Consider the following 576716-nt stretch of genomic DNA (forward strand, 5'->3'; position numbering starts at 1 on the left):
TTGTACTTGCTGCATGGGGCGAAGTGTTTGTTTTTGCAGAAGCTTACAACCTAGGGAGAAGCAGTTCCATAAGTGAATCTAAAGGTAAGAAATACTGTAGTGTCTTAGTTGTCTACTGCTGCTATAACAAATACCGCAAGTGGTTGGCTTTAATGAACAGAAATTTGTTTTCTCACATTTTAGGAGGCTAGAAGTCTGAATTCAGCGTGCTGTGTCTAGGGGAAGGCTTTCTCTCTGTCTGCTCTGGGGAAGGTCCTCGTTTCTTCTCAGCTTCTGTTCCTTGGCTCCTTGGTGGTCTTCATGTGACCTGGCATCTATCTTTACCCGTCTCTGCTTGCTTCTCTGTGCCTAATCTGCTCAATTTATAAAAGGTGACTGTCTTAAGACACACCTTACACTGATATAGCCTTATTAACATAACAAAGAAAACTCTTTCTAAATGGAATTATGTCCACAAATATAAGGGTTAGGATTTACAACATGTATTTTTGGGGGACACAATTCAATCCATAACGCATAGAAATACCTACAAAATTCAGTGGGTGTATGGCAAAAGGAGGGAATAGTTTAGTTGGGAGGAGGAGAATGGTTGTGTCTGTGAAGAATTTATAGAGATGGTGGAATGTGAGCTAGATTCTATATGACGGATGGATTTAAAGAAAAAGAGGTATCCCGGGCAGAGGAAACAGCTGGAGGAAACTTCTGGAAACTGTGAGCCAAGCAATGATTGGAGTACAAAGTGCATGATGGGTAGTTCTGGTAATGATGGACAGTGTCACACAAACTAGAAACCAAGTAGTTGTTGTTGTTGCCAATGAGTTGACTCTGACTCATGGTGACCTTATGTATAACAGAACGAAACGTTGCTCGGTCCTGTGCCATCTTCATGATTGCTGACATGTTTGAGTCTTGTTGAGACTATTGTGTTAATCCATCTCGTTGAGGGTTTCCCTCATTTTTGTTGGCCCTCTACTTTATCGACTTTTATGTCCTTTTCTAGTGATTGGTCTTTCCTGGTGATTTGTCTAAAGTAAGCAAGTCAAAGTTTTGCTATCTTTGCTTCTAAGGAACATTCTGGTTGTAGCTCTTCTAAGAATGATTTGTTCTTTGGGCAGTCCATGGTTATTCAATATTCTTCACCAACACCACAATTCAAACATTTGTCAGTTTGTCATACTGTGTCATTTTTTGGTAGCTTACATATTGCTGTGATGCTGGAAGCTATGCCATTGGTACTTCAAATATCAGCAGGCTCATCCACAGTGCACAGGCTTCAGCAGAGCTTACAGACAAAGACAGACTAGGAGGAAAGGCCTGGCAATCTACTTCTGAAAATTTACCAATGAAAACCTTAGGGATCACAATAGAAACTGGATAGGGGCTTTGGACACCATGGACAACGTTCTGTATGCAAAGGAGAGTTCTGTATGCTGAGTTTTACACAAATAATGCATGCCTTCTATGTTTGTATGCCAACCACTCCCTTCCGCTGTGAGATATTTTCATAAGCATGCTATGCTATTTTTTTAAACATAAAAAATAAATTGGCATAGTGATGCTTATGAAAATACTTCATGGGGGGAGGGTGTGGTTGGCAAGCAAACGTACAAGGCACGCGTCATTTGTGTAAAATATGATAATTTTGAAAGACGGGATTGAGGACTAAGCATCTTGGAGTGAGAAGGAAGAGTAAAAGCATAAAAGGCCCCAAAGCATGTCAGTGATGTGAGAAGAAGTGCACAGAACTGCGGGGTGGATTCCAACTACCAACCTTCCGGTTAGTAGCCGAGCACAAATGTTTTGTGCCACTCAGGGACTCCTATATATTTTAGGAGATCTTTCTTTTTTTTTTTTTAATTAATATCTTATTTTATTTTTGGTGAAAATACACACAGCAAAACCCGCTCCCATTTTATAGATTCTAGACATGATGATCAGGGACATTGGCTACATTCTTCACGTTGTGTCAACATTCTTGTTGTTTCTGTTCTAGTTGTTTCACTCCCTTTAGTTTAAACTTGCCTTTCAACCTTCTCATCTGTGCTTTCAAGTAGCGGTTGACCGTTTGGTCTTTTATAGATAATTTTTTTTTTTTAAAGTACACAGTTGTCAAGAATGACAATCTTTACTTTTTGAGCAAAACTGTTACTTAGTTTAAAGGTAACTTCAGGGGATAGTTTCAATTCCAGGTCTGAAGAGCAACTCAGAGCCATAGTCTTGGGGACTCCTCCAGTCTTGATAGGTCCAATAAGTCTGGATTTTTGAAGAATTTGAGATTCTGTTCCACATTTTTCCCCCTAATTTAAGGGGCTCTCTTAAAAAAAAAAAAATTAAAACTTGTTTTTTTAATACAGAATTAGGTGCAAAAGTGAATATTTATTTAGAACGATAAAAGACAAAATTAGGTGCAAAAGTGAATATTTATTTAGAACGATAAAAGAATTCACAAACAATTATAAGTATTGAGAGACTGAAAAAACACAACAAATATTACAAAATCTGGAAAAATTTTGATTCACTACCTGACTCATCTCTGCTGTGTTTTTCAGACATTTCCTCCATATGTTGTTTGATTGCTTTTTCATGTGATAACCATTTTGTAGTATTTTTATAGAAGGAGTAGAAATGTTGTTCAGTCTTTCCTCTATTATGGCTGATTAAAAATGCATTATTTAATATTGATAATATAGAAAACTAACATGCTTATATTGGGATACGACCTCTGACCCCACACGGGCGAGTCATGACACAGAGAGGGGACACACTGGGCTTTAGGAGTGCCCCTGGGACACGTTTCTTCACTGGTTCGGCCAGCAAGAACCCCAGTGCACACAGAGATCATTGTGAATCATACACACCCAAACTCAGTGCAACCCCAACTCAACTTGCCCTGAGCTAACTTCTAGATAGGCTCATGGGTCACTCTACTACCACTCAGAAAGATGGGAAGTAACAGAGAGGAAATAGAAGACAGATGTCTTATAAATTGCCGTTAAACAATCTTATTTTTTGCAGATTTACAAAAGGATATGGTCAAGTGAAACTGTGGCAAAGGTACTGCCCACGGCCTTGGAAGGGGCCCATCCTAGTGATGGCCTTTGAAGCTTTTAAGCTTCGTTGATATTTTCGTAAATCCACCTTTACTTCTGTGCATCTTTCTTAGGGAGTCCCTGGGTGGTGCAAACCGTTAATGCCTTGGCTGCTAACCAGAAGGCTGGAGGTTCAAGTCCACCCAGAGGCACCTTGGAAGACACACCTGGTGGTGATCTACTTCTGAAAACTCAGCCTTTGAAAGCCTACGGAGCATAGTTCTACTCTGACACACATGGGTTGCCATGAGTCGGCTTCGACTTCATGGCAACTGGTACTGGTATCTTGATTAGGAAACCACTGCAAAGGTATACACTAGCAAAAGCAGAGGGCAAGTGAAAAAGTCGAGGCATCCGGGAAGCAGTGATCTGACTCAAGACAGCTCTGGAGAGAAGTTTCTGGAAGACAGTAATTCATCAGTCCTAGAAAGCAGTTAACTTTGCGCTGATATAGGAAGGTGAAAGGATCCTGGAGTGTACATGGAACTTTCTCAAGATGCAGACCATGAATATTTGGGAAATACCCAAAAGGATCCTCTAAAGGCACTCAGCCATAAACGTCCAGTCTGTGTGTACGGCTCATCAAAAGCCCACACCAGGAGTCCACGTTTTCCATCAGACTTGAAAATATCCAGAAGCCTATTATCTCTGCCAGCTAGAAATCCTAAACTATACCTTAGGGCAGGGAGAGGAATTAGTCCAATAATTTGGTAAATAATATTTTTATTTCCCATTTTGACTTTGACTAATAAACACCAGTGAATATACTTTTGAAAGAGAGAAATAACTTCTGTCTATAATTGATGGAAACAAATAGAGATGCAAGGATATAATTTAAAGTTACAAAGGTAACCAATAAAGACCACAAAAACCCCGTTGTCGTTGAGTCTGTTCTGACTCATAGCAACCTTATAGGACAGAGTAGAACTGCCCCACAGGGTTTCCAAAGAGTGCCTGGTGGATTCAAACTGCCGACCTTTTGGTTAGCAGCTGTAGCTCTTAACCGCTAGACCACCAGGGTTTCCAAGGTAACCAATAGATACATTGAAAAAGGTTTTATAGACATATACTTCATATACATGTATATGTATACAGTATGCAAGCGTGTTGGAGAGAGATACTGGGGTGTAATATCTAATCTAAATAGTAAAACTAAACTAATAAATATATAAAAATAAATATAAGTAAAACAAAAACTAATAAAAACTAAACCTTCATGTAGCAGAGCAGGAAGTGAATGGGTATTATATAGCACTGACAAATCCAGAATTAGCTCCATGAGCTTGTTACTAAGAACTTCAGAGGAAGCCACCGGAAGGACTAAATCAGGAATGATTACAAATGATGGCCCCAGGGAGCAAATTAAGAATGGAGGGCAGGCAGGGGACTAGGATTTTTCTTTGTCAATGTCTACATTATTTGATTGTAAAAAATCATGCACATGTTATTCTGATTAAAAAGAAATTCAAAATATTTAAGAAAGCAGTCCAGCTCCTGTGCCTTCCTCAGAGTTGGGACCGTGGGTTTCACCTCCTTATTGTCAGGTTTCATCAGTTAACTTGCTTTTGTTACTTTGGGATGGGTGTGTGTGCAAAGGAATGAAACACTGATGCAGTGTTGTTATAGGATGTTAGATCTGGAAATCATTTAGTTCGACACCTCCTCCCTATATTATAGGTTAGAGAGGTGCCATGACTTAACCAACATCACATGGATTCCAGTTCTCTTAAAATTCTCTGTTCTCTCCCCTGTTTTATCCACATCTTTCTCTCTTTTCTTTAATGTATAAATCCACAGACAGATGGGTTTATTTCTGGGTTCTCCGATCTGTTCCACTGGTCTATGTGTCTCTCACTGAGCCAGTACAAGGTTTTGATTACTGTTGCTGTGTAGTATGCTCTGAGGTTGGGGAGAGTGAGGACTCGTGCTTTGCTCTTCTTTGGCTATCCGCAGCCTCTTTCCTTTCTGTATAAAGCTGATGATTAGTTTTTCCGTTTCAGTGAAGAACGCTGTTGGAAGTTTGATTGGGATTTTGTAGTATCCGTAGATCGCTTTGGGTAGTATCGACATTTTCACGATATTAAATCTGCCTGTCTTTGAGTGCGAAATGTCCTTGCATATATGTAGGTCTCTTTTAGTCTCTTGCAGTAGTGTTTTATAGTTTTCATTGAACGGGTCTTTTACATTCCTGATGTCTTAGTTATCTAGCGTTGCTGTAACAGAAATACCACAAATGGGTGGCTTTAATGAACAGAAATTTATTTTCTCACCGTTTAGGAGGCTAGAAGCCTGAATTCAGCATGCTGTCTGGTGGCATAGTGGTTAAGAGCTAAGGCTGCTAATCAAAAGGTCAGCAGTTCAAATCCACCAGGTGCTCCTTGGAAACCCTATGGGGCAGTTCTACTCTGTCCTGTAGGGTCGCTATGAGTCGGAATCGACTTGATGGTAACAGTTTTTTAGGGGAAGGCTTTCTATCTGTCCACCCTGGAGGAAGTTCCTTGTCTTTGCTACTTCTATTCCTCGGCACCTTAATGATCTTCATGTGGCATGGCGTCTATCTTCCCCCATCACTGCTCGTTCATTCAGCTGGCTTAATCTGCTCTTCCGTATTTCAAAAGAGATTCACATAAGACACACCCTCATTAACATAACAAAGAAAACCCATCCCTAAATGGGGTGATAACCACAAGTATATGGGTTAGGATTTACAACACATATTTTTGGGGAACATAAGTCAAGTCAATCCATAATACCTGGTTAGGTTTATTCCTAGGTATTTTATCTTTTTTTGGTGCTATTGTAAATGGTATCTTGATTTCCTTTCAGATTTTTCTTTGCTGCACCTACTCTTCACTTATCGACTATCCCATTATCTGACATTTTGCATTTATGACGATAGTAAGAAATCTACTTTCTGACTATTTTGCACATTAATGACGTACGTCTGGCAGTAATGAATGCCAAGGTATGAGGTGAGAGTAACGCTGGCTGTGATGGTTAAGGTTACGTGTCAGCTTGTCTGGGTCATGATTCTCAGTGGTTTGGCAGTTATGTAATGATGTGGTTAGGCACTTATGTAATGCTGCAGTCATCCTCCATTTTGTGATCTGATGAGGTCATCCTCCATTTTCACATAAAGCCAATTTTCATGTTATGATCTGGTCTCTGGAACCTAACCATGTTGACAAGTGAGGAGAGGAGCGGAAGTGTAGTGAGGATAATGAGCACACAGGGCAATCTCTCAGTTTATGCCCCCCCCCATGCTGGGCTTGTGGATGGGGTGGGTGGGGTGTGATTTGCTGGCCAGCCTCATTGACTCTGGGTGGGGGTATATGATTCACCCATCAGCTTCATCAAAGTGAGGGGGTTCACTGACCGGCCATGTCAATGGCGGGGGGGATGGGTGTGTGAGTGAATGATTTGCCAGCTGGCCTTGACTGGTGCCCCCTTGGACTTGTGCCTAGGGGCAACTCTCCCTCTAACCCCTTTTCATTATGCCTCTGGAGAAGAGTAGGTGTAGTATAGAAGTACCCAACTGATTTTTGTGTGTTGATCTTGCAGACTGCAATGTTGCTGAATTATTCTATTAGATCCAGCCGTTTTTTGGTGGCATTTTTGGGGTTTTCTAAGTATAGGATCATGTCATCTGCAAATAGAGATAATTTTGCTTCTTCCTTTCCAATGCGGAGATCCTTTATTTCTCTTTCTTGCCTATTGCTCTGGCTAGGACTTCCAGTACAATTTGAATAAGAGTGGTGACAGTGGGCATCCTTGTCTTGTTCCTGTTCTCAAGGGGAAGGCTCTCAATCTTTCTCATTGAATATAATGTTGGTTTTGCAGACATGCCTAATTGTATTGAGGAATTTCCCTTCTCCTCCTGTTTTACTGAGTTTTTATCAGAAGAAAAAAACCTGGATTTTATCAAATGCATTTTCTGCTTCAATTAAGATGACCACATGGTTCTTTTCCTTTGTTGTGTTTACATGATGAATTAAATTGATCGTTTTTCTAATGTTGAGCCATACTTGTAATCTGGTATAAATTCTACTTGGTCATTGTGTATAATTTGCTTAATATGTTGTTGAATTCTATTAGCTAGAATTTTGTTAAGGATTTTTGCATCAATAGTCATACGGATATTGGTCTGTAATTTTCTTTTTTTGTGTGTGATGCCTTTGCCTGGCTTTCGTTTCACAGTGATGCTGGCCTCATAGAACGGGTTAATGAATATTCCTTCTTCTTCTATATTTTGAAAGATTTTGAGCAGTATTAGTGTCAACTCTTCTCTGGATATTTAGTAAAATTCCCCAGTGAAGCCATCTGTGCTGGTGATTTTTTTTTTTTTTTTTTTTTGCGGGGAGGGGGGAAGTTTATTAATGACATCTTCAATCTCTTCTTTTGTTATGGGTCTGTCTAGATTTTCTACCTCTATTCATGTTAGTTAAATTTGTTGGAGTACAAGTTTTCGTAGTATTCTGTTATGATCCTCTTTATCTCAGTTGAGTGTTTTGTAATGTCTCCAATTTCACTTCTTATTTTGGTTATTTGTAGCATCTCATTTTTTTCCTTTGTCAGTCTAGCCAGGGGTTTGTCTCTTTCATTGATCCTTTCAAAGAATCAACTTCTGAACTGGTTGATTCTATTGTTTTTCTGTTTTCTATTGCATTTATTTCTGCTTTGATCTTTATTGTTCCCTTTCTTCTGGTAGTTTTGGGCTTTCTTACTCTTCCTTTTCTGTTTGTTCAAGTAGTTATTGATTTTGGATCTTTCTTCTTTTTTAATGTAGGCATTTATTGCTATGAACTTCCCTCTGGGCACTGCTTTCACTGTGTCCCAAAGGTTTTGGTACGTTTTGTTTTCATTTTTATTTGATTCTAAATATTTTTAAATTCGCTCTTGATTTCTTCTATGACCCAATAGTTTTTTTTGTAGTTTGTTATTTAGTTTCCATGTGTTTTCCCTTTAATCTTCCTGTTATTGGACTTCTAGCTTCGTATTGTTTTGGTCACAGAAGATGCTTTGTATGATTTCAATCTTTTTAAATTTATTGAGGTTTGCTTTGTGGCCTAAAATATGGTCTATTCTGGAGAATGTTCTATGTGCGTGGGAGAAGAATGTTTATCGTGCTGCCATTGAGTGATATGCATTACATATGTCTGTTAGGTCCAGTTGGTTAATAGTGTTATCCAGGTCTTCTATTTCTTCACTGATTTTCTCCCTAGTTGTTCTATCATTGTTGAAAGTGGTGGATTAAAATTTCCTATTATTATTATTATTTATAGATCTGTTTCTGTCTTTAATTCTGTTAGAATTTGCTTTATAAATTTAAGGGCTCTGATGTTGGATGCATAAAAGTTTAAAATTATTATGTCTTCTTCATGAATTGATGTTTTTATCATTATATAATATCCTTCTTCATCTCTTGTAATAGATTTTGACTTAAAGTCTCTTTTGTCAGATATTAATATTGCCATTCCTGTTCTCTTTTTGTTACTGTTTCCTTGTTTTTTTTTTTTTTTTATAATCCTTTTGACATTTAACCTTTGTGCCTAAACTGTGACTCTTATAGGCAACATATGGATGGGTCATGTTTTTTATCCATTCTGCTACTCTCTGTCTCTTGATTAGAGCATTTTATCAATATTTCAGTCATTTTGTTATTCTTTTTTTTGAGATGTCCATGGCTTCTTCTTCACTTTCTGTGCTGAGTTCTTTTTGTATATGCACTTTCTTTTCCTTTCATTTATTATTGTTGTTTTGTGTTTACTGAGTCTTTTTATTTTTCTTCTTTTTTATTTTGATGAGTAGTAGATTTATTAATTTTCTTTGTGTTTATTTTGAAGCTTACATATAACAACATCCTACATTTAAAACAATTTGTTACACATTTCACCAAACACATGCAAAGATGCTCAGCATCATTGGACATTGGAGAGATGCAAGTCAAAACCACAATAAGATATCATTACACTCCTACCAGGATGGCGAAGACAAAAACAAAAACAGAATATAACAAGTGTTCATGAGGATGTGAGGAAACTGGAATCGTTTTCCACTGCTGGTCGGAATGCAAAACGGTATAGCTGTTGTGGAAAATTGTGAAAATTCCTCAAAAAACTAAAAATGTAACTACCATATGACCCAGCAATTCCACTCCTAGGTATATGCCCAAGAGACTTGAAAGTAGAGAATCAAAAAGAGACTTGTACAGCAATGTTCATTGCAGCATTATTCATAATAGCCAAAAAGTGGAAACAACCTAAATGCCCATCAATAGATGAATGGATAAACAAAATGTGGTGCACATATACAATGGAATACTACTCAGCCAGTAGGAGAATGGGGTCTTGATACATGCTGCAGTATGGATGGAGCTTGAAAACATTATGCTGAGTGAAGTAAACCAATCACAATTGGGCAACTATTGTATGACCTCACTTATGTAAAAAGACAAGAAAAGGCAAATGTACAGAGGCCAAAGTTTATTAGTGGTTACCAGGGGCAGGAGGGAGGGGGAGAGGGGGTAAACAGTGATGGAAAAACCACATCAGTTAAGGGTAGGGTAGTATAACTGATTATTGTAATTGTTGTCAAAAAGTTGTATACCTGTAAAAAGTCGAATTGGCCAAAGTTGTGTGATAGGTATATTTACAACAACGAACCAAAAAAATAAAAAAGAGCAGCTGCTGAGGCTGTTTATGTACCAGCAAACACCTGGTGGAATTTGATTTCTTGGTTTGGAGGTTCAGGGTCATGGGACATCCCAGCTAATTGTCCTAATAATGTGTTTAGTGCTTCTGTTCTGCCTCCTATTTTGTTGCCTAGTGCCTGGGGCCTTAAAAGCTTGCAAGTGGCCATCCAAGGCACAACAATTGATCTCTATCCACCTGGAGCAACAGAGGAAGGAGAGTCAGGAATAGGAGGAGGATATGGAATGTGTGGCTAATTGCCCCATGAACAACTGATTCCTTTGTCATGAGACCAGAAGGACTGGATAGTGCCTGGCTACCATTATTGAACATTTTGACTGAAGATTCCATAGTAGAATCCTGATCAAAACAGGGGGAAATGCACACAGAATTTCAAATTCTCATGGACTCTAGACTTTCTGGAGCCGTGGAAGGTGATGAACCCCTGACACTATTGCCCTGAGATAATCTTTAAACCTTAAATCAAAAGTATCCCCTCAAGTTATCTTAAAACCAAACAATAGTTTATCTTAACTAGTGACAAAGGTCTGCCTTGAGCAGTATGCTCTTTTATGAACTATCAATATGGGATCAAAATAACAATAGCAACTCAAAAGATTATATGGGAACATTAGCGGGCAGTGAGTTTATGCTAGAGAGGGAGGAACAACTCAGAAAAGGAGGTAAGAACGGTTACAAAACTCAAAGAATGTAATTGATGTCACTAAATTGTACATGTAGAAATTGTTGAATTGGTGTATGTTCTGCTGTATAGACTCTCAACAACAGCAAAATAAATAAAATTTAGAAGACAAAAGCAATCTGCTATACCTTAAAACAGCATTAACTTCCTGAATATGTGAAAATTTTGTATTTACACCATTCATTCTCCTTTTGTTTAGATTTTGTCATTGATTACAACTTTGTATCAGATTACCTGTAACCAATTTTTAATTTTATATTGCTGTAACATGTACTCAGGTGGTTGTCATGTGCTTTACCTCAGGATGTTGACTATGTTGTTGGTTTTCTTTCCAAAGGGCTTCCTTTAATATTTCTTGTAAGGTCGGTCTGGTGGTTACAAAAAAAAAAAATTCCCTTAATTTCTGTGTATCTGAGAATGCTGTAAATTTGCCCTCATTTTTGAATGACAGTTTTGCTGGGTGTACAGTTCTTGGTTGACAGTTCTTTTCTTTCAGGACTTTGTATATGTCATCCCATTGCCTTCTTGCCTGCGTAGTTTCTGATGAGAAATCAGCATTTCATCTTATTGAGGCCCTTTTGTAGGTGATATCTTACTTTTCTTGAGCTGCTCTCAAAATTCTTTCTTTGTCTTTGGATCTGGAAACATTGATTATGATAAGTCTCAGTGAATTTCTCTTGAGGTCTATCCTAGATGGAGTTCATTGAGCTCCTTGGACAAAAATCTTCTCATCTTTCATGATATTTGGAAATTTTGGGGTCTGTGGTTATTTCTTCAAAAATTCTCTCTGTACTTTTTTTTCCCCTGTCTTCTTCTTCTGAAATTTCTAATATATGTGTATTATTCCTCTTGGTGATGTCTCACATAACCTGTAGGCTTTCTTCATTCATTTTTTTGTTTGTTCCTCATACCAAGAAGTGTCAAAGGTTTTGTCCTCTGTTTTGCTGATTCCTCCTTCCATTGTTTCAATTCTTCTGTGTCTTTCCATTCAGTTGTTTATTTCTGTTATTTTGTTTTTATGCTTCTGAATTTCTGGTTCTTATTTTTTAAGAACTCTCTTTCCTTATTCAATTTGTCTTTTTTTTCTTGTATTATTTTCCTGAATTCTTCTAGACTTTTTTTTTTGTACTTTTCTTTGATCTCTTTGAGGAGGTTTAATACTAGATTTTTGAAGTCTTTGTCCAGTAGTTCCATTATCTGTTCTTCCTCATAGGCCTTTTCTGTCTTTCTATTTTGTTCATTTGCTTCAGTCATCTTTTTCTGTCTCTTCCTATGATTTGTAATTGACTACTGTCTTTGATATGTTAAGGTTTTATTTCATATATATATGATATATATTTTTTTGTCTGTTATTTGTTTTGTTTTGATGTATCAGGTGTTTAGCTTCTTCCCTTTCTCTCTGGATTGTTTTAATTGTTGTTTTGTGTTATTGGTCTGTGTATGAATTTGGTGCTGCCAGTTGGCTGGGTGTGCTTTCTTCTTCCTGGTGGGTGTGGTGGGTCACACATACACAGGGGCCTTATGTCATTAAGCATGTATGTCTTCCCTTAGACGATTTTGTGGATGTGTGAAAGCAGGTCCTTTCCTTGATGCGAAGCTCCAGATGTTGGGTTATCAGATCTTTCTCCGACTCTTGAGGGATAGTGTGGTCTCTCTGTGTTGTCAAGAGCAGTTAACTTGGCCACTTATTTATTTCCAGCTTTGTTTACATATGTGCCTCTGGCTGTGTTTTCCATGAAGTTGCCTTCTGGGGCTCCTCTCCTGGGGATATTGCTTGCTGCCATCCCAAAGTGGTTATGCTGCACTGTGCCGGCAGGCAGGGTGTGATGATTCACGAATCTCCATATTCCTTCTGGTTTCTTTCTATCTCTACTTCCAGTCAGTGCTGGGTACTTTTCTTCAGCACTTTGTTTGATGTTCTGGTTTTTTTTTTTTTTTTTTTACTGAGTTTCTTGAGTCTTTGTTGTAGGTAATGTTACAATGCCTCTATCCAAACTGCCATCTTAACCTGAACTCTGGCAATGAGTTTTTTTTTTTTTTTTTACAAGGGAACTAAACATCGTAGAAGCTCTGGGCTTTGTTTTCTCTCTCTAAGCTGTTAATTTTTGCTTGGGAGACAGTTAACTTATAGATGGATCATTTTGATCCTCTCAAGGTCAGGTTTTAGGGTTTGGTAAAGCAGATAAAGTTTTGTCTTTACACCTAGAGCATGACATCTCTGGGTTCTTAAATGAAAGCCATGAGTGTTTTCCAAGGTTGCTCCATTTAATTTGAACTTGAATTCCAAATTCTATCTCCTTAGCATTATGCAGGAGTCTCTGGGTTGTGCAAATGCTTAACATGCTTGGCTGCTAATCAAATTATTGGCAATTTGAATCCACCCAGAGATGCCTTGGAAGAAAGAGCTGGCAATCTACTTTTGAAAAATCAGCCATTGAAAACCCTATGGATCACAGTTCTATTCCGACACACATGGGGTTGTCATGAGTTGGAATTGACTTTGCAGCAACTGGTTTTAACACTGGGCAGCCTCTAAAATCTCTGCTTAGATCTCCAGCATCTGAGTGATTCTTCTCTTCTGTCCTCTGGAATCTTGCCCTGCACACATGCAGCTTAGTAGGGTTGGTCAAGCACCAGAGGGGGATTTTCACATACATATTTTGAGCTCCTTTTCTGGAACTTCCTCATATGGGGGATTCTGCTACTTGGATTGGCAGCCCCAAACCCATATGTCTTTGTTATCTAGTGCTGCTGTAACAGAAATACCACAAGTGGATGGCTTCAACAAAAAGAAATTAATTTTCTCACAGCCTAGTAGGCCAGAAGTCCAAATTCAGGGAGTCAGCTACAGGAGAAGGCTTTCTATCTCTGTTGGCTCTGGTCTAGGAGATTTTCTGTGCAGGAACACTGGGTCCAAAGGACAAGCTCTGTTCCTGGGGCTGCTTTCTTGGCAATCTGAGGTCCCCCTGTCTCTCTGCTCACTTCTCTCTTTTACATCTCAAAAGAGATTGACTCAAGACACAATCCGATCTTGTAGATTGAGCCCTGCCTGCCTCATTAACATAACTGCTGCCTATCCCATATCATTAACATCATAGAGATAGGATTTACAACACAGAGGAAAATCACATCAGATAACAAAATGGTGGACAGTCACACAATACTGGGAATCATGGCCTAGCCAAATTAATACATATATTTTTGGGGGACACAGTTCAACCCATGACACCATATTTCAATCTCTCTGCTCAATGAACTGTCCACTCTCTTAGCCTTTATTTCCCAGCACCACAGTTTGCTTTCAAGGAGAAGCTAGACTGAATGTATGGCTCTCCTTATGTATCTTCCTCTTCTTAGTGATTACATCTTTGAAATATTTGCATTTTCAAGCTTGAAAACAATTGCTTATGTTTATTTTCAGCAGGATGGTAAGTACAACACCTGCCCCCTGTTATGGGCAGAACTGGAAGCCTGAGCTTGCCTTTTAAAGTCGTAATTTTCAAAAGAATAAGGGTACTGTGTATATACTAAGTGACTATTATTATATTTCCCAATCCTGAGCATTAGTGATGAATTGAGAAAGAAAGCTCTGTTTCCCTCTTTCTTTTGTCAGCTGAGCACTGAGGCCACACTCAAGGACCCCCTCATATTTGCCTGATGAAGAGCACCTGACTTCTGGGCCTATGATATGGTCTCTCTGAGTTTCAGTCTTGTGACGTAATAAAGCAATACTTCATCTCTCTCATAGTGTTTTATCAACATTCAGTTTTATTTAGCCTTTGCCTGGAATGGAAGTCGTTTGTAATGCAGTCTTTTAACTTTAGGAGCTTCATCAATATTTATATTATTTTTATTTTCAGCACATGTACTACTGAAAAGTCTGTTTCTCCAGATTATTGGCTTAACAAAAACATCAGGACACTTACCTAGAAGAGTTTCCTTTGCAGAGCTTTATGTGACATTTCTAAACTCTCCTTGTTACTGAATGTGGGCTAGTAATTTATATTAACCTCTATAATTGCCAAACCAAATGGAACAGTCCCTGGTCTACGTTGCATAAGTGACATACATTTTGGTTGGCAGTAGACTGCATTAATTGTTTGTATTACCAAGGGACTCCACTTTGGAGTTCAGCTGTCTGCTTTTATGATTTTTCCTATCGCAAACAGGAGCCAACCCAGTAATGACTAAAACATGTATAGACAACTTCTACTGGGACCCACACTGGCATGGGTGTGATGCCTTGTGGAATTGGTTGGCATGAGGCCAGTTCTATCCACAATGACAGGAAGCATGATTGGCTGAGTCATGAGGTGGAAAACCTCATGCTCTCATGGATGCATGATCAGAGGCAATAACTGCACCTACCTCTGAACCAAGCAATCATTTCAGCTGAGGTACCGTGTCTTGTCTACGTGCTCACAGACAGGTATGAGAGATGTCAATGGGTGATGATCAGTGGGGACAAAAATTGATGTGTTTGCTTCAGGAAGGGTACCGGCTGTCATAACGTCAAGGATAACACAGGTTACAAATCTCTCGTGGAATTCTGCTACAATTCTGTCATATGTCAGTCATCAGTGGTATTTTAAATAAGAGAAAACAAAGAGAGGCATGGTAAGATTAATTGTCCATGGTCACATGACTAGCATATAGTTGAATCAAAATTCCAACCCAGATGTGTCCAAGGCCCAAATTGCTTACACTGTGTCACACCAATGAAGGTGTTTCATTTATAGACTTTATTTTTTTAAAACAGTTCCAGGTTCACAGAAAAAGAGAGCAGGTAGAACAGAAAGTTTCTCCCATTATTGACATCTTACACTCGTGTGGTACATTTGTTACAATTGATAAACCTGTAGTGATATGTTATTATTAACTAAAGTCCACTGTTTACATCAGGGCTCACTCTTTGTGTTATACAGGCCTATGGGTTTTAACAAATGGAAAATGTGGTGTGTCCACCATTATAGTATCATACACAATAGTTTCATTGCCCTTAAAATGCCCTGTGCACCACCTGTTCATCCTTCTCCCCTCCCTCTGAACCCCTGAAGGTATTTTTTAAGAGAGAGAAAGCTGGAAAGAATAGTGGAATGTACAGATGAGGCAGGGATGACTAAGAGGAGGAAAGTGGGAAAAGATTAAAATCAGGAGACTCAGGTGGGTGGCAAAAAAATGCAAGAAGTTATATACCTCTTGGTGATTTCTTTCTCCTATAAACACAGGTGTGTTGCTGCAAAACCTTCCAGCCTTGGTCTCTTGCCTGACAGCTCATTATTCTCCAGGTTTCAGACCTACACTCGAGGGCAGAGCAGATTGATGTGTCTGACAGTGGCTTCCCGTTCTCATCAGTGCAGCAAACATATTGTTGGTGGGAGTCCAGGAAGACACAGGCTACTGCAGCCAAGGTCTTTCTAGCTCCCCTCATGTCTCTGGACAGAGCCACCTGGCTCTCCTGTCACCTTGCCGAGACATTTCTGACCTTGGAAATCTGCTAATGAAACAACCTTGTTTCAGAATCCCAGCTGGAAACCTGGAGAGCTGGTCTAGCACCACCTGGGAGGCCAGTGGCTTAGTGCTATCCTGGGAAGACATTTGGCCCAACCCTCTGTCAGTGCCTACTCTCCCTCCTCCAAACCACTCCTTTACTGAAATACTTGTGTCCTATGGGCGCTTTACTTTTTAAAGCAGTTTTAAGTTTACAGAAAGTTTGTGTAGAAACTTCAGAGTTTCCATATCCCCCCTTGTTATGGATTGAATTGTTTCTGCCCAAATATGTATTGAAATCCTAACTCCTGTACCTGTAAATATGACCCTGTTTGGAAACAAGGAGTTCTTCTTTTGTTATGCTAATGAGGTCATGCCAGAGTAGCGTGGCTCCTAAACCTAATCACTTCGGAGTTGAAAAAAGACCAGAATAGACACAGAGACACACACACACAGGGGAAGACAGATGACATGTGAGGACCTGTCTGCAAGGAAAGAAACACCAAGGATCATCGACAGACACCAGAAACTAGGAAAGAGGCTCACAGAAGAAATCAACGGGGCCAAGACCCTGACTTGAACATTTAGCATCCAGAACTGACAAAACAAATTTCTATTCTTTAAAACCACTTACTTGTGGTATTTCTGTTAAGGCAGCACTAGGTAACTAAGACACCCCTTCTTCCCCCTGAATGTAGTTTCTCCCATTAGTAACATTTTGCATTGGTAAAGTGCATTTGTTATAATTGATGAAACAATATTGATACATTATTATTAACCAAAGTCCATAGTTTACATTAGGATTCATTCTTTGTGTTGTACAGTTTTATGGGTTTTGCCAAATGCATAATGTCATGTGCCCACCATTACAGTATCATGCAGAATGCTTTCACCATCCTAAAAATATCAGGTGCTCTGCCTATTCATCCTCTCCACACCCCCCGGGAACCCTGACAACCACTGATCTTTTTATTGGTGCTATAGTTTTGCCTTTTCCAGAATGTCAGGTAGTTGGAATCACACAGCTTCTCCAGACTCAGCCATAGCTTTTCATTTTTTCAGTCATGATGCGTTATTCTGTCATAATTTGGTTATCACTTTGCACTAGAATTTGAAGTTTCCTGTGAGACTGATATATTCATTTCCCAAAAATGAAGTTCAAGTAGCTACACATCTTTTCACATTGTGCTTCTTCCCCACTTGTAGGAAGAGAATCTCATTTTACATAATACTGTGCGTAGCCTTGGGGTTCTGTGATGATTTATGGTTTTCCTAATGTCTGAGAACGGGTCTGAGCATAATAAGAAAAAAAAAAAAATTTTTTTTTAAGGCATTCTATAAAATGTTCACTTTGAATTGGTGAGGAAACAGCTGTGCCCATATACTAAAAAATGTATTTCCATAGAATCATTAGCATTTTCAGATAGGCTACCTGGTATTTATTTCATGTACACTTGGAAAAATCAACCAGTGGCTAACTTGTAAGCTGCCAAGGAAAGCGTCCTCAGGTATAACCCGATTCTCAACACAATAACAGTCATTTATGCTTTCTTCTGTATTCAGAGGAGATAAAAAGGAAACAAACAGCTCTTTCCCACCCTCTGTGTGAAGGCTCATCACAGAAGTGTAGTGTGTAACCTGCCACTCTTCAATCTCCTTTCTTCTCGCAATTACATTTTCTAAACCAGGGGAAATGGGAAAAAAGTTGGTACCTGGAAACTACACATACCCAAGGGGACACCTGGCTTAGAGTCTAGCCATACCTCACCCTGAAAAGCACAGCACTTTCTTTACCCTGTTTCTCACTGACCAAAAGTATCCAGGTTCCATTGTCCCTTGGCAGCACAGTTAAGTACTCAACTACTAACCAAAGGGTTGGCAGTTCAAACCCACCCAGAGGCACCTTGTAAAACAGGCCTGCCAATCTGCTCCCGAAAGGTCCCAGCCTTAAACACTCTATGGAACAATTCTACTCTGCACACATGGGAATCCCATAAGTGAGAATCGACTTGATGGCAATGAATAACAACAACATTGTCCTGAGAGCATGTACTTCAGAGAAGACTTCAGTTCGAATCCAAACACTGACACTTAGTATTTGTGTAACTATTAAGAGTGTTTTCAAGCATGGTTCTGCCTGTCGCCAAGATGCAGTTTCCTCAGCTGTTAAATACAGCAATAATATTGACATCCTAACCTGGGTGCAGTGGGTAAAAAAGATAGTGGTTGAGTTCCTGTTAAGGGACGTAGGGAAAAATGGAAATGGATAATGGTGATGGTTGAACAACATGACAAATATGATTAATGTCACTGAATTGTGCATGTGAAGATGGATGAAATGGCAAATGATTTGCTACGTGTATGTTTACTACATAAAGAGAAAAGAGAGAGAGAGAGAGGCATTATGACGGGTTGAATGTGTTTGACATGTGGCAAGGACATGAACTTTTGAGGGCAAAAGGGTGAAATGTTTCTCCCCAAAAGTATCTGTCAACTTAGCTAGGCCGTGATTCCCAGTATTGTGTGATTGTCCATCATTTTGTCTTCTGATGTGATTTTCCTATGTGTTATAAATCCTATCTCTATGATGTTAATGAGGTGGGATTAGCAGCAGTTATGTTAATGGAGCAGGACTCAATCTACAAGGTTAGGTTGTGTTTTTAAGCCAATCTCTTTTGAGATGTAAAAGAAAGAAGGGAGCAGAGAGACAGGGGGACCTCATACCACCAAGAAAGCAGTGCCGGGAGCAGAGTGCATCCTTTGGAACCAGGGTTCCTGCCCTGAGAAGCTCCTAGACCAGAGGAAGATTGATGACAAGGACCTCCCTCCAGAAGTGACAGAGGGAGGAAGACTTCCCCTAGAGTTGGCACCCTGAATCCAGACTTCTAGCCTCCTAGACTGAGAGATTAAATTTCCCTTTGTTAAAGCCATCCACTTGTGGTATTTCTGTTATAGCAGCACTAGATAACTAAGACAGGTGTCAATAGACATTAGCTCTTCTCTCCTTCCCAAGACATGGAGGAAGGGAACATCTGGATCTGAATTTCATTTTCTATAACGTTTAAATCTCTCTGAATAAGTATTTGCATGAGTTTTTTTTATTATAGACAGATTATCTGGTCATGGTACTTTAGATGTGGTGTGGCCTCAAGAACTGTTATGGATTGAGTTGTGACTCCCCAAAATTTGTGTCCTAACCCAGGTACCTGTTAGCACAACCATGCTGGAAAGAGTTTTTGAAAATGTTATCAGTGAGGTAAGCATGAGTTTATCTGGAGCAGGATGTGCACTAATCCAATCTGAACGTTGCCCTATAAAAGAAGAGAAGAAGCACAGAGAGACAGACAACAGGAAGGGCTGCCATGTGAAGATGCAGCTACAAGCCAAGGAATGCCTGGGGCTACCAGAAGCCAGGAGAGATAAGAAAGAATGCGTCCCTAGAGACTTTGGAGAGAGCATGGCCCTGCTGACACCCTGAATTCAGACTTCTAGCCACCAGAGCTCTGAGACAACAAATTTCTGTTCTTATAAGCCACCTAGTTTGTGGTACTTTGTTACAGCACCCCCAGGAAGCTAATATAGGGACTGTCTGGTTCAACCCCCTCATAGCCCAAGGTCACTGCCAGTTGTTAGTGACCTCACTTTTGACGAAGAGGAAAGATATGTTCCCTGTGCATCTGTGAGACAAAACCACACTTACTTATGGAATAGGTGAGACTAGCTCTTTTATCTTCTAATTTTAGAATTTGTGGACGTAGCTGAAGCTCATGCTTTTGAAGCAGCCACAAAGCCTCTTTGTTCTTGGAAAATGCATATGGATGGGCTAGACCCAGGCTGTGGGTTTTGTTGCTTTGTCTGGAAGAAAGGAGAACTGAAGCTTCCATCACCTGCCAATTAGTCTTGGTCCACCTCCAACACAAATTGGTGTTTGGTGAGGCAGATTAATAGAACAATGGGGCATTTCTGGCTGGTGATTACACCATGAATATGCAGAACAGACAGAATGCTTGAACCCTGGTCTCACTCCGGAGTTTGCCAGTAATGGTCTTTCTTCCTCACTTCTTTTCTAAGTTAAGGATGCTTGAGTTGTACAGCTGGAAGGGGTCTTAATGAAGATCATCTGGTCCCATCTCATTTTACAGACAAGCAACCCAAGGCCCACTCAAGACCACACAGAGAATGGCTCTCAGGCCAGGGACCCCGCCCAGCTCTGTAGCTCCTGTTCTGTAATACTCTTCACCCCTGTAGTGCTTTGGGCACTATTGTTTTTGTTTTTCAGACAAAAAAACCTGGGGGCTCTTAGGTATCAGCAGTACCTTATATCAAGTCTTAGTTTGCTGCCCTGCCTGAGTTTATACTTTTTTTCATAGTCCTGGAGCGAAACGGTCCATACTTCTGATCTACCAGCTGCTCCTTGGAAACCCTAAGGGCAGTTCTACTCTGTCCTGTAGGGTTGCTGTGAGTTGGAATCAACCCAACGGCAAAGGGTTTGGTTTTGGTTTTGACCATAGCCCTGTTTTTCCACAGCTTTCTCATTGTCTTGTGCACTGCCTATAATCTACACAACAGTTTTTCCTTTCTCTTTTTTTCTGCTTTCAACATCTTCAATTGTTTAGGTAGTTGGCAGAGAACCCTCAATCTAGGGAGGTGGAAGACTTTCTAGCCTAAGGAAATGAAACATGACTACCTTAGAAGCATCATGGTTTTCTCATTGTGCTTAACCAGTGTCCTGGCAGAAAACACACAATCAATCTTCTCGATTTCCTGACATAAAGGGACCAGACTCATTTGACCTTCATCTGTACATCTTTATTCTTCCTCCATCTTCTTGTCTGGAATTTTAACTTGCTACCTGGGGGTGTAGCAGCCATCTTAAAAACAAGTATAAAGATGAAAGCCAACCCAACAAGGATGGTAGTATGGAAAGAAAGAGTCTAATGCCTGAAGGTAATGTTGAGAAGCTGGGTTGCCAACCTGTGGGCTTCTTATAATAAGGGAATTAACTTATTTTTTGTTGTAGCCTTGGAAGTCAGATTGTTTTCTGTTAGTTGCAGCCAAATTCATTCCTAAATGACATGTTTCTTTCCTTATTGACCTGGGATGGGAGACATGGCATTCCTCAAAGTGGAGCCCAGGTGAATATGTCCGAATGAGGATGGAGACGGAAGCAAGGATGGAGGAAATCTTGCTGTCCTGTTGAAGAAGTGTGGTAGTATGAAGTCTGCCCCAGGCTCCAGAGAAGTGAGGAATCCTAATGGGATTCATAGGCACTTGGCTGTGAGGAAGCCTTCTTCTGGCCCTGGTAGAAAGAGGGGCATGAAGGTGTAGAGGTAGCTGAGTACCACCCTGGAAGCCAGTGGGGTACAAAGACTCTTCCTGGCAAGATTGTTCAGGCTGTGATGGAGCCTGGCAAGGCTTTGCAGACTCCTCCCTGCCACCCACTCTTGCAAATCCACATGGGGATACATTACTCTGCAGGCCACACTGGAGGAGCATTTTTAAGACTGTCCAGGAATCACATGAGCCTCCTACCAGTTAAGTCCTTGGCTGCTTCTCAGTTTTCAGGCACCGTAGGAGGAGTGGGAGGCGTTTCCTCTGTGGGGCTATGAAGTCAGGACCAGGAACCTGGAGGCACTCGGAATGTGTCCAGTGACTTTTCTCACCAACAGCTGAGACTTTGGGAGCGATAGGAGGTTGTGAGGCTGAATTTGAGCATATGGCAATGAGGGTAGCAGACCTGGTGTGATGGAAACCTAGAAGTGCCAACTGAAGAGCATGCCTGGGATAAAGGAAGCAGCTTCGTTGGGAGGATGAGTGGTCCAGCACTGCAGAGCGTATATATTCTGTTGGCACCCATTTAGCTGAGAGTGAAAATATCCTGGAGGTAGAAAAAAAAAAAGAAAACGGAGACTATTTTTATATCCTTGGGAAAAGGAAGGCCTTCTAAAGTAAGATGTAAGAAGCAATACTATAAAAAAAATTAATATAAAAAGATTTAATTATCTTTCACCAAAGACACTGAAGATAATGTTTACAATGTATGTAACAGAAAAGATTCAAATCCAGAATACATACTGAACTTAAGAATCAATAAATGTAAGTCAATACTTTTTTCCAGTACTAAAAAAGGTCACAGAAGAAACGTGTATGGGAAATAAAAATAAGAAAAGTTGCCCGTCTTCACTAGTGAAACGCAAAACGGAAAAACCAACCCGTCAAGCAAAAAATAAAAACCAAGCAAACCCAGCAAGTTAACCTCCACTGAATTGAAACAAAGTCTAAAATTTTGATGATACAAGGGTATGAAGAAATGGGTTCCTTCATATTCTCCCGGCAATTTGGCAGTATCTATTTAAACTAAAATATCACCGCATGATCTGGCAGAGCCATTCCTCATCACGGTACCCCAGAGAGACCTTTGCACAGGAGGCCTATAAAACGTTCATCCAGCAGTACGGGCAGAGGCTGAGGTGGCGTGAAGCAGCGTGCCGTGAGGGACGTGAAGAGCAGTTCGGCAGTGCTTGAACAGAACATGGAAGGTGGAGAGAGATGAACTAGAGCCTGGGCCAGGCCATGGGGGGCCCTGGATGGCATACAAAGGAACTCGGACTTCATCCCCAGGGGAAACTGAAGAGTTTTAAGGTGTTAGGAGCTGTGGTCAGGCTGGATCTTACATAAATCCCCTTACAGTGTCTGTGTCAAGGGTGTAGTTGAGGAATTCATCTTTTTGGAGATAAGAGGACTAGTTGCTGGGCTCATCCAAATGTCTAGGTGAGAGAGGATATGAGTCTGTGTTTCCGTAGAGTTTGTGATAAAAAGGGAGAGGAGGTCTTGGCTAACTAGACAATGCAAGATCTTGTAAGGTAGAATTCTTTTCAAGTGAAGAGACGTTTGAGCTTTTGAAAGGGAAGCTCACTCAAGAAGTTTTGGAAGTTCTCAGGATGTGCGTCTGGATATACCAAAGTGAATATATCACTGAGGAAAAGGGGACCACCTAAAGAAGTCAATATGGCTGTTCTGGAAACACCTTGGTGACCTTAGATTCAAATTTCTGAAATCGTGTGTCATCCCTGGAAAGAAGGGTCCATACGAAGTAAGCTGGAGGCTCCTAGGGGAGGGCAAAGTGCAAGTCCTTATCAGTTTTTTCTTCATCAAATTCCCCGTGCCTAGCACAATTACTGGCACATGGTATCAAAAACAAAAACAAAAACCCATGCCATTGAGTTGATTTTGACTCATAGAGACCCTATAGTACAGAGTAGAACTGCCTCATAGGGTTTCCAAGGAGAGGCTGGTAGATTTGAACCGCTGACCTTTTGGTTAGCAGCCAAACACTTAGCTACTGCACCTCTAGGGCTTCTGTTAGCACATGGTAAGTGCTTAATACTTCTCAAGACAATGAATGAATAAAAACTTGTGAGTGTCAAGAACTGAACAAATAGTTTTGGTCTGGCTAATATCATAAGTGAGCACTGTGGAGTTGGTTCTGACTCATAGAGACCCTATGTACAACGGAATGAAACACTGCTCGGTCCTGAATCATCATCAAAATCATTGCTATGTTTGAGCCCATTGTTCCAGCCACTGTGTCAATACATCTCATTGAGGGTCTTTCTCTTTTTCACTGACTCTCACCTTTACCAAGCATGATGTCCTTCTTTAGGGATTTAGGGACTGGTCCCTCCTGATAACATATCCAAACTATGTGAGATGAAGTCTCGCTATCTTTGCTTCTAAGGAGCATTCTAGCTGTATTTCTTCCAGGGTGAATTTTTTCGTTCTCCTGGCAGTCCACGGTATATTCAATATCTTTTGCCAACACCATGATTCAAAGGCATCAATTCTCCTTCAGTCTTCCTTATTCATCGTCCAGCTTTCACATGTATATGAGGCAATTGAAAATATCATGGCTTGGGTCAGGTGCACCTTAGTCCTCAAGTGACATCTTTGCTTTTTAACACTTTTAAGAGGTCTTTTCTAGCAGATTTATCCAATGGTGTATGTTGTTTGATTTCTTGACTGCTGCTTCCATGGGCATTGATTATGGATCCAACTAAAAAGAAACCCTTGAGAACCTCAATCATTTCTCTGTTTATCATGATGTTGTTTATTGGTCCAGGTATGAGGATTTTTGTTTTCTTTGTGTTGAGGTGTAACCCGTACTGAAGGCTGTAGTCTTTGATCTTTATCAGTAAGTGCTTCAAGTTCTCCTCACTTTCAGCAAGCAAGGTTGTGTTATCTGCATATCGCAGGTTGTTAATGAGTCTTCCACCAATTCTGATGCTCTGTTCTTCTTCATATAGTCCAGCTTCTTGGACTGAGTACTGTAAAAAATGCTAAAAAGAACATGATGCTCATTTGAAGCTATTTTTGGAAAAGAGAGTACTCCATTTGTGCGTGAGTGCTGAAAGCTAATTGCCCTTCAACTCTGGTTTCTTGAGCTGAAAATAATAGACTTGTAGAATTTTTTTTTTTTTTTTTTTTAGAATACAATGGAATGGGGGTGTGCAGGAGGAAGGGATTGTAAGCAAACACCAAGTTTAAAAGAGTAAGACCTGCAAAGCACAGACGAATTACATTCCTGGGTAATGGCAGAATTTTAAGTTAGCTCTCTGTGTCCACCACCACACTTTGGCCATCAATTACTGTAGCATGAGTAGAGAGTGCTGGAGGGCTTTGCATGGGCAATTTAACAATCTGCCTGGATGGTTCCTATGTCATTTCCTTCACAGCCCATTGGTCAGAGCAAGTCACGTGGCCTACCTGACTCCTGTTGTCCTGCGCAGTCTAGTTGATTCTGACTCATAGTGAACTCGTAGCAGAGTAGAACTGCCCACTAGGTTTCCAAGGCTATAATCTTTACATATTGCACTGGGGAAATCTGCTGCAAAAGACCTCTTTAATGTGTTAAAAAGCAAACATGTCACTTTAAGGACTAAGGTGCGCCTGACCCAAGCCATGGTGTTTTCAATTGCCTCATATGCATGCGAAAGCTGGACAATGAATAAGGAAGACAGAAGAAGAATTGATGCCTTTGAATTATGGTGTTGGTGAAGAATATTGAATATACCATGGATTGTCAGAAGAACAAATACATCTGCCTTGGAGGAAGTACAGCCAGAATGCTCCTTAGAAGCAAGGATGGCAAGACTGTGTCTTACATACTTCAGACATGTTGTCAGGAGGGATCAGTCCCTGGAGAAGCACATCATGCTTGGCAGAGTACAGGGCCAGCGGAAAAGAGGAAGACCCTCAACAAGGTGGATTGACACAGTGGCTGCAATGATGAGCTCAAGCATAACAACGTTTTGTTCTGTTGTGCATAGGGTTGCTATGAGTCGGAACCAACTTGACGACATCTAACAACAACAACAACTTTTTATACAGAAGAATCTTTTCCTAGAACCTGCATTGATTATTTATTTGTTCTTTAACATCAAAATGTTTAGTCTTTCTTTTGCTTGCCCATAAGCAGGTTGTAAGTTTTCAGCCTGGCGGTCCCCAGTTGTCAGAATGCCCTTCCAACGCAGACAGTTCCTAGCCAACTCCCTGGGTTGTGTGTGTGTGTGTGTGTGTGTGCACGCACGCGCACGCACGTGCAAAGCTTTATTTGTTCGGAACTGCTGGCCCTAGTACTCCCACAGTGCGTAACGCCTCGCTTGGCACAGCAGAGAAGGTTAACAAGTGTTCGTTTACAGTGTGCTGAAATTCTTTATTGCGTGTTGATTTAATATTTTGTGGGTCTGAATACTCTGAGGCGGGGCCCTGAACCTATCCTCTCCCAGAGTTTACCCATTGCAGCTTGTGTTTGGAGCCCAGGGCAAGGTGGTAGTTGGTCCCCAGGAATAACTCAGCTATGCAGGTTTTGGTACTGAGCAAGGTTTACATGATTTTACCCCCATGGAGGTGCTTAACAAACCAGTCACTGTGGAGTTGATTCCCACTCTTCATGACTCCATGTGTGTCAGAGTAGAATTGTGCTCCACAGAGTTTTCAATGGACAATTTTTCAGAAGTAGATTGCCAGGTATTTCTTCCAAGGTGCCTCTGAGTGGAGTCGAACCATTTTCAGTAGCAGCAGAGCTGCTTAACCGTTTGTGCCACCCAGGAACATGAGGTGCTCAAACGAAAAAAAACCAAACCCGTTGCTGTTGAGTTGATTCTGACCCACAGTGACCCTATAGGACAGAATAGAACTGCCTCACAGGGTTTCCAAGGAGTGATTTGTAGATTCTACCTGCTGACCTTTTAGTTAGTAGCTGTAGCTCTTAACCAGTGTGCCACCAGGCCTCTATGAGGTGCTTAAAACCAAAAAACCAAATCCACTGCCATCAAGTGGACTCTGACTCATAGTGACCAACAGGACAGAGTAGAACTGCCCCACAGAGTTTCCAAGGAGTGCCTGGCGGATTTGAACTGCCGATCTCTTGGTTAACAGCCATAGTACTTAACCACTACACCACCAGGGTTTCCATAAAGTTCTTAAACCAAAAAAACCAAACCCACTGCCGTCGAGTCGATTTTGACTCATAGCGATCCTATAGGACAGAGTAGAACTGCCCTGTAGAGTTTCCAAGGAGCGCCTGGCAGATTCAAACTGCTGACTTTTTGCTTAGCAGCTGTAGCACTTAACCACTATGCCACCAGGGTTTCCATAAAGTGTTTAGGAAGGTAAAATACTGATGTAGTAGACCTGCAGTACTAGGTCTGAAAGAGTAGTATAGCATTGCACTTTAAACATTTCTTTACCTGTAAAATGGGATAATAATCATTTCTCGCTCTGAGCATAGATGTGAGGATTAAGTAAATTAATACATATGAAGCACTTAGCACAGCATCTGGTCTAGATTAAAAAATCAATTCTTATTATTTCTTTAGTTAATGCTTTCATTGTTCCCAGTAGTCATCAGAAATTTACTGAAAGTCCTTTTGGTTAGTGTAATGGACCTACCACATATCTGTCTGATTGTCATACTACAGTGGCTTGCATGTTGCAATGATGCTGGAAGTATACCACTGCTATTTCCAACACCAGCAGGGTTACCTGTGATGACAGGTTTCAACAGAGCTTCCAGATTAAGACAGATTAGGAAGAAAGGCCTGGCAATTCACTTCTAAAAATCAGCCAGTGACAACCCTATGAATCACAACAGAATACTGTTGATATAGTGCTGGAAAATGAGCACCTAGGTTGGAAGGCACTACACAGTAGCCACAACAATGAATTCAGACATACCAACACCATGAAGTTGGTGTAGGACCGGGCAACATTTTGTTCTCAGCTGCAACTCACAACAACAATGTAGTGGATGAAGTTTGGAGACATCTTTTATTTTGGCCTTTCTGAATGGGGGTACCTGGAGAGAATTAAGTCCTACAGAAAAAGATTTAAGTGGCTCTTCCCTTTGTTCTCTGAAGCATGGTATGTACTAGCACCCTTCTAGAAGAACAGGAGAGAAGTTATTAACTACACACAATGGATCCTTGCAGGCATTTGGGCTAAATTTTCTTGGGGAACTCTGTTGAGAATGGCTGCAGGCATGCAGCTTAAAGGGAGGAGAGTTAAGGTAACTTTTCCTGACCCTTTCCTGCTCATATTTTAAAAAAGAATCCCAAATCGTTATGTTGCTGGTACCCACAGCCGATAAGCTTAAAAATATTGCCTGATTTCTTAAGTTTTAAAATAATATATTGAAACTTTGACCTGTACTTGCCAAGACAAGATCAAAACAGAAATTTCAGGTTATACTCGGAACCTGGAATGTACAAAGTATGAATCTAGGAAAATTAGAAATTGTCAAAAATGAAATGGAATGCATAAACATTGATATCCTAGGCATTAGTGAACTGAAATGGACTGGTATTGGCCATTTTGAATCAGGCAATCATATAGTCTACTATGCTGGGAACAACAACTTGAAGAGGAATGATGTTGCATCCATCGTCAAAAAGAACATTTCAAGATCTATCCTGAAGTACAATGCTGTCAGTGATAGGGTAATAGCCATATGCCTACAAGGAAGACCAGTTAATACGACTATTATTCAAATATATGCACCAACCACTAGGGCCAAAGATGAAGACATAGAAGATTTTTATCAGCTGCTACGGTCTGAAATTGATCGAACATGCAATCAAGATGCATTGATAATTACTCGTGATTTTAATGGAAAAGTTGGAAACAAAGAAGAAGGATCACTAGTTGCAAAATATGGTCTTGGTGATAGAAACAATGCCAGAGATCAAATGATAGAATTTTGTTAGACCAACGACTTCTTCATTGCAAATACCTTCTTTCACCAACATAAACAGTGACTATACACATGGACTTCACCAGATGGAACACACAGAAATCAAACTGACTACATCTGTGGAAAGAGACGATGGAAAACTCAATATCATCAGTCAGAACAAGGCCAGGGGCCACCTGTGGAACAGACCATCAATTACTCATATGCAAGTTCAAGCTGAAACTGAAGAAAATCAGAGCAAGTCCATGAGAGCCAAAATATGACCTTGAGTATATCCCACCTGAATTTAGAGACCATCTGAAGAATGGATTTGACACATTGAACCCTGGTGACCGAAGACCAGGCGAGTTGTGAAATGACATCAAAGACATCATACATGAAGAAAGCAAGAGGTCATTGAAAAGACAGGAAAGAAAGAAAAGACCAAGATGGATGTTGGAGGAGTCTCTGAAACTTGCTCTTGAAAGTTGAGTAGCTAAAGCAAAAGGAAAAATTGATGAAGTAAAAGAACTGAACAGAAGATTTGAAAGGGCAGCTCGAGAAGACAAAGTAAAGTATTATAATGATGTCTGCAAAGAGCTGGAGATGGAAAACCAAAAGGGAAGAACACGCTTGGTGTTTCTCAAGTTGAAAGAACTGAAGAAAAAATTCAAGCCTCGAGCTGCAATAGTGAAGGATTCTATGGGGAAAATATTAAATGACGCAGGAAGCCTCAAAAGAAGATAGAAGAAATACACAGAGTCATTATACCAAAAAGAATTAGTAGATGTTCAACCATTTCAAGAGGTAGCATATGATCAGAACTGATGGTGCTGAAGGAAGAAGTCCAAGCTGCTCTGAAGGCACTGGTGAAAAATAAGGCTCCAGGAAATGATGGAATATCAACAGATGTTTCAACTAACGTATGCAGTGCTGGAGGTGTTCACTCGTCTACGTCAAGAAATACAGAAGACAGCTTCCTGGCCAACTGACTGAAAGAGATCCATATTTATGCCTATTCCCAAGAAAGGTGATCCAAATGAATGTGGGAATTATAGAACAATGTCATTAATATTACACGCAAGCAAAATTTTGCTGAAGATCATTCAAAAATGGCTGCAGCAGTATATCAACAGGGAACTGCCAGAAATTCAGGCCAGTTTTAGAAGAGGACATGGAACCAGGGATATCATCACTGATGTCAGATGGATCCTGGCTGAGAGCAGAGAATACCAGAAGGATGTTTACCTGTGTTTTATTGACTATGCAAAGGCATTCGACTGTGTGGAGCATAACAAACTACGGATAACATTGCAAAGAATGGGAATTCCAGAGCACTTAATTTTGCTCATGAGGAACCTTTACATAGATCAAGAGGCAGTTGTTCTGACAGAACAAGGGGATACTGATTGGTTTCAAGTCAGGAAAGGTGTGCGCCAGGGTTGTATTCTTTCACCATACCTATTCAATCCGCATGCTGAACAAATAATCCGAGAAGCTGGACTATATGAAGGAGAACGTGGCATCAGGATTGGAGGAAGACTCATTAACAACCTGCATTATGCAGATGACACAACCTTGCTTGCTGAAAGTGAAGAGGACTTGAAGCACTTACTAATGAAGATCAAAGACCACAGCCTTCAGTATGGATTACACCTCAACATAAATAAAACAAAAATCCTCACAACTGGAACAATGAGCAACATCATGATAAATGGAGAAAATACTGACGTTGTCAAGGATTTCATTTTACTTGGATCCACAATCAACAGCCATGGAAGCAGCAGTCAAGAAATCCAAAGACGCATTGCATTGGGTAAATCTGCTGCAAAGGACCTCTTCAAAGTGTTGAAGAGCAAAGATGTTACCTTGAAGACTAAGATGTGCCTGACCCAAGCCATGGTATTTTCAATCACGTCATATGCATGTGAAAGCTGGACAATGAATAAGGAAGACCGAAGAAGAGTTGACACCTTTTAATTGTGGTGTTGGTGAAGAATATTGAATATACCATGGGCTGCCAGAAGAGTGAATAAATCTGTCTTGGAAGAAGTACAACCAGAACGCTCCTTAGAAGCAAGGATGGCAAGACTGTGCCTTACATACTTTGGACATGTTGCCAGGAGAGATCAGTCTCTGGAGAAGGACATCATGCTTGGCAAAGTACAGGGTCAGCAGAAAAGAAGACCCTCAATGAGGTGGATTGGCACAGTGGCTGCAACTATGGGCTCAAGCATAACAACAATTGTAAGGGTGGTGCAGGACCGGGCAGTGTTTCATTCTGTTGTGCATAGGGTCGCTATGAGCTGGAACTGACTTGACAGCACCTAACAGCAACAACAACTTGGATTTGGCTCAGGGTGTAAAGTCCATATACTTTTATTAAAGCCCTCTCTTCTTCCCCCCACCACCTGTCTGTCAGTTGGTTATACTGTGATGGCTTGCGTGTTGCTGTGATGGTGGAAGCTGTGCCACTGGTATTTCAAATACCAGCAGAGTCATTCATAGTGGGCAGGTTTCAGCAGACCTTCCAGATTAAGACAGACTGGGAAGAAAGACCTGCTTATCTACTTCTGAAAATTAGCCAGCGAAAACCCTATGGATCACAAGAAAATGTTGCCCAACACAGTGCCGGAAGATGAGACCTCTAGGTTGTAAGCCCCTCAAAATACATAGTGACAGCAACAATGGACAGAAGCTTACTACGTATAGTGAAGATGGTGCAGGACCAGGCAACATTTTGTTCTGTTGTATGTAAAGCTGCCATGAGTCAGATGGCCGCTAACAACACCCCGGAATAGAGAAGCTCTTACTCCAGAGGACCTCTGCTATCCTATGCTTACTCATGCTGTCCTTGATTATCCCGAGGATCTGCTCCCCCTGCCCAACGTGCTCCCAGTGTTTGCCACCCATGGCTCGCCGCGTTGGAGGGACTGCTTTCTTCTTCCACTGAGGCCGAGAGACTCTGCTGCAAATATTTTATTCTGGGGAGACAGATCAGGAAGCAGAGGAGACTAATCAAGAAATTGCTAAACATATGCCTCACGCCATACACAAAAACAAATTCAAAATAGATTAAGGATCTAAATGCACAAACTAAAACTATTAAGCCCTTAGAAGAACAAACAGGGGCAACATTGTCAGGCCTAGCTTTCAACGGTATATTATCTAATACAATAACAAAAGCACAAAGAGCAAAAGACAAAATAAATAAATGTGTAAGAATGGTGTGTGACTTCCTGTAACTTCACAAGGGGAAAAGAAGCAAGATCAACAGCTCAGGGCTGATTCCTATGAGGCGGAGGTCAGACATGCCTCCTCTCACCACCATCTTTACCAATTCTGACACCATCTGTCCCTCCCACAGCACTCTCTGCTTCTGTGTTGAGTTCGATAATTCATTGCAATGGCCATATGGAATTCACACACAATACTCATGACTTTGGGTTTATTAGGGAAGTAACAGATCACAATTCAGGTTCAGAAATGTTTAGGATATAGGTCTTCCATTGGGACAGCCTCTTTGCAGCTATACCTCTCTCTGGCCCCTTGGCCTCTGCCCTCCTTTGGCAAATGTTACAAAGCTCTTTTAGCTCTGCCATTAGGTGCCCAGAGGCACCCCATTCCACCAGTAAGCCTCAGCAGCAAGGCACTCAGCTCTAGCTCTATGGGTCAGCAAACCTAGCTCTACCAAGTGCCTGGAGGCACCCTACTCCGTCAGCAAGCTTCCTGCCCAAAGACACTCAGCTGTCTTGCTCTGTGAGCCCAGAAGCCCACTGAGTCGACTCATGCTGGTCTCTCTGCCACTGTTTCTTTGCCACCACTTCTTGCTGTCTTCAGTGTTACAGCTCTCTTTCTCACTCTGTCCTCTGTTTCCAGGAGCTTCACAATGCAGGGATCCTGCAGCCAAAAGACACGTCTGCTCCTGGCTCTTCTTCCTTTGTGGTGGGGAGGTACGCTTTTCTCATCTCTGGGATGGGTCATTTTAAGCCTACTGGGATGGCAAAACTTACCAGTCCCCTTGTTCGGGTTCCATATACCTTAATTAGCATGGTCCACCCAATCATTTGGTGGGAGTAACAAAGACTATGGCTAGATGGGCCATTTAAAAGCAATCCATTGCACTGCAAAATGGGACCTCATAAAAACTAAAAACTTTTGTTCATCAAAAGACTTTACCAAAGAAGTGAAAACGCAAGCTCCCGATTGGGAGAATATCTTTGGAAACTATATACTGATAAGAATCTAACGACCAACATATATATATAACACTTCAACAACTTAACAACTAAAAGACAAATGACCCAATCATAAAGTAGGCAAAGGACTTGAACAGACATTTCACCAAAGAGGACATTCAAATGGCCACCAAATGCATGAAAAGATGCTTAGCATCATTAGCCATCAGAGGGATGCAAATCAAAACCACAATGAGATATCATTACACTGCCCCTAGGATGGCTAAGATTAAAGAAAATAACAAATGTTGGCAAGGATGTGGGGAAATTGGAACCCTTATCCATTGCTGGTGGGAATGCAAAATGGTACAGCCGTATGGTGGTTTCCCCATAAACTAAAAATGGAGCTACCATATGACCTAGCAATTCTACTCCTAGATATATACCTAAAAAACTTAAAAGCAGAGACTGAAAAAGAGACTTATACAACAATGTTCATTGCAGCACTGTTCACAATAGCCAGAAGGTAGAAACAACCCAACTGCTCATCAACAGATGAATGGATAAACAAAATGTGGTACGTACACACAATGGAATACTACTCAGCCAGTAGGAGAAAGGAAGTCTGGCTACATGCTACAGTATGGATGGAGCTTGAAGACATTATGCTGACTGAAATAAGTCAGTCACAAAAGGACAAATATTGTATGACCTCACTTATATAAAAAGATGAGAAAAGGCAAATATATAAAAAAAAAAAAAAAATAGAGACCAACATTTATTAGTGGCCGCCAAAGGCAGGAGGAAAGTGAAAAAGGGGAGTTAATGGTGATGGAAAAATCACATTGATTGAGGGTACGGCTGCACAGCCGATTATTGTAATTGCTGCCAATAACTGTACAACTGTAAAAAGCTGAACTGGCAAAAGTTCTGTGATAGATATATTTACAACAATGACTGTCATGGATTGAATTGTGTCCCCTAAAAATATGTGTCAACTTGGTTAGGCCATGATTCCCAGTGTTGTGTGGTTGTCCTCCATTTTCTCATTGTAATTTTATGTTAAAGAGGATTAGGGTGGGGTTTTAATACCCTTACTAAAGCCACATCCCTGATCCAATGTAAAAGGAGTTTCCCTGGAGTGTGGCCTGCACCACCTTTTATCTACAAGAGATAAAAGGAAAGGGAAGCAAGCAGAAAGTTGGGGACTTCATACCACCTGGAAAGCAGTGCTTAGAGTAGAGAGCACATCCTTTGGACCCAGGGACCCTGTGTGGAGAAGCTCCTAGTCCAGGGGAAGATTGATGAGAAGGCCAACAGAGGTAGAAAGCCTTCCCCTGGAGCTGACGCCCTGAATTTGTACTTTTAGTCTACTTTACTGTGAATAAATAAATAAATGTCCACCCCACTGAATTTTCTTATTAGTTTTAATAATTTTTCAACAGGTTTTTTTTTTTTTTTTTTTTTTGAATGAACAAACTTCTGTAAAGGTCCAGATAATAAATATTTTAGGCTCGAGAGGCCATAGAATTTCTGTTGTAACGACTTAACTCTGCCCCTGAAGTGCAAAAGCAGTCATAGACAATACATAAATATATGGATGTGACTGTGTTCCAATAAAACTTTATTTACAAATAGAGGCTGCTGACTAAATATGGCCCTCAGGCATGGTTTGCTGACTACATTCTAAAGATGCAAATGTATCACCTATAAATAATATGTCTTTTCTTGTCTCCAAAACAGTGGCTGTCAGAAGAGTGTTGAATGATAGAAGTGACAAGATAGGCTCTTGGTGTTTCACCGTTTCGTATGATGTTGCTAAACAGTTTTTTTGGTAGATATCTGTCATGGATTGAGTGTCCCCAAAAATATCTGTCAGCTTGGCAAGGTCCTGATTCCCTTTCATGATTGTCTACCATTTTGTCATCTGATGTGATTTCCCTATGTATTGTAAATCGCATCCCTATGATGTAATAAGATGGATTAGTGGCAGCTATATTGATGAGGTCTACAAGATTAGATACTGTCTTAAGCCAATCTCTTTTGAGATATAAAAGAGATAAGGGAGCAGAGAGACATGGGACCTCAAACCACCTAGAAAGCAATGCCGGGAGCAGGGCGTGTCCTTTGGACCTGAGATTCCTGTGCTAAGATGCTCCCAGACCAAGGGAAGCCTGATGGCAAGGACCTTCCTCCAGAGCTGACAGAGAGAGAAAGCCTTCCCCTGGAGCTGATGCTCTGAATTTGGACTTGCAGCCTACTTGACTTTGAGAGAATAGATTCTCTTTGTTAAAGCCATCCATTTGTGGTATTTCTGTTATAGCAGCACTAGATGACTAAGACAATAACTTTATCAAATTAAAGGTGTTTTCATTTATTCCTAGGTTACTAAGGAGTTTTAACAGCAATGTGACCTGAATTTTGAAGTGCTTTGTGAGCATCTGTTAATATTAATATTCCCCCCATTATTTTCTTCATGCAGATAAAGAGATGCCTAATATTGAAGTGTCCTCGAATTCCTAGAATAAAAAATTCCATTTCCTATACAGGTATTCCCCAACTCAGTATGGGGTTCCATTTCGACCACTCTATCATAAGGTGGTTCTGACAGAAGTTGAATCTCTCTCTCTTTTTAGTTTTCATTATCATTGCCTTTTATTATGAGTATCTTTATAAATCCAATCTTTGTCTTTGGGTGTTGGAGACATTACATATAAACTTACAGATATATTTTAGTACATACATCCATAAAAAAGCACTCAAATCATAAAAATTTACTCTGACAATGAAGAGTTGGACAAGGTCAGTGTTTTGTCAGTTGTGGTAATAACGCCACTTGTGGAAGGTTCTGGATCATTTGGATTATCCCTGGGAATGGAGACAGCATTTCTAGTCAGAAAATTTGTGAGAGCTGTCTGTATGGCCTTTTTCTTCATATATTTCCTGTTAATATCTCACTGCTTCCCAAATCTGCCTATCAACTTCAGCAAAGCATCAGCATTTGGGTCCATGTTTCCAAGCAACTGAAGCCCCTGATTTTATTTAGAAAAAACTCCAGCTAATCCTTTTACTATTAATTTTTTTTGACAGCTTCTCTCCTTCCTTTCCCTCAGTATTTCTTTTCTTCTTCAGCATTTCTTTCCTCTTCAGAATCCCTTAAGACCTGATCTGCCAACTCTTCTTGGTGATCTAGGAGCTGTTCCACATTGGTGATATCAAGTTCTAAATTCAGTGTTCTCGCCATGTGGACCATTATTCCACTGATCTCTTTCATCATATTATCCTTATCAAAGGCTTGGAGTGAGTTCACATAACTCAGCAATTTTTTCCAAATCCCCTGTATGCATTTTCCCATAACTTCCTCCCTGGAAGATGCTATGTTCCGGATACACTGACGAATATTATAATTCCTCCGGAAATGACATGTTACCGCACCTCCATCTGTTGCAGCTATTGCCTGGGCAAAGGTAGTCCGTAGGTAGTATGCCTGGAAAGTGGCAATTGCACCTTGATCCAGAGGCTGAATCACAGCTGTTGTACAGGGAGATAGGTCCGCCACTTTCATATTTTGATTTAAATCATATATGTGAGGAGGATGACCTGGGGCATTATCAAGTAGCAGCAGAATCTTGAAAGGAATACTCTTTTAAGGTATAGGCAAGCACTTCTAGGATGAAACAATTTACATGCTGCAACACTGTATGTAGTATGTATTACTAAGGATACAATGTACAAAAAACAAAAAAAAACCCAGATGGTCATAAGTGCAGGTTGTTGAAACTCAAATATGTCGTAAGTCGGGGACTACCTGTATTTCATCCAGGATTTCTGCATCTATATGTATAAATGAAGCTATAGTTTTGTTTTTGTAGTATTTCTTTGATTTATAGCACTACTGTAACCTTGTAGAATAAATTGGGAAGCTTGCCATCTTTTTCTATGTTCTGAAGCAGTCTAAATAATATAGGAATGAACTCTTCTTAGATGGTTGGTTAGAATACCCAAAAACAATTTGGGTCTAGTGTATTTTTTTAAAGTGATGGATCTTTGACTGACTTTTGGTGTCTTCTATGTCACTGGTCTGTACGAAAAGCATTGCCCTGCTCCCAAGGTCTTTTTGTCACTGACAGTAAAGGTTCTGTGCTGTATTGGGTCAATTTTCCCTTAGACATGCCCTTCTGGAAATTGGGCAACCACGTGTAAGTGCAGAGGAAAACTCGTCAGAGCTTATCCTTGCTGTTTTATCACTCCATGTCTGCTTGCATTTAGGAAAGGTTAAAGATAGAGGGAGAAGTTTCTGGAGAGGTAGAAAGGTGAAAGAAGCAACTGCTTCAGAAATAAAAATAGTTGGCAATGAGCAGCTCCAGGTCGATTCTGGAGTAGCTAGGCAGATGGCTCTCTCTTCTCCAACCTCCACTCCCACGTCTATATGGCATTACTAGGTTTTTTAATGGCATCACTTCTTCAAGAAGAGGTTCTTTACTTTAGAAAACTGAATGGGCCTCTAGGTCCCTGAAGTCTTTGGGACTCCTACTTTCTATTGTGTTGTCAGGTCCCATTTGGGTTGGGCAGTGACACTCCTAGTCCCAGGCAATGGGCATCCTGGGTTTTAGAGCCCCTCCCCCTTCCTTGGATGGTTCTTTCCACGGGGTGGGGAGGAGGGGTAGTCGGTGTGGGGGTGAGGCAGCAAGTGCAAAGAACCATCTATTCCGAGCCTGCCCTTCCCTCTTTCCATGCTTACGTCCCGGGAACTAGGGATTCCTTGCTCAGATGGCTCTGGCTGGCTTCCAGAGTCTTTGGGGGCCTATTCAGTACCTTGAATGTGCTCTCTAGGCCCAAAGGGTGGCAAGATTGAGCCACAGGTGAAAACAGACGGGAGGTTTGCATACTCCACGCATGTTAGTGATGGATCTAGGACTGGGAATGCCCTTTGCTTGAGCTCCAAAGGGTTGACTTGCAAAAATGGAGTAAAGGTGGGGGGGGGGGTCTTTTTTTTTTTTTTTTAGATTAGAACCTAGTATCCAGATTTTCTAGCCCGGTGTCCAGGACAGAAGAAAGAGATCCAAGGCAGAGCTGTGCTAAGGACTCAAGAATGTGGAACTGGTTGTCTCCCTCTGCCCCCCCACCATTTATATCTCAGGACTCTTGGTATGGTTGATGAGGAGAGGAAGGGTGAGGGGCCTTCAGGATACGCAGATGTCAATTATAAGACTCTGCAGGCTCCTTATTATATTTTGTTTGTTTTTAAGACCAGAGGAAAATCAGATGTAATCTTACTGCTTCTCTACTCGAGTTTTGTCCTTTTATGGGGGTGGTGGAAGGACTTGGATGGTCTGGAGGAGGTGGTAGGTTACTGCAAGGCCTGGAGAACTTGCCTCCAGAGAGTCAGCCTAAGCCCTAGAATAAGGGAAAAATCCAAAACAAAAACAGGAAGGATAATTTAGTACTCCTTTTCAGGCCTTCCCATTCTTGGGAAATCTCTTCACTCCCAAGACAGTTATAACTACTTTTATAGGATTGTTGGCTCAAAGGAAAAAAATCTCTTCAAGCTGAAACCACATCTGCATTGAGCTTCAGCTGAAATTCTGGTGAGAATACTATGGTGCCAGTGAGTTAATGACATTTACTTAGCCAAAAAAAAAACCAAACCCAGTGCCGTTGAGTCGATTCCGACTCATAGCGACCCTTTACTTAGGGGGTGGCATTTTAGACCCAGAAAGCCAGTGCCCCAGAACACTCCCCACTTTTCCTTCATTTTCTGAAATTTGACTTTCTGTATATGGGACTATCACTACTACTACCAGCTGCCAACAAGTTTATTCTGACTCATTGCGACCCCATTTGTGACAGAGCAGAACTGTGTTCCACAGAGTTTTCCATCATTGTGATCTTCTGGAAGTTGATTGCCAGGTCTTTCTTCTGAGGTACCCTTGGGTGGACTCAAACCTCCAACCTTTCAGTTAGCAGCTGAGTGCATTAATCGTTGGCACCACCCAAGGACTCATAAAAGGAACTAAACTGCTTTATTTAAGGCTTCGATCTCTAAAAATCTCCAAGTGTGCTGGAGAGGTTTATCCTTTCCCAGGCATTTTGCAAGTGCCATTGTGTGGAGGCTCAGGAGGTTAGGGAGCACTCAGGTGAGTGCTGTGAAAGTATTCCCACCAAGGACACTAGGCTTCAAGGCGTACACTGGAAATTCCAAATTTGTTTATTCTTTGAGGACCTAGTCTTTCTGAAGCTCGGCTTCCACGTGAAGTTACAGTTTGCTCTCAGCCCTCTGTATGTAGGCGATTGATGGCATTCAGAATGAACAACACAAAAACAAAGCTGCAATTTTCCTGGAAATGATTACAGTCAACACTGGAAGCCTTAGGGATGGAGTGAGCCGGCAGAGCCTGACTTCCTGCTCTAGGTTCTCCTGTGTAAAGGAAACAACATGGGCCATTGTGTGGGGACCAGCTGGTCAGGGGAGATCAGGGATCAGGAAGGCTGGGGCTTTATTCTCAGGAGCCTGAGTCCACTGGGAAGTCAAAGAAAGCAAAAGCTCCAAGGACATTTCCACCAGGCCAAGGGAGTTGTTTCCAGGTGCTAGCTCTGGTGGTGCAATGGTTGAAGCACCTGGCTGCTAACCAAAAGGTGGGTGGTTCAAATCCACCCAGCAGCTCCACAGGAGAAAAGGCCTAGTGATCTGCTCCTGTGAAGTCTACAGCTTGGAAACCCTATGGGGGCAGTTCTACCTTGCCCTGTTGGGTTGCTGTGAGTTGGTATCCACTCGAGGGCCACACAACAACAGCTGCACTCTATAGCCAGCTTAATTAACTGTCTCCCCACCTCTTCCCACCCTGTGCGCTCCCACCCCCAGCCATCCTAGCTGCTCAGTTGTTGACGCTGGGTTTCTGAAAGTTGTTCTCTCTTCAGTCGTGTCATTTGCTTCATCAATATGTTTGCATTTTCTTAGTTGTTAAGATGAGTTCACATCCCATAACTCTCACTCTTAAGGCTAGAAAAACTTAAAGCTGAGAAAAACTTTTCCTATTCATTTACCTGTTTAAGCACGTGAACTTAGAATAAGGGTTTTTATAGAATAATTGAAGAGTGATATTATTATAATCTGATTATAGGCTAGGGGGCAGTAGTAATTAAGTGGTAGAATTCTCACCTTTCATGCAAGGGACCTGGGTTCAACTCTGGGTCAGCGAGCCTCGTGTGGAGCCACCACCCATTTTCCAGTGGAGGCTTGTGTGCTGCTCTGATGCTCAAAAGGTTTCAGCATAGCTTCCAGACTAAGAGCAGGAGGAAAGGCCTCATGATCTACCTCTGAAAATCAGCCAATAAAAACCCTATGGATCACAATGGTCTGAGCCCATTGTGTATGGGGTCGCCATGATTCGGGGGCTGACTTGATGGCAGCCAAGAACAATTACAGAATATCTCAACAGAAAAATTCCCTTCAGCACTAGTGGTTACTTCCCTTGATGTGTGAGTATTGGCTTGATTAGAGGAAATACAGTATGTGAAAGCTCTTACCATGTGGAAGTTCTCAGCGGGCTGGGATGCTCTTCACAAACCTAAGGGGGGTTGATGATGAGAGTGTGAGTGGCTGACTATGAGACTCTTTGCACAAAGGTTGCAGTTCATTAATTCCTCCCAGTTTTAGCAATATGTGATTTAGTAGAACCACAACAAAACTTCTGTTCATTTTAGTCCTCTCAGGAAACAAAACCTTGGCTTGCCAGAGAAAAACCTCTTCCATCAAGGAATTCCCTCTTGGCTATGTGGTGGAGGAAAAACTATGAAGGAAATCTGGGAAGCAGAGATCTTAGGAGGGAGTGTGAAATGGTGTGAAAGGAGTGTAGTATCTGAATGAAGAGCTTTATTCTGAATATAACTCTCAGCAGTGTGGCTAATGGGACGAAACCTAAGGAGCTAAAAAGAAAACGGATCCTAATTCCCATTACACAAAGAAAACTTCTGAACCATCTTGTAATTTCTTCCCATTAAAAAGTTATCCGAACAGAACATCCACAGTAGGTCAGATACAATCAGTAACTAATATTAACACTGCATTGTTACCAAAGAATATGATATTATTATTATTAGAAGGTATTTATGAGTAAAGAACAACAAATAATATACATCTAATTTTTAAAAACAATATACAAAGAATCATGTTCTGAACCAACAGTATAAACCATATAAAAGAGAATCTTGCTTTTCATTTGTACAAATATTGCTTTCATCATTGCAAAACTTTACACAATGTTAAAATGTACCATATGTATATCGAGGTTAAAAAGGTATTGCTTGAATGTTTTCTAAAATGAAGTTATTGCTGTCCATTATTCATCAGTTATGTTATCACCTCTAATATTGGTCACCAGATCCATGGGATCTCTTAATCTCCAAGAAACTGTATTATACAACAAGATTATTTTGGGGCCAAATCAGGTCATTAAAGTTTCTCCCTTCCTTCCTTCCTTTTCTTTCCTTTTTCTCTCTTTTGGATTAAATAAGTAAATGCCTCTAAAATATATGTGTTTAAGTTTTCCTTTGTAGTTTTATCTGCTGGGTGATGGGGTTACAGTTCTTAGTACTTTTGCTGGTAATTCAGAAAGGGCAGATTTAAAACCTAAGAGGGACTGTGGTTGTACAGACACGCATGAAAGAAAAAAAATTTAGCTGCTTCCGTTTTCACCCCAGACATAATACATAAAAAAATAGAAAAAAAGTTAAAGCAAGAATCCTTTTCTTGATTGTAGAAAAGCCACCCAACTACTTACTGCTCTCAAGCCCACCCTTTGTGTTGTAATGGACAGGCTACGTTTTCTTTCACTCTGGGAAATAAGGGTTGCTTGGTTGCTATGAGGAGGGCAACAATTTAGGTTGTGCCTGCCACAAGAATGCTTATTTTCTGTGTTTTACAATGAGTCCACCTTTAGTAGAGAGAGCAACTTAGGAAATGGAAAAAAGGCTGTCTGTTTTGTCATTGCATCGATTAGTTGTGCCCTCTCCCCTCCAGTGCTTGTGCAACTATGTTGGAAACTCTTTCCAGGTTCTGGACTCTCAGCGACTTGATGCTGAGGTCTTTGTGGCTTGGAATTTTTTGGATTCTTTGAGTCTGGGAGTCAGTCCTGTGAAAACTTCATCAACAGAATTTCCTGCAAATTCAGGCACCTGGAGCTAAACTCTAGGCTGTTGGCAACCTTAGCTGCACATTGGAATGACCTTAAACAAAAAAAAAGTTGCCGTCAAGTTGATACCAACTCATGGTGACCACATATGTGTCAGAGTAGAGCTGTGCTCCATAGGGGTTTCAGTGGTTGTCATCTTTGAGAAACAGATCACCAGGCCTGAGGCACCTCTTGGTAGGATTGAACCTCCAACTTTTCGGCTAGCAGCCTAGCACATTAACCATTTGGACCATCTAGGAACTCTGGAATGACCTTAAAAAAACCAAACCAAACCAAACCGCCTGTCGTCAAGTCGATTCCGACTCAGAGCAACCCTATAGGATAGTAGAACTGCCTCATAGGGTTTCCAAGGAGCGCCTGGTGGATTCAAACTGCCGATCTTTTGTTTAGCAGCTTTGGCTCTTAACCACTACGCTACCAGGTTTCCTGGAATTTTTTTAGGAGCTTTAAAAAAGTACAAATGCCTGGGTTTCACCCTTAGAGAGTCTTATTTAATTCATCTGAGGTGCAGCTGGGCCTCAAGGCTTTTCAATGCTGCCCCAGTGATTTCACTGTGCAGCCAGGGTTGAGCACTGCTGCTCTGGGGTGGTCGTGCTTAGACTTGGTAAGACTGTTAATGGATTTCATTAGGGCTCTCCACGTATTGCTTTAATAGTCTATATTGGTAAATGGATATCAATTATAAATATAAACATAAAATAATTTGCATCAAAGTCAGACTAGTGTCTATAAACCAAGTGCTATATTACTGCTTTTCTGACATTTACGGGGTCATACTGGCAGCAGATTTGAATATGGAAAGCAGCTCAAATGTCCTATTAGCGGTAATGGACAGTAATCCCTTTCAACTAACATTGCCCCAAACAGACTCAAGAGAACTCAGTTCAGACCAATATTGAAATGAAACGAGCTCTTTTCATCTTTTCCAATTGTATAAATATAAAATGATGCTTCTCCTTTCACCATGATGACTTAGCTCTGCACTGAGACTGTATCTTCATTAGAGAGAGAACACACATTTCAATTGAATCTCTTTAAGCAAATGTTTTAGTCTCCAATTTTGTTCTATGACAGCTTTTCTAAAGTAAACCATGTTGTCTTTAGTAGAAATGTGAAGTTTTCCTAAAAATATACGTTACAAGGTTCAGTGCTACACAAGAGGATGCTATCCCTCAAAAAGGCTACAAAAATAGATTTCCATTTAAAAATCCTATCTGAATGAACGTGTCTTTAACAATACAGAAATGTATGCTCCTGATATAGCAGATGTGGCTGGTCAAAGAAGCAGGAATTTCTATTCAGTAAGGTTTACAGTCCACAGGCAAGGAAACAAAAGCAGGTCATTATGTTATAATAAAAACGAGCACTTCTGCAAAGAAAGAAACGCAAAGTAGACATTCAGGGCAATTCTACAGCAGTCACTTAAGAGGAAAGAGCTCAATCATTGGGGGGAAGAGATTGATTTTTCTAATTTACTCCTGAATTTACTTATTTCTTAGGAAATGCAAAGTGTCCCAGGGCTTTATTAAAGGTCAGATTTGGGTATTTGCCACTTTCGGAATGAAGTGCTGGTGACAATGAATTAGAAGGTTCTGGAATGGCTTCTAATGGCCTAGTCTTGGGGCAGATTTGCAATTGCAAATTTTTCTGTCTTCCGTCTGGGAAGCTCTAGCACACACAGTTTCCTCTATTTTACCCTGAGTTGGGGACATGGTTTAGATCCCTAGGCTTGGAAACTGAAGGAGACTTTACAGATACGGGGTTCAACGCTGGTTGCTCATTGGAATCACCTGGGGGAGCCCCTGAGCTTCTTATTTACTTGGTCTGTGGAAACTCCAGACATCATTTGTCTTAAACTCACCAGGTGATTCTGGTGTGCACCAACGTGAGAACTGGTGAGGTACCATATTCAATAGTCTTATCCGACACATGGGCAACCTGAGGCCTAAGGCCGTGAGTCACGAGCTGAAGGTCAATCTGCCAAGCACGAGGTCTCCCTCTCTAAGGCCTTTTATTTATACCAGTGGTTCTCAAACCTTGATGCTCTTCAGACTAGCCTGGAGAGCTTTCAGAAATCCTGGGCCCATCTCAGGAAGGCTGCATCTCAGACAAACTAAATCAGAATTTTTTTGGTAGGACACAGGCGATCCCAAAGGCATCGAGCTTGAGAACTGATGCTTTTTGCATTCATAGTTTATTAATATCTGTGATTTGGGGGGCTTAAAGCACAACATTAGGAACTTACAACAAACACTTGAAGCCTTATCATCATCTGGAATGCAATATGATGGCTCCCCTTACTCCCAGTGTAAAATCAGTGACAACCTGGACGCATAGCAGAAGTAAGAGTTTAGAAGATTTATCTTAAGAAAAAAAAAATTTTTTTAAATGGCAGAAGTATTTTTCATAGGGTGTAATTACAGAAATCCCTTAGAGGTTATGTGAGAAAATGTATGTAAGGACGGTGGTCCACTGTAAATGTTAGCCCCCAGTTCTTCTCTTACATTCCCTGAACTCTGTTTCCCAAGGCCAGATCTGAGGCTGGGCCCTGGGGAACTGACTGAGGAAGAAACAGCAGAAGGACTCTCTGTAGGCCCTTAGGGACTTACTATCAACGAGGAAGGACCAGAGGGACAGATTTTAAGTGTTGAGATCTGTTAATTAGTGACGTGACACTGAAAACTATGGACCTTTCCTCTGCTGAGCTCTCCTGACCCGCCCACAAGGACCTGGTGGGTCCTTGGGGAAGGCTGTGGCTCTGGGGGTTCCACAAGCCCTTTCGCTCCTTTCTGGGCAGAGGGAGGGAGATGCTTTTTAAAATAGAATTTAGCCAAGAAAATTTTTGCAGCAAGACTGAAATACAAAGGAGAAGAAAAGAAAACTTGACTAGTTTTTGCTGTTTATTGTATTATAGTAAAATATTCCAAGTTACAAAAATACTAGGCTTTTAAGTGCTACAATTTGACTGGCTTACAATTGCCCTCCCTCAACAAGCATCTGCTTCTTGACAAGTAAGTGACCACAGAATGTGAATCATTCTGTTGCCCGGTTCTGAATAAACATCTAACTAAAATACGTTTTCTATTCCAAGGTGAATGGATAACGAAAGTGGCTTACTGACAAGGTAATCAAATTTCAGATTCTTAGAAATGTTACTTAATTTTCTCACTAATCATTTTCAAAGAAGACAGCCCCAAGTTCCCCATGAATGGCATTCAGCAAAGTTGAGAAGCGCTACACACCTAATCCCCAGGCTTAAAGGAGAGCAGTTTGTTAGGATGGCTTAACGCTGCCTTTAAACCTACTTTGTTGGTGGATTTCTTTGTCAGGTGCTTTTCTTAAGTCAGGGTTCCCTCTGCTGGGAATATATTTTCCATTTCCCTTGTAGCTAAAACCCTGGTCATCTTTTAAGCCCAGCTCCAATACTGCCTCTTTGATGAATCTTCCCAGATAGATTTAATGAATCTCTTCTGCTCCATACTTTCATAGTGCTTGGCTAACATACTGTGTCCAGCATTTGTCATACTGTTTTCAGCTGAGTATGTATAAGTTCATTTCGTTTTCTAAACTTTGAGTTCACTGGAATCAGGGATTATGTCTTATTTATTTTTGTGTCTCTAGTAAAAAAAAATTTTTAGTACCTGTGCGAGGCTGTTCTACATGCTTAGAAGTTATTTGCAAATATAATGAAGATGAATCTAGTTTTATTTCCATTCAGAAAAATCAAACATTTTGGTTAACTGTCGGGCCCTGATCCAGCTGAGTCAATAAATAATTTAAAACCACAGGGAAAATTTTGTATGTGTGTGTGGCTGAACACATCTGGAGGTGGAAAACTTTGTCTGAAGCATCTCTTCCTTGAGAAACTGGGTTGGGAGGAATGCTGAATGAACAGTGTGTAAAACACTCCCTATCAGGGACTACCATGGCCCAACCAGGTTGTAGGGACACACTGGTTAGAAAAAAAAGTTGATCATAACAGTTGGGAATCCTAACTAGTTGGATCCTCCAATTTGTACTGGAAATATTCTCAGCAGGGAGAAGACTTTTCTTTTTCTTCTAGGACATCCGTAGATGTTGTTGTGAAGGCATTACCCTACATGTCAAACTCTAATTCCCACTTAAACCCCACGCTATAAATAACTGGGTCTTTATTTACGCCTGTAAACTGCCTTACAGTGTCATGGACTGTAAGTTCTTCTGTAGTTGCCACAGGACCTAGAACCTTTTTTCACAAAGGGCAAGGAGAGACGTTGGGACAGCTTATCTGGGAGGAGCAAAGTACCCTTCAAGTAAAAAAAAAAAAAAAAAACAGTAAAAAGAAAATTCTTTTTCTTGAGTAGCCTAAACTAAATTTTTCAATTTATTTTCAGGGGGCAGGGGGAAGGTGGGGAGACTAGGTCAGTTTTAAGAGCAGCTTCCTTTTTGTAGTCATCTCCTGGTACATGCCCCCGAGGACTTGCTGCATTCCACCTGAGTCTCAAATTTGGCAGACAGATTCCTCTGTGAACTTTTGCATTTTCATTCTATCTTAATTAAAGGCTATTGGTCTGAAAGCTGATGAATCAAATGTGAGCTGGCATCGCAGGAACTTTTTGTAGTACCATCTTCTCTTGCGGACTTTATGACAGCAAGACAGGGAAAGCACATCAAGTTTCAAAACAATGGAATGGAAAATAAACAAGTAGGCCAAATAATTGTGTCATTAGAAAATGGTGGACAAACAATAGAAAGTAAGTAACAAGGGGACATTTACACAAAAGGAAGTCTGAGGACAAACTCTCCCTCCTCCGATGCCCAGGCAGGGGCAGAGTGGCTTATCCTTTTGTACCGTGTCATTGTCTTGAGAGGGAAGAGTCTTGAGGCAGAGCCCACGGAACCAAGGGTTAGCTGGAAGACTTGTGGCCCATGTTCCTTGGTCCCAGGAGCCTGGATCAGCTCTATGTAGCTGGTGCTACAAGCAGCCTTCTTCCTCATTGGAAGAGCCCATTAACAGCAAAACCAACAACGACAATTAAAAACCCCAAGGACCCCAAACAATTAAACTCCTATGCCTATTCCCCACCTCCCCCCCACCCCAAATATACCTCACTGAAAGGTAAAGTTCTGCCCAAATGGACAACCTTCTTGCTGGATGCCTTTTTTGGGAAGCTTCAGAGCCTGAAGATAAAGGAATGTACCTGCAACTTCCGAAAGTGCTTCTGAGTGGGGGACCCTTCCTGGTTGAAAAATGGGCTGCTCAAAGCAAATGTGGCAAAATCAGTCCACAGGCCTGAGAGTTAATAAGGGCGTGGCTACCAGTACCGTCGTAGCTGCCATGGCTTGGTCCTGGGTAGCTGATGAGTCCGGAATTTTTATGGCTGATGTTTTCCTCCATGGTCAGGCTCCAATAAACTCACTGCTTGGTGGTGCAACCCTTAGGTATTCAGCATTTTCAGCTGCGGGAACCTTGAAGATGCCGTTTGGCTTGGCTTCCTTCGGGAAGAAGTCCTGTTGGTAGTCGGGGTTGTCCAGACTGATTTGGTGGTTGCCCTTCTGGGCCCAGTAGGCGGGGCTGTTGACACAGGCAGGCTCGGTGGTGTTGAGATACTCGGGGTTCTCCACGGCATTGCTGTGGGGGTTTTGGTAGTGAGGGTCTCTGCCGGGGGCTGGATTCAGAGGCTGATTGTGGTAGACGGGATTCTGGACAGAGCCCGCGGGCCTTTTGGGAACAGACTGGTTTATGTATTCTGGAATGGAAAAGAAATTGGGGGTGAAATAATCAGAAAACCATCATCCCTAAGCAATGATTCCAGGATTTCTATTTTGAACCTTGTGAATGTCTCTGATGGGGAAACTGATGACAGAGGGGAGGGAGGGCTGGGGAGACTACTATCTTGCTGGTGCTGCAAAATAAATGGTGTTGTTTTATGTACTTCTCAAAGCAATGGTTACATTTATCTTCTACAAATGTGAAGTTCCCAGATGACAGCCTGCCTTGAAAGCAGTGAGTGTGTGCATGATACATGAGCATGGTATGTGTGTGTGATGTGTGTGTGGTGTGTGTGTGGTATGTGTGTCTGTGAGTGTGTGTGTAGGGAGTGGTGGCAGACAGGTTCTGAGTATCTGGGGATAAAGTTTAGATTAGGAAAACATGTTTCAGAGGTCAAGAATGGAAGCAGGAAGGAGAAGAGGGACCAACTCTGTCATATACCATGTATTGGTGTTTGCTTTAAATTCTAGAAGATCTGTAGACTCATTGTTTTTTTGAAGTTTTCTTTTTAATGAAAATTTTTCTTATTGTGGTAAATATTATGTAACAAATTGTTTGCTTTTCAACATTTTTCACGGCATGTACAGTTCAGTGACAATCATGTTTATCATATTGTACAGCTATTATTACTGCTACCTACTCCCAACTTTTCCCATCACCCTGAACAGAAGCTCAGTTGTGCCCCCTAAGCAATGTGGTTGTTGTTAGGTGCTGTCGAGTCTGTTCCAACTCATAGTGACCCCATGTAGAACAGAACAAAACAATGCCCGGTCCAGCACCATGCTCACAATCGCTGCTATGTTTGAGTCCACTGCTGCAGCCACTGGATCAATCCATCTCATTGAGGGTCTAACATAATGAGTCCCCCTTTTCTCCTCCCTCCCACCTGCCCCTGGTAACCTTTAATAAACTTCAGTGTCTATACATTTGCCTATCTTAGATATTTCATGTAGGTGAAATCATACAATATTTGTCCTTTTTAACTGACTGACTTCACTCAGTATAATGCTTTCAAGGTTTATCCATGTTGTAGCATCAATCGGTACGTCACTGTAAATTCATGGTTGGAACAAACCTACAGGTTGTTTAACCTGAACCCGACTTGATCTCAACAGAGACCTTGGGCGTGCTCAGTCATTTTGTATTTATATGCCTCTTACTCCCTTAATGGTGTCTGCAAATTTTCCAGAGTCACCACCTCTCAAGCAACATCAGGTGCCTCAGGTGGAAGGAAACACTCAGCATAGCTCCTAGGGGACCAAGGCCAGCTGCTGCTAGGTGGGGAGGCTGAGGAGCTGTTCCCAGAACAAGCCACTCACCTGGCACTGGCAGGAAGCTGTCATCGATGCTCTCTTCAGTCAAGGCTCCTGTGGGGTCAGAGCTGTACCGCTGCAGGAAGCTGTCCTCCTTGATGGGACTGCTCTGCTGGGGAGGAAATATGGCAGGTGAAAAAAAATCCAAGTGCTTCTCAAACGTTAGTGTACATGAAAACCCCCCGAGATTGTGTTAAAATGTACATCCTGATTCCATGCATCTGGGGCAGGACCTGGGATTCTGCATTTCTAATGAGACTCCAGGTGATACCCACGGCTGGTCCACAGACCACAGGGATCCATGGACCACAGGGTAAGGGGCAAGGCCTGGTCAGTGCTGTCCAATAGAGCCTTCTGTGAGGATGGAAATGTCTGACACGCCATTAGTGAACACTTGAGATGTGTGGGGAACTTAATTTTTAAATTTTATTTAATTTTAATTAAAATTTAAATGGCCACATTTGGCTGATGGCTTCTGTACTGGACAGTACAAATCTAGATCAAGCCTCCCAACTTACCACGCATCAGCATCACCGGGAAGGTTGGTTCAAAGACAGAGTGCAGGGCCCCACCCCCAGAGATCCTTGCTCAGAATGTCAGCGAGGTGGCCTGGGAATGTGCATTTCCATCAGCTGCCAGGGGACGCTGCTGATGGCCCAGGAACCACTGCACTGCATGATTTCTAATTGTCTGCTTTAAAGTAGTGCTCAAGGAAACCATGAAGGGAAGGAACCATACAGGAAGGAAAATTAAGACTGTTTCTGTCAAGACAGGCATTTTCTATGTATAATAAAACCCATTGTGGTGGAGTCAATTCTGACTCATAGCAACCCTATAGGACAGAGTAGAACTGCCTTATAGGGTTTCCAAGGAGCGCCTGGTGGATTCAAACTGCCGAAATTTGGTTAGCAGCCATAGCTCTTAACCACTACGTCACCAGGGTTTCCTGGTAACCACTGCTTACGTCTGGTTTATCTGGTGCTCATACATACCCCGTTTCTATCAACGCAAGCCACCGTGGAATTGTTGCTGGTTGCGCTCTAAAAAAGAAACAGACAAGTTGCTCGTGGCATGTTCGCACATTCTCACCCACGTCTGCTGAACGCAGGAGGCGGGTCTCATCGCATGGCTATATTTAAAGATGCTTAATTTTTGTCTTGAATCATTAGCTTTACAAAAATTAGATTTAGTTCTGTTCCTTAAAAAAAAAAAAAACCAAACCCATTGCGAATTTAGATTCATAGAGACCTTAAAGGACAGAGTAGAACTGCCATGTACGGTTTCCAAGGAGCGGCTGATAGATTTGAACTGCTGATCCTTCAGTGAGCAGCCAGAGCTCTTAACCACTGGGCCACTAGGGCGCCACTTGGCTGACCTAAAAAGAGAGGTTTTTTTTTTTTTTTAAAAAGATTACTATCAAGTTGTTGCAGTGCGATGAAATACTTAATAAGAAAAAAAAATACTTAATAAAAATACATTGACATAATTCATTTTGATTTTGGCTTTATCGTTTGGATAAAATTTACTTCCTCGTCTCCATCGGAGTTTCATTAGATGGGTATGTTTTTTCTCTAAAACCCAATCTGTTCCAACCAGTAAACCCAGACTGAGAGAGAAGGAGAAGTTTCGTACCAGAGAATTTAGGAGGGGAGTTCGAGATGTAGAAGGACTGTTGAAGAATCCTTGCTGTGGAATGAGGTACTCGTCTGCGTCCACGACATCTTCCATGTCCTCTTCGTCCATCAGGGCACGGTAAAAATTTGAGTCTGTAGGGCTGGGCAGATTCATTCGTTCATCTCCCTGGTGAAGATATTTTGAGACCGTTAGAAAGGTCGATAGAGACGCTACTCCAGTTCTTAGTTATAGGGATCTACTGTCAGTAGGTGCCAGTATGTTTGCCAACTTAGTTATAATAAGACCTCCCTGGTTCTCTGAAGTATAGCTGCTTTCCCCCACTGCCTGATATTAAAATATTAAACATTTCTTGATGTCTAAATGAGGAAAAAGAAAAGGAAGAGGTAGCACCATTCGTTGAGTGTGTATTGTGTTGTTGGGTGCTGTGCTCTGTATTTCACATGTATTATTTGAGTGGAACTTTAAAGCACCTCTGTGAGGTTGGTTTTACTACTCTCATGTTAGAGAAGGCGATAGATTAATAGGTGGCCCGAGGTGACACAGTGAGGAAGCGAACTCAGGTTTGCTTGATCCCAAAGTCTGGCTTTTCCATTATACCAAACTAAGGCTTTGGCTAACTGAAATGTGAAGATGACAGGTGGAACCTGTGGGGAGACTGTCTGGGTACACCCAGTTCAGAAGGAGATGGTGAAACTGGAGTTGGGTGGGTACCACAAATCAACTTCACTGAGTTCACAACTTGGCCTATGTCTTAAAACTGGGACTTGGTCTGAGATTCGGGAGTTAATAATGTGACCCAGGAAACGGTGGGGCCACACTGGCTCATGGTGGGGTGCAAGTACCTTGGGTGCTCACTAGAGGGACTTCTCCCAATAAAAGCTCAGTCTGGGCTCTGATACCTGAATGACAAGGTAGCGCTGAGGGTCACGGGCCATTTTGGAGAATTCAATGATCAACTCACGGAACTTTGGGCGACTATCTGCATCTATCATCCAGCCTGGGGAATGAATAGGAACAAACAACGCAATTAGAACTTTGGAAGAAAGGATAGAGATTGTATTCTTTAAGGTATTTAACATGAAACCCTTTTGGACAAATATAAATGATAAATAAACCTAATCTTTGTGATAGACCTTTCAGTCTTGGCAAACTAGCACTGATTAATGTTTATAGACCATGATGACATAACAGGTTTGAATCAGAGTGACATAAACATCCTCTCATTTTTCTATGATCCACTGTTCCTATGGTCAGCATGTCTGGGTCATCACCTTAGGTGACGCAGGTGCGTTACTATCCCCAATCTCTACCTGTGAGCGGCTCTGATTGTAGGAAGTCCTTGTGTCTAAGCTATCAGGCAAAGTCTTTACTCCATATTCACCCTCATTTACAGTCAGTCAACTGTCTTTCAAGCTACAAAGTAGATTCAATTCAGGGAACTATAAAGGCTTTAAGGAGCTTGGAGTTTGGGAGCCCCATATCCTGGTGCTTTCATTCTCTTACACACTCACTAATCGTGCATGCCTGGGTGGCGCAAATGGTGAATGTGCTCTGATTGTGAGTCTACCCAGAGGCTCCTCAGAAGAAAGGCCTGGCAACCTGTTTCTGAAAAAATCAGTCATTGAAAACCCTCTGGATCTCAGTTCTACTCTGACACAAATGGGGTTGCCATGAGTCAGAATCAACTGGACAGCAGCTGTTAAGGTAAGAACATGCATGCAAACCAGTGGTGGCTAGTTCGGTGCCTGCCTTAGGAAGACCCTTTTGCTGATGTATTTGATCACACAATGATGTAAGTCTAGATTAAACAAGCTGGAGGAAAGGCTATGAACTGGAAATCCTTGAGCCTCTTCAGGGTTCACATTTATATTCTATCAGCAGGATGTCAAGCTATTTTAGGCCAGACTGCTCTGTGACCTTAGACAAATCATGTATCATTTTCAGATCCCAGCTTCCTCAACCCAAAGCAAGGAAGTTAAAATAGATTAACTCTGTGGTCTAAAGTTCAGAAGGCATGAATGTTTATATTAACTGGGTCCTATCATATTCCTGATGCTACCTTCTTGTGTAAACACTTATCACACATGTAATTTTATCTTTAAAGTCTACTGACCATGTGATTCTGGCGGATTAATAGCATCATTCAAATTACACACTCTTATTTGGATTCAAATGTTTAAAAGCCAGACTGCAGAAGATCTCACATAAATCAACTGGTTGAAAGGTTTAAGTCAAAGCAGAAGTGTTGATTCTATGAGCCTCATGGGGTTACTCATTGTTAGACATTTTAAAAACATTCAGTCTCTCTGGCAACAGGCTTTAAAATGTGGGGCAGCTTGGTATTTCATTGAGCGACTCGGATAATGGAATATTTTGGAGTAGCACTTTGGTTTTATGTACTTGCAAACATGGGCAAATGTCAGGTCAGAGTGTCGAATGAGTCAGCAAGTGCTTTCTGAAGAGTGCTTGGAGGTGGGTATTTATGGATGTTTTCAGGCTGTGTGCCTGCCTTGAAAAATGTGATGCATTTCTACAGGGATTCGGAGCCTAGAGTTGTTTGACTAAAAGCAACGATGCCTTTGCAGGCACAGGAAGGCATTCTGAGTGCCCATGCCCAGCTCAGCCAGGGTGGATGGCCACATCGGTGTACTCACACTTGACCATGATCATGTACACATCGATGGTGCACACGGGTGGCTGCGGAAGGCGCTCTCCTTTCTCCAGGATGGACGAGATCTCACTTGCAGGGATTCCATCATAAGGCTTGGATCCAAAGGTCATCAACTCCCAAACTGTGACACCTGAGGAGATGATCAAATACAATCGCTTTATCAAAGAAAGTAGTCACTTAATGAGCTCATGATAATAAAAAAAACTTTAATTCATTATTTTTTATTACTGGTTCTCAAGATTTAGAAACCTATGTTTCTCTGTTCTGGGGCAATTTGTTTGACTTGCTTGAAGCCTCAGTTTACCTCTGTGTAAAATGGGATAATAACAATATCTGTCTCATTCAACAGTGTGAGGATCAAAATAAGATAGTGTAATTGAAATGCTTAGCACAACATCTGGCCAATAAAAAGTGACTAAATAACGTAAACTTTAATAATAACAATAAACACAACAATCACAACAACAATAAGTACTGCAATATTATGGCGCAAGAGTTTTTGAGCTCTGCCTAAAGTGACTTGCATCTCTTGAAGTGGAAGGATGGAGATTTTGAGCAAGGTTGTAAAATGCAAGGTTTTTAAATAATAATGAAGAAAACAAGCAAAAAAAAAAAAAAACAAACAAACCGAAAAACCTTGTTTGTTTTGATACACATAAAAGCCTTACGTTTTTACTTTATAACCAATCAATTATCATAACTAAAAATAAATCAGAGCAGTAGTAATTTTAGGAGGTGTCTTTTCCAACTGCTCCCAAGTTCTGATGGCCTTCCATCTTGGCGCCTCCCTTTTGGGGATTCTCTGCTTTAGATACATACATAGGCTTTACGGTCCCTAGGTTTCTGTTGTCCCCACCTTGATATCAGAGGTGGCCCATAATGTCACTAGGGGTGACCGTGGTGGGACTGAACCCTGGGCCCCCAACATTCAAGGGCGAGAGCAGACACAGGAGCCCAGCAGAGATTTCTAATCTACAATTAAAAAAATGGTCATGACCCACTGTCTTCAGACTTGGCCCCTAGACACATGTTAACACAAAACTGTTAGGATTTTCAAAGGCCATTCCAGAACTGAATTACCTGAATTAATATACAGAATGCAGGGCTGCAAATGGAGGGAAAGCCATGCTCCAGTGACAAGAAAATAAATTTTTATCTTTTCCCTGACATAATCTCAACATCACTTGGTGAAAGAAAGGGAATCTAATTTCTAGATCTATGAAGTCAGTTAATTTTAGTTTTAGTAAGGTGTTTATAAGTGCATGGGGCCCTGGTGGCGCAGTGCTTGGCTGCTAACCAAAAGGTTGGCAGTTGGAATCCACCAGCCACTCCTTGGAAACCCTATGGGGCAGTTCTACTTTGTCCTATAGGGTCGCTATGAGTCGGAATTGACTTGATGGCAACAGGTTTGGTTTTACGGGTTACAAGTATACAATGGAGTCCTGTGGGAAGGCAGGGTTTTTAGGTGTGTGAACAAATGAGGGGGGATGTGTGTGTACCTGATGGTAAGGTAAGGACTGGAGGTTGGTATCAATTCTGTTTTCAACTCCTAAGTGGACGACACTAGGTCCCTAACTTACTAAAATGAATGTTTTGCTGACTGGGAACTAGAGAGTGGAGTAGCAGGATATGCTTTTGAAACTGAAAGTTCTGTCTCATGGTCTAACAATTTCAGTGTACCACCAGGAACAGCAGGTTACATAATAACTGAAAACACAACAGCCAATGAAATGAAAGACACACGACCTCTGTAGCTACACTTAACTATCTGGTGTTGGTTGCAAACGTTCAGAGGCACTAAGTCACTGAATTCAAGAGAACTGTCATTTCTTTGAGAAACGTACATCACGTGGGGAAAGTGTGTTGGGCACACATTGGCTGGCGCACAGGGGAGCGGGGAGAATGGAGCCCCCATGCCTGGGGAAGGTGGGCGGAGCCAGGCCTTTCAGGAGCTTATCGGCCATATGAGGAGTTTAGATTTTATGTGGAACATACTGGAAAACCAAACAAGGATGTTAAACAGAGGAGTAAAAGTCTGATATAGTTATAAGATACGGTTGGCCTGCTGCCTGCAGAAGAGATGAGAGGAGACCCTGTTGTGGTGTCCCTGAGGGAGGGGGTGGCTGGGACTGTTGAGGGACAACAGAAATAATGGAGAGCAGATACAAAGGTAGGAAAAAGACGCATCTCCCCCATCCCTCCTGGGGAGTGAACCTACGTTGAAATTGAAAATAACCAGGCATCAGCGTAGCTTTATTTCCTCATTTAGTCCATTAATTGCAAGCAGTTCACAGGTACATATAAAAAAAAAAATCACTTATTCACTCACAGACATACCTCTGCCTTTGTAGAGCTTATGTTGTAGAACAAGAGACAGACAAAAACTCAATTATTTGGAATGTTAGAAAATTAATAATAATAATAATTAAAAAAAATTGCCATTGAGTCAATTCCAACTCAAAGTGACCCTATAGGGCTATAAAAAAAAAAAAAGGGTTCCTGAATGACTTTGTTTTTGTGATAATGACCAAACTTCTCCTGGAAATTTCTGGCAAATTCCTGCTCTCCCTAAATCCACACTGGAGTCCCTGGATGGCACAAACGATTAATGTGCTTGGCTGTAACCAAAAGGTTGGAGATTTGAGTCTACCCAGAGGAGCCTTGGAAGAAAGGCCTGGCTATCTACTTCTGAAAAAGGAGCCACTGAAAATCCAATGGAGCACAGTTTCTACTCTGACACACAAGGGGTCACCACGGGTTAGAGCTGACTCCATGGCAACTGTTATTGTTTTTAAATATGGTACACATTTATATGGAGGTGGGGTGAAGGGTGACCCTCCCCTTAGCTCTCATTGCTTGGAAAGTCTAAGGTTGGCTGATAATTCATAAACTGTAATCACCCACTGCCGTTGAGTCAATGCTGACTCATAGCAACGCTATAGGACAGAGTAGAACTGCCCCATAGGGTTTCCAAGGAGTGCCTGGTGGATTTGAACTGCTGACCTTTTGGTTAGCACCTGTAGCGCTTAACCACTATACCACCAGGGTTTCCTAAATTGTAATAGATAAGGTATTTTCCAATCTTTCAGCAGATTGCTGGTTGAACTTTGAGAACCAAGCTTGATATTAGCACAGCTGTCAATAAAAGTTTATTAATACTTTTTTTTTAAGGTGAGGGCATACAAGGCGGGTTTAAAGAAGAGCGAGTTCCCTTGTGAGGACAGAGTGTGGGTTTGTGGCTGCTACTGTGAGACAAAAACCGAAAAAGCCAAACCCAGTGCTGTCGAGTCAATTCCGACTCATAGTGACCCTATAGGACAGGGTAGAACTGCCCCATACAGTTTCCAAGGAGCGCCTCGCGGATATGAACTGCCGACCCTTTGGTTAGCAGCCGTAGAACTTAACCACTATGCCACCAGGGTTTCCCTGTGAGACATGACGGATGAAATGGAGAATCAGATCAGCATGAGATGGTCCTTATTAGAGCTGGAAGCAATAACGATTTCCTTTTTCCTTAGACACATCCTCAAAATGAGTTTTTGTCAAGCCGTTATCTCTAATATACAAAGACTACCATTCACTGAATGGAACAAGGGCCATTAGTTAGTCGTTCATAAAAACCTCATTTATCTGCTGAAAACACTTCTCCATGAAACCTCGTTTGTCACCTCCCTTTGATTCACTTCAACTTTGCGATGAGAGGTCAAATTTTGTTTGATTTCGAAGGTAGGGGCATGTCCTAGTTCACGTTCTCCATCCCTCGCCTCCCTCATTCAGACAAGACCATTGATTTTCTAAAGTCACATTTACCACGGTAATTAGACTCAATTTCCTTTGCCATTTTTTCTTAGCATAATAGGTAGACAAAATGATTACACTGTTATTAGTCATTGTCTTGAAGAAAATCCTGGGATGACAGAGGGTGTACTGTAATGAACAACAGACTCGGTTCAGCCTCAGTACAAATTCATCAGTGTCGGGATTTTGACTCACCGTAGCTCCAGACATCACTTTGGTGGGTATAAATTCGGTGTAAAATTGATTCCAGAGCCATCCATTTAATAGGAACCTTGGGGTGGCGAGAGAGAAAGCGTTAAGACAACTATTAGCTCCTCTCTGTAGAAGAACATTAAATCACACGGGGACTAATTCCAAGTGACAAACTGGGGGCACCGGGCCAGTTCCCCCGAACTGGGCTCCCCTTTCCACTGGAGGAGCAGGTTTTAAATTGAGCCGGACCACCGGGATTGCTCTGTTAGCCCCAGGGTGGGTTTCATGAACGCGACAGCTGAGGACAACTGAGGCCATGGGCTGTCCTGGCTGAGCCAAGTGCACCTGCTGGTGGCCTGGAGCCCTGGTCCTGTCTGTGGTCTCATGGCCCAGTATTTGTGTGTGTTTGCTTGGCCTACAGTCACAGAGTTGACAGCTGCCTCAGCCATGCAGGCCAGTGTGAAACCTAAGACACACACAGCTGATTCCACCAGAGGAGGTAGGAGAGCACCCTGGAGGGCCTGAAGGGAGACATGCACCCCTCTCCTCACCCCTGGAGAGCCCCCGAGCCAGACGGCGGGAAGGGAGCTGATCCAAATGCTGCCAGTTCCAGACATGAGTCACCGAGACCCATGGAGCCTGCAAACAACACAGGGAGTGTTCCTGTTTCTGAAATGTCCTCAACAGCAGTGAGCCACCAAATTAGCTATGACATTTCCCAGCAGCTCTTTTGAAGGGAGCTTATTTCCTGGATGGAAGGTTAAAAACTAACCTTTGCTAAATAGCACCTAGAGATGGAACTGAACTAATCTTTACTGTCTCTGGCCCCTGGCTGGGTGGAAAACATCTTCACTCCCTCTTCTAGAAAATCCTGCCTCCAAAGCAGCTCTGCTTCTGCTGCTGGAAGACCCTGACTCAACCCAGACAGCCATGGCAGCTGCTGTGGTCTCATCTGGAATGTTCTAAGCATGCCCCCTACATCCATTAGAAAGTGTGCCAAAAGTGTGGCCCACAGTTAGGGAGCTGGGCTCTGACCTGACTTGTCTGTCCCTGACCAACAAGTCAGCTCCTTACTTTGCCTCCTTCAGCGTGGTACTCCTTCTCTTCAGCACCAAGCAGTTTGGCCAGCCCGAAATCTGTGATCTTGACGTGCTGCGGAGTCTTCACCAGGACATTTCTCGCAGCCAGGTCGCGGTGCACCAGGCGGCGGTCTTCCAGGTAGTTCATGCCCTGAAACACGGGGCAGACAGTGAGGGCACAGAGAACCCAGCCTGCTGACCAGCTCTGCAGTGAGGAAAGCTGCCTGCTGACAAGGGTCAAGGGGCTACACTGTGGGACAGTGGTGCTCATGTGCTGGAATTTAATATCCCTGTTCATGTTGGATTCTGAGTTCCTCCACGGCAGGGACTACAGCTGAGTCCCCATACACCTGCCCTTCACTTAACAAACACAGTAACTTGCACATGGTAAATGTTAGTGACAGCCTGTTGCACGAATGGATAAGGTAAACAAAGGAAGCTGTAACGAGTAGAGGACTCATTAACTTTGCTCTGTTCAGTTACACAAGTTAAAAACACAGAAGTGCCAAGTAGGAGAGGGCAGCGACCGGGCAGGAGCGCAGCCTTCCGAGGCCGGGTCTGATGCTTGCCCTGGGACTTGCCACCTGTGCCCTTGCCTGCTTCTTCCCTCTCGTGGGCTTAGAGGAGAGAATGCTCCCAGCCTCACCAGGGCCGCAGCAAAGCAATGATCCTCAGGGTTTTTAAATCATGCTCTCATCATGCTTTCCTGGATTATCTTATGCAATTTGCTGGCAACGAAGATTTTTGTTCAGTTTTACCTTCTGCCATTTTTATTACAGAACCACGTGGATACGGAACATGCTTTTACCAGGTGCCATTCCCTACCACCTCCCTGGCTGCCTCCACAATTCTGCCGGAATCTGAATCTCTGCAGGAATAGCACAGCACCCGGCACAGTGAATTTCCAGAAACATCACCCCTGAAACACAGTCCCCACCCACAGCCCTCTCTCTGTGCCCTCGTCATGTACACCATCCTCCTGCTGGCAGACACGGCCACTTCTGGCTTCGTCTCTCATTTGCTCCAGACCTGCCTGGCTGAGCCAAGCTCCCTTGGACTTTACTACCAAGTGCCAGCCTGCTGACATGAGCTTGGCAGCCCCCAGTTTCTCTGTGCAGGGCCCGGCGGGCAGGAAGGGAGTGGGCAGGCGGGAGAGGCTGGGAAGGGATCATGTCCTGCAGAAACCTAACGTTGTTAGTATCGCATTCTCTTCTGCTTACTCACATGCTACCTGAACGTCGTTCCCTGGCTGCTTCACACAATACCTCTCCAGGTGTCTGGCCACGACCAAAAAAAAAAAAGAAAAAGGAAAAAACCCAACAATGCGTGTCTGGTTAGTAGCTGAGCGCATTAACCATTTGTGCCACCCAGGGACTCCAAACCCACTGCCAACGAGTTGATTCCAATTCATAGTGACCCTACAGGACAGAGCAGAAATGCCCCCTAGGGTTTTCAAAGCTGTAAATCTCTATGGAAACAGGGTGTCACATCTTTCTCCTACTGAGTGGCTGGTGGTTTCGAACTGCTGACCTTTCAGTTAGCAGGCAATCGCTTTAACCACGGCGCCACCAGGGCTCCTTCCAGGGAGTCCAGTGGGTCACATTTCCAACTGTCTTTGCGGCTGAGACTCGTAGGATCTGCACACAGGGGATGCAACACAGAAAGGCTGGCTCAAGGGCACCGAACAGAAATGAATGGGCTTCACCAACTCTGCTTACTCACCAGCGTTTCTGGGGTTGGGGAAGGATCACCACTATAGTGCAACTAAAGGGATTACCTGTAGTTAAGGACGCATTCCCAAATATTCTGATAAGCTTTTCTCTTTTTTTGTAAAGATACTAAGTGAAAATTATTTGTTGGCTTGGTATAAAAAAACAAACTTATTGCTGTCGAGTTGATTCAGACTCACAGCAACCCTTAAGGACAGAGTAGAACTGCCCCATAGGGTTTCCAAGGAGCGGCTGGTAGATTTGAACTGCTGACTTTGGTTAGCAGCTGAACACTTAACCACTGTACCACCAGAGCTCCTGGCTTGAATTTTACCAATTTTTCTTTCTAGAGCAAAACTAGTCATCCTATGACAGCAGGAACTCATAAAGATGCTATCAGGAGTTCTTTGAGTGCTATTTCTGAGACCTTTACCATTTTTCTCTTCTTGGGGAAAAAATGGTTGTTTCCCATGTCTCATGTACACATGGCCAAGCCCTTCTCCTCTGTGTTATCTAGAAAGTTCCTGACGCTGTCTGATTGAAATGTTCTCCTTCAGTTCCCATGTGCCAACGTTAACGGGGCTCATGTCTATGCAAGAGAAAACTAGCAGGTTGTTCTCTGGAACAGCACTGCCCAACTGGGAATTAACTATTTGGGGATGGTGGTGGGTGGAGAGGGGGAGGGAAGGAGCAAAAACTGAGAAAAAGCTGCAGAGGACACACTTATCCCATCACCTCGACTTGTGATCGCCCTTCAAAGATTGCTCCTTTCCTATGGGGACCATGGTCTCGGGGAACATCTAGCTCAATTGGCAAACATAGTTTATAAAGAAAATGTCCTACATTCTACTTTGGTGAGTAGCGTCTGGGGTCTTAAAAGCCTGTGAGTGGCCATCTAGGATACTCCACTGGTCTCACCCCTTCGGAGCAAGGAAGAATGAAGAAAACTAAAGACATAAGGGAAAGATTAGTCCAAAGGACTAATGGACCACATCTACCACGGCCTCTATCAGACTGAGTCCAGCACAACTAGATGGTGCCCGGCTACCATCTGACTGCTTTGAAAGCGATCACAACAGAGGGTCCCTGACAGAGCTGGAGAAAAATGTACAACAAAATTCTAAGTCAAAAGGAAAGACCAGACTTGCTGGCCTGACAGAGACTGGATAAACCCTGAGAGTATGGCCCCCAGATACCCTTTCAGCTCAGTAATGAAGTCATTCCAGAGGTTCACCCTTCAGCCAAAGACTGACAGGCCCATGGAACAAGACTAAAGGGGCGCACCAGCCCTGGGACAGGAACTAGAAAGCAGGAGGGAACATGAAAGCTGGCAATAGGGAACCCAAGGTTGAGAAGGGACAGTGCCGATGTGTAGTGGGGTTGTTAACCAATGTCATAAAACAATATGTGTACTGTTTAATGAGAAACTAGTTTGCTCTGTAAACCTTCATCTAAAGTACAATTAAAAAAAAAAAAGAAGATAGCTCCTTTCATCTCCCCTTTGATTCACGGAACACTGACTGTGTCCTGTGCTCTGGCACCCCTGTCTTACAAAAGAGGAAGGCCGCCTTTATTAAATATGGCGACCACTTACCCATTTAAAAAGGGTCAGTTATGCTTGGTTTCTTGCTAAACCTAACATCTGCATTCCAAGATGCAGCAGCTCATTCATTCATGCGTGCTCTCTCTTTGTTTCTCTCTTGTTCCCTAGCTTTCTCTCATTCTGTCCTTCATCACACATTTCCTGGGGTCCTCTGCACTTGGCACTGCGTAGCTGTTGCATGCACGTGAAGTGAGGACTCACACCCAGGTCCCTCCACGCAGGAGCCACCTCCCGCCATCCCTTATTTAAAATGTGTTTTTTTTTTTTAAATATCGTTACACCCACGATGGGGACTTCGAGGGCATTTCCAGCTTCATTTAACGACCATCACTAACTCTCATGTGCCTTTTAAAATGCCTGAGTGCCTAACACAGAACCTGGTACACAGGAGACATTTTTATAAGTTTGTCAAATGAATGAATGAACGAGTGAAAGAATGAGTAATAGCAGCTTACTCTTTGAGCATCAACTCTGTGCCAGGCATTTCAAACACATCAACATAGAGGCATATTTTGGTGTCTGTAACCCTGAAACCCGCCCCATTGCCCTTGTGAGATAACCTGGAGACTCAAATCCTCTGCACCCTCAGGACCACCACGTTGGTCACATCTATTAATTCCCCTGCCGGGGCCTCCAGGAGAAACTTGCCTGCTGGGTTGAAGGCTGCTAGGGATGCCAAAAAAAAAAAAAAAAAAAAAATTCCAGCATCTTGGCCCTGTGCCACTGAGTAAGTGCTTTTCATTGTGTGAATCTAAAACATCTAATTGAGCTCTGTCCCAAACCACTTCCCCCCAACCCCAGTCCAAGTTCTTAAAGGGCCAGAGCAACTTTAATAGATGGTGAAGTTTTCTCAGGACGTCAGTCTTCAAAGCAGCCTTGGGAAAGGGGTGGAAAGAGCGGCTTACGCATTCTCCCTGACACAGGGAGAATTTTGGGCCAAAAAGATTAGACACGTTTGAACTTAGACATAACTCAACTTCATTGGTCTCTATCCCACTCTATATCTTGAGGCAGTTTGAAATCCATCCCAGTGCCCCGTTAAGAGTTATATTTTAACCAGTCATTGAAGATAAGAGCCATAATATTACTTAGGAACTGGCAGAATCTAAACAGAGAAGCCACAGGAAGTAATACATATAAGGATAAGCCTCAGCAGGGCCTCCTGGGAAACTCATTTCCTGGTTCTTCTCGGAGATTTGATTTTAATTTAATTTAACATATTTATTTTTGGTTAGTAACTACAAGACAGCCAGGATGCATTTTGAAATACTGAGGTAAAAAGGGAATTTGAAGGGCCAGCCTAGATCTACATGTGCAAAAGAAGAGCAGGGGACACGGATGCTGGACAGCGGATTCAGAGGTGGTTGGACTGGACCTACAGGGGCTGGCTTCCTAGGGCTGTTAGATCCTACCACGCTTGCGGGGAGTGCAGAGTGAGAGGCTGGAACAGGATCCACTTGGGATCTATTTTAGAAATCACATGTGGGCAAGTCTGGAAGAGCACTGACTTGGTGAATACGGAAATGGCAGGAAGTAGAAAGTGGAGAAAGGAGCCCTGGTGGCGCAGTGATTAAGCGCATGGTTGGCTGCTCTGTAGGACAAAGATGTGGCAGTCCGCTCCGGTAAAGATTTACAGCCTTGGAAGCCCTATAGGGCAGTTCTATTCTGTCCTACAGGGTCTCTAGGAGTAGGAATTGAGTGGAAGGCACACAACAACAGCAACAGGAAGTGGAGAAATTGGTGCATGGATTTTGGTAGAGAAAAATTAACAGCATGGCTTAGCCACCACTGAGCCCCTGCTCTTAGAAGAGGCAGAGAAGTTTCAGAATCTCCTCTTCCCAAACAGAGGCTGTGTGGCTCTGGAATCCTACTGTGCAGAGAGACGTGGACAGTGGGGATCACTGTCCTAAGTTCCACCCTGAGCTGGTATACCAAGTGCTGGTTAAGAGCATGGTCTTAAAAGCTCTGTGCCTGTCTGCCCATACGTAAAATGGGGCCAGTAAGAGTTAGGATAAATGAATTTATCTGTTCAGAGCACTGAGCCCCGTGCCTGGCATGGAGTGTCCCATGTGTGTTAGCCATAGCTATAGTTTTCTCCTAAATGTCACATCCACCCTCTCTTCTTGGTCCCCTTTGCCATGACTTTAAATTAGGCCCCGTCACACCTGCCTAGACTATGGCTACACTTCCTAAGAAATCCGATCATGAATCAAGTGCTTGACTGGCTCCAGGCTTCGTGGTGAAGCTCCATTTTCTTGGCTTGCGGGCCCTATGAGGTCTCCATATTCTTCCCTAGTCTCTCTCTCGCTGGTGGCCCTCACTCTCTGCAGCAGACTCAGCAGCCCTCGGTCACCTGGCCTGCGCTGCTCACCGAGGCTTAGAGCGCTCCCCCCTGCTGGTGGATCAGCCAACGGCCAGCTCCTACTATGCTATCCTCCCTCAGACTGGAGGGCACTTCCTCCGCCTCCCACCAGGAGAAGGCCAGGGCCTGTCTTACACTCAGCACTGTTTGGCCTATGGGACTCTGTGCTCCTGAGAGAATATTCAGTGCTGTCTTCCCAGCACCTGCCCGGTATCTGGTGCAGGGATGGTGCCGGCTGCCGGACTGGCCCACTGGGCCCACGCTCACTGCCATCTGCACAGCAGCCTTCGGGCCGACTTGCTCTCCTTCCATTCAGCCCCCTAACCTTAGCCACTTCATTTCCTTCCTGCGCCCTTCATTCTGTGTGGACCTGTTTCTCTCACTAAATGTCAGTTTTTGGTGATAAGAAATTTTGTCTTACTTAGATTGATATTTCACACAAGACCTAATGCTGGCAGAAGAATGCTCAAGAAACGATTAAGCAAAATGTAGAAAAGCTGAAGACTATGCCGTAGTAACGCACGCACTTTAGGTTTTTTGATAGCACACTGTAAGGTGATCAATTCAGCTGATTATTTAAGTTCAACAGTAATCCTCTGTGTAGCAATGCAAGGAAAAAAAAAAAAAATTCAAATAACTGAAATCCCTGGTAATTGGATCTGCTGTCTGGCTCTTTTAGCCTGCAGACTGTCTTGATGTCTAGGTATTTATGGAGGTGTGGTGCTTTAGAGCTGAATGGATTCTTACCAGCCCCCTGACCCCTACTGGGTGGGAAAGAGAGGCTTGGCAGCTGAATTACCAATCTGAGGCCACAATTTGTCAATGGGAGGGAGCAGGCTGCTCCTTGAACCCTGTGCTTGCAAATCCTGACCTGGTGCATGGAAAAGCCATGAGAATATGGGAGCAGACCTGTGAGGCAAAGGTCAGAGACCTACTGGGACCTAATCAGGAAGTTTCATATTTGAAATTTCACAGAACAAGTCAGTTTCTCCTCTCCACAATAACCCTTAAAACACCCAAAGGACATGGGTGCACCTTGCAAACATTATGTTGAGTGAAGTAAGTCAGTCACAAAAGGACAAATACTGTATGATCCAGCTTACACGAAATGTCTAGAACAAGCACGTGTATAGAGAACAAAGTTCATCAGTGGCAACCAGGGGCAGGTGACAGGGAGAGGGAAAGGGGGATTCACTGCTTAGGGAACTTTGAGCCTTTGTTAGGGGTAACTGAAAGGTTTGCAATGGACAAGGGTGACGGCTGACTAACATGATAAACACAATGTCACTGAACGACACATGTAAGAAATGTTAAAATGGCTAATGTTTTATATACTTATATATATACTTACTACAACTAAAATAAAACAAAAACACATTTGGGTAAACTCCAAAAACAAAAGCAAAAAAAAAAGCTAAAAAGTAGAATACCTGTCCGTCCCCCATTTTTCTCTCTATTTAAATCAAAGTCAACTACAGTAAGTACCCAGGTTACAAACATCCAACTTATGGCCAACTTGTACTTGCTCTTTAATATTATATAAATCTGCCCTCACTCTGAAACAACAGAACCAACCCCTACTGGAAACAAATTCTTTATCACACTCAACTTCACTAAGGGCAGCTTTTAAATCACTGAGAAGGCTTCGAGCCTTTTCTTGCACTAAAACTAAAGTAAGGCTAAATAAGAACCTTATGCACCTGTTCCGACTTACCTACAAATTCTTAAAGACACGCTTAGGAATGGATCTTGTTTGTAATCTGGAGACTGCCTGTACAGTATAATTTGTATCCTCTCACACTCCTGCTTGTCTGTTATGAACCCATTCTAGTTTACCAACAGGCTTTCTGTGACATGGCACCTAGAGCTCAAGTGTTCTGGAATGTTCTGGCTACATAAGACTGGAGAGTGACCACTCCCCTCATCTGGACATGATCTCCTCTTAGCACTGCAGATGCACTGACAGTTTGTATAGATGTGCGGTCAGTTAAAACACCCAGGACTTTTTCAAACGGACTTGGATTAAACCAAGTATCCCTTGTGCTTGAAAAATGGATCCTTTGAAAGGATTTTTTTTTTTTTTTTTTGGATTATATCCTTATTAAGTCTTACCTCATAGATTGAACTCAGTGTAGTTTGGTGCTTATAAAATTGTGGTCAGAGAACGATACTCACAAACCAGTTTCCTCCTGTAAGCCTCTACCTCCCCCGGGCCAGCTGTCCTGCGTATCTCACCAGGGCCTGGGCTCAAGGATCTAATGCTGATAGCATCTGTTGTACCGCAGAACCAAATCAGTGATTGTCAGAAAACCCACTTTTTGAGATCTTAATCTGCATTAGGTGACAATAAATCTCTCTTGACCAAAAAGTTTGGGGAAATGTTAGCGTAATCAAAGCCTGACAGCTTTATCTATTGCTGGACTTTGCAATAATGTACACTGGGATGCTCTAAGGGGAAGAGTGTGGCACAAGGGGCAATGTTTACCAGACTAAATCGATGATAGGATCTTTTGGAGGATAACATCTTATGACACTATCCTGCCACGTAATATGTTTTGGGAATTACTAGCTGCTTTATGCATCCAGGAGACCCTGAGTGGTGCAAATTGCTAATGCGCTTGGCTCCTAACCAAAAGGTTGGAGGTTTGAGTCCACCCAGGTGTGCCTTGGAAGAAAGACCTGGCAGTCGACTTCTGAAAAATCAGCCACTAAAAACCCTGCGGAACACAGTTCCACTCTGACGCACATGGGGTTGCCACGAGTTGGAGTCAACTTGATGGCAACTGGCTTATGTAGCCAGAAAAAGTGGACACATTTTCTTATGCAACTAATTTACTCCCGATGAGTGAAAGCTCCTTGTAACTTCATGAATCATGAGTTTAGGAAACAATGCTCATGCTTTCTGATTGGTAAGGTGGTGATGGCTCCACAAGACTGGGGGACAAAGAACTTGGTTTGGCCTTTTGGCTCTGGTTTCTGAAAACAGTCCTTAAAATTCTTGAGCAATCAAGGGCTTTTTTTTTTCCTTAAATAGCACTCTTTTTATTGAGAGCTTTTCGTTTATTATCTTATTCAGCCCTCACAATAGCCCTTCAATGCAAAAATTAAACGAACAAACAAACCCACTGCTGTCCACTTGATTCCGACTCAGCGAACCTATAGGACAAAGTAGAACTGCCCCACAGGGTTTCCAAGGAGCAGGTTGTGGATTTGAACCGCCAGCCTTTTGGTTAGCAGCCTAAGCTCTTAACCACTGTACCACCAGGTAAAAATAACAGCCTCATTTTTTTAAATTGTGCTTTAGATGAAAATTTACAGCACGAATTCGTTTCTCATTAAACAATGAATACACATATCATTCCGTGACATTGGTTGCCAAGCCCGCAACATCTCAACACTTTCCCTTTCTCACCTGTGGGTTTCCTACTTCCATTTGTCAAACTTTCCTGTCCCCTCCTGCCTACTCATCCTTGTCCCTGGGCTGGTGTGCCCATTTAGTCTCATACACATGGTTGAGCTACATGTATTACTGTTTGTTTTATGGGCCTGACTAATCTTTGGTTGGAGGGTGAACCTCAGGAGTGACTTCAGTACTGAGTTAAAAGGGTATCCAGGGGCCATAATCTTGGGGTTTCTCCAGTTTCTGTCAGACCAGTAAGTCTGGTCTTTTTTTTTTCTCTTCTTTTTTCTTTTGCCTAGTTGATACAGTTTTACTTACCCTCTTAACAGTTTAGTAGGAACAATAAACTTGCATTTATAGTGGCCAGCTCTCCCGCTTACATTTAGAAAACTTCCCAAGATAGTCCATGGTGTCGTGAATTAACACAGGACATTTACAAGTCAATAAATCCCACTTTGAAGATGGCATCGTTTAGTTTCTGGTCAGCCACTAAGTGTTTCTGGGTAGTTTCACTTACACTTTTTCAAAGAGAATTATTTAATGCTCAAATAAATAGCCGGTAACACAAAAGCAAATTTCTCTCTTAACAACTAGGGAAGCCATCGTTTTCCTTTCCTTCAAGAAACGAACAGTCCATCACAACAGCGCTCTGTAAATCAGTGGAATACGGCTTCTCTTGTGAGTAAAGACGAAATCTATCACAGATAGAGTTAACTGTCTTCCATAATGTGGAAGGCCTTAAAATCAAAATAAAACTGAACAAGTGTCACAGTGGCTTTAAATACCAGGTTGAAATGTTGAGTAATATCATACAGAAAACTAACAAGAAAAACCTTTAAGCCCTGGAATCTCAACCTCAAGAACTTTGGGAACTGAAAGCAGAATTGTGCTCTGTAGTGGACACTGTTACATTAAGGGTTTTGTGTTTTTTTTCATCGTGCTTAGAAGGCTGATTCTAGGGGTCAAATAAATTTCCATTTATATAGACACTAGAGGACAGGTAGATTTGAATGTAAGATTGCAATAGACAAGGAAGGAAAAGCCATATCCTAGTGGTAACTCAGAAACTCTGGTGGCATAGTGGTTAAGTGCTACAGATACTAATCAAAAGGTTGGCAGTTCGAATCCACCAGGCACTCCTTGGAAACTCTATGGGGCAGTTCTACTCTGTACTATAGGGTTGCTATGAGTTGGAATTGACTGTACTGCAGCAGGTTTAGAGGCAACTCATGAACAATAGCAGATGCTGGACCAGAGATGCTGTTCTAAGAAAAGAAATGACAGTTGATGGGGGATTAGATTAAGACAGTGACTGTTTCATGTTAGATTTTAGTCACTGCTAAAACCTTGTTTAGCCAAAATATGGGAAAAGGAATGGAGGAAGAGGATGAATATTTAGGGAAAACCTGATGTGTGCTGGAACCTGTGATAGGTGCTTCCCAGAGGCTAATTTATCTCACCCTCTTTAGACACAAAGACAGGGGCAGAACCCCCATTTTACAGTAAAGAAACTAGGTGCAAAAAACAAAAAAAACAAGCAACTTGCCCAAAGTCACATAGTAAATGCCAGAATCAAAATTTGAATTGACAGTCCACTGGAACGCTAAGTCTAGTTCTGTACTGGGCAGAAATCTACTGAGACTCTACACTCCTTAAGGTGAAATGGTCACTTGAATGTTTCATACTGATGGTGGAGGCCATCTCTCCAGCACACAGCAGGGGAAGCTGGGAATTTACATGCAATAACTAGAGAAGAAATGCTAAGTATCTGGGCAACTTCTGGTGAACTGGACATTGTGAATCACCTGGGTGAGGCTGGTGGAAGGTATGCAGAATTCTGGTACAGACAAGACACTGTTCTCACAGAGCCCCCCACCCTACCAGTCAGGACCGGGAAGACAATTAAAGTAAACAAATAAACCAGAGCTTTCCAGGGGACAGTATATGCTAAAAAGAAAATAAAACAAGGTGACAGAATCTACTCTGGGCTCACCGCCTCCTCCCCCAAGCCAGTCACACACAGAAATAACAAACATTTTCAGGAAACCACAGTATTCCAGGCACACACAACCTTCCTCCAGGACTATCTTCTAATAACTGATGAGGATGTGATCTGCTTATAGTAGTTCTGTAGTGTTCACAGAAGAATGAGCACCCACACTTCCACGGCCCTGGCAGCCTTCAGCAGCTGTTGCCAACCCAGATGGCGCTAGAGGAAATAAGAAGTGCTGCTGTCTGGTTATCCTGGGAGGCAACCACTTACTTGGCCAACATGGCCCCAGAACCTCAGCTACAGGGTGGGAGCATTGTTCCTGGCAAGAGGCTGCCTTGTGGTGTCATGAGCCAAGACTACCCACCACCCAGTGCCGTTGAGGCTAGGTACCATCAAAGCAGTCCCCAAAATACGTTTTTGTTTGTCTTACAAGTTACCTTCTACGTTGGCTTGGAGGTGGGGGAGGCAGCTCACTAGTAATTCAGCAGGACCAACTGCGTCACTGACCATCGTGATGTAAGCAATGGAACTGGACAAGTGGGATTGGCCAAGTCCTGGTGGTTGATTTGCTTCCTGGTTCAGTGGTCGCTGGCATACCCCCTTTGATACCCAACCTTGTTTTCTGAGGGAGGTTAGGGACATTGAGAGGGCCTGTCCACAAATTCTTTATATTCAACTGAGTCAAACGTACACCCATTGTCAGGAAAACAAATAAACAAACAAACAAAGAACTTAGCAAGCTGGGTTGCAAATAACGGATGCGGTGCTGAGAGTGAGACAGGAGAGAGTTGAGATGAGAGCAGAAGCCCTTTTCAGGCAGTATAAGCAGCTAACTACCTGGCTCCTTGCTCTGTACCTGTCCTCAGCACACAGGTGGGACCACCTGGCCACCATCTGCATGCTCAGCCCCTCCCTTGCTCTGGACCAATCCTGTCAGCAGGACGACATTTAAAGAGACCCAGCTAAGCAGAAGAGGCATCTGTTCACTCAGTCAGTCCTCCTCTATCCTGCACACCCAGGCCTTGTACCAGCACCTGCCCTGCCCCATGGTCACAACATCCCTGAGTCCTCCTCTGGGCTCCAGCCTGGCTTGCTTGCCTCGTTATCAAGGCTTTTACTGCATGTAAACCACGATACCTCTTCCTCTACTACAAATTACCATAGTATTCAACAAAAAACGTCCAGAGAAACCATTCAAATGGAGCTGAGCAATTACATTTTCACCATGCAGGTGGGCCATCTACCGATTCAGTGCAAAAGACAATCAATTCACCATGATCCGAAACAAAGAAGCATACATCTTGTGTACACACGCACACACAAATGCACATATCTGCTTGACAAACTCTTTGTTATCCCTGATGGAGGACCTCCTTGTTGGTTTTCCACTAGTCTTTGATGTTCTCCCCTTTCCCTTGGTTGCTTTCTTTGGATGCTCTTGTTAACGACCAGCATCATTCCCAGAAATGGAGGGACAGGGAGCTGAACATCCTGTTTGCCTGAAATGTCTCCTCTACTTTTCCAAGCCAGGTGCTCCTCGGTGAGCACCCAGTGGGCAGGGCTCCCTCGCGATTTACCTTTGCAATCTGCACACACCAGTTGAGGAGGTACTGGGAGCCGATGTTGTCCTTGTGCTCGCGGACATAGTCCAGGAGGCAGCCAAAGGGCATGAGCTGTGTGATGAGCTGGACTGTGGAGGTCAGACAGATACCCAGCAAGCGGCACACGTGAGGATTGTCCACACTGGCCATGACATAGGCTTCCTGCGTGGAGAAGAGAAGAGATGACATTGGAAAGGCGCCTCTAGGGTACAAAGCGCAAGCATGATTTTGACTTTCAAAATACGTACGTGGGGAGGGCAAGGTGGCCTGCAAAAACGACCGAGTACGAAGGACATTTATGAAAGAGCTTTTCCATCTTAGTCTATGAAACTGCAAGACACTTTGTGGAAAAAAGCACATTCCCTGGGTGCATCTAGGGGTCCCACTTACAGAGACTTTCAGGAGGCACTGAGCATTGGCAAAGCATTGGATGAAAATAGGAATGGAGTCACCCTGATATTTCTAAGTCTGCACACTGCTGATGTCACCGTTATGAAGACCTTGGCCTCAGGCCAAAGGTGCATGCAGAAAATCCGTGTATGGCTCCTTGGACACCCTGGATAATGAGATGCCCAATCTATCAGGGACCCCCATCAGGGACCCCCACTATAGATACTCCAGAGGTGTAAGGGTAAGAGTGTCCACTCAAGGTCCCCCAAGTCAGGAGGCAGCCATCGAGGAAGACTTCATGTCTCAATAGAGCAGTCTTTGGCCTTTACTGCTGCATGAGTCCCAGTCCCTTACATCTGGGGTAAGGGCCCTGTCCAGTAATGTGATCCTGGGGACCCGTCAAGGGAACTGGGACTGCCCTGGGGAGTGATTGGCTCTGAGATGGACAGAGAGCCTAGACTTTTGATATCTTAAATCCACAGTCGGCGCTGGATCCCTGGACTAGCTGACTGCCTAGGATTCATTTCTCTAAGAGGATGTTGTATTGCCGCCCCCGACTCACTCTGATGATGGGAAAATCACCAGCTCTGTCTCAGGCAACCCCCACACTAACTCAGGCCTGCTGCCAAGGCGAGATCCTTTATGTGACACAGACCCATGAATATAGACTTCATTGTCACCCTTCTGCTATTCTTGGATAGAAGAAGCTGAATTTATTTACAATCAGACACACAATGGGAGGCTATCTTCTGTCTGACTGAGAATTAGAGAAGCCTCAACTTTACCCATAAATTCTTCTCTTTCCCATTAAAATACGAAGGGTGGTGACAGTTTATTCAGATGTGAGAAGGACCACATGGACTGCAGGACAGAGAGAAGTCAGGAGGCGCCTTTTTACTCCCAGCAACTCCTGTGCTTTGATTGTAGACATGGAGAAGTTAATGTCTCTCTGCAGAAGTGAAGGCACCCTGGGCCAGGTCAGGCACTGGGGAGGGGGTGGTTGCCTGGGCATATCCTGTGAGCTGACCAGGCAGGCAGGGGCCAGGAGGATGGAGAAGGAGACAGTGATGATGGTGGTAGTGGGGTGAAAGCAGACGGACAGATAGGTAGGTAGGTAGATAGGTATATAGACAGACGGGGGAGAGAGAGAGCAAGGAACAGTTTTTTTAAACACAAATATGATTATAGCACTTTCCTTGTGTAAAGCCCTTCAACTGGCCCTTACTGCTCTAGAGATGACCAGAGGCACTGCTGGTCCCTGCACCCTGCCTCTGCCTCTCTGCTCTTGATCCTCCCTGGGGAGGTAGGGCCTTTGTCTGAAATGCCCTTCCACCTTCCCTTTCTCTGGCTGAGCCTTTCTCAGCCTCAAGGTTGCTTTCCCAGAGGAGCTGTGCCTGGCTCCCTCGACTATGTTATGCTCTCAGGGTATCTAGCACCTCTTCCTTTAGAGGAGCAGCATCGTACTCCTGGGAACTTGTTAGAAGTGCACATCCTTGGGCCGTACCTGGCCTGCTGAGTGAGATGGGGGTGAGGGCAGTGCAGGCAACCAGTGTTGGAATAAGCCCTCCAGGGGATCCTGATGAGCTGAGGAACCACACAGCTTTAGAGGGCTCATCATAATCTGTACTTACACATTTGTGTGATTTTCAAGAATGTCTTTTCTCCACCAAGCTCTTTGAGGCGTTCTCAGCTCCAAGTACGTGACCAGCATGCAGTTGATGTCTCATAGTACTGAATCTTACTGACACACACTGCTTATATAGTGCCTCAAATCCACCCCCTGCCCCCGCCCACCACCCCACACGTGTTTTTTGCGTTACCTCAGCAAGTTTAGTAAGATTTTGAGGTGAGGGGCCTGGATCGTTTCTTCTTTGGTTATTCTAGCCATGTCTAACCCAGACCTAGAAACGCACTTGCCTCAATAATTTCAGGGTTGAGCCGCAGTAAAAAAAAACACAAACTCAGGGATTCAAAGCAAATCGAAGACCAAGTCACTTCCATTAACAACAAAATAACAAAATCTAAAAATGAAAAACAAAACTTACAGCTTTAAATGTCCGTTTAAAGACAAAAACAAACCAGTTGCCAGCAAGTAGACTCGGACTCAATGCGACCCTATGTGTTTTAGAGTAGAACTGAGCTCCATGGGGTTTTCAATGGCTGATATTTTGGAAGTAGATTACCTGGCCTTTCTTCTGAGGAGACTCTTGGTGGATTTGAACTGCCAATCTTTTGGTCAGTAGTCAAGTGCTAACCTCTGCATTAACCCCCACAAAAAAACCAAACCCGTTGCTGTCGAGTCGATCCCAACTCACAGTGACCCTATAGGACAGAGTAGAACTGCTCCATAGGGTTTCTAAGGAGCAGCTGGTGGATTCGAACTGCTGACCTCTAGCAGTCTTAGCATGCTGTAGCTCTTAACCACTGCGCCACCAGGGCTCTTTGCACTACCTAGGGACTCCTAAATATCTGTTGCCAAAGTTTTATTCAGAAAACCTCCCATTTAGGCTCTTGATTATCAAGTAGAGTCTGTATTTCTTTTCTTGTGTATTGTAAATGTGGTATCACATTATTAAGGAGCAGGGGAGATATTTAATACTTAGGTACTCAGTAGACATTTCAAACATCCCCTCATCTTAGAAAAGGGTTTATTTATAATGAGTGAAAGCCGGAAAGAGCCTGAATGTGCATTTGGTCTGATGCCATCATTTGCCAGAAGAGGAAACTGAGGCTCAGTGAAGCGAATGATGTATCCCAGAGGCCACATGACTTCTCTGTCAGAACTGGGGCCACAGCCTGGGTTGGTTTCCCGGTCTCTGTACCAGTGCCCCCTCCACATTCACCCCAACCTGGTGCACCTGGCCTTCAGCCCTGCTGCTCCCAGATGCAGACCGCGGTGAGAACGGACATGTGGTGTTCTGTTGAGGGCTCTGGTTACCGGGCGACCAGAGAGCTTCAGGCTTTATGACACACACGCACGGCACATACATAAATTTGTTTTGGCTACTCTTCCCATTGCCTTTCCTATATTTAAACTGGAAAGTCTATGGAAAAATTAATAGGCCTTGGGATTGGCAGAAAAGCACAAATCACATCTCTCCCACGAGTCTGGGAAGCTGTACAACCACAACACCAAAGAAATCCTTGGGCTGGTCCTATTTTCTCAAGATGTGGTCATATTGCATTCATTTCTGAGGGGAAAAAAATCTGCAAACCTGAGCAATCTGAGCAGCCCATCTGTGATGCAGCAGCCAGGAGCTGACCTGGAACAGGAGACTGGGGAACAGAGCATGGGGCGTGGGTGTCGGCCACACAGAGTAGGGTGCCTTGCCAGCTCCCCATTAAAATCTCACAGACCGAAAGAACTGGGTCATCGTTTCCTCCCTACCCCCCAGAGCACAAAGGGAAGGCTGTTCAGTCGCGTGTCCCTTCAGTGTATTCAGAAATTCAAGTGAGCTTTGTCGTTGGTTGTTTATCTTGGAAATCTTCAAGGTACACAGTGACCTAAACCAAGTATGCTTGGAATTCCACAACAATCTTCTGAATTACCCACTCAAGCCAGGCGGGGCCCACTGAAAGGCAGGGCTCACACTCAAAGACATGGGTGGCTATTGTCTGAGGAGAACTGGTAGGAGTGTTGCTGAAACTTTGGTCACCTGGAAGGTCTATTATTTTGTCCCAGTTGAACTGATGTTTGGTTCCTTCCTCTTGCTTGCCAGCCACATGTATCACACTTTATGAATTGGGGAGCAGGATTTAACTAGATGTTAAACTTTTTAAAGAAAAGCATGTTTCTAGCTTTCAGAACGAAGAATAGGTCTCTACTAAATTTTTTAAACTTTGCTGTTAGGTGCTGAGTGGATTCCAATGCATAACGACCCCATGTGACAGCAGAGTTGCCCCGTAGAGTTTCCTAGGCTGTAATCTTTACGGAAGCAGACTGCCTGGTGCGGAGCTGCCGGGTGGGTTGGAACCACCAACCTTTCAGTGAGCAACTGCGTGCTTAACCATTGTGATGCCAGGGACTAAGCCACTAATACGGGGCACTGCTGGTTCAGTGGTTCTCACGTTCCATGCAGGAGACCCAGGTTTGATTCCTGGACAGTGAACCTCAGACATGGCCACTATCCATCTATCAGTGAAGGCTTTCATGTAGCAATGATGCTGAACAGGTTTCAGTGGGGCTTCTGGACTAAGATGATGAAGAAAAAAGGCCTGGTGATCTACTTTTAAAAATTTTTTATCTATTCAAGACAGTCAAATAAATTCCACAAAATAATGTTGAAATGTGAATTTTTAAAAATATTTATAAACAAAACCCTGTGGATCACAACAGTCTGATCTGCAACCAATCATGGGGATGGCACAGGACCGGACGGCATCTCATTGTGTTGTGCGTGGGGTCACCATGAGCTAGGGGGTCTCAATGGTAACCATCAAAAGGCCACTGGCAGCATGTAAAGCAGGGGCTACAATCTATGGGTGCTGGAAACCAGTGCCCTCTCTATGGGATGAGAGGATTGGGTTACTGGGAAAATTTACAAGTAGGTGAGAGGATTTCAAGGACTGTGCCCAGCCCCATTGGCTGTCCTGTCACTGTTAGAATTGACCATTTTGCTTCCTTTAGCAGAAACCACTTCCTTCAGGTCTTCCCCTTTCCTTCAGGGGCTCTCCATCACCTGCGCATCACCTGTGCTGCTGGGACCCTGTTAGGGCCGGATAGACTCAGCTCTATGAAAAGCAAAGGAGAAAGCCTCACCTAGGGCTCAGCATCACAGCCATGACATTTGATACCAGAGGAGACAAAAGATGCCCGAATGAAGACACAAAGGGGGAAAGGAAATAAAAATGACGGAGGGAGAACAGGAGAGCAGGAGAGAGCAACTGGTAAAACCGGTGACCTTCAGGTGGTAGGTACACTTACTTCTTAAGTCTTGTTTATCGTTCTTTTAGCTCCATCCCCACCCCACAAACACATCCCTATCTCACCCAATTAAAAGATCCTGTGATGGGGGGTCCTTTTTCAGTAAAAATGACTCCCCTCTCAAAGCACAGATACTGTCTTAGAAATACTCCAAAACCCTCCTTATTGTTTATAAATATTTTTAAAAATTCACATTTCAACATTATTTTGTGGAATTTATTTGACTGTCTTGAATAGATAAAAAATGAATTGAGGAAATAAGTTCTGCAAAAAGTTTTTTTTTTTTTTTGGCAGCATAGGTAAGGAGGTAGAGGTTGTAAGTGAAAAGACTTCACAAATAACATGACATGAATTTGTAAACCAATAAATGAGAATTTTGCTTGATAAGTATATTATCAATGCGTGAGATTTTCTAATACATTGTATTAACATTATTTTTCAATTGGAAGTATACCAGAATATACTCATAGTGGGATGGAAACACTGGTGGCATAGTGGTTAAGAGCTATGGCTGCTAACCAAGAGGTCAGCAGTTCAAATCTGCCAGGCGCTCCTTGGGAACTCTATGGGACAGCTCTACTCTGTCCTTTAGAGGTTGCTATCAGTTGGAATAGACATGATGGCAGCGGGTTTTTTTTTTTTTTTTTTTTTAATAAAGAGAAGGAATGGCTGCCCAGGAAAAATTAATTCAGTTGTGAAGCGTGGAGGATATTGTCACTGGGAATTTCATCGTGTCTGAACACATTAAAATAAGGCCCACGCTTGGATTGCTTATTGTATTTTCCATTCGATGGGTTACGTATTAGAAGGGGTGGCATATTACCATCTGGCTTTTGTCTTCTTGGCTATAAGATCAACTAAATTCTCTAGACTTTTGAGACAATAAAACTAGCCTTTTTTCTTTCTTCCATCTATTTTTTTTTATTCTATTTCCCTAATTCACTGCCTGAGGCCCCTCCACCACCTCTTTCATTGGCCTTGCCTCAGGAAAAGAGCAGGAGTGTTCATCAGCCCACTGCAGACACAGGTCAATGTTATTAAAATGACTTGACCCCAAAGGGTTTGTCCATTAGATTTTGCTGGGCATCTAGTTGGATGGTCCCCCCACTCCACACCCCTCCGCCACCTTCAGCCTCTTCTCACCATCTTCAATTGGTGAGGGTTCAGAGAAAGCAGAAAAAGTTTGGTAGGACTGAATGTATAGACATAACAATAATTTTCTGGAACATTCCAAAGACTTAACCCATAAAGTAACAATCATCAAAAAGACACAGAATAATGAAATCATTTTGGGATTAAATAATACAGAAGGTGGAATGCAGTTGATAAAGTGGGCATTGTATCTCCTAAAAAACAAACAAACAAAAAACACCCCAAAACTGTTGCTGTTGAGTTGCTCCTGACTCATGAAAACCCTATGTGTTACAGAGTGAAACTGCTCCCTGGGGCTTTCATGGCTGTCATCTTTACAGAAGCAGATTGCCAGACCTTTCTTCTGCAGCACTGCTGGGTGGGTTTGAACTACCAAACTTTAGGTTAGTAGCTAACAGCAAACCATTTGCACTACCCATTCTAGACACCTTTAAAAAATGAACATAAGTTCTGGGTGTCTGAAATAATGGTGGGCTTGAATTCCACCCTTGCCACGTAAACCTAAGGAAGTTTCTCTATGCCTCAGTTTCCTCATCTAATAGATATTGAGCTTAACACCTATCCCACAGGTTCGTTATGAGCATCCCTGCAATCACGTGTGTTGAACATCTAGTACAGACACCGGTAACTAGTAGACGCCTGCAACTGCCAAGCTCTCACCCATCTGGGGAGATGACAGAATGCAGGCAGTGAGTCTTTTCTACAAGAGAAGGACTTGGAGAGAATTATACCAACTACACCAAAACCAAAACCAAACCAGTTGTTACCAATTATAGCTATAAGGAAAAGAGACACAAAAAGTGAACACTTAGAACATGCTGATGAAACAAGTCTAAAACAGAGTAACGTGCTGCCAGGTGTTTCTTAGAAAAAGTGGCTTCTGATGCCCAGGGATAAAGAGATTGAAGAAAGCAGAAACTCACGTCAAGAATCTCTTTGTTGGCTTTTGGAGACGTGGCTTCTCTTAATTCTTTGATAGCCACAGGAATTTTAACTTTCTCTCCTTCTGGGATCCAGAGTCCCTGTGAGAATGAGAAGGGGAAACATTAGGTGGTCAGTCTTCAGACCATGCAGCAGGCTGGCTGCCTTGTGAGCTGGATGGATTTGATGAATGACACGAGCCTAAAGGGTGAGGGATGTTGGAACCACAGGTCTGCACACCATGACCAGCGGTCCTAGGAATCTTGACAGCTCAGCAAACGTATTGCTTTCAAGCTCTGTGAATCAGAGCAGTCACCTAGACAAAAACCCTAAGCTTGCACAGTTGTAAAGTCAGTGTAGATCACTTGGTCCAGAATTCTAAGATGCTAGACTAGGCCTCACTGATCAAATCAGACGTTATGCAAAGAGAAACTAGGAAAAAAATTTTTTTTTAACCTGGGCTTTATTCTGATGATCTATAACCAGTGACAGGAAACCCTCCCTCCTTCAGTCTGTTACTTTCACCAGCCTGTGCTACATATTCCTCTAAAAGGTAAACATCACCTTCTACAAAAACGTTTATTGTTTGTATATGTGTTCCACACACAGGACCATGTATTTGTCACTGTGATTAGAAAAGATTTCCTCTCAACTTGGAAAAACTTTGGAATTTTCCAAGTCCTTAGTGACACAAAGTGTAGACAATGGTGATAAATAAACAGCATACCCGGGACTTGTCTGGGCTCGCCCACATGAAAGGTGAGAGGCGGGGTATACCTGTACCCCCTAAGCTTCCTGCTGGGGTGTCCCCTGGTGATCTTACCTTATACACAGTGCCAAAGGCCCCAGAGCCAAGCACTTTGATCTTCTTAAATTCTGTTTCCTTTAAGATCCTCAGGAGAGCTTGGTTGGGAGCTTCACCACTGGGCGTCACTGGCTCAACGAGCTGTGGACGGGAAGGAGAAGACCTGTGATGCTCTTTCGGAGCTGGCTGGGTAAGTGGGTGTTAGATAAGCTCAGAACATTAACAGCCAGAGACCAACAGTAGGTGGACAAGCTTTAGAACAAAGGATTTCCCATCCTTATTCAAGAGGGAAAACAGACACCTTCTCTAAAGAACTTTCTAGAAAGGCTTACAGGACACAGGAGACACAGAGCAGAAGCCTTTTCTCACAGAACACCCACATTTCAACAAATGCAATTTCTAGTTCCATTTCCATGACAATTAGCAGGACTGAAAAATTCTGGTGAAAGAAAATTTTTATATGGTGGTCGTTTTGGTGGCTGGTTGGGCCCTGTAACACAAAAGCACCACTATGCTTAGGAGCAGCTGTGGGTCTCTCCTCCCAGGGACTGGCTTCAAATGCAGCAGTGGACTCAGAGATGTTGGCTAAAGACAGTGCCAAGGATAACACCAACCACAAATAGCTAAAAAAGGAACAGCTATTTGTGTGGACAATGGCAATTTCCAAGAAAGGAATATCTATTACTTCAGCCCCAGTGCCTTTATAGGAACACAGCAAATATGGACTCTCAGCCTTTCTTCTATGGATACATGTATAGACAGGTACCATATTTTAAACAGGCTTGCCTCTACATAGCTTTGTAACCATTTTGTACAATCTACCCTAGAAACATTTGCATTTTATTGGAGAGGCATGCCAAAATGTAAACAATCTGCCATTATTGGACATTGAGAGATTCTGATTTTTCAACACAGTGAATAATGTATAATAATAGTGAATAATGCATAATAGAATTGCATATTGAAATACAAAAGTTTAAATTAATGACAACTCTTCGATCCTATGCTGAAGCAGTAAGTGTTCTCAAAGGCGGCGTCTGGCCCAGGCAGGTCACTCAGGGCCTTGGGGACCACTCACCTCTCTTTCCTGCAGCAGTCTGCGCAGCGTGCGCTTCCGGACAATGTGGCGCCTTCGCATGAAAAGGCCAATCCCAAGAGCCATCACCACCAACAAGAGGAGGCCACCCACAATTCCAGTGGCAATGGATGGGATCTTGGGCCTGGAATGAGGTGGGGAGACAAGAGAGGGTAAGCTGTGCTGATTGCTTTCATTAGATTTGGCTTTTTAAGTATTTCCTGCATGTTTGGACACAGTGACATCATTTACAATTATCTCACAAAGTGGGACACTCTGCGGCTTCTAAAAGAAGGAGAGAAAGGGGTCTAGGCCAGCGTGTCTAGCTTTCTCCAATAGGACAGGCACCCTTGGCCCCTGCTTTCTGCATTTTTATAACCGAGACCTCTATATGTGGTGGTAATCATTTTGAAAAAACTCTTGATTAAGAAAATACATAATTCAAAAAGGAACTCGCCTCCAATAATGCTCTTCTATAAGTTTGTATTTTCTCTGTCCCAAGATCATGTCCATACGGAACAGCACTCCACATATGGGAGACACGTGAGGTGTACAGGCCAAGTTGGGTGCAGTGACCCTTTCAATAATGTTGACACTCCCCTAGGGGTCCTTGGCTTTCATGTTGGGACCCACGGCCACATGAAATGCTTTATGAATGAGCTTGGAAGTGGTTACGAAGTGACAGGGCTCAGATATAACAAGCATCACTGTCACAGATGAGTGACATCATCGTATAGCCCTCAGGCCACTCTAATGCACTCTTCCTCCCACGGAGGTCATGTCCAATTTCAGGAAGAGCACAGATTCAAAACCCAGGATTTCAAACGCACCGGGGAAAAGGACCATCTGAATTAGGAATATTCACAAAGCTACTATTCTCAAGTATCTACCATATTTGAGCTGCTGGCAAACTGATTAGTATTTTCAGGTCAGAATGTTAATGAATATCAAAGATTCATTAGCAGCATCCTTTGCACATAAAGAATGTGTCACCGTCCTCACAAATTTCTCTTAAGTGGGCCAAATGTACTTCATTAAGATGACAGTTTACAACACTTTCTTCTTAGGGAGAGCAAAAGTCATCTCGTGATTTATACCAAGCCCCTAATTAACACAGTTTGAATTAATGAGCTTTACTATTTTGAAGGGAACATCGGGAGCTACTAAGGAATCAGAAAAGCATATGTGTTCCATTGAGAGCTGCGGTAAAGGTGAGGATAGGGAAATGAGTACCTGAGTAGGGAGGGAAAAGAAGCATCTGAAAAAGTAAGTATAGTGAAGAATGGTCACTGCCTGGTTTCGAGGTGGGGATGTGATGGGAAACCTCATTGCTAAGATACTGATTGTACTATGAAGACAAGAAAACTTTTGCTGGGTGTCTTTGAAGAGGCAGGGATGAAAGGAAGAATCCACCTCTGGGAAATTGCCGTATTTCTCTTCATTGATTTGATGGACGTTTTTTTAGGAGGGCTCAGTTATTATGGTCAATCATGGAGCAGAAGAGTGTGCTGAAACTGAGGAAGGGCTGTTAAGGGAAGGGATTTTGTAGGCATACCCGAAATGGCAAAGAAGCCTGGAAGTCTTTGAGGATGTCAGGAATGGCAAATGCGTGGGCATTCCCTGATTCCTCGCTGGACACTGTTAACTGATGACACCGCTCTTTCCTGATGAGTTTGAACAGGAATTGATAGTTCTGCTTTTCTTAATGCAGCCCGTTAAGCAGTGACTGCCAATTGATCAGAATGGAAATGCTGAAGGAATCCCAGGTGCCTTTGCTGGGCTGCGTCTCTAGAGAAGGAAGTAAGGAGAGGGACTTTCCCCAGCCTGGAGCTTTGTCACTGAACAGAGTCCATTCAAACATAGGGTTGTGACAGGACCAACTGGGCTACTGGGAATAGAAGAAGAGCAGCTAGAAGAAGAGAAGGACCCAACAAAACTGCTGTAACCCAAGAAATCAGACACGGCCTATGTATGAAGAGAAGTGACTGGGTGTTGAGAAGCAGCTTCTGTGGGGCAGGCCCCAGAGGCTCACATCCTGCATTCCCGCCACAAATGCACAACCAACGAAGTCGGCGTATGGGAGGAATCAGGAGGAATAAGATCTTGATGAGGCCAGAGGACAGGCATTTCTGGTCATTTCTGATAGTATACAGTAGACACAAAGATGTAACACTTACCCATTCGTTGCACAGCCTTCAAGACCTGGTCCAGCACAGCTGTAGGAATTGAAAGAAAAATCCATATTTTGTTCATTTGACTTTTTCCCAAATTTTCTTGGAAGCTTTTAAAGTTAAATCATAAGGCAATATATGTTAAATTACTCACAAGTCATTAAAGTCACAGTGTATCTCAACCATGGGGTGGCAATTAGTTATTTATTATGCATTTATTCATTTGTTCATCCGTTCAGCAAATGCTTTTGCATGTCTATTCTGTGCATTAAACAAAGTGGACAGCTCCTGACCTTCATTATTGAAATGTCTGAATAGATTACTTTTGACACAGGTATAGCTGCCTCACAGCTGTCTCTGCAATGTCAGTATGAATAGGAGAGAAGTGGGAGCCCAGAGTAGAAACAGTTACTGGGGTCATATTGATAAAGGAGTAGGGTGGCAGCGGGGAGTCACTTAAAAGTCACAAAGCCTGGACTTTAAAGAATCATCTACAGTGAGGGAATAGAGAAAAGGTTGGTCAGGAGGACTCTCATGAGAAGGATACTAGACAGGATGAGAGAGAAGGAACAAGCCCTCATAAATTAACGTGTTACCAATGCAAGTGGCAGAAAGGAAATGGATATGAGACACAATGTGAACTTGGTAGCCCACCTGGAGGAGTGTCAGAAAGGAAAGGCAGGCAGAACAGAGGAGCTGGTGTGTTGATGATTACAGACACAGGCAACTGGGAACAGGAGCTGGCCTCATCCACCTCCCCTAAACTAAAATGTCCTACATGGAGTTGCAACAACACTTGGTCAGCTTAAATGTTACTCCTGCAGAAGCTGTGACCCTGTTCTAGCGGAACAGATCATCAACCATTATTCTGCTTAGAGAATGATGGTTCAAAGAGTAGATTAAGCTGGCTGTGAAGCAGAGTAACATTTGTCAATACAAACATCAATAGGAAAACATCAAAATACTCCAGTTAAATGGACAGGCCCCACATTTCATGGTCTGATGATAGATGAATGACTACATTTCAAATATAAGAAGGGGGTTGTTTGACACTGTCATCGGGCCCTAAACATTTCCTATCTCCATTCCCTGTGTCTCATTAAAAGGGCTCTCATGTCTACACTCTACTCATTTTGGTTTTGACGGTCTGAGCTCTCCCTCTTTCCCATGCTGTCAGATAAAGCAGTTTCACAATGCGATGTGTTTGGGCTTCATTCATGTACCACACACACACACACACACACTTCTTCAGGCAGTGGAATACCCAGGGCATCCTATACATAGGGTCACCACGAATCAGAGTCAACATGACAACTAACAACAACAACAAAGCATTGCTTAGGAAAACTGAAGTTGTTAAAAAAAAAATTCACTAATGAAATGACCAGAGCTCTGGTAGTGCACTGGTTGACAGCTTGGCTGCTAACCAAAAGGTTGGCAGTTTGAATCTACCAGCTGCTCCTTGGAAACCCTAGGGGGCAGCTCTACTCTGTCCTGTAGGGTCACTGTACGTCGGAGTCAACTTGACGGCAAAAGGTAATGAACTGACCACTGATAAAATAAGACCTGACTCAAAATATTCTTCCGCATTAGCATTTTGGTATGGAAGCTTCCCCGTAACTATTGAATGTAATACAGTGCGAACACAGTGCAAAGCAACTGCAAATTGATATTGCAAATTTTGGACAAGATGCAGGGTTTTATGCAGTGTAAGCGCTGTTGGAAAATTGCAGAGATTGCTAGCAAGAAGCTATTGACAAATAAAAATCTCAGAGGGAAAGACAGCCCAGCTTACATTTGAGGAGATGATTGACAAGGATAGGGATGTGACAAGTGCTGCAAGAGAGAATGGTTTGAGTATCAAAGGACTAAGAGTCCTGGGGAACACTGATGGAGCCCTTGCATGAGCTTGCAGAAACACTGCGACAACAGGTTGAATAGGAAGCAAAAGAGACCATACTATACTGTCATTCTTACTGTCAGAAAGATTATTCTCTCTTCCTCACTTGATTCTTTTTATATAACTGCAATTATAACTACCCCCCCCCCCCCAAAAAAAACAAACCCGTTGCCATTGAGCTGATTTCAACTTATAGTGACCCTATAGGATGGGGCAGAATTGCCCCATGAGTTTCCATGGATCTACCGGTGGATTCGAACTGCCAACCTTTTGGTTAGCAGCAGGCTCTTGACCACGGCACCAATTATAGTAGTAATTAAATTTTGTTACTTATAATAAAAATAGGCAAATATTATTATTATTTGCCTAACTTATCAGAATAAAAATCTCAAAGAAGTTCTCTCACCATTTACTATGAAAATGTGGTCGCTTTTCCAAATGGGCTTGCTTCAGGTGGCTTTTGCATTACTCTTAGATAACAAGACCTCCCACAGATGCAAGGGCAGGCAGGCTCCTATGTTACAATCTGAGCTCTTAAACAGTACTGGTTCATGAGATCTGGTGATTACTGAGCCTCTCCAAATAGATAGTTAACTATAAAAATGGGGAAATGTATACAGTCCCTTTGAGAAATCATTGAGACAATGGATCTTTTAATGGTGCACACATCACAAATACCAAAACCCCAAACCAAATCCATTCTTATCAAGTCAATTCCCACTCATAGTGACCCTGTAGGACAGAGTAGAACTGCCCCATAGGGCTTCCAAGGAGTGACTAGTGGGTTTGAACTGCCTATCTTTTGAATAACAGCCAAGCTCATAACATTGCACCACCAGGGTTCTTCACACATTATAAATACACAATGAAAAATGTTTTCTTATTTTCTTACCATCCTCAACATTTCTCCACATTAAAAAAAAAAATTCTATCATGTAATTCTTATATAATTAACGACTTCAGGAGAAGATACAGATAGTAATAGCAAGCTTATATAAAATTTTATGTTCTTCCCCCAATAAAAAAAAATCTTAGAATCAGGAAGGTAATGAACTATAAATGAACTATACGGAAGATAAAATATTCATGAAACTTTATATGGCAAATGACATAGCATCAGGATTTTATTTGAAAAAAAGGAACAAAGAGACAGAAATCATATAACGTAATACAATTTTTGTGGGACACCATAGTGGGAAATATAATTGTATTATGACATTGAAGCCAGGCAATGAAGATTTATTACCTAGAAAGTAACAGAATGAAATTACAACAAATGGCCATTAACATCTTTTATTTAAATCTTGATTAAATTTCCTCTTCTTATATTTGGCAAACTGTTTCTCATATAGAAGTAAATTTATTGAAAAACCTCAACTTTCCAACAACATTCTAGACTCCCTCTATGCCCAAGGACATTCATTTGCAGACTCATAGACACACACACACAATATACCTCCAAAACATAGAAAAGTGGGAAAAGACACAACACATTTTAGAATCTGCTCCAAACTGTGAAAGTAAAAAAACAAAACTATGAGCAGCCATCTAAAATACCCTGTTAATCCAGAACAAAAGACAAAGGAAGAAACTCAAGAATCAGAGAAGGAATTGGACTATAGGACTATTGTCTACATAAACCACTGCCTCCTCTGCCTTGAGACCAGCAGAACTAGATGGTGCCTGGCTACCCCTACTGAACATTCTGATCAAGAACACAATTAAATTCTGATAAAAAGGGAGAAAAATGTGGAACAGAACTTCAAATTCTTAAAGAAACCAGACTTACTGGACCTATTCAGGCTGGAGGAGTCTCAGAGACTATGGCTCTGAGTTGTTATTCAAAATTCAATTGAAACTGTCCCCTGAAGTCACCTTTAAAATAAGTATCAGTTTATCCCTAAGATTAAAGTTTGTCACCCTTGATTACTGCATTAAAGAAAAAAAAAAAATCCATATAAGGCCAAAAGGTCAACAGTTATTTTAAAGCACAGATGAGAAGGTTGGGAGGCAGGGAGATGAAGTAAACAAAAGTGACACAACTAGAGCAGAAGTAACGAGAATGTTGCCAGAATGTAAAGAATGCAACCAACGGCACTGACCATTACATCTAAAAAGAGTGAAATGGGAATGGATTTTGCTGTGTATATTTTCACCAAAAAGAAAATTAAATAAAAAATAGGTTAAGTGAAAAGCTAGCAAAGTATAGCTTATACCAAGGAGAGTTTACAAACTGGCCAATATAACCAGCATGCTGATAAACCCAAATGGGAAAAAAATATGAAAAACCTTATATTTGTACCAAAGAGGTCTTTGGTGAAATTCAGAATCCATTTGTCATTTTAAAAAACAGTTAGAAACAAGTAATATATGATTATTTCCTTAAGAGGACAATAAGTATCTCAAACTACCAGCAAATGTTCTTAATGGTGAGTCACGACCACTATCCTCATCGCCATCAGATAAAAAGCTTCAATGTACACTGTGTCTGATGTTATTTGGGAAATTCTGACCCTTGAAGTAAGAACTGAAACTTTGGGAAAAGAGGAGATGAAAATATGATTATTGGAGATAATACGGTTGTCTCTCTGAAAAATTCAAGATCATGAACTAAAACACTATTTAATTTCAAAGGAAGTTCAGTTAAGCCTATCAAGACAAGATAAATATGCCTCCCCCACCAAATTAAAAAAAAAAAGGGCTCTTTTATATATCAACAATAAAATGTTAGAAGATATACTGGAAAATAAGATCCAATTCACAACAGCAAAAATAAATACAAAATACTTATGACATGAAAAAAGAAAATGACAAAACTTATTGAGATTTAAATAAAATGACTTTGATAGATAGAGAAGTATATTATCTCCTGAATGGGAATGTAGACTATTATCAAGATGTCAACCTTTCTTAAATTAATTTATTGGTTTTGTTTTTTTTTATTTCTTTTGGTGGGAAACTTAGAGAATATTGCGAGATCACTGGGAAGAAAACAAAAAACAAAAACAAAGGATTAGATTAAGATTAGAGGAAACGTCCAGGCTTCTCAAATATTGGCCGGGTATTTATTTTGCAGTCACCTAGGATTGAAACCTCTAGACTACAGAGTCATCGAATGATGGAGCCCTTCTATTTGCCCCCACGGTGGCTGAGACCCAGGAAGGGGAAAAGACAGAGGTAGGTCATTATACCAGTCAGCCCAAAGTCCAGGTCACCTGGCTCCAGGCTTAGACTCTTGCATACAATTAAAATATTTTTCCTTCCAGGAACATTAACACAACCACTCTGGCCCAAGAGCTACACTCCATTCTGGCCTTAAAACAAGCTAGATATTGTTGGTGAGTTGTTAACATTCTAGCAAAAAGTTTGATGATGAGACTGGTTCTTTAACACAGGCCCAGTGATGGTGTTTTCTTTAGGTTACTAGGCTCACTTCTATAAGATCTATCATTACTTCTATTTTGGTAAATTTAGGATATGCTTGAAAATTTTTAGGGCTCATGATTTTTTTTTTTAATTAGAAGATTCTGCAATGCTTAAGAACACTAATCAACATCATCATCACAGTCATTATCACCACCATCACTACCACTACCACCACCATCACCTCCACCAAGATCATCCCTACACCGTCATCATCGCTGCCTCCATCACTTCCACTATCACCACCACCATGACCATCACCACCACCACCATCACCTCCACCAAGGTCATCCCTATGCCGTCCTCATCGCTGCCTCCACCACTACCACTATCACCACCACCATGACCATCACCACCACCACCATCACCTCCACCAAGATCATCCCTACGCCGTCATCATCGCTGCCTCCATCACTACCACTATCACCACCACCATCACCTCCACCAAGGTCATCCCTATGCCGTCATCATCGCTGCCTCCACCACTACCACTATCACCACCACCATGACCATCACCACCACCACCATCACCTCCACCAAGATCATCCCTACGCCGTCATCATCGCTGCCTCCATCACTACCACTATCACCACCACCATGACCATCACCACCACCACCATCACCTCCACCAAGGTCATCCCTACGCCGTCATCATCGCTGCCTCCATCACTACCACTATCACCACAACCATGACCATCACCACCACCACCACTTCCACCAAGGTCATCCCTATGCCCTCTTCATCACTGCCTCCATCGCTACCACCACCACCACCACCACTGCTATCACTATAATTGAGTGTTCACTGTATTCCAGGCACTACTATAAGTACATTACACATATTAACTCATGATTATAAAAATCATGTGAGCTACGCACTATTATCCTAATTTACAGATAAGGAAAGTGAGGAAGAGAAAGGTTAAGACACTTGTCCAAGACCACACAGCTAGTAAGAGTTGGATCCACATAAAGAAAGCAAGTAACAATTACAAAGAGGGTTGAGAACTTTGAGAGATACAAGGACAAATGAAATATTACACATGGAAACTCAGCTTCCCTTTCTGATTGTGGGAATAGTCCAGTTTGATTGCCAAATTCATCATTCCAGGAAATAAGATGCATATAAGTTTTAATTTTAATTACTAAGTTTAATTTACTTAGTAACAGCTCAGTGATCAATTAAGCAAAAAACTAGGAAATATTAGTTTCATTAACTGCCAAACAACAACAATCAATTCCTGTACTAACCCCAGTATTCTGGAAAGATATGTAAGAAATCTTTGATAAGAGGCAGAGGCGGTAGCTAGCAGGATCTACACTCTCATTCCAGCTCTAGGTTATTCTTTCTTGTTTGGACATGTTGGCCTTGCAGAACAGAGCTCTGGCGTGATAGACATATGAGGGACAGACAGGTATTCCTACCAGCACTGTCATCTGCCTACAAACACGTCATTGCTGCTGCTGTTTACAAAATGCAAAAACACCTTAAGCAATTGACCCAGATACAAACTTCTGCAACTTATTGCCTGGAAATTTTGGAAACATTTCAATCTATGAATTTGCAAGGGAGGAAACGCTTTGCTATTCTGCATTTTCTTTTCTAGGGGCTAGACCTACACTCACCCGAAAGTGCAGTTTGGATGGCACAGGTGGCACACGTGACTGGCATCCGCATACTTCCAGACCAAGGTGTTGTTTTCTCCCAGGATCCCTGATGGGCAGGTCTTGACACAGTGGGGGCCGTCGATGTAGTGGGCACACTTTATACAGCTGTCAGGTCCCTGCATCAAGACGGACAAACATTTATGCCTATTTCTTTTTCAAAAAGGAAGTAATGTTTTACTTAAAATACATACTTATTACGAAAATATACAAATGATTGAGAAGTTCTCAAAGTAGAAAACAAGTCTTCTGTGATAGGTCGTCTGATGTGATCACAATTACTAAACCGGTTGCGGTCCAGTTGATTCCCACTCACAGCGATCCTATAGGACAAAGTAGAACTGCCTCATAAGGTTTCCAAGGAGTGGCTGGTGGATTTGAACTGCTGACCTTTAGGTTAGCAACCACAGCTCTCAAGCACTCACTGCCAGGGCTCCACCACTGTTAATAGCTTAGTAAAAAGTCTTCCTGGCTTCAAATGCACGTAAGACATTAAATCATAAAAGAAATTAAACTGTTTAATTATTGCATTTTGTTTCATACGTTGTGAGCATCTTTCCTTGTCAAAACAATACTGACTGACCCACAGGCATATTTATAGCTTTAATGGTCACTTTCTGGTAGATCGTATTTGAAAATAAAGGGAAACTCTGAGGGAAGGCAGGCTTCCCGAGGAAGATCGAAGAAAACCCTTATCTTTGTTGCCCCAGTGATGAGAAGTGACAAATGCATGTGCCTAGGTGGCTGCATAATTAACTGTTTAATGTGCTAAATTTGGTTTGGTTTGTAAAATGTGGAAGGTCCTCGTAACACTTACAGAAGTCAAAGCAGTGGGCCTGTTTGGGTTGTGTCCCCCGCACTTCATAAGGGGACTGAAATTAAAACGTTCAAGGTAGGATTTTCCAGGTGGCTACATTCTGTAACGTGTCTATTCAAAGGCTGAGCATACCCAGAGCCAGAACAACAGACAACTCAAGTCAATAGCACCGATTAGTTCATTTCATTGGTGAAAATTTAAATAAACACCATGTTATAATCAGCCATTTGGTACTCTATATCTCAAACAATACGCTCTTCATCTCTGTCTCATTTTGAGAGAACTTCTGAAAAACGTTTCAATTACTAGATGTAGATACAGCTGCTGAAGCTCAAATCCAAACAGAGCTCCTTATACAAATAATATTGAGTTAACAACACTAAGACCTTGGTATGAGGGGGGCCTGAATTCTCACTTACGTTTTTAAAAATATTACCATTGAACACATGAAACTCTGAATTAAGGGTTCTTTCAAAATTTTCAAGTGATTATAAATTAATGGTGGCACAGCGGTTAAGAGCTCGGCTGCTAACCAAAAGGTTGGCAGTTCAAATCCACCAGCTGCTCCTTGGAAACCCTATGGAGCAGCTCTTCTATGAGCTGGAATCGACTTGATGGCAACAAGTTTTTAATATTAAAGAAGTTGACAATGTTTGATTAAAATGATGAAGCGATGATGACAGATGTCAGAAATGGTGAAAACTGGCTGACGATATACCCAGTCCTAAGACTTCTAGCTTGCATGTTTGTTATGAGCTTCAGAAAAGCTTCCAGACTGAGATGGGCCAGGAAGAAAGGCCTAGTGATCCACTTCTGAAAATCAGCCAATGAAAACCCTAGGGATCACAATGGTCTGATCTTCCTGTGCATGGGGTTGCCAGGAGTCAGGGCTGACTTGACGGCAGCTAACAACATGACTTCTAGAGATGACATCTAGAAAAGGAGTTAATACCCACTGCAGGCTTTCATGTTTTATGGTGAAACCATAGCATCATTAAATCTGTTTGGGGATGTTTGACTGAAAAGGTCATAGGTGGGTTGTGTGATGATTTCAAATCAAACACAGCCACTTTGTCCCGGTTGTCAGAGTACACTGTTCCTAATCTGAGAAGTGGGCTTGGCATCCTTGGCAGCTACAGAATGACCTTGGTCATTGTCCTTTCTCTGCCGCTGTGCAAGCTTTTCCCCTATGAAATGTGAGTGAAGACAATCAAATGTGCTCCTTACGCGTCCCGTGCAGGTTATATTCATGGGCTGGGGCAGACATTCAGGATGGCACTGTATGCACTCGGATTTCTCCACAAACTCCCTCGGCTCTCTGAGAGAAGGAAGAAAGGAAACTGATGAACGCCATTCCTTGAGACCCTGCTTCAATATGCTGTGTGGTTACGACTGTCTCCATCCATCTGCTTGGTTGCCTTCCTCAGAAATTCAAAATAATTTTAGGTAAAGGTCAAACAGTTGGGACTCAGTTGGACTATAATATAATAAAGTGATTCCATTGATTGAATCCAAATCATGGATATTTAAATTAAATAGGACCAAAATGATAACTGTAGAATAAAGAGCGGGAAAAGGAGGGAGGGATATATTACCTGCTCAAATGGTTACCCGTGAAAACAGTAAACAGGAAACACAGGTGTGAAAAAATTTTGCTAGTACATTCTTCACTGATACACCGATCAATGTGAAGCAAGAAGCTGATGTTGGATTGAAAAGACAAAATAGTTGTGACAGCTGATAAAAAAAAATAAGAAGAGAGAAATCCGCCTGGTAATTAGCTGCAGACTTTCACTCCACACAGTGACCATGGGTGTTCACACACTGCAAGTGTGCCTCGAGTCCTCCCTTTCAGACAAAGGGAATCAATTCAACCAAGCATCATACATTGACTGTTTCCCTGTGCTTCTTCTGGGGTCACCACGCCAGCTAGTGGAGGCCAGTCTTGAAAAGCCAGCAGGTCTGCTGAACGTCAGTATTCTCTACATTAACTCAAGAGACTCCAGGGCACCACCAATGTGGTTGTTTTAATTGCCTTGTCTCTTTAAAAGCGATATGAACACTTAAAACATAAGTTATTTATAGCAGTAAGATTACACCAGTATGTCTTATTTGTGAGCTGAAACAGGTATATCAAGTATTCCTTTTTCTTCTGTTAGGTTAATGAACATATCAGCTAAAGGATTCCTACAGACTGAACTTGGTCTTCTCATCCTGCCCTTGAAAAATTCTGGGAAATGCTGTGGCCCATGCCTCAAGTATGAAAAGGATGTAAGATGTCCTTCAGCCATCTGTAATACCTTTCAGCTCTTCTCTATCACAGCATCTCTTTTTCTTTAAATTTTTAAACTTTGCTTCGGCCTCTATCCCTTACCTTTACTCTTTTATTAATTTATTTCTAGTCATTATTTGTGGTCATTTAAAGCCTTACATCAATATCAAGACTCTCATAGTATCGACAGACTGTACTTTCTACTGATTGCAACTAAATTCAACAAACACTTACATGATTATTTCTTTGTCCATGAGCAGAAAACAAATATTAACCAGGAAATATAATTTCTATTAATATATTTTGATGCATCAGCAACAGTGTACTGCAAAGACCAAATGGCCATGGTTGTGGCATAAGAACTATTTATGACTGTTCTACTTGTTTTGGGAACTCTGCGAAGCTTAGAAAAATATAACCTACTTCCAGAAAAGAAGGTTCTAGAAGTTAATTATTTCAGATTTGAAATAATTCTACAGAGGATGGTGTTCCTTTCTGCTAAGAGCAGAACAGGAAATGAGCTTATCTTGCACCTGGAAGGATTTTGATTAAAACTCGAAGGAGGGTAACAAGGTAACTTTACTTTGCAGGATCCTAATAAGCAATAATAATAATAAAAAAATTATTTTCTACAGTGGTTAACAGTTTGCCAAAAAAGGGAAAAGAATCAAGCTGAGTAACTGTAAACCTTTAAAACAATCCTGGGTTTTATTTTTTGATTAAAAAAAAAAAAGGGGTTAAAAACAACCGTCTTACCCCTCCAGAATATTGCACTTGTTCACACACTCTCGGCCTCGGCTGACATTGCGGCAGGAGACACAGTCTTTGGGTTCCGGGCCCCAGCAGCCCTCTGATGAGCACAAGGGATTACAAACGTAGCCTACGGCCTCTGCAAACACAGAATGAGTGCCATGGTGTCAGGCATGGGCTAGAGATCAGAGTGACCACTGGAGACGACACCTTTAGCAATGGATGTTCTGTTCTCTGTGACCCTGAGTAGTGCCCTGGGGGTCTCCAGAAAGAAGTAATGACACAAAATGGGCTCCCTGGGAGGCTGACAGCAAGTTCTCTATTTCTCTACTGAGGGTACCCTAAACTAGACCTGTTCAGTACTTTGCTGATAATACCAGGCTGAAGGCAATAACAGGGAAGGTTTGCCGATTGTTCACTATGTGTTTGGCACCTGCTAAGGGCGTTGCATCCAGAATGCCATTTAATTCTCTCCATAGCATTGGGGCATGGTAAGCATTACCATCTCCATTTCATGGATGAGAAATTTGAAGTCTGAAGAGATCAAGTAAATTGGCCGAGGTCTCACAGCTAGGAAGGGACAGAGTCAGGATTTGAACTCAGGTCTGCTTCTGACAGGGACCAGGGTCTCCTCACCAGGCTGCAATGCATTCCCTAGCTTCAAAAGCTGGTTTGGGGCTCTAAATCCAGAATAGGAAATGTTAGTGCTAAATGTTAATACCATTCTTGTGTGTGTGTGTGTGTGCGCTCGCACATGTGTGTTCTGTGTGTGTGTATAGTCATTAGGGGTTGAAAGAAGCAGGAAGAAACCTAAAGCTAAAATCTAATTTAATTAATAATAAATTCAGTCAGTATTACAAATAATTGGCAGTCTAAGACTCAAGGGAAATTCATTCTATGAAGTGGGAATGATCTAGAAACAATGTTGATGAACTTCATATGGTAACTTCTCAGTTAGGAATGTATTGATTTCTTTAAATCTTTTTTTTTTAATTATACTTTAGATGAAGTTTTACTGAACAAACTACTTTCTCATTAAACATTAGTACACGTATTGTTTTATGACATTGGTTAACAACCCCACTACATGTCAACACTCTCCCTTCTCAACCTTGGGTTCCCTTTTACCAGCTTTCCTGTTTCCTCCTGCCTTCTACTCCTTGCCCCTGGGCTGGTGTGCCCCTTTAGTCTCATTTTGTTTTATGTGCCTAATTTTTGGCTGAAGGGTGAACCACAGGAGTGACTTCACTGCTGAGCTAGAAGGGTGTCTGGGGGCTCTCAGGGTTTCTCCAGTCCCTATCAGACCAGTAAGCCTGGTCTTGTTTTGTGAGTTAGAATTTTGTTCTACATTTTCCTCCAGCTCTGTCTGGGACCCTCTACTGTGATCCTCGTCAGAGCAGTCGGTGGTGGTAGCTGGGCACCTTCCAGTTGTGCTGGACTCAGTCTGGTGGAGGCTGTGGTAGATGTGGTTAATTTACTTCTTAAGGAATGAAAGAAATAACTGAAATGCTTGAGAATGGTCCTTCAATATTATAAATAAAAATAAATGGTCTCTTTGAACAATCTCCATAATCAAAAGGGAAGATCGTTACTTACTGCAGTCCTTCTCGCCTCTGTTGTTTATAATTTTGGTGTTCTGTCTTGAAGTCCCAAATAGTTTTTTCCAGTTTATTGTATTTGCATAGCACAGTTTTCGGTTTCCTGAAATTATCACGTCTCCATCACTTATTTCCTTGAGAGAGCGTAATCCCAAAGACGTTATGTCCAGGCCAACAACCGCAAGAGAAAACTGACCACTATGTTGATGGGAAGAAAAATAACATGTGAAAGATAAGGACAACATTCTATCACTAAGAACTCCATTTTGTTTTACTGGACAGCCTTAGATTTACGACAAACATTTTCCACGGAGTGCAAGCCACACTGCTGAAAAGTATGCACTGCAACTTTTGAAAACGGCAGGAGTTTTTTCAGCTTCTCCAGGGATAATCCAGTTCCTTGTTCATTTTAGTATCTATAACCCAGTGCTTAGCGCTCGGGCTGAATAATTGTGTCTTGAAAGTCATTGTTTTATTTATGGCATGTTTGTTTTGCCTGGGAATTGAAAACATTTTCTAATCCCTCAAACATCCAAATATACCATCCATCCAATCCATCTGGCCATCCGTCCATCCGTCCATCCATCATCCATCCATCCATATACATGAATTTATTGAACAAACTTTTTTTGAGAAAGCATGTCTCAAGTTTTATGTTGGTTGAGAGCACGTTTCCTGTTCTCAAGGCATTCTTTGTCTCATGGAGACACAACTATATGGACACATAATTTTAACTCAGTGGTATGAGTACCAAACCAGTTGGTATGGAGTTGATTCTCATTCATGGTGACCCCATGTGTGTAAGAGTAGAACTGCGCTCCATAGGGTTTTCCACTGCTAACTTTTTTGGAAGTAGATTTCTAGGCCTTTCTTCTGAGGCTTCTCCAGGTAGACTTGAACCACCAGCCTTTGGGTTAGCAGCTGAGCATATTAATTATTCGCACCACCCAGAGACTCCTGTGATGAGTACAGCAATACTGAAATATGTGAGCATCATAAAGCCTGCTGAGGGATTTTGAAGGCTTCCTTGAAAGGTGGTGTCTAAGATTGGGGCAAGAAGCCCTGGGCACAATGGTAAAGTGTTCAGCTGCTAATTGGAAGGATGGCATGTCAAATGCACCCAGTGGCTCCATAGGAGAAAGGACCTGGTGATCTGTTCCCATGAAGATTACAGCCTAGGAAACCCTATGGGGCAGTTCTACTCTCTCCTATGAGGTCACTGTGAATCAGAATTGACTTGATGGCACATAACAACATCAAGATTGTGACGACCTTGAGCGCAGGAACTCCTATTTTCTCCACCACCCAGTGCTGTACTAGGACTCTACAATGTGTTCATCAAAGGACTGAGCGAAAAGCAGGTGTAGAAGTTATCCAGACTAAAGGGGCTTGCCGAGGAACCACACGACAGGAGCAGGAGGGAAGAAATCACATGATGTGTGCAGAGAAACACACGCAACGGGTGGACCATAAACATGAGGCAGGAAGGATGGGTGACAGGTCTGAGGAGGGTGGACGAGGTCAGGGCACAGAAGGCCTTGTGCACCTAGTAGAGGAGTTTGGATAGTTGTTTGAAAATGGTAGCAGATAACAGGAAAGAGATTTGCATTTTTAGGAAGCTCATTTGACACCAGTAATGGGGAACAGATGGGCTAGCTAAGACAAAGCTCAATGAAGAGACTGATAAATAAGGGGTTGGGTTACAAAGGTTTAACACATAATTTGGAGACTCCTCCCTGTTGTAGTGGTTAAGTACTATGCTGCTAACCAATAGGTTGGCAGTTCAAATCCACCAGGTGCTCCTTGGAAACTATGGGGCAGTTCTACTTTGTCCTATAGGGTCGCTATGAGTTGGAATCAACTTGACAGCAATGGGTTTGGTTTTTTTGGTTTTCTCTCCCTGTTTCTCTCTCTCTTCCAACCATTTCTCCCTCCACCTCTGTCCCCTTATCCTGGTTCTTGAGAGAGGTGAGGGGCCCAGTGTCGGCGGGCTGCACCTGCCACCTGACTCTGGTGGGCAGTGATTCTTTCCCACCAGCTGCACACGTCTCGCTTTGGGATGAGTCACACCTGAAATCAGGTCAGCCTGCCTCAGTAGCTGATGGAGACAGTCTCCCTTATGATGCCGAGAGAACAGGGTCTACTATCCATGGCCACTCAAGGACCTCCTTATGGGCCTCTGGTGGTTCCCTGGCATCAATTCACCTTTTCCTCTCTTTCAGGAGAACGCACCAAGAACGCGCCAAGAATAGACTTCTCCTGGGAGTAAAAAGACATCCATAATAACCCTGCTTTCTTCCAACTTCTTAATGGTGGTTACGTTCTGCACTTTGAATAATAAGCCGTAACATGAAACATGTAGCTTTTTACAATGCCCACCTATCAATCCCCCTTCTGTGCAAAGCTTTGTCCCCCCCAGCCCTGCTCACAGATGGGCTTCAGATACATGGGGCTTCCTGTCTCCTTGCACCTCCCTTTCCTGCCTGGGTTCTTACTGCCAATACACTGAGGCACTCTGCTCCTCAATCTTTCCTCTTGACCCTTTGCTGAAACTCTAAGCTAGCTTCTTCCTTCCTCTTCCTTTTCCTGTCCTGGCAGCATTACTGAGCAATTGCCTGATGCATGACCTTCCAACACATCTCTGGAAAGTCTCCAGGTCTCCAGGGAATAGCCTGATAATGGTGGAACATCAACAATGAGACTGGCGATTTTAAATGCAAGACACTGTCCAGAGTCCTCTCCATCTCTGCAGATGGTTGCTCAGTATAATGGCTTGGAAGGCTGATAACAAATGCTGACTCTCTTTGGAGGCAGAAACAATTTCTGCCAAAGTGAAGGGTCGGTGGCTCAGTGGCTCATGTTCCTGTCCTGGGTTGGGGTGATGATCCTCCATGAGGGGACAAGCCCTCCACAGGAAGAAGGGGAGTGTCCCTTCCCTTCGCACTTCCCCACCTGTCTCACTAGGGAGGTGGGGTGCTGGGAGGTGCAGAGTAGGGACTGAGACTTGCAATTCGACTAAGGGGAGGCAGAGACTTGATTGATGACAGGGCAGAGAAAAACGGTACAGGTGGACAAGGAGAGAAATATCTTGGGCAGGTGATTTTTTTTTAAACCAGTAAAATAAGAAATTAACTTGTAAAACTAGGCTGCTGTTGTTAGTTGCCTTCAAATCGACCCCGATTCACAGCAATCCCATATATGCACAGAACTGTGCTCCATTTGGTTTTAGACTGTGACTTTTTGAAAGTAGATAGCCAGGCCTTACTTCTGAGGTGCCTCTGGGTGTGCCTGAACTGTCAACGTTGCAGTTAGTAGTCTAGCACTTAACCATTTGCACCATCCAGGGACTCCTAAAATTAGGCTAGAGCAGTTTAATCACTTTGGAAGGAACTATGAAAGACACAGAGGACTGGAATGTGCTTACTATGGGAATACTGCCATTGTCCATGCGGCCCTGGGGTTCGAGAAGATTCCTGCTCTCCCAGGACATGTATTAAAGCAATGTATTAAAAAAAATGCTTGGAATTTACTGCCTGGTCAGTGTGTTGAGATTCTCCATGAGTTCCCACTAGAGAAACATCAAAACACTGTTTTTTTCCTCTCTCTTGTAAACAGTGACTATGTTTGACTCAAGGCCACCAAGGAGATCATTCTGGATGAAAATGTATTTCTGCTGCGCCTGGTCCTGCCTCCATGGCTCTGTTATGGCAACCTGGGGTGTTAGCCAGCAAACAGATATTAGAAGTAACCTATTAATTAGTGGCACACTGAAGCAGGTTACTCACACACACTCACCCAGTATACCACTGTAAACATATCCCTCGCCAACCACTTTGAGAGTGAATGTGGAGGGCTTATGGAGAATCTGGGTAACCCCAAGAGCAGACCTGTCTCGCCCTCACTCCAGGCCATGTCTGTTTCTTTCCTTGCCTCCCCTTCTCTCTCCTCCCCTCCCCTGCCTCCACCCCACCTTGCTTTCTTTATTTTTTTGCAGCAAAATACATGTCCCAGTTCTGGTGAAGAGGAGTGGCCATGCGATGTGGTTTAAGATAATAAGGTGTAGGCGGAGTTTCTCAGTGGTGAACAGGAGGTGTACTCAGCTCCATGTCCCCCATTGCTCTTTGTCTGTTCTCCCTCCAAGTTCCTGGAACGTGGACACAATGGCTGACACTATGACAGCCTTCTTAGGAATATAAGGCTGAGGGCCACGCCCTACATACGGTAGAGCAGTTGGCTTGGAGCCTGACAATATTGTGGAACCCTGGATTGTGTATCGCTGGACTTCTCATTTTGAAAAGAAAAATAATGCTTATCTTGTTTATATCCTGAAAACTAAGCATGGTGGTACATGTTACCAGTCATCCAAGAAAACTGGTATAAATCTCTCATTGCTGTGTGAAACTTGGGCAAAGGAAGTATTCCTGAGAATTCAGGGTGAAGGTGGATTTCTGGAAAGCATCATTAGCTTCATGTTTAGTATCAGAAATGCATAGCCAGGATACATTTTGGAAAGCAATGCATATATTAAGTAATCAGTATTCTAATATAAAAAAATAAAAAACCAGCCAGGCTTCGGCATGGTCAACTTACTGTTGCTTTGTTCTGCCGCGTATGATTTCTAGGTTCTCAAAAGCGTGGAGGTCAGTCTTGTTTACAGGCCAAGCCTGAATCAGCAAAAACCCTATAAGGCAGAAGGCAGGCTCAGACATACGCCACTTCCACATTCCTTTTTTGTATGTGACATTATTCTAAGATTCTCACAGACTATAATATGTTCAGTAAATATGAAAACTTGAGATTTGATTCTTTTTAACATCTTGATTGAAAATATACACACACATGCATGCCCAATCCAAGGCAAAACTTTTTAAGAGGTGTGCTGCTTCTTCCATGGAATTACACATTCCTTGTTACAGCTCTCCTAAAGCCTAACCCCACCCAACAGGCTGTCCCCATTGTGCTGTGACCCTGAGACCCTTTCTGGGCTCTACACTTAACTACACCAAACAGGTTCCTCCTCGCAGTTAAAGCTGCCATTTATTGAACTGTTATTACATATATGAAAATTTACATGTTTTCCTTATATAAATCCAATGCTCAAAATAACCTTGCTATTTAGGCCTAATTATTCCCTTTTTGGAGATGAACAAAATGGAGCTTGGATGCTAGTCACTAACCAATGTCCTGTCAATGGCCAAGCAAGGATTTGAAATCTGGTTGACAAGACTTTGAGGCCCACAGTGTTTCCTCACTTTCTTACCCATCCTCACCCTCTACCCACTGAAGTACGTATCCATCAAGATGGCTGGTCTAAGCTGCGAAGAATGAGGGGCTAGACATGTTCACATGAAGTCCTGAATGACTTGAGTCGTGGCTTAGTGTTGTCTGAGCAGGGGAAATTGCATTTTTAAGAAATATCAAAGAACTAGTTATTAATGGAAGGCTTTTAGAAGAAACGTTTGTATGCTGAAGGAAAAGCAAAGACATCCAAAAGTTCTCTGTATGAAACCCTGACTTCCCACTTATATTCATCTAGTATGACAGTACAAACCTGTTATTTCTTTTACGGTTTTTAGAATATCCAGTTCCTTTGGATCTAGAGGTGGAGTGCGTGTGAAGGAGTCACTGAAACAAATAACAAAATAACTAGGGATTAACTATCAAGTCCAATTTAAAAAGCAGATTTTTTTTTTTTTTCTGTCTATACAAGTAACTTTATCTGTTACTTACCCCTTAAATGCTACTGGGAGGATATGAAGGTCTCCACTGATAGAGGTGCAATTTCTGAAGTGTTTAATATTTGTAGCATTTATGGAAAGTGTGTCTTTAAACTCACCAATTCCAATGCCATTACAAACTGTTAAGACAAGAGAGATGTTTATTTCATTCACATTTGTTGAATTGAGAATAACTAGGTAGGTGGTTTGAGCCCACCCACAGGCACCTTGGAAGAAAGGCTTGGTGATTCACTTTAGAAAAGATCAGCCATGGAAAACCCTATGGAGCACAGCTCTACTCTGACACACATGGGGTCTCCATGAGTTGGAATTAAATCCACGGCACCTGCAGCGTTCAACAGCAGGAAGGGAATTCTAGCAGTGAGGACTCTCCACCATGTCGTCAGTCATTCATTCCTTCACTCATTCAGCAAACACTTCTGGAGGCCCACTGGGGACCAGGTACTTGGCAGGCTTTGGGGTTACTATGGTGATAGAAGGAGACACTGTCAGTGCCCGCATGGACCTGCATTCTCCTCCTATTTCTCACTTGGGCTATGGTATAGTTTACTTCCTCTAGTTTCTCTCCATGATGGCACACTCCGCCTACAGTTGTTAGTGCTGCTTCTGAGCAGAGCTGTAAATAGAGACCTCCTCAGACTCCTCCTTCAAAGTCTTTCCATTGCCCCAACTTGGTCCTGCAGCTCTTTTAAAAAAGTAATACACAGATTTTTTTTTTTATATTGTAAGTGTAAGGTGATGGTTGAATAACATGTTGAACATAATTAATGCCACTAAACTGTACATCTGAAGAATTCTGAAATGGGATATGTTTTGTTACATATATACTCGCCACAATAAAAAAAAAGGTAAGATATATTTATTTAAGAAACTGTCAAAAACACAGATGAATAAGAAGGGAAAAATAACCAGAAATTCCTGTACCTACATTTAATATCTTGGAAAATTTCCTTCCAGTTCTTCTCTATGGCTATATCACAGCAGATATTTAATATATTTTTTTCATGTATTATGCTGTGAATCTTTCTCATATCATTAAAACTATTTGCAAACATGGTTTTTAATGGCCAACTAATGTTACACCGTAGGGAAATACTGTAATAACCTTTACCAGGTTGTTAGCTGCCTGTTTTCTACTGTGTGTTCACCTGTGTTTCATTGCTACATCTGTCTGGAATGCCCCTTTCCATGCATGCATCCTGAGCCCATTTATTAATTCATATCCATTTCTGAATTCCCATCCAAATTCCATCTCCGTCATGAAACTTATCTCTCCACTACAATGCTCCCTCTCTGGAATACGAAGAACAATTTTTGCTACCACGTGGAAAGTTATAGTACTTGACCTCTAAGCATGATCACTGAAAATCTAATTGTATCCCCAAAGCGGACTGCAAGCTACTCCCTCACCCTCTTCCTTTAGGGATGGGGCCCTTGCCCACTCCCGGGCCTTCCCGAGGACGTCCTGCTTCTCCACCACCTCCTCTGTGCTCTGATCTCTTTCAGGAGTCCACTCGCTACTTGCAAAAAGAGCTCCTGATGCCGACTCTGCTGCAGAACCTTCCAGCCTGCCCATGCTGGATCTCCATGTGCCTCCTGCCTCGCCCCTGTGGGCTGGCCTCAGCTCTTGTTCTGAGCAGGGGATCCAATGAGGCCTGTCTTGAATGGCTCACCTGAGCCTTCTATATTGCTGAATCTAATCCACCATTGGTTGTGAAATTCGGTACCAGGCTTGTTTAGAATTCAAAGCATCTGACTGACAATCCAGAATCAGGTGGTTAAAAAAATAAGGAAGGTGGTTTCTCTGTATGATACTGTAGTGGCGGACACATGGCATTAAGCATTTGTCAAAACCCATGGGACTGAACAACACAAAGGGAGAACCCTAATGTAAACTATGGACTTCGGTAAAAAATCATGTATCAACACTGGTTTATTGATTGCAACAAATGTACCACATCAAGACAAAACCCCAAAAATCAAACCCATTGCTGTTGAGTCGATTCTGACTCATAGTGACCCTATGGGATGGAGTAGAACTGCCCCATAGGGTTTCCAAGGTGCAGCTGGTGGATTCGAACTGCCGACCTTTTGGTTAGCAGCTGAGATCTTAACCACTGTGCCACCAGAAGAAACTGTGTAGGGAGGAGAGGAGTATATAGGAATTCTGTACTTTCTGCTCAATTTTGCTATAATCTTCACACTGCTCTAAAATAAATAAAGTCTATTAAAATTAAAAAAAAAATCAATGTCATGCAAGATCTAAAAAAAAAGTGGAGGCACTGGGGAGCTCAGAAACTCTTCCTAATTAAAGAAGATTACAGAGATTACAGAGACAAGATACCTAAATAAAGCCCATGACCCTTTGCGGGGTTCAAGAATAAGAAAACGAGAAACAACTACAAATGACTTTTTGGGACATGAGGGGGAAATGAGAATTAAAGGGAACATGAGGAAACTGCATGGCATCCATATTAAGTATCCAAGTGTGAAACTGTCCTTGGTTATATGGAAGAATGTTCGTGTTTACAGGAAATGTATGCTGACATTATTTAGGGGAGAAGTCTTACAATATCTGCTACTAACGGTTACAAGATTCAGTAAAACACACACACACACACACAAACACACACACAGAGAAATCCAAATATGCACAGAGTGCAAGCAATGTGGCAAAAATTTTCCAAATAAAAGACAAGTAGGTGAAAACTGACATCGGGGATACTTGATGTATATAGCATACGATACATAAAGAAAAGAACAACTATCAGAACATGAAGAAAGATTTATTCAAAGCTCTTTCAAGTGTGATGCTGAGGGGCCTGGGTGAAGGGTGAAATAACACAGCCCCACTACCAGAGGGAGGGCCCAGGTTACTTCCTACCTTTGCGACAAGGCCCCTCACACTTTTTACACTTGCGGACTCCATCCTCCTCCATCTCGTAGCTGTCGGAACCGCAGGACCGGACACACGACCCGTGGTCTGTCACCACATAGTTATCTGAGGACGAGACATGAAAGCAGGTGGTGAAAGCGGCACCAGGTGTTCATGGGTCTCACGTCCCACTCCAAAGGGGCTGATGAAAAGGACCCATAATCCCTTGACTCGAAGACAAAGAATGATAGGTTGCAAACAGGAAAGGAATCAAGTCAAGAGCCTAACGGCGCTCTAGACTGTAATATGGAGAAATGGAGATATGTCATCACAGGCAGGAAATAAAAGCGTGAGGGAGAAAACACCATGTGTGCTCACAAGCTTAAAGCCCCTATTTGAAGCTCATTTTTTTCCTCTGTAGGTTCTATCTGCAGCACTTACAGTCAAGGCATGAGTATTTATTAAAAAGTAGGCGACCCAAAACAAAGACTGCTCTTCCACTGAAGCTGCTGTGCTTGAGGTTATACTTCCTTCTTGCGGAAGATGTTTAGTTTTCCCTTCAGGGGTGTTGTTCAGATCTGGAAACACTTTACAGGTGGGGTACTGGAGGGACCAAGGGGCTCTTCTTTTTCCTGTCTCCTTTACCCATAGAGAAATTTACTTTTATTAACTTTGAAAAAAATTTTTTTAGTAACTCTACGTGTCTCTGTTTTTAATTCTCCAGCTAGATCCTCAAAAATATACTGGACATTTGTCATTTTTCTTCTGTGAACTGTCTGCTTTCGTTCTCTTCAAAAAACAGTCTTCTTCTGTTGTTTGTTAGGCTCTTAGTGTTTTCTTGTGGATTTTTAAGCTCTCTCTATTAAGCTTCCTCTCAAAGATTATATCTTTTTATACATTGTGGCAAATTTTTATCCTAGTTCTCATCTACCTCACATTGGCTTTTTAGTGTATTTAATTATGATTTCTTTCTGTACAGATTTTCATTTTTTTTCATGTACACAAATTTGGTAGGGCAAACCTCTCCCTCATAATTGTTCTTTTAAAAATTTTTCTTAGCTCATCTCATCTTTCAGATATCAAGATTGGTTTCTAAAGCCCTTTAACTAACCAACTCTATACTTTTTGTATTAGGAAATAATTCATATCTCCATTTCCCTAAATAGTACAGCCACCACTAGAGTGCAAAAATAAACAATCAAAATCCAAACCCAAACAAAGACAAAAAATTCTGCAATATGCCTAAGAGGTCTACCTTTCATCAGAATTTTAAGCACTAAAGAAGGCATACTGTCTAATCTAGTGTCCTGTTCAATAAAGAGCTACACAATATAAGAGCTACACAGTAAAATGGGCCAGTGGGCTATGGCTTGCTGACAATCAGACAGCTGAACACTCTGGGCCACTACAGTGGGCCCTCAGCACCCAGGGGGCCCAGCAGCAGGCGTCTTTCCCCTGGTACGCAGCCTGGCCTCCGTAGCACAAGATCCCATTACCTCACCCTGTGAGGGGGGCAGTGTGGATCTCAGGGAGCAGTGTTTGCTATTCAGCATGTCACTATGCTCTGCAGCAGGGACCTGGCCCTTCATCTCTTCACTTCACAGTACACTTGTAACCACCTGACAATGAGGCAAACATACCAACCTACCACATAAAAGGCACAAAGACAGCCTGAGACAAGGGTACTCAAGGGTTGAACGTAGCAGACACAATAGGAAACTGATACTTGATACATCAAAAGGTTTTACACGTGCTGAACTCACGTGGGCACTTCTTCACACATGTGGCGCCAAAGCTGTATTTTCCCTCTGGGTTAACATCCATCTGGTATGTGGTGGGGTTGTAGAGCATCAGTGGCGGGCAAGTGTCCTTGCATGTGGCTTCATCTCGAAACTTTCGGCAGATCTGTCACAGGAAGGATGGCAAGCCAGCAGGGTCAGACCAGGCAAGGACACTCGGTGCCCGAAACGAATGAGGCATAGCACCATTGCTGATTTCTTCCCTGAAGCTCCTGACACAGATCTTAACGCTTAGGTGTTAATGAAAGCGGAAAAATCTAGGACTGTTCTTTCAGTAGAGTCAGAAGGATCTTTCTCTTAAAAGTATATACACGTTTTTTTCTTAAAATACTGTCCTATCTCTGATAATTTATGATTCTGATCAGAGGAAACACTAATCTCTTCTTTATTAGTTTACAAAATGATGAAAGAGTTGACACATTACGGCAGTAGTCATGGAGTGAAATTACATTTAAACACAATTTATATTGGGTTTCCCTTATAAAGAACACTTCAGGATAGATTTTAAACTTATTGCCAAACTGCAGATGTCTTAACTAGGAAGGGTGTCATACAAAATGGATGGCCAAATACAGGGCTGCTCTTCCTAAGCGTCTCATGCACACTCTTTTCCTTGAAGCTGTACGTTAGAATCAGTCCTGTCTTCTTTGGCTTCAGAATGTAGAGGCTTCCTGTGGGCTGAGCCAGGCCAATCTGGTGGGTTAAAGCTTAAAGTGGGTCTCCTTATTTGGAAAGGGGGCCCCACCACCCTCAGGGAGCACCCTGTGATCTTGGGGCTGCCTTCAGGCATCATATCTTCTAGCCCTGGTGTTGGGAGGACTTCCAAGCTGCTGTCCATCGGAGGGGCACCTGTGTGAGTTGTCCACAGCCTAGTAGGGGCAACTGAGGCTTTACATTACAGCTTTTTGCGCTAACAGGGACGAAAGTGCGTACTTTGAGACCCCATAGGAGGATGCAGCTCAGGAGTATCTTTTAAGGTGGTGGAAAGAGCAGAAGGATTAGGGTCAGAAAATCCAAATGTAGTCCCAGCCATGCCACTCAAATCTGTGTGGCTCTGAATTGGTCTCTTAACATCTCTGTATGTTTTAGGAGATGTTACAGTATCAATTCTCTAGATTTGTAATGAGAACTAAGCAAAACAATAAATATCATGACAATGATAATGATGTTGGTAATGGTGGCAACAATAAATACTACTGGCTACAAACATGTACTTAGTGCTCATTCTAAGTCCAGGTCCTGGTTTTGGACATGTGTTATGCCAGTTAGATCACCTAACAAATAGACAGTTTATAATCCCCAATTCTCAGATGAGAAAACTGAGGCACACAGAGGTTACATAATTTGCCCAAGGTTACAGAGTAATTGATGAAGGCAAGATGATCAAATAAACTTTGTTACCTGACAAAGGGTAATATCCATATCTGCTATTAAGTATGCTCACATTAAATTTCTCCCATAGAAAGCCCTTTAAATCTTGGGGCCAGAGAAGCCCTCCACAGTGCTTTTGTGTTGGGGGCGTGGGGGTGCAGTATGTAGTGGCTGCAGGACCTGATGCCACAAGGGGTAAAAAGAGCTCTGTCTCACCAGACAGTCACTCTCTCGGGGTCCTGTGCAGCCGGCGGCACACTGGTTGTGGCAGCAGTCGCTGGGGGACTTGCCGCGGCAGCGCCCAGAACACTGCTGGGCACAGATGGTTTTGGTCACTGAAAAAAAACAAAGATCACCCGTGAGCTGAAGAGCGCATGGAGGAAGCAGGGATCATTTCCCAGGGATGTCGCAGAGCACTTACAAACAGCAAACAAAAAGGTGGAAAAAAAAAAAAAAAAAAAAGGATGGATTGAGTGATTCTGGGGCTTATTCCCTAATATTCACATTTGGCCAGATGAAATCAAACCATCATCCTTCTTTATTATACCTTTTGTTCTTATTTATTTTTTAGTCACTTGGGAGAACGAACCAGATCAAGTCTAGACTTTCAGAATGGCTAGATAATTACAGGCTAGTTGGAACTGAGTGTTCTGGGTAACAAGGAAAGTACATACAAATAACGAAAGTCCCTGCCAGGAAGTCGTGCTTAAAAGGATTTAACAGCCATGTTACAAGGAAACTTAAGGACAGGCAGTCTTTAAGTTTACACATTCCTGGATTCCATGGCTACTGAGGGTCTGGAACCAGACAACCACACACATGTCAGCTAACCCTTCTATCCCAAAGTAAGATTCCCCCAGAAAAAGCCCTCTTGCTAAACACTGTTCATGCTTGTATGTAAGTGAGTACCAAAGAGAGAAAACGAGAGAGAGAGAGAGAAGAAGACAGAGAGAGAACAAGAAGCCTGGTGACTCATGGAGACTAGAGACATCTTTCATTCCCCAGAAAATCTCACAAACATATAGTTCAGAAGAGGATGACTAGCAGATGAGGTGGCTGGCTTTCACTTATTTATGACAGCCTGAAGTGCCAAAAACAGCCCGCCCTGGACGGATGGCATGCAGGGAGATTTGCAAGACTGTCATTCACATAACTGCTGACATCTGGCCTTATAAGAAGGGTGCTTTTTGGAGTCTTCAAAGAACAAATGTAATCACCTAAGTAAAAGGGGATGGGTGGCCACGCATTTATCTGAAATTCTGCACACGGACTTACATTTCTGGCAGTTTTCCTCTCCCGTACCCCAGCAGCTTCCATTGGGACAGCTTGGAGCACACTTCTGGCCTAAAATATAAAAGTAATAGTTAAGTTCATATCTCAGTAAAAGGGGACCAATGATGAGACACTGATGCTCCCATTCCCAACTGCCTCTGCAAACTAGCAATCTATAAACAAGGACTGGTTTTCAAAGTTCTTACTCTCTGTTCGGCTGCTGAGTTGGCTGGTTGGTTGGTAGGATGATTAAAAAGATGTCCGTGAGGGAAAAAAAATAATAATAACGAGATGTGTACTTTTATTTACATTTCAGCCGTAGAAACAGAGGCAGAAGGAAATTACGGACTTGTCACAGGCCACATAAACTAGGATTTAAATTTCACTTGGAGTTGGTGAATTTTCCAGGGTCTCCCAGTGTTTGGGCTGTCGGGTCTGGCTGGGTCTTTGGAATACAACCACTACATTCCTGCTATGTCCAGTCTTGGGTGACTGGGTGAACCAGTCATCCTGGGTGGTTGGAGTATGAAGGTAAATCTTAGCCCAAGGACAATCTTTGTAAATGAAAACTCCTGGACTCCAAACCAGAGACAGGCACAAAATGCCTTGCGAAGGGTCAAAGTATTGACTGTATATCATTCTGCTGATTCTGTAAAACCTCAGCTATTAATTTGCAAGCTGGAAATCTGTCTGAAAATAAACTGACCAATTAATTTTTGCAGTTTTTATAATTGATCAGTTACACAGTATAGTGTCGAAGGTTTGTTATGTCATTAGTCCAGTTTTATTTTTATCTGCACTGGGAACTCTGAAGGCCAATATGCTATATCTACATAGAATAGGCTGACCATCAAATCTGTTAAACAGAAGTCAATCTTCCAGATAGCTTTTACTGTGAAGACACAACCTAAAGGAGTTAATCGTCATCCTGAAGTCTCCCGCAGTAAGGGAGAATTCAGCTTTCAAACAGAAGAGTTGATAATTTGCCAAATGATTGCTGAGCCAGGACACCCTCTAATCTGTCTGATAAATTCTGCAGTCACCACTAGGGGTGAAGGAAGTTACCGCAATGACTGGTGCTCCTTGGAGTCATGGGAGCCGGGAAATGGCTCCAGCAAGTGGATGGTGTGACTTTATATTGTGAAGAGGAGCATGGAGAGGGAGAGAGAGCAAGAGCTGGAGAGAGAGAGACAGAGACAGAGACAAAGACAGAGAGAGAAAGAATGAGAGAGAGGAAAGAGCATAAGCAATACACACAAAAATGTTATAAGAGGTTGTCTCTGTAATGAAATTATGAGTTATTTTTACTTTTTACGCTACACATTTCCATTATTTTTCCTGTTTCTACTTTATGTATGTAATAGATTTATAAATGAAAAACATTTAAAATAATAATCCTTAACATCTTTCTGTAACAGGGGAAAACATCTGCCAACCAATCAATTCAAATTCTGCCTATAATTCTATTATTAACCCCCTAGGGCAAAAAAGAAATTCAGACATATCATATAAAATATGGATAAAAGAAAAAAATCAAGGAAGAAAATACGAGTCATCCTGAGGTAATCAATATAGATATATAAACATACACATATATTAGAATTGGTATCATACTATATGTTCTATTATAACCATACCAAAACAAAAACAAAAACCTAATAAAATGCTATGACAAATTTTCTGTGGCTTTAAATATCCTTCTCCTTACGTGATTTTTAATGGTATGGCTGTACCATAGTCTCTTTAACAAAACTCTTGTTTTTAGACATATAATTTCTTTCTAATATTTTAATAAAAAAGGCTGCAATAAATATTCTTGTAAAAAATATTTTTCTACTTCCCTTATAATTCCAATTCGCCTGTTACTTCTTTCCCTAAAAAAAAATATTCCTAGAAGTGAAATTCATAGGTCAAGGGCGTGCCTGCTTTAAGGTCTTTGACTCATATTGCCAAAATGTATACGCCTACAAGTAGACCATGAGAATAGCTGTTTCTCCACACCCTTGCTGACCTAAGGGTCTAAATATCAAAAGGAACCCCAATCTTTGGCAAAGGCAAAAATCACGTCCCCTTATTTTGTCCTTCTTTTTATCATAAAAATACCATTTTACTTTATTTCTTGGTCATCTTACTGTGCCCGTGTGTGTGGTCTACTGATCTCCTTGGCTCATTTTTTTATTGGGAGGTTCATCTTTTTCTTAGGACTTCAAAGATGACTTTATACAGCTTTCTAAGGAATGATATATTAACCCTTTCAATGGCAATTTCATACTATACAATATTTTCCTATTTGTCATTTACTTTTTTCACATAGATTTTTGACTTTGTTTTTCTCCAACTCGATATTATAAATATTTATCTTTGTTTATCCTTCTAGCACTTAAATATATTCAATATTTTATTAAATACATTCAATATGTTTTTGGAATTTAGACTGATATAGGGAATGAGTGATGAATTTAATTTTCTGTCAAGTAAACCCATGCATACTAACTTTATTTTTTATTGTGCTTTAAGTGAAAGTTTACAAATCAAGTCAGTCTCTCATACAAAAACTTAGACACACCTAGCTATGCACTCCTAGTTGCTGTCCCTCTGATGAAGCAGCACACTCCTCCTCTTCACCCTGTATTCCCTGTATCCATTCAGCCAACTCCTGTTCTCTGTCTTCTTATCTCGCCTCCAGACAGGAGCTGCCCCCATAGTCTCAGGTGTCTACTTAAGCCAAGAAACTCACTTTTCACCAGTATCATTTTCTGTCTTATAGTCCAGTCTAATCCCTGTCTGAAGAGTTGACTTTGGGAATGGTTTCAGTCTTGGGCTAACAGAAAGTCCGGGAACCATGACCTCCAGGGTCCTCCTAGTCTCAGTCAGACCATTAAGTCCTGTCTTTTTATGAGAATTTGAGGTCTGCATCCACATCCTACTGTTTTCCTGCTCCAGGCAGTCATCCGTTGTAGCCGGGCACCATCTAGTTCTTCTGGTCTCAGGCTGATGTAGTCTCTGGTTTATGTGGCCCTTTCTGTCTCCTTGGCTCATAATTACCTTGTGTCTTTGGTGTTCTCCAGGTGGGTTGAGATCAATTGATGCATCTTAGATGGCCGCTTGCTAGCATTTAAGACCCCAGATGCCACTTACTAAAGTGGGATGCAGAATGTTTTAATACATTTTGTTTTGCCCATTGACCTAGATGTCCCCTGAAACCATGGTCCCCAGACCCCTGCCCCTGCTACTCTGGCCTTGAAGTGTTTGGTTGTATTCAGGAAACTTCTTTGCTTTTGGTTTAGTCTAGTTGTGCTGACCTCTCCTGCATGCATACTAACTTTAAATCCCAAGTTATATCAATAATAAAGTAATGCTGGAGCACATTGTGTAACCTTTGTGAATCTTGGGTCCTGTGTCCTTAAAACATTTAAATGATCTCACAGGATTTTTTGACTAAATGAGACAAATTACTGTGGGGCCTATTGTGCTCTAGGCAAGGGAGTGGGATTTCTCTTTCCACAAGGTAGATGGTGGGGTTCTGAACTAGCCACTGCCAAGGAAGTCATGAGGAAAATACAGGTGTCAGGTGGACGGTGGTTTTCTACTTTCCAATATGACTAACCTAAAAAAAAATCCTTTATGTTTTATCACTTTGATTTTTTCACAAATCATTTAACCATTGGGAATGGCCTACTGAATAATGCATTCTTTCTGTATTTGTTCAAAATGTCACTTCTTTATGGACATTTGATTCAGTTAGGCTGATCTGCTTGTCTGTTCTTAAACCACTACAGCACTGCTTTCTATTTCATAGCTTGGTATATTTAAACCTTGTTTATTGCATGAACTTGTCCATCATTCTTCTCCAACCTTTTCTTGGAGGGTCTTTTTTCAGGTTATGGTGGTGCTGAGTGTAGGAGAGCCATTTTGGGCTACCTTATCTGATCATGTGTTTGGCTGGGAAACAAGCCTTGAGCCCAGCCACCAGTTACGTCAAGTAGATTCCGATTCAAGACAACCGCAGGTGTGTTCAAGCAGAATTGTGGTGCCCAGGGTTTTCAAAGGCTGAGTTTTCAGAAGTAGTTGCCAGGCCTTCCTTCCGAGGTGCCTCTGGGTGAATCAAACCTCCAACCTCTCAGTTAGCAGCTGAGCACGTCAACCATTTGTATCACTGGATGTGATTCATGCCAAATCTCTATTAGCCCCAGAACCTTTTCATGAGTGTCAATTTTTTAGTTATAAATGTGCACAACTTTACCTCTTCATTGTCCATCAGATAGTTGAGAAAATTGACTTTCATCTCATGGATAATATAAAATATAAGTTTAAAATACAGCTTTCAGCTTCTTGCAGGGAGTAAATGGGTACCCGGTAGTTTCTTGCAAACACACTGGGTACCTAGCAGAATGAAATATTTATAGAACGAAGGGACTCTAGTTGATGATTTTGAAAATCCATGTCACATCCATCCAAATTCTTTGAGACCAAAAAACAAATAGGCATCCACTGCAGAGTCGTAAAAACCAGAGCAGCAGGAAGGAGCGATTACTTTTTATTTTGAAGTATTGGAAGACCACTGAGACCCAGAGGCACTTGGTAAGTGCAAGCCACGCAGCACTTGCAATGGGACAAGTGTTTCAACCTTAACCTAGGGCCTGGTCCCCTCCAGAGCTCCCCCTCGCATAAGCTGCCTTATGGATGGATGAAAGAGGCAGGGAGGAGGTTATAAACACTGAGGGATGCAGGACAAGCTCCCTCCCAGTACTGTGTCCAGTTTTGCTGGAGGCTTTGAGTGACAGCGTCAACACCCATCCTCAGGAGCGCAGAGTTCAGCTCCAGGTTTCAGGAGGGCCTGGGGGCCACCTTGGGACTTGGCCTGAAATCATACCAAACCCTTTGCTGTTGCGTCGATTCCCACAGAGTAGAACTGCCCCACAAGGTTTCGAAATCTGTAATTTTTATGGAAGCAGACTGCCCCATCTTTCTCCTGTGGAATGGCTGGTGGGTTTGAACCACCAACCTTTTGGTTAGCAGCTGACCACTTTAACCACTGAGCCACCAGGGCTCCTTTTGGGACTTGGCAGCAAGTGAGAAACACAGAAACGTCGGCCCAAGATCCACAAGGCAGGATGGGAAAAGCCCCCAGGGCAGGACTGACAAGACTCCTGTGTCTTGCCCTACCCCAGCAGGCTCTTCTCAAGGGGGACATGAGGGCTTCATGGCCTAGAGGGGTGACAACTTGCCAGCAAAGGAGGCTAACTTTCACCACGAAAAACAGACTTTTACCTCTGTCTTAAACAAATACTCTTCTAGTTGGCAAATAATTTATTTACTGCTTATGAGACTAACACAGTCCTTGAGTGGTGCAGGTGGTTAATGTACTTGGCTGTTAACTGAAAGGCTGGAGGCTCACGTTTACCCACAGGCACCTTGGAAGAAAGGCCTGGATATCTACTTCAGAAAAAATGAGTGACTAAAAACCCTATGAAACACAGTTCTTCTCTGGCACACATGGGGTTCCCGTGAGTTGAAGTCAACTCAGCGACAACTTGGAAAGACTAAGGTGACTTAAAAAAGATGTTTCAGCACACCTTCTTTCACTCCTACCCCACACCCACCTTCTATAGTTCAAGCCTCCACAGGCACTGGAAGCAGAGGAAGGGTCTGTTGGAATACTCACAGCTGGCCTGACTGCTCTGCAAGTCCATTGACATATTGCTTATGAAATCACTGTCGACAATGTCTCGCCACTGGATGGTTTCTATGCTGCAGAGGACAGGGTTGTTGCTGAATCTCACGGCACCAGTCAGGATTTCTGCACGAGAAAGGAGCCACGGTCAGGACAGGAGGTGGCCATGGCCTCCCACCGCCTTTAAATGATTATGACACATGTATGCATGTCTTTATGTTTTACATTCTGCTAAAACAGATGCCAGCGTGTAAGTGAGGGTCCCGACGATTAGTCCCATGAGAGTTTCAGTGTGGGACAGAGGAGAAAACACTGATGACCGTGCCACCATGGAGGAATTAGGATCTCCCCCCGTGTCGGGCCTTGAACAGTGATTCGAATTTAGGAATCTGGAGAGGAAAGAGAAGAATAGTTTAGGGAGGGGCCCGGCATCAACGATGGAGTGGACAGTTGTGGGTAGTCCCGGGGAGCAGACATGGCAGGAGGAACGACAATGTGAAGGGGTCGGAGTGGGGAGAGCAGAAGTGCTTTGGCTCCCAATTCTTGGGTAAGGTGGTGAGCCCTAACCCAGCATGGTCAGAGGTGTCTGTGGAGGATTTTCACTGGGGAAAAAGGGGTGAGCGTGATACTGAAAAAGAGAATCGGGTAAGTAGAGGCAAATAGATGGGGGGAACTAGGGAAGAGAGCACTGCCAGAGTCACGTGGTACTAGTCTCATGTGGCAAAGGGGAAAGAGAGGAAGTAAAAAACTTGACAGTTATCTCAAAGGAAGAAGTGATAGGACATAGACAGTCTGAGACGATGAAGAGTTCAAGCCTGGGCAATGGGAGAGTTGCCTCAATCACATGGTCAATTGAACATAAACGCCTACTGGAGGACTGAGATGTGTAGAACACGGTCTCTCCGGCTGGCAAGTGTACACAGACAAATTAGACTTGTTGCCTTTTCTCTAAGAACTGCCGTACACGGGGGAAGACAGACATGCCACACAATGGAACAACCTTGTGCCCACAAAAGACCAGGACATGTGGTAAGGCTACAGGCTGGTCCTGCATGGGCTGGGTACTGTGCCAATTGATTTATGCACTTTATCTTAGTTACTCCTCACCAGAATCCAATGACTACCTGTCATTTTAATACAGAAATATCAACCTCAGATGCATTAGATAATGCCCAGCACTCCATGGGCATTTATATAGACATAAACTACAAAGTACACATGTGAACAGGGAAGGACTCTCCCTGGGAAGATCTGCTAGGCTGTTGGAAAGAAATGAGATTTCTCAGGCTGCTGACGGGCACATAGCTGAGAATAAAGAAGCGACGGCAATGCAGGAAGAGAGGCCCAGAGCAAAGGCACAGAGCATCGACAAAGGCAGAGAGAGAGACAGAGAGACAGATAGAGAGAATCAGAGACGGACAGAGACAGAGAGGGACAGAGATGGGCTGTAAAGGCAGCAGTGAGAACCAGGCAATTGAGTGAAAACATTAGGGAACCAGAGACAAGCAGATGCAAGGCTGAGGAGAGATCAGACTGGGCTCGCAGACTAGGGATGTCAAGACAGTTAGGAGAACAGACAGAGGGCCAAAAAGAATTAAAGATGGAGTCTTAGGCAATGTCTACAGTTAGCTATGTGAGAAGGTAGAGGCGGAACAAAGGTGAACGGGGTTCAGCTGCCACCTCCTACTTAGTTCAGGAGTCAAAGGGGTAGCCATTTTTATTTTCAACATTTCCTGACCTTACTATGTGGCAGGCACTGGGGTAATTAATTACTAATAGAACTATCCAAAATCATCAGGATTTATAAAACTTCAGCCTTGGGTAGTAGCAAAATAGAAATAGTTTCTAAATGCTTTACCTACATGAAGTCACTCCATTTTCTCAACAGCCCAGGAGGCAAGTTGCCCTTATTTTCCCCATTTTTGAAGATGTGGAAACTGAAACAAGAGGTTAAATAACACACCCCAGGGCCATCTGGTAAGCCACGGAGCTGGGGCTGGAACCCAGACAGTTTGGCTCCAAAATCCATGCTCTTAACCACACGCTGCCTCTCATTATGATAGAGCTGTGAGGCAAGGCAGGCAGAGAGGGGCAGATTGAATGTAAGTAATAGGCCTGCACACCAAATGCACGTATAACACAAATTAGTATTAGCATAAACCAGAAACGTGTGCGTGGGTGCCCCGAGCAGTTAAAGTGGTAAGTGAAGGTTCCAAAGGAAATTCTGCAGAATGGCAAAACCAAGGAGCCAAACCAGAGGGGAGTGCCTGGCTAGTTCCAGGCTCGTCTTTGGATACAGGGCCCAGATCTCGACTTCTGACTACAAATGCCCCTGCTATGTAACCTCCTTGAATCAGGCCTATGTGGCATAAGGGAAGGGTAAGGACTCTGGGGCAGAGATTTGGTGCCATCCTGGACTTCCTATTTCCTGGTTTGGGGTCTCGAAACTGTCACAAATATGGGTTGCTGTTTAATGTATGTCCCTTATACCTGAGGTCCAAGTAATAAAGTTGGCAGTTATTCACTCTCTATGCATGTAAACTTTCCATTCTACTTCAAGCCATCTGTCCATACTTTCTATTTCTGAGTCTTTTCCATTTCTTACTAACTCCCCGAATACTTTTCCATGTCCCTGGAAGAGTTGGGACCTGGCTTAAATTTTCCATTCCTATCCTATCATCTTTCATTATATCTCAGTAACTTTAATCTGCTTGTATCTTGCATGATGCCAGCTCTCAAAGCATATAGATTTGAAGAATAAAAGTCTTCTCTGAGAAGAAATGCAAGACGTTCACAGGAAGAAGGGCATGGAAGACCACCAGAGCCGCTCTGCATTTACAATCTCCCTATGCCCCAGCCACGCACCCTGTAAGTTCCTCATGGGCAGCTCCTTCACTCCGGTTTTATTTGCACCATAGTTGGATAAGACGGCCAAGGCATAGGTGTTTTCATAGAGTAGATTTCCTCTGATAATCTGCAGGTTTTCCAAGGGAATCCTCTCCACTGTGTTGAGGGCAATGAGTACATAGCCGGCGACCTCCTGGATGGTCTAAGAGACAAAATGTGAACATGTTATTTTGAGAGACACAAGGATTAAAGTGGGTCCAAAGATGCCCAGGACACCTGACTGAAATGTAATGCACACAAGTGGCTAAAAATATAAAGTATGCAGGTGACTGAAACTGGGGGAAGGCAGGTGACAGGGTTTACAATTATTCCGGCATTTTCGTCTTAAAGTCTGCCGGCATTCATAAACGGTAATGTGCATTATTTAGAAATGCAGAGACTGTCATTTTACTTGGTGTTCAATACACTCAGATCAAAGTGGAAATGTTTTAAGAATTATTTTGTTTCAGTCTTGCATGCTTTCTTATTTCAAAAAATCAAAACCCAGAAGAAGGCCAAGCAACTCCAATCAATGTTCAACTACCATTCACTTCGGAAGCCTTCAGAGCCAGCGCCATCTGGTTCACTTCAGTCTAATGTTAAATATTAAGAAATTTTGTAAACTGGTTGTTAAACTCCTGGTAGCTTGAAATCTGCCATGGTGGAAGTATTTACACCAAGGAAATTGGCAAATGCTACAAAGCAGGGTTCTTTTTTTTTTTTTTTTCAAGAGCCAGTTTACCAGCATATCACTACCTGAAGCAGTGGTTAAGGGATTAATATCAGTGTTTATGTTGATACTGGAATGACAGAGTAGTTTGCTTCTCTTTGATGCAGGTAGTCCCCGTTCTTAAGTCTGTCCTTAAGTCGAATTTTTATGTAAGTCAGAACAGTTAGGTAAAGTTCGTACCTAATGTCAGTTAGTCAAATATTTGTCTTAGTCTACAGTATATCTTTCTATGCATAAAAAGCATGAAAGAAACACTTCCAGATATGCTAAAACATCTTGAACACAATAATATGGTAATAATAATAGTAATAATACTATTTTCACGTGCATCACAAGGTAGCACCCGTTAGTATGTACCTCTAATTTTTAATGTAATAGGCTTTACGGGGGTTGTTTTGTAACTACGGGTTGTACATAAGTTGGACATTTGTAACCTGGGGACTGCCTATGTTCTTTTCCAGCCACACCCGCTCCTCACTTACAGACATGGTTAAGTTCCAAAGATCAGGCCATTATGCAAAAACCTGCGTTATGAGAAAATGGAGAATTTTTTGACCATCCATTTGTCTGATTTTTTTTTATTTAGAAAATATGATCATAGAAACAATAATACCTAAGATTCACTGATGTGCTCATCACTGTGATGAGTCCACTTATAGATTATTCCTCTGCAGAGAAGGAGGCCTGGGGGAGGAAAAGCTAGATAAAGCCTGGCTGTGTGACTGCAGGGCCCATGGCTTAACCACTTCACCTCCTCCTATGCTGGGTCAGGGCTTCCCTCACAGAGCCGCTCAAAGGGTCCACTCCCAGCCCTGCAAGTCCTGTGTTCACCATCCAGGAGCCTGCTCTGCCCTCTGGGCCTCTGCCTGGCTGCACCCGATTCCACCAAGGTGATGGCTTTGGGCGCAATTCAGCTCACTTTGGGATGTTACTAAAACCGTATGCATTTCTTTCAAACACCATCTCTGATGCCTCTTTCCTCCCTTCTGAGCCCACAGCAATTTTGAGTTGCAGGGCCTCAGGCCATATAGGAGCTGGAAACACAGGAACAGACACCTGCTGGCTTGGCCCTGCATGTGCATTTGCCCAGAGACCATGGCAGGACGTGGCACCGCTGCCGGCTGGAGGGAGTGGAGGGCACAGGCAGCGTGGCCCAGCTTCCTGGAGGCTGCCCAGAGACCCTCCTCAAGGGAGGGGATGCTCCACAACCGTTGCCCCCTTGCCCACTGCCTTCTTCATGTGCAAAACAGTTGGGATAATAGATTTTTTACTATTGTGTAAATGCAAAATATTGGATAACAAGATAGTTGGTAAGTGAGGAGCAGGTGTATACTTGGAACTACCTCATAAAGTGGCCTTCTCATAAAACTCCTCTCATAAAACCAAAACCAAACCTGCTGCCGTCGAGTCCACTCCAACTCACGGTGACCCTAGAGGACAGAGTACAACAGCCCCACAGCGTTTCCGAGGAGCAGCTGGTGGATTTGAACTACTGACCATCTGGTTAGCAGCCTAACTCCTAACCACTATGCCACTGGGGTTCCATGTAGTTCCCTAGAAACTGTAACTGCTATAGCTAAAGATATACACTTAAAATTGAATTCTACCAAGGACTCTATCTACTCGTATTTACTCCCATGATAGTCGGGTAGGAACATCACATTCAGTGAACTAACCTTTAAGAAGGACAGGTCATAATTCCTTTGCACGTAGGTAATTTCCAAATTCCCAAGGACCACTTCACAGTTATTGAACATCCTCTGGAGGCTCAGAAAGTGATCTTCAAAAGTGCCCAACTGAGTAAGCTTGTTGCTCGTGCCCTGGCAAACTGGAACGAAGGAAAAAAGATACCACGTGAAGTGCTGAGTAAAATAGCAGAAGGAAAATAAAGCAATATTCGTACACTTCAAGTAACTTGGTGAGCTTTAATGACATGATATTAATTTTGATCAAAGGACACTTCGAGGCAAAAAATGTTTATGGTGCCATTCATAATAAGGAATAGCTCATCCCTACAATGCATGGAATTACATTATATCAAAACACACATACACACAAAAGGTTAAAAATTCAAGGAGAAATCAATGAAAAGTCTGTGAAAGTCTTTCAGACAGGATGTCTATAGGAGTGCCAGGAGTCCAAAAAAAAAAAAAAAAAAAACACAGGGCATTTTAATCATATAATTACAAGGTTCAATTAAGAGCTAGGAAGTGAAATTTTTCCTTTACAAAAATATAGCATGTCACATCACGTGTCCAAAGAACATTCACCAACAACATATACTAGGTGATATTTTCTGACCACAATGGTGTAAAACCTAAAATCAATGACAAAGTGTAAATTGTTGTTGTTGTCAGGTGCTGCTGAGTCGATTCCAACTCAGAGAGACCCTACGTATAACAGAATGAAACACCGCCTGGTCCTGCGCCATCCTCACAATCACTGTTATGCTTAAGCCCACTGTTGCAGCCACCGTGTCAATCCTTCTCGTTGAGGGTCCTCTTTTTCACTGACCTTCCACTTTACCAAGCATGATGTCCTTCTCCAGGGACTGATCCCTCCTGATAATATATTCAAAGTATGTGAGACATAGCCTCACCATCTTTGCTTCTAAGGAGCACTCTGGTCATACTTCTTCCAAGGCAGATTTGTTCATTCTTTTGGTAGGCTATGGTATATTCAATATTCTTCAACACCACAATTCAAAGGTGTCAATTCTTCTTCCGTCTTCCTTATTCAACATCCAGCTTTCAGATGCATGTGAGGCGACTGAGAACACTATGGCTTGGGTCAGGCACACCTCAGTCTTCAAGGTGACATCTTTGAATTTCAACACTTTAAAGAGGTCTTTTGCAGCAGATTTGCACAATGCAATGCGTCTTTTGATTTCTTGACTGCTGTTTCCATGAATGTTATTGTGGATCCAAGTAAAATGAAATCCTTGACAACTTCAATCTTTTCTCCATTTGTCATCATGTGGCTCATTGGTCCAGTTGTGATGATTTTTGTTTTCTTTATGGTGAGGGGTAATCCATACTGAAGGCTGTGGTCTTTAATTTTCATCAGTAAGCGCTTCAAATCCTCTTCACTTTCAACAAGCAAGGTTGTGTCGTCTGCATAAGGCAGGTTGTTAAAGTGTAAATTAAAAACCCCAAAAGCCTGGATATTAAAAATATTCCTCTAAACAATAAATGCATCAAAGAAAAAAAACAAAGGTTAATTATAAAATATTCAGAAAACAACAAAAATGAAAACGTAAGACATAAAAACATGCACAGCCATTGAGAAACCAACATGTTCTTTGGTCTTGGCCACACACACTCCGTGTTAGTCCACCCAGCACAGGCGTAGGTGCCTTGCTTTGTATCACCTGCTAGGACCCAATCTTGGTGCTCTTAACTCCCTAATGTTTTAAGGTATCAAACCTAATCCAAGAAAACATTTTAAATCAGGGGACAAAGTTAGACTACAGACATGCCCTGGTGTAGTCTGTATTTAAATTAAAGGGGAGGGTTACATGAAGATCATATTTACAAGCCTGGCTCTTTGAAAGACATGTTTAGGCAAGCATAAGAAAACAAAGAGGTTTGGGGCTTTTGAAGCAGGGAGCTTGTTAAAGAACTCTACTTTGAACCAAATGATCCTAAGAGTGAAGAAACAGGGCCTCTGGCTTTGGACATGTGGTTCAGACCTGGCCAAGCTCTTCCCTTGTCTGTAAGGCACTCCTGCAATCCCAGAAACCAGGCGGTGGAGCATAAAAACAAAGCTGAAGTCAATAAGCAGGTACTTTCCTCAGGAACTCTTTCTAAGCATGCATTTCTATTTTATAGGCTCCTTTATTCTCTCCCCATGGGAATTATTCTAAAGAGTATCATCCGACAGTCTGTTCTGGCACGACTGTGCCGCAGAAATGAGGCACATGTTCACACACTGCGTAACGGACCTGAAACAGTCACACAAACAGTAAACATGAAGCAATCTCCACATCCTCTTTAGTGCTCTGGGGATTTCCCTCTTTTTCCCTTTTATGTGCTCATTCGAATAATTTGGTGGTAGAAAGACCTCTCACATTGGAAGATGAAAGTCAAAAAAGATGGGAGTCCCTAGTTACTTATGCCAGGAGCAGAAGGATTCCATAATTCTTCCAACCATAACTCTGGATTGACCCAGAAGTCTGTGGCCAGCTTTTACCGAGGAGAATGGGCTGCTTTGATGGTGACCTCACACTGGAACAGTTGAATGCAGTTGGCTGCCGCACATGGGATTTCCCAATTCTAAGGTCCTTAAAGATGCCACCACCAATATAGGTATTTGGTTTTGACAATGACGTGTGACTTTCCACTGGCACAACTCGGAACAAAATCTGCTTTCTGAGCTGCCAGCCCTGCGGTTTTGAGATCTGCTCTCGCCCTAACTTCCAGCTTAACTGACCGACTGTGGTCTGAGTAGCCAAAAGTATTGGTCACGCCAGTTGAGCAAGCCCGGTGACCAGCATGGACTCAAACTTAGGGTTGGAGCAGGTTTTGTAAGAGTTTCTCCCAATACACAAAGGGATGAAAACAAAGGGAGTTGCTCTGATTTAAAACGGTCAAGGTCATCAGCTTTTAAGTTTCTCAGCTGAAGCAAAGAACCTTTACTATTAAATAAACTAGGAAATAACTTTTGCCAGTAAAATAAAGGAACCCAAACCCATTGCCATCGAGTCGATTCTGACTCATAGTGATCCCATAGGGTTTTCAAGGTTGTAAATCTCTACTGAAGCTGACTGCCACACCCTTTTTCCTGCAGAGCCTCTGGTGGTTTTGAACTGCCGAACTTTTGGTTGGCAGTTGATTGCTTTAACCACTGTGCTGCCAGGGCTCCTTAAGATAGAGGAAAACATTTCATTTAAGCTTAGTTGGTTAAATTACAGGGGAAAAAAAAAAAGGCATCTTAAAAAAGCTTCACTTGTGCTTTCGGTCATTCCAAAATTACTAAATGAGCACCTGAAGTATTTATTTGATGATACTTGTCATGAGCCTTCATTGTCTATAATTAGCATGAATTGCTTTGCTATTCAGAAAAAAGATACTGTATTTGGAAGATAATACAAACATTATACATAACTGATGTCAAGGTTAATTAAAGCATTTTGGGAGGCAACTGGACAACTTGTATAAACAAATAAATATACTCAAATTCTATGTCACGATGATTCTACTTTGGAAAAGTATTCTGAGGAAATAATCTAAATACAAAAAAAAAGGCACCTGCACAATGTCGTTAATTACTTCTTTAATAATGGCAAAAATTGCAAAAAACCTAAATGTCCAGCTGCCTAACATGTTTATTCTTCAAAATAAAAAAGCAGTTGGTATATTATTTGATCCAGGATAAGGCAAGTTCATCTTGAATCCTGTCCTAGGGTTAATTACTAAAGCATTAAATCACTTCAAGGCAGTTTCTTCCGAGGCTTTCTCCTGCCACCTACCTAGCCTTCCTACGCCATTATGGGGGTGTACATCTCAGTTTGCCCACAAGCCTGGGCAAATCTGTCTGACTGATTAAGGAACAACATTAAAACAAGTTTCTCCAGATTTGCCCAAATCCACTTAGGTGCTTTGGGAATTGCCCAAGTAAATTCATAATTGTTTTAATTTGTTGTTTTTCTCAAGTACACATAAATGAATGCCAAAGTACTCAGGTTCTTGTAAATTCCTCCCTTGGGCCTCCTAAGTCATCTCTGCTTCCATCTTTGCCCCGTTTTCCACAAAGCGTTGTTTAAAAGCATCAATCACATCACGCTACTTCCGGGTTTGAAACCACCCAAAAGCTTCCCAGTATAATTAGACTACAGTCCCAACTCCTTTCTGCGGCCATTGTGGTCTAGGTGATCACACACCTTCTCTTAGCCTCTCTTCCCCTGGTTCAATGTCCCAGCTACACTTCCCTATTTCTCTTGAGCCGGGAATGTTCTTCTACACCATCTCAGATCTTGTAATGTCTGCCTCCATTTTATCACTGAGGTTCTAACTCGTTGGCCGTCTCTTTAGAAAAGCCTGTTCTGGAACCACGTTAACTGAAGTATCCACCACAGCATTCTGTCCCAGTACCCTGCCTTCTTTTCTCCCTAGCATTTACTGCTACCTCTCTCCACCAGAACACAGGCTCGATAGCAGGCACTCTGTGGATCTCGTTCGCCCCTTGTGCCCAATCCCTGGCTAGTATGTATATCTTGGACACACTGACTGCTGAGGCGTGTGCACACATGTGGTTGCATTTATATTTTACTTGTGATGGCACGTGCTTAGGTGACCAAAATCTTGGATTCCTTGGTGCTTCTACTTTTCAAGTGTCTTATGGAGGAGGAGTAGGCGATAGAGATATTGGAGAACAATAGTCCTCACACATTTCTGGCTGCTCATTGTAAAATCTTTCTAACCTATATGCAAATGTGCAGAGGGAAACGTTTATTAGTGGTTGCCTGGGCCTGAAAAAAAAGAAAATGGGAAGTTACTACTTAAGGGGTACTGAGTATCTGTTTACAGGGTAAAAATTTTTGAAAATGGAGGGCGCTGATGGTTGCTACAACACGGCAAATGTAATTAATGTCACTAAATTGTACACTTAAAAAATGGTCAAAATGGCAAATGTTTTGTTATGTGTATTTTCCTGCAATTAAAAAAAAACAAAAAATCTTTCTAACCTAGACGACACAGTTGATGAAGCTTTAAAAGCAAGGAAAGGATTTTTTTCCCTACTTTTCATGCTGAAAAAGATTTAAGGAAGTCTCAGGATAACATTTATAAAATGGATTGAAAAACTTATCAGGAAAAAGCACTCAAAGGACTTGCCAGAGCTTTCATTATATCAGAATTTACAAATATGTTTTCGCCTAACTGAAATTTGGTAACTTTGAAGTTACCAAAGGACATAGGTATGTACATTATGACATCAATTAAGCTAAAAGGGAGAGAAATAAGACAGGAAGAAATAACACAAAGTTGTTAACAATTGTCATTTCTTAGTAGTGGTATTATGGATGTTTTTCTTATTTTCTTCTTTATGGATTCTGCGCTTTTCAAATTTTCTACTGTTATTATTATATTATAATAATTACCTAGTAGAAAATTTACAAAAATCTGTATTGAACAATGCCAAAGGGAGGATACCAAAAAAGCCAAACTCATTGCCCTTGAGTTGATTGCAACTCATAGCAACCCTATAGGACAGAGTAAAACTGTCTCATAGGGTTTCCAAGGATCGGCTGGTGGATTCAAACTGCCAACCTTTCAGTTAGCAGCTGAGCTGTTAACCACTATGCCAACAGGGCTCCAAAGGGAGGACAAACAGGATGTCTTAATTTTAAAATGAAAAACTGATGCTATATAGATATTAAGATTCTCAAAGTTTTGTGTTGTACCCATTTAATGGCAAGGTGAAAGTGCTTAAAAATTAGAATAATAGATGAACAATAACAAGCCATCTACGGAATGTGTTAGAAGGGCAAGTAAGCTGTAGTTTATTGAAACCTCATTACAGCTCAGAATAGTAGCATATGGTAACTATTAAAAAATACCATGCACTACACAGAGATGTTTGAACTTGGGTTTTCAAATTACATTAAAAAAGTTTTTTTTTAATCTATAAAATATTTATATATTTATTTTGGAAAACATAGGATTAGTTTATCCCATAGAAGCAATGTTATAAATTGTGATTACAGCCTATGAAATTTACTTAACCCACACAGTAGCTTATAATACCAGGGAAGTAGAGAATCTATGGTTGTGAGTCATAATGAAAATAATTGGAAAAACAATAAAAGTAAATACAAAGTAGCATTTAAATCTTCATTGTGGATTTAATCAAAGTTTTGTGCAATGGCCAAAGTCTCATAATTGTGAAAAAGACTTTTCAGCATTTTCTAGAACTTTGTTTTTATCAGTGGTTCCTTATTTTACCATATTTGATTTCATAATCAATAAATAGTCCTTATCTGGCAGGCTATGTGCTAAATTGAATTTGAATTTACATTCAAACTTGGAAATGCACATGTAATACTCAAAAAGTCTTACGTATTTGATGGCTTTCCACAAGCTGTATAATATGCGCTGATTGGACTAAACATACCAAGCTTTGGCATGCCCAACACAGCTGCAAACTAAAGGAACGCTAATTAAATTAACAAGCAGAAGACTTTAAAATAACATATCTTTTAATTTTGAGTTGGGGAATAGAACACAACAACTGGTTCTTTCCATCCTCATCCTTCTCCGAGCCATTACAAATAATTCCAAGCCAACTTAATGGTTTACCATACACTGTTCACGGCACCCAAATCGTGGCAATCTATTCAGGCTGGGCCTCTTCAATTACGCCAGCAAAAGATTTTTCCTCCCACTTTTTTTTTTTTTAATGGATTGAGCATATTTGATGGGTTGTGCTGAAGTTATAGATAGTTTAAAATTCTAGACTAAGAGACATGAATTTTCATTATTGTATTATGTTATCTGTCCAAAGAACAGTCCTAAGAATGAAAATTAATAATCATAAATCATAGAGCAATCTATCCATTTTTCACAGGTAGTAGAATGACCAGTCAATCAGAAATTAATTTGTCCTATTAGAAATTGATTTGGACTAAAAAACCTTCAGAAAATAATACCCACTGATTTTTTTTTAATCCATTCAATCCAATATAGATTTACTGAGTATATACTATGCACCTAGCAACACACTTTGCCTGGCAGCCAGCTTTTCTGATCACCTGTATGTTCAAGACATGGTCATTATGTATTGACCAAAAATTCACATGGAGGAAAGCAGATTATTTATATAGCAATAGACCTGTACGTGGCTGGAGTACTCTTTTACAGAATACTGAATGCTGAACAGGGTATACTGAAGAAGGGCAGAATACTGGATTTGGTTTAAAATCCTGCTATGTGAAAATATAAACAGTAGTGAATGTGGTATGCCTGGAGTTTCCTTCCTAGAGATATCATAAGTAAGCTCCTCCTTCTGGCCAGCGCTCTGTTTTTCCAATCTCTTCGTTGGGGACTATTGCTTACTCATGTTCATGGGCTCCCTCTTCACATGTAGACATACTTCTGAAGTGAATAATCCCACTTCCCTTCCAAAAGTCTGTCAGCCAAACCACCGCTTACACCCTTTGCCTCCACAGCCATTTCAGATCTTCTGACCTATTTGTTCAGTGCTTTCTTGCCTTCCTCAGATTAGTACTTCAGACCTACCAGTGAACGGCAGTGCAGAGTCAAGAATAACACTGGTACCTGGTATTTGCACTATAACTCACAGTTCTTTAAGCTCTTTGGGTTTAGGCCTCGCCTCAAGAAGGAAATGTGCATGTGAACGAGGTGTTGGAGAGCTGATTCCACTCTGCTAATATACAAGAACCCACTGAAAAAGTTGCATGGGCTTGCTCATCTGATTCACTGACTCCTACCATTAAAGAACTGGGCAGTATTATGGTTGGTGGAGATAAAACAGAGAGGTTAGTAATTACAGGGGGTAAGACCAAAGACAGAGTGATGAGAAAAAGTGGGAAATATACAAGTCCAAGATGGAGTAGAGTCAAAGACTTCAGCTTGAAAACTGGCTTCAAAACCTGACCAAAGTTTGACTTCTGGAAAGCCAGGTCTTTGTTTAAACTCGAGAAGACTTCTCTTTGTTTGCTACAACCTTTCAACTCTCACTTTATTTCATTCTTCGTTAAACAGAAAACTGGTAAACAAAAAAGAGTATGAAAGGTTGCTGGTGGGTGGGAGTACAATCCCACAGATCCAACATCCCCATAGCCCTGGACATGCTCAGTTGGCAATGCTCTATTTCTTCAACAATTTCTCATAAGACAAATCACGGTGCAGTTTTCTCTTCCTAGACACACCCTCACAATCTGTGCCATTTCCAGCAAGGTGATGTGGAGGTAAGGAGAGGTAGGGCTGCCAAGACTTCATTACTCTGGGCACAGTCCCCACCCAACTCACATACCTCTCCTTTATATTCTGCTTCAGACCCACATGAATCACTCCCTAAGGATAAATGCTGAGTAATATTTCCCGTATTTCTTTGGGCTGCTTATTGCTGGTTGAGTTGTTCCTCTAGAATTCATTTGAATGCCACGCATGGCTGAGAAGCATCATGACAAGGTGGACTGATAAGCCTCAGAGGTTACCACAGCCACTCAGTAAGAGTCATTCCACCCTTGCTATGAGATCTGTACCAGGGGCATGAGAAGTTGCTTGTTCTTTTGTTCATTCATTCAGTGAAGACATATTTATCAAACTAGTACCAAGAGAGTTACCAAGGGTGAATTAGATGTATTCACTGTCCTGAAGAAGTATATTCGCCCTTTGGGGATATGACTTTACACATGAAATAATAACAAGACATCCCCAAACTAGGTAACGTAAAGATGTGCTAAATGAACACAAGTCAGAAAGAAGAGAAGTCTCCAAGCTCAAGTTGTCTGGGAAGGGAATACCAATATTCCTTATTACCAGGAGGTCCCTGGGTGGAGTAAATGCTTTGCTCTTGGCTACTAATCAAAAGGTTGGTGGTTAGAACAGCAGAAGAAAGGCCTGGGGATCTGTTTCTATAAAGATTACAGCCAAGAAGTTCCTTTGGAGCTCATGGGGTCGCCTCTGTAAGGTATGGGGTCACCATTCTTCATTACTGAACAAATGAAAACATCATAATTCACATTCAGACTGAAATAAAAAGTTGCCTACAAGTACCAAGTGTTGGGCTTGGTGATTTCATCATACAGAGTCCCACAATTTACCACACTAAGAAAATAAGGTATAGTCTCTCTTCCATTTCTAATCTTCCCCCTCCTCTGGACCATTGCCCATAATCTAATTTGGGTGTACAAGTGATCCTTTCTTGTTTGTTTATAGTCATTGATGAGAATCACTTCTTCATTCATTCTTCTTATGGAAACTTTTCTGGAAAAGGTTTGTAATTTGCAAGGAAGTAAGATTTCTATTCTGAAATGGGCACTAAGTGCCCTTTCTGCAAATGTTTCTCTGCAGACTCTGGGTTCTACACAGCAGCGTGTTTGTCAGGCACCACTCCCACTCTGACACAAGATGGTTGACATGTTCTTTTTCAAATTTTTCTTCAATCTTAACCCATGTTTTTTTAAAAAATTGGTCTCTAGAATATAATTACTGAAGAAGAATTGATGCCTTTGAATTATGGTGTCAATGAAGAATACCGAATATACCATGGAATGCCAGAAGAACAAACAAATCTGTTTTGGAAGTACAGCCAGGATATTCCTTAGAAGCAAGGATGACGAGATTTCGTCTCATATATCTTGGATGTGTTATTAGGAGGGAACAGTTCCTGGAGAAGGACATCATACTTGGTAAAGTAGAGGGTCAGTGAAAAAGAGGAGGACCCTCAACAAAGTAGATCGACACAGTGGCTGCAACAATGGGCTCAAGCATAATAATGATTGCGAGGATGGTGCAGGACCAGGCAGTGTTTCGTTCTGTTGTACAAAGGGTCGCTAGGAGTTGAAACCGACTCGAGGGCACCTAATAACAACAATGCATAACTGGCCATTTCTATAAATATGCACACGTTTACGCTGCTTTAACCATGAGCATTAGAAAACAAGCACACAAATAACTCCCCCACCAGAAAAAAGGAAAACAAAAGTAAAGAACAACAACGAACTAAACAAAAGAGCAATCATTAGGAGACCAAGAGAGGGCCATTACACAGTGTGTTTTCTTCTGAAAACAAACATGCTCCCTGCACTCCTCCCTCCCTCTGCGGCCTCTCTACCTCTGTAGCACTTGGCTGTCCTTAGCTATTGCATGATTTCCACCATCCCAGGAGGCTTTGCTGTGTGAATACTTCCTCCTCTTGTAGAACCACAGGAAAGCTCAGGGGATGATGGAAGAATCAGTAGAGGAGATTGCAAAGAACTTTTGATGTTTTCTATTGGGTAACCCATAGAATTAAGGACAGATTTAGAATCTTCCCTGAGGATCGAGCATGGAACTATAGGTACCTAAATGTGCAGGACAATAAATGAAGCAAGATGCTGGGGAGGCAGAAAGAAGCTCGATGACTATATTAAGTAGTTGCTGTTGAGTCCGTTCTGACTCATGGCATGGCAACCCCATGTGTGTCTGGGCAGAACTGTGCTCCATAGGGTTTTCAATGGCTGCTATTTCAGAAGTAGATCACCAGGCCTTTCTTGAGGCACCTCTGGGAGGACTTGAACTACCAACCTTTTGGTTAGCAGCTGAGTGTGTTAACCATCTGCACCACCCAGCGACTCCAGTGGGAAACCCTGGTGGCTTAGTGGTTAAGAGCTATGGCTGCTAACCAAAAGGCTGGCACTTTGAATCCACCAGGCACTCCTTGGAAACCCTATGGGGCAGTTCTACTCTGTCCTCTAGGGTCGCTATGAGTCAGAATTGACTCAACGGCAGCGGGTGTGGGACTCAAGTGACTATCTAGGGGGTACTTAGAAAATAAATGGATTTAAGATGTGTGGTTGGGAGTGTATGGGGGCACAAAGCTGACACAGCTGAGATTTCTAAGCTGCTTTTCACACCTGAGCTTGCCCTGGGCTCCCTCAGACTGGAGCTATTTTCTGTGTGGAGCCATCTTATCTTTTTTACTGTTGGGAGTGAATGAGAAGCAGTGAAAGGGAGGAAAATAATCTTCCTAAGGAAGTTACTGGCCTGGTTTCAACATCGAGCTGTGAGCCTACTTGCTTATTTTCAAGTTATACAGAAACACACCAGATCCTCAGTAGAACTATTTGAAGCAATGCTTTATTTTCTCATAAGGTTTTTGAAAATTTAAAAAACAATGCAGAAGGGGAAACCATCACCTGTTCTGGTGGCAATAAGACAATAAGCAATCAAACCGTTGTTGGTGCATTTTGATGACCACTGGACTTGGAGTCACAGGGCCTGGGTTGGAGACTGGTGTCCACCTCTACCGAGGGAACTGCCCAATCTCTTTGAGCTTCTTTTTTCTTCATCTATAAAACAGGGACTTATGTACCTTAAGAAGCCCTGGCGGCCCAATGGTTAAGCATTCAGCTGCTTACGAAAAGATTGGTGGTTTGAAACTACCAGCCAATCTATAGGAGAAAGATGTGGCAATCTGCTTCAGTAAAGATTTACAGTCTTGGAAGCGCTATGGAGACAGCTCTACTCTGTCTTCTTGGGTCGCTGTGAGTAGGAATCGACTCAACAGCAACGAGTTTTGGTCTGGTTTATGTACCAGCTAGGAGAATTGCTGGTCAAAGCATCCAACATGTGGGAAAGCCTTAACAAATATTACTAAGACTTGAATCTGAACTAAATCTGCATTGTGTCCCAGTAGAATGAATTGCTTCCTTCCTTCCACGCACTCTCAGTGATTGACCCCTTCTGCCCTTCTGCTCACATTGTTGATGTGTGGCCTGGCTTGGAACCACCAGATCTTGATGCTGAAGGAGGAACAGCTGATGCTGACCACAGCTGACTGGCCTGCCATGGCCAGAAAGACTGGCCTATGGTTTGAGAGGATAGCATCTGGACCCATCTCTGCCCAAGGAGCCTGTGCTGGGCACAGAAAGCTGAGGAAGCCACACCTATTGCGTGCCTTGGAGCAAAATTCCCTTAAAAGAACTCCCAGCTTGCAGCTCAGAACATTTTCTATTGTTATTATTTTTCACTTAGAAAAAGGCCTCGCCTGACCCTTTGTGGTGGTTTTGTAAGTGTAGTTGGGTCTGTGTGTTGTGTGTGTGCACATGGTTTGATTTAATGCTCATTTTAACACGAACAGTCTCTTCACTTACTCCTACTCAATTTACATATCCCTTTTAAGTGCCATTTGAAAATTGGTAAAAGGAAGTAGCCGTGCACGGAGCACTGTTATGAGGTTAGACCTTGTCCCAGTGGGAGAGACCTGAAGCCTTCTCTCTCCCTGGTCGGCTCTGCAGTCCAAAACCCATTTCCTGGGTTTCTTGACTAGGAAAGATTGACTCAAAAATCACTCCCAACTACCAAATTAACTCAGAAACACCCAAAGTCAAGATTCTCCTACAGAAGAATCACAATTTTGTCTCAGAAAATTGTTCTAGTAGGGCCATACTATTATTTCTAGAACACATTAAACCACCCAGGAAGAGAGCTATCAACCAAAATTGACAGTTCTCTACAGAAGCATTTGATATTTGACAATCCTCTTGTTTGAAAGAGGAAATAACTGGGACGTGCCAACCACAGTTGACTTTTTATTGCTGCAGGTCTAAGGCTAGAACCTGGAGCATCTAAAACATCCTTTGTAAAGGGCCAGAGAATCAATATTTTCAGCTTTGCAGATCATATGGTTTCTGTCCCAACTACTGAACTCTGCTGTGATACAATGCGGAAACAGCCAGGACAATACGTAAACGAATGGGCACGGCTGTGCTCCAATAAAACTTTATTTGCCAAAACAGGCGGCAGGCTGGATTTGACCCATGGGCTGTACTCTGCCAACTCCTGTTTTAGAAGAAAGCCTACCAGGCGGTCAGGAAGTAAATTATTAAAATCCCCTTTATCCTGGACTTTCTAGAAGATAAACCTGATTAAGATATTTCTCCTCCTCCAAGGCCAAATTCCAAAAAGGGCTTTCTTAGGGTTAGGGTCAAGCTAAACGGAGGCACTGAAGTAAGACACAAAGTATTTAAAACTCATAGGGACAGGCAGGGTTTGGGGGTTGTTATTTGCGTGTGTGTGTGTGCGTGTGTGTACAGGGCGTTGCAGCTCTGGGCTAGGCATCAATTACTTTTGGAGTTGGACACCCACCCCATTCCCCGGCCATGCCTCAGAATCCTGCCCTTCCATAATCTTGACAAATGGCTGTCAACCCCTGCATGACCATTTTGGGTGACTAAGAGTTTTTTTTAATCTTCTTATGGGCTTGTGAAGCAGTCCATTCTTGTCTTTATAACTCCATTACATAATCATTGCTTACATCGATCTGAAATTAATTCCCTGGTAATTTCCTCTGGCTTATCACACAAGCATTTCTCTTCTACCTTACAGCTTTGGAGATACTTGAAGACATCTGACTTCTCACCACCTTTTCATCCCAATGCTTTCCTCTAAATTCTCCAGTCCTCCTGGGAATTCCCTGCATGTGGCCTCCCTTCACAATGACATCTTCTGGAAAGACTACCCCATCCAGCTCCTCTTCCTGCCTTCATCAGCCCTTGTAGCTGCCTCTTATGTACTTGTACTTGCACCAGCTCATACTTGGATGTTGAAAGCACTCTGTTGTTTCATAGGACACGTCTCTTTAAAGAGATAATGTCACTGGTGAACAACAGCAAGGTTTTTTGTTTCCTTTGCTTTCTCTTTAGTTTATTAAGTTGAGAGATTCAACATGTAATAGACGATGAATAAATACTGCTGAATTATTGAAATATCTGCATTAACATCATATGCAAGTTTTTCAATGGACTTCATTTACCTTTTTTTAAGTTTAATAACTAATATGGCAGCTGAGCAAGGAAAATGGAATCTCCCCTACATCTATTTAAAATAGAGCTGATGGTAAATTCCTCTCAAGCTTGCATGAGTTCCTTGCTTGAGTCTCTCTTAGGTTTTCATTTTCTATCATATCCTATTAACTTAATAAAATCAGATTTGCTGCTGACTGCAGATACAGAATTCTGTTGTTGAAAGCCCATTTTCAGGCTGAAAGTATTTGAGATTTAACAAGAATGACGTGTTCCAAAAACATGAAGTCCACGAGAACAATAGACAAGAACACGTATCACTGTAAACCTTTCTTTCATTATTAATTATCATGGAAGAGAATGCATAAAAGTAACTCACAGAGGTGATTTACAAAGTGTGTGTGTGTGTATATATATATATATAAATTCCTGCTTTCAACTTTTTAAAAATGTTTTTCTCATGCTTATGGAAAACATTTTGAAATTCTCCTCTTTGTTAGGCTTTCTGAAATGGCTTTCACATTCAAGCACAACGAGGAAGGTAAAACTGCTGCACCATGACAATAATTCTAAGCCAAAGAATACTTTGAGTGGATTTCTTAACCTCTTAGTAAGAAACTATCCAATTTTTTTTTCCTTGGAACAATCAGAGACCAAGCACAAGGAGCCACAGGTCTTGCTTTTGATCACCAGACCTGCCTTGCAAAACGCAGGTACGTGAAGTTACAAGGCACTCACCAAAATACTTTACAATGAAAGAAACCTCATACATTTTTTGTGATCGAAAGTTGAGGGAAACTCCTGGTAATTAAGTGAGAGGAAGAGTGGAGTGATGGGGCTGGAGCCAAGTCACCTGGTTTGGAAAATGACTACAAATGAAAGCTGCTTACCCCGTGATATGTCTAAGTACCAAACTCAGGCTCAACGATTCACTCTGGGAGATGGGAGTCCTTCTCATTTGTTCTTGTGCCAAGCCAGCCCTGGGTTCTTTGGCCATCCCATTCAATCTGACCCAACATGTCGATGGAGATAAAGTCATTACTGGCAACCTGGGACTCTACATGTTCCTGCAAAGCCAGTGGTGTGTGGGGATGGTTTCTAGTGGCCTTTTCAGCGATGCAGAGGCCCAGTGCAATGGATATATTTCAATAAGTCTGTAATCTATAACCTAGAGCAATTTTTTTTCTTTTTGAACTGACTGCCGGGTTATGGAGGGCAGTAACCGAAGAAGTGACAGCTGTAAGTGTGTGCTTTATGTCTCAACTGAATTCGTCTTTAAGTTGTTTATTCTGGCACACTGTCAAATCACTTTAAAAGGAGGGAGGGGGGACTCCTAAGGGGCTGTATGAGGGCCTTCTAGTGAATTCTATGCTCTTGAATGGCCATTCAATTCAGGGTTTTTTTTCCTTGAGGTTGAGGAAGTTTTCTACACAAGCATTTCTTTGTCAGCGCTGTTCACTTTGACAATAATCTCTGCTTTTCGTTTAAGGACTACAGATGTTGTGTGGGTGACGGCAAGGGTGGGGGGTGGGGACAGGGGATGCAGGAGTCAGGAGGGGGCCACATTTCCCTCTGGAAAATGTTGTAACACTTCCTTTCCTGGAAAAAAACTCATCGGGTTTTAGGGTTACTAACACATTTACATTGTTTTTGAAACAACTGGAGCAAGCCACGGCTCTGTGCTTTGGGGGAGACAAGACTTGATCCTTCCCTTTTAATCATCTCCAGAACTTAGTGACAGCATTATTTGGAATTATAATTTCATGCTTGGAAATAGTTCAAAAGCTGGGGAGAAGCACCTGGTCACTCATCAAATGTTAGTTCAATAACCACTAGGATGTAAGTATTAATGTGCCAAGGGGTAGAGGGAGTCTTATTAATGAGAGGATAAATTAATTTTCATGGAGGAGTGGTTTACACCATTAGAAATACACTTGCACTTGTTTCCCCCCCCCAATTCTATTCACTTCCTATTTAGTGTTTTGAGGTTAAATCGGGCTATTTGGGTTTTGCTGAATGTTCGTGGCTATTTCATAATATGATTCCTAAGTAAATATTATACCCAAAATCCCATAGTGCCTTTCATGTAATGAATGTCTTACTCATTCCCTTACAAATAAAGTAACATTTATAAATTGCTTTTAGTTTATAAAACACTTGCAAATAATCTAATGTTTTCTAATACATGACTATCTAATACTTAAGCTATTTAAACAAACAACCAACCGGCCAATAAGGAAAATATTGAGAATCCATCCCTTCTATGAGAATACTTAATCACACAGCCAATTTAGGAAACATTTCTCTTCATTCATTTATTCAAGGAATGTTTATGAACACCTTTCATTAGTGCATGGCAGCGAAGTATGTGGAGGCTGCCTGTCCAGATAGAATGGTGTCGTGTGTAATTGTTTGTATTCCAGGTGTGGAAGCCGGCATGTGAACCCAGCTTTATGTTACTAGTGGTATCACCTTGGGCAAATTGCTTCGCCTCTCTGAGCCTCACAGTTCTTAATGGAAAGGGAGTTGTTGTAAGGATTAGACTGCTAATACCTGTGGAACACCTAGAAAAATGTCTGGCTCTTGTAAGCTATCATCATCTTCATTTCAGCATAAGCATGTGAAAGACAACATGCTGGTCCTGCAATACACCATTAAACATGACAGACACTGTTCCTGTCCTCGTGAAGTTTTCATTCTCGTAGGGAAGACAGCCATTACACACATCACAGGATTCGTTATTGAATGGCAGTTGTGATCTTTCCTGCGTAGAAACCTCGTCTAGTTCAAGAGGTCAGGGCAAGATTCCTTAAGAAGGTGACAGTTCACCTGAGCTCTAAAGGACAAAAGGAGCTTAGCCCAGTGTGGGTAGGGGGCTCAAGGGCTCTCCAGGCAAGAGAAGCTGTGGCTGTAAAGGCTCTGTGACAGCAAGGAAGACTAGTAGAGATGAAGCTGAGAGAGCAAGGGAAAGTGGGAGGTCAAGGTTCCAGTGGAAGGGTTTGTGTTAGAGATGGTGGATTTTATTTTAAAGGGAATGAGAAGGTTTCAAGCAAGGGAGGCATGGGCTCAGAACTATGTTTTAAAAAGAGTTTGCTGCTGTGTGGAGAAGGGCCTAGATGGTATCCAGAGCAGGCATATGTACAAAAGAACAACATGAGGGATCCTTGTGGTGACGGAAGTCTTCTGTACCTTATCTGTGTCCATGTCAATGTCTTGTATGTGATACTGCAAAGGGCAGTGGGGGTTCAGTGGTAGAATTCTCACCTTCCATGCGGGAGAGCCGGGTTCAATTCCCAGTCAGTGTATCTCAAGCCCAGCCACCACCTACCTGTCAGTGGAAGCTTGTGTGTTCTATGATGCCATGAACAGGTTTCAGTGGAGCTTCCAGACTAAGACAGGTTAGGAAGAAAAGCCTGAAGATGAACTTTCAAAAATCAGCCAGTGAAAACCCTATGGGGATCACAACAGTCTGATCCACAAACGATCACAGGGATGGCACAGAACCAGGCAGAATTTTATTCCATTGTGCATTGGGTTGCCACGAACCAGGGCCTGACTCTATGACAGCTAAAAATAGCAAGAACCACTGGGGGACTCAGGGTGAAAACGAATACACAGGCTCTCTCGGTATTATTTCCCTAAACCTGCATGTGAATCTACAATATGCTCAAAATAAAAAATTTTAATTAACAGACACATTTGGAGGCACAAGCTGTAAGGCAAATCTCTTGCAAAGGAATGCCATCCTTAGGTATGTGCTGACTTTGTGAGAAGAGCCCAAGCCCTAAGGCTGGAGCCCCCAGTGCTGCTGGTAATGAACTTGGCTTTTGGCAGTGCCTTTGAAAAAGATGCAGAGACTGGTGGGAAGCAGCATGTCTGGCGCACTGATGACAGGTGGCTCTCCCCACTAGTTGGGATGGATAGAGTTAGGCACAATAGTTTGTAACTTTCAAATACTGTGATTTTTTTCCTTATATTTTAAAGCATGTGGTTTCAATGGTGCATACTTGATTTATGACTAGGAATTCTTTTCCGTTATGCCATCTTATACCCTTTTATAAATAGTCATTTAAATAAACAGTCTCCCTCTTCAAACTTAAACAAAAACTTGCTACTGCGTGGAGAAGGGCCTAGAAGGCATCCAGAGGGAATGAGGAGAGACCAGTTAGGAAGGAGCCTATGACAGAAGTCTAGAGCCTTGTGACTGAGGGCATGATCTGTGGACCAGCAACATTGGAATTACTGGGGAGCCTGTCAGAAACAAGGAATCTCAGGACTCCTGACTCTATCACTTTAACAAGACCCCAAGGTGACTCATGTTCACATTAAACTGTAGACGCTCTGTGCTGCAGAAATGGCACAGTGGATGAAGAGAGACTGGGTGATGGCTTAGCTACAGGAGTGAAGTAGTGTCAAGGAACCATCGACATTTCCAGATGAGAAACTGGAATGTTGAAGCTTGCCATGGCAATAGAAACCCTCAGAGACTTAGATTTATAGGAAAGGGTGGCTGCCAGCCTGGGATTGTGCTTAATCCCTCTGATACCGTCATGAATGAGATGAGTGCACCCAAAGTTCAATCAGCTGATAATGGCTCCTGACTGTTCTCATCTTGGGCTAGAATCAAACAACCACGCTGTTTCCAAGAGTCCATTCTTTGATTTGGTTATGAGTGCATATGATGACTGTGCAGGTTTCACAGAAATCCGGAGATCCACGGCCATAAACATAAGGTATCCCATAGTTCTCCAACTGTAGGTTGCAACCAAAGAATTTCATTAACAATACCAAAATCTTTGAGCTGAACGACTGAGTCAAGCAAGCTTTATTCCATACTTTATGTTGCCGTCAGCCTCCACTCTGTGCAGCTTAGTCGATTTCACAGCTACGTACCTCTACAAAACCTGGTCAAGATCTGAAATACACCAATATCAATAAAACATGCTCAAACAAAGCTTTTACATTTGTGTGAAGTAGTATGGAATGTCACAGCAACATTTTGTGCCAACAGTACAGGGGAAAAATATCAACAAGTCTGAACATTTTACAAATGTGACTGATCTAAAGTATTTTCTTGTAATTTAAGCTTTAACTTTCTTTTCATATCCTTATTCCTTTATGTACTCTCCCTAACTGGACTTTAGAATTACACACACACACACACACACACACACACACGCGCGCGCGCGCGCACACACACACGGCTATGATTCTAGATTTGAGTTGGGAAGATCAGCTGCTCTAGTGTTGTACTGCTTCCCCCCGACCTTTTGATCTCTCTGCTTCTTCTTCCCCAGGTTTTCCTTTTCAAAAACTGCATCTTGGGTTTGCACTGACATTCATATTAGTAAGATACTGCAGCTCTAAACCTCCTCTCAGGAAGTCTCATGAAATGAAGCATGTGATATAAGATAGAGATCCTCAGGCTGTTGTACAACAGCTAATATACACAAGTAAACTCTGAAAATATTTTACAAGGAGGTGCACGTCAAGTATGACGAAGTATTTTTATAGTTTTAGATAAGAAGTATTTTTAGTTTTAAAAATTCTTTAGTTTTAAAGTTTTTCTTTATATTTGTTTATAAAAAGGAAGGATTATGCCAATTACAATAAGTAAATTTTGAAAATGAATTCATTCATTTATTGCCAAAGGATGCTTTTTTATTCCTTGGCCTTGACCACAATGACACCACTGCACATTTATGAATTAATCTCAAACAGGTAAGTTCTCACTAGGAAGGGTCTATAACTATGTATCCGATTTTTTGGTTGTTGTTGATGTGACATTTAAGACACAAATCTTTAAAACACAGGGAATTAGGTGGACCATTTTCAATATTTGCTATAGAAATCCACTAGAAGACAAAGGAATTCATGAACTACTCTTGTGATTCTTTGCTACCCTGGTGGCACAGCAGTTAAGTGCTATGGCTGCTAACCAAAACGTCAGCAGTTCAAATCCACTAACTGCTCCTTGGAAACCCTATGGGGGAGTTCTACTCAATGGCAATGGTTTTTTTTTTTTTTTTTTTAAATATATATTAGCCTGCTGCCCTCATTTTGAAATAGCCCAGCATAAAATGTGATCTTTGCACTGAAGGGTTGTACTACTGTAAACTAATAATTAATTAACTAATTAGTTCATCCACCTACCAGCCATTTGCTGAATGCAAGACACTGTGCACTGAATACAAATTGTGGCTGGAAAGAACTTAGTCAAACGTCTGAGGCAGTAAGGAAAATCAACAGTTACTCTATAATGTGAAGGTGCTATGATACCCATACTCAAGGGACATGATGAGAAAAAAATTAAGGCAACTGTTTAAGCTGCTAATTTTCAGTTAAGAGGACACCAAAAACCAAAGCTGTTGCCATCAAGTCTATTCCAACTCATGGCGCCCCATGTATTACAGAGTAGAGCTGTTCCATGGGATTTTCTTGGCTGTAATCTTTACCAAATTGAATCGCCAGACTCTTCTTTCATGGCACTCCTGGGTAGGTTTGAATGACCAACCTTTAGGTTGGTAGTTGAGCATGAACCATTTGCGCCACCCAGGGACCTTTGAGAGGACATAATCTGTTGCCATTGAGTTGATTCTGACTCATAGTGACCCTGTAGAATGCAGTAGAACTGCCTCCTTGGGTTTCCAAGGAGCAACTTGTGGATTCAAACTGCCAACCTTTTGGTTAGCAGCCGAACTCTTAACCACTGTGCCACCAGGGCTTCAAAGGGAGGACAGAATGCCCCACCCAACAACTGACAGGCACATCTGCAGCCCTACCCACTCAACAGGAGCAAAGAGCTTCTTCCATGCCAGTGGGCAGATGACAGACAGTGGCCAATGTGCACCCAGGTCACCCACAGCTGCCCAGTATGACCAATGAACAGAGATTTGCACTCACACTACCAGCCACTGTCTTTGCTCTCCCAGACACTGGTGGCAAGCACTCCAGTGCTGTCAGACCTGAGACCAACGAACCATGCAAGCCCTGTCAGCCCAGATATAACAAAACAAAAAATCAGAATGAAGCAAACAAATGCACAATCAATAAATAAACACAATAACATCTTAATGCCTAGAAGATAACAGGCAATATCAAATTATATAAAGAAAGAGGAAAAGGCAGTTAAAGCAAGTGACCAAAATAAAGAACCAGAAAACCTTCCAGAGGAAGAAATGGTAATTGAACTACCTGATAAGGAATTCAAAACTCTTACATAAACGACCCTCAAAGAGATAAAGGAGAACACAGACAAAACCAAGGAAAACACAGACAGGACTCTAGGAGAATTCAGGAAAACAATACAAGAATAAAATGACAAAATAAATAGAAAATCAGAAACCATACAAAAACAGCAACTAGAAATCCAGAAGTCTAAGACTAAAACTTCAGAAATACATAACACATTGGAAGGACAAAGGAGTAGAACTGAATCAATGGGAGACAAAATCAGTGAAATACAGGAGAAATCTCTTGATACCAATCAGTTTGTAGAACAATCAGAAAAAAGAATAAGAAAAAAAAAATGAAGAAAGCCTAAGAGTTATGTGGGACACTATCAAGAGGAATAATCTACACATGATTGGTGTTCTGGAACAGAAAAAAACAAAACAAAAAAATCACTGAGAAAATTTTTGAAGATTTGCTGGTAGAAAACTCCCCTAATATCATGAAAGATGAGAAGATATCCATCCAAGAAATCCATCGAACTCCATATAGGATAAATGACAAAAGAAAATCACCAAGGCATATCATAATCAAAATTTCCAAAAGCAAAGACAAAGAAAGAATCCTGAGAGCAGCTTGGGAAAAATGAAATATTACCTACAAAGGGGAAAATAGGACTAAGCTCTGATTTCTCAGGAGAAACCATGCAGGACAGAAGGCAATGGGGTGACACACATAAAAGCCTGAAAGAAAAAAAAAAAACTGTCAACCAAGAATTGCATATTCACCAAAATTTTCTCTCAAATACAATGGCAAAATGAGGACATTTCTAGGTAAACAGCAATTAAGGAGATTTGTGAAAACCAGACCAACCTTATAAGAAATATAAAAAGAAGTCCTTCAAACAGAGAATAACTAACATCAGACAACAATCTAAGATTAAGACACGTGACAACATCACCCAGACACCAACCCAGATTAAGAATTTTCAAAAATAAAATAAAGCTACAAGACTGAAAAGTGGGAACTGGAGAGGTCAATCTGTAAATGACAACAACTTCTAAATAAAAAGGGGGAATCACTGTTGTAGTTACAGAACTTTCATATGAGGGGAAGTCAAGGCAATATCAATATATAACAGACCGTTTTAAACTTACGAAGATAAAAGTAAATTTCAGGGTAAACACAAAGAAAACTAATAAACGTTTTCACCAAAATAAAAAAGAAGAAAATCAAAATGAGTCAGAGAGCTCAGAATCAACAGCAATGAAGTAAATGAGAAGAAATTCTATTAAAAAAAAAAAAGAACTCAGCATAGAAAAGCATACGGCACAAAGAAAGTCAACATCACAAAAAAAACCCACAACAAAATGACAGCAGTAAGTTCATACTTAACAATAATTATGGTAATGTAAATGGATTAAACACACATTCAAGGGCTAGAGAGTGGCAGAATGAATAAGAAAACATGACCCATCAATATGTTGTCTACAAGAGACACACCTTAGAAACAAAAAGGAAAAATAAGCTAAAAATAAAAAGATGGAAAAATGTATCAAGCAAATGGCAACCAAAAAAAAGCAGGAGTGGCAATATTAACCTCTGATAAAATGCACTTCAAGGGAAAAGTCAGCATAAGAGACAAGGAAGGGCAAGATATAATTATTAATGGGTCAATCCAAGAAGGGGACATAACCATAATAAATGTCTACGCACTCAATGAAAGAGCTCTAAAATATATAAACTTCAACAGAATTGAGAACTAAAATAGACAATCCCACAATAATAATAGGAGACTTTAACACAGCATTTTCAAGGAAGGACAGAACAACTAGAAAGAAAACAAAGGTTCAGAAGATCTAAATGATACAACCAACTTGATCTCATAGACAAATACAGAGCACTCCACCCAACATCAGCACAGTAACATTGTTTTCCAGCACACACGGATCATTCTCCAGAACAGACCACATGTTAGGCCACAAAGCAAGCCTCAGTAAATTAAAAAACACAGAAATAATACAAGGCATCTTCTTGGATCACAATACTATAAAATTAGAAATCAATAACAGGAAGAACAAGGAAAAAATCAAATACATGAAAACTGAAAAACATCTTGCTTAAAAACCACTGGTTAGAGAAAAAATTTAAAAATGAAATAAAACTCCTAGAATCAAACGAAAAGACAACATACGAAAACCTACAGGACACAGTAAAACCAGTGCTTAGATATGAATTTATAGCAATAAATGCACATATGAAAACAGAAGAAAGAACCGAAATCAATACCTTAACCCTACAACTTCAACAAAGAGAAAAAGGTGCAGCAAAAAAGTCTACAGTCACCAGAAGAAAGAAAATAATAGATCAGAGCAGAAATAAATGAACAGAGAACAGAAAAACAATAGAAAGAATCAAGAAGTCTAGAAGTTGGTTCTTTGAAAGGGTTAATAAAATTGACAAACCACTGGCAAAATTGACAAAGGAAAAGAAGAGGCAAGTAGCACAAACAAGGAATGAGATGGGCGACACTGTAACAGAACCAACTGAAATAAAAAGGATGATAAAAGAATACTACAAAGAACTACTCCAACAAATCTGAAAACCTAGAAGAAATTGACAAATTTCTAGAAACATACTACTTACCTAAACTAACACCAACTGATGTATAAAACTTGAACAGGCCTGTTTTGCTTATCTAGTGCTGCCATAACAGAAATACCACAAATGGATGGCTTTAACAAAGATAAATTTATTTTCTCACTCTCTAGTAGGTTATAAGTCCAAATTCAGGGTGTCAGCTCCAGGGGAAAGCTTGCTCTCTCTGTCTGCTCTAGAGGAAGGTCCTTGTCCTCAATCTTCCCCTGGTCGAAGAGCTTCTCAGGCACAGAGACCCCAGGTCCAAAAGACGTGCTCTGCTCCTGGTGCTGCTTTCTTGGTGCTATGAGGTCCCCTACTCTCTGCTTGCCTCCCTTTCCTTTTATCTCTTTAGAGACAAAAAGGTGGTGCAGGCCACACCTCAGGGAAACTCCCTTTACTTTGGACCAGGGATGTGACCTGGGTAAGGATGGTGTTACAATCCCACCCTAATCCTCTTTAACATAAAATTACAATCACAAAATGGAAGACAACCACAGAATATTGGGAATCATGGCCTAACCAAGTTAATACACACATTTTTGGGGGGACATAATGCAGTCCATGACAAGGCTCGTAACAAAAGAAGAAATTGGAGAGGTGATTGGAAGAAAAAAAAAAAAACTCCCAACAACAAAAATTAGCCCTGGCCCAGATGGTTTCACTAGAGAATTCTACCAAACATTCGGAGAAGATCTGACATAAATTCTACTGAAACTATTACAGAACATAGGAAAGGATGAAATGCTCCTGAATTTATTGTATTAAGCAAGCATAATCCTGATACCAAAGCCAGGCAAAGACCCCACTGAAAAAGAAAATTATACACCAATATCTCTCAAGAATATAGATGCAAAAATTCTCAACAAAATTCTAGCCAATAGAATTCAACAATACATCAAAAAAAGAAAAAATACATCATGACCAAGTTGGGTTCCTACCAGGTATGCAAGGATGGTTCAACATTAGAAAATCAATCAACATAATACATCGTATAAATAAAATAAAGGAACCCACATGATCATCTCAACTGATGCAGAAAAGGCATCTGATAAAATACAGCACCCATTCCTTATAAAAATTCAGCAAAATAGGAATAGAAGAGAAATTACTCAGTATAATTAAGGGCATGTATACAAAACCAATAGCCAACATCATTCTCAAAGGAGATAGACTGAAAGCATTCTTTTTGAGAACAGGAACCAGACAACAATGCCCCTTATTGCCACTCCTATTCAACATTGTACTGAAAAACAGTCACAGCAATAAGGCAAAAAAAGGGAAATAAAAAGCTAATTTGCTAAGGAAGAAGTAAAACTACCCCTACTTGCACATGATAGGATCTTCCTATACAGAGAAAATCCCAGAGATTCTACAAGAAAGCTACTGGAACTAATAGAAGGATTCAGCAAATTGGCAGAGTACAAGATCAACATACAAAAAATCACTCTGATTACACTAACAAAGTGAACTCCAAAAAGGAAATAAGGAAATTAATACCATTTACGACAGTCCCTAAAAAGGTAAAATATTTACGAATAAATTTACATTCCTGGTTAAGGAATGTAAAAGATATACAAAAAGAACTGCAAAACATTACAGCAAGAAACCTACATAAATGGAAAAACATACTATGCTCATGGATAGGAAGACTTAATATTATGAAAATGTCAATATTACCCAAAGTGATCTATAGGTATAATGGAATCCCAATTCAGATTCCATCAACATTCTTAAACACGATGGGAAAAACTAATCACCAACTTTATATGGAAAGGAAAGACACCCTGAATAAACAAAGCACTACTGAAGAAGAACAAAGCAGGAGGCCTCACACTTCATCATCTCAGAATCTACTACTCAGCCACAGTAGTCAAACAGCTTGGTGCTGGTACAACGACAAACACACAGACCAATGGAACAGAACTGAGAGCCCAAAAGTAAGTCTGTCCACCTATGGACAGCTGATCTTCATTCAATAAGGGGCCAAAATTCATTCAACAGGGAACAGACAGTCTCTTTAACAAACGGTGCTGACAAAACTGGATATCCATTTGCAGAAAAATGAAACAAGATCCGTACCTCATACCATACACAAAATCTAACTCAGATGGATCAAAGACCTAAATGTAAAACTATAAAGATCATGGGATAAAAAATAGCAGCAAACCTAGGGGCCCTAATTTTTGGCATAAACAGACTATCAAACATAACTAAAAATGCACAAACTACAGAAGATAAACTAGATGACTGGGACCCTCTAAATATTAAACACTATGTGCATCAAAAGACTTCTCTAAAACAGTAAAAAAAAAGAATCTACAGATGTGGAAAATTTTTTTAGCAATGACGTATCCAACAAGGGACTAATATCTAAAAATAGTAGAAAACTTCAACACCTCAACAACAAAAAGAAAAACAATCCAATTAAGAAATAGGAAAAAGGCATGAACAGACCAAAGAAAACATCCAGGAAGCCAAGAAATACATGAAGAGATGCTTGCGATCATTAATCATTAAAAAAAAAAAAAACAAACCAAACCCAGTGCCATCGAGTCTATTCATTATAGAGATGCAAATCAAAACAACAATCAGATATCACCTCACCTCAGCAATAATGGCAATGACCAAAAAAAAAACAGAAAAGAACAAATGCTGGTAAGGGTGTGGGGAGACCAGAACTCTCACAAACTACCATTGGGAATGGAAAATGGTACAACCACTGTGGAAAACAGTATGGCACTTCCTCAAAAAGTTAGAAATACCATATGATCCAGCACTCCCACTACAAGGTATATATCTTAACGAAATAAGAGCTGTTATACGAATAGATATATGCATACCCGTGTTCTTTGCAGCATTGTTACAATAGCAAAAAGATGGAAACAACCTGCATCCATCAATGGATGAATGGATAAACAAACTGTGGTACATACACACAATGGGGAAACAACCTAAGTGTCCATCAACAAATGAATGGATAAACAAACTGTGGTACATACACACAACGGAAGACTACAAAATGTTCAAAAGTAATGATGAATCCCCAAAATATCTTACAACATGGATAAATCTGGAGGACATTATGCTAAATCAATCACAAAAGGACAAATATTATATGAGACCACTATTATAAAAAGTCAAGAAAACTTTTACACTCAGAAATTCTTTGATGGTTACCAGAGACCGGAAGGGGAAGGAGGCAAAATCACTAACTAGATAGTAAATATGTATTAACTTGGATGAAGGGAAAGACAATACACAACATGGGGGAAGTCAGCACAACATGACCAAGGCAAAAGAAGACATTGAGAGATACGCAACAGTAAAAGGCAACAATCCTGCGTTCACAGTAACAACAAACAATAATTTACCAGTGGATACACAGTCAGATATATAAGCTGAACAAGTGTGGGATGTTGTATGGGAGCACACCCAGGAGCATCTAGAAGTTTGGCAGAGGATATTTCTACATATGTATTTGTTTGTGATGCAAATATATCCACGTATACAGTAGAGCACACAGTTATGAAAACTTCTTAGCCATAACCAAACACCTTGAGGGACTGAGTCATTGAGCTTGAGGGTTTAGGACCATAGTCTTGGGGGACATCTAAGTCAACTGGCATAACATAGTCCATAAAGACAATGTTCTACATCCTTAAAAGCTTGTAAACGGCCACCTAAGACACAACCATTCATCTCTTCTCGTCCGGAGCAAAGAAGTGTGAAGAAAACCAGAGTCCCACGCATCTGTCAGTTTGTCTACTTTGGGGGCTTGTGTCCTCCAATCCTGATACCCTGTTCTTCTTCATACTACCAGACTGTGAGAAAATAGATTTCTCTTTGTTAATAACTTTCTCTTTGTTAAAGCCATCCACTTGTGGTATTTCTGTTAAAGCAGCACTAGATGACTAAGACAGTTTACATTAGGGTTCACTCTTTGTGTTATACAGTTTTATGGGTTTTGACAAATGTCTAATGTCATATGTCTTCCATTACAGTATCAAACAGAATAATTTCACTGCCCTAAAAATGCCCGGTGCTCTACCTATCAGCTGATTTTTATGGAAGAAATTCCTTCAGTGAATTATATATACTCTTGTTTCACAAATTGTTTTCATTTCTTTCCAGAAAGTGGGCTCAGATCCACCCTCCAAGTCTTTTTTGTTGTTTTGACACATTCCCTAGTAAAGAAACCCTAATGTAGGTTAAGGAGAGATACCCAGCCTCCAATGGACTGTGTAGAAGGGACTGGACAGCCACCTGTAACAAGTGGAGCCTGACTAAGATGCTGCCCACCCTGAAGAGATGTCACCAGTCACACGAGGATGCCAGATAAATTTGTTAAATGAATGACTTAATGATTGCATCATTTAAATGCTATTTTTAATCTAATAAAGGGAGTTCTTCTAACATTAACTTGAATTTAATTAACATTGCCCAGGAAGGCTTGAGAATCCAAAGCAAAAAAACAACGACCACTCCTTATGCTGAAGAGTGCTGTATCTCTATTCTGTTTTTAGTGGTAATCCTCTGAACCAGGAGTCCCAGTGGAGAAAAAGAAAGCTAAGAGTGGTGACTGGGCAAGGGAATGTTGAGGAAAACAAACCGATAGAAGGCATGGAATAGACAGCTGGTTACTGAGGTAAAGGGAATCTCTTGCAGGGCAATCCCAACTCATGGCACCCCCACGTGTGTTAGAGAATAACTGTACTCCATAGGGTTTTCAGAGGCTGATTTTTTCCCATAGATTGCCTTTCTCCCGCAGCACCTCTGGGTGGACTCAAGCACAGATGACCATGTTAACCATTTGTACCTCCCAGGGACTCTTACTTCCACTGAGGAAAATGTAAAGATGTATGAGGCTTTCTTCTAGTGGGTGATCTGCCCAGCACTACCTATGATGAAAGGAGGCATGGAATACCACTGAACCACTCTACTGGCCTGTCACTCCTCAGTTCTCAGAGGAGCAGAGGGTGTCTGCTTTGACCTCCTCTGTTAAAAAGGCTTTTGAAAGCACAGAGATGAAGAAAAGAAGATGTTGCCTTTTCCTGCAAATGTCTTTTGAAAAGAGTTTACTTTTTCTGTGGAATCAGGGATTTACACCAAAACCTACTCAACGACTGTAAACATCTCAGTACTCAGAAGTTTGGATTGTATGGACTTTCCAGAAAAGGCAAAGTGGAGAACTTCTGTGAGTGTTCATGTTAAATGAGGGACCTAATTACCCTGCGTAGTCTGAGACACTTCCCTGTGTTGTAACACTTGGATTTAGTTCACGGAATCTTCCAGCCTTTCAAAACGGATGACCTCCCACTAGAAGATTCACTTATCTCTTTCCCCCTGGCCCTGTGAGCCAGTCCAGCAAAGTTCTAACTTGCAACAAACAGGCAATTCACTCTACTGGAAAACAGAGTTATCTAATCTCCCAAAAATGACACCTGGCAAGTTTGTAACCATGCTGTTTGACTCGTTTCCATCACATTTCTTCTCACAGGCAATATTAACGCCTTTAGAGTCTGCAGTCATCCTTACCAGTGCAAAATATAATAATAATATTAACAATACACAGCCCAGTGAGCAACCTCCCTGCCAAATGAGTGTTTTCAGATACATCCACAGCGTGCCAGGATGGCTAATCAGTTCATTCATCAGTCATCAAAATGTTTAACCCATTGCCAACGAGTCAATTCCAACTCATACCGACCCTATAGGATACAGCAGAACTGCCACCATAGGGTTTCCAAGGCTGTAACCTTTACGGAAGCAGACTGCCACATCTTTCTCCCGAGGAGTGACTGGTGGGTTCAAACTTCAGACCTTTCAATTAGCAGCCAAGTGCTTTAACCACTGTGCTACCTGGGCTCCATCAAATGTTTACTGAGCCTCAAAAATGTGTCAGGCTCTGTTCTGGTTGCTGGAGACAGCAACCAGTTCTCTGACCTCATGGAGCTAATAGTCCAGGAAGGAAGAGAGACGTTAAACAAATACTGCAGCTGAATAATTTTTCACACCACCCCAAATTAGCAAACATGCAAATGTATTTTCAGACAGGTTATTTCCACATAAAAGTCCTCATTGTTGCGATGCATCCTTTTCTCTTCTGAAGTGGAGAACTTTCTGATGAAAGAATGGACGTGATTATCTGTCAAATCAAGAAAGTACTTCCTTTTTCCATTAATAAAGTTGCTCAACATCCATGCAGGAACCTCAGTCATTCATAGAGAATTAGCCACTAGAGACTCGTCACAACTAAGCCTACTGTGGCATGAGCCCTAGTGGTGCAGTGGTTAAAACGATTAACTGCTAACTGAACAGTTGGTGGTTCAAGACTTCCATGGAGCAGTGGGGTTTTTTGGGTGCGACGAGCCAATCAGAAGGTTGAGGTTCTCTGAGACTCGAGAACAAGCTTCTGCTGAAGACCATCCTGTCAATGGTCCCCCCTTCCCCTCACCAGGCAGGAGTGTCCCTGACTTTACAGAGAAGCTGTCTACAGAGCAAAGCAAGGCCCAGGGGAATGACTGAGAAAGAACTGCCTGTTCCAGTCAGTCTTGGGTCATCTAGGCTCTTAAGAAAGAAATAATTCTGCACTTGTACCGAGTCACCCAATTAGAATAAAACCCACTGCCGTTGAGTCGATTCCGACTCATAGCGGCTCTATAGGACGGAGTAGAACTGCCCCATAGAGTTTCCAAGAAGCACCTGGCGGACTTGAACTGCCGACCTCTTGGTTAGCAGCCGTAGCACTTAACCACTACGCCACCAGGGTTTCCTGTTCCAATTAGAATACAGACCTTATTAACAATATCTGTCCTTCAGGAGCTCATTTGACTGTTGCTTCTCAAACTCTAGGGAAACCCTGGTGGCTTAGCGGTTAAGTGCTACGGCAATTAACCAAAGGGTCGGCAGTACGAATCCACCAGGTGCTCCTTGGAAACTCTATGGGGCAGTTCTACTCTGTCCTATAGGGTCTCTATGAGTCAGAATTGACTAGATGGCACTGGGTTTGGTTTTTTTTTTTGTCTCAAACTCTAGTGGGCATACGAATTACCTGAGATCTTGTTAAAATGCACAGCCTGAGGTTCTGGGTGGACCTGAGATTCTGTATTTCTAACCAGCTGTCAGGGGATGGTGCTGCACACTGCATTGGAGAGTGGATAAAGATTCAGCATGATCACTGATCAAAACAGAAGTCAGCCCTGGAGTGGAGACAGGCGTCATCAATGAGATAGGAGAACCAGGAGACGGTGGGGTCACAGAGCCAAGGAAGACAAAGGCAGATACTACGTTGTCAACTGCTACAAAAGGTCAAGCCAGATAAGGACTGAAAGGCATTTATTAGATTTAGCTACAGAGAGATGACAGTGTTACAATTTCAAACACTTCCTGGATAAATTTCAGTGGCTTGGTTGGAACAGAGATACATTCTGAACAAATTCAGACTTTGAGTGAGAACAGAAAACATACAGTGATACTCTCTTCCCACAACATTTGCTGAGATAAAACAATCTGATTACACTGAAATTCTCATTTCCAAGTCTTGGTAAATATTTGCTGGAGACTTACAACTTCATATAAATGTTATTTTTCTATTTTTTTTAAGCACTCCAGTGTCTGTGTTGGTTTCAGGCATTTATGTCATACTCTACTGTATCAAAGAGGGAACAGCAAACTTTCAATTCTGATTCTGTAATCTCCGTACATTATATCTCATGGAAAAAGGATTTACACTGTGTGTGGAGGGAAAAAAAAGAATACTCAATATATTATTTATTAGGAAATTCTTCAAAAGACCTATACTCAAATTTGTTAAAATGAATTTAATTTCATTCATAGTCTTATCCAACATATTATAAAATTAAGGCTTTAATAAAGGTACAATTTGTTTTCCTCGTGATGATAAATATAATAACACTTCATTTGTAAAACAAGGTGGAGAGGTGCAGTGGTTTTCAGGGTCACTTAATCCCAACCCATCGTCTCCTCTGGAGAAGTGGTAGGATTTGTTTAAAAAAAATTTTTTTTTTTAATTAAAAACAAATTTAAAGAATTTTACTTTAGAAATCTAAACTCTAGTTTCCAATTTGAGTTTTTGAAGTAAAATAACTTAGCCAAATGATTTGTGCTTGAATTCACCTAACAGTGCCACGGAAAAAAGGCCTGGTGATTTACTTCCATAAAGATTGTTGTTGTCGTTAGGTGCTGTTGATTTCAACTCGTATCAACCCCACGTGACGAGAACTGCCCCGTAGGGTTTTCTAGGAACAAATCACCAGGTCTTTCTCCCACAGAGCCGCTAGGTAAGTGTGAACCACCCAACCTTTCAGTTAGCAGCTGAGTGCTTAACCATTGCACCACCAGGCCTCCTTCCATAAAGATTATAGCCAGGAAGACCCCGAGGAGCAGTTTTATTCTCATATGTTGTTCTGTAACACATGAGGTCACCATGAGTTGAAAGTAACTCAATGACAACGGGTTTGGTTTTGGTTGATTGGGGCACGCGGACAAGTAAATCAGTCATTCAGAACCCTGAATAAGCATCTGAGAGTGATCACGCAGGATGCTCTGTGGAGAGGACCAGGGCAGCAAGCTGGCTGGCCCACAGGGAAGCTCTCACGCCTCCCTCCCCAACCCGTGACAAGAATAACACCTAGTGGCACTGTTAGGTGGGTTCTAGCGCAAACCATTTTGCACCAACTAGGGACCTCTGTGTGCCCCAAAGGATATTATTTCTGCGAGGCAGGAATGACATCTATGTTAGTTGTGGCACATGTGGTTTATCTGTTCTTCTCACTCTGGGCTTTAGGATGGCAACTTCAGTGACCTCCTGAGCCTACGTTGCTCTAGTATTTCTGCTTAAAAACCTGTAGGGGTAATTTCCTTCTAAGCAGTGGATGAAGGTTATATTAAGCTAGAGACTTAACTTCAGTCTCTATACCGGTATGAGTCAACTCCAATTCATGCTGACCCCATGTGTGTCACAGTAGAACTGTGTCTGCTCCATAGGGTTTCCAAAGACTGATTGCTCAGAAGTAGATTGCCAGGCCTTTCTTCTCAGGTACTTCTGGGTGAACTCAAACCTCCAACCTTTCAGTTGGCAGCTGAGGGCATTAACCCTTTGCACCACCCAGTCTGTATATGTATTTAAAAAACCACTAGTAATGTAAAAGTATAATTATAATGCAATTCTAACATTCTCTTACTACAGTGAGATTTAGAGATATTCTGAGACTGGGTAGTGGCAGTCCATATTCTAGTCTGGATTTTCTTCTTTCTCCTTTTGCTAGAGTCCCAGTTCTGCATAAGTCCATGTTTCTGACATCAGAGCTGACATACAATTGCAATAAGCTCTCAGATTTTCTGTCCACAAAATCCAGTCCTTGGAGACTTTTAAAGCCTAAACTACACAATTTATCATTGCCTTTTTACAGCCCGACTATTTTATTCATAATCGCTATTGCACAAAACGTACACAAATGCTAAAACCTCAAGGGTGTAGTTTTCCTTGATGCTCAGTTAAGGGAATTCTGCAAAATGCCATGGATGAGTATGAGAATAAACTCAAAACGAAACCCACTGCCATAGAGTCGAATCTGACTCCTAGCTGCCCTGTAGGACAGAATAGAAGTGCCCCAGAGGGTTCCCAGGGCCGTAAATCTTCGCCGAGACCGGCTGCCACATCTTTCTCCTGTGGAGCTGCTCGTAGGTTTGAACCGCTGACCTTTTCAGTTAGCAGCTGAGCACTCAACCACTGCTCCACCAGGGCTCCTGAGTATGAGAATACCAGCTACAAAACTGCTCTTAGCAAGATGCCTGCTGCAGCTGCCTTTGGATTCTTTTACAAAATTCTTTTAATTAAGAAAAGGCCACGTTCCCTGGAGCAGTTTCACCCATTACACAGAAATGTTTCATCCCGGGTTGTTGTACTTTCCTGGTATCAAATGTCCACAAAGGCCAGAAATTGTTCCGTTTTGACAAGTTGCTTTTTTTTTTTTTTTTTTTTTTTGTAGCTTAACTGTAACACGCTTACTAAATGTGGGAATTATAAACCGTGGGTTTTCCCAGAAGAAATGCCCCCTCCTTTTAGACTGTTACGCCTTTCATTGGGCACTATTATAGCTCATTCGTTCACTTGTTCATTCAATAAACATTGCTTGATCGAAACAAAGTCCAAGAAAACCATTAACTGTGTCCCTTCTTACTTTATAAACCACTTCAATAAAAAGAGTAAAATCTGTTTCCCTTTGACTTTGCCAAAGGGTTATGTCATTAATGCAGAAGGTGCAGACAGCAATCCTTTGAACGATTTGGAAATTTGGAGTATCCCTTTACTGGAGCTGCTTGTCAGAAGTTATTTTCATTTTCATTATTGCTTAAAAACTGACTTCTGCCTTAATTATTAGAAACACCAAATGCTGCAGAAAGGGCATTAGCACTAGAATCAGAGTGTTTGAATTCTAGTTGCAACTGAACCTCAAACTAACTGTGGGGTCTTAGAAGACTCAATTATGTGGAGTCTTCAAGGCTCAGCATGGTTTTAATTAAGTGAATTGTTGGGTTGGTTGATTTCCAAACTCTCTTATAAGTGTCATCCTCTATGATTTTATGAATGACCCTGGGAACAACTATGAAGACTCACAGTATCTCAGAACAGCACCATATAAAAGAGACTACAGGTCAGCTCCTTGGCCTTGGCCATGGTCAACTGCAGCCCTGCGATACACAAGCCTCACACATCCCTAAAGGGAGCACGAGTTTCTTTAGCAAATATGAATTTGTGTTTAATAAAAATGAAATAAAGAAAATAATATGTGGAGTGGAGTATAACCAACAACCTGTGATTTATTCCAGTTTTAGGAAACTGAAGTTCAGAGATACTAAGTTATTTAGCTGGCAAGGGGCAGAAGCAGTGCTACAGCGCATCTTTGCTGACTCCAGGCCTCGTATACTGTCCAGGGCACCCTGTTGTACCCCTTGGCATTAAAGGCTATCTTTGTAAACTTAGAACCATGCAATATTTTAGTCATTAGATTTACAAGGAAGACAATCACCAGGCTAAAATAAAGAAGTCAGGCAATATCAAGTGTTGGGGAAGATTTGAAACAACTAAAGCTCTCAAACACTGTTGGAGGGAGTGTAGCTTGGTACAATCACTTGGGAAAACTTTTCGGCAGTATCTGCTAAAGCTGAGCAAATGCTTATCCTGTGACCCACCAATTCCACTCCTAGATACTCTACATAAATATGTACAAAAGTTCACCAAGAGACAGGCACTATAATATTCATAGCAGCACTAGTCGTAATTACCAAAATGAGGAAACAACCCAAATGTCCATCAACGGTAGAGTGGATAAACGTGATATTCTCATACAATGGAGCGAGCCATGCAGCTATAAAGAGGAATGACCACATGGAAGGAAGAACATGAATTTCAAACACATAATCTTGAGTGAAAGAAACCAGACACAAAAGAGTCCAGATTGCATGATTCATTTGTATGAAATTCCATCACAGGCAAAACTAACCCTTGGTGTTAGAATCATGATAGTGGTTATCCCTTCCCAGAAGGAAACCCAGGAGGGTTCTGGGATTCTGGTGTTGCCTGTTATCCTGACCCAAGTGCTCATTACAAAGGGGTGTTTAGTTTGTGAAATTCATCAACTTGCACGTTTACGATGGGTGCGCTTTTCTGAATTTATGTTATCCTTGAATAGAAAGTTTACTTGAAAAAATTCCAGGAAAGCTGCTCCATCTGAGAAAAGCTGCCTAGGATGGAATGGATATCACCAACTAGCCACACACACAAACACAAACACACAAACACACACACACACACACACACACACACACACCAGGAATTCAGGGTTTCAGAAGGGAGCCATGTCTGGGGAGAACAGTGAGAAGGGGTGCAATGATGTAATCCGACTCAGGACATTTCAGACTCTCACAATGATCTACAACAGATGTGACGCTTTGATGCTTCCATGGATTTCTGGTGGATAGCTGCAAGGGGTGGAGTTTTGAGCACAGTGTGGGTGGAGAAATCTCAACAGCCTACCCGGGGACAGAAGTGGGGCGGGTAGGAGGCCTGCACTTTCGCAGAACTTGAGACCAGTGGTGCTACCTGCCTATTGAATTATTTACATGGAGAAAAGGCCCATCTTTCTTGAATCAGTGCTGCCGAGTCATTCTTTTTCTAGGATAATCTTTCCTTTCCTAGGATGATTAAAATACATTTTCAGGAGCCAAACAAGTACGATCGAAACAATATGAACCCACAAGTTCTGCCCCATTCCAAATGAGTAACCTAATAAAAAACATACTATGGACCCTGGCTAGGAATACTTTTGTTTCAAACTGCAGAAGCTTATCAAAGGTACTTAGGAAGTGTGTGTGTGCATCTTCCTACGCCTAATCGGCTGTCATTTAAAATTATCACAATACACGATGGCCTTGAAGATTATAAAGTTGATTGATATCATTCCCCATGCCACTTATGCAATCCAAGGGCCAACCAGTTGAACTACCCAGCCGAAGACATTGGCATGCTGTCCAGTGAATGGTATGAGATGGAGGAGGGATAGGCACACAGGAAGTTCTAGATGTAATTGACACACTGATGTAAATAAATTACAAAGCCCTGATAGCAGCAGCCTGAGCAGTTGGAAGGAACTGGTGGGTGGGAATGTGAAACCTGTGGCAAACCTGTGTTCCCTGTTGCTACAAGTAGCCCTTATGCCAGAGGACTGACAGATTCCCAACAGGATCCCTATGGAGAAGGCTTCCAGGAAACCCTGGAGATTTACAGACCTATGAGTCACTTTCCCATCCTGTGATTGATTATGGAACCTATTTTTAAAAGATAGAATAGCTAAAATCTCAGGCAATCATAAATACAACCTCTTACATTCAACACAGGACAATAAATAACTTGTTAAACAGAGTAAAACTGCCACCCTTGATTGGATATTTACTTTGCATGGGCACTGTCCTTGGTGTTTTGCAGGTAGAATAAAATTAAAATGCTCCTTCTTTACAGGACTGTCAAAAATAAAAACCCGTTGCTGTTGAGTCAATTCCAACTCATAGCAAGCCTATAGGACAGAGTAGAGCCCCACAGAGTTTCCAAGGAGTGCCTGGTGGATTCGAACTGCCAACCGTTTGGTTAGCAACCGTAATTCTTAACCATTACGCCACCAGGGTTTCCTCACAGGACTGTAGTAGAGTTAAAAGACATAGTGACCATAAAATATCTCACACACTTTCATTGGACTTTTGTCTAAGTAGAATCTTGGTGACATTTTTACATTGGACTATTCAGTCTTTTATTTACGTAATTATTTTTAAGTTCACATGAAAACATGATTTCAAAAAATACCATAGGTTTTCATGTGAATTTAAACTATAATAACATAAATAAAAGACTGCAATGTTTCATTATTTCTACATAAAGCCCTTTCCAAAGCTGATATTTATTTAGGTTGTAACAATATATTTAGTTTTGTTGTAATGTAAGGGGGAAAAAATAGCACAAATAAGCACACTGATTAATGGTTAAGTGTTTTGGACATGGACACTATAAAAGAGAAGTAATCCCTCAGTTATAGCAAAACCAATGCTCTCTTGTGATGAAAAATCAGAAATGCAGATTTTAAGAGCACTGAATTAAAAAAACTGCTAAACAGCCAGTATTAATATTAAGGAACTATTTTTTTTATTAAATAAAAGACTGCACAAAGAGAAGTGTAAGACGTACACAGTACTGGGGGATCCAGCACAACTTGACCAAGGCAAAGTCATGGAAGCTCCATAGACACATCCAAACTCCCTCAGGGACCGAATTACTGGACTGAGGGCTGTGGGGACCACGGTCTTGGGAAACATCTAGTTCAACTGGCGTAACATAGTTTATAAAGAAAATGTTCTACATTCTACTTTGGTGAGTAGCGTCTGGGGTCTTAAAAGCTTGTGAGTGGCTATCTAGATACTCCACTGGTCCCACTTCATCAGGAGCAAGGGAGAATGAAGAAAACCAAAGACACAAGGGAAAGATTAGTCCAAAGGACTAATGGACCACAACTACCACTGCCTCCACCAGACTGAGTCCAGCACTACTAGATGGTGCCCAGCTACCACCACTGACTGCTCTGATAGGGATCACAATAAAGGGTCCTGGACACAGCTGCAGAAAAATGTAGAACAAAATTCTAACTCACAAAAAAAGATCAGACTTACTGGTCTGACAGAGGCTGGCGAAACCCTGAGAGCATGGCCCCTGGACGCCCTTTTAACTCAGTACTGAAGTCACTCCTGAGGTTCACCCTTCAGCCAAAGATTAGACAGGCCCATAAAACAAAATGAGACTAAGTGGGCACACCAGCCCAGGGGCAAGGACAAGAAGGCAGAAGGGAACAGGAACGTTGGTAATGGGGAACCCAGGGTCGAGACAGAGTATTGACATATCCTGGGGTTTAGCAGCCAACATCAGAAAACAATATGTGTATTTATTATTTAATGAGACACTAATTTGCTCTGTAAACCTTCATCTAAAGCACACACACACACACACACAAAGATTGCAGATAGATATAAAATAGAATGCACTATAGCAAGTAACAGAGTCCCTGGGTAGATGCTGGAATCCACCTAGAGGTACCTTGGAAAAAAGACCTGGCTATCTACTTCCAAAAAATTAGCCACTGACAACCAAATAGAGCAACCAAAAATATCCCGATGTCTTCTCAAAACCAAACAATCGTTTAGATCAGCCAGTAAAGAATGTCAGCCTTGAGCATTATATGGGATCAAAGTGACAACAGCAACTCAAAACATTAGATAGGAACCTTGAGGGGTAGTGAGTTAATGTCAATGGGGAAGGAACATTTCAGAAAAAGGAGAGTGAGAATGCACAACTCGAAGAATGTAATCAATGCCACTGAAATGTGCATGTAGAAACTTGAATTGTTGTGTGTCTTTGTTGTGTATATTCTCAACAACAAAAAATAAATTATTAAAAAAAAAAAGAAAACCCTATGGAGCACAGTACTGTACTACTCTGACACACATGAGGTCGCCATGAATCAGAATCAATTTGATGGCAACATTTTTTTTTTTTAAAATAGCAATTAACATCTTCTAAAATGCAAAAATCAAAAAAAACCCAAACCCGTGGCCATCAAGTTGATTCCAAGTCAAAGTGACGCGGAAAAACAATCTCAGGTTATACTGTTAATGAATAAAAAACAGGCAATAATAATAAATACAATACTTGTAATTTTTACAAAAAATATCCATGGACTCAGAATAAAAAAAAAGACTAGAAAAAAAATGATGTATAGAAATATAATACTGATTTTTCTCTGGAGGACAAGATTAGGGGAGATTTCTATTTACTACACTGAACTGTTCTATATTTTTCTAATATTCTACAATGACTGTGGAGGGAAGGGAGGGTATTAAACGGAAAGAAAAAAAAAAGAAAGCATCATTGGTACCTCTCAGGAGCAGTGTTTCTCATTCAGGCTACATATTAGGATCACTTTGGGAGATTTTAAAAGCCCTGTCGATGGCACTAGTTTTTTTTTTTTTTTTTTTAGTGGCACAGTGGTTAAGAGCTCGGCTGCTGACCAAAAGGTCGGCAGTCTGAATCCACCAGGGGCCCCCTGGAAACCCTATGCGGCAGCTCTACTCTGTGCTATAAGGTTGCTGTTAAGTCTAAATTGACTTGACAGCAATGGGTTTGTTTTTTTTTTCTTTTACCAACATCCAAAGGGGAATTAACGAGAATGTGAAAAACGTAACCAATGTCTCTGAACAATCTGTATTGTTAAATGTTAACCTAATTTGCTGTGTAAACTTTCACTGAAAACACAATTATTTAAAAAAAAAAAAGAAAATCAAACAAACAAAAAACCCTGCTACCAAGGCGGCACCCAGACCAAGTAAATCAGAAGGTCTTGGAGCAAGGCTTGGTGGGTCAGTATTTGCCCAAAGCTCCCCTGGTGACTGCAGGGGGCAGCCAGGACCAAAAACCCTCTGAGATTAGGCCTGCATCCTGCTATCTGGAGGTTAGTGGGCATTTGGACAGGGCTGGAACCCATATCAAAACCTTTCAGAGCCCAAACACAGCTCTGCTTCTTATCAAATCAACTTGGGGCCTTTGTCCAAGTTAATAACCAGGGATGTCTATCTCAGAATTTACGTTCTGTGAACTCACAGGACAGAGTTTTGAACAAAAGCTGGGTTCCTGGCATACGCTTTTGGATCGATAGTGAAACAATTCTGAAGCTTTCGATCAATATTCCTTTATTGATTCCTTAGTGGAGGAGATATGTTTAAAAAATATTAGGGATATGAAAGAGGCCATTGAGTTGATCCCCAACGCAGGGTGACCCCATGCGCCATGAAACAAAATGCTGCTTGGTCCTTTGCCATCACCGTGATCACTTGCAAATGGAGCTGTTGTGATTCGTAGGGTTTTTACTGGCTGATTTTTGGAAGTAGGACACCAGGCCTTTCCTCCTAGTCTGTCTTAGTCTCAGAGCTGCACAGAAACCTGTTCAGCATTATAGCAACAGCAAGCCTCTGCCGACAGACTGGTGGTAGCTGTGCATGAGATGCACTGGCTGGGAATCAAACCTACCTCTCCCACCTGGAAGGTGAGAATTCTATTACTGAACAACCACTGTCTCAAATCAAAAGCACCCCATGGCAAAAGCTATCAGTCCTTTCAACTGTATATTGTCTGGATGCTACATGATTTGGCTAGGACAATTTTAATGCGATTGTTAAAACAGTATCATGTTGATGGAATGTTTATTATATATTAGGCACTTACATGATCACATTCAGCGATGATATCCATAAGACAAAGTTAGCATTAGTACTGGCCTGTGAATCACTATTAGTCAGATTGTTTGAGGAATGAGGTGTTCTAATTTACTTAACTTTCTCTTTAACTGAAGGTTAAGTAACGAAAATCTCTTTCCAACTTGACTTTGGGAAAAACTTTCTAAAATGCTCGACAATTGATGTTCCACTTTAGTAAACAGTCCGAGTGGTCTTACGTCAGGGCCAGCCCACAGTCCTGTGTGTGCTTCTCATTTCAGCATCTGATTCTGTTATCTCCCCACTCTGCACCCTCAGAAGTTGTTCTGGTTTGGGTGGAAAATTATATGGTTATCCTGATCTATGGAGAATAAGTTTGGTCTTTCTTTGGGGACTATCTTGGGGTCATCATGATAAAATCAATCCCTTTTGTGGAAGGCCAGGACTGGATGCAGGCATTTTGGGTTGTGCTCGAAGGGTGCCTGTCAGGCTGGATGGTGTAAGGAAATGCAGGACGGAAGTTCACAGTTTGGGGTTCTAGTACCAGCTCTGTCCTTAACTATTCGCGTGGCTGTCGGCCAGTCACAGAACCCCTCTAGACAGCAATTTTGTCTTCTATAAAAGAACTGTCAGTATAGTTTGAAATTGTCATTTCAAACAGGTTAGTATCCACTAAAAAAACCTCCAAAAAACCTGTTGCCGATTCATGGTGACTCCATGCGTTACAGAATAGAGCGGCTCCATCGGGTCTTCTGGGCTGCAATCTCCACAGAAGCAGTTCGCTAGGACTTTCTTATTCGGCGCCGCAGTGCGAGTTTTGAACTGCCAACCTTTAGGTTAGCAGTTGAGCACAAATGGCTTCCACCACACAGGGACCTTTGGTACCCATTACCTTTTTAATTTTGTTAATTGTAATGCCAATCCTGAGAGTCACAGATGCATAGATGGTGATAGCTCAGAGTCTGCTTTCGGAGTTGGATCGGCCGTGGCCCTCATATGATGCTTCCACCCCCCAGCAAGTCAGCCTGGAGCCCCACGGGTCTGATCTGAGGCCATGTCTAGACGAAGCTAAAACCCTGATTGAAAGTGACAACCTCCAGCTAATCACCTGTTTGTTTTGACCCCAAATTACTGCTTTGAGCCACGGACCCATCCCACCAGCTGCCTCAATCCCCGGGTTGTTGTGCTCTTCCAGTTGGCCCAAGATTTCAGTTACCCATCATGCAGGGCACCTGAGACTTAGATTACTGCATCGAAACCATCAGGACTATCCTGAAATTTGCAAGCCTGGACGAAAGCAGAGCATAAAGCTGCAGTGGCTGTAATATCATGAGAAAGACAGCCTTAAAATAATGTTGCTGTCAAAGTGAATAGCTAGGAGGCTTAGAAGGATGGAAAATTGCTACTTTGTAAAAAAAAATTTATACTGGGAAGTCAACTGTTCAGAAAGGTCCATTTGTGTGTGTGTAACTTGAGAAATGGTATACAAAAACCAGTTTCCACACATTAGACCTAATGGTCTGAGCGGCCCTGTTGCTTTATGGATCTTGTCTCTCAATCGGGGTGAGGCTGGAGAAGCCCTGTGTTGGTGTCAATTTCACTCCAAGTTCCAGTTCTAGCTCTGCCACATGGGAGTGTGAGATTGCAAGCAAAACTCAACCTCTCTCAGCTCCTGTAGCCTGACATCAGCCTCTGGCGGGACGGGGGAGACACTCACGTTAAACGAGATAATGCGGACAAACGTCCTTGCACCATGACTGGCACAGAGTAACATCTAATCAAGGGTATGCGTTTCATCTCCTTTCTATTCTAAAAACAGTTATTTTATTGTCATCATTCCAAGTCCTCCTAAATGTGGTATTTATATGTCTCCAACAGGTTGGTGGGGAGCTCTCTTATTTAAAACCAAAAAACCAAACCCATTGTTGATTCCAACTCAAATGACAAAGTGAACTGCCCCATAGGGTTTCCAAGGAGCAGCTGGTGGATTCAAACTGCCCACCTTTTGGTTGGCAGCTGTAGCTCTTAACCACTGCACCACCAGGGCTCCCTTGTATATAAGAGCTCTATAATATGAAAGAGCCCAGAACACCGTTCAGGTTAACACTTGTCTAAGTTTGATAATTACCTTTGATTGTATCTTAATTTAGCTCATTTAACTGTATTCATTTACACCCAAGGTAAAGCCAGCTCAGGTCGAAGAATTCATTTCTATAGTATTTAATTCAATCCGGAGAACGACAATACTTGCAGTGTTTCTTAGACCACCTTTTGAGCAGTTTTAAACCTAATAAAACATTCATGGCTTCATTTTGTCCAGGAAGCCTTGTGGGTCCTGCTCGGAGCTGGTCTGAAATTGTGGCAACAACAGGCTCAGGAAACTGGAACCCAAGTCTAATTTAAAAAAAAAAAAAAAAGGTGTGAGGGAAAAAACAAAAAACAAAAAACCGGACCTGCAAGATGAAACCTGCCCAGTTGGGCAGCTGCTGTGGGACCGGTTACTGTGGATTGCAAATCATACCCTGGTTGATTGAGCCCCAGACCACAAAATGTCTAAAGAATGAAGCAAAACACTTTAGTTCTAGTGCACTTTGCTGTAAGATGTGAGTAAATTGGAACTAGAGGAAGAAGTCTGCCCCGTCCGTGACAGCACGCACTGCTTAGTACCCCCGGACCCAGCTGGCAGGATTTCTTGGGAAGAGTGCAGTCAGCTGTCTGCTAGCATTCAACGACTCAAATCCGATTTCTATGGTTTCTGAATCAGTTCCTGGGATATAAATGGAAGGGGGAAAAAGCAACAATGATGCTTCCAAGAATAAAAGCGGTTGTAAGTCTGGAAACCCCCCAAACATCCACTCACTGGAAGGAAGCTTTTCTGAAGGCACTTGAATCCCCTTCATTTCTGCAGAGAGTCAATGGAAAATGAAATCACTCCCATCTTGGCCTCGAAATGCTTCTCCCGCTCCTTCACACCTGGGCCCAAGATCTGCCAGGGGCCAGCTGGTCATTGTGCAGAGCTTGGTGGCTGATGGCCAGCAAGAGGCAGGAGAAAGGGAAACAGGGATAAAACTGCTCCCAAATCAAGCATGAAAAGCAGTATTTAAAATTCTACTTCTGGATAGGAACAGGAACCAGTATGGAAACTCCGTAATCACAGCTCTGAGAGTGGCTCCGGTCACTGATTTTCTGTTCACAGAGAAGCTGTCTCTTATGAATTCCTTGATTTTGGATATACGTTAATTCAGCTATAAATAATTCAAGCATCTTAAGACATTGAAAATTTAAAACAAAGGCCTGTAAATCATTGCGGTTGGTGCCAACAAAAATGTCGGTTGTGTCCAACCTCTGCCTGTCTTTTCCAGTGCTGTAACATAGGGCTGGGCCACACCACATTTGGGGACTGTCCCCACAAGGCCAGGCAGGCCTGGCTGCAGTGACCCAGACGTGCACATTGGTTTTATTATTTACTTGGATTCCCCAAACCCCAGTGCCGTAGTGGTCAATTCACACTGACCACTATTACTATCACTGTTGACCATCTATGACGATTATTGTCATTAGCTGCTGTGGGGAAGACCCCCCGACTCATGGCTACCCCGTTTACAACAAAACGGAACACTGCTTTGTTCTGCACCACCCCCATGATCAGATGCAGACTGAACCGTTGTGATTCAAAGGGTTTTCCTGGCCCGATTTTTGGATGTAGATTGCCAGGCCTTTCTTCCTAGTCTGTCTTAGTCTAGAAGCTTCACTGAAGCCTGTTCAGCATCACAGCAACACACATCCCTTTACAGACAGATAGGTGTGCACTGGCCAGGAATCCAACCTGGGTCTCCCACATGGAAGGTTAGAATTTTACCACCAAACAACTTCTATTCTCTCTTTTTGGTTATAAAAATTTTAAACTTCTCTGTCTCTTTGGCAAGTCTCATGAGATTCACACGAGACTTCTTCCCTTTTCCAGCACCGTATCTTATAATAATGATGTTGTACTTCTTAATATTTGTCATTATATCTCATCTTTTTCTATCTTCTTATGCTCTCTAGGGCATGCCTGGGTGGCACAAATGGTTGAGCGCTTGACTAAGAGATGCCTCAGAAGACAGGCCTGGCAATCTACTTCTGAAAGTTCACAGCCTTGAAAACCCTGCGGAGCACAGTTCTACTCTGCACACATGGGGTCACCATGAGTTGTAATGGATTCCCCGGTAACTAACAAGTACTTTTCCATTTGGTTATCTGGATAACCTTGTTAGCTGTGCTTAGAGGTGCTTGGTCCAAGGTCACACATAACAAATGGTCTTGATTACGATGCTGGCTTTCTCCTTCTCAAGTTCACCTGAGAACTATTTTGGTACCCCTTTTTTTTTTTTTCAAAGATAGAATGGTTTTATTTGGTTGTTTTTACTGGTTGAAATACCAAACAGAACTCTTTGTTATGCAAATAAATATGTGCCAATAGTCCTAGGCCCAAAGGAATGATAGAATCTACTCTTGAAGACAAAAGTTTACCCCTCAGTCAGGAGGGAGTATCACTTTAAGGGCTGAAAGGGTATTAAGCCTTTTCTGCAAAGGTAATATTCTGACTAACAATGACTCATATGGGAAAGAGAAGAAAGATGTGAATTACAGCTTCAAGACCTGTCTTGTCTTGCTTTCTGCTTGGTGGCTAGCCAAGAGGCTCACTAGCAAGCAGTAAGCAGCAAGTATTATGATCGACTTTGTGCTTTGTAGCTAGCCCTTGATTGTTTTTGAGGAGGATCATGCCACACCTCAAGGACAAAATCAGCCTGAAGTCCCTGTTAGCTGGAACACATCCCAGTGCTAAGTCTTTCACTCTTCTAGATACTCCTTGCAGATTCTTCAATAAGAATGCAAGTGGCCCAGTGTGACCACAGTAAAGCTTGATTCCTGGGTAGAATGTGAGCATTATACGAATAACTTCTGTTTGGATTACCTCACTACATTTTATCTAGAAGGAGACTTAAAATGACTTTAATAGATCACACAGTCTAATCCTCTATGCACATTAATATAGCCGTTCCAAACTTCTAAGTTTGGGGTGTGTGTGCATATTTGTGTACACATACATACATATATATATGAGCCCTAGTGGCACAATGGTTAAGTGGTCAGCTGCTAACCAAAAGGTCAGAGATTTGAACCTGCCAGTGGCTCCACAGGAGAAAAGACCTGGTGATCTGCTCCCTTAAAGATTACAGCCTGGGAAACCCTATGGGGCAAGTTCTACTCTGTCATGTAGGGTTGCTACGAGTTGAAATCGACTCGACAGCACACATATATATATATACATACATACATAAAAGAGCCCTGGTGGCAAAGTGGTTAAATGCTTGGCTGCTAACCAAAAGGTCAGCAGTTTGAACCCACCGGGCACTCCTTGGGAGAAAGATGTGAGAGTCTGCTTCCATAAAGACTGCAGCCTTGGAAATGCTATGGAGCAGTTCTACTCTGTCCTATAGGGCTGCTATAAGTCAGAATCAACTCAGTTCGGAAGCGGGTTTTTTTTTTTTTAATATCCTATTATACACACATAAAAAACATAGTGTATAATAGGCAAACATTTTGGAAAAGCTATAAACTAGTTGTTTCTCAGTTTTGGGTGGTAGGTTTATGGAGATTTTTACTTTGTGTCATATGATTCTGTGAATTTTAAAGTTTTTTTTTTTTTTTTTTTTAAACAAGGATCATATTACTTTGAATGTCAGCAAAACAAATACAATGTTTTTCCAGAAGTGATCTGGCTTGGGAAAGTGGAGCAGCCCGGCTCCCTCCTTGTTTCAGGATACCAGCCATTCTTCTATTAACTCAGGAGTGTTTTTTGAATTCAGCGTAAGTTTGCATTAGTTTTCTGGGTGGGGATTGGAGCAGCCACACACAGCCTTCCATGCAGCTTGCTGCCAACCACAACTACTGGCCCGTCCCCCTGTCCCCTCATCCCACACTCCATAAAGACCAAGGTACAGTCGTCTCCTTTCGCTCATGGCTTTTCTAGGCTCCAACATAAAAAAACAGACTTGCTCAGGGTCAGGGGTTTTGGATTGGGAATGAATTATGGCACTGGGTTGGTCTGGGTTATGGTGGAGCTAAAAATCTCCTTCCAGAAGTTCTGCCAACTTTACAAAGAATAGAACTTTTGTTTCAATTTCATCTTTCAAGGATAATAGCTGAAGAAGAAACACAGCTTTTTCAAGAGAGTGAACGGGAGCCAGTAAAAGGCGCATCACTTCCACGCCAGTGAGTTGCTTCTGAGTCCTGTTTATTGAGATTTTTTTCTGCATACGGTAACATCACTTACATGGAATTTAAATATTTTTCTTAGTTTGCAATCCATTTATTTTGTATGTAGCCCTGTCATTTCGGCAGGTTGTTCATAACAGTGAAAGAAAATCAATGTAGAGAGAGCAGGCTAACTCTTGCTATTATAATGTACCATACAATATTCAATCGAAGTAATCTTCAATTTCAAATGGAAACATTGTTCTGCAACACAGGAATTTGGAAGTAAAATGTACTCCGAGCAAGCGGAATTCAGTCCTGTGCACTACAGCCCTCTGTCCAACACAGTGTTGCTTGGGCCATTAAAAAAAACCAAACCAAACCCGTTGCCGTCAAGTTGATTCTGACTCATAGTGACCCTACAGGACAGAGGAGAACTGCTCCATAGGGTTTCCAAGGAGCACCTGGTGGATTTGAACTGCCAACCTTTTGGTTAGCAGCCGTAGCTCTTCACCACTACGCTACCAGGGTTTCCAGGCTTGGGCCATTACAGTCCTTAAAAACACTGAGAGAACTAGATTCATGTACTGTACTAGTTTCTCACTCCCTGTGGCATCTACTCCTCACACGTTTCCTTTGTTTTGGGTGATACTAACAATATTTCACACGATACTCATTAACCATGTACCTGAAATAATAGATTTTTTTACATGACTAAGTCCGTAAGTGTTCTCAGCACTTCCATAAGCTATGGAAAACGAAACAAGGGGTGGGGGGGGAGGGGGAGATTTAGGTCTTTATTACTGAATAAGAAAACATGAGAATTTTTCTTTCTTAATGCAACAATATTCTTCCAGCGATCATTTGCTTGTCATGAGGTTTGCTGATGGAAATGGAAGAAACCAGACAAAATAATATACACCTACTATCAGAACGAAGGAAAGGGGGACAGGGAACAAAGGATGGGGGAAAAGGATTTGTTGTAACAACATGAACTACTTTGTGTCAACAACAAGAATATTTTGAACGTTAATAAACCAGATGCTACCAAATTATGTGTCTTAATTTTTTTTTTCTGAGCCTCTATTTTTAGACAATGCAGATTGAATTTTCCTGTGTCATAATTTTGCTTGGAAAGGCACAAAACTGGAAATATATATGCATTTACCTGTATATGTGTATTCAGCATGTACATTACAAAACCCAATACAGGAACATTTGAGCTATGAGAGCGGACGACAATCTGACGAGCAGTGGGATGATGGCTTGACTCATAGATTTTAACAAGATGTCTAGATACCACTTTTTTGACTGATGTTGAAATGCACAGTTTCCAATGCAGCTTTAGGGAAATAAATGATAAACTACTACATGGAGCATACATGTTGATTACAGCATGCAACAAAATTCCAGAGTTTTGGGGGAAAATGTCTTTAGAATAAAAGAATCTCTAAAGTCACTTCGTATGAACCAGGTCTAGTTTATTTTTGCACAAAACAATTCTATTCAAGTTAGAATGGTTTTATTTTAAGTCTCTACATCAAAGATACAATTACCTTCAGCCCGTTGGATTGTGGAGCGCCTAGATGGTGCATTCCTGGACTTACAGAGTGATGTGTAAAAGAAAGGATGGAGACTGACAAACAAACATTGGACAAGGAAATGAGATCAGTTTTATGTTCAAGGAGCGAGACAAACTCACTATGAAATAAAGAGATACTGCTACAAGAATGAAGGGAAAGATGGATATGGCCCACTAGACAGACTTACTGAGATTCTCAGAAAAGGGTGAATTCTGACTCTGAGTGAACGTGTGATTTAGGGTGAGGAGCACTACGACTCTCGTTCCTGTACTGACAGTGGGTGTGAACAGTAAGACTCTTGAGTGTGCATTTCAACACATACTGTTGGGAAGGAGATGATTAAGCATTTTTACTTATCCTTAATATTCTTCTATGCATTAGGTTTGCAAACACTTTACTATGAGAATTACCTGGTCTTTGGACTCAACATCTTGGGGCAAAGTTTCTACTTGTAATTTCAAATAGCCATGGGAGTGAGATTGTATCAAAGCAGTCCAGTTGTACAACCCCTGAGGCATGGGTCCTGGCTCTCTACATCTCCTGGAGACTCTGTGCACACCTGATATATTGCTGTCCAGGCAATTCCTACTGGTGGAGCCCCCATGTATATCAGGGTAAAACAGTGTTTCACAGGGTTTTCAGAACTAGCTTGCCAGGCTCTTCTTTCGAGGCAACTCTGGGTGGATACGAGCCTCCAACCTTTTGGTTAGCAACTGAGCACATTAACCCTTTGCATCACCAGGGGCTTCACTGACACACATCCTTACCGAATTCCTTTTATACTTAAATTACCTAGAATGAATTTTGTCATTTCCTAAGTAAGAAGCCAGAAATTCTCGTTTCATGCATAAAACTTTCAAACCTTACATTTCTACTACTTTACTTCTTTCAGACCAAAACAAACCCGCTGCCATCGAGTCGATTCTGACTCATAGCGACCCTATATGACAGAGTAGAATTGCTCCATAGGTTTTTTTCCAAGTAGTAGCTGGTAGATTCGAACTGCTAGCCTTTTGGACAGCAGCTGAGCTCTGAACCACCGTGCCACTTCTTTCAGGGAAACAGAAAAATAACTAGTTTCCAAAAACCCATTCATTACACACAACAGTTATGTTAAATTACATCTTATCTTTCAAATAGATCTCTATCAAAACAGCAAAATGAAAATAGTTCATACACTTTGAACAAGGTTTACTACAAATAAACTCTAGAATAAAAACGGGATTATTTTACTACTTCTATACACAGGCTCTAAAAAGAATGATAGGCTTGATGATTCACCCTGGATGCTTTAAAGCTTTTGGAGTCAGCTCTCAGTGGTATACATTTGTAATGAAGCTCCCTAACTGCTTCTCGTGAGCTGTGCTTGAGGCTAGTCCATGGTCTTGTCTGTAGCAGTTATGCAGGCACTGTTTTCATGAAGAAAAGGAAGGAGGGACAAAACTTGTGTGGACACATTATTAGAGGATACCAAAACTACTAGAGCCGGGTTCTCTTTCATCATAAAAGAAATCTCTAACTATTTAAAGAAAGCAATAAAGTAAATTTCTCTCTCCTAACTATTAAAAAAAACTTAAAAAAAACGTAGGACTTGTATCAAAATTCATTGCAGTATTATTCGCAATAGCGGAAAGGTGAAAACAACCTAAATGCCTATTAAAGAATGAACAGATAAATAAAATGTGATCTACACACAGAATGCATATTACCAGCTATAAAGAGAAATGAAGTCCTAAAACAGGCTACAACATGGATGAACCCTGAAAACATTACTCGGAGTGAAATAAGTCAGTCACAAAATGACAAATACCATATGATCCCATTTACACGAGAGGGGAAAGAGGAGATTCATTGCTTAGGGGACACTGAGCTTCTGTTAAGGGTAATGAAAAGGTTTGGAAAAGGATAGTGATGATGGCTGACCACCACGATAAACATAATTCATGTCACTGAATTGTGTACGTGAACAATGCTGAAATGGCCTATGTTTTTGTTACATATATACCACAATATAAAAAATATACACTTAAAAGAGGAAAAAACAAAACAAAACAAAACCTTGAGACCGACTTACAAAACCATTTGAAATGAGATAAAAATGTAACAGTAAATGAACTAGTTTCATCACAAATACTTGAAGCAATTAAGGCTTAGCCTTTCTTCCGTTTCCCACACGTACAGCTTCTCCTCTTCTCAGCCATAAACCACAGCAAAAAGTATGTGGTATTTTTCTGAAGAAACTACGTTATAGCTGAATGTATTATTCCTCCCCAAAATCTGACATCACGGGATGGCTAAAAATGTGCAAGAAAGGCCAAGATACAAAAGCCACAGCTTACTTAATAAGACTTTAAAATATGATATACTTCAAATCCTAAAATCAAAGGCAAACATCCACTGCACAATTCATTTTTAAAGGCACATCGCTGTCTTATAAATTGAATACATTAATATGCTAATACCATATTTTTCTCACAGAAAAGCTTACTAACCCAAAATTTCTTCCCTTCAACCACTTTTTCCCTTCAATGTGAGTGGATTTCTGAGCGCAGCTGATCTGCGGTAGAGCCAGTGAAGCCAAAGTGCAAACAAAAAATGATTATAAATCACTCTCTCTGTCAGGCTGCCCATTTCCAACGACACTGGGAAGCAATGAAAAAATACAAAGTCATCAATGTGGATTTTGAATGAAAGGAGTCAGTGCTTCCTCAGAGAGGTACTGGGGTGGGGGGAGCCCTGAACTCACTGTGGGGTGTGGGGAGCTGAAAGAAGAGAGGCAGGACAGAGGGGAGAGTGACACACCTAGGATCCTGTTAGGAAGAATCATTGCTAACCATTTGTCCAACAGTGACTATATTCTGGGTACACAAGTGTCATATCCACCACCCATCTGTCAGTCTGTCCTACTGTGGTGCTTTACATGTTGCTATGATGCTGAAAGCTATGCCACCAGTATTTCGAATTCCAGTCAGGTCACCCATGGTGGACCAATTTCATCAGAGCTTCCAGACTAAGACAGACTAGAAAGAAAGGCCTGCCGATCTCCTTCCAAAAAATTAGCTGATGAAAACCCTATGGATCACAACAGAATGTTGTCCGATATAGTGTTGGAAGATGTGCCCCTAGGTTGAAAAAGGTTGAAGGCACTCAAAATACACAGTGGTTGCCATAATGGACTCAAGCATACCAACAATCACAAAGATGGTACAGGACTGGACAATGTTCTCATTTTGTCGTGCATGGTGTCACCGTGAGTCGGACACAACTTGATAGCAACTAACAACAACACATGTCATATACATCCTTGGAATCCTTAAGATAACCCCACAAGATAGGTCCCAGTTCTTCTTAACTTTATAGGTGAATATGAGGCTCAAGAAAGTTACCTTGCCAAGGTCATACAGCCAGTAGACTGTAGACTACTGGGATTGGATTCAAACCCAGCCTCTCTAAGGATCCAATATGACTCCACATCTCTGTCCATCCAGATACCACTCAGCCATGAAGTGTGGTAGAGAAGGTGGGAACCTATGAGCTAGACTTTCAATCCTGGCCTGGCGACTTGTCAAGTGTGTGGCCTTGGGAAATTTACTTAAAGCTCTCTATGCCTCAGTTTCCTGGTTATGAAATACTTACAATGCTTTTTACTACATAGGATTGTTAACAAGGATCTAAAACCACAGGACAGTGCCTGCCATGTAATAAGCATTTGAGAAGCATCTCCTATTATCGTTAGCAACAGATATTCTGTGATAGTCAGCATGGCCATGGGTACCTCCAGACAGGCAAATATATATCCTATACATCTTCCTATAAGGACATAGGCACTTCTTCTCCCCTTCTGGTATGGAAAAATAAAAATAAAACAATGTATTAAACATAATAATAAGAATTCTTAGAAACCATGTCATTAAAAACAAAAACTCGATGAATTAAAAGACATGAATCAACAGCTCAGGAAAGGAGAGTGAGAATGGTTGCACAACTCAAAGAATATAACCAATGTCCTTGAATTGTGCACGTAGAAACTGTTGAACTGGTGTATGTTTTGCTACGTATAGTCTCAATAACAGCAACAAAATAAATACAATTTAGAAAAGAGATACGAACCTACTATATATCATCTTTTAATCTTGCAACCAGAGATGACAAAATTTACACGGATATTCACAAAATCCTATTTGGCAGATTTAGCTTCAATTATATATAAAGATGTGAAAAGGAAGAGACAGGTTCCAGAATATTTAGGGGACTTTTGCAGAACATTTTTCTACAGAACTGTGTTTGAAAGAAGGCAGCCTGACTGCAGTCCATCCGATGTCAAAATTCTCTTGACAATATTCCTTTCTGAGATTCAAATACCACCATCCACAGGACCTCATTTCTTCCCAAGGCATTCCATTCTGTATTCAGATAGTTTTTTGTGCAAACTTTCTTCCTAGTTTGAGTCCCAAATGAAAAATGCCAGCTTTTAATGTGACACTCCAGGTTTGTGAATGTTCGATTAAATTTTCTATGGGCATCTTTACAAAAGGAGCTCTGGCTCCGCTGCTAACTGAAAGGTCAGCAGTTCAAACCCACCAGCTACTCTGTGAGAAAAAAGACCTGGTAATCTGTTCCCATAAAATTACAAGCTAGAAAACCCCATGGGGCAGTTGTATTCTGCCTTATAGGGTCGCTGTGAGTTGGAATCGACTTGACTGCATAAGGCAATAACAACAATATCTTTACAAAACTGCATTACAGAGTGTTAGGGAAAGATATTTTAAGACATATTATGATTATGGACTTCTGCAATGAGACCATTAAGTTAACCAAACCATTAAAAAAAACACAAAACAACCCTTTTGCAGTTGAGTTGATTCTGACTCATAGCGACACTACTGGGCAGGGTAGAACTGTCCCCATAGGGTTTCCAAGGAGCGGCTGGTGGATCTGAACTGCTAGCCTTTTGGTTAGCAACTGATCTCTTAAACACTGCACCACCAGGGCTCCACAATATTAATTAGTAAATCAGTGAGGGAAAAACTGAAAAAAATCTCCTTTCTACTTATTAAGCATCTGATTAAAATAATGCTCAGAGAGGGTGCATGTCCAGACGTGGGAAAGACTATCAACTTCATAAAACTTTGTGGCTCTCCTACATATGGTTTCAAAGGGAATTAAAGTCTCGGGTGTTTCTTTGGTTATTCAGCACTTAAGTCTGAGAAGACACTAGTTGCTGAGTGTGTGAGAAGTGGTTCCCCCAGCCTAGTTTGCCCAGGGATGCACTCAAAGCTTATAACTGGGAGAGGAAGCCACAAAGAAGTTTCGGCCATTCTGAAGCAGCTCATCATTTCGATGAACAAAATACCGTGACTGAACCTAACAGCTCTACTGCAGAAGACGCTTCATGATCCGTTTGGGGGGTTTTATTCCTTATGTTTTTCTCCATCTTCCCAAACCCAGCAATTTCTTCAAAGTAAGAGGCCACCATATAAAGTTATTAAGAAAAAAAAAAAAAAAGAGAGAAAACAGCAACAACACAGATGCCAAGGCACCTGGCCTTCTTTTTACTATACTTCTTGAAATTTTGCTCTTTCAAAGATATTAAGGGCTGCAAAATCTGCAGGGATCGATTTTCATCTTCCTCCATGTTTTGAGTAAAATTTTACAGTTTATCCTAGCTACATATATCAACCAACAGGTGCTCCATGAAAAAATTTTTATGAGTCTTCTGAAAAATTTTTAGAATCATAATTCAAGATAAATAAATGAACATGTACTTAGAGATATAAACATACATGTGTGATATATAAATTTTAATATTTAGTTCTGACCGTAAAGAATTGGGGGAAAAAATGGAACCATTTCAATAGAAATACCAGGGGAAAATAATGTCCTTCATTTATAGTTATATACTTTTGCTAAAGAAAAGGTATTAATTCCTTTAAAAAAAGAAACAAAACCATTGCCGTTGGGTTGATTACGACTTACAGTGACCCTCCAGGACACAGTAGAGCTGTCCCACAGGGTTTCTGAGGAAAGGCTGGTGGATTTGAACGGCAACCTTTCAGTCAGCAGCTGAGCTCTTAACCACGGTGCCACCAAGGCTCCATTAATTTATTTAGCCATAATATTATTGGTTTAACCACGAGAGTTTTAGTTTAAGGAGCCAAGCCACCAAAGGAGCAGCAGAAACTGCAATCCGATGCGCATGTTCAATTTAGCTTGTTAAATAAATACTATGTAGTATAAGGCAGGGTTTTCACAGCGTTTCGAGAGACACAGTCTTTCATCTGAAGGAGTACAAGAATCAGAAAAATCAATGAAGAGATGGTGGAGTAGAACTCTTCTGGGGTTCTAAGGTGGATTCTGGCTCCTGGGAGGTGACAACCCCGTCTGAGTAAGAGACTAGGAACAGCTTCCTGAAATGCCCGTTGACAATCATCCTGAAGGACAGGAAAAGTGTCATAAGTGGGGTGGGGACCAGGTTCCAGACAAAGGGAAGGCAGTGATCCATTTCTTAGGGGAAGCGGTCAGGAAGGTTTCTCTGGAGCAGAGTGTACTTACAGGGGAAAGTTGGGGTGTAGAGTTGGAGAATATCTCAGGGCCACATGACGATGGCTTGAATGTCAGGGAAGGAGGCCTCACTCAGGGTTCTGACCCAGAGAATGTCAGAATCAGAGCTGCACTTTGAGAAAATGTGTCTCCGGATAGCATGGAAAACTTCCTTCACTATGTAATTTCAAGGCTTCCAGTCTGGATGGGAAAGTGTTGGAAAGAACACGAGTCAGAATAGCTGGGTCACTGGTGTTTAACTTTGGGGAGTTACAGAAGATACAGCATGTGGTGGAAAACTGTGGACAGGTCAACTTGTCCTCATTTTAAAAAAGGGAAAGAAGATGGAGATGAATATCTACCTCAGGAAAAATATAAACTGAGCATTAAAAACTTGATGTATGTGCATCTAAAGAAAGATATTTGTGACAAGTTCATCAAAGCGGTCCCCTAAAACCCTGACATGTGTGATTTGCCTGTTTCATATTTCTGCCAGAATTAACAAAGCTGATAGCTCAGCGCAGCAGCTGAGGCCAACAAAGTATATGGACACAATGTATCTGGCAGGTCTCTGTTGATACCACTGCATGTTAAATGCAGGTTTAGGTGATAGGAGCTCATGGGTAAGTGATGGGTTAAACAAAGCATGTTAATAAGTGGATCGATTTCTACGTAGATGAGGAGTACTGGTGTGATAACACAGAACTCAGCCTTACTGAAAATGTCCACCATGATTCAGTAAATAAAGCTCTAGAGAGCCTGATGGAACAATGTCAAGAAGAACTGTGTGCCACGTTGAAGGACAAATTAGGATCGGAGGTGACCTCAAGAAGAAAGAATGAAGAGGTGTTGATAATGGTATTCATTTTTAAAATGACAAATGACAAGCACTTTGCTTGGATCACAAACCTAATTAAGCAAGTGTAGACTCGACGGCAGCAGGGTTAGGCAAGTTTTTAGACTGCAGGAGACGGGAAAGGGCAAGGCTGCTAAGTGTTTTGTCTTAGCTGATGCCTTCCAGTCTGATCTGCTCAGGCCACATCTGGAAGTACCAAGTTCACTCCTGGGCAGCCCAGGTAGAGCGTGTCAAAATGACGAGATATCTCAGGTGGTTGAAGGGACTGGGGCTATTTAGCCTCAGAAGGAGCTGAATCAGCTAGCTGTCTTCAAACTTACGGGCTGACATAAAGAAAAAAAAAAAAAAAAAATCATGTGCCTAAAAAGAGTCAGAATAAAAACAAGGCAGGGACATAGGTGGAGTCTGGGTGGTGCAAACGGTGAACATGCCTGGCTGCTAACCAAAAGGGTGGGGATTCAAGTGAACCCAGAGGTGCCTCAGAAGAAAGGCCTGTTGATCTACATTAGAAAAAACCAGGCACTGAAAACCCTATGGAGCACAGTTTTACTCTGCTACACAAGGGATTGCCATGAGTTGGCGCCGACTTGAAGGCAACTGGTTTAGAGACGCGGATACTTGTATTAACAACAACAACAACAATTTCAAAAAAGTTGTTAGAGCTGTGGTGGCAGTATGGTCCATGTCATCAGAAATGTGCCAGTAGGTGTGGAGGCTCTACCAGCCCTCTGATGCCAAGACAGTTTCTGTGTGAGTAGCAGCTGCTACCTCCAACATGGAGCTGTACATCTGGAATAGGCTGAGATGGCCAATTTCCTGTCCTGTGTTTCCCTGGCAAGCACGCTGACCCCAGGAGGGCATGTGGAGATGATAATGAGGTCGCCGGGGCAGAGGTTTCCATGCAGAGCAGTAAGGAGAGCGGAAGCTGAGATCCCCCTTTCAAAGCCTCGCATAACCACAGCCGTGAGTGTGGGGTCATTGCAGCGAACAGCTGTGGTAGCTTGAAGACAGCTCAACAACACACAGCTCTAGAAGGAAGAGGGTTTCCTGCAGACATTTCTCTCTTGAGGGCCTCCCACCCACCCCAAAGACTGCACCCAAGCCCAGAAGATCTGGCCAGAACGATGTTTTCGAGAGGTAATTAATACAACTGTTTACATGGAACATCTGTCGGGTCATGATGGTTATTGTGTGCACGATACAGCTGTGATTGGAGAATCATATGACTGTGAGCTCATGTTCTACCCAAGGAAGCCCCTGCCTTTATAAAGTACTTGACATAATTAAAATTGGAAAACTAGGTCAAGCGGGTCCATGGTAGTTAAGGGGAAAGGCTTCCCTTTTGCTCTGAGCATTGTCAGGTGTCCCAAGGTGGGACACGTCCCCAGGAGGGATGTGTACTGATCCATGAATCCAGCCCACCGTCAGCCTTTGCTGAAGAGGCAGAAGGGCCCCGGGAGGTCTTGGAAATGCTGAGAGATGCTAGTTTTCTACTCGGATTGGCCACCAATCCCACAATGAATGTTGATCTTTTCTGGAAAAACTGGCAGCCTGCTAAAAGGCATGGAGTGTTCCTAGACCCTGAGTTTCTTAGGAAACATATTAAAAAAAAAGATTGAAACCATAAGATACAGCCCAGGCTATAATTTCTGTAAACACCACTGCATTCAACACATTGGCTCTATCTATGAGAACTTCCACTCAGCTCATTAGCCTATCCTCTTCCTATCAAAAAGTTCCCAGTTACAAAATTGAGAATGAAGGTCTTTTTTTTTTTTTAAATTCCACATCTGTTCACAGAAGTTGGCAAAATAAAAAGACTGGGGGTGATTGTGCAATTCAGACCGTGCTTTCTCATGAATCAGATCCCAGGGGGGGGGGCACAGGGCTGTGAGCAGAAGGATGGCCTGCCACCACACACCACACCACACTGCGCGTGCGCGCGCACACACACCACCATTGCTCTTCAGTGCAGCTCGCAGCCAGATAAGACTGAACTCAGAGGGGATATATAGCTAGTGACATACCAGGCTCTTCTAAGAAAAGGTGGCTTCAGCCACAGGGAGCCTTGCAGTGTTGGAGTTTGTAGGGTGGGTAAAGTTACAAAAGGCAAAAGGCTCCTCCCCTTCCTAGTGCCCTGAATTCCTCCTGTGTATCTGGGACCATGTGTCCTGCTGAGCTTTTTCAAGCCATTACTTCACCTTTACATAGAAAGGAACACTCTCATCACCATCACAGCTTGTGCCATCACGTTTACTTCCAACTCTGAGAACCTAATGGTGGCTTTTAATTCTTAAAAGAATACAGCAACAAAACAAAACGAGTTAGATGGGGCTGCCCTACCCCGGCAAGGGCATCTGTTGTATAATCCCAAATATGTGTGTAATTGAATTAGACAGTGGGTGAAGATCAACCATAATCTCCACAGCATTCTGGGTGTGGAAGACTGATCCAGTTAATTCCAGAGAATAAACTGATGGGAGAAAACCACACACCATGATGTGTAACAAGAACAGATAAGAGAATATACAGGAGTGCTTTAGAAACTGATTTTCATTTCCTCTTTGAGGACATGTGTCCAGAACCTGCTCTTGGTGACATCCTGTTCTACGCACTTTTCATGGATTCTCTCATCAGTTCCTCTTGGAGACAGTGAGGTGGGTATGAGGCTCACACTTTAGTGGTGCAAAGAGTTAACGCTCTTGGCTGCTAACTGAAAGGGTGGAGGTTTAAGTCTACCCAGAGGTGCCTTGGAAGAAACATCTGGAGATCTACTTGCAAAAAATCAGACACTGAAAACCTTAATGAAGACAGTTCTACTCTGACACACAGGGGGTTGCTGTAAGTTGGAGTCGAATCAACGACAACAACAACGGCCTCGAAATCAGAAGACTTTGGGAGGCAGGAATCAAATCACCTAGCAAAATGGCCCTCAGACAACACTTGAACACCTCTCATGGTTTACTTGCTCACATAGTGCTTCAACTACCTTGTTTAACCTTTTTGACAAGTGAGAACACTAAAGCTTCAGACTACAAAAGGACGGACAACAGGTTGAAGGGCCAGGTTTGCTGGTTCTCACTTTCTTTTTTATTAGAAGATAATTTGATTATTTGATTTTTATATTGCTGGAGGAACTTGTTCTTTGGAGCAAAATTAGGATTGCAAACAGAAAAAAATGTACAAAATAACCAACAACAGTCATTTGGTGTTTATATTTTCAGAATTATTTCTACTCACACATGGTGGGTAGGTATAATCAGGGATGGATTACCCAATAAACAAGGTAAGCACATGCTCAGGCCATCAACAAAATAGAGGTGCCAACTGTCCCAAGCAAAGACCGATAGATGCATATGCCACTATTGTGTTCAGCTGCTAATATTATAGTCTCATTTAAAAAGAAGTTACATCATGGATAGCTAAGACACACACACACATACACGTATATATACAATTCATATATTCTGTTCAAATGTGTGAGTAAGTGGGGGAGGGGGCACCACAGATTATCAATGCTTAGGGCCCTCACATGTCTTAATCTGGCCCCAGGCGTATTTATTTACCAATTGGGATTTTGCAATATATAACTTTTAAAAATTGCCTGGCTACCACTGTTAAATGTTTTTATCAAAGATTCTATAGAAGAATCCTTATCAAAAGGGAGAAAATACAGAAGTTCAAATTCTCATGGAATCTAGTCTTTCTGGAGCCATGGTGGCTGGAGGAACCCTCTGAAACTATTGCCCTGAGAGATTCTCTAAAACTTGAACCAAGAATATCCCCAGAAGTCTTCTTTAAACCAAACAAGGGTTTAGCTTAACTGGTAAAGAATGTCTGCCTTGAGTATTGTGGTCTTTCAAGAACTATCTATATGGGATCGAACCGACAACAACAACTCGAAAGTTTAGATAAGAAACTTAGGGGGCAGTGAGTTTATGTTAATGAGGGAGGAACAATTTGGAAAAGGAGGATGAGGATGATTGCACAATGTAAAGAATGTAATCAATGTCACCGACTTGTACAGGCAGAAATTGTTGAACTGGTGTATGTCCTGCTGTGTATTTTCTCAACAACAATAAAAAATAAAATCAATTATTAAAAAAAATTCTAGATTCCTCAAGAAATGGGATTTTGCTATGCATAACTTCCGAAAATTGTCTTTTTGCATTTAACAACATACTGTAAAGTTTTTCATTTCAGTAAATATTTATCTACAAAATACTTTTTATAGGCTGAGAGTATTTTATTGGATGGCGTTACCATTATATATTTAATTAGTCCCTGGTTGTGTGTTTTTGGGTCTTTAGAAACATGTTGCCAAATTAGCACACAGAAGACACATCCATTTCCACTTTCATTAGAACAGTGTGAGTGTTCCCCTTTCCCTGATCCTGGCTGCTCCTGGCTGTGAACGCCGTAAATCAGCTAGTTACAGAAATGTAAGCTATTTTGATGTTGAAAAATCGATGAACTTTCAGTTTCTAATAAGGCTACCAACATCCTCATTTTTTATCTGTCTTCATTCACGGTCTGCAACTAAATGGAATCTGATGGAATAAGGGGTTCTTTCTTTCTTTCTTTTTTAGCAATTATACCTTAAGACAAAGGACAACTCTGGTGTCTGCACTGAAAGAAATACTAATCACGTATACATGTAATAGCACTAGTTATCGCTGAAAGATATGAATTGAAAATTTTACATTTTTATTTATATATTTTTAAATTTATTTACTGTGCTTTAGGTGAATCTTTATATTTTTAATTATTTTAAAATTTCCTATGACAAAACATCTATGATTTCCTACACAGTAAAAATAATAGAACATATTTTTTTTAAAGTTTGAGAATCCAAGAGACATACAGACTCAAATAGATTCAGGTTCATCTATATTCATTGCAGCATTATTCACAGTAGCCAAAAGGTGGAAACCACTCAAGTGTCCATCACCAAATGAATAGATAAAGAATATGTGGTATATACACACAATGGGCTGTGATTCAGCCATATAGAGAAATGAAATTCTCATACATGCTACAACATGGGTGAACCTTGAAAACATTATGTGGAGTGAAATAAGTCAGACACACAGGGACGAATACTGTATGATCCCATTTATGTGGAAGCACAGAGCTGGGAAGGGTGAGAGTACAGGAATGTTGGGGACAGAGAGTAATGAAGATAAGTTATTCGTTACAGAATTGGCTAAGGACCCGAGCCAATAGCATCTATTGTCATTTGCATTTCACATATGAGGAAATAGAGTCCAAAAGGTAAAGTTCAAAGTCACCAACAAACAAGAGTGCTAAGAACAGGTCTTTCTGTGGTGTCAAGAGGTGAATCCAATAGACTAGGCACTACTGACTGGATCTACCCAGCAGGACTGTACCAATGACAAGACAGGGCTGTGCTTACTTCATGTCCGTGTGATCAGAGGCTAGCATGTGCCCAACAATCCATGCATACTTGATAGATACTCACTGAATAAATGAGTATATGAGCTTCCAGACTAAGAAGGACTAAGAAGGAAGGCCTAGTGATCTACTTTTGAAAAGAAGTCAGTGAAAACCGTGTGGATCACAACAGTGTATCATGCAGCAGGCAGAGTGTTTCATTTTGTTGTGTACAGAATTATGACTATACAATGAACTACACGGCCTTGGATAGAGAGGCCCTGGAGCATAAGCTCATTGGCTTGATGGGCAATCTATCTACCTCATCCGTGTCTTTCCTTTCTTTAAAAGATGAATCCTTTTTCTCTTTTATTCCAAGAAAGAAAAACAAAAGAAAAGACTTTGCTGGTGCTAGTAATATCTGTGGGTCCAGCACCTGGGGGACCGATTTCATAGTTGCTGCTGGCCTTCCTGTCCTCTGTGGAGTTGAAAGGACAGCCCTGAGGCTCCAATCCTCCCTCATTTAGTTTTGCACCACAAGCACTTGACACCTGAAGTGGTCTGGGCCTGCTTTCTAGTGCTGGGCAGAAACGCTGGGCGCAGAGTTTGCAGGGTGTATTTGAAGAACCCCAGTGAATTTTTTTATATGGGTTCCTTGGCTAAAGTGCTCCTCTGTCAGGAAATCTGTCCTGCGTTCGTTGAGACAACGAGAACGTTAGTAATTTCAGGCAGAGAAAGAAAAGGCGCATCCAAGAAGTCGGTAGGGAGCAGGGTTCAGGAAGGGCCAGCTGAGAGGACTAAGCAAGATTCCTTGCTCAAGCCTTTTTTTGGCTCTGTAGTTACCCAGGAATCCACAATTCATTCAACATCTACAGCTGACTTCTAAAAAAGCCATTCTATAGTTTTTATTGAATCATAAATAAAACACAAACTTTATTTTTAAAATACAGTTTCCATCCTTCCCTGGGACATCTATTCAACCAAATCTTCCTTAAATTCTTCCCTTATCAGTTATTAAGTGTGAATGAAGCCTCAGGGCTGAATGTTTTCAGGGAGGGGGAGGCATACAGCGGATGCATTTGTGTCTATTCACCAAAGCACAAAAGGTCAACTTGAGTTCACTCTGGATGTCCCTTTTTAGCTGAAGATGATTCTAACTTATCGAGTTCACTTATTCATTCCCCCAACATGTCCCAAGTATATGGTTGGTGAACTTGGTCATTTCTCAAAGATTTCACCCAGGAGCTTGGGCATGGAGGAGAGTTGCAAAGGAAGAAGGAATAAGAAGAGCAAGTTCCTGCTCCTCAAGGAACTTACTATCTGATGGAAAATAAAGAATTGCTAATATATATATTGCTAATATTATCCACCAGCCATCTGTTAGTTTGCCATACTGTAGTGGCTTATGTGTTGCTATGATGTTGAAATACCAGCAGATCTACCCATGGTGGATAAGCATCACTTCTTCCAGACTAAAACAGACTAGAAAAAGAGGACTGGCGATTTGCTTTGAAAATTAGCCAGTGAAAACCTTATGGATCACAACGGAATACTGTCTGACTTTCTTGCTTCGGACATGTCATCAGGAATGATCCATTGCTAGAGGAAGATATCGTGTTAGGTGAAGTAGAGGGCCAGTGAGGGTGAAGGAGACACTTGGTGATAAGCACTGGCAGAGTAGTTGAACGATGGACTCAAACATGCTGGCAATCACGAGGATGACACAGGACCAGACATCTTTTTGTACCATCGTACATAAGGTCTCCATGAGTTGGACTCTATTCGACGGCATCTAACAACTGTGTGTGTTGGTCCAAACTTGAAAGATATTTCAACTGGAAAAGAGGCAAAGCACAATTCAATATGAGTGGGAACCTGAGCCTTAATATGAGGAAAGGGAAACTAATTAAGAAGAAACTAACAGAGCTCCTTCTCAAAGCCTTCAAAGCAGCGCTCCATGTCTGGATGCCTCCTAAGTATCCTCTCCTACAAACGCTTTTTCTTTTGCTTGACTGAAGTTAATTGACAATGAATTTGCATGACTACGCGCATGGTCTGAATGGTCCAACATGCTCCTGAGAAATTAATTTGGGTCTCTCTGATTTTTCAAAGATACCTGCTTCATCTTCCAAAGGGCAGGATTCTGTCTAGGGTCCACAAAATAAACACAAATGACAATATAATCCCATAGCAATTAAGATGCACCAGCCTTTTGGTTAGCAGCCGTAGCTCTTAACCACTGCACTACCAGGGCTCTGATATGCTTGCAGCACTATATTTCTTTTACTTGGCTTCTCTCCAAAATGGATCTCAGATGCCCACGTCAATACAAAGTATCAGATACCTATCATACATGGAAGACAAAACCAGAAAGGAAATGGTTAAAGTGCTCTGCAGCAAATTCCTCTTTTTCTTTTCATTATGTGTCTTACATACTTTGGACATGTTGTCAGGAGGGATCCATCCCTGGAGAAGGACATCATGCTTGGTAAAGTACAGGGACGGCGGAAAAGAGGAAGACCCTCAACGAGATGGATTGACGCAGTGGCTGCAACAATGGCATCAAGCGTAACAACGACTGTAAGGATGGTGCAGGACCAGGCAGTGTTTCGTTCTATTGTGCATAGGGTTGCTATGAGTCAGAATCGACTCGACGGCACCTAACAACAACATGTACGTTAATAGAACACTGTAACCTAGATATTTTCACTCTTTCATGCTATATAACCTGTGATCTCCAAAGTTAAAGATTCTCCAAATACTAGCCTATGGACTTCCCAAATACTACATCCTTTAAAACTTTGTCCCCAAATGATGGTCTCAACAGTAGGAGGGTTCAAGCCTACGAGGGCCCACTGCTATGCAGCCACGACTCAGGAAGAACACAGTCCAGACCTCACTATCCTGGCACCTGTACAAGGCAGCTGCCTCTCAGGATTGATGACTGAGAGTTCTCTCCCGAGAACATGAAGCAGGCTGCTGGACTGAGCCAATTCATTTTTGTCTGCAGCAGTCAATGGAAACTTGTATCCACAGAATAATTTTCAAATTGAATAAATGTTATCACCAGATGTCATCCTGTCATGCTGCCCTCCCCTTTTGGAGAACAACTTTTCCTTTGTAATGCAGAAAACTTAAATTTCAACAAGAGTCAACAGGCAGTTTTGTACAATATGTTTCATTTTTTATATGTTACACACACTTACGTTGGCTGCGCTGTCCGTTCTTGGTTGAGGCACTTCCCTTCCCACGTCTGGTTTTGCCATCATCTGCAATATCACTTATGTTTTATGAAGCCAACTGCTTAGTGTCCGTCTGCACCTCCGCACTCCCATGCTTCCTCAAGCAACTCCCTGAGCTACCAGTAACCGTTACAACATGACTGAGAAAACTCCATTCTGCTGGCCAAGCACAGGCTGAATTCAAACATGAAGCATTAAACTATATTGCCTGAGAGAAATTTATAGAACTTAGTCCTTGTGTAACAGATACAAACTTCTCCATAACCCTAAATTAAAAAAATTCATATATTATATATATATATGTTTTAAAACCACACCAGCCTCCAGCAGAAATTTTCCATCAGAACTGAGACAGGTATAAAGGTAATTTTAGCCTCAAAATCACTTCACTGTTTATTGTTCACAGAGAAGAATACAAATTAATGTTTACTGTTTCCCAAATAGAAAATTATGGAATATTATGAAAGGAATAGGAAAAGTAGAACAGAGGAGACACATGGTATGGATTGAATTGGATCCCCCCGCCGCCAACCTAAAAAAAAAGTTATGCTGAAGTCCTGGCTAACTGCTTTACCTGTGACTGTGACCCTGTTTGGAAATAGGGTCTTTGAAGACACTATCTGTTAGTTTGGAAACCCTGGTGGCGTAGTGGTTAAGTGCTACAGCTGCTAAAGAAAGGGTCGGCAGTTTGAATCCACCAGGCGCTCCTTGGAAACTCTATGGGGCAGTTCTACTCTGTCCTATAGGGTCGCTATGAGTCGGAATCGACTCGAAGGCACTGGGTTATCTGTTAGTTTAACATGAGGTCAGACTGGAGTAGGATGGGCCTTAATCGTATATAACTGGTGTCCTCATCAAAGTGGAGAAGAGACAGGGAGACAAAGAATGCCATGTGATGCTGCAGCTGGGCTGCAAGCCCAAAACGGTTGGAGCTACCAAAAGCTGGCAGAGAGACGGGGGACAGATTCTCAGTGGAAGCCTCTGAAGGAATCAACATGGCTGACACCCTAATCTAAACTCCCAGCCTCCAGAACTGTGAGACAATAGATTTCTGTTTTTTTCAAACCACCAGTTTGAAACCTAAGATAAATGCACTCCAAATTCCTACTAACGACTCAATGGCACTAGGTTTAGGTTAATCTCTAAATTGATGGGTTTTTAGCAACATCATCAAAACCACATTTACTATCTACAAATTGCAGGAGATATGCTGGTCAGGCCCCACCAGGCAGCCCCACCCAGAGTGGCTGACGCCACAGGGCGCAGAGGTGTAATTAGCCAGGACAGAATGATGTTCATCTGCTTGTCACTGCACTCTGTAACATTTGATACTACGACCTTGTTTTGAACTGATGGAAAAGATACATAAACTTGTACCATAAAGATATTGTGGTGTGATATAAAATTGTTATTAGGTGCCGTTGCGCGGCTTCCAACTAATAGCGACTGTATGTACAACAGAATGAAATGCTGCCCGGTCCTGTGCCATCCTCACAACCCTTGTTATGCTTGAGCCTGCGCTTTTTTAAAAAACAACTCTTCTGTAATATATAAAAAACTACATCTAAATGTGTCTGTGGAGATATATATATGCACACATATACATATGTATATTATAAAATATATAGAATGTATTCTGTAAGTATAGGAAACTTAGTTCTAGGGAATATAAAACAGAATCATTTAATTCACTGCATTTGTGGGTGTGGGTGAGTGGTTAAAATTGAAGAGTGATGGGCTCGAGGCCTAGCCTTGGTTTGCAGGTGTCCTGTGTTATGAAATAAGAAGGAAACCGGCACCTGGATATAGCACACTTAACTGCAGGGCACCGCCCTAGTTTTTATATACTTCTCATGGACTCTTGGACTTCTCAGGGACCTGGACTTGTCATGGCCAGATTTGAGAACATACTAGGAGCTTGTATTATCAAAGAATGGAACAGCATTAACATCATTTAGCAAGGATGGCACTAACAGTTCTGATGCCAATCAAGGCACAGTAACTAAGGCCAATGCTCGACCTGACAGACAGCCATCCCATCTGACCCTCCAGAGCATTTCCTGAGCTCCTCAAATAAATATGTAGGACTCAGCCTCTAATTGACTGATCAGGCCAAGCTCAAAGGGAAGGGAAAGACAGTTTACAAAATTTCACTCACAATATTGTTTACAAGTCCCGTTCCTCTCCCCTAATCGGTTCTTAGCAGAATTGAAGGTTGAGGGAGAGAGCAGGGGAGCTTATATTGGGTAGTTCTCTGCCAATCTGGAAACCCTGGTGAAGTAGTGGTTAAGTGCTATGGCTGCTAACCAAAAGGCTGGCAGTTCAAATCCACCAGGGGTTCCTTGGAAACTCTATGGGGCACTTCTACTCTGTCCTATTGGGTTGCTATGTGTTGGAATTGACTCCTTGGCAATGGGTTTTATTGATTAAAAGGTTGTAAAATCAATTTAATGGACTACATCTGGAATTTTCTTTAAGGAAATGGCATGGGATGGAATGCAATGGACTAGGAAATGTTAGAGTGGATTAATCATCAGTAGGGCTTAGTTGGGGTATGTATTGTTTCACCAAACTTCAAGTATGTGCATACTGTGTTAGGGTTTGGATCAGATGCTGTACTAGGTCCCTTCTGCTTTGAAGTTCTCCATGCGTGAGATTCAACCCCTGCATGCAGCTCTTCAGAAAGATAATGTACCTTGCCTAAGAGGTGGACACTGCCCTACTTTTTACATACTTCTCATGGACTCCTGGACTTCTCATAGACCTGGACTTCTCATGACCAATGCATAGCCAGATTTGAGAACATACTAAGAGTTTGTATTACCAAATGATGGAATAGCATTAGCCTTTGAGGCTGGAATCCTTCTAATCTCCTTGGCCCAGTAGGGGAGGGGCTCTAGTAGACACATAGCCAGAGAGTATGTGTCAGAGGGAGGCCAGAAGATTGGCATAGGAGCACGGGCCTCTCCCCACCATTACGTTATCTCTCCTTCTCTGGCTGGTACCAGTTTGTTTATTATCACTACAACTTTTCACGACGGCAGCTTTTACCACTTTTTATCCCATAACAGATACGAGTGAAAGACTCATTTATCACGTTCCATCATGATAGTTCTCACCCAGATCATGCCAATCCTCTTCATTCAAAAGGCTCCAATTTGCAAAGATGAGGGTACTTTAATAACATGATATTATGAAGGTACTTAAAATGTAACCTATTATATTTCATACATATATGTTTAATGACATAAAAGTTACTGCTGCCTGCAAATAAAATTTTGCCTTTTATAACCTTCATTCCTTTCAGCCAGGCTGGTCATTTTTAAGTGAAAGACACAAAAAAGATATGTACAAATAATTTTAAAAAGTTACTGAATACTCTCTGAACACATATTGCATGTTATGCCTTGGCGCCTCAGGCTGTATGTCTGGGTTAAGCTGTGACAGCCCATCAATGCTTAACATGTGCAGTTTCCAAAAACTAGGTGAACCTTTTAGGTTGTAAGATTGGTAGTTTTAGTAAATCATATGCTTGACAATTGCAGTGAAATGGATCGCTTTTGTCTGTCCTTTCTTGCCATGGTCTTGTAACTCCCACTGGGTGGGACTGTGCAGATAAGGTAACTAAGGTTGGTCGGTTTGACCATCCTGCTAGGCTTAAAAATAAAGCCAATTCCAGAGCAAAGAGAGGATCTCACCACTACCAAGGAAGAAGGGCCAAGAGCGGAACATGTCCTTTGGACCCAAGATGCCTGTGCTGAGACCAAGAGAGAAAAAGAGGGAGAGAGAGAGAGAGGTGTAACAGTGAAGACAGTGAGAAGCGTTAGGAGAGAAACGTGGCAGGAGGGACTGGCAGGAAGTGGTCCAGTGGGCTTCCTAGCTCACAGAGGGAGAAAGCTAAGTGCCCTGGGGCAGAAAGCTTGCTGGCACTTACTGGTAAAGCTAAAAGAGCTTTGTAAAATGTGTCAAGCAGGGCAGAGGCTGAGGGGGCCAGAAGGCCTGCCTGCAGCCACAGGTGAGAAGAGGCTGTCCTGATGGAAGAACTGTACCCTGAGCATTCCTGAACATGAATTGTAACCTGTTACTTCCCTAATAAATCTCATAATTGTGGGTATTGTCTGTGAGTTCTGTATGGCCAATGCAATGAATTGTTGAGCCCAACAGAGAAGGAGAAAGTGCTGTGGAAGGGATGGTTGGTGTCAGAGTTCGTAAAGGTGGCAGAGAGAAGAGACATGGCTGACTTTTGCATCACAGAAATCAGCCTTGGGCTGTTGATCTAGATTCTCCTTTCCCCATGTGACGTTAGAGGAGGTCAGACGCCGCTCCCAGGCCATTTTTACAACACTCTTTTAAATGTTTTTATGTTATGTTTTACCTTTCCTCCAAATCTAAGGCGTACTTTTCTATTCTTTATTGCTTGGGTTGGTATTTTTATTTTATATCCTTATATTCTGCTTTTTAAAATTACATTTTGCTTATTTACATTTAATAAACACATACTGATTATTTTCTGAATCTTAATCCCTAACAAATTCTCTAATCTGAAGTCTTAAAAGGACAAAGAAACAAGACATTATCAAAATTAAAAACGCACATACAAGCCCCGATGTGATGCAATATGAAGCAAAGGGAACCTACCACCTAGGAAAAAGCTAGGCTAAGAAAGTCGAATTTGAATAGAATCAAGCCTTTGAGGAACTTCCAGCTGACCCCAAAAACCAAACCCATTGCCAATGTGTCGATTCTGACTTATAGCGATCCTACAGGACAGAGTAGAACTGCCCGTATGGTTTCCAAGGACGGCCTGGTGGATTTGAACTGCTGACCTTTTGGTCTGCGGCCATAGCTCTTAAACACTGTGCCACCAGGGTTTCCTTCTAGTTGACAGGAAACAGTAAAGATAGCTTAATAAGTTAAAGGACAACGTGATAATCAAATCCAAAATGTGGGATATTTCACAGCATATATGTCAATTACACTTACACACACAAACACACTCTCTGAAGTGGCTGCTTGAAAACAAATGAAAGGTAAGGTGTGGCCCTAATTATCTGGATCATGATTCAAACAAAGCAAAAACATTTTTGAGATAATTGGAGAAATTTCAGTAGAACTGGTTATTAGATGACAGAAGATTTGGGGTTAAATTTTTAGGGGTGCTAGTGGTATCGTGGTGAGGTGAAGAAAACCCGTATTTTTTAGAGATGCATAATGAGGTATGGATTGTTGAAACTGAAATGGAAGGAGAGATGGGGAAAGGAAAAACACCTTGATAATCTGGGGCTCTGGATAGTATTGGGGGATAATACAACTTTGGCATATTATTGAAAAATTTAAAAAAAATTAATGAAAATATTACTTAACTGATACCACCAGTTCCGGGTCTTCTCTGGACAAACCCTTCCAAGTGTGTACAAGGAAGTATATAGAAGGAAGTTCACTGCAGCACTCAATGTACTCGTTAAAAAAAAAAAAAAAAAATCCAAAACAATCTTAAGTACCCATCAATACTGCAGGCTACAGGAGCAAAAGGCAAGAGTTACAAAAATAAGGCTAATTCATCCATACCGCCATTTGGAAAGATCCCAAGTAAGGTGAACATAAATTCAAAGAAAAAAAAAAAACAAGTTGCGAAACAATATGTATTAAATGAACTCATTTGTATAAAAAATGTAAACGAAACCCAAACTATCTACTTTTACTGGTACATGTTTGTATGTAAAATATACGGAAAATGTTCTGCAAGGTTACCTCCCAAACTCTTGACAGTGGATAACTCTGTGGAACTGGGACTTGGGGGTGGCTGAAAGCCTCGCTTTTGCTTTCTGCAGCAGTTCAACTTTTATAAGGAGGAGGTATTTTTCTATCACGTTATTAAAATGCAGCCAAATAAATAAATGGAGAAAGAAGAGAAACGGAGGGAGGGAGTGGAAGAGGAAGGAAAGACAGAAGGAATGGGGGAATGCAAGCAGGCAAGTTGGCCAGTTTCCAGAGCTTGATGTTTTCATATTCAAAGACAGGGAGTGAGATGTATAACATTTTCGTTTAATCTGCAAGGGCCTTTCATTCCAAAAAGAAAACAGTGTCAGCATTAAAGAAATGGAGTTGATAACATGGCTAAACTCTCCATTAGCAGAATGAAGGAGGCTTTCATCATAGCTGGGAGGCCAGGATGACGTGTTCTTTTGGTAATCACAGGGAAAGTCTGGAAAGGTCGCATGTCCATAGGTGCTCCCCTATAATTTGTACTGTAATGAACTATTCCTTGAACAAAATCTTGTGCCAGGCGTTTAATTTGCAAGTGCAGATGCCCGGCATTTGACTTTAGAATTACTCCGAAATTACCCTATATAATTTGCAGAACCCGAAGTGTGACCAGGGCTTTATGAAGACACAGATACACAAAGTGAGAAACAGAATTGCAAACTTCAGTTTCCATCGAAGGCACTGGACCTACCCATGCTCTGCTTTAGAAAGAAATCCTATTAAAACTCTCTGCAAGTAGTTTAAACTGAGAAGAAAACATTCTTTTGTGGTTACGAGAGGGGGGAGGGAGGGAGAGTGGGAGAGGGGTATTCACTAATTAGATAGGAGATAAGAACTACTTTAGATGAAGGGAAAGATGGCACACAGTACAGGGGAGGTCTGGACAATTGGACTAAACCAAAAGCAAAGAAGTTTCCTGAATAAACTGAATGCTTCGAAGGCCAGCGTAGCAGGGGAAGGGGTCTGGGGACCATGGTTTCAGGGGACATCTAAGTCAATTGGCATAATAAAATCTATTAACAAAGCATGCTGCATCCCACTTTGAAAAGTGGCGTTTGGGGTCTTAAACGCTAGCAAGCAGCCATCTAAGATGCATCAATTGGTCTCAACCCACCTGGATCAAAGGAAAATGAAGAACACCAAGGACACAGGGTGAGTATGAGCCCAAGAGACAGAGCGAGCCACATGAACCAGAGACTACATCATCCTGAGACCAGAAGAACTAGATGGTGCCTGGCTACAACCAATGACTGCCCTGACAGGGAACACAACAGAGAACCCCTGAGGGAGCAGGAGAGCAGTGGGATGCAGACCCTAAATTCTCATAAGACCAGACTTAATGGTCTGACTGAGACTAGAAGGATCCTGGTGCTCATGGCCCCCAGACCTTCTGTTGGCCCAGGACAGGAACCATTCCCGAAGCCAACTCTTCAGACATGGATTGGATTGCACAATGGGCTGGAGAGGGATGCTGGTGAGCAGTGAGCTTTTTGGATCAGGTGGACACTTGAGACTATGTTGGCATCTCCTGCCTGGAGGGGAGATGAGAGGATGGAGGGGGTTAGAAGCTGGCGAAAAGGACAGGAAAAGAGAGAGTGGAGGGAGAGAGCGGGCTGTCTCATTGGGGAAAGAGTAACTGGGAGTGTGTAGCAAGGTATATATGGGTTTTTGTGTGAGAGACTGACTTGATTTGTAAACTTTCACTTAAAGCACAATAAAAACTATTAAACAACAACAACAACAACAACAAAACCTCTCTGCATCTGTTTTACAGAATGACTCAGAAAGGAGTCCTGTGTACAAAAGGAGACCTTCTCTGCAGGGGCCTCTCTATGGAAAGTAGCATCTATGGCAACTAGTTTTAAACTTCTGAATGATCTCTCACAGCTGGCGATGGAAACTGCCATGGCCAACAGGAACTGCTCATCGGCGCCCTCCCTCAAGCGGCGCTTGGGTGCCTGCCTACATGCCATACCTCCCCTGGTCCTACTTTAAAGGCAGGGACAGGTGGAAATGGAGTGAAACGTCTGAAAACGTGTTCTCTTCTCGAAGCCCTTGGAGCTAGGCCATCCCCTTCCTTCTGAGGCATTTCAGGTCTTGTAATATTTCTCTTTTCTGCAGGCAGCATCTGCATATCCAGACTGGAAGAGGAACGGGCATGTGGGCAGTTGTGGTAGATGCCAACGGTGTGGGCAAGAGCATATTTTTGAGGAAGGTGCTCACCATTTCCATCCATTACCTTTCCTGTCAGGCCACCTCACTCATATATTTCACCCACTCATTTCACCTCAGTGAGCTGCACACACACATACATACACACATACTTTTCTTTTCCTCATTCAATTAATAGATTAAGAGGATCCAAAGTTATCAATACCATTTCCTTTCTGTGGCCTCCAGCACAAGGAGGAAAGGCGGGAAGGCAGGAAGGCTGTGCCACGCTGAGTTCTAGAACCTCCGAGAATGGGCTCACCTGCTCAGGTTCCTGTCAGCCTTGACGTACGGTCAGTCCTTCCCACATTCTGGATGAGAGTGTCACTACAAGGGCTAGGTCCAATCTGGGTGAATTGCTATTCGTGCTCTAGTGAACCCAATTGAGAAGTTTCCGGCTGGTCTCAACATCACATAGACCATGTGAGCAATACCAGTTCTCCTTATTTCTTCTTCAGAGTTTGATCTTGTTATTGACACTCTTATTAAAAATCATAAAACTCTGGCATCCATAAACACATGTGGCATACTTTTACATGTTTTACATGTTTCAGGTGAAAGCCATTTTTAAAGCAATAGCTTTTTTGGGTACAGAGAATAAGATTGTTACAATGAACATTCCTGTGCCCCGCCCTCAAAGATTCTGGTACAGAATACAGATTTTTCATAGGTGCCACTGCTGAGTTTGAAGCACTTTGTAAGACACACTGGGTTAAATAAAGGGATTGTAAGCACTTGCTAGGAGCACAAGTTTAAAAAAAAATTAAGAAACTTGTTAAAATAAACATAAAAATAGTTTTAGTATTAATACCTGGGTTGGCCAGCAGGACACAGCTTGGCCAGTTTGAGCTCTCCCTGGGAACGTGTGTTAGACTCTCTCCTCTCTGTGATTCCCTGTTTGTGGTCAGAGAACACTCACGGGGGCGGGGAGAATATTTTTCCTTGTTTCAAGTGGGCAGTGGAAGTACTAAAACCCTGAGTAAACTCTGACCATTAGATAATGGGCCATTATAACACTGGATGACTTCCTGAATAGCCCTGAAAAAATGGGTTTCTCATTTCCTGCCTGCAGAAAAGAGAAATATTAGGATGTGAACAAAGAAAGCAAGCCCCCAGTGAGAAAGGGCAAGGAGAAGACCTGGTCAGGAATAAAGGCGGGGAGGGGGAACAGGAGGGAGAGGGAGAACGTGAGATTGATTCAGGCTTTGAAGGGAAAACAAAAAGAAAAAACACGAAAACAAACGTAAGGATCACACATTTCACACATCTTTCCGACTTGGCATGGCAGCTGTAGCCCTGTCCACAGCTGCACCGGGCTGGTTGGTCCCTGCATGGCCTCCAGCTGCTGGAGGAGCAGGAATGCCCCCCACTTCCTACCCCCAGGACCAGCAGCCCCACATCTGGGAGGGCGTGATGCCTGCTGGTCAGCGGTGGTCACTACAAACTGGGCTGACTGAGAGCGGCAGAGCAGCCTGTGCAGCCACCGCATAAAAGTAACAAGGCAAAAAGGGGGAGAAAAGAGATAAAAGCGCTAAAGTAAATAGTCAGCCGGCAGCTTATATAAAAACAAAAAAATTCCACTATGGTTGGTTTTATTCCAAGACACTGCCAGGAAAGGATTGGCTCACAGAAAAGCCACAGCTTCATTTTTTTCCCATTCTTTCCAATGCACTTTTTTCTTCAAAGGGAGCAAAATAATCTCAATTTCTGGATTGCCACAGACTTTTTTTTTTTTTTTTAAACAATCTTAAAATCGGTTAATTACAAGCTCTAAGATATAATTTAAAAGTGCAGGGGACTTAAGAACACTTTGGGCTGGAAGCCTAGCTCTATACTGACGAGCTGTGCGAGCTGGAACAAGTTACTCAGCCTCTCTGAACTTCATTTTCCTCAACCGCAAAACAAATCTATGTAGCAGGGAAATTGTGAGGCAATGTAGAAATTAGATAATTCATAAAAATTACTTAGAACTGGGCCTGGTATATAACACTCAACAAATGGTGGGTATTATAATACTATTAAGAGTGATTTTAGCTCTGGTGGAATCCTTGAGTAGTCCAATGGTTAACATGCTTCGTTGCTAATAGAATGCTTGGAAGTCCGAATTCATTCACCCAGAGGAGTCTCGGAAGAAGGGCCTGGCGATCTACTTCCAAAAAATCAGACATTGAAAACCCTATAGAGCACAGTTCTATTCTGACACATATGGGGTCACCATGAGTCGGGATCAACTGATGTCGAAAGCCCACAACAGGGGCTGGAGGGAGGGAGAAATGGGCAGTTATTACTTAATGGGTATTGAATTTCTGTTGAGAAAGATGGAAAGCATTTGAAAAATGGATAGTGGTGATGGTTGCACAACATGGTGAATGTAACTAACGTCACCGAATTGTATACTTAAAAAGGGTTAAGACTGCAAATGTTTTGTGATTTATATTTTGACACAATAAAAAAAGTGCCTTTGTCATGGTTAATTCTCTATTTACTGATTGTCCACACTACGTCTGATTGTTAAAGATTATGAGCTGGGTTGTACTCCTCTGGTTTTAGACACGTGACCGAACTGGTACAGCCGGGAAGAATGCAGCAGGCAAGTGCCCCAGGACACAATGAATTCCTGTGAAAATCTCATTGTGCCTCTCCTCTGCCTGTCAAAGAATCAATAAGTCAGATTCCTCTTCCCAGTTAACAGCCCTTCCAATATTTGAAGACAACTATCATATCGTCCCTTGGTGGCACAGTGGTTAAGAGCTTGGCTGCTAACCAGTCGTTCCTTGGCAACCCTATGGAGTAGTTTTACTCTATCCTGTAGGGTTGCTATGAGTAGGAATCGACTCGATGGCAATGTTCTTTTTGGATGATACTTTCCCTTAGCTTCTCCCAGATAAATATTCCCAGTTCAACGCATCCTCATCTGTGATTACGACTTTTTCAAGTGCCTTTCCCATCCTCTGATCCGTTCCAGTTTGCAAACATCCTTCTCAAGTGCAGACTCAGAATTGAACACTTCTACTCAACACACGCTTATCCAGTTTTATTACATATCTTAATACAAATTGACCCAAATGAACGATAGATATCAACCCCATCATCAGGTTATACGGCAAAAGTGAAGGGATTTTTCAGATGCAATTAAGGTGCCTGACTTACTTAGGTGAAATCCCTTGACAGAGGGACTGAACCCTCCCTAAGGAGACACTTCCCTGCTGGTCTTGAAGAAGCAAACAACTATATGATGGACCATCTACAGAGAGAAGTCTCTAGGGGCTGCGAGCCTTGGTCCTACCACCTCAAGGACCTGGATTCTGCCAACAACCTGAATGAGCTTGGAAGAGGGTCCAGATAAGAACACACACCTTGATTTTATCCTTGTGAGCCCCCAAGAACTCACAGAACCCACCTACACTGCACACAGACTCCCACGGAACCTGTGAGATAATAAATGTGTGCTGTTTTGAGCTGCTAAATTTGTGGTAATTTCTTACAACGTCATCATTTGGACTCATTTTCCATTGAGGTAAACTAAAGCTCCACTGTTTTTCCTAGGTGCCTTTGGTAAGCCAGCTTCCTCTACCAGGTGCCTTTGCCTTGACCTTATTATTAAGCAATTCCATCATCTGTTCCATTCATCCTGGTACCTGGTTTAGGATCCTGATCTTGCCAACCTGTGTATGTTAATCCCTCCTGGTCTCCTGTATTCTGAAAACCCTGGGGTGCTCACCAAAACTGGATGATCGATCATTCCCAGCACGTCACCTACTGACTCATCTAAGCAGTATCAGAAACTTGGTTTCCTTTCACCAAAGATTTCTCGGTATATTTACATATTAATGACTTGATTTTCTGCATGATGCTTATAAATTTTATTAATAAGTAGCCATTTTTTCCCCCCAGAAAAAAAGGATTCTCTTCCCTCCAAGTTATCATCCTGGTTGGCTTTTTTTCTGTAGAGAAAGATTTCAGAACCAATGTAAGGAAGTAATAAATGGTTCTCTCTGCCACTGATTTACTTGTAAGTAATGAAATGACCTTGGCTGAGTGTGGTGGTTCTGGAGAAAAGTGACGAACTTTCAACTGAAAGGTAGTACAAGTTTACTCGGTAGGCCCCCAAAAGGTCTCCACACATGCCTAGAAGTAATCAAAAACTCAGGATACATACAGTACATCACCATATTTCTATGTTGGTTACACCACAGGTAGGTTTACATGTTCCTGTAAGAGGGGCCTACTGTGTGTCTTTCTCTTAATGCACTTAGCAAAGATGTTGTTTGTTCAGCAGAGGCGTCCAGATCTTTGGCATAAGCCATCTGCTACAGTCCTCCGAGTGGTGGGGAGGCCAAGAGGAGTAAGTCGTGAAGAAAGACAAAAAGAAGCCCTTTGCTGGAGCCCAAGGCTGCCTTAGTGCCTGGAGACTGCTAAGAAGTGAACACAATATCTAGAATACATTTGAGAGTTCGTATGCCTCAGGCTGTCAGTGACACTGGTGATGCTGCAGTGGTTAATACTACAAGATTCTAAGTCTCCAAGGAGGGGTGCTTAAATTCCACGATTGCCCTGAGCCCCTCACTCCCACCAAAAAGAGGGTCTCACCAGAAGAACAAGATGGTGCCCAGCTACAACCAATGACTGTCCTGACAGGGAACACAACAGAGAACCCCTGAGGAAGCAGGAGGGCAGTGGGATGCAGACCCCAAATTCTCGTAAAAAGACCAGACTTGATGGTCTGACTGAGACTAGAGGGCCCCAGAGGTCATAGTCCCCAGACCTTCTGTTAGCCCAAGACAGGAACCATACCCAAAGCCAACTCTTCAGACAGGGATTGGGCTGGACTACAAGACAGAAAATGATACTGGTGAGTAGTGAGCTTCTTGGATCAAGTAGACACATGGGACTATGTTGGCATCTCCTGTCTGCAGGGGAGATGAGGGGGTAAAGGGAGTCAGAAGCTGGCCAAATAGACACTAAAAGAGAGAGTGGAGGGAAAGGAGTGTGCTGTCTCATTAGGGGGAGAGCAATTAGGAGTATATAGTAAGGGGTTTATAAATTTTTGTATGAGAGACTGACTTGATCTGTAAACTTTCACTTAAAGCACAATAAAAATTAAAAAAAAAAAAAAAAAAAAAGAGGGTCTCAGACAGAGGTGAGTCTGGAGCAAAGTGGGAGGCCCAACCCATCAGCTGCCAACGTGGACTGACAGACTGTGAGCCTAACAAGGGTGAAGACAATGAAAAGCCAGGGCAATGATCCTGCATGAAACAGGTAGAAACAAGTTCTTGTTTGAGGTTCTAGAAAATAACCATACTAGGATGCTGTGTGCTTTGCTCTCATAGGTGGTTTTGTATTTAAGCAATCTTTTTAGCCTTGAGTGCCATCAGCTGAGTTTAAATAAACCGTTTCTGTGCAAGTCTTCAAAAGGCTATGAAGTCATAGGTAGGAGACAAAAGAAACAAAAAGAAAGCAAAGAAGCCTACGAAGGAACTGGGGTGTGTGTGGGGTGGGGGACGAGGGCTGAAAGGGAGAAAAGAAAAATGGGGGAATAACAGAAGATAATGCAACTCCTACAGACACATAGGTTTCAAAGACTTCCTCATTCGGGTACCAAGAATGATCCAAGCTTCCGTCACATATATGGTACTGAACAGCATTCTGATCGTGACTCTGGTGCTGAATATCTTTATAACTTTGCATTAACGACTTCCCCACTCTGTACAATGGAGTCATGGGCTATACTGGTGTTTCAAACTGTGGGTCTCAACTCAGCAGTGTGTTGTGAAGTCATTTTAGTGGGTTGAGAACAGTATAACAAAGAAGAGAAAGAAAAATAAAGAGAGTAGAAAAAAGAAAACAAAACATGCACTATCAGAGTGATATTGTAAGGGTAGTATTATTTCATGAAACCGTATAAATATATGCATATGTATATGTCATGACTTAAAAATGCATTTCTTACTTTAATAAAAAAAAAAAAGTCCAGAAGCCACTGAACTAGATGTTATCTTGGAGTTGTTTCTGTGCCAACTTCTTGTGAGTCTTTGATTGGGTTCAAAATCCTTTACTGAATAAATTAGAACACACTAGTTGCAAATTTGGGGAAAAGGAGAAAAGCTTGCGAATTAAAAAAAAAAATCACCACTCCAAAATTATCTCTTCACCCACTCTCCTTTCAGCGGGCACTAGGGTCTTGTGCAGAAATAGCCACACCTCGTCTGGGTTGCGGGGTAATTTGGTCACCATCTGCTTGCACACACAGAGAGACAGGTAGTTTTGCTGCACCAGTGGGAACAGGAAATGCTGAGGAGCCCCAGGTTTCAAACAGGTGGCTGACACTCTGTATTTGGAGTTGGTGCTGAGCATAGTGTCACTCAAGTACTGGGTACTCGTGCTCACTCACACCACAAAGCTTCCTTAGGACTGGCTTTGTAGGGGTTCTGCAACGCACTGCAAAGAAATAAGCTGGGACCCAGTCTAAAAAAGACTCTTTCACACCAGTAGTGTGTGTAACTGAGAATACAGGTCACCCTGCAACGTATTCTCCACCTGCTCCTTTTGGTGAACAAGGAAGGAGGACTCCCCACAGAACTGAATATCTAGGGTACATGTCCTGGGCGCCTACTATGTAAAAAGATAACATCCTCTGTTAACAGAAGTCCACAATCGATAACTTCCCTGTTAATCATTTCTACTCCTATCTGCAAGGAGCCCTGCCAAAGGCACGTTTCAAAACCCTTTCTGTTCAAATAAAACTGCAGCTGCTTTACCTGAGGAAAAATTCCATCCGGGAAGCTTTTTAGCATACATACGGCAACCAGGTAGACTTTCCTAGGCATTTAAAACCCAGGAAAGAGCTCTCTTGGAGGGCAACATTTGCAGGGGACTTTTGTAAGTGTGTGGTGGCTTATAAAAGGGAAGCATAATGACTGTGAACAGCGCTAGAGCCTCCTGATAAAGGATCAATGTCACCAGGTCACTCTTGGGTCCTGGAACAACAGGGAGGAGACGTCCCACACTCTGTCCTGCACCAGGCCCATGCTACAGTAACTGACCTAGATTAGAAGGACAGCAAAAAAGAACCCAAACCCTTGATTCCTGTAGCTGTATAAGTTTAAAATCAGGTGGAGTCCTTTCAACAAATGGTGCTGCAGCAATTGAATGTTCATATGCAAAAAAGTGAAGAACTCCCAGACAGAGAGCTGAATTTATTTTCTGTTTTTCCCTTTGAAACCAAGACTGAATATATGCATCCAGCCTGGTGCCTAGAGGTGGGCAAAGGGGTGCGGAGGAAGGTTCTGATGCCCTGTACTTGTATCATATTCTATGCCAGAAATACGCTCCAGCCAGGAGATAAGGGTGTGGGAGCTAAACAAAGAAACAAATTTCCTGAAGATTTTTTGGTTTTAGTCCCCCCCCCACCAACCCCCACTATTTTCCTGCCAAGAAGGTGCACGTGGTAGGGGAGATACACTGTGGTCCAGGGATCTCCTATTGCCTACAGCTCGGCTGCTAACCCAAAGGTCAGTGGTTCAAACCCATTAGCTGCTTCAAGGGAGAAAGATGTGGTAGTGTGCTTCCATAAAGATTTCAGCCTTGAAAACCCTATGGGGCAGTTCTGCTCTGTTCTATAGGGCTGCTATGAGTCGGAATCGACTCAACAACAAGGGACTTGGTTTTTTGTTTGGCCCACGCCTGTCCCTGGGATGTCCCCCTCTGTTCTTCTGAGCAGAGCCCCACATCGTGACCTATCACAGTTCCCATTATGTGGGGCTTGGTTTGGCACTTACAGGATCCAATCACTGTTACGTGCTGATCCAGTTGATTTTTGACTCATAGCTACCCCATGTGACAGAGCAGAGCTGTCCCACAGGGTTTCCCAGGCTGTAAATATTTATGGGAGCATATCACCAGGTATTTCTCTGCTATGTGCCAACCTTTCAGTTAACAGCCAAGCTCCTTACAGAATTCAGCAGACTAACCAATTGTATCCTTAATGTGGTTCCCAAACTGACAAATGTATATTAAAATTTTCTGTTATTATGAGGTTGTTAGGTGCCGTCAAGTCAGATCTGACTCAGAGTGACCCTGTGTACAAAAGAATGAAACACTGCCTGGTCCTGTGCCATCCTCACAATTGTTGTTATGTTTGAGCCCATTATTGCAGCCACTGGTGCCCTGGTGGTACAGCGGTTAAGAGCTACACCTGCTAACCACAAGGTTGGCAGTTCGAGTTCACCAGCTGCTCCAGGTGTCTGTAAATACTGTTTCCCTCAAGGTGTTGGGATCAGAGGGAGGAAGGAGGAAGGAAAGTGGACAAACTTTTTGTGTACTTCTTGGCTCTGCACAGTGTATATTCTTTAGTTATAGGAAAAATAAAGTGAAAGGTAATTTAGCAATTGTATCTGGTACCTCTGGCGACAGTGCCACGCCTGGCTATAAACAGGGACATTGCTGGCACTGTTGTAGGAGGAGTGGGGTGAAGTGCAGACGTGGGGGACATGGAGGGATGGGACTATGTCACTCAGGAGAAGTGGTCCTCTTTTGCCCTCCTGCCCTCGGCCCCACAGCTGTCCCCTGTTCCCCTCCTCCCATTCCCACACACCTATACACAAGACATATTCAAGTACAGAAATAAATCGCAAAGGCGAAAAAGTAAACACTCTAAAGTTTCTAGAAAGCTGCGAGGAACAAATTCTCCCTCTGATACGTGCACATTACTCTAAACTGAGGGAAACCAGGCCCAGAGTGTACTTTACCCCAAGACAGCCAGCTAAGGCAGACCCGCTCCCTCTCTCCTCCTTCCTTCCACACCCACAATGCCATTGGTTCCCCACAGATAACATTTAACTGGTGAAACATTACAGCGATGCCAAGCTTTACCAGCTAAACAAAACAATGCCCCGTGGCCTTACACCACCAGGTCAAGGTACAATGTTCAGGGCTTTCTAGCTGCCTCAGTTTAAAAGACAAGTCTGTTTCCAGCAAACATTTATCCAGGGTTTCTTTTTTATGAGCATTTAACCAAGTTTAGTACCAGAGTTGTCTGAGTCTCCCAGAAGTTTTATGTCCTATCCTTACACAAGGGACATGGTGCTGTCTTGCCTATTTTCCAACTCGCTAGCAAGCCACTATCTTTTAGCATGAACGGCTGTCCTACCCTGCCTGGGTTACTCTGGGTTAGTTCCACTAGGAAGTAAACATTTCTGTCACTTAATTACACTATAATCACATTGGAAGGAATTAACCCAAGAAAGGGTACCCATGCTCACAAACCTGTACACATTTTGCACTGTTCAAGAGAAATAAAACTCGACATACAGCGACCCTTCAGGACAGAGCATAACTGCCCCGTAGGGTATCCAAGGAAAGGCTGGCGGATTCAACTACTGACCTTTTGGTTAGCAGTTCAGCTCTTAACTACTGGGCCACTGAGGCTCCAAATAGAAACAATACAAGATAAATTTTTACTTTTCATATATGTGACCAGGATCAAGGTTGGAAATCGGTGTGATTTAATTGTGCTACAATTTATGTTGTGCTAAATCCTTAGTTATTGACAATTTTAACCACCCAGGAAAAACCATTCACAGCCTCTATTTGAACTTTATCACAGAAGTTTTATTCAGCAATTATCAAGGAACTTCTATGTGGCCAAGGCACACTGATGCTCTGTTTAAAAAGCCTACATCTCTCACAGAATATTAGTCAAAGGGCCAGATGTTCACCTAGATATATAGAGAAGAGCTGAACCAAATACCTTCTTTGGAATCTTTTGAGTCTAAATAATATTCTGTAATTGGTCCTGTCAAGACAACAAATGCAACAGGCTACATTTAAGACAAAAGATACGCTTTACATTGAATGACTTATAACTCGTCCATTACCACAGGGTGTTCAACAGTTGTGCTCACATACTGACGTTAACTTGAAGCTTTGTACAACTTTTATTCTACACTTACATGCAAAAGTCATGCCACTGGTATTTCAAATAACAGCAGGGTCACCCATGGTAGACAGGTTTCAGTGCAGCTACCAGACTAAGACTAGGAAGAAAGAAAGGGCTGGCAATCTACTTCCAAAAATTATGCAACAGAAACCTTACAGATCACAACAGAACATCTCCCTACATAGTGCCTCGAAGATGTGTCTGCTAGATTGGAAGCCAACAGGGACTCAAGCATGCTGGTAATCATGAGGATGGTGAGGGACTGTGCAGCGTTTTGTTCTGTTGTACCTGAATTACAGTCAATTCCATGGCAAATAATAACAGTAATGTTCTACAACTGTAATTAACTCAGTTTTCAGACACCAAACCAGTGGAAGTTCAATTTTTTCCAACTTCCTTCATTCTCTCACTGGCCCATTTTCCAAAATTTATTGACAGCCTACATGACAATGGCCAACAATGGGAGGCAGGCATTACAAGGTTTCAAAACAAACATGGGGTGCTTAGTGCTCTATACAGTCACTACATTCTAGCTGGGGGGGGGAGGGACAATGTATACACAAATAGCTCTTCTTCAAGAGTAAATGGATTGTGTGTTCTACAAATAGAATTCAAAAGGAGAAGAATTTTTTATTCTTTTTGAGGAGGGGACAGTGGATGCTTGGGAGAAGCAGAGAGCAAGCATGATGGAGGTTTTACTGAGATGAACACTGAAGGATTCATATAGGTGAAATTGCTGGATAAGTGCACGTGTGTGCGTACGTGATGCATACATGTGTTTGTGTGTGCTGTTTGGCAGTTCTGGGCTGGTGTGTGTAGAGATGGTGGTGGTGGGGTGTGAAGATAGATGTACCAAACAACAGAAACCTAAAGGAAAATCTTTCCTGGACTGGTAGAGACTAGAGGAGGCCCTGAGACTACTGCCCTGAGATACTCTTCAAAACTCTGAAACAAAACTAATCCTTGAGGTCACCTTGTAGCTAAATAACAGATTGGCTCACATTAAAAAATCACCTATATGACATCAAATGGTCAACAATTACTTTAAAACAAAGGTGAGAACAACGGAATACTACGCATCGATAAAGAACAGCGAGGAATCTGTGAAACATTTCATAACATGGAGGAACCTGAAAGGCATTATGCTGAGTGAAATTAGTCAGTTGCAAAAGGACAAATATTGTATAAGACCACTATTATAAGAACTTGAGAAATAGTTTAAACTGAGACGAAAACATTCTTTTGTGGTTACCAGAGGGGGGAGAGAGGGGGATCAGAAGAGGGGCATTCACTAATTAGATAGTAGATAAGAACTACTTTAGGTGAAGGGAAAGACAGCACACAATACAGAGGAGGTCAGCACAATTGGACTAAACCAAAAACAAAGAAGTTTCCTGAATAAACTGAATGCTTCGAAGGCCAGCGTAGCAGGGGCAGGGGTCTGGGGACCACGGTTTCAGGGGACATCTAAGTCAAATGGCATAATAAAATCTATTAAGGAAACATTCTGCGTCCCACTTTGCCACTCTGGTCTCTTAAACGCCAGCAAGCAGCCATCTTAAAAAAAAAAAAAAAATTGGTCTCAACCCACCTGGATCAAAGGAAAATGAAGAACACCAAGGACACAAGGCAATTATGAGTCCAAGAGACAGAAAGGGCCACATGAACCTGAGACTACATCATCCTGAGACCAGAAGAACTAGATGTTGCCTGGCTACAACCAATGACTGCCCTGACAGGGAACACAACAGAGAACCCCTGAGGGAGCAGGAGAGCAGTGGGATGCAGACCCCAAATTCTCATAAGACCAGACTTAATGGTCTGACTGAGGCTAGAAGGATCCTGGTGCTCATGGCCCCCAGACCTTCTGTTGGCCCAGGACAGGAACCATTCCCAAAGCCAACTCTTCAGACATGGATTGGACTGGACAATGGGTTGGAGAGGGATGCTGGCGAGGAGTGAGCTTCTTGGATCAGGTGGACACTTGAGACTATGTTGCCAACTCCTGCCTGGAGGAGAGATGAGAGGGTGGAGGGGGTTAGAAGCTGGCGAAATGGACAGGAAAAGAGAAAGTGGAGGGAGAGAGCAAGCTGTCTCATTAGGGGGAGAGTAATTGGGAGTGTGTAGTAAGGTGTATATGGGTTTTTGTGTGAGCGATTGACTTGATTTGTAAACTTTCACTTAAAGCACAATAAAAATTATTAAAAAATGATTAAGCGTAAACGTTCACTTAAAGCTCAATAAAAATGATTAAAAAATGATTAAGCACAGTGGGTATTCATATTCTCTTTAAGCATATTCTCTTTTACTGGGATCTCTGAGTCTTGATAACAAAACTCTCTTGTATGTTCCCTTTGATAGAGGGAAGTTACAAGTCTTTCTTGGGTTTTAAAAATGTTTAACATTTGTTACCATATCTGTCGATTTATTCCATCATCCTGAGAGTCATATTTCAATTCAGAATTTCAGCAAGGTACGACATCTGAAAACTAACGAAGCTCATATACAGTTTGGATTTTAATGCATTCCAAGCTGATAAAACAATGCCAAGAGCGTATAAGAAACAGCAGCAGAAGCTTAAATGAGGTGCTCTGATACCAAATTTTCCATTCATAGCTAATTACTAATGGACTATGGCTATGAGTGGACAAGTGGACAAGGACAACTAATAAAGATAAACAGGCTTCGACATTTCCATCGGAATGCAAATCATCAATGTGCTCGCTTGCCATTTTTAAAGAACTGTTATGCAGAGCTATGCTATCACACCCCCACTGACTGAAAGCCAGCCCATGAAATTTAATGGTCTTTTTAGCTCAGCAAATCCTGATTTGGAGAATTGATTTGCATGGGTTTTCGTGCAATCCTATTTACAAACCAACTGGAAGGAAAAAAAAAAAAAAAAAAGAATTCCAATCCGAGTACACTGTGCAGCTTGAAGCTTGCCAGAGAAGACAGCTGTGATGCACTTGTGACAGCCTCTGAGGACACTGAGCAGACTGTCCTCACCACTGGGGTTGGTTTGGACTCCTGAAGGGTATGCACTGGGGGACCTTGAACTTCAGGTAGCCCCATTATCATCAAACAGGGTACAGTTCAAGAAGATGTGTTCCCAAGACTCAGAAGGAACCAAGCTATGTACCAGCTGTGATGGAAGTGTGGTCAAATCCGTGGAAAAAATTCAGACTGGCAAATTTATTCCAGAATACGTTGATTTTTTTTTCCCCCAGCTAAATTCACTTCCCAGTGAATATATTCTGTAATTCAATATAAACTGTTTATGTTATGAAAGCACTAAGACAAGAATTTCTGCCATCATGTTTACAACTCCATGATAAAATGATCTCCATAAAAGGAAAGGCTCAGAGCAAAATGAACAAGAAGACAGGTGCTGGGGAAGTCAGAGCCTCTGCATACCTTCAGACAAAAAACCCACTGCCGTCAAGCCAACTCCAATTCGCGGTGACCCCATGTGTGTCCGAGTGGAACTGTGCTCCACACGGTTTTCAAGAGCTGACTCTTTGGAAGTAGACTGCCAGGCTTTTCTTCCAAGGCACCTTTGGGTGGACTCGTAACCTCCAACCTCTTACAGGAACTTGTAAACCTACCTGTAGTATAACCAAAATGGGGGATATGGTGAAGTATTACTTATGTTATATATATGGAAACCCTGGTGGCATAGTGGTTAAGTACTACAGCTTAGCTGTTCAAATCTACCAGGAGCTCCTTGGAAACTCTATGGGCGGTTCTACTCTGTCCCATAGAGTTGCTAAGAGTCGGAATTGACTCAACGGCAATGGGTTTTTGGTTTATATATATATATGTGTGTGTGAATATATATATGTGTATATATATATAAATATATTTATAAATATATATACATACATACGGCACAGTGGTTAAGTGTTTGGCTGCTAACCAAAAGGGTCGGCAGTTTGAATCCACCAGCCGCTCCTTGGAAACCCTATGGGCCAGTTCTATTCTGTCCTATAGGGTCGCTATGACTTGGAATCGAGTCAAATGCAGTGGATTTGGTTTTGCTTTTTTTGGGGCGGGGGGGCAGGGGTGTATATATATATATATATATATATATATATATATATATATATATCCTGAGTTTTAAATTACTTCTTGGCATGTGTGGAAAACTTTTGGAGGAGATACACTTCCTCTTAGTTGAAAAGTTCATCACTTTCTCCTGAATCATCACACTCAGCAAAGGTCATTTCAATATTTACAAGCAACTGTGTAGCAGAGAGAACCATTTATTACTCCCTCACACAGGTTCTAAAATCTCTTTCCCTATAGAAATAAAGTCAAGTAGGATGAAAACTGAAGACAGCGAGAAGAGAACCCTTTTCTCTTGGCGGAAAAAAAATTGTTGATTTTTTTGGAAACAGACAGCCAGGCCTTTCTTCCAAAGTACTTCTGGGTGACCTTGAATCTCCAACCATTTTGATAGCAGCCAAGCATTTTAACCATTTACCACACAGGGACACCCACCCTAAGCAAGGGTGAGATAAGTACACAGACAAATGAAGCCCGAATTGCTATAGATGGTGTCCTCTGGTTGATGGCATTATTTAAAACATTTGTTTTAGTTCTAGCTTCTAGTGTGTCAGCATGCTCCTCCCTGTAGAGTAACGCTGCCCAGAACTGCCTGACCTTGCTCTAAGCAGCTAGCTCATGGTTTCAATTACCTATATATCTATCGTTTGACCTTTTATTCAGTTACTTACAAGCGTTCTTTACAAGTTTTAAGAGGGCGACAAACTGGTTCTACTAATATTGTGAGACATTTTCTTGAGTTGTTCTGATGCTGGTTTTCCATTAACGCCACTGATGTTGCAAGAACCTTCGTCAAAAACTTCTAAAACTGATTTCTAAAATACCATACAATCTCAAGGCTCTAGTTCTGGGTGGAAATGATGTGTTGTTGAAATGGCCTTTCAAACAGAACTCTTTGTTCAGTAATGAGGATGATTAGCTAATTCCATTATTGCTTACCTACCTTAAGAAAAAAATAATCTTGATTTTGCCTGCTAGTTGCTTACTCATTGATTATAAATTTCTTTGACTTTAGCGAATGGGTCAATTTGTGGTAGCAGTTTATCATATTAAATATAGCCCAAATATTAGAGATTCCTTAAAAATACTATACATCCAAGGTAAAAGCAGTAGGTATTTGAGAAACAGGTAAAAGGTATTTTTTTAAAAATCTATATTATCAAAAATAATGCTGGAAAGTCTTAGTGGCCTCTCCCACTGAGAGAGAGAATGTGGTGTCATTCCTTACACTTTCTGTTTCTATTTTACATACACAAACCTGACAAGGGGAACCAGCAGTAACCCAGTGCTCCCTTTCGATGACATCATCATAACTTTAAAGTCGAGACTGCAGAAGTTACATCTAGCAATGGTATTAAAGTCATGCAATAATTGATCCAGTTGGAGAAAAATGAAAACGGCATCTGACAGTGAACATGTGGGACTCCAGAATTTTCTCTGTGGATCTGAATTGGGACTCAAAACAGATATTCTGAAGCATTTTCTACATGACTCATAGAAGGCGGAAAGGGTGGGGAGTCAGTCCCTTTGTCTTCTCATGGGATTAATAATGTGTACCTTAGAATGAGTCAGAACACAGCAATATAATAGAATGTGACTACTTACCCCCAAGGAGTTAGAATAGTGAGCAGGACAGACGTGGAAGACAACTGAACCAATGCTGAACAAATGAGTTCAAGAACACACGGACCACGTCCATGGCTCTGCAGGGGCCTGCGGACATCTCTCTCCACACCAGGCAGAGGTGTTCTTGAACTTACTTTTGTGCCAAAAAAGCTATTTAACTCACTCTAAGAAATGAATATTCTTTGAATTCTAAAGGTAAAGAGATATAAACAGTATTTTCATTACAATTTGCATGAAGTATATTCCTTATAGAGGACACATATCTAAGTATGCCAAGTACTGAAAGAAAAAGATGTTCTATTATTTGACTAAGTGACAGAATAAATGGCACGTTTGCTTTTTTTTTTTTAAATACATGAAGCTGATACTATCTTAAGAGGTGGGGAAAACCAAATCTAATGTAGGTGTGGATGTCTCTGTGTCATTAACAGGGTGGCAGGGATGGAACAAAGGTGACTCTAGAAAGTAATTTCTGTTCCTTGGTTTCTACATGGGAAAAATGGGGCAAAGTGGATAGAAATGCCCACAACAATAGCTAAGACCTGATAATGTTATGTAAATTCAAAATTAAATTCACACTCGAACTTTATAAAATACACATTTCATGTCTCTACAGGCCACATGCAAAATGTGAGCTGTATACAAAGTCCTGGTTGGGGAATCTGGGGTAGTATGTGTACACAACTGTGGTATAGACACTGGGTCCTGCCTTCATCCCAGTGACCTGCTGGAGTATTATGGGCACATCCAGGCGTCCAGGTGCTGTGCTAACATCTTTCAGTGACTATTTGATTTTATTTTCTCACACACATGAAATCCTATTAGAAAGGCACTATAATCACAGCTGTTTCACAGATGAGGAAATAAGCTGGGATGTTAGACAACTTGTCCAAGGCCACACAGATGGTAAGTAGGCAGAATTCAATTCGTTCAATGCTGACGGTGACACCTTCACCACCGTCCCTCAATATCAAATCACCCCTTGGGTGTTGGACATATGTGAGTTTGAGGCAAGTCCTTCAGGATTTCAAAAAATCCTGTATTTTTTAGTGGTTAAAGAGCAGGAAAAAAGACTGAGAAGGCTGATATTTGCATTGTTCCAAAAGAGGAGACAAAACTGGTCAGGTAATTAGTCTCCACGAGTGACCACATACAGGCTTCTCCCTGTCCCCATTCCTATGAAACCTTTCATAAGCCGAAATGGCATAAAGTGAAGAAGCAATATGGGAAAAATTTCTGAGCGTTCCCAGACCCCAAAAATAACCTACCAAACCATACCAAATAACACATCAAACCTAAAATAACACTAACGTACACTAAAGCAGGAATGCTGAGTGTGGGTCCCTGGAAGGGGCTTGGTGACCCCACTCTTGCTGCTCTGGGTGGGCACTGCCTCTTTAAGGGCTTGCTGCAAAACAAAGGCTGTAAAAGTGAAAATTCTCTTCTGATTTCTTTCCATTAGTGAAAACAGGTACCAATGAAGGTCTTTCATGAAAACGAAGTGGCATAAGGCGAACTTTTGAACAGCGGGGGATACCTGTATAGCAAAGTCTGAGAATCTTTTACATAAAAGCAACAAGACATTAACCATGAGAAATGTGAGTCTGATTATCAGAAAACTTTCCAGACAGTGAAATGAACTCAACTGTGACCATGTACCTAAAAAGAAATAATGAAAGTCCTTCCTGTATGGCATTTTAGAAATTGGCAAATACACAAGGGAAGAAAACAGGTTCACTTGGAGGTGCCAGATGACTCCTGACCTTTTTTCATCTGTGCTGTCATCTCGAGGAAAGAAAACTCTTTTAAGGACCACAAAAGGAGACAAAACAGCAGACTATTTAAAGCATCTGTCAGTATTTATCTAAACATGACTAAGCAATTGATCGTAGTGCAACCAACTGGCAGTCATAAAATGACTGGAAAACCATCCCTGGACCTAGTAGTGGAAACAATGTAGCTTATGGAGATGGCGCCTTTGTAAGGACAAATCACTTCCCTATAGAAGGGAAGGCTCAGGACCATAGCTAATGACAGCAGCCAACACACCCTGTGTCAGGCACCCTGCTCAACACTTCACACCCACTAGCAAACACAATACACACCTATGAGGTAAGTGCCATTATTAGCTCCATGTTATGGACAAGAAAACGCTCACTCAGGTGGCTTAAGGAACTTAACCAAAGGTCCTTCCATGTTAAGTGGGAGAGCTGGGATTTGCAGCTGGTTTGTCTGACTTAGACGCCATCTACAATGATACCATGCTACAAATAAAGTACTAACTAAAGCCCACATTCAGAAAGTTGTATATGACAAACTATGTGCAAAGTTCCTTAAAAAAAAAAAAAATTTCTAAATTGCTTTGCTAGGAATAGCTATGACACTTAAACCGATGTGTAAATTGAAAATTAAATTTGCACTTGAACTTTATAAAACAATACACTTTCTTGCAGGTTACTTGCAAGATGTAAGGTGCATTCCAGGTCTGGGTCAGGAAGTTTCTGGTGACATGTATGTTACTGCAGCATACACCCTGGGTCCTGTCTTCATCACGGTGACTGCAGAAGTATTTCAGGTTTCTCGGCTCTGTTTTCTTTGTGCCTTCTGATCCAGTCCAAGAGAAAAATGTGCTGCAATACTGGCTCTGTTCTATTTATGTTGCTAAGCTACTGCATATTTTCCCTTGCCTTGCCCAGAAAACTGTTAATTGTCTTTAAAGAGATAAGCTGCATTCTGGGACATCTTTGTATATGTGCACTAAATATGCTGAGAGTTTTTCTGTAAAATAAATGTTGTTCTTTTCCAAATAACCTTTGGAGAGAATTATGTGATACTACACTGATGTGAAATGTAAATTCCAAACATATTAGTATTTAAGTAGACTTATTTTTTTTTATATCTATTTAGGAAGTAGAGCCCTGGTGGTGCAGTGGTTAAGAGCTACAGCTGCTAACCAAAAGGTCAGCAGTTGGAATCTACCAGCCACTCCTTGGAAACCTTATGGGGCAGTTCTCCTCTGTCCTATGGAGTCACTATGAGCTCGAATTGACTTGATGCCAATGGGTTTCGGGATATCTATTTAGGAGCCCTGTTGGTGCATGGTTAAGCGTTTGGCTGCTAACCAAAAGGTCAGCAGTTCAAATCTACCAGCTGCTCCTTGGAAAGCCTATAAGGCAGTTCTACTCTGTCCTATAGGGTCACTATGATTGAAGGTTGGCTCCACTGCAATAGGTTTGGTTTGGTTTTTGGTTTCCGTCTATTTAATGCCCTTGGGAGCTACCCACATGCACACACACAGGCACACACGCAAACATGCACACATGCACATACTGGTGAAAGGGTTTAGAAAGGAAGAACCTTCACACTCTTAATGAGACAGTGAGATTGAAAGAAGCAAACAGGAAGTGTCACTCTGCCAGTATAGACAGGTTAGGTTGGTCTGGGTCCTATACATTTAACACACTCAGGTGATTACGTCTGATTTCAATTTTCTTTTCAAAAAAAATATTCTGGGAGAACTTTCCACTTATTTCTTGAAAATTCTGAATTAAAAAAAAAAGAGTAGGTAAAATATAAGTAACAACAGAAAACCTGAAGCATATATTTGAAATGATTATTTCTTTCCTCTTGCCCCTAAAGCCCCAAACACAAAAACATACAAAGTCAACTTTGGAAACAGGCAGATGCATTCATAGTTTTCCACTACAGCACCCACTGATGGAATTAATTCAGTTATACATCCCCTTCTTCCACATAAAAGTCTTTCCTGCTTTTTAACAGAAACAAATCTTCACAATTCCTTTCTCCTTCTTGCTTGCTAACAGTGTTGGAACCCATCTTGCTCTGTCCGTGGTTACAATTAGGGAGAGCCTTCCTGAGCCCTAAACTAAGGCTGGGTCCTTCTACTACTGAAGTAACAGACAGGGTCCGTGTTCTAACCTGAAACTCTTGTCCACATTTCCTCCTGCTCTAATACTGTGGGAAAGACCTTACCTGGTCCGAGCTCCTGAAACGTCAGCGGGATGTAGAGACCCACGTTGCCACGGAACGAAGCAACTTTATAAAAAGCTGGGATTAAATGAGATCTCCTAGAAACCATCAGCTTTGTTTTTTTTTTTTTTTCTTTTCTCCACCTCCTTTCCTTTCTTCAAGACTGGTATGAGGGGAAGGAGAGAAATGTAACAGCTGACCACACTCATTCAGATGTTTCTATTTGTCACCAATGGCTAGAAATAGTAAGATAGGAGAAAATCAAACCCAAGTATGAGTGATTGCTTCTTGCAAATGTTGGCATATTTGCTTCTAAAAGTAGCACTGTGAATCATGTCCTAACCTGGAGGGCTGGAGGATTATTTGCAAACGGTCATCTGGGCATGCCTAAATTCCCTCGTTCCGAAATACAGTCACTGAACTGGAGAGTTCCAAAGTCCCCTTCTAACTTCAGCACCTTATCATTTTTTAAAAAGGTTCTTGCTACTTTTGATTAATTGATTTTAACTCCAGAACTCTGAATGCAAATTAGCTAAGAAGTTCACCACCTTGGTTCCTTTTCCATTCTAAATGTGGCAATCCCTCCAAAAAAGCCTAACAAGCTCGTTATGTCTTAGGGAGCGGAGGTTTTACTGAGGCAGGAAAGCTAGTGATTTTAATGAACAGGTAACAGAGGGATAAGTAATTTGATTATGTTAGGTAACTCCGAAGGGTACAGTTTTAGTTTTCAAAACCTATCCCTGGGTGGTGCAAAATGGTTCACACTTGGCTATTAACCAGAAGGTTGGCAGTTCCAACCTAACCAGCCGCCCCTTGGAACAGGCATGGTGATCAGCTTCTGTAAAGATTAAAAAAATAAATAAATAACAGCCCAGGAAACCCTTCGGAGCAGTTCTACTCTGTAACAGATGGGGTCTCTCCAAAGTCATAAACCAACAACACAACAAGAACAAAATCAACAGATCCCAAATCAACACAAACAAAACCTATAGCTGCCTAACCAGAAATGCAGACAGGTGGGGAAACCAGAGCTTCTATTATCCAAAAACAAACAAACGAACAAACAAAAAAAATGCAGAGCATGCTCCCTTTTTATTTTTCTTAGATGCAGGCTGAGATGGGGAGGAAAACATAGCATTCAGAGAAAGATGGGGTCACTCGCAAGACATTTTTCTCTTTTTTCAATCAATCAAAACCTGTTTCTCTAAGCATAATTTGTGCCCGTGTGATGTCAAGTGTGATGTCTGAAACATAAAGCAGCCTGCGCTGCTCTCTAGTAAATCTAAAAAAACTTCAGGTAATATCTCAGTTCAGTACAAGGTGCACTCCTGAGAACTCTTCTGAAAGTAGACTACCTGAAAGTTAAGAAGATTTTTGGGGGAGAGAGAGAACTAGGGAAGTCTCCTTGGGCATGTTCCTGGGTTCACTCTTCTACCAACTCTGCTTTAGATGGTTTACTATGTAAGTTCCCACCGATGATGTCACAGGGGTCTGGAGCAGGGAGGAAGGAAAGGACTGTGTCTCTGCCTGTCACTGCCACTGTGTTATGACTGTAAAAGCCCCCAGTCCTTAAGAGGAGAACAAAGTCGAGAAGGGAGCCTAGTCTTGGTGGGTGAAAATACTTGCTGGGCTCCAGGGTCCAGTGTATCTGGTCACTAGGGCCCTTGGGGTCCCCTGGTGGGGAGTCCAGGATTGGGTGGGGTAAGGGTTTCTTCTTGTAGGTATGGCCATGTCCCAGATACTACCACAAGCCTGGCAAACATCCAATGCCTCTTTCTGTGAGGTTGTTTATTATTCATTCAAATATTTATAGGACATATTTTTTTTTTTTTTTTATTCTAAGTACAGAAAAGCTGCCATGAGAGCTCACCCATTGCTGGGTGATCTAAATGACATCATCCTACTGTTGACCACAGGCAAAGAAGTCAAAGGCCACCTGTACACATTTTTCTCTTTATACATGCAGCAATTTCAGGAGGATGAATTGTCTTCATTATCTGAATTTTGGAAGAAAATTAACTGTAGAACCTTCACTAGATATCTACCTTTCCTGAAATGAGAATTTTACTAAAAAATAAATAAAAATAAAGATTCACTCATCTCTGTAATCAGTCTGGAAGTGAACGTCTCACACCGCTTTATAAGCAGACTTCATCCTCATGGCTTTTCTCTGAAGAAACAGTAGCAAAAACAAGCGAATATTTCTCCCAAAGAGGTCTTCTTTGGTGGTGGTGTTAGCTGCTGTCCAGTCAGCCCCCGACTCAGGGAGATCCTGAGCACAGTGGACCTGATGGGCTGCAGATCAGACTGTTGTGATCCATAGGGTTAGAGTGCCAGACCTTTTTTCCTAGTTCATCTTAGTCTGGAAGCTCCACCGAAACCAGTCTGGCATCCTAGCTATTCGCCAGCCTCCACTGACAGATGGGTGGTGGCTGCACATGAGATGTACAGGACAAGAATCAAACTCAGGTGTCCAGCATAAAAGACAAGCATTCCACCACCGAACCACCAATGCCTCAGACCCAGGGAGTCCTAGAAGCTCAGAAATAAAGCAAGGCCTCTGTACTCCAAGTATATGGACAAATGATTTTTCATTGCACTCCTCCAAACATTCTTCCCTCAAACCACCCATTCCTATCCCTACCTCTGCTGCTTTTTAAAAAAGACTTAAAATTTTTTTTTACAGTAATTTTAGGTTTACAGAAAAATTGCACAGAAAGTACAGTACAGAGTTCCTCTATATCTTCCCTCAAGCCCCTGCACACAGTTTCTCCTATTACCAACATCATGAATTGGTTTGGTACATTTGTTACAATCGATGAAGCAATATCAAAACCTTGTTAGTAACAATGTATCAGTGGTCCATAGTTTACATTAGGGTTCACCCATTGTGTTACAGAGTTCCCTGGGTTTTGACGAATGTCATGTATCCACCATTACAGTATCATTTGTAATGTAAGTGTGGATAAAGCCTTTTCATGGGATCCTCTCTTTCTACACCAAGCTTTATCCGAGTTTGTTTTTAAATGGTGATAGCACATGGCCTCCTGGTTGATGGGGTTACTTCAAATATTGCGGCCAACATCGGTGACATGGAGGTTATGACTGCTACTGTGCTACTTGGGTGATGGCTTCAGTAGAGACTGGAGTGAGGAAATGTGAACACTCACCATCAATGCAGAAACTCAGGGAAGATTCAGCTGGCTGAAGATCAGTGTGCCCTGGACATGCAGACACAAGCAATCTTTGGTTTGACCTTGTTCTGCATCTCACTCTATCTCTTAGGAAAGCTGTAGCCTAAGCTGCAACTGCTACCCCAGAAACAACCAAAGCCCTAGCAAACAATGAAATAAAAAAGAGAATGGGGCTGCTGCCACTGGAATGTCTGAATCCTGTATTTGGGGCTCTGGTGACACAGCGGTTAGGTGTTTGGCTGCTAACCAAAAGGCTGGCAACTCAAATCCACCAGCTGCTCCTTGGAAACCTTATGGAGTAGTTGTACTCTGTCCTGTAGGGTCACTATGAGTCAGAATTGACATGACGACAACGCGTTTAGTTTTTTTTTTTTCCCTAGTCCCAGAAGAATGTTTTGATATGAAGTATGATGTTTATGAAGAATACGCAAAATAGAATGATGATGTTTTGTTGAGGATTTTTGCCTGTGGAAACTTAATTTTCAGACCGAGATATTTCAAAACAAAAAAGGCAAAACCAAAACTATGACTGTTCTTTTGACTAAGCTGTAAAAGTAGAGAGCTCACTTTAAGTTTTCAACATCATGTACCAATAATTATTGGTAATAATAATTAATTAACCTTTCAGGGACTTTGCTTATTAGGACAGGCATCTATTTGCTTGACTGTACATTATCCATATTGATGACTTCCTCTAATAAGTGGAATACTTTGAGATATTTTCCATGGGTAGCATTCTTGCTGTGTCCCTAGTTAATCCTGAAAGCATCTTAGGATATAACAGCATTTTCCTGCAGATATAACCAATCTGAGATTTTTTTTTTCCTCTGACCTTCATCATTTAACTCTGAAATCATGGATTTGGGTTCACTATGAATACAGCCCTACCATGCACGAGCCATTACAGTAGGTGCTGTATATCCTTTTCTCACTTCAATGCAAGAGCAATGCTGACAGAGAGATATCATTATCTCCACCATAAACCCAAACAAATCGCCATTGAGTCGATTCCGATCTCATGGCAACCCCGTGGTGTGTCGGAGTAGAAATGTGCTCCATAGGGTTTTTAATGGCTGGTTTTGCAGAAGCAGATTTCCAGGCCTTTCTTCCAAGGCACTTCTAGGTGAACTCAAAGCTCCAAACTTTCAGTTATTAGCTGAGCACAGGAACCACGTGCATCACCTGGGGACGCCATCCCCACCATACAAGTGAGGAAAGTGAGGATGGAAAACTGACCCAAGACTCAGTGTTTACTGTTTATAGCTGAGCTATCAACATCAGCCTGTCTGATCGCAAAACATCTCTGCCTCAGCATCCTGCCTCCCAGAATTACTAACCTCAAAATTGAGTTCTGTAATTTCACCTCTAGCTGAATGTATTTTTTATTTTTAAGTTTGGGAATGTCTATGTGAAAGAAAAATTTTGTGTTCTTTTGTTTTGTTTTTACTGCATCATTTTCAGGCTTAAGAATCACATGCATATCAGTCTTTGTTCCAGTTTATTTGAAAGGAAGGGAAACTGTGCAACTAACTTTGGGGACAGCCAGAACAGCGTGGCATTTAAGGAGTTGTCCTAAGCAGGTGCTCTCGTCTCTAAACCCACAGCATCATGGGTTACAGGAGAGAAGCAGCATGAGCTCCACCACCAGCATACCAGGAAGGAAGAATCTGTACACTTAGTTTGCTAATATTAATCTAAGAATCAAAGCTTCTGAACTGCCCTCTTTGTAACGTAGTGAACAGAACCTGACAGTGAAAAGCAATGCCTTTGCAATATGCTGAAGATGATTTGTTACGATGAGTGATCAACTAATCTACTTATAGAAATCTTGGCTTTATACTTTGTTTCCTTAGAACCAAGGTTTGTCAGGTGCAGGCTGACTGTTCTCCTTAGCACGAATTCGATACTACCTCCTACTACCTCCTAGCCCTGTCTCTCCTCTGCTGACGCCAACTTGCCAGAGCATGCTTCACACAAAATCTTTCTTTGTATTAAAAAAAAAAAAAAAAGCACTGCAAAAGTCTGGAAAGTATAGGAGGCAAGACAATGTCACAGCAATATGACCAGAGAACTAATTCTCCAGTTACCAACTCTCTGAGTTTTAAGACAGGGCTTGTAATTTTCAGAAGCCAAACTAGATTGTGGTTATTTACAAATGTTCCTTATACTTATGAGATGAGAACAACTCCTGCTGAGAAGCAAAAGTCTCTCCAAATTGAGGGAAAAGCGCTCAATTGCAAAAAAGAAGCAAGAAAGGACTACAGCATAACCTATAGGGTAACTTCTCCAGACGCCCACGGCCCAAGGAGACATTTTTAGTGCCTTATACAGTTATCTCATCTGCACTGTATCCCCCCTCCCTAGGTTGTTTTATATATACCAAAAATCAAACCCGTTGCCGTTGAGCCAATTCCAACTCATAGCGACCCTGTTGGGCCAAGCAGAATTGCCCCATAGGGTTTCCAAGGTGCGCCTGGTGGATTCGAACTGCCGATCTTTGGTTAGCAGCTGTAGCACGTAATCACTACGCCACCCAAACCAAAAACCAAACCCAGTGCCATCGAGTTGATTCCGACTCATAGTGACCCTACAGGACCCAGTAAAACTGCCCCACAGAGTTTCCAAGGAGCGCCTGGTGGATTCGAACTGCCGGCCTTTTGGTTAGCAGTTAACCGCTATGCCACCAGGGTTTCCACTATGCCACCAGGGTTTCCTAAATATATATATAGATGTAGGTATATAGATATATCATAAAATTTGCTACTTAACCATTTTTAAGTGCAAAAGTCAATGGCATTCATTATATTCACAATGCTGTGCATCCATCACCATTATTTGCCTTGAATTTTTTTTTCATCATCCCAAACAGAAACTCAGTACCCTTTCAGCAATAACTCCTCATCCCCCTTCTGCCTCCCCTAAAGAGAGATCTATTTAGGTCTCTATGCATTTGCCTATTCTAGATATTTCATATAAGCAGGATCATATTTGTCCTTTTGTGTCTGACTTGTAGAATGTTCTCAAGGTTCATTCGTGTGTGGGACATATCAGGACTTCATTTCTGTTCATGGTGAAATCCCATTCCATGGTGTGGATTACCACATTTTGTTTATGCTTTCAGCTGTTGATGGATGCTTGAGTTGTTTCCACCTTCTGGCTATTGGGAATAGCGTTACAGTGTACAAGTATCTGGTTGCGTCCCTGTTTTCATTGCTTTTGGGTATACACCCAGGAGTGGAATTGCTGCACATTGTGTTTTAATCATGTAGTCATTAAGAGGAAAATTACGTTAGAAACAGTATGTAACTTTCTGGAATAGTTCATCTTTTTCATAACAGGGAGAGACGCCAAGAATCCCTGAGCTAGAAAGGAAGGCTGGAGCAAAAAGGTCTTAGCAGCAGAGGGTAGTCTGGGAATGACAGAGGCCATATGACTCAGATTTGTTTAGTAAAAGAAATTCCACTTACTGTACTGTTCCTCAGTGCCTTCAGCACTGCTGTCTGTATCAAAAGCCTGTGGGTACAAAGGTGACGTGAAAAACAAAAACACGCTCACTTTTCTCTTGGGGAACAATGCTGCATGTCCCCTAATTCCCCCAACACCGTCTGGTCTCTATCTTGCTCTGCTGACCTCCTCTCTGGCTTTATTCATAGACCTCTCCTTGGCCAGAGTTAACATGTTTGCGGTATGATTCACTGTGCCATGATTCCAGGCTCTTTTCTGTCCCTTTTGCAGCAGGAACCTTTTAATGAATATTCTCAAAAATGGGAAACAGGCTGTCAGTCTTTAATGACTTTCCTGTTCTTGCTTTATATGTGTCATCTTAAAATACAACTGATCTTTTTAAGGATACAAATGTGTTTGTTATCACCCAGACAGTTCTAGTGAGTAAATTACTCTTCCGGAATAATAAATGAGAGGCTTTTGAAAGTGCATTAACTGTTTAGATTCACCCAGCTCCGATCAACTGCTCAGGGAATTTCCACCCGGCTCGTGAGTCACCAGCAAAGGTTGCTGGTCCACTCCTCTCCTCCTTAGGGAGTGATTTAATAAGTCCATCTAAGTGTTTACACATTAAAATCCAGAGTGCAGCAAGAATCTCCAGTCACAGTAAGAAATTCCAGAGTTACATTTCTGAGAAAGTAGCAAGAAAATTCCGAATCTAACCCTCCCATTTATCAAGGAACCAAAAAATGTCCTCTTCCAGATACTTCACACTGACTTCTGTATGCCCCGAGAGTGCTTATTTGAAGAGATATGCCTTCTAATTTAATTACATTTTATCTGGAGCATGATGCATAGTTGAACCTTTCCATGGGGATGCAAGTGGTCACGCTGACCAGCAATACTGAGCCACATCAACCTCTTGGGCTACTGGTCAGCGAAACCAAACCAGGTGCCGCTGAGTTGATTCCGACTCATAACGGCCCCATGTATAGCTGAGTATAACTGCCCCATAGGGTTTTCTTGGCTGTAATTTTTTTATTCAAGCAGATCATCAGGCCTTATCTTCCACAGCACCGCTGGGTGGGTTTGAACTGCCAACTTTTCAATTAGCAGTCGAGCGCAAACCATTCACGCCACCCAGGGACCTCTTGGGCAATTGGTACACGGGGGTTATTCGCACTTCTGAGCTGGTGATGCTGTGTGTATCTGGTTAGTTTCAAGACGGCTGCATCTCAGAAAAGGGAGAATAACTTCTGCGTTTGCTGATGGTAAAATACTTTGAGAGGATCTCATGGGAAGGGAACTTTTTCCATAACTGTAGGTTTAGCATTTGCTTAAAAAATAATTTTTTTGTTCATTACAGCTCCTCCCCCACACCTGGTCTTTTAATCTTAAACACACACGCCACCCCTCCACAATTCTACTGCCGTCCAGGGAATACTGTATCGTTCCAATCGCATCAGCACATATGGTTCCATCTCAATTATGGACCAAAGTAAACTAAAGGCCTGGAACTTAATGACTTCACCAGGGAAGAGGTTTCAAACAAGATCAAGGAGGAAGCGTGGGGGAGAGAAAATCTGCCAAACAGCAGAAAGGGATGGAAATGAGAGGAGGAATCGTGGCCAGTTGAAGGAGGCCAGCTTGCTTGCTTCCGGGCATAGATTTCTTAATTTTTCTTATTGTTTGAAACTTGACCCCTTCTGCTCTTTCCATTGGACCTTAAGTGAAGAGAAGGGAGATGCAACGTGGTGTCTGAGGAGCAAAGAGACTTTGGCAGCTTACAGGGCTGGGTTTGTGGTTTGGCTCGGTGAGTTTGGAGAAATTACTCAACTTCTCTGATCCTTGTTTCCTTACCTTTAAAAAAGGAGCCAAGATGCCTCTCTTTTTTGTTAATTTTAAGCACTAAAATGAGGCAATGATGGGCATAACGGGCAGTTCTGGGCATGAGCCAAGCATTCACCACGGGGTTGGATTCATATTGTATAAGCAAGAAAGGGTTCCATAAAGTTTGGGCTAAAAGCACATTTTCAAGTTGAGCAAAGCATTCCATTTTAAGTAGCTCTTCAAAGATGCCCCAAGACAGTCTCTGACATTTCCAAAGAAATTCTCTTGGGAAAGCAAAACAGGCAACTGGAATGCAGAACCACCACCACCACCACCTCCGTGGTAAAAATGCTAACAATGAATATGCAGCAATATGTGGTTGGCTCTGCCTGCTTCTCAGATATGATCCTACAGGCATGAATGCAATGAGAGCAAATACAACGAAATCATACTTAGAAACCTATGCACACCTTTTCATGCAGATAAGCAGTGAAGAAAGAGAAAAAATATGTTCATTCAAGCAATAGGTAATAAATGATAATTTATTTAATTGAATTGAATTTTTCTGCAAAGTATTTCTAGGCTGTGGTTTTACTCTAAGGGTTAAGAAAGGGGGTACGTGGGCTGTGGAATCCTGAATTTCTCTACTGTTCAATTTTTTCATGCCTGTGTATTATTCCAATTTTAATTTCTATGCTGCTAAAGCAAAAACTCCTGGGCCACAAATGCAAGTGATAAAGCTGCTGCTGTGAGTTGAAAATCCACTCTCCGTCACCCAACGCCAACAATCTACCCAAATCACCTGCTACTTCTTTAAAGTCTAATTTTCATACAGAAATAAAGTTTTCTTTTTCTAGAAAGTCTGCTGGGGCTTGGGTTGAGACCATGTTCTAGACAAGTTCTCTCCTTCTCCATCTCTCTTACCTCTCTACCCAGGACTTCTTCCTAAGTACTATCTGCAGGGCTCTCTTGTTCTTAAAGGCTAGATTTCTTACTTTTCACTTATCTCCCCAGGACCAAGTTCCCCTTCTGTTTATTGTAATTTTATTTCCTTCTGCACTGCCCCAAACTTCCCTGGAACCGAGATTAGAGTTCCATCAACCTGGACAATTAGATTTCCCTTGAATTCCACCCTATCATAGGAAGTGAGCAATAAACACTTGATCTTCTGATGAAGAGTCAGTAGGAGCCATTGTCCCCAACGATCTCACCCATTGAGTGCCACTGGGTTTTGTGGTGCTTAAATAGGTTTTGTTTTTTGGATGCTGTATAAATTAAGTCCATCAAGTTACAAACTGCCTAGTTGGGTAAGTAGATTAGATCATAGTAGATCAGAGTTTGTCTACTTTTATTATTTTTTTTTCTTGCAGTCTGTGGCTAAGTTCCATTTGCCTTGGTTCCAAAAATCCACATATGGAAGATGAAGTTTCACACAGATATGTTTATATTTGTATAGTCATTTATATAGCTGACATCCTCTGAGACCCTCATCTATGGTAGGGAAAAGCTTCCCTCACACACAGCAAATCTGGCTTGTGAAGCACTGGCTTACTCAGAGCAAAGAAAATTATGCAGCGGAGAGCTGCAGTAAAGTGGAGAGTTATGTTATAAAAGCCTATTCATTGTTGCCTCCTTTCCCCCTGTGGTTTAAGATTTGCATCGACATGGGAGAATTGAACCGATAAACACACAAACCCGGGTTATGTGTATTGGGGCTAATTGGAAGCAGCTGAGAACAGTGGGAAGCCAATCCACAGTCGGACAGTTCTTTTCTTATTGTGGGTGGGCCAGTATGTTAAGGCTCCCCCGGAGCCTTCCCAGGGCTGGGACCTGAAAGCTCAACTGCAACCCATATCTTACAGGAAAGGCAGAATATAGTCATCCACACAAGAGATTTGCATGCCTATTACTAAGTTGCCTCTGAAATAAAATGAAGACAACTCACTGAAGTCTCCATAAGTAATTCAGAGTAGTGCTCTATGGTTTTTCAATACAAAAGTTGCTAGTGGCAGCCCATCACCAAGAGGAAGTGCACTGGTGCTCTGGCTGTGGTTTGCACCTTGTTTACTGAGTTGATGTCAGTGAGTTTGCTTTTTGATTGTGGTACACAGCACAAGGAGTGTCTTCCAACAAATTGTTCATCTTCCTTAGAGTCACTTTAAAAGACAAAGTATGGTAGACTTGGCTGTCTCTGTGTAACGTTAATTAGAAATAACAATAATTTGCTAAGCTGTCATTATGTTAACGTTCTCTCTTTCCCCTTTGGTGGGTAATAAGTAATGGATACAGCTGGGATTTAGCACAGGTCTCTGGGGCTCCAAGCCCACACACTTTCTCCATGCCACGCATCCACAGAATTTCAGAAGCCTACAGGCCGTTCAGAGGGAACTGCATAGCTCCACTGGGAGCAAGCCTAAATCATCACCTAAACTATGGTGTCCATTATACCATCTCCTACCGTAACTACCCACGGCTCCTGAAACACAAGATGAAAAGTTATAAACTGTTTCAGAGAACAGCTGTGCATAGGATTTTCAGTGGCTGTGATCTTTCAGAAGTAGATCGCCAGGCCTTTCTTCCAAGGTGCCTCTGGGTGGGTTTGAACCACCAATCTTTCGGTTAGTAGTTGAATGTTCAACTGTTGACTCCACCCAGGGACTCCTTATCAAGCAGAGTTCCCTCAAAATCGAGGTTACACTACAGTAGTAAAAGGCAGGAGTTTCTCTTCTCCAACCTGCACTAGAATGTGAAAACAATACTACATAGATCGTGAACTAACAGAATCTAATGTATAGACCACAAAAACTTCAAAATTTCCAGCTCCACCCCATTTTATATTAGAAAATGAAGTACCTGAAATGTTAAATGACTTGAACAAAATAATTAAGGACAGTAAACCTGTATTTTTCACAAAAGTGTCAATTCAAAGTTCAATAAAATGCTATAACAAAATCAAATCTATTCCCACCCTCCGAACACACCCTTTCTCTCAAACACCAATTTTATTCCAAGCAAAAAAATCTTAGGTTTTCTGTATTGTCTATGAAAGAGTAGGCGTTTTGTTTAATAGTTTTACCAAGAAATTCAAGCTGCAGACCTAAACAAATAAAATCGCTTCTTTGAAGCTTTGGGCTTTGCTGACTTATGAATTGCTTGGTGGCTTGGCAGCCCCTAACCTTGCTGAATGTAGTCAACTCCTTTATGGAGAGTAGCTTACGAAGAGCTGCCCATCCCAACTTTGCTTAAACGCTTCCCGTGTGAGGAATTCACAGCTTTATGAACAGCGAATCCCATTTTGGGATCGCTCTAGCTGTTTATAAAATCCTTCCTTGTGCTGATCCAAATCCTGCCTCTCTCTAACTTGGAGAGTAAGTCTAATTCCTTTTCCATATTATGTTGTTGTTGTTGTTGTTGTTGTTAGTTGCTGTCATGTTGATTCTGACTCACGGTGACCCCATGTGTGCCGAGTAGAACTGCTCCATAGAGTTCTCAAGGCTTTGTGACCTTTCAGAAGCAGATCACCAGGCGTGTCTCCTGAGGTGCCCATGAATGGGTTTAAACTGTTAACTTTTCGTCCAGTAGTTGAGCACTTAACATTTTGCACCATCCAGGGACCAAAAAACCAAACCAAACCCATTGCTGTCAGGTCGATTCCAACACGTGGTGACTCTAGAGGACAGAGGAGAACCATCCCATAGGGTTTCCAAGGGTTGCCAAGGCTGGCAGCTATAACTCTAAACCACTGTGCCACCAGGGCTCCTTCCACTCATAGCACCTCAAATACTTGAGGACAGTTGTCACATCATCCAAATTCTGTCCATCCCTGTACCTTCAGCTACTCTCTGTGTGGATTCTAAATCATTGCCCTCTTGGTCACACACCACTCCACAAACTCCAGCTTGCCACGGTCCCTTTAAAGTGTGCCCTGAATTCTACACTACACTCCAGTATACTAAGGCCAGCACAGGGCATGGCCAGATTATTACCTCCTGAATCTGGGACACTGTCCTTTTATTAACATCCTCCAACAGCCGCATCACTCTGTTGTTGGCTCACACTGAATTTGTATCCAACTAAAACACCCAAATCTTTTTCACACTTAGGCAACTGCTGTTTTTTCATTCCACCAGTCACTCAACAAATATTGTCTTCAAGAAAATTATTTCCACACCAAAAAGCTGACAATTTTCCATAAGATGGTTGGGAGACAAACAGACTAAGGAAACACATGGACTTGTGACCTACAGCTGAACCTGAAATTTCATTTTTTTCTCCCTGAATTTGAAAACAAACTCTATTATTTATCAGTCATGAAAGGGCAAAGTAACCACACAGAATTCCAAAGATATGTGAAATGGGAGCCACAATAGACAAATGAAGAATAATTCTATCATGTTTCACTTGCAAGTTCAAAAGAATGTATTTAGAGGGTCACAAAGTATATTTCTGAGAAAGAATCAGATCTTGACTACCTTCAAACCGAAAATCAGTGGAAAGCAAATCGTTAGGTAAGAACTTTAGGTCAAAACATGTTTTTCTTAGAAATGATATAAATACCACTGGTAGCTAGCTGCCTTATTGACTATGACACATCAGACAAGTTCCTGAATTTTCCAGGTGTCACCCAACACATGAACACAGAATGACACTTCCTATCTATTTTACTTAAATACTGAAAATACTTCAGAGTTTTCTGCAAATCCCTTAAACTATCAAAACTGTTAGGATCACAAGATGCCTTTATTCCATCTGCCCTCATCTATCTGGTTTTCTATAACTTGTAGACCATTTGTTAATAGCCACAGACCTAAGTATCTCACCATTTTTATCCTAATTGGTAAACTGTTGCAGAATCAATTAATTATAGAGCAAATGCAAGCTCAGAGCTTGAAAAAACCCAAGGGATCAGCCAACCCAATGACTTAATTGCACAAATGAAAGTACTGAGACTGTGTTCATTTTTGGGAAATTGCTGTTCATTCATTCAGGTATGCTGAGCACTATGCTAGGCACTGTGAACACAGGCAGCTCAAGACACTGTCTGACCTACTCATGCCCACTGCTGTCGAGTTGATTCCAACTCATAGCGACCCTACAGGATGGAGCAGAACTGCCCCATAGGATTCTCAAGGCTGTAAATCTTTATGAAAGCAGATCACCACATCTTTCTCCTGAGGTGCAGCCGGTGGTCTCGAACCACTGACCTTTTGGTTAGTAGCTGAGTGCTTTAAATGTTGTTATCACCAGGACTCCTTGTCTGACCTAACCTGGGTGAAAATCTAATTGTGAAGAGAAACACAGGTGACTAAATGTAAATGACTCAAACTGGAAGGAGTTCAAGAGGAAGATCTATGTAGACACATCGATGCTGGTGTGTGTGTGTGTATGTGTGCACGTGTGTGTATGTGCAGAAATGTTGGGGAAAGGAGAGAGCAAGGTGAGAGAGTTAGTTGGGTGACTACATGTGGGTCAGTTCAAGGCCTCGTGTCATGCACTGCTGAGGAAAACAATCACAGGTTCCATTATGCTTACAACGTGTTATATACAACTACAGTAAACAGATCATAAATACTGCCGTGGGCCAACTGAGTTAACGTGCAATTGCAAATATGTGTACACTAGTAAGTTTAATTTTAAATTTTAGATAAAGGGAGTCACCTAAAAGGTTTAAATCAGGCTTCAAACCAGTTCTTTCCGGTTCAATACCCTGGCAAGAACTGTCATTTCCAGTATATCTGGGGTGGAAATGACAATTCTCAGCAGGGTGTAGAGCCAGAAAGAACCGGTTCAAAGCCCTGGTTTAAATAGCTAGGAACAGCATCAGATGGGCATTTTAGAACAGTAATAGTCAACCCCAGCTACACATTACCAACTGGAGAGCTTTTACAAGGTACCTAGAGGCCCCCATCCCAAGTCAGTTGTACCAGAACCCTGAGTTGTGGGCCAGATGAATTCCAAGACTGAGAACTACTGTGTTTAGAGATTGTTCTGGCACCAATGTACAGAGGCCCTAAGACGGAGTCAGAAAAGTGGAGAGGAGACAATTACAACCGTCCCCATGGGAGATAGTGAGTTTTGAACCAAGGCAGTAAACATGGGGACCAAAAGATGGGATGGAAGAAGTGGGGACCACGGGGAAGTCATTGATGGCTCCCAGGTGTGTGATTCCAGTGCTTTTGTGAATAGGAGTGCAGCTCCAAGCTGAAATTGGAGCGATTACAGGGTCTACAAGTGCAATGCCCAATGGGGTCCATAAACATGGCATAGAAGAGAGGCCTGGGCAGGTGGTGAATGCTTCAGTAGGTCAAAGATGGTCTTTAGCCATGAATATGGTGAAGAGCATTTAAAACGGGAGGGGGGTGGTCCAGGATGGGGGAATTCTGAGGGAAATAAAAGCAGTAAAGCCATGAGGAAACCTTGAGGACTCACAGCAATGTGAAGAATGTGACCTCACAGGCACTGTGATACCATCTGCCGCTTGCCCTGACTCCTAGGCTTCTGGCCATCAGGTGCTCCAGATTTCACATCTTCGGGCTCGTTGTCAAGCCATGCTTCAGATCAAGTGTTTCAATTTTTAGAACCAAAAGCATGATCACAGTCTAACGGCCCAGAGCCTCCTATTAACTGACCCTGGCTAAAGCAACTGCTGAGAGACGAGGCGGCCACAGACCAGGGGACTCTTCCCTCTTTCTGAGCCCAGTCCCCGCAGGTGTGCCAGGAAAAGGGCAGAGCCTTAAAGAACTCCTGGCATGGCTATACCAAAGCCACACTCTGCCCAGACCCTGCCACTCCTGTCTGAACAAACACAGCTTTTGCTGCTGTCTTAAAAGTGGTTTTCAATCTTCAAGTGGTGTTTTCCAGACAGTATGAACTCAGTGCTGCACGCACCAAAGGAAGGACAACTTCGGGTTGGAATTCTGAGAAACTTGTCAAGGTCACCCAAGGTTGAGTGGGGAGCTCTTGCTGCAGGCTGGAGCATCCGGCCATTTCCTAAAGCACTCCTTAGAGACAGAGAGAATTTGGCCCTGGGGAATCCCAGAGATACTGTTTAGGTGGTCTGAGGGACAGAAGCTTGCAGTGCCAAGTGTAAGCGGGAACCTTGAGACCCAATATCTTCCAGAAAACGGATGGAGTGGGGCACATAAGGCAGGAAATGAACAAGAACAGGCAGTCTATGGAGCCACGTTTTTCTCTTCGACAGCTGACAGAAATCCCTGGTACCTCCCTTACTCAGCAATCGTGAATGCTCATGGAAAATATTTCACTATGAGAAGAAAAAGGAAACCTGCCTTTTTTTTTTTTTTTGCAAGTGGGGAAAAATGGAAACTCTTCCTTAGAGACTAGAGAAATCAGTAGTGTCTCCCGGGAATCACATTCGTCTGCTCCAAACAAAGCCAGTTCACTGTAAAGCAGATCAGTTAAGAGCTTTTTTTAAAAAAGAGTGTGAGCTCATATGAACCACCTGAGGGGAATGGCCAAGGAATCAAATATCCTGCTAGGAAATGTGCCACCCCACTGAGGTTACCTGGGACAAAGGGGTGGCTGGGCTGGGGAGAGAAGCAGGACAGGCCACATAAGGGCAACCGGAATTCATGGATTCCCCATTCCTCACATTTTAAATTTACTTCTGCTTTTTGGCCCACAGTGGCTAGCAAACAATTGCATAATTCTCATTTCTCCTGGGTCTAGGGTACAGGGACAGGCCAGGTCACCTTCTCAGCTCTCTGCCCCAACCCCTCCCAGGGAGCTGCTTTCAAAGCACTGCTGGCTCTGCTCTGCTCCCGCCTGAGGTTGGCACTGCTGCTTCCAAATGGAAGCCTTGTAAATTGAGCTCACTAATGAAATGGGCGTTGTTCCTTAATTGCTTTGTGAAACTGCTGGGAATAGAAAACACGCACAGGAGGGCAGGCAACTCCAATGAATATCAAAACTGGAACATTTAAGAGAAGGTCAAAAGATGCCCAGGTCAGGGAGTGTTGGGGAGCCCAAAGGGCAATCCAAAATAATAAATCAAGTACATTACAAAGCATCTTGACTTGGAGCCACAGGCAAATGAAATTCCATTGCAAACCCTTGTCCATCAGGGCACTGTCCACTGGACGGAATGTCAAAAACAAACAAACAAACAAACAAACCCATCTGCCATGGAGTCAATTCAGACTCATGGAGACCCCACGCGTTACAAAGTAGAACTGTGCTCCATAGGGTTTTCTTGGCTGTCACCCATTGGATGGATTCTAACCACCAACCTTTAGGTTAGCAGCCAAGTGCAAACCATTTCTGCCACTGGGGGACTGGAGACCACACATTGTTTATACAGACGGCACCTTCTGCACTGTCGCTAGTCTTATTTCTAGAGAAGTCAGTCCTTTCCAGTGGTCAAAGAGCTCTCCCCAGCCCCCTGAGGCTCATTTTAAGTTCCTGCAGGAATAGGGCCAGGAGGTCTTATTTACTGAAACACGAAGCTATGACGCTCAAGCATGTCAAGGGACCACAGGGATTTTCCTTAAATAAGCAAAACACACATTAAACTGGTAATAATTAAAATAGTCTGCCCTGAAGAATGTGCAAAGGGTTGCATTTTCTCCCTGACCTAAGAAAGGCAAATATCTTCTCCAAGTTAGAAAGCTAAAATAACATTTTTCATCGACATTCTATCCCTAAAATGTGTGAAGGGAACGATTTTCAAAGATTTGGGGGAAAATCTCCCAGGGTTAGAATCAAGGTTTTATTTTCTTTTTTCCTTCCCAGTCACAACTTTACAATCACAAGCGATCTGTCTTTGGGATCACCAGAGAGTGGACCTAACTTGGGTGGAGAAGTAATAAGAAGTCAAGAACAGTCACCATCTTCTGCTCTTCTGGAATAGCTTCTCTGCTTCTGTCAATGCTATTACAGTACCAGGGGCCACTGTCACCCCGTGCCAAACGCTTCCTCCAGCCCCCACCCTCCATTCCCACTTGGGCCCCTGTGGTCTCTTCCTCATCGGCCTCTCAGTTCCTCAGGGTCCTTCCCTGCCTTTGCTCCTAGACCATTTCAACTACTGCATGCAAACCCAAAATGTAGTGGGATGCCAAGAATATTTCCCTACCTGGTTGCATTTCTTTCCTTGTTTGACCAAGGATCTATATTCCTCAGCTTGACAAGCTTTCTGAGGCTTCTGGGAAGAGAAGAGTTCAATTTGCTTTCAGCAGAACACAGCCAGCCTGGGGCAGGGTTATAGTTATTATTATGACTATCATATTATCTGGGTTTTATTTACCTATCTACCTCTATCTACCTATCTACCTACCTGCCTGCCTGCCTACCTACCTACCTACCTGCCTGCCTACCTACCTACTTACCTATCTACTAAAACTATTGGAAGGAAAGTCTGCCTTCTGAAGAATCAAAAGGATTAAAAATAGAGGATTTGGGCAGGGACATCAAAAGGGGGGACACATTGCTTTCCTAGGGCCCATTTCTCAGGACATATTTAATTAATGCAGAAATTGTGCATGAGGAAGGAATTTTGTTTTAATCTTTCTTGCCAAGCTCGATGCTGATTATTCCCCATCAGAGGTGTGCAGGCACCATGCCCAGCACCATCTATTTTCCCTGGGCCTCCAAGACAGCCCAGAGAGGGGAATTTTATTGTATTTTACAGAAGAGGAAGCTAAAGCCCAGGGAGAACAAGGGCCTTGCTCAAAGTCCCACAGCTGAGAAAGGCGGCTGCCGCGCGGGCCCAGGCTCTCTCACTTCCTTGCTCTTTGCATCAATCAAGCCGCCGTCAGTGCTGGGCTCTAATGTGCATGTGAGTGAAGTAGGGAGGAGCTCTGCCCTGAGAGTTGCAGAGTTGCCCATCTCATTGGAGAGACATTTAAAAAGCAAACAAACAGTCCTGTCAGATGAGAAGGTGTCTATAATGGAAAATCTGGAAGACAAGCTTACCAGGCACGAGGAACAGCTTGTGCAAAGGCCCTGAGCAGGAGAGAAAGAACTTCAGTTTGAGAAGCTCCTTGGTGGCCAGTGTGGCTGCAGTGGAACAAGGGAGGAGAAGGGCTGATGCAAAATTAGAGAGTAGGCAGGGGGCAGATTACACTGGGTGCTGCTCTTCACAAGGTCCACTTAACCTTGCACTAACAGACTGAAAAGATCTATGACTCTACCTTGAACAAAGAAGGCTGAACCTCACTTTGGCATAAAGGCATCCTAGGGCAATGGCTGCCAACATGGGTCACTTTGCTGGTGAGCAGAAGAAATTCATGCAAAGAGCTATGGACTCACCAGCAAATGGAGCATGCAAATTAACAATGACTTAGCAAACGGCCTTACTGTTGATCAGGAGCTGTCACATTGCCAAAGGGACCTCCCAGTAAGTGGGACACGTCATCAGGGGAGAGCACACAAGGCAACACCAGGGTTTCCCAAATGAACTGGAGCTGTCCCCACCCTCCAGGAGCTCGGCATCTAGAGGTGACAGGGACACACATATCACCCATTACAGGACAGTCAGAAAGGCAGGTGGAAGGTGCCGCAGCACCGCTAATGAGTCATTCTGCTTGAGTGGAAGAGGGGCTGAGAGGTGGCCTGTGCTGAAGACTGCACAGAGACCATGACGCTTGGGTTCCTTGGGTTATTTGTTTAGAAGCGATGGGATCAGCATTCTAGATTTCCATAGGCTGAAGAAAATGCAAGTCCCATTCAAGACAATGAGCAATGAGACAGATGAGGGGCACAACAGGGCTGATGGAAGAGAGCCACAAAAGATACTGGCCTTTATCTCACAGGCAGTGGGAGCCATTGAAAACTGTAAACTGGAAAGTCACTTGATCAGACTTGGTCTCTTAAAAGGGAAGGGTGGAGCTGAAGAGAAGAATGTTGGAAGAAGAGCTGGAAGGGTGTCCAAACAATCTACTAGAAATGAGACCAGGGTCTGAAGACGGGGGTACAGAAGGCTTATTTGAGAGGCATTTTGGAAGAAAAATGGTAGTCAGTGGATGTGAGCAGCAAGAATGTGAACACTGCAGTTAAGGATGACTGCCAGATTTCTAGATTGCGGGTTAATTTTAAAGAATGTGCCCTCTAAACTGTATATAAGCGAGAGATTTGTGTTCCTGTGATCTCGTGCACACAGTCCAGATTTTGTTGGCGCTTATCATTTTATTATAAATAAAATAGCACAGCCAGCTCCGTGTTAGTCTGTTCCTCAGATGGGCTGGGCTGGACCTTAGTCGTTGGTCTCATGCTGCTCAGAGGCCTCTCTGCCACAGCCCCTGTGGGGGCAATGCTGGGCTGACCATGGATTGAAGCAGCACTCAGCGGTGATTGGACTGTGCTAGCAGCTAAGGGTAAACGGTTCAGAGGAGGAAGAGGAGGAGGAAAGGAGAAAGGATGGGCCCCATTGCTTAAGGAACATGTAATCCTTGACCATCAAAAATGAATTAGGGAAGAAGTATCAAATTCTCTTCTCTAGAGATGTTTTCCAGTTGAAATGCTCACTGGTCTGCTTGAAAGGCCCGGGTACAACCCTTCCAGTGCAGGGTGGTGTGGGGAAGACATGGGTAGCTGAGTCCTCTATAGATCTGTGCTCCGAGTTAAACAATGAAGAGGGATATGGTTTGGTGTTCCCTGCTATTCATAAGAATTTTCACTGGCTAATTCTTTTCAGAAGTAGACTGCCGGGTCCTTCTTCCTAGTCTGTCTTAGTCTGGAAGCTCAGCTGAAACCTGTCCTCCACGGGTGACCCTGCTGGTTTCTGAATACTGGTGGCAGAGTTTTCAGCATCACAGCAATATATAAGCCTCTACAGGTCACCTTGAAGACTAAGGTGCGCCTGACCCAAGCCATGGTATTTTCAATTGCATCATATGCACATGAAAGCTGGACAATGAAAAAGGAAGACCGAAGGAGAATTGACACCTTTGAATTGTGGTGTTGGTGAGGAATATTGAATATACCATGGACTGCCAAAAGAACGAACAAATCTGTCTTGGAAGAAGTACAACCAGAATGTTCCTCAGAAGCAAGGATGGTGAGACTGTGTCTTACATACTTTGGACATGTTATCAGGAGAAACCACTCCCTGCAGAAGGACATCATGCTTGGTAAAGTACAGGGTCAGTGGAAAAGAGGAAGACCCTCAATGAGACAGACTGACACAGCGGCTCCAAGAATGGACTCAAGCATAACAACAATTCTAAGGATGGCGCAGGACCGGGCAGTGTTTTGTTCTGTTGTGCATAGGGTCGCTATGAGTCGGAGCTGACAGGACGGCACCTAACAACAAAAATAACATGGTTTGGTATTGAAATACAATAGTGCAGGAGGTTACAATAGTTTCAATTTTTCCCCATACTGAAAATATATTAAAATTCTATTCATGCCTCCTGCAAGAGTTTTAAACACAGGCTATAGCTATCTATGAAGATATTAATAATCATCATTCCCATGTCTAATTTATAAAGGATATTACGTTTTATACTTTGGATGGATTTTTCTTTGACTAACTCGAGTAAGAAAAGTCATGTATTAGCATTAGCAGGATTGAAGTGCTTCATGTTGTTAAGCATAAACACTCAAAGTAAATAACATTTCCATTTATTGTAAAGGACTGAAAATATTATTTAAAAATAGTATTTTGGGTTTCTAGTTCCATCTCGTAACTGTATAGCATTTGTGCTCCCAATAGAGTATGACCACTCACTCCATGGGTTTATTCTGTATGAATATCCTCTTAGTGAGAACTAAGCTAATCGGGTTCTATTAACCTTTTACATCCTGGGGTTTCTTCCTAAAGGGCTTTGTTGCCTCTGGTGTTACAGGAAGAACTGAGGCCTAAGGACCTAGGTTGTGGTCCTAACTTGTCACTACCTAGTCACATGATCTTGTGTAAGTCACTTTATCTACCCTACCAGTGCCTCGGGCAGCACCCAATTCTATAAAAGCCACTGAATGGATGAACCAGTCTTGGTTATATACTTTCCCTGATCATTTACAGCTGACAAAATTACTGATGTAACAATTTTTCTGATAACAAAAGAATGCTCAGATTGGTTTTCTAAGTTATCCTTATCAAATCGTGCAGGCACGCAAGTATGTATGTCTGTGTGTGTACGTGTGTACAAAATAGTTGAGATTTGTTCAATATCTCTCATATCACAACTATAACCATGCTAAAAAAAAAAAATCAAATCGTGCGGAATGAGCTGGATAAGACTTAGACACAACACACATTTATAACAGAATGTTTTCTTTCTTCCTTTCTTTTTTTTTTTAAATGTTAACTATAGATTAAATTTCCCAGGAACATGCGTGGGTTAAAATTGACATAGTGAGCATTTAGAAAAATGTAATATGACTCATAAAATTTTAACTCCCAAAACAATTTTAAGGATCCAATCAGCTACAGCACAGCCAAAACAACACACTTTCCCCCCTCCCCCAAACAACACTCTCTTAACTGTAACACAGTTTGCACAGAATTAGGCACCTCAAGAGGGAAGAATAACAACCAACGACACTGAGTTGATATTAAATACAAGGTCACAGTTTTGTATGTTTCACAGACACTACACAGGCAGCCAGGTAATGTGCATGCAGAAAACATTTAACTTGCAGTGACTTCAGGTTCAGGCAATAATCAGTTTTATACTGTAATTAAAATAACCAGTCCAGATTCCCTTCCGTAAACTAATTGCTGTTGAGTCAATTCCGACTCATGGCGACAGCAGAACTGTGCTCCACGGAGTCTTCAATGGCTGATCTTTCAGCAGGAGATCACCAGGCCTTTCTTCATAGGTGTCTCTGAGTAGATTCGAACCTCCAACCTTCCAGCCAAGTGTCTTAACCATTTGCACTACCCGGGAACTCCTATAATTCAAATACCTAGCCCATAAAACCAAAAATTTCCCTTAGATAGTATTCCTTAAAGGAGGGCAGATAATGGGGGTTCCTTAGTGTCCAACACCCAAACTCAAAATGGAAAGTTTGGGAAATATTTCCTAACAGAAAAAGGAAAGCCTTGCTGTGCCTCTGTTTGGAGCATCTAAATGGCCTTCCTGGTAACAGTGTGGCTTCCTTACATTAAGAGACAGCACTTTATTTGATGCACAGCTCCTTCTTCTTGAGTGTCATCAGCGTTTTGACACCATTTAGATTCTCATAGTCATTCAAAGGAAGAAAATCTGTTGTAGGTCATTTAGTTTATTTTACTCCTTGTTTGAGTTCTGAATCAGCTGCTACCACATTTTACCTAACAGGGCCACCAATGGTGTCATACCACAGCAATGAACATCTCAGGGAGTGCCAGGTGCCACACTACATGCACTACCTCATCCAATGCTCCCAGCAGTCCTATGAGGTGAATGCTCCGTCCCCTTTTCGGAGCGGAGGAATCTTGCATCTTACCCCAGGTCACACAGCCAGTGAGAGGCAGCCTCTATCTGGACCAGTCTGCCCATAGAGAGGTGCCTTTAACCACAAATACAGCGAGCTCTATCGGCTCACATGAAAGTCTAACTAAACAGCAGACAAAACCACGTCGAAAGCACCACAGAAGGCCCTACCATGCTAAAAAAAAGAACACACATGCTTATCTTCAAAGGTGAAGTGCAGTCATGTCCACGGTCACCAGAAAGCCATCTACGTAGTCCCAGCTGTGTTTACCTAAACTTCTTCAACTTCAACACGTGTTACTCTGCAAGAAGCAATAAGGCCCACATTCCATGCAGAAGCCATGGAACCAGCTAGGGAGCTTTTACACACCACACACGCTTGTCATCCACAGCCCATGCCTCCTCCCAGAGTACGACATGGCTCAAGGCCCGGGTTTGATTCCCAGCCAATATACCTCATGCACAGCCACCACCCATCTGTCGGTGGAAGCTTGTGTGTTGCTATGATACTAAGCAGCTTACAGTGGAGCTTCCAGACTAAGATGGACTAGGAAGAAAGGCCTGACAATCTACTTTTGAAAATCAGCCAATGAAAACCCTGTGGATCACAACAGCCCAATCTACAACTGCTCATGGGAATGGTGCAGGCAGGCAGTATTTCGTTCCACTGCACATGGAGTCTCCGTGAGTCAGCGGCCCACTCAACGGCAGCTAACAACACCACCTCTCGTTACTGACTGAAAACCAGCAGGCTAGACTAGAGCAGAAGCAGCCCTGGTGGTGCAGTGGTTAAGTGCTCAGCTGTTAGCCGAAAGGTCAGTAGGTTCGAACCTACCAGCCGCTCCACAGAAGAAAGACGGAGCAGTTTGCTTCCGTGAAGATTCCAGCCTTGGAAACCCTATGGGGCAGTTCTACTCTGTCCCACAGGGTCCCTAAGAGTTGGAATCAACTCAGTGGCAATGGTAATGATTTGGTTTGAGACTACAGCAATGGGGTTGAGATATATTTGACCAATATCCCTATTAGCAAAAAACATTTTAAGAACATCTCCCTAGAATATAGTTATTTAATTATGATATACATGTACTAATCTACTAACACATTCTGGCCCTTACAAAACATTCACAAAAGAAATAGAAAAATGATGAGATAAAAATTAAGTGAAATAGAAGTTACAGGATTACCTTTCTGTTCCACAATGGAATAATTTCCTACTTGAGTATGTTGGGAAATTTTATTTATTGACTAGAATATTTTCTAGCCATGTCATAAAACGTGTCTAACTGATACAGCACACAGGTTTCTTTGACTTCCATTTTAATCTTTTAACAGTGACAGGCCAGACCAAGAACACAAACAAAATATTTCCTATTTAAAAACATTCTGATGTAATGCATTAAAGTTCTTCCTTCTCAAGGCATTTTTATAAAGACATTTTTCTGCATAACCAATACTCCAGTAATGCATATGCCTCTAAATTGAAATTTGCAGTTTTTTTTATGTTAGAGGGAAACCCTGGTGGCATAGTGATTAAGAGTTACCACTGCTAACCATAAGCGCAGCAGTTCAAATCCACCCAGTGCTCCTTGGAAACTCTATGGGGCAGTTCTACTTTGTCCTATTGGGTCGCTATGAGTCGGAATCGACTTGATGGCAACAGTTTTGGTTTTGGTTTATGTTCTACAGGAGCCCTGATGGTGCAATGGTTAAGCACTCAGCTGCTAACAGAAAGGTTGGTGGTTTGAACCCACCAACAACTCTGCGGGAGAAAAGACCTGGCGATCTGCTCCTGTAAAGATTACAGCCTAGGAAACCCTATGGGGCAACTCTACTGTGTGCTACAGACGGGCTGTGAGTCGGAATCTACTTGATGGCACACAACAATAACAAATGTTCTAGGGGATACCCTGGAGAGCTGACTTTGCATAACTCTAACCTGAGAAGCAATTAAAAAAAAAAAAAAAGGCCTGGAGTCAGGATCATGAACCTGCAAAGCCCTTCACCACAGCTGGGAGGCCTGAGCTGATTTTCATGCCCAATTGCACAGAACATCATTGCTGTCAAATCCAACTCACAGCGACCCTTTAGGACAGAGTAGAACTGCCCCCATGTGGTTTCCAAAGAGCGCCTGGTGGATTCAAATTGCCGACCTTTTGGTTAGCAGCTGTAGCTCTTAACCACTGCGCCACCAGGGTTTCTGAAGTTAACACCAGTAGCCTACATTTTCTGGCAGGGCCTTTATGACTGTGTTCTTGTTACTTTAGAACCCTGCTGTAACGGCCCCATCGTATCTGCAACTTTCATAAGCTGTAGCAACTATTTTTCAGGAAATAAGACTGGTTATACACAAATATATACTTAAAGCAGATCTTCTGCAATTTCAAAAACGTTATTCTAAACAAAGCATTATTTTTTCACATCATTTGGTAAACTAAGAGCAAGAACTGTCTTATTAAGAGGTTGACATACTTGTCAAGCAGCCATTCATCACCTTGTTTTTCCCCTTCACTCTTTGCAAAGCAGCATATTTATCAGTGAATTCTTCCAAGAAAGGAAAGTGGTCAAGAGTCACCTCATACATTTCCACAAAACACTGTTTGTCGGGGATGGGCTCTTCTCATTATTTAAGAAATTGTCCCTGAAACTGTGGGCCATGCAGGTGGTGGCAGAGGGTCTTAAAGATATTCTTTGAAAAAATGATCCTGCGGTCAGATAAATTTTTAGTTATGTGGGTTGCAGCATTCAGACAGACTTCTTTACTGCAGGACTTTTCAGAATTTCTAATATGGCATGCAGAGTCCCTGGGCAGTGGAAATGGCTAATGGTCTCAGCAGCTAACTGAACGGTTGGAGGTTCCAGTCTACCCAGAGATGCCTCAGAAGAAAAACCTAGAGATCTACTTCCAAAAAATCAGCCACCAAAAACCCTATGGAGCGCAGTTCTACTCCGACACACGGGGTCACCATGAGTTGGAGTCAATTCCACGGCAGCTGGTTTTAACACGGAAAGTGCACAAGAGGTGGTCTTTTAGATGCAGTGCTTTCGAAACTTATTATGCTTTTTTTCAAAAAACATCTACTGGCGTAACAAGTTTCTAAGGAACAGAGCTGGGAAACACTGACTGAGGAAGCATCAAACCAAGCGCTGCCCTTTACAATGACTCCCAAAGGCTGGAAAGAGTAACTCGTAAACTAAGTTTAGTGACACTTACTCAGGTGACTCTCCGAAGAGTAAGGAATTGGATCTCACTTTATCCATTAGAAGTAGGTTTATGCTTAAATAATACTTTCCCTTGGCCAAAGGAGAACATCAGAAAGCAAGTTAAGTGGAGGAGATCAGGAGATGCTTTAAGGTTCTAATAAAACCAGGAACGTTCACTGCACGTGTTACCTATAACCCATACCCATTGCCATCAGGTCTATTCTGACTCACAGCAACCCTACAGAGCAGAGTAGAACTGCCCCACACGGTTTACAAGGAGTACCTAATGGATTCAAACTGCTGACCTTTTGGTTAGCAGCTGTAGCACTTAACCACTACACCACCAGGGTTTCCATATTACCTATAAACCAAAAAAAAAAAAACCAAACCCACTGCCATCGAGTCGATTCCGACTCATAGTGACCCTACAGGGCAGAGTAAAACTGCCCCATAGAGTTTCCAAGGAGCACCTGGAGTATTCGAACTGCTGACCTTTTGGTTAGCAACTATAGCACTTAACCACTAAGCCATCAGGGTTTCCTACAGTACATTACACATCATGGGATTACCATGAGTTGGAGTCAACTCAATGCAAATGGTTATAGGTATTAAAAAACAAACAAAGAAACAAACAAAAACTAACCCATTGCCATTGAGTCAATTCCAACTAACGGCAACCCTATAGGAGAGAGTAGAATGGCCCCATGAGGTTTTCAAGTAGTGGCTGGTGGATTCGAACTGCTCACCTTTTGGTTAACAGCCAATCTCTTAGGTTATAGGTATACATGATTCTAAAGTTCAAAGAATTATTATATTTTACATACTTCTGTTTCCCATCGATCGCATGAGTTATGGGGGAAAGACAAGCCTTACTGAAGTCAAGCTCACAACCACATTTGCTTTTCAACCCAGCTTTCAATTCCAAGCAAAGCCTGAGGTCACCTGCCCAGCTCCAGTGCCAGCAGAACCCCCCCACAGGTGCTCAGCTCTATTCCAATAGTCTTGTAACTCTCTTTAAATAGGACCAAAAGCATGGTGACTTAACAGCCCTCTCAGAGATTCCAGGCAGCTGGAGGGTCAGGCTGCCTCAACACGCAGGCCCCTGTGACCTATGCCTGGTGGCAGGCTCCCGCTTCTTCCTTTTTAAGGGTATTAGGTATAGTATAGTAATCGAAAATGTTAGCACAAATCACATTGTCTTAAAGTACCATAAAGCAAACACAGGCAAACATTTATCATTCACTTGTTTAACTCCAACTATTAAATGCCGTTTCACCCTTAGGCAGGCTGCTATCAAAAGAGTATTTCAAAATGGAGCAGCTGCCTTCTCTCCATGACAAAGCTGGGCTAGAACAAGCTGGTTTTTCTTCTGGCTCCCAGCAAGTGGGGTGGTGACAGGTTTCTTTACCTAATGGCGCCCTTGCACTGCCAGGAGAGGGAAAAAAAGAAGAAAGTACATGTTTTATGTTAAATTTATGTTATTTCTACAACAGTGAGGGAGCCAATTTCTAACTCTGGTGCCTCACGGATTCCTTTTCAAGCAAGTTTATGGGTGGGGGTATTAAGGCACCTTCTCATAGCTTTGCTTTCACTTGGTAAGTTTTCAGGTTGGACAAGCTGGTGCAGGTAATGTTGGAATGCTGGCCGAAGTGCAACCTGTCAGGAATGCCAAATTTCATGCTGGCTGTTGCACTTCTGGCCACATTCAAAACCCAGGCAAAGGAATAATTAACTTCAACGCAAGAAAAATAAAAGATAAGGGTATATTCTAATGTATTATGAAAGAAGATGGATAAGTGTGAGCTAAAACATGGGTGGCTTGGCCTAACCCAGGGTTTCTCAAGCTCAGCGCTATGCACTTTTTGGGTTGGGAATAAGTCTTTGTTGTGGGAACTGTCCTGTGCATTGCAAGGTATTTAGTGCCATCCCTGGCTCTACCCACGAGCTGCCAGTAGCACACCCTGTTGTGACAACTGAATTTCTCCAGACATCACCAAACTCCCCTAACCCTGTTTCTGTCAAGTCAATTCTGATTTATAGCGAGCATACAGGACAGAGCAGAACTGTCACATAGAGATTCCAAGGCTGTAAATTTTTACGGAAGCAGACTGCCACATCTTTCTCCCGCAGAGTGGCTGGTAAGTTCGAATTGCTAACCTTTCGGTTAGCAGCCAAACACTTAAGCACTATGCCACCAAGGCTCCTATAGTCCCCTAAAACCAAAACAAAAACCCACCGCCATTGAGTCAATTCCGACTCATAGCAACCCTATATATAGCCCCCGAGAGGTGCCAAATTGCTCCTAGTTGAAAACCACTGCTGTAGGCCTCAAAATCTACAAATCTGATTCACAACTGAAATCCTTGGCCACATTTGAGGTCCTAACTTTGAATGTAGGGCCCTGCATTTATAATAAAACCTGTAGAAGCTGGAGCCTGTGTTAGGCAGAAACCTGTCAGAGAAGGAAAATGCAAAATTCTTCCATTAATAGAGAACGAAAGAAAGGGGTAAGGCTGCACCCTGTCAAGGGTGGAAAACTTGCGAGACCAGGAAGACAAGGCAGTCCCGTTGAGTTCTGGCTCTCACAGGTTTCACTGTATATCTATACATATATCCACTTACCACAATTAAGAAAAAAAACTCTAAAGTGACAGCAAGTCACACCTTGCTGCCATATAGAAGGCTGGAGATGAGTATTGCTCTTGACTTTGCACATGGAAGTTTAACAAATGTTTCTTTCTCATTTCACCTCAAAAAAATGGAAGTTAGCATTCCAAGTGACTTTACTGGGAGGCGGGAGCTATCTGTGAACATCCTTGTTGGTGTTGTTTTAAAAACAGAATCTCACACTTAAGCGTATCAAATATTATTATGATATCCACCATTCTTAAAAATACATGAGTATATAAAAAATATATATATATTAGCCCTATATTAGTATATATGCTACTGATTTTAGAACTAACTGCTATCAATCTGTCCAACTGTCATCTAAAGACTGTCTAATATAGTAGATCACTGCTGATTTAAACAAAGTCTTCTTTTCCTTTTTTTATATATTGATGCTTGTCAGTGAATGAAGATGTGTCAGGATTTCAGAAGTTTATTTAAAAGGCAGTCATACCTTAGACGTGTTCAATGCATTCAGTCAGTATATTTAAGGCCTACTATGTACAAGGCAAAAGACACTGGGCAGCACAAATGATTAAGCACTTGACTACTAACCAAACGGTTGGTGGTTCGAACCCACTCAGAAGCACCTTGGAAGAAAGGCCTGGCAATCTGCTTCCAAAAGGTCCCAACCTTGGAAACCCTATGGGGGAGTTCTACTCTGTCCTATAGGGTCGCTATTTGTTGGAATCGACTTGACAGCTATGGGTTTGGTTTGGTGGGTAGGTATGTATGGGTATGTATGTGTGTGTGTGTGTGTAATATACACCATACATATACACACACACCATATATGTACACATATATATACATGGTAAACTGGTCTTGTTTGTTTTTTATGTACAAGGCACAGTGCTGGAAGTTATGGGCTGAATGAACAGCTCCTCTTCTCACGGAGCTTATGATCTACTGAGGAAGCTATACCAGAGTATAATGATAATGCAATTCAGAACGTCGTAAAAGAAGTACACAGTGCCTTGGACTCACTCTGTATTCTCGTATAACTTCTGGCCATAATCAATGACTATGACATCAGGTGTACATTGTAATAATTAACATTTACAATAGAGACACAGATTGAATTTACTAAGAGTCCTCTATTGAGTCTTAAGGTTTGGTTAAGCCCACCAGATGTGCCTTTTCCCAAAGTAAAGTCCCAGCTACCTGAAGACCCATCAAAAGTGACCTTGTAGAGAAATCACAGTGATGCAAAAATCACAGCACTTCTCACCTTTCGGATCAAGCAAACTTAACGATCCCATTCACTGGTATAGTTCTTTCGGTGCTTTTAGAAAGACTGGAAAAGGCAGCTGAACAATTCACAGTTGTTTAGTACAAGGCCTTGTTAAAGACCAGTCAGTGTCTTTGTGGTTTTGAACGGTGCAGAGTGATCTTTTTAACTTGGGGGAACACTACCAAATAGTCAGGGTTTCTGTCATTGAACGTAGAGATTTCCAAGTAGAACTGCATGTATTATTTATCACATAGCTAATCTTAACCCTGGATGAACAACAAACATCTTCTTATAGAGATTCAGTAGCCTTCACCTGAGAATTTTTAAAGTTTATGGGTGCAATCCTAAATGTTCCAGTGACCTCTTGCCTAGTTATGAGCGTAAAGTATACGCAAAGGTTAACAGATTTCTCCTGTTCCTATAAACAAGATCAGATAAACATCCAGAGGCTGCTTAACGTGAACCTGAGATTTTCTGGGAAAAGGAATGTCATCACAAAAACGGGACAGTAGTTAAAAACAAACAAACAAAAATCCACGTTTTATAAGAAGGTACTGAAAAACAAAACCAAAGTCTCTCTTCAGTTATTAACCTGATGATAAAAGTCAAAGTAAAGAGTTTAGGAAAGCATTTTTAAGCATTACTTTTCGATATTTAAACAGGCTCTGGAATAAAAAATACCAATGGGAAAAATAAATTGCAAAATTCTAATCCACCCATTTTGTATTTCCCAATGCTCTTCTAAAACAAGCAAACAAAAATCCAATTATCAAACAGAGGACAGGTAAAAGGATGTAGGTCTTTCAAGCTCCTCTTTCTCTTATTAGAGACGCTACTTGACTCTGAAACCCTGGTGGCGTAGTGGTTAAGCGCTACAGCTACTAACCAAAGGGTCGGCAGTTCGAATCCGCCAGGCGCTCCTTGGAAACTCTGTGGGGCAGTTCTACCCTGTCCTATAGGGTCACTATGAGTCGGAATCGACTCGACGGCACTGGGTTTGGGTTTACTTGACTCTGCACACGTGGTGTCACCATGAGTTGGAATCCACTCAATGGCAATAACCACAACTTGACTTAAGCTGTGAGTCTCAGAACTAATACTTCTTTGAAGGAATGTAGGGTTATACATACAGTAGTTCTGCAGAAAGTTACAGGCAATATAGCTCTACAGATATAATTCATTTTTTATATTTTTCTGGGGGAAAATCATTCTCCTGACCTCCAAATGGCTAGATTCATAGCTCTGATGCAGAAAATTCAGGCAGCCTTGCAATGAAGCTTTCCAATAAGCAGCTTTCCTAGTCAGAAGAAGACAATAGATGCAGCGCTGACTCTATCACGTATCAAAACATGTTTGAGAACAATTGTTCACAAACAGTGACACGTTCAGGGAATTCTGAGTAGCATGTTGCTGAGGGTGAGTTGGGCGGTCTTATGGAATTGTAAAGATTTCATGCAACACCACACAGAATGATGTGTGCACTCTTCAAATGCCTCTAGAAAGGCTAGATGAATTTCTGTCTCATGATCAGTGAGGACAACAGTCATGTACCAGAGCTTAATTAGTTGGTTTAGAAAAGGGAAAGATAGCAGAACAAGGAGAACAAAATCAGAGAGGACCCCATCTCTCTCCCCAGCATGCCTTCGCTTCGAAACAGTTCCTTGCTTGTTTGCCCTTTGGGATCAGAATTCATGGTCTGCATCCTTTGCCACCAGTGGGACAGCACAAGAGAAAATGAAAAGGAACAGAATGCATAGAATTTATTTCTTAAATACCTATGCACTCGCATAATCATAGACCCTCTGTTCTCACCTTCTCTATAAATGACCCCCCCCACCCAAATAAAAGCCCCACCAGTGACTGTTCAGTCTGTGAACACCTCCAGTGACAGAGAGCTGTCCCTTAACAAAGCACACCCTCTTTGGATTAGTGATGTGCAATGATGTGACGTCTACCTCTGTGTGCCTTTTACCTACCTCTTCTCCTCCCTAAACCCTCTTCCCCATGGCAACTTTTAAAGGCAGATAGGATCCTCAAGGTTCCCCTTCTTCCCATTAAATGTCCCCAGTTGTTTTAACTCCCATGTGGGTTTCCATGCTCTTTGCCTTCTCTACTGCTCCTCACACCTCATTTTCCATGTTCCCCTTAAAGTGGGACACTTACAACAGAACTCGGAATCCTTAATTGATTTCTGCTCCCTGAATGTCACCCAAGCATTTAATACGCAGGTTGTATAAATCTTCACTGATGTCCCCAGTAAAAAATGTTGAACAAGCTCCTATTATACATAGGACAAACATTTCCTTATAGCAATGTCTCCCAAACATAAACAACATATGGGCCACTTTTATGGAAAAACAATGTCCATAGACCCTGATTTGTGAAGTACTAACTGTGGACCTGGAAACCCTGGTGGCGTAGTGGTTAAGCGCCATGGCTGCTAATCAAAAGGTCGGCAGTTCGAATCTACCAGGCACTCTTTGGAAACCCTTTGGGGCAGTTCTACTCTGTGCTACAGGGTTGCTATGAGTTGGAATTGACTTGACGACGATGAGTATTTTTTTTTTTTTAACTGAGGAACTGAAGTTTTAATTGATAAAAATTTCACTCACAGACTTCTGATTTTGACCATTACAGAGAGAGTAGTGTCAGACTTTTCTTCCTGCCGCAAACAACCCTAAGACCGAGCAAAATATTTGAGGCAACTGTTTTTACCTTTCATTTGTACTTTTTCCTAAAACTGATCCACCTGAAGGTGTGATGGGCTCCTGATTCATTTTCCTCACCTTTTTTTTTTCCTACAATCGCCCTTCTCCAGCTTTTCAAAATAAAGGCATACCTATCGCTCATCCAACAATCTTAAGCTGTTCAGGCCTCTAGTATAAAACTTCTCAGGTGCCACAGAAAGGCACATTCTGAGAGTGACTGGTACCTGACTAGCAAGCCAGGATAACATTGATTGGGCATACTGAAGTGACCCTATAGGACAGAGCAGAACTGCCCCACTGAGTTTCCAAGGAGCACCTGGTAGATTCGAACTGCCAGCCTTTTGGTTAGTAGCCATAGCATTTAACCAGTGTCGCACCAGGGTTTCTGGTAGTATAAAACTTCTCAGGTGCCATACAAGGGCACATTCTGGGAGTGAATAGTACCTCACTAGGAAGTCGAAAATGTCTTATTTCATCCAGGCTACCAACTTGTGAGAAGTCTTCTTGCCCTATCATTCATCGATTTATCAATATATCCATCCTGGAATTGGCATTCAGAACTAGGACAGAATGTATTAACAAGCTTTTTGATGAGAAAAAGAAGTCAGAATCATACTGACAGAAAGCAAACCTGAGTTGTCTTAGTTATCTAAAAAAAAAAAAAATTTTTTTTTTTTTTTTTTTATCTAGTGCTGCTATAACAGAAACACTACAAGAGGATGCCTTGAACAAACAGAGATTTATTTTCTCACAGTTTAGGAGGCCAGAAGTTCAAATTCAGAGCACAGCTCTAGAGGAAGGCTTTCTTTTTCTGCCAGCTCTGGAGGAAGGTCCTTGTCTCCTCAACTTCTGCTCAAAGACAATCTTCACCTGGCACAGCATCTCCTTCCCCATCTCTGCTTCTCACTTGCTTATTTAATCTCCTTAAAATCTCAAAACAGATTGAATCAAGACACGCCCCACATTAATCCTATCTAATTAACATAAAGACAACCATCTGGATTCTGGGTGGAGGCCCCTGGCCCTCGGCTTCAGATCTACCTTCCAGGCCTTCTTGGGTGGCAACTCAGCTTGCTTGGCTTTGAACGGCCTCATTCTCCTAGTCCATCTGAGTGGTGACCCCACTCCCTTGGCCCCAGCAGACCAAGGTCTTCTGCCCCTTGGGCATGACAGCCCCACCACTCATCTTTGGGTGGCAGCCCCGTCCCTTTGGCATACCTTAAGTGCAGCTCCACACTCGGGAACCAGGTTGGTGAAGATCCAACTCTGAAACCTAAGAAGCTGTGGCCCTACTCTTTGAGATCCTAGAGACCATGGCCTCTCCCTTTGAAACTGAGAAGCCCTTGCTTCCCATGCTCCTTCCAACAGTTCTGCTAATCTCTGGACTGCTCCAGGGATGGTCCTTTTCTTTTCTTGGAGGGCCAAAGATATAACTCCTTCGGCCTTTTTTTCTGCCTGTAGAATTCCAAGAGGCAGGCAGCATTCTTTCCTTTTGTTCTTTCTCTTTCCCCTTCAGTCTAAACTTAAGAGGAGTTTTCTGTTATGGTAGTTGTTTAGATAAATCAGTCACAGGCTTAATCTCTTTACCAAAAGATTGTGAAGCCATGTCCTTGGTGAACATTCTAGGACACACGTCCTTAGTTTGCACAACAGAATTTTCCAAATCGAAGCACTGTTTTCATTTTGCACAGTTTATTTTTAAGTCCATCTCTTTCCTTTCACATTTTACGATAAGCAGCAAGGAGAAACCACACAGCCCCTTTAAGATCTCCCTTAGAAATCTCATCAGCCAGATATCAAGTTCATCACTTTCAGGTTCTACCTTCCACCAAAACATTTGAACTTAATTCAGACAAGTTCTTTGCCACTGCATAAAAACATCACCCTTCCTCCCCATTGTCCAATCATACGTTCATCTTTTCTTTTTTTTTAAAGTCTCACCAGAAGCACATATAACGTCCACATTTCTAGCAACATTTTTGTTGCTGGCATCATATGTACTCTCTAAGGCGACAGAGACTTTCTCTACAGTTCTCCTCATTTCCTTCTGAGCCCTCACCAGAATTGCCTTTGTCAGCCAGAATTTTCCCAACAGTCTCTTCAAGGCAATCTAGGCTTTAACTATTAAAAAAAAAAAAAAATTTTTTCTTTTTTTAACTATTAGGCCCCTTAAAATTCTTCCAGCCTCCATCCATTACCCAATTCCAAAGCTGTTTCCACACTGTAGGTATGTTAAAGCAGCACCCCACTCCCAGTACCAAATTCTGTACTAGTTACCTACTGCTGCTATAACAGAAATACCACAGCTGGATGCCTTTAACAATCAGAAATTTATTTTCTCACAATTTAGGAGGCTAGAAGTCCAAATTCAGAGCACTAGCTCGAAGGGAAGGTTTTCTCTTTCTGCCAGTTCTAGAGGAAGGTCTTTGTCTCTTTAGCTTCTGCTTTCCAGTTTCTTAGAGATTTTCATGTGTCTTGGCATCTATCTTACCCCATCTCTCCTCTACTAGATTGTTTAATCTCTTTTATACTTCAAAAGAGACTGACTCAAGACACATTTTATACTAATCCTGTCTCATTAACATAACAAAGAAAACTCGTTCAAATGGGGTTATAACCAGGCATAAAGGATAGGATAATACAGAATTTGGGGGGATATAATTCAATCCATAACAGTTGGGAAACTGCTTTGACAATGAGGATTGGCTCTACCAAATGCCTGAAATTAGATCTTTTGCAACTTTTAAGCTTACAGTAAACATCTTCAGATGTCAATTTAGAAATCTGAGAAGAGGATATATAGATTTTCAAAACTAACTTAGTCCTTAAGGTAAAGGTCTGCACGGCCCTGATTGAAGTATCAAAGTGAGACTATTCCCAGGTGCTAATTCCAAAGAAAATAATATGTGTCAAAAACCTTTGAAAAAGCTGCAAAGTGCTCTGCCATACTAAGTTACCATTAACATTCACACACATTTTAGTGAACCTAGTCTGGCTTATTGGGATCATCATTTGATTCTGAAGTACTCACAACCCATATTAGACTAAATTCTCACTGCTAGGAATGTGAAACCAGTGAACGGGATTTTGGACAACAAACTCCTCAAAAGCAGAGGCTCCATTTTCTGTCCTTGTAACCCAGTACCCATTAGCTTTTGTGCACAGTATGCTGTAAGCATTTAATACATGCATAGTTGGAGAAACCCTGGTGGCGTAGTGGTTATGTGCTACAGCTGCTAACCAAAAGGTTGGCAGTTTGAATCCACCAGGCGCTCCTTGGATACTCTACGGAGTACAGCAGTTCTACTCTGTCCTACAGGGTCACTATGAGTCAGAATCGACTCAACGGCAATGGATTTTTTTTTTTCAGTGAGTTGAACTGAACTGAAAAATTAAAATGAGACATGCAAATAAGATTCTGCCAAATTATACCAATCTATTAAAATAAACTGCCCCTGGTGGTATTGCAAACATAGTGAAATACAATCGGAGTAAGAAGAAGGGCTCAGAATGCTTGGGGAGCTGGAAGGCTCTGGAAACTTCCACAAGAGGGTCAGTGGTATGTGTATGCATTTACTATGTGAATTGGTGAGTTTTCCTTGACTATGGGATTGATTTTCTCTTCTCTTTCTCTTCTCTTTCCCTGTGTTAGTCTGAACAAGACTCCAAAAAGAGCCTGACACAGGGAGAAAGTAGTCTGAGAAGGAAGTCTTTCTGCAAAGTTTCTGCACTTGTTTACTACCTGTTAAAAGAGGAGGTTTTCCTTAGATGGGCTGATTATACATATGTACTTTATACGTAAGGAGGAAACCCTGGTGGCGTAGTGGTTAAATGCTACGGCTGCTAACCAAAGGGTAGGCAGTTCAAATCCGCCAGGCGCTCCTCGGAAACTCTACGGGGCAGTTCTACTTTGTCCTATAGGGTCGCTATGAGTCGGAATCGACTCAACGGCACTGGGTTTTTCGGTATACGTAAGGAGCCTTGGTCATGCAGTGGTTAAGCACTTGGCTGCTAATCAAAAGATCAGCAGGTTCGAATCCACCAACCACTCCACAGGAGAAGTATGGGGCAGTCTGCTTCATAAAAAAAAAAAACAAAAACCCGTTGCCATCGAGTTGGTTTTGACTCACAGCAACCCTACAGGACAGAGTAGAACTGCCCCGCAGGGTTTCCAAGGAGTGGCTGGTGGAGTCAAATGCCAACCTTAAAAAATTACAGCCTTTGGAACTCTATGGGGTAGTTCTACTCTGTCCTGTAGGGTTGCTATGAGTCGGAATTGACTTGATGGCAACTAGGTATATGTTATATGTATCTATTAATGTATATGTATCTATGTATATACATCTATGTTTGTATCTCTGCATGTATATCTTTATGCACATGTATGTATATGTAAAGGTGTAGGAGTATGCGACTTTCTTGTTATCCTTTCCAAATCCTATTTTTAAAACAATATATATTTAACTAAGACTAAATTGAAGTTGTAACAGTAAGAGGGCTCACTTTGAGTTTAACAGATCATTTAGCTACTTATACCAAAAGAAAAAATAGACACACTGTGTTGACTTTGAAATCCAATGCCTTCTCTGAGATCCTGAATTTTCTAATAAAAGCTGTGGCTTTCCCTGTAGGTTTCCTATACTCTACCAAGTGTCTGTGAATCTAGGGCCCCCCAAATATATTTTTAAAGTTTCATTACAGTAAAAAAAAAAAAATTTTTTTTTTTTTTATAACGCACACAGAGAAAAGAGTATGAGTCAAAAGTGCACAGCACCAGGGATTTTTCACCAAAGGGATACACCTGTGCAACCGGCACCTGAATCAAGAAGTAAGACATCACCAGCATTCCAGAAGACCCTCCTCAAGGGCACTTATACTTCACCTTTACTTAAAAACAAACAAACAAAAAACAGCTGTTGCTGAGTTGATTCTGATTCTAAAGAAGCCGAAACAGAACAGAGAGATGAAAATAACCCTAAAACGAATATAGTGGTGCACATACCAAGACTTGTGAATGGAAGTGATTATAAATTTGGCACATATAATCTAAAAGTATAGGAGGGTATTTGTCCAATCAATTAATCACTCCTCTCTCTCTCTACTTCTCTGTCTGTCTATCTATACTCTCCCTCCATCCCATACTCTCCCTCCATCCCTTTTTACCTTGTGCCCTCATGGTCTCCAAATGCCAAAGACCAAAAAAATCCATTAAAAAAAAAAAAAAGATTTCTAAATACTATTGGGAAAGGCTACGATTTCTACATCACCTCCCTAGGGAATTAACTAGTGAGCTTTAGCCTAGGTTAACATTAGATAAAGATTCAACACTAAATACATACAATTTTGCATTAAAATGTTAACCATTCAGGAAGCTGGGTAAAGGGCAGATAAGATCTTTCTTTACATTTTTTGCAACTTCTTTTGAATTTGTAATTCTTTCAAAATAAACAGAACCAACATCACAAAGCTATATTATTGCAGCAGATTTCTACTTGTATTTAGGCATGCAAGATGGTCAATATTTTTTCCCCAAGTACAATTTTCTAAGAACTGCAACAACAAATGCCTTAATTTCTCAATTAAAATTAAAAAAAAAAAAAATCCTTGGTAGAGATAAGATCAGACTATTCCATCCACACAAATACCTGCTCTGAAAAGTGTTTCAAGTGTGAAGCACTCAATGCTTAAAAACATTACCTAGAAGACATACAGCAATTCATTTTGTAGTCCTTCCTTCCTAATCACACATTTTTTTCTTCCCTTTTAACATAAAAAAAACAAAAAATTGCTAACCATAAAGTTAATTCTCAAAGAAAACCTTTTGCCTCCCCAAAGCATTACACACCATGAGCAGTGGTCACTTCCCTCACAGTCGTTCACGCTTTCAAATGGAATGCTACCACGCGCACTGCGTCTCCACAATTGTGCTGTGACAACGTCAAAAGTCTCACAGATGGCAAAAACTGGCATGAAGGTTAGACCACACTTCAGCCCATTTGTAAATCAAACACCAAATAAATCCTCTCACTGTTTAAAGCAACTATGCCCCTAGCAATGTCTCTGAGATAAATTATCATCTTGGAACTCTGAGCTTTTCCATTTTTGGTGTTTCTTGCAGCAAATGCAATTTATTTTTACTCACAGATTTAAAACAACTTTAAAAATAACTTTTATATGCTGCTGGTAGGAAACAGCAAGTCTCTAGCTTATGTTTATTTTTGATGCCTGTTACCTCGCAAATTAAAAAACGATGATAGATTAAAAAAAAAGGTAGATAGGTAATCGGTGCATTTTTATGGTTTCATGTAATGCCTGCAGCCCTTCCTATTATGTGCTCTGAGAAGAGAGAAGAGACCTAAAGAAGTTCTGAAGATGGAGCCCCAAATGAAAGTGGCAGTGTCAGTATAGGCACAGGAGTGGCTCAAAACCTATCCCAAGTGCGCTAAGCATTACCTGAAACAGCTTAATTAATTTCAGATCAAATAATTACTGGAAGGGGGATAAAAACTCATGAAGTTTGTTACTGTTGTTGGTTGCGGTTGAGTCACCCCAATCTATGGCGACCGCTTGCACAACGAAACAAAACGCTACCTGCTCCTTCACCATCCCCATGATTGGTTGGGGATTGGAGGGCTGCGATCCATAGGGTTTCCACTGGCTGATTTTCAGAAGTAGATGGCCAGGGTTTTCTTCCTAGTTCATCTTAGTCTAGAGGCTCCGCTGGAACCTGTTCAGCATCATAGCAACACTCAAGCCTCCACTGACAGATGGGTGGTGGCTGGATATGAGGTGCATTGGCCAGGAATGGAACCCAGGTCTAACGGTTGCTAAAAGGGCCAAGTGCTCCATGATGGCCTTTTCCAAAGGCCTCCAGGGGACCATTAAGACATAAAGGCAGGACTCTTTGGAAACGTATGAGGTTACCATTACCATGTCTGGTTTAGCAATTGTGGATAGAAAGGATGAATGAGAGAAAACATACAAGAAATAAAGCCTCTATAGTAGCTGTATTAGAAGTTCTAATGTGAGAAAAGCACAGCACTAAATCGGAGTTATAAAATGAGAATTTTATAAATTAAAAAAATGAAGGGCTATTCAGAGAAAAAGGAGTCCCCAAGTGGTAGAAACAGTTAAGCAGCCAAAAGGCTGGTGGTTCAAAACCACCCAGAGGCACCTCAGGAGAAAGGCCTGGAGATCCACTTCTGAAAGATCACAGCCCTAAAATCCCTGTGGAGCAGTTCTACTCTGTACACAAGAATAGGGTCGCCATGAGTCCGAATCGACTTGATGGCAACTAACAACATAAAGGGAGGGTTAGTTGGCCACGCTCTGTGAGCCCAGCAATGGCAAAGGGCTGTCATAAAAGAGACAAGCTGATCAGAAGCCCTTCTCCTGCCTAGGTCTCCTTGACTTCCTATGGGTCCAGCCTGCGGCAGCAGACACGTGAAATTGAAGCATACAGTCCTTAAGAACACAGCCTCTCCAGTGGGAGTCCTGTCCACTACTTCCTCTTTCCAGTCAGGTGTCCTCAGGTAAGTAAAGCAATCTTGCTGAGCCCCAGGTTCCTCATCTACAACATGGAATCATAAAGACTACTGGGAGGATTAAAGGTCATAACGCAGCTAAAGCCCTTAGAAGAGGGAGGATATAAACACTTACGGATGTGCTCTAGACATGGGTGGGCACTGGGCTCAATACTATCCATGACCCATCTCATTTAATCCTCTCCACAGGAGATAAGTTAATACTGCTATTATCTTCTTTTTATAGATGAGCAAACTGAGACTCATAGTGGTTACACAGCTTGGTCAAAGTCACTCTCCAACCGAGGTGGAGCCTGGGTTCAAATCCAGGAATTATGACTCTAGAGACAGTGCTCCCCTTCCGGCACATCCCAGCACGTCCCTGTGCATCTGGGCAATGGTAGAGGCTCAAAGGGGTAGTGGTGGTTCGGTGGTAGAATTCTCACCTCCCATGCAGGGTACCTGGGTTTGATTCCCGGCCAACGCACCTCAAACGGAGCTACCACACATCTGTCACTGGAGGCTTGTCTGTTACCATGATACTGAGTAGGTTTCAGTGGAGCTTCTAGACTAAGACAAACTAGGAAGAAAGGCCTGGCGATTAACTTCCAAAAGTCAGCCTATGGAGCACAAGGAACATTGTCTGATTCCCAACCCATCATGTGGATGATGCAGGACCAGGCGGCATTTCGTTCCGTTGTGCATGGGTCCCTCTGAGTCAAGGGCCAACTGGCTCAGTAATAACAGTCTATCCAACAAACAAACAAACAAACAAACACCATCTATCACGTCTAGAGATTTTTCAGGGGATTCAATGGTACATCCACTAGCAGACTTGTATAAATGATAAATGACAAAGAATAACAACGAACAGTGCAGTATAGTCAGAGAACTGTAAGGACACCATCACCAGCTTAAACAGCCATGAAAGCAAGCAGTCAAATGTCTTTAGAGTTAGAGCACGCCAAACTGTAAACATCGCCTGGGTATTTCTGTCCTGATTCACATTCCCACCAAAATGTTAGAAACAGTAGTGATCATGCCAGGGTTTTGTTTCCTACAGATTTAAAGGCTCAGTAGAAGTCTATGTATGTGAAACTGTACTCAGGGAACAAAACTTTACTGGCCTGGGTCAAGGCAAGTTCATCTTCAGACATACCTCCCCTCACCCCCAACCCCCATTAAAAAAAAAAAAAAAAACCCATAGAGGCCCATTAAACCTCTACCCAACTACAGGAAGCTGCTTCCCCAGGCAGAAATGGACTTAATGATTTAATTGTTCTCTCTCCATCTTTTAGGATGACGCTACTAAGCTGGCATGCTTGATGTCTCATTTCAAAATCACCTGGTATTAATGCATTATTATCTGTTACTTTTTAAAACTACTCTTAAACTTAGCCTGGGCCTTTTGCGGCTTGGCGGAACATCTTGTGAATGGGCTATGTGACGATCATAAGACCAGTACGATTGTTATTACGTTATACGGTACCTAGAGGTTCTTTTTTTCATTAAAAACCTTGTAGATAGTGTTCAAAAGTCATCACACCTGTGAAACTTCTATTAGACTAAAAATACGTGCAATCAGCACACCAACACCAATACACCAACACAAACCAGTACATTCCACCTCTGGTTACCACCTCATTCCTCTCTTCCCTTTTCACCTAGATGTCAGAACACAAGCATTGGCCTGGGAGAAAAAAAATGTCCAATCTATTCCCCAAAAATGAAAAAGTCCAAGGAACCCTAATTTTTCCCTTCCCAGGGTGGGGGTGGGGGGGTGGTAGAAAAATGCAAGAGAAAAACACACTGTTGGCAACTCTTCCCACCTTAGCACCCCATTTTCACTGGCTTTGTCCAGGCCTTGAATTCATGGCTACTTATTTCCCTTGCCATCGTTTGAGTGTTTTGTTTTTGCAACTGGGCGACATTATGAATATTTAGTAGCCATTGCCCAACAATTCTAAAAGCCAAGCTTTTCTAGCTAAGACTCTAAGAACAATACTACGTAATGACGGAGATGGGCTCAGATAACCACCCAAGTCTTCCACCCATCTGGGATTTTTCTCATTCGACTGCTTCTCCCCCAAACCAGGCACATCACTAAGTTGGCATGTACGCAGAAAGGGATCCCTGGAGGCCAGGTAAATGAGATGAAAAACTGAGCAACTTCTCTGGCTGACTCTTTATGTAGACCCCACATCACCAAATTGCTCAACTTTCTGTTCTGCCTTGGCTGGATAGACTTGTTATTTAAGGCAAGATGGGACAATTTTTGCACAATTATCTTTTGCAAGACTTAGAGGCCCAAATACTAAAGCCATCCCATAAGCACAACCTGAAATCAATACACGTTGCTCTTGTTGTTAGCTGTTGAGTTGATTCCAGCTCATAGCAACCCTATGGACAACAGAACTGAACACTGCCTGGTCCTGCACCATCCTCATGTTCATTGTTATGCTTACGCCAACATCATAATTCAAATGCATCAATTCTTCTTTGGTCTTCTTTATTCATTGTCCAGCTTTTACATGCATATGAAGTGACTGAAAATACCATGGCTTGGGTCAAGTGCACCTTAGTCCTCAAGGTGACATCTTTGCTTTTTAATACTTCAGAGAGGTCTTTTGCAGCAGATTTACCAAATGCAGTGCATTGCTTCAGTTCTTGAACTGCAGCTTCCATGGGCACTGATTGTGGATTCAAGTAAAATGAAATTCTTGACCAATTCGATTTTTTCTCCATTTATTGTTGTGTTGTTTATTGGTCCAGTTGTGGGGATTTTTATTTTCTTTATGTTGACGTGTAATCCATACTGAAGGCTGTATGTAGTCTTTGATCTTCATCAATAAGTGCTTCAAGTCCTCTTCACTTTCAGCAAGCAAGGTTGTGTCATCTGCATATCACAGGTAGTTAATGAGTCTTCCACCAATTCCTTCATATAATCCAGCTTCTCAGATCACTTGCTCAGCTACGGACTGAGTAAGTATGGTGAAAGGATACAACTCTGACACACACCCTTCCTGATTTTAAACCACGCATTATCCCTTGTTCTGTCTGAACAACTTATTCAACAAGAGTTCTATCATCTCGGGTTCTAAAAATCTATATGTTCTATTAAACACAGGAGCTCAGTTCTACTCTGTAACAGGATCACCATGAGTCAGAATCACTGCATATTCTACATCCTATTCATTCAGCCAGTGAACCTCCTGCAAGTGAATCATTTTGATGTTTATGATAACTTCTCCTTAAAAGTCAATGCTACTCAGCCATCTAAGGCACAAGAACTGGTCTCTATTCACCTGGAGCAACAAAGGAAAAAGAGTCAGGAACAGGAGGAGGACATGGAATGTGTGCCTAATTGCCTCCATGAATAATTGCCTCCTTTGCCATGAAACCAGAAGAACTGGATGGTGCCTGGCTACCACTTACTGAACATTTTGATCAAAGATTCCATATAAGAATCCTGATCAAAAGGGGGAAAATGCAGAACAGAATTTCAAATTCTCATGGACTCTATACTTCCTGAAGCCATGGGGGTGGATGAACCCCTGAAACTATAGCCCTGAGATAATCTTTAAACCTTAAACCAAAAATACTTCCTGAAGTCATCTTAAAACCAAACAATAGTTTAGCTTAACAAGTAAAAAAAAAAAGTCTGCCTTGAGCATTGTGCTCTTTTAAGAACTATTTTTACGGAATCAAATTGACCGCAACAACTAGAAAGATTAGATAGGAACCTTAGGGGGCAGTGAGTTTATGTTAATGAGGAAAGAACAACTCATAAAAAGAGGGTGAGAATGGTTGCATGACTCGAAGAATGTGATCAGTGTCACTGGATTATACATGTGGAAACTGTTGAAATAATGTTTTACTGTATCTACTCTCAAAAACAACAAAATAAATAAAATTCAGAAGAAAAAAAAAGTCAATGCTTTCAAATATAAGCCCAGCTAGAATGGCTTCTTATAAAAGGTATGATATATAAAATGAACAATCCTGGTGTGCCACACTATTCGTTAAGTTTGTCTCTTGCAGTAATAGCTGTTTATACACCCTAATGAGTTTAAGTGCGTGTTTTCATTTAAATCATAGAGATGACTCTTTACAGATCTCTGTAAGTGAATTACTGCATTTTGCCACCGGCATTGCTAGCTGACCAAACTGTTAAGTCAAGCTGCTTTCTCCTCTCATCTTTTTTTTTCAAGCATTTACAGGTCTGGAACATTTACAGAAGCTTATGACACAACTTAAAAAAAAAAAAAAATCATACTTTAACTTTCTGAAGTAAATGTTCTCAAGGTTCACAATTTCGTTGCCCCCTCTCTTATGAAGTGGGCAGTTAGGAAACACATACAAAAGACAACTCTTAAAAAAAATACTTCCAAGGGTGATCAAAAAATCTGGGAAATGGTTAATGGTGATGGTTGAGCAACATGATAAACACACTTAATGTCACTGAACTCTTTGTGTGAAGAGCGTTGAAATGGCAAATGTTCTGTTACCTATATAGTTACCACAATTAAAAAAAAAAATACTTCATGAGAAGTGGAAAAGTGGGAAAGGGAGGAAAACGAAGAATATACAAAAGGGCAGGAAGCATAAGTAATAGAAGTGAAACAGAAATGTTCAGGAATGCTGTGTATTCGTCTTTCGACTCACAAACAGAATTAAAAGTGACAGAAGCGACCCATAGCTATAAACCAATGAAGTCTTACAGGTAGAAGTACAGAGAGTTCTTGGAAACATTTGATGCTGGTGTATAAAGACAGAGTTGCACACAGCAGGAAAAGTATCCCATACCTAAATTTAGACTAGCCCAGTGATCATGGGGCTAAGCTACTTCCTCGTTAGTACAGTGGTGAGTATCCCCGCCTGTCACGCGGGAGACTGGGGTTTGATTCCCTGAAGGGAGAGTGAGCAACCTTTTGGAAACCCTGGTGGCGTAGTGGTTAAGTGCTACGGCTGCTAACCAAACGGTCGGCAGTTTAAATCTGCCAGGTACTCCTCGGAATCTCTATGGGGCAGTTCGACTCGACAGCACTGGGCCTGGTTTTTGATTTGGAGTGATCATGGGCAAATCACTAAATCTCTCTAAGCCAGGGTCTGTCCGCCTTCAAATGTGGATAATTATCCTGCTCTCACAGGGGTTGTTAGGAGACTTGAAGACGTTACGGGACTGTGTAAACTGTAAAGTGCTGTACAAATGTAAAGTATTACTATTATGACATCAGTGTTTTAACATCTAAATTACAAGGGCATCACACTTATGACTGACATGCTTAAACGTATATCTTGCATGCATTTAGATTTGCTTTGAATTGCACAGGTGTTTTCAGCTGGAAGAAGCCTTAGAATTATCTAGTTTAGATATTTTATGGAAGTTGAAACTAGGAGGGTAGATTCTAACCTGTTTTCTCTTACTATTATAACTGACAACAGGGCATGGAAAAATCCATTAAGTCATGTATGGAGAAAAATTCCTCTGTCAACACTGCTTTACATGTATATGCATATTCATATGAATCTTTAAGTATTTAAATATAATATTTATATTGAAAGTAATCATAAACACTGAATGTCTTTGACACTTTTTAACCTTTTTTAAAAATTATATATTTTTGCAATCATTTGTCAAAGCTTTTCATTTCTAAATTTTTCTTTCTCTATGAAGGCTAATTCAAAATGGCTTTCAAAAAAGAGAGAGAAAATGAAGAGCACCAAGGACACAGGGCGATTACAAGCCCAAGAGACAGAAAGGGCCACGCGAACCAGCAACTACATCATCCTGAGACCAGAAGAACTAGATGGTGCCCGGCTACAACCAATGACTGCCCTGACAGGGAACACAACAGAGAAACCCTGAGGGAACAGGAGAGCAGTGGGATGCAGACCCCAAATTCTCATAAAAAAAAAGACCAGACTTAATGGTCTGACTGAGACTGGAAGGACCCTGGTGGTCATGGCCCCCAGACCTTCTATTGGCCCAGGACAGGAACCATTCCCGAAGCCAACTCTTCAGACATGGATTGGACTGGACAATGGGTTGGAGAGGGATGCTGGTGTGGAGCGAGCTTCTTGGATCAGGTGGACACTTGAGGTTATGTTGGCATCTCCTGCCTGGATGGGAGATGAGAGGGTGGAGGGGGCTAGAAGCTGGCAAAATGGGCACAAAAAGAGAGAGTGGAGGGAGAGAGTGGGCTGTCCCATTAGGGGGAGAGTAATTGGGAGTGTGTAGCAAGGTGTATATGGGTTTTTGTGTTAGAGACTGACTTGATTTGTAAACTTTCACTTAAAGCACGATAAAAATTATTTTAAAAAAAACAATAAAACAAAGAGAGAGAGAGAAAAATTAAGGCAATAAGTTATTCTCACTCATAAATATGTTCCATGCATGTCTAGTAAAGCGCCAGGAAATGGTAAAAAAGATTAAAAAGAAGTATTCAAAAAGTAACTCTAAGGATAAGGTTTCTGATTCTCTATTAACTTTGTAGCAAATCATAGCCAAGGAAAAACTCTGAAATGCATCCTATGTAAAAGCCTACTAAAATCAATACACGAAAAACAGGTGGTCCAAGAAAGAGTTCTTCAATGCCCACTCTTTATTCTTCTCTCATTCATTTGTACTTAACCAAAAGTGGATGAAACTGGAGGCTTTTTTCCTACAAAACAGATGCTAACGGTTTAACTTCCTAATACTATATTAAAATGTGCTTTAGTAAAAAAAAAAACAAAAAATCCTGTTGGAGTCACTAGATATTGGAAGTACTAGAATGAGCTTAAAACGAAAATACTCGTGTCTGAAGTTCAACCATTCACAATGGCTTATAGTCTAAGAGAATGAATTAGAAGAAATTGTATAAACACATAGAAAATCTTCCAACAGCTTTCAGGTATTCAATGTTTGCTGTTAAATAAACAAGATTAGGTTTTCGTCATTAAAAAAATCTTTTTGAAAATCCTCTAATGATCAAAAACTCTCAGGGCACACCTGCCGGTCCTTAAATATCTGCAGGAATTCAATAAATAGTAGGGTTTTATTCCAAACACTAAAATAGTGAAGGGTTTGAGTATGGACAAAGGAACTAAATCCTGCACACTTTTTCACACACAAATGTCAATCTGTCATATCAAAGAGACTATATGCAATGCTCTGCTATTCTTCCAGTCTGGAGTTAAAAAAAAAAAAAAAAAAAGGGCTTCTGGGAGATGGTCTAATGACATCGTACATGAGGAAATACAAATGCTAAGGCAAGTGTGACATCATCCCACCAGCATGTAGGTTTGCCTGTCAAAGGCAGTAAGAGCATCAGGTGTCACATTTCTGCTTTTAACATAAAATCTCTTCTAAATGCTCATAAGACAACTGCAAGGTGAACAGCGGTACTCTTTTACACAGAGTTAGAAGGGCACAGGGTATCACCAATGGTATATTTTACCCTTTATTTGTTGAGGGTCGACCTGTTTGTTTCCAGAAGATCTCTGCAGATGAACAGGTAAATACGTGCACTGTCGACAGCAATTTAAGCAACAGATGTCTTCTCTAATTCACAAGTGGTACTTACTGGCTCATTTAATTTCAGCAACATTTTCTGAGTTCACCATGATTCAACAACAAGTGCTTCCTAGGTCCAGAATTTTGCAGGCTTTTTGCTTCCTTTCTTTGCTTTCAATGGCAGGAGTTTAAAAAAAGGATGTGAAATAGTCACGTTGGCTTTTTGTTATCCATCTTAGGGACAAATCATGTAGTTGGACAGAATGTCATAGCTATCAGCTCTAATCCAAATGCTAGCTCAACTCTAGTTCAATTCTCCACACCTGGTTGGTACTGAAAGCAACGCGCACTGAATGGTTGCACAACTCGAAGACTGTAATCAATGTCACTGAATTGTACATGTAGAAACCGCACGTCCTGCCTCATACAGTCTCAACAACAAATAAAACAAATTATAATATAGAAAAACAACGTATATTTTTATTTTAAAATGTAAAATATGTCACCTCTCAGGCACTTTACTTTTGACATTGTGAGTTTTCTTGTAATCAGACAAAGAAACCACGCAGAAAATTCTGAAACTTTAGCATCGGCTATGATAAGACAGTCATGTGTACAGAGATGACTAGACATGCAGGCCTTAATAAAGAAGCCCCAGGTCTACAAGTATTTTCTCATTTTTTTTCCCTTTGCTGGCAGACCAGGCAAAATTCTCATCATTTCTTCAAGGCCCAGCTGACTGTTCTCTTTTTGAGGAGTTGCCCCCATCGCAGAGGCAGAATTAATCTGCCTCCATTCTACACTTCGACTGAAATGGCAAACCATATCCATCGCAAAACACAGCATTACAGTGAGTTGTTCTGTTGAGTTGCGAGTTATGTCCTCCCTCCTCAATCCTTCCAAAATGAGAGTCCTTTGAGGATAAGCAATTATCTTGTTCCACTTGTATACCCAGAACTCCTCAGGAGACTTACATGTAGTTTATCAGTGGTTCTTAAACTTTGGTGCATCAGAATCTTCTGGAAGGCTTCTTGTTCACAGGCTGTGGGCTCCATCCCTGGAGTACCTAATTCAGCAGGTGGACTGAAGTCCCTGGATGGTGCAAAGGGAGTTAGTGTGCTGGGCTGTTAACCAAAAGGTTGAAGGTTTGAGTCCACCCAGAGTTGCCTCGGAAGAAAGAGCTGGCAATCCACTTCCCCCCCCCCAAAAAAAAAACAGCCACTGAAAACCCTGGAGAGCACAGTTCCATTCTGACATACACGCGGTCACCATGAGCCAGAATCGACTCGATAGCAGCTGGTTACTAGTCGGGGCAGAGACCACGTATCATTTCTATCAAGTTCCGGGTGCAGCAGCACCCACACTTGGAGACCCACTGTAGTAACTTCTAATGGATCAATTCAGGAAAAAAATATGCAACGTTGGAATTGATTTACTAATGAAATCTAAAACTTGTCCTGCACCTTGAAGAGTCTCATGAAGTGATTATGAACTAGGGGTGTGAGAACAACAACGTTTCTTCTCTGCTACAAACCACAGACAACACAATTCAGCAGAATCACATAGGGAGCTTTAAAATCTGTGTACGCCTGGGCTTCGTTCCCCAGAAGTTCTGTTCCCCCTGGTCTGGGGTGTGGCCAGGCATTCTGTCTTTCCAAATCTCCTCAGGTGATCCTCAGGTATAGCCAAGGTGGAAAAGCCATCGCTTTAAAAACCAAAACAAAACAAAAATCTCTCATTGTCTTTTTTTGGGTTCGTTGCTAACGTACGAAATTGAGCAATCTGCTGTCATCTTAATTAAGAAATAGGGGGATTTTCTTTTGCAGATTTGCAGCAATATACAAGTGGTATGATTTCCAACATACTTATATACCAGTTTTTTTCCAACCATAGCAGTCCAGCCCAGAAAGAAGTTGGTAATCTAGAACCCGTGCACAGCTCAATACTGATGGTGAGAGTGAGCATGGAACTGGTGGAAATAGGAGGTTGCTAATGGGGCCAGGGGCTGTCCTATGGCCAGAGACAGTACCTCCAACTGCAACAGCTAAGAAAATGACAATTCGAGGTCATACTACTCTCTTGGACTCCAGACCTGTATATTCTACTGTCTCCTGGACTTCTCTCCTTGAGCATTTCAAATTCAATACATCTAAAAGCTGAATTCATATTTGCTTCCTTTCCCTTCCTTCCCCCTCAACTGAATCTACTTCTCCTGAACGATTCTCAGTCTCTGTCACTGGATTCAGTATCTACCCAGGCTTCCAAGTCTGAAGTCTGCGTGCCTTACTGGATCCTCTATTTTGTATACTCCTTCTGTACAATCATCCAGCAGTCCTACCTCCAGATCAGCCCTGAGTCGCTTGTTCTGATCCTCACTGCTCCTGCTTCATCATCTCTTGCCTGCAATAGTCACCAACCTTGCTGTTTCCACTGGTGCCCCCTACAATCCACCTCCCACATTGCTGCTACGGTCATCTTTCTAAAATGCCAAACATATCAATCAGGCTCCTTCCTCACTTAGAACGGAGTGGTGGCTCCGTTTCACACAGAACAGAATCCAAAACCACAGTGAGGACAACGAAGGTCTCTATGAGCTGCAGCCTCGTCATTCACCCCTACTCCTGGGACTCCGACTCTTTCCCTCGCACTGAGTTACTAGTGTCTTGTCCCACCTTAATCATCCTGGTGCTTATATAATGCCCTTCACATCCTATTCCTTGGGGAAATAATTACAGCTCTCTGAAGTCTCAAATGATCAATTCCTTCCTTCTGGGGCTAGACCTGGCCCCTTCACCAGGTAGAACTAACAGCAAACGCTGATCTCCAAAGACTTCGTTTGTCCTGTGTAGATGCTGAGACACTTTTTCACACATACTATCTCTAGATCTCTCTTTCCCTAACTGACTAACAAGTGTTAAGTCTGATTTATCCCTGCATCACAAAATACAGATGGAACAGAGCAAATCTCTGGACTTGGTTCAAACATAATAAAAAAAAAAAAAAATGCAAATAAACACCTGAATTGTAATAGGTACCAAAACTTGTCCTTATACTTGAAGGACTGATAGCAGTTGTTGCCTTATTTCATTATTCACATTATGTCAGAATCACATGGAGAGGAAAGGGATGATGGTCTATTGGTAAAAGGGCGGGGGTAGTTTGCAATTGTACAAGGCATTCTCATCTAATGATTAGTCCCTTAAATTGCAATTCTAGGCTCTTGCTAATGAGAAATTCCAGGTGTATTCAGAAAGGGCACATGGACTCTGGGTCTTTCCCTGAAAACCCACCAGGAAGGGATATAACTGGAGCAAAGAGGGAAATTCTATCCCCTCACGCAGCTCTCAAAAACTACTTTCTGAAACAAGCTGCTGAAATTTGGTAGGAGTAAAATTTATCCTAAGCATATGCAATTCACAGATGCTTAGTCAACAGGACCAGGCATTTGGTAGTGTTCTTTAGTGCCTTCAGAGATTAAAATGCAAAATACAGCACTTAGCTTCTAACTGGGCTTAGCAAACATGCCCCACTACTCACTGGCACCAACCACCCCTCCTGCTCCCAGCTGGCTCAGAAAAAAAAAAAAAAAAAAAACCCAAATCCATTGCATTCAACTCAGTTTTGACTCATAGTGACCTATGGGACAGAGCAGAACTGTCCCATAGGGTTTTCAAGGAGTCGCTGGTGGATTTGAACTGCCGACCTTTTGGTTAGCAGCTGAACACTTAATGACTGCACCACCAGGGCCCCAGCGGGCTCAGAGAGCTTTCTAAACAACTGACTTGAGTGTGTCTATCTAAATGTGGAGGAAGGACGCTTTACCTAATCTAACAACTCTGAAAAAGTGAAAACTTCAGTCAAACCAGGTATCTGACATAGTCTCAAAGCCTGGATCCTTGCTGGAATTCAAACAAACCAGCGTGTGCCCATCGGCTGGATGGCAGACAATCTTGAGATGCCATCCAAAGAGGTAATTGCTGAGACTTTCTTAGAAAAGAGAATCCTTTTGGAGGAAAATGAAAAAGAAGGTATGAGCATAAACTCTGATGTAAACTGAGAATGGTCTACCAGGATAAGCTTAGGTTTTCAGTCTATTCTTATGTGTTCATGGTTCACCTGCACTTCTTATTGCTGTTAGCTGCCCTAGAGTTAGTTCTAAATCACGGTGACCTTATGTATAACCGGGGAACACGGCCTGGTCCTGTGCCATCTTCATGATCATTCAATCCGTTGTATATAATTACTCAAGTAACTGCACTTACAAGATCAAATCAAAACATACACACACATACAGCTTTCACATGGCAGCAGCCAAATCTTTTGCAGGGGCCAAATTATTTCCCAGGTGGTTCCTTCGACAGGCTAAACGTCCTCAACACTCTGACAGGCTAAATGTCCTCAACACTCTGACAGGCTAAATGTCCTCAACACTCCGATCCCATCTCTGTTTCAGGGCCTGAGGCACAATCCTGGTGCTAACTTCCCTTAAAAATCCTCCACTGCCTTTAAATTAAGAGTTAGTCGGCCACTCCCATTAAAAAATTTTCGGACTTGTTGCTGGTCCTGGAGCTTAGATCAAAGAAAAAGCAGACAGTATTTTCTTTTTAAACAGGGCAGACTGAATCCTTTATCTTCACTGACACTACCTTTGAAAACATTTCAAAACACATTAGTGCTGTCACGTGGACAATGTCTCATTACCAAGTACAAAGGATTATGGCAATCTGCTCCTTCGAACTTCAAAATGAATTTTTGAAAAATTATGAATTATGAAACTAAATTGATGAAGTCAGACATGACTGTCGAAAGCCTAGTGGAGCCATCAGCCAGTTACTGTGCCGGTCTGTGCTACACTGGTACAAACACAGACAGACACAGGAATGACGGTCTTCTTTTCAGATTTGAAAACCAATTGAGTAATACTTGTTGTTGGGTGCCATTGGGTCAATTCTGACTCATAGTGTGACCCTACATGACACAGTAGAACTGCCCTATAGGGCTTCCTAAGCTGAAATCTTTATGGGAGCAGATCGCCAGGTTTTTTCTCCTGAGGAGCTGCTGGTGGTTTCAAACTGCCCATCTTTTGGTTAGCAGGCCAGAGCTTAACCATTGTGCCACCCGGGCTCCTTGACTAATAATCAGTGGTCTAAAGAATCACACTTCCAGAAGCACCAGTAGAAATCATTAAGACTACTACAGCTCCCCTTCTTCCTTCTCCCTTCTGGATTCAGAAACAAGGCCTCAGAAGCCTGGAGCTGTGAAATGACTTGTCTACCCTCACTGCGAGATGGAATGAGAAGACAAGCCTCCTGCCTTCCAGGCCCAGGCTGGGCTTCCTTAGATCTGATCTGCTTGGAGAAAGGAGTGCTGGTTCTCCACTTTGAGCACACTGCAAAACCCCTGGCTTTGATTGTTTTTCTTTAATATTGCCCCCAGGGGTCAGGCCCAGAATGTCTTTAGAGGTGGGGCCAGAACAGGCTTACTTCTACAAAGCTCACTTGGTGCAGAATTACTGCATCCCAGGAGGACCACCTCAGATCTAGAGCACCACCTTTACCTCTCCATTTTGCAAGAGCAAAAGGCTTGCTCGACAACCCTCGAGCAATCTCCATGTTCACTGTTTAATTTGGTGACTGAGCTGCCGCCATAAAAGGCGGCCAGAGTGACTACTGAATAACTGTGAGCAGGAGTCTGGACCACTGAACAAGAAGACGTTTGTTTCAAGTTTCAGACAAGGGGCCCATCTTAATGAGCCTGTTCACCGTTCCTTCTCCTTCCCCTTCCAGCATCTGACATTAGACATTCACACACACCTGACCTAACTCTCCTAAAACCAGAGCTCACACAAGGCAGTGGAGTTCGCTGGTTGAGGGAGGGCTCAGGAGCCAGAAAGCCTGAGTTCGAATCCTGGCTCTGTTCCTACCACCTGTGGGAAAGTCACTTTACTCTCTGTGCCTTCTGTTTACCCATACACAGAGAATATCCAACTTTTATGCTTGATATGAGGATTAAAAAGGCACTTAAAACAGTGTCCGATAGTACTCAGCTGTAAGTGTTGAAGACATCATCTTAGAAACAACAAAAACCCTCACCAAAATGAGTAAATCTTGAACAAAAACTGAGTGTATTTGATTTATATGGGCCTTTAACAATTTTTCTAGAAAGACCTCACCTCATTTTCAATAATTTGCCCCTTAAAAGGTAGTCTTTTTATGTTCCTTCCACAGAACATTTGCGTACTCTCACGGTTTTAGCCATGAACATTCTGTTTTAAGTGAATTTGGACAAACAAACCAATTAAAGGGTATTTATGTTTTTTTCTCAGAACAAATCTCCAGGCACTAATAGTAGTGTTCAAAGCAGTAACATCAAAGGGCCGTGAGCATTTCTGGAGTGAAAAAAGTGATGAGTTGAAGGCACTCTTGGAGGTTAGGGGTTCTCAGGAAAAGAGACAAAGATATAGCCTCCTAAGAGGACTCTACAGTCTGCTGGCTGCGCGGAACAGGATCCCAGCCTCCTGTGCATCACAGGTAGGGAAGAGAGGAAGGGCTTCCCCCTCAGGTATATGAGGAAAATGCTTTCCACCGGCAGCCTCATCAGAAAAAAAATAATCCATTGTTACCGACATCATCCTCTATCTCCTACATTTTGCAAGATTATTAAAATGCCAGGTGTTCCAAGAGAGCTCTTTACACTGGCAGGTAATCTTTCCGGAGATTTTACCAATCTTTCCTCTATGCCAGTGGTTCCCGAACGCGGCTGCCCAATAGAATCCCTTGAGGATTGTGTTAAAAACCCAGGTGCCCAGGTCTCATCCCAGACCAATTTAATCAGGATGCTTGGGGGTGGGTGGGAGCCAGACATCGTTTTTGTTTTGTTTTTAGGTAATTCCAAACGTGCAAGGAAGTTTGGGAAGCACCCCTCTATGCCTTAACCCTCCCCAGCAAATCACTCACCGCCAAACCCCAACTCCCTTTACGGATGACATCAACAGCAAGTACGGACCTGACTTCTGGAACAAGGGCTTCTTGATTTTGAAATTGTGCAATTAAACTTCTGAGGCATGTTTCTTGTGTCAGGTGGGTTTATGGTCGGTAGTCGCGAAGCCAAATTCGCTCATGTTCCGTCTGGACATTTGGCACACAGGACCATGAGCATCAATCCTTTTTTTTTTTTTTTTTTCTTTTTTTTAAATTAAATTTACTCTTTTGGTTGGACCAGTGTCAAGTTCATCAAAAAGCAAAAAGTAACACTCGAAAGAGAAAATCTCGGGTTTTGAGGAGAAAAGTTTGCTGGGAGCTCTACTTTGAAAAACCGTGGGATCCCGGCCGGGAGGAAGGTCGGTCTCTGTGCGGTTTGTCACAAGAACCCAGCTGTCTTGTAGCCGCCGGCGCAACCACTCGGTCCAGCTCCACCACAAAGTCGTGAGAAGGCGGCCGAAGAGCTGCCCAGGTGGAGGACAAACCTTGGGAGTCCCCAGGAATTGGCCACCTAACTAGACGCGGCGCTGGTGCCCAGGAGGGAGCTCCGGGCTGGCAGGGAGCCCTAATGCCAGGGCGCACCTTGCCCAGCGGGAGGATGGCACGCAGGGCGAGCAGCGGGGGTCCGCGCCCAAGGAACCGCGCTCGGACCCAAGCCCCCTTTTCACAGATGAGGACGTTAGACCCCGCCCCTCGTCGCCACAGGTAGGTAGTTACAGAGGCGAGTTCTCTGAGCCTCCAAGGTCAAGGCTGCAGCTCCACACCCGAGACAAGAGCTTGCAGAGACCTGCGAGCAGAGTCCGGACCCAAGCTGGCGGGGCCAAGTCCTGCAAGGGGACTTCAGTGTTTGACGGGGGTGAAGGGAAGGGGAAAAGTGTCCGCTCGGGAAACCGCCTGTCCCAAGAGGTTGAAGAAGTGGGCGGGATTCCCGCAGGTCCTTCCTCAACTTTCTCCAGCTCGGCGGTCTAAGCGGGTGGGACGCGCCCTCCCCTCTGGCCGCTCCGGCTTCCCGGTGCGCGTCCCCCAGCCCTGCCGCGCCCCCTCGGCGCACGTGCCGGAACGCCAGCCCGCAGCCACTGGCACCAGAGCTGCCCAGCACATAGCCCGCACCAAGTTTTCCCCTTCGGACCCGCCTCCAGCCGCCCGCCCGGGGCAGGAGAGCAGAAGAGTAAGGAAAGAAAGTTGCGACTGCCCTGGGGGCGCCTGAGCTCCGGCGATGGTTCCCACTCCGCGCCCGCAGCCCCGCTGCCCTGCACGGTGCGCTTCCCTGCTCTGGCCGCCCGCAGACTCGCCCAGCCCAGAAACGAAACGTCCAGTTCCTCCCACGGTCCCGGCCAGAAGCGCAGCTGATCTTCAAGGAAACAGGAAAGGAGGGGCAGGAGCGGCGGGACCCGGAGCTGGTGCGCCGGCTGCGTGGGGTAGGCGGGCTGCGCGGGGTCGGAAGCGCGTCGCGGGTGCTAGCGCGAGGTGGCGGCGGAACACGCCCTTACCTTTCTTTTCCTCCAGCGCCCAACTCGCCTGGAAGTGCGTAGCCAGCAGCACCAGGAGCGTGGCACCGACTGCCCCGGAGGGTCGCATTGCTGTCCCCGAAGCGCTTGTTCCTGGTCTCCCCAATTAATCCGGGACCGAGTCAGGCGGCCGTGCGCGGTGGCTGCGGCTCCTGGCCGCCCAGCGGCGGTGGCGGCAGCGGCGAGGCGGGGACTCAGGCGAACGCAGAGGTAGCCTGTCGTCGGGTCCGGGAGTGCGGCGGTCGCCGGGGCTCGCTTGGGACTCTAGCAGCCCCAGCCACAGGCGCGCACGCAGTAGCGGGGGCGGAGGCTGCTGCTACCGCGCCGCGCCGGGGGCTGCCCAGACGTCGAGCTCGCGTGGGCGGGGGCGCGGGGAGGCAGGGCGGGAGGAGGAGGGACCAGGAGGAGAAAGAGGAGGGATCGCGAGGAGCAGAGGAGGAGGAGAATGGGAGGAGTGGGGGGGAAGAACCAGCAGCTAGCACCGAAGGCAGGCAGTAGCAGAGAGGTGGCGGCGGCGGTAGCCCCTGCGGGGTGCGGTGTGCTGGAGCGGAGCGCCCTTCCCGGCACGCGCGTGTTTGGACTTCGCGGATGCCCTTCCCAATGAGTTAATTTCCGAGTGGGGGCGTTCCCTGCGCTGTCCCTTAGGACCTGATTCTCGGGAACTGGCTCTGTTGTCTCCGTGGCCCGGTTTCCGTCAAGCCAAGTCTAACAGGGCACGCAGTATCCCCCTTACCAGTTTCTTTCCTTCCAACTTGCAGAGCAAACTTGTACCAGCCCCGGACTAACTGGCAGAGCCTGGGGCCAAGGCCGGATAATGGCACGGATGGGGAAACCACCTCTTTATTCTGGTTCCCAACTCCCCCCTCCTGGGGTCCTAGCGAAGGTCAGAGGCCAGCCTGGCAGCGAAGGCTTTCTTGCTGCGCTCGCCTGGCAGGGTGCCAGGCGTCGGAGATGGATCTCTCAAGTCCCAGAGTCCTTTAGATTTCGTCAAGCACTGTCAAAACGGTCTGAAATGCAGGCACCCGAGTGAATACCCTGGAAGCCCGCAGCGTATCATATGCCAGGAACCAGCCAGTGGTACTTGGAAAGCAAATGCTGCAAATTACTTAGCTGAAGTGAAGCACGTAGAATAATTGCTTGACAGAAGTACTCGGGGAGATACTTTTAGAGAAGTTAGGTGCTTCACTGCCCCTAGACTGCAAAGTAACTCAAGCAGGAGAAACCCCGAAGGAAATTCACTAGCAAATTCCCCTACAGTAGAAACGCCCTCCAGCCCTATTCTACAACCAGATACCCTCCTCTCCTCACAAGACTCACTAGCAATATTTAGGTTTGGTTTAATTCTGATATCCCTTCCCTCCTCCCTCCTCCCTTGTGATTAAGCAGGAATCACAAAACCTAAATTAAGTGTAGCTTAAAACCGGACCAAAGTTCATGGGTAGCACAGACGTTTTAGCACTGAACTATTAACTGAAAGCTGGTAACTGAAAGTTGGTGGTTAGAACACACCCAGAGATGCCTGGGAAGAAGGGCCTGGTGATCTGCTCCAGAAAGGTCACAGCCTTGAAAACCTTATATGCAGTTCTACTGTGACACACGCGGAGTCACCATGAGTCCGAATGGACTCAATGGCAACTGATTTGAGACCAGACCTTTTCAGTCGCTGGAGCTTTGCACTTTTCCTTCCCATCATATATGACTCCAAATTCTATTTCATAGTATCCTGGAAATTTGTTAGGTCAGGTATCTCCAAAATTTCTGCTTGGTCAAAAAAATTCTGCAGCCTATATTAACGTGCACCTTATATTAACAAGTATTGCTAAGCCTCTAGTATTTCCCATATCAAATCTAAGAAAGGTATATCAACTTTCCTAACACAAGCTGTTCATTCTCTTTACCAGCTATTACATCTTCCACTTCCAGAACAATCCCTCGTTCTGTTTGAATAACTGCCTCTTGGTCTATGTACAGGTTCTGCATGAGCACACTTAAGTGTTCTGGAATTCCCATTCTTTGCAATGTTATTCATAATTTGTTATGATCCACACAGTCTAATGCATTTGTGTAGTCAACAAAACACAGGTAAACATCTTTCTGGTCTTCTCTGTTTTCAGAATTATACTCCCAAAAAAGACATGTTAAAGTCCTAACTCCTGGTACCTGTGAACATGACCTTGCTTGGAAATACTAAGGGTCTTTGAAGATATTATCAGTTAACATGAGGTCATACTGGAAGAAAGGTCCTAATCCAATCTGAGTGGTGTCCTTATAAAAAAGGAGAAGAAACACAGAGACACAAAGGAAGGATGTTCATGTAAGGATGCATCTACACTTCAAGGAACTCCTGGTGCTGCCGGAAGCTGGGAAAGAAGCAAGCATCTTCCCCTAGAGACTTTGAAGGAAGCATGCGCTGAATGATATGTTGATTTGGAATCTCGGCGTGCAGAACTGTCAGACAATAAATTTCTGCTCTGGTTAAAGAGCCATGACTACTAACAAAAAGGTCAGCAGTTCGAATCCACCAGCCCATCCTTGGAACCTCTATGGGGCAATTCTACTCTGTCCTCTAGGGTCACTATGAGTCGGAATTGACTTGACCGCAAGGGATTTAGTTATTTTAGTTCTAGCCACCCAGCTTATGGTATTTTGGTACAATAGCCCCAGGAAACTAAGGTACCACCTACAAATGGGAAACTTCTTTAAATTTATTTTTGTTTGGCCCTGACGGGCAGTTTTCCTCTTAAAAGAGATTTCTGAGGCTTTTAAGAGTTCAGTCAGAAATTGAGAACTGCCTGTCTGGAAAAGAAGGAACATGGTGATGAAGACCTCTGAAATCATGCACTCTGTGGGAGAGGAGAAGAAACTGGGTTATTTGGCAGAAGGAAGATTTTAACTTGCATTCAGAGGTCAGCCAGGATTAATGAGGGGGGAAAAAAGTAGTAGATTTCACAATAAAAAATGAATGTATCTTTTAGAAACTACTGGAACTATCTAAAAGTGGAATGAACTGCCCTGGAGTAGAATGGGTTTCTCCATCCTAAGAAAGATATTTACCCTGGGGCAATTCTAAGTACTGAACTAGATTCCTTCCAATCTTAACATTTCATAAAATCTTGCACTTTCCATTTAAATGCCTGTGCAGTTATCTTTTCTAAGGGTATGTATAAGAAGACACAAGAAGCTGGTAGCAAGGGTTCCCTCAGGGGAGGAGAACTAGGTGACTGGTGGCCAGGGGTAGAAGGGGGACTTATTTTTCAAATATATATCCTTTCATGCCTTTGGAATTTTGTACTGTGAGCATGCACCGCCTGTCTCTGTAAGGTCATGGTCAATGACCTCAGCATGGCCCCCTGCAGAGGTTCGTGGGTACTCATGTTGTTGTTGCTTTTAGGTGCCATTGACTCTGCTCTGACTCATAGCGACCTTATGTATAACAGAACTAAACATTGCCTGGTCCTGCGCCATCTTCACAATAGTAGGTATGTCTGAGCCCATTGTTGTAGCCACTGTGTCAGTTTATCTTGTTGAGGGCCTTCCTCTTTTTTGCTGACCCTCTACTTTACCAAACACCGTGTTCTGTCCCAGGGATTGGTCTCTCCCGGTAATACGTCCACAGTAAGCAAGACAAAGCCTTGCCATCCTCGTGTCTAAGGATCATTCTGGCTGTACTTCCTCCAAGACAGATTTGTTCATTCTTCTGGAAGTCCTTGATATATTCAATATTCTTTGCCAACACCATAATTTGAATATGTCAATTCTTTTTCAGTCTTCCTTATTCATTGTTCAGCTTTCTCATGCATTTGAGGCAATTGAAAATACCATGGCTTGGGTTACGTGCACCTTAGTCACCAAAGTGACATCTTTGCTTTTTGAGATTTTAAAGAGATGTTTTGCAGCAGATTTGCCCAATGCAATACGTCGTTTGATTTCTTGACTGCTGCTTCCATGGGCATTGATTGGTGATCCAAGCGAAATGAAATCCTTAACAACTTCGATCTTTTCTCCATTTGTCGTGATCTTGCTTATTGGTCCAGTTGTTAGGATCTTTGTTTTCTTTATGTTGAGGTGTAATCCATACTGAAGGCTCTAGTCTTTGTAAGTGCTTCAAGTACTTTTGGCAAGCAAGGTTGTGTCATCTGCATATCACAGGCTGTTAACGATTCTTCTTCTAGCCCTGATACCACATTCCTCTTCATATAGTCCAACTTCTTAGACTATTTGCTCAGCAAACAGATTGAATAAGTATGGTGAAAGGATACGACCCTGGCACACATCTTCTCTGATTTTAAACCATGCAGTATTCCCTTGTTCTGTTTGAATAAATACATGCCTCTTGATCTATGTACAGGTTCTGCATGAGCACACTTAAGTGTTGGGGAATTCCCATTCTTTCCCTGTTGTCCGTAATTTGTTATGATCCATGCAGTCGAATGCCTTTGTGTAGTCAATAAAACACGGGTAAATATCTTTCCGGTCTTCTCTGCTTTACGTCAAGATCCATCTGACGTTAGCAATAATATTCTTTGTTCCACATCATCTTCTGAATCCAGCTTGAATTTCTGGCAGTTCCCTGTGAGTGTATTGCTCCAGCTGGTTTTAAATTATCTTCAGCAATATTTTCCTCATGGTAGAAGGGTTTTATGCCTTTATGGTTCCTTACCCCACTTATTTCCTCCTGGTGAGTTTGTACTTGACAGTCAGCAGAGATCCATTCCTTTCAGAGCATGAAAGAAGCAGCTTTCCTTTCAGGGGTAAGATTCTGACTCAAAACTGCTGAGGCCATTTTACCCTTTGGCATTTGTATTTTTCATTTTTTCTAGGGTGGAAGGTTATGTTGTTGTTGTTGTTAGGTGCCATTGAGTCAATTCTGAGTCATAGTCACCCTGTGTACAACAGAATGAAACACTGCCCAGTTCTGCACCATTGTTGCAGACACTGTGTCAATCCATCTCGTCAACGGTCTTTCTCTTTTTTCCTGACCCTCTACCTTACCAAGCATGTTGGCCTTCTCCAGGGACTGGCCCCTCCCGATAACATGTCTAAAGTTCTTGAGTTGAAGTCTCGCCATCCTCACTCCCAAGGAGCACTCTGGCTGCACTTCTTCCAAGACAGATTTGTTTGTTCTTCTGGGAGTTCATGGTATATTCAATATTCTTCACCAACACCATAACGCAAAGGCATCAATTCTTCAGTCTTCCTTATTCAGGAATAAGATGCTAACTCAAAACTGCTGAGGCATTTTACCCTTTGTCATTAGTATTCCTCATTTTCTCTAGGGTTGAAGATCACGCAATGTCGGAAAAGCAAGATCTTGTTTTCAAGGGCTAGTTTTTTGGCATTGTTGAGATGTTTGTTAATTACTTTGTATAGGGACCTTGTAGGGAGTTTCTGGACTCCGTGCAGTGCTTTACCCATGTTTAAGATTTTACAATCAAGATAAAATAATTTTGTCCAAGTCGTCACTACTTGTCTCACGGATAATTGTAACTAGAAGCATGAGCCTCAAGGTTGCAACTGGTGGCCTACAGACCAAGTTCAAGACATGATATACTTTTGTGTGGCCCACTCAGTGTTTCTTTTAATGTAATTAATAATAACATTTAAAAACCAGGAGATTTCACATTTCAAACGTGAATTTTTTGTTTCTCTTGAAAAAGGGAAAGGGTTGGCCACTTGGGTTTGCTTTCATGCAAGCTGGCAATTGGCTGGATGTTATCTGGCTTCTTTAGAAAGGCCAAGTCTCCAGTTCACAACGTCCACACCAAGCTTGATTCACTCTTTTATGTGATAGAGTTTGCAGCTTCTATGAGTCTAGATCAAGAGCTACCACCTGGCTAAGTAACGGCACTGCCACGTGATAAGTATGCCCCTCATCTGTTTTTCCTCTCTTCCTTATCTTCTTTCCTCTGTCCAACTCATCCTCATCTCGTACTTGTGTATGCCTATGTATTTGTTGGTAGATTTTGGCCCATAAGCCATAAAACATTAGTTATCATGATAGATCTCCCTTCAAATGAACATATTTCAAATATAGAGTAATATAAAAATCCAAATGTGTACTATAGCTCATGATTATACCTTATCATTATTATGGTTGACATTCTTATAGGCATAATTTTTTTTACTCAATTAAATGTTATTGGGAAGAAAAGCAATCATGTTGTAGAGCAGAGGAAGCAGAGTCCATCTGTCAATTTATGGTAGATGCAGAATGACCACCATTTGAACTGGCTTTGGAGGAACCACCTCAGCATCCTCTCACATCTCCCCTAGGCTGATACTCTGGTGAATCTTGGGATTTCCCTGGATTTAGTAGAAGGGAGAGGAAGTAGAGTCTGGAAAAGAGATAAAAAACCAGAGCAGTCAAGGACCCTAAAAGGATTGGCAGTATATAATAAGACTTGGGATCACCTCCCACCCAATCAACTGAATGATCATTATTGTTTTCTGACAACCTGACAGACTAGGCCTCAGTATTCAATGACAATGACTAGATCAAAAGTCAAGCAGTCATACAAATGAGTTATAGAATCTCCAGAAGCTTCTGTCTGGTTTCTCATCTCACCATTCCCAGTTGGTGTTTTAAAATACTGAATGGTATTTAAAATACTAATGGTATACTGTACAAATTCTGACTCTAAGAATTTATGTAATTGGATCCAAGCTTTGTGCCTTGAAGATAATTCATTTAATCCAGAAAATTCAGGAGTAGGAGCTAGAGATTTAGGAGAGTGGCCAGACTAAATATGTTTATCTTACAGATTAACAAGTTTTTATATGGCTTGTCTATTAACTGTAATCATGACAGACCGTGCCCTTTATTAGGATATAACTGAAGAGATGTTTTAGCTATTTATGGTGTAACTAATGTTATTGTAAGTCTCACCTCATGTCATAAAGGTCATGTGGCAATGACCTGTTTTCAAGCTTAACGTTATTCCGAACAGGAATTCAGAACACTTCACAAGCTGGGAGAGAGTTGTGTAACTTTATTTTTCTTCATAAGAGATACAGATGCAGAGACTGAACATTTCATATATACTATGAAAAGAAAGAAAACTTTTTAGAAGAGATCTCTAGAAGTTTGATTCAAAGTGGCATTTTTAGATGGTAGTGACTCGACGGCACTGGGTGGTTTTTTAGTGTCTGGAGGACTGACAAGGTTAAGAATATTGTAGGTTAAAAATGATCAACAGGACTAGAGAAATCCAAAGTAAGATGGTTTTCTATTTCTGCAAATAAATTGAAAATCAGAGTCTCTTTCCAGGGCAAAAAAAAATAGGTAGCATAAATTCTTGTAGTTATTACTTACGTAGAACTGAGCCACAAAAAAGCCTGAGTCAATGAAACTTAGTTACGCAATGACCTGCTGGGTTCTCTGTCTCTGGGAGAGAGACTGGATTAATAAATAACATTTTAATACTAAATAAAACACCTAGGAATTTCCAGGGTTGTTTTTATTGAAATTCAAAGTTGGAATAAATGGCATGCATTCAATATTTATTTATTGAGAGCTTAGCATGGCTGGGGGTCCAGAGGTTAGTTACCAGTTCCTGCTCTCCCAGAACTTAGCCTGTGAAAAGCCATCTAGAATAGCCAGGCATATGTGTGTAAGGATAGAAACCTTCTTAGTCTTTCTTACTCATCAATGTAACTGATTTCCCAACATCACCAAAAAAAAAAAAAAAAAAGATGTTTTGCTATTCCACCCTAAAAATAAATGTCAGACATAACTAGTTAATGGTGATATAAAGGCTAGAATCTCAATACCTGCATTTATGTAAATTCCTGTGTCACTGGGGATTAGTGAGTTGTTCTGTCAGTGTGGCAGTAGGTTTTGTCACCTGGTAGAATCCTTTGGCAGGTGTGTACTGCTTTTCATTCTTAGTGGTCTCACTTGTTAAGAAGAGGCAAGTTAATTGTAGCCCAAATGGAGAAACGAAGACTATGTCATAGCTCCCCAGTGTCTGGTTTTCTGCCTGCAGGAGGATTTTATTTTCTGATCCCCTTGGACCTAAGTCACATGTTAATGGGATGGACACATGCCACTTTTGAGAAGTTCTAGAAAGTAGGGCACCCTTTGCCTTGCCACTTTTTCCTCTATCTTGTTGGCTGGTCATGTTCCAGAGTGGGCCCTTCCTCAGCCTGGGCCTAGAGTGAGAATGATGACAAGGAGCAGAGCTATCAGCCGGACACACAGACGACATCCATATGATGAACATGTAGTGTGAAGGAGAACAAACCTTTGTTAAGCCTCTGAGATTTTCAAGTGGTTTGTTACTCCACCATAATTTCTTATTTGTTATTGTTAGGTGCTGTCAAGTCAGTTCTGACTCATAGCAACCCTATAAGAGAGAGTAGGACTATAGGGTTCCCAAGGAGTGGCTGGTGGATTTGAACTGCCGACCTTTTGGTTAGCAGCCAAACTCTTAACCACTAGACCACCAGGGCTCCCGCTATAATTTAGTATACCTTAATTGATGCAAAAAGGTATTCAGCCCCTTGTTAAATGTTAAAATTATGTATTTTATATGTACTTTAAGTTATTTTTTATTTTTAATGTATCATCATTCATACATTATGTATTTCTATAACGTATATGTATTTATATTATGTGTATGTACGTACGTGTGCATGTGTATATATCTGTATCTATCTCTATATAAATACGTATAGGGAGAGAAATGATGGGAGGGAAGAAGGGAGAGAGAGTAGCATGGAGTAACCAAATGAATAAAAACCTAAAAACCAAACCCGTTGCAGTCGAGTTGATTCTGACTCATAGCGACCCTGTATGAATAGACACCTAAAAATGCCAGGGCTGTTTGCCATTAGTTAACTGTGAATTTGAGCAAGTTTTACTTTCCAGTCTCTCCAACCGAAAGCCTTAGTTTTTTCCTTCGTAAATTGGCATAAATTCTTGCCACGCAGGACTGTTAATGGCTTGAAATAATGACGTGAAAGCACCTATCACATAGTAGGCACTTGACAAAAACTCCTGCGTGGTGCGGATTTTAGAGCTGATGAATTGCATGTATAACATTCTTTCATTCCCCTGGAGACTTCCGAAGATCTCCTGTCTATGGAGACAGAGCAATAAAACAAACAGGGCTCATGGCTCAGCTCTGAGCCCAGCCGGAGTCCAGCCCATTGGATTTATCCTTCAATTAGTCTTTCTGGTCATATGAACAATCTAAAATAGAATTATCATTAACATTTTTAAAAAGAAGAACCCTTCAGCTTTGCAGTAGCACAATTTTACATCAATGATTTTTTCCCCCTGAGATTTCTAATTATGAACTTTGAGGGCCACACTGTTCTTTGCCTTGAAAAGAGCTGCTATTTGTTGTGGCAGCTGCGGAAAAAAGGGGGGGTGGTGGTGGAGGGAGAGAGGGCAAAGAATGTCCAAATGCGGGCTGGCACCCTCAGTTCACGCGCATGCCCTCAGCAGATGGACACGCTAATAGAGGCCGTGGATGTGTGTGATAAACTGGCAGATTTAGTGGCGGGGCTGGAAGGGGCTGGCCACCTGACTGCAGAGCCAGGGCTTCCACACAATAGCTCCCTGGGGTTGCTTTTCTTCAAAGATGGCTTTGAGTCCTGTTCCCTTCATGTGGAATGGAGGCTGTGGAGAAGTGTCTAATTTGAGACTGATACTGGGACTTTGGAGCAGGTGGAAAGATGATTATGAGCTACACTCATGGGGGAGGGATTATGGCCCAAGTGCAGGAATATCTGACCTGGGGAAGGGTCACTGGGTGCTCAGAAGCTTTTGCAAAGAGCAGAGGTAGATGGTCCCCAGAAACCTTATGGGCCTCTTGCCCTCAGGTGCTTTGACCAGGGCCATCTACGGAGTTTTTGAAATTTTAGAGTTTCGCCTGGAACTCTTCCCAGGACTGGCTGCTCTGTATTTTGATCCTCTGTGTTTTGGGATGGTGTACTTGGTGACTTTTTTCCTAGCTTGGCCAGCGACGACTGCTTGACCCTTTATTGTGATTTTGCTAATAGAGATTGGTTTGCAACTGCTTTATTTTGCTATTTCACCCCATTGTGTGTGTGAGGAAACTTTTTTTTGTTTGTTTCTTTTTTTAATCTTTCGCTTTTTAGTGAGACATTGGAAGCAGGAAACAGGGTGGAGGGGGGTAGATTGTGAGTTTTCCCTGATTTCAAGCAGGGTAAGAGAGGGGAAGTTGGGATGCCTTTTTTCTTTCCTCCTTTTTTGAGATTGGGGGATGTTTGTCATGTTTGTTTTTCAAATTGTGAGTTATAGTTTCCGAAGTATCTTTTGCCCAGCACCTGCTGCAGAAGAGGGAGATGTACAAAGGCCCCCGGGGGAGGCTGGTGTGGGGGAGTGAGGTGGGGAGGGTGAGGGGAGTGGGGTGGAGTGGGTGGGTTTCTCCTTCATGCTGGTAGCAGGGAATGGACTTTGCTGTCTCCGTGTTTACTCTTGTAACCAGTATAAGGGAGCAGCTGGTCTCCAGCCTTGAGCTCCCAGCTCCACCACGGTCATGGCCGTCTCCTGAGATGAGGCTCCTCAGCATCAAGGCTGCCTTCCACTTCCATCTAAACAAGTCCTTTAGCTCTAGGTTCACTGTAGGCTCTGAACAAGGAGTGCACCTGGTCATGGCTGGCCTTGGGTTCAGGGGGCAACCTTTCCTCCTTGGATGGCCTAGAGTGTCCTAGGCACTGTGCTGGCTTCACCTAGGCCTGGCGCTTCTTCCCTCAGCTGCAGCCTGGGGACCTCGGGTTCTGACAGCACAGATCTCACAAGCATGCTGAGTAAATGCCATCAGTGGATTCTTATAAGGGGGAGATATCAGTATCCTTCTTGGCCACTGAATTAAACTTGTTTTCCATGAAGGACGTGTGAATGGTGATACCTTTTCCTTTGAACATAGTTCTAGGAAATCTTTCAGGAAATAACGTGATAACCTGGACGCACTAACTCCACAGTCTGTCTGAACCAAAAACCCAAATCCGCTCCCATGAAGTCGATTCCAACTCATAGCGACCGTACAGGACAGAGTAGGACTGCCCCACAGAATTTCCAAGGAGTGCCTGGTGGATTCAAACTGTCAACCTTTTGGTTAGCAGCTGAGCTTAACCATTGCGCCATTAGGGCCTCATAGTTTGTCTAAACTGATGATTATTTAACTTGGGCTAAAACTACCTTAGAAGCCCTGGTGGTGCAGTGGTTAAGGGCTTGGCTGCTAACCAAAAGGTCAGTGGTTCCAACGCATCAGCCGCTCTGCGGGAGAAAGATGTGGAATCTGCTCCGTAAAGATTACAGCCTTGGAAACCCTATAGGGCAGTTCTACTCTGTCATTCCGGGTTACTATGGGTTGAAATTGACTCAACTGCAGTGGGTTTGGTTTTTTTGTTTTGTTTTGTTTTAGTCTTAATGGGAGCAGGTCACCAGGTCTTTTCTCCCTTGGAGTCACTGGGTGGGTTTAAACCACTGACCTTTCATTTAGCAGTCAAGTGCTTAACCATTGCACTACCAGGGCTCCTTAGGAGACCTAATGACTGGATATTCTGAATAAAGTTCTGAGGTATCAGCCAGTTTCATGGACCAGTTCTGACCGGTGAAATCTTTTCCGTGAAACCTACGGCTGCACCAAGGGATAGAAGATAGCAAGAAGTTATCTTCTGGAAAACTCACATCCTCTGTTTCATGGTACTTCCTGCAAGGCCCCCTTCCACAGTCAATCCTGGGCTTAGATTCTGGCTAAGAAATGTTACCTGATCCTGAGGCTAAAAAAGCAAACAAAAGAAAAGCTTGTGCTGTAAATAAACTGTTTGACTAACCTAGTAACGGGCACCAGGAGGTTGTGCCTTTTCTGACCCTGGCATATCGGTTATATATAGATATATAATCTCCAGCAGAAGCCCTGATGCTCTTCTGGTCGCCATCCAAGACAGCTGGCACGCTTTCTCATCTCTTACACCAGCAGTGGACATGAATCTGTAGAGAGTAGATCTTTGCCCTAGTTTCTACAACTTAGTTGGGTTAGGGAGAAAAACCAAAAAAAAAAAAAAAAGGAAAGACCGGTTGTCAAGTAGTCAATTCGGGCTCATAGCTACCCTATAAAAACAAAAAACGAAACAAACCCAATGCCATGGAGTCGCTTCGGACTCTTAGCAACCCTATAGGATAGTGTAGAACTGCCCCATAGAGTTTCCAAGGAGCTCCTGGTGGATTTGAACTGCCGACCGTTTAGTTAGCAGCTGTAGCACTTAACCACTATGCTACCAGGGTTTCTGGCTATCCTTTAGGGCAGAGTAAAACTGTCCCATACGGTTTCCAAGCAGCAGCTGGTGGATTCAGACTGCTGACTTTTTTGGTTAGCAGTCGAGTTCTTAACCACAGTGCCACTAGGGAGAAAAGTGAGTGGAAAATCAGGGGCATAGTCAGGGTAACTAGCGCCCAGGGGCAATCTCTAAACTGCGCCCCGCCCCCAAATTTCCAGGTAAATAGACGTTGGTAGCTGCTGCGAGGAAAAGAAGCCCAGCGCGCCCCGGCTTGCCCGCCCGCGATTTTCCGCTGCGCCCGTGTCGCTGGTCATTGAGCAGGCAGGCTGACAGGCCGGCTCCGGGGGACGGTGCCTCCAGGCGGGTGAGTCATCCCCGCAGACACCATGAGCCTCCCTCCGCAGCAGAAAGCAGAGCCTAAGCACGGCTGCAGCGGTGCGATCCGCACTTGCCCGCACCCCCCTAGTGAGGCCGCTATAGAAAATGGCCTTGCATGCTGAGTTCAGCTAGCTCAAATTTACTCTTTAGTTTTTTCGATAGTGTAATAAATGCCTCGGTCATCATAACATGTCTGCATGCATTCTGGTGAAGGCTTTTGTGTGCTTCGCACTGCTTACTGTTCCAGCTCAAATTGTTAGACAGAGCCCAGCACATTTCTAGTGGGTGCAAGACTGCCAATTAACAACCAGTAAACATATGTAGTGTGGTATGTTCTATGCAGAAGAAGGAAGTAAGAAAGAGGAAGAGAGCCCAATGTATTTTAAATAAGATGGTCTGAGAAGGCACAGGTGCCTATCTGGGCCGAGGAGACTTCAAGGCAGAGGGAACAGAAAATGCGAAGACCCGGATGCAGGTGTAAGTCACCTGTCCAGGGAAGAGCAAAGAGGCCAGTCTGGCCGGGGTGGTGTGGGGAGTAGGAAAGGGGCCGGGGAAGACATCAAAGAGGTGGAGTGGGGTGCAGATCCTGTAGGGCCTTTAGGCCATTGTAATGTATTCAGTTTTTATTAAAAAAATAAATAAATAGAGAGAGAGAGAAATTGCATGCATAATCAGACTTACATCTTAACTGGGTCACTCTCCTAGCTGTGTTGAGAAGGAAATAAAGACAGCTTAGAGGCTATTGCAGTCAATCCAGATGAGAGGTAGTGATGGCTGAGAGCTATGGAGGTGTTATGATTGGGTCAGATTCTGGGTGCACTTTGAAGGAAGGGCTGACATTAATCACTGAGTAATTGAACCTAGGACATGAGAAAGAGAAGCCAAGGATGACTTCAGGAGCTAGGTGATGGTACTTTTCACTGAGATGGAAAACAGTAGGAAGGAGAGGCTTGGAAGGGGAAAATCCAAGGGCTTGGTTTTGGCCATGTTATGTTTGAGACATTTTTAGACACCTGTATGGAGACACTGAGTGAGTAGTTGGATTTACGAATTTGGGTTTCAGAGGAGAGATTCAGAGGTTCAGGCTGGAGATATAAATTGGGATCATCAACATATCAGTACTACTTAAAGCCTTGAAAATGGATGAGATTATAAAGGGATTAGAAGGAATATGAATGGAAAGGAGAAATGATTAAGTACTTAGTCCTGGGACCTTCTAATGTGAAGAGATCCAAGATCCAAGAGATAAGGAGGAAAAAAGCAGGGAAGACTGTTAAGGAATGGCCTGTCTTGGAGGCAGATGGTTCCAAGGCGGAGGGATTAATCAAGTGTCTTAGATATGGCAGATAAATCCATAGATTTTGGCAATGGAATATCATTGGTGTCCTTAACAAGAAAAAATTTGCCTGGGGCAAGAGTCTAATTGGAATGGGATTTTTGACGGAATTTTATTAAATTTATGGAAATATTTAGGAAATATTGATATACTCAAAATATCTTTTCTACCACTTTACATTAAATCTTCACTTTAACAACAACAACAACAAAAAGCCTTCCCATTATAGGTCTTATTTTTTCCGTATATTTCACAGGCAGGTGCCAAGTGAAATCCTGCTATGCAAGGGGCCTCGACGATAACTGTGGAAGGAGTACCGAGGGACAGTCCTTCTTTGGGCAACCTCAGTAGGGAATGAAACTAACAACAAATGAGTATCAAAAAAGAGCTTTAGGATTGTGCTAGGAAGGAGAACAAAGGTGAAAGGGCAAACTATGAGGACCGTCACTTTCTGAGACTTGGCTTGGAATGACGTGAGATTTGCTAACCGAAATGTTGGAGGTTTGAGTCCACCCAGAGGCAACTCAGAAGACGTCCTGGTGATCTAATTCCAAAAACTCAGCCACTGAAAACCGTATGGAGTGGTTTTACTCTGGCACACTTGGGGTCACCATGAATCAAAGCTGGAGTTGCCCCGACAGCAGCTGTTTTTTCCTGAGGAAAGGCACCAGCATAGATTTGCTGAAGTGTGAGGGCAAGAGATATAGTGGGTTATTTTCTTGTGTACAGTTATTTTATTAATTTAACTTCATTTAAATTTTTGAGTAGTTAATACATTCACATGTTTCAAAATTAAATAAGTTTGGAAACGTATACAGTGAAAAGCCCCTGTTCCACCACTGTACCCCAGACACCTAGCTCTCCCTGGAGACAGTCAGGCTCACCAGTTCCTTGAGTATCCTTCCACAGATACCCTATTTACACAGTGTTCTTTCTGTACTTTAAAATATCTATCTGCCTTTCTATCTATCCCATATATTTTGGAGATATTCGTTATCAAAAAACAAAAAAACCCCAGTGCCGTCGAGTCGATTCTGACTCATAGCGAATTCCTTAACAGTATTTAATAATTCCTCCTTCTTCCTTGTCATGGTGTAGTATTCCCATTTTGCATCTATTATACTTAATTTATCTAATTCCCTATTGAAGGACATTTAGATTATTTCCAAACAATGCTGAAAGAATCACCTGTAGTACCGTGTCTTAGTCATCTAGTGCTGCTATAACAGAAATACCACAATTTCTTTAATAACAAGAAATTTATTTCCTCACAGTAAGCGACCCTATAGGATGGAGTAGAACTGCCCCATAGAGCTTCCAAGGAGCGCCTGGCGGATTCAAACTGCCGACCCTTTGGTTAGCAGCCGTAGCACTTAATCGCTATGCCACCAGGGTTTCCTCCTCACAGTAAAGTAGGCTAAAAGTCCAAATTCAGGGTGTCGGCTCCAAGGGAAGGCTTTCTCTCTCTGTCAGCCTTCTCACTGATCTTTCCCTAGACTAGGAGCTTCTCTGCACACGGACCCCAGGTCTAAAGGACATGCTCTGCTCCCAGCACTGTTTTTTTGGTGGTATGAGGCACCCTTGTCTCTCTGCTCACTTCTTTCTTTTATATCTCGAGATTGCCTCAATACACAATCCGATCTTCTAGACTGAGTCCTGCCTCACTAACACAACTGCCGCCCATCCTCCCTAGTTAACATCATAGAGGCAGGATTTACAACACATAGGAAAATCACACAATACTGGGAATCATGGCCCAGCCAAATTGATACACACATTTTTGGAGGGACATAATTCGATCCATGACATAATGATTTCACACATTTGTGAGCAAGCAACATTTCTAATTTAAAAATATATTTCTTTTTTTTATGTTTCTTATGTATATTATTTTATTTGATCATCATTTCAACCTTGTAAGGTGAGAAGGAAAAATATTATGGACCACTTTATAGGTAAATTGGTCAAAGTCCTACAAATTTAAGTGACTTTTCCAAAGTCATACAGCTATAACCATGTTACCGATAGGAGGCATTGAGCTGAATTCAGAGCATAGCCTTTTAATTTTAATTCTTCTACCCAATAAAAAGCAGAGGTCTGGTTTCTTCACCACACCACTTAAAGGTTTCTTTCTTTTTTTAATTGTAAAAATACATTTCAGTTTCTGTTTCTTTTTAAGATCTGTACTTTTAAAACTGAGGTATAATTTATATACAATAAAATTCATGCAATAAATGGTCCTATATGGTTTACATTTGCATTTCTCTACAGTCTAATGATGTTGAGCTTTTTTTTTTATGTACTTGTTGACCACTTACGAAGTGACTGTTTAAGTCTTGCCTTTTAAAATGTAATTGAGGTATAATTTACGTATAATAAATAGCATCTATTTAAAGTCAGGAAAGGTGTGTGTCAGGGTTGTATCCTTTCACCATACTTATTCAATCTGTATGCTGAGCAAATAATCCAAGAAGCTGAACTATATGAAGAAGAATGGGGCATCAGGACTGGGGGAAGACTCATTATGGACCTGCGTTATACAGATGAGACAACCTTGCTTGCTGAAAGTGAAGAGGACTTGAAGAGCTTACTGATGAAGATCAAAGACCACAGCCTTCAGTATGTATTACATCTCAACATAAAGAAAACAAAAATCCTCACAACTGGACCAATGTAATGTTGCCAATAAAGTGATCATTAGGAAGACTGTATAAACATGAGGCAGTGCAAAATTTCAATGGCAATTTGACTCCTATAATTATCAAAATGTGAAAGTATATATGACACTGGAAGGTAATGTGCAAACGTATAAGAAGCAATTTTGTTAGGGTAGAGGAACAAAAGGTGGCATACAGTTATATATATAAAAACCAAAACCCACTGCTGTCAAGTCCATTCTGACTCATAGTGACCCTACAGGACAGAGTAGAACCGCCCCATATAGTTTCCAAGGAGTGCCTGGTGGATTTGAACTGCCGACCTCTTGGTTAGCAGCTGTAGCACTTAACCAGAGTTTCCACAGTTACGTATATACGTATTTAAAGTCATTCTTTGTTAGCTTTTCAATACATGATGTAAACGTCCTTTCATCATTAGTTTGCACATCTGAGCAGATAAAGTGTCAAGGCTGTGTATTCTGGCAACAAAAATCAATATCCTTTTCTCAAAAATAACTTCACACAAAAAAGACCAGACTTACTGCCCTGACAGAGACTGGAGAAACCCCGAGTGTATGGTCCCTGGATGCCCTTTTAGCTCAGTAATGAAATCGCTCCTGAAGTTCAACCTTTAGCCAAAAATTAGACCGGCACATAAAACAAAATGAGACTAAAGGGGCACACCAGCCCAGGGGCAAGGACTAGAAGGCAGGAGGGGACAGGAAAGCTGGTAATAGGGAACCCAAGGTCAAGAAGGGAGAGTGTTGACATGTCATGTGGTTGTTAACCAATGTCATAACACAATATGTATACTAACTGTTTAATGAGAAGCTAGTTTGTTCTGTAAACCTTCATCTAAAGTACAAATTAAAAAAAAAAAAAATGTTGAATAGAACTGCCATATGACCCAGACACATCAATCCTAGCATATACCCAGAAGAGGTAAAAGCAGGAATGTAAACAGAAACCTGTATACCAATGTTCATTGCAGCACTTTTCACAACAGCCAAAAGGTAGGAACAACAAAATGTCCATCAACAGATGAATGGATAAACAAAATGTGGTATGTCCACACTATGGAATATCACTCAGCCCTTGATGAATACCACATGGATGAACCTTGAAAATACGTAGAAATTGAAGATCGCTAGTGGTTACCAGGAGTGGGAAGGAAGAGGGCATTGAGTTTATGTTATGGTGGTGGAATGATTTGGAAAAAGATAATGATAATGGTTGTACAACATGAAGAATGTAATCAATATCACTGAATTATGCATGTAGAAATTGTTGAGTTGGTGAATGTTGTGTTGTATATATTTTCACTACAATAAAAAAAGACAGTCCTATGGGGTGGGGGGTAGGGAAATAACTCCAGAGTTTGTAGAGTTTAACAGGTTAATTATCATCATAGAAATCAATTTATTATCATTATTCGCTCACTTCCATTTGTTGCTACTTTGCTTTAAATTAAAAGGTCAGTTTATAAAATGCCAAAAACCGACTTCACGACTAATAAAGAGGCTGAAAGAATAAGAAACAGAAGATAGACACAGGCAACATGAATTAAGTATAAATGAATGAGAGTATTGTTAAAAAAACCCTTTCTGCAATGTATTCTGAATTTCACCTGAGCCAATGACAAAAGTATTGATATTAAAGTTTAATATAACATTTTTAGCCAGGGGAGATCAACCCGGAAGGGTCAAACACACAAATACCCTGCTCTCAAATAAGTCCTTTTATCAAGTGTCAGTCTTTCAAATTAATAAATTTATAAATAACTATATGAGTATTTTATTAATAATGGACTTTTTCTTCCTGAAGTTGAAATAACGCACTCAGTCCCAGCTTCACGAGAATTTAATCACTGTGCTATTAGCAAACTTTTTTTTAAAATACCTTAGGAAATGTACAGAGTTGCTTAAAAGTTCATTTTTATTAGACCTTTTAAACCTTTTAGCTGTTTAGGCTAAGAAAAGAGAGAAGTTAAATCCCTGGTGCTAAACATGTGAGATGAGAAGGTCAGAACTCTTTCACTTGCAAATGACCAAAAAAAGCAAAAATCCCATATCCCAGATTGGCTTATGCCAAAGGAGAGATTTACAGGCTCATCTACTGCAAAGCCTAGAGCAAGTGTTGGCAACTACAATCATGGACCAAATCTGGCCCATCAGTATGTGTAAGTCCAGTGACCTAAGGATGGTTTACATTTTTTGTATGATTTCAGGAAAAAATTAAAAGAATATTCCAGGGCATGTGAAAATTGTATGAAACTCAAATTTCAGTGCTCATAAATTAAATTTTATTGGAACATAGCTGCATTCATTTGTTTACGTATTGTCTATGGTTGCTTTTGGGCTGTAACAACAGAGTTGAACAGTCACGACAGAGACAGTGTGGCCTCCAAAGCCTAGAATATGTACCTGTTGGCACTTTATCACAATTAAGAAAAAAAAAGAATAAGAAGAGTTGGTCAAGTTGTCTTAAATTTAAGCAAAGTTCTCAATACTACAACACCCAGCACAAACTTCGTGGCCATCTTAACTTCTCTGTTCTCCAAATTTTAAATATTAAATTTATTGCAAATTTCTATAATGGAAATATGTCGTAAATTCTAAATCAAAAGTGAATGGAGAAAATCACTTGATTTACCAAAAAAGCTACCAAAAACAAAACAAAACAAAACAAATCTGTTGCCCTCAAGTCGATTCTGTTTCACAGCCACCCTGTAGGACACAGTAGAACTGCCCCATAGGGTTTCCAAGGAGCGGCTGGTGGATTTGAACTGCCAACCTTTTTTGGTTAACAGCCGCAGCTCTTAAACACGGTGCCACTAGGGTTCCAAAATTTGTTAGCAACAACTCAGTTTTTTAAAGTCAAAATATGTAAAAATGAAATCAAACATTTATTGCCTTATGAATGAATGACACAGTCTCCACTAATAACATGATCGCTCTCACTTTAAGCCTAGCATACCCATGTACCATGTACACACTGTCTGATATAGATGAACTCTGAATACTCCCAAGCCCCTTTGAGCCTTCAGATTGCCTCCTTCATTCATTTATTTATTTATTTGGCAAATACTTTTTTAAAGAACACTTACTGTGTGCAAAAACACTGTGCCAGCTACTGGAATTCCATGGGGAGTAAACTCCATGGTCCCTGCCCTCCCAAAGCTTACAGTTTATTGAGAAAGAGAACACTAATCAAATTATACAATATATAGGAACCTATGAATGAATGTATCAGGAAGTCTTAACTGTATGTGTGTATGTGTGTGTGTTGGGGGAGGGCAGGAAAAAATACAAGGATTCTTCGGGAAGTAACATTTCAGTTAAAATATAAAGGGTTAACCAAGTGAGAGTGGTGGCAGGATGGTGTCATGGATTGAATTGTGTCTCCCCCAGAATATAGGTCAACTTGACTAGGCCATGTTTCCCAGTATTGTGTAGTTGTCCTCCGTTTTGTGTTCTGATATAACTGTCCTGTGTGTTGTAAATACCAACCTCTACGATAGATTTAAGGATTAAGAGACAGTTATGTTAATGAGGCAGGACAAAATCTACAGGATTAGGTTGTACCTACAATCAATCAATTTTGGTATATAAAAGAGAGAAGCGAGCAAAGATGAGGGGGACCTCATTACCACCAAGCAAGAAGAGCCAGGAGTGGATTGTGTCCTTTGGACCCAGGATCCCTGTACTGAAAAGCTCCTAGACCAGGGGAAGATTGATGACAAGGACCTTCCCCTAGAGCCTACAGAGAGAGAAAGCCTTCCCCTGGAGCTGGTGCCCTAAATTCAGACTTCTAGCCTCCTAGACAGTGAGAGGATAAACTTCTGTTTGTTAAAGCCATTCACTTCTGGTATTTCTGTTATAGCAGCACTAGATAACTAAGACAGATGGTAAAAGCATTCCAGGCAGAAGGATATACTATGTCAAGGCTCCGAGACCAGATGGACCATAATGTATCCTAGAAATTGAAAGGTCACTGGTGGCTGGAATCCAGAAATAGAGAGTTGGTATAGATTGAGGTGGGCTTGGATATCAAGGTAAGAGTCAGATCATGCAGGAGGAAATAGACTGTGTTAATGACTTAAGGTTTTAGTCTCTATTTAGTGGGATGATATAATTAGATTTGTGGTTTTAAAAGCTGTCTTTGGTGGCAACATGGGGAGTAAATTACAGGGGCCCAAGAGTGTAGGTGGAGAGACCAATTAGGAGTAGTTCAGGCAAAAAAAAAAAAAAAGTTTCTTCAAATAAGGTAGTGGCTAAAGGGAAAGAGATGTGGACAGAGTCCAGAGATCATTAACAGTTTAATTTGATAGGTTTACTTTGGGGGATTGACAGAGAAGGAGAAAACAAGCATGCATACTGAGTTTCTGGCTTGTTCAAGTGGGTAAATGGTCTCATTTATCATGACTAGAACTACTGAAAAAAATTGGGATGGAGATGATGAGTCTGTGTTTGATTGTATTATTTAAATTGCCTCTGAATTACCCAGGTAGCAATGGCCAGAAGCCCGTCGGAGAATCAAGTCTGAAATTCGAAGGAGTAATATAGGATGAGAAATAAAAATTTAAAGAGTCATGAACCTGTCAATAATATTTAATACTATGGGAATGGATGATGGTGAAAGATGAAGAAACTAAAGATTTTTACCAACTCCTGCAGTCTGAAATTGATCAAACATGCAATCAGGAGGCATTGATAATTACTGGAGATTGGAAGGAGAAAGTTGGAAACAAAGAAGAAGGGTTGGTAGTTGGAAAATATGGCCTTGGTGATAGAAATGATGCTGGACATTGCATGATAGAATTTTGCAAGACCAACAACTTCTTCATTGCAAATACCTTTTTCGCCAACATAAATGGTGACTATACACATGGACCTCGCCAGATGGAATACACAGAAATCAAATCGACTACATTGTGGGAAGAGAGAATGGAAAAGCTTAATATCATCAGTCAAAAAAAGGCCAGAGGGAGATTGCAGAACAGACCATCAGTTGCTCATATGCAAGTTGAAGTTGAAACTGAAGAAAATTAGAACAAGTCCACAAGAGCCAAAGTATGACTTGAATATATCACACCTGAATTTAGAGACAATCTCAAGAACAGATATGACATGTTGAACACTAATGATCGAAGACCAGAAGAGTTGTGGAATGACATCAAGGACATCATACATGAAGAAAGGAAGAGGCCATTAAGAAGACAGGAAAGAAAAAAAGACTAAGATGGATGTCAGAAGAGATGCTGAAACTTGCTCTTGAACATCGAGTAGCTAAAGCAAAAAAAAGAAATGATGAAGTCGAGGAGCTGAACAGAAGATTTCAAACAGCAGCTCGAGAAGACAAAGTAAAGTATTATAATGACATGTGCAAAGAGCTGGAGATGGAAAACCAAAAGGGAAGAACACGCTCTGCATTTCTCAAGCTGAAAGAATTGAAGAAAAAATTCAAGCCTAGAGTTGCAATATTGAAGGATTCTATGGGGAAAATATTAAATGACTCAGGAAGCATCAAAAGAAGATAGAAGGAATATACAGTGTCACTATACCAAAAAGAATTGGTCAATGTTCAACTGTTTCAAGAAGTAGCAATGATCACGAACCAATGGCACTGAAGAAAGTAGTACAAGCTGCACTGACAACATTGGTGAAAAACAAGGCTCCAGGAATTGACAGAATATCGATTGAGATGTTTCAACAAATGATGCAGCTCTGGAAGTGCTCATTCGTCTAAGCCAAGAAATTTGGAAGACAGCTACTTGGCCAACCGACTGGAAGAGATCCATATTTATGCCTATTCCCGAGAAAGGTGATCCAACCGAACGCAGAAATTATAGAACAATATCATTGATATTGCACGCAAGCAAAATTTTGCTGAAGATCATTCAAAAGCAGCTGTAGCAGTACATCAATATGGAACTGCCAGAAATTCAAGGTGAATTCAGAAGAGGAGGCAGAACCAGGGATATCGTTGCCGATGTCAGATGGATCCTGGCCGAAAGCAGAGAATACCAGAAAGATGTTTACCTGTGTTTTATTGACTGTGCAAAGGCATTCGACTGTGTGGATCATAACAAATTATGGATAACATTGCAAAGAATGGGAATTCCAGAACACTTAATTATGCTCATGAGGAACCTGTACACAGATCAAGAGGCAGTAGTCCCAACAGAACAAAAGGATACTGTGTGGTTTATAGTCAGGAAAGGTGTGTATCAGGGTTGAATCCTTTCACCATACCTATTCAATCTGTATACTGAGCAAATTATCTGAGAAGCTGGACCATATAAAGAAGAATGGGGCATTGGGATTGGAGGAAGACTCATTAACAACCTGTATTATGCAGATGGCACAACCTTGCTCACTGAAAATGAGCAGGACTTGAAGCACTTACTGATGAAGATCAAAGACCACAGCCTTCAGTATGGATTACACCTCAACATAAAGAAAACAAAAATCCTCACAACTGGACCAATAAGCCACATCATGATAAATGGAGAAAAGATTGAAGTTGTCAAAGATTTCATTTTACTTGGATCCACAGTCAACACCCATGGAAGCAGCAGTCAAGAAATCAAAAGATGTATTGCATTGGGCAACTCTGCTGCAAAAGACCTCTTTAAAGTGTTGAAAAGCAAAGATGTCACCTTGAAGAGTAAGGTGCCCCTGACCAAGCCATGGTTTTTTCAATCGCTTCCTATGCATGTGAAAGCTGGGCGATTAATAAGAAAGATCGAAGAAGAATTGATACCTTTGAATTGTGGTGTTGGCAAAGAATATTGAATATACCACGGACTGCCAAATGGAAGGAACAAATCTCTCTTGGAAGAGGTACAGCCAGAATGCTCCTTAGAAGCAAGGATGGCAAGAGTAAGTCTCACATATTTTGGACATGTTTTATAGTAGAGGGTCAGTGAAAAAAGAGGAAGACCCTCAATGAGATGGATTGACACAGTGGCTGCAACGATGGGTTTAAGCATAACCACGATTGTGGGGATGGTGAAGTACTGTGAAGTGTTTCGTTCTGTTGTACATGGGGTTGCCGAGAGTCAGAACAGGCTCGATGGCACCTAACAACGACAATGTTATATGTCAGCTTAGCTAGGCTATGACTCTCGGTTGTTCGGCAGACACTATGTAATCACCTTCCATTTTGTGATCTGGTGTGAAAAGCCAATCAGTTGAAAGGGGAGTTTACTTGGGGGTGTGGGCGGCCTTCAGTATATAAACGGATGTTTTGGCAAAGCTTGTGCTCCCTCTCTCACTCTCTGTCTCTCTCTCTCTCTGTAGACTCTGCACTCTTCTTGTCGCTTGGCATCCAGTTTGTGGGAGGTAAGCCTTCAAAGTTTTCATCCTGCTGCCTGACCTGCAGATTTTGTGTCCATCAGCCCCTGCAAACACGTGAGCTGGCGGAGGTCTTCAGCCTGACATCTGACCCAAGGATTTGGGTTTTGCCAGCCCCCAAAATTGTGTAAGCCATTTCCTTACAGTTGTGTGACCCATTTCCTTGAAGTAAATCTCCATCTCTATATACATTTCACTGGTTTTGATCCTCTCTAGAACCCAGACTAAGACAAGTTTACCTAGAAAGAGAGAGTAAAGACTAAGAGACAGAAGGTAAGGAAGTCTCACTTCAGTCTTGAAAAATCCCCACATTTATTACAGAGATGAAGACTTAGAAGTAGGATACAGACAGGTAAGACTGGGAAGCTAAGCAGGATCAGAAGAGTGTGGGTCATGGCAGCCAAGGAGAAACATGATTCACAGAGGAGGAAATGGTCAGTAAAGCCAAATGCTGCTGAGGAGCCATGCAAGATAAAGTCTAAATATTGCCCATTGGATTTGGTGATGTTGAGGTCATTGGTGACCTTAGTGAGAGCTGTTTTGGGAAATTCTGGGGGTGGAAGCTAAATTTGAGTGGGCTGAAAAGTGACTCAGATCCTGTTTTCATAGGACTCCTGACTTTCGATACTATCCTTTTATGATTCAACTTCTGTCCTTTGAACCTGATCTCCCTCTATTGACTCTTCAAGACTTGACTCAGCCGCAATATACAAGGTGCTTCTGACTACTCAGGTAGATGATCCCATCCTAATTCATCCCTTTGGAACCCAACTGTTAGTCCTGACCTATTTAACATCCCGGGCAACACAAAGTGTTGACAATTGAATCTTTACCCTTCCAGGTCATGAGATATAGGCCTCGGGTTTGAATCAAGGCTTTGCCACTAATTGGGTGGAATTGGAAAGTTGCCTAAGTTCAGTATCCCAATCAGTAAAGTGAGTACTAATCATACCTATTTTACCATCTCATTTTCAAAATTAAAGTTCATGATACACGATCATTGCTTAATAAATGTTACCTTCCTCTGCCTTTCCTGTCCTCCTAGGTAACAAACATCATTTTAACCACCTTTATATGGAGCATTTCTAAACTTAAAGAGATGTTTTCTATAGAAAGACATTTCCCTACCTTTGCAATCAAGGAATATGGGCACATCCCTGGCGACATTTCTTTCTTCCTCCAACATTAGTTTCTTGAGCACCTTTAATGTGACAAGCACAGAACTAGTTTTTGGGCAGTCATTGATGAACCAGATGGACAGGGCTTTTTGCCACGTGGACCTCATAATCTAGTACAGGAGGTAGGACAGTGTAGCAAAAATCGAAGTGATAAATGACATGATTATAAATTGTGATAAGCGCTGTGAAAGCAATATAAAGGGTGCTGGGAAACACAGAATGATGGGTTCGGGCTACTTCAAGTAGATTCAAGGGGGAAAGTTTTCTGGCAATTTGTTGTGAAAGCTGACACCTGAAGGACATGAAGGAACCAAAGAGATTCATTATTTTTGATATTTATTAAAAGACTGGGCTCTAATACAGTGACCCCAACCCTCCCTGCTACCACCTGAGAAGGTACTGAGGTGTGTAGGTATGTTAGTCCCTAAGGTGGATCTATATCTTTGTGGTGTTGTTAGTTGCCATTGTGTCACCGTCCTGTGCCATCCTCATGATCGTTGACATTTTTGCTTGCATTGATGCAGCCATTGTATAGTACCTTCAACCTACGTGGCTCATCTTCCAACGCTGTATCAAACAATATTCTGTTGTGATTCTTAGGGTTTTCATTGGCTAATTTTTGGAAGTAGATTGCCAGCCCTTTTTCTCTAGTCTTGTCTTAGTCTGGAAGCACCACTGAACCTGCCCACCATGGTTGACCCTGCTGGTATTTAAAATACTGGTGCACAGCTTCCAGCATTATAACAATATGCCAGCCACCACAGTACCACAAACCGACAGACATCTAGGTGGCTATGTTTTTGTTAATGTTTAGTGTTTTTCTTTCTGCTTCTCATCTGTCAGATGCTCAAGTCAATTACTTTTTAAACAGCTGCTATTGCCAGTCTACTTGTGGGCTGGGAAAACTTATAATAGTATTGATGAGAATTCCATACTGATTAAAATGAAATAGAATGTGAATGAGACCTCTCCCCTGAGTAAGTTATCTAAACTTTGGGGCCTGAACTTTGTACTACCTCATTAAGCTTCTTAGGGACCAATTTTTCTCCTGGGTTCTTGGCTAAGTTCTGGACCAGAAAGGCTCTGAGTAAGTGACCTCTGGACAAGTGGGGTGTTGCTGTGCAATCCTAAGCAATTATGACACACGTTATCTTTGTAAATTAGATGACCAGTTGAATTTGTGTAGAGTCCTAGTGTGCAAAGTATTAATTGTAAACCTGGGAGGGCCCTGAGCAAATAGACTGACTAGCTTCCTATCTGATTTTGTGGTTTTCTGTCTCTCCAGGGATGGGGCTGAACCTCTACCTTTGTATTCCTCTGGACAGCCAGCCGAGCTTAGGAGAATTGCGTTTAATGTTAGAGGAAATGGGTTGAGAGGGAATATCAAAGTGCCTCACCTCCTGAGTCAAGTTCATGAACGCTTAATAAGAATTTGTCTTAGTCATCTAGTGCTGCTGTAACAGAAATACCAAAAGATGACTAAGACAGTCTAGTAGGCTAGAAGTTCAAATCAGGGCGTCAGCTCCAGAGGTAGGCGTTCTTTCTGCCAGCTCTGGAGGAAGGTTCTTGTCATTATTCTTCCCCTGGCTTAGGAGCTTCTCAGGCTCAGGGGCCCCGGGTCCAAAGGATATGCTCTGCTCCCAGTGCTGCTTTCTTGCTGGTATGAGGTCCCCATGTCTCTCTGCTTGCTCCTCTCTTTTGTATCTTAAAAGAGATTGCCTCAAGACACAACCCAATCTTGTGGATTGAGTCCTGCCTCATTAACATAAAACATAGCTGCCAGTAATCCCATCTCATCAACATCATAGAGATAGAATTTACAACACATAGGAAAATCCTATCAGATGACAAAATTGTGGACAATCACACAATACTGGGAATCATGGCTTAGCGAAGTTGATACACGTATTTTTGGGGGACACAATTCAAACTATGACAGGGTTATTTTAGAAACTCAGAGATATTGTCCACTAATTTGAATTTGAGCTTGATTAAAATCTCACCGCTAGGCACATAGGAGAGGAAATAGAAGACTATTTTTACGGCAACTTCTCTTCCAGAGTCTATACAGTTTCATCTGAAATTAACTTTCCCTCTCATGAGAGAGCCTGAGAATGGGGTGGTGGGTAAAGAGAAAAAATCCAAAAACCAAACCTGTTGCCGGTTGAGTCAATTCCGACTCATAGTGCTACGGCTGCTAACCAAAAGGTCGGCAGTTCATGTCCACCAGGCACTCTCTGGAAACTCTATGGGGCAGTTCTACTCTGACCTATAGGGTCACTATGAGCTGGGTAAAGGGAAGTAAGTTCTAACATATTTTTGCCTCCTTAGAGAGAATTGGGAATTATTGGGTTCCCTGCCCCTTTGTTATATTGTTTCTCTGTCACAATGCAGCTGAGAGATATTTCTTTCTAGACTGTCTCTCCTGCTCCAAGAATACTCACCCTCTCCCCCACCCCCTCCAAATAACCTCAAATCAGGACTAACTGGAGAGACAGGGGAAAAGGATAGCTTACATTTTGAGATGATTTTATTTTTGCCATCAAAATACTCTTCCCATTTATGTAGTAAAATTACAGAATCTTTCCCTCTCCTAAGAAAACAAAGACCTCAGCCCCAAAAAGAGCTCAAGAAAGTTATAGCACAAGTTTACATCTTTATGTCGCAATTATCTATGAATTCAAGACAGAAATATGGTATTTATGTAACCTTTCTGTTCCAGCTTTCCAAGTTGCTTACCTAGTCCAAGAACTGAGACCAAGGTGTGAGGGACTAGGAGAGTTCTGGGGAACCTTTTCCCTGGAGACTAATTTTAGTGACAAATGATTGACAGGCAGAGTGGTGTTGTGGAAAACACTGGAGAGCAATCAAGAGGCCCTGCAGCAAGGGTTGACTCTGAGACTAATTCACTATATGGCTTTGAGCAAATTACATCATCTATTTTGGTCCTAATTCCCTCATTTTGAAAATGAGATTGCACTCTAACGATCATTATCGACTCTTCCAGCTTGAAAATGCTGATTTTATGGACAAATAAGGCATTTCTAGGGCCAGTCTAAATCCATAGCAAACCCATGGAAATGCTAAAAATGTATTTTGATACTTTACAGAGGAATATCATAGTCAAGAAAACGAGAATTAATTTTACTCACTGCAAAAGATTACTAGAATTAGAGGCGGTATATACAAAGTGGAAACCTGGTGGCACAGTGGTTAAGAGCTACAGCTGTTAACCAAAAGGTTGGCAGTTGAAGTCTACCAGGTGCTCCTTGCAAACCCTGTGGGGCAGTTCTACTCTGGCTTGTTAGGGTCGCTATGAGTTTCCATTGACTTGACAGCAACAGAGTATACACAGAGTGGCTGCTACATGAAAATATTCTCCAAATGATTGTCATTGTTATCACTACCGTCATGTTTATAATTGAAAATTCTTATGAAACTGCCATGTTTCGTATAAAATCACAGCACAAATTGTAGATGTGGCTGATGATAACTATGAAAACAAACCTCCTTATACATGAGGAAAAAGACTGAAAAGAAATGCACTCTTTATGAAACATGCTTGTGTTTGGATGATGTGGTCTTTTTCTTTTTTCTATTTCTCTATTTTTATATTTTCTTTAGTGAGCATCAACTATTATATAATCAATAAAGTTAATACTACCCTATTGTGAATTATTTTATATTTAAACACAAGGTGAGTTTATTTCTACTCCCAACAATAACAGTAGCAAAAATTATTATGGCATCCTGGCCAGCTTAATGAATCTTGAGAAATTCTTCACATCTATGTCTAAATAATTACATGAGGTATTTAATTTCCACAGAGAAACTTGATTTTAATAGAAAAATGTGCAGCTACCAGTTTTGTAGTATACTCAGAGATACTTTCAGTAAGTTGTTTAAATTTCATAGGCCACAGTGGTAATGGGGGGAAGGAGGGGAGAAAATAGGAAAATTTCTATATAACAGAATTTAGGAAATATCAGCCTTCTAGAAAAAGAAGGATTGTATCCTCTCACCATACCTATTCAATCTGTATGCTGGGCAAATAATCTGAGAAACTGGACTCTCTGAAGACGAATGGGGCATCAGAACAGGAGGAAGACTCATTAACAACCTGCGTTATGCAGATAACCCAGCCTTGCTTGCTAAAAGTGAAGAGGACTTGAAGGGCTTACTGATGAGAATCAAAGACCACAGCCTTCAGTATGGATTACACCTGAACAAAAAGAAAACAAAAATCCTCACAACTGGACCAACAAGCAACATCATGATAAACAGGGGAAAGATTGAAGTTGTCAAGGATTTCATTTTACTTGAATTCACAATCAACACCCATGGAAGCAGCAGTCAAGAAATCAAAAGACGCATTGCATTGGGCAAATCTGCTGCAAAAGACCTCTTTAAAGTGTTGAAAACCAAAGATGTCACCTTGAAGATGAAAGTGCCCCTGACCCAAGCCATGGTGTTTTCAATCCTCTCCTATGCATGTGAAAGCGGGATGATGAATAAGGCAGACCGAAGAAGAATTGACACCTTTGAGTTGTGGTGTTGGCAAAGAATATTGAATATACCATGGGCTGCTAAAAGAACGAACAAATCTGTCTTGGAAGAAGTACAACCAGAATGCTCCTTAGAAGCAAGAATGGCAAGACTACGTCTCACATACTTTGGACGTGTTATCGGGAGATGTCCCCAGACAGTCCCTGGAGAAGGATATCATGCTTGGTAAAGTAGAAGGTCAGCAAAAAAGAGGAAGACCCTTAATGAGATGGACTGACACAGTGGCTGCAACAATGGGCTCAAACGTAGCAAGGATTGTGAGGATGGCACAGGACTGGGCAGTGTTTCCTTCTGTGGTACATAGGGTCGCTATCTAACAACAACAATAGCAAAAGAAATACTCCTTAATTAGAAAACTAAGTGGTGGAAATAATTTGCTGGAATTTTGGCACCAGGCTATTCCACATACTATTTCCTCCCTTCCTACCACCTTTCCTTCCTTTCTTCCTCCCCTCCTTCCCTTCCTCCTGCTCACCTGCCTACCTGTCTGCCTGCTTTCATTCCTTCCTTCCTCTCTTTTTTATTTAGGTGAAATTCATATAGATAAATTAACAGTTTTAAAGTGAGCAGTTCAGTGGCATTTAGTACATTCACAGTGTTGTCCAAACCCCACCTTCATCCAATACCTAAACCTTTTGCTTACTCTATAAGAAATCCCCATATTCATTATGTAGTCCCTCCCCGCCTTCCTCCCCTCTGCCCTGGGCAACCGCCCACCTGCTTTCTGTCTCTCTGGATTTACCTATTGTGGATATTTCATATAAATGGTATTATGTAATACGTGACCTTTTGTATCTGGCCTCTTTCACTTAATATAATGTTTTCGAAGTAGTTTCTGAAGATGAGAAATTGGAAAAAGACTCAGTTCTTTCTTGCAATAAAAGTGTCATTAAACCCTATCTTAGTATGAAATTCCTCAGTTTTCATTGTTTACATTGGTTCTTAGTCAACATTTCTTTCCCTCTAAATTTCAAATACAGTCTGTTCTTGTTTATTCTATTTTTAGCTCTAACTCCTTTCTTGCCCCTGCCTTCCACCAAAACTTTAAGATTAGGTTTCATTTCAGGTTTTCAACTGCCAGCAGAAGGCCCCACCAAAACCTTTTTGTGGCCCTGATTTTCTGGTGGGAAGATGTTTTTCTCTGTCTTTGAGGAGGAAAATATTGAAAACAATCTTAAAACTCCCCACAGGGATACCAGAGGTGACTCTTTCGGAAAGGAGAGGGCCATTATCTTGGGAGCAATGATGGTGACCCAGCTGGGTTCTATTTGATGCCCCTGTGGAAGCTCCCTTGATGTGAGCTGACAGCAGGATGCCTGTCATCAGCTTCCAACCAGCAGAGCCTTGAAGCACTTATTCCTTGCAGTTGCAGCTGTTTGTGAGCTGGTGTCATTTATACATTTGCCATCAGTGGTTGCCATTGGTTCCCAGCAGCACTAATCCCCAAAGATGTCTCTTATTTTGAATGTGCTAATGAGGACAGTCTAGCAGCTATCATTATCGAGAACTTGATAATATTCTCTGTTTCTCCAGGCACTCTTACCACTTACGTCACCTTTTATATCCACAGTGTCTTGGGAGCTCTGTGTTAGTCTAGAGGGCAATCCTCAGCTCAGTCCATGCAGAGTCCTGTGGTGCTGGCTACCTTGCTACCAAGCTCTTTCAATCAATATTATTCATTCATTCAACAATTGTTCATTCTAGGTAGTAGAGATTTTTGAGAAAAATTTTTTAAATGGCCATGCCTTTAAGGAGCAGGCTAATAAGGAAGATCCAAATTAAAAACAAAACGTTTAAATTGATTAGGCAATAGCAGAACTTCGTTTAGACAAACCATCGCAGAAGCAAAGATTAATTTGGCCTCCAAGATTCTCTCAGTCTTTATGGAAGAGGTTTCAGCCCTTCTTTTGCAATGAGGTTCGAGGGGTGGCAAACATCGTAGCCACAAAGGCAAAAAGATATAGAACAGCCTGCAAGGTTTCAGTGTTGTTGGAACATAAGTTTCTAGAAGCAAGGGTGTTGCAGGGGGTCAGTGTTAAGTCTTGATGGCTATTATATATACTTTGCCAGGGAATTTGTATATATTCTGTGGGTACTGCCACTACAAGAAAGAAAGAGAAATATTTACACTGGTAACTCTAAAAAATAATTTACTGGCAGTGTGGAGGTGGGTGGGCAGAAGGAGATCCTTGATGTGAGTGTAAAATGGTTGAGTGCCTTAAAATAGTTTTGCAGCTCTGGAAGCACTGGGGAAAGTGCCCTGGGTAGGACTACATTCTTTCCAAAGAGCAGTGACTGAGGACTGGGAGGACCTGTGATGCCCAGGAAGATGGGGACACACAGTGGAGGTCTCCAGGGGCACTTGCCTATCCAGGCATGTGAGGGTCGACATTTAGGTGGCACAGGCTTGTTCCTGAGCACATCTGAGATGTCCCCTGGAGCCTCCCTGAATTACTAAGCTGAAGGTGAGTAGGGCTGTGTAGGTAGCTTTTAGAGTTTGATTTTAAATTCTCTTTGCAGGTTGGTAAATCTTTGGGAGACAGTTGCATTGCTGTTTTGAAGCCTAGACATAATGTAAGTGGAGTGTTTGTCGCACAGTAGAGTCTTTATTTAATTCTTCAAGTGAGATTTTATTTCCTATTGACAAAGAAAGCAAAACTCAGAGAGATTAAGTAATTTGCCCAACATCACAAAGCAACACACTTGCTCCTTATCCGAGTTTAGAATCTAAGCATCCTGGCTCAGTTCCCGATTCTCTCACCACTGAGTGACAAGTTGTCACTGAATTCCGACTGGGAGCACAGTAGTCACTTGTGCTGATGAAATTCAAATATTGTTCTTTAATGAACCAAAGCAGCAAGTTTCTATAATAGCATTTGTATAAAAATGTGGTTTTCAACAACCAGTCTAACACACAGAGTGAGACAGCTCCCTGTCTCTGTCCCCATTCCACTTTATTTTTTTTAAAACCATAAGAAAGAAAGAAAATAATAATGATAATAGGAGCACATAAGCTCCCAAACACAGACGAACAATTTGTACATACACGTCAGGAAATTCAACACGAGGTTTTCATAAACATGGCTCAGCCACGTGACATGAATTCTGAATGAAGTACTCCACAAACATCATCACATCTGGTCTTCAGAAATGACATTTCTTTTATGTGGTATGTGGACAATTTTGCAATTATCAAATGCTTGTGGGATATTAACTTGTGAAAGTGGTTCAAACCATATTTTCATTATTATAAAAAACAGCTTAAGCACCCACATGGACAATGTGTGGCTCCAGACACTTGAGAAGAATTGTTAACCAAACAGGTGCTGCCATTGAGCAGCCTCCGGTCTGAAGTTGTGTCTGTTCAACTCCACTAGTCAATTCAGTGAAAGAAGGAAAATGCGTTAAATCAGCTACTTGTAAGATTAAAGGAATTAAAAGAGAGAAGCTAGTAGAGATATACTGATGTTTTCTTTCTTCCCTCAGAACTTGTATTTCTCTCCAGGTTTTCACTGTGAGCCTACCACTCCCTGTGGACTAGTGAATTCTTTCAATTTCTATTTCACTTGAACTAAGACCCAGAGACGGATGTGCAGCCAAGAGGTGTTGATGGTTGCACTGCAGAGGGAAGAGCCACAAATTCCTAGCATCAAGGTCTTTGGAGCAGCAACTAACTCAAGCATTTGTTGTTGCTAGCCCTTGTGGTGCAGTGGTCAAGAGCTACAGCTGCTAACCAAGAGGTTGGCAGTTCAAATCCACCAGCTGCTTCTTGGAAACCCTATGGGGCAGTTCTACTCTGTCCTATAGGATCGCTGAGTTGGAATCAACTCGATGGCAATGGGTTTGGTCTTATTATTCATTTCAGTATCTTTCCAAAGAGAATCCCCTACCATCCCTGTTCCTCTCGTTAGGCATGACTGAGATGTATTTTTTTGTCATTTGCAACCTAAGCAGCCATCCTGAGCACAAATAATGATTACTATAAAGTATACAAGGTATGCCTATAGAGTAACGAGATCAATTCTACGAACATATTTCTGTTTAGATTGTGAAGAACTTTCCAGTCACTGAAATCGATCACCTGATGAGTGGCGAATTTTCTGAAACTAGAAGTGCTTAAGCAGCAGTCAAATGACCATATGTCAGGTCAGCTAGGATTGTGGGCAGGATTGGCATGATGAATGTCCAACTCCGTAATTTTATGATGGCCAGTAACGTTACTATACAATGAAGCCTTGCACATAGATGGCGACATGCACAGTCAACTGTACAAATATTAGCCATGGCTTGAAAGGGAGGTTTAGGTGATGTATCCTGCAAGTGCAAAAGTTGTGATGGCACCAAGTCCAGAGTGAAAATACATGCATGTGTTGTATGTTCAGAGATTAAGATAAAGGCAGAAATAATTACCTTCCCCTTAATAATTAGGAAAATCCAAATTATTATGAACATTTTCAATTAATTATAACAATGAAAAATCCGGAAGCCTTTTTTCACTTTCTATGTAAATGAAAAAAGTAGGTTACTGGCACACTGCAGAGCCTGGCTTTAATAGCATCTTTTACAAAGAAAAAGAAAACGGATGTTCAAATGATGAAAATGAATTTTTGAGACATGTCTTACTCAAGTAAGGTTATACTTATTAAAACTCTTCTTGGTTAAAATAAATAGCCAACATCTTATCCTCCAAATCCATGCTAGTCCACCTACAGTTTTTTACTTTTTTACAAAGTGATGTCAAGAAGTTATCAAAACTAACCGAAGTGGATTTCACAGTGGAAAGTCTGACTTGGAACAGATTTTAACAAGGTGTGTTTTTTCCAGTCAGAACTTGTAAAATTACCAAAAAATGAATGTTTTAAAAAACAATATTGTAAAAGCTGGGCAGCCTGTTTCGTTGCAGACCTCAAGCCGCCTTAGTTTATTCGTTCTCAGTGCTCCATGGAAACTTTGACCCTCCTTTAAATCTTTTGTTTACCTGCTTGTCATCCTAGCAGAAAATGACCTCCTCAAGGGTGGGGACTGCTCTTTTATTGCTTTCTTTTTTGGTTGTTGTTGTTTGTTTAGAATAGTGATTTTATTGTTTTTATAAAAACACACACATTCACAATTAAAAAATCAGATAATATAGAAAAATGCAAAAGAAAGTTAAAAAAACAAACTCAAATTCCATTACTGAGCAATAGCAATTTCTGGCATTAAGACCAACCAGTTGCTTATGAGTTTAGTCTAACTCATGGTGACCCTGCCTGTGTCAGAGAAGAACAGGGCTCCATAGGGTTTTAAATGGCTGATTTTTTGGAAGTAGATTGCCAGACCTTTCCTCTGGAGGTGCCTCTCGGTGGACTCAAACCTCCAAACTTTCTGTTAGCAGCTGGGTGCTTCAACCATTTGCACTGCCCAGGGACTCCTTCTGGCATTAACTGCACATTTTTTTTAAATGTCTCTCAATGTGTAGTTGCAAATATAAAGTTAAAAAAATAGAAATTATTTTAGAAAAATAGAATCTTGTATGTTATTTCAAAACAACTTAAATCACATTTAATTTTATTTGAACTTAAAAGCCTGAAGTTGAATCCGAAGGAACAATTGAAATTCATTTTTATCACAATTCTAGGTAAATTCTTTAAATTTAAGGCAAAGATTTGAGAAAAAACTTTAAGAGATTGGAATGATTATTTCTGATTAAATGTTTCAACATTAGGCTTTAGTTATTTATTTTCCTGTAACTCTGAATTTTTCTTATTTATAGGGTTGCTGTGAGTTTGAATCAACTCGACGCCAACGGGTTTGGTTTTTTGGTTTATATTATTGTTTAAATTTCTTATGCTTCTGAGGTAATTGTAGATTCATTTGCAGTCATGAGAAATAATACAGAGAGATCGTATGGACCCTTCACCCAATTTCCCCTAAAGGTAACAACATCTTTCATAACCATAGTACAGTATCACAACCAGGAAATTGGCATTGATACAATCCATAGACCTTATTCAGCTTCACCTTTATGTGCACTCCTGTGTGTGTGTTATGTAATTTTATGACATGTCTACATCCGTGTTCCCACCACCAGAGTTAAGACACAGAACAATTTCAGACAAGGATTCCCACATGCTATCCTTTTATAGTCACAGCCAGCTCTATTCTTTTCCCTCCCCTCCTAAGCCCTGGGAGCCAAGAATCTGTTCTCTATCTCTGTCATTTTGTCATAATTTCCTTGAGATTTATTCAAGTTACTGGGTGTATCAATGGTTAGATCTTTTCTATTGCTGAGGAAACTCCAAAGGCATCTAACAACAATACAATTCTACTGTATGGATGTACCTTAGTTTGTTTAAGAATTCACCCATTGAAGGACATTTGGGTTGTTCCCGTGTTTGGTTATCAGAAATAAAGCTTGTATGTACATTCATATACACGGTTTTTGTGTGAACGTATGTTCTCCTTTCTCTGTAATAAATGTCCAAGAGTGCAATTGCTGAGTTATATGGTAGCACATGGTTAGTTTGATAAAAACTGCCATAGGCTAGAGGGACTGTACAATTTTACAGTCTCATCAATAATTTATAAGTGATCCAGTTTCTTCACATTCTCACCAGCATCTGATGTTATTATATGTGATTTTTATTTTTTCATGGTTATAACATTTATATCCTTCCCTATAATCACTATTCACCACAATTATTTTATTCCATAGTTATATACTTAAATGAATTGCCTACTCAACACCAGTCCTTTTCCCATTCCTGAGTGCTGTATATTGATTGGTCTCTTAGATAAATTTTATTAAACATTTTGTAGTTGTGTCTTGTGTTTAAAACGTTTCATTGATACAGTAGCTCTTAGACTGTTAAATGGTTGGGAATATTTGTGGCCTTCATGCTCGAAGGACAACTTGACTATAACAATTTTGGGGACACTGCTCCACTGTGTTCTGGTACTTCTGGTTATTATAGGGAACCTGACTTCCCTCATAAATATCACTTGCTTTGTCTACCTGGATACTACATGGTTCTTTATCCTTAAAATACTGTAATTTCACAGGCTGTGTCTTCCTGCTGATTTTCCTGAATGTGCTTTTTCTGGGTCAACCTGCACAGTCAGACATTTCTTTATTTCAGAAAAGAGGCTTTTTTGTACTTTCGAATATTTTCTGTTTATTTTTTCCTGTTCAGTTCTTGAGAAACAATTCAATTAACACCTGCTGTGAGTCCCTGGTTGGCACAAAAGCTTAGGTGCTTGACTACTAGCTAAAAGATTGGAAAGGTTGGTGGCTCGAACCCACCCAGAGGCCTGGTGATCTGTTTCTAAAAGGTCATAGCCTGGAAAACCCCATGGAACAATTCAACTTTGCTCACATGGGGTCACCATGAGTCAGAAATGACTCAACGGCTATTAACAACAGCAATAGGCTCCTTCTGCAGGGCACAATAGGAATGGCTAGTTGATACGGCCACCTCTGACCCAACTTTCCATGGTGTTGAAATGGGTCTTCATAAGGACATGCTGCTGTCCCCATGCCTTGTTGCATTTTGCAACTCTGATCCAAATGCCATTGCTGACATGGCTCTTGACTGGGTCATTCAGGGGACATCCTTAGCACTTGGCAGGTGGCTTCACCAAACATTTCTTTGCTTCATAAACATGGTGTCCTTCCCTTTACATTTCATCTTGTTTCGGTTGTTTTTGGAGGGGCTTGAGGAAGGAGAATGAAGTCAAATGCTCAATGCATGCCATCTTAAACAGGAAGCATCCATGACCTCATCTTCATCTTATTCTCCTCTGGCTTCTGGCAGAGGGTTGATAAAGAGCTGGGTAATCCTTATTGAACGACTGATCAAAAGAGTAAATGAACAAATAAATTACATTACACACTAAGGAAAAATCACAGAAGATGACAGTGGCTGCAATCAGCTGGAAGAAAGAAGCAAGACCGGCTTTAACAACTGTGATTGAGTGACCCATTAAAGACCTCATTTGATATTTTTGATCATTTTCAGGATTGCCCATATAGAAATCAAGTAAACGAGTCATTAATAGTCCATTCCCATTGTGAAAATTGCTGAAATAAAAGGATCATTATGGTCCAGTAATTTTGGATATGAGAATATCACTATTTTCATTGAGTTTCCAAGGGCCTGCCAGATTTTAACTATTGTAATTGCTATGAAATTTCATGGGGAAGAAGAAATAAAAGAGCTTTCAGGGGGTAATAATAATCTGATTAATCCTGTCCTTTGCATTCAGTGCTGGGCACACAAGCTGTGGTATCAGGACCCTTAATTTCTGAGACCAGTGTGGTATGGCAAAGTTTAGAAACCCCAAATACTTTTGTTATAGGTGCAAAGTATTCAAGTAAGTCTTCATTAAACTTAAGAAATGCTAACTAAAAAGAAAACCAGAAGAACCAGGGACCTTTGTACACTGCTGGTGGGAGTCAAAGAAGTGCCGCCATTGGAAATGGGAACTAACTATTAAAGTTGCAAAATGAAGTGGAAAGTATCTATTAAAGTTGAAAAATGCATTCCCTGCAAACCAGCAATTTAACTTCTAGATATAGAGCCGACAGAAATTCATGCCCACGTGTACCAAAAGACACATACAAGAATATTCATAGCAGCATTGCTTGTAATGACCCCAAATTAGAAACTACCTAAATGTTAATCAAGAGTAGAATGATAAATAAATTGTGGTAATCCATATAAGGAAATGCTCTGTATTAATGAAAATGAATGACCTATAGCTATGTGTTTGAATCTCACAAACACAATGTTGAGTAGGCTTGGCACAGAAGAATAAATACTGCATTATTCCTTTTGTATAAAGTTCAAACAGAGACAAAACCAACATGGCATTAAATGTCAGGATAGTGGTTGCTTTTGGGGTGAAGTGAGGGGGTGTTGATTGGGAGGGGCTGGAGTAGAGCTTCTGGGGTGCTGATAATATTTTATTTTCTGACTTGGATGAATGTTACATGGGTGTATTCACTCTGTGATCATTGAGTTGTTCACTTATGAATTGTGCAATTCATACTATGTTCATTATGCCTCAATAAAAAGTTGAAAACATATTAACAAATCAAATGAACAGAGTCTTCAAGATAGCAGATGGTAAAACCAAGGGGAGACAGTGGTGGGAAATAAACTGTCAGTTATGTGCGTCTGTGTATATCTGTGTATGTATGTCTGTATGCATGTGTATGCATGTGTTATATGTGCGTATGTATGTGTATGTGTGTATGTGTTATGTATGTGTACTGCTATGTGTGTTTGTGTGTATATGGATGCGTGTATGTATACATGCATGTGTGTGTGTAAATAGATAAGGCTTGACATTTTAGGAATAGGAAATATATGCGCAAGTGAGAAATCTTGAAACAAAGAGATAGGTTCTAAGGCAAATTCTAGTGTTAACTCATCTTAGCGAAACATTGGCATTGCCTGGGGTGGGCCAGAGAGGGCCGCATTTTAAGGATCACTATAGAATGAAAGACATAAGAGTTGGGAAAGTGAATCTGTTTTAAAGAATTTCTCTTGTTGTGGAGTGATATAGCGATGAAATAGAGTTTTATGAGTATGTATAGTTGGTTCCTTGTTTTAAAAAATATTAGGGTCATATGTATCTGACAGAAAAGAGTAAGAAAATTACAATTAATAAGAAGGAAAAGTGGAGTGGATATTCAAAATAATCATTGGGGAAGCACTGGGATATTAAAAATATCATAAAACAATGACAAAAACAAAAAGAAGGAAAAAACAATATAAAATAAGTAATAAATAATATACTTTTTATTTAATGGATAATGTCATTTACATCAGTCACTACATTAAGGGTGGTAACCATTGCTGTCGAGTCATGACTCATAGATTCATAGATTCTGACTAATAGCAACTCCATAGGACAGAGAGGAACCGCCCCATGGAGTTTCCAAGGGGCGGCTGGTGGATTTGAACTGCCTACCTTTTGGTACTGGGTACCTTTTGGTTAGCAACCATAGCTCTTTACCACTGCTCCGTAGGCACCCTCTAAGATGGCCTACTGATTCCTATCTCTTGATAGTCACACCTCTGTGTAATCCCCTCCTCTGAGTATAGGCTGGATGAAGTGACTTGCTTCTACTGAATAAAGTAGAAGAGTGGTGGAATGTTGCTTCTGAGACTAGATTACAAAAAGACTAGCTTCTGTCCTGAGCTGTTTTCTCTTACTATCTTTGTCTCTTGGTCTGAGGAAAGAAAACTAGCTTCCTATGTTGTGACCTGGCCTTTGGAGTGGGTCACACAGCAAGGAACTGATATCTTCAACCAAAGAGAACTCTCAGCCTGCCAACAGCCAGGTGAGGGCCTTGGAAGCGGGCTCTCTCTCAGTTGAGCCTTGAAGTGACTGAACCCCTAGCTGACATCTTGATTGCAGCCTCATGAAAGACCTTGAGGCAGAGAATACCAAAACCAAGCCAAACACATTGCCACTGGCCCTATAGAACAGAGTAGAACTGCCCCACAGGGTTTCCAAGGCTGCCACATTTATGGAAGCAGATTGTGACATCTATCTCCTGTGGAATGGATGGTTGGTTTTGAAACCACTGACCTTTAGATTAGCAGCAGAGCACTTAAGCATTTTGCTACCAGGGCTCCTTTCAGCCAGACAAACTACCCCCAAATTTTTAACACATAGAAATGGTGAAACCATAAGCCACCATGCTTTGGGGGTAATTCGTTGAGCAGCAAGAGATGTACAATATACTGAGTACAAAAGAACGTGATAGCCATAAAAGACCATATTCATAAAATATTAGATATATGGATTGATAGTCACAAAAATCAGATTGGGTTAAAAAAATACAGCTGCATTCTATTTGAAAGAAAAACATAAAACATGAAAAATTAAGAAACTAGATGCTTTCCTCCTAAGATCAGGAACAGGACAAGGCTTTTCCCTCTTACCGCTCCTAGAACATCATACTGGAAATCCTAGCTAATGCAGTTAGAAAGGAAAAGGAAATAAAAGGTGTGCAGATTGGGAAGCAAGAAATAAAACTTTTTTTTTTCCAGATCCTATGATTGTCTATGTAGAAAAACCCAGAGAATTGACAAAACAAACAAACGAACAACCCTACTGGAACTGATAAGCAATTAGAGCAAGGTTGCAGGATATAAGGTTAATACACAAAAGTCAATTGCTTTCCTATATACAAGCAATGAATAATTGTAATTTGAAATTAGAAACATAACACAGTTTACATTAGAGCCAACAATAAATAAAATTAAAAAAATAAATAAAATACTTAGGTATAAATCTAACAAAATATGTACAAGATCTATATGAGGAAAACTATAAAACACTGATGAAAGAAATCAAAGGTCTAAATAAATGGAAACATATTCCACATTTATGGATAAAAAAACCAAGCCAGACCCATTGCCATGAAATTGATTCCAACTCATAGCGACCCTATAGGACAGAGTAGAACTGCCCCACACGGGTTGCTAGGAGTGCTTGATTGATTCAAACTGCCAACTTTCTGGTTAGTAGCTGTAGCTCTTAACCACTAAACCACCAGGGTTTCCACATTTATGGATAGAAGACTTAATATTATTAAGGGGTCAATTCTTCTCAACTTGATCTGTAAATTCAATGCAATCTCTATCAAGATCCCAGCAAGTGATTTTGTGGCTATCGACTCACTGATTCTGTAAGTCTACATAGAAATGCAAAAGACCCAGAGTAGCCAACACAATACTTACTGAACAACAGAGTTGGAGAACTGCCTCTCTATAACTTACAGACTTATTACAAATCTACAGTGATTAGACAGTGTGGTATTGGCAACAGAATAGACAAATTAATCAATGGAACAGATTGATCCACACAATTATGGTCATCTGATTTTTGACAAAGGATCAATGAAGAAAGGATAGTGTTTTTGACACGTGCTGCTGGAACAACTGGACTTCCACATGCAAAATCAATCAATCGATCTAGAAACGGAGCTTACTTCTTTCACAAAAATTAACTCAAAATGGATCATAGACCTAAATGTAAAACACAAAACAACATTAACTAGTAGAAGATAACATAGAAGGAAATCTAGGTAATCTCAGGTTTGGTGATGACTTTTAGATACAGCAAAAGCACAATCCATTGAAAGAAAAAACTGATAATTTAGGCTTCATTAAAATTAAAAACTTCTTCTTTGTGAAAGACACTGTTAAGAGAATGAAAGGCCAAGTCACAGACTGCAAGAAAGTATTTGCAAAACACCTATCTAATAAGAACTTGTAACCAAAATTTACAAAAAACACTTTAAATTTAACAGTGGCAAAACAAATAACAAAATTACACAATGGGCAAAAGACCTAAACAGACAGCTCATTAAAGAAGATACACGGATAGAAAATAGGCACATGAAAAGATATTCAACATCATATGCAATTAGGTAATTGAAGTTAAAACACCAAGATACCACCACACACCTATTAAAAAAAAACAAATGGCTAAAATCCAAAACACTGACAACATCAAAAGCTGATAAGGGTGTGGAGGGAGCAACAGGAACTCTCAGTGTTTGCTGATGGGAATGCAAAAGTACCGCAACTTTTGAAGATAGTTTGACAGTTTCTTACAAAGATTACCATATTATCCAGCAATGGTGCTCCAACATATTTACCCAAGTGAGTTGGAAACTTAAAGCTGATCTAAAAAAGTTATATACTGTATGATTCCAACTAGCTGACATTCTGGAAAAAGCAAAACTATAAATGCAGTAAAAAAGATCAATCGTTGCTGGGGATTGTGGTGTGAGGCGGGGGTGGTGGTGGTGGTGGTGAGCACAAGGAATTTGTAGGGTGGGGAAACTATTTTGTCTGGTACTGTAATGGTGGACACGTGACTTATGCATTTGTCAAAACCACAGGCTTGTACAAGATAAAGAATGAGTCCTGATGTAAGCTATGAACTTTTGTTGTGTTGCTAGGTGCTGTCTAGTTGGTTTCAACTCATAGCGACTCCATGCACAAGAGAACGAAATACTGCCCGGTCCCAGACCATCCTCACAGCCCTTGCTATGTTTGAGCCCACTGTTGTAGCCACTGTGTCAATTCATCTCATTGAGTGTTTTCCTCTTTTTTGATGACCCTCTACTTTACCAAGCATGATGTCCTTTTCTAGGAACTGATCCCTCCCAATAACATGTCCAAAGTATGTGAAATGTAGTTTCACCATCCTTGCTTCTAAGGAGCATTCGGTTGTACTCCTTCCAAGACAGATTTGTTCGTTCTTTTGGCACTCCGCGGTATATTCAATATTCTTCACCAAAATCACAACTCAAAGGCTTTAATTCTTCTTCGGTCTTCCTTATTCATTGTCCAACTTTCTCAGGCATTGAAAACACCACGGCCTGGGTCAGGTGCACCCTAGTCCTCAAGGTGACATCTTTGCTTTTCAACACTTTAAAGAGGTCTTTTACAATAACGTATCAATATTGGTTCATTGGTTGGAACAAATGCACTACCTCAAAGCAAGATGTTAGTAATAGGAGAACCAATGAGCAGGAGGGATGGGGCGTATGGCAGCTCTGTACTTTCTGCTCAATTTCTCCGTAAATGTAAAACTACCTTAAAAAATTTCTATTTTTAAGAACATTATAAAGGTGGGAAAAAAAAAAAAAGGATAAAGGTAAGTGTTATATCCAGGAAATGAATAGGGTGGGGGAAGAACCCATAGATAAAAATATAAATATATTTAAATCTATTGACTATAAATAAATACATTAGAAAGTAAAAGTTTATTATTCTTTATTTTCACATTATGGGTGAATTTTATTTTCTTTCTCACGATTTTCCCTTCTCTAGTTTTCTTACACTGGATATTATATTTCTATTCAGAAAACACAAGGAAAAGGAAAAAAATTCGAGTCTCCCTCTCTCCCTTCCTGTCTGACGGCTGAGATCACTTCATTTACTGTTCAGTCTTAGCACTGAGTTCCTTTTCTCAGCCATTTATTTTGATGTCTATTATTTCTGGCTTTCAGCCTTTGGAAGTCATTGCTCTTCCTCCCATTTCTGTCCTCCCTTTGCCCTTTAGATATTCACCATAACTCTGTCTTCCTGGCTACCGTGGAGACTCTGCTCTCAGCAAACATTTCTAGTTCTAACACAACGAAGGCTGTGTTAGAGGCTCTTGGGTAGAAAGCGCTTCTGGCTGATCAGACTTCAGCTCGTTCCTGTATTGTCACTGCGTCTTCCTGACGTTGTGGTAATGCTTCCAGCAGGTTGAAAAAAAAAAAATTTTTTTTTTTTAACAAATTAATTGACTAGAGTTAAATCAAATATAAATCACAACATAATTTTTAGTCCAACATAATTAAAGGATTATTGCATCTATCTAATTACAAGACTGCCAATAAGTATTATGAAAAAATTGGTTTAGATGGACCTTAGCCAAAGAAGATTAAAAAGTATAATACATGGGCATGATAATGGGAGCGCTTTTGTACTGGCATGCTCCTAGATAATGAAATCAGTGGCACCAATAGGGATTATAATTATAGACCAATGGCTGTAAGAATTTATAGTATGATTTTTTTTTAAAGGCAACTTAAAGTACCTTGTAAGAAAGGAACATGAAATTGGAGAAAATTGTTAGCAAATAATTATTTTTTCAATTACTTATTGAATTATTAACAGATATGTATTAAACACTTCCTAAAGGTCTGTTCCAGGCATGGTGCTGGGGAAACAACATTGAACAAAACATACAAAATTCCTGCTCTCAAAGAACTTACCTTCTGATGGGAGGAAAGAGTTGGAGAAATTATGTTATCTAATTTTTTTTTAAGAGTAGAAAATAAAATGATTGGAAAGCCATCAGAAATTATGGTTAAGAATTAGCCATTTAAAAAATCTCTTTTATCAATTTAGTGATAAATTATGAAGAGAAAACAGGTTTGATTATATACAATTCTTTTAATTTAAAAATCTGTTACTTCCTCTGATGATGGAAATATTGGACGTTTCTTATAAAAAATAAAGTAAGATTTCAAGCCACTGGAGAGATGATGGAGCCCTGGTGGAACACTGGTTAAGAGCTTGGCTGCTAACCAAAAGGTCAGCAGTTTGAATCCACCAGCTGCTCCTTGGAAACTCTGTGGGGAAGTTCTATGCTGTTCTATAGGGTTGCTATGAATCAGAATTAACTTGATGGCAACGGGCTTGGTTTTGGTTTATAGAGATGATGTTGGGACCATGCATAACATTAACAAATGTTAGATCATATGATATACAAAATAAATTTCAATGGAGTATATCTTCATAATGTTTAATAAAGAAGACAGTAACCCCCCACCAAAAAAAAAAAAATTAGTAAAAAAAAAGAGATTTTCCTATAATTTGGGGGTAGAAGGCCTTCCCAAATAGGCCAGCAAACCAACTGAAAAAAAAGAAACAAACGGCAGTTTTAGCTGCATAAAAATACATTAAAAAACTCCATGTGGTAAGAAAACCATAAACAAAAGAACACACAAACCAGTTGCCAGCCAAATTGACTCCAACTCACGGCAACCCCATATGTGTGGAGTAGAAGTATGCTCCACACCGTTTTCAAGGTGAAGATCTTTTGGAAGTAATTCACCATGCCTTTCTTCCAGGTGCCTCTCGTGAGTTTTAACCACCAACTTCTTGGCTCGTAGTTGAGCACTTAACCAACTGCACCACCCAGGGAGTCGAAAAATGCACCATAAAAAAGTTAAAACTGAATATGTAGGCCTGAGTGATATCACTGTGGAAGAACTTATAGGCAGAAAATAAAAGAGGGCTGGTTGCTTGAAAATACTAACATTTAGTGGTTGACTAGGGAAGGAAGATGATTTTGCAAAGGAGACAAACAAGGAGGCAGTAAAGAGATAGAAAGAAGAAAGGTAGCATCAAAAGCATCAAGGAAGACAAAAAAAAGTAGTAAGAAAGAAGAGGCTAACTGAAAAGCAACTGTTTGACCTTAGGAAGTCGTCCTAGCAAGAGCACTTTCTGTGACGTTATCCTGCAGAAGCTAGTTTGGAATGGGTTGAGGCATGGGTGGGAGGTGAGGAACTGGAGACAACAAATACAGACAACACTGTATTTATAAGAAGAGAAGACAGTCATGGAAGAATAGGGTCAGTGATAGGGGTTAATTTGTTGTTATTTCTAAACAGATATCATTTGAGCGTATACACGAGCTGTTGGGGAAAATCGTGTTGCAGGGCTGGCTTCATGGACGTGTACACTGTGTAGTCATACGGGCGCCACACTCAGAAGGGCCTTGCACTTGGATTAATGCTGTGCTGGTCTTTGGAGCCCTGGTGGCGCAGTGGTTAAGAGGTTGGCTGCTAATCAAAAGTTCAGCAGTTCAAATCCATCAACTGCTCCTTGGAAACTCTATGGGGTAGTTCTACTCTGTCTTATAGGTTTGCCATGAGTTGGAATCGTCTTGACCGCAAAGAGTTTGTTTCTGTTTGGTTGCTATCTTGAAACTATTAAAAAAAATGTTTTTTTTAAATTGAGTTTTAGGTGAAAGTTTACAGTGCAAATTAGTTTCTCATTCAAAAATCCCTACACAAATTGTTTTGCGCCATTGATTGCAATCCCTGCAATGTGTCAGCACTCTCTCTTTCCCCTTACACCCAGGATCCCGGTGTCCACCTGTCCAGATTTCCTGTCCCTTCCTGCCCCCTCGTCTCTGTCTTTGAGCAGGTGTTGCCTATCTGGTCTCCTATACTCGGTTGAACTAAGGAGCTGGTTCCTCATGTCTTCATCTGTGAGAATTCTGTAGACCTACGTTGAGCATGCTTTCATCCAGAGAGGAAGTTCTTCTGTTTTGGTAGAGTCCGGGGAATACTTCACCCATGGTACCCATTGCTGTTGAGCTGCTTCCAATTCACAGCGACCCTAAATTATTATTATTATTTTGCCATGGTAGGCAAACTAATATTCCCCCAGCCCCCTAATCCCCAGAACCCATGAACATGGAAAAGGAACTTTGCAGAAGCCATTAAGTTAATAAATCTTCCCTTGAGATAGGGAGAATATTTTGGATTATCCAGATGGCCGCTATATAACACAAGGGCAGAAGAGTGGAGAATCAGAGAGGCACCAGTTTAAGGACTCAGCCCAACATTACTGACTTCGCAGGTGGAGGAAGACAGCATGAGCAAAGAATGTGAACAGCCTCCAGAAGCTGAAGGCAAGGGAATAGCTTCACCAGACTTAACATAGCCCTGCTGACACTTTGATTTTAGTCCAGTGAGACTCATTTTGCATTTCTGACCTCTAGAACTGTAAGATTAATACATTTGTGTTGGTTTAAGCGTCTAAGTTTGTGGTAATTTGTTACTGCGGTGATAGAAAGCTAATACAGGGCCACTCTAGAGAGCCCCGACTTTATCAGGAGTTCACCTTCCCTTCTTCATGCGGTCCAGTATCTTGAGTGCACATTGAGTACTGGCATCTACACAAGGAAGCCTGGCCGTTCCCCCCTGCCCACCTGTACATCTTCTTTCGTGAAATATCTGTTCAGATCTTTTGTCCATCTTATAATTGGGCTGTTTGTTTTGTTATCGTTTAGTTATAAGAGTTTTTTGTATATATTTTGGACATAAGTCCTTTATCAGATACGTGTTTTACAAATATTTTCTCCCAGTCTGTAGCTCGTCTTTTTAGTCCCTTAACAGTGCTTTTCAAAGAGCAGTTTTTGATTTTAATGAAGTCTAACTTACCAACTTTTTCTTTCTCACCAAAGTAGGATATACAACATTTTCTTTGTAACCTATGTTATGCCAGTTCCCTAGATGTCCCCTGAGACCATAGGCCTGAGCCTTCAGCCCCAGTAACTCAGTCCTTCAAGGTGTTTGGATGTGTCTAGGAAGCTTCTGTGGCTTTGCCTTGGTCAGGTTATGCTGGCTTCCCTGTATTGTGTATTGTCTTTCCTTTCACTAAAGTTAATACGTATTTTGTCCACTAACTAGTTAGTGATTTTCCCTCCCCATCGTTCCCCTCACTGTAACCATCAAAGATAGTTTTTTTTTTTTCTGTGTGTAAAGCTTTTCTTGGGTTTTTAATAGTAGTTTCATACAATAGTTTTCCATTTGTGATTGACTTATTTCACTCAGCATAATGCCCTCCAGATTCATCCATGTTGTGAGATGTCTTGCAGATTCACCATTGTTCTTTATTGTTGCATAATTTTTTTTTTTTAATATTTCATTGTGTGGATGTACCCTAGTTTGTTTATCCATTCATCTGCTGATGGGCAATTGTTTCCATCTTTATGCTGTTGAATAATGCTGCAATGAACATGGGTGTGCATATGTCTGTTCTTGTGATATCTCCTATTTCTCTAGGATATATTCCTAGGAGTGAGATTGCTGGATCCTAAGGTATTTCTATTTCCAGCTTTTTAAGGAGGCACCATATTGTTTTCCATAGTGGTTGCAGCATTTTACATTCCCACCAGTAGTGCATGAGTTCCAATCTCTCTGCAACTTCTCCAACATTTGTTTTCTGTTTTTTTGATTAGTGCCAGTAGTGTTGGGGTGAGATGATATCTCATTGTAGTTTTGATTCGCATTTCTCTAATGGCTAATGACCACGAGCTTTTCCTCATGCGTCTGTTAGCCACCTAAATGGCTTCTTTGGTGAAGTGTCTGTTCATATGCTTTGTCCATTTTTGACTGGATTATTTGTCTGTTATTGAGTTGTTGAAGTTTTCTGTATATTTTAGAGATTAGACCCTTGTCAGATATGTCAAAACTGAATTTTTTTTCCTCTCTTGGTAAAGTTTTTTGATGAGCAAAAGTGTTTAATTTTTAGTAGCTCCCAGTTATCTAGTTTATTCACTGGTGTTTGTGAATTGTTAGTTATGATTTGTATTGAATTTATGCCATGTATTAAGGCCCCTAGTATTGTCCTCATTTTTTCTTCCATGGTCTTTATCATTTTAGGTTTTATATTTAGGTCTTTGATCCATTTTGAGTTAGTTTTTGGGTAAGGTGTGAGTTATGGGTCCTATTTCATTATTTCACAGATACACATCTACTTTTGCCAGCACCGTTTGTTGAAAAGACTGTCTTTTTCCCACTTAGGAGGCTTCGGTCCTTTGTCAAGTATCAGCTGACAATGTAGATAGATTTACATCTGGGTTCTTGATTCTGTTCTATGTGTCTATATGCCTGTTGCTGTACCAGCACCAGGCTGTTTGATTACTGTGGCTGTATAGTAAGTTCTGAGATCAGGTAGTATGAGGTCTCCTATTTTTCTTTAATAATGCTTTGCTCATCTGGGCCTTCTTTTCTTTCCATATAAAGTTGGTGATTAGTTTTTTCATCTTGTTAAAGAATACTGTTGGGATTTGGATCAGGATTGCATTATATTTATGGATTGCTTTGGGTAGAATTGACATTTTCACAATGTTAAATCTTTCAATCCATGAGCATGGAATGTTTTTCCATTTATGTAGATCTCTTTTGGTTTCTTGCAGTAATGTTTTGTAGTTTTCCTTGTATGAGTCTTTTATGTCCCTGGTTAGATTTATTTTGAGGTATTTTGTACTTTGGGGAGCTATTGTAAATAGCATTGTTTTCTTGATTTCCTTTCTGGAGATCTTCTTGGTAGTGTAATCGACTGATTTTTGTACGTTGATCTTGTACCCTACCACTGGAGAACTCTTGTATTAGTTCCTGTAGCTTTCTTGTGGACTCTCTGTGATTTTCTATCTATAGTATCATATTATTTGCGAATAGAGATAGTTTTACTTCTTCCTTTCCAGTTTGGATGCCCTTTATTTCTTTTTCTTTCCTGGTTGGTCTAGTTAGGACTTTCAGCATAATACTGAATAAGAGGTGATAAAGGGCATTCTTGTCTTGTTCTAGTTCTCAGAAGGAATGCTTTCAGCTTCTCTTCATTGAGAATGATTTTGACTATTGGTTTTGTATATAAGTCCTTAGTTATGTTGAGGAATTTCCCCTCTATTCCTATTTTATTGAGAGTTTTTATCAGAAATGATTGTTGGACTTTATCAAATGCCATTGAGATGATCATGTGATTCTTTTCTTTTGTTTTGTTTTATGTGGTGGAGTGCGTTGATTGATTTTCTAATGCTGAACCATCCTTGCATCCCTGGTGTGAATCCCACTTGGTCCTGGTGTATTATTATTTTTTATATGATACTGAATTACATTGGCTAGAATTTTGTTGAGAATTTTTGCATCTATATTCATGAGATACATTGGTCTGTAATTTTCTTTTTTTGTGGTGTCTTTGCCTGGCTTTGGTATGAGGGTTATGCTTGCTTCATAGAATGAATTCTGGAGTACTCCTTCCTTTTCTATGCTCTGAAATAGTTTGAGTAGTGCTGGTGTAAGTTCTTCTCTGAATGTTTGGTAGAATTCTCCAGTGAAGCTGAGTTTTTTTTTTGTTGTTGTTGGAAATTTTTTTTATTACCTCTTCAATATCTTCTCTTGCTATAGGTCTGTTCAGATTTTCTCTCAGTTTGTCTTAGTTTGGGAGAGAGTGTGTTTCTAGAAATGTGTCCATTTTCTCCAGGTTCTTAAATTTGTTGAAGTACAATTTTTCATAGTATTCTGGACTATATGAAGAAGAATGTGACATCAGGATTGGAGGAAGACTCATTAGCTACCTTCATTATGCAGATGACACAACCTTGCTTGCTGAAACGGAAGAAGATTTACTGTGATGAAAGATCAAAGACCACAGCCTTCAGTATGGATTACACCTCAACATAAAGAAAACAAAAATCCTCGCAATTGAAACAATAAACAACATCAGGATAAATGGAGAAAAGACTGAAGTTGTCAAGGATTTCATTTTACCTGGATCCACAATCAACGCTCATGAAAGAGAAGCAGTCAAGAAATCAAATGACACGTTGCATTGGGCAAATCTGCTGCAAAAGATCTCTTTAAAGTGTTAAAAAACAAAAAAAGCACTTTAAGGGCTCAGGTGCACCTGACTCAAGCCATGGTGTTTTCATTCACCTCATATGCATGTGAAAGCTGGACAATGAATGAGACTGAAGAAGAATTAAAGCTTTTGAATTATGGTGTTTGAGAAGAACATTGAATACATTATGGGCTACCAGAATAAATCTGTCTTGGAAGAAGTACAGCCAGAATGCTCATTAGAATCAAGGATGGTGAGACTACGCCTCATATACTCTGGGCATGTTATTAGGAGGGACCAGTCCCTGGAGAAGGACATCATGCTTGGTAGAGGGCTGGTGAAAAAGAGGAAGACCCTCAACTAGATGATTGACACAGAGGCTGCAACAATGGGCTCAAGCATTAACAATGGTTATGAGGGTGGTACGGGACCAGAAGTGTTTCATTTTGTTGTACATAGGGTCGCTATGAGTCAGAATCGACACAACGGCACCTAACAAGTGTGTTATTATCCCTTTTATTTCAGTTGGGTCTGTTGTAATGTCTCCAGTATCATTTTTTATGTGGGTTATTTTCTTCTTTCCTGTTTTTCTTTTGTAAGTTTGGCCAGTGGTTTCTCAATTTTGTTGATCTTTTCAATGAACCAACTTTTGGTCTTATAGATTCTTTCTATTGCTTTTCTGTTCTCTGTTTCATTTATTTCTGCACTAATCTTTATTATTTCCTTTCTTCTGTTGGCTGTGGGCTTCTTTTGCTGCCCTCTTTCTATTTTCTTGAGTTGTAGGGCTAACAGTTCGATTTTGGCCCTTTCTTCTTTTTTGATGTGTGCATTTATTGCTATAAATTGACCTCTGAGCAGTATCTTTGCTGTGTCCCAAAGGTTTTGGTGTGATGTGCTTTTGTTTTTGTTTGATTTCAGTTTTTTTTTTTTTAATTCTCTCTTTGATTTCTTCTATTACTCAGTTGTTTTTAACCAAGGTGTTATTTAGTTTCCATATAATTTTTTTCCTTGATCTTCCTGTTAATGATTTTCATTTTTATAATATTGTGATCAGAGAGAATGCTTTGCATTATTTTGATGTCTTGGACTTAATTGAGGTTGCTTTGTGGCCTAAAATGTCATCTATTCTGGAGAATGTTACATGTCCATTGCAAAAGAATGTATACTTTGCTGTTGTTAGATGGAGTATTCTGTATATGTTTATGAAGACAAGTTGGTTGATATTGGTGTTTAGGTCTTCCTTATCTTTGTTGAGTTTCTTTCTAAATGTTCTATCTTTTACTGAGAGTGGTATGTTGAAGTCTCCTACTGTTATTGTGGAACTGTCAATTTCTCTTTTCAGTGCTCTTAGAGTTTATGTATTTTGAAGCCCAGTCATTGGGTGTGTAAATATTTATTAAGGTTATGTCTTCTTGGTGGATTGTCCCTTTAATCATTATATAATGTCCTTCCTTGTCTTTTATGGTTGATTTTGCCTTAAAGTCTATTTTAGCTGAGATTACTGTTGCCACTCCTCCCCTTTTTTGGTTACTGTTTCCTTGATTTTTTTTCCCATCCTTTGATTTTTAATATTTTTATGTCTTTGTGTCTAAGATGTGTCTCTTATAGATAGCATATTGATAGGTAGTGTTTTTTAATTCATACTGCCACTTTGTCCCTTTATGAGTGCATTTAAGCTATTTACATTCAGTGTGATTATAATAGGTATGAGTTTATTGCTGTCATACTGTTGTACTTTTTTTTGTGTGGTGCTGACATATTTTTTGTTCCTTTTACATTATTGTACTGAGTTTCTTTTCTTTATGGATTTTTTCCTTTTTTATTATAGATTTTGTGTTTACTGAGTTTTTGTGTTTTTCTTCTTTTTTATGCTGATGAGTAGGTTTGTTAACTTTCTTGTGGTCACCTTGAAATTTGCCCTTAGCTTCCTAAGTCTGAGACAGCCTTTTATTACTTTATATTGCTTTGACTTCCTCTCCATTTGAAAGTGCTATACCTACACCATTTATTCCCCCTTTTATTGTCTTGACATTGTTGTAATTTATAGATTGACATCTCTGTTTCCCTGTTTTAAGGCTTTTAGCTTTGTTTTGTTATTGAGAGTTCTTTACCTAGGTTGGTATCTGGCTGATGCTGTCCTGTGCCTAGACTCTGGTTGTTGTCTGATTTGTTTGTTCTCTAACCAAAGGAGTCCCTTTAATATTACTTGTAAGTTTGGTTTGGTTTTTAAATATTCCCTTAGTTTCTATTTATCTGGAAATGTCCTAATATCATCATAATATTTGAGAGTTTTTTCTTTTTCTTTCAGTGTTACATATATGTCATCCTATTGCCTTCTTGTCTGCATAGTTTCTGCTGAGTAATCAGAGTTTGGTCTTATTTTTTCCCCTTGGTATGTGACTTTTTTGTTTTTCTCAAGCTGTTCTCAGGATTCTTTCATGGTCTTTGGTTTTGGAAAGTGTGATTATTATATGTCTTAGCAGCTTTCTTTTGGGATCTATCCTATATGGGGCTTGTTGAGCTTCTTTGATGGTTATCTTTTCGTCTTTCATAATGTTTGGGAAGTTTTCTCCTCAAAAATCATCAACAATCTTCTCTGTGTTTTCCATTTTTTCCCCCATTCTGGAACTTTGATCATGCAGATACTTTCTCTTGATTGTGTCCGACATAAATCTTAGGTTTTCTTCATTCTTTTTCTCCGATTTTTCCTGAAACAAAGTGATATCTATGGGTTTGTCTTCGCTCTTCCTGCTTCTGTCTGTCTCTGTTTCAAATTTGCTCCTAAGACATTGTATTGAGTCCTCCATTTCTGAAATTTTGTTGTTAATCTTGTGGATTTCTAGTTGCTGTTTTTATAAAATTTCTAATTGTTTAATTATTTTAACATTTTATTCTTGCATTATTTTCCTCAATGCTTCTATTGCCTTTTCTGTGTTTTCCTTGATTTTGGCTGTTTTTCCTTGGTCTCTTTCTTAGCCTCTTGGAGAAACCCAAACATTAGTTTTTTGAATTCTATACCAGGTAGTCCATTGCCTTGTCTTCTACCAGAAAGTCATCTGATTCTTTATTTTGTTCACTTGCTTGAGCCATCTTGTCCTACTTTTTTATGTGTTGGTATTGTCTGCTGTCTCTGAGACATTAAGGTATTATGTTCTTTATTTTATGTTCGTTTGTTTCATCCTGCTTTTTTGTTTTGATTTGATATGTCAGGATGGGTGGGCCGGGGATGCTTTCTTGCTTGCTTTTTTGTGGGGACAATAGCTCTCACCTTGTCCAGGTGGGCAGGGCAGTAGCAGGCAGGGCAAGCCCACTTTGCTGTACAGTGGTTTGGCAAGGTGATTGAGGGTGGTCTGGGCATATGTTGTCTGCCTCCTGATTTTGGTCCATCAGTGCGGGAGTGTTCACAGACTTTTACCGGTTAGGTGGGAGTTTTGGATGGGGAGTGGTATGAGCTTGCTTTCCACTGTCTAGCTGCTGGTTGAGTGGCAGGAGGGGAGGGGCAGTGCGGGCCCAGTGCAGCAGTGGTCTGAGGACTGTGTATCCTTTAGCTGCAGCAGCATGGTGCGGGCAGGTGGAGTGTCATATGGGGTCAGATGGGGGGGAATAAAAGGGAAGAAAGAGAAAAAAAATGGCAGGGCATGAGCTGGTGGGTGGGTATGGGGTGGACCCAGGGAGGCATCGAGTTGGTGGCTTTCTAGTTGAGTGGTGTAGAGTGGTGTATTAGGAAGGAGTGGAGGTGGTATATGGGCAGAAGGGCGAGGTGTGGGAAAGCATGTTTCTCTGGTTATTGGGTGCTCAGTCTCTTGTTGAGAGCTCCATGAAGTTGCCTTCCCCTACTCTCTGTCCGGGGTCCTTGTTGGCTATGCTCCAAGATGATGATGCCGTGCCGTATTAGTTTGCAGGGGACCTCCACTCCATATCTCTCCTTGTTCTCTGATTTCTGTCACTTTCTTCTTACATTCAGTGTTTGATTTGGTTCTTTATCCCTTCATTTGATGCTTAGAGTTTCAGGATTGATGTTTGTATCTGTTTTATGTAATTTTCCTGGTCTTTGCTGCAGAGGGTCAGCATGGTGTGTCTGTCTACACCTTCATGTTGGCTCTGCCCCCAGGAAATGTTTTTGATATAAAAACATCAAAAGATGTTCAAGATTGTTAGTAATGAATGAAATTATGTTTAAAGTACCAATGAGATAACTTTCATGCTTAGTGAAGCAGAAAAATATTAAAATAATACTCATTACTAGTGTGTTAGAATTGAAGATGGTGCGTTGACTTGTAATATGTGTAAATTAATGCAGTTCCTGAGATTACTTTAGCAGCATCTATCATGAGAACAAACAGACAGACAGACACACGGACTAGCAAAAATACCTTTTAATTAGAATCTTACTTCTAGGAATTAAACTAAGAACTTTACCTGAACTTGAAAAGATGATTAGTGTATTATTTATATATAATAGCACAATATTGGCATCAACCTTAATATTCTACAATAAAATAAAAAAGGATATAAATTGTAGAATAATAATTGTGGATTTTATGCAACATGAAAATGCTTGATATTGGCATAAACAAAAGCGAAATATATACTTATTTCTGTATCAAGAATATAACTCAAACAAATTATAGATATTTTTTCTGCAACACTGAAAAGTGAAAATAGTTTGGCATGTTGGGATAGCAGTATTAATTTAAAGACGTACTAATGTTATTAAATGTTGTGTATGTAGTATAAAAAATACTGTAATTTCTTAAGGTTGACATTGGTGGCATTAAAAACCTCTGCAAATGTCAATTCCTGACTCTCCCAACCCAGGTGGGGTGCCATCTGCAGCCACAATACCTCTGAGCCTTCAATGTACATACCCTGATATATTAAAAATTTCCAGAGAGGCTTTGCAAAATGAAGTCTGCAAATGATTTTTGCATATGACTCGGGGTGGGGCTGGGCAGTGCTTAGGGGAGAACTGAGTTCAGCTGCTTCTCTATGAAGAGACCTCTCTATGGTTAGGTTATATGACCTACCCTCTAGATTCTGGGCCTCGATTTACAGTCCAGTTCTCGTTGGAACTATGATTTTCCTCAGCTCTTTCCCTGCATAAGATTCTTTCTAGATTCTCCTAGTGTTTAGAATCATGCTTTAGCCCTCAGAGAGCTCATATTAGCCTCTCTTTTCTGGGTTTTAAATACCCACCAGATAGCAAGAACGGATACTGCCCCTTTCTAGTTTACTTCTGATCAAATTCCTTGACTACAGAGTCCATAGAGGTCTAGAATTTCTCACATCCTCTTGGATGCATCTGGGCTTTTGGAAATCACTGACCTAATCATCTTGGTTGCTATGAGTCAGAATTGACTTGATGGCAATGGGTTTGGTTTTTTGTTTGACCTAGTCATGAATAGACTCAATTACTGCTGTATCTACCATCTCTAAAAAAATCTAAACCAGATACTGTAGCTTCTCCTGGGTAACTTGTTTATTTATTTCTTAGCCTTCTGTATGAATAGTATTTATGGATGTTCACCATGTTTCTTGAAATGGCAGATGATAAACTTTCACCTGAGAACATGAGAGTCCTCAACATGTTTGAGCAATGGGATCAGCGGCAGTTTTGATTCTTGTTTGCGAAGATAGGTGTGCTGAACTGTGGACATAGTTGGAATAGTTGGCTGTCTATTTGTGGCTTGGCACATTCCAACGACACGCTCAGGTGTGCAATCGCCCAGGCTGTTGCAATCCAATGAAATGGGATGTTTTGCTGCAATTAGAACAATTTCAAAGAGTATAAAGTACAAACTTCTCAAGAACGTAGATTTTTCTCTGCACTTCCCACATAGTTATTGAATGTCAAGCATTCCTCCCAGCAAAACACAAATGGCCTAAATCAGGGTTATAGATGAGTAATCCTGGAAGCACTTACACTGGGGCTATGTTAGAGGGTCACTTGGAATTCAGGTGCTTGTCTGAATTGGAAGGGAAAAACCAGGAAAAGAATGTTTAACTTGCTTAGTTCAGAAAGTTGATGTCCCAGCACTATTTAAAGAAATAGTGTTGATAATTTGTAAACTGAGCATTTTGAACAGCCTTGTTAATTAAAGCTCTTACATGTTTTCAGCCATCTTTGTGCATCACAAAAGCAGCACAGAAACTTTTCACTTTTTGCTGATTATGCATGCATGTATAATTTTAACATTATAACAACTGTTTTCAGTAGGGGCCGGGCACTGAGATGGACAATTTATAAGGTTTACCTCATTTAATTCCCTTTTAAAATTTTATTTTTATTGTGCTTTAGGTGAAACTTTACAGAGCAAATTAGTTCCTCATTCAGAAATTTATACACAAATTGTTTTGTGACATTGGTTGCAATCCCTGCAACGTGTCAGCACTCTCCTCCTTTCCACCACAGGTTCCCTGGTTCCATTTATTCAGTTTCCTAACCTCTTCTGCCTTCTCGCCTTTGCTTTTAGGCAGGTGCTGCCCGTTTGGCCTGGTACGCTTGATTGAGCTGAGAAGCATGTTCCTCACATATGTTATTGTTTGTTTTACAGTCCCCTCTAATCCTTGGCTGAAAGGTGAACTTTAGGAGTGGCTTCAGTTCTGAGTTAGCAGTGTGTCCGGGGGCCATAAACTCAGGGGTTTTCCAGTCTCTGTCAGACCAGTAAGTCTGGTCTTTTTTTTTTTTTGTGAATTTGAATTTTGTTCTACATTTTTCTCCCTCTCTGTCCAAAATCCTCTATCGTGATCCCTGTTAGAGTTGTTGATGGTGGCAGCTGGGCACCATTTAGTTCTTCTGAGCTCAGGCTGGAGGAGGCTGTGGTCCATGTGGTCCATTACTCCTTTGGACTAGTATTTTCCTGATGTCTTTGATTTTCCTCATTCTTTGTTCCGGACAGGAAGGGACCAATCAATGTATGTTAGATGGCTGCTCTCAAGCTTTTAAGAGCCCAGATGCTACTCACTAAAGCTTATTTAATCCTCTTGGCAGCCCTGTGACATAGTGACTATTTTTACGCCCGTTATACACCTTGGAGAATCGAGACTCCAACAAGTGCGTTAACTTGCTCGCCACACTTAGTAATCTCCATAGTTCTAATCTGAACACAGATAGCTTGATTCTAGAGTCCACCCCTGTACATCACAGTGTATGACACGTGACCAAAACAACCAAAAAATAGTTTGAAAAGTCAAAACAGCTATCTCAGCATCAAAGCACTAAAGTCCATACACTTTCACCAGGGTGATCTTGGTGTCTACACTCTCCTCTGTCCACCGATTTAGCTCACCTTCTGACTTAGCTAGTGTAGGTGGTACTAAAGGGAGGGGGCGTCAGTGGCTGAGTGACATTGTTGAGATGCCGTGAGATCTCTGACCCCAAGTCTAATTCGTCATATCCTGTAATTTCCTTCCTGGACACATCTCCCCCTGTTCTGTATCTGAGGCATCTCCATGTTCCAGTGGATGGGATATCACTAATGTGTTCAAGGAACCTGATGGTGAAATAGAGGAATACAGTTAATGCCATTGTTGTGGAGGAGATCTAAACTTTCTAAATATAACAGATTACGTTAGCATCAGAACAGTCAAGGTGACTAGATCATACTTAAAATTGCCATTCTTCCCTTTCCAAGAGAAGAACATTGAGTAAAAGAACAGGTTGTAACTAAGTGATTGCTGAATCCACTTTATCTCCAATTGGTAATCCAGAATATAAAAAACTTTCATTATTTAAAATCAGTAATAGACAACTCCTCAGGTTCTCATCCAATTAAAAGCAAAAGGGACAGACACTAGAGTGTGCCTAGGGTCTACTCAAAACTCTAACTCAAAAACTACGTGACAGTGTAGTAAGCTGAACGTGTCAGATCTGGAACTAGGGAAACTAATCCAGTGGGTGGCTGTATCCCAAAAAGAGGACCCAGCCTTCCAGATCATTTAGCGCCAACTTGCATGAAGTCTTCCTACTGGTATGAGGAGGCAGTCTTTTCATCCTCGGGGCAGGTAGCAACTTCCTGGCTTTAGTGTCAGTTGGGGCTGAAGCAGGGCTCTAACAAACAGGTTGGGGTAAATGTTGCAGGGTTAGTTAAAGAGTCAAGGCTAAACAAGCAGTGTGAAGCCCAGGTCAGAGTTGTAATTCAGCAGACACCAAAGGGCAAAACAGATACAGGCATAAAATCCATGCAGATGGATGAGACTCCTATGGAGCAGCTGCTAGAAAAGTTTTAGTTTGGTGAATCCAGGAAGTGGGTAGCATCAATCTGACTTAAAGGTCAGCATTCCTGAATGATATCTGAGAAGATGGCAATCCAAACACAGGCATGTAACCTTATTTTCCTTCAGAGGCCATGCTTGAGCAAGCAACAGGCCTGGAAAACAACGTGGACAAACCTGAGGTCTAGAGCTCTCCCAGAAATAAGCTCAGCAGTTAGCCACCACCCATCTGTTAGTTTATCATACTGTGGTGGCTCTCGTGTTGCTATGATACTGGAAGCTATACCACTAGTATTTTAAATACCAGTAGGTGGATAGGTTTTAGTGGAGCTTCCAGATAAAGACAGACTAGGAAGAGAGGCCTGGCAATAAACTTCTGAAAATTAACCAATGAAAACCTTTTGGATCACAGCAGAATATTGTCCAATATAGTACTGGAAGTTGAGTCCCTTAGGTTGGAAAAATACACGGTGGCTGCAACAATGGACTTGAGCATACCAACAATTGTGAAAATGGCATAGGGCCAGGCAGCATTTCATTCTGTTGTACATGGAGTCACCATGACTTGGAACTGATTCAACAACAACTAACAATAACCAGAAGTCAGGGAGAAAGCTTGTGTCTGGGGGAGTTTCTGGGAAGCCCCATATTTTAGGACTACCCAAGGATTCCAGTCAGCAGATTGGTTGGAGGAAGGGGATTGTGTGGAATACTTTAAGGAAGATGCCCCCAATTTTGCTGATGCCGTCAGGTTAAAAGGAACTGCAGTGTTGAGCTGGCTTCCTATTAAATCGGGGGATTATTGGAGCATTTCCTCTTTCTTTTGTGCTTGGAAAGCATGAGAACAGAGAGGTACCTCCATCTCCCATCCCTACACACTTTAACTGAGGGGCCCATGTTTTCTAGCTGCTTGCTGGATTATTACTCCTCAAGAGATGCCAACAACCTGACCTATAAAAATAGAAAACCTGTATCAGTGAATAGGCAAAAAAAAAATATATATATATATATCACCACTCAAGGAGAGTCTCTGAACAGAAGGCGTGTGCTGAACAAAAAAAATGGAAGAGACAGAAGATAATTTTAAATAACAATATCTAAGATAGATGCTTCATAAAATTTCAAATAACTTAGAAGGGTAAGTGTAAGAAACCTCGGGATAGGAAGAAAGCTAAGCAAGTCTTGTGAGATTGTGACTGTCCAAATTTTGTCTCCATTTTTAAAAAACTGAATTTTCCATGTTTTCGCTATTGATCTGCACTTCTTTGCATACTATGGAAACACGTCCTTTGTTGGATGTGTGTATTACAAACATATTCCCCCCATGGTGGTTTTAATTTCCATTTCCTTAATGGTGTCTTTTGATGAATAAACAAAAAACTAAACATGTTGCCATCAAGTTGATTCCAACTCATAGTGACCCCATGTGTTACAGAGTAGAAGTGCTCCATAGGTTTTTTTTTTTACTTTTTATTGTTGTCAAAAATGTAGTTAACACATTTGCCAGTTCAGCATTCGTCACTTGTACAATTCAATGAAACCAGTCACATCAGTCAGGTTGTGCAACCATCACTAATATCCATTGTCATATTTTCCATCCCCACAAACAAAAACTTAGTGCTAGCTAGACAAAAATTTCCTTTTCCCCTTCCCTCCCATTCCTGGTAACCATTGTTAAACTCTGATCTCTGCACACCTATTTTAAGTGTTTCATATTAGTGAAATCATGCTAAATTTGTCCTTTTGTGATTGACTTATTTCCCTCAGCATAATGTTTTCAAAGTTCATCTATGTTGTCACATGTATCAGGATTTCATGTATCTTAATGACAAAGTATAATTGCTTTCCCACTAGCAACAGATGAGGATTCCAATTTTTCCACATCCTTGTCAACATTTGTTATTTTTCTTTTTTTTGTCTTAGCCATCTTAATGGAGGAAACCCTGGTGTGGTGTAGTGGTTAAGTGTTATGGCTGCTAACCAAAAGGTTGGCAGTTCGAATCTGCCAGGCACTCCTTGGAAACTCTACAGGGCAGTTCTACTCTGTCCTATAGGGTTGCTATGAGTCAGAATTGACTCGATGGCAGTGGGTTTTTTTTTTTTTTTTTTGGTTTATCCTAATGGAAGTGAAATGGTATTTCATTGTGGTTTTGATTTGAATCTCCCTAATTTTTCTAATGACTAATGACATTGAGCATTTTTTCATGTGCTTGTTGGTCATTTGTATACCCTCTTTGGTAAAATGCCTATTTAGGTCCTTTGCCTATTTTTTCATTGGGTTGCTTGTATTTTTTAAAAAAAATTTATTGTTGTTCTTTATATATTCTGGATATGAAACCCTTGTCCGATATATGGCTCCCCAAAATTTTCTCCCAGTCTGTAGTTTGTCATTCTATACTACTAGCTGAAAAGTTGGTGTTTCAAACCTAGCCAGTGGCACCTCAGAAGACAAGCCTGGTGATCTTGAAAACCCTATGGAGCAGTTCTACTCTGCACACATGTTGTGTGTATCAGTATTTATGGGAATCATTTTGACAGCAACTAATAAAAACAACAATCCTTACAGAAGCAGACATCCAGGTTTTCTTCTTCCACAGTGCAGCTGGGTGTTCTTAAATTAATGTCACCAAATTTATTATTTTCCCTTTTATGGTTACTATTTTTTAAGAAATATTTGCATTCCATAAGGTCTTGAAAATATGCTACTTTGTTCTATTCTAAAAGCTTTATGCTTTATCTTTCATACTTTGATCTTTGATACATCTGGAATTGATTTTATGTGTATGATGTAAGGTAGGAGTCAAGATTCAAATTTTTTTCTTGAGCGCATCTCCCATTGTCCCTGCACTGTGTTCTGTTATAAACCAAGTGGCTGTATTTGTCTGGATCTGTTTCTGGACTCTCCGTTTGTTCCGTTGGTCAATTTGCCTAACTTTACCTTAATATACCATATTATCTTAATTAATATAGCTAGTCGATTCCGACTCATAGCGACCCTATAGGACAGAGGAGAACTGCCCCATAGAGTTTCCAAGGAGCGCCTGGCAGATTCGAACTGCCGAACCTTTGGTTGGCAGCTGTAGCACTTAACCACTACGTCACCAGGGTTTCCCATAGATCTTGGCAACTGGCAGGGTAAATTCTCCAGCTTTGTCCTTCTTTTTCATGATTACCTTGCCTATTCCTGGCTTTTTGTACTTCCAAATGAGTTTTTAGAATCGGCTCATCCATGTCAACAACAATAACAACAAAAACCTGCTGAGATATTGGGTGGGATTATACTGACTCTGTAGACCATTAGGGGAGAACTGATATATTTATAACATTGCACCTTCCAGATCATGAACATGGTATATTCATTTTATTTATTTTATAACAGTAATGTTTTGTAGTTTTAATGTAGTGATATTGCATATATTTTGCTAGATTCGCTCCTAGGTGTTTGGTGATTTTCAATGCTTTTGTAAATGATATATTGTTAACATTTTCATTTTTTGTTTGTTATTACATAGAAATACAATTTTCCATTTTTTAAATTAAAGATTAAAACATATAGGAAAGTTGAAAGACTTAATAGTGAAATCTAGAAGTAGAATCTAAAACCACCCGGATTCTAATATTAGCATTTTACCTTACTTGTTTTTCATATTTATCCATCTATGTATCCATCTGTCAGACTATTTTTTTTGATGCATTTTGAAATAAGACTCAGACATTGGTACTTCCCCCTTAATTACTTGAGCATGCATATAATTAACTCACATTCAATATTTGTTTATGGTTTTTTTTTTTGTGGTAAAATTTTCATGCATGAAATGAGATATTCTTCAGTGTTGACAAATGCAAATACTCACGTAACCCAAATCCTTATTATGAGACAGAACACTACAGAGAATTCCTGCATGCCTTATCACAGCCAGTCTCTATGCCCACACTTCCAGAGCCAGCCACTCTTCCGTGATTTTTGTAATCCTTACATAATTTAGCTTTTGCCTGTTCTAGAAATTCATACAAATTGAATAAAACAATTGTTACGTGCATCAGTAGACTGTTCCTTCTTATTCCTGAAGACTATTCTATTGTATATCACAGTTTGTTTATTGATTCTCCTACTGATTGACACCTGGGCTATCTCCAGTTTTGGAGTATTATGAACATTCCTGTATAAATCTTTTTTGTTGTTGTTGTTGAGAATATACACTGCAAAATATACACAAACTCAATCCCTGTACAAGTCTTTTTTGCTAACGCGTTTTTATCTGTTTTGAATACATACTTAGAATTGTTGATTCACAGAGTAGTTGTATGCTTAGCTTTATAAAAGCTGCCAGACGTTTTCCCAAAGTGGTTGTGCCATTTTACACTCCTATTGTGGTGTGATGAATTGCTTTTATATGACTTTTCTCACCATGATCTTGCAACTCCCACCAAAGACTAGGTAGGATTATGCAAATGAGGTGCTTATGACCCACTAAGGGGACTGGATAGCTTGCTAATAATACAAATAAGGTGCATGCCCCCCTTGTGGAGGTGGGACCATGCAAATAAGGTATATGGAACCCTAACGAGGGGATTGGTCAGTTTTGCTATCCTGCTAGGCTTAAAATAAGCCATCCCAAAGATGGAAAGAAGGAATCTCTACACCACCAACATAGAAGAGCTAGGAGTGGAGTGTGCCTTTTGGACCTGAGATCCATGTGCTGAGAACCTCCTAGACCAAGGAAACAGAGAGAGGAAGCTATAACACAGAAGACATCAAGAGATGGTGGCATAGCAGAAGCAAGAGTGATAGCAGCACAAGATGGTAGGAACCAGGAGACAAGTGCAAGATGGCTGTGGTGGGGTTTGCCAACCCATGGAACTAGGAGCTTTGTAACACTTGCCTGAGTAGGGCAGGGGAGAGGCCGAGGGATCAAAAGGCTGAGAGACGGAGAGGCCAAGGGCCAGAGAGAGGCCTGCCCGCAGGGATGGCTGAGAAGAAGCCATCCTGATCGAAAAACTGTATCCTGAATTATTTCTGACCCAGAGTTGTACCCTGTTACTTCCCTAATAAACCACTTAACTGTAAGTATGGTTCGTGAGTTCAGTGAGATGCTGCAGTGAATTATGGAACCCAAAGACTAAAGGGAGAGTACTCGGGTGGGAGGAGTAGTTAATGTTAGAGATAATGAAGTGATACAACAGTTTGGAAAAGTGATATTTGTATATTGACCTTGTAACCAGAGATCTTGCTAATATCACTTATTAAATATAACAGTTTTTTTATGTATGCAACTACATAAATAATGTAATTGATGATATTAATTATATCAGTAAATAACGATATTTTATTTCATCCTTTATGATCTTTTTAAGTTTTATTTCTTTTTATTGTCCCATTATAACGGCTAGATTTTCCAATTCAATGTTTAATAGAAGGAGTGATGTGGACTTCTCTGACTCGTTTCTAATTTCAGGGAGAAAACATTCAATAATTTATTACTAAGTATGATGTTTGTTCTATTCTATTTCATGCTTTCTAAGATCCTTTTTTATTATTATTAATGGATGTTGATTTTATGAAATACCTTTCTTCATTTATTGGTATGATTATGTAACTTTTTTCTTTTTTCAGTTAACATGTCTTAAAAGTTAATCAATTGTCATATAACAAATTACTCCAAAATTTAACAGCTGAAAACAGCAAACATTTATTTTCTCACACAATTTCTGAGGGTCAAGAATCTAGGAACAGCTTAGCTGAGTGGTTCTGGCTCAGGGTGTTTCATGAGGTTTCAGAAAAGATGGCAGCCAGCGCTACAGTCATCTACAGTCTTGACTGGGGCTGAAGGAACCGCTTCTAAGATGGCTGAAGGCAAAAGGCCTCAGTTCTTCACCATGTGGGCCTTTCACAGGGCTGCTTGAGTATCCTCAGTACAAGGCAGTTCTCTTAACTCCAGTAAGGGGAGAATCAGAGTCTGAGGTTAGATGCTATCCAGCCTACATTCAAGGGGAGGGTAATTAAGCTCTGCTTCTTGAAGAGAGGAGTGTCATGAATTATATGCAATGTCTTCGAAATGTTAAACTACCTTTTATTTCCTGGAAAAAATTTACTTGGTAATGATGTATAATTTTTTTTTTGTGTATTGTCATATTAGACGGTTAATTTTTATCTAAAAAATATTTGCATGTATATATTTTATAATGAGTTTGTGAGGTTTTGGAATCTAAATTATTCTGGCATCATGAAATATCTAAGATTTTTATTTATTCTTGAATTACGTTTTGTAAGTAACATTTTTAAAATAAGAGTTTATCCATTTCATCTAAATTGTCAAATTAATTTAACTTAATTGTCAAATTCTTTTTTATCAGTCTTGCAAGAGTTTATTAATTTAATTAATCTTTTCAAAGAAATAACTTTTTGCTTACTTTTTCTTTTTTTTACAAAGCTTTACTGAGATAAATTTATATATCATAAAATTCATCCACTGTAATTTACAATTCAGTGGTTTTCCTAAATTTTGACCACCGTCATAATCTAGTTTTAGAACATTTCCATCACCCCCCAAATTTTCCTCCTGCTCATTTGTCAATGCCGGCTCTTAGCTTTAGCACCAGGAAACCACCGATCTGTGTTTTTCTCTCTATAGATTTGATGATGGTCATTTAATGACATTATTTAATGGCATATTACATACAAAAATGGATAGGTGGATTCAAAAATATTTTAAATGCTAAATATTGTCATTATTAAAAATGGATAAATCAGTAAAACCAGTTGAAATTTCATCTTAAAGTCTATTTTCCTACAGAATTTTTATGCAGGTTTTTTTGATATATCTAAAATAATTGTGTATAAACTTCTGACACAGAGCCAAATAAAAAATTATTAAAATATTCTGTAAGGAAGATTATATGAAATAGGGTGGCAGATAAAAATTTTTTAGTGAAACAATTGAATTTGAGTTTTAAATATGCAGAAATATTTAATATAAGGCATAAAGAATCCAACTTATATAATGTGTGCCTGATTTTCCATAAGTGATTTAATGAACAAACTATATTAAAGTCAATCGTGTGTTACCTTTTACATTTATTAACACCTTATATAAAAATATCTATATCTTCCACATAGATATTACTGATAATTCTTATGCTAGCTACTAAATTGTTTTAATTATTATAACAATATTACTTATTGTAAGGGCATGTTTTTAATGTCTGGTTTGTTCAATTCATGTTGTGGTAACCAGCCCATATGATGGCTCTCAACGATTCCTATTTCCTGGTATTTACGTCCTACATTGTATCAGGGTTGGTTTGTGTGACTTATAGAATATGGCAGAAGTAGTGGTATATGGTATTTGAAACTAGTTCATAAAAGACATTGTGGATTTTGCCTTCTCATCTCTCTTGGATCACTTGCTCTGGAGGAAGCTAACTGCCATGTTGTGAGGACACTTCAACAGCTCAGTGGAGCAGTCTACGTGGTGAAGAACTGAGTCTTCGTGCCAACAGCCAACAACGAATTGAAGCCTCCAGCTAAGAGCTATGTAGGTGAGTATTCTTGAAAGCAGATCCTCCAGCCTCCTGGACTCCTGACTCTCAGAAAATGTGTGACATAATAATTGATATTGCTGTTTTAAACTGGTAAGCTTTGGAGTAATTTTTTATGTAGCAATGAATAACTAACACACATCAATCCCTCACTCTGGGGGAATCTGCTGTCATGGCTGGGCAATTTTTAAGCAGACTTTTGAGGAGGACCACAGGTAAGAGGCTGTGACCATTTGCCAAGAGCCAGTGAGGACCTGAGGCCTCTTGCTAACAGCCATTTGAATGAACCATATTGGAAGTAAACCTAGCTTTCAGATGACTATAGTCCTGTTCAACTTCTTTTCTGTAACCTCATGAGTGACCCTGAGCTAGAACCACCAAACTAAGAAGCTCCCAAATTTCTGAAGCACAGAAATTGTGGGATAAATGTTGTTTCAAGTGGCTAACTTTTAGGGTAATTCCTTAACGCAGCAATAGGTAACTAATACAGAACACCATTCTTTTTCTAACTGTATTGTTCGTGCTTCTAGAATTATTTTGACCATTAGTCTTCGAAGTATCATTTAAAAGAAAATATTAAGAGTTCCATAAGGCACATGTTTTGGAAATGGACTAAACTAGATTCAAATTTCTGCTTTGCCATTTATTAGCTGTGAGACCTTAGGTTTCTCATTATTATAATGATTAATACTTCATAATGTTGTTGTGAAGATGCAGTATCTGTACTACATAACCACTTAATAAATGCAAGCTACTGAAAATGAGGCCATATATTAATTTGGGAGGCATTGACGTATTTTAAGTGTTGAGAACATATTCTCACTTCCAATTTATTGTAAGTATATTTTATAAGTCTCCGAAAAAAGTTTTTTTTTTTCTTTTAGTTTTCTTCACCATGATCCTGGTAATTTCTTGTTAGGTTTTTAAGCTTCCTATGGAAACCATGCTGGCGTAGTGGTTAAGTGCTATGGCTGCTAACAAAAAGGTTGGCAGTTCGAATCCACCAGATGCTTCTTGGAAATTCTGTGGGGCAGTTCTACTGTTCTATAGGGTTGCTATGAGTCGGAATCAACTCAATGGCAATGGGTTTGGTTTGGTTATTGCTATTGTTAAGGGGATTCCCCTGACCCCACCACCCAGTTGTCATCTATCTTGTATATAGGGGCTGTATTTTGCATCTTTATCGCTTATTTTATTAAGCTCATTGTTTTTTGAGTTGTTTTGTTGTTGTTGTATTATATCAAATTTTGCTAACTAGAATGTTATTTGTTCTGCCATTTCATATCCATTGTTTTATTCAGTGCTAAGGAATTTTATTATATTCAGGGATAATATGACATCATCCTCCAGGACCATAAATAGAAAATGTCTTAATAGTTACCCCAATTTGCTTTACAGATAAGGTTCTATTAAAAACCTTAGCTATATTCATATTTCTTTGCACTTTAATTCCCATTCTGAGACGTTAATGAGTGGTGTTTCTTTTCTACAAGGAGCCCTATTGGCTCAAGAATTCTGACCAAGTCCAAGATCTTAGGGAAAAATTTACTACCTCTTTGGACATACAGGGTCACACAAATTTGGAAACTTCTTTGGCTCGCTCTACCTACTTCCTGGTAAATACCGTGGGGGTAATTTCCAGATTAGTGTACAGCTTCCAAAAACAATAAGAACAGTCTGCTCGAACCACTGCCCAAAAGCCTTTTAAGGCCACTTTCTAGTTTGTGGTTTCTAAAGGACCCTATTGCTAATTAGGAGTAGGCAGGCTTTTGTGACGAGTCTCTTGTCTGAGAGCTTGAGGCTGGTGAGCACTATTTTTTTTGCAGCTCACTTACAGTCTAGCAGAGATGCTGCCATGGCCCTAGATATTTGCCAAGGTTGGGCAGTTTGTATGTTTGCTTGTTTGTGCCCCTAACACCCAGCCCAGGGAAGACAGCATGATGGAGTCAGGAGAGAACAAGGCCAGGACCAGGCCATCCAGTGTTGACTGGTGTCTTAGGCTCGGTTTTCTAGAGAAACAAAACCAGTAAAGCATATATATATATATATATATATATATACACACACACACCTATATACCAAACCTGTGGCTGTCAAGTTGACTCTGACTCATAGCGACCTTACAGGACAGAGTAGAACTGCCTCCTAAGGTTTCCAAGGAGCACTTGGTGGATTCGAACTGCTGACCGTTTGCTTAGCAGCTGTAGCTCTTAACCACTATGTCACTGCAGTTTACCAGATAAATACAGGCAGGTTTAAATGACTCAGATGGCTGTAGAGACTAGAATGTCCCAAGTCTGTGCGTCAGGCTGGAGGCTTCTCCTGAATCTTGTAGCCACAGGAGCTGGTGAGCCCAAGATTGGCAGGTCAGACAGCAGGGCTCTTGCTCACAGACTGTGAAGACTAACGAATTCCAAGATCGGCAGGCAAGACAGCAGGTAAATTGCTAGCTGAAGTCCCAAGAACTGGAGGTCAGGTGAACAGGAGCCAGCTGCAGAATCCAGAGTGAGCAAAAGTCCACAAACTATGCCAAAAAGTCCACTTCTATTTGATGCAGGCCACACCTCCAAAGAAACTCCCTTCCAGCTGATTGGCTACTCACAGTAGATCCCATCATGGAGGTGATTACATTATATTAAATATATATACAACTGCCAAACTTCATCATAACTGCCAGCCACTGAGGATCAAGGCCCAGCCAAGCTGACACACAACCTTAACCATCACACCTGGTTATATGACCTTAGGGCAAATTGTTTAAACTTTTCTAAACTAAGCTTTCTATTTTTATATATTTTTCACCTCATTTGAGTGCCATCAGTGATTTATCATGATGATGAGAATGACTACGATGATGATACAATGATTATGAAATGAGAGCCAGAAAAAAAGAAGGATCTGAATCTTCAGTGGCAGTTTTAGTACCTGAGGTGGGCAAGGTATCTACATGAGGTGTGATATCTCTCAAATAGAAAGAAAGAATAAAGGAACAGGCAGCTTTCTTTAGAGATAAGACAGATTTAACTGTTTGCTGTTACTAGTGGAAGCAACTCTCAGAATCAGCAAACATTGGGTTTTTGTAATTGTAGAAAATATTCTTTCCTAATTTTGGGAGTGTGTGGTGGGAGTGGTCACTACAGAAATTTCCATACATGATTTTATGTGTAAAGAAATGTAGAGTTTTTGAGATTTTTTGTTTTTAAAGTACTAACTCAATTTCCTTTCGAACTCCCATTCTTCTAGATGACAAAAATCTAATGTTGATTTGTGTCTTCCCTGCATTCTCAGTGGTGCAAATGGTTTGCACTTAAATACTAACATAAAGATCAGCAGTTTGAACCCACCCAATGGCATCACAGAAGAAAGGCCTGGTGATCTACTTCCTTAAAGATTAACCAAAAAAACCAAACCCACTGCTGTCTAGTCAATTCCAATTCATAGCAACCCTAAGGACAGAGTAGAACTGTCCCATAGGGTTTCCAACGCTGTAAATCTTTATGGAAGCAGACTGCCACATCTTTCTCCCACAGAGTGGCTGGTGAGTTTGAACCGCAGACCTTTTGGTTAACAGTGGAGATTTAAGCACTGTACCACCAGGACTCCTTCTGTAAAGATTACAGCTAAGAAAATCCTGTGAGCACAGTTCTACTCTGTAATGCATGGTGTCACCATCAGTCAGAATCGACTTGGCAGCAATGGGCTTAGTTTGGTTTTTGATTCCATTTCCAGTGTTTCCTTGACCATTCAGGGACTTGCCTAGAGTCAAGGCAGAAGATGGTGCGGTGCTGGTGGTGTGAGTGATCATCTGTCCAGATCTTTGGCTTCATCTGTTCACTGACAATTACGCAAATTCATCTAGTCCTTGATCATATGGTCTCAAGGGTGGCTGTGGAATCATTCCTTGCTTCTGTCTTGTTTCAGGGGCACTCCCAAGTCCCTGGAATTACTAGTTTCTTGGGAAAAAAAAATTTTTTTTTTTTTTTTTTTTTTTTGCATCATAGTGGGACAGAAACCTTGGTGGATTATTTCAGGCCATCTGACTATTTTTACTCTTGATCATGCTGCCTCCTAGGCTCTACCTGCTAAAGGGCATAATTTCCCGTTGCAACTGGACATCCTTAAGGCTATCTGAGTTTTCTGACATCCCTCCCACCAACCCTGCCTAAGCCATAATTTTCTCAGGAGACCAATCAACAGTGTGTAGATTTTCTTTACAAGTAGTCCCCAATTTACCACATACTTGAGTTATGATGAATTGCCTTACAACCATCTGTTTTTTTGGGACATCTTATCATTAAAAATATGTTCTGCACAAAATGTTGCAGCTCTTGATCTGTTGATGTTATTATTCTCAGATGTTCATTTGCAGATGTTCAAAGATGAGATTTATAAAGATACTGATAATAAAAGTCAATAATAATGAAAAGAAAACAAAAACAAGAGGTATGCAACTTACTTCAAAACCCACTTACGATGGAGTCATTGGACCAGAACCCTGTCATAAGTTGGAGACTACCTGTGTTTTCTTTCCAACTCTTCTCCCTCCATCTAATGAGGGAAACCTTTTCTAAGGCTTTTCAATGAGAAAGCTATGCCATTCTCACCTTAAATTTTTTTTTTTTTTACTGTAGCTTCCTCAAAATTGTTACTATCCATGTTCATGAGCCTTTCCTCTTTCCCAGAGAGCCTAGACTTAAAAAGCCAAGAAAAGAGTATTGGTTTTCCCCTACTCATATATCATCTGTTTCTTGGGAAAACTGCTGCCCAAAGAGAGAGAAGAGCAAGTAATAACAGGACATACTGAGAGTAGAACCATCAGTTAACACTTAAAACTGCTATTCCATTTTCATTTATAGGCTTTAAAAAGGTGATGTTTAATCTACCAGCCTTTCTGAATTCTTCCTATAATCTTAGCCATAAAATAATCATTCCCAAATCAAAGATATGATGAAGTTATTTCTGTTTAATCCAGTTTTTATAGTTTGATATTTAACTATTTAATCTTCTTGAATATATTTTTAACATATTATTTGATATGATACGTAAATTGAAATTACCAGTTGTCCCAGGACAATTTAGTGAATGGTAATGTCTTTCCTCATCCATTTGGTAATTTTACCACATACTAAATAAATATGCTCTTTTCTATTAATTTGTCTATCCTTGCACTAAAGCATATACATTTAATTATTAGGGTTTTCTTGTATGTTTTAATATTAGTATATGTGGCTAATTCCCTATATAACATTTCTTCTATAAAATTAGCCTTCTTCCAGGTGTTCTGTAGAATAATTTTATTCTGTTCCTGAAATTAGAAGACAACTAATCTTGTTGTTTAATTTGATGGAGATTTTATTAATTCTATGTTACCCTGGTGGTGTAGTGGTTAAGTGCTACGGCTGCTAACCAGAGGGTCGGCAGTTCGAATCCACCAGGCACTCCTCGGAAACTCTATGGGGCAGTTCTACTCTGTCCTATAGGGTCTCTATGAGTCGGAATCGACTTGATGGCACTGGGTTTTTTTTTTTTTTTTAATGTTATTTTGGCAAGTACTGATATATTTATAATCTTCGCATTTCCCATCAAAGAAGTTGGCTTTGTTTCTTCATTTGTTTGACTAATAATTTATCTCCCTTAGTAAAGTTTTGAAGCGTTTTTTATGTAGATCACACATGTATTTCTAGCTGAGGTTATTACTATATATTACATATTTTTTGTTATTGGTTTGGATAGTTTTTAATTTTCATTTAAAAAATTAATTGTAAGTATGTCTAAAAGTTGTTTATGTTCAACCCCCTCTTTTTTTTGAATATTTGATTGTGTTTTAGGTGAAAGTTTACACAGCAAATTAGATTCGCATGGGACAATTCATACACAAATTGTTCTGTAATATTGGTTACAATCCCCATAATGTGTCAGCACTCTCACTGTTTCCCCCCACCTGCCCCATTTCCATCCATCCAGTTTCCCTGCCCCTCCTTGCCTTCTCATCTTTATTTTGTGCAAATGTTGACAATTTGGTCTCATATAGTTGATTGTTTAAAGAAGCACATTCATCACAGGTGTTGTTTATTTTATAGGTCAATCTATTGTTTGGCTGAAAGGCAATTGCCAGTAGTGGCTTCAGTTCCAGGTTGAAAGGATATTTTAGGACGATAGTCTCAGGGTTTCCTCTAGTCTCTATAAGTCCAGAAGTCTGTTTTTTTTTTTTTTTTTTTTAATCCATTTGAGTTTTGTTCTACATTTTTCTCCATTCTAACCAGGACCTTCTATTGTGTTCCTGATCAGAATGGTTGGTAGTAGTAGCGGGGCACCATCTAATTCTTCTGGTCTCGGGCTAGAAGAGCCTATGGTTTGTGTGGACCATTAGTCCTATGGGCCAATTTCTTCCCTGAGTCTTTGGTTTCCTTCACTTTCCTTTGCTCCAGAAGGGAAGAGGCCAATAGTTGTATCTTAGATGGCCGCTTGCAAGCTTTTAAGACTCCAGACATTACTCACCTTACTAGGATGTAGAACATTATATTTCTGGACTAAGTTATACCAATTGACCTAGTTGTCCCATGAGACTATGGTCCTCAGCCTTCAAACTCAGTAAATCAATCCCATGGGGTGTTCGGGTATGTCTAGGAAGTATCCATAACTATGCCTCCCATGTGCTTTATTGTATATATAAATATATATGTAGCACACACAAGCATGTATATACATATGTCCTCCTATATGCTTTTCCACACCCATATAGCATACATTTCTACCTATGTAACCACTCACATATTTTTTGCTTGTTATTACTGATGTTGCAAAATTGTATATGTTATAGCATTTACTGTAGTTGTCCTTTACTCTTGGGTACCTCTCAGTGTCTTCACTTATCTTGGTAGGTTGTGTGGATTTCCCCCATAGGTGTATTGCCTTTCCTATCACCAGAATTAATACGTGTCTACTATCTGGTGAGTGATTCCCTCTCTCCCCCTCTCATCCCTGGTAACCCTCAAAGAATATTGCTTTCTGTGTGTATACCTATTCTTGACTTTTTATAGAAGTGGTATCATGAAAGATTTGTCCTTTTGTGTTTGACTTATTTCACTTAGCATAATGCTTCCAGATTCATCCATGTTATGTTTCACAGACTCATCATTATTCCTTATAGCTGTGAAGTATTCCATTGTATGTATACACTGCAATTTGTTTATCCATTCATCTGTCGATGGGCACTTAGGTTGTTTCCATCTTTTTGCTATTGTGAATAATACTGCAATGAACATAGGTGTGCATATGTCTATTTTGGCCACTGTCTATTAGATTCCTAGGATATATACCTAGGAGTGGGATTGCTGGATCATAAGGTATTTCTATTTCTAGCTTTTTGAAGAAGTGCAATACTGTTTTTAATAGTGGTTGTACCATTTTTACAAGCCCACTAGCGGTATATAAAAGTTCCAATCTCCCCACAACCTTTCCAGCATTTGTTGTTTTCTATTTTTTTGATCAGTGCCATTTTTGCAGGGGTGAAATTGTAACCAAGAGTAGTTTTGATTTGCATCTCTCTAATGCCTAATGATGGCGAGCAACTCTTCATGTGTCTGTTAGCTGCCTGAATGTCCTCTTTGGTGAAATGTTCTGTTCATGCCCTTTGCCCCTTTTTTTGATTGGATTGTCTTTTTATTATTGAGTTATTAAAGTTTTGTACATATTCTAGAGATTAGACACTTATCAGAGATGTCATTACCAAAAATTGCTTCCTTTATGTAAGTTCTTTTTATTCTTTGGGTAAAGTCTTTTGATGAGTGTATTTAATTTTTATGAGGTCCCAGTTATCTAGTTTATCTTCTGTTGTTTGTGCATTTTTAGTTGTCTGATAATGTAGTTATGCCAAAAATTAGGACCCCTAGCTTTGTCCCTATGTTATCTTCCAGGAACTTTACAGTCTTAATATTAGCATTTAGATCTCTGATCCATTATCCATTTTGAGGAGTTTTTGTGTATGGTGTGAGGTATGGATCCTGTTTTATTTTTCTGCAAATGGATATTTAGGTTTGCCAGTGCCATTTTGTTAAAAAGACTGTCTCTTTCCCACTGAGTGACTTTGACCCTTTATTGAAGGTTAGCTGTCCATAGATTTACTTTTGGGTTCTCAATTCTGTTCCATTGGCCTATGTGTCTGTCTTTGTACCAGTACCAGGCTGTTTTGATTATTGTGGCTGTATAGCAAGTTCTGAGATTGGGAAGTGTGAGGCCTCCTACTTTGTTCTTCTTCAGTATTGCTTTAGTTATTCCTACCTCTTTCCTTTCCATATAAAATTAGAGATTAATTTTTCCATTTCATTAAGAATGTTGTTGGAATTTGGATTGGAATTGTTTTATAGATTGCTTTGGGTAATACTGACATTTTTACAATGTTAAGTCTTTCAGTCCATGAGCATGGAATGTTTTTCCATTTATGTAGGTCTCTTTTGGTTTCTAGCAGTAATGTTTTGTAGTTTTCCTTGTTAAAGTCTTTTACGTTCCTGGTTAGATTTATTCTGAGATATTTCATCCTTTTACGGGCTATTGTAAATTGTATTTTCTTGATTTCCTTTTTGGAGCTCTCCTTCTTAGTGTAGAGGAATCAACTGCTTTTTGTATGTTGATCTTGTACCCAGCCACTTTGCTGAACTCTTCCATTAGTTCCTGTAATTTCTTGTGTACTTTCTGGGATTTTCTGTGTATAGGATTATGTCATCTGTGAATAGGGATAGTTTTACCTTTTCCTTACTAATATGGATGCACTTTATTTCCCTTCTTGCCTTACTGCTCTAGCTAGGACTCCCAGTACAATACTGAGTAAGAGTGTTGATACTGGGCATCCTCGTCTCATTCCTGTTCACAAGGGGAACGTTTCAATCTCTCTCTGTTGAGAATAATGTTGACTGTTGGTTTTGCGTATATGCCCTTAATTATGTTGAGGAATTTGCCTTCTATTCTTATTTTGCTGAGAGTTTTTAATTAGGAAAGAGCGTTGGCCTTTATCAAGTGCCATTTCTGTGTAGATTGAGATGATCATGTGATTTTTTTCGTTTGTTTTATTTATGTGGTGAATTATCTTGATTGATATTTGAATATTGAACCACACTTGCATTCCTGGTATGGATCCCACTTGATCATGATGTAGTTTTTTTTTTTTGATATGCTGCTGTATTCTATTGGTTAGAATTTTGTTGAGAATTTATGCATCTGCATTCACGAGGGATATTGGTCTGTAATTTTCTTTTTTTGGTGATACCATTGCCTGGGTTTCGTATCAGGGTTATGCTGTCTTTATAGAATGAATTAGGGAGTATTTCTTCCTTTTCTGTGTACTGGAATAGTTTGAGTAGAATTGATGTCAACTGTTTTTTTTTTTTTTTTTTTTTAATTTTTATTGTGCTTTAAGTGAAAGTTTACAAATCAAGTCAGTCTCTCACATATAAACTTATATACACCTTACTCCATACTCCCACTTATTCTCCCCCTAATGAGTCAGCCCGCTCCCTCCTTCCAGTCTCTCCTTTCGTGACGATTTTGCCAGTTTCTAACCCTCTCTACCCTCCTATCTCCCCTCCATACAGGAGATGCCAACACAGTCTCAAGTGTCCACCTGATACAAGTAGCTCACTCTTCATCAGCATCTCTCTCCAATGCATCGTCCAGTCCCTTCCATGGCTGATGAGTTGTCTTCGGGAATGGTTCCTATCCTGGGCCAACAGAAGGTCTGGTGACCATGACTGCCGGGATTCTTCTAGTCTCAGTCAGACCATTAAGTCTGGTCTTTTTATGAGAATTTGGGGTCTGCATCCCACTGTTCTCCTGCTCCCTCAGGGGTTCTCTGTTGTGCTCCCTGTCAGGGCAGTCATCGGTTGGGGCCAGGCACCTTCCAGTTCTTCTGGTCTCAGGATGATGTAAGTCTCTGGTTCATGTGGCCCTTTCTGTCTCTTGGGCTCGTAATCACCTTGTGTCCTTGGTGTTCTTCATTCTCCTTTGATCCAGGTGGGTTGAGACCAATTGATGCATCTTAGATGGCCGCTTGTTAGCATTTAAGACCCCAGATGCCACATTTCAAAGTGGGATGCAGAATGTTTTCATAATAGAATTATTTTGCCAATTGACTTAAAAGTTCCCTTAAGCCATAGTCCCCAAACCCCTGCCCTTGCTCTGCTGACCTTCGAAGCATTCAGTTTATTCCGGAAACTTCTTTGCTTTTGGTCCAGTCCAGTTGAGCTGACCTTCCCTGTATTGAGTATTGTCCTTCCCTTCACCTAAAGCAGTTCTTATCTACTAACTAATCAGTAAATAACCTCTTCCTCCCTCCCTCCCTCCCCTCCTCGTAACCACAAAAGTATGTGTTCTTCTCAGTTTATACTATTTCTCAAGATCTTATAATAGTGGTCTTATACAATATTTGTCCTTTTGCCTCTGACTGATTTCACTCAGCATAATGCCTTCCAGGTTCCTCCATGTTATGAAATGTTTCACAGATTCGTCACTGTTCTTTATCGATGCGTAGTATTCCATTGTGTGAATATACCACAATTTATTTACCCATTCATCCGTTGACCTTGGTTGCTTCCAGCTTTTTGCTATTGTAAACAGAGCTGCAATAAACATGGGTGTGCATATATCTGTTTGTGTGAAGGCTCTTGTTTCTCTAGGGCATATTTCGAGGAATGGGATTTCTGGGTTGTATGGTAGTTCTATTTCTAACTGTTTAAGATAATGCCAGATAGATTTCCGAAGTGGTTGTACCATTTTACATTCCCACCAGCAGTGTATAAGAGTTCCAATGTCTCCACAGCCTCTCCAGCATTTATTATTTTGTGTTTTTTGGATTAATGTTTTTTGGAGTGAGGTGGAATCTCATCGTAGTTTTAATTTGCATTTCTCTAATGGCTAATGATCGAGAACATTTTCTCATGTATCTGTTAGCTGCCTGAATATCTTCTTTAGTGAAGTGTGTGTTCATATCCTTTGCCCACTTCTTGATTGGGTTGTTTGTCTTTTTGTGGTTGAGTTTTGACAGAATCATGTAGATTTTAGAGATCAGGCGCTGGTCGGAGATGTCATAGCTGAAAATTCTTTCCCAGTCTGTAGGTGGTCTTTTTACTCTTTTGGAGAAGTCTTTAGATGAGCATAGGTGTTTGATTTTTAAGAGCTCCCAGTTATCTGGTTTCTCTTCGTCATTTTTGGTAATGTTTTGTATTCTGTTTATGCCTTGTATTAGGGCTGCTAAGGTTGTCACTATTTTTTCTTCCATGATCTTTATCATTTTAGTCTTTATGTTTAGGTCTTTGATAGTTTTTGTGCATGGTGTGAGGTATGGGTCCTGTTTCATTTTTTTGCAAACGGATATCCAGTTATGCCAGCACCATTTGTTAAAAAGACTATCTTTTCCCCAATTAACTGACACTGGGCCTTTGTCAAATATCAGGTGCTCATATGTGGATGGATTTATATCTGGGTTCTCAATTCTGTTCCATTGGTCTATGTGTCTGTTGTTGTACAAATACCAGGCTGTTTTGACTACTGTGGCTGTATAATATGTTCTAAAATCAGGTAGAGTGAGGCCTCCCACTTTCTTCTTTTTCAGTAATGCTTTACTTATCCGGGGCTTCTTTCCCTTCCATATGAAGTTGGTGATTTGTTTCTCCATCACATTAAAAAATGTCATTGGAATTTGGATTGGAACTGCATTGTATGTATAGATGGCTTTTGGCAGAATAGACATTTTTACTATGTTAAGTCTTCCTATCCATGAGCAAAGTATGTTTTTCCACTTATGTAGGTCCTTTTCAGTTTCTTGCACTAGTACTTTGTAGTTTTCTTTGTATAGCTCTTTTACATCTTTGGTAAGATTTATTCCTAAGTATTTTATCTTCTTGGGGGCTACTGTGAATGGTATTGATTTGATTATTTCCTCTTCGATGTTCTTTTTGTTGATGTAGAGGAATCCAACTGATTTTTGTACGTTTATCTTATAACCTGAGACTCTGCCAAACTCTTCTATTAGTTTCAGTAGTTTTCTGGAGGATTCCTTAGGGTTTTCTGTGTATAAGATCATGTCATCTGCAAATAGAGATGATTTTACTTCCTCCTTGCCAATCTGGATGCCCTTTATTTCTTTGTCTAGCCTAATTGCCCTGGCTAGGACTTCTAGCACGATGTTGAATAAGAGCGGTGATAAAGGGCATCCTTGTCCGGTTCCCATTCTCAAGGGAAATGCTTTCAGGTTCTCTCCATTTAGAATGATATTGGATGTTGGCTTTGCATAGATGCCCTTTATTATGTTGAGGAATTTTCCTTCAACTCCTATTTTGCTGAGAGTTTTTATCATAAAAGGGTGTTGGACTTTGTCAAATGCCTTTTCTGAATCAATTGATAAGGTCATGTGGTTTTTGTCTTTTGTTTTATTTATGTGGTGGATTACATTAATGGTTTTTTCTGATATTAAACCAGCCTTGCATACCTGGTATAAATCCCACTTGATCGTGGTGAATTATTTTTTTGATGTGTTGTTGAATTCTATTGGCTAGAATTTTGTTGAGGATTTTTGCATCTATGTTCATGAGGGATATAGGTCTGTAATTTTCTTTTTTTGTAATGTCTTTACCTGGTTTTGGTATCAGGGAGATGGTGGCTTCATAGAATGAGTTGGGTAGTATTCCGTCATTTTCTATGCTTTGAAATACCTTTAGAAGTAGTGGTGTTAACTCTTCTCTGAAAGTTTGGTAGAACTCTGCAGTGAAGCTGTCCGGGCCAGGGATTTTTTTTTGGGGGGGGGGAGTTTTTTGGTTACCGTTTCAATCTCTTTTTTTGTTATGGGTCTATTTAGTTGTTCTACTTCTGAATGTGTTAGTTTAGGTAGGTAGTGTTTTTCCAGGAATTCATCCATTTCTTCTAGGTTTGCAAATTTGTTAGAGTACAATTTTTCGTAATAATCTGATATGATTCTTTTAATTTCAGTTGGTTCTGTTGTGATGTGGTCCTTCTCGTTTCTTATTTGGGTTGTTTCCTTTCCTGTATTTCTTTAGTCAGTCTAGCCAATGGTTTATCACTTTTGTTAATTTTTTCAAAGAACCAGCTTTTGGCTTTGTTAATTCTTTCAATTGTTTTTCTGTTCTCTAAAAAAAAAAAAAAATTTTTTTTTTAATTCATTTAGTTCAGCTCTAGTTTTTATTATTTGTTTTCTTCTGGTGCCTGATGGATTCTTTTGTTGCTCACTTTCTATTTGTTCAAGTTGTAGGGACAGTTCTCTGATTTTGGCTCTTTCTTCTTTTTGTATGTGTGCATTTATCGATATAAATTGGCCTCTGAGCACTGCTTTTGCTGTGTCCCAGAGGTTTTGATAGGAAGTATTTTCATTCTTGTTGCATTCTATGAATTTCCTTATTCCCTCCTTGATGTCTTCTATAACCTAGTCTTTTTTCAGGAGGGTATTGTTCAGTTTCCAAGTATTTGATTTCTTTTCCCTAGTTTTTCTGTTACTGATTTCTAGCTTCATTGCCTTGTGGCCTGAGAAGATGCTTTGTAGTATTTCGATGTTTTGGATTCTGCAAAGGTTTGTTTTATGACCTAATATGTGGTCTATTCTAGAGAATGTTCCATGTGTGCTAGAAAAAAAAGTATACTTTGCAGCAGTTGGGTGGAGAGTTCTGCATAAGTCAATGAGGTCAAGTTGGTTGATTGTTGTAATTAGGTCTTCCGTGTCTCTATTCAGCTTCTTACTGGATGTCCTGTCCTTCTCCGAAAGTGGTGTGTTGAAGTCTCCTACTATAATTGTGGAGGTGTCTATCTCACTTTTCAGTTCTGTTAAAATTTGATTTATGTATCTTGCAGCCCTGTCATTGGGTGCATAAATATTTAATATGGTTATGTCTTCCTGATCAATTGTCCCTTTTATCATTATGTAGTGTCCTTCTTTATCCTTTGTGGTGGATTTAAGTCTAAAGTCTATTTTGTCAGAAATTAATATTGCTACTCCTCTTCTTTTTTGCTTGTTGTTTGCTTGATATATTTTTTTCCATCCTTTGAGTTTTAGTTTGTTTGTGTCTCTAAGTCTAAGGTGTGTCTCTTGTAGGCAGCATATAGATGTATCGTGTTTCTTTATCCAGTCCGAGACTCTCTGTCTCTTTATTGGTGCATTTAGTCCATTTACATTGAGCGTAATTATAGATAAATAAGTGTTTAGTGTTGTCATTTTGATGCCTTTTTATGTGTGTTGTTGACAATTTCATTTTTCCACATACTTTTTTGTGCTGAGACGTTTTTCTTAGTAAATTGTGAGATCCTCATTTTCGTAATGTTTGACTTTATGTTTGTTGAGTTGTTACGTTTTTCTTGCCTTTTATCTTGAGTTATGGAGTTGTTATACTTCTTTGTGGTTACCTTAATATTTACCCCTATTTTTCTAAGTAAAAACCTAACTTGTAATGTTCTATATCGCCTTGTATCCCTCTCCATATGGCAGTTCTATGCCACCTGTATTTAGTCCCTCTTTTTGATTATTGTGATCTTTTACATTTTGACTTCAGTGATTCCCTGTTGTGAGCATTTTTTTTTAATTAATCTTAATTTGTTTTTGTGATTTCCCTATTTGAGTTGATATCAGGATGTTCTGTTTTGTGACCTTGTGTTGTGCTGGTATCTGATATTATTGGTTTTCTGAGCAAACAATATCCTTTAGTATTTCTTGTAGCTTTGGTTTGTTTTTTGCAAATTCTCTAAACTTGTGTTTATCTGTAAATATCTTAATTTCGCCTTCATATTTCAGAGAGAGTTTTGCTGGATATATGATCCTTGGCTGGCAGTTTTTCTCCTTCAGTGCTCTGTATATGTCGTCCCATTCCCTTCTCGCGTGCATGGTTTCTGCTGAGTAGTCTGAACTTATTCTTATTGATTCTCCCTTGAAGGTGACCTTTCTTTTCTCCCTGGCTGCTTTTACAATTTTCTCTTTATCTTTGGTTTTGGCAAGTTTGATGATAATATGTCTTGGTGTTTTTCTTTTTGGATCAGTCTTAAATGGGGTTCGATGAGCATCTTGGATAGATATCCTTTCGTCTTTCATGATGTCAGGGAAGTTTTCTGTCAGGAGATCTTCAACTATTTTCTCTGTGTTTTCTGTCCTCCCTCCCTGTTCTGGGACTCCGATCACATGCAAGTTATCCTTCTTGATAGAGTCTCACATGATTCTTAGGGTTTCTTCATTTTTTTTAAATTCTTTTATCTGATTTTTTTTCAGCTATGTTGGTGTTAATTCCCTGGTCCTCCAGATTTCCCAGTCTGCATTCTAATTGCTCGAGTCTGCTCCTCTGACTTCCTATTGCGTTGTCTAATTCTGTAATTTTATTGTTAATCTTTTGGATTTCTGCATGCTGTCTCTGTATGGATTCTTGCAACTTATTAATTTTTCCACTATGGTCTTGAATAATCTTTTTGAGTTCTTCAACTGTTTTATCAGTGTGTTCCTTGGCTTTTTCTGCAGTTTGCCTTGTTTCGTTTCTGATGTCTTGAAGCATTCTGTAAATTAGTTTTTTATATTCTGTTATCAGATTAAAAAAAAATTTTTTTTTTTTTTTTTTTATCTGATAATTCCAGGATTGTATAGTCATTTGGGAAAGATTTTGATTCTTTTGTTTGGGGGGTTGTAGAAGCTGTCATGGTCTGCTTCTTTATGTGGTTTGATATGGACTGCTGTCTCTGAGCCATCACTGGGAAACTTGTTTTTCCAGAAATTCCGCTGACTGGGACGCTGGCTCTAGGCTCTGAAAACAGTCGCTGCTTCCCCATATTTGTTCGTTTTCCATTTCTAAATCTGTGTTTGTTGTTCAGGGTTCGTAGATTGTTATGTATGTGATCGATTCACTTGTTTTTCCGAGTCTTTGTTGCAAGAGGGATCCGGGGTAGCGTCTACGTAGTCTGCCATCTTGGCCCCGCCCTATTTTACTTTTAATATTATGCATTATATTAGATTTACTAATTTTAACATATCCCTGTATGCTTGAAATGAATCCTAATAATTTACATATTAACTTTTTTTAAAATTTGATTTGTATTTATTTGAGATTTTGGACCTATAATCATAATAGACATTGGTCTTTGGTAGGAATGACAAATTCCTAGAACATACCACAGCTACTCCCACCTCTCCTCTCACCACTCCTTCCATTGGTCCTCCCACGTTTCCTCCCTCTTCCCCTCCCATTGCTTCTCCCAATGTTGCTCCCTTTCCTCCCACTGCTCTTTCTTCTCCTGTCATCCTTCCCCTGCTCCTACCTATCTTCCACCCCTCCTCCAACCGGTCCCATGAAATGGAACAATTATAACCTTTTCACATGTCACTTTTGTGCTGGATGCATAGACTAACTCTCTACCCTTATCATCATGGCACAATCATCATCCTCAGCACTGGAGGTCACAGAGGTTGAGTATGATCTGTTGCGTGAAATTTTGAAGAAATTCACCTGCAAAATTTTCTAGGGCTAGAATCACTATTTTGAAGGTGATTTTTTGATAGTTAAGAAAATATACTTATGTATCTCAAATACAAACTATGAGATGGGAAATATTTTTCCAGGTGATCATCTTTTTTGATCATGTTTTTTCTGGTCCTTATTATAAGTGAGAAAAGACTCATTGTGAGGTTGGATATTGTTCTTTGAAATTACTAGAATAGTTAATGATGGCTTTCCTATTTATTTTGATCCTTTTACCACCCAATACTTCTCAGTAGTTTTTGATAATGCCTTCTGAAGCCCCTAAAATCCACCAGCTGCCCCGTAGCATATGCAGGAGCTAATGAAACGTGGCAGGTGTTTGGACACTTTGTCCTGACCCTTACCTGGACGCACTCTTCACAGTAGTCTTGTCCCAACATCAACTTTCTCAACCATCCACCAGGCTACTGTCCTCTCAACTGATATTTACATTCCCTCTGAGATTTTACCACCCAATATCTGGGTCATTTGGATCATTCCATTTCCGTCTCCCTGGCACACACTACTCAGTGATTTTCATGTGGTCCTCCTCAGCTGTATTACTCTGTCTTCACAGTGGAGAGCTGGATGGACATCAGGGTCTACATATTCCCATTCATGGACTAGTCATGGAAGAACTAGTGCCCATTTTACAGTCCCCATTTTTATTGGATAGGTCAGTTCTTTTGGATGGAATGCATCTGTCTTATCCACTAGCTGGATAAGTCAGCTTCCCTACATGATAGTGAGTGATCCTCTCATGAAAGTCAGTTTTGGAAGCAGGAAGTGCTCCTGTGAAGAAGTCCAGTACCTTTGGTCAAATGGCTTAGTCTCTGCACCTGTAGCAGCACTGAACTCCAAAGAGGCATGTGGTGAGTTGGATTCCCCACTTAACGTTTCAATATTTGAATGTGACTTTAGGCATGGTATCTAATGTCTAAAATCCTAATTCCATAAACTATTCATCTGCCATGTTTCAGTACTATTTTAGAAACTGGGGACAGACCAGTAAACAAAATAGATTACAACACCCTACCCTTTTATAGCTTGCATTTTATGGCATGGAGGCAAATGATGAACCCAAAAAAGAGTAATGATAAAACATTAAAAAATGTAGTAAGTTCTTCAGAGAAAAATAAACTAGGAAAGAAGGATGGTGAAAAGGTGGTGTAATTTTTAAAGAGTCTCAGAGAAGGCCTCCTTGAGAAAGTGGCATGTGCACACAGTCTTGGACCAGTGAATGTGGTAATCTGTGTGGACATCAAAGGGAAGAGAGTTCTAGGCAGAGGAAGAGCAAGAGCAGAGGCCCTGAGCTGGCAGTATGCTCAGTGTGTTTGATGGTCACCAAAGAGGAGGAAGGTATGAGGGAAGAGGAGTAGGAGTTGAGCTTAGAGAGGTATTAGTGACCTTGATCCTGTGAGGCCCGTGGGCCATTGGAGGACTTTGGCTTTTACTTCTCATCTCTTCAAGAGTTACTAAAGTATTTAGAGCAAAGTCGTCTCATCACTGACTAAAAATTTAAAAGAACCACTCTGAGGTGCTTTGTGGAGAACAGATAATAGAGGGATGAGGGAATAATTAAGGTAATCAGTTAGGGAACTCTTCTAATAATTTATGCAGGAGATGCTGATGACTTGAGCCAGGGTAGTGGCAGCCCTGTGGAGAAGCAGCTGGATTCTAAGTATACATTGAAGGTAGAGCTGACAGGATTTATAACAGATAGGATGTGGAGTGTGAGATAAAGCTAGGAGTCTAGAGGCCTGGCCTCTAGAAAGTGCACAATACATATTTGTTGAATGAGTGAATAGCCCATTCTAATATATTTTTCTTCACTAAATTGAAACATCGAGGGCTGGAGTCATGTCTTATTGGATTTTACACGATCCACACCTAGCATAGTCCTGATACATACTAGAAGCCCATCAAATATTTCTTCAATAACTGAATGATCATATCATCCAGAACTGATGGAGAGGAATGTTCCTTCAGGGGTTGACTGGGCAGGCATGGACTGTTCACAGACCTGCACTTACCATGTCTAGCTGTGCTCGGCTTCTTCATGCCTACCTTTCAGCAGTCACCTCCAGTTCCCAACTCACTTAGCTGATGAGGGACACACATATCAGCACGAAATCTGTAGGATTCATTCCAGAGCAACAAATACATTTCAAACACGTTTGGAGGCCCCATGTATATAAGAAGAAGAAAGTGAGTTCAGTGGGAAATTAAGATCCCAGAGGCAGATGCCCTGCTATTTGTAGGTTGCCAAGAGTGCAACCAAAAGGAAAAGGAGCACTTCCATTGTTGTTTGAGGAACAAAGATGAATCCTGCCCAAAATGAAGAATAGGCAGAGCTCTGGTTCTTAAGGTCTCATTCAAATGGCCCCTTGTGTGTGGTGGGTACAGATGAAGGGCTGAGTGGGAATGGCCAGGATTTCAACCTGACCTACTAAGACTTGTCTGGGATGCCAGCTGCTGGGGTTGACTGGAGTCCAAAGTGCTGGACCCAGAGAAAAAGAAATCTCTGGGCAAGCACTGGCCTTTTTAATCCTGTATTTCTGCATCCTGGAATGGCAGAACCTACGATTGGCAAGACTAGCAATTTCCCTGCTGCTTCTTGTTTCTCTGTTCTATAGCAAATACAGTGTCCTTCAAGCTCTCTGTAAATTGACTTTACAAAGTTTCCCCGGAATGAACTATTGTTGAGACTGGTGTGCCTGCTTTCAAATCACAGGAAATAAAATAAATATCTTCTTCTACCCACGTCAAGATACATCAGCAGACAGTATAAAAGTTACTTGTAAAAGGACTAAATTTGGTTACATGAGTAAAAAGAAGGGAGAAAATACTTGATATATAATGTGCCAACTATGTGGTAGCATAAGACTGCAACAGAAACAAAACCAAAACCAAAATATATTTGCATGTGAAAATTCTCTCTATGTATACATGCATACATACATACATATATATATATATATATAAAACCTTCTTGAAATATAACACAGAATTTGGAGCTATTTTCAGTGCATTATAGTTTAGTTAGATGAATAAGCAACTAGGACTGTGAATGACAAATCACCAGTGAAAAAATTAAGCTGATTCAATAGGTCCAAGATAATTTAATAATGTGGTTCAAATATAGTAAGTACCAGGTACTATTTTATCGGAAATTTCATTCCTCTTTGACAAAATTAATTTGGTATTAAAGAAATAAATGGAAATGACCTTTCTAAAATTGTGGTAAATCTATATAACAAAACAATTGCTATTTCAACATTTTTTACATATACAATTTAGTGACTCTGATTACATTCATCATGTTGTATAACCATCACCACTATCTACTTCAAAATTTTCCCATAATCATTAACAGAAATTCAGTGTCCCATAAGCAATGACTTCCTCTTTTCTCCTCCTTCCTGTCCCTGCTAACCACTTATAAACATTTACATCTATACATTTGCCTATTCTGAGTATTTCATATAGTTGGGATCATACAGTATTTATTTTTTTGTGACTGATTTATTTCACTCAGCATGTTTTCAAGATTCATCCATTTTGTAGCATGTAGCAGAACTTCATTTCTCTTTATGTTGTTATTGTTGTTAGGTGTTGCCAAGTCAGTTATGACTCATAGCAACCCCATGTATAACAGAAAGAAACGTTGCCCAGACCTGTGCCATCCTCACAATTGTTGTTATGTTTGAGACCATTGTTGTAGCCACTGTGTCAATCCATCTCATTGAGGGGCTTCCTCTGTTTTTGCTGACTCTGTGCTTTACCTAGCATGATGTCCTTCTACACGGACTGGTCCCTCCTGATAACTTATCCAGAATAAGTGAGACGAAGTCTTGCCATCCTTGCTTCTAAGGAGCATTCTGGCAATACTTTTTCTAAAACAGATTTGTTCTTTCTTCTGGCAGTCCGTGGTCCACTCGTTATTCTTCGCCATCTCCATAATTCAAATACGTCAATTCTTTTTTGGTCTTCCTTGTTTATTACCTGGCCTTTGTGTGCATATAAGGCAGCTGAAAATAACATGGGTTGGGTCAGGCACACATTAGTCCTCAAACTGACATCTTTGCTTTTTAACACTTTAAAGAAGTCTTACAGCACATTTACCCAATGCAATGGGTCATTTGATTTCTCGACTGCAGCTTCCATGGGTGTTGATTGTGGATCCAAGTAAAATGAAATCCTTGACAACTTCAATATTTTCTCCATTTGTCATGATGTAACTTATTGGTCCAGTTGTGAGGGTTTTTGTTTTCTTTGTGTTGAGATGTAATCCATACTGAACGCTGCAGTCTTTGATCTTCATCAGCAGGTGCTTCAAGTCCTCTTCCCTTTCAGCAAGCAGGGTTGTGTCATCTGCATAATGCAGGTTGTTAATGAGTCTTCCTCCAATCCGGATGCCACATTTTTCTTCATATAATCCAGCTTCTTGGATTATTTGCTCAGCATGCAGATCATGTGTTGTTTAATCACGTGCTGTTTAATTTCCATGTATTTGTGTATTTTCCAGTTTTCCTTCTGTTATTAACTTCTAGTTTCACGCCAATGTCGTCAGAGAAAATACTTGGTATGATTTCAACCTTTTAAACTTTACTGAGACTTACTTTATGACCTAACATATGGTTTATCCTGGAAAATGATCCGTGTGAACTTGAGAAGCTTATGTATTTTTTTGATGTTGGGTGGAGTGGTCTGTCTGTTAGGCCTAGTTGGTTTATAGTGTTCAAATCTTCTTCACCCACTCCTCATTTATCAACATGCTTGGGTTCCACAGACAAGGTCGTTAGGCAAAAATCCGCACCATGCAAAAATGGAGGATGACCACATCAGATCACAAAAATGGAGGATGACTACATTATTATATAACTGCCAAATTACATCATTACATAACTGCCAAGCCACTGAGAATTGTGGCCCAGCCATGTTGACACATAACCTAACCAGTTTTACTCTAATCTTATACCTCAGCATTTGTTACTATCAGACATACATTGTTAATGTGCAAAATAGTCAGATAGTAGATTTCTTTCTTTTTTTAATTGAACTTTAGATGATGGTTTACAGAACAAACTAGCTTCTCATCAAACGGTACATACATTGTATAACATTGGTTAACAACCCCACAACATGTCAACACTCTCCCTTCTCAACCCTGGGTTCCCTATTACCAGCTTCCCTGCTCCCTCCTGCCTTCCAGTCCCTGCTCTAGGGCTGGTGTGCCCCTTTAGTCTTGTTTTGTTCCATGGGCCTGTTCAATCTTTGGCTGAAGGGTGAACCTCAGGAGTAGCCTTATTACTGAGCTGAAAGAGTGTCCGGGGGCCATACTCTGAGGGTTTCTCCAGTCTCTGTCAGGCCAGCAAGTCTGGTCTTTCTTTTTGACTTAGAATTCTGTTCCACATTTTTCTCCAGCTCTGTTTGGGACCTTCTATTGTGATCCCTGTCAGAGTAGTCAGTGGTGGTGGCCGGGCACCCTCTAGTTGTACTGGATTCAGTTTGGTGGAGGCCATGGTAGATGTGGTCCATTAGTCCTCTGGACTAATCTTTCCCTTGTGTCTTTCCTTTTCTTCATTCTGCCTTGCTCCCGAAGGGGTAAGACCAGTGGAGTATCCTAGATGGCTGCTCACAGGCTTTTAAGACCCCAGATGTTACTCACCAAGATAGAATGTAGAACATTTTCTTTATAAACTCTGTTATGCCAATTGAGCTAGATGTTCCCCGAGACCATGGTCCCCACAGCCCTCGGCCCAGCAATTTGGTCTCTCAGTGAGTTTGGATGGTCTATGGAGCTACCATGGCCTTGCCTTACGCTGGTTCTGCTGGCTCCCTCAGTATTGTGCACTGTCTTACCTTTCACAAAAGTTACTGTTTATCTTTGGTCTATTAAGTGTGTTTACATCCCATCTCTCCCCTCCCTTGTAACCATCAAGTATTGCTGCTTTTTGTATGTAAACCTTTTCATGAGTTTTTACAGTTGTGGTCTCATGCAATATTTGTCATTTTGCGATTGACGTATTTCACTCAACATAATGTCCTCCAGATGCATCCATGTTATGAGATGCTTCACAGATCCATTGTTGTTCTTTATCATTGAGTTTATTGCTGTCATTTTGTAGTGCTTTTTTTTTTTTTGTGGTGCTAATGTTTTCTTTGTTCCTTTTACTCTTCTGTGCTGCATTCCTTTTGTATGTGGATTTTTTCATTTCTTTTGTTTTAGTAGATTTTGTTTTTATTGAGACTTTATGTTTTTCTTCTTTATTTTGATGAGTAGGTTTGTTAACTTTCTTTGTAGTTACCTTGAAATTTACCCTTGTCTTCCTAGGTAATAAAAAAAAAGTTCCTATTATTACTTGGTATCACCTTGCCACCTTCTCCATTAGAAAGTTCTATACCTATACTCTTTTATTGTTCTGATGTTGTTGTCATTTACAGATTAACCTCTCTTGCTCCCTGTTGCAATTGTTTTGGTTTTGCATAGTCTTGAGGGTTCATTTTTTAGGTTGGTATCTGGCTAGTACAATCTTGCATCCTAGATTCAGGCTGTGGTCTGATGCTGTTTGTTCTCAGACCGAAAGACTCCCTTTAATAATTCTTGTAAGTTTGGTTTGGTTTTCACACATTCCCTTAATTTCTGTTTATCTGGAAATGTCCTAATTTCACCATCATATTTGAACAAAAGTTTCACAGGATATATTATTCATGGTTGGCAATTTTTTCCTTTCAAGGCTTTATATATGTCATCCCATTGCCTTTTTGCCTGCACGGTTTCTGTCAGATAATCAGAGCTTAGTCTTATTGTTTCTCCTCTGCATGTGACTTTTTGTTTTTCTTGAGCTGCTCGCAGGATTTTTTCTTTGTCTTTGGTTTTAGCGAGTGTATTTATGATATGCCTTGGTGTTTTTCTTTTGGGGTCTATCCTAAATGGGGTTTGTTGAGCTTCCTGGATGGTCAGCTTTTCATCATTCATGATATTAGGGAAGTTTTCTGTCAGCATTTCTTCGTTGATCCTCTCTGTGTTTTCCATTTTCTCTCCCTGTTCTGGAACTCCAATCACTCACAAAACTTTCTTTTGATTGTATCCCACATAATTCTGACGGTTTCTTCATTTTTCTTCATTCTTTTTTCTGATTTTTCCTCAAACAGAGTTGTATCCAAGTCCTTGTCTTCAATTTTGCTGATTCTGACTTCCATCATTTCAAACCTGCTCCTCAGCCCTTCTGTGACAAGGTCCATTTCTGAAATCTTGTTGTTTACCTTTTGGATTTCTGATTGTTGTTTTTGTATGATTTCTAGTTGTGAATTTATTTTGGCATTTTTGTTCATGTATTACTTTCCTGAATTGCTCCATTTTTTGGTATTTTCCATGAATTTGTCTGCCTTTTCCAAAAATTTGTCTATTTTTCTTCATTTTTGTCTGCTTTTTGCTTCAACTCTTGGATTGCTCTGAATATTAGAGATTTGAATTCCCTGTCAGGTAGTTCCAGTGCCTTTTCTTCTACTGGAAAGTCATCTGGTGTTTTATTTTGGATGCCTACTGGACCGATCCTGTCCTGTTTTTTTAGTACGTTTTGATATTGTCTGCTGTCTTTGGGATATTCAGTAGTTATTTTCTTCATTTCTTGATCGCAGGTTTGTTTGTTTCATCCTGCTTTTTTGTTTCATTTGGTTATGTCTGAGCAGGTGGGCTGTGCGTTCTTTGTTGTTTGCTTGTCTGTAGTCATGATACTTTTCACCTCCTTGTCCAATGGGCAGGGCCAGTCATTCATCTACGGTGCAGCAGGGCAGGTCCAGCTGAAGGGGAGGCGCTGGGATGGGTTGTTTATGGCATGTACTAGGGCTGACAGGGCAGGCCAGGAATCAGTGCTGGGCAAGTTCCAGTAGGCTGTGCCTATGCTGCTTGGAGGTGTGATGTTCAGTGCACATAGGGGTAGGCAGGGAAGAGGGGGGAGGTTGTAATGTGTGCAGCAACTAATAGGGTTATGGAAAAGAGGAGAGACAGGAGAGAAAAACAGGAGCCAAAAACAAACAGAGAAAGAGAAAAAAGAGCACTAAGGGAGCTTGCTATTGGAGTGGAGATATGAGAAACTGAGAAATAGAGAAGAGCAAAACAGAAAAAAAAAAAAAAGAAAGAAAAGAAAAAGTAACTAGACAAAAATTTGGAAAAGAAAAAGAGAAAAGAAAAGCCCCCAGAAGTCCCGGAGTGCCACTGGTGGGGCTGCTAAGTCCAGGGAAGTGGATCCCAGGCTGCACAGTATAGCCTGGATAGAGGGGGTAGTGATGTCACACAGCACCAGGTATTCAGGAAACAGGAAGAGAAGATAAGTGTAGAGAGATGAGAACTGAGAAATGAAGACAGACAGAAAGGGAAAAAGAGAGAAAAAAGAAGAAAAAAAGTATTGCCCCCCAGGGATCTCATCTACGTGGCTGTGCAGATTCGGGGAGTGGCTGCTAAGCTGTGCAGTGCAGCTCGGCTAGAAGGGGCTCCCAAGCTGTGAAAAGAAAAAGAAAACAAACAAAACAAAGCAAACACAAGGAAAAAAAAGTCCCAGGGATCCCACCAGCGTGGTGTTGTGGGTCGGGGAAGTGGTTCTACAGTCAAGCATGGCTTCACAGCCTTTCAAGAAGAAACAAGGATGGTACACGGAGCCAGGTGTTCCACAGAAAGGAGGAGGAGGTGGTAGGAGGCACAGAAGAAACCAAAAGAGAGGGAAAGAAGCAGTATCAGCTCAAGGGCCCGGCCAGTGTGGGCAGGGTGAATCCAAGCAGCCTGAGGCCAAAGCAGTTGCTTCCCAGCCAAGAGACTACAGCTGGCAGGAAGCAGAGGAGCCCAAAGGGGGAGAGGGGAAGAAAGGAGAGGTGCTAGGAAAGTATGTATCACTCCTTACCGGGTGTTCTGTCTCCTGCTGGCAACTTCGGGAACCCGTTTTCCTGTATTCCCTGTCCGCTGATCTCTGACGTGGGGACGCTGCACTTGCTAGCAGCCAGGAAGCTCAGATGTAGAGCAGTGGGGAGAGAATTGGGGGTGGGGAAGCCTGTATGGCTGGTTACCGGGTACTCTGTCTCCTGCTGGGAGTTCCGCGAAGCTGCTTTCCCTGCTTACTGTCTGCCCATCCCCAACAGGAGTCTGAGATGGTGGATGCATGCTGCGTTAGCTGATGGGGCCCTCCGCGCATCTCTTTCCTCCTTCTCCTTCTCTGTCAGTTTCTTATTCCATTCGGTGCTGGGCTGAGTTCTCTATCTCTTCATTTGGCACTTCAGGTTCCAGGAATGACGTTTGTCTGTGTTTTGCTGAGTTTTTCGGGTGTTTGCTGTGGAGGGACAGAGTGGTGGTTCTGTCTATGGTGCCACGTTGGCCGAAAGTGTGATTGTCTGATAGATTTTTTTTTACTATTGTTGTTCTTTTTCTTTACAAGATAGTAAGTGAGGAGTAGTTATATTTCTTTACTGACATTCTTTCTAGATGTCCGGTTCATTATTAAAAGTGGCATATTGAAACCTCCAATCATTATTGTAGAACTGTCTATTTTTCCCTTCAATTCTATCAGTTTTCTTAAAATAATTTGGTGCTCATGTTAGGTGCATATGTATTTATAAATAATATATCTTCTTGATGAATTGACCTTTTTATAATTACATAAAGTCCTTTTTTTGTCTTGTATAATAGATTTTGACTTACAAGCTTATTTTTATTGAAGTTAAAATTGCCACACAGCTCTCTTTTGGTGACTATTTGCGTGAGATATTTTTCCATCCTTTCACTTTTAACCTATTTGTGTGTTTGGGCCCAAGGTGTTTCTCTTGTAGACAGCATACAGTTGGACCATTTTTTTTTTTTTTTAATCCATTCTGCCTCTCTCTGCCTTTTGATTAGAGCATTTAGTCTACTTACATTTATGCTATTCACTAGTAAGGAAAGACTTATTTCTGCCATTTTGTTATTTATTTATTTTGGTGTGTTTATATCTTTGTTTCTCGTTTCCTCCATCACTGCCAACATTTGTGTGTGCTGATTTTTTTTGTGTGGAACGGTTTTGATTCCCTTTTCCTTTTCTTTTGTGTATGTTTGTAAGATATTTTCTTTGTGGTTACCATGAAGATTACATTTAACATCTTACATTTATAACCATCTGTTTTAAGCTGATACCAACTTAACTTCAGTAACATACAAAAACTCTATTCTTATATTGTTCCCAGACATTCATATTGTTTATACATTATATGCTCTGTAACATAAATTTATACTTTTTTTTTATTTGTCATTGTAAAATGCAAAGGACATAGAAACTAGAATAACTAATGGGGGAAACCCTTAAAATTCGCTCTTGTACTTGCCCATGAAGTTACCTTTAATGGAGATACTCTTTTCTACATATGGCTGTTGTGGATTGAATTGTGTCTCCCCTCAAAATACGTATTGAATTGCTGGCTCCTGTACTGGTGATGTGATCCTGTTTGGAAATAAGGTTTTTTAATGTTAATGAGGTGGTACCAGTGTGTGGGGCAAATCCTAAACCTAATCACTTCTGAGTTATAAAAAGGCCAGAATAGATACAGACACACACATAAGAGAAGGAAGATACTAAGGAAGACCAAGAAATGCCAGGGATTACTGATGGACACCAGCAGCAAGAGAGCGTTTCACAGAAGTGATTAACAAAGCTGAGACCCTGATTCAGACTTTTAGCCTCTAGAACTCTGTGGCAGCACTAGCTTACTACATTGAATTTGAGTTAGTGTCTAGTATCTTTTTTGGTTTCTAAGGAATTCTGTTTATCATTTTTTATAGGGATGTCCAGTGGTTACAAAGCACCTCAGCTTTTGGTTATCTGGGAATGTCTTAATTTTGCCCTAATTTTTGAAGGACAGTTTTGCCAGGCATTGCATTCTTGGTTGACAGTCTTTTTCTTTCAGTGCTCTAAGTGTTTAATTGTTTGTGCATCACTCGTGGATTCCTTTTTGAGAAGTTGGCACTTAATCTTATTAGGTATCCTTTGCTTATTAGGTATCCTTTGTGTGTGACAATTTGCTTGTCCCTTTGCTGCTTTCAGGATCTCCCTTTATCTTTAGTTTTTTAACACTTGATTATAATGGTGGCTGTTCTGGATCTCTCTTTGGTTTTATCTTAATTGGAGTTCATTGAACTTACTAGATTTATAAATTTGTGTCCTTTTTCAGATTTGGAAAGTTTTCTGTCATTATTTCTTCAAATATTTTTTTTCTATTCCTTTCTTTCTTCAAGATGCATGTTAGTTTGCTTGATGGCTATGCTTAGTGGTCTTGAGCCTTTTCTCTTATTGCTCTTCAGACTCCATAGTTTCAATTACCTTGTCTTCTAGATTGCTCACTATTTTCTGCCAGCTCAGATCTGCTGATAAATTCTTCCATTCAGTTTTTATTTCAGTTATTGTGTCTTTTGGTTTCTTTATATACATATATATACACACACAAATATATTAAAAAGAATATATTTTGTGCCTTAAGTGAAAGTTTACAGAGCAAATTAGTTTCTCATTAAACAATTAATACACAGATTGTTTTGTGACATTTGTTGCCAACTCTGCGATGTGCCAACACTCTCCCGTTCTCCACTCCGGGTTCCCAGTTTCCGTTCGTCCAGTTTTCCTGTCCCTTCCTGCCTTCTTGTCTTTGCTTTTTGGCTGATGTGCCCATTTAGTCTTGTATACGTGATGAACCATGAAGCACGTTCCTCACATGTTGCTTGGTTTCTTTTTATCACATATATCTCAATTTATATTTTTATCTGTTTATGCATCATTTTCCTGATTTCCTTTAGTTGTTCGTATTTTCCTTTAGTTCCTTGGGATTGATTAATATTGCTGTAGTATATTCCGTATAGATGATTTCTCTCCCTTTAACTTGTTCACTTGAATGGGGCATCACTTTCAGTTTCTTTGTGCTCCTTGTATTTTTTTGTTGTTGTTGTTGAAGCTGGAACATTAGAATTTTACAAGATCTTGGCTTTCTCAGTTTCCTCATACACACATTGCTTTTGAAAGTGCTAATTTCTACAAGAAGTTCTTAGGCGGAGTGAGTATTCTCAAACTATGCCCATTGTTTTCAAGCTTGTTTGCCTTTTCTGGATCATGTGCATTTTCTTATGAATTTTGGGGTCAACTTGTCAATTTCTGCAAGGAAGTCACCTGGGATTCTAGTCGGGATTGAACTGAATATGTAGATTAATTTGGTGAAGTATTACCATTTTAACAATATTAAGTCTTCCAGTTTCTGAACGTGAGCTGTCTTTCCATTTATTTAGGTTTTATTTAATTTGTTTCAACTATCTTTTATGGTTTCCAAAGTATAAGTTTTGACTTCTTTTGCTCAATTTATTACTAATTATTTTATTCTTTTTTATATTTTATTTTATCTTTGTTGTTGAGAATATACGCAGCAGAACATACACTAATTCAACAATTTCTACATGTACAATTCAGTGACATTGATTACATTCTTCAAGTTGTGCAACCAATCTCACCCTCCTTTTCCAAGTTGTTCTTCCCTATTATCATAAACTCATTGCCTCTAAATTTTCTATTTAATCTTTTAAATTGTTGTTTTCAATTTGATTCCATATAGATAGATGTTAAAAGAGCTCAGTGCTCAAGGCAGTCTTTACTAGTTAAGTTTACTAGTTAATCTGTCAGAGAAGAAAAACTAAGTTATTTCTCGCTAAAAAGAGCAATAGAAAAGTGGTAAGACTGGACCCTGTCAAAGGCAGAAAACTTGTGAGAACATGAAAAACAAGACAGTCCTGTCAATTTCTAGCTCTCACAAGTTTCACTGTATATAAAATGCTGTCATCTGCATGATAGGCATTACAATCTGGCTGCCTTTTATTTCATTTTCTTGACTAACTGCCTTGGCTAGAACCTCCAGTACAATGTTGACTAGGAGTGGTGAAAACAGCCATCCTTCTCTTGTTCCAGATCTTAGGGAGAAAGCAAATATATATATTTTTAACATTGGTTTTTCATGGATACCATTTACCAGGTTGACAAAGTTCCCTTATTTTTCTAGTTTGTTGAGTATTTTTTATCATGAAGAATGTGGTTAAATTTTAAATTTTTTTAATGCATTTATCGAGATGATCATGTATTTCTCTGCTCTTGATTTTGGTGATATAACCAAAAAAAAAAAAAAAAAATGAAACCCACTGCCATTGAGTTGATTCCAACTCATAGCGACCCTATAGGACAGAGTAGAACTGCCCATAGAGTTTCTAAGGAGCGCCTGGCAGATTTGAACTGCCGACTTCTAGGTTAGCACCTATAGCACTTAACCACTATGCCACCAGGGTTTCCTTTGCTGATATAGTTGATTGATTTTTAATTTTTGAATGTAAAACCTATGTTATATTCCTGGGATAAATGCTATTTGGTCATGGTTTATAATCCTCTTTACATATTACTGGATTTGGTTTGCTGATATTTTGATGAGGATCTTTACATCATAAGAGATATAGGCCTTGTCTTAGATCTCTAGTGCTGCTGTAACAGAAATACCTTAAGTGGATGGCTTTAACAAACAGAGATTTATTCTTTTACAGCCTAGGAAGCTAGAAATCTCAATTTTAGGGTGCCAGATCCAGGAGAAGGCTTCCTCTCTCTTGTCAGCTCTGTGGGAAGGTCCTTGTCATCAGTCTCCCTCTGGTCTAGGAGCTTCTTGATGCAGGGACCCCAGGCCCAAAGGATGTGCTCCTTTCCTGTCCCTTCTTGCTTGGTGGTAATGAGGTCTCTCTCCTCTCTGCTTGCTTCTCTTTTATATCTCAAGAGAGATTGACTCAAGATACAACCTAATCCTATAGATTGTGTCCTGCCTCATTAACATAACTGCCCCTAGTTTTTAAAATTCTAGGAATTTTTCCATTTCTTCTTAGTTATCTAATTTGTTGTCATATAGTTGTTTATAGTATTCCTTTATAATCTTTTTTATTTCTGTAAGATTGATAGTAATGTCTCCTCTTTCATTGCTGATTTTTGTAATTTGACTTATCTCTTTTTTCTTGGTCCTTCCAGTTCAGGTTTTGTGGATTTTCTTGATATTTTCAAAGAACCAATTTTGGTTCATTAATTCCTTTTATTCTTTTTCTGTTCTGTATTTTATAAATTTTCATCCTAATCCTCATTACTTCTTCCTCGTGCTTGCATGAGATTTAGTTTGTTTTTCATTTTCTAATGTCTTAGGGTTATTGCCTTGAGTCCTTTCTTCTTTTTTTAACGTACTTACATCTCTGATTTTCTGTATGTGCTACTTTAGATGTATCGCATACATTTTTGTGTGTTATGTCTTTGTTTTCATTCATTTGAAAGTATTTTCTAATTTTCCTTTTGATTCCTATCTTTAGGCTTTGACAGTTTGATTGTGATGTGTCTAGATGTGGATGTCTTTGAGTTTATTGTAGTTGGAACTTAATGAGTTTCTGAATTAGAATTTTCCTTTTTAGCAAATTTGGGGTGTTTTTAGCCATTATTTCTTCAAATATTTTTTCCGACCCTTCTGGAATTCTTTTTATGTATATGTTGCTATGCTTGAGGGTGTCACACAGTTCTCCGTGATTCTGTACATTTTCCATTTCTTTCTGTACCTCAAACTGGTTAATCTCATTTGACCTATGTTCCAGTTTGCTGATTAGGTCCTCTGCCTGCTTAAATCTGCTGTTGAGCCCTCTAATGAAATTTTTATTTCAGTTAGTGTAGTTTTCCACTCCAGAATTTCTATTTGATTTCTGTTTTAAACTATATTTTCTACATCTTTAATGATTCTTCCTATTTGGTGAAGTATCCTTTTCATATTGTCTACATTGTCCATATTGTCATATGCTTTCCTTTAGTTCTCTGAATATTTAAAATAGATAATTTAATGTTGCTGTCTAGTAAGTTCAATGTGTGGTCTTCCTCAGGGATAGCTTCTATTGTGTCTTCTTTTTTTTTTGTATGTATAGGTCATACTTTCTTGTTTCTTTGTATGTCTCATATTTTTGTTTTTGTTAAAAATGAGACGTTTGAAAGAATATAATGCAACAACTTAGAAAATCAGTCTCCTCCGTCCCCAGGGTTTATTATTGTTGCTTGTTTAGGTACTTTTCTGAACTAGTTATATAAAGTCTGTGTTTTTTTTTGTGACCACTATAAGATTTCAGCTGCTAACTAAAAGGTTGGTAGTTCGAATTCACCAGTGACTCCTTGGAAAACCTATGGAGCAGTTCTACTCTGTCCTATAGGGTTGCTATGAGTTGGAATCGAATCAATGGCAATGGAGTTTTTTTTTTTTTTTTTTGATAGTCTCTGCTCAGTTAGCTTAGTGGCCAGCTAATGATTGAAAAGATATTTCCTTAAAGGCCTAGAGTCTTAAATCTTACAGTTATTTCTAAGGGGCTGTGAGTGTATCGAAGCAAGCCTTCAACACTCAGTTTGGCAGTTTACAACTTTGCCTTAGTCTTTACTTTCTGCTTGTTCAAAGCTTCAAAGTTACCCAGAGGTAAGAGCGAGGGCCTTCTCAGGGGTATCCTGAGCATGTGCACAGCCCTGGGCATGCACAAAACCCTGTGCATGTGTGTGGCCTTTTATATTCCCTTGGAATATACTGGAGTTTTTCAAAGCCCCCTATGAACTTTTCATTCCCTAATTCTCCTTTTAAGCCTTTTGGTTAGCCTATTGTTTGTCTCAACTGGTATTCACTGCCTCAAGCATCTGCATTTTAGGTAATACCTGTGATTGTTTTCAACAAGGACTCCTGCAGAAAAGGCTGTTTGCACTAGGTAAGCACTGAACTGGGTGAAATAAAGACAACCTTGTGAGTAGAGTCTTCCAGGGAACCACCAGACGGGTCAAATAATGACAATTCTCTAGGAATAGGGCTTTGAAGGAGCTCCAACCCTGGCCTTCTCACTACAATGCTGTCAGGCTGCTGTTTTTCAGCTTGATTGCAGACTGTTGGTTTTCAAGGCTACTGTAGGTCTGGAAAAGGAGAGGGTATGAATAGGGCAAGTTAAAATGCCCCACAGTTGTTTTTCTGAGATTCAGGTGTTTGTCTTGAATAAACACTCCCTGGATTGCTACAAAGCTTTGACTAATTTCCAGAGTTCTGAAAGTATTGATTTTGGCTATTTCCTCCAGTGTTTTTGTTGCTTTTATGGAGAAGAGAATTTTCAAATTTTTTTCAAATTTTCTACCATTTTCACTGACATAATTCATTAAACTCATTTTTGATTATAAACATATACAATAAAACCTGCAAAAACTGGTACCTGTGTAAAGCAGAGACGTGTCAGAGATGGAAAATTCAGATGCTTTCCACTAAAACAAGCAATAGAAAAGTGGTAAGACTGCATCCTGTCAAAGGCAGAAAACTTGTGAAATCTGGAAAAACAAGGCAGTCCCGTCGAGTTCTGGCTTCCACAGGTTTCACTGTATATTTAATTACACATCCTTAATGCCACAGTTTACTACATTATAAAAAAAACATTATTAGACCAGTATAAAATCACAGTTTTAGAGTCTGTGTTCATAAAGTCTTGGCATTTGAAGTATTGCAATAGCACAATAACTGGTAATTTTGAAATACAATTGGTGTAGGTAATATGTCAAAATTAGTGAACTAGAGAAATTACACGCCACATGCACCCAGTGGCTAATCACAACTTCATGTGTTCTTTCTTTAACCTCTCCAGAATGATTGCATTGCAAAGATTCAGGTCTAGACTAATATGGAGGCTATTATTTTGCCCCTGCTAGCACAAGATTTTTAGTACAAGATAAGCCTCAAAACTCTGAGCAACCACTGAAGGTCAAGATTTTGCTATGACCTTCAGTGGTTGCTCAGGGTTTTGAGGCTTATCTTGTACTAGTAGGGTCAGAATAATAGTCTCCATATTAGTCTAGAGCTGAATCTTTGCAATGCAATCATTTTGTTACATGATCTTGGACAAGACAGATTTTTTTTAAAAAAAATTTTCTTGCTTCATGTATAAATGAAAAAAATAAAATGCAAAGAATGACACTAAATGATAAAACAGTAGATATATATTCAAGCAGGAAAATAGAAAATGTACTTAGATGTGTTTTTGCAGTTTCAAGGCAGCTTACTTTTTATTTTAGCTGTCGAAGCATTTTGAATTGTTCAAAGAAAGGAATTAATTGCCTGGATACAGATACACAGCCAAATAGCATGCGCCCTTCCTCTTCACCTTCCCACCCTGCCCCCAGCCTCCTTCCCAGACACACCCAGTGGTTACGTATGTGTATATATATTTTCCCCTATTCAGTTTTCTATGGGCAATTGTTGGGAAAGGAGGAAAATAAAGCTTATCACACAATCAGTGAGATCTTTCCTATTAGGAGATTTGGCCTAAAATCAAGTTTTTGAGTAGTCAATTTGACAGGAGCTCAGGAAGTGTCTCTGCCTGGACTCATCCTGGAACACTTGGTGCCACACCTTATTTCAGAGTTGTATAGCCAGGTATGTACAAGGTGTTACATGGAGAACTGTTCTCATTTAAAATCATGAATCATGTGTTTCCAGCCTCTTCTTTGCTGAATTATTTTCTTATTTGCATTTCTATATTACCTAGCATTTTTTCTTCTCTCTTTCTCTCTTTTTTTTTTAATCAAAACTGCTTTCAGGAAAAAGATCTGATAATTCATCACCTCCATACACACAAAAAAAGATGAATCAGTCAAATCTTAAGTTAAGGGATGAAACTTTTCTAATGGATTTGGTGTACAAGTAGAACAGGATAGAGAGTTTTTTTTTTTGAATAGTGTATCTTTCCTGTTGTTCTAACACCCAGATGCCTTCCTAAGGCAAATACGAGAGGTTGCATATCTCATGACACAACGAGGGTTTCCTCCCACACCTTTCTTTCAGTATTGCAACATGTGATTTATTTTATTATACTCTACATGACAATCAACAGAAAGATTGTCAAAATTCCTTAAGAGCTTCAACACTGGGATTTCTGTACTCCTTTCTATTCTATCCCTTCCATTTCTACCACTTTTTTGATCAATGCCATTATTTTATTACTTTCATTAGAATTAATTTCAGTTCTAATTCAATAACCTGTATGCAAGACCGGGCATTGGCCCTTATCTTCCTCTGAAGTGTTTGGCTCCCTTTGACACAATCATCTCTCCTGTAGTCATCCTCTCCCATTCTCTTGAAGCAACTCTGCCGTTTTTACAATCTCTAGGTCCTTGTTCTCTTTCCATTATCTCCTTCCATTGTTTCTACCCTGAGTTCTTTCTACATAGCCTGGTTTAACTAACACACTAGTATGCTTTGGCCTTTTGTCTAGCCTTGCACCATATTGGCTTTACCATTCTCAAAACTCTGATGAAGAAAGCCATGTAATAGTTGGCTTTTTACACTAGAGATTAAAATAGTCTAACTTAGTTTGGATTTTCAATACCATGCTATATTTAATTTTTCTTGTTTTTCCTATAATTTCTTCCAAGTCTTCATATGCATTTTTATTCCTTTTAATTCTAGGAAATTATTTCAATTTTTTAAATGAAACTTCTCATAAGGCCATTTGACATGAATTCTCTTACTCTTTCTTGGTTATAATTACATTTTTCTTTCTGGCTTCACAATCTATTTTATCCCTTTTTCTTCAGATTCAGAGAAACAAATGTCTCTATTTCCAATATTAATATTTACACCTTGACACAATACATTTCACATTTTGTGTGAGATCTTACTCCACCAATTTCTTCTTTCTTATATGTATGAACTCTCTTGAATTCCAGGATATTAACCTTTATTTTATTTTACGTCTTATCTTCATGTTTTCCTTTAAAACCTTGATTGCATATGTAATACTTGTTTTAAATCTCTTATCTCTTAATTCTGTCACCTCTGTCATTTCTGGGTCTGTTTCTATTCACGGATTTTTCTGTGAGTTATAGGTCGGAGTTTTCTGCGTCACAAGCCTAGTACTTTCTTAATTAATAGCTGGACAATGTGAAGCTTACATTGTTGGTTTCTGAATTTTGTTGTCTTTTTAAAAGAGTGTTGAGCTGCTGTTTTGACAGGCAGTTAATTTTCTTTTGTTTCAGCTGGATCCTTTGAAGGCTTTTTAAAAAACTGTATTAGGAAAGGTTTAGAGTATAATTTAGTCTATTAAGGCTTGATGATGCTTGGCTCTCTAATGAATGCCTTTGGTGTTTAATTAGTTTTCTATACTCTGGTTGGAAATTGAACATGTCTCAGCCGTGTGCAAGCTCTGGTCACTGTTCAGTTTTAGTTTACTAGTAGTTGTTCTTTTCCCAGGAGTTCTTTGCCTGTTCTCATGCAACAATACCCTGAGCATGCACAGCTTAGTATTTATTCAAAGACTCAAGGAAATGCCATATGTAGACTTCCAGAGTTCTTTCTGTGCATTATTTCCTTATTTTTAGTATTATTTGAAAATTTCAACTGCTTCTAACTTTCTGTCCTCTAATCTCTCTCTCCAACTCAGCAAAACTACTGTCCTCTCTTGGGTTCTTTCTACTTGTACAGTGCATCTTTATGATATTGAATCTTCTAGTCCATGGAAATTGTATATCTCTCCATTTTTAAAGTCCTACTTAATGTATTGAATTAAGTTTTATAATTTTTATCTCAAAGTTCATGTTAGATTTATTTCTTAGTCATTTTGTAGGTATTGTATTTTTAGCCTTTTATTTTTTTAAATAATTTCAAACACAGAAAAATTTAAAATTATCAAATAGTGGTAAGAATAATGAAAAAAAACCCCACACGATTCAGACTTTACACTTTTAAATATTTTGCCACATTTGCTTTATCATGCTCAGTATCTGTTTATCTATTTATGTTGTCAGAAGGGACCGGTTCCTGGAGAAGGACATTGTGCTTGGTAAAGTAGAGGGTGAACAAAAAAGAGGAAGCCTCTCAACGAGATGGATTGACATAGTGTCTGCAATGATGGGCTCAAATATAGCAACACTTGTGAGAATAGTACAGGATAGGGCAGTGTTTCATTCTGTTTTACATAGAGTCCCTATGAGTTGTAACTGACTTGATGGCACTGAATAGCAACATTTAACTCCACTAGGTATGTAATTCTACTGTTTTTTTTTTTTTTTCATTTCTGATGGTTCTGTCTAGTTCTTTTTAAAATCTGACTTTCTTTTTTATATTTTCAACTTCATTGTTTAAATTTAAAACATTTTAGACATACATTTATATTCTTTGCTAGAGTAACCCATTATCTAAAGATCTTGTTAGTTTAAATCTGATGTTCTCTTGCTCCTGACTCTCATTCATCATGATTTTTTCCTCATGTAATTAGTAATATTGGAATGCAGGATTTTGCTGAGCCAAATTCTATCTGTGGTAATCCTGGGGAACCTACACTGGGGTGTGAAATCATGTACTGCAGAGAAGAGTTGACTATTTTTGGCAAGTGCTATTGGACATTAAAAACCAAGCACCATTTCCAGCTAAGTTTGCAGCTTGGGGTTTCCTGGACCGTGCAGGTCTTCTAAATTTGAATCTCAAATTCAAGTGGGGCAAGCTTGTGGTGAGAAAGTTTTAGAGGAGAGTTTTTATTGTTCACATAGGGTGCAGCTCTCAAGCAGATATATTTTTCCAACATTTGTGTGCTTCTTAGGAATATATTTTCAGGCTCTCAGTTTCACTGAATAAAAGCATCCAATTTTTAAGGAGATTATCAGGTTTAACGCCTTGTTTGCACAGCCAAAATCTTTGTCTCTGGACCTTGGTGACTATTAAAAGCTAACCTTCTTGGTTCTAAGATCAACAGAGCCCCAGAACAGTTGTGACCTCAGCATCTGTTATCATTATATATTCTACTTCCTTTATATTTTTGGGTGCTGGGGATTCTCATTTTTTTCTTGAGGTCTGAACAATATATTTGAGATGTTATTTATTACGTTTTACTCAACATTGTTTTATAGTGGGAATATTATCAGATTTTATCATTTGTCTTTCCTCCCTCTTAAAACTGTGTTTCTTTAAACTAAGAGTTGTAAAGCATCTTTCATAGTACTTGGAGCACACTAATAAACTACTACTTTCTTCCTCTTCCTCAGTTAGGTCAAACATTTATTTTCTCTTACTTGAATTATTAAAAAAAAATTAATCAAGTAGACTAATTTATCTGTTCCCTTTTCTTTCTTTACACTTAACCTAGAATGTGGATTGAATCTCGTGTTTTCACCTTCTTGAAACCTTTCCTGTTTCAAGTTTTCCTACTTCATAAAAAATGTACAGATTTCTCAGCGTGGCATATAAGACACTCCCACTATTTAGGCATAATTAGTCTGTCTAAGAATTTAATAACAATTTTATTATTAAATGGGCATTATTATTGGCATTATTATGGGTTGTAAGCAATCTTTGTAGACATCAGAGAACATAATAATGAATGCAGGAATGTGATATGCCGTGGAGGGTAATTTTTTTTTAATTTTATTTTGTTTTTATTGACAATGTACACAGCAAAACATGTGCCATTTGAACAGTTTCTACATGCACAATTCAATGACACCGATTACCTTCCACCAGTTGTGCAACCATTCCCACTCTCCTTCTCTGAGTCAGTCCTCCCTTATCAACACAAACTTACTGCCCGCTAAGGTTGCCACTGTCTATTTGATCTCATGTAGATAGTTCCTAAAAAAGCATAATGCTCAAGGCAGGCCTTTTTTACTAGTTAAGCTAAACTGTTCTTCAGTTTTAAGATGACTGCAGGGGATATTTTTGGTTTAAGGTTTTAAAATGGAATACTACTCAGCCAGTAGGAGAAGTGAAGTCTTGCTACATGCTACAGTATGGATGGAGCCTGAAGACATTATGCTGAGTGAAATAAACCAATTGCAAAAGGACAAATGTATGACTTCTCTTATAGAAAAAGACAAGAAAAGGCAAATGTATAGAGACCAAAGTTTGCTGGTGGTTGCCAGGAGCAGGGGGGAGGAGAGAAAGAGGGGGGTGTTAATGGTCATTCCATTGTAATTTTTATCATGAGTTTAGTCATTAATGAATATAGCAATTGAAGTTGAAATAACTACCATATTTTTACCTAGATAATTTGTGCCTTCTATGTTTGTTTGCCAGCCATGCCCACCCCGACTCTAGGTATTTTTGTAAGTGTGCTATTTTAACTTCTTTTTTTTTTTTAACAGCAACATGTAAAAGAAAATTGACATAGTGGTGCTTATGGAAATACCTTATGGGGGGAGGACGCGACTGGCAAACAGATGTAGAAGGCATGCATTATTTGGGTGAAAATATGATATTATAATAATGAGAAATGTATTTTTTAAATAAATGGATAATATTAAAAATATTGGGAGAGAGAGTACACTTGATGTGAGGAAAAATGGCTGCCTCTTCTGCTACCCATTGATCACTGGGATGTATGGCTGACTTGACTGCCTAGAGAGGAAAGATCCTATAAGCTGGATGGAGATGATATATGTACATGCAGAATTTCCAGAGAAGAGTGTAAGCTGAAAAATTATTTTTAAATATCTGCTTAAAAAAGGATTTTCCTCCAAGGAGCGTTTGACCACAATTTTACTTGAGCTGAGTGTTCTAGGACGTGCATGACACCAACAGCATAACATAGATGAGTTTTTAAGTGAGATACTTGGACATTCCATCAAAAGTTGTACCCAGTTGTAACACACCCCTATTGACAACACAGTTTTAAGACTAGTAAAATTCTAAAACTTCTAAAAAGCAATACACAAAAATTCTCAGCATAGGTGAGGGGAAGCAGCTGACATCGTTAGATGTTGCATAAACACCCTAAAAAATGGAACTTTTCTGGGGCTGCCGTAGAATCCAAGGTGAAGCTGCTTCCTGTCTCTGATTTACTGATGTGGTAAGTAAGCTCATCAACCCACAGAATGTTGACCTGACTATATAAATGTGCATGCTTCGGAAAACAACAAAACCTATTTTGAAAACTGAAATTCAGTACCCTGGGTGCTTTGTTAAAACTTGTCTTTTCAATTGTCATTTTGCAAAATATATCACAAACTACCTTTTCAAACATTTCCCATAACAACCTATGGTCCGTTCTGTTGCTCCAGGAGATTTTGTCATCCTCGCTCAAAGTGCTTGCTACTATTGTGAACTTTTCTTCTTTTATAATTCCTGTTTTTATTTTCTCTGCTCTTTTGTATCTGTGAAAATTCCAAAGCCAAATCTTAGTGCTAATTCTTGCATTAAGTTTTCAAGTTGGAATATTTTTCTTCTTCCACTGGGCTCCTACAGCATTTTGTTGTGCGTTTATTATCATACATACAAGATTAGCTTCATTAGTGTTACATTCCCAAGTGTTTGTCTATTCACTTTCACCTCCCTCCAGCTCCCTGCTCCATCACAACTTTGCTATTAGCTGACACAGACGTGGAGTCGGCCCCCGACTCATGGCGACTCCGTGCACAATGGGTTGAAATGTTGCCCAGTCCTGCACCATCCCCATGATTGGTTGCAAATTGGACCTTGTGATCCATTGGGTTTTCATTGGCTGATTTTTTTAAGTAGATCTCTAGGCCTTTCTCTGTAGTCTTAGTGTGGAAGCTCTGCTGAAACCTGTTCAACATCATAGCAACATGCAGGCCTCCCCTGACAGACAAGGGGTGGTTGTACATGTGGTGTATTGGTCAGGTTTTGAACCCAGGTCTCCCACATGGAAAGTGAGGATTCTATTACTAAACCACCAATACCTCATGAGTTAGGAGACATTATAACTTTGCCGAGGTCAAAAACCATTTCTTAAGGATCTTTATTTTCTATAGTGCCTAGCAGGCATTGAAATATGCTTCTTATATTAAATTGAGTTCTGTAGAAATGTATTTGCTGTGCAGCTATTGTTTAAGTTGATTGGTGAATCCTATTATGGAGCAAAAGTAGTTGTTTTCATTGTTCCATTTTGCATTTCAGCAAAATCTCATTTAATGAACATTGTTGAATAAAACTCCACAACTTCAGGTACTATAAATCTCAAATTACAATATAAAAGAATTTGAATCATATTAAATTTTATAAAAAACAGTGACACACGCACGCGCACACACACACACACAAATAACTAAGATGGAACCCTTCTGCAACTTACTGCAATTCCATACACCTTTACTGAATTCCTGTTGTGTCCAAACTAAGAGTAAACCAATTTGCTAAAACTAATTTGCTTAAAACCCATTCACTTAAAGCCAATTTGTTTTTAGCCTAGTGGTACATTTATCTAAAATTTATATTGATTCCATGCCTGCATTTATTACTTCTTATTTTATGTGTAATTGGAGAGTTTTAGCCCCCTTTGAAAGTTTTTTATTCTTTTGTATGACTATTGATATTTTTCTAACCTTAACATTTCAAAGATATTTTAATAAATTTCCTAAATGCATTGCCACCTCCTAAAATTTAGGTAAACAATTAGTAGTTGTACTTTAATCACTGGCACATTATAAAAATCATTTTACCCATTTAAAAATATTTTTGCAATTCTTTGATGTGTCCTTTTTCTGATTAGCATATTTATGAACCTCTCTAGAATTTTAAAAAGCACGGTATTTAGTCACTCTTCTTTAAACTTTGTTTTTGTCTTTCTAATAAGTACTTTTAAAATTGACAATATGTATGAACCATCAATCCATGTCTTTTGAATATTTTGGAATATTTTGAGGAGAGTTGAGTACCTTTGCACCTTACACAAAATATTAACCAATAAAGACCAATAAAACCAATTATTTCTTCCCATTTTGTGAGATATGTCTGTTCTGAACAAAAAAATCAGTTAAAAAAAGGTAAGGGCTAGCTCGTATGTTTATTTAGTTTTATTGTACTTTATTTTTGCCTAAGCCCAAGTCATAAAGCGAGACTGGGTCACAAATTGCAAAAGGACACACAAATCAGAACACTAATGTTGTGGTGCAGCTGCTATGCATAATCCCAGGTATTTGCAGATATCTTTCCAGTTCTTCCGCTATTATTCAATTTTTACCAAAAACTAAAGTGCGAAACAGCCTGCCTCTTAATTGTTGCATAGTGGTCCATTCCACATGGGGACCAGGTCACTCAACTTTTGCGTAGTGTGAGGCTGCATCCAGGGGGTCCACCATCCCATGCAGCCCAAGAGCCATCACCATTCAGAACAATCATAATGGTGATTTTAGCAGAAGATTCAAGCTGCCTCTCTGCGCAGTGCAGCAGTTCATTCATTCCTTAGTATGAGTCTCCACTCTGTACCAGCCACTATTCTAGGGGCTGGGGCACAGCAGAGAAAGACTAGCACAAGCTATAGATGAGAAATAGAGTAAATAACAGACGTATTTCTGACATGATGTATGGTGCCTTGAGAAAAATAGGTCAAAATAAGAGGACAGAGAACTTTAGCGGTGCTATTTTTATTTAGATAGGGCTGCCAGGGAAGTGGAGCCCTGGTGGTGCAGTGGTTGTGTATGGCTGCTAACCAAAAGGCCTGCAGTTCAAATCCACCAGCTGTTCCTTAGAAACCCTATGGGGGCAGTTCTACTTTGTTCCATAGGGTCACTATGAGTTGGAATCAACTTGATAACAATGAGTCAGGGAAGTAGAGATACGAAGGACATGAGGGAGCCACTGTATAAATGTGGGGAGAGATTTTCAGGAAGTGGGAATAGTGAGTGTAAAGCTCAGAGATGAGGTCCTCTTTGGTGGGCTCAAGGGTTCGCAAGATCATGGGACTGGATCTCCAGGAACCAGGTGGAAAGTGTGGGCAAGATCACAGACGTCACCATAGGTCAGGTGATGGAGGCCAAGACACAGACTTTGGATTTTATTCCAAGTGTGAAGAAAGCTTGGAAGATATTGATAGGAGGTGGTGTGAATGGACTGAGGTTTTAAAGGCTCCTTCTGACTGCAGGCTGTGGAGAATAGCAGTTAACGCTATTAAAGGATGTGAGCACTCTCTTTTGTGCAAACGTCATCAATGGTCATAATAAGCAACTCCTTGGTAAGTTTCCAATAGTAGACTAGTATTACCTAGGAAAATTAAAAACATGTCTTAAACAGTTGTGTCTAAAAGAAAACCAAGAAGACAATATAATAACCCTTTAGAAAAACAAAAACAAAAACCAAACAAACAAAAACTGGATATTAAATCTTATAGGAGGTGATCAAAAGTGTGTCCAAAGATGTTTTTCCAATATTTTATTTAAAAAAAATTTCAAATACACTGAAAAGTTAACAAGTTAAATAGTTAACATCCATATACTCATCATCTAAGTCCTACAATTAACACTTTGCTAAATTCGTTTTATCACATACACAGAAATTTATCCATCCATCAATCCAGCTTAATTTTTGATGCATTTAAAAATCAGTGGCACATATCAGTATACTTTACTTAGAAACATTTCAGCTGTCTCAGCAATGTTTATGATTTATGGTTCTTTTTTTAGGTAAAATTTTCACATAGGGGAATGCACACATTTTAAGTGTGCCATTTGTGATTTTGACGAGTCCCTATTTTTCTATCAACGTATAGAACAATAGCTAGAACTCCAGGAAGTTCCTCTAGGCCCCATTACAGTCAGTTTCTACCCCACTCACTTCAACACTGCACAATCATGGTTGTGATTGTTTTTAAGCCATAGATTAATTTTGCCTATTTTTGAACTTTATATAAATGGAATTATACAGTATGTACTTTTTGTGTAAGGCTACTTTCACTGAGCAATGTGTTTTTGAGATTCATCCATGTTGCTGTGTGATATCTTACTATATCTTTTTAATGCTGAGGAGTGAGTGTTAGTTTATGGATATCTCACAGTTTGTTTATCCATTCTGTCAATGAACACCTGGGCTTCCAGTTTTGGTCTAATATGAATAAAATTGCTATGAGCATTCATGTAGAAATCTCTTTGTGGTCAGATGCTTTCATTCCTCCTGAGGAATTATCTAAGAGTAGAATTGTAGGGCCACAAGATAGATGTGTATTTAGTTTTATAAGAAACTACAAGACTTTTTCCAAAGTGGTTGTTTCATTTTATATTGCAACAACATGTACAAGAGTTCCAGTATCATTCTTTTTATTTGAGCCATTTTGGTGCATTGTGATATTTCATTGTGAATTTCACTGGTATTTACTTGATGACTAATGGTATTGAACACTTTCTCAGGTGCTTATTGGCCATTTGTAAATCTTTTTGAAGCGTCTGTTCAAAGCCCTGATAATTTTATAGCCAGAAGTAATTTATTTAAAAAAAAAAAAGAAATTAACGTGTTTCATTAAGTGCCATCATTTTCAAAAAACAATAGTCCTAAAAAACAGAGGGTTGACATATAAGTGATTCAATCAGAAATAGACAAATTAGAAAGAAGAAAACAATAGACTTAGCAATTATGAAAACTGGCATTTAAAATATATGTAATAGACAATCCTGTAAATATAAATTTGGAAGGAAAAGAACATGGAGCAGTGAGTTTCTATACATGGTGATGGAAAGATTGGCAATGAATATTGGTGATAGTTGTACAATATGACTGATGTAATTGGTACATGTGAAAAATATTGAATTGGCAATTAATGTATTATCTATATTTTTACAATAATAAAAGAAATTATAAAAAGAAAAATCACAATAAAAGTATTAAAAAATAAAAAATACATAATTTGGAATAAGGTAAACAAAAATTACAAAGGAGGAAGTGAATGTAATCTATATAATGTGGAAAATAATTATAAAAGGATACCATGCACATATGTATGCCAATAAATTAGAAAATGTGAACGAAAAATGCTTTTCTAATAAACTAAAACTATCAAAACAAACACTTTAAAACCAGAAACACGTAATTAACCGTGAGCAGAAGAAGGAAATTTCTAATTTTAACTGTCAATTGTAGGCCTGTTCTTGCCATCACAAAATACTTGCATTAGAAGCTCTTGCAGTTGTTTGTCCTTTGGTTCAGGGAATCATTTCTGTCTTAATATCCTTTGCTAATCTTGAACTCTTTCTACATCAGTTAATGGAGATTTAACCCAATGTTAGCTTATTTGTATTTTCTCTGTCCATTTTGCTTTGATGACCTGTATTGCACAACTTATTTAGCTAATTCTGCACCAGTAGCTGCACATGGCACCATTTAGCACTCTTACTGGTTTTTGGTCTCAATCTGGACGGGTATGCAGGGTGTTGGGCAGTCCACTGCTCAACAGCGTCTTGGACCCTTCTGACAGCAGTTGGCAAGAATGACCTGTCCCTTCCAGTTGATACCACTGGAAGGTTTGCAAGAGTGTAGAAACTGCTAGGTCAAGGAGTTCCAGCTTCAAGACTAAGATTTGGAACTGAGAGTTTAGTGTTAAGAAGGCCACGAGTGTTACCACATGTTAAAATGACTCTGAACTCTCTAGTTTAACTCATAGTAAAGAAACCTCCCCAGCAATAGAGAAACACATTTAAGGATACTCCCAAAAATTCTCGCAGTGACTATAGGACTTCTCCCGCCAAGACCAGATGGAGAAGCATGTGTAGCTGGCGATCCGCACTCATAGTGGGCTCTTGCCCGTGGAGCAGGTGCACTGTCAGGCTAAGTACCTTCAATTCTTCTGCTTCAGAGGAAGCCATTTTATCCACACACCTGATATCCAGAGGGGTGCTCTCATATAATTAAGGGTCTTCTTAGGTCTCTGGTCTGAGTAAGAGGTGCTTTGTGAAACTTAGAATAATAATTCTTGCCTCCAGAATGAAGTAATTTTAAAGCAAAAACTGATGGAACATTTGGTGGACCAAACCCTTTTCTGACAGTTACAACTCTATCACAAACCCAAAGCTCCCTGCTTTGAGTAAACGCATGCCCAGTCGAAGTGGCCAATGACTCATAAAACTATCCCAGTAGGTAGAGGAACAAGACAAGAGCCTGGTGCCATTGATAATCCCCTCTAAACACATTTCCTAGAGTCTACATTTCTTGACTCAATCATCCTTTCAAAAAGTCCATGCTCACCAAAATATCCATTAAGCTGAATAAAGAATATGGTAAAATGGAAAAATCCATATCATCACTGGAAATATTTTGGAAATATAAGAACACTTGCCCCATATCGAACAGCACTGGTAGTTCAAGCAACCAAAAACCAAAACCAAACCCAGTGCCACTGAGTCGATTCTGACTCATAGCGACCCTATAGGACAGAGTAGAACTGCCCCATAGAGTTTCCATGGAGCACCTGGTGGATTTGAACTGCCAACCTCTTGGTTAGTAGCCATAGCACTTACCCACTACTCCACCAGGGTTTCCAGTTTGAGCAAAGGACCCAGTAACTGTGAAGAAAAACACTGCTTAGTAAGTAAATACTTCCTGTAGAACCCCATAAGGAGCCCTGGTGGTGCAACAGTTAAGCACTCCACTGCTAACCAAAAGTTCAGTGTTTCGAACCCACCAGCCACCCTGTGGGAGAAAGATGTGGCAGCCTTCTTCTGTAAAGATTTACAGCCTTGGAAACCCTACGGGGCAGTTCTACTCTGTCCTACAGGGTTGCTTAGAGGCAGAATCAGCTCCATGGCAATGGGTTTCTAACAGCTATACTTAGAATTTTGTATCTGATGAGCAGAAGGTACACTTTGCACATATGTGTTGAAATATTTGCAAAAACAAATCAAAGCTCTTAATGAATTTTGAAATATAAAAGTATCACTGCTTACTTTTGATGGTGTAATGAAAAAAAAAAATCGGATGTTAATAACAAAAGTTTAGCTACCCCAAAATAAATTCCAAACCATTGAATATTTTAAAATAAAAACAACATCATCAATAACGTATCATATGTAAATGTTAAGTCAAAGTCAAAAATCAAAACTGTAATTTTCTGTTGTTGTTAGGTGGCGTCGAGTCCACTCCGACTTAAAGGGACCATATGCACAATAGAACGAAAACACTGCCTAGTCCTGCATCATCCCCACAACCCTATGCTTGAGCCCATTGTTGCAGCCCCTGTGTCAATCCATCTAGTTGAGTGTCTTCCTCTTTTTCCTCTTTTACCAAGCATGATGTCCTTCTCCAGGGACCGATCCCTTCTGACAACATGTCCAAAGTATGTGAGACAAAGTCTCATCATTCTTGCTTCTAAGGAGCATTCTGGCTGTAATTCTTTCAAGACAGATTTGTTTTGGTAGTCCCTGGTATACTCAATATTTTCGCCAACACCACATTTCAAAGGCGTCAATTCTTCTTTGGTCTTCCTTATTCATTGTCCAGCTTTTACATGCATATGAGGCAATTGAAAACACCATGGCTTGAGTCAGACACACCTTAGTCTTCAAGGAGACATTTTTGCTTTTCAACACTTTAAAGAGGTCTTTTGCAGCAGATTTGCCCAATGCAATGCATCTTTTGATTTCTTGACTGCTGCTTCCATGGGCATTGATTGTGGATCCAAGTAAAATGAAATCCTTGACAACTTCAATCTTTTCTCCGTTTATCATGATGTTGCTCATTGGTCCAGTTGTGAGGATTTTTGTTTTCTTTATGTTGAGGTGTAATCCATACTGAAGGCCGTGGTTTTTGATTTTCATCAGTAAGTGCTTCAAGTCCTCTTTACTTTCAGCAAGCAAGGTTGTGTCATCTGCATAACACAGATTTTTAATGAGTTTTCCTCCAATCCCGATGCCCCATTTTTCTTCATATAGTTCAGTTTCTCGGATTATTTGTTCAGCATACAGATTGGATAGGTATGGTGAAAGGACACAACCCTGATGTACACCTTTCTTGACTTTAAACCACGCAGTATCCCCTTGTTCTGTTCGAACAACTGCTTTTTGATCTATGTACAAGCTCTTCATGAGCACAATTAAGTGTTCTGGAATCTCCATCCTTCACAATGTTATCGATAATTTGTTACGATTCGCATAGTCAAATGCCTTTGCATAGTCAAAAAAAAAAAAAAAACACAGATAAACATCTTTCTGGTATTCTCTGCTTTCAAGCAGGACCTATCTGACATCAGCAATGATATCCCTGGTCCTACATTCTCTTCTGAATCCGGCTTGAATTTCTGTCAGTTTCTTGTCAATGTACTACTGCAGCTACTTTTGAATGACCTTCAGCAAAATTTTACTTGAGTGTGATGTTAATGATACTGTTCATTAATTTTTGCATTCTGTTCAATCACCTTTCTTTGGAATGGGCATAAATATGGAACTCTTCCAGTCTGTTGGCCAGGTAGCTGTCTTCCAAATTTCTTGGCATAGATGAACGAGCACTTCCGGCACTGCATCCATTTGTTGAAACATCTTAATTGATATTCCATCAGTTCCTGGAGCCTTGTTTTTCACCAATGCCTTCAGTGCAGCTTGGACTTCTTCCCTCAGTACCACTGGTTCCTGATCATATGCCACCTCTTGAAATGGTTGAATGTTGACAATTCTTTTTGGTATAGTGACTCTGTATTCCTTCCATTTTCTTTTGATGCTTCCTGCATTGTTTAATATTTTCCCCTAGAATCCTTCAATATTGCACCTCGAGGCTTGAGAAATGCTGAGCGTATTCTTCCCCTTTCGTTTTCTATCTCCAGGTCTTTGCACATGTCATTATAATACGTTGTCTTCTCCAGCCACCTTTGAAATCTTCTGTTCAGCTCTTTTACTTTATCATTTCTTCCGTTTGCTTTGCTATTTGACATTCAAGGGCAAGTTTCAGAGTCTCTTCTGGCATCCATTTTGGTCCTTTCTTTCTTTCATGTCTTTTTCATGACCTCTTGCTTTCTTCATGTATGATGTCCTTGATGTCATTTCACAATTTGTCTGGTCTTCAATCATTTGTGTTCAACGTGTCAAATCTATTCTTGAGATGGTCTCTAAATACAGGTGAGATATACACAAGGTTGTACTTTGGCTTTCGTGGACTTGTTCTAATTTTCTTCAGTTTCAACTTGAACTTGCACATGAGCAATTGATGGTTTATTCTGCAGTCAGCCCCTGTCCTTGTTCTGACCGATGATATTGAGCTTTTCCATCTTCTCTTTCCACAAATGTAGTCGATTTGATTCTTGTGTGTTCCATCTGGCAAAGTCCCCTTGTATAGTCACCATTTGTGTTGTTGAAAAAAGGTATTTGCAATGAAAAAGTAGCGGGTCTTGCAAAATTCTATAATAGGATCTCTGACATTGTTTCTATCTCCAAGGCCATATTTTTCAACTACTGATTCTTCCTCGTTTCCAACTTTAGCATTTAAATCACCAGTAATTATCAATGCATCCTGATTGTATGTTTGATCAATTTCAGACTGCAGAAGTTGGTAAAAATCTTCAATTTCTTCATCTTTGGCCTTAGTGGTTGGTGTGTAAACTTGAAGAACAGTTGTATTAACTGGTCTTCCTTTTAGGTATGTGGATATTATCCTATCACTGACAGCACTGTACTTCAGGATAGATCTTGAAATGTTATTTTGATGATGAATGCAACGCCATTCCTCTTCAAGTTGTCATTCCCAGCATAGAGGACCATATGATTGTCTGATTCAAAATGGGTAATACTGGTCCATTTTTAGCTCTTTTTTTTAATGCCTAGGATATTGATATTTATGTGTTCCATTTCATTTTTGATGATTTTCAATTTTCCTAGATTCATACTTAGCACATTCCATGTTTCGATTATGAATAGATGTTTGCAGCTGTGTCTTTTCATTTTGAGTCGTGCCACATCAGCAAATGAAGGTCCCGAAAGCTTGACTCCATCCCTGTCATTAAGGATGACTACTTTGAGGAGGCAGCTCTTAGTCTTTTGAGTACCTTCCAACCTAGGGGGTCATCTTCTGGCACTATATCAGGCAATGTTTCACTGCTATTCATAATATTTTCACTGGCTAATTCTTTTCAGAAGTAGACCGCCAGATCCTTCTTCCTAGTCTGTCTTAGTCTGGAAGCTCAGATGGAACCTGTTTATATGGGAAGTAACCACAATAAAAATATTATATATCAGACATAATTAAGTGTAAGAGGCATGTTTTAAGTGTTCTCATTTTTTTTTAAAGGAATGTATATAAATCAATTAAGTATTTATCTCAAGAAATGAGAAAATAATGAACTCAGTCTAAGGAAAGTAGGTGAAGAGGATTAAAATTACAAAACTGGCAGTAATGAGTTTGAATGGGAAAATAGATTGATCCTCAAACTTGCGCTTTGTAAAGTTCAATAAAATAAATAAAACTCAAAATGTGAGCAGAAGTGGAGGATCATTTTTATCTAGAACATGGACTTAGTTACAATGCTTAGAAAGACACAACTCCAGGTGGTCAAAACTCAAGCGTGGGCTTCATTATATTTTACAAAGCTCCAGAGCTGATGTTGATGTGTTTCTCAAATGACGGTAAACATGGACTTCCTTTAAAACAAAAAGAAAAACAGAAACAAAAACTCAATGTATCCTATGCTGATATATTATTTTCATACATGTAAATTCCTTACGCGCATACTTTTTATACATCTGAAAGCCAAACACATTCACTAAGTGAATACCAAGCACATTTATTAAGTGAATACCATAACAATGCCCAGAAAACCAAAAGCAACGTCAATTCATTGTGACTGGTGATATTTTGCTGAAGCTAAAACATTGTTCAGATTTGTAGTTGAAAGATGATATTTTGTTTTGCATTTTACTTTCTTTGCTCTTGTAAGATGGAACTGTAGGGCTGTCATACAGGTCATCATCATGATCATTTTAACTCTTGCTACATTTCTTAGATGTGATCATCCCACTTAGTAGTACACTTCAAAATGCACTATTAATTTTAAAAATTCCGTTTATTGAAAATGTTTCATTGTTTATTAACTAGTATCCCCACTGCTAAAAAAAAAAAGATGTTCCAGACTGGCACAAAGATGGAATAAATCCTGTATCAGCACACATAAGGTGCCACCTACTCAGTATTTCTGGCCTGATAACGCTGACCCATTCTGCATGACAACTCAGTTGTCCCACTACTTTATTCCATTCAAGCAACTTCAAAACCTTCCTTAGCCCAATGTGCTGTAATATCGTTTAGTCTGCACTCAGTTCAAGGGCTTTGTTCTGCATTAAGTCCAACTCTGTTCTTTTTCTCATTAGCATGCAACAATCAAAGTCACACATTATATCCCTGCAGCAAGGGTGTCTGATAATGTTAAGTTGGGATCTCAACTGAGGAAGTCTTACCTTACCAGAAGGGTTTTCAACGGCATACTTTCATCGCAAGGGAAAAGTTTTGGCTTTATAACTGGTAACCTGAGTACATCAGGGATGAGTTTGATTATTGGCATTAGGCCTTTCCCACTTAATGGGACCCCCACACACTTATTTATCAAGATATTAATGTTCAGTAATGCATCTTTACATGATCTCTTGGTGACAAAATAATTGTAAACAGAAATAAACATCCAGACATTTAATTATACATTAATTCTCAGTTGCAAAATGATAGGGGATATGTCAACTTTTTTTTTGGCTTTAAAAACACAATGAACAGATAAAATTCAAAAGTTCTCAGAAAACTTGTAGACCCTTGAGAATATGTCCACCTACATCCAATGCTCAAGTGGATGTCTGGATTTGCACAGACAATAATAGTTGACATTTCTGGGCCCATTATCCCTCTCTGGGCTCAACCCAGGTTGACATTCAAGCTTCAGATAGCTCCTTCTCGTTCTTGGTTTTGACAGCATACTCAGACCCCTCTCTGTGCTGATCAAAATAAAAAACCCAAAACTGAACACACTGCTGTCAAGTTGATTCTGACTCATAGTAGAACTGCCCCATAGTGTTTCCAAGGCTGTAAATCTTTATGGAAGCATAGTGCCATATCTTTCTCCTGCAGATGGCTAGTGTGTTCGAACCGTTGGCCTTTTGGTTAGCAGCCGTGCACTTAACCACTGGGGCACCAGGGCTCCCAAATAAAAGCCACACCAAATTTTTTATTTTTTATGATCCCCTTTTTGTGATTCCCTTTTTCTACTTCCTTCTTCCCCACTCATAATATGGAGTTGGCCAATTAGTCAAGAAAAAAATTGAGTTTTTGTTATATACCAGGTCCTGATCTGGGTGTTGAGGATAGAGACCTCGACCAAATAAGAATGGGGGAAAGGGGTAAAATTAAAAAAAAGAAAAGCAATTTAAAGTTTGGCTTTGTTTAACTGTCTCTTGGGAAGGCAAGAAACTGTTAACAAACATTTTAAAATATTTTCAAGTCAACATTATTTATGTGACAATCTTTATAGCTTCTTACTCTTGAGAAATAATCTATAGTTTTCTACTTTGGGTATCCCTTTATTTCTTGAGGTGCTGGGGTGAATCTACAGTGGGTTCTGAAAGAAAATCATGGTTCTGTCTTTTATCCAAGCCCAGTCATTTGGCTTTTAACCAGTTAGGATTTTTTGTTAGACTTCTCAAAAGTCATATTAAAATGTCAGTGCTACTACTTAATTTTAATCTTCCTTCAATAGGGATCATCAGAAACCAGTCCCTCTACTTAAACTCTAAGAACATAACCTTCAATTGTCTGGCCAGCTCTTGTACGAACATGCTGTGAGAAGTGATATTTAGGGCATCATATCAAGAGCTCGGAAACCCTGGTGGTGTAGTGGTTAAGAGCTACACCAAAAGGTCGGCAGTTCAAATCCACCAGGTGCTCCTTGGAAACCCTATGTGGGCAGCTCTACTCTGTCCTATAGGGTTGCTATGAGTCAGAATCGACTTGAAGGCAACAGGTTTGGTTTTTTGTTTTATCAAGAGCTTAGAAGAAGAACAGCAAGTTAAACCTTCCCTACCCCAAAAGAAGGAAATTATAGAGACAAAATTAATTAAATAGGAAATTCATGTACAATAAAGAAAATTGATTAAAAAGAGCTTTTTTTTTCCAAAATATAATAAATTTGATTAGTCTTGCTAGGGATTTATAAATTTTTTAAAATCCAGTTTGACATTTTTATCTTTAAACTGAAATAATCAGCTCATTTAGTATTTACACACATTCATTCCTCCCTTTGCTTTTCATTTCTTCATGCATTTCTGTGCTTCCGATCAGAATCATATTCCCTCTGCAAGAACTTCTTTTAGTGGCTCATTTGATGCAGGCATGCTGACATTGGAACCTTATTGTTAATTAAGTTTCAGACTTCATTTGGATTTCACCAGTTTTTAATTTTTTTAATTTATTTTTAGGATCCAATCAGAATAGTACATTGTCAAGTCTCCTTCGTTTCCTCTGGTCTGTGACATTTCCTCATTCTTTCTTTGTTGCTCTTGACTTTGACACTTTTGAAGAATATTTGGTACTGTCAGTATTTTAAAAAAAAATTTATTTTAGCCATTCTACCAGTTGTGTAATTGTATTTCACTGTGGTCTTAATTTGTATTTCTCAGTGAATGTTTTTTTTTAGTGAATACTGATGCTGAGCATTTTTTTTCACGTGTGTATTTGCCATCCTTTTCTGGGTTATATATGTACCTTTTCATGAAGTCTGTTTAAATTGGGCTATTGGTTTTCTTAATGTTGAGTTTTGAAAAGTTCTATATGCATTCTGGATGCAAGTTCTTTGTCTGAAATGTGCTTTGTAGATATTTTATCTATTTCTATGACTTGTGATTTCCCTGTTTTAACAGTATCTTTTGAAGAGCAAAAGGTTTTAATTTTGATGAATTTTAATTTATCAGTTTTTCTTGTATGAGAAGAGCTTTCGGTGTCATATCTAAGAAACTCAAGTTCACTGAGATTTTTACTCTCTGTTTTTTTTTCCCTAAAAGCTTTAGTTTTACATTTAAGTCTATGGTTTATTTTGAGGTACACTGTGTATAAGAGGTGAGATGTGGGATGAGGCTTTTTTTTTTTTGCATATGGAATGTCCAGTTTTTCCAGCACCATTTGTTGAAAAGACTATACCCTGCCCACTGAATTGCCACTGAACTTTGTCGAATCTTAGTTGATTACATTTGTGTGCTTTGTTCCTTTGATCTATGTGGATATATAAATATAAACATTCCTCTAAAAACTGCTTTAACTACATCCCACAAATTATGATATGCTGTATTTTAATTCCATTTATTTCAAAATAATTTTTAATCTCCCTTGAGATTTCCTCTTTGGCTCACAGGTTACTTGAGGCCGCTGTTGTTAGGTGCGGTCGAGTTGGCTCCAATTCATAGAGACTTTATGTATAACAAAATGAAACGTTGCCTGTCCTGCACCCATCCTCACAATTGCTGCTATGTTTGAGCTCATTGTTGCAGCCACTGTGTCAGTCCATCTCACTGAGGGTTTCCCTCTTTTCCGTAGGCCCTCTACTTTACCAAGCATGATTTCTTACTCCAGCGATTGGCTCCTCCTGATAACATCAAAGTAAGTGAGACAAAGTCTCACCACTTTCACTTCTAAGGAGCATTCTGGCTGTGCTTTTGTTAGTTCCTCCAGCAGTCCATGGTATATTCAATATTGTTCAGCAACACCACAATTTGAATGTGTCAATTTTTCTTCAGTCTTCCTTTTTCATTGTCCAACTTTCACATGCATATGAGGCATTTGAAAATACCATGGCTTGGGTCAGGAGTACCTTAGTCATTAAAGTGACAACTTTTTTTTTTTCTTAATCATTTAAGTGCTTTAATAAGAGTGTGTGTGAAATGTAGTTGAAGCATTTTTTGTTTGGTTATAAGATTTAAAAAAAAATTGTTGTTGTTGAGAATATACACAGCAAAAATACACCAATTCATCAGTTTCTACATATCCAATTCAGTAATATTGATTACATTCTTCAGGTTGTGCAACCATTCTCACTCTCCTTTTTTTTAGTTGTCCCTTCCCTGTTAACATAATTCACTACCCACTAAGGTTTCTTTCTAATCTTTCCAGTTGTCATCAATTTGATTCTACATAGATAGTTCTTAAAAAGCATAATACTCAAGGCAGGTATTTTTTACTTATTAAGCTAAACTATTGTTTTGCTTTAAGACGACTTCAGGAGTATTTCTGGTTTAAGGTTTAAAGATTATCTCAGCACAATAGTTTCAGGAGTTCATCCATCCTCTACGGCTCCAGAAAGTCTGGAGTCCATAAGAATTTGAAATTATGTTCTGTACTTTATCCCTTTTTATCAAGATTCTTCTACAGAATCTTTGATCAAAATGTTCAGTAATGGTAGCCGGGTACCGTTCGGTTCTTCTGATCTCGTGGCAAAGTAGGCAATTGGCCACACATTCCGTATCTTCCTCCTATTCCTGACTCTCCTCCTTCCTCTGTTGCTCCAGGTGAATAGAGATCAATTGTTGTGCCTTGGATGGCCACTTGCAGCTTTTAAAACCTGAGGCACTATGTAATGAACTAGGAGGTAGAATAGAGGCACTAAATATGTTATCAGGCCAGTTAACTGGGATATTCCATGAAACCATTGCCCTAAACCTCCAAACCAAAGAATGAATTTCCAGAGGTGTTTGGTTGTACATAAGAAGCCTCAGCAGCTACTCTTTTTTTTTTTTTTTTTTGTCTTTGTTGTAAATACATCTGTCATGGATTGAATTGTGTCATTCAAAAAATATGTGTATCAATTTGGCTAGGCCATGGTCCCCAGTATTATGTGATTGTCTACCATTTTGTCATCTGATGTGACTTTCCTGTGTGTTGTAAACCCTACGTCTATGGAGATGGGAATAGTGGCAGTTATGTTAATGAAGCAGGACTCAATCTACAAGATTAGATTGTGTTTAAGCCAATCTCTTTTGAGATATAAATGAGAGAAGCAAGCAGAGAGACGGGGTACCTCATACTATCAAGAGACAAGATCCAGGAGAATAGTGTGTCCTTTGGACCTGGGGTTCTTGCGCTAAGAAGCTCTTGACCAGGGAAGATTGATGACAAGGACCTTCCCCGAGAGCTGATAGAGAAAGCCTTCCCTCAGAGCTAGCACACTGAATTTGGACTTCTAGTCTCCCAGACTGTGAAAAAAATAAATTTCTCTTTTTTTTTTTTTTTTTTTGTTAAAGCTATCCACTTGTGATATTTCTGTTATAGCAACACTAGATGACCGAGGCAATATCTATCTCACAATTTTTGCCAGTACAACTTTTTACAGGTGTACAACTTATTGACAGCAATTTTAATAATCAGATGTACTACCCTACTGTCATGGATTGAATTGTGTTCCCCAAAATATCTGCCAACTTTATTAGGCCATGATTCCCAGTTTTATGTGGTTGTCCTCCATTTTGTGATTGTAATTTTCCTATATGTTGTAAATCCTAATCTCTGCCTATGGTTAATGAGGCAAGATTGGATTATGTTGTAAAGGATTAAGGTGGTATGCAACACCCTTGCTCGGTCACAAAGGGAGTTTCCCTGGGGTGTGGCCTGCACCACCTTTTATCTTAGAAGGGATAAAAGGAAAGGGAAGCAAGCAGAGAGGAAGGGCCTCTTACCACCAAGAAAATAGCTCTGAAAGCAGAGCGTGTTCTTTGGACCCAGGGTTCCTGCACGGAGAAGCTCCTAGTCCAGGGGAAGATTGATGAGAAGGACCTTCCTCCAGAGCTGACAGAGAGAGAAAGTCTTCCCCTGGAGCTGACACTCAGAATTTGGACTTCTAGTCTACTAGAGTGTAAGAGAATAAACTGTTTGTTAAAGCCATCCACTTGTGGTATTTCTGTTACAGCAGCACTAGATGACTAAGACACCTACCCTTAATCAATGTGATTTTTCCGTTACTGTTAACCCCCCTTTTCTCCCTCCACCCTGCCCCTAATAAACCACTAATAAACCTTCATCTCTAAACACTTGCTTTTTCTTGTCTTTTTATATAAATGAGGTCACACAATATCTGTCCTTTTGTGACTGGCTTATTTCACTCAGCATAGTGTCTTCAAGCTCCATTCATGCTGTAGCATGTATCAAGACTTTGTTTTTCCTACTGGCTGAGTAGTATTCCATCGTATGTACGTACCACATTTCATTTATCCATTCATGTATTGTTGGGCATTTGAGTTGTTTCTATCTTTTGACTATTGTGGATGGTGCTGCAGTGAACATTGATGTACAAGTCTCTTTTTGAGTCTCTATTTTCAAGTCTTTTGGGTATATACTGAGGAGTGGAATTGCTGGGTCGTATGGTAGTTCTATTCTTAGTTTTTTAAGGAAAAGCCACACTGTTTTCCACAACAGCTGTTCTAGTTTGCATTTCTACCAGCAGTGGATAAGTATTCCAATTTCCCCACATCCTCCCCAACATTTCTTATTTTCTGTTTTTTCTTTTTTTAAAAATCTTAGCCGTCCTAGTAGGAGTGTAATGGTATCTCAATGTGGCTTTGATTTGCATCTTTCTGATGACTAATGATGCTGAGCATCTTTTCATGTGTTTGGTGGCCATTTGAAAGTCCTCTTTGGTGAAATGTCTATTCAAGTCCTTTGCCCATTTTATGATTGGGCTTTGTCTTTTTTGTTGCTAAGTTGTCAAAGTTTTATATATAATTTTGGTTATATATGTGGTTAGAATCTTGTCAAATATATGGTTTCTGAAGATGTTCTCTCAGCTGGTAGCTTGTATTTTCACTTTTTTGGTAAAGTCTTTTGATGAACAAAAGTTTTTAATTTTTATGGCCATTTGATTTCTTAGCTGCTACTTCTTTAAGCATTGATTGTTGATTCAAGAAGAATGAAATCCCTGACAATTTCAATTTCTTCTCCATTTATCATGATGTTTATTTGTCCAGTTGTGAGGATTTTTGTTTTCTTTATGTTCAGGTGTAATCCATATTGAAGGCTGTACTCTTTGAACTTCATCAGTAAATGCTTCAAGTCCGTCTTCACTTTTAGCAAGCAAGGTTGTGTCAGCTGCATATCTCAGGTTGTTAATGAGTCTTCCTCTAATCCTGATGCCAGGCTTTTCTTCATATAGCCCAGTCTTGGATTATTTGTTCAGCATATATATTGAATGAGTACAGTGAAAGGATACAAACTTGCCGTGTACTTTTTCCAATTTTAAGCCATGCTATACACATTTTTCTGTTTGAATGACTGCCTCTTATTTTGCGTGAGCATAATTACATGTTCTGGAATTCCCATTTGCAATGTTATCCATAATTTGCTATGATCCACACAGTCAAATGTGTTCGCATAGTTGATAAAACACAAGTAAACATCTTTCTGGTATTGTCTGCTTTCAGTCAAGATCCATCTGACATTAGCAATGATATCCCCAGTTCCACATCCTCTTTTGAATCCGGCTTGAATTTCTGGCAGTTACTTAGAAATGTGTTACTTTATTTTCAAATGTTTGGGAGATTTTTCAGACATTTTCCTGCTATTTATTTCTAGTTTAATTCCATTTTGATCAGAGAATACACTCTGAACACCCTTGGAGTCATTTCTATTATTTTAAGTATGTTAAGGTTTGTCTATGACCAGAATATGGTGTATCTGTTTTATGTTCCATGCACATTTGAAGAGAATATGCATCCAGCTACTGTTGAGTGAACTGTTCTAAAAAAATTATTCAGGTAGAATTGATTGACAGTATTATTCATCACCCTTTCTATATCCTTATTGGTTTTGTCTGCTTGTCTTACCAAATACTGTGACAGAAAAGATGAAATCTTAAACTGTAATTGTGGATTTGTCTGTTTCATTGTTCATTTCTATCAGATTGCTTCATATATTTTAAAGTATCTACATAGGTGCATACACATTCAGAATTGTTATGTCTTCTTGGAAAATTTACTTCTTTATCACTATGTAATGCTCTTTTTATATCCTTGGAAATATTACTTGTCCTGAAGCTTCTTAGTCTTATATTACTCTTGCTACTTCAGTTTTCTTATGAGCAGTTTGCAACTGGGTTTCTATTTTTTCATTTTTAAATTCTAAGTTATTTATGTCTGTACATTTTCAGCGAGTTTTTTATAGGTAGCATATAGTTGGGTCGTGCTTTTTTATGCAATTTGAAAATCTTTGTCTTTTAATTAATGTGTTTAGATTGTTAATGTGATGTTTTATGTCTTTGGGTTAATATCTACCATCTTACCAAACTTTTTCTATTTGTTTTACTTACTTTGGTTTTTCCCTTCTTTGTCTGGCTTCTTTTGGGTCAGTTGAAAATTTTTTATGATTCCATTTGATCTTCACTTTTACTTATAATTTATAATAAGACTTAGTGGTTGCTGTAGAATTTACAATATGCATATTTAGTAAAAGTCTACCTTCAAGTAATATTATACTGCTGGGTGAGTAGTGTAAGGTACATACAGCAGTATATGCCCAATTTCTCTCTCCATTCTTTGTGCTGTTATTTTCTACCCGCTCTTTCTTACATAAGCGATAAACATCATATATTATAACTTTTTTTTTTTTTTTTGCCAGTCAGTTCTTTTTGTCTCCATTGCTTAAAAACTAGTGACTGCCATGAGAGGATAACAGCTAAGAAAATTGGACTCATTTCTCTGAATTTTCCTTCCTGGTGGGATCTTAGGCCTTTAAGTCTTGCCTGTCTATGTAGCGCTGAAGCACACTTTTTTCTCCTCATTCTCTCAAGACTGCTGAAATATCAATATTTCTACTTCTTAACAACTGTTTTCTGCTTGGCTTTTCAGTCCCTGCACCCATGCTGCTTATGAATTTAAAAATGTTAAATTGAGTTTCAACTCTCTCTTGAATCTTGGGACTTCAAGTCCTGGCTGCCGTAATAGCTCTATGATAACTTCAAGGAAATTTTTTCATTTTGTGTTTTTCTAGTTCTCAGTGGGTTTTTTTTTTTTTTTTTTTTTGGCCTACCTCAGCTAGTTTTCAGTGCCAGAAGGAGAATCAACCCCTTGAAGAGTCATCTTTATTCCTGATATCTTTGGAGAGAGAAACATCCTGGAATAAAGTACAGGATGCTATTAAAACAAAACAGGAATTAAAATTAGCTTTGAAAGCAGAAATGAAAAGCTCAATAGAAAATTTAGGATTTAATGTTGAGGAAATAACCTAGAAAGTAGAACAGAAAGAAAAACATGAAGAATAAAGCAGAAAAATAAGACAATTAGAGGACCAGATCAAGATAACCAACATCTGACTGGCAGACACTTCAGAAAGAGAGAACAGACAAAACAGAGGGGAGGAACTCAGCGACAAAATAATTTTTTAAAAAATTTCTAGAATTAAAGGGTTTGAACAGCCATAGTGAAAAGTCCCCCCAAGTTTCCATAAAAATGAAAGTAAAATACAAACCAAGCCCTTCGCAGTGACATTTTAGAACACTTGTGTCAAAGAGATGCTTATATTATCCTTCAGAGAGAAATAAGTTCACAATTAAAGAATAGGCATTAAAAAAATGCTAGGTCTCTAACTAGTAAAACACAGGAAGCAGAATACAATGGAATAATCCCTTCACTATTTTAATGGAAAATTATTTCTAACCTGGAATTTTATTAATGGAAAATTATTTCTGACCTGGAATTTTATACCTGGGCAAATTATCAACTAAGTTTGAGGATGGAATAAATGTATTTTTAGCCATGTCTGCTCCCCAGGCAACCTTCCCTCAGGAGATACTGGAAGATGGGTTCCTGTCAAACAAGTGAATACACCAAATAAAAGGAAGACATAGGAAATAGATGCAATGCATGAGAGACACAATGTGAATTTCAGGGCAGTTTTGAGGGGAGATGACAAGATGAAAGCATTGTACAAGAGTCAGATGGTGTCTTAGTCATCTAGTGCTACTACAGCAGGAAAACCACGAGTCAATGGCTTTAATAGAAATTTATTCTCTCACGGTCTAGTAGGCTAGAAGCCTGGATTCAGGGTGCTCGCTCTAGGGGAAGGCTTTCTCTCTCTGTTGGCTCTGGGAGAAGGCCCTTGTCTCCTTTCAACATCTGTGGGCCCAGCTTTCCTTAAAATCTCCATGTGTCTTGTCATCAATTTTCCTCTGGGTCTAAGAGGTTCTCAGAGCAGGGACCCTGGGTTCAAAGGACATACTCTACTCCCAGCTTTTGTTTCTTTTTTTTTTTTAATAATTTTTATTGTGCTTTAAGTGAAAGTTTACAAATCAGGTAGGTTTCTCACGCAAAAACCCATATATACCTTGCTACACACTCCCAGTTACTCTTTCCCCAATGAGACATCCCGCTCTCTCCCTCCACTCTCTCTTTTCGTGTCCTTTTCACCAGCTTCTAACCTCCTCCAGGCAGAAGATGCCAACATAGTCTCAAGTGTCCACCTGATCCAAGAAGCTCACTCCTCACCAGCATCCCCCTCCAACCCATTGTCCAGTCCATGTCTGAAGAGTTGGCTTCAGGAATGGTTCCTGTCCTGGGCCAACAGAAGGTCTGGGGGCCATGACCACAGGGGTCCTTCCAGTCTCAGTCAGACCATGAAGTCTGGTCTTATGATAATTTGGGGTCTGCATCCTACTGCTCTCCTGGTCCCTCAGAGGTTCTCTGTTGTGTTCCCTGTCAGGGCAGTCACTGGTTGTAGCTGGGCACCATCTAGTTCTTCTGGTCTCAGGATGATGTAGTCACTGGTTCATGTGGCCCTTTCTGTCTCTTGGGCTCATAACCGCCTTGTGTCCTTTGTGTTCTTCATTCTCCTTTGATCCAGGTAGGTTGAGACCAATTGATACATCTTAGATGGTTCCTTTCTAGCGTTTAAGACCCCAGACACCACTCTTCAAAGTGGGGTGCAGAATGTTTTGTTAATAGATTTTATTGTGCCAATTGACTTAGATGTCCCCTGAAACACATGGTCCCCAGACCTCTGCCCCTGCTACGCTGGCCTTCAAAGCATTCAGTTTATTCAGGAAACTTCTTTGCTTTTGGTTTAGTCCAATTATGCTGACCTCGCCTGTATTGTGTGCTGTTTTCCCTTCACCTAAAGTAATTCTTATCTACTATCTAATTAGTGAATGCCCCTCTCCCACCCTCCCTCCCTCCCCCCTCTCGTAACCACGAAAGAATGTTTTCTTCTCAGTTTAAACTATTTCTCAAGTTCTTATAATAGTGGTCTTATACAGTATTTGTCCTTTTGCAACTGGCTAATTTCACTTAGCATAATGCCTTCCAGGTTCCTCCATGTTATGAAATGTTTCACAGATTCCTCACTGTTCTTTATCGACATGTAGTGTTCCATTGTGTAAATATACCATAATTTATTTATCCATTCATCCATTGATGGGCACCTTGGTTGCTTCCATGTTTTTGCTATTGTAAACAGTGCTGCAATAAACATGGGTGTGCATATATCAGTTCGTGTAAAGGCTCTTATTTCTCTAGGATATATTCCAAGGAGTGGGATTGCTGGATCATATGGTAGTTCTATTTCTAACTTTTTAAGGAAGGGCCCAATTGATTTCCAAAGTGGTTGTACCATTTGACATTCCCACCAGCAGTGTATAAGTGTTCCAATCTCTCCACAGCCTCTCCAACATTTATTCTTTTGTGTTTTTTGGATTAATGCCAGCCTTGCTGGAGTGAGATGAAATCTCACTGTAGTTTTGATCTGCATTTCTCTAATGGCTAAATGATCCTGAACATTTCCTCATATATCTGTTAGCTACCTGAATGTCTTCTTTAGTGAAGTGTCTATTCATATCTTTTGCCCATTTTTTAATTCGGTTATTTGTCTTTTTGCAGTTGAGTTTTTGCAGTATCATGTTGATTTTAGAGATCAGGCACTGATCAGAAATGTCATAGCTAAAAACTTTTTCCCAGTCTGTAGGTAGCCTTTTTACTCTTTTGGTGAAGTCTTTGGATGAGCATAAGTGTTTTATTTTTAGGAGCTCCCAGTTATCTAGTTTTTCTTCTACGTTCTTTATAATGTTTTGTGTACTGTTTATGCCATGTATTAGGGCTCCTAAGGTTGTCTCCATTTTTTCTTCCATGATCTTTATCGTTTTAGATTTTATATTTAGGTCTTTGATCCATTTTGAGTTAGTTTTTGTGCATGGAGTGAGGTAAGGGTTTTGTTTCACTTTTTTTTTTTTTGCAGATGGATATCCAGTTATGCCAGCACCATTTGTTAAAAAGACTGTCTTTTCCCCATTTAACTGTTTTGGGGCCTTTGTCAAATGTCAACTGCTCATATGTGGATGGATTTATGTCTGGATTCTCAATTCTGTTCCATTGGTCCATGTATCTGTTGTTGTACCAGTACCAGACTGTTCTGAGTACTGTGGCGGTATAATAGGCTCTAAAATCAGGTAAAATAAGGCCTCCCACTTTGTTCTTCTTTTTCAGTAATGCCTTTTTTATCCAGGGCCTCTTTCCCTTCCATATGAAATTGGTGATTTGTTTCTCCATCTCATTAAAGAATGTCCTTGGGATTTGGATCAGAATTGCATTAAATGTATAGATTGCTTTTGGTAGAATAGACATTTTTATAATGTTAAGTCTTCCTATCCATGAGCAAGGTATGTTCTTCCACTTACATGAGTCTCTTTTGGTTTCTTGCAAAAGTGTTTTGTAGTTTCCTTTGTATAAGTCTTTTACATCTCTGGTAAGATTTATTCCTAAGTATTTTATCTTCTTGGGGGCTACTGTAAATGGCATTGATTTGATGATTTCCTCTTTAATGTTCTTTTTGTTGGTCTAGAGGAATCCAACTGATTTTTGTATGTTTATCTTGTATCCTGATACTCTGCTGAACTCTTCTATTAGTTTCAGTAGTTTTCTGGAGGATTCCTTAGGGTTTTCTATGTATAAGATCATGTCATCTGCAAATAGAGATACTTTGACTTCTTCCTTGCCAATCTGGATGCCCTTTATTTCTTTATCTAGCCTAATTGCTCTGGCTAAGACTTCCAGCACAATGTTGAATAAGAGTGGTGATAAAGGGCATTCTTGTCTGGTTCCCAATCTCAGTGGGAATGTTTTCGGGCTCTCTCCATTTAGGGTGATTTTGGCTGTTGGCTTTGTCAGCTTTTGTTTCTTGATGGTAGCAGGTCCCTCTCTGTTCAGTTCTCTCTCCTTTTATCTCTTGTAAGCTAAAAGGTGATGCAGGCCACACCCCTGGGAAACTCCCCTTATATCGGATCAGGGCTGTGACCTGACTAAGGGTGTCCATCCCACCCTAATCTTCATTAACATGACCTAATTCTGCCTCATTAAGATAACATACTTCCAAATGGGACCATAACCACAGGCATAGAGGCTACGATTTACAACACATCAGAAAATGAAGAATAAGCAGATCACAAAATGGAGAACAATCACAAAATACTGGAAATCATGGCCTAACCAAGTTGCTACATATTTCTGGAGGACACAAATCAATCCATGACACAGAGTGAGGAAATACACATTGGAGCAGTGCCACTCAGGAAGCAAACATGTTGAGAGCTGTCATTCTGTGATCCCTGCTGTCAATGCTTGACCTTTTAAAACTGAAGACTGAATGCTGGGCTGAGTGTAGCCCAGATTCTTACCAGTACCCTGTACAGATGAATATCCTGCTGAACTGTCTGTTCCTGGCTGCCTGAATCAAGCTGAGATGACTCATTTCACCCCACAGAAATGTTTTGTCCTGAATTATCCCTGAGAGATGGTGGTTGGCCATGGTGAGCTTAGAAGAAGAAAACGTCCCCTGTTCCCACCCTGCCCCTCAGCTGTTTTTCTTCTGGACCATACTACAGCCTTTCTAGAAGCCCCAGCTCTTTCATAGTATTCCTTCTGACCTTGACCACTGACTTTTCCAAATGGGGCTTCGGTAAAGTCTCAGGTAAACTGAAGCCAGACTGTGATCCCAGGAGAGGCTAAAATCAATTTCTCTTACCCAACAGTGGAAAAATTGCCCTGTCCCAAGAGAACAACTTTTAAAACAAATAAATAGCATATTTATTACCTCTACACATATACATAGAAAGACTACAAAGAAAACTATGGGAGGAATTAATGAAGCATTCAGCATAGTGGTTCTCTTTTGGAGTGCATGTGGGGTGACAGGGAAGACCAGGAAGAGACTTCTAAGGTACTGGTAATGTTCTATTTCTTAAATGGGAGGATGTGTGCATGGTCTCTGTTTTACTAATGTTCTTTACGCACACACGCACATTCACATATACATGCAAACACATACATACCTTAAGTACTTGTCTGTGTATATTATACATTCCAGAACACATTTAAAAAAAAAAAAAGAACTTTTCTTTAAATCCCAAAACAGAACATTTGAGAAGCTTTAGAAGCTTCTCTGTACCCTCCAAAGTGTTGCTGTAGCTGGCATCTTTTTTATTTTTAATCTACCAGTGAAAATATTGTTCAACTATTATGATGGAACTTTCATTGACTTTGATCTCTCTCTCTCTTTTTAAACAGAAAGTCTTTTCATTCAAACAGTAAATATGTTAATATAAAGTAGAAGAAAAATCACGTCAGAACTTGGATAGTGGCACATAGTTTCATAATGAATCAGGTAATTTTTCACACGCTAAGGGCAATTAAGAATCTTACTTTCCATCAGCGACCTGTTCTAGATTTTCCTTCATTTTGCTTGCTAGTTTTAAGGCTGTTTGTTCTCCATAGCAGTTTCATCCACATACAGGTTTGCTTAAAATTGATCAAAATCCATTTTTTTCCCAAGTGGGTAGAGGCAAAGGAGAAATTTCCTTCAAACAAAAAAATAACCCAGATGACAAAACCAAGCCTGGTTATCTATGGCAGAATACAGAAAATGACCTAAGTAATGAACAGGCCTATATGGACAAACAAATCCAAAATGTTGTTGCACGTTGAATTAATTATTTAGAAAGTTCCAATACATACATAACAGAGTAAAATTGCCCTTAACTAAAGTTGTGAAATACTCTATGTGCTCGTAATTCCATTCTCTGACAGTCTTTCCTGAACTCAAGTCTCATGAGACCTTTTCGTTTTCTTTGTTTGCATGTGGAACTCATTTTAATTTTGTGCAAATAGGAAGCAAAGACTGTGTCATTTAAATTATTGATTTCTACAGTTACTGCACGCGTGCAACTTCTGCTCTGGTTTCTGATTCTGCGTCAATGCGTAATGGTTAATATTTCATTCTTTGGAAATGAAATAAGCCCAGGAGTATCTTTCTAATACTGAAAACCAGTCTCGAGAGAGCTAGGCCAACAGGATGTGTTTAGTGACAGAGTAGCCAAGTTTTAGAGTAACCTCGTTGGCTGAGGAGATGCACGAATGGGTTTGCATTGGACTTTCTGCAGTCTTTGTGGTTGTAGTTAGTTGCTGTGGAGTTAGCTCCAGCTGATGTATAACAGAATGACACGTTGCCTGGTCCCGCACCATCTTCATGATCATTGGTATGTTTGAGTCCATGGCTGGAGCTATTGTGTCAATCCATCCCATTGAGGGTTTCTCTCGCCTTCACCGACCCGCTACTTTACCAAACAAACATGATGCTTTCTCTGCACCCTACAAAGGATTGCTTTCACTGGCCTTTTTATGGGGGGAATCTACCAATGAATATTTTGCTCAACTGTTATGGTAGTACTTTTGTTGACAATGATCTCTCTCTCTCTTTTTATATAAAATCTCTCCAGATGACACACACAAAGTAAGTGAGTTGAGGTCTTTGATGATATTCTGTGATTCAAAGGGTTTTAAATGGCTAATTTTTAGGAGTAGATTGCCAAGCCTTTCTTCCTAGTCTGTCTGCAGTCTTTATATCCTCCCAATCAAGCAGAGAACACCTTATCCAACATCGTCATTATTATAGCTTTTTTATGTATAGCCTAGTTGGTGGGCTGGGGGGAATCACGAAGTTTTAAAAGTTCCAAGAAAAAGAAAAATCTTTGAATAATATGTAGAGAAGAAATTAACCTTCCCCTGTGACTTTATCAGGAGGGACCAGTCCCTGGAAAAGGACATCATTCTTGGTAAAGTAGAAGGTCAGCAAAAAAGAGGGAGATCTTCAATGAGAGTGATTGACACAGTGGCTGCAACAATGGGCACAAACATAGCAATGACTTTGTGGGTGGCACAGGACCAGGTAGTGTTTCGTTCTGTTATATGAAGGGTTGCTATGGGATGGAACCAACTTGACAGCACCTAACAAGAACAGCATGATGTTAATGAGGCAAGGTTGGGTTATGTTACTTACTCAGGTCACATCCCTGATCAGATGTAAGGGGAGTTTCCCTGGGGTGTGGCCTGCATCACCTTTTATCTTACAAGAGATGAAAGGAGAGAGAAGGGAGCAGAGAGATAGGGAACTCCTAGCACCAAGAAGACAGAGCCGGGAGCGGAACGTGTCCTTCGGACCCAGGGTACCTGTGCTGAGAAGCTCCTAGACCAGGGGAAGATTGTTGACAAGGACCTTTCCCCAGAACTGACAGACAGAGAAGGCCTTACCCTGGAGCTGGAGCCCTGAATTTGGACTTCTAGCCTCCTAAACTGTGAGAGAATAAATTTCTGTTTGTTAAAACCATCCACTTGTGGTATTTCTGTTATAGCAGCATTAGATAAGTAAGAACAAAATTCTACAAGACTAATAGAGCATATCTTTCCTGCTATTATGGTTTGCAGAGGAAACTTCTATTGAGCTGGTAGTGTATGCCAGGCATGCAGTGAAAGTTATCTTTATTCTCTCCATCTAGCCAAAGAACACCATTTTTCATATATGAAGGAGAGAGGCAGTTTCTTTTTCCATTATTCCTGGTGTGCAAGTGCCTAAACAGATGAACATTATGTCGGCTTTCCCTGGGCCTTCTGTTTCTACCCAGAAGAGTTATCCAGCAGTGAAGGTTGTAATCCTTTTCATATGTGCAAAAGATAAAGTTACCAGATTTAGCAAATAAAAATACAGGACATCCAGTTAAATTTGAAAAATAGCTGTAACTGCCAAATTTTGTAATTTATTGAAAAGAGATGAATATAGAACATTTAGGGCCTCTTGACAAAATCATTGCAGGATGAAGGCTATATATATATAGGATTCCTGGCAACTTTACCAAAAGATCTCCAAACCCCCCCTCCCCACCCCAGGCCCCATGCATAGAATACCATTAGGCTGCTTCTCCCCCACACTGAACACGTCCTACTGATGCTTACCCTGGATGCTTCAAAATGCTTCTTCCTGCAGCATTAAATTCAATCCTATTTATTGCAGATGTACTATCTGGAAAGTACCTCGCTGGGTTCTGAGAGGTATGAAAATGATTGAGAAATAGTATTATCTTCAACAGGTTTAAAAGAAGACAAAGGTATAACCAACCTTAAACCAAAAAAACCAAACCCGCTGCTGGAGAGTCAAATCCGACTCATAGGGACCCTAAACAACTCTAAGGTGCCATAAAAATTAAGGTGCCATAAAAATTCACCATAGGAGGGGTAAAATGTTACATTATAGGGGTACTTTAAATTTTTTTTTTTCTCTCTCCCTTTACTCACAAGGACGTAAGCTCCATGGGGTGGTAATTTTTGTCTTTTTTGTTCAAGATCGTATCACCAGTGCCCAGAATAGTATCTGGCACATAGTAGGCACTCAACAAATACTTGTCAAAGAAAAGAATTACTGACTGATGAAGAGGAAACAGAAATGAATTCCAGCAGAAAGGATTAGAGATAATTCTGTAAAGAAGTTATAAAGTTCTGCAGAATGGAAATGGAAGTATGGTTATTTCAGTATGAGGGACTAGTATGAACAAATACGGGGAGTCCTGAGTTTTATGGAAAGTCTGTAAACAGAGCAAGGTGATAACTGCAGTATACCAGCTGCCGCTGAGTAAACTCAGACTCTGTCAGAGTAGAACTGTGCTCCATAATGCTTGCTTTTTTAGAAGTAGATTACCAGGCATTTCTTTCGAGGTACCCCTGAGTGAACTTCAACCTCCAACCTTTTGATTAGCAGCTGAGCGTGTTAATCATTTGCACCATACAGGGTCTCCAGCTGAGGTACAGAGATTAAAAAAGTAGATTGGATTCCTATTGTAGAGAAACTTGAGAGCCATAATCAAGCATCCAGAACTTTATTCTATAAGTCAGCATTTTTTAATGCTGTGCTCCATGGAATTAAGATGATAATAGATGTTCTATACAAATAGTGATTTGTAGGCAAATACATTTGAAATATTTTGTTTTTTACATGCCTTTCTTAAAGATCAAGGCATTCAAAAAGACCCTAAGAAATCCTGCAGTAAAATCAAACCAACTTTCCAATCAACCAACCAACCAACCAACCAACCAACCAACCAACCAACCAACCAACCAACCAACCAACCAACCAACCAACCAACCAACCAACCAACCAACCAACCAACCAACCAACCAACCAACCAACCAACCAACCAACCAACCAACCAACCAACCAAAACACACAGACACACACAAACCTCTATTAATCTTAGGTTACTTCAATCAGTTCTCAAACTTCTTTTACTGTTATTGTTAGAGGCCATAGAGTCAGCTCTGACTCACAGTGACCCTCTGTACAATAGAACAAAACACTGCCTGGTCCTGTGCCATCCTCACGATCATTGTTATGCTTGAGCTCTATATCAATCCATTTTGTTGAGGGTCTTCATCTTTTTCACTGACTCTCTACCAAGCATGATGTCCTTCTCCAGGGACTGATCCCTCCTGATATGTGAGATGTAGTCCCATCATCCTTGCTTCTAAGGATCATTCTGGTTGTACTTCCTCCAAGACAGATTTGTTTGTTCTTTTGGCAATCCATGGTATATTCAATATTTTCCAACACCACAATTCAAAGGCATCAATTCTTCTTCAGTCTTCCTTATTCATTGTCCAGCTTTCATATGCACAGGAGGTGATTGAAAACACCATGCCTTGGGTCAGGGACACCGTGGTCTTCAGTGTGACATCTTTGCTTTACAACTCTTTAAAGAGGTCTTTTGCAGCAGATTTGTGCAATTATTTGGCTGTGGAACCCTTTTTTTCTTGGGCCATCATTTAACTTGTGGACTGAAGGCTTTACTGAGCCCAGTTTGCCTCAGGAACTGGAATCTATGAAGAACTTAAATGGTGACTTGGCCAATGACTTGCCCCATTCTGTCCAATGACATTTTCATAAATGCAGGGTTTAATGAAGAGAGACCTACATTCTAGTCTAGATTTATAACTAACTCAAATTATTCAAACAACCTCTGTGAATATTTTCTTTTTGTTTTTAAGCAACTGTAAAACAAGAAGATCAAATGAGTCCATCTTTCATTTCTATGGCTTTATGCTCAGCTATCCCCTTGGGATGCCTAGACTTCAGCTCAGTAAAAAAAGTTTCCTTGAGATCCAAGGACAAGATGACCTCGAATGTGGGACAATGTTAAAACTTCCTCAGAGACACGTTTCCAGCCTTTTGCACTTCTTCCTCTCTAGACACATCATTTATATCCTGATGTTTAACTATTGAATCTGACTCCCATCCTGGCCTTTTTTCCCTAGAGATGCAGGTGGGGCTCTTTGCTATTGGCTTGGTCCTAGAATTTTGCCAATTTATTTGGAACAAAACTCTAAAGGTCAAGATTCTTCTTCAAATGATGAGGTTTTTTCCATATTGCAATCCAGTGTTTGGAGTCTTTGAGGTTGCTCCATCCCGATTATTATAATTAATATATAAATATGAGTGTATCCAATAAGCACTATGGGAAATAACACTAGATACATTGGGCAATTTTTAAAAAGGTGAGTAATTTAAGTTGCTTAAAGCAAGCAAGAATCTCTCCCATCCCTGTCCCCCACATCCACCCATTTTCTCTTTCCATAAACAACCAATGTTTAGTTTTGTTTTATATGAAAGTATCTTATACTTGTACGTACAAGAAAATACCTATTTATTCCTCCTTCCTTTGGCTTTTTAAATCAAGTGCCATCATTTGTTCTGAACCTTTGGTAATGTGGGTATTGATACTTTTGAAAAGGTAGACATCATGACAAGATTATCCTGCATCTCAGAGTCATCTTGAGCTCTGACCCATATATCCATGGATCTGCAAATAGCCTCATGGCTCAGAAACCGAAGAAACCAATCCAGTTGCCATTGAGTCAATTCTGAATCATGGTGACTGTTATGGATTGATTATGTCCCCCCAAAATATGTGTTGTAAATCCTAAACTGTATGTCTGTAGCTATAATTCCATTTGGGAATGGGTTGTCTTTGTTATGTTAATAAGGCAGGGTTAGTGTAGGGTGTAGTTTGAGCCATTCTCTTTAGAGATATAAAAGAAATGAAACTAGCTAGTAGAGGAAAGATGGGGTAAAATAGATGCCAAGACACTTGAAGATCTCCACAGAACCAAGAAGCAGAAGCTGAAGAAACAAAGACCTTGCTCCAGAGCCTACAGCAAGAGAAAGACTTCTCCTGGAGCCGGTGCTGTGAATTCGGACTTCTAGCCTCCTAAACTGAGAGAAAATAAATTTCTGTTTGTTAAAGCCATCATGTGTGGTATTTCTGTTATAGCAGCACCAGATAACTAAGACCCAAACCCATTTGTCACACTGTATTTTTGCCCTTTACCTGTTTCTGGTTCCACTAGACTGAAAAACTTGAGGACATGGATTAAGCTTTTTTTAGATGACTTTTTTTCTAACTCAGGATCTGGTAAATAAAATTTCCCCAGGAAATAGTTGATGAGTGAAAAAGTAGAAATAGAAAATATCAAATTATTAGTGGACAAAATGAATTCCACAATCAATTTATCTACACTTTTTTTTTTTTTAAGGACTACTTGATAGGAAACACACTCGGACACACACACACGTGCACACACACACAATCTGTACTGGTTAACAGTGCAGATGACCGAGCCAGACTTCACATTCCCACACCAACACTTACTAGCTGTGAGTCCTGCGGCAATTTGCTTAACTAGTCTGTACCTCAGTTATCTCAACTACGAAATAGGAATAATAGTAGTCCCTAACTCATAAGGTTCTTATGAGGAGTAAATATATATAAACAGGGCTTGGATAAGTGCCTAATAATTATCAATTCGTATTTATTTAGTAATAATAAGAGGGCAGTGGTGGTTCAGTGGCAGAATTCTTGCCTTCCATGCAAAAGATCCAGGTTCGATTCCCTGCCAGTGCACATCTGTCAGCGAAGGCTTGCATGTTGCTGTGATGCTTAATAGTTCTCAGTGGAGCTTCCAGAATAAGTTAGAGTAGGAGGAAGGGAAATCTACTTCTGCAAATCAGCGAACGAAAACCCTATGGATCACAGTGGTCCAATCTGGAACTTGTCATGGCGATGGCACAGGACTGGGCAGTGTTTCGTTCTGTTGTGCATGTGGTCACCATGAGCTGGAGGCCAACTCAACAGCAGCCACCAGCAATAGCAACAACAAAAAAGCAATGATAAAGATTTAGAATCCAGAGTAACATGGCTTAGAAAATGGTATAAAAAATTCATACATAAATAAAAATTCTTGAAACCTATTTCTTTCATATTTTAGAGAAAAAAGTGTAATGTACTCAGTTACTCAAGGCAAAAACTTGGGAATCATCCTTGACTCATCAGTGTCTCACCTATCTCTCCCAACATCTAATCAGTTACTTAGTTGTGATAACTTTGTCTTCTCAGTATCTTTCGAATCCATTCCCTTATCTTCAGTGTCATTGCTAGCTGCCCTATTGAAGGCCTCTAATCTAATTTTCCTGCCTCCAGTCTTAATCCCTTTCCTTTTTCATATGCAGACTGCATTCAGAATGGTCTTCGAAAATGACTATTTCTGATTACATCTCTCCCCTTCAAAAAAAAAAATTTTTTTTTTTACCTTCCTTGGTTTTTCTTGAGATTTTAATCCCTTAACTTGTATTGCAAGACATGCAGACATGTGGCTTGTGCTAATCTCTCCAATTTTCTGCCAGTCTCAACTTTGTACTCTACTTCGTCCATACTGAAGTCCCTCCAGTTCTCATATGGGCTGGGACTTCTCTTGAGTCCAGTCTTCTGCTGGAACACTTTCCTCCTTCTCCTCCACCCCCATCTTTCTGAACAGTGCTTTGGAGTCCTCAATAATTTTTACAAGTTGTGGGGTGAACTGAAAATTAGCCCTCAAAGATATGTTCACATCCTAAACCCTGGAACCTGTGAATGTGACCTTATTTGGAAAATGCATTTGCAGATGTGATTAAATTAAGGATGAGGAGATGATTCTGGTTTATCTAGGTGAGCTCTAAATGCCATAGCAAGTGTCCTTACGAGAGAGGCTGGGGGAGATTAGATGAGATGCACAGAGGAGGAGGTGATGTGAAGATGGAGGCAGCAATTAGAGTGATGTGGCTACAAGCCTAAGAATGTCTGTAGCTACCAAAAGGTAGAGGAGGCAAGGAATGGATTTCTACTATGGAGCTTCCAGAGGGCATGTGGTCCTCCCAGCACCTTGATTCCTGGCTTCTCGCCTCAAGAACAGTGAGAGAACAAATTTCTATTGCTTTAAGATCCCAAGTTCATACAAATTTATTACAGTAGCCACAAGAAGTTATATGTGCGTATAATGAGATTCTGAAGCAAAGAGTTTGGAGAATTGTTGCCCTAAGGAAAAGACCTGGGCCAGGACAGCCTACGGGCATCTCCCAGCCAATAAGCCAGCCTGTGCTATAAGGCTTCCAATCGGAAGAAGAAAACCTCAATGGCAGGTATTGTTAATATCCTTCAAGAGATAAGAAAGATACTGAATGCAAGAAACACATAAAGAGAGAAACTATTAAAAAGTAAAGAGGAAGAAGGAAAAGAATATTCAGAAAACAAAAAGAACTCTTAGAAATTACAGATGTGACAGGAGAAATGAAAATCTCAATAGAAGGACTGAAAGATAAATAGAGGAATTGTTCCAAGCAGAACATAAACAAAAGAGAAATGTTAAGATCAGAAATTTGGAAGACATTGCTAAGATGTGCAATGATGAATAATAGAATTTCTAAAAAGAGGGAACATAGAAAACAGAAGGGAGAAAGTCATGAAAACAATTCAAGAAATTTCTCAGAATTGAAGGTCATGAGTTTCCAGGCTAAAGGGTCCACTAGTACCAAAATAATGGATGAAAATAGACTCTTATCAACAGACATCACTGCAAAATTTGAAAATGCTGAGAACAAAGATGCTAAATGCTTCAAGGAGGGGGAAGAAATAGGTTTCAAAAAAAAAAACAATTTAGAATCATAATGGCATTGATCTTGTTATCAGTAACACTGGAAGATAGAAGATAATGGAATAATGTCTGGAGAAGAGGCGAGGAATGGACTGCCATCTAAGGGCAATGATTTTCAGCATGAGTTTTGTGCAGCCAGACTCTAAATTATTGTAAAGGAGAAATAAAGACATTTTCAGACATGAAAGGTCTTAAAAAATTGGTCCCATGCATCCTTTCTCAGGCAGCTAGTGGAAGATGAGTTTTGTCAGAACAAGGAGATAATCAAGAAAGAAAACATGGGATCCAGAAAACGAAAACCAGTATTAAAGAAAGACCAAAGAAGTTTTCATGATGATAACGAAGGGAGGGCCTGAAATGATTGCTAAGCAACCATGCCTGACATGAAATACTTGGATAATAATGATACATCTACCTGTTAGTATTCTTAGGAGTATTAAATTGATTTATAAGTGTTTAGAATAGTGTCTGATACATAGTAAGTGCAATATTTATTATCTTAAATATTAGATAGATAGAGACCAAACCAAACCCATTGCCATTGAGTCAATTCTGACTCATAGTGACCCTACAAGACAGAGTAGAACTATCCCATAGAGTTTTCAAGGAGCAAGTGGTGGATTTGAATTGCCAACCTTTTGGTTAGTAGCCATAGCTCTTAACTACTGTGCTGGCTTCATGGAGAGACAGAAGGCAAATTTGGGGGATAAATTGATGAGAAGTATACAGAAAACTAAGCAAAAATAAGAAAGACACAATCTCCAGAGCAAACATAAGTTGTGTAACAAAGGAAAAGTAATCAAATTACAAGGCTTAGTAGTCAATAGTGTTTACGTAATAATAGCAATGTAAACACTGAATATTTGTCTAACCAAAATTATGGTGTAACTATATCGGAGGACCGAAAGGCAGGAATTGTGAGTGAATTGGTGGCACAGGGTGTGTGTGTGAAAGAGCTAAATCTTACTTTTCCATGGTGCAAAGTCAATAGACAGTGCCTCAAAAAAAAAAAAAAAAAAGAGAGGAGAGAGAAAGCCACATTATAAGTATGTTATTTAGCAGTATGGCTATAAAAAAAAAAACAATTAATTAAAATTTTTTTAAGTAGTTGTATCTAGAAATAAAATGCATGAGGGGGCCATGGGAACACTGTTTTCCCTAACAAGTGATGTATATCTATTTGACTCTTTAAAATATATGCATATATAAGTTTCATTAAAAAGTAAAGAATCAAGCTTCTAGGAGTATATAGCAAGGTGTATATAAATTTTTGTATGAAAGACTGACTGGATTTGTAAGCTTTCACTTAAAGCACAATAAAAATTAAAAAAAAAAAAAAGATAAATGAAGAATCAAGGAGAGGAAGGAGAGATTATTCCAGAAGAAACAAATACAAGGAAGGAAAGAAGAGATGAGAACTTAAAACAAGTTCCAATAATATCCTCAAAAATATTTTTCAGGTTTAATAAACCAACTCACAATATAAAAACGTGTTGCTATGAAAATGGAACAAAGAGAATTCCTGGTAATTAAAAACAAGATTGCCAAAGTAAGGTATCAAGTAGTAGGGCTGAAAAACTCACGGCCAGATTAGTAACCTGGAAGAAAATGTAGAAAACATCTTCCTACAAGTGGAATAAAAAATAAAAATGAAAATTTTCAAGAAATATTAAGGAAGCAGAGGACAGTATGAGAGGAGTCCGTATTCAACAATAGTTTGAAATAGAACAGAGAAGGGGGAGAAGGCACTAAAATAAAGTAATAAAATTAAAATATCTGGGACCAAAGGAAGATATAAGCCTTTGGCAGCGTCCCTGAAAGGCTGAAGAACAATAATGTACTCTCTGGGCAAACCCTGATGATATTTCTGATCTTCAGTGATAAACAGGAAATCTAATTAGCTTTTCTGGAGGAAAAAAAGCAGAATTCTTGCTAAAGTATTAGGATGAAGTTACTGTCAGAGCTCTTATCAGATGACGGTCCAGCAATGCTTTCAAAGATGTTAAGGAAAGAGGTTTCACCCGTGCATAACACTTGCAATGCTTGCAGGCACAATTGTCTTCACGATTTAAACACTCAGCTGCCCCTCCTTGAGAAAGAAAAAATATATATATCTGGGATATATTCTAGCAAAATCGAAAGTCAATTCAATGAAGAAAGTTGTTATGTGATTTCAAAAAGATCGGTGAGTGGTAAAAAAAAAAAAAAAAAAAAAAAAACCCAGTAAAACTTAGAGTAAGTTCAAGTGATTGTTGATAATTAGGCTGAAATTTTTGCAACAATGATTGAGAATAGATTGTTACACATAAAAAAAAAAAAAAAAAAAACCTGAAACTAAAATTCCACATGAATTTAATAAGTTATAGTTGGCGTGGCGGAGAGTAAACCCGTTCAGAATTTCTCGCCTGGTTTGTGAGGATTGCTTAAATGGTGGAGCTATTGAAATCATCAAGGAGACATATTTTGGATGTGGATCCAAAAGGATTCACTGAATGTTTGGATGTAAGGTGTTGAAAAAAGAAAGGAGTCAAGAGAAATTCTAAAGGGTTTGGCTGGAGCAACTGGAGGGCAGAGTTGCCATTTACCTAAATGGGGAAGAGAGTGGATGGCTTGGGTTTTGAGAGGAAGCACAGAAGCCTGGGAGACAACTACACTGAGGTCATCAGTGCATAGTTGTTATTAAAGACAAGAGGTGAGATATAATCACTAAGGGAATGGAAGTAAAGAACAAACAGATTTAAAGACAGCTTAATATTTAGGATTTGGTGATTAAAACAAACAAACAGAAAAACAACAACGGCCCACTGCTGTTAAGTCAGTTCCAACTCATAGCAGCCCTATAGGACAGGGTAGACTGCCCCATAGGGTTCTCAAGGCTGTAAATCTTTACAGGAGTGGACCGCCTCATCTTTCTCCCATGGCGCGGCTGGTAGGTTTGAACCTTTCGGTTAGTACTCAAGTGCTTTAACCACTGCACCACCAGGGCTCCATTGGTGACATGAAAGAGGGACAAACAAAAGAGACAATGACATCGGAGGAAACCAATAAAGTGCAGTGCCTTGGGAGCAATGGATCAGAGTGATTCAAAGAGGCAGGAGTAATCATCCCCTTCAGTGGAATGGCTCCTGTGTACAGAGGAAAGGACTTGGGATTCACGAGTGGGCAAGGAGGAATTAATTTTTATTCCATCTTTAGAGTTCTTTATTTCTCAAGCTAAGTGGTAGGTGCGTAGCTCTTCTTCATAGTATTTTATATACTTTTTCTTGTATCATAAATATTTCATAAAATTCGAAAAAAGAGCTCACAGAGTTTGGGAGAGAAACATAAGATAAAAATGAAAATAACAGTAGGGTGAAACCTAAGATAGGTGCAACACAAAAGAATGCCTGGAAACATGCAGACATGATTCAGAGAGTAGAAGAAAAAAGGAACACTGAATATAAAATTGACAGGAATAATTTCAAACATATAAGTTAACGTACCACTTGCTAAATTCTCTGCTTGAAATGTGGGGACTCTTAGGTAGCTAATTAAGAAAGTTAAGTCAATAAAACTCTGCTTACAAAAAGGGTATCTTAAAATAAAATAAAAAGACCTACAAGAATGAAAAATATACCAAGTAAAGTCTAACAAAAATAAGGATTGCCAATATCCACAAGATAAATGGAATCAAAACTAAAAACAGCACAGCGTATTAAAAGTTAGAAATTATTTATTAATTAAAAGCAATTTATCAAGAAGGTGCTAATAATAACATTCGTGACCCAAACAATGACATTAATATTTATAAAGGATCACTCTTACCAACACAAGGGATTGTTAACAAATTCACAATCAAAATGGAAAGAAAAGCTCTCAGAAACTAACAGCTAAGTAGGAAAAAAAAAAAAGAAAAAACTCTCTGGGAGATTTGAGCAACATCATTAACAAACTTAGTTTTTAAGGGGTTGACAATACATTTTAGAAAACAGAAAACATAAATTTTTTCAAATACTGTAAAAAATGGCATGTCAGGGGTGTCTGACCTCTTCTGACTTCACAAGAATCATGAACAAACCCCAAATCGGACATGCCTCCTTTCTCCAACCTTTTTATCAACTCTGATACCAACTGTCCCTCCCACGGCACTCTCTGCTTCTCTGCTGAGTTCGATAATTCATTGCGATGGCCACACAGAACTCACAGACAATACTTATGTTCATAGGTTTTTTAAGGACATAACAGCTTACAGGAAACCCTGGTGGCATAGTGGTTAAGTGCTACGGCTGCTAACCAAAAGGTCAGCAGTTTGAATCCGCCAGGCGCTCCTTGGAAACTCTATGGGGCAGTTCTACTCTGTCCTATAGAGTCACTATGAGTCAGAGTCGACTCGACGGCAGTGGGGTTTTGGAACAGCTTACAATTCAGGTTCAGGAACTGTCAGTATGCAGTTCTTCCATCAGACAGCCTCTTGTCAGCTGTGCCCATATGCACACCTCTCTCTGGCTCCTCTAACTCTGCCTTGCCGGGGCAAGTGTTACAAAGCTCTTTTAGCTCTGCCGATAATAGCCTGGAGGCACACTGCTCCGCCAGTCAGCCTCGGCACTAAGGTGCTCAGCTCTCTTGCGCAGTGGGTCAGCACACACTGTAACTGCCTTGCTCCGTGGGCCAGGAAGCCCACGGCACCGTTTCCTGCTGTCCCCTGGTTTGGCTGCCTGTGTCATCACCATTTTTCTACCGAAAGATGCAATATTGAAGGATTCCGTGGGCAAAAGATTGAAGGACGCAGGAAGTGTCAAAAGAAGATTGAAGGAATATGCAGAGTCATTGTACAAATAGGTCAACATTCAACAATTTTAGGAGATAGCACCTGATCAAGAGTTGATGGTAATGGAGGAAGAGGTCCAAGCTGCACTGGCTAAAAATAAGGCTCAGGAACTGATGGAATACCAATTGAGATGTCTCAACAAATGAATGTACCATTGGAAGTGTTCATTCGTCTATGCCAAGAAATTTGGAAGAGAGCTTCCTGGCTAACCAATTGGAAGAGATCAGTATTTGTGCACGTTCCAAAGAAAAGTCGTCCCACAGAATGTGGAAATTGTTGAACAATATTATTGCTATCACACAGAAGTAAGATTTTGCTGAAGATAGTTAAAAAACATTTGTAGTAGTTCGTAGACAGGGAACTGCCAGAAATTCAAGCTGAATTCAGAAGAGGACATGGAACAAGGAATATCGTTGCTGATGTCAGATGGATCCTGGCTGAAAGCAGAGAATACCAGAAAGATATTTACCTGTGTTTTATTGACTATGCAAGAGCATTAGACTGTGTGCATCATAACAAATTATGGATAACGTTGCAGAGAACGTGAATTCCAGAACACTAAATTGTGCTCATGTGGAATCCATACATAGACCAAGAGGCAGCTGTTTGAACTGAACAAGGGGATACTGCATGGTTTAAAATCAGGAAAGGTGTACCTCACTGTCGTACCATTTCACCATACTCATTCAACCTGTGTGCTTAGCGAATAATCAGAGAAGCTGGAAGAAGAATGCCGCATCAGGATTGGTGGAAGACTCATTAACAACCTGTGATATGCAAATGACACAACCTTGCTTGCTGAAAGTGAAGAGGACTCGAAGCGCCTACTGATGAAGATCAAAGACCACAGCCATCAGTAAGGATTACATCTCAACATAAAACAAAAATCCTCATGACTGGACCAGTAAGCAACATCATGATAAATGGAGAAAAGACTGAAGCTGTCAAGGATTTCATTTTACTTGGATCCACAGTCACCACCCATGGAAGCAGCAGTCGAGAAATCAAAGGCTGTATTGCCTCAAGCAAATCTTGTGCAGGAGACCTCTTTAAAGCGTTGAAAAGCAAAGACGTCACTTTGAGGACTAAGGTGCCCCTGACTCAAGCCATGATATTTTCAAGCACCTCATATACATGCTAAAGTTAGACTATGAATAAGGAAGACTGAAGAAGACTTGATGCCTTTGAATTATGGTGTTGAGGAAGAATATTGAATATACCATGGACTGCCAGAAGAAAGAATAAGTCTGTCTTGGAAAAAGTATGGCCAGAGTGCTCTTGGAAAGTGAGGATGGCATGACATCGTCTCACATACTTGGACATGTTATCAGGAGGGACCAACCTCTGGAGAAGGATATCATGCTTGGTAAGGTAGTGAAAAAAAGGAAGACTCTCAACAAGATGGATTGACACAGTTGCTGCAACAATTAGCTGAAACATAGCAATGATTCTGAGAATGGCACAGAACAGGGCAATGTTTCATTCTGTTGTACATAGGGTTGCTATGAGTTGGAGCTGACTTGACGGCACCTAACAACAACAATGTGCATTTTTTAGAAAACAGTAATTTATAAAATAGGCAATCTATTTAATAAATTTAATAAAAAAATATTTTTTTTATTTAATAAATTATAAAACTTAGAAAATTGCCGCCGGTATTAAGATACCAGCAGAGTCACCCATGGAGCACAGGTTTCAGCTGAGCTTCCAGACTAAGACAGACTAGGAAGAAGGACCCAACAGTCTACTTCTGAAAAGAATTAACCAGTGAAAACCTTACGAAGAGCAGTGGAACGTTGTTTGATATAGTGCTGGAAGACAAGCCTCCCAGTTTGGAAGGCACTTAAAAGACGACTAGAGAAGAGCTGCTTCCTCAAAGTAGAGTCGACCTTAATGACCTGGATGGGGTAAAACTTTTGGGACTTTCATTTGCTGATGTGGCACCACTCAAAATGAGAAGAAACAGCTGCGAACACCTATTAATAATTGAAACCTGGAATGTACGAAGTATGAATCTAGGAAAATTAGAAATTGTCAAAAGTGAAATGGAACGCATAAACGTTGATATCCTAGGCATTAGTAAGCTGAAATGGACTGGTATTGACCATTATGAATCACACAATCATGCAGTCTACTATGCTGGGAATGACAACGTGAAGAGGAATGGTGTTGCATTTATCGTCAAAAAGAACATTTCAGGATCTATCCTGAAGTACAATGCTGTCAGTGATAGGATAATATCCATACACCTACAAGGAAGATGAGTTAATACGACTATTATTTAAATTTACTCACCAACCACTAAGGCCAAATATGAAGAAACTGAAGGTTTTTATCAGCTTCTGCAGTCTGAAATTGATGGCACATGCAATCAGCATGCGCTGATGACTGGAATGCAAAAGTCAGAAACACAGAAGGATCAGTAAATGGAAAATATGGCCTCGGTGATAGAAACAATGCCGGAGATTGAATGACAGAAATTTGCAAAACCAAAGATTTCTTCATTGCAAATACCTTTTTTTCAGCAACATAAACAATGACCACACACACGGACCTCGCCAGATGGAATACACAGGAATCAAATCGACTACATCTGTGAAAAGAGTTGATGGAAAAGTTCAATAGCATCAGTCAGAAAAGGCCAGGAGCCGACTCTTGAACAGACCATCAATTGCTGTTCAAGTTGAAACTTCAGAAAATCAGAGCAAGTCCACGAGAGCCGAAATACAACTTGAGTATATCCCACCTGAATTTAGAGACCATCTCAAGAACAGATTTGGTGCATTGAACACTAATGACCGAAGACCAGATGAGTTGTGGAATGACATCAAGGACATCATACATGAAGAAAGCAAGAGATAATTGAAAAGGCAGGAAAGAAAGAAAAGACCAAGATGGATGTCAGAGGAGACTCTGAAACTTGCTCTCAAATGTGGAGCAGCTAAAGCAAAAGGAAGGAATGATGAAGTAAAAAAAAAACGAACAGATTTCAAAGGGTGGCTTGAGAAGACAAAGTAAATTATAATGACATGTGCAAAGACCTGGAGATAGAAAACCAAAAGGAAAGAACATGCTTGGTGTTTCTCAAGCTGAAAGAACTGAAGAAAAAATTCAATACTCGAGTTGCAATAGTGAGGGATTCTATGGGGAAAATATTAAATGACGCAGGAAGCATCAAAAGAAGATGGAAGGAATATACAGAATCATTATACCAAAAACATTGGTCAACATTCAACCATTTCAAGAGGTAGCATATGATCAGGAACCGATGGTGCTGAAGGAAGAAGTCCAAGCTGCATTGAAGGTACTGGCAAAAAGCAAGGCTCCAGGAATTGTCAGAGTATCAGTTGAGATGTTTCAACAAACAGATGCAGTGCTGGAAGTGCTCACTCATCTATGCCAAGAAATATGGAAGACAGCTTCCTGGCCGACCGACTGGAAGGCATCCATATTTGTGCCTATTCCCAAGAAAGGTGATCCAACTGAATGTGGAAATTATCAAACAATGTCATTAATATCACAAGCAAGCAAAATTTTGCTAAGGATCAATCAAAAGTGGCTGCAGCAGTATATCAACAGGGAACTGCCAGAAATTCAAGTTGGATTCAGAAGAGGACGTGGAACCAGGGATATCATTGCTGATGTCAGATGGATCCTGGCTGAAAGCAGAGAATACCAGAAGGATGTTTACCTATGTTTTACTGACTATGAAAAGGCATTCGACTGTGTGGATCATAACAAATTATGGATAACACGGCAAAGAACGGGAATTCCAGAACACTTAATTGTGCTCCTGAGGAATCTTTACATAGACCAAGAGGCAGTTGTTATGACAGAACAGGGGGATACTGATTGGTTTAAAGTCAGGAAAGGTGTGTGTCAGGGTGGTATCATTTCACCATACCTATTCAATCTGTATGCTAAGCAAATAATCCAAGAAGCTGGAGTATATGAAGAAGAATGGGGCATCAGGATTGGAGGAAGACTCATTAACAACCTTCATTATGCAGATGACACAGCCTTGCTTGCTGAAAGTAAAGACGACTTGAAGCACTTACTGATAAAGATCAAAGACCATAGCCTTAAGTATGGATTACACCTCAACATCAATACAACAAAAATCCTCACAACTGGACCAATAAGCAAAATCATGATAAATGGAGAAAAGATTGAAGTTGTCAAGGATTTCATTTCACTTGGATCCATAATCAACATCCATGGAAGCAGCAGTCAAGAAATCAAAAGACGAGTTGCATTGGGCAAATCTCCTACAAAGGACCTCTTTAAAGTGTTGAAAAGCAAAGATGTCACCTTGAAGACTAAAGTGTTCCTGACCCAAGGCATGGTATTTTCAACTGAATTATATGCATGTGAAAGCTGGACAATGAATAAAGAAGACCAAAGTAGAATTGACACCTTTGAATTGTGGTGTTGGTGAAGAATATTGAATATACCATGGGCTGCCAAAAGAAACAACAAATCTGTCTTGGAACAAGTGCAATCAGAATGCTCCTTAGAAACAAGGATGGTGAGACTGTGTCTTACATACTTTGGGCGTGTTGTCAGGAGGGATCAGTCCCTGGAGAAAGATATCATGCTTGGTAAAGTAGAGGGTCAGCAGAAAAGAGGAAGACCCTCAATGAGATGGATTGACACAGTGGCTGCAACAATGGCTCAAGCATAACAATGAATGTAAGATTGGTGCAGGATCAGGAGGCATTTCGTTCTGTTTTGCAGAGGTCACCATGAGTCGGAACCAACTGGAAGGCACCTAACAACAACAACAACAAGAATTTAAAATAATTAATGAGAAAGAAAACAACAAAATAAACTTAGAGAAAATAAGATAATATAATTAAATAAACTAAAAAAAGGAAACAATCAAAAAGAAAGCAAATAAATGAATCTCAAAAATTTGACAAGTCAAATCAAAAGTAGTTTGTGCTGAGGCTGCTTATGTACAACCCAACACCTCATGGGTTTTGGTTTCTTATTTTGGAGATTTGGGGTCATAGTTTCATAGGACATTACAGTTAATTGGCCTAATGTCATGTTTAGGGTTTCTGTTCTCTCCTAAATCATTGTGTAGTGCCTGAGGTCTTAAAAGCTTGCAAATGGCCATCCAAGGTACAAAAATTGGCCTCTATCTGCCTGGAGCAACAGAAAAAGCAGGAGACAAGAATAGAAGGAGGACATGAAGTATGTGGCTAATTGCCTCCATGAACACCCACCTCCTTTGCCATGAGACCAGAAGAACTGGAGGGTGCCTGGCTACTGTTACTGAACGTTTTGTTCAGTGATTCTATAGATGAATCCTGATCAAAAGGGGGGAAATGCAAAACAGAATTTCAAATTCCTGTAGAATACACACATTCTGGAGCCATGTAGACTGAATGAATTCCTGAATGAACTATTGCCCTAAGATAATCTTTAAAGATTAAACCCTAAACCAGAAATATGCCCTGAAGTCTTCTTAAAACTGCACAACAGTTTAGCTTAACTAGTAAAAAATGTCTGCCTTGAGCATTGTGCTCTTTTAAGAACTATCTATATGGGATTAAACTGACAACAGCAACTCAAAAGATCAGGTAAGAAACTTAGGGGACAGTGAGTTTATGTTAATGTGGGAGGAACAATTTGGAAAGGGAGAGTGAGAATGGTTGCACAACTTGAAGAATGTGATCAATGTCACTGAATTGTACATGTAGAAACTGTTGAATTTGTGTGTTCTGCTATGTACATTCTCAACAACAACAACAATTTATAAAGATGAAGCATTTGGAAGGTTTGACCAAGAAAATTAATAACCACAACAGCAAAAAATATTAGGAGGGAAAATAGACAAGACTATAAATATAACAGAGATCAAAAACTTGCACAAGAATATTAAACATCAGTTTATATCAATAGACAAAATATTGATTTTTCTAGACAGTTTTCCAAATTTATCTGTGAAGAGATCAAAAACCACAGAGAATAGTCAAAGAAAAAAAATGTAACAAAAATCTACACACAGACACACGCACACACAGAGAAAATGCAACACAAGTAATTGAAGTTGCATAATGTATAAAAATTGGGGAAAAAAAGATCAATATAATATACCCAAGGGAATATGCTTTTAGTGTTCAATAAGTGCAGCACTTCATGCAATAGTAATAAATTGCATTGCTATATGAGATACCCATATTGGAAGGAAAGGCATTAGAGCACCCAAAGTAGATACTGCCCTATACCGGCAATTGAAAGACAAGTCAGTGCAGCCTCATAGGGAGGCAATAGTTGACTGTGTACCTTTCTGCTCAGCTCTGCCGTCCGTGGTACCATGTTGGTAACTTGAAATTGGCCATGGTGGGAGTCCTTACGTTATGGAAATTGACAAATGTTACAAATCAGAGGTTTACCCCTCAAACCCTCCCCTCAAGATCTAGTTAAGTATTTACTAGCATGCTGCCATGTATACTTTTGACTACATAATTCTACTTTTAACAATGGATCCTGTAGAAATTCTCACCTGTCGTGGATGAGTTCAGTTGAATGTAAGTGAATCCCCAAATCAAACTGAATGGTACCATAAGGAATTTTCTATTTCCCATAATGGGAGTCCAGAAGCCAAGCAGAAGAGTTGATTGACTCCATAGCTCCGTGGTGTCATCCCTGAGCCAGGTTCTTTCCAGTGCTCTCTTCTACTCTTCACAGCATTTGCTTCGTCTTAAGGCTGGTTTCTCTCTTGACTGTAAGGTAGGATGTCCAGAGAGAGGGAGGAAGAGCTAAGGCTCTCTCTTAATAATCGAACATAAGTTTTCCCTTCAGTATGATTGGGCCAACTCAGGACCTGTGTGCACCCAGGATTGAGAAAATAGCCAAGGGAAAGCATGCTCCATGCTCCATGGCTTAGTCTTATCAGGATCCACCTGGATCTGGGGTTTGGTGGCCACTTGAATAAAGTCAGGGTTCTTCTAGGTCAAAATGCATTTAAAGAAAAAAGAAAAAAAAAAAAAAAAAGGAAAGCTGCAAAACAATGAAAACAATAAGTATTTCATAAGCACATTTATATAGAAAAAACAACACCCGTGTGTACGTGTGTGTATATGTGCGTATGTGTGTATGAGGAGGAGAAAAGGATGGAAGAGTGTGAAGAAAAGGGAGGCAGGGAACTGTAGTCATCCGGAGCATGGACTATGGAGCCAGACTACCACTTGTTATAGAGTCGATTCTGACTCTTGGTGACCCCATGCATGTCAGAGTAGAACTTTGCTCCATAGAGTTTCCAATGGGTGATTTTTGGGAAGTAGAACACCAGGCTTTTCTTCTCAGGCACTTCTGGGTGGACTTGAAAAGCCAACCTTAACCATTCACACCATCCAGGGGCTCTGGAGCCAGATTACCTGAGTCTAAATTCCATACCCAACCCGCAATGGTTATGTGACCATGGGCAAGTTATTTAACTTCTCTGACCTTAGTTTTTTTAATCTGAAAAAGAGAATGATAATAGTATCTACCTCATAGGATTGCTGTAAGTATTAAATGACATAATTGTATGTAAAGCATACTGACCAGTATCCAGAGGATGTTAAATGCTATGTAAATGTTTTTTTTAGGTGCCTTCAAGTCAGTTCTGACTCATAGCTACCCCATGAGCAATGGAGCGAAACACTGCCTGGTCCTGTGCCATCCTCACAATTATTGCTGTGCTTAAGCCTATTGTTTCGGCCACTGTATCAGTCCATCTTGTTGAGAGCCTTCCTCTTTTTCGCTGACCACCTACCAAGCATGATATTGCTCTCCAGGGGCTGATCCCTCCTGATAATATGTCCGAAGTATGTGAGACAAAGCAGTACCATCCTTGATTCTAAGGAGTGTTCTTGTTGTACTTCTTCCAGGACAGATTTGTTTGTTGTTTTGGCAGTCCGTGGTATAGTCAATATTCTTCGCCAACATCACAATTCAAAGGCATCAATTCTTCTTCTGTCTTCCTTATTCATTGTCCAACTTTAGCATGCATACGAGGCAATTAAAAACACCATGACTTGGGTCAGGCGCACCTTAGTCCTCAAGGTGATATCTTTGCTTTTTAACACTTTCAAGAGGTCTCTTGCAGCCAATTTGCCTGATGCAATGAGTCTTGATTTCTTGACTGCTGCTTCCGTAGGTATTGATTGTGGATCCAAGTAAAATGAAATTCTTGACAACCTCAATCTTTTCTCCATTTATCATGATGTTGCTTATTGGTCTAGTTGTGAAGATTTTTTTTTTCTTTATGTTGAAGTGTAATCCATACTGAAGGCTGTGGTCTTTGATCTTCATCAGTAAGTGCTTCAAGTCCTCTTTCCTCACTTTCAGCAAGCAAGGTTGCGTCACCTGTGTGTTGCAGGTTGTTAACGAGTCTTCCTCTAATTCTAGTGCCCTGTTCTTCTTCATATAGTCCAGCTTCTTGGATTATTTGCTCAGCATACAGATTGAACAAGTATGGTGAAATGATTCTATCCTGACACACACCTTTCCTGACTTTAAACCATGCAGTATCCTCTTGTTCTCTTCAATGACTTCCTCTTGATCCATGTACAGGTTCCTCATGAACACAATTAAATATTCTGGAATTCCCATTTTCCGCAATGTTATCCACAATTTGTTATGATCCACACAGTCAAATGCCTTTGCATAGTCAATAAAACACAGGTAAACATCTTTTTGGTATTCTCTGCTTTCAGCCAGGATCCATCTGAAATCAGCAATGATATCCCTGGTTCTGTGTTCTCTTTTAAATCTGGCTTGAATTTCTGGCAGTTCCCTGTTGATATACTGCTGCAGCCACTTTTGAATGGTCTTCAGCAAAATTTTGCTTGCATGTGATGTTAATGATATTGTTTGATAATTTCCACATTCAGTTGAGCACCTTTCTTGGGAATAGTCATAAATATGCATTGCTGTTTCCATATACTTATATGTGATTTTTAAAATGAAAGGTCTATCACTTTATAAATTAAATTAAATAAATTAAAACGGTTCTATACGAGAGAGAAAAGACAGGTACTAACCTTTATCATGTACCTAGTATGAACGACTGCTGTGCTGGTTCATGTATATTATCTCATGAGCTGAGGCTGAACCCGTGGTAATGGTGGACAAAGGGGTGGCTAGCCAGGGCATTCACTCCCTTGCCTTATGACTTCTTTCAGGGAATTCTTTAAACAAGAAAGCTGATGTCTTTCTTGTAAAAAAAAAAGAAATGAAAAGACACTTCTTTTGAAATATGACTTCTTGTTTTATTATGCAATAGAGTAACTTTTTTTATCATCTCATTTATTTTCTGCCTTGAAAGAACTGTTCTTTTTTGCTACAAAGAGATCCACAGTTTGATAAAACGTTATAACACATTTTTAAATTTGTGTTCAGCTTAAGTATAATATAGCTAACAATCTTTCTACTACCTAACACATAACCTCTCTTGATGCTGGTGGGAGTTTATATATAAAAGTACGTAACTATGTGCTGCTGCAACAGTGGCAGCAGTACATCAACAAGGAGCTGCCAGAAATTCAAGCCTGATTCAGAAGAGGACCTAGAACAAGGGATAGCATTGCTGATGTCAAATGGATGTTGGCAGAACACAGAGAATACCAGAAAGCTGTTTACCTGTGTTTTATTGACTATGCAAAGGAATTTGACTGTGTGAATCATAACAAATTATGAATAACATTGCAAAGAATGGGAATTACAGAACACTTAAATTGTATTCATATGGAACCTGTACATAGACCAAGAGGCAGTCATTTGAACAGAAAAAGGGGTACAGCATAGTTAAAAATCAGGAAACTTGTGCATCACAGTTATATCCTTCCACCATAGTTATTCAACCTGTATGATGAGCAAATAATCTGAGAAGCTGGGCTATGTGAAGAAGAACTTGGCTTCAATATTAGAGGAAGACTCATTAACGACCTGTGTTATGCAGATGACACAACCTTGCTTGCTGAAAGTTAAGAGGACTTGAAACGATTACTGATGAAGATCAAAGACCACAGCCATCAGTATGGATTACACTTCAACAAAAAGAAAACAAAAATCCTCACAACTGGACCAGTAAGCAGCGTCATGATAAATGGAGAAAAGACTAAAGTTGTCAAGGATTTCATTTTACTTGGATCCACCATCACCATCCATGGAAGCAGCAGTCAAGAAATCAAAGGCTGTATTGCCTCAGGCAGATTGGCTGCAAGAGACCTCCTTAAAGTACTGAAAAGCAAAGACATCACTTTGAGAACTAAGGTGCACCTGACTCAAGCCATGATATTTTCAAACACATCATATGCATGCTAAAACTGAACGATGAATAAGGAAGACTGAAGAAGACTTGAAGCCTTTGAATTACGGTATTGGTGGAGAATATTGAATATACCATGGACTGCCAGAAGAAAGGACAAATCTGTCTTGGAAGAAGTACAGCCAGAATGCCCTTTAGAAGTGAGGACTTCATCTCACATACTTTAGACATGTTATCAGAAGGGATGAGTCCCTGGGGAAGGACATCATGCTTGGTAAGGTAGAGAGTCTCCAAAAGAGAAGAAGACCCTCAACGAAATGGATGGATGCAATCGCAGCTACAGTGGGTTCAGGCATAGCAACGATTGCGAGGATGGTGCAGGACCAGGCAGTGTTTCCTTCTGTTGTATATAGGGCTGCTATGAGTTGGAACTGACTTGACAGCACCTAACAATAACAGCAACAACATAACTATATGTTTCTATATGGTTTTTAAAACTCTAGTACATATTACATTTTGCATTTCATGTGATATTGCTCAGACAGGGTTATGGGATGCTCCACTGGGTTTTAGTCACAGTAGGTCCTCCCCACCTGTGTCCTGAAAGGGAAAGTTATAAATCCTGCTGAAAGGTTTCCAAAGTATCAGAAGACACCACTGCGTGCTGATCTGTGGGTTTTTTCTACCTTTCCCAGTTAAATAAGAAATCAAGTCCAGGACTGAGTTCAAGGCGTTCATCTCTTGGTATGTAGCCATGGCTTTGTGAGACTTTGAAAGTGGCCTCCCTGCTTGGATGGGGACAGTGGGAGCACTGTACAGAGCTTGGAATAGAGTGGGTCTGTTGTGCGCCTTCACTGTCCAAATCTCTCTGTTGCTCCTCGCCAAATCCGTTTGTGCTCTATTATTAAGCCTGAACAAGAACTGTGGTGCAGCTGCTAGTGACGGAGTGTCAAAACTGAAGCTGGGACACCATAGTGATGGGAACTGGCTGCCAGAGAACCCTGCGGGGTGAAAACCCTGATGAAAGGACAGGAAAGTGACACTAACAAGTTTGCGCCCAAATAGCCATTAGGTAGAAAACAGAGTTTGTTACGCATCGGTATAAAAAGAGAGAAAATAGAAATTAGTCATCCTTGAATGATTCAACAAATTATATTAAACCAACAAATAATGACTAGTCCTCCGTTATTTCCACACGCTGGGCTGGGAGCTAGAGAGAGAGACTGGGAAGAGAGCGAGAGACCATAGAGTGAAGGGCCACTGGGAGGCAGGACAACACCCGGGCACGCTCAGGCAGACTTGGACTCAAGTTCCACTTCTATGATTTGGATGCACAATCTAGCCAAGTTACATGCTTTTCTGAAAATCTGTGATATACTTAAATGAAGTGCGGAAAAAATTAATGAAAAAAATCACGTATAAATTGTACGGGGCATAATGAACAAGTGGATCCTCCCTTAGGAGAACAAGAGAAACAGGTAATTAAAAGATTAAAATGTTCAGATTCAATAATAATCAATGTTCATAATTTGTGATATTCAGAAAGCATAACGCTTGAAATTATGAATTATAAGAGAAAAACAGATTTCTGTTTTGTAGTTTTGATGTTAGGTTTATTTTATTATGTTATACTTAGTCGGAATAGACTCCACGGGCAACTAACAACAAACAACAGCAAAGTTTCTAAAAGGTGCTCTATTTGGAGTTTATGTCATAAATATTTAATTACCTGAAAATTAAACTAAGCAGGATTCTCTTCTATCTTATTCTGGACAAATAAATTGATTTTAATATAAAAGCTACATCCTTTTTTCCCCTGTTTTTTTTCTGATTTAAAAAAAAAAATTGTGTGCTTGGTAGGAAATTTGGGAAGTAGGTGAAACCATAAAAATGTAGGAAAAAATATCCACATATCTACACCCAGAAAACCAATATTAACCTCTGGAATATTTTTTCTAGAGTTTCCTCTACGCTTTTTTTTTTTTGGAAGAATCATTGAATTCCTACTGTCCAACTTTGAAATCTTACTTTTGGATTAAAAAACCGAACCAAACCCATAAGCTTTGAGCTGATTCTGACTCATAGCGACTCTATAGGCCAGAGTAGAACTGCCCCATAGGGTTTCTAAGGAGCAGCAGGTGAATTCCAACCATTGACCTTTCGGTTAGCAGCCGAGCTCTTAACCGCTATACCACCAGGGCTCCTGTTTTGGGGTATTCAGTGTTATTCAAAAGCATTTTTTTCTCTGGCAAAGGGATGCTTGATAAGTGCAACTTTTTAAAAATTGCTTAATATTCTTTTTTATTGTGATATTACAATCTACTTATCTATGACCATATTATAGGGCATTTTTAGATTTTTTTAGTTCTTTGCTTGTAAAAAATTCTCCTAGATTGAATACATTTGGCATAGCTATTTTCCACATTTCAGATTATTTCCTTAAGAATAAATAGATTACCCAGAAGTGGAATTATTGTGTCAATATGTATGGAAAATAATAGCATTCTTAATAATATTGCCAATGTTCTTTTCAGAAAAGTTTCTGCTTGACTGTCACTAGCAGTACCAGGGAATGCCCAGCAACCTTTATCTGAGGCTCTAATTCTTTAATATTTGCTAGCTTAACATTTGAAAATACCTCTCATTTTTCATGGGAGTTTTTTTTTTCTTTTTAATAATTAGGAGGCCGATACCTTTCGAATGTTTACTAGCAATTTGTAATTCATTTTATGTTGTGGTGTATTGGTTCATGACCTTTGCTTAAAAAATGACATTGCTTGTGTGAAATAAGATACTAAGAAATTCAGACAACTAGGTAATATGGCAAAACATCTGCAAGACAGAATCAGAGAGCTGCTAATACAGTGAACCACTGGGATAGGATACGGCGGAGGAATGAGGTCAGCCAGGTGAGCCTGGCATTTAGGGGTCTTTGCCTCAGGAGGCATTTGCTGGTTCCAGAGGGAACAGCTGAGAGGCCGAGCTGCAATTCAGGAGTCCCTAGGTGGTGCAAACAGTTAGCATGTTTGGCTGCTAACGGAAAGGTTGGAAGTTGTGTTACCTGAAGCAGGTCCTGCCTGGTGCAGCTTCTCACCTCAGGGTGTCAATAAAGGCTCACCAAGGTGAGGAGGGAGAAAAAGCATTTATTGTAAGCACGCAGGCAAGGAGCGAGGAGGTGTATACCTCAAATCAAGCTCTCCGAACAAAGGGAGGCAGAACATTTCATATCGTCCTCTTTTTTTTTTTCTCACAAGGAAGTACATACAAATATCATGGACTACATAGGTTATGATGGCACGCAGGTGCAGTAAGACGAATTGCACTTTTCCCCCTTAGTATGTATGGAAAATGGCGAGTAAGTTCCCCCACCTCCCACAGAGATTTTAATATTCAATTAGGTCTTAATAAGGCTTGTGTTACTTCAGGACACTTTGAGGCTATTAAACTGATTTTGGCTGATTTAAAGCAGAAGCTGAGTTACAGGCAGTGTTCAAGGTCTTGATGATAATGGAGAGGAGGAGCAGGTCTTGCTTGATCGTGGATGAGCAGTTTGCTGGCTGCACTTGATATCAGTTGGAGTCTACCCAGAGATTCCTTGGAAGAAAGGCCTGGTGATCTATTTCCAAAAAAGCAGCCTTTGAAAACTCCGTGGCGTAAAGATCTACTCTGACACACATGAAAGTAAACTTAATGACAACTGTAATTGTTCCATGGGGTTAGAGTATTCAAGACGTACTAAGGAAAAGGATAAATCTGGTGAACCCCTCTCCTTTTTGACTGGGACCCTGAAAAGCTGCTCCCAACAAGGGGACTGAAAATCAATAGGTCTTACCAAGGACCGCAGCTCAGCTGGGAATCAATCAGCTATTGATACTGGATTAAGGCTCTCTCCATGTGCTGGTGTTCCCAGGCATCTTGCAAAAACAAATGGAAATCCTCTCTGGCCGAAAATAATGTCATCCTAGGTCTGAACACATTTCTACTAAAAATTTTCCAAATAAAATGTCTGTGTTGGACACTTCTTTTATGTCATTTCAAATCTTCCCAGTCCCATCTCTACTTTAGCCACGGCTACAGCAATCAGTTCCACACAGGCGTCTGCCAGCTCTGTGCCAGTGCTTCACCCTGTGCCACAGACTTCTCTCACTTCCTGCCTTGGGGCTTCTCTAAAGCTACGGCATGGGATGCCCACGGGAACCCATCCACGCACACCCAGAATTGCAGGGCAGCGAAGGTCTATGGAGCCACCATTGGACAACAGGTGGTAGAGGCTGTAGATACATGCTTCCCCCTTTCCTCCCTCAGAAATGCCTTTCATAAGGCTCCTTTGGTAGACCCAACGGAACTGAGCACTGAAGTCCATAAAGGCACCAATTTGACAAAGCTTCCTTGCTCTCTCTCTCCTTGCATTGGCTTTTCTTCTTTCCCTGTTTAACTTCTTCTATCCCTCTTTCCTAGCAACCTTGGTGGTGCTGGTGCAGTAGTTAATGGCGGTTGGCTGCTAACCAAAAGGTCAGCAGTTCGAACCCACCAGCAGCTCCATGGGAGAGAGATGTGGCAGTCTACTTCTGTAGAGGCAAGGAGGCTATAACTACAGTAATTGCCGTCATGGGCAGCAGTGCTGGAGAGGGAGCCTTGTCTCTGAGGATCTGTTTCTAGGATGTTGTTTAATTTTCTCCAAATAGGAAACAACTCAAAATATCCATCAAATATCAAATGGATGAATAATTTATGATATAATCATGTAATGGAATTATTTTGAGCAATGAAAATGAATAATCCCAGTTACATGCAATAACGAATGAATCTCACAAACTTAATACTGAGCAAAAGATGCTAGAGACAAAGAATATATATGAAATGATTCCATATAATTATACAGTTAAAAAAAAAAAGCCAAGCAAATCTAAACTAAAACAAATGAAAGGAGAAAAATCACATGATTATTGCAAGAAATGCAAAAAAAAGTAACAAAAATTCAACATTTCTTAGCAAACTAGAAATAAAACAGAACCTACGGCAATGAAAATATTAGTGAAGTATCAAAAGTTTTCCTTTGAAATTGTTAACTGGACAAGAATGGCCACTATTGGAGGTCCCTGGTCAGTGTAATAAGACAAGATAAAAATAAAATATATAGGAAATATAGAAATAAAGATAGAAATAAAATATATAAGAATTGGAAGGGAAGGAGTAAAGCTGTCATTATTTGCAGACATGATTGTGCATGTAGAAAATCTAAAAACCTGCAGGAGAACTGTTAGAATTAATGAGTGAATTCAGCAGATTGTTGAATAGAAGTGAATATGCAATACACAATTTTGTTTCTATGTACTAGCAACAATTAAAACATGAAATTAAAAGTGATACTATTCACAATAGCATCATAAAACATCAAAAACCTAGGAATAAATCTAATGTAAAATACACAAGCCTTCTATACAGGAAAGTTCAAAACAACATCAAGAGAAAGTAGAGATCTACGTCAATAATGATACGTACCTTGTTCTTGGGTTGGAAGAGTAAACCTTATTAAGACGCCAATTTTCTGTGAATCAATTAAATCAATATGATTCTTATTTGTGTGTGCAAACTGTTACGGTAATTCTGAAATTTTACGGCATTTTAGTCCCAAAGACAAAATGGAAGAAGAATTAAAAAATTGAAGGATTTGTATTCTAGATATCAAGATTTATTTTTCAGTTAGAGTTATGAAAACACTGCTATTAAGCAAGGATAGATGAATAGACCAAGAGATGGCAGAAACAAATCTACATGTATGCAAGTCACTCCATTCAAGACAAATGTTATGTTGCAGCGCAGAGGCGAAAGGACAAGTAATAAGATGTTACTGCATCAGTGGTGTATCCGTAAGAAAAAGATTGAATCTTAATCCTTAACTCACCCTCTGCACAAAAATACGATCCAGGTAGTTTATACATCTAAATGTGAAAAAGATGAAATCAATAAAATTTCTAGGAGGTAACAGGAGAATATTTATATCTTTCAGGGTAGCGAATGTTTTCTCAAACAGGATCCAAAAGTACCAACCATTAAGGAAAAAAATTATCACTGAATGATTATAGTAAAACTAAGACATAAAAATACTGAGAGTGAAAAGTCAAGCCACCGAGTTAGAGAACCTGTGTGAAACACATGTAACTGACAAAGGACTTATATCCAAAATAAAAACAAAAACCAAACCCAGTGCTGTCAAGTCGATTCCGGCTCGTAGGGACCCTATAGGGCAGAATAGAACTGCTCCGTAGAGTTTCCAAGGAGTGCCTGGTGGATTTGAACTCCCAACCCTTTGGTTAGCAGCCCTAGCACTTAACCACGACGCCACCAGGGTTTCCAAATAAACAACTCCTGAAAATTAATAAGAAAATAACAAATGATGCAATAGGAAAATGGGCAAGACACTTTAACAGGATATTCACAGGGAGGATATACAAATGATCAATAAACATTAAAAAAAATTCATACTCATTAATCTTAAAAAAAAGGGAAATGCAAATTAAAACCACAGTGAGATCCAGTTACACACCCAGAATGGCTAAAGTTAAACAGGCTGATGGTAGCAAGAGCCTGTAAGGAGGTGGCACTCTCATACAGGCTGGCAGGAATATAAAATATCAGTCCTTTGGAAAACTCTTTCCCATGATTTATTAAAGCTGAACTGATGCATATCCTAAGTCCCTGCAATTCCACTACAAGATTTAAAGCCAACAGAAATGTATACATTCGTTATACGATATGTTCAAGAATGTTGATAGCAGCATATTTTTAATTTAAAAAATAAATTTGTACTTCAAAGCATTTGCCATTTTTAAATGTATAATTCGGTGACATTCATTACATTCACATTAGGCAACCATCACCACCACCTATTTCCAAAAGTTTTTCATCACCCTAAACAGAAACTCAGCACTCCTTAAACAAACGCTCCCCATAGCCTCCTCCCTCAGCACCTGGTAAGCACTAAAAAATTTCTGTCACTGTGGATTTGTCTATTCTCATTATTTCATATAAGGGGATCATATGATATTTGTCCTTTTGTGTCTGACTTATTTCACTCAGTGTGATGTTTTTAAGGTTCATCCCTGTCATAACATGTGTCAAACTTCATTTCTCTTTATGACTGAATAATATTTCTTTGTATGGATAAAGTACATTTTGTTTATCCTTTGATCTATTGATGGACACGGGTTGTTTCCACCTTTGGCAACTGTAAATAATGCTGCAATAAACAGTGGTACGCAATATTGATTTGAGTTCCTGTTTTTGAGTCTTTTGGATACACACCGAGAAGTGGAATTGCTGGGTCATATGGTAGTTCTCTGTTTACCTTTATGAGGGACTGATGACCTGTTTTATACAGCAGTAGCACCATTTTATATCTCCACCAGCAGTATATGAGGGTTCCAATTTCTTTACATTCTTGCCAACATTTACTTTTCTCTCTTTTTTTTTTTTTATAATAGCCATTGTAATGGATGTGAAATGATGTCTCAGTGTGATTTTGACTTGCATTTCCGTAATGACTAACGACACTGAACATCTTTTCATATGCTTATTGGCCATTTATGTATCTTCTATAGAGAAATGTCTATTCGAGTTGTTTTTCCTATTTTTGAGATGTCCATTTTTTTTGTTTGTTTTTCAGTTATAGAACTTTCTTACATATTCTGGATATTGAACCAGTCTTAGTCTAGGTTCTCTAGAGGAGAAAAATGAGTGAAGTGTATATAGATATATATACATAGAGAGAAATTTACTTCAAGGAAATGGCTCGCACAATTATGAGAAAATGGCTCACACAATTGTGGGGGCTGGCAAGACCCAAATCCGTGTGTCAGGGGGAAGGCTGAAAACCTCTGTTGGCTCATGTGGCTGCAGGGGCTGATGAACCCACAATATGCAGGCCAGGTGGCAGACTGGAGGCCTCTGCTTGCTCATGGGATTGCCAAGGTTAGTGAATCCAAAATCTGCAGGTCAGGTGGCAGGCCAGAAAGTTCTGCAGGTTTACGTCCCAAGAACCAGAGGTCAGGAGATGAGAAGAGTATAGGGTCAAGAAAGAGACTGAACTTTGCTAGAACATCCATTTATATACTTGAGGCAGGCCACAGTCCCCAAGGAAACTCCCTTTTCAACTGATTATCTGCTCACATGAGATCACAAAATGGAAGATGATTACGTAGTATCTGCCAAACCACTGAGAATCTTAGCCTAGCCGAGTTGACATATAACATTAACCACCACAAACCCTAATCAGACATGATTTGCAAATATTTTTTCTCATTCTGCTGGTTGTCTCTTCACTTTCTTGATAATGTTCTTTGAGACACAAAATTTTAAATTTTGATCAATTCCAATTTATCTATTTTTTCTTTTATTGCTAATGCTTTAGTGTCATATCTAAGAATCCAGGGGCGGGGGGTGGGGGACAAGACCTTGAAGCTTTTTATTCCTGTGTTTTGTTCTGATAGTTTTATATTTTAGCTCTTATATTTGGATCATTGATCCATTGATCCATTTTGAGTTTTTTTTTTTTTTTTTGTATAAGTTGTGAGTTATGTGTCCAACTTCATTCTTTTGCATGTGGAGATCCTGTTGTCCAAAGAGCATTTGTTGAAGAGGCTATTCTTTTTTTATTGAGTGGACTTAGCACACTTGTTGAAAATCAATTGTCCATACATAATATGGGTTTATTTCTGGGCCCTCAATTCTATTCCATTGATCTGTATGTCTATTCTTATATATCTCTACCATGCTGTTTTGATTATTGTAGCTTTATAGTACATTTTTAAATTAGAAGTGTGAGTCCTCCTACTTTGTTCTTCTTTTTCAAGATTGTTTTGGTTAGTCAAGGACCCTTGCAATTCCATATGAATTTGAGGTTTAGCTTTTCCATTTCTGCAAAAAAAAAAAAAAAAAAAAAAAGACTGATAGAATTTTGATAGGGGTTGCATTGAATCTGTGGATTGCTTTCAGTAGTATTGTCTTCTTAATGATATTGAGCCTTCTAATCAATGAACATGGGATGTCTTTCCATTTATTAGGTCTTCTTTAATTTTTTTTTAGCAATGTTTTGTAATTTTCTATGTACAAGCCCTTCACCTCCTTGGTTAAATTTATTCCTAGGCATTTTATCCTTTTAGATTATATTGTAAATGGAATTGTTTTCTTAATTTCCTTTTCAGCTTGGTCATTGCTGGTGTACAGGAACACAAGTGACTTTTTTTGTGCTGATATTGTGCCTTGCTAATTTACATAATGTATTTATTAACTCTTCTATCTTGTGGATTTTTTTGGATTTTCCATATATAAGATCATGCCATCTGTATATAGAGATAGTTTTACTTCTTTTCCATTTGGAAACCTTTTATTTCTTTCTTGCTAATTATTCTGGCTAGAACTTCCTTAGGAGAAAATCTTTCAGTCTTTTGCTATTGAGTATGATGTTCAAAACCAAAAACCAAACCCACTGCTGTTGAGTCAATTTTGACGATGAGTATGATGTTAGCTGTAGGTTTTTCATAAATACTCTGTATAATTCAGCATTTTATTTAATCTTCAAAAACTGAAAGCAAATCAAAATTTCATTAACATTAGAATGAAAAAATAATTTGTGATATATTCGTATAAATGAATACTGTCCTGTACTTAGAATGAACTAATTATGGCTGCACAATGTGAACCTTGCAAACATGATCTTGAGAGAAAGAAGCCAGACACAAGAAGTGCACACTGTATTATTCCATTATATAAAGTTCAATACAGACAAATCTAATCTATGATGTTAGAAATCAGGATAGTAGTTACCTGTGGAGATGGTTAAAAGGGGCAATGGGGATACTGGTGTGTTCTAACTCTTGACTTAGGTTCTGATATCATGATGAGTTTCTTTGTGATAATTCATCATGCTGTGCACTTACATGATACGCTTTTCTGAATGTATGTTATTCTTCAATAAATATGTTCTTAAGGTCCTTTCATGATAAATGGAGAAAATGTTGAAGTTGTAAATGATTTCATTTTACTTGGATCTTCAATAAACACCCATGGAAGCAGCAGTCAAGAAATCAAACAACATTTTGCATTGGGCAAATTGCTCCAAAAGACCTCTTTAAAGTGTTAAAAAGCAAAGATGTCACTTTAAGGACTAAGGTGCATATGACCCAAACCATGGTATCTTCAATCACCTCACATGCATGTGAAAGCTGAACAATGAATAAGGAAGACTGAAGAAGAATCGATGCCTTTAAATTATGGTGTTGGCAAAGAATATTGAATATGTCATGGACTGCCAAAAGAATGAACAAATCTGTCTTAGAAGGGGTACAGCCAGAATGCTCCTTAGAAGTGAGGATGACCAGACTTCGTCTCACATACTTTGGGCATATTATCAGGAGGGGCCAGTCCCTGGAGAAAGACATCATGCTTGGTAAAGTAGAGGATCAGGGAAAAAGAGGAAGACCCTCAAAGAGATGGATGGACACAGTGGCTGCAACAACGATCTCAAGCACAACAACCATTGTGAGGATGGAACAGAGCAGGGCAGTGTTTTGTTCTGCTGTCCACAGAATCCTATGCGTCGGAATCAACTAGACAGCAGCTAATAACAACAATAACAATGTTCCTAGGTGGTGAAAACGATTTGTGATTGGCTGTTAACTTAAAAGTTGGCAGTTCAAACCTACTCAGTGATATCGTAGAAGAATAGGCCTGATGATTTGCTTCCATTAAGATTACAGCCAAAAAAACCCTATGGAGAAATTCTACTCTATAACACATGGGGTTGCCATGAGTCAGAATTGACTCAACAAGGTAGCTAACAACAACAAGGTAGAAAAGAAACAAAGTACCTTATTGGTGTAAAGAAGCTTAAGTGTTCAGTACTAGAACTATCTTCAAGGTCAGCCACAGCTTATTGCTAAGAAATTGTTATTAAATACTCAAGTGAAATATTGCTAGCAATGTTAGCACTATGATCTTGGATTTGGCTAAAGGCCTCAAATTTATGCAGTTGGTTCTCCTATCATGGCCCTCCTTTCTTCCAACTTTACTTACACTCCATGGGTAATCTCATTCAAGCCTATGATCTTAACTACTGCCTAGATGTCTAACAACCCTATAGGACAGAATAAAACTTCTCCAAAGAGTTTCCAACAAGCAGCTGGTGCATTAGAACTGCCGACCTTTTGGTTAGCAACTGAGCTCTTAATCACTGCACCACCAGCGCTTCTAAGTCTGTACAGTGGATATAAATCAAGCAGTTCAAACAATTCCTTTAGTCCCAACTTGTCAAGGATGATAATTTCTCTTTTATGGAATATAATCTGATGTATTTCATATAAAATTGAATGATATATTGTTTGAGTGATACACAGCCCTATAAATTCTAATTTGGATCTAATGAACTGTACTACTTCCCTTCAGATATTATGGATATCCCTGTTAACAACTTAGAGGTCAGTATTCTAGCAGTCTAGTACCCAGACTATCTTTTCAAGGATGTTTGCATAGCAAACAGTTCAAGAGGTTGGAGATAGAATCTACCTCTGGAGCAAAGGGCAGATTTGTTTGCAGGATAGTGTTTCCCTCTGGGACAAAGATCAGAAAGGTTTGATTGTAGCTCCTTTATAAAAGATTGGGATTTTCTAAGTTTGTGGCTCTTTAACTGTGATGCAAACCCACGGCATGTACACCATTCTCTTAGTCCTGTCTTCATTACCTTTATGAGACTTGTGGGGCAAGTGGAATTGGTGCAAACATGACACATGCTGTCTGCTGGGGTGTAGTAATAAAGTCCTTTATATCTGACCCAAGAGTCTTGTGTCTTCTGTCAGCTTCCATTAAACTGTAGCAGGCTATTTACAATTCTTGAAATAAATATACTTGCCCTCCTCTAGTGTTGCTACTATGTTTGCAGTAGAGCTTAGGTTTCAGTGAGATTCTGAGGTTAACAGTATCCAAAAAAAGTCCCTAAATATAATAGGTATAATTTGCATATGTTGGAGAGTGACAAACGGTTGCTTTTGGCCCAGGGGTGAGGACTTAACACTGTCACCTCCCAAGCAGTCCAGGAACTTATCCACTCTTTGGGACCAAGAGTCCATGCTCTTGACCTGAGTTTATGTACAAAACAGTGGTCAGTTGAGAGGATCTGTCTACAAACATGGCCAATGTAGCTTCAGATGAGATGCTTGTTGGGCGATGAGTGAGTAGTTTATGGTCCTCTAAAGATGGTCAAAAGAATAACTCAGCACCAAGTTCGTTCTCTTCCATGATGTTCCAAGAAATGTTTTCCCTGACCAGTTTCCAACAGAGAAGAGTTAGGTGTCTCCATTTCTTCCTCCCCATAATCCTCCTAGCCTCTGCCTCTGTGTTTTGTCTTCCTTCCCAGGCTTTTGTCTAATCTCTGAAACTGAGAAGAAGCTTTATTCTCCAAGTATGCTTCCTAGTCTTTCAGTGTCTCATCCTTTTGTGTCTGTTTTCACACAATTGACTCACTTCTTGGACAAGGGAGATGGGTGGCAGAGAGGAGAACCTTGAGTACTTTTGAAAGAATTCAATGTATTGTGTGGAAAGGCATGATACATATTAAGTTTTAGGCATATTTTCCAACCGCATTTGTAACTTGAATCCAGAGTTTTCTCCTGACTCTAGGAACTATTTATTCAACTGTTTGATGCATATCTTCATTCAAACGGACCACAGGAATCTGAAACTCAACATGTTGGAAGTGGAACTCATTGTTTTCACACCAACTTGCTCCTCCTTCTGTGTTTTCTATCCCAGTGACTGACATTGAGGCCTATTCACAATAGACTGTGTGTCAGCTCCTGTTGAAGGAAGGTGATTAGAAACACTAGTGTCAAGTTCTCTTTGAGTCTTTTGAGCAAAAGGAAACTAAACAATGAATGTTGTACTTGGCTTTCAGAATTTTGTTTTAGTGACCGAAAACGAAGGACACCCACAGAGTTTTGTTTTCTACTTGAGAGAGTTTATGCTTATTTTCCTTATCTCAAGTTGTAGCTGACAACGTTAACTCTCCTCTGACTATAACTCTCCTCAGCAACTATAATCAGGATTACAGTATGAGGCAATTCTAATTTTTAGAGGCAAAAGGAAAAAAATTGCCCTAAGAAACATTGTGGTCATACCACTTATCTTGACCTGTAACTTATGCCGTCCACAACATTGAGGGTAATGTGTATGCTGCAGGTTTCAGACAAGGAACAAAGCCTATTAGAAATTTCATCTTAAAATATTTTAAGAAAAGACCTGCACTGGTTCTAGTTCTTGCTGTGATTTCTCATTTTTTTTTTTTAACGTGATCAGCTTTGTCTGAGCCGGGAGAGCTGTCTGACTGCTCTCTTTGCTAACACTGGTCAATGTTATGGGTGTTGCCTTTGGTCCTGACAACAATTTTGCATGCCTGTTGTGACTATTAACAATGCCATGTGAAAGATGTGCTCATCTCAATGTGAAGGTGATAAAATAGAAGATTTCTGGAGACATGTTAGGTCAAAAATCTGTTTGGATAGATTTGTTGTGGGTTACATACTTTCTGTAGAAATGTGTTGATCTTACTTATCGGGGCAAACTCCCGTCATGGGAAAAAAAGAACAAAAGAAATATTGAACAAAAGCCAAAGAATGACTCAAAGGTTGGTGATTCCCCTCTTTCCTAATGCTAGGAAAGTCACTTAGGCCAACATGCCATTGAATACCTAGACCAAAAAAAAAATTTTTTTTTTTTTCTGCATAGAGCTTTCTATATCAGGCTTGAAGCTCCAGAAATTTACAGCAGCAAAGTTAGAATAAAAACACAAAAGATAGCCCTCCAATGTAATCCTCAACACCAGAGTTCTTTCTATGACATTAGTCTCCTTTTTGGCCTCTTACTCTCTTCTTAAATTCTTTCAGTTCTTTATATGGTGGTCATATAAAGAAGTGGTCGCTTAAATGGTCTCACTAAAATGCAGAATTTACTATGTGGTTCGTCTACTAACAAATGCAGTGACTTCTCATTGGTCAGAGGTAAAAGAGCAACTTCTTAGCAGGCCATTCAAAGCCCTTCACAACCTAGGCCCAACTTAATTTCCGCCTCATCTCCTGATGATCTCACTGCATTGTACTTGCAGTTACTATTAGTGCCCAATATACCCTTTACCTGTCTTCCTAACTACCAATTTCATGCCTCGGTGGCTTTGTTCTATTGGCCTGGATCACTTTTATCTCATTTCCTTAGCTACAAACTGTTACTGAAGACCCATTAAGGCTTAAATCAAATGTTACGTCCTAGCTAGGCAGCTCCTGTCACTCCAAAGAAGACTCAATTGCTCCATCGTTTAGCCTCCCTTTGAACTGTGTATTGCCTGCTATGTCTCATATACAGTGCCTATGTCTCATACACAGCATTATTGTTAGTTACAATTTGCCTTTATTGTGATTTTTCTGTCTTCCTGCTAGCTCACTGCCTGTTTCCTGGAAGAAGTTTTGTTTCTTGTTCATAAGGTATAAATTTGTTTTTATATAAAAATGTTAATCAGCTCTCATAATGTCTGTATGTTCATGTCTGTCCGTCTGCATTGCACATGCAGGCAGGCTGTGCCTCAAACCTCCAGGCAGTCATAAGACTGCTAGAAATGACATACATCCGCCCCCTGGCATTAACCATTCCAGGAGTGCTACAATCATCTGTAATTGAGCCGGACACCTAAGACACTGTGTTGGCAAAGTGAAAGCCATTATTATTATTATTTACACAATGCAAAGAGTAAACAATAACAACAGATTCTCAAAGGTGAGATGCTTACCCTTCCCCAGATTACTCATGTCCTTTCTTATGTCACTGGGCAGGCGTGCCGTAATTCAAGTTACATGGTAAGTTCACATCACTGCTGCTTCCAGCTACCAATATAATGCCTGGGGCCTGCAAGGCTGCCTAGGCTTCTGCTGTCTCTGGGCCACCCAGGCCTCTGCTGCTGCCTTGAGCCACACTACTTGGGCCTGAAGGGCTCTCTTGCTACCATGCTACCTGGGCCCATGCTGCCCAGGACGGGGAGGGGAGAGAGGGGGAGGCGTGAACTTCCTGATGGTGCACACTCAGACCTCTCTTGCATGCATAAGCAAGTGTTACAGCTCTTTTAGCTCCACAGGCAAGCTTCCTGCCCAGAGGCATCCGGCTCTGTCCTTCTGTAGGAAGACCCCTGCACAGGATCCTCCCAAGCAACCCTTGCATGGGTACACTCAGGCCTCTGCCCTGCACTGGCAAGTGTCACAACTGTTTTAACTCCACCTAAAGGCCTCTAGCATGAAGGGACTCAGCTCTCACTCTGTGGCCCCGCCAGCCCACCATGGCTGTCTCTCACCATCTTCAGTGCTAGATCTTTCTTCCGGATCTAGGAAGTTTTCAGCAAAGGAACCCAGGATCTTTGGCCTGAAGGACGTGCTCTGCTCCAGACTCCTTCTTGATGGTAATGAGGTCCCCCTGAACCTCTGCAACTGGCCCTTATGAATGCCTCCTTCTTGTCAATTTCCTTGCTAAACCACAAACCACTCAATTTGTATAGTAAATGGACCGATCCCTTCAGTGTACCTCAATTTGAATAGTTTCAGCCAATCATTTTGTGGGAGTTACAAGACCATGGCTAGAAAGGCCATTTTGGTGGCTAAGATTGTGTGTCAACTTGGCTGGGCCATGGTTCTCAGTGCTGTGGCAGTTATGATGTAGTTTGGCAGTTATGTAATGATGTAATCGCCTCTATGATGAGATCTGATATAATGTAACCTCCATGATGAGATCTGCTATGAGCAGCCCATCAGCCGAAAGGGAGTTTCCTTGACAGCGGAGAAATTTCATTTCTCGTAGCTTGCTGGCGGAACTTTAAATGGTATAACTGCTTTTAAAAGCAGTCTGGCAGTTCCGTAAGTGGATACACATAGAGTTCCCATTGTTGTTGTTTTTCCTTGCTGTGGAGTCAGTTCCGGCTTAGGGCAATTCCATGTATGCAGAGTAGAACTGCTCCATAGGGTTTTCAAGGCCGTGGGCTTTCAGAAAGAGATGGCCAGGGCTGTTTTCTGAGGAGACTCTGGGTGTATTCTAACAGCCAGTCTTTCAGCTAGTAGTCAGGCACTTAACCCTTTGTGTTACCCAGAGAATCTTAGAGTTGCCATATGGTCCAGAGAAATGAAAACATCTACACAAAAACTCATACACAGATGCTTATGTCTTTTCTAATAGTTGGGCATTTTTTACTATTTCATTTTATCTCCACTATTGATCCCATCTATTTTAACTTTTTAGTGGTTGCTCTAGAGTTTAAATATACGTATTTAACTCATGATGATCTGCCTTCAAATTGTATTATACACCTTCTTACATAGTGTAAGGACCTTAAAACCGTATGCTTCCATTTCCTGTCTCCATTTTTTCTGCTATGGTTGTCATACATTTTAATTCTACATTTGTAATAAACTCCACAATGTATTATTATTTTGCTTTAGGCAGTCAATTATCTTTTAAGATGACTAAAAATAAGGAAAAATACAGCTTTGACATTTACCCTTACTTTTACTCTTCCTAACATTTAAAATTATTTGTTGTTAGGTGCTATCAAGTTGGTTCCGACTCATAGTAAAACCTTATATAACAGAATGAAACTTTGCCAGGTCCTGTGCTATCCTTACAATAGTAGGTAAGTTTGAGCCATTGTTGCAGCTTCTGTGTCAACCCATCTCATTGAGGGTCTTCTTCTTTTTCACTGACCCACTACTTTACCAAGCATGATGCCCTTCTCCAGGGACTGGTTATTCCTGATAACATGGCCAAAGTACATGAGATGAACTTTTGCCATCTTTGTTCCTAAGGGGCATTCTGGCTGTACTTCTTCCGAGACAGATTTGTTTGTTCTGCTGGCAGTCCATAGTATATTTAATATTCTTCGCCAACACCACAATTCAAATGTATCAATTCTTTGGCCTTCATTTTTCATCATTCAGCTTCTGCATGTATATGTAGTAACTGAAAATACCATGATTTGGGGTCAGGTGCATCTTAGTCCTCAAAGTGACATCTTTGCTTTTTAATATTTTAAAGAGGTCTTTTGCAGCAGATTTGCCCACTGCAATATGTCATTTGATTCCTTGATTGCTGCTTCCATGGGCATTGATTGTAGATCCAAGTAAAATGAAATCCTCAACGTCAATATTTTTTCTGTTTATCATGATGTTGCTTATTGGTTCAGTTGTGAGAATTTCTGTTTCCTTCATGTTGAAGTGTGACCTATACTGAAGGCTGTGGTCTTTGATCTTCATCAGTAAGTGCTTCAAGTCCTCTTCACTTTTGGCAAGCAAGGTTGTGTCATCTGCATAGCACAGTTTGTTAAGGAGTCTTTGTCCAATCCTGATGACACCTTCTTCTTCATATAGTCCAGGTTCTTGGATTGTTTGCTCAGCATACAGATTGAATAAGTATGGTGAAAGGATACAACCCTAATGTATACCTTTCCTGACTTTAAACCACACAGTATCCCCAGTACCCCCTTGTTCTGTTAAAACGACTGGCTCTTGATCTATGTACAGGTTCCTTAGGAGCACAATTAGGTGTTCTGAAATTCCCATTCTTCACAATATTATCCATAATTTGTTATGATCCACACAGTCGAATGCCTTTGCATAGCCAGTGAAACACAGGTAAACATCTTTCCAGTAAATGTAAGAGGTAAAATTTTAAAACTTCAAGAAAAGAGCAAGAGAAAAAACGTTTGGAAACTTAGGTTAGGAAAATGTTTCAGAGGGGACAAACAAAAATCATTAAAGAAAAAAACTATAAATTGAAGTTTAGCAACTTAAAAGTTACACTTTCAAAAAACATTGATAAGAAAATGAAAAGACAAGCCACAGATTAGAAGAAAAAGTTTTTTAAAAACTGCATATGGTAAAGGACTTGTATTCAGAATATATAAAGAGCACTCACAATGCAATAACATGAGATAAATAATCCAATTTAAAAAGTGGCAAAAGACTTGGATGCTTCACCAAAGGATATGTATGAATGACAAGTAAGCACATGGAAACGTGCTCAACGTTATTAGTCGTTAGGGAAATACAAATTAAATCCTTGACTACTACACACCTAAAGGAGCCCTGGTGGTACAGTGGTTAAAGCGATCAACTGCTAACCAAAAAGTCGATGGTTCAAGACCACCAGCATCTCCATGAGAGAAAGATGTGGCAGTCTGCTTCCGTAGAGACTTACATCCTTGGAAAAACTATGGGGTCACTATAAATTGGAATCAACTCTATAGCAGTGGGTTTGGTTTTGGTTTTGGATTACACACCTACTAGATTTGTTAAAATGAAAAATATTGTCGACACTAATTGCTGGCAAGAATGTGCAGCAACTGGAGCTCTCATCCATTGCTTGTGGGAAGGCAAAATAACACAGGCAGTTTGAAAAGATTTCTGCAGTTTCTTATAAAGTTAAACGTACAATTAGCATATGATCCACCAATCACTATCCTAGGTATTTGACCAAGAGAAACGAAAACAAATGTCTACGCAAAGACCTGCATATGAATGCTTAATTTAGCTTTATTCGTAATAGCCCCAAACTGGAAACAACCCAACCCAAATATTTATGAGTAGTGAGTGTATAAACAATTTGAGGTACATCAATCAATGTACTCAGTAATAAAAATAAAGACGCAACTGATATGTGTAACAACAAGAATACATTTCAGAAACATTAAACTAACGGAAAGGAATCATACACAAAATGCTGCATATTTCATGATTCATACCGTATGATGACATTTATATGATATCCTTGAAAAGGCACAGTTGTAGGCACAGAAGTCAAATCAGTGGTTTACAGTGGCTTAAAAAAAAATTTTTTTTTTTTTGGATTGAGGAAGGATGAGATACAAAAGGGGCATGTAAGAGCTATTTGGTACAATAGAAATATTCTGAGTTCTTACTGACATCCAGTTTCTCCTATTATTAACATCTGACATTGGTATAGTACATTTGTTATAATTAATGAATTGACATTATACATTATTATTAACTATCAATCAACTCGATCTACTTGGTATAAATAGAACATCCTTCTCAACAACAGTAGAATACACATTCTTGTTCAGTGTACATAACATTTATCAAAATAGGTGATATACTGGGCCATTTAAAAACAACTCCTTAACAAATTTAAAAGAATTGAAATCACACAAATTATGTACTCAGATGTAATTAAACTATCATTCAATATAAACAAGATAGCTGAATAATATCCTAATCTTCAAGAAATTAAAAAACACACTTGAAAATATCCCTTGAATCAAAGAGGTAGTCACTGGGTAACTAGAAAGTATTAATGGAAATAAACTCACCACACATCAAAAAACCCAGCATGTTGCTGAAGCAATACATGGGAGAAATTTAAAGCTCTAACTGTCTGTATTAGAAAAGAAGAAATATCTTTAGCCAATGACTTCAGCTTTCACCATCAGCTTGAAAAAGAGCAAATTAGATTAAAAGTAAGTATAAAAAGAAATAAAGAGCAGAAACCAATGACATTTAAACAGAAATAAGCCTGATGAAACTAAAAGTAGGTATTTTGAAATAATCAATACAATTGATTAACCTGCAGCCAAACTTCCAGTATCAAGAAAAACAGGGTACATTACTACAGATCCTGTTGTTGTTAGGTGCCGTCAATCGCTTCCTACTCATAATGACTCTCTGTACAACAGAATGGAACACTCTCCAGTCCTGAGCCATCCTCACAGTCATTGCTATATCTGAGCCTATTGTTGCAGCTACTGTGTTGATCCATCTCACTGAGGGTCTTCCTCTTTTTTACTGACCCTCTACTTTATCAAGTATGATGTGTTTCTCCAGGTACAGGTCCCTCATGATAACATGTACAGAGTACATGAGACTAGTCTCACCATCTTCCCTTCTAAGGAACATTCTGGCTGTACTTGTTCCAAGACAGATTTGTTTGTTCTTCTGATTCGACAAACTAAAGACCTTATAAACATTAAAAAAATTACAAGGGAATATGACGAACACCTTCATGCCTATAAATTTGACAACTTAGATGAAATGGACCAATTTTATGTAAGACAAAATCTGTCAAACTCCCTTAAAAAGAAACAGGTAATCTAAATCACACATATCAAGGAAAGAAATTGAGTTACTCGTTAAAGACCTTTCAACAAAGAAAACGCTAGGTCCGTTGACTTAACCGGCAAATTCTACCAAATATTTAAGGAAGGAATAACAACAATTTTGCACAATCTCTGTCAGAAAATAAAGCAGTAGGAAACATTTTCCTACTCATTTTATGAAGACTACATTACCCTGGGAGGAGTCCTGGTGCCACAGAGTTTAAGCACTTGGGTGCTAACTTAAAGGTCAGTGGTTCAAACCCACCAGCTGCTCTGTGGGAGAAAGACATAGCGGTCTGCTTCCATAAAGATTACAACCTTGGAAGCCCTATGGGGCAGTTCTACTCTGTTCTATAGGATCGGTATGAGTAGCAGTTGAGTCGATGGCAATGATTTTTTTTTTTTTTTAGTTTACATCTCTCTGACACAAAAATCCACAAAAAATGTTATAAGAATACTAAAGACAAATACCCTGCATAAACATGGATGTAAAATTTGTCAGCAAAACATTAACAAATCAAATTAAGCAATATAAAAAGGATAATAATGTCTTGAGAAAGCAAATTTATCCCAAAAATGCATAATGCAGTTTATCACATCAGTAAACTAAAGGAAAAAAGGTGATAATTTCAATAGATGCAGGAAAATAATTTGACAAAATTCAACAATGGTTCATGATAAAAACTCTCAGCTAACTATGATTGAAAGGGAGCTTCTTAAATCTGACTCATCGATTCTGACTCATGGCGACCCTATAGGACAGAGTAGAACTGCCCCACAGGGTTTCCAGGGAGCTGCTGGTGAACTCAAACTGCAAACTTTTTGGTTTACAGGTGTGGTTTTTTTCCACCAGGGTTTCCACAAATCTGATAAAAGGTATTAACAAATACTGAGTGATTTTTTCTTAAGATTGACAATAAGGTAGCAAAGTCCATTCTCAACACTCTTATTCAACATCGTACTAGAGATCCTAGTCAAGACACTAAGGTAAGAAAAATAAATTAAAGCATATAGATTGGAAAGGAGGAATTAAAACAGCCTGTATTCTCAGATGACATGATTTTCCACATAGAAAACCCCAAGAAATCTTTCAAAACTTTTAGAACTAAAAAGTGAATTTAGCAAAATGGTAGGATATGAAGTAAAATGCAAAAGTGGTTGCATTTCTATGTATGTGTATTAGTTATCTACTGCTGTGTAAAACATTTCCCTGAAAAATAGTGACCTAAAATAACAAACTTATTATCTCACAGTTTCTATAGGCCAGAAAGATTCTTAGTTGATTAGCTGTGGCTCATAGTATCTTAAGAAGTTATAGGCAATATGTTGGCTAGGGTTTCAGTCATCTGAAGGCTTGACTGAGGCTGGAGGATCCACGTCTAAGCTAACTAGCATGACTTTTTGCAGAAGGTCTCAGTTTTTTGTTTTGTGGACCTACTGATAGGATACCTTGAGTGTACTCATGACATGATAGGTGGTTTATTCCACAGGAAGTAATGGGAGGGAGATACATATTACTCTCATTTACGGTCTGGTCTCTGCAGTTGCACATTACCACTTTTAGACTATTTTATTCATTATAAATGAGTTACTAAGTCCAAGCCACACTAAAGGAGAAGGAAATTAAGTTCCATGTCTTGAAGTGATGAGTGTCAGAGAATTTGAATTTGTGGGAATATGTAATAACCACCACGTCTTATAATAATCAATCAGAAATTGAAATTTAAAAAAAGTCACCATATGAAATAGCAACAAAAATTGAGATAGTTATAAGAAAATATGTGCAGTGTCGGTGTGCTGAATGCTACAAAATACTGATGTAAGAAATAAAAACCAAAAAAAAAAAAAACCCAAACCCAGTGCTGTTGAGTCAATTCCGACTCATAGCGACCCTATAGGACAGAGTAGAACTACCCCATAGAGTTTCCAAGGAGTCCCTGGCAGATTTGAACTGCCGACCCTTTGGTTAGCAGCCGTAGCACTTAACCACTACTCCAGCAGGGTTTCCAAGAAATAAAAGACAACCTAAATAAATGGAGAAATATGCCGTGTTTATGGATTGGAAGAACTAATATTGTTAAGATGTCAATTGTCCTCAAACTGATCTGTAGATTCTACATAATCCCCAAAAAAATCTTAGCAGGAAATTTTTTTTTTTGTAGATATTGACAAGCTGATTTTAAAATTTATTTGGAAAGGTAAAGGAACCAGAATATATAAAATAATTTTGAAAAGAAGTACAAATTTGAGGAGTTACTCTACCTGATTTCAGGTATTACCATAAAAAAAGGACTACAATAATCAAGACAGTGTGGTAATGGCAAAAAGATACACACAGAGATCAATGGAACATAATCAACAGACTGTTGACAAAGGTGCAAAGATGATTCAATGGAAAATGATATTCTTTACAACAAATTATACTGGACATCCATATGGAAAAAAAAATGAACTTCAGCCTTTATTTCACGATTTATTAAAAAATGAACTCAAAATGGAGCATAAGCTGAATGTAAAGCCTAGAGAAGTTGAACGTATAAACATACTACATTGTATACTTACAACAAACAGACAAATAAGTAATGAACCACTGCTACACACGACAGCATGGGTGAATCTCAAATGAACTGTGTGGAGTGAAAGAAGTCAGGCTTAAAAGGCTACATGCAGTATGATTCTATTTATATGGCATTTTGGAAAAGGCAAAATTATAGGAAGAAAACAGGCAAGGATTATCAGGAGATGTTTGGGGAGTGGGGTTGATTGTAAAGGGGTAACATGGGAAAAGTTTTTGCAGATGATGGAACTGTTCTGTGTCTTGGTTTTGATGGTGATTACATGACTATGTATTTGTCTAAACTCAAAGAACTGTACACCAACAGTGAGTTTTACTGTATATACGTTTTAAAAAGGGAGTAATAAATACTATCAAAGAATATGTACACATTCTTAAAAATAAAAGAGTTGCACAGGAGGAAATTTCCTCTGCCTTTCTGATGCAGATATGTCTGTATAAGATGGCTCCAGCCATCATAGCCAGTTTGTAACCATGGAGGATTACAACCACAATTGTAGGGCCAATACGATGAGGGGACGATGGAAAGTCACTGGATCAATTATGATTTTGATTAGGTGCCTCACCAGATGCTGGAACTTGTCTGCATCTAATTTTTTGTCTGTGAGATAATAAAGAAATATGCTTAAGCCATGGAGTGGGAGGGAGGGGGAGTATTCCCTAGTGTTCTAGGGAATGTTTTCGGGAAAGTTTCTCCTCATCAAGCCACATTTGGTGTGGAGAGAGGGAGATGGGGCAAAAGGCAGAGAAGGCACCAGGAATGAAGGCAAAAGGCCACAAAAACTTATGGTACAGGTGGAGGATCTATGACTAGTATGATGTTTGTGGGAGGATAATGTTTGCGACATTATTCAGCCATAAGATGGATGGTTAGAGAAAGATGGACTATAGAAAGTCTGAGAGGCTTTGACATTCTGCTATGACTAAAGGGAGACTGAGGGGTAAAAATTAGTATGTCTGATATCAAGTTATGGCCTGCCTCCAACCACCTTTCTCCACATTGGGGTAAAGAGTCCACAGAACCAAGGAGTCATGCCCACTTTCTAGACTATGCCTTGAATGTCCAGGACTGGGGATATGCAGGTGACCAAGTCCAGGGCTTGGACAGGTGTCATGGATTGAATTGTGTCCCCCCAAAAATGTGTGTATTAACTTGGTTAGGCCATGATTCCCAGTATTCTGTGGTTGTCTTCCATTTTGTGATTGTAATTTTATTGTAAAGAGGATTAGGGTAGGATTGTAACACCACCCTTACCCAGGTCACATTCCTGGTCCAAAGTAAAGGGAGTTTCCCTGGGGTGTGGCCTGGGCCAACTATTATAAAAGGAAAGGGAAGCAAGCAGAGAGCTGGGAATCTCCTGCCACCAGGAAAGCAGCACCAGGAGCAGAGTGTTTCCTTTGGACCCGGGGTCCCTGCATCTGAGAAGCTCCTCGATTATGGGAAGATTGAGGACACAGATCTTCCTCCAGAGCCAATGGAGAGAAAGCCGTCTCTTGGAGGCTGAATTTGGACTTTAACCTACTAAACTGTGAGGCAATAAATTTCTCTTTGCTAAAGCTATCCACTTGTGATATTTCTGTTATAGCAGCACTAGATAACCAAGACAACAGGTGTTTCATTGCCCCTTTCCCTCAAGGGTAGACCACACCAATGTAGACACCCCCTTAGGTGCAGGGATAGACAAGTGGTGACTTTTTACAGGGGCCAGGCACAAAGCTTGGAACTGAAGGTTGTAGCATCCCCATTGGTGCACGCCAGGTCTGTTCCTGAGAGCTGGGCCAGGTGGAGAAGAGAAGGGAGGCAGCCACAGCCCAGGGCCTGGTTCTTCCTGTGCTGCCAATTCCTGTGTAGTCTTAGAATCCCGAGGAGTCCTCCAACTCTGAATTTTATCCTGTCCTTCAGAAAATTCTGGAGGTATGTCTGCCAAGAGAGGAGAATAGAAAGCATTTTATTTAATAGACAGTTAATTTATAACTTTAAAACCTTTAGACACATGCTATATGGATCTCCATTTGTACGCTTGCTGTAGGCCCGATTACATGTGGGCCTACAATCCTATAGAAGTCTCAAGGTACATTAAATACTGTCAATTCTAGTAATGGTCCTCAGCAGTCACCAGGTTTTATGGAACTTGTCTCCACCGTAAGGCTCTCTTGTGAAATTGGATCCTGCTTAATATAGAAACTAGTTCCTGGACCTTACTTGCCCTATTCATCTTTATCAGTGAAGGCTAGATTTAAGGTATTTTTTAAAATGTCTTTTTTTCTTGATTCTAAAAATAACATATACTAATTGTAATCAAACTTGAATTTCAGGAATATATATAGAAGTAAATTGAAATCACTCATAAATTCACAATCTAGAGATTATGAATATCCATAGTTCAGGGCATTTTCTCCTGGGGATTATTTATGTACATATATTTTTATGCCTATACACACATAGTGTAAACACATTGGCTGCTTCATCCTCAATGAAAATTTATTGTATATCAAATTTGCTATGTAACTAGAATCATTTTTAGATGGAGTTCTGCATCAAATATCTCTATTTGTTCAACATAAACATTTTCTTAGGTCATTAATTATGTTTAAACACAATCTTTTAAAGAGCTCCTTGATATAGCATCATACTAATGAAAAATTGATATGTTGCAAGGTTGGATATTTAGGTGGTTTCCAATTATTCATAGTTGCTATAATGAAGATGGCAGGACTAAAATTTTTGCTACATCCTTAATGTTGTTGTGGTGGTGTTAGTTGCTGTCGGAGTAGAACTGCTCCTCAGGGTTTACGAGGCACCTCTGGGTGGGTTTGAACCGTCAATCTTTTGGTTAATAGTCCACCACTTAACCATTTGTGCAACCCAGGGACTCCTACATTCTTAATATTAGGATTTAAATCTGAAGTCTCTTTTCATCAAACAGCTTTAAAACGAGGAGGAATTGATGACCTGCTCTCCAAGGGACCACAATGCACATTGACTTACAAGCCCCAATGTAGATTTCCTGCTGTTTCACTTGATTTGAATGAAGGAGAAAAGAAAATGAAATGCACTGATTTCTCTGCCTCAAAGGGAAGGTTTTCAAAGACCAAGACTTCTTTGCCCAGGCCAAAGTCATTCATGAGGTCCAGTCTGGGGTACCAACTTAGTTCTAACAAAACTCCAGAGAAATACCCCACCACATCCTGCAAAAAACCTACAGACACAGAAAAAATTCTAAAATTAAATCACGGAGAAATATACTTACTAATAATAATATTTGAGCTTGGAAAGAAGAATCCAAAATAGTATGTAAACTACGATGACAACCATGTAAAATACGTAATCGCATGAACAAAGACTAAAAGGAAAAACCCCAAAGTGTAGGTGGTTACTTTAGAGTGGAAGAATCACAAGAAATTTAAAAGGAAAAGACAATAGTCTAATAATATTATTTATAATAAATACAACATACATTATCTGTTATTTTTTTGTAAATTAATTTTATTTCTTGGTAGAAAATATCTTAGTTACCTACTGCTGCTGTAACATCAATAATACAAGTAGGTGACTTTAAAGAAAAGAAATTTATTTGCTCACAGTTCTGGAGGCTGGAAGTCTAGATCCAGGTCTCAGCTGTGTCAATTCCTTCCTTGTCAGTAGTCCTGGGCATTTCTTCATTCCTTGGTATTCCTTGGTTTGTATTTGATCCTTGCATAGCTTTTGTCTTTCCCCATGGCTGCTTCTCTGTGTCTATTATTATTATTTTTAACTCAGAAGTAATTAGGTTTAGGATCCACCCTACACTGGCATGACCTAATTTACATAACAAAGAGAACCTTATTTCCAAAAAGGATTACATCCACAGATACAAGGGCTAAAAATTCAACATATTTTTATTTTTTGGAGGGGGGGCATAATTCAATCTATAACAGAAAACAATATGATATTTTGTTTTACTGTTGCAACTACCAGAGGATGAAGTGCCTCTGTCATCTAGGAATAGCTTCTTAGTTTAAAGGAAACCACATATTAACTTTCAGTGATGCATGGTTTATGTTAGCACTATGACCCAGCCTTGTGTCCATGCATTGGTTCTCGCAGCTGTGTGTACAGAACCAATTAGTCATTTGTCAATAGTAGGGCAGATGGGTCACTGCAGCTTCTAATTCAGTCCCTTTCCTGCTGTCTGAGTTTTGCTGTCCTTAAAATATTTGCAGTGGATCTTGAAATCTACTGTTATTTTTCTTAAATACTGAAACCCAAGATGTCTAAAGTTGTCAGTAAACAAGTGAAGAAATCTCAGCTTGTGGCTGGAAGCAGGGCCCTGATTCAAGTTTGACGATTCACTTGAAGAACGTGTTGTGTCCCCATCTGTCCATTAGAAGTAGAGAAAAGGAACAGCACACTTATTTTTGGATCTCTTTCAGGATTCTCCATTTTGAAGCCCTGCTGGCTGTGTTCACTGAAGGCAGCCGTGTGGTATAAGTGGTTGGAGCAATGCCCTAAGAATCAAGAAGAAGGTGTGATTCCTGATCTGTGAAGTGGAAGCTCCGAGATCTTGGGGGATAACCTCAACTTGTGGGCCCTTAGTATTTCACCTAGAAAACAAGATAGTTGTGCTAGATGCCCTCTTAACAGTGAAGTCTTTTCAGGCTTGTTTATAAAGAATGATGCCGGTGAATCCAAGATGTGGTTCCCAACAGCAGATTCCTCTTCTTATCCTCCATCACCTCGGTCAGCTCTGTCAGAGTGTACATTTCTGGCCACAGGGTGATCCAGGGGTGAGCCAGTGACAGGCTCATAATCGGACTTTTGCCAAATCAGCTGAGAGTACATGTCCCAACAACGCTGGATTGATAGCCCTGTCCTTATATACAAAGGAAAGAGCTTTTTTGTTTGAAACACTCTTTTAGTTTTCTATAAAGACAGGAGAAATGAGGCACAGAGAAAAGTTCAGAAGAAATTTACTTCAAGAGTACATTCCTGAATAACACATTCAACTTAAAAAAAGGAGGAAAGAAGAGAGATTTGTCTTACCAGATATTGACATAACATTAAAACACTGCAGTGTTGGCACAAGAACAGTCAAGTAGACCAATGGAAGAAAACAGAGACCTAGAGAGAGGGGCTTATATACATGGGAACTTAATATGCCATGAATCGAATAAGAGAGGATGCACTGTTTCATAGATTTGGTGGGGGAAAACTGACTCACTTGACTGAGAAAAACAAAACTGAATCATTCCATAACACCGTATGAATAGGTAGATTCCACATGGTTTAAAGACCCAAGTATGAAAGGCAAAATGATAAAATTAATGGAAATAAATATAGGAGAGTCTCTTTGCCAATCAAGGACAGGAAAAGCTTCTTGAACAACAATTTAAAAGGACAAACTCAGAGGAAAAAAATATCGATGGTTTTTATGACATGAAAATTACGAGTATCTATCTGTTCATTGAAGGACAACTATGGGTAATTTACATATGACAGCAAGAGAAAATGTATTTATGATGTCTAAAAGCTACACACCATTGCTATCTAGAATACAAAAGAAATTCCAGCAAGTCAATAATAAGAACAAGTTTAAAATATAGCAATTTTTATCTATAAGATATAGGCAAAAGATAGGAACTGGAAACTTAAGAAGAGGAAATCAAAGTCGAACAAGCACTTTAAGAAATACCCAGATTTGTGGTGGTTGTTAGCTGCTGCTGAGTTGACTCTGATGCATAAAAAATAGGAACCCCTTATATAACAGGACAAAATGTTGCCTGGTCCTGTATCATTCTCAGAATTGCAGCGTGTTCAAGTCCGTCATTGCAGCCATCATGCCAATCCATTTCACTGAGGGTCTTCCATGCCCTCCTTGGCCCTCTGCTTCACCAAGCATGATGTCCTCCTTGAGCAATTGATACCGTCTGATGATGCGTCCAAAACAAGCTAGTCAGACAATTGATTCATAAGATTTTCATTGGCTAATTTTCAGAAACAGATTACCAGCCTTTCTTCCTAGTCCGTCTTAGTCTAGAAGCTCCACTGAAACCTGTCCACCATAGGTGATCCTGCTGGTATTCGAAATACTGATGATATAGCTTCCAGAATCATAACAACATGTAATTCACTACAATACAACAAATTGACAGATGAATAATGATCAAACTTATTAGTAATTGCTAAAATGCGAATTAAAAAATAAGACATCTATTACTTACTAGATTGACAAAAATTAGGAAGCTGCGTAATGCCTAGTGTTGGTAGAGATGTAGGAACACAGGAACATTTATATGTGAGTGGGTGGAAGGTAGACCAGTACTGCCATTCAGAAGAGCTATCTGACAAGGCTTAAAAAGATTTAAGATAAGCTTAGTTTCTTTATGTATTTTACTTTTTGCTTTTAGTTATACATCCCAAAGGAATTATTGCAAAAGGACATAAGGTAAAGGTGTGAAGATATTCACTGCAGCATTCTCGTGATGGAAAGAAGTATGAGGCAACCTGAAAAGTAGATGGGGAAAAATGTTGTCTACGTGGCACGGAGAGCTGAGTCAAACAGTACAAAACACAATGGAAATAATACATCATTTACCTAAAGTAAAAAATTATAAGCACAAACATCTACATTTTCCAAGAATATATACAAACAAAAACATGCACATTAAACACATTAGAATCATTGTTCAAGGGGAAAGTGGGGGTTGACAGCGGAGAATGAAGATGAGAAAGAGTAATAAAAATAATAAAGACATCGGAAGAGGACTTTCAAGGATCAATGATAATAATGTGGACTAAGATGACTTGAACATTTTGCATCTGGTTTAAGGGGGGAAAAAAAGGTTAAGAAAAAGTTTATAAACAGGACCAAAAAGTGTGGGTAAAACCTGTGCAATTTACTGGGGCCCTATAGCCTGGAACAGAGCCTGGGCTTAAGGTTATGTGATTCAATTCTTATCCCCTTCCCCATTTTTGTTTTGTTTTCCTTTTTGAACCTTAGGTTGCTTTTTTTTTTTTTAATAATAGTTTATTATGTTTTCAGTGAAGGTTTACAAAGCACTTTAGGTTCCCATTCAACAATTCCTACACAAATTGTTGAGTGACATTGGTCACATGCTTCACAATGAGTGAATATTCTCATAATTTCTGTTCTGGTTGTCCCATTTCCATTAATCCAGTTTCCTTGTTCCCTTATATTCTCATCTTTGTTTTAAAGTAGTTGTTGACAATTTGGTCTTATATAGGTGATTTTTTTTTTTTAAAGGAACCCAGTAGTTACAGGTGATATTCAATATTTTGTAAGGCAATCTGTTATTTAGCTACAAGATGACCTCAGGGGTTAGTTTTGGTTCAAAGTTTGAAAAGTATCTTTGGGTAATAGGCTCGTGGAGTCTCTCCAGGCTCAACCAGTTTAGTAGGTCTGATTTTCTGGGTTTTTTTGGAATCTGAGGTTCTGTTCCACATATCTCTCATTCTATCAGGGTCCATCTATGGTGGCCCTGATTAGAATAGTTGGTAGTGGTAGCCAGGCACCATCTAGTTTTCCTGGTCTCAGGGTAGATGAGGCTGTGGTTTGTGTAGACTATTTGCCCTGTAGACTAGTTTCTTCTTTCAGTCCTTGAGTTTCCTCATTTCTCTTTTGCTCCTGATGAGTAGAGACCAATAGTCTTATCTTAGATGACCACTTGCAAGATTTTCAGACCTCAGACACTACAGTATTTTTATGCAAATAAAGTGTGGCTTCTGCATTGGTTTGCCAGCCATGCCCTCCCCCTGCAGGGTACTTTTGTAGGCTAATTTTTTTTTTTTTTTTTTACAGAAACACATGAAAGATTGGCATGGCAGCACTTGTGAGGATGCCTCACAAAGGTAGATTGCAGCCAGCAAACAAACATAGAAGGCATGCATTATTTCTGTAAAAATACGGTACCCATCAAACTAGGACATAGAACATAACTTTAAGAACTAAATTCTCAATTGACCTAGATGTTCCACTAGACTATGGTCCTGATACTTCAAACTCAGAAAACCAATCCCTTGAAGTGTTTGGTTATGTCTAAGAAATATCTCTATTTGTGCCACTTATGTGTTTTATTATATATATGAATATATGTGCATACAGTCATGTAGACACATATACATATGCATACACCTATATATACACACATATACACTCACAAATACATATCTCTACACATATATGGAGCCCTGGTGATGCAGTGGTTAAGAGCTACAGCTGCTAACTAAAAGGTATGCCATTCTAATTCACCAGCTGCTGCTTGGAAACCCTATGGGGGTAGTTCTACTCTGTTCTACAGGGTCTCTATGAGTCGGAATTGACTTGATGGCAACAGGTTACTCCATGTTTTTTTACACATATATACATGGTCATTTTTGCTGTTGCCATAGCAATTACCAGTAGGTACTTTATTCTTGTGTACATTTTAGTGACATTATTGACCTTTGTCAAGCTGTGTACATTTCACCCTCATTCAATGTTACCTTTCCCTTCGCCAAAAATAATAAGTGTCTGCTATCTAGAGAGTGAATTCCCTCTCCCTCTCCAATTCCGGTAGCCACTAATGAGCATTAGTTTTGTATATTTACCTATTCATGTCATTTCATAAAAGTGAGAACATGTAATATTTAATTTTGTTTTAATTGATTTATTTCTCTCAACATAATGTCCTTCAGGGTCATCTGTGTTCCAAGATATTCCGGGAACTCATTTTTCTTTATTGCTGAGTAGTATTCCATTGTATGTATGTACCACATTTTACTTATCCATTCATCTGCTGATGAGCACTTAGGTTGTTTCCATCTTTTTGCTAATGTGAGTAGTGCTGCAGTGAACATAGGTGTGTGTGATCATTAAGGTTATGTGTCATCTTGGTTGGGTCAAGATTCTCAGTGATTTGGCAATTATGATGTAGTTTGGCAGTCCTATGATGATGTGATCACTTCCACGATGAGATTTGATATAGTGTGATCACCTCCATGATGGGATCTGCTGTGAGTAGCCAGCCAATCAGTTGAAAGGGATTTTCCTTGGGCATATGGCCTGCATTGAATATACAAGTGGGTTTTCTGGCAAGACTCATGTGTTTTTGTTTGCTCTGAGTCTTGCTGCTGGCTCCTGTTTGTCTGATCTCCAGCTCTTGGCAGTTGACCTAGCAGTTTATCTGCGGTCTTGCCTGCTGCTCTTGGGATTCATCCATCTTGGCAGCCTATGAGCAAGAGCCCTGCTGTCTGACCTGCTAATCTTGGGTTCACCAGCCCCTGTGGCTGTGTGAATCAGGAGAAGCCTCCAGCTTGACGTACTGATTTGAGACTTTCCAGCCTCTGCAGTTGCATGAGCTATTTCCTTGATATAAATCGCTTTATATAGATATTCATATGCTTTACTAGTTTTTTTTTTCTCTAGAGAACCCAGCCTGAGACAGTGTGCATATGTCTGTTCATGTCACTTCTATTAGATCCCTAGGGTATATACCTAGGAGTGGAATTGCTGGGTCACATGACAGCTCTACCTCTCGCTTTTTTGAAGAACTACCAGACTGTTTGCCACAACAGCTGTATTATTTTGAGTTCCCACCAGCAATGGCTGAGGGTTCCAGTTTTTCTACATCCCCTCCAACAGTTGTTATTTTGTGTTTTTTAAAGCTTAGCCATCCTTGTGGGAGTGAAATGTTATTTCATTGTGGTTTTGATTTTCATTTCTCTGATGGCCAATGACATTGAACACCTTTTCATGTGTCTGTTGGCCATTTGAATATCCTCTTGGTGAAGTGTCTGTTCATGTCCTTTGCCCAGTTTTTGATTGGGTTATTTGTCTTTTTGTTGTTGAGTTGTAGAAGTTTTCTATACATTTTAGATATTAGATCCTTATCAGTTATATCATTCCTAAAGATTTTTTCCCAGTCTGTAGGTTGCTTCTTTACCCTTTTGATAAAGTCTTTTGATGAATGTAAGTATTTAACTTTTATGAGGCCCCAGTTATGATAGTTCTCTGTTGCTCGTGCATTCATCATTATGTTTGATAATCTATCATTGGGAAAAATCAGGTTCCAAAGCTTTGCTCCTAAATTTTCTTTGAAGAACTTTATGGTTTTAGATTTAAAACTTAGGTCTTTGATACATTTTGAATTAGTTTTTGTGTATAGTGTGAGGTATGGACCCTGTTTCATTTTTATGCATGTGGAAATCATGTTTTGCCAGCACCATTTGTTGACGATACTGTTCCTTCCCCACTGAATGGGTTTGGCATCCTTGCTGAAAATCAATTGACCAAAGATGTTTGGATTTATTCCCAGATTTACAATCCTATCCCGTTGGTCAAAGTTTCTATCATTAAACCAATACCAGGCTGTTTTGATTACTATAGCTGTGTAATATGTTTTGAAGTCAGGAAGTGTGAGGCCTTCTACTTTGTTCTTTGAAATTGCTTGGGCTATTTGGAGTCTTTTGTCTTTCTTGCGTTTTTAAAGCTGGGCCAAACTTATTCACAGTGGCCATATTGAGAAAAGAATAAAAGCTCCTAAAACTCAGATTTTAAGTGATTCATCTCTATGCTGTCTGAGCTCTAAGCACATATTTCCGAAAACCTACTGGATGTTGTCACATGGACACCCTGAAGGAACTTCAAATTAAGGTGCCTAAAATTGAACACATCATCAAGCTCACCTCTTTCTCCCACGCTTTAGTATGCCGCCTTTGCTCAGTCTCGGCTCTTGCTTCCAACAAGCCATCTACCTCCTAGAACACCAAACTCCAAACTTGTTGTTGAGTCGATTCCAACTCATAGCAATCCTATAGAGACCCCTGAAATCCACTTTCTTTCCTCTCTTCAGTGCCTGTTACTGAATTAGCCCTGACAGGTTCTTGTCTTGATAATTACAATATTATCCATACAGATACATCTTTATAAATCATAAGTATGAAATGGTGGTGGTGTAGTGGTTAAGTGCTATGGCTGCTAACCAAAAGGTCAGCAGTTTGAAACTCTATGGGGCAGTTCTACTGTGTCCTATAGGGTCCTATATGGTTGCTATGAGTCGGAATTGACTCGGTGGCAACAGATTTTTTTTGTTTGTTTAATGCTCATATCACTCCCTTCCTTAGAAATCTTAGTGGGGGTACATTTCCTGTGGATTATGAACCAATTCCTTAGCATGTCATAAAAGACTCTTTATTCTATAATTCTATCCCACCTCTCCAATCTTACTCCATCACTGCGCATCATACAAGCAAGACACACAGATGGAGTTTCCTTGAAAACATGATCCTCTTTTGTCTTTTGGTACCTTATATCTTTACACCATGTATCAATCAGGTTAGGCTAGTACATGAATGTTATGGATTGAATTGCATCCGCCACCCTCTAAAAAATAACTAAGGCAGAATTTGGTACCAAGAAAGTGGGGTACCGCTCTAACCCCCCAAAAGCCCAAAACCCACCACTGTCAAGTCATAGCGACCCTATAGGACAGAGTAGAACCACCCTATAGGGTTTCTAAGGAGTGCCTGGGGGTTCGAACTGCTGCTCTTTTGGTTAGCAGCGGTAGCTCTTAACCACTATGTTGCCAGGGTTTCCACTGCTCTAACAGATACCTAAAATGTGGAAGCGGTTTTGAAACTGTGAATGAATAAAGCCTGGAAGAGTTTTAAAGTGTCGCTATGAGTCAGAATCGACTCAACAGCACTGGGTTTTAATATTAAAAGTCTACATAGCCTTGAAGAGGCTGTTGGTGGAATTATGGATATCAAAGACAATTCTGGTGAGGACTTAGAAGGAAGCAAGGAGAGATGTTACACTGGAGACAGCACAGACGGCAAGAAGCAGCAGCAGAGAAATGACAGCAGCAGAAGAAGAAGACCAGTAGGAGACAGCACTGGAGCTGACCCCTGGAGTGAGAGAGCTGAATGCCTTTCAGTAGGAGGCTTCCTGGCAGAGTGGGGTACCTTTGGGCACTTATCAGTGAAGCTAAACTTGCTGATCCACAGAGCAAAAGAGCCGAGTACCTTCTGGCCAGTGTACTGGTGGAGTAGGTTGACTCCAGACAGTTATCGGTGGAGCTAAAGAGCTTTGGAACACTTGCCCCCAGCAGGGAAGAGAGGCGGAAAGTCCAAGGAACCAGGAAGTAGTTGCTGAAGCAACAAAGAACACAGGAAGCAGGGCTGCCTAAGCCTTAAAGCGTAGGGCCAAGACCTCTGGGGTCTCAAAGGGTGGCGCTGCCACTCAGATGGACAAGGAGAATGCAGCCACCCAAATTCAAGGGAGCAGAGCTCCTGTTCCTGTGGGGCTGGAAGGCAGAGCTGGAAGGCAGGGTGGAGGGGCTTCCACTCAGAATTCAGAGAGTATGACCAATACCTAGAGTCTGGAGGGAAGGGCCATTGTAGAAATGGTTTCAGAGAACAGAGGATTATTTTCAAGCCTTGAGGACTAATCTAATGGGTTCTGCTGACGTGCTTGGTACCTGTTTATCCCTTCTTTCCCTCCAATTTGTCCCATTTGTAATGGAAATGTCTAGCTTGTGCCTGTTTCACCATCGTATTTTGGAAGCAGATAACTTATATTCTAGATTTCACAGATAGAGAGGAATTTTTGTATTTTGGACCTGGAGTTGATTTAAGACTTGCTATGATATGACGGGATGAATATGTTTTACATACTGCAAGGACATGAATTTTGGGGGGTCAAAGGATGGAATGTAATGGATTGAATTGTGTCCCCCTCTCCCTACCCCCAAGTAATTAAGACAACGAGGTTATGTTTGGTAACAAATCTTAATGGGTTAAAAACAAAGGTTTCTTTTTCACTTATGCTTCATGTCCCTTGTGGGTCAGCTGATGCTCTGATTCATATCATCATTACTCCGTCAGCTTGGGTTCCAGAGGCCCTTTCTGGCCATCAGAGCAGTGGAGAGTATAGGAAACCACAGGCTGGCTATTAAAGCTTCCCCCAGAAGTACTGCACGTCACTTCTTTTCACTTTACATGTGGCCAAGGTAGCATAATCATCTTCCAGGAAGGGGCAGTAATTTTTTGAGATAAGTAACAATAGCCTATTGCATATGGGTTATTTCCTTCTAAATGGAATACTTTTACCTGCTTACCTTTGCTTGTTGAATACCTAGGCATTCTTTAAGTTGTATCTTAAACTTTACCTCCTCTACTGATATATTGCTAACTTTCCAGGTAGAGTTAATTGTTTTATTCCTCTGTATTGTATCATTAGGGACAGGAATTGGGGACACTTATACATTAACACCTGTTGTGAGGTAATTGCATATTTCCATGCTTGTCTTCCCCATTAAATTTTGTACTCTGAATCCTTACTTTACTCTGAAAATGTAAGGATGCAGTCTTTATTATTTTTGTATTCTTCTTTATTAAATTTATTGTACTGTATGTTTATAGCACAAATTAGTTTCTCGTTCAAAAATTTATACACAGATTGTTTTGTGACGTTGGTTGCAATCCCCACAATATGTCAGCACTCTTTCCTTTTCTACACTGGGTTCCCATGTCCATTCATTCAATTTTCCTGTTCCTTCCTTTTCGTCTTTGCTTTTGGGCAGGTGTTTTTCATTTAGCCTGGTATACATGATTGAACTAAGAAGTACATTTCTCACATGTATTATTGTTTGTTTTCTAGGCCTGTCTAATCTTTGGCTGAAAGGTGGACTTTCAGAGTGGCTTCATTCCTAAGTTAACAGGGTGTCTGAAGGCCATAGTCTCAGGGATTCCTCCAGTCTCTATCAGATGAGTAAGTCTGGTCTTTTTTTTAATTTGAATTTTGTTCTACATTTTTCTCCAGCTCTGTTGTGATCCCTGTCAGAATGGTCGGTGGTGGTAGCAAGGTACCATCTAGTTCTTCCAGGCTCAGCCTGGTGGAGTCTGTGGTTCATGTGGTCCATTAGTCCTTTGGATGATTATTTTCCCTGTGTCTTTGATTTTTTTCATTCTCCTTTGCTCTGGACTGGATGGGACCAATAGATGTATCTTAGATGACTGCTTGCAAGCTTTTAGACTCCAGACACTACTCACCAGTCAGATGCAGAACATTTATGAACTATGTTATACCAGTTGACCTAGATGTCCCCTGAGACTATGGTCCCCAGCCCTCAGCCTCAGTAACCGGGTCTCTGAGAGTGTTTGGATGTGTCTAGGAAGCTTCTATGACTATGCCTCGGTCAAGTTGTGCTGACTTGCCTTACATTGTATGTTATCTTTCCCTTCACAGAAGTTAACACTCATTTTCTATCTAGTTAGTGATTTCTCCTCCCTGCCCCTCCCTTGCTTCATGATCAGCAAAGATTTTTTTTTTCCTGTGTGTAAATCTCTTTTTGAGTTTTTATGATAGAGGGCTCATATAATATTTGTCCTTTTGTGATTGACTTATTTCACTCGGCATAATGCCTTCCAGATTCTTCCATGTTGTGAGATGTCTTGCAGATGCATCATTGTTCTTTATTGTTGCATGGTATTTCATTGTACCATAATTTGTCCATCCTTTTATCTGTTGATGGGCACTTAGGTTGTTTCCATCTTTTTGCTATTGTGAATAATGCTGCAATGAACATGGGTGTACATATGTCTATTGATGTGACAGCTCTCATTTCACTAGGATATCTTCCTAGGGGTGGGATTGCTGCATTGTATGGTGTCTTTAGCCTGGATTCTCTAGGGAAGCAAAACCTGTAAAGTTTATAAATATATATATATATATACACATATATCTAGATTTATATCAAGGAAATGGCTCACGCAGTTGTAGAAGCTGGAATGTCCCCAGTTCGTGGGTCAGGCTGGAAGCTTCTCTTGATTCACGTAGTCACAGGGGCTGGCAAATCTAAAGATTGGCAGTTTTGCCAGCACCATTTGTTAAAAAAAAAAAAAAAAACTGTCTTTTCCCCTTTAATGGACTTTGGTCCGTTGTCAAAGTTCAGCTGATCATAGGTGGATAGATTTACACCTGGGTTCTCAATTCTGTTTTATTGGTCTATGTGTCTGTTGTTGTACCAGTACCATGCTGTTTTCACCACAGTGGCTGTATAGTAGGTTCTGAGATCAGGTGGTATCATACCACCTGATCTCAGAACCTGCTAGACTTTGTTATTTTTCTTCAGTGATGCTTTGCTTATCCAGGGCGTCTTTCCTTTCCATATAAATCTGGTGATTAGTTTTTCCATCTTGTAAAAGAGTGCCGTTGGTATTTGGATGGGGATTGCATTGTATTTGTAGATTGCTTTAGATAGAATTGACATTTTCACAAAGTTGAGTCTGCGTATCTATGAGCATGGCATGTTTTTTCCACTTATGTAGGTCTGTTTTGATTTCTTGCAGTACTGTTTTGTAGTTTTCTTTTTACAGGTCTTTTATGTCCCTTGTTAGATTTATTCCTAAATATTTTATATTTTTAGGGGCTGGTATAAATGATATCACTTTCCTGATTTCCTTTTTGAAGTTCTCTTTATTAGTGTATAGGAATCCAATTGATTTTTGTATGTTAATCTTATATCCTGCCACTCTGCTGAATCTATTAGTTCCAGGAGTTTTCTTGTGAAATCTTTGGGGTTCTCTATGTATAGTATCATAGCATCTGTGAATAGGGATAGTGTTACTTCTTCCTTTCCGATTTGGATGCCCTTTATTTCTTTTTCTTGCCTTACTGCTTTAGCTAGGACTTCCATCATAATGTTAAATAGGAGTGGTGATAAAGGGCATCCTTGCCTTGTTCCCATTTCAGGGGCTATGTTTTCAGTTTCTCTCCATTGAGAGTGATGTTGGCTGTTGATTTTGTATAGATGCCCTTTATTATGTTGAGGAATTTCCCTTCTATTCCTATTTTATCGAGAGTTTTTATTAGGAAAGGGTGTTGGAATTTATCAAATGACTTTTCTGTGTTGATTGAGATGATCATGTGGTTCTTTTATTTATGTGACGGATTATGTTGATTGATTTTCTGTATTGAACCATCCTTGCTTACCTGATATGAATCCCACTTGGTCACGGTGTATAATTTTTTTTTTTTTTTGTATAATGCCGAATTTAATTGGTTAGAATTTTGCTGAGAATTTTTGCATCTATATTCATGAGAGATGTTGGTCTGTAGTTCTTTTCCTTTTTTTTTTTGTTTGTGGTGTCCTTGCCTGGCTTTGGTATCAAGGTTATGCTGTTTCATAGAACGATTTGGGGAATATTCCTTCCTTTTGTATCCTCTGAGAAAGTTTGAATAGTACTGGCATGAGCTCTTTTTTGAATGCTTGGTAGAATTCTCCAGTGAAATTATCCATGCCAGAGCTTTTTTGTTGTTGTTGGGCTTTTTTTTTTTTTTTAAATTACCTCTTCAATCTCTTCTCTTATTATGAGTCTGTTCAAATTTTCTATCTCAGTTTGTGTTAGTTTAGGTAGATAGCGTGTTTCTAGAAATGCGTCCATTTATTCTAGGTTTTCAAATTGGTTGGTGTATAATTTTTCATATTATTCTGCTGGGATCTTTTTATATCAGTTGAGTCTGTTGTAATGTCTCCCATCTTATTTCTTATTTTGTATATATTTTTTTACCTCTTTTCTATTGTCTATTTAGTGTTTTTCCAACCCCACCCTTCTCCTCCCTCATAATTATCAAAGGTTGTTTCTTTTTGTGTATAAACCTTTTTGTGAGTTTTTATAGAAGTGGTCTCATACAACATTTGTCCTTTTGTGATTGACAGCATATTGACCTCCAGATTTATCCATGTTGTGAGAAGCTTCACAGATTCATCATTGTTCTTTACTGTTGCCTAGTACTCCATTGTGTGTATGTACATCTAGGTTGTTTCCATCTTTTTGCTATTGTGAACAATGCTGCAATGAACATGGGTGTGCGTATGTCTATTTGCGTGATGGCTCTTATTTCTCTAGGATATGTTCCTAGGAGTGGAACTGCTGGATCATATGGCATTTCTGTTTCTAGCTTTCAAAGCAAGTACCATATCATTTTCCAAAATGGTTGTACCATTTTGCCTTCCTACCAGCAGTGCATAAGAATTCCAATCTTCCCACAGCCTCTCCAACATTTGTTATTTTCTGTTTTTTGATTCGTGCCAAGTAATGCTGGGGTGAGATGGTATCTCATCGTGCTTTTGATTTGCATTTCTCTAATGGCTAAAAAAAAAAAAATTTTTTTATTTAATGGCTAGTGATTGGAAGCATTTCCTCATGTGTCTGTTAGCAGCTTGAATGTCTTCTTTGGTGAAGTGGCTGTTCGTTTCTTTTGCTCATTTTTTAAATAGATTATTTGTCTTTTTGCTGTAGAGGTGTTGGATTTTCCCATAGATTTCAGAGATTAGACCTTTGCCGGATTTGTCATAGCCAATTTTTTTTTTTTTTTTTTTTTCCCAGACTGTAAGTTCTCTTTTTTTTCTTTTGGTGAAGTCTTTTGATGAGCATAAGTGTTTAATTTTTCCAAGATCCCAATTAACTAGTTTATCTTCTAGAATTTGTGTATTGTTAGTTTTGGTTTGTATAGTGTTTGTGTGAGGGCCTCTAGCATCGATCCTATTTTTTCTTCTATGACCTTCATAGTTTTTCATTTTATATTTAGATCTTTGATCCATTTTGAATTAGTTTTTGTGTATGGTGTGAGGTATGGGTCCTGTTTCATTTTTTTGCAGATGGACATCCAGTTTTGCCAGCATCATTTGTTAAAAACACTGTCTTTTCCCCATTTGATGGACTTTGGGCCCCTGTTGAAGATCAGGTGACCTTAGGTGAATGGATTTACATCCAGTACTCAATTCTGTTCCACTGGTCAATGTATCTGTCGTTGTACCAGTTCTAGGCTGTTCTGACTATCGTAGCTGTATAATGGGTTCTAAGGTAAGGTAGTGTGAGTCCTCCTGCTTTATTCTTCTTCAATAGTGCTTTAGTTAGCCCAGGCCTCTTTCCTTTTCATATAAAGTTAATGATTAGTTTTTCCATCTCTTTAAAGAATGCTGCTGGTATTTGGATGGGGATTGCATCGTATTTGTAGATTGCTTTGGGTTTTTGGGTAGAATTGACATTTTCACAATTTTGAGTCTACCTATCCAGGAGCAAGGTATGTTATTCCATTTATGCAGCTCTTTTTTGGTTTCTTGCAGTAGTGTTTTGTAGTTGTTTTTGTATAGGTCTTTTACGTCTCTGATTAGATTTATTCCTAAGTATTTTTTTTTTAATTGCATTTTTTAGGAGCTATTATAAATGGTATTGTTTCCTGATGTCCTTTTCATCATTCTCTTTGTTGGTATCTAGGTATCCAACTGGTTTTTGTATATTTATCTTATATCCTGCAACTCTGTGGAATCTATTAGTTCCAGGAGTGTTCTCATGCAGTCTTTCAGGTTTTCTATGTATAGAATCACATCATCTTCAAAAAGGAACAATTCCAATTCTTCACTACCAATTTGGAAGCCCTTTATTTCTTTTTCTTGCCTTATTGCTCTAGCTAGGACTTCAGCATAATGTTAAACAGGCATGGTGATAAAGGACATCCCTGTCTTGTTCCAATTCTCAAGGGGAATGTTTTCAGCCTCTCTTCATAATGATGTTGGCTGTTGGTTTTTTATAGATACCCTTTTTCATATTGAGGAATTTCCCTTCTATACCTACTTTACTGAGAGTTTTTATCAGGAATGGGTGTTGAACTTTGTCCAATGCCTCTTCTGTGTCGATTGAGATGATCATGTGGTCCTTTTATTTATGTGGTAGATTATTTTGATTAATTTTCTAATGTTGAGCCATCCTTCCACACCTGGTATGAATCCCACTTGGTTGTAGTGCATTATTTTTTTTATATATGATGCTGAATACTATTGGCTAGAATTTTATTGAGAATTTTTGCATCTATATTCATGGGAGATATTGGTCTGTAATTTTCTTTTTTGTGGTATCTTTGCCTCGCTTAGGTATCAGGGTTATTCTGACTTCAAAGAATGAATTTGGAAGCATCCCTTCCTTTTCTATGTCCTGAAATCGTTTGAGTAGTGCTGGTGTAAGCTTTTCTCTGAATATTTGAATGTTTGGTAGAATTCTTCAGTGAAGCCATCTGGGCCAGCGCTTTTTTTTTTGCTGGGGAGTATTTTTATTACCATTTCAATCTCTTCTCATGTTATGGGTCTGTTCAGATTTTCAACTTCAGTTTGTGTTAGTTTGGGTGGGTAGTGTGTTTGTAGAAATTTGTCCGTTTCCTCTACGTTTTCAAATTTGTCAGAGTATAGTTTTTCATACTCTCCTATTATGATACTTTTTATTTCAGTTGGGTCTGTTTTAATGTCCCCCATTATATTTCTCATTTGTGTTATTTGTGCTCTTTCCCGTTTTTCTTTTGTCAGTTTGGCCAGTGGTTTGCTGATTTTGTTGATCCTTTCCAACAACCAACTTTTGGTTTTGTCGATTCTTTTATTGTCATTATATTCTCTATTTCATTTATTTCTGCTCTGATCTTTTTTTTTTCCTTTCATCTAGTGGCCATGGGCTCCTTTTGCTGTTGTCTTTCTGTTTGTTTGAATTGTGTAGCTTATGTTTCGATTTTGTCCTTTTCTTCTTTTTTGATGTATGCATCTATTGCTATAAATTGATCTCTGAACACTGCCTTTGCTGTGTCCCAAAGGTTTTGGTATGAGGTGTTTTCATTCTCATTTGATTATAGGAATTTTTTAAATCTATCTTTGGTTTCTTCTATTACCCAGTGGTTTTTAAGCTGGGTGTTATTCAGTTCCAAGTAACCGATTTTTTTTCCTTGTCCTTCCTGTTGTTAATTTCCACTTTGATGGTGCTGCGATCAGAGAAGATAATTTGTATTATCCCAGTGTTTTGGATTTTGTTGAGGGTTGCTTTATTGCCTAAGATAAGGTCTATTCTGGAGAATGTTCCATGTGCATTGGAAAAGAATGGGTACTCTGCAGCTGTTGAGTGGAGTGTTTTATGTCTATGAGGTCAAGTTGGCTGATCGTGGCCCTTAGATATTCTGTGTCTTTGTTGAGTTTCTTTCTAGACGTTCTGTCCTTTACCAAAAGTGGTGTGTTGAAGTCTCCTACTGCCTTAGACTGGGTTCTCTAGAGAAGCAAAACCAGCAAAGCGTATGTATACATATATGTATGTGTGTGTGTGTATGAGAGATTTATATTAAGGAAATGGCTCACACGGTTTTTAGAGGCTGTTCCAAGTCCGTGAAGCAGGAAAGAATTCTCCTGATTCACATAGCCACAGGGGATGGTGAATCCAAGATTGATAGGCTGGAGAGCAGTGCTGCCACAGGCTGTAAAGATTGACGATTGGTGGACAAGACTGCCAGCAAGCTGCTAGTCCAAGTCCCAAGAACCGTAGGCCATATGAATTGGAGCCAGCTGCAGGATCTGGACAAGCAAAAGCCCTGGCAGAGCGAGCAGAAAGGAAGTAGGTGGAGGAGGGCAGGGAGATGAAGGCTGAGGGGATGTTGAGATGCCACAGCCCCCTCCCCCACCTTGCTGGTACCACTCAGCAGATTCCATCATGGGGGAAATCATCTATCAGATTTCAACAGGGAAGCGATCACAACATTATACAACTGCCAAAACACTGAGAATCACAGCTCAGCCAAGTTGGCACACAAGCTTAACCATTGTGCCTACTATTATTGTGGAACTCTCAATCTCTCTTTCCAGCGCCGTTAGAGTTTGTTTCATGTATTTTGGAGCCCTGTCATTGAGTGCATTGATATTTATTATGGTTATGTCTTCATGACGGATTGTCCCTTTAACCATTACATACTGCCCTTCTTTGTCTTTTATGGTGGATTTTCTTTTAAAGTCTATTTTATCAGAGATTAGTATTGCCACTCCTGCTCTTTTTTGGTAGCTGTTTGTTTGATACATTTTTTTCCATCCTTTGATTTTTAATATTTGTCTTTGTTTATAAAGTGTGTCTCTTGAAGACTGTATATTGATGGATCCTGTTTTTTTAATCCATTCTGTCATTCTCTGTCTCTTTATGGGTGCATTTAGGCCATCTATGTTCAATGCAATTATTGATAGATGTGAGTTTATTGCTGACATTTTGTTGTGCTTTTTTTTTGTTGTACTGCATTTTCTTTGTTCCTCTTACTTTCCTGTGCTGAATTCCTCTAGTTTGCAGGTTTTTTTTGTTTTTGTAGATTTTTTGTTCACTGGGACTTTATGTTTTTCTTCTGTATTTTGATGAATAGGAAACCCTGGTGGTGTAGTGGTTAAGTGCTACAGCTGCTGACCAAAAAGGTCATCAGTTTGAATCTGCCAGGTGCTCCTTGGAAACTCTATGGGGCAGTTCTACTCTGTCCTATAGGGTCACTGTGGATTGGAATTGACTCGATGGCACTGGGTTTGGTTTTTGGTTGGTATTTTGATGAGTAGGTTTGTTAACTTTCTTTGTGGTTATCTTGAAATTTACCCTTATGTTCCTAAGTTTGGACCAGTCTTTTATTACTTGGTATCACCTTGCCTTCCTCTCCATTTGAAAGTTTATACTTACATTGTTTATTCCTTCTTTTATTGTTCTAACATTCTTGTCATTTACAGATTAACCTTTCTGGTTCCCTGTTGTGAATCTTTTAGTTTGGATTAATCCTTGAGAGTTCATTACCTAGGTTCATATCTGGCTGATGCAATCCTGCATCCTAGATTCAGGCTGTTATCTGATACTGTTTGTCCTTAAACTGAAGGACTCCCTTAATAATTCTTGTAAGTTTGGTTTGGTTTTTACATATTCCCTTAATTTTGGGTTATCTGGAAATACCTTAATTTCACCATCATATCTGAGCAAGAGTCTTTCAGGATATATTATTCTTGGTTGGCAGTTTTTTTCCTTTCAAGGTTTTATATATGTCATCCCATTGCCTTCTTGCCTGCATGGTTTGTGTCGAGTAATCAGAGTTTAGTTTTATTGTTTCCCCTCTGTATGTGACTTTTTGTTTTTCTCTAGCTGCTCTCAGAATTCTTTCTTTGTCTTTGGTCTTAGTGAGTGTGATTATGATATGCTTTCCTGATTTTCTTTTGGGGTCTATCCTATATGGTGTTCTTTGATCTTCTTGGATGTCAGCTTTTCATCTTTCAAGATATTAGGGAAGTTTTCTGTCAGCAGTTCTTCAGTGATCCTTTCTGTGTTTTCTGTTTTCTCTCTCTGTTCTGGAACTCCAATCGCTCACAAATTTTTCCTTTTGATTATATCCCACATCTATCTCAGGATTCTTTTCTCGGATTTTTCATCAAAGTGGTATCCAAGGATTTGTCTTCGGTTTCACTGATTCCGTCTTCCATTGTTTCAAACTTGCTCTTCAGAACTTCAATGACACAGTTCATTTCTGAAATCTTGTTTGTCTTTTAGGTTCTTAATTGTTGTTTTTGTATGATTTCTAGTTGTGAATTTATTTTGACATTTTGTTCCTGTATTATTTTCCTGAATTCTTCCATTGTTTTGTCTGTCTTTTCCATGATTTCGTCTGCCTTTTCCATGATTTTGCCTATTTTTTCCTCATTTTTGTCTGCTTTTTCCTCCAACTCTTGTATAGCTCTGAATATTAGATATTTGAATTCCATATCAGGTAGTTCCAGTGCACTTTCTTCTACTGGAAGGTCATCTGGTGTGTTATTTTGGATGCTTACTGGAACCATCCTGTCCTGTTTTTTAATATGTTTTGATATTGTGTGCTGTCTTCTGGACATTCAGCAGTTATTTTCTTCATTAATTTATTTTAGATTTGTTTGTTTCATCCTGCTTTTTTATTTAATTTGGTTATGTCTGAGCAGGTAGGCTGGATGTTCTTTGTTGTTTGCTCATCTGTGGGCACAATACTTCTCACCACCTTGTCCAATGGGCAGGGCCAACCACTCAGCTATAGTACAGCAGGGCAGTTCAGTGGCACATATGGGTTCTTTGTCTCCTGCTGGGATCTCTGTGAAGCTGCCTTCCTGTTCTCCCTGTCCATGAGTAGTGGTGGCTGAGGAGTCCAAGATGGTGAACCTGTGCTGTGTTAGCTGATAGGGGACCTCCACTCCATATCTCTCCTCACCCTCTGTTCTCTGTCTGTTTCTTATTTCATTTGGTGCTTGGCTGAGTTCTTTATCTGTTCATTTGAGGCTTAGGGTTCCAGGATTGACATTTGTCTCTGTTTTACTTAGTTTTTTGGGTCTTTGCTGTGGAGGGACAATGCGGGGCTTCTGTCTATAGCACCGTGTTAACTCCGCCTGCCTCTTATTTCTTACTTGGGTTATTTGCTTCCTCTCCTGTTTTTCTTTTGTCAGTTTGGCCAATGATTTGTTGATTTTGTTGATCTTTTCAAACAGCCAACTTTTGGTCTTGATTCTTTCTGCTGTTTTCCTGTTCTCTGTTTCATTTTTTTCTTCTCTAATTTTATCATTTTTGTATTCTGAGCATGTGTATGTTTTTGTGTGTTGAGCATGGAGCTTGCTGCCTAGTTGCTCAGTAATTGAGTGTTGGATTAATATTTATTGGACACTGTGGTAGCCATGAGAATGTGTTTTGCAGAGCTCCAACTACAAAGCCTATAATTGATCAAGGGCCTTAGTTCCTGTGCTGTGGAATTCATTGTTGAGCCAACAAAGAGGCCACACCTCCCATGAACTGAGCCCATCCAATGACTCAGCACAACAGGGATTCTGAGACATGCATGTTTCTTGGAGAAATGGGGCTCCTCTACTGCCAGCTTTGGCTGTAGGACTCCCTGCCAGCCTTACAGAATCTTCCTTAGACTGCACAACATATTAGGATGCTTCCAGCCGCTCCTTACCTTTCTCCTTCGTTTGGGATGAGACTTGTATGGTCTGACTACTCCCCTAGTCTCCTCAGCCTCCCACCTATTTTCTTAATAAAATCCTTGCATGTTTAATCCCTTCTTAGCATCTTCTTCTCAGAGAACCTAGATTAGAACAAGGGAGCTTTCATTATTATAATTAATACTGGCAGAACATGTTAAAACTGCCTGAGGTTTAAAAAAAAGAGATATAAGAATTGGTAACGAAAGTCAGGACATTGTTTCACTTAGAGGCATGTTCGAGCCAGGCCTTATAACATGTGTGTCAGTGGTGTTGGAGGCAGGTATGTTGGGAAGAGGAAGAGAGGGGAACACTAGCTCCAGGATGGGAAAGGGAACCCCTCTGGGTTTATGTCTCCTTTCTTACATACCATGGTAATTTGTTTTTTGAATATCCAGACTCAGATTTGTCTTTAATATTGGGAAAGGATTCTTTTTTATATACATTAATTTATGTTCTTTATTTTCCCTTGGATTATTTATTCATTTCCTTTTGTTCAGCTTTCATCTTTGGGAAAACTGATTATTAACAATTCGGATTTGTGCAAACTTTTCTCTCCATTTAATATCTTTTCTGTCATCATTTTATTTTTATCCATTGACTCCACATTTTGAGATTACTTCTCAAGTTTTCTCCTTATTTCAACACTATGACAACCTGCAGTGTGAAATTTGCTATTCTTTCTCTTCAACAAACATTTTAATTTGGCACTTGTGATTTTGGTTTCCATGGGGTCTCTTCTTACCTCAGCCCAGATTTGTCTCAACTAGCAATATATCTTACTATAATTTACTAGAGTATGGAGGAGTCCCTGGGTGGTGCAGTTAACACATTCAGCTGCTAACTGAAAAGTTAGAGTTTTTAGTCCACCCAGAGGTACCTGAGAAGAAAGGCATGGCAATCTTCTTCAGAAGAATCAGCCACTGACAACGCTAATGAGCCTAGTTCTACCCTGACACACATGGGGCTGCCACGAGTCAGAATCGACTAGAGAGAAACTGGTTTAAAGAGTATGTAACGTATATATATTTAAATTTTTCTCTATTTCCTGCAGTATATCTATTGTAGAGAAACTTTTACCTTCAATCCTCAGGCCTCATTCCCTCCCCTTCTCTTGTGTTGCAGATCTTTTTTTATAGGCTTGTTCTGTGTTCCCTGCTTTGCCTTACAAGTAAGTAATTGCAGCCTGTGGCCCTGGGCCTGGGCTGAGATGCAGACAGGAGCCTGTGAGAGTCCCTAGGATGAAGCCCCTGTTGTTCACAGGCTGCAGTGCATGTAGCCAAAGGAAGCAATCTGAAAGAAAACATTTGAGAAGTCAATAAAAAAGCTCAGGCAAATGATGAATTGGGTCACCCATACAAGGGGTTAGAAAGAAGGAGTATCTGATTATGAGCCTTTGAGACAGGAACCAGATGAAAGAGCCCCAAAGAGTGGGAGGCAGGGGCTGGAGAGCTCTCCTGAGCCAAAGCATTTGTCAACAGTGACTTTTCATAGAGGACTGGCAGCCTTGGCATGGGCAGGAAGGAAGCTATTAGCAATACCAGTCTCGTCTAGACATGCATGTTGATTATTTAGGTTTATTTATCCTAGAATGAAAAGAAACTCTTCCAGGCCAACCTTTTTTTTTGAAACAGTCATCATACACTGAGTTTCCTTAGCTCCTTATAGTTCTTGGGTGTGGCAGAGGCCCTGGCAAGTATTAACCAAATGCCAAAGGATCCTTCAAGCCATGCAGACAGGTCCACTCAGGTCTAAGCAGAGAAGTGAGAGAACTCGTTGCAGTTGGGCTGTGGTTCAGAGAGACAAGAGGGCAGGGGAACATTTGATTTTGACTATATCCTGGTTATGTAATCTGCTAACAGGAGCCTCAACTCCCAGGTGCATAAAGGTAAAGGTGAGCTTTACAGGGCTTCCCTGAGGCCTTTATCCCACTTTCCTCCTACTCCCACCTTCTAACCCCTGTGTTAGTAGAGATCCAAGAATCTCAACTTGGGTCTTTCTTTGCACCTACTGCCTAGTTCTGAGATTGCTACAGTTCTTTATGTTAAAAAAAACCAAAAAACCTGTTTCTGTTGAGTTGTTTCTGACTCATAGCGACTCTATAGGATAGAGTAGAACTGCCCCATAGGGTTTCCAAGGAGCTGCTAGTGGATTGGAACTGCTCACCTAGCAGCCGAATACTTAACCAGTGCAAAGGAAGCTTTAAACATTTTGCTTTTTAAAATATTTACTAAATTTATGTTGATGGCAGAATTTTGATGACATTCGTTCACAGAGATGAAAAGAAGCCTGAAAAGGCTGTGGATTAGGCCCCTTTACAGGCCTTTGTCACCTGCTTCCCAGGCTGGAGCTAGTGTCGGGGAATAGTGGGGTTAGCTAAGGCCTCCTCTTATTTCCTAATTGTGCTGTTTTGGCTCAGGGAGTAAAGCACATGTTATCCATTAATGGGTCTTTAAATCTGGTCCAACTGATGATTTATTTAGTAGAATGTCCTCCAATATTTGGTATATGTTGACGATTAGTCTTAGTTTCCAATACCGATATTGACCTTTTCTTATTTGAATGTCTTCATGGGTTTTTAATGAAAGATTGGGTAGCATCTTGTTTTTTAGGGGTTTTTTTCTCCTTAATGATGACTAAGGAACAACAACAACAACAAAAGCTGCTTTTAATTTTTTGAGTGTTTATCAAAAAGCTTAATGCTTCATAAAATTATAAACTATTTGAAGGTAACGACTGAACCTTGGACCACTGATGTGTGGTGGAAAGATTTCTGCTCAGTAAGTTAGGATAATTCTAATTGCTGTTGTAAGGTGAGCCTTTCCTCAGTTGAAGAGAAAAAAAGGAATGGGATAAAGAGTCTATCGTTTCATCTTTTAGCTTTTTCTATCAGTCTGACTGTCAAAGGAACAAAAAGTTGGGAAAGATATCTGAAAGAAAGTTATGGAATTTTTTACTGTCAGTAATCCTCAAGAAGAAAAAGACTATAACCTAGCTTAGTCGTTCCGAACGTGTTCTCAGTGTGTTCCAGGGAAACCACAGAGTCTCAGAAACTGTTTCGGAAAGCCCAGAAGGCCAAAAATTTTTCATAACGATACTAAGACGCTGTTTGTCTTTTCACCCTCATTTTCTCACGCATGTACAATGGAGTTTTCCAGAGACTGCATGAAGTGTGATATCTCAGTAGACTGTGAATGCAAAAGTAGATAAAAGAATCCAGATGTTTTCTTTTAAGTTGGACATTAAAGAGATTTGCAAAAATGTAAAAACAATGTTACTCTTCTCACTGAATTAGTTTTGGTTTGAAAAATGTAGTTTTTTTTTTTTTTTTACAAAATGTTATTTTTAGTGTGTAATGGTTTTATTGTTATTATTTTAAAAAGAAATAAATAATTTTTACCTGTTCTTAGTTTTTATTTTGAATACAGCAAATATCAATAGATATAACACACACAAACAAATATTCTTTGAGTTTCTCAATAACTTTTAAGTGTGTTGAAGATCAAGAGTCCTGAGACCAAAGGTTTGAGAACTATTGACCAAGGTTATTAGACTTAGTAAGAACTAAATAACAGATGGTTATGTTATTTCCATCCCTGAGATCCTAAAAGATGAAAGGCAAATTCTTGCCCATGTTTTTATGACTAATGTTCACTAGGCATCATGGATTCAAAACTAATTGTTTATAATAACTGAAGGGATTTTTTTCTTTCAGATTATTCCAATGCCTTCCATACATTTTTTGGTGGATTCAAACTGCTGACCTTTTGGTTAGCAGCTGAGCCCTTAACCAGTACACCACCAGGGCTCCAGGTTATTGCTATAGCTCATAAAAAAAAAAATAGTTATTATTTATTAGGCAATTACTTTATAGTAAGTATTTTACATGTATAGACTGATTTAATCCTCATGGCAACTCTATGAATTAGGTACCACAATTTTCACTACCTTACGTGTGAGATAACCAAGGATTAGAATGCCAAGTGACTTGGCCATGGTTACTTGGCTGGTAAATGGTGAAACAGGGATGCTAACCAATGTAGGTTAAGTCAAATACACGGCCATGGGTCATTGCCACCATTGTATCCTACCTTCTTTAAAGCCATGAATACTGACTGTCAGTGTCAACTCATTAGATATGTTCATCACTTGTCTTTAGATCAATGTTAATTGAATCTTGTTCAAACATAGAAGCGTGGTCCAGCTATTAGCTTTAGATCATTCGTTCATTTGTTCATTCAATAAAAATATACTGACTGCCTACAGCTTGCCAGACACTATTCTGTTTTGTCCAAACAAAGCAGAAAAAAATCTCTGCTTGCTCAGAGCTTATATTCTACCAGATGAGAAGAAAATAAACAATAATTTTAAAAATAAATAAATTATATAGGATGTTGAAAGTGATATTCTATAGAAATAATGGAGCAGACTAAATGGGACTGGTTGTGTGGAGGGGGTGTTTCTGGTGGCAGTGGTGAGGTAGGCCTGGAATATTTTAGCAACAGCAAGAAGTCAGTGTGGCTGCAGTGGAGGAAGCTAGGAGGATCATGGGAGGAGATGTACAGGGAACAAGATTACCTACTGCCTTGCAGCCAGCCAATAAGGACCCTGGGTAGTACAAGCAGTTTGTACTCAACCACTAACTAAAAGACTGATGGTTGGAACCCGTGGAGCAAGGCTGTAGAGGAAAGACCTGGTGATCTACTTCTGTAAAGATTACAGTCAAGAATACCCTACAGAACACAGTTCTAACTTATAACACACGGGGTCAGAATCAACTCGATGGCAGTGGGTTTGCAACCCGTAAGTACTTTAAGTGAGATAAGAGTGGGGTTTTAAGAAAGGAGATGATATGATGACATGACATATTTTATAAGGTCACTCATCTTGCCATGCTGAGAATAACAAGAAGAGGGGCAATGGTGGAAATCTAAGAGACTGTTAGGGGGCTATTGACGCAATCCAGGTAAGAGATCATTGTGGTGTGGACCAGGACATAAAGTCAGAGCCAGGGGCTTGATTTCAGAAGTGGTGAGAAGTGACTTGGTGAGAAGTGGTTGAATACTAGATATGTTTTAAAGGCAGAGGTCATTACACTAAGTTTCACCAAGAGATAACTCCAACAATCACAGAGTAATTGGTTAAGGCTAAATTCACACTTGTAATGTGTCATCTGCCCTGTAATGGAAGTAAAATGTCTCCTTTCTAGTTGTATTGTTTTATTTTTAGAAGTGCCCTAATCCCTTAAAAGTAGCAGGTCGGAAAATGTTAGGAACTGGTAAATAGGTGTCAATGAGTAATCATGACATTATTCATAGATTAGAAGGAATATGTGGCTTAAGGGAATTGAGCTGAATGGTAGATGACTACATGCATGGGATTGCTAAATGATTTAGGAAACACCTCAATCTGATAAAACCCTTTTTCTGGGACTTTTAATTATTAGCAATTCATACATCTGCTGAAATCCAAGTACAGTCATTAACCTTGTCTAGAGACAGATCAGATATTCATTGTCAAAGAGAAGTGTGTGGCAGAATTAAATATGTAATTTATTTTTCTTTGCTCTGAGTGCCTTTAAAAATATATATATATATATGTGTATATATAGACATATTTGAGTTAATTTAATGAGCATTTCCACAGGTGTTGAGCAACCTTATCCCTTTCCCAGGTTTGGCACAGAGAATGGCACACAGTAAACGCACAATAAGAAAAGTGTCTCAATAATGCATAACACCTGAGATCAATAACGTCTTCTTTCAATTCCTATTAGTGCCTTAAGCCAAAAGACTCACTAACCAAGCAACCCAGCAGTATTCTGTCTAACACAAGGGAAAGAATATTTTGCTACTTGTAAGTCATTTATTGGTATCTGAAACACTGCCTTATCACTGAGACTGATTTATATATATTTTGGATAAGAAGTACGTTTCCAGTCATAGCTCTAATGTACGTCAAGGCAAGCATTCTTTCCATACCAAACAAAACCCGTTGCTGTCGAGTTGATTCTGACTCATAGCGACCCTATGGGAGTACAACAGCCCCATAGGGTTTCAAAGGAGTGGCCAGTGGATTAGAACTGTTGACCTTTAGGTTGGCAGCTGAGCTCTTAACCACCACGCCACGAGGGCTCCATTCTTTCCATGGGGGATTTAAAACAAAACAAAACAAAAAACCTTTATAGAACAGGAAATTAAAACACAGGAAGATCTTTCAGATGCCACATAATTTCTAAAGTTATTCTTTTTTACCTAGTTCCACATTTATCTGCTCTTTGAAAATATTCCCCTTCAAACTCTTATCAGTTCTCAGCAATATTTCTAGAGAAAAGTTAATCTTGACAAAGCAGAAACAGATTTTTCTTCATATTGGAATTAGTCGTATTTTTTTAAAGTTTCTTTTTTCCTGTTTGCATTAAATATTGTTCACCAGAAATAACAGAGAAAACTGTTAATGAGACCATATATTTACATATGTCTAAAAATGTGAAATACCCTGGACCTTCTTAAATAAGTATTTATGACTGTGTACATGCTTCTTCTATAAATATCTAATTATATGCATTCTTTATGCTGAGATGTTTATGTATAATGTTATCATGTATGTAGCAATATTATTGAGCTTACCCTTGAAAATGAAAAAAAAAAGTAAAATAGTTAAGCAAGAAAAATGATGATTATGAACAACAAACATGCTCACATGGGACCAAAGAAAATTGCAATGTAATAAAATCATGGCCAGGAAAGAAAAACACATCCATCTTGAGGAGACCCGTTAATGCGGAACATCACGGGTAGAGATCTTCTTTCAATTACTATTGGTGCCATGAGCCAAGAGATTCTGAGTTTGTTTGAACAAAGCCACAGAGGAGCTGCTATTGGGAATCAATTTGAGGCTCTGGAGCAAGCCCTTCAAAAGCCAAAGAATGTGGTCTCATGCAGCGTATGGGGTTTTGAAGGCATGTTTTGTAGTGTGGGAATGACTTTATATTGACATGAAGGAAATGGGGAATAAAAGGGAAAGTATTTTTCCTGTGTGACAGTTAAGATTTCAGTAACCTGATACTTTTACAAATCCATCAGACGTAGCATCCTGTGGCTTCGCATAACTGTTTTTCTTAGACAATTAGGCCCCTTTACCAAATGGATTTGAGTTTTAAAATGCAGTTTAAAATCTAAGTCCACTCGGTTGCAACAACCAGATTTTTTTTTCTCTTCTGAGCCTTCCAGTAAGTCTTGGTCCCTTTTTTCATTTGTCATGGTCAAGTTCTGCTCATTGTGAAAGGCTGCAATCCAAAGCAGTGAAGCTTACACAGTTTTTGCTTTTGCCTACAAGTGTATCTTTTGAAAAACTGTCATATTTCCAAGAATAGCCATTCCCTCCTGGTACAGGGAAGCCTGTTGGTTTGAGATGCTCCTAGCTTCCTTACAGGTTTGGTGGACCACCTGGATTGAGTCCCCATGTACTTTAGAAATGGAGTAAGGATAGGAAAAAGTGTCACAGCTGAAGCCACAGCACACTAAAGCCCATGACTCCTTACACTTGGCCCTGTGGCCGTCCGGTGGATGTGCTTTGTACAAATTTCATTGTTAATGACTGATCTGCAATGGATGTAATCCAAACTCGCTGACATACGTAACATGCATATAACAGGTATAAATAAATAGCTTGAAATGAAGTGGCAACTAATTGAGATATTCAAAGTAAAAACTTCCCAATGTTTTCAAAGACCTTTTTGCCTCCAGTTGCTTTACATAGCAAGAGCAACGTCTTGTAATTTAGCATTCCCTCCCATAGTATGCTCCATGGAGCCCTGGTAGCGTAGTGGTTAAGAGCTCGGCTGCTAACCAAAATGCTTACCGTTCAAATCCACCAGTCGTTCCCCGTAAATCCTGTGAGGCAGTTCTACTCTGTCCAATAGTGTTACTATGAGTCGGAATCGACTTAACAGCAGTTGGTTTATAAATATATATATATGTGTGTGTATACATAAAATATATTACTATCATATATATTATATATATTTGTATATATAGTAAACTCTTTGAATCTTTTTGTCCTCAAATAAGATGAAAGATAGAAAATCTGTGGATGAAAGAAGACTGAGTAGCTTCTCAAATTGTCTTTACCACAATAAATCCATTGGAACACAAAGTAAAGTATATGAAATATCTGAAGGGACAACTTCAATAACCAGAAAACATAATGTAAATATATCTATCAATGTGAAGGAGTGAATCAAGAATTAGGTATGCAGTCTCAATCAACACCCCAATAGGATTTTTAAAATGAAACATGGTAAGTCACTCCTTAAAAGTGTCGAGGCAAGAGAATATGAGACAGGAAATTTTTCGAGAATGAAAAGAAAAAGAAGAATGAAGCATGTAATTGGCCTTTGCTCTGCCCACCTCAGCACATTGAGTCCCTTAATAATAAGGAAAGAGGGTCAAGGTAGGTCTCTTGGCAGCATGGAGGGATTGGAGAAAAGAGAAGTCTTATGTCTGGAAAGATCCAGTTGGTCAGAATGAAGAGAACAAATAAATGACATGCAAGACCTGCTGACAAAGGCCAGCAAGAACTGTTGACATTCAGTGAATGTCAATGTGGAGACATGTGTCTTCTCACATTATCCTGCGTCTATACACAGATGTTCTTAAATTTACATGTAATTCTCCTAATCTCTTGGTTTATGTGTCTGTAATCTTGAAGTACTGAACGATTTTTATTTTGTTCTTTCTATTTTATTCCATTTTTTAAATAATGTATATTTATTTTACAATCGTATTTTAAGCATCATTATATAAAATATATAACAATTTGATATATCTCAATTAGGTATCATATATTTTTACCTCCCCATCCCCGACCCCACCAAAAGAAGTTAATATTCCAAAAGGTAAAGAGTAGCTCTCTGGGTAGTGGGAATACAACTGAACTAAAAAAAAAAAAGTTTTTTCACTGTTCTTTATTTTTCAAATGTTATACATCCCTTTTAACAGAAGAACATGCTTTACTTTTTAAACATAAACAGTCATTGAATAAATGATCTGTCAGCCCACATTGCTACTATTTGAGTCTTGGCTTTTCCATTTTTTTCTGGATAAACTTGGGAAAGTTATTTAACTTTTCTGTGTCTCGGTTTTCACATCTGTAAAATGGGGAAAGTAATAGAAACTATGGCATTGGCTGTTGTGTGGAATAAATGAATAAACACATTGAAAGTGCCTGGAATATGGTCGTTAGTCCAAATGTGTTAGCTATGATGACAATTATGTTAAAATAGTCAAAGTGTTCTAGCGGTGGACTTGGACATACACAATCATTGGGAGAACTTTTCCTAAACTAAACAAATGAATCTTGCAGGTGGTTGCCCGTTGCGGTCAAGTAGATTCAAACTCACATTGACACCATAGGACAGAGTAGAGCTGCCCCATAGTGTTTCCAAGCTGTGGCTGGTGGATTGAAACTGCCAACCTTTTGGTTAGCAGCTGAACTCTTAACCACTTTGCCACCAGGGTTCCTGGAGGTGCCTAGTCTTTTTGAAATCTGTGACTTGGTGTTCTAATTCTCCTTCAACTTCGCTCTTTCATCTTGTTAGTATTTTTGTGAGACAAATTTCTTTCTTTAGTCAAGTACTCTGTATTTTGTTATACTGCCTACCATCTGAAATTTTTGCTTTTGCCACTGTCCCATCCTTATAAATGCACCTGGAAAACTCCTTGTGCTTCAGATTCTAACTTGAAGTTACTTCCTGGAGGAAATCATACTGGACTCCCCAAGTTTGGATTACATGCCCTTCCTATGGTCCCATAGCTTTCCCGATAGCAGCATCTATCAGATGTAATTGCCTACTTACTTACCTGGAACTCTCTCTGACTATAAGGTCCGAAAGAGCAAGTAATGACTCTTGGTCCCCACTAGGCCACGCCCAGCATTGTGTATACAACAAATATTTGTTAAATAAATGAATATCTTTAGTTTCACCTTCAGAGAAACCTAGGCTTCTCCATCAATTTTTCAACAACAGGGGTGTTGTTCATGGCCCTGGTAGTTCTTAAATATTTACTCACTTGTGGCCTCTTTCTGCTAACTATTGGATCTAGAGCAGTGGCTTCCACAGTCCAACAGCATCAGCATCAGCATCACTTGATAGAAATGCAAATTCTCAGACTGCACCCCAGACCGACTGAATGAAAAACTCTGGAGATGAGCCCTTGCAATTAACAAGCCCCGTAGGTGAGTTCGATCCATGCGAAGCCCGAAAGAGACTGGCTCAGTAGGTCTCCTTCTGTGGACTTGACTGAGCCCAGCTGCCAGGGATGGACTGGCTGTGCCCACCAGAGGGAAGCAAAGGGCAGTGGAGCAGAGACAGGCCAGCAGGAAGGTGAACGCCCAGGAGACTCTGGCCAATGGGCCAACTCAAGCCAAGTACAGATACAGTATACAGATGGAAGGCAATTCCCAGGGTGGAGGCGTGAATTACTCATGGAAGCTGGGTCAAACTGAGGGCGCAGGGTGTGGGTGGACAAGTGGAAGCAGGGCCTGAATGAAGGGTGAGGAGTTGAAGAGGAGACCAAATCTGACATTTGTTATTGTTAGATGGTGTCGGGTCAGTTCCAACTCATAGAGATCCTATGTACAACAGAACGAAACACTGCCCTGTCCTGCATCATCCTCACAGTCGTTGCTATGTTTGAGTAGTTGTTGCAGCCACTGTGTCAATCTATCTTGGTGAGGGTCTTCCTCTTTTCTGTTGACCCTCTACTTTACCAAGCATGATGTCCTTCTCCAGGGACTGGTCCCTCCTGATAACATGGCCACAGTACGTGAGAAGAAGTCTTGCCATCTCATTTCTAAGGAGCAGTCTGGCTGTACTTCCAGGACAGACTTGTTTTTCCTTCTGGCAGTCCATGGTATATTCAGTATTCTTCACCAACACCATAATTCAAAGGCATCAGTTCTTCTTTAGTCTTCCTTATTCACCGTACAGCTTTTGCGTGCACATGAGGTGATTGAAAATACCATGGCTTGGGTCAGGCGCCCCTTAATTCTCAAAGTGACATCTGTGCTTTTTAATACTTCAAAGAGGTCTTTTGCAGCGTATTTGCCCAATGCAATGCGTCTTGATTTCTTCACTGCTGCTTCCATGAGTGATGTTTGTGGATCCAAGTAAAATGAAATCCTTGACAATTTCAATCTTTTCTCCATTTATCAGGATGTCGCTCATTGGTCCAGTTGTGAGGGTTTTTGTTTTCTTTATGTTGAGGTGTAATCCATACTGAAGGCTATAGTCTTTGATCTTCATCAATAAGTGTTTCAGGTCTTCTGCATTTTTAGCAAGCAAGGTTGTGTCATCTGCATATTGCAGGTTGTTAATAAGTCTTCCTCCAATCCTGATGCTGCCTTCTTCTTCATATAGTTCAGCTTCCTGTATTAATTGCTCAGTATACAGATTGAATGAGTATGGTGAAAGAATACAACCCTGATGCACACCTTTTCTGATTTTAAACCACTTGGTATCCCCTTGTTCTGTTCAAACAACTGTCTCTTGGTCTATGTACAGGTTCTGCATGAACACAATTAAGTGCTCTGGAATTCCCATTCTTTGTAATGTTATCCAGAATTTGTTATGATGCACTCAATTGAATGCCTTTGTGTAGTCAATAAAACACAGGTCAACATCTTTCTGGTATTTTCTGCTCTCAGCCAAGATCCATCTGACATCAGCGATGATATCCCTCATTCCATGTCCTCTTCTGAATCTGGCTTGAATTTCTGGCAATTCCCTGTTGATGTGCGGACATAGATTTCATCTAATAAATAATATGACATAGCTATCAGCTAATAAAGCAAAACATGGTAACAATTGAAGGATGCATTTGAGATCCAAATCAGATCTGCCAGAATTGTCTCCTCAGGGGTCCACTTGTAGGTATGTAAGCCCCACTACAAGACTTACATTTCTATTTCTTACATTTCCAACTAATACTGGACAGTATCTTGCAGTAATGTCCATCTCCTCTTCCATGTCATGGAGTCCTTCTTTTGTCTCTTAGTTTTCCAGCACTGGGTGGGTTGTGAAGAATAGAGAATGCTGGGCTAACATTCTATCCCTGCTATCCCTTTTTTGATTTAAGACAATTCGCTTCACCGAAGTCTTGGTAATAATGCTTTTATCATTGCTTTTATTCCATAATTCCTTTGTAAACTGTGTAAAATTGTACAAACGTAATCTACTAATTTTACTAGGGTTCCCATGACTAGATTTTATTTCCCTATGTACCCAAGATTGGACCATTGGTCTTTTCACAGAGTCATTCATTTATACCAAAAAATTTTATTGTAAGCAACTAGCAGGCTCTAGACACAAACAAATTGCGGCCTCTGACTTCAAGGAGCTCTCAAACTCACGAGACACCACATGAAACAATGAAAAATGCAGTCACTTCCTGAATTCCTACAACAACCCTGTGAGGTGGCCGCTAGATTTCCATTTTGAGAAATGCAGTATGGTTATTAGAATGAGCCTGGCCTTTGGAGTATAACAGATTTGGTTCAAACCTAGCTCAGTTATTTAACTTGTTTAGCCACTAGAATAATCACCTATAATGTTGAGATCATAAAACCCATCACCGGTGGGATGATGTCCATAGTAGCCTGGAGCATGATAGGCACAGAACCACATTAGTCCTTTGTCTCTTTGAAACACAAGAGGACTGAGGCCAAGAAAGGGCTCAAAAAAGAAGACAGAGTGGTAAAATTAAAATTTGTGCTATTCCTCTGTTTACAAGCCTTCTCTTACTTCCCATCTCACTCAGAGTAACAGCTAAAGTCCTTAAAATGTCCTCTAAGGCCATACCCTTTTATAATTTGTCCTCTGTTATATACCCCCAAAGTCATAGCATACTTCTTTCTCCCTTACTTATGTGGCCACAGCTACTCTGGCCTTCTCAACTTTCTTTCCTCATGTCAGGCACACTTAATGTTCTGTCTGTCTGGAATGCTCCCTGCCCCCTCCCCTGACTCCTTCCTTCATATCTTTACTCAAATATCATTTTCTGGGAAAGACCTTCCCCAGCTATGTTATCGAAAATTCCAAACCTCCTCTACTGTCTACCTCTCTTTCTTGCTTTATTTTTCTCCTTGCACTTTCTTTATCTAATGCACTACTTATTCTACCTTTTCATCTTGTTCATTTTCTTGTTCCTTCACTAGAAGCTCCATGAGTCTAGGGATTTTGTCTCTTTGCTCAGTGTTCACTCTCTGCAGAACGAACAGCACTGCTTGGCTCATTGGAGGCGCTTAGAAATTATTTGGTGAGTGAAAGAAAGAAATGCAATTCTTAGGTCTCAAGACTAGAGCTCCGATGATTACACTAAATAATAACTAAGATTCCTATAGCTCTTTGCATTAACAGATGTTTTGCATGCATTATCTGGTTTTACCCCAGGGTAAAGTGCAAGGATTTTGTACAATTATCCGTTCGTGCCGTCTACCTTTTTCACCAAGAAATGTCCTAGTGATGCCTGGCATTATGTTGATCTTTTTGACTGGAGGACAAAGGTTAAATATTCAAGGATAATTTACAGTGGCTCCTGATGTCTTAGCTTAGACTGCAAGAGGGGCAGGGTCCTCTGAGATGTCAGTGCCAACCAAGGACATTGCAGCGAAATGGACATCCCACAAATGATCTGGGAATTGGAGGTCATTCAAGGGTAAGTTCAGCTCTGTGTAACACTCGGAGTACATTGAAGTGTGAAGTAGCTCAGGAGTATCCTCTCCGAAAACTCTTCTTGAAAGGAATGACACCCTACCTGACACCAACCATTTAATTCGCTGTTGGAAACTTCAGCTTCAACTTGGCCTGGATGCCCACTCCATTCACTCAGAATCTACCACACCCACCACATGAAGGGGGCTGGGGAGGTTGTTCTGCTGGGAAGTGCTGTCTTCAGGCAGCAAGGATGGACAAGTCCACTTATAACCAGTAAAAAGTAGCTAGACTATTTTGCTTTAAACATACAAATTTATTGAGTCAAAATATCACCATGTTGGGTGGCTTCAATCTTTAGTATTATAAGAAGTCAAAGAAAACAACTAAAGCAAGACAGGCTTTATAACTCTGACCCTGTTGGCACATACGATGTTATAAACTCAAAATTCATCATGTGCTGGGAAAATTTTGTAAGATTCCTAAATTAGGGTTCTTTTGGCAGAGGTTGTTTCCTGAGAAGTGCTTTCAAAGTTTCCATTGCTCATGACTATTGTAAAATCCTCCACCGTGAAGCTCATCCACGAATTGCCGTAAATACATTCTGAGTTATCTTTAATATGATGACCTGCGCCCAATCCCCACTCCAGGTCAGGTCTGAGAAGTCAGCTGTCCCCAAGGAAAAGGCTTTTGTTTGGGTGCTCTTTTCCCAGGCACACCAGGCCCAGGCTGAAAACAATGCAGGGGAATTGGGCTTTGGGTCAGTTGGTCACTTTTCCACAGATAGAAGTGAAGGAGAGCTGGTGTGTGTGTGTGTATGTGAGGAAGAGAGAGAGAAAGGAGGGGAGAGTGATCTACCTCCAAGTCTCTTTCTCTCTCCTCTCTCTCTCTCTATGTATACAACCCACTGCTGTTGAGTTGATTCTGACTCATAGTGACCTCATAGGCTTGCCAAGGCTGTAAATCCCTATGAAAGCAGACTGCCACATCTTTTTCCTGCAGAGCCACTGGCCATTTCAAACTCTCGAACTTTCAGTTAGTAATTGATTACATTAACCACGTATATTACACGTAAAAGGCAAGGACCTATTTCAGATGAGAATAAAATAACAGTGACATATTTTTCTGATACCTGAGTGTTGCTGGTATCCCTGAGAAGTCTTATCTACGAGCAGGCATGTTTTCCACCAAAGTGATCTGCAGTGCTATGTCCCTCCACCACACCCTACCCCATGAATTTCTCAGGAGAGAGGAAGAGGCAGCTCACTCCTCGGGAGATCCTGTCTCTCAGGGGCACATGGTAAGTCATGGTCTGAGTTTCACTTTCTTCCTGTCTGTCCATCCACCCTCCACTGAGAAGAGCAGCATTTCGTGTCCCCAACTGATATCACCAACAGGGTCCTTGGGAGACGCTTGCCCTTCAGCTTACCCTTGCTCATTCAGAGCAAGAAGACCCCAGGCTAGTTTGTATTTCTTACGTTCAGAATTATGTGGTAGACTAATAGGTGTACAGTTTTTATTGGATATTTGGGTTGCTTATACTTTCACCCTCTATAAGCCACAGATATTAATCCAGGCCTCATGTGCATTTGTTTTAAGCCTTTACATTGTTTTTGATTCATTAGTTATGATATTTGTGGAAAATTGGTAAAATGCAAAAAAGGGTAAAGATAAGACAAAACAAAAACACAACCTAACCACCTAGAGTCATCCGCTATTTGGCTATTTTTCTTAGTCTTTGTCTATGTATTTTGTGCACAGTTAAAACCATTTGGCATATGTTGTTGTTGTTGTTAATTGCTGTCCTGTTGACTCTGATTCATGGCAACCTTACGTATAACAAAACAAAAAGTTGCCTGGTCCTGTGCTATCTTCATAATTATTGGTATGTTTGAGCCCGTTGTTGCAGGTGTTGTGTCAGTATGTCTCACTGAGGGTTTCCCTCATTTTTGCTGAACCTCCGCTTTTTTGAGTTTTTTTTTACTGCTTTACCATATATATCATGTCCTTAACTGACATAAAGCTTTCTATATTTCCTTTGTTCTTATATTATCAAATGTTTCTAAATTAAAAATTCACAGGTGTTATTTTAATGTCATCATAATATTCTATCAAAGGGTAAAAAAATAAAATAAAATAAAAAGGGTATTCCACGTTTATTCAGTTATTCTCCTAACATAGGGTATTTGGATTGTTGCCCATTTTTCACTGTAAATAATAATGGTTAAATTTGAATATTAATCTTTGCCCACATTTCTGATTACATTCTCGTAATATTTTCTTAGAAGAGGAATTATTGGTAATGACAGTGAAAACTTTTGAAAGCCCTTTATACACATTGCCAGACTACTTTACCAAACCAAAAAACCCACTGCCATTGAATTGATTCTGACTCAGAGCAACCCTATAGGACAGACAAATTTCCCCTAGGGTTTCCAAAGTTGTAAACCTTTATGGAAGCAGACTGCAGCATCTTTCTCCCCTGGAGCAGCAGCTGGGTTCAAACTGCCGATCTTTTGGTTAGTAGTCGAGCGCTTTTAACCACTGTGTCACCAGAGCTCTTTAACTACTTTACAGAGGGTTTATTTTCCTTAATCCTCTATCATCAGGGTAGGGGTTTGATCTTCTTATCACACTTTCCCTGGCATTATTATAATTTAAAAATATTTCCTAATTTGACAGGTAAAAACTGGTTTTTCCTTGTAGTTCCTATATGCATTTCTTTGATTTTTAGCAAGGATGAAAACTTTTACCTGTGTTTATTGATTATTGATATTTCATCTTATGTGAACAACTGCTTCATTTCTCATTCATGTAGGAAGAGGTCATCATGACAAAATTGTTTTTGTTGTGCCAGAGAGATGACCCAGCTTTAGGAGCCTGGAATTATGACCAGAAATCAAAAGCTGGAGCAACTGCTTGGGGGCCAAAGATGAATCAGGTAAGAGAAAACATGCAGCCATGACCTCAAGTCACAAGCAGTGAGATGACATAACAAAGAGACAGGTAAACTGAGGACGGAATCTCCTTTCATGGAACACTTCTGCTAAAGGCAAAAGATTCAAAGGAAATGCTTTGAACTGGGCACCCATTATACACAAACCTTCCAGAATCTAGCCATCAATACTATAACGTAGCAGGTGTGTGTGTGGAGGTGTGTCTTTTGAACAGTTTAATTAACGATGTTTGTCACAGCAGTTATGAAGGTACAAGCAAGTCCTTGGGAGCAACTGAAGAAGGGTGTCACCTTCTCTAACAACCTGGTGAGTCTCGGCCAGAGGAAGATAGCTCTTCTCAGTGTCAGCATGAGTGGCTTAGTCCAAATTCACTCAATAAATGCTAACCGAGCATCAACTCTGTGCCAGACGATGCTGTAGGCAGTTGGGTTTCGTCAGCAAACAAGAGGCAAATATCCTTACCCTCACGGAGATTGTGTTCTAGCAAGATCTAAATGTGACTGTAAAAAATATATATATATATGTATATGTATATAAAACCTGTTGCGATCGAGTCAATTCTGACTCACTGCTGACCTTTTGGTTACCAGCTGTAACACTTAACCACTATGCCACCAGGGTTTACATTCCCAAGAAGGGTGGTCCAACCGAATGCAAAAATTATCAAGCAATATCATTAATATTACATACAAATAAAATTTTGCTGAAGGTCATTCAAAAGTGGCTGCAACAGTATATCAATAGGGGACTGCCAGAAATTCAAGCCAGATTCAGAAGAGGACGTGGAACCAGGGGTGTCATTGCTGATGTCAGATGGATTCTGGCTGAAAGCAGAGTGTCTTAGTCATCTAGTGCTGCTATAACAGAAATACCACAAATGGATGGCTTTAACAAAGAGAAATTTATCCCCTCACGCTCTAGTAGGCTACAAGTCCAAATTCAGTGCACTGGCTCCAGAGAAAGGCTTTCTCTATCTGTCAGCTCCAGAGGGAGGTCCTCACCATCAGTCTTCCCTTGGTCTGGTAGCATTTCAGTGCAGGAACCTCAGGTCCGAGGGGCATGCTCTGCTCCCAGCATTGCTTTCTTGGTGGTATGAAGTCCCCTGTCTCTCTGCTCACTTATCTCTTTTATAACTCAAAGAGATTGACTTAAGATACTATCTAATCTTATATATCTCATTAATATAACTGTCACACATCCATCTCATTTCATCATAGTGATAGCATTTACAACACATAGGGAAATCACATAAAATGATGGATAATCACACAATACTGGGAATCTTGGCCCACTGAAGTTGACAGATATTTTAGGTGGACACATTTCAATCCAAGACACAGAGAATACCTGAGTGCAAAGACATTTGATTGTGTGGATCATAACAAATTATGGATAACATTGCAAAGAATGGGAATTCCAGAACACTTAACTGTGCTCATGAGGAACCTGTACATAGATCAAGAGGCAGTTGTTCAAACAGAACAAGGAGATACTGTGTGTTTAAAGTCAGGAAAGGTGTGCATCAGGGTTGTATCCTTTCATCACACTTATTCAATATGTATGCTGAGCAAATAATCCAAGAAGCTGGACTATATGAAGAATGGGGCATCAGAATTGATGCAATATGCAGATGACACAATCTTGCTTGCTGAAAGTGAAGAAGACTTGAAGCACTTAGTGATAAGACCAAAGACCATAGCCTTCAGTATGGATTACAGCTCAACATAAAGATAACGAAAATCCTCACAACTGGACCAATAAGCAACATCATGATAAATGGAGAAAAGACTGCAGGTGTCAAGGATTTCATTTTACTTGGATCCACAATCATCACCCATGGAAGCAGCAGTCAAGAAATCAAAAGACATATTGCATTGGGCAAATCTGCTGCAAAAGACCTCTTTAAAGTGTTGAAAAGCAAAGATGTCACCTTGAAGACTAAGATGCACCTGACTCAAGCCATGGTTTTTTCAATCGCCTCACATGCATGAGAAAGCTGTATGATGAATAAGGGAGACCAAAAAAGAAGAACTGATGCCTTTGAATTGTGGTGTTGGGAAAGAATATTGACTATTTCATGGACTGCCAAAAAAACGAACAAATCTGTCTTGGAAGAAGTATAATCAAAATGCTCCTTAGAAGCAAGAATGGCGAGACTATGTCTCACATACTTTGGACAGGTTATCAGAAGGGATTGTTCCCTGGAGAAGGACATCATGCTTGGTGGAAGTAAAGGGTCAGCGAAAAAGAGGAAGACCCTCAATGAGATGGGTTGACACAGTGGCTGCAACCATGGGCTCAAGCATAACAATGATTGTGGGGATGGCACAGGACCAGGGTGGTCCTGTTGCTATGAGCTGGAACCAACTCAATGGCACCTAACAACAGCAACAAATACACACGCACATATTTATAGTAGGCAAAAATTCTTGTTCTCATTCAACAAATATTTTTGAGAGTCTATTTTGTGCCAGGCATGGTCTTAGATGCTGGGGATGTAAGATGTTAACAAAGAAACACGCAATCCATGCCCCTTAGGCCACCAAATGATCTCATAAATACAAGTAAACTTTCACTGTGATAACTATTATGAAGAATTTTGGCATGGTGCTATGAGACTTCTTAATGGAGGGACCTGACCTGGCTGGAGAGGCCAGGGAGAGCTTCCTTTGGGAAGAGAACTGAAGAGTGATCTGGAGGAGGAGGTGTTACCTGGGAGCAGAGAGGAGGGAGAATGCAGGGATATGGACAAAAGTCTCTGTGGCTGAAGAGAGGGCAGTGAGCGTGAGGTCAGGTGCTGGGCACATGGAAAGGCAGGAGTATAGAGCAAAAACAGGGCCTGGTAAACAAACTTGAATTTAAACCACAAGTTGAGTGTTGGGGTAAGGGTGGGTGGATGGGCATAACTAGCTTTGTGTACTCAAAGGACTAAAGGGAATTCGGTTAGGGGACTCTGCTGGTTATTATGCCATTCTCTCTCAGCTCCAAACCCACTCTTCTACATTCAGCCTTTGGGATGGCAATGTAACAGCAAACTCAATTCCTCCTTGGTATGTTGTTCTGCCAGGATGCGGAGATCGAAGGGATGCTGGAAGGCAGGAGGAGAGCAGAAGGGACTTGATCATATACCTCCCTTGCTCTTCTTGGTAGTGTCACCCTAGCAAGTCCACTTTACTCTAGCAACAGCAGTTGTTTTCAATCTGCAGTTTCTCCCTATGTTCTCAGAGTCAGCCTCACTGAGGGCCTTCAGAAATATCAGCACCAGTGGTGAGTCCGCAAACCTAAGTAGTTTCAGCCCAGCTCAGTGGTTTCTCTGAGAACAGAAGCAGAGAACTCGGCTGTGTTCAGAGTGACCTCAACACCCAAGGGTCAGATCTATGAGGATGGCAGGCTTCCAATCAAAGCAAGATTCTCTCACTTAGCTGCTTCGTTAGAATACCAAGGAGATTTGAAAAAGCCCAATGGACAGGCCACACCCTAGAATCAGAATCTGGGATGGGGTGGAACCCAGGCATCAGCGTACTTTACTGCTGCCCAGGTGGAGAACCAGTGATGTCAGGAGTCAGCAACAGGGGAAGGGTGAGTCAGAAATCCATGCTTTAGCCACAATAAGCTACACAAACTGGGAAAGCTTTCCCTAGATGTGTTTTGAAACGATTGCCTAGAAATACTTGCTCAATTCCTCCTTGTATAGGTCTCTACATCCAGAAATCTACACTGGCTCAAACCAGGAGTTGAGGAGAAATAAAGAAAGAGCAAATAGAGTTGCAGGGTCAGCCAGCATCACTACACCCGCAGCTTCCAGAAACAGCCATTATACCTGCTCCTGGTGGCTGCTGTCACAAAGCAGCAAAGGGTTAAAAAATAGCAGATTATATTTATGTCGTTTAATGGAAGTTTAGCTGAGAGTAGGGCCAAGTCTCCTGACCACCGGCCTGCGCTGTTTCTGCTGTATTGTGACAACTTCAAGAAAGCTCTATGTTGTTTTTGGAAAAGAACCATGTCCCTTCCTCATATAGGCTGAGAAGAAAGTAGTGTGTCAGTAAGGCCCTGCTGTGCTTTGGCTGCACAGCTCATGGTTGTGCATCCAAAGAGTGATCTGGCAGTGCCCTGGCTAGGCAAACACACCACGTGCCTGGCATTCCTTACATACTGACAAAGGTCTTCCTCCTGCTCCCCACACCAGCTGTTGGGGGTCATGGAAATGGCTCCGGATGAGTGCATTCTGACCGGAGTCTGGCCTGCTGCTGACTCATTCTTTCATTATGGACAAGCCACTCATTGGCTTTGCACGCCTGGGTGCCTCTATTTATAAACCTGCAGAAGCAGTCCCGGCCTTCCTCACTGGGATTCGGCAAGCAGTCCTGTGCTAATCCCCAAGGCCAGGGAGGTAGAGGCCTTGCCCTTTCAGAAGATAGTTAGTGATGATCATCTTTCTCTTTTCTACCTTCCAAATAAAGAAGCTGGACTAGAAGTGTGGAGTGTTTTCTACTATACCCGAAAGAGCCTCACAACTTTTCTGATTATAAAAGTAATACATTATTATCATTGTTAAAAACTCAAATGCAAAAATATGTATATAGAGGAAAATGATTTCTGTAATTACTCCTCTTAAAGATAATTTCTGATAATATTTTGTTGTCTTTCTTCTCAGAAATATATATATACATACAGAGACCCTGAGTGGTACAATGGTTAATGGTTAATGTGGTTGGCTGCTAACCGAAAAGATGGCAGTTTGAGTCCACCCAAAAGCACCTTGTAAGAAAGGCCTGGCAATCCACTTCTAAAAAATCAGCTATTGAAAAGCTGATGGAGCACAGTTCTACTCTGACACACTTGGGGTTCCCATAAGTAGAAGTCGATTTAATCGCAACTGGTGGGAGTCAATTTTTTTTTTTTTTATTGTGCTTTAAATGAAAGTTTACAAATCAAGTCAGTCTCTCACACAAAAACTTATATACACCCTGCTACATACTCCCAATTGCTCTCCCCCTAATGAGACAGCCTGCTCCCTCCCTCCACATTCTCTTTTTGTATCCATTTCACCAGCTTCTAGCCCCCTCTACCCTCTCATCTCCCCTCCAGGCAGGAGATGCCAACATAGTCTCAAGTGTCCACCTGATCTAAGAAGCTCACTCCTCAGCAGCATCCCTCTCCAACCTATTGTCCAGTCCAATACCTGTCTGAAGAATTGGCTTTGGGAATGGTTCCTGTCCTGGGCCAACAGAAGGCCTGGGGGGCATGACAACCGGGGTCCTTCTAGTCTCAGTCAGACCAGTAAGTCTGGTCTTATGAGAATTTGGGATCTGCATCCCACTGCTCTCCTGCTCCCTCAGGGGTTCTCTGTTGTGTTCCCTGTCAGGGCAGTCATCAGTTGTAGCCAGGCACCATCTAGCTCTTCTGGTCTCAGGCTGATGTAGTCTCTGGTTTATGCGGCCCTTTCTGTCTCTTGGGCTCATAATTACCTTGTGTCCTTGGTGTTCTTCATTCTCCTTTGATCGAGGTGGGTTGAGACCAATTGATGCATCTTAGATGGCTGCTTGCTAGCGTTTAAGACCCCAGACGCCAGTCTTCAAAGTGGGATGCAGAATGTTTTCTTAATAGATTTTATTATGCCAATTGATTTAGCTGTCTCCTGAAGCCATGGTCCCCAGACCCCTGCCCCTGCTATGCTGGCCTTCGAAGCATTCAGTTTATTCAGGAAACTTCTTTGCTTTTGGTTTAGTCCAGTTGTGCTGACCTCCCCTGTATTGTGTGTTGTCTTTCCCTTCCCCTAAAGTAGTTCTTATCTACTATCTAATTACTGAACATGCCTCTCCCACCCTCTCTCCCTCCCCCATCTCGTAACCATCAAAGAATATTTTCTTCTCAGTTTAAACTATTTCTGGAGTTCTTATAATAGTGGTCTTATAAAATATTTGTCCTTTTGCGACTAATTTCACTCAGCATAATGCCTTTGAGATTCATTCCTTCATGTTATGAAATGTTTCACAGATTCATCACTGTTCTTTATCGATGTGTAGTATCCCATTGTGTGAATATACCATAATTTATCTATCCATTCATCCGTTGATGGGCACCTTAGTTGCTTCCATCTTTTTGCTATTGTAAACAGTGCTGCAGTGAACATGGGGGTGCACATATCTGTTCATGTAAGGCTCTTATTTCTCCAGGATATATTCCAAGGAGTGGAATTGTTGGGTCGCATCGTAGCTCTATTTCTAGCTTTTGAAGGAAGCACCAAATTGATTTCCAAAGTGGCTGTACCATTTTACATTTGGTGGGAGTCAATTTGATGGCAAGTGTGTGTGTGTGTGTGTGTGTGTGTGAACACATATATGTGGATTCGAACTGCCAACATTTTTGGTTAGCAGCCAACCTCTTAACCACTGCGCCACCAGGGTTAAATGGTCCTTATATGATTCCAATGAGCAATCAGAGTAAAGAGCTGTTTCTTTGAGTTAAACATTTTGAAAACCTGTGCATCACAGAGTAAAATACATACAGAAGTAGAGATGATTAACATAAAAACATTGTTTTGAATTTGGGCTTTGCTGGCTAACCTAGAAGAGAAGAGCATTCTATTAGGGGGTATGAGAAAACCTGGGCTGGGGACCAGGGAGTGTAGAGCAAAGGCTTGCCCGTGTCTTAGGGGAGGTTGACTGCAGCTAGTAGGGATGAGTGAAAATGTAACTTTAATTATTTTATTATTTGATAATTTTACCTTGGGCTACTTCTGTTCCATGCATAAGGGGTTACTTGAGTGACAACAGTCAGTAAGTCAGAAGATAAGAGATATGTAGAGTAAAACGAAAGTGAGACAAAGGGATTCAGTGGATGTGATATTCAAAATAGGTCGGATTATGTTATTAGCTAGCTGCTCATCACTGGCTAAATGTTGGCACTAGACACACAATCTAAATTAGTTCCAAAGATTTTTCTCTTTCATGTGAGAAAACAGAAAGAATGATCTTACTAAAGACCTTAAGGCATGTCCCTTCACAAGCAACAAACTATAATCTGGAAAGAAATTTAGATATTGGGGAGAAAACATACCAAGAGAGTTACAGTCCTGAGAAGTAGGCTGAGACTGTGCCCTGTTAGGTTTGTATGTGTCAAAATTCACTCTGCTTCTTCCCAGGAGTTTAGCATCTTTCCCATATCCAGTAGGCTCCAAAAAATTGGAAATGTGTCACTGATAAACAGAGCAAGTTCAAACATGTAAATAAAAGAATATTCTCTGAAATGAAATATTGAAAGTCACTTTTCTACCTAACATATTCATTCCTAAAATAAATAAGTTTCTGGTTTGCCCAGAAGGATGCCATTTCTTTCTTAATCTTTCATGTGATATTTTTCCCTATCTCACCTGATTTTTTACCTTGTTTTTCCCCACTTATTTTTTTCTTATCCATCAACTTCCTATCTACAATGGCTAATACTACCTCTATTTCCTTCTGATTATATTCTTGTCCCCGTTATTTCCTGTTCTCGAACATCTTTTACATTACTCAGTTATTCAATCAACTCTCACAAACATTTATTGAGTGCCTTGTTGTTAGTTGCTGTTGAGTCAGCTCCAACTCATGGTGACCCCATGTACAACAGAATGGAATGTTGCCTAGTCTTGCATCATCTTCATGGTAAGTATCTACTATGTACCAAATCCTGTTTCAAGCACTGGGGACAGAGGAGGGAACAAAGCAAGTCCAAGTCCTTGACCTCATGGGAGGTGGGACACAACTTGTAAGCAAACAAGGAAATAAACGAGACAATTTCAAATTGTGGTGAGTGTTAAGAAGTAAATGAACAAGATGGTATGATGAAGAACAACCTGGCAAAGGATGGGAGAAGGTCATTTAGATACGATAGGATTTAAGGATGGCATTTGAACAAAGAGCTGAAGGATAAGAAAAACTCAGCCACAGAGGGTATTATCTACGTAGAGGGTCTATCAAGGCCCTGAGATGGGAAAGAGCCCGCTAAGTTACAAGAATGGAGGGAGGCCAGAGTTGAGGGAGTGTAGTGTGTGTGTGGTAACTGTAGAGACAGACAGGAGCTAGATCATATAGAGCCTTTTCTTCTAGATAAAACACCATGTTTGAAGAATTTTGAGCTTAAGAGTGACACAATATGATTATATTTAAGAAGATGACTTGGGCTGACATTGGTGTCAAGTTTCACAGCTTACGAAATATTTTACCATTCGTTTTATCACTTGATCCTAACACCAGGCTTGTGAAATAGTCAGCACTTCACACTCCTTTTTATACTTTGGGACAGTGAGCATTATTGTCTTTAACTGACTCAGCAAAGATCATAGGAGTAGTGGTAGAATTAAGCACAGGTTTTTGAATCAAATTTCTAAGCTTCCAGACACTCTCGGGTTGATCATTACTTTCTTTCACCCCTTTTTTTAAATTTTCATTACAGTTTTGGTTATTTAAATGAATGGACAGAACACGTTGATCAAATGTCTATCTTATAGAGCCATGTTCAAGACTGGGTAGATACTTTGGTGTAAGATGTCTTCCTTTGCTCAATGTAGTTGTAGTTTAGTAGAAGACAACAGATATGGTTTCAAATATACTAATCATGTGACACTAAAACAAAGAGCAATATAAAGGTTACTGAAGATTTTCAAGGATAATTTGAAGGATAATGAAGCAGTGAGTGCCTTTGGCAGATTAAAAAAAAAAAAAATCAGTGACCACACTAAGGGATGGTCTATAAGGAACACTTCAAACCCCAGCAAAGGGAACTACAACCCCAGCAAATGAAACAACAATCTAAATGAAGCCAATGTGCTATCTTTGCAACTGCAGCTTCAAAGAAGAGTGCTGGTAGCTACCTTCAGTCCCTCCAACCAGATGGCCGTTCTGAAATCTGCCCTTTACAGAAATTTTTTGAAACTGCTGGTGAACAACTTGAAAACAAAGGAATTGAGGTGAAAATTTGGGAAATGCATTTGAGGAGCTTGAGGTTGATGACATTGGTAAAGTAAGTTGAGAGCCTTGGCCTTTGAGAGGCACATAAGTAGAACGGTACTTGGGAAGATTCAGTTTACAGCAGGGACAGTTGGGAATGTAATAGATACTGAAGTCACTTAAAGGAATAAGAAAGTTCCTGGAACAGTCCAGATAGTTAGGATATAAACAAGGGTGGGAAAGTTCAATAGCTTGAAAAGAAAGAAAAAAGTAGAGAGGCCTGTTATGGTCATGTAGATTTGAATGGAGAAGACCTACCAATTAACCATGCCTGTTACCACTTGGAAGCCAGTTATTCTTTAATAAAAGCTATGTTGACTCATGCTTTATGGTGGCAACAGTGTGTACAAAGCCTGGAACTTGTTCCTTCAAAACAGGCCTATTTTTACAAGGATTTTACTTTAGATGTTACGGGAGCATGTTGCACCACAATGGAATTCTTTATAACGTTTCTTAAGCAGGATGACTGTAAAAGCAAATTTATTTAGCTTCAGAAACACTGTAAATTCGTTGTTTAGATTACAACAAAGTGTTATCAAGTTTTGAAATTCTTGCCAAAATTTAAGACCAAATTCTGCCTTTGAATGCAATGATAAACTTTTTTTTTTTTTTTCTTAGCAACCAGGATGGAAAGAACTCTTATATAAACACTATTAGAGCTTTAGAAATGTGTGGTTTATAGTGGTGTGATGTCAAGGGCAGGAGAAGCAGGGACGGGGAGGGATGATTTGAGAGACTTGCTTTAGAGAAGAAGCTTTCAAATGCTGTGTCAAAATCATGTGGAGAGCTTTTTAGAAACAGAGATTTCCAGGTCCCACTCCCAGAGATCTTTCTTCAGTTGGTCTTGGATAAGCCTAAGAATCTGTATTTATAAAAGGTTTGGAGATGACTTTTGAACAATGATGTGCTGCCATTGTTCTAAAGGAATGCTATCCCGCTATCCAGAGTCTCATGTTGGAAATACCCTGAGAAAGAAGCCTTCTTGAGGCCTGTTCTTAGATTTGTAGATGAAGAAACTCTCCTGCCATCTCTTTCTTGAGATTTGTTAGTACTATCTATTGGACTACAAGGAAACCAGTCTTCTGCCTGGGCAAAACTTTGTTCTGTATTTATTTGTATTTATTCATTCAACAAATATTTATTTAGCAAGGTACTCTTCCAGAATATGATAGTGACTAAGACACACTAGTCACTTTGTTCATGAAGTGTATATTCTAGCGGGGCAATGCAATCAATCAGAAAGAAAGAAAAATAGAGGAGGAGAGAGAGAGAGAAAGAGGAGAAGAGAGACAACGAAGAAGGACCTGAAGGAAATATATGGCTCAAGGGGGGCAAAGGAAATATTTACAGATATGTGTGTGTAAGAGAACTGAAGAGACAGAGTGCTTACTTGAATCCAGAAAGAAAAAGAGTTGGCTGTCTTCAGAGGGGCAGTGACCTCAGGTAGAGGGACACATCCAGAAAAAAACCAGGAGTATATATTCCCAGCACATACATCTGATAAAAGGTGTGTATCTAGAATATATAAAGAATTCTTTGAGGTCATAGCTGTTGTTAGTTGCCGTTGAGTCAGCTCTGACTCACAGCGACTAGACGGTACCTGGTCCTACACTATTCTTACAATTGTTAGTATGTTTGAGCCCACTGTTGCAGCCACCATATGAATCCATCTCATTGAGGGTTTCTCTCATTTTTCACTGGCCCCCTATTTTACCAAACATGATGTCCTTTTCTAGGAATTTGTCTTTCCCGAAGAAGTGTTCAAAGTAAGCAAGATGAAGTCTTGTAATCCTTACTTCTAAGGAGCATTCTGGCTGTGCTTCCTGCAAGACTGATTTGTTAGTTCTTTTGGCAGTCTCTGGGATAGTCAATACTCTTTGCCAGCACCACAAGTCAAATGTGTCATTTCTCCCTTTGATCTTTTTTCATTGTCCAACTTCACATGCATATGAGGTAATTGAAAAGACCATGGGTTGGATCAGGAGCCCTTTAGTCATCAAAATGACATCTTTGCTTCTTTAAAACACTTTAAAGAGGTTTTTTTTGCAGACTTTCCCAACGTAATAAATCATTTGAATTCTTGACTGCTGCTTCCATGGGCACTGAGTGTTGATCCACGTAGAACGAAATCTTTGACAATTTCAATTTCTTCTCCATTTATCAAGACATTGTTTACTGGTCCAAGTGTAAGGATTTTTGTTTTCTTCATGATCAGGTGTAATCCACATTGAAGGCTGTACTTTTTCACCTTCATCAGTAGGTGTTTCAAGTCCTCTTCACTTTTGGCAAGCAAGCTTGAATCATCTGCGTATTGCAGTCTGTAATAAATCTTCCTCCAATCCTGACACTGACTTCTTCACATAGTCCAGTTTATCAGATTATTTGTTCAGCATACAGATTCAATAAGTAAGGTGAAAGGGTATAGCCCTGCCACACACTTTTTCCAATTTTAAACCCGTAGTATCCCCTTGCTCTGTATGAACGACTGCCTCTTGATCCATATAGGTTCTGCATGAGCACAATTAAATGCTCTGGAGTTCTCATTCTTCAGTGTTATCCATAGTTTGCTATGATCCACACAGTCGAATGCTTTTGTGTAGTTAGTGAAACGCAGGTAAACATCTTTTTGGTCTTCTCTGCTGTCAGCCAGGAGCCATCTGACATCAGCAGTCATGTCCCTCATTCTACATTCTCTTCTGAACCTGGTTTGTACTTCTGGCAGCTCCCTGTCAATGTATGGCTGCAGTTGTTTGTTTTTTAATTGTCCTCAGACAATTTTTGATAGCATAAGATATTAATGTGATTGTTCAATAATTTCCACATTCTGTTTGATTGCCTTTCTTTGGAACGGGCATGAATATGGATCTCTTTCAGTCGGGTCGGTTATGCAGGTCTTAATAATAAGACAAATAACCCCCCCAAAATGGTTAACATGTTTAGTTAATATCCACTGCCATCAAGTCGATTTCAACTGATAGTGACCCCCTAAGGTTTCGAAGGCTGTAAATATCTACGGCAGCAGACTGCCACATCTTTCTCCTGCAGAGGGGATGGTGGTTTTGAACCAACCTTTCGGTTAGCAGTCGATTGCTTTAACCACTGTACCACGAGGGCTTCTGTTCAGCCAGTAAGTACCTGAAAAGATGCTCAACTTCTTTGCTTATAAGACAAATCAAATTAAAGCCACTACTTACCTGCTAGAATGACTAAAATTAAAATAAAAAAGAAACAAAAACTGACAATAACAAGTGCTGACAAGGATGTGGAGCAAATAGAAACTCATACATGGCAGGTGGGAATGTAAAATAGTACAACCATGTTGGAAAATAGATTGGCAGTTTCTTATAAAGTTAAACACGCACTTGTCAAAAGACCCAGAAATTTCACTCCTAGGCATTTACCTCTCCCAAAAGGAAAACTATGTCCCCACAAAGACTGACCTGAATGTTCATAGCAGCTTTACTTATAGTAGACAATTGAACACAACCAAGAGGCAAATAAATAAGCAAAATGTAGTATAGTCATGAGCCCTGGTGGCATGGTGGTTAAGCATTCAGCTACTAACCAAATGGTCAGTGCTTTTAACCTGCCAGGTGCTCCTCTGGAAAAAGATATGGCAGTCTGTTTCCATAAAGATTTACAGCCTTGGAAACACTGTGGGCTATTTCTAGTCTGTCCTATAGGATCGCTGTGAGTCGGAATCTACTTGATGGCAATGGGTTTGGTTTGGTTTTTCTTTTAGTATAGTCATACAATGTAATACTGCCCACAAGATACATTAAAAAAAAAATAAAACTATTATTAATATATGCAATCCCAAGGATCACTTTCAAAAACATGCTGAGTGAAACAGCCAGGCATAAAAGAGCATTTATTAGATGAAATTTAATTTACAGGACAGAATGAAGTCTTGCAGGGAGGTCAGGTATATAGAAAAGAAAATAAGCCCAATGTTAAGTCTAGAGTCCTCCAACATTTTCAGTTCAAGCAGAAAAAGGTGCACCCAGAAAGGAGTCTGAGAAGGAGAAGCCAGAGGGGTAGGAGGAAAGCCAAGAGACAGGGGTGTCATTGAAACCAAGAGAAGAGCATGTTTCAAGAAGGAAGCAGTGGTCATCTTTGTCTAACGCTGCTGAGAGAATACATGAAGTAACGAAAGAGTAGTGACCATAGGATATAACAAAGTGGGGCACATTGGTGACCTTGACAAGAGCTGCCTCAGTGGACAACTGCAGGCAGAAGCATGGCTAGAGATGTTTGTGGGAGAAATGTGAGAGGAGAGATGAGGCCCACTTTCAATAGCACTAGCAAGTTGTTTTGCTCTGAAGGATTGCATTGAAATGGAGCAGTGGGTTAGGTGGATAAATGGAGGTTAATTTTTCTTTTATTCTGCTTGCTTTTTGGTTTGTTTTAGGATTGGTCATAACAAATTATGTTTGCATATTTAGAATGATGTAATAGAGAGAGAGAGAAGTAAATGATTCAGAAAAAAGGATAATTGCAAAAGAAAGTTGAATGGAATCACAATTTGCAGTTTTTCTTTTTAAATACACATTTTCCCCTAATTAGTATTTGATACCTACTGGCTTATTAACAAAAGTATTAAACACCAAGAATACCTTTATCACCCACCTGTCGAAAACCTGGAATCTCAGATTCTCTTGCTGTGTTCATTCTATAAACACTGTTTTGATTTCATTTGCTAGGATGTTCCTAGTACACAGTCTGCCATACTTTGAAAAAAAAAATTGTATACGATAGTAGCCAATTAAATTAAAATGTCATAAACTCTAAAGACAAAGACATTCTATGTGATTATTATAATGCTCTATGCTTCAATAAGAGACTTTGAGCATCATATCAAACTCTTATCAAACTGTTTATTGTCACATCAGAAGAGCAAGAGAATCAGAACATGAATTAAATGAAAGAGCTGTTAAGGAATTAAAAAAGAATAGAACAGAACATTACTAGGGAACTAAGCGAAGATTGTCTTTCTCTTTGGACATGTTACCAGGAGGGATCAGTCCTTGGAGAAGGACATCATGCTTGGTGAAGTGGAGAGTAAGCAGAAGGACATCATGCTTGGTGAAGTGGAGGGTAAGCAGAAGGACATCACGCTTGGTGAAGTGGAGGGCAAGCAGAAGGACATCATGCTTGGTGAAGTGGAGGGTAAGCAGAAGGACATCACGCTTGGTGAAGTGGAGAGTAAGCAAAAGGAAGACCCTCAAGGAGATGTTTTGACAGTGGCCGCAACAATGGACTCAAGCATAGCAACGACTGTGAGAATGGCACAGGACCAGGTAGTGTTTCCTTCTGTTATACATAGGGTCACTATGAGTTGGAACTGACTCGATGGCACCTAACAACAACAGGCAATCGGGAGATAACCAGGAAAGGGTAAGATGCATCAAACTCCAGGAGACAGGCATACTCATGTGTGCAGCAATATTAGCAATTACCGTTTGTATAATAGTCCATACAAACACCAAAACACAACAAAATTGGAAATTAATAATTAAATGTTTAAATTAGGGGAAAAAACAAAAAGCAAGCAAAAGTAAAATTAGAAGACAGATGACAAACTCGAGGAAATACATAGTCCACAAGGGATAGAAAGTTTTTTAAAAGCTATAACAAATAAGAAAAAAGTGGGACCAACATTTTTTTAAAATAAAATGTGAAGAATTACTCATAAAAGAAGAAATACAAATAGACATAGAAAATATGAACAGAATACTGGTAATCAAGGAAATACGATAAAATAAAAACGAAATATAAAACGAACAGACGACTTTTTAATAATCCTCATTGTGAGCAGGGGTAGGGAAAAAGGCATTCTCACCTACTACTGATGAGAGTGTAATTTTATGTTCTTTTTCTGTAGGACTAATTGCTAATATGAAACTAAAGCTTTAAAGTGTCCTTAACATTTGACCCAATAATTTAACTTCTAGAATTTTCCTAGAGGTAAAATTATAAATCGTAAGGGGTGCCTACCAAGGAGAAAAAACATTCAATAAAATGGTATGTTATTTAATTTTCTTATATTAATACAGTGCAATTCCACAGGGTCATTATAAATTACACTCTGGTAAAATACTCACTCTGTGTTATGAAGCAGAAAAGGCACTTCAGAAAGAAATAGGTACAAGATTATTACATTTTAATGCATTTCACATATGCTTACACTAAAAATCAGAAGGATATACAACTAAACATTAGTAACAGTTATATTCCTATCATGGAATGCTGTTTTTACTTTATTGTAGTTTATATATTCTTTTTTTAAATTAAAATGTGGCAACCATATGAAATGTTACTTTAAAAATACATCAACTTGTACAGTAAAAGCTGGGAAAGCTGGAACCTGTGTAAAGCGGGAAGCCTGTTAGAGAAGGAAAACTCAAATATTTTCCACTAAATGAGTGATAGGAAAGTGGTAAGACTGCATAATGTCAAAGGCAGAAAACTAGCGAGACCCAGAAAACCAAGGCAGTCCTGTGGAGTTCCTGTTCTCACATACTTCATTGTATATCCAGTTTTAAACCAAAATTTTCAAATAATTAATGGGGGTTAAGGAGGAAAAAGTAAAAAAGCAAGAGTATATATTTAAAAAAACAAGAAGAAAATCACATACTTTTAGCCTCGACTTAGTCATAGTCATAAATGTTTTCATTAATCTACATAAAAAGGAGAAAATAAATAAACTACCCAACCAAGAAAAGAATGGTAACAAAGAAGTTCTTAAGAGAATAGGCACAAGGAAGTAATAAGCCTAAACTAAAAATGGGACCCTGATGGCGCAGTGGTTAAGAGCTCAGCTGCCAACCAAAAGGTTGGCAGTTTGAATTGACTAGCTGCTTCCTTGGCAAATATTTCAATAAACAGAAAATATGTAATAACTGATAAATAGCTGCGGGATGACTTGAATAGAAAAATTTGCAGCAAATTCAATCAAGAAAAAATGGAAAAATGAAACATGCATAAATTTGCAAATAAATAAAATTTACAAGTAAAACAATGTACCATATAATCATAATTTCCGTGTTTGTACACAAAGACTTGAAAAAAAAAGAAAGAAAACACCAAAATCTTAATAACTGATCTTTCTGTGGGGTGGTATGGCAAGTGATTATTGTCTTATATTTTTGAGTATTTTCCAGATCACTTACTATGGGTATTAAAATTATAAAATATTCTAAGATCTAAATTACAAGTATTTGCTACACCAAAAATAACGAATTTAAATGTCTAAAAGAAATGGAAATACAGACGATAATAAAGTTAAGCATTATATATTCAAAATTACAGATAGTTACCAATATGTTAACAGTACTTCTCTCTGATTGGTGGAATTATGGTTAATTTAAAATGCCTTCTCTTTGATTGACAGCATTTTCTAAATTTTCTACAGTGGACATGTATCACCTTTTACAAATGAAAAGTTAATATTGATACAAGAGGACAGAGTAAATAATGTAATTTATTACATTAGAAAAGTAGTATTGTCAAAATTTGGCCCATTCCCCAAAAGCTTCATTTATATGTATTAATTGGTATTAATGGTGGAGGCTTTTGAACTTTCAAGAAATGAAAGAACCCCATTTCATATAAAGAGTACCACAGTCCTGAAAAAGTTACAATGGGATGCAACGCATTTTTCACGAGTAAACGTTGAAGGTATAACCTGGACCATGCAAGAAATATAACTTGCTTTGTTCTTCTTTTTCAATTCAGGGTGGCAGAATTTTGATCTTAGTTTCTTCAGGGTTGTGTCTAAATTTTAGCAGGTGCCAAAGTGTCACAAGCAACCATCTGATCCTCATTGATATCCATTCATTCATTCATCCATCTACTGCATTTCAGGCACCAGCTGGCATGACCATCCCTCCATCTGAGCAGTGGTTCAGACAGTTAGTTTTGCATGGGAATATCCATCCTCCTTTCCCATCTACGTGATCTCTGGGTTTGGTGGCTCTTTCTGCTACTACCGTGGTGCCTCTCTGTGCTCGGAAATCATTCTGCTCTTTCTGGCATTTTGCTGTCTCTTCTGGAAACCCTGACTATCTCATATCCACAAATCAGTCAGGGATTTGTCTTCTCACTGGGACTTGGTCTGGAAGTCAGCAGGCTTGGTCACTGTTTCTAAGACCTACTGAGATTTCCATTTTCATAATTTCCCTTCTAACACTTTGTTGTTGTTGTTAGGTGCCATTCAGTCAATTCCAAATCATAGTAACCCTATGTACAACAGAACAAAACACTGCCCGGTCCTGTGCCATCCTCACAATCGTTATGCTTGAGCCCATTGTTGCAGCCACTGTGTCAACCCATTTCTTTGAGGGTCTTCCTCATTTTTGCTGACCCTCTACTTTACCAAGCAGGATGCCCTTCTCCAGGGGCTAGAGCCTCCTGATAACATGTCCAAAGCATGTGAGATGAAGTCTTGCTATCCTTGCTTCTAAGGAGCATTCTGTCTGTACTTCTTCCAAGACAGTTTTGTTCGTTCTTTTGGTCATTCGTGGTATATTCAACATTCTTCACCAACACTGTAATTCAAAGGCATCAATAATTCGGTCTTCCTTACTCATTGTCCAGCTTTCGCATGCATATGAGGTGATTAAAAACACCATGGCTTGGGTCGGGTGCATCTTAGCCTTCAAAGTGATGTCTTTGCTTGTTAATACTTTAAAGAGATCTTTTGCAGCTGATTTGCCTAATGCAATCTGTCGTTTGATTTCTTGACTGCTGCTTCCATGGGTGGTGACTGTAGATTCAAGTAAAATGAAAGACTTACCAGCTTCAATCTGTTCTCTGTTTATCATGAAGTTGCTTATGGTCCAGTTGTGAGGATTTTTGTTCTAACACTTTACCTTTCCTCAATTTAGGGAATCATTTTTATGATCTTGGTGGAAAAGTCTTGTTGTTATTAACTTTCCTTACTGTCTCATAAGAATGTTCCTTCTCCCTAAAAGAACCCTATTTTTCTCTTTATGGCTATCATATGCTTTTCCCTAGGCAAAGAGCATAGATGGTCTGGATGTATGTAGGTGGGGGAGGGCTAAGGGAAATACCAAGAAAATAAATGTTTCGTATTTGAAAAGTCATTCTGATACAAAAATGTAATCGAGATAGTACACACAGAAACCTGCAGCCAACACCACTTAGGGTGGCTGCCTGACTTCAATTCCCCTTCTCTGAAAACTGTCCCCATGTATAAGGGTCACTGCCAAAAATCACAGGTGTGCTATGTGTCCCCACCCCTTGTTCATAAAAAAAAAATAAACCAAACCTATTGCCATCAAGCTGATTCCAACTCATAGCCACCCTATAGGACAGAGTAGAACTGCCCCATATGGTTTCCAAGGAGCAGCTGGTGGATTTGAACTGCCAACTTTTTGATTAGCAGCCAAGCTCTTAACCACTGTGCCACCAGGGCTCTGCCCCCATAATCAGGAGATATTGGGCCAGTCAGATTTTGTGCCAGGAATGTGTAATTTAGGACTGAGAACCTAGAGATGTATTAACTTACAAAGTGAAATTTGTTGGGTCAGAGCTGCAGCAATGGAAGCACTCTAGAGAGAAGATCTCAAACCCCTGCTCCTGAGGTCCCTGGAGTTGCCTTAATTCTCCTTCCTCAAGTCTTGGTTACTGAGCTTTTCCCTGGATTCTGTGAGATATTCCCATTTTTTTCCTAAGCCAGAGTCCGTTTCCATTATTTGCCATAGAAACAGCATTAATACAAAAATCATACAACAATCTCACATCTAATTACGTAATATACTAAGAAAGTCTTAAATGAGATATTAAAGACTTACTCAACAGGCTATTAATTGAATTAAGAATTTGGGACTAACATGGGGTCTGATTGATCTTCTGCTAAAGATCCATGAAAACATGCATAACCAGGGATGCATACAAGAGAAAAATCTGCAACATTACTAGAAATTGGGTATAAGCTAAGGCTATCATAGGCCAAGATCAAAGAAATTTCAACTCACTGCATCATCAATGTGGATAAATAGAAAAATAGATTTTTGGAATAACACTTTGGACTCTGAATCAGTACAATGTGGAGATGGCAAAGCAAGTAGGAAAACAGGCTAAGTATGCAACTACTGGCCAAAAGCAGAAAACTATGTAGGCATCCCCCTGCTACTCAGGGCCGTCCTTAGAGTTGGCCATAATTGTGACTTTTCCATTCATGCTAACACCATCAACTTTCTAAGAAAATATTGAGCCAGTATTCAAGAAAGATGGGCTAGGAGAGAATGGGGTGAGTGTATTGCCCACCCAAGAATACGGTCAGGAACAGACAGGGGAAGGCAGGGGAACAGAGTCCAGGAAACACTGTGTGCTGGTGAATGTAGTTTTTCACCTAAAACCTTTGCCAAGAACTTCAGACCACCTTGAAATCAATAGCAGATAGGGAACATGTCAGAAGGGGAAACCAGGGGAACATCCCATTGCACTGGAGAAACGAACTACTGTAGAAACAAAGAAGAAGGTAAATAAATACAAAGCCCAAGCGATGCAAATTGACCTATTCCTCCAAGTCTCCTTTAAGAGGGACAAAGGCTATGAACAGTGGTAAAATTGAGGACTTTATGCCCACCCTGTCTGGTGGCTGAGACTTGTCATGACTATATCGTTTATTTTCTAGCCTGGATCATTTCTGCAAACATGAGGGAGTACTCTTAATATGTTGAGATGAAGGGTATGGTTTGGCACACTGGACCATATGGTCAACTGCCAAAACTGTGTCTGACAGATCTTGCCCAACTCAAAATCTGTGGACCAAGGGAAAGGGAGAGTTTACAAATGATGTTGTTATCTAGGAAAACCCAAGTCTGAGGAAGCAGAAGAAAATTCTGGAACACACCTGCTTGAAGTCTTCAAAGAGATGCAGGAAAACCTAGCTTCTGTGAAATGAATACCAAACAGGAGCAGACAGACCAAGCAGAAGGCAGATATGAAAAGGGAGTTTGATGTTTTAAGCCTTTTTGGCAGGAAGAGTTGCTTCCTGCTTGGCATCAGTGCTAAAAATAGATACTCCATTGTCCAACACCATTTTACTTCTTATAAACACAGCTACACATTCCTTGGCCACAGAGTTTCAGGGTGTAAGCTTTCCCGTTTTGTATCCAATCTTTTGTGGTGTATGCACGTACATGGAATAGGTGAAATTTGGGGTAGCGGTGTATAACACGGGGACAAAAAAAGTCTCAGCCAAGCTATAAGGAAACCATACCCGAGTAAGAGCAGCATTATTCAGCTGTCTCCTGAAACTGCCTTGCTCAGCAGGGTTTCCACTTTTTCTACCTGCTCTATAAAAAGAGAAAAAATCATCCCACATAGCGGAAGGTCTCTAATGAAGATGATCCATAAACAAAACAGAAAAAAGTAGGTTGTTAAGATAGTTAAGGTGAAGGTGTTTAAAAAATTGCTGAATCATTATGTAGCTGGAGAAAGTAATACTTGCTTTTAATGATTTTGCCCTTATCCTGTAAAGAATTAATTTTCTTTCAAGGAGACCTACTCTATAATTCCACAGTAGGTAATTAAGATAATTAAGAGGTCAAAAGGCTAGAAGCAGATATAGTTGATTTTAATGATAATGAAAATAATAATTATAATATTAATAACAATAAAATGGTATATATTGAACTCTTAATATGTGCCAAACACTGTGTTACATACTGCCCCTTGGGTACCCCTCTGTTCACAATAGCAAAAAGGCAGAATTTCCCCATTTTACAAATGAGAAGATGCCAAGTAATCTGCCCAAAGTTCCCACCACAAGTGAATGGCAGAGCTGGTTTGAATCTATGTCCCTCCAACCCAAAGGCCATATTGCTAATCATTATATAAAACTCCCAAAAGCGCCCTTAGCTCAGACAAGTATCCAAACAGAAGCTTCTCAGAGTGCATAATCTAAAGAAGCCCTACATGTACCATTGAACATGAACTTCTGCATGGAGAAATCTGAGCGATAGTCATTACAGAGCACTGGGAGGATGACTACTGTTCTAACAAATTCTGTAGGATGGTAAGTCAGGTGCAATGGTGGAAAAAGGAGTCAGGGAGGCCAGGACAAGCAACCAGGCCTATTATACTCACAATTCCAGAGGCAGGGAGGCACAGCATTCCATGACTCATGACCACACAAGTGTTGTACCCAGGGGCAGGGTAACAACAAGCTGGATTTACAGGAGAGGGTTAATGTATGGTAAGCAGGATGGGGTTAGTGAGGTTTTGTGGGCTTCCTGGAAACTGGGCATTTTGAATAATTCTGCAGGCTCAGGGGACATAGGTCATGCCCCTAGTTTTTGGGTACCTGGGCTGGGACAATTAAGATGGGTGCGTAGCAGTCTAGGAGTGTGAAAACCTGATAAGGGGAGTGGTTGGAGGGTGGACTTAATCAGCTGCTCGAGAAGGAGAACAGGCCGGTTTCCAGACAGAACCTCAAAACTATGTCAAGACAGCATTTAAAGAAAATGGTATTGCAACTACTAATGGGGAAATTGTTTCTATAAGAATATAACTCCAAAAGCCATGTGTAATTTATGTCGATACATTACAGCACTATTTTCAAGAACTATAATTAACCCGCTGCTAGCTGACTTTTTTGCAGAGTAAGATCTTTTTTAAGTTTTATTTATTTATTTTTTAATTAATACATTTTTTTTCCCCTAGGGAGCAGCTGGTGGATTCTAATAGCTGACCTTTTGGTTAGCAGCCTGAGTGCTTAACCACTGTGCCACCAGTGCTCCTTTAAAAAAAAAAAAGAACCAATTTTTTTTCACCACATTTAATGTTAAAATACTTTTAAGCAACTGTCAAGCATTAAAAAAAAAAATTTTTTTTTCCTTTTTTTAGGTTAAATAAATCTCTAATTCACAGGAAGTGTATACCTTTCTTTGTATTTGGTGTAAATAAAATAAATACAGTTTTCAAATTCTGCATAAAAAATGGCTTTTCCCTGCTTACATTGAACAAGCAGACAATTGATAAACACACCACTTATAACCACTGCATGTATTAGTGAGAGCCATGATCTAGAACTCCCGTCCATGGAATGTATATATACTCTTATCCCATCAACTTAATGAAGTCAAGGTATACGACTCTGTCTACAATATATTGTCCCAGAAATGTGTTTACATAGAGAACATTATGGTATGATAAAGGTCAGTCAGCAGTTTGGCCTTTTCTTTTCTTTGGTGATGAGAGGCAGTGAGACTGGAAGTTCTCATGAGCAGAAAGATGGCAATCCTCAATGGAGTTCAGCAGACTAGAAGCAGATGCGGTACAAGTCCCCCCAGGCAGCTTTGCAAGCCTGTTTCACCATTGACTCACAGTGTACGTATAGGGGGGATTTCCTGAGCTAAGGAGACAGTAAGGCAAAATAAATAGGCATCTTTCTTTCAACATGTTAAAAGTGTATAACTTGATGGAGTGGCTGCAAGTCCCAGTCGCTCACTTTTTAAAAATGTGGGTTTTAAGTGAAGGTAAATTTGAACATCTGGAAATATTTTTGAAAATAAATGACTTCTTCAGTGAAACATTAAATGGCAATTTTTTTGGCAAGTGGCGTATCTTCGCATTACTTGGAAATGAACTCCTGGCAAACCACAAACTTAAGGCTCCCTTATGAAGTCAACGCATAATTTGTTGTATTCTTAAAATTATTCTGCTTGAACTCTTTCAAGCGTTTTGCTTAGCAGGAAATGAGTTTAGGGTGAAATGAAGATGACAGGCGCTGCAGCGTCTCAGGGTAGATTTATCAAATGCTATTCAAATGCATAACTGCATGAAGTCATGAAACTTTACAGTCTTCACACATTTGTTTCAGAATCTTATTCCCACAAAATCGTAGTGAAAGTAAAAATGTGTGAAAAATCTGATCTGAAGTGAAACAGGAAAGCACCAGAACAGAATTAAACACATACACTCACGTTTACTTGGAGGAGGGTAACTGTGCTAAGACTTCACAGGATGGGAACTTCTTTCCAGGAAAAAAAAAAAAAAGTTTCAGGATTTGGACTTTAATTATTTTTTCTGCAGAACTCTGGGTGAGGAGAAAATGTGATTTCTAATCATTCATCACTGACCACGTTTATGTTAGAAGGCAAGGTTTCCTTGTGTATGAACGTGTGTGTGTGCACACGTCATTCTTCTCTGTGAAATACTTTGACTAACCTCGAGATGAGAGATATAGCAGAGATTTTTTTTTTTGATGGAAAGAAAAAAAATATATAGCGAGAAACCACAAACGAAATAATAATAAAAATAATACCAAAACAAGAATAATAATGGTGATAGCAAAAATATTTACGTAAGCCTTGGTAATGAAAAATTACTTACAAATAAATGAACTAAGGGACCTGTAAGAAGTGCTGTAGTAAATTTTATTCACTTCATTTTATTTGTTTGTTTATTTTATTTTATTTTATTAATAGCCCTTTAGAAGACTTAGGATACCCTGTAGACTAACATGTATTCTGGGATTTCCTCTGAAAAAGAACTCTAATCAACAAGAGTTATAGGCATTTTCCTGTCTGCGTAGGAGCGTCTCACCAATAATTCAGCCTGTTGTTTTGGTAGCCTTACTTTGAATTGGTAAGAAAATATTTAAGATGGATAAGAACTCATTTTCTTAGGAAGAAGGACATATTCCCAGAAACTTGGAAACACCCGTTAGGCATGTGTAAGGAAGTGAAATAATGTTTTACCACATATGTATCCAATAAGAGACAAAATGGTAGTCTGTTCTTCGTCAAAAGATGGCAGGCGGGATTCAGATATCACCTCTGCAAAAATATCTCACAATTTAAACCACCTGTTCTCCTCAGTAAACTATTCAGCAGCAAGACCGTTAATTGATACCAAGTATACCTACAATCCACCAGCCCCTCCTTGGAAACACTATGGGGTAGCTCTACTCTGTCCTGTAGGGTCACTATTAGTTGGAGTCGATTCAATGGCAATGGGTTTATACGCATGATAATCTCATTTTTCAGAATGGTGTAATTTTATTTTTGTATCCCTAAGAATGTCTTTCCATCACCCGTCTGTCAGTGTAACATGCTGTGGTGGCTTGCATTTTGCTATGATGTTGGAAGCTATGCCAACAACATGGTATTTCAAATACCAGCAGAGTCACCCATGGTGGACAGGTTTTAGTGGAGCTTCCAGGCCAAGACAGACTAGTAAGAATGGCCTAGTGATCTACTTCTGAAAATTAGCCAATGGAAACCTTATGGCTGAGAACAGAATATCGCCCAATGTAGTGCTGAGAGCTTAGCCTCCTAGGTTGGAAGGCACTACACAATAGCCATTGGACTCGAATATATCAATGATAGTGAGGACCAGGCAATGTTTCATTCTGTTATATGTAAAGTCACTATGAGTCGGAACCTCGCCATGGCAACCAACAACAACAAGAATGTGTTTATTATAACATTCAGATATTATTGCAATAATGTTATTGGGTTTGATCCTCACTGTTGCTGTGAATTAAGAGAGCTCACTCATAAATTCAGAGCTTATATATCTAACAGTGATTTTACTTCATAAAGTTTCCACATCGATCTTTATCTTTCATCAAAGACCTTGAAGCCTGAAACAAATGTCTATTTGACTATTTAAGAGAAAAATGATTCTGAGATAGCAAGAATCTTTCACAAAAATCTTACAGTATTATCTAATGTGATGGTTCTCAAACTTCAGGGCTCTTCAGTTACCTGGAGGGCTTGGCTAAACACAGACTGTTGGCTTCACCCTTAGAGCTTCTGAGTCAGTAGTGTGGGGTGGGACCTGAGAATTTTCATTTCCAACAAGATGCCAGGGTATTCTGATGGTGTTTATCTGGCAAGCACACTTTGAGAATCATTGATCTAATTTAACTTCCTGAAACTCATTTCATTACCCTTCTGAAAGGCAATGAAATACTATTAGTGATCAGAATGTTACCTATTTCACTGGGTGGGGCTGATTCCTTGAAAATTAGTTAGCTTTTATGGAATGTTTAACATACGGTTAGTAAGATTAATGTGTTGTTGTTGCTACCCAGTTGGCTCCAATTCATGGCAACTTTGTGTACAACAAGGAGCCCTGGTTGCACAGTGGTTAAGTGCTCAGCTGCTAATGGGAAGGTTGGTGGTTTAAACCTACCAGCTGCTCTGTGGGAGAAAGATGTGGCAATCTGCTTCTGTAAAGATTACAGCCTTGGAAGCTATGAGTCGGAATTGACTTGACGACAATGGGTTTATATACAACAGAACAAATATTGCCTGGTCCTTCACCATCATCACAATTGTTGGGATGTTCAAGCCCATTGTTGTGGCTATTGTGTATTTTGAGTGCCTTCCAACCTAGGGTGCTCAGCTTCCAGCACTATAAGAGACAATATTCTGATGTGATCCATAGTGTTTCTATCGACTAATTTTTGAATGTAGATCACCAGGTGTTGTTTCTTCCTATTCTGTCTTAGTCTGGCCCCCCATGGATGACTCTGCTGGTATTTGAAATACTGGGAGCATAGCTTCCAGCATCATTGCAACACAGAAGCTACCACAGTATGACAAACTGACACGCAGGTGGTAGAAATTAGTATAATTGAGTATTAAATTTAGCCAAGCCAAAAAAGATATCGCAATGAATTTATAGTGCTCATTGTGAAGTTAAAAAAAAAATCTTGAAGGGAAAAGGTATTTTCATAGTCATTGCCTTTAGAAAAACATTGCCATATAAATTTTTTTATTGTGCCCCAAGTGAAAATTTACAGAGCAAATTAATTTCTCATAAAACAATTAATAAACAAATTGTTTTGTGACATTGGTTGCCAACCCTGTGATGTGTCAACACTGTCCCCTTCTCCACCCTGGGTTCTCCGTTATCATTCAGTTGTCCTGTCCCTTCCTGCTTTCTCGTCTTTGCTTTTGGGCTGGTGTGCCCATTTAGTCTCGTATACATGATTGAACTATGAAGCACATTCCTCACTTGTGTGATTGCTTGCCCTATAGACCTGTCTAATCTTCGGCTGAAAGGTGAACCATGGGAGTGACTTAAGTACTGAGTTAAAAGGATGTCTGAGGACTATACTCTTAGGGTTTCTCTAGTCTCTGTTACATCAGCAAGTCTGGTCTTTTTTTTGTGAATTTGAATTTTGTTCTACATTTTTCTTCCACTCTATCTGGGACCCTCTATTGTGATCCCTGTCAGAGCAGTTGGTGGTGGTAGCTGGGCACCATCTAGTTGTTCTGGGTTCAGTCTGGTGCAGGCTGTGGTAGTTTTGACCCATTAGTCCTTTGGACTAATCTTTCCCTTGTGTCTTTTGTTTTCTTCATTCTCCTTTGCTCCAGCTGGGATGGGATCATTAGGTATATATTAGACGGCCATTTGCAGAAGCTACTCACCACAGATGCAGAACATTTTCTTTATAACCTAAATTATGCCGATCCAACTAGATGTACTCCGAGACCACGGTCCCCAGCCTTCAGCCTAGTAACTCAGTCCATCGGGGAGTTTGAATATGTCTATTAAGCTTCTATGACTTCGCCTTGGTCAAGTTGTGCTGACTTCCCCTGTGTTGTATGCTGTCTTACCCTTCACCAAAGTTACCACTTATCTACTACCTAGTTAAGTGTTTTTTCCTCTCCACCCCTTCCCTCCCTGGTAACCATCAAAGATTGTTCTTTCTGTGTGTAAACCTTTTGATGAGTTTTTATAATAGTGGTCTCATACAGTATTTGTCCTTCTGTGATTGACTTATTTCATTTGGCATAATGCCCCCCAGGTCTATCCATGACATGAGATGTTTCACAGATTCATCGTTTTTTATCATTGTGTAGTATTCCATTGTGTGTATGTACCACAGTTTGTTTAACCATTCATCTGTTGATGGGCACTTGGGTTGTTTTCATCTTTTTGCTATGAATAATGCTGCAATGAACATGGGTGTGCATATATCTGTTCTTGTGATGGCTCTTATTTCTCTAGAATATATTCCTAGGAGTGGAATTGCTGGATTGTATTGTATTTCTATTTCTACATTTTTAAGGAGGTGCCATATCATTTTCCAAAATGGTTGCACCACTTTACATTCCCATCAGCGTGGATAAGAGTTCCAATCTCCCTGCAACTTCTCCAACATTTGTTATTTTCTGTGTTTTTGATTAGTGCCAGTAATGTTGGGGTGAGATGGTATCTCATTTTAGTTTTGATTTGCATTTCTCTTGATAGCAAGTATTTCCTCATTGTCTGTTAGCCACCTGAATGTCTTCTTTGGTGAAGTGTCTGTTCATATGCTTTGCCCATTTTTTAACTGAGTTATTTGTCATATAAGTTTTGCATTCAACAAATAAGTGAGTGCTTATTTGTACTAAGTACTGTTTCAGACAAAGGGGGATATAGCAATGTGCAAAACATATAGAACCCCTGTCTTCTGGGATTTTTGTAAAGGGAGTGAGACAATAAAAAGCAAATAAATAAAATATGAAAGATACCTTTGATGATTAGTGCCATGGGGAAAAATTAAAAGAGAAGCGGTACCTGGTATTGGTTTCTAAGAGATTAGACCAGTCTTCACCAAGCAGATGACATTTGAATGAAAATGCGAGCAATGTGAGGAGTGAACCATGACGAAATCTAGAGGAAAGTCATTTAGGGCAGAAGAGCAAGTGTAAATGCCTGAGACAAGCAAAGTAGTGCAAGGTATTTTCATTTGCTATGAGTCAGAATCGACTCTACGGCACTGGGTTTTTTAATCTTCCACATTCCCTATATGACAGTAACCTTATTAAAAAAAAAAAAAAAAAAAAACCTTATAGAGAGTCAAAAAAAAAAATGAGACTATGGTACTTAATAGCAAGATATTTCCTCTGAATGCTAAGAAGATAATTTATTTGGGAGTGGTATAAGCAAGTCCTTGGGTGGCGCAAACAGTTAAGTGCTCCACTATTAACCTAAAGGGTAGAATGGGAATTCTGGAACACTCAATCGCGCTCATGAGGAACCTGTACACAGATCAAAAGGGAATCGTTTGAACAGAACAAGGGGATACTCTATGGTTTAAAGTCAGGAAAGGTGTATGTCAGGTTGTATCCTTTCACCAGACTTATTCAATTTGTACGCTGAGCAAATAATCCGAAAAACTGGACTCTATGGAGAAGAAAAGCCTTGTGCCTGACCCAAGCCAGGGAGTTTTCAATCACCTCATATACATGCAAAAGCTGGACGATAGATAAGGAAGACTGAAGAAGAATTGACACCTTTGAATTGTGGCATTGGTGAAGAATATTGAATATGTCAGGGACTGCCAGACGAATGAAGAAATCTCTCTTCTAAGGCGTATAGCCAGAATGCTCCTTAGAAGTGAGGATAATATTGGACATATTATCAGGAGGGACTGGTGCCTGGAGAAGGACATCATGCTCGGTAAAGTAGAAGGTCAGGGAAAAAGAGGAAAACCCTCAAAGAGATAGATTGACATAGTGGCTGCAACAATGGGCTCAAGCATGACAAAGATTGTGAGGGTGACAGGAACCGGCAGTGTTTTGTTCTATTATATATACGGTTGCTATGAGTCAGAACTGACTTGACAGCACCTAACGACAACAACAACTAACTCAAAATTTGGCAGTTCAGACCACCCCAAGGCACCTCAGAAGAAAAGCCTGGTGATACACTTTTGAAAAATCAGCTAGTGAAAACCTCGTGGCACACAGTTCTACTCTGACACACTTGGGGTCATCATGAGTTAGAGTTGACTCAAAGGCAACTGGCTTTTTGGTTTCAAAGAAGCAGAAGTAAGATGGTGGAAAAGTAAGACAGAGAAGGGAGAAAGTCAATAAAGCGTGTGTCAATAAGCTGGTTAATGCTGTTTGTCACTGGGGCCCCATCCCGATAGGGACCCAATTCATACAGAGTATGTCTCGCTAGACAACAAGGAGGCTGGGGCATTTATCCACTGATTCCTGACCCCCATGGGTTTGAGGGTTGCTCCTGGCCACTGTAACTACCCTGCACCTCTGGGGTTGATGTAAGCAGACTGAGCAGCTTCCTCCATCTCAGAGAAAGTCCTGAGGAAGCAAAGCAGAGAAACATCGGAGTAGTGTGATATGGGCCAGACGGCCACGTGCACGGAATGCCTGAGGGGATGTCAGTGCGTCAGAGGCGTCAGCATCTGAAGAGAACTTTTGGAACTTTCTGAACAGTGCAGACTGTCCATTTTTAACAAACAAACTAAGGAAAACAAATGATGCAACTATAGATTTAATGATCTATTATAAAAATTCAGGAGCCTGACTTAGATCTTTCCTGAAAAATAAGCCATTACACAGCCTCACCAAAGTGAGTCATAAGGGCACCTACAGGCAAGACCATTTTATTTTAATTGCATGCAATGAGATTTAGAATTTGTTTAAAAATCAGGAATACTTTGTTGAAGCCAAGCTTCCATGTCACAGAAAGTAGAAGACACAATTTCACTTTAAAAGTCTCTAAAAGATTTCAGAAGACTCTTGTTAGCTTTGAATGGCCCAGGATTTCTTTGAACGTCTCAGTACAAGACCCTTGACAATTATATCTAAGATATCTGAATGTGCTGATGTGCTGGATAAAATTGATTACTGTTTAATTTGAAAGATCCTGGGCTCAGTGCTTGTTTGCTCCTCTTCTTGTCTCCACCCACTGTGATGCAAATGGCGACATCGCTGCTTATTACGGCTACAAATTCCACCTCTCTGCCTGCTACTACCCACATTTTACAAACGGCCAGCGCATCTTGCCTGACCTCGAGATCCATATATCTAACTGCCAGTTTGGCAGCTCCACTTGAATGTTGAAATGATCAGTATCTCCAAAATTGCAATCCTGAACACACTTCCCCAAGCCTGTTCCACCCACAGCCTTTCCTGTCTCAAGTGATGGCAACGTCATCCACCTAAGTGCACCATCTGCTGGCTCCTCTCTTTCTTTCCTACCCCACATCTAATCATCCAGCAAGACCCATTGGTTCTACTTTCAAAATATAGCCAGAATCTGTCCACTTCTCAGCACTCCAGGGCCAGGCCTACCTGCAATGTTCAAACAGAGACTCACACGCCATAAATCCAAATATTTTAAAGTTTTAAGTCTAATCAACACATTGTTAAATTAAAAAAAAAAAATGCTTGGTCATCCTTCTCTGACAAATATGCCTTCATAATGACGTGGAAGGACAGGCTCTAAAGAATTCCAGAGTTTCTTGAATTTCTGTGTGAATGGCTGTGTCAGCAGGTGGAAAGGAGGAGCCAGCCCTGGCCCAACCTTCTTCTCCTCCCATTCACTGGTTCTGTGTTCACACCCTTGGATCTCCCCCATGCTGAAGCTCCACCCACATCCTTCAAATAGCGGCCCTTTAGCCACCTATCAGGCTCAGGCATGCACACCAGCTGCACCACCATCCCTGTTTTAGCACTGCTGCTATGGGAAGATTTATTTCTCTCATCTTGTTCATATTTTCAGTTCACTGTATTTTATTTCACTTTCTTTCTTCCTCTCTTTTTTACCTTTCTTTGATAGATCAGGTTTTCTTTTGCTACGCCTGAAAGTTAGATGTTCTAATTTTATTCCTCTTCTATTTGTATCTGACTTTTCCAGACTTACTTAGGTTTTTCTTTCCCTTTGATTGTTTAAAGATTCTTCTAATTTATGTCTTTTCTCTGAATAACCCAAGAATCTTAGGAATCTCTCATATGGTCAGTAGGAGTCCAAGGGTTTGAGCTTTGGGTGATAGATGTGTGTTCCTAAAATGTGAAGTATGTTTGCGGTGTGTGTGTGTGTGTGTGTGTACCAAATACTCAGTATTTGGGGATGTGATTATTCTAAGTTCCATGACTATTCTATAAGCCCCAGGCAAAACATATCAGCATATAGGTGGGAATGCTAACCCTGAACATTCATAACTGCTCCTGGCAGAGACCCACCCCAGGCAATAGAAGGAATTGAAAAGGGCACAAGTAGAATATCCTCAACAAATCCACTCCCATCCAGGACCTCCAGCCTTCTTCCACTCCAAACCCAAACCCAAATTGGGATCCAACCACCTTCTGTCTCCTACCTTATTTTATTTGCTTATTTTAGTGAGATAACACTCTCTAAATTTTATGAACCACCATATCTCAGTCCTGGAATCTTCGGAGCTGGTGTAGGGGGCAAAGAGGTAGCTATTTGTTTTACTTTAATATCTCTTCCATACAAATATTTTATACATTGAAGGTATGTAGTATTGAGGATGAAATCATTAAACTACCTCCTACTGAACTACTGAATGTCCACTCCCAAACCCCACCAGCATGACAGAAAAGATACATGGAAGAAGTGTACTCAGGTTAAAAAGTAGACAGATAGATAGGCAGGCAGGTAGGTAGGTAATAATGTAGGTGGGTAGATTAGATAGACAGATGATAGGTAGATGATAGATAGATGATAGATGATAGAAGATAGATAGACAGACAGACAGACAGACAGACAGACAGATGATAGATAGATAGCTGCTGTCAAGTTGACTCCAACTCATGGTTACCTTATGTACTACAGAATGAAACATTGCTTAGTGATGTGTTATCCTCAAAATCACCGGCATGCTTGAGTCTATTGGGCCAATCCATCTCACCAAGGGTCTCCCTCACCCTTATTGACCCTCTGTTTCACTCAACATAATGTCCTCCTCTAGTGATTAAGCCCTCCTGATGATGCGTCCAAAGCAAATGAGTCAGACTATTTTCTGTTGTGATCCATAATGTTCTCATTGACTAATTTTTTGAAGTAGATTGCCAGCCCTTTATTCCTGGTTTGGAAGCTCCACTGAAACCTGTCCACCATGGGTGACCCTGCTGATATTTGAAATAATGGTGGAATAGCTTTTTTTGCGGGGGGGAGGTTTAGCTTCCAGAATCATAGCAACACGCAAGTACCACAGTATGACAAACTGACAGATGGGTTGTGATCACTCAGATTACAGACACAGAAATCACTACCGGGTAACACAGACCCACCAGTTGCATTTTGTATGAACACCAAACCTTCAGTAGCACCATTGGCAGAGGCTACATTCAGTGGATCTTTGAGGAAATGCACATGTACAGACTTAGTGCTTTCTACAAATAGGTATAAAATTTTTCAGTTTTCCTCACTAAATCAAGAGTTAAATAAGCAAACCTCCCAAATGATGTATCTGTCTGGACTGGCAGGATTCTCCCAAATTTTGAAACCACAACTTCAGCAATCGAGCATACGTTGCCAGGTAAGTAGCACCTCTTAAAGAATGTTGTCTTTACAAAGTTATTTAAAACGGGTGTGCCACATAGTATAACTGAGTGCTGAAACAACAGGAATTTTAATTAAAGTGGACTATTCCCACAAGAGGTATTGCAATGAGCAAAATAGCTGTTTATTGTAGATGTTTGTGGAAGATACCAGCTTGTCCCTTCATCAATTGTATGAATGTAGAAAAATAATACAAGAAACAAAAGTATAGCACATAAATTAAAAAGCCTGGAAATGGGGAAGGAGGGAGGGAGAGGGGTAATTACTAATTAGACAGTAGACAAGAACTATTTTAGGTGGAGGGAAAGACAATACACAATACAGAAGAGGTCAGAGCAACTGGACTAAACCAAAAGCAAAGAAGTTTTCTGGATAAACAGAATACTTTGAAAGCCAGAGTAGTAGGGACGGGGGTCTGGGGACCATGGTCAGTTGGCATAACAAAATGTGTTAAGAAAACGTTCTGCATCCCACTTTAATGAGTGGTGTCTGGGATCTTGAACACTAGCAAGTGGCCGTCTAATTGGTCTCAACCCACCTGGAGCAAAGGAGAATGAAGAACATCAAAGACACAAGGTAATTATGAGCCCAAGAGGCAGAAAGGGCCACATAAATCAGAGACTACATCAGCCTGAGACCAGATGAACTAAATGGTGCCTGGCTACAACTGATGACTGCCCTGGCAGGGAACACGACAGAAAATCCCTGATGGAGCAGGAGAACAATGGGATGCAGACCTCAAATTCTTGTAAAAAGACCAGACTTAATGGTCTGACTGAGACTAGAAGGACCCCGAGGTCATGGCCCCCAGACATTCTGTTAGCCCAAGACTGGAACCATTCCCAAAGCCTACTCGTCAGATAGGGATTGGACTGGGCTATAAGACAGAAAATGATGCTGGTGAGGAGTGAGCCTCTTGGCTCAAGTAGACACATGAGACTACATGGACAGCTTCTGTCTGGATGTGAGATGAGAAGGCAGAGGGGAACTTGAGCTGGCTGAATGGACACAGGGAATACAGGGTGGAGAGGAGGAGTGTGCTGTCTCATTAGGGAGAGAGCAACTAGGAGTATATAGCGAGGTGTATATAAATTTTTATATGAGGGCCTGACTTGATTTGTAAACTTTCACTTAAAGCACCATTAAAAAAGAAAAAAAAATAAAAAAGCCTGGAAAATTATTTAGTGATGTTCAAATTATAGAAAGGAGTTTATTTCAAATGCCCACTGCTGAGACCAACTTATCTGTGGGTTGATATTACATTGGTGAGTCCTCAGCTGGGTATAGCTAACAGACAGACACAAAACCCAGGGTGTAGATGGAGTCAGCTCCTGTCAGTTCACAAGAACTAATTGTTAAATTGCCAAGTCGACAGGAATTTAGTGAGCAGGTTGCTAAACTGCTCATCACTTGAAATCAGCCATAGTGGAAGGTATTGACAAATGTTACAAATCAAGGTTTTTTTTTTTTTTTAATTCAGAAAAGTCCTGCACCTTTGCATTATTGGGCCACTCTCCAGATGAAAAAATGTGAGAGGTAGAGAATTATTACAGGATAATCCCACCTCTACGGGAGGATGAGAGAAGGAGAGTGCCCCAATCCTATCATGCTCCATCTTCCAGACTGTGCCTGAGAAATTCACCAAGCATGCAACACCGTACCATGAACGTTTTGAAAATGTGTCTGGTCACGTGTTCGACACCACGGATCTGAGAATTCTATTTCTACAGTTGAAATTGGAATAGGAAAGATCCACATTCTGCACGTTTTTCTAGACTCTTCTTTCAATATTATGGTACTAATTTTTTTTTTTAATTTCAGCATAAGGCATAAGGATCCACTAGCCAAAGTTTGGGCTCCTACACTTCAGAAAAAACGTTTCATGAATCCTTAATGTGCTTTCAAAGTACACCCAATGGAGAAGGTGGAGAAAAGAAGCCGGCAGGAAATTGCTGATTTACATTAGAAGAGAACATCTGTCAGCAACCTTGTAGGAAGTACTAGTCACCTCCCGACCAGTTCAGACTCAGCAAGTGGAGGAGGAGAGGCCCTACCGAGAGTACTGGAAGTCCGGGTTAGGTAATTAGGAGAAGATCAAGCCCACTAGAAGCTTCCCAGCTGAGATCTGAGTCAGCGGAAGGCTGGAACATACATTTTATGACTCACCAGCGCTGTACGAAGCCTGTACCATCCCAAGCAGCTAAGAGCAAAGTGTGATTTAATGCAGAAAATTTGGACAACACGAGAGTATGTATAGGAGGAGTTTTCCCCACTTGTCTCACAAACTGACCTGGTGAGATAGAGCCGGGCATCAGGACTCCAATACGCAGATGAAAGTTGCAGCCAATTACAAAAGGAAATGAATAAAACAGATTTACAGAGTTCATACTGTCAAGAAAGATCTCAGGCTGAAGACCCAGGTGAAGATGTAGAATAATTATTTGAACAGAAAAGATGTACCTCCGACTGATTGAAGGGTAGAGAGTTTCCAAGTTACAATCCAAGCAGCAACTATAAAAAGAGTTAGGTTAATTATAAAAGGAATTTTCTTCCTGACAGAAATTTTTACATGTTGAGTAATGTCTAGGAGAATGGTTCAAACTTATTCTGGGGAAAACAAGACGTAGTTTTGTTTAGGTACAAAGGAAAGATGCAGTAAGGGACTGGAACAAAAAAGACTGAACGCAGATGTGAAAGAGATGTTCAGAGAAATTCCACCTAGGACCGCCATCCTGCTTTAGCTATCTGCTTGGCTTGCGTTGCTCTGTCAGTTGATGAAGAACATTACTTTGATCTCAACGGTTTTGTAATTGGTATAAACTATTTTCAGATTCTGTCTGTTTTCATACTTTCAGATATGAGAGTTCTTATCTTCAGTGTCAGAGCTGCTGTGGGTTTTCTCTCTCTGCATTTTACGTTTTATTGGATATTTTCAAGGGAAAGTTAGAAAGAACAACTAAGATGCTATTTCCTGCTCTAAAATATTTTCAGGAAGCTCAATATAACATTGTATTTATTAAGAAATAATAAATAGATTCAGAAGAGTTTGGGTGTAGATTTATATTCAGCATACAGTGTAACAAAGCAAATAAAACAGAAGCCTAGTCCTGGTTTCAAGTGTCATTAGTTGCAGTTGAGTGGACTCTAACTTGTGGAGACCCCAAGTGTAACAGAATGAAACGATGCCCGGTCCTGCACCATTTATGTCTGAGTCCAGCAGGACAATACTCTGTTATGATCCATAAGGTTTTCATTGGCTGATTTTTGGAAATAGACCACCAGGCCTCAACTGTCTTATTCTGGAAATTCTACTAAAACCTGTCCACTATTGATGGCCCTGTTCATATTTGAAATACCAGTGGCATGGTTCCAGTATTGCAGCAACTTGCAACCCACGAGTACACTATGACAAACTGACAGAAGGATGGTGGAATTTAAAGTGTGACCCTCTCAAATCACAATATCCTATACTTAAAATGGTGTTAGGTTTATATATAGGAGTTAGAAGGAAAAATGGGGTTCCACTGATGATATTGATCATTTCTGTTCAATGAGGAAAATACAGAATTTCATATTTCTTGACTGCCAGATAACTGGGTTAAAAGCTCAAAATTTGCCATCTCTTTCTATCATAAAAACAGAAAGATACCACCTTGAGATGGAGGAGAAAGTGCTAATATTTCATTAATTTGACCAATAATTATCAAGAACCTGTTTTGTGACAGTTTCGGCCAGGTGCTAGGATTATATAAATAAATGAAACATATTTATTATTCTCAAGTAACTTTGAGATTTCTGAGGGAAACACTTAAAAAGACGATTACAATACAGCTTAGTAAGTATAGTGATAAAGGTGTCAGATAATGACAAAGTACAATGCACATTTACAGGATACTGATTATGTTTGCATAGAGGAAGACTATCTATCTACTCGACTGTGGAGCAGCCCAGTAACTCACCATGGAGAAAGTAAATTATTTAATAAATATAATTCTGTATCCACTACCTGTCAGCGTGTCGTAGTGTAGTGGTTTGGGTGTTGCTATGATGTTGGAAGATATACCATCAGTATTTCAAATACCAACAGGGTCACCCATGGTGGACAGGTTTCAGTGGAGCTTCTAGCCTAACATAGACTAGGAAGAAACATCTAGTAATCTACTTCCAACAATTAGCCAATGAAAACCTTATGGATCACAACAGAACATTGTCCAATTTGCTTGATTTATTTTTTCAGGAGGGATCGATTGCTAGAGAAAGACATTATGTTTGGTGAAGTAGAGGGCCAGTGAGGGTGAGGGATTGGTGAGATGGATTGACACAATAACTGTATGATGAACTCAGATATGCTGGTGATCATGAAGATGACTGAGGGCCAGGCAATGTTTTGTTTTGTCGTATATAAGGTTGCAAAAGTCATTGTTGGAGTCGACTTGATGGCAATTATATGTCCATCCATCCATCCATTCATCCATCCATCCATCCGTCCGTCCGTCCGTCCGTCCGTCCATCCATCTTTCTATCTGTCTCTCCATCCATCATCTATCTGTCATCTATCTATCTGTCTGTCTGTCTGTCTATCTATCTATCTATCTGTCTATCTATCTATCATCTATCTATCTATCATCTATCTATCATCTATCTAATCTATCTCTGTATAGCTTCAGAGGGAAAATTAATAGGAGGTACTTTTAAAAGTTCACATGCAAAAAGCATCATGGAAATGCAGAGGAGAGGAACCTCACCTAGTTTATGGAATTGAGGAGAGCATCCTGGGGGAAGTGATATTTTTGTTGAGTATTGAAGTAGGAGTTGGTCAGATGGAGTTGGAGGAAATGATCAGATGGACAGTATAAATAATTTTAAGGGGGTAACAAATAGTATGGCAAGCGTGGGCTCCTCAAGCAGTTCAGTGTTGCTAGAACATACCATGCAAGACGCAGACTGCAGAGCCCTGAGGCTGGATGGAAAGGCCACAGGAAGAACCATTGGATGCCCTGGTGATATGCTTGGACTTTCTTCTGAGGGCAATGTTAAGGCATTAAAAGATTGTAAGCCAGACAAATTTTCATGGTAAGGCTAGTGTGAATGATAGATATAAGAGGGACGAGACCTGAGCCCTAAAGATTATTTCAGAGTCATCTAGGTAAGATTCAATGAGAACCTGGGTAAGGGTAGTGAGAGTAAATAGGGAAATGAGAAACAGGTTGGAGAAATATTTATAAAGTTAAATTGGCAAGACTTACAGTGACTTGGTGCGAGCAGAGAAGGAGATGGAGAAGACAAGAGTTCTAGATATTCAGCTTTGATACCTGGTAATAGCACCCACCAGCTGCAGAAAAGTACAGAGGAGAAACAGGTATAACAGGTAGAAGATGATTTCATTTGAGATATCAAAGGATCATACAGTGACAATATCCAGGAGACAATTAGGTATATGATTCTGAAGTTTGGAGAAAGGTGGAACTAGAGATAAGATTTGCGACTCATCAGAAAAACAAAAACAAAACCTGCTGCCATAGGGTCGATTCTGACTCGTAGGGACCCTATAGGACAGAGTAGAACCGCCCCATAGGGTTTCCAAGGGGCAGCTGGTGGATTTGAACTGCTAACCTTTTGGTTAGCAGCCAAGCTGTTAACCACTATGCCACCAGGGCTCCCATCAGAAATAAGTGGTAGTTTAGTCTATGAAAAATGTCCATGGCATTGGTTAAGGGGACTGTGTGGAAGAGATAAGTAGGGAGCCAAAAACTTAAGGTCTGCGTCAAAAGATAGGAACCCTCAAAGAAGGAGAAAAGGGTAAGGAAGATCCTGAAGAGAGGCTGAATAACAGGCGAAACGGGAGTTGACTATGGAACAAAGTCCCAGAGAATGTGAGAAGGGAAAGAACTAAGGGTATAGGCTTGTCTGTAACTCAGAGTCCTTATTGTCTGATCCTGCAGAAAATAATATGAAAATATGCAGAGATGTAGATACACTTAAAGTCAGGGGACAGGCATTTGGAGGTAATTGTGCCTGATATTGTCAATTTTCTTGAAGAAGTAGGATGCAAAGGAAACTGCTAAAACTGATGAGGGGTGGAGAATAAAAAATAAAACTGACCAAAGACCATTAAATGAAATTGGGAGGCCAGGTGAATTTTTAGAACACATATTTTTAGTGCCATTGTTCTGCAATGTTGTATAATTATTTTTCCCACATAAGACCTCAGTATTTTCCCATGTCTCAACCACTCAGATGTGGAATGGAGAAGACAAATTTGACCATAGGTACCTGGTTGAATTCACCTAGGCAAAAAGACAAGAGTGAAAGAGAATCAAGGGTGCTGTTGGGTCCAGGATGAGCAGAAAAGGAAGAGAGGCCTGGCCAGACCTAATTGGCTCTTAGAAAATAGAGGTTTAAGGCACTGACTATCGCTCTGAAGTTAAGCCTGGAAAGCTCCAAGAATGACATTTAATATTTCAGAGATTGATAGGTTCTGAGTGATAAGTTCCTGCATATGACCATGAAGGTAAAGAAGAGAAGAAATAATGGTTACTGTATTTTTACGAAAATAATGTGCACCTTCTGTATGAAAACATGTCTTCACCTCTAAAGGTATTTTCATAAGTGCTCTATGCTTATTTATTTATTTATTTTACAGCAACATGTAAAAAAAACATTGGCTAGCAGCACTTACAAAAATACCTGCTGGTAAGGCCTTAGAAGGTATGTGCTGTTTGTGTAAAAATACAGTATTGGAGTTGAGGTTTGTCTAGGAGAAAAGGCTTATTTCTTCATCCTTTTGCTACTCCTTTACCTCCCAGTAGGGACCAGGATAAGGATGAACATTTTTTGGCCTCCTTTCCCCTTTCCTTACTTTCTCGTTAGGAAGAAGAGCATCTTACTTGATCAGTGGGATGGGTAGAAGCCAATGCTCACTGGTCCATATTTCCTAGTACTAGCATCACTGTCTTGAAATGTGGGCAACACTGTCCCATATTTTCTGCCTCTTGCCTCCTCAGTCACCTGCACTCAAGCACTGTACATGAGGGCGCTTACCTTCTGGAGACCTCAGATAGGTCTATCTCCTCCCTACTGAAGGTCTGTACCTGTGTCTGGGTGAATAAGTCAGGGTAATGTTGGTTCCAAGGTCTACACTTGGGTTGCAAGTCGAAAGCCACAGTTTTACCTCAAGTCCAAATTACCCTCTCCCATTTAGCCTTATTAGTTATAAAGCCAACATATTTGTATCCATGTTGGTTAGAAACCACTGGGGAGAGAGGGTGATTTATTTGTCTTTCTTAAGTTTGAACAAGAGGGTCAAGGAGCCCTGAGGCTAGGATTTGGATAGGTCATCCCTTGGAGTGGTGGTGGATCCTGACACCCAAAATGATGTCAGGTCTTTAGGAGGAAAAAGAAGACTTTGAGCCAGATACCACAATTTTCTATAAATGCAGCAGAATTACTAGGAGTCAGTTCAGTGATGAGGAGGGCAAAAATATGGGTTGTGAGGGCAAGACTCTCAAAGGAGCAGAGATATTTACATGAGAGTAGGCAATAAATGGCCCTAAAGTGACACTGGGGAATAGAAAAGAATCCTGACCTCACATTTTGGCCCTGAGTGTGGAAGAATGAAGAACCTCTACTCAAGTCAGCTGCTGGAGAGTCAGTGTCCTCAGGGAAGAGTCAAATTTCAGTTCAGGCCATAGTGCTTCAGTTGCATAAGAGTGTTATGATGAAGAGGAGTTTGTTTATCACAATTGAGCTTCCAGAGGAAACAGTGAAAAATTCAAATAGCTTGATTAATAAGCCTTCTCACCATTTCTTTACCTTTAATGTAGGGAGTGTGTCTTTTAATTGTATTTCTACATTGAATAGAGAACAAGACACATAGTTGGTACTGAGCAAATATTTGCTGAATGAATGAATGAATGAATTGGTGAATGAAAAGCAGTAAGGAGATGACACCATACAATAGAAGAGATGCCTATAGGTTTACATTAAGAAAGAAGACCAGAAATGTGTAACACGGGGGTATTCACTGGGCTCAGTATTTTAAACAGAGTTGATTTAGAGATTTAGAGCTGATTTGGTGGGAGTAAAGTGGAAGTCCACCGAGGGAGCCCTTCTCTCCAGGTGCTGAGGCACAGGCAGAAAATGTTGGTGTTGAAAATTTCACATTTCCCCTTGAAAGCAAGAAGAACCCCAGAGATCTAGTTTGAGCTGATATCCTAGGAGCCATAGTGGGAAAGGTCTGGTCAGTAAATAAAGGCATGGAACAAAGGTGAATTGTAGATGACTTCCCAGATAAAGGTAGGTTTAGGATTTACAAACGTAAAATGAAGCATTGACTCCAAAAGAGGAGAGACTGAAGAAATGGATTTTAAGTAAAGGAAAGCAAGATTGGGATTAATGGTTTTGGGAGCCAGGAGAACGTCCCCTGAACAGCTCTGCTTTTGCCTAGAGCCCTGGAAGCACAGTGGTTAAGAGCTACGGCTGCTAACCAAAAGGTGGGTAGTTCGAATCCACAAGCGGCTCCTTGGAAATCCTATGGAGCAGTTCTACTCTGTTGCTATGCATCAGTCTTGACAACAACAGGTTTGGTTTGGTTTTTGGAGAGTGTTATCTGGACAGAGTTTTTTTTATAGATGAGGAGGGAGATGCTGTGTCAGGTCAGACTCAAGAGAAGCAGCACTGGGACAACTGGTCCCCTCAGGTTATTCCTTTCACTATAGGCCAGGCCTTAGAGCTGACATTCACATTGTTAAAGTCCATAACCTCCTGTACAGAATACTCTATGCCCTACTCCAGTAACACTCCAGTAAAAATGTGTTGCAAGAAAGAAGGCAGGCTACTAAGGTCATATTGTTGTTGTTAGTTATTATTTGTTGTTATCAAGTCGACTCCTACTCAAGATGATCTCACGTACAGCACAATGAAATGCTGCCTAGAATGGTCCGATGGTGAGGACATGAGCCCAGATAGCATAATGCTTATGCTGCTTCTTATCCAGGAGGAATATACAAAGGAGACCATGCTAGCTTGCCTGTGATTGGTAGTGCCAGGACGTGTGTGGATGTAGGAAAGCTGGAAGCCACAGTTGGTAGGCAATAAAGAGTGATGGGTAGAGGAGTTAGAGACTTGTATTTGATTTATGCTGTGGTAAGATAGATGGAGAAATGACAACTCAGGTATGCTTCGGGTGCCCAAGCAATAAGCTCAACTGGACTTATCACACCTTAAGATGGACATCTGAGAAGTTGTCAGTTTATGTCCAGGAATCTGAAATCTCCAGAATCTAGAATATTTTCTGTTATCCTTTGAACTCTGAACTCGGTTTAGTCCCTTTCCCTGTGACTGTGGTTTAGAACTTTAATCAGACTTCGATTTGAGAACTGAAAAGCCAAAAGAGTTGCTGACCTCAAAGAAATTTTCTTACTTGAATTTTTTTCATAGAAGGGCTAAACCAGGGAAAGAGAGACATAAAGTGACCTTGAATGGAGAATAAAAGGATTCTGACTAGGAAACAGGTGTTGAGAACAAAAAGTCTTGTAAGTAAATGGTTTGGAAAAGACTGAGAAGGAGTGGGTAGGAAGTAGGCCAAGAGTTCATCTTTGTAAAGAACTCCACCACTGCTTCAGTCAAGAAGGGTCATAATCATAGAAGGTGAGTACATTGAAGGTAAAATTAGCTATTCCACAGGAAATTATAGAAAATGCCAAAATCCAGGGCAAAAATTGGTTCTTAAAGTTAATCAAGGAGCTCTAAATTAAAATTTCCTTTCAATAATGAAAAGCAATGTATGGAAACAAAATTGTTAAATAAGAGTGTAAAAAAAGAAAATAAGTTTGAATATTAAGATATACCTTATATTTTCAATTACTTATATGTATTTGATCAACAGAGTGTTTTTGTATTAGGTGAAATTAGGCAAAGACTGATAGAATATGCTAAGGATTGTAATCAAGGAGCTCTTGCCTCCATATTGATATACTTTTTAGTTGGCTGAGTTTATTGGAAATATTTCTTTCCTTCTTTCTCTTTTGACTTCCACATTTCCAACTTATGCAATTTTCCCATTGTTGATTCATAGTTAAAACTTGCTGATACTTACTTCATTACTTTTATCTATAATTGTTTTTCTGTTATCTAGAGTTATCTCCCAAACACTAGGTTGTCTGATACATAAACAACAATCCCAGGCTATCTTGCCCACCAAAAATGTTTCTGAAGAAGCAGTTAATGTTTCCAACCAGATGGAGTCTAATTAAGAATGTAAAAAAGTCTTCTAGCCATTTATCCTATATCATCATAATTTAATTCAAGCCATTTCATGTTTTACGAGCTATGGCTGCACAACATGTAACAGTCTACTTGGTTTAACTCCTATGAAAAAAATTCAGGTAAGAAAATTTCTTTGAGGTCAGCAACTCCTTTGGCTTTTCAGTTCTCAAATCGAAGTCTGATTAAAGCTCTGAACTGCAGTCACTAGGGAAGGGATTAAACCGAGTTCAGAGTTCAAAGGGTAATAGGAAATTTCTAGATTCTGGAGATTTCAGATTCCCGGACATAAATTGACAGCTTTTCAGACTTCCATCTTAAGGTGCTGACTTCTGCCCTTATGTATGGGAAAAAGGCATGGCCTGAGAAATCTCCTACTGAAAACTTCTCCTCAACACCTCACACTAATTCAAGAATTCACTGAATTTTTTCTTTTTTTAATGTGAATATCATCCAAGTAAGTTTTAACCTGCCAGTCATTAGCATCTCAATGTGAATGAATTGATTAGAAGTTAAGCTTGCTTTCTTCCTAACTACTGATCAAGATTCATGAATTTAGAAAACAGGAGACTTAAGGGCAGAGAAATAACCTTTCTTCGTGGCACAGACAGACTTGGTTAAACTGCTACAAGGAGGGGGGTGGGGATTTGAGGTAGTTGAAGGGCAGCAGAAAGGCTCTTGAGGGTAGTGAGGAAGTGATTATGAAGGGGTAAAAGGGTGTAGAAAGATAGGGGCAGGGCTGTAAAATAATTTTCTATAATTTTCAATTTTGGTCACCATATCATAGGGCATGTGCAGCTTAATATGGGAGTTGTAGGTTTTAAAAAATAATGTCATCCCACAAATGCCTATTATAAAAGATGATTTTGGAACTATGAGAGAACAGAGCTGACCATCAGAAGTGCAAATGGCATCGAACTCTTTAGTGTCCATTAACATAATGACATACCTGGATTGTGAAGTGTGCTGTAATGCTCTCATTTGGCATGGGATGAGGGCACTGCACAGCAACCTGCATTCCTCTGGCCATCAATCAGACCCTGGGATGTTGTTGCTGTTAGGTACCATTGAGTCAGTTTGGACTCATAGCGATCCCATGTACAACAGAATGAAACACTGGTTGGTCTTGTGCCATCCTCACAATCGTTGCTATGTTTGAGCCCACTGTTGCAGCCACTGTGTGAATCCATCTCGTTGAGGGTCTTCCTCTTTTTGATTGACCCTCTACTTTACCAAGCATGATGTTCTACTCAAGGGACTGCACCTTCCTAAATGACATGTCCAAAGCACATGAGATGAAGTCTCGCCATCCTTGTTTCTAAGGAACATTCTGGGTGTACTTCTTCCAACACAGATTTGTTTGCTGTCCTGGCAGTCCATGATATATTCAATATTCTTCACCAACACCCTAGTTCAAAGGCTTCAATTCCTTTTTCATCTTCCTTATTCATTGTCCAGCTTTCTCATGCATATGAGGCAACTAAAAACACCATGGCTTGGGTCAGGTGCACCTTAGTCCTCAAGGTGACATATTTGCTTTCTAACACTTTAAAGAAGTTTTTTGCAGCAGATTTGCCCAATGCAATACATTGTTTGATTTTTTTATTTCTTGACTGCTACTTCCATGGCTGTTGATTGTGGATCCAAGTAAAATGAAATTCTTGACAACTTCAATCTTTTCTCCATTTATCATGATGTTGCTTATTGGTCCAGTTGTGAGGATTTTTGTTTTCTTTATGTTGTGGTGTAATCCATACTGAAGTTTGTAGTCTTTGAAATTCATCAGTAAGTGCTTCATGTTGTCTTCACTTTCAGCAAGCAAAGTTGTGTCATCTGCATTTCACAGGCTGTTAATGAATCTTCCTCCAATCTTGATACCGTGTTCTTCTTCGTATAGTCCAGTTTCTTGGATTGATTTTTCAGCATACAGATTGAATAAGTATGGTGAAATGATAGAACCCTGACACATACCTTTCCTGGTCTTAAACCAAGACCCTGGGTGAAAATTAAAAATACTGAAAAACCACCGTTTCTGTACTCTCAAGACTCTTGCTCTTAATACTGCCTTCCCTTCCCACTCTGGTCACCTTAGGTAGCTTTCGGCCTAGTACTTTCTTGTGTCTTGACCCAGATTTCAGTGGTTCATCTCTACCTGGACCAGGTGCAGAAATGTGCCCTGCCTTGGTACCATGATGTCCCCCCAGGACTATCTGTTTCTTGCTTCAGGCAGCCTTTTGGTGAGCTGTTCTTTAAAATGTGGTGCTTGCCCTGGTCAACTTTGGTAAGGACATACAGACCTAGGGAGATAAACTACCTGGATCTTATCCTGGCTAATAACTCATTTACTAATTCACTAATTCATTCAGTCTGTAAGCATTAATTGAACACCAGCTTTGTGCCAAGTACTGTGCTAGGCTGTTGGAAGGTATCACAGTCTCTTAGAAGGTGCAGACTGTGGTGACAATCTTGGGATTTGTGAGAGCAGCCTGATGATTCTGGAGGAGGTAGTTGCTGTCTTTGTCCTATTGCTCCAGCACAGGATTTGTGTGTGTGTGTGTGGTGGAGAGGGAAGGGTTTGATGAACTTAGAGAGGCAAGAAAATGAGCAGAAAGGAAGGTGGAGACCCCGCACGTGCCAACGTTATTATAAACTCGTTCCTCTGTATTCAGGACAACCAGTTAAGAGGGGAACAGCTGCCTCTGTTGTAGGAAGGAGAGTACAATTGCAGCCCTTTTTATAATCAGTAGTGGAACATGGCAAAAGTAGGGGTCGGAATGCCACCGTGGCTTGCATAATTCTGGAAAAACAAAACAAAAAGTTTCTGGAACAATGCTGGGGCACATTCTGTTAAAAATATAACTTTGTTTATGAAGAACATTTGAGATATAGCATAAAGCCTAGAGTAAATAAATATAATTACCTGTGTGTCTATCAGGAGTCATGGTGGCACAACCATTAGGCACTTGGCTGCTAACTGAAAGGTTGGTGGCTCTAACCCACCCAGTGCACTGAAGGAGTCCTCCTATGAATATTACAGCCCAGAAAACCCTATGGTGCAGATCTACTCTGTCACATGAGGTTGCTGTGAGTTGGAATCAATTTGATGCACCCAACAACAACAAAAACAGTATGTCTACTAAAACTATTTTCTATGAGGCCATTGGCCAAATACGTATCCATTACTATAGGAAAACTTAATTTTACCAGTATCAGTTCAAATACAGGAGCTTTCCCTGACTTGTAAGTGTACTCAGGCCCGGGGAAACCTTACAGATACAGAATTCTGCAAGGGACACTGCTCCCTTGGTTCAGCCCTCTTTGGACAAGGTGGAAGCGTCTAGTCCAGACGCCATATAAAAAAATAGTGAAGTGTAAATTTGGTGCTCACCCCAGGTCCAATGTTGGACAGGGCAATTATTTAGTGTCCCTCGAAATGGAAATTCTTTGCTTTTGTACAGTCTTTTTCCGGAGGAGGAGGATAAGTGCTACTTGTGAAAGGATGGAAAAGGTGACCACTGGTGGCAGTGTTTGGTCTTTCTGCAAAAGGAAAGCTCTTCAGGGAACCAGGCTTTCTTCCCTATAAGGTGTATTAGGATCCAAACCAAAAAAACCAAACCCGTTGCAGTCAAATCAATTCCTAGTTGTTAACTGAGCATCTTTCTTGGAGGTTTCACGTCAATGATCTAACAAAGTATTTTCTCAACTACATAAAGAAGCCTGGAAAACGTTCTGATAATGACACTTATTTACACCTGGCTACCTTAAAAAAAAAAAAAAAAAAAAAAAAACCTTTCCTGTGATGATGTTATTAACCAGTAATGTCTTGGTGACCCTAAGGGGTGGCACAGAAGTACGAATGGTTAAGTGCTTTACTATTAGCTGAAAGGTTGGTGGTGCCTTGGAGGTAGGCCTGGAAATCTGCTTCTGGAAGGTCACAGCCTTGAAAGCCCTACGGAGCAGTTCTACTCTGCACACATGGGGTCGCTGTGAGTAGGAATTGATAGGAAGGCAACTAAACAACAACAAAAGGGATGGTACCCCAAGTGTCTTAACCCAATACTGATGAAAACAGTAATTTTCTATTTGAGGACCAAATTGACAACAGACCCTCTGCTTTCTCAGTGTCTTGGTGAGTCTCAGGTTGCCCCACTAAATAACCCCCTCCCTCTACTCAGAAGTCACACAGAAGCAGCTCAGGGAATTATTGTTTGATCACGTAATACCCAGATTATCTAATCGTTGATCTAAGTAGTGAATTTTCATGGCCCATTTAACATTTTTTGGTATTTTATTATTTCAAAAATGTAATGCCTTATTAGAGTCGCAGCAAATATTTGCATATTAGTTGATTATTGAATTAAGTTCTTTATATTTTTACAGAACCATTAAGAATTAGGTTTGCTATTGCTTTAAAGGATATAAACCAAGGTTTCTATGACCATAGACAATATACTAAAATATTTGTAAAGGGCATGTAAAAGGAAGTACACTTTTGAGGCAAAATATGAAAAATAACTATGCAAGGTGGAGATGGCATGACTAAACATTGCTAAAGAATTTCTTCTTTAAGTATAAAAGCTGGGGTTGACCATACACTGAACTGCATTGTACACTGTTGTTAAGGAACATGCTTTACCCATGTTCAAGAGCTGACTTACAAAATAAAATTATTACCATTGTTGCTGTTGCTGTTAGTTGCCATTGAGTCTGCTCCAATTCATGGTGACTTTGTGTATAACAGATCGAAACATTGCCTGGTCCTGTGCCAGCTTCATGGTCGTTGGTATGTTTGAGTCCATCGTTGTGGCTGTTATGTCAACCCATCTTATTGAGGGTTTTCTCCATTTTCACAGACCCTCTACTTTCTCAAAATACATTTTATCCACAAAACACACATTGGAGTCCATTGGCAAAAGGACAAAAAAAATTTTTTTCAGAGATGTGCTGATCAATATTTCCCAGTGTTTATAGAGACTTGAGGAAGAACAAACGGTTTCAAGTACATCAGAAAATATTTTGTTCAATAAGAGAAACTTGAGAAAAAATATTGGAATGTGGCCTTCCTGGCTTAGGATATCTTCAAGAAGAAAGCGCATAGCCATCTGTGATGGGCTGGGAAAAAAACAAAGAATAATCCTGAGGAGGAAAAGAAACTAAAGAATTAATCTCTTCAGATTCTTCTAGCATCAAAATTACCGTAATCCCTTTTTAATTGGATTTTTATTAATGTAGCTTTTGGTGACAACAAACACCTTCCAAAATTGTGAATAAGCACTCCCATAGTAAATATTTTAATCTGTAAAGCACCAACCTTGGTTCCTTGAAAGCAAGGCCATTACATCATTGTGAACACCCAGTAGGTGGCCTGGGAATGCAAATTTACAGGCTGCAAACAGATTCTTTTAAAGGTCCTTGACGTGCTGAAATGGTTAAAATATAGTTTCTTTGTGTATGACCATTTTCAAGGGGAGAGGATCTATTTCAAAGATGGTCTTGACCCTAAAACCACTGCATTAGGGCTTTATTGCCATGAACACTGGGTTCTATTTGGTGGCTCCCAACATGAGCCAGTAAACTTGTGTCTTTGCTCATGTCTGGAAGGATCCCCTCTCCCCACTCCTGTGATTTGCTAAATGAAAAAGTCCCTCCAGTGTGACTTTCCCCAGGCTAATTGCCTTCTCTCCTCTGTTCAAGCTGTGCTTTGTTCATTCTGTGGAGCATTTACCTGTATTACGGTCGGATTCTAGTGTGTTGGGCTCCTGAATGAGATTGTAAGCTCTTTTCAGCAGACTCCACATTTTTGCTAGGTTCTGTGTCCCAGCATTCAGTATAGATTATGGTAATTTTGGCTAAATATCATGTATCCAACTGAATTGGTCCGGCGGCTCTCCTCTGTTCTCACTTCTTCCATATTCACGAGAAAAAAAAAAAATTGCCATAAAGTAGACTCTGACTTATGGTGACCCTCTGTGTGTCAGAATAGAACTATGCTCTATAGGGTTTTTAATGGTTGATTTTTCAGAATTAGGCTTTTCTTCTGAAGTGCCTCTGGGTAGACTTGAACTTCCAACCTTTCCCTTAGCAGCCAAATCCCTTAACCATTTGAACCACCCAAGGACTCCCTGGAGTCCTGGTGGCACAATGGTTAAGAACTTGGCTGCTGACCAAAAGATCAGAGGTTCTAATTCACCAGCCACCCCTATGGGGCAGTTCTACTCTGTCCTATAGAGTTGCTAGGAGTCGGAATTGAATCGATGGCAATGGGTAATAGGTAATGTTAGGTAGGGAGTCCACACACAAAGCACCCTCAATTTCTAATTTGACTTATAATATTCAATACAAATTCTAGACGTCCTTCCGTTTCTTCAATTTTCCTACACAGTAACTTTTCTACTGGCTTCTTCTTACTTACTTAGCATAATTTCAAGAAAACACAGCCACGGTGCAGAATTAAAATGGCCACTAATCCCAAATTAACACAAATCTCAGCTTTCCAGTTGGCTTTTCTCCCTTTCAATTATTTTGGCATGAGTGACTGAAAAAATAAAGGCTTTTGGAGTATGAAATGATGCAATAATGTTTTAACTTGAAACTGGAGGGAAACACTGTAATGCATTCATGTTCCCTAGGACATAACTCAGGAGACAGGGACTCTTGCCAACATTTGGGATTTTATTAGTGTGTAGAAACTAGTTAAAGTGATGGCATGATAAGCATGGCTCCTTATTTCTATGTACTTTTCTCTGACAGAAAGAGTGTCCAGTCTAAAATCTGATCTTACACGAAGCTTCACAATGACAGTGGACATTTACTTTCCTGAACTGCATAGCCATATTAAAGTTTATATAGTTCTCTCTTGAAGCCAAAAAGGTGCCATGGTGGTGCAGTGGTTAAGGGCTCAGCTAAGAACCAAAAGGTTGGTGTTTTGAACCCACCAGCTGCTCAATGGGAGAAGGATGTGGCAGCCTGCTTCCATAAAGATTTATAGCATTGGAAACCCTATGGGGCAGTTCTACTCGGTGAAGCCAAAAGAAATATAGGCTGGAGTCAAAAATTGCCTTTATGACTCTCGAGTGAGAAGCCCAGGCTGAGTTCCTGAAGCCTAGGTATGTCCCAGGACACTGCTTTTAAGTATGAAAACCATTTCCTCCTGCAGAGCCACGCTTCAGCCACAATGAGATTATCCTGAGCATTAGACCGCCAAGAACAGCTCTCTGGCATTCCCGAGTGAGAAAACCCATCCATAGCACTGCAGGTTTTTAATGCCTGGCTGTCTGTTTCTCCAGAAATAACAGAAACAGAGAGGGAGGGATGAACCAAGATGTGTTTAAGATTATCAGTTAGGGAAAATACCAGGTAACTTGAGTCTCAGAGAATGAAGGGAGATTTAGGCATAACATTAAGGCTCTGAGCAATCGAGTTTCAGAAAAGAGCCAGTGATCTTTCTCAGGAGTTGTAACCGCTGTGCTCTGGCCAGGAGTCAACTTGGCACAGATATTTGACTGAAGAAATGACTCACTTGGATGTGCGAGAACTGCCGTGGTAGAGGGCATGTGCACCATGGGGGCCTTTGGCTCAAAAGGTGAAAAGCACTATGGGAGTCACTCAAGGGCCTTCTTCAGGTGAAAACTGCAGGAAGAATTCTGGACTGAGGTTCAGAGGATGTAGACAAGGCACTGAACACCAAAACACCAGAGGAAAGTAGTGTGGACTTTCTTACAGGTAAGATCACACCCTACATTAGAGTTTGTGTTCTCTTTTAAAGGTTTAAAAAAATCAACTTAAATAATACATCAGCTTTAATCATCTCCAACGGTGTCTTGTGTCATTTGATTGTATTATATGAGTAACTGGATTCAATTTCAAAATTGGAAAGTTTCTACTCAGAAATTCTTTTTTCCTTTTTGTATTTTATAATATTCTATTGCTGTTTTGGTGAAGGTTTACATAGCAGTTTAGGTTCCCATTCAACAATTTCTACAGAATTTGTTCAGTGACATTGATTACATTCTCATAATTCCCATTTTGGTTGTTCAGTCTCTATTAATCTAGTTTCCCTGCCCTCTTACGTTCTCCTCTTTTTTTTTTTTTATGACCCCTTTTTATTTTATTTTATTTTCCAGAAAATTTCCTGATTGACAAATTTTGGAATAAAGTTCATGTGGAGTGTATTTTAAGGATTTGTCAAGCTTGGGATATTTTAAACTAGATTGTGACATGGCTGCTCTCCTCTGCTTCTTCATGACTTGTTGCTGTTAGCTGCCTTCCAGTTGGCCACAACTCAATCTCACGCACAACCAAATGAACCCGTGCCCTGTTCTGCGCCATCCCTATGATTGGCTGTGGATCAGTCCATTGGGACCCACGAGTTTCTGTTGGTAGACTTCCAGGCCTTTTTTCTAGTCTGTCTTAGTCTGAAAACTTCACTGAAACCTGTTCAGCATCATAGCAATTCAAGCCTCCACTGACAAATAGGTGCTGGCTATGCATGAGGTACATTGGCTGGGAATCAAACCTGGGTCTCCTACATGGAAGGCGAGAATTCTATCTCCTTAATGACCAAAAAAAAAAAAAAAAAAATCCAAAACAAATCCATTGCCATCGACTTGGTTCTGACTCATAGCAACCCTGTAGGACAGAGTAGAACTGCCCCATAGGGTTTCCAAGGAGCCCCTGGTGAATTTGAACAGCCAGTCATTTGGTTAGCAACCGTGGCTCTTAACCGCTACACCACCAGGGTTAATGATAGAGATAGGAAAATGTCTCCAGCAAAATTGTTGTAAATCCTCAGCACTCTCTACAGGCTTGGAATCTATTGCCATGCTACTTCTACTCATTGGCCCTAGTTCAACTTTTCACAGCCATAGAGAACAATCTAGATTCTCTTCCTCATGACTGCCTTTAGCATTGTTGAAGATGATTGTCATGGTCTCTTTGAGCTCTTTCTCCTTCAGATGAAACATCTTTGGGACTTTCAGTATTTTCTCAAAGGAGAGGGTTTTGAGTTCTTGAAGCATCTTGGGTGCTTTTTTCTAAATGTGCACACTGGGCAGAAAATATGGAGTTCAGAATTTGTGTAATATTCCCTGATACATAATCATGAAAGCATCAGCGAGCTGGCCTGCAGTCTGCAGAGAGGAGCAGAACTGGTGTGTGCGGATGCCTCTGGAGTGCAGTGTGTGGCTGCTTAGCTCTTCCAGTGCTGCCACATCAGCAGAGTCACAGGATTGATGCTCACATGCCTCTTATTAACTGAAAGCCCAAAGTACTTTCCATAATCCCTGTACATGTCATTTCATCCCATTATCCTATTTTTCTATTACATTCTGGATCCAGTGGCAGGCTTTTTATTTGGTGCCTACTAAATTTCACTGCTTATTTGTTACCTCATTATTCCAACCTGATAGTTTAGGACTGTGATTCTATCCCTTGACATATACACCATTCTCTTCCAGGTGTATAGGTACATCCTCTCCAGAAATCGGGTGGACACACCCTATATCCACATATGTACTATAGATGAAAGTGAACAAAACAACCAATTTATCAACTATTTATTAAGTAGCTGGTATGTACCAGGTGTTGCTCTGGGCATCAGTGAACAAACTGAGCAATAATCTCTTTGTGCAACTTACATTCTAGTACAGGGAGAGGTACAATAAGAAAAAAATTCATAAATTAGTCATCTAATAGGTTAGGAGACAATGAGTACTGTGGGGAAAAAATAGAGCAGACATGTGGGGGGTCATTAACTGTTCAAATGCCTGAATCTGAGATTGGAAGGAAGAAGGCAGATTTGACGTACTTGTAAAAAGGGTAGTCTGCAATGGACACATGAAGAGCCAGGGACATTGGTCAGGGGCTGTGAGCCAGTTAGGGGCTGGGTCACCTTGGGCTGCGGAGTCTGAGGGCAGGACTTTGAACTTCATCCCTCCACAAAATATAAAGCTATTCACTGATTTTAAACAGTATATATGAAATTAGCCTCTTGAAAGGACAACTGACAGGAGGGAGGTTAATGTGGATGTGGTGGGATGAGAACCAATAGTCCAGAAGAGCCGTAATGGTGGCTTGGACCAGGATGGTGGCAGAGAAGGGGAAAGCAGTGGGCCGTTACTAGAATAGCTTATTGCCAGGGTGACCTTTGGTCTCTGATTTGAGCAGAAGGCATGAGTAAGGAAGGAAGCATGAGGAAGGTCTCCATGTCTGGAATGATGATCCATCCAGGATAAAGACACAGACTGCAGAGTTTCTAGGTCGGGTCTGAAGCTCCAATGAACCATTTGCTTATCACCTTAATTCCCAAACCAGCACTAAAGTTAATTGCTGTTACTCACAGGAAGTTTGCTTAGATGACGGACTTAATTATTCCAGCTGTCTCCCCTCCCTTATGCATTGCCTCTCCTAGTAACTTCTTGCCGCCGCCATTTTCTAGGCAACAACAATTTAGGATAGTTAAGAATTTTAACTGCATAAAACCTGACATTTTCAAAGTTTATATCATAGTTTTTTTTTAATTTCCTGAATCTTCCCAGTGCAAAATGGCGTAGCATCCATGAAAACCACCATCTTGGTGCATCAGGTTCTCTGAGATCAGACACAGCAGGATTTGTGTGACTGTGCGTGCATGCATGTGTTGTGTGTGATCCTCATTTTTATATACCTCCTCTACCACACAACTCGTGTATCTTTTTTGATGAACAGTCATCTGAATCGAGAAATGAGTAGAGACTAGATCTGAGAGGAAAGAGATACAATGAGGAAGACTATACTGAGATGTGGTCTTTCTACAAAATAAGGAACTGGAAAAAGAAAAGGAAAAAGTGAAGGTTTCAGGGATATGATGGAGTTTTGCTCAGGAGAGCAGCTCTAAGGTGCAAGGGAACTGGGATTGAAGGAAGGGACTTTGGAGAAGTGTTGCTATGGGGTTTGACTCTGATCTCTTCTAATGTCCTTTGCAAGATACATGTAATGATTGGAATGCCTTTTCAATTACTGTTTGGTGGCTGACCTGTTCTTCTTTTATATATGAGCTACTACTCAGAAAAGGAGACATGTGGGGCCGCAGAATTCATGATGTCTCTCTTCTCTTCCAATGGATAAACACCGGAGCATTTTAATGACGTGCTGGAGAAGAGGCCCAGACTCTTTAGTACCTCTCATCGTAACAGGATGGGATTCCTAAGAAGCAGGCCATGTGGACTGGCCAAGGGGAATTTGAGTTGAAAATTCTTTTTGCTGGGTGTTTCTCTCAAGGAAGGGAAGCGAACACAGAATCTTCATTATCAAAGTTACATGACACAGATGTCCTGGGGGACAGTATTTCCATAGAGCAAGAGATTGTGGATGATGGAAATTTCTCCCTGGAGGAAAAGAATGAAAATAGAAAGAAATCTGCACATTTCCCAAATGTTCAGCATTCCAAATTTTCTCTTCAGGGGTAATTTTTAAAATATGTATCAACTGGATATGGCACAGATACCAATCAAAGAGAAGCCAGACATTAATCCTTTAGTTGCTGGAAGAAGGATAGGAGGTGGTTGGGGTGAGAGGAGCATTGGGAGAGGGGTGAGCTTGGAGCAGTGGCCATTTACCAACCAGTATGGAAATAGCACGGTTGCTAATGGTTGGGAGTGTGGGTTCTGGAGTCAGACTGTCTGTGGTGGAGTATTGGCTCCCCCACTTATGCCTAAGTGCCGTTTGGTTACTTCCTACTCTGAATCAACAGCTTTAAAAGGAAGACAGCAATAGTTCCTACTTAATATGGTTGTTGTGGAGATTAAATGAGTTCATACTTGTTAAGAGTCCAGCATGGTACCCAGCACATAATAAAGACTCAAAATAAACAGTATGACTGTTACTGTTATTTTCCTCCTTTTCCTTTAGAAGCTGCGGAGCCTGGCTTTATTCCATGACCCCAACCCTGTTCTTAATTTACATTCATATCTAGATTTTGAAGGTAGCTTACTTCGTACTGAAACACTGTTTCTCAGCCATTTTTGACCCATGCAACCTTTTGACAAACATAAAAATATTATGCCCACTCTCCTAGGAGCTTTTGATATACTCCTTAGTGGGACTTGCCTCTATCACTTTTCCCTTCACTTCTCATTATCTCTCACATTGGCAATCATGTAGATAAAAATCTGTGCATTGTCCACATTTTCAGCATTCCAAATTCTCTCTCTGAGGGTCATATTTAAAATATTACAAACTGGCTATGGCACAGATACAAATCAATGAGACTAAACTAGAGCCTTTGCACATATAGTTTCCTTGGCCAGGAACATTCTTCTTTCTATCTCTTCACCCATACAACCTCCTTTATTCATTGGATCTGCTTAAATACTATCTCTTCCAAGAAGACTTCACTGACCTTAGAAGATGGAGTTAGATGTCACTCAGGTTTTTTAACATCTTAGCTTCATCTTACCCCATCATAATACCTATCTCATTACCTTACAGCTACTTGTTTACTTTTCTCTCTAACCCTCTAGACTAAGGGACAAGGACAAAATATCCCTAGCACCTAACAGAATGGCTGGGATATAGCATAGTTTCAGTAAACAACTGATGAGTGGATAAGTGAGAGATTTTATTATTCTCAGCAGTGTAATACTGGATTATCCATGACATATTAGCCTTCTCAAAGGTGCAGATATTGCTAGATTTGTGAGACCACCCAGACCACCATTGAGACCAGCTGCAGCATTGTTTCATAGCAACGAATTCCCTGGACTATATCCCAAAGTAGGCGTGGGAGTGGGAACGGGAAAGACTTTTCTGTGAGCTACATTGATTTAATTAATCTCATCTTCACTACTTTTATCATCTACTTGGACACATAAATCAAGTTATATGTGCTGCTGTCTTTAATCAAGCTGTAAGGAAAAGAAGCAGCAAGAGTTCCAAGTCATAAATGGAACCAAAAGAAATATAATGACGCCTTAAAGAAGGTTGGTGATTTCAAAATTTCCTTATCCACACTCATTTCACATAGTACAGCAAACCTTAGTTGTGAGTTTGCTTTGCAAAGTAAGACAAGAAATATCCTATTAAAGAAGCAGACAAAATATTTGCATCTGAATGAGTAAAATTCCACAAACTCAGTACTGTAAAGAAGCAGCTGTGATGTGGTAGAAAAAAAGTTTTGGACCAAGAACCGAGAGATCTGGGCTTTAGGCCTGGCTCTGCCATTCAATAGCTGTGTGACTTTGTCCAACTCAACCGATCTGGCTTGGGTTTCCTCTTTTGTAAAATGAAATGTTGGACCGAATGACCTCTATGTTCCCTAGCCAAATTAAAAATCTTTCCTGTTGTGATTCGTAGTGAACATAAATTGACAGTTTCTAATCATCTTTACGTTCCTCACCTAGCCTGCAGCTCTGGAGAAGGCTTCTTCATCTATATTTTCCCCAATGCTTCTCTTAGATAATTGACAGTGGCTGGAAATTATTTTCAAACTTAGAAGCCACTGGACATAGGTAAGAGGGAGGAAGTTGACTAGTCTTTGACTGATTTTACTAAAACACCATTAAAAACCTTTAAACTTTTATTAATTTCCTTGCTCCATGCAGCAAAACTTTTTTTTTTTTTTGAGGAGTTGTGGCATCACACAACATTTTGTATCTGGTCTGTTGTGTCTCATGTAAGGGTTATGTATAATCTCTCTACCTTGCAATCTGGGCTCTTCTAATAATTGCTGTCAGCATTATTCCTGGCAGGTAATGTGTATTCCCTTATGGCATTTGCATTATTATTTTAAAGTGTTATTTAAAACTAACTTTTAAAAAACCTTTTCAGATGTAAATGTCCTATGCTCCTAAGTAATAACAGACAGAATTTAAAGAGCATCTACCATGTGCAAGTCTCTGAGATGAAAACTTTATATATGATGTTGTTTAACTGTCAACATGCTCCTTCACATGAATGTTAGTATCTCCCTCTTACAGATGAGGAAACCAAAACTAAAATGATTTATATATCCTGCCCAGAGTCAAACAAATGGTGGGGCTGAAATTTGAATGCAGATCAGTGTAACCTTGGACTTTCCACTCATTCTACCCTCCTTCTGGAGGGCAGGGCTCATATCTTTCAATTACTTCCATGATTTTTATTCCTAAGTTCTTATCTGTTCTTTCTACCTAAAAATATTTGCTAGCATCGTTTGATTTCTTCCCTAAATACTTCCCATGATTTGCACATAATCAATTTAGGGCCTTATTTATATTCAAGAGATAACATTTCATATAAGTGGTCTAGAGTGGCCTGGAGGTAAATCCTAAAGAAACCTGGTGAGTCCCAATTGCTGCCTCCAAGCTAGTATGAATGTTGAGTGACTCTTGAGCTTTAGAGACACCAGTTAAGAAGTTATAGTAATTCTGTTTAGAATAATAATGTAGATGAAGTGAAAGATGGAAAAGATTTTAAAGAAATAGATACTACTAGACTTGATGACCGAATATGGAAAGTAATGGTGAGATGGTGGAATCAAGAAAGACTCCCGACTTATAGATTGGCAAAGGGAATGACGTTTGTCACAATATTGAAACCAAGAAAACAGAAAGCTTTGGGCATGGGGAGAGGGGGTACGTGGATGAGTTGCATGTGAGGCACTTGTAGGACAGTGAACTTGGAGATGTCCAGTTTGGTATATGTCTACAAAACTTATTCAGAAGTTTGTCTTAACATTCATGAAAAATCCATGGCTAACATCATACTCAAGGGAGAAAGATTGAGAGTTTTTCCCTTAAAATAAGAATAAAAAACAAACTAGACAAAGATGGCCACTCTCACCATAGCTATTCAGTATTGTACTAGAAGTCCTGGCCAGAACAATTAGGCAATAAGTAAAATATCTCTGTTCACAGAAGACATGATGTTGTACAAAAAAAAAAACCCTAAAGAACTCACAAGAAAACTATTATAGCCAATAGATGAGTTCGACAAAATTTCAGGTTACAAGGTAAACACCAAAAATTAGTTGAGTGTCTATATACCAGCAATGAACAATCTGAAAGGGAAATCGAGAAAACTATTCCATTTATAATAGCATCTAAAAGAATAAAATACTTAAAAATTAATTTAACCAGGGCGGTGAAAGACTTGTACATTGAAAGCTATAAAACATTGCTGAAAGAAATTAAAGACAACCAAAATGAGTGAAAAGACTTTACGTGTTCATGGATTAGAAGACTTTTAATATTGTTAAGGTGTCAATACTACTCAAAATGATCTATAGATTCAATGTAATCCCCATCAAATTTCCAATAGCTGTTTTTTTTCTTTTTTTGCAGAAATGGAAAGCCAATATTCAAATTTATATGGAATTGCAAGAGGTCCAAAATATTCAGAGCAATTTTGAAAAAGAACAAAGTAGGATAATTCACACTTCCCTATTTCAAAACATGTTATAAAGCTACAGTAATCAAAACAGTATAGTCGTGGTCTAATTGTAGGCACATAGACCAATGGAGTAGAATGGAGAGTCAGAAAATAAACCCATACATCTATGGCCAATTGATTTTCAACAAGGGTGCTAAATTCATCCAATGGGGAAAGAACAGTATCTTCAATAAATAGTGCTGAAACTGAATCTTCACATGCCAAAAAAAATGAAATCAGACCTATACCTCGTACCATATGAAAAAAATTAACTCAAAATGGATCAAAGAACTAAACGCAATAACTGAAACCATAAAACTCTTAGAACAAAGCGTGACAGTATGGCTTCAGGACCTAATTTTTGACATAGATTTATAGATACGACACTAAAAGCATGAGCAACAAAAGATCAAACACATAAATTGGATTTTATTAAAATTAGAAAACTTTGTGCATCAAAGGACTTATACCAACAAAGTGAAGAAAGAACCTACAGAATGGGAGAAAATATTTGTAAACTATATATTTGATAAGGAGCCCTGGTGGCGCAATGTTTAAGCACTTAACTGCTAATCAAAAGGTCAGCAATTCGAACCCACCAGGCCTTCTGCAGAAGAGATGTGGTGATGTGCTCCCATAAAGATTATAGCCTGGGAAACTATATGGGGCAGTTCTATCCTATCCTAAGGGGTTGCTATGAGTCAGAATCAACTTGATGGCACACAATAACAATATGTATCTCAAAAAGTTTTAATATCCAGAATATATAAGAACTTTTACAACTCAACAACTACAAAAAACCCGATTAAAAAATGGGCAAAGGACTTGATAGGCATTTCTCCAAAAAAGATATGCAAATGCCAATAAGTACATGAAAAAATGCTTAACGTCATTAGTCATTAAAACAAACAAACAAAAAAACAAACCTTTGCCATTGAATTGATTCTGACTTATGCTATCCTATTGGACGGAGTAAAACTGTCCTATAGGGTTTCCTAGGAATGGCTGGTGATTCGCACTGCCAATTTTTTGGTTAGCGGCCAAGCTCTTAACCATTATGCCACCAGGGCTCCATGAGTTATTAGGGAAATGTAAATCAAAACCACAATGAGATACCACTTCACACCCACTAGGATGCCTATTATTTTAAAAAATGGAGAATAACAAGTGTTGGTGAGAATGTGGAAAATTTGGAACCCTCATCAAATGCTGGTGGGAGTGTAAAGAGTGGGGAAATTCTTCAAAAGTTAAACATAGAATTACCATATGACCCAGCAATGTCACTCCTAGGTATATGCCCAAAACAATTGAAAGCAGGGACTCATACCGATACTTACACATCAATGCCCATTGCAGCATTATTCACAGCAGCCAAAAGGTGGAAATAATCTAAGTGTCCATTAATAGATGAATGGATAAATAAAATGTGGTATATACATACAAAAGCATATTTTTCAGCATGAAGAGAAATGAAGCTCTGATACATGCTACAACAGGGATGAACCTTGAAAACGCTATGCTGAGTTAAATAATCAGCCACAAAAGGACAATATTTAGATCTCGCTTACATAGGAATACCTAGAATAGGCCATTGCATAGGGACCAAGTTCATTGGTGGTTACCAAGATCAGGTAGAAGAGGGAAATGGGGAGTGGATATTACTTAATGGGTACTGAGTTTCTGTTGGGGTGATGAAAAAATGGATAGTGGTGATGGTTGCGTAACATCATAAACATAATTAATATCACTGAATTGTACATGTAAAAATGGTTGAAATGGCAAATGTTTTGTTATATATATTTTGCCACCATAAAATTTTTTTTCCAAAAAACTGTAGGTCTGGCTTGAAACCTGTAGTTAATTAAAAATTGAAGCCATGTGATTAGATAATGAAAAAAAAAAAATGTGTAAAGTATAGTGAAGTGTAGGAAACTGAATCATGGAGTATCACTAATATTTAGGAGATGATCAAAGAAAGCAAAAAAAAAAATCATTAAGGAGCCCAAGAAGGAACAGGAGCAGAGTAAAAGAAAAGCTGGGGTAGTTGATGTTAGAAAGGGTTTTAAGGAGCAAGTAGTCAGTGGTGTAAAATTCTGAGAATTTATCTTAAACTGAAGACTTTTTTTTTCAAATTACTTAAAAATTATTGTAACAGATTATTTGACTTGTAGAAATACACAGTGAACTAACTGATGTAATTTCTCCATTATGTGTCATTTTTTAGTCCCTAAGAGCCCTGAAGAACAGATATTACATTGGTACAGAAAAATCACTCTGGGGCCATGGTAGAGACTGCTAAAACTTTGTTTTGCCTACTTACTGTTTTCATTGACATTACGAAAATAAATGCTACGAATTTTACAAGTCAATAATATCTATCCCAAGGATTTATATTTGTGAAATAAGGGCCACTAGAATGCTGTCTTAAACCCCAGGGAAGTTTCTTGGAATGAAAAAGCCTCAAGAGATGAATCTGACTGAGGGTTTAATGAGTGTTTTACATTGTAAAATAAATAAATAAATAGTATTTATTTTTTTATATTAGTCATGCTCCTTAGGATTTAGCTCACATACCCTTTTTCTTCATTTAACAAATTATTCCTTACTCTACTAATTTAGAAGTATTACAAAAATTGATCAGAATGTAATAAGTAAGCATTACCAACATTGACCTTATCATAGTAGAAATGACCTCATTATCACTCTTGCTGCCAAAACCAATCTAGAACAGATTGTGACCTTGGTTTACACAAAAATGACGGAGATGGAAAAAAAAAAAAATTATTTGGTAGTAACGACATTTGGAGCATGTCTCCCAAATAATCCCAGTATGTTCTTCTTATGAAAATGAAGACGAAACTTTGGTTCCAATACCAGTGGTTGAACAAGGGATTTAAGAGACAACAATTTTAAAATATTTGAAATGTCAAACTGGTGTTTAGACTATTAGGAATGAAGTAGTGGACAGCCCATGGTTAGCAATGAAAGAACCCCTAATAGCTGGAGTCTATAATGCCTTCCACTTTAGCTTCTGCCCTCAGTTACAACTTGCTGCAATAAATGTAGATACTCATCTACTCATCAGGTCCCAGGCCTACCCAGACATGCTTTGGCCTTTCCTTCTACATTTCATTTCCTTCGTAGTCATTTATTTTATTATCCTGTCATTCATCTAACAATTTTTTTTAATTATCTTCCTCTGTGCCTGGTAATATTCTAGTGGTGAACAGAATACACAAAACCCATGAATTAATGGTGTTTACATTTTAGTAAGGAGAGACCAATCTGGATGGTCCTGAAGGCTCATCTGCTCTCCCTTTTGGTACGTTAGCAGAAAGCCTGGTAAGGGAAACTAAGTTAGCTTATAGAAATTGATACAACCAATTGCCGTGTCAGAGCAGAACTGTGTTCCAAAGGGTTTTCAATGGCTGATTTTTTGGAAGTTGATCACCAGACATTTCTTTTGAGGTGTCTCAAACCCCAAGTGGACTCAAACTTCCAACCTTTCAGTTAGCAGCCAAGTGCATTGCATCTCTTCCTTTTCAATAAGGCCACTTCCCCAGTGAGGGAACTTCCATTGTTACACAGTCTGTGAATGTTTCCCGCCCCACACCTCCCCACCCTCCTGCAAACAACACGTAAATATATAGAATGTCATGGGAGCAGAGCCCTTCTCTATGGGTATCTTGACCATAGAGCATGCAGATCCTTTATACCTGGCCTAAGTGTAGCAAATAACAAGAGTTAGGAAGGCTATATAAACTTTGCTACTTCTCTGAATGTTTTTCTCCAACGAAACTCTATTTTATATCTCAACTATATGGTGCTGCAACCAATAAATAGGTAAAGACAATTTCCAACAGTGATATGTTCTACACAAGAAAGAAAACAGTACAATGGGATAGAGAGGGGCTGAGAGTGGGTGATGGCTACCTTAGTTGGGGCATCCAGGAAGGGCTTCTTTAAGGAGACGGCAATAGAACCAAAGCAGGATTGATATGAGGAAGGCAGCCAAGCAAAGATACTGGCACAAAATTCCAAGCACAGGAAATAGCAAGCGGAGAGGCCTAGATGAAAGAATGAGTTTAAAATGTTTGCAAGACAAAAAGAAGGCCATGACCACAGTGAATGAGGGGACAAGTAGTAGAGTTGACTTCAGAGAGATAACCAGGAGATCTATAAGGAGGTCAGATTTTATTCTAATCACAGTGAGAAGCCATGGGAGAAGTTAAAGTGAAGGAGTGGTATGATTTGGTAAACATACAGCCTAGCCTTATTATTTGCAGTAATTATGGTCTATAAAGTCACTGTGAACGTTGAATTAGTGAATACTGAGTTATTGCTCTTAAAAACCTTATGAATAGCAATTGCTCCTAGGGGAAATAAAAGGTTAGGCTCCCGCCAGCTTCTGGTCACAACATTTTTGTCAGCCAATTAATCCATAAGCTTATTTTATATGTGTTTCTGTTTAAAGACACCTTATTTACCATATATTGTTGACTCATTAGCTTGAACTCGTGGCCAACAGTACTATAATTCATGCCTGAATGAAGCTTATCAAACATATTTTCTCTGTAAGGTATATCACGGTCTTCTTGTGCTTAGCAACACTAGACAGCACTTTAGCACTATGCTTGGAGGCCATTTTAAACAGCAAAATAACCAATAAAAAAGCATAAAAATGAGAAAAAAACATGGCACTAAATAAACATGAAAAGGACACTTGTCTACTGTATAAAAGCTGAAACAAGAAGGCAGAGCATTGCCTTGTTCAACCTCAGCTGTGAATGTGTGCCTTGGCAGGCTTAAATTTTTTGCAGCTTTGCGCGTATCTGCAAAGCACTGTGAAAGTGCTGTGAGTATTGGTTTTGAGTTATAAATAAATTTTATTGAGTAGGTGAATTTGCAAATACAGAATCCACAAATAACAAGGATCGACTCTTTTTCAAAGTTTAACTCTTGGTTGTAGCAGAGAATGGCATTCAGGGGTCATGGACGGAAGCAGAGAAACAAGTTTAGAGGCTACTGCCGTGGTCCAGGAGAGAGGTCTGTATTACAGACTGACCAGTCTACAGGACTTGCTGATGAGTGTGGACAGGATGTAAGAGGTGAGAAAAAAATAAGACTCATAAATGACTCCTGAATAGAGAGAGATTGTGGTCCTTTAAATGACTGACGACATGATCATTCAAAGTTATGTAAAAGCAACTATTGAGGAAGAAAAAATTGGAGGAAATGGGCAGTAATACTAATAGGCTAGAGGATCTAGTATAAAAAATACAGCCAGCAGGCTGATGTTTGACAAGGGCAAATTGTTCTGGAATATTCTTGGGAAATTGGTAATTTTCCAGTTTGTTGTAGGCTACAGCTATCTGGGGACTCCTTGTGGGGAGTGTAGCAAACCAGTGCTCACTGCAAAAATGTGGCAGATTATTCTTTGAACCTGAATTAAAAAAAAAGGACTGATAAGATTACCAAACTTTGTGATGAGCAAGCTCACAGCTCTGTAGAAATGTTTAGGACCAGAGTCCCGTACTCACATGGAGGTTTGCTGCTAGAATCTACATCAGAAGTTTAGAATTAGTCCCAAAGTCCAGGTTAACCACAAAAGAGAAGTGGGAAGCAAATGTATCACTTACTGAATCCCTATGTACCGGGCACTTTAGGCACATTATCTCTGTTAATCCTCAAAGATAACCTTGAGACAGGTGTGGTTTTCTTCATTACATGGAAGAACAAATCAAAGCTCAGAGAGATTTAGTAACAAGCTCAAGGCACTGCAGATGGCAGTCAGGAGGAGCATCAGGTTGTAGCCCAGGGCTTCCTGACTCCAACGTCACCTCCATCGCCCCTCAACACAGAGACCTCGGTCCAGCAGTGGGGAGACTCCAGGATGTTCCAGTGTTTGCGCTGTTGTGGATAACCCCCAGGTTGTGGGTAGTAAATGCAAAGTCATCTCTCAGCTCGAGGAGAATGTGAAAGCAGCTCAAGAAGCCATACTCAGACAAGTTCCTATGCAGAATGGAGGTGGAGCATCATACAAACTAGCATGGAGAAGGTATTTTACAACGTGGAAGAGAGATGTAACAAATAACTCAGAAGGAATGGAAAGGGGCTCTTTCTTCAGAACATGAATCTGAAGCTTCTAAAGAAAATGGAAATATCCACACCCCTAAGAACAATAAAAAAGAACTTCAACCTGTTGCCAACATTCATTGCAGCACTTTTCACGATAGCCAAAAGGTGAAAACAACCAAAATGTTTGTCAACAGATGAATGGATAAACAAAATGGGGTATATACACACAATGGAATAGTATTCAGCCAAAAAGAGAAATGAAGTCCTGATGCACGCCACAACATGGATAAACCTTGAAAACATCATGCTGAGCAAAGGGAGTCAGTTGCAAAAGGACAAGTATATTGTATGGTCTCAATTATATGAGGTAAATAAGTACATAGAAACCAAAGGCTGTTAGTGGTTACCAGGGGTGGGAGGGAGGGGGAAGGAGAAGCTTTTGTTGAGGGGGCATTGAGTTTGTGTTAATGGTGGCAGAATGATTTGGAAAAGAATGGTGATAATGGTTGTACAACTTAAATGTAATCAATGTCACTGAATTGTACCTGTAGAAATTGTTGAGATGGCATATGTTCTGCTATACACATTTTCATAATAACTGGAAAAAAAAAAAAAAAGAACTTCAAGCAGCAGAAGATTAAAGGACAACTTAAGTCTATCTTAAGAGTGGTTGCTGGTGAATCCCATCCGGAGGCAGGGAGGTGGCTGTACGTAAACCTCCTTGAGGCTCAGTCAGCGGGTATCATCACTTTAGTAGGGCTAACTTTTGGCAAACAATAATATTTTTTCTCTATGCTCTCTCATAGTTTGCTCTACCACTTAAGGGGTCCTCACATCCTTCCAGGCACCAAGGCCTGCTTCCTGAGCGAGACCTTCAGTAGCCCTGTGAGTGCTCTGCGTCCATTAGATGCTTCCAAATGTCCCCTTTGACAAAACCTCCATTCAGCTGTTAAGGAATGAAATCATTCTCTCAGGTTCACATGACTGTTGATAACCTAAGATGTTAGCAAACCCATCTCCTTAGGGGTATTTATATTTTAATAGGACCACTATTTATTCCAAGTAAGGAATCTCTATTAGAGGATTTCAACTTTCCAATTGGAGACTGATGGAAGTCATATGTCTGAGTCCAAATCACATGTTCCTGATAATACTTGTTGTTGTTAGGTGCCGTGGAGTTGGTTCCGGCTCATAGCAACCCCACGTACAACAGAACAAAACGCTGCCTGGTCCTGTGCCATCCTCACCGTCGTTGCTGCCCATTGTTGCAGCCATTGTGTCCTACTAATAATACCTAGGTATGGGCATTTCTTACTCTTGGGTTTTTAGCCAGGTAGATTATCACCTTAGTATACGATGATTTTTTTTTTCCTAGTTGTTATGTGTCTTCGTTACCTAGTGCTTCTGTAACACAAATACCACAAATGAGTGGCTTTAAAGAACAGAAATTTATTTTCTCACAGTTCAGGAGGCCAAAGGAGGCTAAGGAGAGGTCCTTTTTTGTCGATTTCAGCTTCTAGTTGTTGGCAATTTCTGGCGTTCTTGGACTTGTAGATCCATCTGTCTCCGTTATTGATAGTCTTTATCTTCACCCTTGTGTGTGTTTTTGTGTCTCTTCTAGGTGTTTTGTTTTTTTTTTTTTTGGTAACTCAGAAGCGATTAAGTTTAGGATTCACCCTACACTGGTATGACCAAAACTGATTGTATCACTTTTGATTGCATTATGGAAGATAATATTACTTTTTTTAAAATAAGTTACATTAGATTACCTTATGGAAGATAATCTGCTCTCCTCAAGGCCAACTGATATAATCATATGGAACTACTCCATGATAGCAACTAGACTAGCATTTGGTCAAACAACTGGGAACCATAGCTTAGCCAAGTTAGCAAATAAAATTAACCATCACATTATGTTTTTTAAACATAAAGTATAATTCACATACAGTAAAATGCATATATGTTGACTATAAAGCTTGTTATATTTTTACATATCTATATAACTGAAAAAAAAAAATGTAACTGGATATAACTGGAACTCCTGGTGGCGTAGTGGTTAAGTGCCGTGGCTGCTAACCAAGTGGTCTGCAGTTCGAATCCACCAGGCACTCCTTGGAAACTCCATGGGGCAATTCTACTCTGTTCTATAGGGTCGCTATGAGTCGGAATTGACTCGACGGCAACAGGCATCTATATAACTATGTAACCATCACCCGGATCCAAATATAGGTCATTTCCATCCCCCAGAAAATTCCCTCATGTCTCTTCCTAGTGAATAGCTCCCAGAGTTAACCATTATTCTGATTTCTGTCACCATAGGTCAGTTTTGCTTATTCTTAAGTTTCATATAAATAAAATCATACAATGTACACTTTTTGTTCTTGGCTTCCTTCATTCAACATAATGTTACTGAGGTGCATCCAGGTTGCTGGGTATATGAGTTACCTCTTCCTTTTTATGGATAAGTTGTATTCTGTTGTGTGAACATCCACAATTTCTTTACCCATTCTCCCGCATATGGACTTTGGGTTGTTTCCAGTTTGGGGCTATTATGAATAAAGTTTCTATGCACATTCTTGTACAAGTCTTGGGTACATACCTAGGAGTAGAATTACTGGGCCATATAGCAGGTATATGTGTAACTTCATTAGAAATTGACAAATAATTTTCCAAAGTGGCTGATTCACTGTATCACCCTAACTAGCACTGTTTGAGAGTTCCAGATCACATCCCTGACCATACTTACTATAGTCAGCCTTTTTCATTTTATCCACTCTGGCAGATGTGTAATGGTATCTTGTTATAGCTTTAATTTGCATTTCCCTGTTGAATAATGATGAGTAACTTTTCATATGCTTATTGGCAGTTTGGATAGGTTCCAGTATTTTGTTCATTTTTAAAGTCAAATTGTTCTATGTATTTATAGTTTTTTATGTATCTTGGATACAACAAAAAGATGGCAAAAATTATATCCCAGACTATAGCTTACTTTTTCACTTTCTTAATGGTGCCTTTTAATGAGCAGAAATTTTTCATTTTGATCCAGTCAAATTTATCAGTTTTCATTCTTTTGTGATTAGTGTTTTTTGTCTTGTCAATTTTTGCTTCATGTATATTGAAGCTTTATTATAAAGTACACATTTATTATGTATTCCTGATGAACTGACCTTTGTGTCAATATGAAATTGTCCCTTTGTAATGCTGGTAAAATTCTTTGCCTTGAAGTCTATTTTATCTGCTATTGACACTACAGTCCTATTTTATGCTTACTGTTTGCATGGAATATCTTTTCCCATCCATTTACTTTAAACTTATCTATATCTTTATATTTAAAGTGCTTTCTGTATACATGGCATATAGTTGAATCTTTCTTTTTTATTCATTCTGACAATCCCTGATTTTTAATTGAAGCCTTTGGTTCATTAACATGTAATGTAATTGCTGACATAGGTAGATTTAGATGTATTATTTTATTATTTATTTTCTGTTTGTCACCTTTAATTTTTGTTCCTTTGTTCCTCTTTCCCTTACTTCTTTTTGAATTATTTGAATATATTTTAGGATTCCATTTTAGTTTCTTGACTGGCTTTTTCAGTATACTTCTTTGCATTTTAAGGTGGTTATTCTAGGAATTACAATATATACCCTTAATTTTTCACTGTCTGTTTAGAAGTAATATTGTTCCATTTCACATAAATCACATGAATAATGCAATAATATAGGTCCATTAATACCCTCTCCCTAGCCTTTATAGTATAGTGATCATATGTATTTCATCTACATATGTTATAAACCCCATAATGCAATGTTATGCTTTTTATTTTAAAGGGTTATATGTATTGTAGAGAAATGGAGGGAAAAAATTATTTATATGCACATTTTAACCATTTCCAGTGTTTTTCATTTGTTCCTGAAAATCCAAGTTTCCATCTGGTATCATTTATTTCCCTTTAGGCTAAAGATCTTCCTTTAGCTTTTCTTGTAATTCAGGTCTGCTGGTGACAAATTTTCTTTATTTCTGGAAATGTCTTTGTTTCACCTTCATTCTTAAAGGATAGCTTCACTGGATATAGACTTTCTCAGTTTATAGCCGTTTTTGTTTTTTTTTCTGTCAACACTTTAGGTATTGTCCATTGTCATTCCATTGTCTCTGATATCCACCCTCCCCCACCCCAAATGAGAAAAAAAAAAAAGAGAAGTAGGTGGTAATTTGCATTGTGGTGTCCTATATTTAATCTGACACTTCTCAGCCTCTGGTTACTTTCAAGCTTTTTTTCTTAATCATTTATTTTCAGCAGTTTGACTATGATATGCCCAGGCATGGCATTCTTTGTATTTATCCAGCCTAGGATTCACTGAGCTCCTTGAATCTGTACATTTTAAACAAAATTTGGAAAAATTTCAGCCACAATTTCTTCAAATATTTTTTCTGACCCATTCTCTCTCCTTTTGTGGCTTCAACAAATATGTTAGACCTTTGGATATGATTTTATAGGTCTCTGAGGCTCTGCTGATTTTTCATTTTTTCCCACCTATGTTGTGCAGGTCAGATGTTGTCTATTGATCTATCCACAAGTTCATTGACTTCTTCTTCTGTCATTTCCAATCTGCTGTTAAGTATATACAGTGAATGTTTTATTTCAGGGTTTTTTTTTTTTTTTTTTTTGATTATAGGGCCACTTTTATGAGTCAGAATCGACTCGACAGCAGTGGGTTTGGTTTTTTTTTTTGGTTTTCTACAATTTTTATTTGGTTCTTTTGTATAGTTTCTATTTCTCTACTGAGATTTCCTATCTTTTCATGCATTATGAACTTATTTTCCTTTCTTGCCTCAAACAGTGTTAATATCTGTTTTTAAATCCCCATCTGCTAATTATAACAAATGGGTCATCTCATGGTTGGTCTCTGCAGATTGTCTTTTCTCTTGAGTATGGGTCACAATTTCCTGTTTCTTTCTATACAAGGCAATTTTGGATTGTATCCTAGAGATTGTTAATGATACAGTATAGAGATTCAGGGTTCTGTTATCTTCCTCTGAAGAGTATTGATTTGTAAAAAAAAAAATTAGCAGGGATTTAACTAGGTTGAACTTAAACTTCAAACTCTGCTTCCCCTAAGGTAGATGGAAGCTACAACCTCAGTTCAGTACTTTCACCCTTAGCTGCTTAAAGTCCACCCAGTACATGCATGGTCCAGGGGACAGCCAGAAACTCAGAGAAACTTTATATATGGAATTCGTGGTTCCCTTTTTCTGGCTTTTTCTTGCCAACCCCCCTCTCACTTTTCAGCTACTGTGGTTGCTTTGAATTCTGTCCTCTGTTTCTTCAAGCCGGTAAGAAGGGGTTTACTATTTGAGCTTTCTCTATCATACATGGCACAAACTGGGGTCTTCCCTCAGGCTAAAAACTGTAAAAATGGGAAAGTCACCCATAAATTTTTTTTTTTTTTTTATCAACGCTCTTCGTCCAAAACTTCCCTCTGGAATCTGCCTATTTTTCTTCTCCTCCAGTGTCTTAATGTAGTTGTTCTTTTATAAATTGAGACCAGAGGTTATAGTTGTTACCTTTAGGAGAATTAGTCTGATAGGAGCTACTCTGTCTTTACGAAGCAATAATGTCTTAAATGCAAAATTTTGTGAATCAAATAGGTAGTTTATATAGATGTATTCATTGTCTCTTGACTCTTTAGTTTTGATGGGATGGGTGTTTCTTGGTGTTGCCTATTAACGTGGCTATAGTTTCCTTCTGTAGAAGTTCTAATTGGTTCCTACACTACAAACAGTGATCCAAGACCAACCCCAGAAGTACACGGGCATTTCCCCCACCAGTTATGTATGATAGTATTTATATTTCTGCACTGCCCTCTAAAGGCTGAATGTCTGAAGTACAAATCAAAGTAGTGTTAGAGAAATGTAAAGCACTCTTCCAGAGGTAAGGTAATTTCTCAGATCATTCGGTTGGTAAACAGCAAATTGTAGTAGACATAAGTCTTCCTGAACACAAAACACCTTACTGTGAACTACTTACCTTTTCTACTTTTATGAACAACAACCACCAGAGAAACAAACAGAGCTGAATACCTTTAAAAAGCTCTTGAGATATTTAAAGAATCTAGTTACTGAATACAGGCATAATCATGTGTATTAGCTATGACTGCCTAATGTACCTGAAAAAGAAAGTACTGAGGACAGTAGTAACTTCAACATCTGAATAACCATCAGGTGAAACTGAGAAATGATTGTTTTGCGTAGTTTCGGAGGGCAGAGCTTGTCTAAAATGTGTAAAAGTTGCAAGAAGTTGTATTTTAGCTCTTGTGAGCTAAAACGAAGAATAGACTAGAGTCTAGTTCATCATTAGACCTGTCACTAAAAAAAACCCATTGCCCTGGATTAGATTCTGACTCACAGTGACCATACAGAACAGAGCAGGACTGCTCAATAGAATTTCCAAGGGGCAGCTGGTGGATTTGGACTGCCAACCTTTTGGTTAATAGCCATAGCCTTTAACCACTGCTCCACCAGGGCTGCAGACTCATTGCTAGACAACCTTATTACTGTGTCCAACAGGCCAATGAAAGCTTGTAGATAATATCATCTAAACAGGGTCAGATAATGACATTTGGATGTCCTGAGCATAAAAAAAAAAATACATTGTGGTGCTTCGAATTTGATAAAAGTAATACTTTATTAAAAAATGACATGTAAGAAAACAGCTTCATTGTAGATTTTCTTGATTGAGACATTCTGATAAGCAAAAAAAGTTCTCTCTTGCTCTGCTATAGCTCTAAGCAAGTGTGTGTTTACCAGTAATCAAGTCAGATTTTTAAATATTTCTAAAATCAATCACCATACTTTCAAACCTCAACTGCTACAAAATTTAGAACCCTCTACCTTAAGTATCCTTCGGAACTAGGCAGAAATTTAGCATATTCATATGAGAGAGAGGAAAAGACAGGAAGGGAAGGAGGAAGAGAGAGAGAGAGAGAAGGTGGTGGTGGTGGTAGGGAGAGAACAACAGGACACAAATTACAGGGTTTCTTGGAGCGGTGTCCTTGGAGTAACAGCTCCATCTTGTGGCTATTTTAGATATTGCCGATAAAATAGTAATCCTTGTTTCCTTTAACACTTCTAAATGTTTTCGAATAAACGAAATTTGAGGCTTTGTTCTAAGGTTCAGTCAAAACGGCATAGATGTTTATACACTGTTTTTAAAACAACTGTATTCAGGTATGATTTTCATTCCATAAAATGCACTCTTCTTTAAGCGTGTTGGTTCCCTGGGCTTTGACAAAACACAACCACACCGGCGACATTTTCATCTCCCCCCGAAAGTACCTTCATACCTATTTTCGGTGAATTCCACATCCAGCCCTTGCCCCTCGCAACCACTAATCTGCTTTCTGTCACTATATATCAGGTTTGCCATTGCTAGAATTTCGTACGAATGGACTCATACAGCCTGCATTGTCTGTATCAGTATTGCTTCTTTCATTCCACCCAACGTTTTTGAGATCCATTCCTGTTGTTGAGTCTATCGGTATTATGAATAAGATTACAATGAACATGTGTGTACAACAAGTATGTACAAACGTTCTCAATTCTCTTGGTAAACACCTGGGGGTGGATTGCTGGGTTTTTATAATACATAGCCAAACCATTTTCTAAAATTATTCTACCATTTTATATTGCCACAGCAATGGGAATTCCAGTTGATCCATACCCTTGCCGAAATTTGGTGGTGTGATTCTTTATAATTTTAGTGTGTGTGTTGTGATAACTCATGATAATTTTAATTTACATTTCCCTGCAACTATTAATGTTCTTTTCATGTGCTTATCGGCCATTTGTGGACCTCTGGTGGTGCAGTAGTTGAGAGCTCTGCTGCTAACCAAAAAGTTGAGAGTTGGAGTCTACCAGCCACTCCTTGGAAACCCTTTAGGGCACTTCTGCTCTATCCTATAGGTTCAGTATGAGTCAGAATTGACTCAACAGCAATGGATTTGATTTTGGGTTTATTGGCCATTTGTACATATCCTTTTGTTAAATGTTTGTTCAATTTGTTTGCTCTCATTGTTTATAAATGTGAGTCATTTGTTCTCTGAGTACTGAGTTAAGACTTCTTTACATATGCTATGTAGAAGTCTTTTGCAAGATATATGTATTCTTAGTGACTTGCCTTTATATATTCTTAACAGTGTCATTTGAAAAGCAAAAAGTTTTTAATTCTGAAGAAGTCCAATTAACTAATTTTTTTTCTTTGAATTGTTCTAAGTTTTTGTTGCCTGTCTAAAAGCTTTCTTATACTGAGATCAAATTTTTTTTTCTAAGTTTTTTTGAAAAGTTTTACAGTTTTAGCTTTTATATTTAGGTCTATGATCCTTTTCATGTGAACCTTTTTTTATGATATTAAGTAAGTACTGAGGTTTATTTTTTTTCCATGTGCATATCTAGTTCTGCCAGCACCATTTGTTAAAAAGAACATTTCTTCCCACATTGCACTATCTTGGCACCTTTCTTGAAAATCAACTGACCATGTTTGTGTGGAGCTATTTTTGGACTGGAGTCCCTGGTACAAACTGTTAATGCAATAGGTTGCTAACAGAAAGGTTGGAGGTTCAAGTCCACCCAGAGGCGCCTTGGAAGAAAGGCCTGGGGATCTACTTCAGAAAAATCAGCCATGGAAAACCCTATGGAGCATAGTTCTACCCTGACCCGCAGGGGGTTGTCATGAGTTGGAATCGAATCGATTCGATGGCAACTAGTTATTTTTGGACTCCCTATTTTGTTACATTTGTCTACTTACCAAACCTTAGGCCAATACAACACTGTCTTGCTGTAGCTCTATGGTATGTCTTGAAGTCCTCCAAATTTGTCCTTTTTAAATTGTTTTAGTTACACTAGGCCCTTTGCATTTCCTTATACATTTTACAATTAGCTTGTCAAGTTTTACAAAATCTCTAGCTGGGCTTGACTGGGATTGCATTGCATCCATTTGTCAGTTTGGGGAGAACTGACATCTTAACAATGTTGACTCTTCCAGTCCATACATATGGTATTTTTCTTCATGTCTTCAATTTCTCGCAGCAGTGTTTCATAGTTTTTAGTGTGTAGGCCTTGTATATATATTGTTAAATCAGTGCTTAAGTATTTCATGATTCTGATGTTAATATGTAAATATAATGGTACTTACAATTTTTCATTTTCTTATTTTCATTGCTGGTATATAGAACTACAAATGTGTATTGTATATTTACTTTGTAGTCTATAACCTTCTAAATTCATTAACTCCAGTGTAATTTTTGTAGATTCCTTAGGAATTTCTATACCCTCCAATTGTCTGGCCAGAACCTGAATATCTCTGAGACCTGTGTGCCATCTAGGAATTTCTCATCTTACACCTCTTCATCATTCGAAGGCCAGCTTTGTCTAGTTTCACTTTATGTAAGTACAACTTGTTTGCGTTAACATTCTCAAGGGGAACTCTTTGCAGATTTCTAGACTTCCTTTGGCATCTAGCTCCCTCCTTTATGACATGCTGGCATGAAATTTCAGCCATTTCAGCCTTCCTAATCTCTAATATTTGTCTCCTTAACTCATTGAGACCACCATGCTCTGTCTGGCTTACTTTTCTTACCTTGTGGTTTTGGTTTGGAAGCTTCCCCCAGGTAGAATGCTGGAGTGATTTTAGGACTCACCATTCCCTGACCACGGATTATAGTCTTGTACTTCCTTTTTTCCTATGGGTAAAAACAGTTATTTTCTGTATTTTATTCAGTTTTGTCAAGTTTTTACATTGGGAGGGCAGGTCTTGTCCCAGTTTCTCCATCGTGGCTGGAAGCTAAAGTCCTTGCACACTGTTGACCAAACTGATGATCTTCTTTTATCTGGGGTGTTTCAATCCCTTTGGTAGAGCTCTTGACAGAACTATATGTTTCAGATGAGACACATAATGAACAATGAGAAGGAAAGAGACATTACAATCCACTGTATTGATACCAGTTATAATTGAAATAACTGGATGTTGCAGCTAGACAGTCCTCTTGTATACTGAATAATTGCATCTTCTCTTGGTCTCCGTCCTTATGCTAGAATAAACTGACAGCTACGTCTTCTATTTCCCATTTCTAAAAACTACTGGAAATTTACCATCTGGAGTACCAGCATGAAGTGGTGGAGAAACACTGAGATAAAATAGGGGAAAAAATCTGGCTTGGGAGTTAGGAAGCTTGGTTCAAAAGCTAGGACTCTAATGATTATTTTTGTCACTTGCTTCCATTTCTTTCTGTCAAAATTTGCAGTTGAACTATTTACCCTGTAATGATCCACCTGGCTTTGCTGTTTTTGCTACCTTTTAAAAAATCTCCATTGTTCTTTATATTACCCATTGTTGTCAAGTTGACTCCAACTCATAGCAACTTTATAGGGTGGAGTAGAGCTGCCCCACAGGGCTTCCAAGGAGTGGCTAGTGGATGTGAATGAACACAGTATCAGGAAGCTAGACCAGTTATTTTCTTAAGATTTAAATTACTCTTACTGTACCAATTAGCACAGTGTAGGCACTAAGAGCAGTTAAGGAAAAGTGAATGGTAGATAAAAGCAAGATATATCAAATGCCTTCTTGGAATAGTGTAGAGATCTCTGTATTTTCCAATTAAAGAGTAAAGAGCACTTCTGAGTTAAAAAGACCACAAGATAGGAGCACCTGATTTTTTTTTTTAATCTCTCATCTTCTTGTTAAAATATAGCAATTTTGAAGTAAAACAAGACTCCAGAATCTACCTCCTTCAACATCTAATGTAATGAACAATAGTTGTTAATAAAAAAAATTCAAGAGTAGGAACCAAACAGGAAAAAGCATACAACTCATGCCATGAACTTTAGTAAGTGGTAGAAAAAAAAAAAAAAAAAAGATTCTGGTGTGGCTTGGCACAGCTCTCTAACCTTGACCCCAAGCCCCAGAAAGAAAGTAGGTAAATAAAATCATGAGAACTGCCATGAATATTTCTTACTTTGCAGAACCTAGTCTGAGGGGGTGAGCAGGAAGCCGAGGCTAAGTTCCATTAGAAACCTCAAGAGTAAAATCCTGTGCTTGTGACAGCCAGATGCTGAGCAGAGGCAGGAGAGATACCAGAGCCGTTTGGAATAGGAGGGATAGACTCAGACCAAGGGGCTCCCCCACAGTAAATGTGTGCAGCCCAGGCCATATGAATCCTGGGACAGGGCATTCAGTGGAATTTAAAAGGAGAAAACAGAACCCAGATCCTCCAGCAACGGAAACCTACACCATACAGTGAGAGGCAGGCCTGTGCCACTTCCCTACATCCTCAGGCTTCAGAGAAGTTACTAGAAGCAACATACGGCTCTCCAGACAGTTCCAAGGAGACAAGCAGGACTTAAAAGTTAGGAAGTACACTAAGAGGAATTCGTCCACACTACCTCAGAGCAAGAAGAATTGATGCCTATGAATTATGGTGTTGATGAAGAATATTAAATATACCATAGACGGCCAAAAAGCAAACAAATCTGTGTTGGAAGAAGTACAATCAGAATGCTCTTTAGAAGTGAGGAAGGAGAGACTTTGTCTCACGTATTTTGGACATGTGATCAGGAGAGATCAGTCCCTGGAGAAGGACATCATGCTTGGTAAAGTACAGGGTCAGTGAGAAAGAGGAAGACCGTCAAGGAGATGGATTGACACAGTGGCTGCAAGAATGGGCTCAAGCATAACAACAATTGTGAGGATGGCACAGGACCGGGCGGTGTTTTGTTCTGCTGTGCATAGGGTCGCTATGAGGTGAAACCGACTCGATGGCACCTAACAACAACAACAACCTCAGAGCAAAGTGAAAGTCAAGCAGAGCTGCCCATGTTCAGAATATTCAAGATGACAAGAAATGACATAATTATACTGTTCTCTTTATTTCTGTGGATTTTAAAAAATTTTAAATAAACATTTAAAGAAAAAAAGAAAAAAAAATTAATGAACTACTACCAGAAGATAAACATAGAGTTAACGATAGCACACAGAAGATATATAAAGAACCTAAAAAAAAAAAATATATATATATATATATAAGAACCTACTAGAGTGGTAATCTCAGTCACAGAAACATAGGGAAATTCTCTGCAATTACTTTGTGTGACAGACCTTTAATAAGGATATGAACTCCATAAAATGATTTCCCATCAGTGAAATAATTAAGAAAAGAGAATACAATTAAAAAGAAAAAAAAAGACTGTACTAGCAAAGGAAAAAAGACAGAGAGAGAGAAGCAAAATAACACCAACAGAACTAATAAAGGAATTAGTAACAGCAAGAAACAGAATTGTCATTAGCTGCCATTGATCGACAGGCCTTTCTTCCGAGTCTGTCGCAGGCTAGAGGACCCACTGAAACCTGTTTAGCACCACAGTAACGTGGAAACCTCACTGACAGACCAGTGGTGCCACTCATGAGGTACACTGACTGGGAACTGAGCCTGGGTCTCCAGGGAAGGTGAAAATTCTACCACTGAAACACCACTGCCTCCAAAAACAGGATAGACGGAATGCTGTTGTCGTTAAACAAAAACCAAACCAAGCCGGTTGCCGTCAAGTCGATTCCAACTCACAGCGATCCTATAGGACAGAGTAGAACTGCCCCATAGGGATTCCAAGGAGTACTTGGTGGATTCGAACTGCCGACCCTTTGGTTAGCAGCCGTAGCCTTTAACCACTATGCCACCAGGGTTTCCATTGTTGTTGTTAGGTAACATGAAATTGATTTCAACTCAGAGCGACTTCATATGAGAGTAGAACTGCTCATAGGGTTTTCTAGGCTGTAATCTTTACAGAAGCAAATCTTCAGGTCTTTCTCCTACAGAGCTGCTGAGTGGGTTCAAACTGCCAACTACAAACCACTGTGTCACCAGGGCTTCTTTCATAGACAGAGTTAAGAACTGAATTAATAAAAGAAAATACTTGAGTAACATAGGAAAACATAATATATGAAGAAAAAAGATTAAAAAAAAAAAAAAGCTAGTCTTAAACAAATACACCAACAGATCAAACAGAAAGTATTATAAGATGTAAGAAGACAAAATCTCCCTGACTTAAAGTAAGAATCAAATAGTCTAGGTGAAAAAATGATACAGAATATTTTCATTGAGGCAGATCCTATTTGTTATTGAATTTCAATGGTAGAGAAACAATGCTTTAATTACATAGTGGGACAAAGTAAGTTGGAAAAAAAATCAGGCTTAGTAACACTAAGAGCTAGACTGTAGTGGAGTAATTATATTTCGGCCAAGTTTTAAAGAAAAAAAAAGTTACACCCAATTTTATACCGTCTAAGTCTTTTAAGTCACTAAAATATAAAGACAGGTATATTTAAACATGCATGAGCTCATAAATTATAGCACCCATAAGGGACTCTTTGAGAAAACTTCTTGATGATGAAATTTAACTGACTCATAAATAACTAATTAAAAAAAAAAAAACACAAAGTTTAAAAAGTACATGCCTTTCTATAGGGTAAAGTTTTCACAAAGTACAAAGCTCTGTACTTCTTTTCCTAAAAGGTTAATCATACATTGCAACAATGGAAGAGAGCATTAAATGGTTTTTACATTCCTATGAGATTACTCTGTGTCCAAAAGTTGTACTTGCTTGTTCTTTTAACATTTCTTTTAGGAAATAGAAAATAAAAACCAGTACAATCTTTGCCCAACGTGCCTCAATGTAAAGAAAATGTGATTAGATGTCATCACGTTCTATTACCTAAGCCCCAGAATGTAATGAAGGCATCAGAACTCCTTGCCTTCTTTGAAGTCAACTGGCTATAACTAGGGCTGTGGGGTCAAATGCATCTCTGTCCCCACCTTTGTGTTGGGAAGGGTGCTGGGCTCCTTAGAATCTTGCAGGGAGGGGGGAAGACTGATTGAGAAATGGTGCAAGAGTTTGAATGCTGCTTAAAGTTATAGATAGAGGACAAAGGGAACAGTGGAATAACTCTTAAATTGGTTTCTTTCTGTCTCCTGGGGTCTTAAAATTTTCACCTTATTGTTTTTAAAAGAATGAGTGGACTTCACCAAGAGGATCATCCCTCATTTAGGGAAATATTCTAAAATATTAACAAAAATGGGGGGGGCAGGAAGGTTGGGTGAAAGCATGTTAATATTCTCATAGCAGAGTTAATATTACTAAAATTAAAACATTGTTAGAACATATACCTTATAATAACTGTAGCCTCTTAACGTGTCTTAGTTACCTGATGCTGCTATTACAGAAATACTACAAGGGGGGTGGTTTTAACAAACAGAAATTTATTTTCTCACAGTTTAAGAGGCTAGAAGTCCAAATTCAGGACACTAGCTCTAGAGGAAGGCTTTCTTTCTGTCAGTTTTGAGGAAAGGTCCTTGTCTCTTTTCAGCTTCTATTCCTGGGTTCTTTGGCGATCATCATGTGGCCTGCATTTATTTTCCCCCATCTCTGCTTGCTTCTCTGTGCCTAATCTGCTCATGCCATATCTCAAAGGTGTTTGGCTTAAGACACATCCTACCCTGATATGGCCAATTAACATAATAAAGAAAACCCTACTGCCAAATGGGATCACATCCACAAGTATAGAGGTTAGGATTTACAACACATATTTCAATCCATAACATGATGTTTTTCACAATTTTTCATGATTTAAGAGAAATAATTCATAGTAATAAGAGAAATGTTTATCTCATGTTCAGAAATCTAGAAATTATTTTATTTTCATTTTAACTCATTTTTCTACTGTTAAACACAAATTTTAATATTTTTATACATTATATTTTAATATATTTTGTCATATATATATTTAGGTATTTATCTAGATAACCTTCCATTTGCATTCATGTGCAGAGAGAGAATTGGAGTGAGGTTCACCTAGTAATGAAGGTTTTTATAGATGAAGGATTGTTGTTTTCAGGTGCAGTCGAGTCGGTTCTGACTCACAGCAACCCTACAGGACAGAGAAGAACTGCCGCATAGGGTTTCTGAGAAGCAGCTGGAGGATTTGAACTGCTGAAATTTTGGTTAGCAGCCGAGCACTTAACTACTACACCACCAGGCTCCAGATGGAGGATAGTGGGTGATTTTTAACATTTTTCTTTGTACTTGTCTGTATTATCAAAATTTTTATAATTAGCATGTATTATTCTTTTTTCTAATCCAAAAATATTATTTCAGAAATATAGTCATGAATGTTTAGGAAAAGGTGCACTTGACAACCTAGGAAACTAAAGATAATAGTAAGTCACAGTAAAAAAGTAGATGGAATTTAACCACACACAACATGATTAGATTATGACACTAGTTTGGTTTACACATGTTCTAGTCCCTGGGTAAGGAGCCCTGGTGGCACAACGGTTAAGTGCTCAGCTGTTAACAAAAACGTCAGCAGTTAAACCTACCAATGGCTCCCTGGAAGAAGAGACCTGGTGATCTGCTGATTATAGCCTAAGAAACCCTATGAAGTGGTTCTACTCTGTCCTACAGGGTCGCTACGAGTCAGAATCTACTCAGTAGCACACAAGAACAATAGCCCCTGGGTAGCACAAACAGTTAAGCTCTCAACTACTAAGCTAAAGGTTGGAAGTTGGAACCCACCCAGAGATGTCTGGGAAGAAAGACCTAGTGATCTGCTCCTGAAAGGTCCCAGCCTCGAGAATCCTATGGAGCCAGTCCTACTGTGGCACATGAGGAGTCGCCATGAATTGGAGTTGACTTAACTGCAACTCGTAACCTTCTGAAGCAGTACTACATAACTTGGTGAGCTAGGTAGAAAGTACTGACTTTCCTTCCCTGTCTGCCCCTAGCTGAGATATTAAAATGCTTTATTAACAAAAAAAACTACACAATCACAAACCTAATTACTACGAGGAATCCACTTTCTGAGGTACCCAAGTTGGTGGACCATCTTCCCTATTCCTCAGTTACCAATTCCTATTTCACATACGCTAAGAGCTTAGGACAATATCATCCCTAAATTATTATTAATGACTTTTAATATTACCAAACATAATTTGTGCATGCACGTGCGTATATAAAAATCTCAACCTGTTAATTGAATCAGGATAAAAATGAGGTATGTAATTGCCTTGGGTTGGTACGTCTTTTAAGTGTATTGATTCATGTCGTTAGTTGCCACTGAGTCAGCGTCAACTCAGGGCAACCTTGTGTATAACAGAACAAAATGTTGCCTGGTCCTGTGCAATCTTCGTGAAGGTTGGTAGTTTGAGCCCGTTGTTTTTCTATGAAGTCAATCCATTTTTGTGTTAATTCATATTTGATTTATAGGTTCTTTTTTTTCTCTCTCTTTTTTTTAATCTGGGTCATTTGTCCTGTAGAGTTTGTTGTAACGTGCATTTTGCTGAATGCATTACTGGTATTGCTGTTTAACGTGTTATTCTATTCCTGTATTTCAAAGAAATTGATAATTAGATCTAGAGGTTTGATGAGAGATTAGGTTCAATTATGTACTTTATTACTATGATTATTTTGGCAGGGTTGTGTGCTTTCATCAGAGACACCTGTTGGATCCTCTTTTTCCTGTGATGTTATCAGTTATCACAAAGGTTGCCTAGAACAGTTGCCAAATCTGGCCTTATGCCTTTTCTTGTAAATACGATTTTATTGAAACACAGCCACACCCATTAGTTTACTTATCTCCTATGGCTACTTTTGAGTACAATGGCAGAGCTGTAATAGCAAAGATCATACCACCTATGACCCTAAAATATTTACTTTCTGGGCCTTTACTTGAAATGATCCTTGTTCTAGATCCATTAATTTATTATGAAATGATAGTAATTTAATGGTAATTTTTTTGTTGTTCATTAGCTGGAACGATTTTATAAAAGAAGATTCTCCTTACCATGATTTGGTCAGTTAGTATATGAAAGTCAGGATAAATGCCTGCTAGTTTTCAAAATAATCACATAGTTCCCTAATATCCTCCAAGGTGACAAATAATTTAGGCATCATTATAAAGGAATAGGTTTAAGTATATTCAGTGTGCTTCAATCCATTGCAGTTATCATCCTGTTGACGTTCAGACTGTCCCATCTCCAAAGCTCCAGCATGAGTTTTCTCAGGTTAGCCCAAGTCCTTCGGCCACAAGCCTAGTAGTCTTTTGGTGTAGGATATTCTAGACTCATCTTGTATTAATTCCTGCCCCAGACACGGAATCAGCCATTTCTCCAGGGAGCTCTGGTGTTACCAGAAAATATTTAGAGACCATCATCTGGGCACTAGGAGCTCATTCCTACTTGTTGGTCATTGTTTCTTGGCCTTTTTAGAGACTATAGCTAGGGAAATTTGTGTGTATACATATATATATATATATATATTGTCTCCCCACCCCCAAAAGGTACCACAGATTCCTACTGATATTTCCAATTCAAACCCAGGATTGCAAGGCTTTTATTTAACCTTGTAAGCTTATCAATATTTATCTACTTCCCTTTCACACACTCTCAAAACCCTAGTTCTCAATAACAACAACATAATTACTCATTTGCTTTATCCCACAATACACAAATAACAGCCTCAGAATGATAACACCAACATTCCTATCAAAAAATGGTTACTAAAAACTACTTAAGATTTTTTTTTTTTTGTCCTTATACCACATGTCCCAGTGGATAAGAGTTACGGCAAGCTATGGCGAGCTATGACGAAAAAAAACTTGAATAGTAGCAGATGGTAGACATTTTTCTCCATCTTAACTTTTTTTCACTAAACAGTATGTCCTACAGATCACCAGTCTTAGTCATTCCTTGTTACAGCTTCAGGGTATTCTACTGTCTGGATGAGAGCTACAAGTTCTGAGGCACCAGTTCCTGGGGAGGTTGCTCGAAGGTAGGAAGGCCCCTAAAAACCCAAGATACGGCATAGTTTTATTTAGTGCTTGCTTTCCCTTATGAAATATTTTATTGCTCTTAAAAAAAAAAAAAAAGGCAGAACTTAAAAAGAGTTTTAAAGTTTAAAGTTTAAACTAGTAAAAATTATCAATGGTAAAATTTAAATTGTAGATTAGCAAAGGTCTATTTCTTTAAAAATTTTTCCTAAGCAAATACACATACACAAGGAGCCCTGGTGGCGCCATGGTTAAGTGTTCAGCCGCTAACCGAAAGGTTGGCGGTCTGAACCACCCAGCGGCTCCACGGGAGAAAGACCTGGCGATTTGCTTTGTAAAGATTACAGCCTAGGAAACTCTATGGGGCAGTTCTACTTTGTCACATGGAGTCACGGTGAGTCAGAAATGGCTCGATGGCACCTAACAACAACATACACACACATATGTATATATTTACATCATCTGATACAATATTTACTGTTTTGTAACCCCAAAATAGAGCTTCCTGAATTACCTTAATATCTAGCTATATATGTTTTCAATACCCATTTTGAAACTCTATAAAAGGAAGATGTGGTGATGTTGTTTTGAACTCTCTTTCAAATAAGTAAAGAGATCTTGCTTGGGAATAAAATAAATGTAAAAAAAAATCATATACCCTATTTGCATTTAAAGCATAAAAATTCCTACTTTAAGGAACAGAAAGACTAAAAATCTGGGTAAAATGTTGATTAACCTGGTTATTTCAATGTCCCAGAATCTATATTATTTAAGCTTGGTGTTTACAAAATTCTGTATCTATACAAGGGCTTCAGGCAAAGACTCAAGAGTCTAAACGGAACATTAATTCAGCTTATCTTAAGTGACAATATTAATATTTCACTTTGATATTTTTTAAGTTGAGGGGCTTTAAGACCATTAAAAATTTCTAAGTGTGCTTCCAATTTATATTCACCACTTACGCATGAAAAAAAGTTTTAAAAAATTTGATTTAGTCATCTAAAACAGATTATTTTTTCTATTTTATTATGAAATATTTCAAACATAAAGAAAAATTGAAAGAACTGCTCAGTAAACACCCATATACCCACCACTAAGAGTCTACAATTAACATTTTAACTGCATTTGTTTTACCACATATTTTATCCATCCCTGTATCTGACCATAGATTCATCTTTTTATTTCAAAATAAGTGGCAGACACCTGTACACTTCACTATAAATACTTCAATAGTTGTATTAGTAACTAAAGCACCCTTAATATTTATTTACAGTGTTTTATTTTTGAGATAAATTTCACATAAAGTGGAATACACAGACCATTTTTTAAATTTTATTTTGTTGTTGAGAATATACACAGGAAAACATACACCAATTCAACAGTTTCTATGTGTATAATTTAGTGACACTGATTACATTTTTGAAGCATGCAATCATTCTCACTCTCCTTTTTTGAGTTGCCTCCCCCTGCCCCTGCCAATTAACAAAATCTTACTGCCCTCTAAGGTTCCTATCTAATCTTTTGAGTTGCAGTTGTCAATTTGATCCCATATCCACCAGTTGCCATGCAGTCAATCCCGATTCATAGTGGCCTTATAAGACAGGGTAGAATTGCCCCCATACGGTTTCCAAGGCTGTAATCTTCACAGACTGCCACATCTTTCTCCTGCAGAGCAGCTGGTGGGTGCTTAACCACTGCACCACCAGGGTTCCTTACAGGTAGTTCCTAATAGAGCATAATGCTCAAGGCAGACCTTTGTTACTAGCTAAGCTAAACTATGGAAACCCTGGTGGCTTAGTGGTTAAGAGCTATAGCTGTTAACCAAAAGGTCAGCAGTTCAAATCTACCAGGTGCTCCTTGGAAGTTCTATGGGGCAGTTCTACCCTGTCCTATAGGGTCACTATGAGTTGGAATCGACCCGAGGGCAAGGGGTTTGGTTTTGGTTTTTAAGATAAACTATTGTTTGATTTTAAGAAGACTTCAGGGAGCATTTTGGCTTAAAGGTTATCTCAGGGCAATAGTTTCAGGGGTTCATCCAACCTCCATGGCTCCAGAAAGTGGGGAGTCCATGAGAATTTAAAATTCTGTTCTGCATTTCCCTCTTTTGATCAGGATTTTTCTATAGAATCTTTGATCAAAATGTTCCTCTGGTGTCATGGCAAGAGAAGCAGTTGTTCATGAAGGCAATTAGTCACACATTCCATTTCCTCCTCCTATTCCTGACTCTCCTTCTTTTGTTGCTCCAGGTAAAAATCACTGTGCTTTGGATGACCTCTTGCAAGCTTTTAAGACCCTAGGCACTAAGCAATGAGCTAGGAGGTAGAGCAGAAACACTGAACACATTATTAGGCCACTAAATTGGGCTGTTCCTGAAACCATGGCCCTAAACCTCCAAACCAATGAACCAAATCCCATAAGGTGTTCGCTTATACATAAGCAGCCTCAGCAGCTGCTTTTTTTTTTTTTGGTCATTGTTGTAAATACGTTTATCACACAACTTTTGCCAATTCAACTTTTTACCAGTGTAAAATTTGACAGCAATTACATTATTCAGCTGTGCAATGTTATCCTTAATCAATGCAATTTTTCTATTACCATTAACCAAAACTTAGTACTTCAAAAGCAATAGTTTCCCTCCTTTTTCCTCTCCATGCTGCCCCTGGGGAAGCCCTGATGGCGTAGTAGTTAACAGCTATGGCTGCTAAACAAAAGGTCAGCAGTTCAAATTCACCAGGTGCTCCTTGGAAACTCTATGGGCAGTTCTACTCTGCAGCCACTAATAAACTTTGATCTCTGTATATTTCCTTTTCTTGTCTTTCTACGTAAGCGAGGTCATACTACATTTGTCCTTTTGTGATTGACTCATTTCACTCAGCATAACGTCTTCAAGCTCCATTCACATTGTAGCATGTTATCAGGACATCATTTCTCCTGCTGGCTGAGTAGTATTCCATTGTATGTATGTACCATGTTTTGTTTATCCATTCTTCTGCTGATGGACATTTAGGTTTTTTCCACCTTTTTGCCTATTGTGAATAGTGCTGCAATGAACATTGGTGTACAAGTCTCTGTTCAAGTCCCTGCTTCAAGTTTTTTGGCAACATACCCAAGTGTAGAATTGCTGGGTCATATGGGTCATATGGGGCAGTTCTACTCTGTCCTGTAGCGTCGCTACGAGTTGGAATCGACTCGACGGCAGTGAGTTTTTTTTTTTGGGGGGGGGGCGGTTTATGGTAGTTCTATTTTTAGTTTTTTGAGGAAGCACCACACTGTTTTCCACAATGGCAGTGCCATTTTGCATTTCCACTAGTAATAGATCCTTCCAGTTTTCCCAACATTTTCTTTCTTTCCTTTTTTTATCTTAGCCATCCTAGTGGGAACGAAGTGGTATCTCATTGTGGCTTTGATTTGCACTTCTCGAATAGCTAATGATGTTGAGCATCTTTTCATGTCTTTGGCGGCATCTGAAGGTCCTCTTTGGTGAAATGTTTATTCAAGTCTTTTGCCTATTTTATCATTGGGTTGTCCTTTTGTGAAGTTGTTGAAGTTTTATACATGTACTTAGTTATTAGATTCTTATCAAATATATGGTTTCCAAAGATATTCTCCCAGCCAGTAGCCTGTTTTTTCATAAATTTTTTTGATGAAGTTTGTAATTTTTATGAGGTCCCATTTATTTAGCCTTTTGCTCTTTGCAATTTTGTTATTATATAATCCCTTGTTAAAAGGTAGGCCCAACAGTGTTGCTCCTGCATTTTCTTCTAAGAATTTTATGGTTTTAGTTTGCATATTTACATCCTTAATCCATTTGAATTTGTTTTTGTGTACTGTGTGATGTATGGATCCTTTTTCATTTCCCTGTATTTGGAAATCCAATTTTCCCAACAACACTTATTGAAGAGGCTCTTCTTTCCCCATCGAATGGACTTAGCACCCTTGTCAAAAATTAGTTGAACACAGATGTGGGAATGTACAGATCTTAAGGGTGCTATTTGATAAGGTGTGACAAATGCATAAACCTGTGTGACCCACATTACTGACAAAATATGACATATTACCTTCACCCCAAAGAGTTCCCTCATGCGTCATCTCAATCCTCACTCCTACCTCTAGAGGCAAACACTGTATGATTTTTTCCACCATACGTTAGTTCTGCCTTGTCTAGAAGTTTGTGAAAATGGAAGCACACAGTACGCAGTCCTTTGTGTAAGGCTTATTTCACCATAATCTTTTTGATATGTATCCATATTATTACATTCATTCAGTCATTTAAATTGCTGAATCGTATTACACTACTGGACTACACCTGTTTGTTTATCCCTAGTCCTATTCATGGGCCCCTGGACTGCTTTTAGTTTTTTTGGCTGTTATGAGTAAAGATGCTATGAACATTCTTGTACAAGTATTTTTATGAATATATTTTCATTTCTCTTAATATCTAGAATTGGAATTGTGAAAAGAGGGTAGGAGTCCCTGGGTGGTACAAACGCTTAAATATTCAACTACTAACCAAAATGTCGGCAATTTGAATCTACCCAGAGGCACCTCAGAAGAAAGGCCTGGCTATCTGCTTCTTAAAGATCAATCATTGAAAACCCTTTGGAGCACACAGTTCTAGTCTGACATCCATGAGGTCACTGTGAATCGTAGCTGACTGGATGGTAACTGCAAGATGGTGCCTGCTTAGTATTATAAGGATCTGCTAGACCTTTTCCGAAGGGGTTCTACCATTTCACACTCTGACCAACAATGTATGAGTTCTAGTTGCTCCATATTTTTGCCCAGATATGGTGTTGTCAGACTTTTTACTATTTTTGTGGGTGTGTTGTGGTCCAAATCGACTTGACGCCAACGGGTTTGGTTTTTTAGGGTTTGATAGTGGTTATCTCACAGTTTGATATGTTATATTTTCATTATTATTCACTTCAAATTGTTTTTTCATTTCCCTTGTGATTTCTTTAGCCCCCAGATTTTTTAGAAGTATACTGTTTAATTTCCAAATACTTGGTATTGTTTTTAGCTATCTGGGTATTATTACTAATTTAATTCTACATTGGTTACAGAAAACAATGCATGATTTGGGTCCTTTTATATTTAGTAAGACTTGATTTATGGCCCAGCATATGTTTTATCTTAGTGGAGTTACCATGTGTACTTGAAGAGAATGTGTTTTTTGCAGTTTTGCTGGTAGTGCACTATTTATGGAACAATTAAATCAAGGTGGTTGGTATTCTTGTTCAGACATTCTATTTCTATACTAATTTTTCTTCCTTTCTTTTTTGTCTAATTCTATCAATTCCTTAAGAGCTTTGCTAATATCTACTTGTTTGTAGATTTCCCTATTTACCTTGTTAATTTTTGTTTGATGAGTTTTCAGCCTCTTTTATTAGAGACACACAAATTTATGTTTCTGAGAAACTGACCTTTTACCCTTATGAAATGCTTCTAGTAATCCCGTCAAAGTCTACTTTATCTGATATTATCTGGTATCAACAAACTCTGATAACAAATTCTGAGTCTTTTCATTTTTTGCATTTCCATCTGTTTACTTGCAATCTTGTGTTTTTATATTTAAAGAGAATCTCTTGCAGTAAGAATAAAATTGTACCTTATTTTCTTTTTAAATCTCTTTCACATTTCTGTTTTAAACAAGAGTGTTTAGTCCATTTAAGAAGGAGCCTTGGTGGCACAGTGGTTAAAAACGTTCGGCTGCTAACCAAATGGTCGGTGGTTTGAATCCACCAGCCGAGAAATATGTGACAGTCTGCTTCTGTAAAGATTTGCAGCCCTATGGGGCAGTTACTACTCTGTCCTATAGGGTTATGACTCGACAGCAGAGGGTCTGGGTTTTTGGTAGTCCATTTAAATGTAATAATATTATAGTACGGTTAGATTTAGTTCTATCATTTTACTACTTGTTTTGTTTTTTTCTTTGTCTTCTTTCATGCCTTCTTTTGAGTTAGTTGCTTATTTCTTTGAATGCCATTCTAATGTATGATTAGCTTTTCAGCTATATCTTTGCATTTTTTTTTTTTTAAAGTGGTTGCAGTCTTCACTTATCACAGTCTTCTTAGGTTAACATTGTACCACTTAACAAAGAAAACATAAAATCCTTGCAACAGTATAGTTCCATTACCTTTTCCATAGTCACAAGCTGTGCTGTGACCCTACGACAATCTCTGTCCATAAGTTCTCAATTCAAGGGGGATATCCTGGAAAACTCTAAACACTGCTATGTGTATACACAACTACATACTCAGCCAAACATCAAAGGACATAAGGGTTCAGTGTGTAAGGCTTCATAAGGTTTCAGCTCAGAGGTTAGATTAAATAGTGTTTAGGTTATGACGATCCCTTTTTTCTAGATAATAGCCTAGGTTTTCCAAATATGTGCTTATGGTTTCTGTCCCTGTGTCTAGGCAAAATATCAGAGCCTGTTAATAGCGGTTTCACAGGGCTATTTATATGCTGGGTATAAAGTAAAAAAACAAACAAAAAAACCTTTCAAAGCCCACAGGTCTATGCATTGTATTTCCTCTCTTATCCCAACAATGGAACATGAATGGTACCTGAGGAAAGACTGTAACTGAGGAGCAGCTTTGCATCATAACCACTTTCCCAAAGCAAACTTAAAAAAACAAAAACAAAAACCCGTATCCGTCCAGTCCATTCCGACTCATAGCAACCCTGTAGGGCAGGGTAGAACTACCCCATACAGTTTCCAAGGAACGCCTGGTGGATTCGAACTACCGACCTTCTGGCTAGCAGCTGTAGCTCTCAACCAGTATGCCATCAAAGTTTCCAAACTAAAACTAGAGTATACCAAATGATAGCCTCAATTCCAGCGCTATTCACTATGTTTGATACAGGCAGAAGGGCACGTCTGGGGAGTGCGGGGAATATTTCGAGTTAGAAAAAAAAAAAAAAGTAGGTCGGTCATAATATCTTCATATTGTCTGTAACTCTGTTTTTGAGCAACAAAATTATATACAAACAAAAAGTATATACAGTCAGGAGAACACCAAGGATTAATAGAAGCAAACAAACTTAAAAGAGAAATCAGTCATCTCATGAAACGGTATTTAACAGAGATTTACCTAGCTAGCCTCTAGTCAGGGGGCTCGGGCTGGTGGCGTGCACGTGCGCTAGCCGGATAACAAAAAAAGACCACCCCACACTAAACTGCAGAAATCTGAGTCCTCACCAAAACGCCCGTCACCACGCCCCCAAGGGCACGTCTTCCGGGAATCACGTAGGGGGCACACACGTCGCGCTGCGCCTGCGCACTGAGATCTCCCTGTAACAGGCCAATAGACCGAGGGGTGGGCGGGCTGTAGGCCGGAGACCCGGCATCCGGTTCCGGTGGGCTTCTCTTGGTCCTCTGCTGTGCTACGTGTCTTTGGCGTCCTAGGTGGCGGAGAGGCAGGTGAGGGTCTACTTGCTGGTGGGCGTGGGACGGGACGGGCCGGGGTAGCAGGCCCTTTGTGATTGGCGAAGGTAGCGGGAGCGAGCGAGCGGCAGGTCTGTACGGAGGGCTTTCGCGACGCGGACGGTGAGAGGGGTCGCCTCGGTCAGAGCTCAGACCAGGGTGTGGCCTGTCCACAAAACTCCCGTCCGGCCTGCTAAGGACCCAGAGACCCAGGGCTGCGGCTTCCCGAGGTCCCGAGGGAGAGGACTTAGAGTCCTGGCTCAGGGTCTGGGTTTCTCGCTGCTTATGCTTTGCCGGCTCCCACTCTCCCTTTCTCAGGAGCTTCCAGTGTCTTGTCTGCTGTAGTCGAGATGGTTGCCTGTCGCCGGGGTCACGTCGGGATTGGCTCGGGGGTGTGTGTGGAGTCCTGTCTTGGAAGAGCTATAGTAGCCCTGCCATTAGTACTGCTTCCATGGTGTGAAGTAGGGGGATTGGACCTGATTCCAGATCAAGAGATCATAGTGGGTGATTGGAGTCCCTTTTCTGACTTTGTGCGTTTTTCTGGAGAAAGGGCCTTTAGCTTTCGTCGTGACATCTGTGATTACTAAAAGTTTAAGCCCGCTGAATTGGAAGCACAAAGTGAAATATAGGTAGTTCCTCATTAACACGTATTCTAGTTAGTAAAACTGTCTTTTTTTTTTTTGTACATTTTACCATTAGTAATACGTGTTAATGCAGTGTAAAAATGTGTCTGTACGTTTATACGTAACAAAATGGAGGGCAGCCACACAATACTGGGAATCATGGCCTAGCCAAGTTGACACACAAATTTGGGGAACGCAGTTCAATCCCTGAAACCCTCACTCTAGGTTCTTGCAGCATCGTGGTTGGCATTCAGTGCACGAGCCACTGGTTTCTCAGGAGTTTATAATAAAATACAGAAAATATTTGTTGGATACCAATATGGTCTTATGCAGGCAAGGGAGGAGGACTTCAGAGTGAGAAGGAATGGATAGACCGTCACTTGCTTAACCTTTTCATATGGAGATGAAGAGTATGTGGTCCTTTTATATAGTGATAGGTCCAGCCAATCAATGATGATAACACTAGAAAAACCTGAGGTTTTCTAATTGTCTTTGATATGATGCTTTGCTGGAGTATACAAGAGCAGTGTCAGTTTAGGCTTGGAGTCTGCGTTTTTGTTTTGTTTTATAAGATGAAGTTGACCCATATCAGGCATGAATTCATGGCTGATCTCATTTACATCTTGATACAACTAACTGAGCATATCCTTGCTATACAATAAATAACAGGAAGTATTTATTATTTATTTCCCGTTCTCTGTTTTTGTTTTTTTAAACAGTCAATCATGGATCAGGTGATGCAGTTTGTTGAACCAAGTCGGCAGTTTGTGAAGGACTCAATTCGGCTGGTTAAGAGATGCACCAAACCTGATAGAAAAGGTAATAGCTTTAAAATGAGAGAAAAAGTAAAATCTTTACATTTTCCAAGTCTTTTGATTAATTAACATCTTCCCAATTAATAACCTGTCCTACTTTTCAACATTTTTATTGATTTAAATTTTATACACTCTTTGTCATCTAAATTTTTGTTTTATGTATTTTCATATGGTTTAAGAATATTTATTACAGGTTTATTTTCTCTGTTACATTTGGCTTAGTTGTATTTTATATTACTTTATAGTGTTCTAGGCCCTTTCACATTTTCATTCCGGAAATTTTTTGGAGTCCTCCCTGCTCTGTCCTCTTGCCCCCTCAAATGAACAAAACCTTAATTTGAAACCAACGGCATTGTTATCGCCAACCTACAAAGTTTGTTTTGTTACTATTCATGTGTTAAAAGGTGTACCAGAATTTGTCTACTTTGATTCATTCATTGAGTGCTGCCTGAGTTGGGAACTGAGAATATCGTAGAAAATAAAGATATTCCTGCTCTCATGGAGCTTAGAGTCTAGCAGGGAACAAATAACTGCAATCAGATTTTTTATTTTCTGCTGTGGTAGGTATTTTGAAAGAGAAGTGGAAGGAGCTTTGAGAGCACACAGGAGGAGGACTAATCAGCTCTGGATGTAAGGGAAGCTTCTCTGGAAGTAACATTAGACTGAGTCATTACCAGGGTCTGAAACAGTTCTGTAAAATTGTGCTTGGTCCAATTTGATTTTTCAGGCCTTATTTTTGGCTTTGTCATACTATTGAAGACACTGAACCCGTTGTTTGTAATGTACCAAAAAGTCATGTTTTGGGGCTTTTATAATCAATATCTATAGCAATGCTATATTATAAACTTTAAAAAAATGTATTTCTTCCACGATTCTCATTTGTTTTTTTGATATTCTGGTTATTTGGTAAGAAGATCAAACATCTTATTGCTTGTTGTTGGATTCACTAGCATGAGCATGCACTTTATTTGTGTTTAAATATCAACGAAATAGAGAAACTTTAAAAACCTGTCAAGTAATTGGCTAGTAATACTTAATTTTTGTTTTCTTTAAAATTACATACCTACTCATCAGGAAAAATCACACCATTAAGTTT

The 576716-nt window shown here is 40.3% G+C and overlaps 3 protein-coding genes across 11 annotated transcripts in view; 2 read left to right on the plus strand and 1 right to left on the minus strand.

The window, feature by feature from the left end:
• Positions 1 to 41213: 41213 nt before the first annotated feature.
• Positions 41214 to 266708, minus strand: EGFR (epidermal growth factor receptor). Of its 5 annotated transcripts, none has more exons than XM_049893449.1 (28): positions 266592 to 266708; positions 118562 to 118713; positions 116135 to 116318; positions 113261 to 113395; positions 107599 to 107667; positions 106540 to 106658; positions 104917 to 105058; positions 103163 to 103279; positions 100271 to 100397; positions 100092 to 100165; positions 99131 to 99221; positions 94539 to 94738; positions 92949 to 93081; positions 91148 to 91238; positions 89065 to 89222; positions 82122 to 82160; positions 79948 to 80089; positions 78888 to 79010; positions 78067 to 78165; positions 70654 to 70839; positions 58005 to 58160; positions 56934 to 57009; positions 52924 to 53070; positions 51169 to 51266; positions 50267 to 50434; positions 49627 to 49674; positions 48641 to 48746; positions 41214 to 47298 (listed from the first exon to the last, which is right to left on the minus strand). In XM_049893449.1, the coding sequence occupies exons 1-28, from the start codon at positions 266677 to 266679 to the stop codon at positions 46949 to 46951; spliced, it is 3618 nt and encodes a 1205-aa protein (XP_049749406.1). In that variant the 5' UTR covers positions 266680 to 266708; the 3' UTR covers positions 41214 to 46948. The 5 variants fall into 5 exon arrangements, with proteins under 5 accessions (XP_049749406.1, XP_049749407.1, XP_049749405.1 ...); XM_049893450.1 differs by lacking the exon at positions 266592 to 266708 and adding an exon at positions 259096 to 266063; XM_049893448.1 differs by lacking the exon at positions 266592 to 266708 and adding an exon at positions 210448 to 215548 and having other exon boundaries at positions 48641 to 48743.
• LOC126081505 (biorientation of chromosomes in cell division protein 1-like 1) lies at positions 265971 to 303000 on the plus strand. 5 transcript variants are annotated; one of them, XR_007518412.1, is made up of 4 exons: positions 266733 to 266819; positions 290537 to 290578; positions 298855 to 298908; positions 302087 to 303000. XR_007518412.1 is itself a non-coding variant. In XM_049893467.1 (3 exons), exons 1-3 carry the CDS (start codon positions 266318 to 266320, stop codon positions 298860 to 298862), a joined length of 252 nt encoding a protein of 83 aa, XP_049749424.1. In that variant the 5' UTR covers positions 265971 to 266317; the 3' UTR covers positions 298863 to 301912. The 5 variants fall into 5 exon arrangements, 2 of the variants coding, with proteins under 2 accessions (XP_049749424.1, XP_049749423.1); XM_049893467.1 differs by lacking the exons at positions 266733 to 266819; positions 302087 to 303000 and adding an exon at positions 265971 to 266519 and having other exon boundaries at positions 298855 to 301912; XM_049893466.1 differs by lacking the exons at positions 266733 to 266819; positions 298855 to 298908; positions 302087 to 303000 and adding an exon at positions 265971 to 266519 and having other exon boundaries at positions 290537 to 293344.
• A 271079-nt stretch (positions 303001 to 574079) lies between these two features.
• Positions 574080 to 576716, plus strand: part of SEC61G (SEC61 translocon subunit gamma) — a 7748-nt gene continuing 5111 nt past the window's right edge. The window contains exons 1-2 of the mRNA XM_049893247.1: positions 574080 to 574179; positions 575525 to 575624. Of these exons, the coding sequence (XP_049749204.1) occupies positions 575531 to 575624 (94 nt within the window). The 5' untranslated portion in view covers positions 574080 to 574179; positions 575525 to 575530. The remainder of the gene's footprint in view (positions 574180 to 575524; positions 575625 to 576716) is intronic.

Source organism: Elephas maximus, chromosome 8 (assembly GCF_024166365.1).
Source record: "Elephas maximus indicus isolate mEleMax1 chromosome 8, mEleMax1 primary haplotype, whole genome shotgun sequence".
In the NCBI taxonomy this organism is placed as follows: domain Eukaryota; kingdom Metazoa; phylum Chordata; class Mammalia; order Proboscidea; family Elephantidae; genus Elephas; species Elephas maximus.

Bases quoted from the DNA above. Each gene is read 5' to 3' on its own strand.
- EGFR (XM_049893447.1), bottom strand. From the start codon at position 210,553: ATGGTTTCTAGGAGATCTCATTTAATCCCAGCTTTTTATAAAGTTGCT. The intron at 48,747-49,626 runs GTATGTATGAGC...TTTCCTCCCCAG, and splicing joins CTTGCGTTGATAGAAACGGG to CAGAGCAGTCCCATCAAGGA. The intron at 47,299-48,640 runs GTGAGTGGCTTG...TTTCCATTCCAG, and splicing joins CAGCTTCCTGCCAGTGCCAG to AATACATAAACCAGTCTGTT.
- LOC126081505 (XM_049893466.1), top strand. From the start codon at position 266,318: ATGGTTCCCACTCCGCGCCCGCAGCCCCGCTGCCCTGCACGGTGCGCT. The intron at 266,520-290,536 runs GTAGGCGGGCTG...CTCTCTCTGTAG, and splicing joins TGGTGCGCCGGCTGCGTGGG to ACTCTGCACTCTTCTTGTCG.